This window comes from Artibeus jamaicensis, unplaced genomic scaffold, assembly GCF_021234435.1.
Source record: "Artibeus jamaicensis isolate MK-2021 breed Jamaican fruit bat unplaced genomic scaffold, CSHL_Jam_final contig_519, whole genome shotgun sequence".
NCBI classification, from domain to species: Eukaryota; Metazoa; Chordata; class Mammalia; order Chiroptera; family Phyllostomidae; genus Artibeus; species Artibeus jamaicensis.
In genome coordinates, this window is record NW_026521871.1 from 37,285,628 (window position 1) to 37,862,343 (window position 576,716).

At 41.6% G+C, this 576,716-nt stretch overlaps 2 protein-coding genes and 1 non-coding gene across 4 annotated transcripts; all 3 read left to right on the top strand.

The window, feature by feature from the left end:
• The first annotated feature begins 41,923 nt into the window (after window positions 1-41,923).
• Window positions 41,924-45,392, top strand: LOC119048389 (Y-box-binding protein 1-like). Its single transcript, XM_053669077.1, is given in 3 exon segments — window positions 41,924-41,985; window positions 44,296-44,961; window positions 44,963-45,392. Coding segments are annotated over 3 exon segments (1,158 nt in total).
• Window positions 45,393-183,586: 138,194 nt separating this feature from the next.
• Window positions 183,587-440,363, top strand: UBE2E2 (ubiquitin conjugating enzyme E2 E2). Of its 2 annotated transcripts, none has more exons than XM_037143987.2 (6): window positions 183,587-183,799; window positions 190,000-190,183; window positions 199,636-199,686; window positions 371,627-371,759; window positions 402,625-402,772; window positions 439,511-440,363. In XM_037143987.2, exons 2-6 carry the CDS (start codon window positions 190,008-190,010, stop codon window positions 439,606-439,608), a joined length of 606 nt encoding a protein of 201 aa, XP_036999882.1. In that variant the 5' UTR covers window positions 183,587-183,799; window positions 190,000-190,007; the 3' UTR covers window positions 439,609-440,363. The 2 variants fall into 2 exon arrangements, with proteins under 2 accessions (XP_036999882.1, XP_053525318.1); XM_053669343.1 differs by lacking the exon at window positions 183,587-183,799 and adding an exon at window positions 183,897-184,015.
• Window positions 431,898-432,002, top strand: LOC119048443 (small nucleolar RNA U13). The gene has a single exon (XR_005082345.2). It is a non-coding gene; the product is annotated as a small nucleolar RNA U13 (small nucleolar RNA).
• Window positions 440,364-576,716: the final 136,353 nt, after the last annotated feature.

A 576,716-nucleotide genomic window follows, 5' to 3' on the forward strand; every position in this document is an offset into this window, starting at 1 on the left:
TTTTTTTTAAGGATACAAGTTGGAAGATGAATGGGTGAACTCAAGCAAGAAATAAGTGTCATGATTCAATCAGAATTTATTGGCACTTTAATTATGACTGCTTTATGAGAAATACACTTAGTCCTACCAAGCCCAGTAAATGTTAATATTGCTCATTTGTGATCTGTGCTAAAAATTAATATATATTAGGGTCATTACAGGCTTTGTTAATTGTTCAGAACAGCTTTGTCCAATACAAATATAATGCAAATCAGAAGTGGAAGCCACATAAATAATTTTAAATTGTCTAACAGCCACAGTTAAAAGGTGAAAAGGAAATAAGTGGATTAATTGTAATAAAATACTTTAACTAATTATATCCAAGATATTATCATTTCAGCATGTAACCAATATAAAAATTATTAAGAAGCTATTTTATACTCTTTTTCATCCTAAGCCTTTGAAATCCAATATGCATTTTATAGCACATCTCAATTTGCACTAGTCGTGGTTCGGAGCTCATTAGCTCCATGTGACTGGTGGCTACTGTATTGGACAGTGCAGTTTAAAATTTCTTAGAGTTTGTTTTGTCTCTTGAACGTGGGGCTTATATGAAAATTAGAGTGACAGGGAAATGTGCTATGTATTGCAAAATAAATAATTAGCAGTATTTTAACTCAGAACCCTTCCCTCAGGCACACAGTAATGAAAAATTCATGCATCTGTATTATATGGTTTTAAGGATGTACGTTACAGAACAAAACAAGCTCAAGGTATCTCTTTATGTGGATGTTTGCTCTGTGATTCTCACATGTCTACCTCTTATACAAGAGTCTGAGCTTCTTGAAGAATTCTTATGAAATCTACCCAACATATATAACAAGAAATAAAAAGTAAACATTTAAAATCAGCTGTATGATATATTTCTATTTGTGAGAAAATAGGTAGGTACGTAGGTGTGTGTGTCTGTGTATGTTTAAATATATCTATTTAAACATATATATTTAAATATATATATATATGCTTTTATACCTCTAGGAAAAAAGAAAGTTACTTAAGCCATCACAAATATATTCAAAGCTGGAGAATAGGATTACTGTAGGATAGTGGTTTTCAAAATTTTTAATGTTTTGCTTATTTTTAGAGAGGGGAAGGGAGGGAGAAAGAGAGGGAGAGAAACATTAATGTCTGGTTGCTTCTCATGTGGCCCCTACTGGGGACCTGGCCCAAAACCCAGGCACGTTCCCTGACTGGGAATCAAATCAGCAACCCTTTGGTTCACGGTCCGGGCTCAATCCACTGAGCCACACAAGCCAGGGCTCATTTTTTTTTTTTGTCTTAGGAATCCTTTATATTTTCTAAAAATTATTGAGGACCCCAAGGAATCTTGTTTATGTGGGTTACATCTATAGATGTTTACTATGTCAGAAGTAAAAACTGAGAACATTAAAAAGAATTATCTATTATTTTATTTTAAATGACAACAATAACCCATTACATGTTAACATAACATGTTTATAGAGACAAATAACCACATTTTTCCAAAATAAAAAAATAGTAAAAAGAAAAAATCATGCATCAAATCAGAAGTTACGTAAATATTTTGAAGAGTTTCCACGGCCAAGCATTCCACAGCTTCTAAACCCACAGCCCACACTTGCAGCCCACATCTCAATTGTTATTAATAAGCTCCCACTGCAGCAGCTAATTCCTCAATCTTTTAGAGCACTTTGTCATAAAAGTTAAACCCGGGAAATCAAATATGACTGGGTCTTTGCCGGGTGAGATTGAGTTTTGAGAAATCCTAAAATGTGCCCAGTTGATGAGTTAGTCACAAAAGCACCCATACTTTGAAAGAGAACAAATTGAAGAGCCATCTTTTAGAAACAGAAAAGCGCTTCTGTGTATTTTCCAGGGGTCGAGTCCATCATGTTACTGACTAAATAAACTCAAAGATGTATTTTTAAGAGCGCTACTCCACACAGGATTCTCACCTAAATTGAACAGTTCCAATAAATGCAAGTTGAAAACGAGCACTTTGTCCAAAAATTCACAAATGATTCCTTTACCCGAGTCATGAGATGTCTCTTCAGCAGCATATAATTTTGGTGACACCAGCGAGACGTTCTTGTGAAGAGGTGACTTCATATAAGTATTCAAAATGTCATATAAAGAATAGAGTCTATAGCAAGAGTCACGTCTATTCAGCCCATCATTTACTTGAAAACAGTATTATCGATGCTGTGAGCATCCCTAGAGAAACTAAAAGAAAGCATCCTGAGTACTTTTAAAGATATATGCACAGTTAGCCAGAAAGCATTAACATGACTTTTCCACTTAAACTAACTTGGAAACAAGGTACGCCATACCTCATTTGTTGCTGAATCTTTAATATAGAAAAGTAAACAAACATTTTCTCCAATAATTTACAAGCAAAAGTCACACCAGACAGCCTCTCCAAATTCCTTGGAAGAGATCAGATCTGATGGCCCTAAACTCTGTAATTTCTCTTAACACCATTTAACCTCTCTGTGCTTCAATTTTCCCTCCTATGAGAATAATACCTTTCTCATACGTTTCTCGTGAAGATGCAATAACCCGTGTAAAGTGCTTTAAAGACAGGCTGACACATAGAAAGCATTCAATAAATGTTAGTTCTGACTTTTATAATTAAAGAGGAACAAGCTTTATCTTGAACAATCCGTAATGAGCCAGTGGGGTAGGACAGGAGCGTGATTTCAGAATGACTGCAGCTGAGACTATCGTTAATAGTTCACACACGCCCATATCATAGTTTTCCCATATACTTGCAGTTGGCTAGGCCTGTGTCCATTCTGACCTTCGTGTGAGTTAATAAAGCTGTTGTAATAATCATAACCTGCATGTCTTTTTCCATACAAACAACTGTAAGCCATTTTTTGCATCCTTGTATTTATAATTGTTATGTTTCCTGGAAACCAATTCCTAACTCTTTCATTATTATAAAATGTCCCTAATGTTGGGGGGCATTATAATCTTTATTTGGCCCACTTAATATGACTATTCACACTTAGTATGAATCACAAAAGTGAATATTAACATGTTTGGTTATGGGGTGCTGCCCCACACTGCACCAGGGACATTACAATATATAATACTTGTGCCAAATTTCTTTTCTGAAATCCCCAAATTTCTAAATTCAAAAAAGCAGCTTGTTCCAAGGGTTTTAGATGAGAGATACTGGGCTAGTCCATTGCTTGAGACTGAAATACATACCAGGCACTGGGCTAAAATTTTCATTGGCATCTTGACATTTAGTCTCCTGCGTTGGCTAGAAAAATTAAGCCACACTTCAGTCACTGGGGCCTAAAAGAGCAAGTCAGCTCCAGGGGCCCTGTGGGGTAAGGTAAGACCAGCCCACAGCCCAGGATCCCAGCATGTTTATTCTATCACAAGCATGTTGCGGCACTGCATGGCTCATGAACATGTGGAATCCCAGGTACAAGAAGTTACTGCTGAGCCTCCCAATTTGGAAACGCCAATTCCAGGAGATGAGCTCCGACAGGGCTGGGAGCTGCTGTTACCCAAGACCTGACAATCTTCTCCCCATGAGGGTTTCAGCCTCGAAATGGCTTGAAGCAAGGTGTTTGTTTGTTTGCTTGTATGTTTGTTTGCTTGTTCATTAAGTAATCCATTTTGCTTTCTCCTGGATGCAGTCAGCTCTACAGAAGGACCAGCAGTGGTCAACACAGAATTATTGGTTCTGATCAAGAGTTTTTGGGTTACTTTCTGTGAAACGCTAGAGGACTACAAAGGTGCTTTCATGTTCCATAAAACCTAGATGCAAAGGTTATTTTTATATGTGTGCGTGTATCCATCTATTTTAAAAATATAATCAATTTGCACACTTAAATGTCATATCAAATTGAAACACTCTAAAGACTGCATTAGTTCTTCAACCACAAAAATTTGATTTAGTATAAATCCTGGAACAAAAATCAATCATTTCTTTGTGTCTAATTGGACTTCCTGTGAGTGTATCAGTGATTACAGAGTTTGCAGCTCTGCAGGGATCTATTCTTTTCATTCAAGCCTATACATGTCTACAGTATAGAAAATTATTAAATTGGCTGCATGGTTACTAAATATGTGTGTGTCAGGCTTGCCTTGATGTGTACAACCAGAAGAAAATAAAGAAGAAAATTGGGTGCCATAATTGTCATGCATAACCCTCAATTTCATATATTCTTTAGAACAGTGCTATGATTTTTTAATGAACTTTATTATATCATTCAATTTAGAATATAGAATTATGCTAATAAAATATTGCTGTGATTGATCTATTTTTATCCAGCACATAACATCTACTTTGTTTTGACAGAGTCTAGTGTTTATAGTCGTCTACCTCCAATACAGCCTTGGTGGGGTTGCATATTAGTTATATATTGCTTCATAACAGCTACCACAAACTTAGCTACTTAAAACAGTCTCTATAGGTCAGAAGCCTGGGCTCTCTGCTCAGGTCTTCCAGGCTGAATCAAGGTATCAGCTGGGACTGAGATGTATTTTGAGGGACATTGTTCTCTTCCAAGCCCATTTAGGCCATTGATAGAATTTGGTTCCTTGTGACTTTGGTTTTAGGTTTGTACTGTTGCCTAATAACTTACACTTTACTGGCTTAAAATAACATCCATTTATTAACTCAAAGTTCTATAGCAGGTCAGAAGCCTGGGCATAGTGTGCCGGGGTCTTTGCTCAGGGTTTCGAGGGGTGAAATCTGGGTGTTGGCCACACCACATGCCTTTCTGGAGGTTCAGTGGGAGCATCTGCGGTCAGGCTCATTCAGGCTGTTGGAAGAACTCACTTCCTGGGGTTGCTGGCGTCTGTCAGGGGCTGCTCTCCACTCCGACAACCCCCTCAGATGCTTGCCATATGACGCTTCAATCTTCAGAGCTAGCAGCTCAGGATCTCCCTGTGCTGAATCTCTCTCCAGTCTACTATGGCAGAGTCTCATATAAAATAACATGGTCACAGGAGGAATTATTCTACCACCATTTGCCCTACAATACAATTTAATCAAGGAAATGCATTTCCTCTTATAGTCACAGGTTCTGGCTGCACTCAAAGGCAGAAGATTATACAAGACAGACAAGTACTCCAGAAGATGGGGATCTTGTTTTGGAATTTTACTACCACAGGTGGCAAGGGGAGTCCTCTCCTCAGCTTCAGAGAAAAATCTTGCTTTACATTGCCAGATACAATGGTCCCTCGCCAAGGATGTGTTTAAAGCCAGCATGTGATCCAGGTGTAGGCAATAAGACACAGAGTGAAGTCCGCTGAGGAACTTTTTCAGAAATGTTCCTCCCTCATAAGGTTCAATCACCCCAATTCCAACTCTGTAGGTTTTTCAGTCCAGCTGGAATAGCTGGAACCATGGCCATCACCTCACTCCCAGCCCGAGGATCAAAGCATCACACAGAGGAGGCTGGTGCCGAGACAGCATGCCAACATGGGGCTGGAGCCCGTGCCCATTTCTGACTTCTTGTTTTAATTCCCCTCATTATCCAAGCCAACTTGAATCAGGGTTCCCTTACTTGTAGCCCAGGATGTTCATGGCTAAAGGACTCCAGGGTAAGATTTAACTTGAAAAAACTAAAAAGAGCTCAGCTATGTTAAAGAAAAGTTTAAAAATCATCAATCTACTAGAGTTAGGCAGACCTGGAATTCCAGCTGAACTTCTACCATTAATGAACGGATCGATTTTATCTGTAAGATCAGGAAAAGTAATTCCTATCTTCATGAATTATTGTGAAGACCCAGTGAAGTTGCACATACACAGCAAAATAAGGGGAAACATAAGACTTCTTTCAAACAGCTGATCATGACTGGCATTGGCGGGTAGGGGCGGGGCAGGATGGAACAGGACTAGACATGGATAACCAGGAGAGAAAGGAGGGAAGGCAGAGTCAGGAGAATGAGATGGGAAGAGAGCTGTCTGAGGGATGGTGCCCTGGGCTTCTCCTTCTCTCCCTCCAGACTGGTGTCTGAGCTCTAGGGGAGGAAAAGCTTCAGGGGAGGAAGAGCTCTGAGCATGTTTAAAGGTGGAGATTACACACATACACACTGTAGCATAATGTGCAGTCAGGTAGGTAGAGCTCACTGGAGCCACTTTGGCATCTTCATGGATATTTTTCCCCTCTGGAAAGAGAAAATGAAGAGGCTGACATTGTTAAGAAATGCTCCTGGAGACACATCTTAGGGACTGGAATTGGAAGCAGGCATTAAAGAAGAAACTGGATGTCTCAGTAAAGCCATAATGTAGGGGGACGGGGAGAGTGGGGAAAACATCCAGAGAAACTTGTAGCATTTCATGTTATTTTCTTAGCCCATATTATGTGCTGTGCCAGGCGTCAGGGTGCCCTTCTGGAGCTTACCTTCGTATTTGCTAAATAAATGGGATACTTCCTTTTTGATTGATTAGGTGAAGAGGAGATCACAAGTATGATTACATATTGCTTTGAGGAGGCCAAGTGTATTAGTCAGTTCTTTCTGTGTAACAAACAGTCCCAAAGTCTCAGAGGCTTACAATAAAGATAACATTCTTTTCTCACTGCTAGGTCTACTCCACCAATAAGCTGAAACACATCAGCTTTGAACTTCAGGTAAAGTTCATATCTTCTCCACATATCCTTTATCTTTCCTGGACCCATAGCCAACCAGGGCCAAGTCTTCTCGTGATAAATTTTTTCAGAGAGGTGAGCAAAAACACACAACACACAATGTTTCTTAAGATCTCAGCTCAAAACTGGCACATTATCACTTCCATTCACAATTCATTGACCAAAGCAAGTAATGTGGCCAAGCCCAACACCAATGGGGCAGGAAAGAATACTCTGCCCACTCTAACGAGAGATACTCTGAAGTCACACATCAAAAGGCATAGACATAATTAACCAGGTTGGAGAAGAATGGCAAGAACAGTTCTATCTACACAAGAAGCTTTGGTGGGTGTATAAAAGGCACATCACAGAGGCAAAAAAAGAAAAAAGAAGAGAAGAAAAAAATAATGTTAAGAACAAAAAATGTATTCTCTTCCCATTTTGCCTCGAATCTACACCAGCCATCACCTGCTTCTGATACAAATAAATGTACATTGTCCACCTTTGTCTGAAACTTCTCCTTGCCCATTACTAGCCAAATTACCTTGGGCAAGTCATCTAGACTCAGTATTCAATTTCCTCATCCATAAAAGGAGGAACATAAAGACCTACCTTATATATATGATTGCTGTGTATAGGTGAGATGATGTCCAGTTCCTGGTTTAAAGAAGCTGCTAAATAAGCTATTTAAAAGAATTTGTTGTTACACACTATCCAAAACCCCTCCTTTGATTAGAAATTCATCAATACATTATACACCTGCTATGTTCTAGGCATAATGCTGAGAACACAAATATACCTGTCATTGAAAACCTCACAAATCATTTACACAAAATGGTAAGCAAATCATTATTACATAAGATAGTAAATAGTACATTTGAGATCTAAATTAGGCATTACAAGCACACAAATAGAGAGAGAGTTACAATACCCATGAAAGATAACAAATGTGTACAAAAGAGGTGACATTTGAGCTAGGACCTGAAGTTTGAATAGAACCTGAAGTATCCTAGACAGGGTATGAATGAAGTTTGAATGGGACCTGAAGTACCCTAGACAGGGAGGGGAGAAAAAGACATTCTAGAAAAATGAATGCTATATGTATAGCTCCTTGATGCCGGAATCAGCAGGTGATGTTATTTTGGTAACACCTACAAGAAAGCATGTCAGCTCCTCATGTTGACACCAAACTTGCCCTTAACTGCAATTTGATGGTGAGGTAGGAGCCATACAACCCTCTCCTAAAGGGCACGATTGAAGCAAGCTGAATGGGGCTCCTAGATTCTTTTGAATCACTTGAAGCTTCTGTTGTCTTATATACAAAGACTATCATTTTTGAGAGTAGATATTATCAAAGGAGAAGCTTGCAGAGTTTTGAACCAAAATAAATGCTTTCCCCCCAGAAAGAACATCACATGGAGCCACCGTCTCGGAGAACACAGTGGTCTCCTGTTGGAAAGCTGAAAGCTGGCTTGTTAGCTTTACCACAAGTAAATAGTTCTTCTCTGTTAGTTTTTCACTCTTATCCCAGAACACACCAAACAAGCTAAATCAGAGTGGACAGTTTTCCTTCTTTCTTAAACAGCTGTTGGTGTTCCCACTGGCTTTCTAAACACAACTCTTGATAATGCCTCCACTGGGGATTTCAAACCAGAAACTCTATGTGGGTTGTTTTTTAGAAGCAAGTACCAAAAGCAATCACGGATTCGTGTATGCTCAGCTAAGGAAAACTTCTGATGTTGTTTCTTGAGTTTCAAATTTGGCATTCATTAAACATACGAGATCTGGAAGGTGCTGCCAGAATAATGCTCACTCAATCTTTTTTTGCAGCAGGGGTAACATTTTAATAATACCACCTCACATTTGCCCAATGTCCTGCATATGGCAAAGCACTTTTGCATTCATTGTCCATTTTCATTTTCAAAGTAATCCTGGGTAGAAAAGAATAACATCTTTACATATGAACAAATTGAATTTCGGAAATCAGCATGTAATTCAAGATAAAACAGCTAGGAAGCGACCATCAGAATGTAAATGCATGTCTCAGAAGTTTCCTCTGTAAACTGACAATAGTTCTAATCCTCTGGATCACCCTTCAACTTGACCAGCCAAGGAATCACGTGGTATATGGATTAACACCATGGAGTTTCAAGACGCTAATCTCTGCTGGGTTAGCTGTATGTCCTACAGAAATTTATTGTGTTTTCTGAGTTTGTGTCCTCATCTATTGTATTAGCTTGACAGAACTGCCATAACAAAGTAGCACAGACTGGGTGGCTTAAACACCAGAAATATTTTTCCTCACAATTCTAGAGGCTACACGTTCAAGATCAAGAGGCTGGCAGGGGTGGCTTCTTCTGAAGACCCCTCTCCCTGGCTCTTAGCTGACTGTCCTTTGGGGATCTTCACATGGTCTGTTCCCTGCCTATGTCTGTGTCCCAGTCGCTTCTCCTTCTCAGAAACCCGTCATGGATGAGGAAAAAGCTAACTGATCTACGTGGAAATGAAATTTTATTATTACTAAATGAACATTCACCAATGCCATATCTAGTAGTCTCTCTGGTTCCATGACAGGAAAAATAATTTTTCTTCAGTTGAAAAAATAGGATGAGATAGCATTTCACAATATCTTTGTTATGTTTGAGACATAATATAAGTAGGTGGCTATATTCTTTTTTTTTAATTTTATTTATTTTTCAAGTACAGTTTTCTATTTCTCCCATCCCAGCCTACCCCACCCCATGCTCCCCATCTCCCTCCCATTTCCACCCCCCTTAGTTCTTGTCCTTGTGTCCTTCATACTTGTTCCTCCAAATCCCTCCCCTTTTTTCCCCTTAAATTCCCTCCCCTCTCCCCTCTGGTCACTGTCCCCCTGTTCTCTATTTCAGTGTCTTTGTTTTTATTCTGCTTGCTTGTTTATTTTATTGTTTAGCTTCCTGTTAAAAGTGAGATCATATGGTATTTGTCTTTCAACACCTGGCTATATTCTTATTTTACTTTCAACCTCATCTAAGAAAATGGGAATAACTTATTCTCAATGCTTTAAAAAATGTTGATTAATTATTGAAAACCTAGCAAGTACTGGCCGGGTGGCTCAGTTAGTTAGAGTGTCATCCTGATACAATAAGATTGCAGGTTCAATCCTTGGTCGGTACACATATAAAAATAATTTTTTAAGAAAGAATAAATAAATACATTTTTTTTAAGAAAGAAAGGGCCAGGCAGGCACTACCTACTCCAGGCACACAGGCTACATCAGTAAACAATGCAAAGATCCCTGCTCTTGTAGATCTGATATTCTGGAGGAGAGACATAGTCAATAAGCATAATAAACAAAGAAATGATTGATTATCTGAGAAGATAAAATGCCATGAAAATAGTTCCTGAGAGTCAGGGAGATTGGGCTGTAGTGGGACAAGGCCAGAGGGGAGAGGGAGGAAGTGGGGGAGTGGGTACAGAGAGGAACGGGAGCCCCCGTGGAGGCTTAACACAGGGTGGTCGAGGCAAACCTCCTTGAGAAGCAGGGCCTGTCTGGTTACAAAGACCAGATGCCGGCTCATTCTCTTAACCTTATTTGCAAGCTGTTTACAAATTATATTTGTGAGACATAAACACTGAGATAACTTTACATTTTTATTAAGTGAGAAAGATCAGGTGGAAGAGATGAACCCATCAATATCAACCCAACTAAACAAAAGTTCAAGGCTTCGAACTGGAGCCCCTGAGTTGCAAAATCGCTTTCCTGTTCCCAAGGTCAATGCCTTCTCACTACACTCCAGTGCCAGGAACAGAACAGATGCACAGGAGCTAATGAACCTCCCAGCTGTGGGAGATTCTGCCTCCCACCCCCTACTGCAAAAAACAAAGGAAAGAGATCTGAGGACAAGTCAGGTGAGTTACAGGTAAATGTGCCTTCTGCCAACTGCATTATACTTGTCATTTAAATGGAATGATGTGAAAAGTGGAAAACAGTTGATTTAGTCATTTTACATACCTTTGATCCCTTTCAAGAGCTATTATATACTAGAAAAACACTATTAAACAATTTATCTTGACACATATTACTCTATGTCATAAATTCTAATTTCTAATAACCAATGACTTCAATGTCAAAATAACTAATGACTTTGTGAAAAATAGGTAGATCCTAAATTGCAGTGTGTCCTGAAATCCCAGAGTTATATTCCCTCCACGATTTTGTGTGTTTTTTTCATCCTTTTAGTTCTGGGCTCAATCATTTGCTCCTTGAATATTTTGAAGAATACCACCATTTATTCTCCTAACATAAAAGAAGTATCCAATTTAGATACAATTGGGTTTCCCTCTGAGCTGGATCTGCTTATGACCGTGCTATGAAAATTCAAGTGAGCAAGTTAAAACTTGTTGGATTTGCTGCTTAACAAATAAAGGAGACGAATCAATATTTTCCACATACAGCCTGGGGGAGAGCTGCAGAAGGAGGGTTGGTATTCTCCATCCTCATAAAAGTCTGCACAACAGAGAGGGGGCAGGCATTTAAAAATTAACTTTCTCCAAACATCCTTTGATGGCTTATTTTGAAAACATGTCTCATAACACATTATCCTGCAGTTTGGCTATCTTTTTAATACTCTCCCTCTCTAAATTCATTTCAGGGGGAGCTGTCCATTGGCAGTGGAGGCCTGTGATTATCTCACTGTGTGTAATTCATTTAGCAGCATAATGTGATTTTGCAAGTGCTGCCGCAGCACAAGGAAAAACTGCCAACATTAGCATTCCAGGGTCATGCAACCTCTACCTAGCTATTTAGGAGAGTCCCCTCCAATGGGCTTTCTCACACGTGATGCTTCTGCACTGGGCCTGGGGACGCTATCCAAATACTACCTGAGTGTCTCAGCAGTGGCTGCTAATTCATCTTCTTTAGGAACAGGAGATCAGTGCAAGCTGTGCAGTGATCTAACCCTCTACTGCTTGGCTACCCTGTACAAGGTCACTGAACAGCAGCACCAGAGATACTTAGGAGCTCATTAGAAATGCAGAATCTTCAGCTCCTCCTCAGACCTACTGAATCAGAACCTGCATTTTAACCAGATTCCCAGATGATCTGTGTGCACCACGAAGATTGAGGCATCCGTCTCTGTTGGATGGGAGACAAGGATGCCAGAATTCTTCTCCAATGTTTTCTAGGTTGTCACTGCCCTTGCTGGTTTTTTTTATCAACTCTGGATTTATGCCTAGGTCATGGCATTTATCATTTTTCTCCCAGACCATAATTTCTCATATACCTGTCTATCATATGTTATACCTGTATGTTTAATGTTTAAGCCCCGGGTTTTGCCCTTGTCTTTGACTTTGCACCTTTCTGTGGCTTGTAAGGGATTAAGACAATATTGAATGAGTACAGACAATTGTTTTTCCACATTCTTCCTAGATGCTCAGGCACACTGTTGTAGAAAACTATTGTTTAGGCTTCCTAACATCTCCTCCCACTTCCTTGTATCCCAGCCCTCCATTCTCCTTTGAAAAACCACTCTCCCCACCTGAGATGATGGGTTTCAAATGTCCACATGAGATCTTTCATTGCCCCAGCCTCTGTGATTGTTCTAGAAGCACGTGTGTTCTGAGCCAGGGCGGGATGGAGGGAAGCGGGCACACTGTTCCCTCTGTGGTTGCCCAGCTGGTGTAGCGGAAGCCTGGAGCTGCCAGTGACTGTCTCTGCCCATTCATAGGGAATGCGCATAGGTCAGCCGTGGACATCTAGTGCACAGTGTAATGAATGTAGACAATAATATTGTACTATAATGATAGATGCTTCAATGGCAATTGTATCACAATATATAAATGTATCAGACTAATATACTGTATATCTTATATCTTTCTCAGGCAGCTCTTCCATGAGTACCTTGCCAGAAAACAAGCATTTATTTTCTCGGTAAATAAACGTAGTACTTTGAAAAAATTTCCTGTGAAGAAGGAGAAAATGAGCAAGGGTGAATAACTACTGGCCCAATTCTGAAAGAATTATAGACTATTTATAAAAGCCAAATAAAAAGTGAAATACATTATACATAGTGAAATAATCAACTTGGCAGAAACTGAAGCTTAATGAGTTTTAGGATGTGGTTTTAGAAGAGCCAGAAGTTTCCTATGAACACTCTTGTGAGACTCCATCTTACAGGGACCTGCTGGCCTGCACTCCGAGTGGGGCTCCTGGAGGAAGGAAGGCACGGAGGCTTCTCCAAGGCTTCAGTGCAGGGGGACAGCAGCTCCCAGCAAGCCAAATATCCTTCTGCACCAAACACCGAGGGCGCTGAGAGCCAGTCTTACCTGCACCTCCAAGACCATGACACTGGTGACGCAGATTTTAGGTTTCAACTAATTGGGCCAGAGACCCTGGTCCGCAGAACCAGCTCCGATCCTCACAAGTCAAACAACACAGATGGAAGTGGGAGACGTTGGCGCATTTTGCTTAAATTTAATTACGTTTGTCCAACAATGCTGGTAGGAAGCTATCCTGGTAGCTCTTTAACATGTCACTGAGTGGCATTTGCTGCCTCTTCTGGGGGGAGAAGGAATAGCATGTGTATTGTCAGTGAATCCGCTAGCAGCCCTTGCAACTACAAGCAAAGGTCGTTCAGGTGGGAGACTAGTTCTTAAAAACTGTTTCCACAGCCATTATTTCAGACCCAATCATGTTCTGTAAGTTCCAGTTATAGAAACGCATCTGTGCAACAAACACTTATTGCACACACACTCCATGCCAGGAATGGTGCTGGCCCTGCGGACAGACGCCACAGTGGTAAGGCAGACACAGTGTCTGCTCTAACGTTCATAGAAACGCGGAAGCCAGGTACTACATGGGAAACACAATCAAGGACCAAAAGAGTTAACATCTTGTGAAGAATGCTAGGAAGGAATAAACACAGACTGAGGATGGAGGGCAGGTTCAGGTACATTCAGTAGGTGTCAGGAAACAAGTCTCTAGAAGTTGCCAAATTCCAAAGGATGAGAAGGAGGCAGGTGAGCAAAGTTCTGGAAGAACAGAGGAAACCAGAAGTGCTAAGCCTCCGTGGCAGAGAAGGAGCACCTGTCAGAAGGCCACCGTGGCTACAGCAGCAAGCCTGTGGGGAAAGGCCTGAGATAGAGTCGGAAAGGGTCATGGGAACGTCATCACGCAGGGCCTCCTGGGCCACGGTCAAGGCTGCACAGCTTATTCTCCAAGCAAAAAGAAGCCTTAAGCCAAAGGAGTGGCATGATCGCATCTGCATTTCTTTAAAGACCCATCTGGTTGCCTAGTGAATAGATTATGTCTCTGTTATCTCATGTATTTAAATATTCTGATACATACCCGCATATCAACATAAACGTCCCAGAGTGATGTTAATTTGGGCAAAAGGCCCACAAATTACCTTGCCTCCTTCTGAGAATAAATATTGCCTAATGCTCTGCCAGAAGCTGCACGTACCACACTCAGGGGTTTGTGTTAATTTTTAATTTGATGCTCGAGCTCCTCCTTGTGGCTGCATACTTGTGAGGTTGTGGGCAATGCCAAGCTTGCATGGTGAATTCTGACTGGCAATCCTTAAACAAACAAAAAAAAGTGTGTTAATATAAAGCATGATGCCCAAACAAAATGTGGGCTTGAAATTTAAGTACTGCATTTGAAAAAATAAGTTTATTATTGGCTATTACAAATAGTGCTTATAGGTGTGTATGACATGGTGCATTGTAGGCTACAGTCACATCCTCACTGAAATCTGTTGTTTTTGATAACATTCCTGCCAACATCTGGTACAAATTAGAGTAAAATGTAGGTATTCTCCTTCTCTTGAAAGTAATTTCATCAAATAATAGAATAGCTTTAACAAATTTGCAGCAACAAAAGGAATAAATCTTACCGTTGTTCCACCCTCGGTGTAAAAAATGAAGTAGGACATACTTAAGATGTGAATAAAAATAATCTTTCTCTTCATTCATCACCATATACGCTTGGAGACTGACAACCTGGATTAGGGAGAACCCCAACTAGTTGGGCACTGGGGACTTTCTAACTCTTGTATCGCTTACTTAGTAAGAATTACAGCTTTGGAATATGGCTCTCACAAGAAACATTGTTCAAAAAAATCTCATTTTCAACACATTCTGATGTGTAGAAAGCCCTTGTGCCATAAGATATTCCATGCGTACATGAGCCATGGGGAGGAGGTGACTCCGCTACATCCTGGAGAGCTGAAATGTTTTACCTGAGGATGAAGAGAATCCTGTGCTGCCTTCATTCTCTACATCTTTTTTCCCCACTGTACTTGTTATTCCCATTGCATTTCCAGCGAATTTCCAACTAGAAGCACTTGGGCTGGTGTATAACGGAGAATGCTGGGACCTCTGTGGGCCATTCAGCTGGAAGGTAACCATAGTAATGGCACCGTCTCTTGGACAGGTAGAAATATTATGATGGATCATGCTTAAAACCTAAACATGTCCTCAAAGCATGAATGACGGTCAGGGACTACTCAAGATGCAAAAATACATTAAATTTCCACTACTGTCGCACTCCTTACACGTGGCTGACACAGCCCATTGGACTACCGTGCATGGGTGACTCCTGTAGAAAATTGCACTCAACACAAAGACCCACTATGAAATAGCAATAAAGCAAAGTGCTACATGATTCTGTTCCTGGTCACAACTCATAAGGGTGGGAGTAACCTAAAAAAAAAGAGTGTAAGTGCCCGCAGTTGCTTGCAAACAAGTAACCACAATATTAGGAATGTGAGTTAGTATTTCATGATACAGTATTGCTTCATGATGCATGAAATATAGAACATGTCAGTTATTGCCATCCCATTGCTTTGCTTTTACTGTCAAAAGAGAAACAGTTCATTAAAAAGTGGGAATTGACTTAGCATAGAGTTATATTAAATAATAAATTCATAAAGTAAAAATATTTTTAAAACAATACAAAAATACTCAAGAATGAAAATGAATGTGTTGTATCTAAATGCACGATAATTTATACTTATTGGAAATAGGAACTTCAGTCACAAGTAACTGTGGATGAGTTCATTAAACAATACATTTAGTTGCCCTGAATAATGACGTACAAAAAGATGTAAAAATTCAAAAGGAAGGTGAAACTCTAGCGCCACGTGTGGCCTGTTGCAAACATGATCTCCCACACGGTTTAGATCATTCAGGACCCTGTTGGTGTAAATGACAGGTACTGGTGCAACTACTTTTTTCATAAGTAAGAAATGCAAGGATGCAATGATGAAGAGGGCCACAAAGCATCAAAAGTTGTGTTCTCTCTCTCCCTCCCTCCCTCTCTGGTTTCTGCTCTGCCACCCTCCAAATTGTCTTCTCACTTTTTCCATGCCTGCTCCATGCAGCAGGTCTAGGCTAGAAGGAAATGACTACGAACATTCATGGTCTTGGGGACCCCAGGGGACAGAGAGTATTTTCTCTCACGGTGCCCTATATTAAGTCTACAGAAAAGACTCCACAGTGTCCATTTGGGGTATATGCCCATCGCCTCACCAATCCCCAAACCTGGCGGTGGGGTATGATAACTGGCCAGTTCTGGATCCTCTGTAGCCTGGCCAGGGCGAGGGAAGAGCAGGAAGCAGGGAACAGGATGTCAGAGCCCTTCATACACAGAATACTCCAAGAAAGTTGCTGTTGCCAGAAGAAGAAGAATGGCTGTGCAGTGAAGAAGAGGATAGGGAACAAGAACAACAACGACAACAAAAATAAAACAAGAAAGAAAAGATGGCTACTGCACGGTCATCCGGTGAATTGACGACCAGCTTAAGAAAACTGGTTGTCGGATGCAAGCCCACAGGAAAGACACAGCGGGTGGAGGGAAAAAAGCAAAGTGTATGAGGAGGCAGCCTTCCCCTCAAATACACACGGAGCTTTCTAACAATCTGAGGACACCAAAGATGCTGTGAGCAACACCTCATCAAGAAGCAAGCCACCTACTCCCAGAGGTATTCAATCCTCGGCTGGAAAATAATGTGGCAGAGATGTTGCAATAGGAATGTATGTTTCAGATGGGTGGCAGGTGAACAACAATAACCTTGAACATTTATGATTCTGCAAATTATGATCTTTTGAGTGGGATTAAAGTTACCCTCAGGGACATTTGTGGCTATTAGACATTTTAGTTCCCAGGCCGACCTACAGGTGGAAGTCACCAACCAGTGGTCCATGAGCCGTGCCTGGCCCGCCTAGCACTTGTTAAATATGTAAGCTCACTGCCAACACTTCAAATTTTTGGAAAATTTATATAAAACTTTTCTTTTACAGCCTCTCTTGAAAAAGCTAGACCTGTATTAGCTGAAGCCAAGAGTGACCACACCTTTAGGAGCACAATGCTCACATTCTTGAGATGTCCAGCTCACCTCACTTATTTATGCTGCCTCTCTTTCTCTGACGTATATTTCATTTTACAGTCCTTGTATTAACCAAAGGCAAGAATACTCTTCACTCTTGTGACCACAGCATTACCCTCTTTCTCCATCAGATTGCTGTAAACTCCATCTACTGCAATCCCATACTTTTAACAATTACTGCAAAACAACAGCAATAAGGGGTATAGCATATCATTTATTGGATGCTCATTTTTTGCTTGCTGAGTAATATACTAAAGCTGTTATATACTGTATTAACCCCTACACACAAGGCTTCCCCTGCAATAAAAAATAATTCCCGATCTCAATGACTTACCATAGAAAACTGCATTATTTGCACGCATTTCACATCTAACAGGGATCAGCAGGGCTAATCCATACAGTTGCTCAGGTATGTAGACTGATGAAGGCTTGTAATATCTTTTTTGATCTAAAAATTTCATAGACTTCTTCCTATTTGATTCCAAAAAATTTCATGGACTTACATCTTCATCCATAGTTCTTTGCAAATCATGTTCTCAGAAAATACTCTATTTTTCATCCTTTTCCCCTAGAACTCTAAGCTCACTAGAATATGATCTGCTTCTCCACCTATTGCAGATGAAAGTATTGGCAAGCATTTTGCCATGGCATAGCATGGGATGCCACTCCTCTGGCCTCTGAGACCACTATTCTTACTGCCTTTTGCCCGACCATTAAACCAGATATTAAATATTTTATGTTTTTATTACAATAGCACCCTACTTCCTACAATACCCACATTATTTGCAATAGCCTAAGCTTATGCTACAATGACAAGTCATCCACATTCTCAGTGGCTCAACATTATATAGAAGTTTATTTCTCATTATTGCTACCTATCTAATCATAGTAACTGGAGCTCTGTTCCACAGGGTCACTCAGGAACCCAGGATGACTGAAGCTCTACCACCCTCTAGCTATGCTGTCTATGATATGCTACCTTCCCAGCTGTCACAGCAGGGAAAGGAGAAGAGGAGCAAATCAGTCCACCCCAACTTTTTAATGACTCATTCCAGAAGTGACACACAGTACTTTCCCATCCATTGACTAGTGCAATGCATGACCCACCAAACTTCAATGATTGTTGAGAAATGTGCAAGAACAGATGGAAAGATTGGTGAGTCTCAGGCTCTGCCTTATCATCCCATTTACATTCCCTGAGATGGGCACTGGAAGATGCAGGAATAAGATTTCAAAATTATGATACGACACAGAGGAATTTCAACCAGAACGTATGATCTACACCTTTTAGGTTCTTCTAAATTTATTCATTAAATTTATTGATTTACCCCACAGAAGTCCAACTTTACCAGCATGGTGTGATTTTAGACAACTTATGACTTTAGTCTCACAGAATTTATTATGTGGGGATTGTTTCTGAATCCTGAACCTCAGTTTATTTATCCAAGGCTGAAGAAAGGAGATTGGAATTCCTAATGCCCCATCTAGCTCAGCTACTGGTGGTTCAATTTTAAGGCCAATGTGAATATGATTTAAAACTCAGATACCAGCCTTCCAACTGTGCTGCTCCTTCACTCACAGAATCGTGGTAACTCGGGTGACACCATGAGAAAGATTCGTGTAATCAGCGCTAGAAATCTTTGACATGGTTTATTTCTCCTTCTTTTCTGGGGTTAGACTTTGGATATTACTTCCAAGTGGGATCACCAAGATAGGAAATGTTAAATTTCTCTGATTTCAACCCATTTCAAAATCGAGCGTAAGAAGAGAAAGTAAAGGATATTTTTCTCCCAAGGCCTCACCTGAAAAGTGCTGAGGTTTGGTGGAGAGGGTGCAGATGGCCTCATGTGTTTGGGTTACAGGTGTATATCACAACAGAAATATCTAGTCTCCTCCCTGTCACCCATTCATGTCATCCCTGATCAGTGAACATCAGCCCTTTTTAACTTAAATGAAAGTGGGCAGTTTATCAGTAGATGGAGAATAATGATGACTATCTATTGTCTGGATTCATATGGAAAATTGATGGACTGTACCCACCAGAGGCTTGTGGACACAAGAGTGCTGAAGAATGCCAGGGGGAAGCAGTGTGGAGAAGATGGAGGACAGGTCTGATGGGCCTCTGTACCTGGAGAGGCTTCTCGGCCTTCATATTAATAAAAAGGAAATGAATTACTACAGACTTGGCCTAGTAAGAAGCCTGAGCTGTAGGAGGAAAGGGGCAGTTGTGAGTCTGAGTGAGCTCGGAAGCATAAACAGCACTACTCGGTAGCCCTCAGACACAGCAGAGCACAATATCCAAAAGAAGAGCAAGGCATTCCACTCCAGTGATCTACGGCTGCATAACAAATCAACCCAGACTGACAGGTGTGAGGCAATAATCACTTATTCATATCTCATGAGTTCGAGGGTAAGGAGTTCAGACAGGGCAGCAGCGGGAAAGGCTCACCTCTGCTCCACAACGTCTGGGGCCTCCACTGAGATGAATGGAAGGGGTGGGGTTAATTCAGACAGGTGGGCACTGGAATTATCTGGAGGCTTCTTCACTCACAGATCTGGCTTGAATGACACAAAGTGACGCAAAGTCTGGACATACCCAGGGCTGTTAGCTAAAGCCCCTCCATGTGGCTTCTCCACAAGGCCTGGTCTTCTCACAGCCTAGAAACCGGGTTCTAAGACAGAGCATCCCAAGAGGAAACACTGGGACAAAATGCTCCAAGAAAGCCTGATAAAAGTACATGGCCTTTTATGACCAACTTCAGAAGCCACATAGCACCCTTCCTTCCATACTCTGGTGCTCAAAGCAATAATTGACCAGCCCAGATTCTAGGGGGAAAGGACACACTGGACTTCTCGATAAAAAGAACATCAAAAAATTTGGAGCTACCTTTTAAAACCATCATACATTCTTCCCCACTTTGGCTTTGCCATCACATGGGCTGCTGGACCTCACAGGTGGCAAACCTGTAATTGTTGACATGGTGGTACCCAGCATGAGCCTGGCTGGTTTGCAATCATCTATGTGATGCTCACTGGGGACACCTGAAGCCAGAGGAACCAGACAATTCTTAATAATACAGTCCCACTTATATGCACAGGCTGCAGAAATGTGGACAAAGGGTAGAAGGAACATGGCTTATACGCAAGAATGGACAGATAAAACAGGGCAACCAAAGAGGAAATCCACAGGGACTCAAAAAGGCAGAAACTAAACCACCACTTACTGAAATGCTACCCAATTCTGAATGGCTGCAGATTGCAAACTAGATGTGCTATTTTGTTCTGTTGAAATAAGGAAACAAGCTGTGCTTTTCAAGGCAACTCTTCAAGACAACCTTGAGTCTTAAATAAAGAATTGCATAATGCTCTTCGAAATGCCAGCCCTGAATGCTCATGGAAATGTAAGCTTCACGTGTAGAAGTGAGGAAAGAACTTCGCCATAGGAATTGGCTTTTCAACCGCACACATGCTCTCTCGCATCTTTAAAAATAAAACAAATCACACAAAATTTATGTGCTAGCACTTGATCATTGTGAAAACTCAGAGGGAATTGGAGCCAAAAGGGAGGAAAGTAACCTCTCTCCACACAGAATAAATATCTGGCCCATTATTTATGGAGAATGCAAATCATCCAAGCAGCAGTCTATTGGCATTAGCTGTTATTTATCTAATTAAATGGCTGCACAGGCCTCAGAATGCCATGTCTCCTGCCAGCTGACCCTATTCCCACGACCTTCCCTCCACAGAGTTCAGGAGAACACAACACTTGAGAAAGACATTGCATTTTAACCTAGCAGGAAATACAGATTTATACAGGGAAGGGTTTAGGTGGTGAGGGCTTGTTGGTTAGTTTGTGTCATCAAAGCCCCTACGACTACTATGCATGAAAAACATGCACCACCCTCTTCTTCAAAAAAAATTCAGAGGGCAGTTGGCTTCATTGCTTTTTCATTATCACACAGCTAAATTTTGCATGCAATATGTACCACTGTTTATGCTTTTTTAAAAATTCCGGAGCTGAGCATTTCCTTTGTTTGCTTTTGCTACTAAAATCTTGACTCTTGATCAGTGTTGAATCTCCTGAGTTTTCTTTGGACACCAGAGTTAGGACTTCATGACCAAATCTTAAAAGGTAACTAGGTGATGTCTTAATGAGAGATTTCATGATGGCTCATCTCACCAACCCACAGAGCCAAAGGATGATGGTTGCATGCTGGGTCCACCTTAAATGAACCTGCACAGCCTCTGATCTCTCTCTCCCTTCTCTTCCCCCAAGACCTCCTGTTCAGTCTTTTTTTATGGTTATACCCATGAAATTTTAAAGCATTTTCATTGAGCTTTAGTAACTATAAAAGGGGGTACATTTTTACATATGTAATTCCAACATTCTTACACCCCCTTCTACTTAATATCTTCCTCTGAAAGGTAACCACTGGTCTGACTTTCATCACCATGATCAGCTGTGCCTGTTCATGAACTTCTTATACACGGAGTCACGCAGTCTATGATTTGTGTACTGATGTTGCTTCTTACATCCACCATGATGATTGCAAAATGCATCTGTGTTGTTGAGTGTACAATAGCAGTATCTCTCTTTTTATATTTCACTGTGTGAACATACAACAGTTGATTTTGAGACAGTCTACTGCTACAAATCCATTCTACTGTTGATAACGCCCTCAGTCTTTCCCCCTATTTGCTACCCTAGCCAGAGGTCAGCTCTATCACAAAAGGAGGTAGTCAGATCCTTCTAGAAGTTGTGAGCTATTCCAGGTTCCTTGAGGTGAGTAGATGAAAGGCTTATATTCAAGCCTTTGAGGTCCTATCCTGGAGGAGATTGTAGATCCTTTAGCATGTTCCAAGCAAAACAACCAAAATATAATAACAATAGCATTTCCTTGCTAGTGTTGGCCCCTTTCAAAGTTTAACTCATACGTTCACCTAATGGATTTTTTAGCACCTACTGTACGCCAGGTATTTTTAGGCCCTCGGAATAAAGCACAAAGTAAGACAGATATGAATGCTGCTCTCCTGAAGTTAACCTTCAAAGAAAATATCAGATAGTGATCAATGCTATGGGAAAAATTAAAATAGGACAGTGCAATAAAATAGCCAGGAAAAAAGCTTCTCTGGGAAGACCACAGAATGACAAGAGATGGTCAGCTGAAAAAGAATTGGGGGAGGCCATCAGGAGAAAGCATATGCTGGCTGGCAGGGCGACTGAATCAATGCTCTTGAGAATGAACATGGCCTTCTTAAAAAAAAATAGAAGGAGGGCTCATGAGGCTAGTGTGTGGTAGACAACAGAAAACGAGAGTAAGGAGGTAAGCAGGGGCTGGATCATGCATGACTTTGTGGGAAAGAGTTTAAATTTTATTCTAAATATGATGAGAAGCCATTGGAGGGCTTCGAGCAAGAGAGTGGCATTGTTCTGAAAACCTAATGGAAAATGGCTTTAAAAGGGGTTAGGAGAAGCAGAATACCAGTGAAGAGGCCACCCCCCTCAATGATAGATGATGGTATCTTGGACTATATGGCAGCAAAGGAGGCAAAGAAGTGAAAGAGTTCGATATGTTTGGAAAAAGAGCCCACAGAATATGCTTCGGAGAAGGTGTACCATTGCGCAAAACAAAACAAGTTCCTGTCTTTACTGGGTCTTGCTCAAGACTCACTCTGTGTGTTTGGATGTGGAAGAGAGAATGAGGAACTTTGGAGAGAAAGATGGTCCTGCCTCGCCATACTCACTTCCCTTGGCCCATGGCATGCAGAACCTCCTTTGATTCTTCAACAATCCTAGGAGGGAAGGAAGCAGACATAATAAGTTCACTTTTACAAATAAAAATTCAGGATTTGAAGATCATGATGCACTAACCCAAGGATTCTCAATTACTAACTACCTTATCCAAGACGTGTATCCAAGACTTGCCATCCTTTTGGCATCTAGCCTTCCATATTGTTTTCCCGAGATATGTGTTCTAGTGATCATAATAAATCTTAACTTTTACTGGATACTTCCTCTTTGCCAGGCACTGGGGCAATTCACAGCATACATCATCTTTTTTCATCCCACAGTGTAAGCATCATTATCGCCCTCCCTATTTTGCAGATCTGTAAATGTAAGGCTCAGAGAACTTAAGCAAACTTTCAAAACCATCACAGCTGCTAAGTGCCAAAACTAGAATTTCAGCCACAGCAATCTCACTCCAAAGCTCACCTCCCCAGTCGTAACACTAAGCTATTACAGACAGCATAAGTAGAATCTGTTCAAAAGCCCATTTGACATCTCTGGTGTTAAATATCTTAAAATAATTTCAATACTTTCTCTGGGACCTTTAATAACACCATACTGATAAATTAATATACAAATATTCTGGACATTTTCCTCATCACCCATGATATTCACTGAGGAATTTATTTCTCAACCTCTCTCTTTAGCCTCTGAAAAATGTTCACAATGTGAAATTTGATGATTTGACCTTTTGCCATTTGTGCCTAGCAACATCTATCTATAGCCACCAGTGTAATTAAAGATGTGTCAAAACATCAGGGCTGTGAGCAGGGTTGACTTTATTGTTTGCTCAGAGAATATAAAGTATCTATTACAGAGCCGACACTTTATGATTATAAACATTTCCTGAAGACAAATATGTTAACAATAGACATCACTAACTCAACAGTTAAAAAAACATCTATTTGTGAGATTTCCTCCACGGTGTCTTCTATCATTAAATCCAAACATTACCATACCTTTTTAAAAAAATACAACTCAAAATAGACAGAGGGAGGTTAAGAATATTATAGGAAATGGAGAAACCAAAGAACATATATGCATGACCCATGGACATGAACTAAGGAGGGGGGATTGCAAGGAGGGTGCAGGGCAGAGGGGAATAAAGCGGAGGAACAGAACAACTATAATAGCATACTCAATAAAATATAATTTATAAAAATCTAATTCAGAGTCCTTTCTGATTAAAATTTTCTTTTGGTTTCATAATCTGGCATTTGCTATTTAGACGTATTCTATCAGATTATATACTATTTACAGTTAGAAGAGACATCCTAGATTATGTCATCGAATGGCCTAGTGGTACAGATGGAGAAGCTCAGCTTCACAAAGTTGTCTTTGCATCCGGCATCCCCCAGGGAGGTGATGACAAAGCCAGGACCATGTCCGGGGCCTGGTCTCGGGCTTCCAGCACCATGATGCTATCTTCCCATCCCTCTCTACGTGCCAGCTATACTAGTGTGTTAACAATCTGTCTCTCTGTGACAAAATTCAGAAACTCAGCCTATAGTTATCTATGTAACCCTCTATAAAGCCATAATCTATATAAACAAACTTTCACACCCTTTAGAGTTTAGCAAACTCTTCCAGATCCAGTTCAAAGGGCGCTGCATTGACACCCTCAGAATGAGTCGTTCTGTCATCACAGGTCCAGAGTGTTGGGCTCATTTCTCAGCTATAATAGTAAACATGTTGTATTCTAACTTCTCTGTTCAAATTTTGCCTCTTCTACAGGACCGTGAGATCATCAAGGCAAAGATGGTCCCTTACTCTGCCTCAGGAACCCCAGCTCCTTGCATAAAATGTGCACTCAGAAAAAAGTTTTATGAATGTATGTGTTTTGGAATCAATCAGTGATTAGAGATCACTTTGCTCCTCAGCTCAAAGAAATAGGACAATCGACAAGGAAACCTTCGTTTAAGTAAGTCATAAATAAAGCAATGTGGACAGTTGAGATTATTCTGAGAGGGAGAAGGGAGGGGATTTCATCAGTCTGGGCTCACTTAAAAAGTCAGAAGGCAGTAATTAAACAGAAGTTTAATATAAAGAATTACTAAACCCTAATAAGAGAATAACTACAAAGATGTAAATAGAACTCTAAAGAATAACTTGAAAAAATAGGAGAATGTCTAATGGAGAATACACTTGAAACAAGGACCCCCTCCCCAAGGCTGCGGTTTAGACCTCATGGAAGAAGGTGAGGGGAAAAAATGTCATTGTCTTCCCCGGCCCACAGCTGGGCCAGACTTGCTGGGCAAGCAAGCATCAGCAACTCTGCTGGGCCCAGGAGAGCTACAGCTGACAATTGGGCCCACAGGTGCAAGGTCTGGAGCCTGTGGTGGCCACACCAGGAGAGCCACGGGAAGCCACCCGCACAGGCAGGAGTTACGCAAGGCTGACGGAACGGTGCCCAGAGAGTCAGGTGCCACTGTGGGCACAAGGTGTGGAACATGCAATGCGCACGTCGGAAGGGCCAGAGCAAGGAAGTCACTGGTCCCAGGCTCACGCTGCAAAGTGGTTTTAAGGGATTGCCACTCGGTGCACTGCTAGGGCATGGTACCACCTGACACCCCCTCATACTCACACCCCTGACTTAGGGCAGCAAGAGCAGGAGAAAGCAAGCACAGCAACCAGAACAACAGAGAGCCCTTCCTCCTCTGATGAGCCTCCAGCTCACTCCACCGACACACTCACCACCATCCCTCTGAGCAACAAAAATGCCAACAAGTCCCCTCTGTTACCACACAAGCATCCAGCACGCAACAAATAAAATATCTTTGGACCTAAGTTCCAGCATCTCTGAGCTTCCAGCTCGCTCATGTGCAAAATGAGGACAGCAATATCTATCTCACATGTGGTGTGACTGTAAAGCAAGAGACCGTGTGTAGGTAGAACAGCGGCAACAAATGGGATGACTATAGAACAGCACGTGTTACATAATGATTCAATAAACATTTGCTACGATCACTTTCATTACTTGGAAAAGCAGAACTGGAATCAGGGCGGCCCAGGTACGTCCCAGCCCTGCTCTTGCTGACCTTGGAACATAGAGCCATCGCTGCCCCAAGGCCTGACTTTCTGCTGCTGCAAAGTGGCCTTTACGTGTTTTTTTAAGATAGTGTTTATTTTCCGTCGACCTTATTTCCATTTTCTGTTTGACACTCTATGAAAAAACAGCTTCAGAACACTCAGTGGTTGTTATTACCTATTCAGTGGCCTGAGCCATGGGAGGTGGGGGGAGAGGAGGGGCCAGGGCAGCTGGGACCAGTCCCCCAGGTGGCAGAGCATAGAAGTCGTCAGCAGGGCAATGCTGGACAGGCACGAGGACACCTGCAGGCCCCTCAGACCCGACCGTGACCTCAGGGTTGAGTTGCAGTAAATTCAGGAATCTCTGAAACTTGGAAATGCCTTCTTGAGCTCAACCTTTACATCGGCGTCCTGTTCTTCCTTTCCAATCTCCTCAGGGTCTCTGTGGCAGTGGAGAGCAGGTACAATCTCCCATGGGAGTTAGGGGATATTGCCACACATGAGCAGAACCTCCCCAGCCAGCAGCCTCCACCTGAAACCCATTGTTCTTGCACCAATGGTTAATATCCACGTAGCACAGAGGACAGTCAGACTTGCACAGAGTAACGGGAGGCAGGGCTGCTGGTCGCCCTGGAACCAGTAGCCACAGGAAGTGGTGGCTCCCAGGAGGCTGTCTGGATCCTGTAAGCAAGGTCTCAGGAGTGCAACAGCCAGCAATAGGACTTGCTGGCCAGTCTGCAGTGGCAACAATGACACAAGCTGCCTGCAGAAGTGCCTTCAAGGCTCCCTTCAGATTTATGAGGTAGATGACAACACTTTCCCTTCTACAGCTGCACTGACCTCTATGGAGGTCAACATGGGTGCCACCTAGGTGTGTTCTTGCTGCATGGAGTTAAAGGACATCCTCTTCCTTCACTGCAGAATGACAAGATGCTCGGGACATCGTAAAAGTTTCCCTTTAAGTTCCATAAGATGAGAATGCAGAAGAACAACATGCGGGCCCCTCTCTGGGTGGTACAGAAAGGTTCTTCCCAGGGGCCTGATATTTCTGCCTTTTGCTCTGCACCAGGAAAACCCATTTTGGAGTATACAGTGAGCCCGACTCTCCAAAACACAGCCAGAAGACAAGAGTAAGGTGAATTGGCTACCCCAGGAAATGTTGAAGACTTTTACAAGACAAAAGTGGCAATCTAATATGACAGTCTCTACATTCAAAGCCTTCACATTTAGAAACTCGTCCTTGGACAGGTATTCTAGATACTTCTGCTGGGATTTTTTTTTTCAGAGTCAGTTTGATCAGAAGCAAGGGCAAAAACTCCAAACCAACCTATTTACGCTTAGATTAAAATTGTCAACCACCACCACCACTACACACACACACACATTTGCACATAAACTGTCCTGCATTTATTTGAGGGATGACAATTGCCCACATTGAATTTCAAGTCCATCTGGTTAGAACATTACATTAGGTTACAACCTGTCATGCATAACTTAGTTGAAGTTCTTATCAAATGCCTTCCGAGTGGTCCAGAATCCAAGAGGCTGAGGACAGCCCTGGTGGCCGGAAAGAAAGACAGGAACATTGTAAGGGAGGCTGGAAGGACCTAATATTACACCATTGCCAACCTGATAGTTTTTCTTGGAGCCGCCTCAGTAGGAGAATCTGCTAAATGGGCAGGCTTCCCCCTGGCCTACAGGTGTCCAAATTTTCATCAGTTTTCTTTCCTGGGTTAGGAAAAATTTCCCCAAATTGCCTAATTATCAGAACCCTCTAGGGTGATTGTTAAAAACACTCATTCTTAGCGTCTTATTTCAAGCACACTGGATCAGACACTCTAAAGGAGGGTCCTGAAAGTTGTCATGTCCTCAGGTGACTCTAAAAATCAGTGAAGTTTGGGAAATGGGGGGGTTACCAAAATATCTGATCCAGATATTGACCAGGTGGACTATACATAAACAAACTGCCGGACCAAACAACTACTGAATCCGAATACACAGCCCCACCCCCTGAGAATGCCAGGTGATGGCTATGCATGGTGTTTTATCTCAAACTGTCAAAACAAAATGCCATAGACTGTGACATTAAACAACAGAAAATTATTTCTCACTGTTCTGAGAGCCGGGAAGTGCAAGATCAAGGTGCCAGTGAGGTAGGTTTCATTTTGAAGCGTCTTCTCTTAGACGGAAGGCAGCTGCCCTCTCAGTGTGTGTTCACGTGGCCTCTTGCTTGTTATCAAGCCAGGGAGGAGAGGAAGAGGAGGGGAGAGAGGAAGGAGGAGAAAGGGGAGCGGAGGTGGGCAGGAGAGAAGAGGGCTCTCAGGTGACTCTACTTAGAAGAGCACTAATTCCCCCTTGAGAGCCCACCTGTATGACCTACTCTAACCCAAATTGCCCCCCCCCCCCCGCCAAAATAGCATCACATTGCTGGGTTAGGGCTTCAGCACGTGATTTGGGGTGGGGGAACAATTTATTTAGTCCAGAAGGCACAGATATTTTAAAAACACTGAGTCATATAAATGTTTGTACGAAGCTTCCTTCAAAATTCTTACGTTATTTGGGAAATAATAGGACATTTCTACCATAATCAGGCATTAATTCATTAGGAAGGCCTGGTTTAACAGGGGGATAATAAAGCCCCAAACATATAAGGCACAGAGAAAGTAGATTTTAAAGACACGTGTGAAAAGAAGGGGGGATTCTATCTAGAGAGACTGTGGGGAGCGGTGCTTCCCATACTTTAAAGTGCATGTGAGCCCCCTGGAGACCTGGTTATAATGCAGATTGTGATTCAGCAGGTCCAGCGTGGGGCCTGAAGTCTGCCTTTCTGGTGAGCGGCTGGTCCACAGACCCCACACTGAGCAGCGGGAGCAAGCAGGCAGGCCAGACACCCGGGGACCACTGTGCCCCTCGGGTGTGACTCGGAAGACAGCTTTTCAACTTAAAATTTTTGTTTGGAGTCAACGAAGTCTTGGTGGAAGCCTGATTTGCAAATTGTGATCTAGAAGAAAGGAGCTTCAGAAATGCCAATCTCTGAATTCCATTGCTCCCAACGTTTTAAAGTATCATCAAAAACACAGTAATTGAGTAAACATAACAGGTCAGAAATTACTTTAAAAGATCATCCGATTACACCAGGGGTCCCCCAAATCACTTTCAAGGGATTCTTATTAACTTAGTAATTTTTTTCACAGTAATGTAGCCCAAAAGAAATAACCAACTGCTCTATTTACTAAGTTTAAAACATGGTAAGGTTGGGGTTTTTTTTTGTCATAACAACTTAGTCACCCTTTAAAAAACAATACACATAAACATAAAGAAAACATGTTTTTACTTTATCCTTAAATAAGCACAAGCACTTACAAATTAGGATGTGTGCACTGATTTTCACAGCACTGCACAATTTTCCAAACTCAGGAATCAGATTGGGCACCTCCGCTCCCATCCCCCACCCCACAACGCTTTGCGTGTGGTCATTGCTGTTTATCACAGCAACTGTCAAAAAACCACCTTCACATATACCTGACACCGGGGAGAGGAACTAGCGCAAGTGTATTACAGAGAAACTCTGACTGTCGTGAGCTAGTCATTTATGTGATATACAATGACTGCTGAATATACTTCCCTCAAGAACTGAACATTTTCTGAGGCACCCTAAGGTGACGTGGCTTGGTTTGGGAACTGCAGGGTCATACCTTTTACAAGTCCTAGTCATGACCAAAGGCCAAGAGAGAATTCCAAAAGGAGACAGAAACTTTCTCAAGGAATATCTACAAACTATACGACAAAATTGCCCTGAGCTATTACAGAGAAATCAATTCTTCTCTGACTTGTTGACACAAAAGCATATCCTTCCTCAGTTAATGTTAGGATTTTTAAAGCAAAATGTTATGATATTTTGAAGGAAAATAATCTTCCTAATATTTTCCCAATAACAACACATTACTTTCCTGTCATAAAAAGAAAGACTTAGCATATAATTATTACTGTTCTTTTATTTTGTTACTTTCACCTTCTATTTCCTTGGCAGTCGATTTCAAATTAAACATAAGGAACAATTTTGAACATTTAAGCTTCTCTCTCTCTCTCACACACACACACACACACACACACACACACACACACACACACACTGGAAACTTGACTGATTCAAAGTTTTACTCTATGTACCTACAATTTCCCAGTAGTCCTATTTCTCAATCAGAATTTGAATAATCTTTACAACTTGTATTCCCCCAAACTCAGATTTAATGACTCAGTAGGTTCAAAAAGAGAGTAACAGCTGCAGCTGATCCCGCTGTGCTATTCAGTAACGACAATGTTACACCACATTAGCAATTGTGATATTAATAAAAAGGAGCCCATAGGATTAACTAAAGACAGCTGACTTTAGTCAAATGTAGGTCAGGCTTTGTTTGCTCAGAGGCTGGTAATAAATTCCCAGGTAAGTGCTCTCGAGTGTCACACATATATGTCAGGAGCATAATTTCAGCCCCACTAAATGATTCACATTTGTAAGTTTCTATAAGCCATTTTTGAATTATTGTTAAGCATTTAATTCCACTGCCAGGCCTATGGGCTCCTTAAAATTATTAACTTATGTGACATTACAGCATGTTTTTCCTTTAGGCACCACTTAAGAACACCTTGGAGAATTTTGTGCTCACCTTCCAGATACTGCCTTCTTACCCTAAGAGGCTCAGGGGTCACCCCTAATTTATAGCATAATTATGGGGGAAATGGTGTTGATGGCTAAGCTAGCCATCTGTAATCGCGAAGTCCACATTTTCATAGGAAATGTCATTGTGAGCCTAGCGTGTATATTGCCTTCTTAATCAAGTCTTGTGGTACGCTCTCTACAGACCAGAAGTCCAGAACCACACGATCCTAGAATATGTTTACAAATCATAAACACTTTGGAAACAGTGCAGCAGTTTCTTAAAATGTTAGTCACACGCCTACCCTATGATCCAGCCATTACACCCCTAGGTGTTTTTCTGAGAAATGGAATCACACGGACACAAAAAGACCTGCATGAAAATGTCTGTAGCAGCCCTACTGATAATGGCCCAGAACTAGAAATAACTCAAAACAACAGGATAAAGGCTAAACTAACAGTGGTGTACTTCTATACCACAATACTACACAGCAAAAGAAAGGGTGGAACTACAGATCTATGCAGTCATCATGAACCAATCACTGAAACACTATGTTTAGTGAAAGAACATTATGTACAAAGCAGTACATGCTACGTGAGTCCATTTATGTGAAGTCCTAAGAGAGCAAGAGATGTTCTCACACTTTGCTATTGGATTAGATGAAGTTTATGGGTTAGGTGCAAGGAAATACAGAAAATGGAGTGACAATACTTGCACCCACCTAAATTTCTCTATTCAGTCTGTTAACATTTTTACTGATTATTTTCCTAAATCACACAGCCATCAACTTCATGTAGACCACACATTGGGATGGTGGACAGGAGATGAAGATCTAAATTGTCTTGACAGGCAAGAGCAATTGTTTACATCCAACTAGGTGAATCTGTAAAGGGCAGGTGTTATATAGCTGAATTGTGTCTAAAACCCAGCTTTCCAAGTACAATACAGAAGTGTCATATCACACCAGTAGGACATCAGAAAAAAAGCAGCCTTGGGGTCATAATCATTAGGTTTAGTGTTAATTAACAATGAAATATAACTCAAAGAAGTTAGCGTGACCTTGGGTTGCATCAAGAAAGATATAAGCTTTAATACAAAGGAGGTGAAAATACTGTGCTATTTCCCATAATGGCTAACATTAAAATATTGCATTAAGTTCTTGGTGAGATGCTTAGGGGTGCAAATGATTAAAACTGGATCAGAGGAGGACAAAAAATTTTGTTTCTGACCTATCATTCCCTTAAGAACAGGGCCCATGGCTTAGTCACTTCAGCATCGCCAGCAACTATCACAACTTCTGACATGACTGTAATTATTATTTATAAAGTAAATGTTTATATAGTAATGCAACTCAGACCGATGCCAAAGGAGAAAGGCTTTTTAGTTTATGGAAGAGAAGAGTGATGGGATAGAAGGAGGGGTGAGACAGAGGATAAGGCAAGATGTGCCTGCAGTAACTGGGGTAGATGGCTGCAAAATCTTCGTCCATTTCCTTCATCAACAAGTGTGGTTTTATATTCCAACCCCTCAGTCTGGGTTAAACCTCTGACCACTCCGACCAAGAGAATATAGGAAAGGTGATACGATGCCAGTTCCAGATCCAGTTTTGGTTTAGAGGGGAAGGGAAGGAGAGAGGGAGAGAAATATCAATGTGTGGTTGCCTCTCATGCGTCCCCCGCTGGGAACTGGCCTGCAACCTAGGATGTGCCCTGACTGGGAATAGAACTGCGATCCTTTTGTTTGCAGGCTCGTGCTCAATCCACTGAGCTATGCCAGCCAGGGCGTGATCCAGTTTTTAAGGAGACTGACAGCTCTCATTTCCTCCCTCCTAGATCCCAGCACCCTGTTATAAGGAATTTTAAGCAGCTAAAAAGACAAGCCTATATGTAGGAGAATTGAGGCACCCAGCCAACGGCTCAGCTGGACTTCCTACCAGCCCATATAAGTGAACCACTTGAAAGTGTGTTCTTCCTCATCAAGCTACCCAGCTAATGCCTCATGGAGCAAAGATGAGCTTTCCCCCACTGAGTTTTGCCAAATGGCAAGCTCATTAGGAAAAATATGATTGTTACTGTGTTGAGCCTGAGTGTTGGGGTGGTTTGTTGTACAGCACTAGAAAACCAAAACAGTAGGCACCTCCAAATATATGAAGAGCTATCACGTACATGACCTCATAAACTAGAATTAAAACCAATTTGCAGAACTTGGAAAGACTCACTGAGAGGTAGGCTGGAACCTCAAAGACAGGACTAGGCAGAGACATCTAGAAGAAGAGAGTGCCAGAACTGTGGGACTCATCTGGCATTAAGACTAGCCTTGAGGAAACAAGCCAAGAATCTAGATTAGAATGCTCAAAGGTGCATGGATGGCTAGCTTAGCCTCAATTTTGGATGGCATCATTTCCACGGGTTCCATCTGCACTGGCAGATGTGGGCATTATAGTGCCAGGGGGAGGACCATTCAGGTTGAGTCCTATCCATCTGATGGCAGGGGATAGAAGAACAGGAAAAGGCTGGAAGGTTGTCAAGACACCATTTACAATGAGATTCAGGGTTGGAAGTCAGTCCCAGAAGAATCCAAACCACCCAAAACCAGAAAGAAGTAAAGACACAGGCCTGAGCACCAGAGTGGGAAGTGAAATGGTATAGTTTGGAACTGGGGGCACACACCAACCCCTAGAGACATCAGCCATGGCCTTGATCCCATCTTCTGATGGGAATGCAAATTCTAATGTGCCTTCAGGCTAGATGAAGATTAGCTCAGAAATCTGCCTATTAAGGAATTGGCTCAGGAATTGGGGTGGGCAAATAGGCAGCAGGCAGCTCTCTTCAGTACTTTTAGCCATTTGGGGATCAGATAAGAGCCTTCCGAGGGGAGTTAGAAGAGAACAGGTTTCAGTTTAACACAAGGAAGAAATTTCACTGCCAGAGAGGTATATTCCCATGATTGCAGAAACCCAAATTAATACCTGCCACAAGAGCAATAGAGAAGATGCATTTGTCTAATATGAACTACATCAAATAACTTTTAAATTCTTTTTCAACCAATATTTCCTGATATTGGAAACACCATGTGAGGGCAAACTGCTTGCACAGAATACACAGGTGCTCAAGAAGTGGTAGCTAGATAGACAGATGGACACAGGAATGGATGGATGGTTGAATGAATGGATGGTTGGGTGGATGGATGAATGGATGGTTGGGTGGATGGATGGATGGATGGAGGGATGGATGGATGGATGGATGGATGGATGGATGGATGGATGGATGGATGGATGGATGGATGGAAAATGCAGTCTGACATTTTCAAGTATTCAGCACCACATGTCCATGGACACATAAGCTGAATGAAATAAACTGGACTCCAGGGGAAAAAATTAAAATGTATTTGTTCCTCCAAGAGTTGGCTGAACACTTATCTTTGAATACCCAAATATACGCTGCATTTTTTTGTGTGTGCTAGTATAGGCAATTTCCTAAGAAAATTAGAATTTCGTATGAAAATCTTTTCATTTGTCCTGAGTGGCTGAGTCTGAGCAGACATCACTGTGACCCTGTCTACGTGGAAATGGCGACTTTGGGGCAGCTCTGCCCTGACAGTCAGGAACCCGAGCCCCGGTTCGGAGGAAGGGCTGGAGACACGGGCAGCTCGACCCTCGGTGTCCACAACTTCCTGTCTCCACCAGCCGACTTCTCATCTCGAGTGTGGCTTCATGCCTATTTTTTAAGCATTGCTCCTGTCACACACTTCCCAATATGGGACATTTCTGCAGATCCCTGACACAGAGTACACACTGTCCCCTCCATAACATGGTTCTTCCTGGCAAAGGTTTTATCCAAATAAATTTTCTAACACCTTCAGGCACAAGGGACATCTTTGTTCTTTAAAGTACAGGATGAAGTTCTGAGTTCTAAGAGTAGTGTGTGTATATATGTGTGTGTGTGTGTGTGTGTGTGTGTGTGTGTGTGTTATCCTAACCCAGAGTGAGAAAACAACTTTACATGACAAGCTAGTACACAGAATACATATAAAACAATATTTACCTTACTATGTGCCATGCACTCTAACATTTTCTATTCTATTGCATTTTTAAGCCACAGGTCTCACTAATTTGACTTTATGACACACGAATGCATGAGGACTGGGGGTCTGAAAAGCACTGCTTATTGAATAATTATCAATTAGTATTTACAGAGAGTGTGGTACTGAACCAACTGCCCCCAAACTGTGTTATCAACATTAAAAGCAAAGCCCAGATCCCCCTAAAACCTATAAATAATGTAACCATTTTCTAAGAATGAAATTAATAAGAGTTAATACATAATGGATGAGATTAGCTAAGTGTAGAGATTAATTCAAGAAAATGTAGGTCTGTGGGCATTTGAAAGTACTTAAGTCCAACCAAGGTGTCCATGATGCAGAATGGGAAAGGAGTCTTACTGCTTTAGAATGCTAAAAGGAAAACCCGCCACCCAGCAGTTTCATTCTGCCTCGTCTGAGGAAATCCTGTTGATAGCAGGAATTGACTGCACTGCGGTCTTGTAAGTGGGAAGTTAAAATACAAAGACTATTTAATATGTCTCCATCTAAGGCCCCTGAATACAAATGCCCAGTCTACTCGGCAGCTCAGGGCAGTGAGGGAAGGGGAGCGTCAGGCTCCTGACTCAGTGGCCTGCAACCCCGCTCTCTTCACTCGAATCCACTGCACAACTTGTGTTTTAAACATTAGTTTCTCATACATGTTTTCCTAAGGTAGTAAGAACATCCTGCCCAGCTTATATGAATTTCTCCTCTGCTTGCCAATTACGTTTTTCACTGTAAGTGAATTGATCAGGATCTTGATTAATATAAATCGGCCTTGTGGGTTTGGTTCTGTGATTCTTTCTGTGCTGAATGAAACATCAAGGTTGTTCAAGGCAACAAACCAGACCTGGAGGAGGGCAGCCCTGCCAGGACAAAGGCACTCAGGAGACAGCCTGCCTGGGCGGCCAGCCAGCCCGTCTCAAAGAAATCCCTCTCTCAGCCCCATCACTCTCCCTGTAATAGGTTATTCAGAGGTTGATAAATGACAACCCAAATAAAAATGTATTGGTTTTGTAGAGGAAAGCATTGACTTAGCATTCCCTTAGCCAGCTGGAGTGAGGGAATATCGCCGAGACACTGTCAAACATGCTTTCCCACACCAGGGCTGTATAGGGTCCAAACTTCCAGACTAGAGTTAACATTTTTAAGAGAAGACAAAAACAATTTGTGTCCTGGGGTCTGATGGCCATATCATGCCTTAATATCTCAAATCAACTGCTGGTTCTGGCTTTTCATTGCTCCTCAGCATCATTTCACACACATTTTGTGAGCGCCCGTGTTCAGGGGCGACAAAGGAGATAAGGAAGGCTCCGCCCTCCAGCTCAAAGACCGGAACAGGCAGATACATTCTTAGGAGCCAGTGTGCAACGGTGTCACATGTGACATGCAGCCATGGCATGAAGTAGAATTGACTCAATTTGAGAGCAGAAGATATAAGGCCATTTCGCAGGGGAATTGACTGAGGGGGGTCCTGGGGAGAAACTGGAGATCAAGAAGCAGATTGATGGAGAACTCTAGGGAGAGAGCACACACCGGGGTTGGCACTGGATTGATCATGACGGCTCCTGTGAGTTGGAAGGGGACACTTTTATTGTTTGCAGACTTGCTTTACTTTTACAAAAGAATAGTCTCTGCAGACATCTAATTCCCACTTCTAGATAAATGAAGGCCCAGAGCACTGAGGACCCAGCCAGGAGGGTTGGTGGATGCCAGATGCCCAGGTCCAGCATCAGGTGTTCGTGATGAGCCACGCAGATGTCAGGAAGGGCTATGTGTAGAACTGTCTAGCCCAGGCCACACACCAGGGGGGAAGGGTCCAGGTGTGCAGGCAACAAGAGAGAGGTGGGGGAGCTGGTTCAAAGCTGACTGTGAGAAAAGACCCAGACAGAGTCCTGTACCAATGCTCAACCAATGAACAGTGGCAGGACTTCCTCCCCCAGTTTTACTAAGAGATAATCTCCACATGCGTCACTGTGTACATTTAAGGCATATGGAATAATGGTTTGACATACAGCTCTTGTGAAATGATTAGCACAATAAGTTTTGTTAGCAAGCATCATCTGATATTGATGCAATAAAAAGTGAAAGCAAAAAAGAAAAAAATCCTTCCAATAAGAGCTTTTAGGATTTACTCTCTGAACACCTTCCCTGCACATTGTACAGCAGTGCTCACTGTAGTCGCCCAGCGGACTTTGGACTACCTTTCGGCAGCAACGTCTTCATGGGATGCAGTGGTTAAAGACGTATTTGGGGGCAGGGGGGAGGAATTGCACTGAAATGATTCTCTACCCTCAGAATTCAAAAGGATTAGTGTTTCTGCCAAGTGCAGTTGCTTCCCATTACTTTATAAACTCTCCTGTGATATCAGCCATAAACGTAGTCAAGCATATTTATTTCTAAAATCAGGGTTTGAGAGGACCTGAGGGCAAGGGCAAAAAGCACAGTGATACCAGAAGATGAAAAAATTGCCAGTCTTTGTTTAGACTAGTGTTTGTTGGTTTATGTATGCTTTATTTCAAAAACAATTGAAGGTGTCTTGTTCAAGTGAGAAAATACAAAACTGTTTATGCACCATCTTCCTGAACTACAGAAGAAAGATGCAGTTTTGATGCATTTCAAAGACATTGAAATAAAAATATCTATATTTAAAAATAAATACACATATTAAAAATAAAAAGGCAACCAGCTCACTTAATGCTTCCATGGACACTACATATAACTTTATGAAGTATTACTTTTCCACTTGTACATTTGTAATGAAAATCCTATAGCTCATGATGTCAAACCTGGAGGATTTCATTTAGGTACTTAAAAAACAGAAAAATTAATGCAAACCGTGGACCTGTCCAGAAGTTCCCTGATTACCACTTTACACAAGAGTTACTTCAGGAAATACAGATTACTTCATTGTTTTTCAGGAGTGGTACATTAAAATGTTAATGCTAATAAGTATCATAAGTTGTTTTTCAATTCAGCTGTGTTATTCTTTCTATGCTATATGTCTTGCTATTCCATGCATATGCCATCAAACATCCAATTAGCCGTTAGTGGGACGATTCTACAACCTGCTTTCGGCTTCTGAGATTGAACAGACCATGCCACTCTCTCCAATTCCACTCACGGAAGTGGCTTCAAAGCAGTCAAAGAGCCTTAGAAATTCAAAATAATGATGAAAAGAAATAGATGAGCATTTGGAAACACAGAATTAATAAGGCGGTGAATTGTACTGTGCCGATTCTCACCTATGAGGCTGTTTGAAAACCTGCAAACATTATATTTCATTCGAGGCTTTATCAGCATTTTAACGTAAGACCATTTCCTCCCTATTTATAATCTACTAAAAGAGTTTAGAGAAAAATTGATATATCAATTTTTTGTTTGAGGGCTGGTTCTATTATAATATTACAATAATTATTTTGACCTATATAACTTAAGAAGGAAAAGCTTACAAATACTTAATGAAATACTTTTAAAAGCTGGGATCACTGTAACCAGATGAGTGAGATCATGGGCAATAAATACTTAATGACCACCAGGTTGAGGAACCAAGCCCCCTTCTTTAAGAAATAAACAACTTTAAATAAAAGGTGTTCTCTAGCCCCAAAATTCTAGCAAATGTAGTTGCCTTAAAGAAACATTAATAGCCTTAAGGTTTCAAATCAATGGGGCTTGGATCTATTGCAGGAAAACCTTCAAGATTACAAGAAACTGCTTGGGAGTTCATAGCTGACCCACTGGCAACCGCCGCCCTGGTATTCACACACGCAGCAGTCAGTACCTGTGATCGATGTAGGTAAGAACACAAAAACCCAGCTTCACTGTCTCAGACCCTGAGGTGTAATCTGTGCTCGGAGCTTCTCTGGGGATCGCTCTGAGGCTGGACCCTGGCCTGAACAACACTGTTTGGGTGCCAGTCCTTACCTGCTCTACTACCCCATACACTCTCTGTTTGCCCGGGGAGCTCTTCCTTAATAAACCCTTTGCAAAAATTCCTCCTTTCAAGGTTACCTTCTGGAGAACTGATTAAAAATCTGAAGGTAAGGTGGGATTTAAGTGCCTGGAGACCAGCGCCTCAGATTTAAAAGTCCTTGGAAGCAAAGAACATCCTGCACAGCAAAGAACTGCCTTTTCCAAAACATCTATAGCACCCTGACTGAGAAACTCTGGGAAAGAGCGTGAGAAAAGAGTACTCAGTTCAGATCAAAACCAGAGTAAGTTCAAAGTTTAGATCTGGGTGTGGAGGAGGAGTCAACTAATGACATTAAGGAGTAACAAGAAAGAAAGAAAATCAGGAGAGTGGATGCCCTGACTGGTGTGGCTCAGCTGGTTGGGTGTCATCTTACAGAGCAAAAGGTCAACAGTTTGATTCCTGGTCCGGGCACGTGCCTGAGTTGTGGGTTCCTTCTCAGTCATGGGAAGAGGCAACAGATTGATGTTTCTCCCTCTCCCACCAAAGTTCAGTTTCTCTCCCTTTCTTTCTCCCTCCCTCCTGCTCTCTAAAAATAATAAATTAATTAGCAAAACAGGAGAGTGGAAAACCAAGAGAGGTATTTCACAAAGGATGTCCTCAGTGTGTTGGGTGCCACTGAGGTCACATGAGACAATAACAGAATAGGCCATTGAGTTTCTCCTTGGAGTCACTGGTGTCTTTGACAAATGCAGTTTCTAAGGGGCAGTAAGAGTAAAGTCAGGTCAAATGAAGAATGAATGGGCGTAAAGGCACAGGAGAAATCTAGTTTGCCGGGCATTGAATAGGTGCAGAATAGTTGTGGAGTTACTGATGAGGAATTTGGTACAAGGGAAAATTTTATTTTTAAAAAACATGTTTATATAATGGCAGGAATAATATCATAGAGAAGGAGCAAGAGATGGTACCTGAGAAAGGAAAAAAACAGAAAGAACATAGTTTGAGCAGGCAAGAAGAGATAAGATCTGAAAATCCCCAAATTGATTCACCCTTCCTGAAGGGTCCCCTGCTTAGAACCAGAATGAATGCCTGTTCTCCCAAGTAGCCCACCTCCTCTTGGGGGTGGGAAATGCATCAATTTTTGTAATGACTCGCCCTCCTCAAACAACAGATCAAAAGACTAAAACACACACACAAAAACCAGTAACCTTTCCCCTCTCATATCAAGTGTTCACGCTCTGTGCAGTCTTGAATAATGGTCAGAACAGGATGGGGGAGCAGATTCACCTGAATTTTGAAAGGCTTTTGAACTCCTCCTCTCTTGTCTCCGATGCCCTTCTGTGACCTTGGTGGAAGTACACTGCTCAAAGCTTTCAAGAGAGAACTTGCCACAAGGAGAGTAGTTAGCTGACCACATTCAGCTGCTGCATCTTTGAGATCAGTTCCAGCCTTCACACCAAAGCTACACTCTTCCCAGTTTCCTCCCAGCCAATGACAGAGCTACATGGGGCTGCTTTAGCTAGGGGTTCCCAGCCAACACAAGACTCCACTAACTGGCGATCTTTGCTCTGAAGCTCCCCGTCCCCCCTGTTCTAGACTTTCTCAGAGCTGCATTGCAACCTGAGTTTCTTCCTGCAGATGCTCCTTCCTTCCTGCTCTCGTTAACAAGTGTCAGACCTGCAGCAGCACCAGACACGTCTCTCCAACTGCTTCTTTGACCTCCCACTTTATTGTTCACAGATATTTACTACACTAAATATCTTGCACTTCTAATTCTGCCTTCGTGTCTGCTTCCATCAGGATCCAAAATGCACAAATTCCTTTTCCTTTGGCTATCCAACACATGCCCCAAGGTTGAGGTCCTGTTAACTCACCAGTTAGAAGATTTTACACACACTGCATTTTCAACCAAAGATTTGGCATCTGCAAAAATATTAAATCAAATTTATATACTTTCAGGAAGTAGATGATTAATAAATTGTTGTCATTGATAGCTATGCCAGTTTTATAAATCATTGTTCTAATCTCCAAAAATCTGGCACCCGCTCTTAGCTGTCTGTTCTCTACGGAATAAGCGAAGTCCAATAGATTGTTGTTCTTGTTGTTTGCTCTTTTCCAACAATGAAATCACACAGTGCATAGTTGCCAAATGAATGATGTCATGGTACAAATAGAGCAAAGAATGCCACCCGGGCATTCTGTATCAGTGGGGTTCTTGGTTATAAGATAAAGCTGACTTAAGCAGTAGGGAATTTATTGACATAGTATAGGGTGAGGGGAAGAAGACTGACAATCAACAGGAGGCCAGGTTGTCATGCTCAGTAACGAACTGAAAGAGCCAAGAGAGCACTGAGGGCCAAGAAGCTGAGAGCAGGACTCAGCAATCATTTCACAGTAGAAAAATCCAGGACAGGAATAGGCTACCGTTTTGGCCATGGCTGCAACAAGTTACCTGCAACCATCTCTGACATCCCTGTGTCCAGGGGGTGGGGCTCAAGTCCCACAGCTGCCACGTGACTGCCCGTGACTACATCAGGAAAAGAGAGAGAAGAGATCCAGGAAGTTCACCTTAACGATGTTGGGAGGGGCACTGCTACCACCAAGGCTGTAAACAAAGGGAAGAAGAAATTCCTTCCGAGGAAATTAAGGAGGTATTACGAAGGTGCTGAGTGCTGGGAAGATTAAAAATTTAAAAAGGCAAATACCACCACACAGTTCTAGACCTCAAACAGCCCTTTTCCATTATTTAAAAGGCATAGGAAGTTGGTTCCTAGAAAATGTTAGAGTGTTAGTTCTCAGCTTTGACAGATGGAAGCATCACCTGGGAGCTTTTATGAATCCTAGCACTCAGGTCCAAACCCAACCCAATTAAATAAGAATTGGGGGTGGGGTAACCCAGGCCTCTATACTGTGTAAAGCTCCCCAGATGATTCTAACAGGCAGGCATGGTTGGGAGCAACCAAATTAGTAGAAAGTCCAATACATAAATCAGACGAGACAGAAAAGCTCGAGTTGGGTGGGGAGACTGGCATCGCTCCCATCCCCGTTGGTCCCTGAGGCACCTCGAAGGAGTCCCTTTATACCAGCTCTTTAGACGGTTGTAATTACACATTTGTCAACTCCTCTATTTTCCCACACCCCAAATCCAGTCTGTCAGTTTGGCTCAACCTTCAAAAGATAATCAGAATCCACCCACCTCTCACCACCTCCCCGGCAGCCCCTCTGGTCCAAGCCACATCATTGCCTGCCTGGATTGCTGCGATAGCTTCCTGATGGGTCACCCTGCTTTTACCCTTTACCCCTGCAATCTGCTGTCCGCACAGCAGCAGGAATAATTCTTCTATAAGGCAAAACAGAGCCGGGCCCTCCTCTGCTCAAAACCCTCAAGCGGTTCCCACTTTACTCAGAGTAAAAGCCAAAACCTCAGAGGTCAGCAAACTTTTTTAGTAAATATTTCGGGCTGTGTAGGCCATATGGCGTCTGTCACAAGTATTCAGCTCGGCTGTGGTAGCCCCAGAGCAGCCTTAGACGATATGTAAATGAACAAGCACGGCTGTGCGCCAAGAAGACATGTACAGAAACAGGCAGAGGGGCTGGAATTGGCCCACAGGCCAATGTTTGCCAACCCCTGTTGCAGTTCCAGCCTGTATCCTCCGGGCTCTCACCTCTCCTGTTGCAATGGGCTTCTTTGCTGCTTCTGGAATGCTCCAGACATTCTCCTGGAGCACTGGAGGCTGTGTTCCATGTTTCCCCGGCCCTTGGAGGCTTTCCTTTGGCTAGTCCCTCACCTCCTTCAAATCTTCATTTAAATCCTGCCTTTGTAATGAGGCCCATCGTGACTGCCCTACCGAAGAGAGCACCTGCCTCTACCCCTCCTCCCATGGTGCCCTACATCCCTCTGACTTTTTCATTCTTTAATTTTCTCCTCTAGTTTTCTTTCCAAGACACCTTTATTAAGCTGTTTCCTGTCCGTCTGGAATGTAAACTGCACAAGGGCGGTGTATCCATTGAGGATCAATCGCAGCAGCATCAGGACTGTGAAAGAGAAAATGGGGACTGATCCCAGGATGGGCCACCATGCAGTTGTCGGAGCTGGTGGGGCAGCTATGCGGGCAGTTGCCTCTGCATCTGGTGTGGTGTGTGAAGTTGCCAGGAGTCAACCATTCTGGCCATTGGAGAGGAAACCTGGCTGTGCCGTGCACAAGAGCAGGGACAAAGTGGAGCTCACAAAGACAGCCGCAGATGACTCCGACTTCAGTGCTGTGGGGAATGTGCTGGAGAAGCTGGCCCTTTGACATGGAGCTGTACCCTGCTGGGCCCAGGCCCCAGAGGAGCAAGGCAAGGAGATCCAGTGGGATCTGAAGGTCACTGGCTGCACATTCAGAAGGTGATCCAGCCAACACGTGAGCTGAAGCAGAGCTTGGTGCCCATGCTGACCTTCAGAGACTAATGGTGCAGCTTCACTTCTATTTTCCAGATCTTTTGCACTTCTAGAGAAGGAAATCCTGGGAAATGTAGTTCCAGCTTAGATAAGTAGGCACATTAGAAAGCCACCACAGGCAAGAATAATAGCATGTGTTTTACTGATGAATCTGAATCCCAAGAACATAAGAAGTGCCTGGCACACTGCAGGTGCTAAAAAAAAAACAACAGTAAATGAATGAATGATACTTTGGCGGGTATCTGAGTCATACCAGCCCCCCTACTCATGTGTAAGTTTCTTGAGAGCAGAGAGTCTGTGTTTTGTGCCTCCCATTACACTACCAGCACCTAGTGCACACATGCAGTCTCCGTGCAGGCTCTCATTCCATCCAGGAAGCACTGCGCAGCAGCCAGAAGTAAAGAAAAACTCCAACCCTAACAGAATCTGCAGGAAAGTCAAAGGGTATCCAACACAGACCCACAGCAACACTTCCTAAAACCCTTTCTCCAAACTCTCAGTGTCTCCAGACCCAGGAAGACACCCCAAGGCTTTCTCACCTCTCCTTAGCTCCTCTTCCTCAGACAAATTACTCCCTTGTGCACTCTTCCCCATAGCCACCCCACCCTTACACTGAATATTCTCTCCCTGCTGTTTGTAATGTAAATCCCCATCCCCTATACCCCCACCCACCACCAAGCACCCTAATGTATATTGGAACCACTACAAGTGAGCTGGCAGATTCAAACTTCCAGAGTATTGTGTGTGTGTGTGTGTGTGTGTGTGTACACATAGATGTGTGTGTCTGTATATATGTATATAATTTTAATTTATTATATAAATCACAATATATATTAAATGTCTTCTTTTCTCCCTCCTACTGAGTGAATGAACAAATACACAAACAAAACAAACAAACGAATGAACTTGAAAGCCACTGGTCTAACCCACTGCTTTTCTTCTTAGCAGCCCTGCAGTTGCAAGAAGTCCTTACTGACAATAGGACTGGAAACACATGAATGAATCCAATGATATTTCGAAGACACATCATCAATCTATACTGTATCTCTGTATATACATACCATCCCTCTATACATAGCATATGTACATATTTGTTGGTGAGGATGTTCCACAAACTCTTGGATCATAGTAATATTAAAAATGTAAAAATCAGGTTATTGCAAAAATTACACAGATGCTAGCAGATATAAACTTGGCATTTAAAATAGTTTTAGAGGGTGATTCTGTCTCATGCATTTGTCGTTATTTTATCTATTAAGCGATATAATATAAAGTCAAAAATTATTCACAGAAATATACAAAATATATACTATATAATATATAAAATACACATGGGATTTATAATATGTAACATGTACACTACACATAATACATATCCCATATTAATACATATTATATATAAAGAAATGAGAGTTCGATTGGCAGCAGGAGCAGAAAGTGGAACCCAGAGACCCATGAGCAGCCCCTCGGCCACCGGCGGCCTAGTTACAATCACACCCTGGGAGGAGCCATAGCTGCCCCAGTCGGCCCCAGTTGGCCCCAGTCACCATCGATCGCTGCAACCTTGAGCAGCAAGGCCAAGACCCAGCAGCCACCTGCCACCTCCCCCATGACCCCCACCTTCAGCACTGCCAACACCAGGCTGGGCACCACTGTCAGTGGAGCAGGGAGCAGCAGTCTGGGAACAAGAAAGGTCATCTCAATGAAGGTTTTGGGAACAGTAAAATGGTTCGATGTAAGAAACAGATGTGGTTTCATCAACAGGAATGATACCAAGGAAGATGTACTTGTACACCAGACTGCCATAAAGAATGACCCCAGGAAGCACCTTCACAGTGTAGGAGATGGAGAGGCTGTGGAGTCTGATGTTGTCAAAGGAGAAAAGGGTGTGAAGGCAGCAAACGTTACAGGCCCTGGTGCAGTCCCAGTGCAAGGCGGTAAATATGCAGCAGACAGTCACCATTATCCACGCTATCCACGTTGCGGGGCTCCTCCACAAAATTACCAGCAGAATTACCAGAATCGTGAGAGTGGGGAAAAGAGTAAGGGATCGGACAGTGCTCCTGAAGGCCCAACCGTGCCGACCCCACCTCAGGCCACGGTTCCCATCGTTCTACATGCGGAGACCCAATGGGCATCAACCACAATATTCCAGCCCTCCTGTGCAGGGAGAAGTGATGGAGGGTGCTGACAACCAGGGTGCATGAGAACAAGGTAGACCAGTGAGACAGAATATGCATCGGGGCTACAGACCAGGATTTTGCAGGGGCCCTCCTTGCCAAAGACAACCTAGAAAGGACTGCGATGAAGAAGATAAGGACAATCAAGGAGACGAGACCCAAGGTCAGCAGCCACCTCAACATCACTACCACCGCCACATCAATTACCTATGCAGATGCCCAGAAAACCCTAAACCACAAGATGGTAAAGAGACAAAAGCAGCTGATCCACCAGCTGAGAATTCGTTCACTCCGGAGGCTGAGCAGGGCGGGGCTGAGTAAAGGCCAGCTTACCATCTCCACCTTCATCCGGGCTAGTCACCCAACAAGAAGAAAGGAATAGGAAATTCCAGCAGTAAGAAATAAACAAAAGATTGGAGCTGAAGACCTTCAGTGCTCAATTTTTCCCCATTGACCAGATGACTAGAACTATCTGCCTTATCTATGCAGCATGGGTTTTTATTATTTTTATCTAAAAACGTCTCTTTTTGGTAATGACAAATGTGGGGTTTTTTTTAAAAAAATAAGCCTGTTTTTTTTCTCAATATACCTTTAACGGTTTTTAAATTGTTTCATATCTGGTCAAGTTGAGATTTTTAAGAACCTCATCTTTAATTTGTAATAAAAGTTTACAAATCCACACCCCTGATTACAGCTTGATTTTTTTCAAAAAAAGTGAACAAACTGCAAGCATCTGTTAATAAAGGTCTTAAATAATAATTTTAAAAAGAAATGATCATATAAAATTTTTATTTGGCTTGGAAACACTATATGTATGTTTGCAGCTAATTCATAGTTATACTGATGTTATACTAGTATTGAATGAGTTTCCATGTCTTAGCACGTGTTTATATTCAGGAAAAATGGTCTTAAATTCACCCCTGATAACTCACAGAGTGCATAATCCACACTTAGCCTTCTTCAAAGAGAGGATTAAATGTTCTCTGGGCACAACACACAATGGAGGACAAAGAACAGAGCTGTATGTCTTTCACACATTTAGGGCAGAACAAACAGATTCCCAGGAAATCCCCAACCCACTGACATGATTATTATGAGCCAAGGTCAAATTCAGGAGGGAGATAAATCATTCACCCTTAATACTACCTGAAACTTACTTCCCTGGAACACAGATAAAGACTTTCTCTAGACTTCACCCCCAAATTAGGGAACGACTTCATATTATCCAAAAGATGATGCAATATGTGTGACTAATAATAAGGCCAAAGCTAAATAGTCTACAATTACTGGGGCTTGTGATAAATTGATTCTGGAAACAGTGAAATCCAGAGTAAGCCTCTCTATCTGGAACATCCTGGGTCAGTTTTGATATTAATCCCTAGTTCAGAAGAGATCTCATTCATTTAAGAGCTCCGGGAAAAATTATGCCCATTGCTACTTTAACTCAGCACCTCGTTGAGAGTGCAAACCTCACTGCGCTCAGCACTCTCTGCTGTGCTGTGCAGTCCCTGCATTCTCAAAGCAGAGAGTTTCTACATGGGGAAACAGCAGTGGGTGAGCTTCGGATACCGACACCTGTGAAAGCCAACTTTGTAGCTCATTGTTAAGTACTCCTCTTAAAAGAATTATGGTTATAAATCAGCTTTTATTCAATTCTTCACAAATAAAAAAACTCACTGAATTCAATAAATCATGGAAATCCAAGAAAATAAAATGAAAAATTAAGCCCAAGTGAATCACACTAACACAGAGGTGAGGGGAAAATGTGGGTATTACTGAGTGAGGGTTCATGGCTGACAGTTAAGAACCAGGACGGACACATTATCCCTTCAGGCCCATTGACATGGGGATACTTTTCATTACATGGCAAAAGGCCCTCAGAGTGCCCATCACATCCTAAATGCATGACCTCAACTATTTGCTCATAAAATCTGACCCAACCCCCTTGAGCTTATAATAACAATAATTACATAGAAATGATGAACTTGACTTTCACTTTGAAATAACAAAAAAATTGTGTCATAGGCATAAAGGGAACTGAAAGTTCTACCATGTACCCAACTTTCCCCAGCAGAAGAAGGAAGTGACTCAGCTTCCTCTAAGTGTTGGCCATCCCCATTTCTCCAGCTTATTTTTACGCACGTGGTAAGGGTCCTATACTCATTAAGGAAATACTTATAAAGTATGATGACTACGTGTCCAGTACGTTGAACAAACATGTATAACCCACATTGCCAAATTTACTATTAGGTGTGTTTCTTTCAAATTGTGTTCCATACATTTTCCTTTGGTTAGGAATCATATTTACAACAAACTTTTAAATTTAATTTATGTGTTCTTATGCTTAGTGCAAACCCTTCTGTACAATGATTTCTTCCCATCACTGAGTTCTATGTCCTTAGGTCAACTCGAGTTCACTTTTTTTTTTTAATCCTCAACTGAGGATATATTTCTTGATTTTACAGAGAAAGGAAGGAAGAGAGAGAGAGGGAGAGAGGAGAAAGAAACACCAATGTGAGAGAGAAACAATGACCAGTTGCCTCCAGCACACGCCCCAACCAGGAACCAAACCTGCAACCAGGAATCACACCTACCACCTGCTGCTGTGCGGACAATGCTCTAACCAACTGGGCCACTCCGCCAGGGCTCAAGTTCACTTTTGAGTCTTTTTTTTTTCAGGGAACTTTCTTTTGCAGCTACTTAGCTTACCTTTTCAGAAATAGAGTACATATATTCTATATTTCTTTTTTTGCTGGAATAAAATTCTTGTACAATTTATATACCAAACCTTTGCCCCATCTATCCCTATGATCTATGCTCTTCTGAACTTTAATATTTTAGAGAAGATACCAAAGGGAAATATGGTTTGCCCCCTTTGTAAGCTACTTGATTTTTTCCCCTGGATGCTTTGGAGGTATTTGAAATATTAAAATATTACCAGGATGTGTCAGGTAGTTTTTTAATTAATACAGATACTGCATTAGCCAGTCCTATATACGTAATCAGGCTTCCCATTGCTCAGGTGAGTTTTCTTCTATTATATTTTTGCCTACACTCTCATCCTCTGGCTCTGGTCTCCTTTTTAGAAACCTCAATTGTCTCTGTGGAATCACTATCCTCTGCTCCAACACTCCCCATTTGTCGTTATTTTGAACTTTTTCTTTTCTCTCTATGACCTTAAGGGTATGTTCTCTATTTCCTCTCCATTAGCTCCTTTCATTTTTCTCATCCTACTTACTCATCCTAGAGAAAAGGTAAAGCATTCTCTGGCTTAGTGTTTCCTCCACAAACAAAGGCTGGCTTCACCTATTCCTCCCGATTTCCTTGGAGTTTTTTTTTTTTTTGTCAGATTACAATGCAGGAGGCTGGTTGATGTCTATTACCTATTCAGCCTAAAGTAAATGCTATGCGTTGGGGGCTGAGGGCATCCCCAGCAGGGAAGTGTCTGCACAGCTTCTCCCCAGCATTGGTGAAGCTGCAAAGCTTCCAGCCTTCTGCTTCTGGCCTGTTTGCCAGGCCTGATGCCAGCTAACAGCTGTGCCCCTGCCCACCCCCGTCTCGGTCCTGCTCCCCGCCAAATCAGGACACAAGCCTTACCACTGTGCTGGATGCATTCCCTGAGGCTGCTGTGTGAAACCAGCTGCCTCCCAGTGCTGCTAATTCCAGCTCCCTGGGCTGCCGGAGTGGAATTGAAACCCAATAGTGGCTTCTCTGTGACCCCATGACCCACCCTGTGCACCTCCAGCCTGTGCTGGACAGAAGTATTAAATTCTCCCAAGGTCTGTCCTTGACTGCAGCTGAGTGCAGCTCCCCTGTCATTGCTGTCCTTCTGCTCAGGAAGGTGACAACACCCACAAACCCTGGAGGTTCCCTCTGCCACTAACTGATGTAGCTACAACACAAAATCTGCCACGTGTATTTTAAATCCTGTATCCAGTCTGTCACCACACCGCATGTCGTCACCTAGAAATCATAGCCTCTGAGCATCATTTCTTGCAATGGCCTTGGTTCTCCTCTTGGAGCACTTGTGTGCTGTCCCCTAAGAACACGAAACAATGCTGGAAAGTTATCTCCGCTCTCTCTTTGCCAAAACAACCTTCCCACTTTCTTCCTAGTCCTCAATCCTACTGAGGTGTCCCAGGTCAGAAATCCATTGCCCAGGCTGCTCTGACTCACAGATTCATTTTATTTTGCATGCACAAACACAGGCAACACATTGTAATAAAAATCCTCATGTTAGAGTTTGCAGAGTGCTTCCACATAGACTAGTTCACCTAGTCATCACAGATCTGTGTAAGAGAGATGGGGTTATTTCCTCTGTTTCACAGATCACAGGAATGTGCTCAGCACCCTTCACAGCTCTGACCACCAGCATCCTTTGCCCTGAACACCCTTGAATAAGTTCCCATGACTTAAGTCTCCCCAGACTCTGGCAATGTTTCCAGTCTGCCTCCCATACCTGCATGTTCAGTCTTGGGGGTTCTCTGTAGCTAATCCCTCACTTCCGATCACTAGACTGGGAGTGGGCATTTCAGATGTCCCCTTGCTTCTCACCCTGCCTTCCCGTGACCTGCTATGGCTTCAGCCACACTGTGTTCCATTCCCTCATCCGTGCACCATCCCCTCTAACTCCCACACCAAGACTGGAAACTCACCGTGGGCCGAGCCCTGGACTCCCTGGCTGCCTAAGTGAGGAAGACAACTACAGACATGGAAATGAGCCCCAGAGGAGACTCAATGTACAGTGAACCCATGATCTCCTAGGCCAGGCAGCCTAACTTGGAAATGCAACTGAGTCATTAATTTTATACTAAGAGTGTGATCTTGGATGAGTGTATTAGCCATCTATAGTCCCTATTTCTCAACTATAAAAGGGATATAATAACACATCTCCCTTCCAAAGTCTTTCAGCAAATACTAAATGAGATGGGTGTAGGTTAAATGCTGAGCTAAGTGTTTGGGGCCTGCTAAGCAGTCACAAATATTAACTGTCCTTATTGCTGTTGTTATTAATAGGGTCAAAGAATGAGTAAGTGGCAGAGCTAGGGATTAATCCTTCTCTATCTCTTCATTTCATTTTTAATAGCATAATTATAGAAAATTAGTATATGATGGTAGATAGAAATGGTCACTCAATAGCTTTTGACTAAATATGGAGAGGTCTGATTACTTTAAGAGCTTACTAGAGGTCACAAAAATATTACCTGCCCCAGATAAATATTACTTAGCAATTTCTATTATTTTATTAGGCTACTCTGACAGAGAGCACTAAAGGAAATATCACTACTGACAGGTGAGCGGAAGCAATTTCTTGGTCTTTGTTGCTCTGAGTGAATACACATTATTAAATCCAATAGCTTTCTCCCTGGACTCATGAGCGTACACTGCATAAAAGCATTTGGGGTGGAAATGTTCCCTCCTGCAGGTAAGCTTTGCAATTGCTGCACATAATTATCTATGCAATTAACATACACAGTCTTGCAGTAGCTTCCACGGAAGCTGAATGTGGCTTAAAGAGGCAGTAGGTTTCTGATGGCCCTCTACCTAACAGCTACTTTGGGGTCTTTGCTGGAGCAGCTCTATCTGTCAGAGAGCCTGGTGCAGAGTCTGGCTTTCAGAGCAGCCCACCCTACAAGTGTCAAAGTCCATCGGGTGACTCATTACGTGTGTTCCATTAGAACCACATTAGCTCTCCCAGCTTCTCTTAGTAGCATGTCTGTAGTGGGTTTTTAATTTTATTTGATGCGAAAATTGGCCAAAGCCTTTACTATAGACCACAATCTGTGGATTTTGACAGATGATTTTTTGATAGTTTTTGGCAGACACTGCTACAGGAGGGGCAACGTGTTCTTGCTCTGATAATGCACTTATCTAACATTTTACAAGCTTTTAAGACATGCTTCCAGATTTTCTGGCAAGGAGATAAATTCTGGGGCTGCTAGAGCTCTAAATGGATCCAGATAATCTCTCAAAAAAAAAAAAAAAAAGCCTAGTTATTGGCTCCTCGGGATGTACCGGCCTTGGTTTGCACTCCATTGTCCCAGGGTTCAAGTGGGCATGATTTCATTCTGCTCATGCTGACAATGACCCCGAAAAGACTTCAAATCCATGGCAAATCAAACATTAGGCAAGCAAACCTAGTCTGGATGAGAGAATAACTCCTCTGGGCCAGGGACTGTGATAAATGTTTCACATCCATGAGCTCACTGGAGCCTCATAACAACCGTCTCGTGGGGGTGTTATTGTCAAGCCCATGCAAAGATGCAAAAACAAAGAATCAAATGGGTTAAATAACTTACTCAAGACCAAACTGCAAGCAAGATGAGGAGGAGGACTTCGCCAGATTGCCTGATTCTAGAACTCCAGCTGTCAGCTAGCCAGGGCCTGGCAATAGGTGCCCCCCTTTTTTCTGATTCTGGAATATGCCAAAACAAATCCCCCATTAGAGACTCTGCCAACCCACTGCCTCCACTGTGACCATTCTTCCCACAAACAGCTTCTTGTTGTCATTCACAGCTTGGTGGAAATGTTCCCGACTTGGAGAGGGCTTCTCTGCCACACAGGGCGCTCATCATCGTTGTCCCAAGCAAGGGACAGGAAAGCCCAGGCAGTTACCCATCACCCCCATACACCACTGGCTGAAAAAAGCATGCCCCGGCCTGCTGTGTGCACCAACAAACAGGAGCCTTGGCCCGCACTGAAGGCTGAGTGCTGAAGATCAGGCCTTCAAGATGGACTGGCTTGGGGGTTCACCGATATCAAGAAGCGGATCATTGCCTTCCCTACACTTGGCTTTCCAGGACATCAGATTTCCTGCAAGGGGTATTTCCTTCATGGTCCTAGGCCAGCTGCCACAAACAACTGCACCTGCTTGTAATCTTGTTCACATCTAGTAGGAGAGACCACCTCTTCCTATTAAAAGAGAAAACTTCTCAGATATTTCCAGAAAACTCCCCTACACATCACATGAGCTCAGAGTGGATCTTATTGCATTCCTAAACCAACCCTATCCACAGGAAAATCCTATGTCCTGATTGGCTCAAGCCCAGATCCTTAGACCATCAAAGTGATGATGTTACCATCACTAGGTGATGCTAATCAGAGCCAAGCATTGCAGCTGGGACATTCAGCCTTCCCTGAGACATGTGGACACTGCAAAATGGTTTGTTTAGAATGGAACAAGGTGGAAATGGATGCCATCTCCTAGTTCTCTGGCAATCTTTTTTGCATGAGTAAACAATCACACCTTCTCAGTACTCCCCACCCCACCTCAGTCAATATCACATATCCTGGTTATAATTATGCTTTCTTACTTATCATGTGTGTGTGTGTGTGTGCGTGTGCATTTGTTTGATTGTTTATTCACTTAGTCTGATTTTCTCCACTAGGAAATTAGCTCCAAGAGAATAAGGATCTTTCCTGTTTCACCTACTACTATAACCTTCGCCCACAAAGTAATTCCTGGATTACAGTTGATGCTAAATAAATGTATGCTGATTAAATCCTAATTTTTAAAAAAGTGAATCAATGAATAATGTCTCTTACTACACAAAGCCAGGAGATAAAAGACATATATATTGAAGTTACTGATGGGTGTTCCCTTAATCCCTGGCAGTGTTGGGTGAGAGTGGGAGACTGTGAGAGGACTAAGAAGAAAGGTCCCCTGGCTCCCAGGCTTGCATTGGGCAAGGTGCAACTAGTCAATCTTATTGGATATTTGGTGGGGAGTCATTAGAACTAGGATGGGGCAAGTCAGGGCTGGTTCCTTCTTCTTTGGGAGAAGAGGTCACTGCTTAAGAGCCTGAACAGCTGAGCCAAGGGAACAGTCCTGGGAAAGTGGAAACTCATAGCCAGAGTGGCATGCAAAACATCACACACCCAGAGCCCAGCCATGTGTGGCCTCAGGTCACTTTGCCTCCTAAACCTGACAGAGTTCATCTAGGCCTAGAGAGATGCAAAAAAATGGTCCAGTCCATTTTGCACAGACAAATTGACCACTGTGGACACACTGAAAACCTAACAGATCAATTACACCCAACACACTCACCATGTCAAGCCTACTGGCCACCCTGGACAGAATGATCACATTCAAAATACAGACCAGCAGGAAAGTGAACTGGCAGGTGCACCGACCACAGTGGGTGAGTTGCCGCTTTGCACAGCAGCAGCCTCCACAGCTCTCTATAGGAAAACATCAGAGGTAAAAAGCTCCCAGAAGTGGGGACTTGGGGAACTGTCATGAAACGTAGTGTGCACACCATTCTTACAAAAATGGTATGTGATTTTGAGGTGTCAGATCTGCCACAATCACACTGACCACTCTGAAATTCTGACTGCTCCACACACGTGTCAAGCTCACTGTTACAGCTCTGGATACGATGCTTCACCTGTGAATTCCCCCAAACAATGAGCCATTGCTGGCGCCTTGCACTCTACTCCTGCCCCAGCATCGTCTAGGAAATGATGCTTGAGATAGAGATGTTGAAGGATTGATGTTTCTAGAGGGCTGGGGAGCAAAGAACCCTCCACCTTAAAAAGTTAGTACCTGTGCAGTAGAAGGAAAGCTGCATAGAATACTGGCTAGTACAATGTTTGCACTCAAGGTGAATGGCTGACAGGGAGCTTCTTCTGGACTTTCCAACGAGCATGTTGAGTCTGCTTCTGTTGGCACAGCGTGGATGGGCCACCCATGGCATTCTTAAAACTAATCCATTTTCCTTGAAGTTTGCTGAAATATCTCCAAGATTATGGCAATAGGTGGAATTACATTACAACCCTGGTTTTGTATGCGAGTTTCCCCTCTGCTTCACGGGGATTATGCAAGGCCATGGGAATGGGCCATGGGAGAATCCATTTGCCTTCTCCAGCTGGGCTCTAGGATGCAAGCACAAGCATTCTAAAAGCACATTCAATATTGAGGTCACTCAAAGTACGTCTCCCTACCAATCTTCAAAGAAATGGCTCCTTGCCCTTTTCTTTTTATATACCCCATGTTGGATTTTCTTTTTCCCGAGCCTTTCTTTTGTTGTTATTGTTAATTGAGATATAAAATAAGCAAGGGAACCCAGCTTAACAGTGGGGCTCAATGAATTTTAACATATTTATAACTACCCTGTAGATCAAAATGCAGAATATTTCTGTCACTGAAGAAGCTTTCTTTGTGTCTGCTCCCTGTTATTATCCCCTCCCCTGCAGTTGACCATTACTTTAACTTTTAACACCATAGATGAATTGTGGTCCAAATAAACTTAAAAAAAATATTTTTAGGGACAAGATGCCTCCGACTTCTTGTTCCTCCTGATTTCCTGTCACAGAAAGGGAAAAGAGAGGGTTGAATGGTGACAAAAGAGAGGTGGGACAGAGAGGTGGCTCCAGGCTCTGACTACTCTAATGATTTATGTCATGGTTCTCAAGCCAGTTCATTTTTACCCTTCATGAAATTTGGCAATGCCTGAAGACATTTTTGCTGGTCACACTAAGGATGTGGGTAGACTGCTACTTACATCTAATGGGTAGAAACCAGGATGCTGCTAAATATTCCACAATACCCAGCACCAATCCCCACAACAAAGAATGATGGGTCCCAAATATCGGTAGTGCCAAGGCGGAGAAATCCTGAGTTCAACGACTGCTGCTTTTCATCTGGGGCCGACTTACTGTCTCTTTCTATCATCTCTGAGACCACACAGCTCTGATGCAAAATGTGGGCAGGCAGTATGGGGTCCAAGAATAAGATTCTCAATTTATCTCCATCGATGATAGTACAAATTTCATGCAAAATTTGACTCGCTCTCTTACCTTTGGTTTCCTCCTTTGTTGCTGCTTGGGACCTCTGTGTGTGTCTTCTCAAGGTTCCACAATGGAAGGTGGGAGGAGAGTCAGACACCAGACATAACCAAGCTGCTACCATTATTACTCATGCTCTCTATGCATGACTTTTATATTTAAAATGAATATCAAATTGCTATTTTAAATAAAATGTTTTCATGACTATGAAACAAGGAGCAATTTTAACTGATGGGAATTCCAGAAGTGTAGATAAAATTGAACAAATTGTTTTCTTAACTGTCAACCCTAGCTCTTTTCCAAGGAGAGGCTATTAGCAAGGTCCTCTTTCACCAGTGTTATTGATCAGTTCCTAAGGAAATTCGCTAGCTCTGCAATGTAGGTCAGACTCACAATTTATAAGTGACCACTGATGCTTTTTCCCTGTAAAATAACAAATGATGCAGTCAAGAGCAATGCATTCTAATTTCCCCTCCTGGATTTTAAGAGCATCTCTTGGGCCTTGTTTTCATTAAGATATGAATTGTACAAGTGTGTGAGAAACACAATTACATAGGAGAGGCTCACAGAGCCAATGAAGTTTTGTTTTATGTCCATTTAATCAGACAATAAAAATTTTACAGGAAAATATCTATATTCTCTCCCCACCGCCACCATCAATAATAAATTCTTTCTAAAATACATCTCTTTTACCAGGCATTATTAAGAAATTAGGCATTTCACTTCAGCAAACTTTCCAGGTAAGTGAAACCTAACCTTTTAAACAAGAAAACTGCCCTTTATTTTTTAAAGCATAGAATTTTCTCCCATCCCCAGCAATAAAAATTCTACTCATGCTTTGAAGCCCTTACTCTTCCTTCATGAGAAGTTTTCCTTATCCACCTAATGAAAACGAATTTCTTCTACTTAGAATTTCTGCTCTATTTTAATCTTGTTTCCACATGTTGCATCTATATTGAGTGTCACCCCAAGAATATGTAAACAAAATAAATGAGTTTGCTCTCTCAGATAGATAAGCTATCAAATGATGGATAGAAACGGAGGCAGAGAAAGATGGATTTAAAGAGGATTAAATGAGTTCGTGTATTTAAAGCATGTGGGGCTGTGCCTGGCACATCCTAAGTCCTAACTAAACATTACTAACTGTAATTATTGATTGCATTGTTAGAATTAAATAACATGGGTTGCTCCTAGAGTAGCACTTGATCGTAGTGGAATACAATGTACCTGTCAGATGAAGGACTGTCCATCCTCGAAAGCCCAGGAAGGAGAATGCTAGAGGTGAATGTGGACTGAACCCACCCCAGCTGTGCCAGAAGAGACCAGGTCCTTGCCTCAGAGCCATCTGTCTGACCAGGGGCAGGTCTGTCCTGTGTCGTAGAGGAGGTGACTCCTGGCACTCACTCTACTCTCTCTCACATCGTGCACGGTGATCAAGATCATAAACTGGTTTTCCCAACTGACAGGCTTCCCAGAGACTACATGCCAAATGGACTGCCAGGTGGCTACGTTTTCTAAAACACAAGGCTAGCTGGACTTCAAGTGACAATTCAGCTTTCTCGGTGGGGTAGCCATGGACAGAAGGTAACAGCTAGAGGGCATGTCTGGACTCTTTGATACTTCCAGTCTTCTTGTATAGGAATAAACTGGTTTTCAACTTCAGGCTCTACGACTTTGGTGATTGTGAATCTGTTTCTAAAACACGAATCCACTCAGAGGGTTCACAGATTGGGTTTCCAAGCCTGCACTTTTGGCTGGGAAACATTCACTATGGCGTCCTGGGGGTAGGGGAACACTTTTCTCCGCTGCCAAAGCACCATATATTAGTATTTCTACAAGTTCAGCTACCTTTAAGGCATTATTTTTTATTGCCTTATATTATTGAGTACTTCTATGTTTAATCAATTCCACATAAATGCCCTGAGAGCAGTAAGCATTCATTTTTATCACTTCCCATGGTATCTAAAATGTGAAGTGTTGATGACAGGGTAGAAATGAATTTTTTATATGTTCTTAGTGGGCATGCCAACTGGAAAAATATTTGTAGAGAAGAATTAGACAGTTTTAATAAAAATTTTATATGTGCATACCCTGTGGCCAATTCTACCTCTCAAAACCTACTTTAGAGAAAAACTTGTAAGTGTGCACAGAGAGATGTGTGTTAGCTGTGGCTTCATAATCATAAAAAATTGTAACAGCCTCCATGTCTATTAACAGGAAGAATAAATAATCCATAGCATAAACATTCTATTGAATACTAATCAGCAATTTATAAGAATGAGGGGATTCTAATGTTATCGTATGGAAAGAACTCTAAGCCCTATTGTTTGGGGGTCTTGACGGAATGAAAAGTAAACCACGCACAAATGTGGATTATATATACCACATTTAATCACCCATTTCACTGACTGACCTAGTTTGTCTCCAGTGCCACCTATTAAAATAAGTCAGAGCAACAGACACTCTCAAATACTGGTGGTGGAAGTATTAACTGAGATTTATCCACTTGGAGAAATGCTTTGCCCTTACTATTCCAAGTTGAACACGGCACTCTTCATTGCTCCACGCATATACCCAAAATAAATATATATACCTGCTTTCCAAAATAGAGGTACAAGAGCTTGCCTGGCAGCATCATTGCTATTGAATTTTTATGTGACTAAACATGGCAATTGCTACATTTCTCATAGGAGTTTGAGATAAGTGGGATAAGTGTAATGGATATATTTATATTTAGAAACACTGCTTCAGAGGATGTGAAGCAAAGTAATTTACATCCTATGTGACTTAGGTAAATAAAATCATGACTGGAAATGAGCCTAAACATGCTATTTTAGCATGTTGGAAAAAATGCCACATGCGGGCTTGTCATCTATCAATCTTGCTCTCAGTTTGCCGGGTTGAAAGAGCCGCACACCCACTTGTCCAGAGCCCGCGTGGCACATGGACCTATGATGGGATTTCACTGCAAGCTTGAGTATGGCAGGGAGTTTTCCATTTAATAAGTAGCTTCACTAATGACTTAATTGTCATCTTAAATTACTGTTAACTGAACCTGAAATCCACTTCATTAACTTTAAAAATATAAGACCGTGGCTAAATTGAATTTAAAATGTCAGCAGCTAAAATAACAAAGAAGAAAGATATTCACTGTGTGATTTTCAAACCTCCTGTTCCACTGAAGATTAGTTTAAAGATGGAAATAGCTCCATATGTTACATATTCTAAAACAATAATTTTCAGAACATCTTCATTTCAGAGACATTTTTAATCAAATCACAAATTAAGCACCAAGAAAAAAAATCTGTGAGCATGGAGAAATTATTTCTCAATATTTGAAACACTATAAAAGGCAAAGACATCCCTTATTAAATAAGTTAATATTTCAAGTATGTAACAAAAGCTAGTTTTACACATTTATGTTTAATAGCACAATAATCAAAATGATTAGGGAATGATAATTTATCAAAATCAAGCCATGAGGTAGGCCATTCTGGTTTTATTTCAAGACTTTGAAAGTTAATGTTAAACATAAAGTTACCAAAAGACCCAGTAATTCCTCTCCTCCCAAAAGAAATCTCAACAAATAGAAATGAAATGTCCATATAAAGATTTGTACGAGAATGTCTAAAGCACATTTATTTGTTTATAATAGCCTAGAGTGGCTATTATGTCCATTCACTGGTGATTAATAAGCAAAATGCAATATATATTCATGTCATGAAATACAACTCAGCAACAAAAAGCAATAAGATATGAATATACTCAAGTGTGAACGAACCTCAAAACATTACATTAAGTAAAAGAAACCAGACATGAAAGATCACATTCTGCACAATTCCATTTTTATGAAATGTCCAGAAAAGACAAGTTTATAGAGACAGAAAGTAGATATATGGTCGTCTCAGGATGAACTTGAGAATGGGAAGGGACTGCAAATGAGCAGGAAGTTTCTTATTGGGGTGACAAAAATATTCTAAAATGAGAATGTGGTGATGGTTGCATGACCCTGTAAATATAAGAAAAAACATTGAATTACTCACTTAAACTGGGTCAAGTTTATGGTGTGTACATTACGCCTCAATAAAGCTGTTTTTAAAAATATGGTTGAATTTTGGAAATGAGCTGGGATAGTATGGAATGGTTACATCTTGACATCAGTGCATGTGAGCCTTTACATTCGCATTTTCAGAAATTAAACCTCATTGTGCAAAAAATAATAAAACACAATAAAATGTAAAGATAGTTCATTAGCTCTATAACAAAGAATCCAACAGATTGAAGGAGGCATTTATAAACTAATTCAATTTTTTTTTAATATGTCCAGGGGAAACACAATTGTTCATAAGGGTTTTTTAAAATTCACCTTCTTTTTCACCATGACAATCTCTTCTCCATTTAAAATCCAGAGTAATCTTCTCAAAACCCTAAATTAGTTCATATCCCTGCACTGTTAAAGCCTCTAGCATTAAGGACAATTTACCTCAACTGGTGGGCCTTCTATATTCTCTTCACCTACCTCCGAACTCAGTTCATATATTTCTTATTCCTAAATAACCACTAGCCACAAACTTGCTGCCCATCCAAAAATCTCAAGTTCGTTCCAACCTCAGGGCCTTTGCACTAGCTACACCTTGAAAAGCAGCAAAGCATAATTGTTATGTGTGCAGGTTTTGCCCCACACTGACTGGTTTTCTGCCTTTGTGTAGATACTGGCTCTGTGACTTTGGGTGACTTACTTAATTTCCCTGGGCCTCATTTTGTCATCTGTATAGTGACACTAATAACTGAACCTATACCATAAGATTGCTAGAGGATTAAACAAAATAATGTTTGAAAAGTGCTTAGAAGAGCTTTGATATAAAATCTTTTTTTAAAGGATCTATTGGAAACAGTTTTACCCTAGATCTTTTCAGAGGAGACCTGAGTTCAAATTTCTCATCTTCCCCTCCCCGTTAAGTAGTTCTAGCCCCAGTTATCGAATACTTGCCTTGTGCCAGGCACCATTTTGGGTACTGGGCATACACCATAAAGAAAACAGAGATCCGTGCCCTGGGGAGTTTACTTTCTAGTAGGGTGAGACAGATGGCAAACAGCCATCACAAACGCAGCATGGCAGAGCAATACATGCTGTGGAAGAAAGAAAACAGACAGCAGGGTAGGAGATGGGCAGTGCAGGACTTCTCCTGGGGAGGAGTGGTTTGCATCATTCTGTTGTGGTCAGGGACACTAACAGGTGACATATAAGCAAAGAATTGAAGGAGACGAAGGCATTAGCCAGAGGACATGTGCAGGAAGCACACTCCATGCAGTTAGAACAGCCAGAGCAGAGGCCCCAAGGCCACAGAGCACCTGTCTGAGGACATCCAAGGGGCCATGGTTACAGCGGAGGGGTGAGGACAAAGTGGTGGAGCTGTGGTGAGAGAGGGATGAAGGTCAGGGGCGATTATGTGAGGACTCCAAGGCCATATGAGGGCTCTGCCTTCTTGACTCACTGACATGGGCTGTGGCGGACAGGTTCTAACAGCCCCCCCTTCCATCCCTGACTCCTGACCCACCAAAACTGAGATACAGCTGTGTGTGGTTTGAAGCCGCTAATTTGTAGTCTTTTGTTCCCCATGAGACAAGAAAGAGAGCCATGGAAGGGCTTTGAGCAGAGGAGCTGATGATCTGACTTGTGTTTCAGAATTGCTCTGGTTGTTGTGTGGAGAACAGACCAAAAGAGAGCAAGTATAGGATCAAAGATCCCAATTAAGAAACCGTTGCCATAACCTAGGCAAGAGATGCTGGTGGGTTGGACGAGGGTATGAGGTCATGAGAAGCAGTTGTATTTTCTCTCATTGAACTTCTACCTAAAATTTTCATAACATTTTACTTCTCTGCTATAACCTCTTCCCCTCCCCAACCTACTTATAAATGAATGAAAGTCCTATAAGGACAGGTACCTTGTCTATCTTCTGCATCATTTTAAACACTGCCTCGCAACACAGAGTAGAACGCATGAACAGAAAACTGAGTAAGTGAATGAATGAATTAGAAAATTAATGAATGCATATGAGCTCAAGTCCACTTTCTCTCCTTTGGGCACTTCACATATATTTTTAATATATGATACATGAAACATTTCAGGTTAGTAGGAAGAACATTATTTTTAATAGCTGTTGCTGGGATAACTAACCACGTAGAATAAAAATTAAACTAGACACACGAATACTAAAATACATGACAGATGGTTTAAAGAGTTTGATACAAAAAAAGAAACCCTAAACAACCATAATAAAATATAACTTAATTACTTCAATGTAGAAAAGGACTCTTCAATGGCAGGAATTACTAAAAAAAAAAAAAAATAAGGGAGGTTTAATAATGCAAAAACTCTTAACTTTGGCACAGCAATATCATTATGAACAAAAGTAAAAAGCCCAAAAAGTAAAAAGAAAAAAGTGACAAAAGTGTCACTACATATGACCCTTATGTACCGCACCTGCTACTTAAGACACACGAATAGCCTTAAGCGTATATAAAGGGAAAAAATCCTGCATAGAAAAATTTGGCTAAGGAATAAGAATAAAGAATTCATAAGAAAGATATATAAATGTTCAATAAACTTACGAAACATTCAGCCTTACTAGGAATCACATACATATAAATTAAAACATAATAAAATAACAATTTTCACCTGTCAAATAGGTATTGATTTATTTCAGTGCTAAACTCCCCCTTGGCCAAGTCACTGGTGTATGGGCATATTCATTTATTTTCGCTCACATGAGTATAAACTGATGCCTTTCAAAAGGTGATTCAGTAGTATGCAGCAAATACCTTTAACATGTCCACAGCCATAGACCACCGAATTCTATTTACTTTAAAGAAATCATCCAAAATGCACACGGATGTGTATGTCTATGCAGTGGATACTAGATAAACATTAAAAATGCCATCAATGTAGGTGAAATAGCAATTGTAATAAAAAAATTTTCCCAATGTAGCATATTGTCAAATAAAAAAAAGTTAAAAAGATTTAGTATGTACCTGTAAAACAAATTACTGAACTGTATACACACACACACAGTGCAAATGTCAGACCCTGGACTCTGACAATGTGCTGTACCTACGTAGGATGTAACCACTGGCTGTGACTGTGTTCATGTACACAGGGCGGCTCTGTACTGTTCTTGTAACTTCCTGTAAATCTGTAATTATCCCAATACAAATAGGTTTTTTTCTGAAGATTTACATTTTAGAATATAGGAAAATGCAACAACTGCTAACAGTGGTTTCCACCGGTTCATAAGATTTGAGTGATTTTCATTTTCCTCATATTTTTAAACTTGTCTTCTATGAGCAAAGATTATTTTTTATCATAAAATGTTATTATATTTGTTTTAAATGATTTTAAAACCTAAAAATGCTTCAAGAATGAAAATTTTAATGTATAATGTATGTATATATAGTATGCATGTTTATGTATATATAGTATGTATGTACTTATAGCATTCATGAGGAACGATGACAAGTGGATGGATGGAGTGGGTAGATAAATGATTGATAGATAGATAGATAGATAGATAGATGAATAAATGCTGATGGGGCCATTCACAAAACTTCCCAGATATTAGAATGAGCTATTGCAAAAATGCTTCTGATAATGTAAAGAGCATGGATGGATGAGGATGGACAGAGCTTTCATGCTAATCCGTGGTCAATGACCATGTTTTTAAACAGCTTCAGTTCATAATCAATTCTTTGCATTTGTATTATTTTGTAAGACCAATTACAAGTACAGATGTCAACGACAGCAAATACCAACGACAAATCTCATAAAACAGCCTTACTTCTTCCTCTCCCCTGTCTCCATCACTGCCAGGTTCTTCACCTGTTTCTCTTCCCTGGCCTCAAGTACTATGGTGAAAACAGTTTGAAGTGGAAGAAACCTCAATTTGCACCTGGTTTCTTCTATTTAGCACACGTGGTCTTGGGCAAATCTTTTATCCTCCCTGAGTTTCAGTAAACCCGTCTGTAAGATGGAAATACTGACACCTACTCACAGAGAGGGTGGGGGGATTAACTGAGAAAAGACACACAAAGTAAATGAAACTAGTAGGGTCTCAATACACGTGTGTTCCCTCCTTTTCCTTTTTCCTACTGGCCATTTCTTGACTTCTAACTTCCAGCTCTTTGAAATCCTTTTTTTCTGAGAAAACATGAAACTTTAAAAGAATAGTTTCATAGACTAGGGCAAGCTCTCATGTTAGGGGTTAAGCATCACTAAGGGCTCTTTCCTTTTTGGAGAGCAGGATGGGGAAGAGCACAGAGACTAATATTTTTGTCACTGTGAAGAGCCCAGTGTGTATGCAGGTCAGCCTCTCCCAGGGAGAACAGTTGTTGGAGATCCCATTTCACTGAGCCAACCAAGAGTACATTTCTCTGGAAGAACTCCGACTCTGAAGAGAGCTAAGAGAAATTCTATTCTCGAAGCACTATTTCTCCTCCGTGTCATTTTTAATGCTGCCGAATGCCATTATGCAATGATTTTAGTAGAAGACAGCTTTTCAGAATGGCATATTTTCTCACCTACCCCCAAGAATTCATCTTATATTTTAAATGGCCTAGTTTCAAGCTGTTCTATCAGTCAAGCTAACACATGGTCTCAGACTTAGCAATTTAGGGGAGGGGTGAAGGGGGGATGAAAGGGCTCGATTTGCCACTATGATATAGAACAGCCTTAAATTTTAAGATTTACTGGGTTCTAACTTATGGTAACATAATGAGTTGATTATGGTTACTTATGAGTGAATTAGTAAACATTTCAACATTTTCTGCATTAATTTCACAGCCTGGATTCACCTCCTCTGCTCCTCCGTGTTGCCACAAACTCTCAGCATTTTACATTGAGGTGGCCAAGCCCAGGTATCTAGCTAATTTTCACAAGCCTCCGCAGGGAGCCATCCCACTGTGGTCATTCCCACCTCTCAAATAAATAACAAAAACGCATGTGCTCCATAAACAGCAATAAGTGAAAAATGAAAACCTGCCTGTCTTCCATCTAACTAACAGTGCAGCAAGCTGAGGGATCTTTAGTCTGCTGGCCTCATAAATAATAACCCCTCTGATTTGAAGCTACAGGAGTCCTTCCCATTTATTATCAGTGTCTGAGTTGTTCATCTTCTACCCTTTTAGACCCAGCTTGCATCTCTTTTCTTTCAGCTCTAATCTAAGTGAATGAAATAGATTCTACAGAGTCAAGCAGGTAAGCCTAATTTTTTAAATGTGCACTAATTTAAATAGAAATGTGTGTTATTGTCAGTGGCATTTATTGTTCCTGTCCAGAGTCTGGTGAGCAGTCAGTTTCTAGTGCGATCTAACCTTCTGGACAATGTGACACAGTCTCATAATTTAAGGTAATGGCAATAAAAATATCAGAGGAACTTGAGATAGTGTGAGACTAATGAAATGTATACTTGAAAGAAAAATGTGAATAAAATATTGTTGGAGAAAACAAGCAATTTACAAAACAGCATATACAGTATGGTCCCGTTTTGCAAAAAAAAAAAAATATATATATATGCATGCATTTATTTACATGTCAACAAGGACCAGAAGGACATGTACCAAAATGTTAATAGGGTGATCTTCATGAGAAGGACCTGCTTGTGATACTTATTTAATTCGGCGCGGCAGCAACAAGCTATCAAGCCAATTAAAAGGAGGGAGTATATAGGGCAGGGAGAATATTCCCCCTTCAGTGTTTTCACCTTTTCAGGCTTATCCAGCCAACTTTAGCATCTCCAAGCTTACTAAATTTTCTGCAATGAATACATATTCCTTTTGCAAGTGATGAAACAAGTGATGCATTATTTTAAGAAAGGCACACTCAAGGATGAAATTTCAGAATAATTAGGGGTGAGTTACTCATTGAAAACTATGTGGGCAATTAATGAAATGTTATTCCAAAAATGCACCTTTGTAGCAGCTCCTGATTCTCAATGATACCACGGATATTCATCATCTATTGTTACCCAAATCCTCAAAAACTAAATATGTACAAATAGGTCATGTTGTTAATTGTGACTCACAAAGATGAATCATGGCAGAGAATCTATATTATTAATGATTTTTGATGATCACTACATTGGCTTGGTATTTGAGCATCTATATCTTCCTCATATCTTTAAAACAATGCATGATAATTGCCAGCACATATAATTTTAAAAACTTTATAAAGGATATTAACAAAATATGAATTAATTTACAGAGTTTGTAATACCAGAAAAGATCCCCTTTTTTAAAAAACATTTTATTTATTTATTTATAGAGAGAGGGGAAGGGAAGGAGAAAGAGTGGGAAAGAGTGGCAATGTGTGGTTGCCTGTCATGTGTCCCCTGCTGGGAACTGGCCTGCAATTCAGGCATGTGCCCTGACTGAGAATTGAACCAGCGACCCTTTGCTTCACAGGCCCGTGCTCAATCCACTGAGCTACACCAACCAGGGCAATATTCCCTTTTTTAATATAGAAAACAAAACAGGAGTTTTTGAAGAAACTTTCAAAGCTTACTAGTTAAATTCAAACTTTTTGCATTCATTTTAAAAGACTTCACTACCCTGGCTGGTGTGGCTCAGTGGAATGAGCCCCAACCTGCAAACCAAAAGGTCACAGGTTTGATTCCTGGTCAGAGCACACGCCTGGGTTGTGGGCCAGGTCCTTAGGTGGGGGCTTGCAAGAGGCAACCAGTCAATGTATCTCTCATACATCAATGTTTCCAGATAAATAAAATCTTTAAAAGACTTTGCCATAACAGTAAAAGCAGAGAAGCCATCAGTTAGTCCTGTTGATGGGGAGAGGGGTGGTGGGGATGAGTGAAAAAGGTGGAGAAAAATAAGAGGTACAAATTCCCAGTTGTAAAATAAGCAAGCCACAGAGATTTAGCAAACAGCACAGGGAACATAGTTAATAGTGTTATAATAACTTGGCACTGTAACAGATGGTTACTAGACTTAGTGTGGTGATCATTTTGTAAGGGACAAAATGTCAAATCACTATGTTGCACACCTGAAACAAATATACTGTTGCATGCCAACTACACTTTAATTTTAGAATATTTTAAATTTAAAAAGACTGGGCTATTGCACAGGTATGATAATTTACTCAACTCACATGAATGTCTCTCCTGCTAGAATTCTACAGTATTTCCATAGAGTGTCTGTCCTTGTCATTAATCTGTGTGTGGTTTTGCTTGAAAGGTTTGAGGCAAAACTTTTAAGTGCTATCCAAGTTTACTTATTCCACTTTAAAGTGTTTAGAAGAAAGTATCCATAATAGTATAATCCATTAAATATTAATTATTATAAATCCTATACCTGTTGGCTGTACCATTTCTGAGGGTTTTGTCCAGACTCACTCCTTCTACCTCACTGCTTCTCAGGTATTTGATCACAAGATCTCTTTCTACTTTAAAAATTAACAAGTGCTCATATGGGTGATATTTTACAATATTTACCATATTTCAAATTTAAAAAGAATATATTAAAATATTTATTATTGATAAATAATAATGACAAAATCATGTTACCATAAATAGCTTATCTTTGGAAAATAAATCTATTTTTTGGATTTCTGGCCAAGATAGAGGTATAGGTAAACACGCTTCACCTTCTTGCACTATACAGAAAAAATTACAACTAGATCTCAAAACAAGTAATACCCAGAACCCTCAGAAAGTTGAGCTGTATGGAAGCCCAACAACCAAGGATTTAAAGAAGCCACATTCTTCCAGACCAGTAGAAGGGGTGGAGACATAGAGACAGGTGGAGAACCACAGAGACTGAATCTGGCACCAAGAGACAGCAGAGCAGGTGGTCCCACATTCAAGTATCGTGGATAAAAATCAGGAGGGATACTTCAGGAGCAAGGCACCCCAACCTCAGACCAGACCCCAAAGCTCAGAAGAGTTCCAGCACCAGGAAGATAAATTCCCATCACTTCTGGGCTTAAAAACCAGTGGGGGGGAGGGTGGAGCAACAGAATAAACTGCCAGATTTTCAGAAGACTCCACTTAAAGGGCCCACACAGACTTAGAACTTACAGAGACGCACCCACTCTGGGGTTCAGCCTCAGGGCAAAAGTGGAAAGGCACCAGTTACATAAAGAGGTAAGTGAGGTGAGTGCCAGGCAAACCTCCAGAACCTAAGCAGTGGCATTGTACCCTCTCTGAGCCATCCTCCCACACAAAGCCACAAAGTGGCGAAGCCAGATGCCCTGCCCTGGTGATTACCTAAGGCTCTGTGCCACAAAATTTAAAGCTGCTTCATCCTCAATAGGCCACACTACAAAGACTGGGAGTCAAAGCAGCTCTACCTAATATGCAGAAACAAACACAGGAAGGCTGCCAAATTGAGGAGACAAAGAAATATGGCCCCAAATGAAAGAACAGAACAAAACCCCAGAAAAAGAGCTAAACAAAAGAGAGGTAACCAGCCTATCAGATGCAGAGTTCAAAACACTGATAAACACTGATGTTCAAAGAACTCACTGAGTATGGCAATAGCATAAAAAAGACCCAGGAAGAAATGAAATTTACATTAAGTGAAATAAAGAAAAATCTACAGGGAACCAATAGTGAAGGGATGAAGCCAAAATTCAAATCAACAATTTGGAACATAAGAAAAAATAAGCATTCAACAAGAACAGCAAGAAGAAAAAAGAATTCAAAAAACAAGGTTAGTATAGGAAGCCTCTGGGACATCTCCAAATGTATCAACATCCAAATCATACAGATGCCGGAAAAAGAGGAAGAGCAAGAAATTTAAAATGTATTTGAAAAAATAATAAAAGAAAAATTCCCTAATATGCTGAAGAAAATACACATACAAGTCCAAGAACCACACAAGAGTCCCAAACAAGTTAGAACAAAGAGGCCCATACCAAGACACATCATAATTAAAATGCCAAAGGTTAAAGACAAAGAGAGAATCTTAAAAGCAGCAAGAGAAAAGCAGAGAGTTACCTATAAAAAAGTTCCCAAAAGACTGTTAGCTGATTTCTCAAAAGAAACTTTGCAGGCTAGGACGACCGGCAAAAAGTATTCAAAGTGATGAAAAGCAAGGACCTGCAACCTAGATGACTCTATCCAGCAAACCTATCACTTAGAATGGAAGGGCAGATAAAGTTCTTCCCAGACAAGGTAAAGCTAAAGGAGTTCATCATCACCAAGCCACTATTACATGAAATATTAGAAGGACTTAAATTTAAGAAAAAGAAGGAAATCTAAACTATGAACATTAAAAGGGCAACAAATTCACAACTATTAACAAGTGACTCTAAAAAAACAAACTAGGCAAACAAGCAGAACAAGAACAGAATCATAGATATGGAGATATTTGGAGGTTATCAGCTAGGGGGCAAAAAGGGGTGAATGAGGGGAAAGGTGCAGGAATTAAGAAGCATAATTGGTAGGTATAAAATAGACAGAGGGATGTTAAGAATAATATAGAAAATGGAGAAGCCAAAGAACTTACATGCACAACCCATGGACATGAACTAAGAGGGACAGTGTTCCTGGAGGGAAGGGGGCTACTGGGTGGAGGGGACAAAGGGGGAAAAATTGGGACAACTGTAAAAGCATAATCAATAAAATATAGTAAAAAAAAGAAAATAACTATATTTTAAAAACAAAACAAATTAATGAGAGAACATTATTCTATATATTTTTAAATCTCATTAATATTTGGCTTAACAGATGTCAATTGTATTATTCTATCTGCTTCTCCATTTACTCTACTGCAATAGTACAAATCATTTAATCTCTACAAAAATTCCGCTGCATATCCATGAGAAAATGAGAGTGAAAAGGCAAATAACACCTTAGTATAACTATGAAAACAGGTTCGATTTTATGGACCCTCTGAGAGGAACTCAGTGAGCTCCCCCCATGGGATCCCCAGCTGGAGAGACATAATGGTGTCATTTCCTGGTTGTGCAGGAGCTAAGTCAGATATCTAACACATGGAACTAAATGTTTTCTAGGTCAAGAAATATCTCCCTGGTGGTAGCTGTTCTCCCTTTAAGCCACAGCAATGGGTCAAGATCTCCTTGGGCCTTTCATTGAGGTACAGAAAGAACTGCTCCAACCTCACCAATTTTCAGCTAGGACAAAATTTAGGACTACAAGTATAGTGGACACTCTTTCTGGACAACTCCCAACCCTGTCTCTTTGTCTCAGAAAAAATGCAAGTTATGTTTATCCCTAAATAACCAAAGGGTCTTAAATATTCCTAAGGAAAAAAAAATAACATGTTTACCCCTATTACAGACTCTCCCAAAGACAGCTTCTAAGGCTACTTTAACTTCCTCATTAGTCTTCAAAGGAGAATGTGGACTAAAATTCAACTAATATTGGTCAGACATCTATCATGTGCTTACATTCGCTAACCACTTTATATGCATTTTCCTATTTAATGCAAGGAACTTTAATACCTGGCTTTATAAAACATTACTATTTGATGAAAGCACTTTAGTGGCCATTCTTTAATGCAATAATCATTTATGGTCAAACCATCCTCTCTGCGAGAAAACTGAAAACCATGAATATAGAAAGGTAAAGTATGGAAGAAGCACTTACAACTATCTTCCACTCACACACCAAAACACAGAATACCTGATTCTCTCCAAGAAAATATATGGGTGGATGCCAATGGTACGTAGCCCCTCCAGACCAGAGCACACACACACCCCACTTCAAGACAGGGATTATACAAATGGAGTTAAATTTTAATAAAAGTCCGTTAAGTTTTCACCCAAATTATGAATGCCAATAGAACTTGTTATGCTTATTAATTTAATTGACTAGTCTATAAACTGATAAATATGAGGGTGAAGAGAGTTGTTTATATGAAATCTTTTTTTAAATTAATTAACTTATTTATTTGGCTCTTTTTATTTGTTTCTTACAACTTTTTCAATTACAGTAAACATACAATTAGTTTCAAGTCTACTCTCCAGTGATTAGACATTATATAACTTACTAAGTGATCATCCTAATAAATCTTGTACCCATCTGGCAGCACATATAATTATTAGAATAGTGTTTTTAAGGATTTTATTTACTGACTTATTTAGAGAAAGGGGAAAGGAATGAGAAAGAGAGGCAGAGAAACATCAATGAGCCATCAACCGATTGCCTCTTCTGGAAAATTTTTGAAAGGTAAGTACCTTAAAAATTCTAGAGTTCAGGTCTTTTGCCTACTTTTAATTGAATTGTTTATGGGGGAATTTTGGTGTTGAATTAAAAATTCTTCATGAATTTTGGATATTACTCCCTTATCAGATGTGAAAAAAAACTTTTGAGTTTGATGAAGCCCCATTTACTTAGTTTTTATTTTGTTTCCCTTGCCAGAAATATATCATATAAAATATTGCTATGAGCACTTCTCCAAAGAGGACATACAAGATGGCCAATAGACATATAAAAAGATGCTCAATGTCACTAATTATCAGAGAGTTGCAAATTAAAACTACAATGAGACAGTACCTCTCACCTGTCAGAATGGCTATCATCAGTAAATCAACAAACAACAAGTGCTGGTGAGGATGTGGAAAAAGGGGTACCCTTTTGCACTGTTGGTGGGAATGCAGATTGGTGTAGCCACTGTGGAAAGCAGTATGGAGATGCCTCAAAAAATTAAATATGGATCTGCCTTTTGACCCAGTCATCCTAGTTCTAGCAATATATCCAAAGAAATCCAAAATACTAATTTAAGACAACATAAGCACCCCTATGTTTATTGCAGCATTATTTACAATCACCAAGATATGAAAGCAGCCCAAGTGTCCATTGGTAGTAAGTGGATAAAACAACCACGGGACATTTACACAATGGGATACTACTCAATCATGAAAAAGAAAAATCTTTTGTGAAAGCACAGATAGACCTAGAGAATATTATGCTAAGTGAAATAAACCAATCAGAGAAAGACAAATACCATATCATTTCACTCATATCTGGAATCTAATGAACACACTGAACTAACAAGCAAAATAGGGACAGACTCATACATGGAGAATAGATGACAGCTAGCAAGGTAAGGGGGAAGTTTGGGGGTGGAGGGGTTGAACAGAAAGGAAAAAGGACTCATGGACATGGACAACAGTGTGGTGATTACAGGGGGAAGGGGCATAAAGGGACTAAATGGTAATGGGGAAAATACATAAATAAACAAATAAACAGAAAAAACCAACAAATAACAAGCACAATACAGACAGCTGTGTAGATGGAGAGCAGGATGACAGCTATGGAAAAAGTTAGGGGGTGGAGGGATTGAGCACAAAGGAAAGAGGACTCATGGACATGGACAACAGGATGGTGACTGCAGAGGGGAGGAGTGTATAAGGGGATAAATGGTCACGGAAAAAAATTAAAAATACTAGAGTTGGATCAAGTCAGGATATAAAATTTTTCATGGCTGAAAACTATTCTTTCCTGGAGAAAGAAACGTACCCAGATCCAGGAAGCTCAGAGTTTCAAACAAGTTGAACTCAAAGAAACATGCTAGACATATTATCATTAAAATATGAAAAGTTAAAGATAATTAACTGATATCACTCCAATAAATTTAATTTAAAAAATAAGTTCATGTTAAAAGCTGTAAAAGAAAAACAATTTATTATGTACAACCCCCCACAAAACTACCAGCAGATTTCTCAGCAGAAATTTTCTAGGCCAGCAGAGCATGGCATGATATATTCAAAGTGTTGGGAGAATAAACTTCCAACCAAATATACATGGAACCTAAAAATATCAGAATAAATGAGCAAACAAAACCAAATTCATAGATACAGACAACAGATTTGTATTTGCCAGAGAGGAGGAGGGGGGCTGAAACAGGTGAAGGAGGCCAAAGGCACAAACTCCCGGTTGTGAAGTAAGTCGTGGGAGGGTCACGCATGGCATGGCACCTGCAGTTAATACTACACTGTACTGCAGATTTGAAAGTCGCTAATAAATCTTCAAAGTTGTCATCACAAGAAAAGAATTTTTGGTAGCTGTTTATGATGACAGATGGCAGTGGACTGACTTTTGTGATCACTTTGCAATGTATAAAAATGTTGAATCATTATGCTGTATGTCAATTATATTTCAATTTAAAAAATTAAGCCATTGACAACTTCTCTTTTCGCTATTCTCAGAAATGTTCATAATGAATGTCTCCACTATATTTAAACTTGCGAAATATCTTCATCTACTTACAACAGTTAAATTATTCCTAAATCAACATTAAACTGACATTAAAAGAGTGAACTATTTAAAAATTAAATGACAGCCATAATCAGAGTAAAAATGATGCCTATAATATAATAGTGTTTTCTCTCCTACTCAAGGAAAAACCAGGATTAGTTTCCTTTTCATATTTTACATTTTTTCAAAGGACATTTAATGTGGTTAATTAAAGAATCATGGAGAGGGAGAAATACATGAGTGCACATGAAATAGTTGTAAAAAATGTCTTGCCCTTCTTCCAGATAGAGTTAATAGTGATAACCTACAACTTTATTTGTACATATTTTATTATATAATAGTCTGACTATAGCTAACGTCAATATTGTACAGTGAGTCTTGGCACTGGGAGCTACCACTCAGTTCTACAAATTGCTATTTGTAATAACTGAGCTATACTAGGCACAACAAGGCAACAAGAATAAATAACACATTCTACCTGCCATCAGGTGCTTATTAGACAGAATGATTGTTAAAGTGTGTGCACCAAAAATGATTAAGTAGCCATGGATGGTGTAGCTCAGTAGATTAAGCATAGGCTGTGGACCAAAGGGTCTAAGGTTCAATTCCCAGTCAGGGCACATGCCTGGGTGTGGGCTGGGTCCCCAGTGGAGGACATGTGAGAGGCAATCACACATTGATATCTCTCTCCCTTTCTCCTTCCCTTCCTCTCCCTCTAGAAATCAATAAATAAAATCTTTTTGAAAATGATTAAGTATACAAGAGAGGAGCAAAAAAATTATAATGAAAAAATAAAGTGTTTATTTCAGATGAGAAAATTCAATAAAATCATAATGAAAGAGTTAGCATTTGAGCCTCTCCTGAGAGTTTGGGTAGAGTTTTAAAGGTTAAAGAGAACTGGATAATGTGAACAGAATATGAAAGGAAGGAAAAGGGAGGCTGACCAAAGCCTCAGGTTACAGAAGGGATGGACGGGACACCATACACTGTCTTTGACATGGTGAGCTCGTACAATAGGCCTAAGGAGCTTTCAAGGTTTTCATTTCTCCTTGAAACCTTTAAGCAAGAGGGACATGTCTTCACAAAGGTCACTGTACAAAAGGCCACAATAAATGACTTAGATGACATAGGCAAGAGGACTCCCATAGCTGGAGAAGCTGAAAGTCTAAAGAACCTTAACTAAGGCCATGACAGAACCTATAATGAGATGAGCCATTTAACCTTCCTATATCTCAGTTGACCAGCTTGTTAAGCTCACTAATGCACGTTCTGTCTTGCAGCTATAGCCTCAATTGAAACATTAGCAATAAAAAGAAAAGCCCTTTAAGTAGACAACTCATCAAAGAATATATACACACAGCAAATAAGCATATAAAAATGTTTCACATTCTTTGTTATCAGGGAAATGTAAATTAAAACAATGAGATACCACTACACACCTATTAGAACGGCTAGAATATAGAACATTGACAACACCAAATGCTGAGAAGGATGTGGAACCACAGGACTCTCATTTATCACTGGTGGGAGTGCAAGATAGTATGGCTACTTCAGATGGCAGTTTGACAGTTTCTAACAAAACTCTTACTATATGATTTTCCGAACACTTGGTATTTGCTTCTTGGTATTTATTCAAAGGAGATGAACACTTATGGCTACACAAAAGCCTTCACACAAATATGTAGAGCAGCTTTATTCATAATTGTCAAAGCTTAGAAGCAACCAAGATGTTCTTCAGTAGGTGAATGGATAAATAAACTGTGGTACATTTAGACAATGAAATATTATTCAGTACAAAAAGGGAATGAGCTATCAAGCTGTGATGAAACATACAAGAAACTTAATGCATGTTCCTAAGTGGAAAAAGTCAGTTTATGTCTCCAACTATATGACATCCTGGAAAAAGCAAAACTATGTAGACAGTAAAAACATCAGTGACTTCCAGAGGTTGGGATAAGGAGATGTGAATAAGCAGGACACTGAGAATTTGGGGCAAGTGAAACTATTCTGTATGATAATATAATGGATATATGTCATTAAGCATTTGTCCAAACCCATAAAATGTAGAATACCAAGAGTGAACCTTCTTGTAAACTTTGGATGATGATGATGTGTCAAAGCAGGTTTACTGTTAACAGAGGTACCACTCTGGTGGGGGATGTTGATAATGGATGACCTAAGCATGAGTGGGGGTGGAGGAAATATTGGAAATCTCTGTGCTTTCTGCTCAGTTTTTCTGTTGATCTGACACTGCTCTAAAATATAAAGTCTATTTTTTAAAAAAGCTCATAACTAAATTGAGGAATTCAAAACAATGCATACAAAATTTAGGTGCACTGTAGAAAATTTAACAAATGCCTAGAAATTTATTTTGGGGTATCTATAAGAATTTTGTAACATTAATTTTATACACTGCCAAGCTCATTTTAAAAGTGAGGTAGAGGTATCTTTTGTTACATACCTTGTACTTAAATTCTCTAGAGTTCATATTAGTATTCATCTTATTGCAGTATAAGTTGTTCACTTTAATGAGAGCTTTGAAAAATTTAGGGCTATTCGATCTCCACACAAATTTTTTAGCATTGGTGCTATTCTCTTGAAATGTATGTATGAGGAGCTTTTATTTCTCTAGATAATTAATTTTTAAATATGAACCTTTCCCCATAAGGTTATTGTGGAATGACTCTACTGTTTAGTAAGATTTAAAATATAAATATTAAGGTACTGCATGGTCTTAGAAGTGGAAGTCCATTATATATTTATGAATGAACAGTTATACTGTATAACACATAATTATAGATTAACATGAAATTGCTAGTTCAGTTACCATGAATACAAATATTAGGGAAAAATGAAATACTTGCAAAGTAGCTTATAATAAATTTAAGTTTAAATCTGCTAATGATTTTTCAAAACTCAGATGGAAAAATGCTCTCTCTCCCTCATCATATCTTTTTACAACATGAATAAAAATTCTATAATAGCAATTAATTTATTTTTAATATAAGAATTGTATAAGATGTGTAAAGAAACTATATTGATACATTAAAAGACTACAGGAAATACAGGAGGAAGTTTGTCCAGAAGGTATCCAACCATGTAATATGAAAAATAGAAATATTTATTAAAGAAGATACAAGAAACATTATACATAGCAACATGACCTCTTAGTCCCCTTCAAAGTAGGCACCTTGGGACCTCACACAGTGAGGTCTTACCCTTTAAAGGGGTCTGAAATCTCTTCCCTTTTAAAGGTGATTTTAGTTTTAGGAAAAGCCAGAAGTTGCTAGGTACCAGATCTGGGCTGTACACAGGCTGAGTCACCTGGGCGATTTGACGCTTCACCAAAAACTCTGCACAAGACGTAATGTATAAGCAGGCGTGTTGTCACGATGAAGCTGCCAATAACCAGTTTCCCATAGCTGCAGCCTTTTGAATCAGCCAAATAGTTTCCATGGAGGAATGTTCTAGCTTAATGCAAAATCTGATGTAGATTCCTTGCTCTGCTCACTCATTTTGAATGCAACAGCCACACAGTACACATGCTCACTCAATGGCATCTATCACCCCCACTGACTAATGCAATGAACTCGTCATTGTTCATGTACATTCCAGTCCACTCTCCTTAACTGCCAGGTTACTTGAAGGTTGCACAAATCATCCTCATTGTACTAACAATGCTTGGACTTTTCTGGATAGAACTCATATACCAACCATATTTCTGGATTGGAAGACTAAAAATTAGAAACAGTGTCAATTTTCTATAAAATAATATGTGAATACAGTACAATGCCAAATCTTAACACACTTTTAGGACAAAGAGATGAAAAAAATTCCTAATTTACTTAGAAGAATAACATGATAATTGAATATCCAGAAATTTTCTGAAAAACAAAGGTAATGAGGTAAAACTTACTCTACCATATTTTAAAGTTACAAAAATAAAAAAGCTTGAGAAGAGAGCCAGAGGAGACATATAAATAAATGAAACATGACAAATAAGTGGTCGGTGATGATAAAGAAAAAGCTTGAAATCAGTGGGGAAATGGTAAATATTCAGTAAGTGGTCTCAGGAAAACTGGAGAAAAATCTGGCATTAAAGAAGAAATGAGCCCTGGCTGGTGTGGCTCAGTGGACTGAGTGCCGGCCTGCAAACCAAACGGTCACCAGCTTGATTCCCAGTCAGGGCACATGCCTGGGCTTCAGGCCAGGTCCCCAGGAAAGGGCACACAACAGGCAACCACACATTGATGTTTCTCACCCTCTCTTTCTCCCTCCCTTCCCCTCTCTCTAAAAACAAATTTAACAAAAAATAATATATAATAAAAGAGAAGAAATGAAAATCTTATCTCTAATTTATTCCTTCAATCAGAATAAACTCTAGATGAATTTAAGGTGCAAAGATTAAAATGGCCCTGCAAAATCCCCCTCTCCCTCCCTCCCCTCTAAAGATAAATAAATAAAATCTTAAAAAAAAATGTGATGGTAAACAGCAAACAAGGAAATTCAGATGGATATTTGCATGATCAAAGTTGGAAAGAATATTCCAAACATGACATAACAAGGAAAAGGTCAATAAATCTGATTGCATAAAGCTATTTAATGCTGAATGACAAAAATACTGAAGACAAGGTGGAATGACAAATTGAGAGGAGGGGCAGATTATCATACATGAGGCAAAATATTACCCAAAGATATTTTAGAAATATCTTTAGAAAGATATTTAGATATCTTTTCTAAGATATTTAGAAAAATATTACCCATTATTTTTCACATTTATTAGTAAGGGTCCTGGCAGAAAACAAGGCACACTGGAGCAAGGTGATTGGGGAGAGTTTAATGTGAGGGGGCTTTAAAAAATGAACAGCGCTAAGGCAAACCAACCAGAGGTGGTGAAGTGCCCAGGGCCAGCAAGAGCCCAGGGGTAAGCTACTTCCCACCCTAGGTCAGAAAACAAGTGAGGAGCAAGCAGTTCATGGAACACAGAAGGAGTAGAGACTTTGAGACAGGAGCCATGGCCTTTGGTAAAAGGACGCAGCTAACCCCCCACTGACCTGTCAGAGAGGGAGTGGAAGAATAAATGCACTGACCTCACTCTCTCTCTATCTGCCCATCTCCTGCCAGACAGACAGAGAGTGAGGTCATCTTCCTCATGGCTCCATTGGCTGCCCCATGAGGAAACCAGAGGGCAAGGAGCCTGCTAAGCACAAAGAGCAGGGTGGAGAAGGGTGGAGAGTGAATGTAAAGGCGGAAATAGAATACTGTCATTGGCAAATAGTAAAAGAATGATTAATACTGGTGCTGTAGAGGGTGTGGAGAACTGGAGATTCAAATACACATTCGTGATTGTATAAATATCTCCACCCTTCCAGAGATCAAGTTGACCATATAAAATGTGCATATCTTATAACTTAAAAATTCTATTCCAAAGGATCTACCCCTCAGAAATAGTCAAAGTACCTTTGTATATAGATATATAGATAAATATATATGCACACATATTTGAATATTCTTTGCAGTACTGTTTACTATAACAAAGATTTTATAGAAAGCTCAATATCCATTGGTAGGGAATTGGTTAAATATATTATTGAATTCATGAAATGAAATAGCATGCTAACATTAAATTTGATGACTTAGGCTTGTATTTCTTTTTTAAATTTTTAAATGTTGGCCCTATTGAGGTATAATTGACAAATGACTGGTTTACATTTCTTACTAAGGAATGATGCTCATGAACCATTAAGTGGCAAAATTCACACAGAGAATAATGAACGTGTATGTACAGAAAACAAATGCAACGGGATCTAGACCAATAAGAAGGTGGTAAGATTATGGGTCATTTTGGTTATAATTTTTATTTCCAATGTTGTATGTTTTCCAATTCTTCAAACAATAAACAATTAAATGAATTATTTAATAGTTAGATTTTGTTTTTTTTTAACAGACAAAAAGAGAAACGAGTATAAAACTAACCATATCACGAGACATCTTTTGGCTCTTTTCACTTTGGTTTCTTACTAGTTTCAAAAGAAAAATGTGTGCCCTTTATTACCTGAAAAATTAGATAGAGCTCTACATCATGGTAAACGGAGGCCTCTGTAATAAAAAGTCTAGGGAATGGAGAGCTATAAATATTTATGAGAGAATTGTATGTGGTGAGAGAAGGAGACATTTTTAATGATAGGAAAAGGTACATTGTAGAGTCGCTTCAGCCACGAAAGTGACAGGATTGCCAGTCACCCAACCCATCTTTTTTCCTGCTTCTGATATACAGTATAAACTTCATAACATGAAACCCAATATAAATTGAGTCCTGATTTTACATTAATACTAAAATAAGACTAACAAAGTGTCAAGCAGCATACGGCACATAGTATTACATTTTACAGATACACTGAAGGCTTTTCCTTAAATCTCTCTTTTCAGTTAGATTAACTAGTTTTGCTTAGTTATTAGGGGAAGGCAATTCATTTCCAGAAATAATAAAAAATTAGTCCATAAAATATAACAATGTCTCTTTCTGGGGGGCTGCATTTTTTTAAAGATGCAATTTCTGACTTCAAGTTAAAAATACCAAATTAATCAAATGCATTTCTCTCTTATTCCTCCCAAGGAAGAAGGTGTAGTATAAGGTGCACCTAAAGGCAGATGTGGAAACAGGACACATCTGGCCTGACCTCTTGACAGAACCCCAGGGGGGCTTAGAATTAGAAATCAGTCCAGAAATGGAAAGCTGAAACCAAGAAGACGAACTGGGAGTCAGTGTGGTAGCCATCCTCTAAGATGACTTCCAGTGATCCTTACCTCCCTTAATTCACTTGGATAGTCACCTCCCACACTAAATAAAGGATGGCCTTAGGTGACCAATAGAATAAAAAGAAGTGACAAGATGTGACTTCTAAGGTTAGGTCTTAAAAGGCTTTGCTGCCGCCTCCACTCTATTGTCTTGCTGTGAAGCTAGTCAGGCAACCCTCTGGTGAGACCATGTGGACAAGACAGCACCAGCAGCGTATTCTCGGCATGCAAGTGAGTCGCCTTGGAAATGCGTCTTCCAGCTCCTGCTGAGCCTTCTGTAGCCCCACTTCATGAGCAATCCTAAATCCGCATCACAGGTCAGAGCCACTCCCACTGTCACAGAAACTTCTAGAGGTAACAAATGATGACTGTGGCTTTAAGCCACCAAGGTTTGAGGAAAGGGGTTATGCAGCCATAACTGCCAGAACAGTCAACAAATGGATGAGTCGGGTACCACAACTTCACACAGAATGTTTCACACCAGGATCTGCTGTCCCTGGCAGGAAATCGGAAACTTCTCCTTTAGACAAGATAGAGGACCACATTCTCACATTTGGGAGTAGCCTAGAGTACCAGGGCAGGCTGGCTCCTTGTTAATCACTCTACCCTTCAAGACAGCAATCAACCAGTGCCCCCCCCACCCCTTACAGCAGAAGTCCCAATCAACTTTTAGCGCCTCGTTTTAAAACATAAAGAGACATTCAGGAATTATGGGGTGTTTGTAAAAAGTCTTCCGCACGGAAAAAAAAAAGGTTAGTGTAAGCAAAGAGAAGTTCATTTTAAAAATAAAAAAAGAAGAAGAAACTGCTGGAAATAAAAAGAGAATTTCAAAATCTCTTAATTGATGGTAGAGAAAACTCACAAAACAGTGAATCTATTTTTAAAAAAACAGAATGGTGTAAAACAAGTAAAGTTTTAAAATTTAAATATGACTACAAAAATTAAAAATTCAATAGAAGGGTTGAAAAATAAAATCGAGGAAATTCCCCAGAGTAGGCATAAAGATAAAAGATATGAGAAAAAATAATTAGACATAGAGGGTTAGTCCAGAAGGTCAAATATCTAGGATCTGGTTTTCCACAAGGCAGTGCTGACAGCAACCGGGATGAAGGATGAGGTCCGCCATCTACCAGCTGAGGTGCAGGCCTGACCTCAAGGCAAAGGAAACCCAAGTCGGCTCGATAGGACAGTGACCAAGAGGGACCAGGAGATTAGAAGGGGCTCACCAGCCCCACTTCCCAACAGAGAACTGGCAGAGAATCCAGACAATATGGGTGAAACATGACCAGTCTGGCAGGCTGACTAGGCCAAGCGATACCAGCCTGGCACTGGGCACTAGACAAATACTATGGCATCTGCCTTGCTTCCTAAAAAGAAGGGCAGGCTGTCACTTCCATCACAAGGTCAACTTACTGTTTTCACTGAATTGTAACAAATGTCTCCATTCTAAACTCTGACAGCGGCGCGGTGGGGGTTGGGGGGCGGGCAGTGCAGAGGCTGCACCTTGCTCATTTTCACCCCCACTGCTAGGCCCCTGGTCAGCACTGGATAAAGGATAGAATCGTGCATGGGTCTAAATGAAAGGTGGTTTTTAGAAACCAATGAATCAAAAGCAAAGGCTTAAGAGATGAATAGCTGAGCTCCGAATTAGTTTAAAGGCACTGTTGGCCCTAGTACCCTGGTTTCGGACCCCACCGTGTGTGTACTCTCTCTGGCCACTGCCTCCCGCCTGTCACCTCCGGACCAAACCCTCGGAAGCCTGCACTGCCCGGAAAGATGCCTGCCTCCTGGCTTGGGCATAAATGGCTAGTGAGCCATTCCGATCCAGCTAATCCAGATGGCTAAGCCTGCCCAAATTCCCTTATCTCCTTCCCTCAGGCATGGGGAAAATTACACCAAACTCCAACTTATTTTATTTGTATTAAATTTATTAAGGTGGCATTGGCTACTAAAATTATATAGATTTCAGGTCTACAGTACATCGCCTGTATATTGTGTTGTTTGTTCACCACCCCAAGTCAAGCCTCCTTCTTTTACCCTTTTCTACCTTCTCCCCACCCTCTTCTGACAATCCCCACGCTGTTGTGTGACCATACCGTTGTCTGAGTCTTTCTTTCTTCCTTTTTTTTAAACTCCAACACTCTTGATTTTTCTTTCCTGGCTGCTTCTCCTCTCAGGCATCCCTCATCTTCTCTCCCACTTTTGGGAACCTAGTCCCAACTCACTGCCCAGTAACTGTGCAGAGAAACTCGCTCAGTCATAGACAAACAAGGAAACATTCTCAGAGAGGACGAGTAACGTGTCCCTGGCCACGGAACTAATAGGTATTGAAGAACAGATTAAAATGACACTATCTCAGACTGGACAGTTTGCACACTTCATCTGATCTTCAAAATTTTTTAATCTTCCAGGAGCAGACCTCTGATCTCCCCAGCAGCCCCGCCCTCCTTATCCAAGCAATTCCAAAGAGCCCAGGCCTCCACCCCTGACCTCCGCACACCCACTCGAGAGGGAGGAAACATTCAGCCAAAACCTCCCTGCCCTTTCCATCCTGGACTGCACTTTTGTTTCGCAAAGGTCACCTCCAAGCACGTCTCAGTAACACGTGAGCCTTTGCACGTAACCTGAAAATGTGGCCTCTAGTTTTAGTGGAAAAGCAAAATACCACGAATCTGGAACAAAGTCAAGGGGCAAGCCTGCCTGGAGTGGGAGAAGCAATGCAATGATGGTGCTCTGTTTCCAAGGAAAGGAAGCCTTGCCCTGGCCGTGAACTGGCCTTGCCCTGGCCGTGTACTGACGGAAGCAGGACACCCCATCTATACTCGGAACAAGCCCCTGGTTTAATGAATAGATAAGAATTCTTTGAATTAGCAAACCAGGTAATAAATCCAAGTCACTGTAAGTAAGTGCAATTACTAAAGTTTTTTAGTAATTAAAAAAGAATAAACATCCCTTCCTACACTCTTACTTACACTATTCCTTACTTAACAATGTCCTTTTTTCTTGTCTTGATAGAGCAAAGAGAAAGCTTAGTTGAAGTCCTTCCTGAAGCATCACAGATTTTTAATTGGTAATATGAGGATTAATGAAATTTTAATGTAATACCAGAAGTATCTGTGTGGATTTTAAAAATAAAGTTAATATCTTAATCCCTACCACCCTGGGGCATTAATAACCATATATTTGCTTTAAAAAATGCCCAAAATTATTACTCCTCATTTAATTAGTGCCATTTTTATTAACTATGTGATTGTTTGGAAAATTTAAACCTACTCTGATAATCTTTTCTAAAGAACCTGGTGTCTCAGTATATAACGTCTTATGGTTCATCATTTGATTTGTTCAGTTCTCCCTTCTATAAGTGCTCATTGACCATAATCCCAGTCATACCGAGAAAATCATAAATTATAGCCCACATGGGGGCACCTCTGAGATCAAAGGGAGCACTATTAACAAATACACAGGGCAAAAACTAGCTCCATCTTAGGCAAACCAAGAAATACGATCAGTGTAATACCGTGAACCCCATCATGAGAATGTATTCTGAATAAATTGTTTCAAGTATAAAGCCAAGTACACAGAGATTCGCATTGCTATAGAATTCATGAAAAATGAGAACATGGAAAAATTAAGGTATGGGAATGTTGGCTTAATTATGCATATACTTCATCAAGTATTGATGTTATGTAATCTATTAAAACTAATCATCATGAAGATGGTATAAGAGCACAAAACCATATGAAAACATACTTATGGTATAATTTTGAGTGAAAAAAAGACACAACTTCAAATCAGTACTGGCCCCAGGGCTAGGTAAAATTATACACAGGTATACGTAGACATGACCAGCTGTACAATTCGTGGGGCCTCTCTGAGTGTGGGACTCTGTGTCATTACAAAGGTCACATGCCCCTGAAGCTTCAGAGCAGACTAGCTGCAAAGAGTATAAAGGAAAACAAGTTAGTTATTTATAAGGGTCATGAGATTTGTCTGTATTGTTTTTGTTATTACCTTTATAATATTTTTTCATTAATCCAGTAATTTTGTTAAATTGCTAACAGATTTAGGCTAACGTGTGGGAGAAGAAAACTTTGTTTTGACCACGTGAGCATCTTCTGGCGCCCTGGACACAGACACACCCTAGGGCTCTAGCTCTCAGCCCTGACGGAGCCCCAGCATCCCCCCCACATAGTCCAAACATCCCCTTCTTACTCTTGGCCATTGTGATTCAGCGGGGCCAAAACCTAGCTCTGTAGCATTCGAAACTGCCTTTTCCAATAGAAAGAGTTCAAGTGTTGGTTTCGGTCTTTGGGATCTTATTCTCTTTCAGAAATAACAAATTGTGCATAATTTAATCATGGCTACAAGTCACATGGGGGAGGGATGTTAGTGTGTACATGGTTTTGACTTTAATGTTCTGTTTTATAGTTTGCTTTGCCCATCTTATCACTAAACCTAGAGATTCTCACCCTTGGGTAAGTTTTCAAAATAATAAATATGCAAGCTATCTAATTCTATGGTAAAATAACGTGATGTTTGTAAAAAAGACCAAGAAACAATGTTAGATACGGAGAATGAGGAATATACTTTAGAGAATTATTGAGATATTTTCCTCTACGTCTTTAAGGAAAGGTCTGGCATGGCTTTATATGGAGTTTATTGTGACAAACCACAAAACTCACGAATAGGAATAGTATTCTAGACAACAAGTAATCAGCCAAAGATACATGGAAGAAATCTTCATCCAAGCAAATGCGACACCCACCATGCAATTTTCGGTATAGACATCATCTCCTAGCTGTCTGTCTCAGGTACTGGTAGAGTCAGAACTAGGGTGAGGCAAGGGAGGTACCCAGGATGCAAAATTTAAGGGCCACTCACACTCATGTGCCAACCACACACTAGCATAACCCTGAGAGAAGATACCTCCTTAAATTTTGTGCCCTAGGCACCTGCTTGCCACACCTTGGACACAAGGGTAGCAACATACAGCATGCAGGTTGTGTATCTATTTCTTGAATGCAGAACCAAATAACAATTTTCTCCTTAACAGATTCTTACAGAAAATTCTCAATTGTCAATGAGTAATTCTTTGAATTAGATGTTATGGTCAAATAAACTGTCTTTGCAATATCTGTTAACAATATGTCAAATTATGCCTAATTAAATCCTCTCATGACATAAATAAAATCTCCATACCATGTTTTCTGTCCCATTAGACCTAAAATGACCTTTAAACAAAATGTTCCTATTGCTTCCCCATCCTAGAGATGATATGAACCAGAGCACCTATGCAGACAAGTGAGCTCTACCCTAGTGTGCCAGTTTTAATCAATCTGAAGGGTGAAAAGGAGTGGGGAAAGGCATTCTTACCGAGGAAAAGAAATGGATGACAGTGCCTCTCGGCATTAGGCACTGATGTTTTCAACCTTCAGCCCAGTCCTGTCGAGTTAGGTACTTGTCTCTTCTATGTAACAGTAACAGCAGCAGCAGCAGCAGCAGCAGCAGCCAGGAGCTTATGGGAAATGCCCTATCTCAGGCCTCACCCCAGGCCTGCTAATTTTAACAAGATTCCCAGGTGATTCATAGATGCATTAACGTTTGAGAGGCGTGCTCTATTCCAGCCCATCCCTTCCCCAACAGAGTGCAAAGTAGTGTTTCTATCATAAACACAGGGGCCACACAACAGAGTGCACCCAGGCCTACCTATCTGCTCGCCCTTACTTACAACGGGTTTCTGCCCAGTCACTAATTAGCAGACTGAGATGAGCACTCTGTCTTGATCCTGTGAGATGCCCACTCTATACCCGGGAGCACTTGAGAACTTCAGAGGAGGGCAATTTGGGGTTGTCACAAAGATCAGGTGTACTATTGCTACTTAGTGGGCAGGAGTCAAGGTTAGTAAATGTCCTGAGATCCTTCAGCACTTCTGCATATAGAGTGGCCCCGCCTTCCATGAAAATTTCAAGCTTCTCACTGGGTATTCCTGTAGATGGAACATTTGCCCATAACTATCTGATCCCAGAACTGAACTTCGTTTCACACATGAGCACATAGTATTGTTTCAGGAATGCAACTCCTGGGCAAATCCAGGGAAAAGTGGACTGCGTTTTGATCAATCTTTACCAAGAGTTATTCATCTTCCTGCATAATCATGTTAATAAAGCAACACCTGGCAATTCAACTGCTAATTCAACACACCTGTGTCAGGCTACATTCATCATTTTCTCTTGCTCAGTGCAGTCCTCTAATTTCTTCATTATGTCTTCTAGGGTCAAGCTACTCAAATTGTATCCCTTGTTCTTGTCAGAAATACAGAAGCTCAGAAATACAGAAGTTCCACCACCTCTGGAACCGGAATCTCTCTACTTTGTAACCAGATCCCTGGAGGTTAGCCTGCACAGTCGACTTAGGGAAGCACTGTTCCCATGCCGTTCTGCACAAGCATTCGCTGTTAAATAAATATTATTAGTTATGTTTAAATTTCTTTTCTATTTTGTAGTTGGGGTATATTGATTTTTTTAAAGTAGATTATTTTATCAATGAATGTTAAGTGAGTCTAACAAAAATATCATCTGAAATAGAGGAAATCAAATGTGTCAAGGTTGAAAGCCACTTCGTTGGGGCCTGACCATCTGTCCGGTCATTGATTACTAACTCTGTTTAGACCCCAGCCACTAGCTGAAGACTCAGAGCCACCAAAGTCACCAAACACCTGTGGCCACTACCCACTAACCAGATGGATCCCATTAGGTCAGAGGTGTCAAAATCATTTTCACCAAGAGCCATATCAGCCTTGGGGTTGCCATCAAAGAGCCAAAATAATTTTAGGACTATATAAGTGTAACTACTCCTTAACTGTTAAGGAGTTGAAATTATACAAAAGCATGTAAGGTTGCCTTTGAAGGCAACCGAGAGGCTGACGTGGCCCCCAGTGAAAATGAGTTTGACACCCCTGCCTTAGGTAACCAGATTACTCCAGTCACGGCCCAATCCCAGGGCTCTGTGGAATAGAAACTTATCTTTTTTTTTAACTGGTCATTCTCTTTCTCTTGATCAGGCCCATGGCCAAGTGAGCCCCACCCTGCTATGAAATTTTCTCCCATGTCAATGTAAATGTTTAAGATCCTAATATGCTCAGGCAGTTATCCCAGCAGAGTTATAAAAAAGATACAGCTATGATCTATCTAGTGGCCCTCAAACTGGAGGATTCCATCGGAAACTTTCTGACCTTTCAGAATGTGGCAAATATCCACATCCAACTGAGTTCAAAAATAACATTTGTAAAGCAAAAGTGAAAGATTTGACACGGGTGAGAGGTGTTAGTGCTAATACTTGAATTATACAGTATCTTTCCTCATTATGGCATAAACACTCACGGAATTATTTATTTCAATTATAAAAGCTAAATGATGTCATCTTAGTTTGAGTTATGCCACTGTGAAGGGACTTAGATCCTGATTCATCCAACTCTCAGCCTGACAAATTATCTAGAAACCACTAGTAATTTCCAAATACAGTAATATTTGACATGTGCATATAAAGCATGCTAGAATTATCACTTGGGCAAGGCTTTCTAAGGCTTGCATATTAAAATATTTGTAATACAGCATTATTGTACTTTTAATGCAGTTTCCAGCTATCAAAACAGAAGTACCCAATTTACCTGATATAGTTCCTGGTTGTGAGCTTGGTGTAAATCATTTACACTGATCACATTATGCAAATTGTTCTTCATTATGTACTTTCCTTATATGTACCCTATGACCCAGCAATCCCTCTTCTGGGTCTATCCAAAATATTTGAAAATATTTATTTGTAAAGATGTATTTACCCCTGTGTTCATTGCAGCCTTATTCAAAGTAGCTAAGACATGGAAACAACCTACATGTCCTTCAGTGGATGATTGGATTAAGAAGATGTGGCACATACATGCAGTGGAATACTACTCAGCCATAAGAAAAGATAAAATATTGCTATTTGCAATAACAGGGTAGATTTCGAGAACATCATGCTAAATGAAATAAGTCAGACAGAAAACTTCAAGAACCATATGATTTCACTCATATGTGGGACATAAAACAGAAAACAACAGATGAACAAACAAGGCAATAAACAAATAAAACTCAGACACACAGATAAAAGTATGGTGATTGCCAGATGGAAAAGGGGGTTAGGGGAGGTAGATGAGGGTAAAGGGATTCAAATATGTGGTGATGGAAGGAGACTTGACTTTGGGTGGCGAACACACGATGCAATAGACAGATGATTTATTATACAATTGTATTCTTGAAGCACATATAATTTTATAAACAAATATCACCCCAATAAATTTTTTAAGATTTAAATTATAAAATCATAAAATAAAACTCTTTTATTTCTGGTCCAGGACCAGGACTGTATTTACTTTTCATGTCTCTGAATTTTTTTAAAATCTGGAATAGTTCCTTGATCTTCCTTTGTCTTTTACGACCTTGATATTTTTGAAGAGTGTAAGCCAGTTATTTGGTAGAATGCCCCTGAATTTAGGTATTGTCTAAGGTTTCCTCCTGATTAGACTATGCTCTATTTTTATTTAAGGAATACAAGTGTAATGACATGGAAGACCTCAGGATATTGTGCTAATGGCAAAAGAGAGCATATTTGTCATGGTCACAGCAGAAAACAGATGGCCCACTCAAAGAATTGAACAGAAATTATTTAGTGGAAGGACTCTTTACCGAGCTGCAGACAGGGTTAAAGAAAGCGAAGGGTTAGGACCCAACATGGGATGGTAATGCACCCTGTCATCAGCAAGAGTGGGAAGCTTTACCAGCCTTAATCAGAAGGAGCAAGAGGAGGGAACAGTTTATAGCTGGAACTAAGGAAGAGGGACCACCAGGTAGGTCCTTAAACCATAAAAGATCATGGTTTCAGAGAAATGGTCAGGGTGATAAATATTCCAACTTCCTTCTGTTCCACTGTCCAATCTCCTACCAGTGTCTTCTATTAGCCACAACTAACCAGAATCAATGGAACAGGAGAGCCAAGGTGACTAGTCCATAGCAATCAGCTTTCCCGGACCCTATTCAGAGAAGGGTGGGGAATAGCTCTTGGGCAGAGGGACAAACAGAAAACAACCAGTACGAAGAGCAAGTTCTAGTGTTTAAGGATGCGAAACAAGATGTCAAGTTGAATTTTTCACATGGTGCAAAATTTTAGCTAAGGGTCAAGGCTGATGCTAGAAAGTACTAAGCATGTTGGTAGTAAATACACAAAGCAGTCAACAACTGGGGCCATCTTGCTTCCCACAGGCCTTACAGAGAGAAACAAAAATGTGGAACCAGTTCTACCACCACCCACCACCACATGATCTGCCCCTAGTCTCTATAAAAAGAGAACGGAGAGAGGAGAAGGTCAGAGCCTTAGAATAGCAATTCAGGGGAAGAGTCTATCTTCTTGCTCCCCAGGCAAGAAAGAGAAAGAGAAGATTGCTTTCCCTTCCCAAGATAAGGTAGACAATCTCTAATGATGCTCTAAGGGAGATGATTGTACTTGTAACGATTGAGGTAACTGCAAAAAGAAGAGATTGGCATTTTACTTCCTCTCTGGATGGCTGGTTGGCCAGCAGAGCTGATGATCTGCTGCATGGTACTTACTTTCTCTAAGAGAAATAAATGGGAGGGAGACGGCAAGTAGGGAGGGGAAAGAAAGTCGGAACCGCCCCTATCTTCTCAAGTTCTTGATTTTTAACCAACATGGAAGATGGGATCCCATATATGTTTGCCAGCCTTGACATTGTTTTGGCAAGTTGTGGAGCCTGGAAGAACTCTTCTTAGAACCACTCTAGGCAGCTACTGCAGAGCGCAAATGTGTGCCCTATCGAGGAATGAGAATGGATGCCATCCTTGGCTAAATATGACAAAGGGCTACAATACCTACTGGGCCTGAATGGAAGCAAGCAGTTTGACCACACTCTCTGATCTCTCAAAGGCTGGAATAGCAGATACAGGCAACCAAAAAAAAAAGAAAAGAAAAACAGCTGAAGGCAAGCTCCCTACCCCTATTCCCATGCAGACCCAGCAGCTGGAGCCACACACGGGTCTGAGCTTTCCTGGGGCTGGAGAGGATACCCACTCGGAATTGTACTTAAGCTGAAAATTTGTAAACAAATATAACATAAATATTGAAATGAAACCATTCTAATAACCGAAGGTAAGAGGAAGACATAGAAAGGAGCTGAGATTTCAAAATCTCACTGATTAAGCCATGAAAAGAGAAGTTGAAAATATCACAGTTGGAGAATTCATTTTTTAAAAATATTTATATTCCAATGAGTTTTGTTCCTCAGTAATTACCTTCACATCTAAAAAGTTCAGTATACACATACCTGCAAATAAAAAGAATTGGAAGGCCATTTGTCAAATTGCTAATAGTAACTACATATGTTAAAAAAAAAAGATTATATGTAAAATGGCAAAGATTGAAGTTAAAATTTTCTGTCATATTCTATCTTCTTTGGTGTTTGAAACCCATAATAAGCATGTACTTGTGTACTACTTACAAAATTAGTGTAAGGAAAAAATACAAGGCATTGTGAGCTGCTCAACTGTCAGTCACCTATTGTGAGGGTCAGAGGGGGTGATACCAGCAAAGCATTTCTCTTAAGTCCTGGGACAACAGATGTTCACTCAGCTCCCTCTTTGGCCCTCCCACCACACCCGGGTCATCAGCATCTTACACTCTATTATGTCAATTAGCATCTTGATGTGATAGCCCAAGTATCATTTCATATTTAAAAAGGAAAAACATTATGATAAATACTGCAAATATAATTATTACCTTAATTCTCATTCTTTTTTTAAGAACCAGTGTAAAACATTTTCTCCATGAATGAGCTTAGTTTTTTTTTTTTTTTCAATGTTTTCAATAGCTTTACACTTATTTAGTTCTTTTGGGTCCTTTTTGCTGTCTTCAAAAATATATTTTCTGCTTACCATGGACACAGTTATGACAAAGTTTTCCCTAATCTGCTCAGTTCTGACATGCCTGAAGTTCACCTCTCCTGCAAATCCACTCTCATGTGCTTCTCGGAAAAGCACATGGGCGATCCTGAAGGTGCAAAAGGCACCGGAGAAGCTCAGCAACCCTCCTGGTCTCCCCGTCTCCCATTACCCCCTCAGCTTTCACCCGCTCCCTTCCCCAACTCACATCCAGATTACACGTCCCACACTCTCCCTGTTGGGCTGGCGATGCCACTGAGTCAGCTTCCAGCCTTCCACCCTTTGTCACGCTGCAGACGCGCTCAAAGGGCTGGCCGTGCATCAGGGCTACGGTGGAGTGGGAGAACAACGACGAATAAAATACAGCCCTTCCTGGCCACAGGCTACATACAGCCAGACTTGTCAGCACTTACAAGTCCCAGGTCAACCAAGTCCTATATTCCAAGCTTAGCATGAATATCATCCCTGGAATGTTTTTGTATAATTTCAAAAATGATTACCACCATGCTATTTGCTGTTAAGATGATACTTAAGGTTGTTTGCCCCTGCTCCAAAAATAATCTAAGCTATGGTTCATTTTCTTTCCCACTTTCTGCCTGTGATAACCTACCTCTCTGGGTCATAAAATGTTAACAGAGTAACATAATCTTAATTTTATGAGCAGTGAAAGCTGTTAACAGTAATTTTAAAAAGATGTTTATTTAACATAAAACCAGACTGGATGTAACTGTGGTAGTGAGCTTTGATCCAGTGGGAGGCTAACATAAACCTTACAATCCTGTCACAGTTGCTGCTAATTGTTGAATGAACTCAAATCTCCTTGGTGAGTGACCCTCTCTGGCACTGATAAGATTCTTCTGGGACACGAACGAGACAAGAGGTTTACCCCTTTATTACTAAACTGCCAGTCACTCTAACCTCCCTGAAAAGCTGCTAAACAGTCCAGGGATTTCAGTCATAAATACCTGATTCTCTACTACTATCCCGGCATTCTGTTTACTTGCACTTTTGAACAAAGTTAGTACTCGGGTAGCAATTCAGATAAAAGCATGTATTTAATTAGGTTTTCATTAATTCTTCTCTTATCAAAGTTAAGCTTGTGATAGGATTGCTTCTCTACATTTAGTTTCTTTTACTTGAGAAAAAGAGACACAAAACTTCAAAGAAAACAGAGTCTAGTGGTTAGAAGTGAAGGAAAATGAGTAAATCCATGGCATGTGAAATTCACCAAAGAATCTAGCTATTGGGATCCACTCAAATATGGTGTTTATTGAGAAAATGCTGTAGGTCATTTTCACAATCATCTTGGAGTATATTAGTTCTCCTTTAATATTTCAAAATCCCTGGATACTATGTTTCCTAGGCTTCAACAATAAATTGATGACCAAAAATAAAGTAACATACTCTGTTATCATGGTGACTCACAATTAAAACCCAAAAGGTTTTTTTAGATAGGGTGTTGTTACGGCAAATAATTACATTTGTTGTTTTAAAATCACTGTTCCATTTGGATCTTTAAAATCTGTTCCCTCTATTCCCTACTCAGCTTGAAGCTAACTCCTTGCCCCCTGTTCCTCCCCCACAAGTCACATTTCTTTTAAGTATGAACTGACTCAATTCTTACCCCTCAAGCTATTTCTCACCAAACTATTTTTTAACACTATTTTAATCCAGCCAGAACCCAATTCCAAAAGAAGGAATGTGACTCCAAGCCAAAACCCTGTCTTTTTATAGCACAGAGTGGAATCTACAGCTCTTTGACTCGTACTGTGTATGGTGCATAGCCAATGTCAGATTAGGAAAAGTCAGATTATGTGCATGAGAGCTTCACAAGACAACTGGATGATGAAACACCCTGGCCAAGAAAACCACAAGGAAATTCCAGAGAAAGGAGCGGAGCCAAATCCTGCAACAAATTTAATTTAGCCTTCCAAAGCACAATGTGTAATTGATAATAGCAGCAAACAAGAAAAAAGCACAAAAGTTGAATCGTAGGCACTACACTCATGGCATTCAATTATAGCATAGAAAATACATATAATAAAATGTACCAGAAGATTAACGCCTGTAAACTGTTAGCCATTTAAACATCTGTTCAACTTATCCTAGTATGCCTAGTAAGGCATTGAATAGCTCGAATTACAAACTTAACATCTGCAAAATTAGGTATTAACAAATATTAATGGTTATGTTAATATTTACACAAATTATGCAAGCTATTGCTGCTTTTGAGCCCTATAAAAACACTCACTCCCTCAGTTTAGAAGTATCACTTATTGGTAATGTCGCTGATTAACAACCTTTAAGAAATTCTAAGAAACAAAAGAAGTTCCAAAGAACAAAAGAAAATGGCCAGATATGGCTCTAAACTTTTTAATGGGCTAAGAGGTGGATTCCACAAATTGTAGACCAGTGCTATCCAATGGGAATAGTACAGGCACACTTTAAAATGAACCAAGTAAAATTAATTTTCTTATAATTAAATCATACTTCCTATATCAACATCCTTATAAATCAAATTTTTTATAAAAAATCAAATATCCAAAATATTATTATTTCTTCATGTAATAAATATAAAATATTATTAATGAGGTATTTAAGGTTTTTTGTACTATGCCTTCAAAATCTAATATGTATTTTACACTTTATACAACATTTTAATTAGGACCAGCCCGCATTTCAAGTGCCCTGTAGCCACATGTGTCTCTTGGCTAATATTGGGCTGTTCAGCTAGTAACCTCTAAGCTACTGACACTGGCACAATTCTAAAACTGATTGTATCTTGGCAATGCCTAAGGCAAAAGCTTATGCACTATTGGCCCTGTCCAGGTAGCTCATTTGGTTAGAGCATCATATGTATCCATATAGCAAGGTTGCAGGTTCAATCCCTGATCAGGGCACATAGAAGAATCAACCAATGAATGAATGAATAAATGGAACAACAAATTGATTGATCAATCTCTCTCTCTCTCAAATCAATAAGATGCATTACTATTTTATTAAGGGTGCAATCTCAAGAAGTAGAAATGAGATGAAGGGGGAGTAAGACAGGGAAGGAGGCCACCAAGTCGGCCACTATTTGCAAACAAGGACAATTATTTGGTCCGTCTTGTACAACCATCTTCTGAGACACATGAGCTATTGCCTCCCAGAAAGAAGAAAGAAGGAGAATTTATCAGCTAGTTTCCATCTCACCTGGACCAAAATTCACTTCACAGAATGTTAACTCTGCACACTTGCAGCCTGCATGTAGCATGATGCCAGTTCAGCTCCCACAGCATCTCCTACCTCAAAGGCCATGGAGAAAGCTCAGAACAGCACACAAATATGCACAGCAGGGTCAGGGAGAAGCAGGGCACTGTTGGGTTGTGCCCATGCAAAGCTAGTTGCCATAGCAGCTGGGGAAAACAAATGGCCAAGAACCTCAGGGACAAGAATGTAGAGAGAATGTGAGATGGTAGATAAGACATGTCTGATGCAACTAAGAAAGGAATGTAGAAATGAGTAAGAGTTGCCACTGAGGCAGCCAGACCCAGTCCTATCAAACGAAATTCAGACTGTGCTGTTGATGGATACAGATGCGTACATTATGTTGACGCCCTTGGATCTCTACATTGTCCTTCTCATCTTCATTCTGAGGTAGCTTAATTCCTTCCTGCAAAGCAAGTGTTGCCCTGGGCATCCCTCAAAATTAAATTCTATATAAAAGGAACCTAACAGCCCCCAGGCCTATAACACACCATCCAAAGAGCCTTCCCTTGACTCTCCTCTGATCAAAGGACCCAGTTGTGGTGACTGGGTTTCTGCACTATTACTTAGTTCTTATCTCTTTTTCTCTATTCCTCCTCCCCCATGGTGCTGGAGGCCAGTGTCTGCCAGAGTCCATCAGCCTGAAGCTGGGCATGTGCAATGTGCCTCCTTCCCTCCACTGTTTTGTAGTGATTCTAAATCTTTGCTTCCCTGAACATTGATCTATCTACCTAGAAGCCAGGTGAATTGCCTTATTGGGTCTTCCTAGTAGAAATGACCTCTTATGTATCTCTGTCACCCTCATCTCCACAAAAAGAACACTGCTTTACAACATAAAGAGTGGCAGGGCTTGGGGAAAGTTACAAAAAATGCATACATCCTAGGGACAGTCAACTTCAAATTTCAAATATATTCTACTGGCCCAATAGAACTCAACCTGGTCTCAGCCTCCCACCAACGGTGCAGGACTTCTTTCCAACTTTGGCAGCTTGACTCCAGGATACAATGGATGTAGTACTCTCTTTAACCCCTGAGAATAGCCTTGTTGGTGAATTCATGTGGAATTGTACCCCCAGGACATGGCAAATGCCTTCAACTCCTTTTACATTTATCCATCTCCACCTTCACCTTGCTAATTCACTCTTCTTCACAGAGCTTTTCATACTGTGCCCTACCTCCTCCCTTGCCTGTGTAAACAGGTAAACCCTTGCTTACCTGTTTGTCTCTAGGACTTGTGCCCTGCTGTACCCTTGGTGCCTAGCACAGTGCTTGGCAAACAATAGAATTCAAAATATGAACTGAATGAACAAATGACTCCACCATAGGGATTCGTGGCTGGTTGAACCCCATTCCTATAGAAAACTAGACACAGACAAAGATCACTAATGCTGCGACAGAAGTCCCCATCACATTCAGTATCTTTTATGAAGGACTCTGCTGAAGATGCATCCTGGCATCCTGCTCTGACAAGCATCACATGCATGGCTGGGATGGAGACTCAGTGCACTGGGAAATGACCAAAGGAAAGGGCGTGAAGGATTGTGGCAGCGGTGACTGTGGGCTGAGGCTTTGATTTTGTAAACCAAGTGTGAATACTTCTGTGAGTGCTGCTACGGAGAATCCGTGGAAGACTGTGGGGGAGGAGGTGTGGTTCAAGGTAGGAATGTGCATCTGTTTACTGGATTCCCGTACTGGTGGTTTTACAAGCCTAAGGCTGGAGCAATTCCAGTGGTTTCACTTTTGTTTTGCCAGAGAGCTTCTAAGTGCTATTTTAAAAGCGGCATTGCTGACAGATTTCTATAAATTAATCCGTGGGTATCTTTCTCACCCAAGTTCTCAATTTATAACACCCTTGGTTAGCATACAGCCTCCTCTCTTTCCTCATTGTAGGCATGTAAATACAACTGGTCTGTTCTCTCCTTTAAATAAACTCACTGATATTTGCTTTATTCTTGAATTTGATACCAGGGTTGCTAAATGGCTGTTGAAGTTGAGGCAAGAAGAATCAATATAAATTGGGTCAAGGAGCCCACATATTTTAGGTGATGGCTAAACTTCCAGTACAGTCTCTAAAATCTACCCAGCATAACCCTCCAGGATACTGGTCCTCCCTAATTTATTGCCTCACTCTGGGAATCAAACCTGTTAGTAACTAATAAAACTCCCATTAATGCTAGCTCTAGGAGGTTATAAAATTTCTTCTCTGTGTGTGTAACCTTATTTAATTCACACAGCAACCTATTAAAATGGGCACTTGCACATCCGGTAGGCCCCTGTTGTCCCTTTTCCAGAGAGGGGAGAGGGGCTGGAAATTGAGTTTATAATTGGTCACTCTCACATAATGAAGCCTCCTTTAAAATCCCCAAAACACTGGGTTCAGAGTGCTTTTGGGCTGGTAGGCACATCCACCTCTCAGGAGGGTGGTGCACCCCAACTCCACAGGGACAGAAGCTTCTGTACTTGGCATCCTTCTGGTGGTGCACCCCAACTCCACAGGGACAGAAGCTTCTGCACTTGGCACCCTACTGGGCCTCGCCCTGTGTATCTCTTCATCCGGCTACTCATCTGTATCCTTTATCCTATCTTTTATCATATAATAAACTGGTAAACATAAGTATGGGATCTCTGAGTTCTATGAGCTTTTCTAGAGAATGATTGAATCCAAAGAGGTGATTGTGGGAACCTATGATTTATAGTGAAATCGAACAGAAGTTCTAGGTCACCTGAGGACCTACTATTTGCTATTGGCATTTGAAGTCAAGGCAGTCTTGTAGGATGACCCCTTAATCTGCAGGGTCTCCATTAGCTCTGGTTAGTGCCAGAAGTGAATTAAATTGTAGCATATCCAGCTGATGTCACAGAGAATTGCTTGGTGTCAGGGGAGGAAATAACTCATATATACCTGGTGTCAGAAGTATTATACATGTTGAATAAAGGAAGACACATAGAGAGCCTTTTCTATATACCTTCAGTGAGCCTCTCCTTCTAATATTCACACCTTTGTATTCACACCTTCTAATACTCACACCTCCCTTTGAATGTGGGCTAGATGTATTGGCTCACTCCTAACGCATAAAATATAGCAGAGGTAATGTGATGTCACTTCCAAGATCAGGTTATAAAAGGAGCTTGACTTCCATTATGGATACTTTCTCACTCACTCACTGACCTGCTCTGCCCTGGACCTGGCCATGTGTTGAGGACTGAATTGTGTCCCTCCCCAAATTTGTATACTAAAGCCCTAATCCCCCCCATAATGGCATTTGGAGATTAGGCCCCTAGAGAGGTAATGAAGGCTAAGTGAAGTCATAAGGGACGGTGTCCTTTTAAGAAGAGGAAGAGACACCAGAAATCTCTCTCTTGATCTCTCCCTCTCTCCATGCATGCACGGGGAACAGGCCATGTGAGGGCACAGAGAAGGTGGCTATCTGCAAGCCAGGAAGGGTGCTCTCACCAGAAACCAAATCTGCCAGCACCTTGATTATGGATTTCTAGCCTCCAGAACTGTAAGAAAATAAATATCTTGGGTTTAAGCTGCACAGGCTGGCATTTTGTTAGGGCAGCCTCAGCAGCTGTTACTCAATGTCATGAGGTAGTCCTTATGGAGAAGCCCAGATGGCAGGAAGCAAGGTTTTTCCACAACCCCATGAGTGGGTTTGGAAGCAGGTCCCCCTCCGTCAAGCCTCCAAATGAGACCACAGTCCTAGCTGACATATTGTCACCATGAGGCAGAGGCACACAGCTAAGCTGCATCCAGATTCCTGATCCACAGAAACTGCAAGAAAACAAATGTTTGTTGTCATATGCTATGAAGCTGTGGTGGGAATTTGCTATGCAACAATGGATAGCTAACACATGGAACCAACATGCAGTGTCAAGAGACTAGGTGGATAAAGTGGCTAACCAGATAGTCAGCCCCAAATGCATTGCCATAAAAAATAAAAGGAGTCAATGCAGAGAGTAGGGAATTCTAGTGTAAAGCTAAGTGGAATAGAGATAAGGGTGTAAAAGCAAGCAACAGCCAACTGGCCAGACAAATGGGAGGCCACCTTCATAAATACCACAACTAAAGGTTTCAGCTGAATGACTTCCTTCCAATATCAATAACCAATAGGTAAGATAATTTCTTGTTTTGATGACCCCAGAAACTGACTCTCAGATAAGGATTCAAGAAAAAGTAGTTACTTTGGAGGCGATCTCAAAAAACACTACTCATGGAGAGGGGAAGTAAAGGAGGAAAGAGAAGAAAGCCTGTGACTTACTCTGCTTGGGCTACTTTAACAAAAAAAAAAAATGATGAACTGGGTGGCTTATAAACAGCAAACATTTATTTCTGGTAGCTCTGGAGGCCTCGATCAAGGCACCAGCAGACTGGGCTATTGAGGTCACTTTCTATTTCACAGCTGGTGCTGTGTAGCTGTAGCTCATACAACAGAAGGGACGAGGGATGTCAGTGGGGTCTCTCTCTCTTTAAATTGTTGTTCGAGTACAGTTGCCTCCATTGTCCCACCCCAAGTTTCTCCTCCCCAACCCACCCCCACCTCCTACCCTCCATCGTTCCCCCCTTTGGCTTTGTCCAGGGGTCCTTCATGTGGGGTCTCTTTAATAAAGGCACTAATCTCCTTAAGGAGGCCTCCACCCTCCTGACCTAGGCACCTTCCAAAGGCCCCACCTTCTAATACCAGCACAGTGACCATTGAGTTTCAACATATGAATGAGGGGTTGGGAGGAACACAAACAGTTGAAATATAGAATGTGTTACCATGCAAATTACTTCTGTTGTGGACTGAGCTTTAATGCCTCAGGGGGACCCAGAAAGACAAAACAGAATGTGAATCTCAGAGTTGTCCTATCGGTGGCAAGGGAACTGGTGTGCTTATCCACACCAATCAGCCATTGGCTGAGCAAGGGGCAGGGCATAAATTTCTGGCCCCAGTTGCCTATAAAAAGATACATATGCTAATAATGAGCAGTTAGCTGGTGTGCCCAGACATAGGAAGCACCAAGGGGATGGGAATGAGACACTGAGAGCATCTGCTACATATAGGCCCCCAGAAGTAGCCTATAATTACAGTCTATCAAAATGGAATCATTGAAAATTAGTGTGAAAATCTGTTGAAATAAAGAAGACTGCCATGCTTTTCAAGAGATTCGAAAAATAGTGTTTGAATTCCAATGAACTCCGTCTCGCTCTTGTTTTAAAACTCAATTTGCGTCAGAGACTTTGACAAGTTACTTAGGTTCTCTGAGCCTTCCTTTTCTTACCTGTGAAATGGACACAATAGTTCCTTCTACAGTTAGCCCTGTGAGATGAAGTACGTAAAACAGCATGGAGATAACCATCAGGTCTTATTTTGTAAAGTTTAAACTTGCAATGAAGCCCTGGCTGGTGTAGCTCAGTAGATTGAGCACTGGCCTGCAAACCAAAAGATCGCGGTTCAATTCCAAGTCAGGGCACATGCCTGGGTTGCAGGCCAGTTCCCAGCAGGGGCCAGTTCCCAGCAGTAGTCACATGAGAAGCAACCATACATTGATATTTCTTTCCCTCTCTCCTTCCCTTCCCTTCTAAAGATAAATAAATAAAATCTAAAATAAATAAATAAACTTGCAATGATAAAGTTTGAACTTGCAATGAAAACGTAGTGATGGCACCTTACACAAAGGATCACTCAAATGACATTAGTAACACCACTTGAAAGACAGTGTAGTATGGACCACAGGCTGAGTGTTTGTATCCCCCTGAAATTTGTATGTTAAATCCTGACACCCAGTGTGATGATGGGGTTTGGATGTGGGGGCTTTGGGAGCCGAATAGGTCATGAGTGTGGAGCTCTTGTGAAAGAGACTCCAGAGAGTAGCTTCGTCCCTTCCACCATGTGAGGACACAGCAAGGAGATAGCTGTCTCTGAACAAGGAGGTGAGTCTTCAACAGACACTGAACCTGCCAGCATCTTGATCTTGAACTTTCTAGCATTCAGAACAAAGAGAAATAAGTTTCTGTTATTTACAAGCCACCTGATCTATGGCATGCTGTTATAGCAACCCAAATGGACTAACATTGTACCCTTAGGATAAAAAGCTATACAATGCCTACTAGTATTTTTTAATATATTATTTACTTATTTTTGGTGAGAGAGGAAGTAAGGGAGAGAGAGAAAAAGAGAAACATCTATTTGTTGCCCCTCATACACCCCTAACCAGGCACCTGGCCTGCAACTCAGGCATATGCCCTGACCTGGAATTGAACATGTGACCTTCTGGTTTGCAGAGAGATGCGCAGCCCACTGAGCCACATCAGTCAGGGTGCCCACCAGTATTGAAATACTTATATAGACAAATATTTTTCAACACTTTCTTCCACATTGTGATGTTAAAATAACATTAGAAACCTAATGTTTCCAAGCATATCTAACCACACTCTGTTATTTCTTCAAAACTGCTTTTTCTGTGAAGCTTTTTTATTAAAATTGTTTGATAAAAGACAAATGTAGGATCAAAATGGTTAAAATTTACTTAAATAAGTTGTCAGCAATAGGTAAAAATGAACTTTGGACTTTAAAAGGCAAAATAACAGAGAAAATAGAAAATAACAGAAAAAAATAGCTCTCTAAAATTGTGATTTTGAATTGTAAAACTGTACGAGCACACCCAAAATTTATCAGTATATGAACTAGTGTTTGGAAGATTGGAAACACGCATTTTGAAAGACTTTGCTTCTGGAAAACCCTGAGCTAAAGACAAAACTTAAATTCATGAAAGATTTCCAAACCAGTTAAAGCAGGCCTAATTGGCCAAACATAAATAAACTAGCTCCAAATATGTGAGAAATGAACGAAAGCACTGTACATTCTTGTAAGTATCCCAGGGTTTATACAAAATAGTTTAGAGTCCCTGAAATATCTCTGATAAATACATACAAATATTGAAGGTCAGTTTAAAGTTTGCAACACTCTCACCACAACGCACAAAGTCACCAATGTATGACAAACTTCTGTGATTGGAAATATCCATTTTTAACCAATGTGTTGTTTCAGTCAGCTGCCGTGGAGCCTGTAGCACAGTCTGACACATGGTGGATGTTTGAGAAATGTTAGTTTCCCTCTACCTATTAGTGTGCCTGCGGTGCTGTTAGAGGGAGAAAAGGCAAACATTTCTGAGACCTATCTTTAAGCCCAAATGATCTCCACATGGGCCCTGTTTTTGAAAGCCCAATTATGGAGAATCAAACAGGAGGGTTGCTATGAGAGCTTTGGGGTTGTTTATGGGAGAAAAGAGTAAAGAAAAGACAAAGGCAAATATTAGACACTATGAGAGAGCCAACCAACTCCTCACACTGAACAGTGGCCCAGTAGTCTAGGTTCACCCCCGCGAAATAATAAGGCCCAGGAAGTCTAGAAGCAGTTCCTGGAACCACAGACAAACAGAAGGGTGCAAGAGCTAAGTCAATGTGAATGCTAAGGATCTCTTGGGGCACCCTTTTCCTAAACCAGGCACAAAACCAGAGATAAATCCTTACAAAACCAGAGATAAAGCCTCTGATCTCTAGCACTGTCCAACCCTGCAGTAGAAAAGGGCGACTCAATAGTCCAACACAATTCAATGACAATATGTCTTTAGGAAGGTTCAATTCCTTTTACATGGATTTTATATTCATCAGACTTGAATTATTAATTTTCCCCCAAGATCTTATCACTAAGAATGAGATACGTGGACCCGTGAACACAAACCTTCTGGCGTTGATGGCCTAGGTACCCAAAACTGTACACCACAGCAGGCACCACAGTTTACTGCCCTCTCATTGAGTCTGACCACCGCTGAATTAGAAGTCACTGGGCAGCCATACTTACAGGTGAAAGACACCAGTCACCATAATTTGAGGGTACTCCTCCATGGCTCACCCCCAGGCCCAGCCTGAAACAACTCCGCCAGCCTCGCATTCCTATACATGTATTCTATGCTTGGATGTCAATGGTTACCACTAAACTCTCTGAATCCATTAATCAAGTTCTTTCCACATGGTTAAAGGCAATTCTGTTTGAGGAGTTGCTAAGCAGCTTTGTCTCCTTCCTGCTAGAGACTCGTGATAAGTTGTTAAATGTCATGGGCTCTTGGCTTCCCAGTTGCTGGGGTGGTGGGCCACCCATTGTTAGGTAGTAGAGCAATGCTCTGCCCCGGACCACAGCCGTGCCACCTTTACTTGAGCAAAACTGTTGCCAAAGTTTTTTGAGAAATGAGAGAAATAAAATGCTGTTCATTTGGCTCAGTGTGTCTGTTGGCCAGAGTGACTTCATTTGGAAAGCTTTGGTCCAGATTTAGAGAAAGTCACGGCCTTCATGAAAAATAAACAATGACCTTCTTCTGGGGCTTCATGCCATTCGATTAGAATTTATAGAAGAGGCGGGAGGGTGTTGCCATTCTTCCAGGGGACAGACTTAGTACTGGGATGACTCAGACTGTGTTTACCCAATGGCATCCACAATTCTAGCAAAGTCAGCAGTTTGTTAACAGCAGAACCCAGCCTGCTGAGTGGCTGGTTCTATTTGTTTTGGGTGGCAATGAGGAAACATTTCTAGTCCAAATGTATTATGTGCGACCAAAATAGTCATAGGATCCTGGTCCTGACTCCCTCAGCATGAATGATTAATCAAGAATATAAAAATATAGCCCAAGCCTCCAGAACCAGACCTTGTTTTAAAACAGGGTGTTAAACCAACACATCGACATTGTTCAGCACACAGGACCGTTAGCAGTCAGTCCGACTGCCACTTCTCCCACACTCCATGGCTTGGGAACTGGACAGATGTTTTTATACCCCGACCCACCCTGTAATCCAAGACACCGAACACGTCAAAAATCCCTCTGAGCTTCAGTATTTTTATCTGAAAATTGAGATAATAGGATTAATCTAACAGGTAGTTATTGACTGCCTAATATATAGCAATCATTCTTTCAGGGGCCAGGGATACAGACGTGTAAAAAAAAAGAAGCCAGAAATTTCAGCCATTATGAAGTTTAGATTTTTCTACTCCTCAAGGCTTTTCAGAAAAGTAGAAGAGAAAACAAAACATATGGACCATAATGGTGTTAACACATAGTAAGTACTTAATGTCAGGTCCTTCAGCAACCCCCTCACTCAGTTTTGTATCACAATGATAAACATATGGAAACAGTAGAAGAAAATGTAGTGCATCATTTCTGAGCTGTGTTTAGAAATAAAAGACACCAACCTCACCTAAGCCAATATTTTTTCAAACTTCCGCTTCTGACATATTAGCCCTGGTGCTATTCCTAAAGGTATAGACTGCTGGACTCTCACACCCTTCTGTGTTATACCAAGAGGCAATGGTCAAAATACTTAACATCAAAAATACCACGTACTACCCAATCCACTGGCTATAAACTACTAGTATAGACTATAAACTACTAGTATAGGCATAACAATATGTCCTAGCTGAATTTCAGCCTTTCCCTGTTCACCCAAGGGTGGGGAATATCTTCTAAATATTCCCTATATCTCAACCACTAATTTCACCAATGAAAGCCCATTTCTAACTTATAACTTACTCATTAAAAAACCCTGTAGTAGTGATCAGAAATTAACACGGGTAAAATACTCACTCAGAGTAGCCCTGTCTGGAGTATGGCCTGTCGATTAAATGCTGGGCTGGCTAAGCCCTTCTGGGCGTGTAATCCTGAAACTATCTCTGATATGTGCATTAAAACAAACAGTAAATGCAGATAAACAACACACAGATATATACGAAACTTTTTTCTAAAGAATTATAGGCCAAGTACCCAGTTATTACTACTTTAGTAAAATCAACCTATTAGCTTATTAACCTGTCAAACTATTTTGGAAGCAAGACATTTCTCTTGGATCTATCACTGAAAGGAAAATTTTAAACTATCCTTGTGCCCTGGCCGGTGTGGCTCAATTGGTTGAAGCGTCATCTCATAAGCACAAGGGCGCATACCTAGGTTGCAGGTTCGATCCCAGATCCCCAGTCCAGGTCCAGGAGCGTACCGCAGGCGGGCACACTGCAGTCAGGGTACGTACAGCAGCCGATCAGTCAATGCTTCTCTCTCACATCAATGTTTCTCTCTTTCTCCCTTCCTTTCTCTCTCTAAAAGCAACGAAAAAAATGTCTTCTGGGTGGATTTAATTAATTAATTAATTAATTGAAAGTAAAAAAAATAAAACTATCCTTGAGTTGGGGTGCATCAGTTTCCCTCCCTGAAATGCTATTTTGTAGGCTTTGGAAAATTCCCAAAGGGTCATGATGTTTTAAAGGAACCAAATTTGGCAGGAGATCCTGTCACCCCCTTTAGGAAGCTTTGAGGGATCTCGTTAAACAAGCCTGACGAGACCGTCTGAAAAGGGTGGGAGATAAGAACGTGGAAAAATCGATGGTGAGAGCAGATAGAGGTGGAGAAGAGAATAAAGGCATGGCTCTTGGTGAGGGGTGAGTTGCGAATGTGTGCGAGAAAAGAAGACACTAATACAACACAATTCAGGAAGCAGAGAGACAGGATGTGTGAGATTGGAAAGGAAGACATTTGGCCTAGAGAGAAGGCAGATTTCCACCCCCTTTCTCTGACACCAGGACATTCTCAAATGCCCAGGCGGCAGTTCTGCCTTTCACTAGGCTGCGCCTAATGAAATACAGGTTAAAAAATAAAAAAATCAAAGACACCATCATGTGAAGGAAATGAGGAAGTTAAGCACCAAGGAGTCAAAAATAGCCTAACAGAATTCATTTAAAAGCTAAAAAGAGAAAATGACAACTATAAAAAAGAGAGATGTAAATGAAATTAGTTCTGATCCAAAAATAATTTTAAGAATGTTTCTAAGAGCAGATGCACTGAATCATGACCATAACAAAACCAACCAGAGAGCCCAGGACTCAGTCAGTGGTCACGATAATAGTACAAAATACCATTTTCTTTTCTTGTGAGACAAAGCTAAGCCACATTTCCCAACGTCTTTAACAGTACTGTGGGCCATGTGACTGAGTTCTGACCAGGGAGCGGTGGGTGACAGGGATTACTCTCACTCCAGAGCTGGCCCACACACCACTCGTGCACACCTCCACGCTTTTCTGGGTTCCTGAAACACCGCATGGAGCAAAAGCAGTGTGCAGACACTGTGGTTACCCACAAATGGGGGATTTTGAGAAATTTTTCACTTCTTTCCAACTTCTTATACTTCTCAAAATTTATACAGTAACCAAACATCATAAAAGACTTGTTTGGATAGTGTAAATAAATAAATCAGCAATCTATGAAATTATATATATATATATATATATATAGTCTTTTTAACCACCCCACTTTCTTTCATAACTCCGGAGGGCACAAATTTGGGTGTGCATGCTCAGTAATATATGCCCAGCACCCAGAACACTGTCAGCATTTAAAAAATGTGGTTTGAAAGAGTGAATAGTTTCTGGTATCCTCAGCATTTTGCCTATTTGTCTTCTTATCATGTGAAACCCCAACTAAATAAAATACTTGACATAAAAACAACATCTTCTTCATGGTGCTAAGTACCTTGTGACTATGACTTCCTTCCTATACATCTAGATCTAGATTTCTACAAACACAACTCAAGATTGCATTTGAGATTTTTTAGTTTTGTTTTTAGAAGGAACATCACACTATTGGCTTATATTGATCTTATAATCAACTAAAACTTTCCAGTCTTTTTCACATAATTTGCTGTCAAGCCTGATTTCCCTCATTCTGCACTTGTACAATTGATTTTTGTTTTACTTCCCAAATGCTGGACTTTATTTGATCCTTGTTGAGTTTTATCTCATTTGTTTTGGTCTATTATTAGAGTTCACTGAGATGCTCTTCAATCGCTGATTCTGCAATCTTGTATATTACCTCTCATTTCACACATCTTCTGATACATTTATTAACTTCTAAGTCTCCGAAACTGAAGATAAAACTATTAAATGGATAAGAAGTAAGAGGAGAATTTTGCTGAACACCAAGTATTTTGCTAAATACTTACTGAGTATCTACTATGTACTGTAAACAAGGGTTCTAGGCCCTGGTAATATATCAATGATCAAAATAGACAAAGATTCCTACCCTTGGGGAACTCATATAATAGTAGGGAAGATTTAATGTATATGTATACATTAAATATAACATGTAAATAAATTATATGTAACGATAGACAATAATAAATGTTATGAAAAATGAAAAGTAGAATGGGATAAAGGGTATCAGGATTGAGTGAAATTTTAAGACATAAGAACAAGATTAGAGAGGGTGATGTGGATCTGGTTCTAAAATCATAAAGAAATCTTGGGAATCACATCAGGATCTAAACCCAGCAGATGAGTGTTAGTGGGTAATACAGTTTGATGGTCATAAATTTGAAGGGGAAGAGAAAGGGGAGGAGGAGGAGGAGGGAAATGGTCTGAAGCAGCAGTAAGCCGTAAAAAGAATACCTACCCAACCCCCCAAACCCAGAAGCAAGCAGAGAGTAGAAGAAAAACAGCCATTACTTAAGAAGGCAACGGTAGAAGGAGCATCCTTGCAGAACAGCCAGGTTTCCATTAAAACACAATGGTGAAAATACATCAAATAAAGAAGTAAAAGATATGACATGTTACTGATGGCAGACTATGAAATCCAGAGGGCACTGGGAAGGGTTTCAAGGAGGAAGAAACATGGGGAATGCAAACATATTAGGAGATGATCAGGTTCTTTATGGCATTAGAGTGGGGGTGTTACCCTATATCCCTAAAACTTCTTCAAGTGACTTGCAAAAGTCACAATAAGATTGATCCTCATGGAGGCAAGGGAGTGGTGGCAACTCTGGAAGTGTTCTGTGGTAGGAGGGTGGGGCTCAAGAGCTCCTTTTTCCCTCCCCATGATGAAGGGTAGAAGGTTTGGGGAGGCAAGGTCTTAGCTCCAGCGAGCAAGCCTCTTCTTGATTCCGAATGTTGGAAATAGAAGGTTTAGAGAAGGTGAGGTCTTAGTCTCACTGTACAACTTCATTCTGGACCAATAAGAATATGGATGCTCCTCTAAGAACAACCAGTCACAAAGAGCCAATGAAGCTTTAACCTACAGCCAATCAAATAATTGCTCTTCTTTGCTTTGTACCTTCTCTCTGTATTTTTCCAGCTGCTGTCTCCTACCAACCTGCAGTTTGATGACTAATCAAATCCATTTTGTGTCAAATGAACCCTTAAAAATTTTAACACCTGAGTGTATCTTTTAACAGAAGGGAGATAGAGATACATAAGTAGAGCACAGAGGATTTACAAAACAGTGAAAATACTCATGATACTGTAATATGGATATGTGCCATTATATATTTGTTAAAACCCATGTACAATGTGGGTTTTATGTACACCATGGGAATTAACCTGAAATGTATATGTGTTCATGTAATTTCATGGATTGAAACAAATGTACCACACTCGTTGATAATGGGGGAAGTAGTGGGGGGGCGGTGGGTACTTGGGAATTTTTGCACTTGCTACTCAATTTTCTTTGAACCTATAATTGCTCTTAAAATGGACACTTTAAAAGGAAAAAATTAGAATTAGTGGTGATGGTTGCACATGTTGTGACCGTACTAAATCTACTGAATTGTGTACTTTAAAATGTTAATTTTATAGTGTGTGAATTCTGTCCCAATTAAAAAGGGGGTGTATATACTAAAAACAGAATAAAAAGAGAACAGAATAGACATAGGGTGTTCCATTTTGACCCCTCTTGTGGGTCAAAGGTGAGTGTTTCCTCAACGGGCCATACATAAGATTTATGCTTCTACAACTTGTAATAGGGGCAGGTACTTGACATGTGAGGAAATGTAGACTCAGAATCCAAGGACACCCCCATGTGGTAACAGCTATGTCTCACTCAAGATCAGAGGAAGCAGCAGCTGCTGAGAGAGAGAGAGAGAGAGAGAGAGAGAGAACTCGCTTCCTTGGTTTCTGATGATTTACTGGCCTTTTATTGCCCTTGGATTGTATCAACACATTCCTTTCTAAGCACAAAAAAACCATCTGGTCAAAAAGAGATTCTCAAATTTTCTGTGGAAAGACCTTAAGGTTACAGGTCTTTAGTTTTTGAAATCTGTATTTTCTCCTTTTGGAAATGGTATGATTGACTATCATCTCCTGTCTCTCTCAGAGGCTTCAGAGATTATCCATAAAGACTAAATAATCCCATATGAAAAGTCTGTCAGTACCCTGCAGTCATTTACCTGAACCTATGGCAATTTTCTTTCAAAGACTTAGATGCGACTTCCGCCAAGATGGAGACGTAGGTGGAGGAACCACCTTGCCTCTGTGCACAGCCAAATCTAAGAACAACTTTTTAACAGCAGTCCCAACCAAGCCACACAGAAAATCAACAATACGGAGTCCAAAGGACAACTAGATACTCAGCTGGACCGGTATGAGGAGCGAAGCCAGCAGCGGAACAGGTTAGCAAGAAAAAATTCCCGGGCGGTGCGCGGTGAGCGCGCGAGCAGCCGAAAGCGCTGATCAAGAGCGAGCTGGCTGCCGGAGCGCACAGGGAAGAGGCGCGGCTGGCTGTCTGCGGTCGGTCGCACACCTGCGTGCGGAGAAACCAGTGAGAAGGGAAGCCTGCTCGGGGCAGCAGGCTTGCACAATTCCGACCGGATAAACAAGCCTGAGGCGTGTGGTGTGACTGAGACGGGCTGGGCTAGCGGAGAGGACCGCCATTGCTCCCTCTCTGACCACGCCCGCACACACAGCATCACAAACCAGCGACCTGGGTCTCCCCGTCCTGGTAAACAACTAAGGCTTAGCTCCACTTACTTAACGGCACGAATAGACCAAAAATGGCTCTAGGACAACTCAGAGCCCCAGAACCGATAGATCTAAGCGATGAAGAAATAGCCAGTCTTTCAGATGCACAGTTCAAAACACTGGTTATCAGGATCCTTACAGAACTGGTTGATTTTAGTCACAAATTAGAGAAACATATGGAAGCTAAACTAATTGAAATGAAGGGAAATACACAGGAAACCAATAGTAATGGAAAGAAAATTGGGACTCAAACCAAGGGAGTGGACCAGAAGGAAGAAAAAAATGATCAAACAGAAAAGAATGAAGAAATAAGAATTCAGAAAAATGAAGAGAAGCTTAGGAACCTCCAGGACATCTTTAAACGTTCCAACATCCGAATTATAGGGGTACCAGAAGGGGGAAAGGCACAGCCACCAGTGGAAAACTTATTTGAACAAATAATAAAGGAGAATTTCCCCAATCTGGCAAAGGAAATAGACTTCCAGGAAATCCAGGAAGCTCAGAGAGTCCCAAAAAAGTTGGACCCAAGAAGGGACACACCAAGGCACATCATCATTACATTAGCCAAGATTAAAATGAAGGAGAGAATCCCAGAAGCAGCAAGAGCTAAGGGGACAGTCACCTACAAAGGAATTCCCATCAGACTGTCAGTGGATTTCTCAAAAGAGACCTTCCAGGCAAGAAGGGGCTGGAAAGAGGTATTCCAAGTCATGAAAACCAAAGATCTACAACCAAGATTGCTCTACCCAGCAAAGTTTTCATTTAGAATGGAAGGACAGATAAAGTGCTTCTCAGATAAGACCAAATTCAAGGAGTTCATCATCACCAAGCCCTTATTATATGAAATGTTAAAGGGACTTACCTAAGAAAAAGAAGATAAAAAAGATGAACAGTGAAAGGACAGCAAACTCACAGTTATTAAGAACCACACCTAAAACAAAAGCAAACTAAGAGGACGGCTAGATCAGGAGCAGAACCATAGAAATGAAGCTCACATGGAGGGTTAGCAACAGGGGAGTGGGAGGAGGGGAAGGGGGGAGAAGGTACAGAAAATAAGTAGCATAGACAGTAGATAGAAAATAGATAGGGGGAGGGTAAGAATAGCAGGGGAAATACAGAATCTAAAGAATTTGAGACACGTGTTCATGAACTAAAGGGGGAAATGGTGGGGGAGGGGTATGCAGGGTGGAGGGGAATGGAGGGGGGAATAGAGCAAATGTAATGGCATAATCAATAAAAAAGTTTAAAAAAATAAAAATAAAAATAAAAGACTTAGATGCCCTCTTATTACTCATCACCTATGCCGGGCAATAATTCTCCCTTAATCACATTTGACAATTCATTATCCTACTTACTAGGGAAGCCAGAAGTATTCATGGAATTGAGCAGCCCTGATCTCTCTGTGTTTTCTGTTAATATTGCACCATATGCCCCAGCAGCTGTCCCCTCCCTCCTTCGTTTGGTGGTCACAGAAGTGGTCTTTGCATGTGTGTGTGTGTGTGTGCGCATGTGTGTGTGTGTAAATTGTATAGCCTAACTGTCATCATCATGAAGTGAGCTTAGCCATGAGGTACCCTGTGAACTCAGGTGCAGCGGAAAAGAGAAGAAACTAGTTCTGAGAGGAGACCTAGCCCAGCAGCAGGGCTGACCCATGAATGGAAGTAACTAGTGATCCAATATTGAATATTCACAGGGTATGTCAAAGTCAGTTAATTGGAGTTGATGTAAGCATTCAAAAATCTCTAAGTGTTGGGGTTGTGTTCAGGAGCTGAAGACTCAAATTCGGGTGGAGTGCAAAGCCACTTTACCCCTGATGATGGGGGTAGCTGACTAAGGGGAGGCAAGGTCTTAATCCCAGGGAGTGAAACCTCTCAGATACTGGTGACATAAGGCTAAGAAGAGATGTGGTCCTAGTCCCAGGACACAGATTTGCACTTGACCCTTGAGAGAAGGCTGATGAGAGGATGATTCAGGATGATCCTTTCAAGCAGGCTCTCGGTATGTGTGTGGGATTCAGGAGACGTATCTGGTTCCCCAAGAGATGACAGTCCCCTAAGGCAAGTGTAAGGAAGTGGTCCAAAAGAAAGTAGAAATGCTACAATGAAAAGCCAAGACGGGGGCCCTTTCATGGGGACTGGAAATACATGGTAGAACTGACGATCCAGGCAGCACCCAAAACAGGAGCACATTCGCTGATAAGCCATCCACTGCACAGTCCACACTAGAAACCAGCCACCAGTGGGATGAGAACTCCAAACCCACTTCCTGCCATAAGCTGGGAAACTCAAGAATGAGCTTCCTACGTTCGCATCAAGTGCCTTCCCCATCTCTTGTCTAACAGCATGCTTTGTTGATAAAGTATGAATTTCACTTTTTAAAAATCTACTGCTTTCCTTGACCTGGACTCTCTTTGAAGTCTTCCACTTATGAAATCATCATAACTGATCCTCCAAAACAGGGGTGTCAAACTCATTTTCACCGCGGGCTACGTTGGCCTCGCAGTTGCCTTCAAAGGGCCGAATGTAATTTCAACTCCTTAGCAGTTAAGGAGTCGTTACATTTATAGAGTCCTAAACTTATTTTGGCCCTTTGAAGGCAACCTCGAGGCTGATGTGGCCCCCAGTGAAAATGAGTTTGACACCCCTGCTCTAAAAGATTGAAATCTATGTTCTGGGGGGTCAGGGGCGGAGGGCCCTGGTACCCTGCGGTCACGCTCTGTCTCTTCACTTTCCTGTGCTCTAAGACGTAACAATCACATCCTCCTGCAGTTCTGACACATCCATACTCCCAGCCAGTCATTCCCTCTGTCATTTCCTTCATCGGTTTCTTTATCCCATGGAAAAATAACGTCGGCCAAATCAAGAATTTGTAAAAAATTCCAGGCTGCAGGAAAAATATTCCAGGAGCTATCTGAATCATTAACAGCTCATTTTATTTCAATTTCTTATTTCTTGATCACTTTTGAAATCTCTCCCAAGGGGCCTTAACTCCTCTATTTTGTCTGGGAATCTACCCCCTACTCCCAAATGCCATTACTCCCAACCTCACCAGATAGGCTGGCGGCAAAGGGGAAAATGATGTCACAGACAGGAAAGAGTACCACTAGCATAATGTTCACAGCGTAGCATAGAGTAACACAGAGGGTGACTATCCTGGTTTGAGTGAGACCTGAAGGGACTTTTGGGATGTGGGACTCCCAGAGGGAAAACTGGGAAAGTCCCAGGCAAACCGGGAGGAACCGATCTCTCTGAAATAGTAAACAAACATTGCACCAACCACAAACATCACCAAACGTTTCTTTTAAGCTCCTATTTCCTGCATTTCAAGCAGAATTGTATTTCTCTGTGATTTTTTCTTAAAACGGATACTGCTCAAAGCATGCAGGCTCTGACTAAATGAGGAGAAAGGCGCATCTTTGAACACTTTTCAAAAACTTGTGTGTTATCTTCCTTCCTCTCCTCCCTCTTAATTTCTGCAAGATTTTCCTAAGTAGGACTGGCCCACCCTAACATTTTCCACTAAATCTATCAACTTCTCTCTGTTTCCACAAGCACCACCCTAGTTCTCGTTCTCATCATTCTCAACAAACACAAGCCTGGATGACTACTTTAATCTTCTACTTGGAGTTTCTCAAGCTATCTGTTATGAAGGGACATTTGTTTTTCTTTTTTTGTTTTGTTTTTGCTCTGTGTTTAATTCTCAATCCATTATGAACCAATATTTTTGTAAGCTACAGTAAAAACAAATTACTCGAAAAATGAATTTGCATTCTGATCTTGAGACGAGGTCCAATGTGCTATGAGTTTCTCATTGCTTCCTCTCAGTTTCTGTCCTTGCTTTGTCGTAGACTGGTAACAAATAGTCACAGTTAGCAGGGATCCCACTTTGAGAAACACTGTTCTAATGGATGTCATCATTTCCACACCTTCCTCTCTTCTTTCCACCAAAAATCTAGCGTGGCCCTTCACCATGTAAATTAGATTGTGTCCATACTCAGTCCATAAAGTAACTGAAGGTGAAGGAATAGTAAGAACACTGACCCTGGAGCCAGACCACCTGGATTTAAATCTCTGCTCACCACTCATGAGAGTTACACAATGCTGGGCAAGCCACCTATTTCTATGTACCCCAGTTTGTCCATCTAGATATTCTGCACCTAATGACCCAGGTATATATGCTGAGAACAGACGGAGCGAAGAACATACAAAACAGAAAGGCAACGGTCTCCACGCCCCAAGACCAGTCATTCCCAAACACATAAGGAAGAATTGGAGTTATTACCATTTTTCTTCCTTATAGACCATATAAAACAGAAGAAAAATAACCCTGGAGATCTTAGATCAAATCTACAATTCATTCTCACACATGCCAGTGACATTCTAAAAATGCCCACTAATTTACAATCAGATTCCTATTTCCTATAATATTCGAACATTTATATGTGTCTCCTAGAATATTTTTTATAAATATGAACTCTGGATAATACCAGCGGCATACTTTGGTGTCCCTTTTCCTGCAAGGATTTAGGGAAATGGTTGTATTAATGGTTTCCTAGGCCCCTGCGGACTTATTTCTTCTGGGCGCTTGAGAACTTGGCCCCAGACTATTTCAGTGCATTGTTAATTAGCCAGCTAACATTTCTTATTAATGTTACTGTATGGTCACGTGCTACTGCAATAGATTTTGCTTACTCTGAAAGCTTAGGCTATTACTTCACATTTTATTCCCACAAGTCAAATGCATAATCATTTGAGGAAACATTTCGAAGTGTGAATGAAGATAAAAGCTAATGATCAAATGGGTCAATAAGGAGCTTGTTATTATTTTTCAACCAGAAAATATTTTATTTTATCCCATGCATTTTACCATGAGACAATAATGGCATTTTCTCAAGAACTTGCCTTTTTCGTGGGGCCAAGGTGGACAGAGAGCTGGACTATTTGAAGTTAATACGTCTCACTTTTATAAATCATTGACCTATATGAATGCTGCAATGGTTTTTTAATCTAGATTTCAAAGGTTTTCTCAGTTTGGCTTTCAGCCATGACTAAGGCTCATTGGATTTATGCTTGCTTTGTAAAACAGACAAAAATCCCTACTCGAAGGTCGCTGCCAGGCTAGTGACTTTACAACTATGTTGCAACCTGTTCACCCCACAGCTAAAGACAAACAGAACTCAATTCACCGTCTCTCTGAAAGAGCTTGTCAATTCCATCCATACAATTCTACAAAAACTAAAGAAGCTAAAGAACAGGGTGGAAGCTGGTTTCAAAAACCTGCTGTTGAAAGTACATTGAATCTGGGAGCAACTGGTGACGTTACATGAAAGATCACCAAAAACAAAAAAACCCACAAAACCCTGGCTGGTGTAGCTCAGTGGATCGAATGCAAACCAAAGGGTCACGGATTCTATCCCTAGTCAGGGCCCGAGCCTGGGTGGCGGGCCAGGTGTCCTCCCAGTAGACTTTGCAAGAGAGGCAATCACACATTGATGTTTCTCTCCTGCTCTTCCTCCCTTTCTCCCTCTCCTCCTGTCTCCCTAAAAATAAATAAATAAAGTCTTTAAAAAATGCTTTGGGGATAGAAACATCCCAGCTCTTTTAGTCTGGCAAACAAGCCAATTGATTCTGCAGATCAGCTTCTACAGAGAGTGAGTTGCCTTAAGTTTCGATGACCTTCTTCATTGTAGCAGAACAGCTTTGGAGGAATGACTCATAACCTGTCTGCATCTAACTCTTCCATAAAACATTGAAAAACATATATCATCCATCTTGCCTCCTCTAAGCATTATTTAGAGATGAATAAGAAAATTATGAGAAAGTTATATAGCTAGTAATGGAATTTACATATTTTTAAGGACAAATTCTGTCAAGAAAAAAAAATGGCTGGGATGAAAGTCTCCTCTTCGCCGATAAAACACATAAGGCTGAAATGGCTGATTTAAGATACATGTGGCAAGGTTTTAGAGCACGGAGTGTAAAATTATCAATCAAACTGAAAGCTGCAATATCTGTGCAGACCAACTCTAACAAAAATGGGAGTTCCTCCCTAGAAAAATAGTCCTTATAGCCGGCAAAGGGACTGTGTTGATTGACAATTTTAAAATGAATGCTTTGTTGAGTGGTAAAAAGGAAAAGTGTCAATGAATCATTCCAGAAAAAGGAACAGTGGGCTGGGTTTTGAGCTCCCTGAACTGTAGCCTCAGGTCCACCCCTGACTGATGGGTGGGTAGACCACGAGTGGATCGAGAACAGGTTGCACTCACTGGAGTTCTGCATTGGCTAAGGGCCTTTACCCCATCGCCGTGAGGGACTGTATTCTCATTCAAAATACATGCTGCCCTTTCCCCAGGAAAGATAATACTTTTCATTCCTTCCATATTGGTCGTAGCCTGTAACTTCCAAGCTGAAGCCTTAAGAGCCAGTATTCACTTCGACGAGAAGTCTTTACCTCTGCAATCAACCACCAATGTTCCAAATTGGGGCTGCTCTGTGGCCTGGTCCGAGATCATTAATGAGAGCCACACCTGACCCACCGTGGACTTATAGTATAAGCAAGAAATAAACCTGGGTTGTAACTCATGGAAATTTGGGGGTAATTTGTAAATAAAGCACTACAGCCTAAGCTGACTGATAAATCAGACTGGCACAATTTAAGCTTTAACTGAAGCCCATGGAAAAAAAGAAAACTAGTATTCTTTCTCTCTTCCTAGACTGATTGTGATTTTACATTTGGGACCTTCGGTTCCCTATCTGTATATTGAAAGAACTGGAATAACTAATCTTTAAAGTTCAGCTCTAACATTCTGTGTCCCTCTGACCACACAGAAATAGGTGCGACTACCCTCAGGCCACCATACTGTGAGGAGCCTCAAGGCACAAGAAGAAGCCACATGACTGTCATGCCAGTAGACAGAGCCAGCAAAGCCCAGTTTTTAGTTCATCCCAGGTCATGAGTCACACATGTGATGGAAGAAGCCTCCAGATAACCTAGCGCTCAGCTATTAATGTCACCACCAGTCGTCTGAGTCTCCTTCCTAGCAGAAGCCCCAGACCTCATGGAGTAGACACACACAAGCAATCCTCACTCCGTGCTGTGTAAATCCCTGATCCATAAAATCCATAAGCATAAAATAGCTGTCACTTTATGCCACTGAATTTTGGGGCGGTTTGTTATGTGGTAATAGGTAACTGAAACATACAGTATCTGAGCCACTGCGTCAACCCAGACAAGTGTCGCCCAAAGAAGTCTGGGCAACCACATATTTTCCTGCTCTGTTTATTTTTATTAAGGTGCAGCAAACCACGGGGGTAAATACCTCCCCAGTAAGAGCACTCTGGAAGACAGGAGTATTAAAACATCAGGCAGAGATACAATCACATTATTATCAAGCAATTGCAACATAAAAAGAGCAGGCACTGATAGAATCTCAGAGTCTATTACTTTACTGTGCGATTGCAACATAACGAAAACGCCAGACAGAGATATAATCACAAAGACAAGTGAAATCAATACTGACTCTAAAACACATTACAGACCGTTTTCAAATAAATATGTAAAATCTGCTTTAAATTGATTCTGGCTCAGCATGGAAGCAAACCTCTGTAACAATTGTTTCATACAAAACCCAGAGAAAGGCAGGGGGAACCGCCTGGAACCGCAGCTCGTGGCCAGGAGAGGTTCTTCCACTTGAACTCACTTTGTGAGACTTCCTCATCTTTACGCTCAACAACAGTGTTCACCTATGGATCTTAAAAGCTCTGCTCTGGGAGAGAAAAACACAACATGTTCAAACTATAACAGCTAGCGAGTTAAAAATAAAGCCAAGCGCTCTGTAATGTCAGTTCAGATTCCTAAGAAATGTGTACAGAGGGAGTAATGAAAAGCAGTAGGTTTCTTTTTGTTGTTGTGTTTGGGTTTGGTTTTGGAGCCGGGTTTCAGATCAGTTTATATGCATTTAACATGGCCTTAGTGTAGGGGGATTATTCTAGGCACCATGGAAATCAGAGATAATAAAGGTACAATCCTTCCCCTCGAAGAGTTTACAGATTAGTGAGGGAGAGATAGGTGTGTCTAAAAGTAGCTATTTTACAAAGTAGAGTCACAAGGGTATGCTCACGATGCAGTCTTCCCTATAAATTAGCTGAGCAACTGCTCCGTTAGCTGCCTCCTGGGCGGCACCACACCAAAGAATAGACAAGAGTCACATAAAGTAATTATGCTATTCACTCAGCTTTTACTGAATGCAAGTCCACTCAAAGCAGAACATCAACACACATTAATATCCTACTCACTCTCTAACAATCTGAGAAATATAACATATACACACAGCAATCAATGAAGGATAAAAAGCTGAGTCCCAGAGTCTCAGTCTGTAGGGCTGGGAGACAGCACAGTGGGCAAGGGAGCTGTCAGCGTCTTGCAAGGAAGGATCTCCAGAGCCAAGGTGGGCAGCAGGGCAGATGAAGTCCTCAGTCCAGCAGGGCAGAGCCTTCACCAGTCCAATGCCAAGGGAGATCAGTGTGTCACAGAGCAGCACTCTGGTGTGTGGAGCTCGGCTGCCTCAGCAGTGGTCTGGAGCCTGCCTCAGTTATACCTTCAAAGTGGTGGACTCCACCCTACTGCATCTTTTCGATAAATGTCTTAGCACCCCAGTGCCAAGTGGGGAACTTGCCCAGGAGACTATCTATGGGTGGTCCCACTCTGCAGACTTGGCTGTTCCGATCACCCGTGCCGATATCTTGGGTGTGTCCCCTTGCCAGATGCGTCTAGTATGACTTAGGTGGTTTCCCTCTTGAACCAATTGTCATGGATGACTGGCAGCCACTTTGGTTAACAAGAGTGACTCCACTTTGTTTTACATACTTCATGCTATCTTGACTGGACTAACACCATTGTTTAGTCCTGCTCTCCACAAGTAGAAGGTTCTAAGAACACTAAGCAAAAACTATATATATCGAAAAGCTTTCATTTATTTTGAACATTAAATATTCAAATCAAACCCTTATTTTTTTAATATTATTCATTGCAGGAACAACTATAAAGCACACCTAGACAAAAACAAGGGTGCAGTGGAAACAGGGAAGGGAGGGAGGGATGGCTGGGGTGGTGGGGAGGGGTGCAGGGAAAAGGCAGAAAACTGTATTGGAACAACAATAAAATTCAAAAGTATTTTGTAAGAAATAAAATAAGGAAAATAAATAAATATCATTTATTGATTTAGAGAGAGAGAAAGAAACATCGATTCGCTGCTCCACTTATTTATGCATTCATTGGTTGATTCTTGTGTGTGCCTTGACCAGAGGTCAAACCAGCGACCTCAGCATATCCAGACAATGCTCTGACCGACTCAGTTACCAGCCAGGGGGCCACCCCCTGATGTTCTAAATTCATGACTATAACATCACTGCCACTTCCCTCCTTCCCTTCCAAATGACAGTCTCTTTAGACAAAAGAACATTCGATTACATGTTTTTAAAAAATCTCCATATTCTCCCAGGGATGCTGCTACATAGCCGTGCTCTAATACATGCTAATATTTATCAAACATTAGTCAATATTTACAGAATATAGTCTATTTGACATGAAACCGGCCACTCCAAAATAACTAACCAAGAGAATTTGGGTTTGGGTGTCCTGCCCCAGGCTCTGCTTGCCTGCTTCTGTGGTACCTACGTTCCTTGCTCTCATCTTCCCACTTTCAAAAGCTGCTGATACAGTTTCAGTGAAACCTGAAGTGTTATCTCAAGAATTTTGTATTTGGAGCTTTATCCTGAATTGAGCAATAACAGATCTGATCCTCTGGACACAAAGACAGCCCTTCCACATGGATGTGAAGTCCTGCTGCAGAAAGACGACCACATATTTGACCTACAGGTGACGAGAGTCCTGGCTTTATTCTCCTTCCAGCTAAAAAGCAGCCCCATGGTACTGGGGCCCAGGGTCTACCGACTTTACAAGGGCCTTTGAAATATTTGAGAGGTGATGAAAGATTTATTGATTCCCAAATATGAAAAGAAACCTGCAAAACTGAAGTGAAAAACTGGTTAATTAAATGCCTCGAAGACATAAAGTTACGTTGCCTGCATGACCGCCCCTCAACTTGACACAGTTTTAGAGAAACTGCATGTAATGGAGCTGTCGATACCTTTTCATATCCTTTGAAAGGGTGGAGACTGTCAGGACGCAGTGCAAACGGTCACTGGCCTCCCCCTGATTTTTCCTAACAAGGCTGATTTTGTTCGCATACCCACCCCTCCCCCAGGCAGCCCTGCGCCTCCGGGGGAACTGACCCCAGTTCCAGAAATAAAGCTCATTGGTCTGATGGTGATATCATTCCCTTTGGCAGTCCTTGGTTCAGAAATTGGCATACAACTCAATCCTGACCAGTAAGACATAAAAAGCGTGCTCCTGGGGAGTGGGGTGCTCTGGAGAAAGTTTCTTTCCGCCTCCAAGGGAGGCAGTCCCTTGTGTCTGAAGTTTTTCTGTTTGAACATGATACCTGGAACTACTCCAGGCATTTCGCTGAAACTTGAGGAAAAACCAACAGGAAGATGGAGAGAAAGTACCCGGGGCCTTGAGGGCACAGTTGAGCTGTTCGATGAATCTATCCTGAAGCCACCTTTCCTCTGAACTGCTCTATGGGGTAAAAACGTCCTCTGTTTAATCCAGGCCCAGTCACTGTATCCCCACTGGCGTATAGGCACCCTGTCCTGCACACCAAAGGGGACACACCCCACTTCCAGCTTCTTTGTAATGCTTCACTTTCGTCACATTCAGAGCACAGCTACGTGCCTGGCTGTAAGTCACCCAGGACCATGATCATATTACACTGTTTTAAGTCAATTAGTGGTACCTATTTGATTAGGAGATATTCTTCCTCCTATGATGCAACCCATTCACTCATGACAAGAGCTAAATTCAGCCTGTGGCCGGAGTCAGTAAATTGCTTCCCATTGGATATAATCTGAGGACCACTGGGAAGTCCCAAGGACAAAACAACTGCTACCCGATGTCTACCATTAAAGCCCAGAGTGTATGACACACGAACAGAGATATGGACTGCTCCTCCCTAATCAGCAATAGGTGGTTTCGTAAGCCATGAAGTTTGTGATAATTTGTTATACAGCATTAGAAAAGATCTAGACTGTAATATAAGTCATGCAGAAAATTTAAAACACATAAAGCTTATAGTATATGGTAGAGGTCACTGGTTTTTATACATCCCATAAGCTAAAAATGGTTTTTACATTTTTTAAAGTTTGGAGATATATATATATATCTGCAAATCATATATATATATGACAGAGACTGTATGTGGCCCAGAAAACCTAAAAGGTTTATTACCTGGCCCTTACAGAAAAAGTCTGCTTACCCCTGCTGTATAGCATCAGGCTGCTGATCCACAGTTCTCTCCTTCCCTAGTAACTGCTTCCATCTGTCCCCCCTTCAGGCCTGGGGGTATTAGCTCCGTGGTACTCACTGTGATCTCCCCACATTCTGCGCACACCTGTGTGAATGGCCTTCTATTGAACACTACACTAATTATGCATCTTGAAACACCTATTTCCTACTAGGACCCTGTCAGACGCACCCAGTAAATTATAGTGGTTACCTTTGGAGGGAGAGGAGGAAAAGGAATGAGGGAAGGGAAATAAAAACCTTCAGTTTGATCTTAAATGATATCTCCCTTTCATGCACAGAAGGACTTGAAGCAAACACAACAAACTTAACAATGGCTGCCTTTGGGTGGCAGAAACACAGCCACATATGCTTTTCCCCAGAACTTCTATACCTTTGCGTACACTAAAATTGAATGGCTCCACCAGCCACACTAATTGCTTACTGCTTATCAAGATGTCGAAATCACCTAGCTGAATTGAAACCACAGAGTCTTCTTGATTGGCCCAGGCCTTGCCTGACTGACAGGTGGACCTCCTCATGACTTACACCACCAAATCCCCACTGCCCATCTGCTCATCGTCACCCACAGCATGAAGCCGCAAAGGCACTGCAGCCAGGGACTGAGTCAGCACCATGACGGTCAGCATTTCTCCCAAATGTACCGTTCTGGAGGCCCTCCACCCCCCCTAGACCTCTACAGTGGCTCTCTGTGCTGTTTTGGGAATGAAGTAATAAACTTTCACTGCCAGTACTTATAAAATATTCTGGCTTTATAGGACAGCATCTCCCACTGCTTCGGGCACAAGTCCAGTTTAAGCAAAGAATCTGAAAGGAGAGCAAAAAGACAATTTTAGATCCATTGCACTAAGGACAATGGGAAAGAAAAAATAGATTCATGGTTTACCAAAAAAAAGCATATCTTCAGAGCAAATACAAAAAAACTAGGACTACTAGTTATAAACCTGAAATTCTTTGATTAATCACAAGAGAAAATTTTACCCATATTAGATGACACTCTCCCCACATGAACACCCATCAGAAGATTTGCCATTATTCCACCCAGGACTACTAGGAAAGACCTGATCATCCCTGCTCACTCATATCTGACGGCTTCATATCTGTGCCCCTCATCCAAATTCTGCTTTTTAGGGAAGTGCCTTTTGTGAGTTGCGGATGCTTGGTGATTTTACCTGTACTTCATTTTTTACCAGCTGTGACAAGCTTTTTAATCTTTAAGACGAGAGAAACCAAACCCGTGCAAGAACAACCTGCCAGGAATACTTACAGCCTCACAGTTAACTCTCTCTCTGGAGTGTGATTTAATCAGCAAGGTGCTGCTGCCAATGTGTAATGGAACATTGTAAAAGCTACAGGTTAACACCTCTTGGGGTGCCAAAGGAGGCACCGCAAAAGGCATGGCGGTGAAATGAAAAATGATTATTATTTAGCATTTATTAATCCTAGGTGGTATGGTAACCTCTAAAGAATGTAGCATAGACAGAAGCATATTACCTCTAAAGCTGCATGCTTTCCTTAACAAAAATAGAGAGCCTTTTGCAACACTAGCTCTATGTAGAAATGTAAAGTAGACAGGCCTTGATTCCATGAACAAAAGCAGAAAAATACCAAAGTAAGAGCCAAAAGGACTTTTGATGCTTATGTCCTCCATCTATAACTGTTTTCACATATAACACGATCTTGTACAGCTACATCATACCAGCGAACTAGCCTGTGGGTGTGCTGCCTGGTTTTGTAAATTAAGTTCTGTTGAAACACAGCCACATCCATTGTTTATATATTGTCCATGGCTGCTTTTACATGACAACAACGGAGACAAGTACTTGTGACAGAGACCATATGGTGAGCAGAGCCAGAATTATTTACTCTCCAGCCCTTTACTGAAAAGGTTTGCTTACACACTCCTGGTCCCTGTTGAAAACATGACCCAGATTTATGCTAGTCTTAATAGATTTACTAATTAATAAAGGTATTCATATTTATCCATGCAAGATAAAATTAAGCTTAACTTATTTATTCATTAAATGTGTATGAAATGCTTACTCTTTTGCATTGGAGAGGAATGTCCACACCTTGGTGAAGGCCAACGCATTATCCCTCCAGAGCAAAGGCACTCTGTCCTGATGGCACCATAAAAGATGCTGCCGGGAAAAACTAGTTTCCCTTATTAAATGTTTGGAAAAGAACAAAGATCAGATAAATAGTTGAATGAAGCTGAAGTTGAATGGATAGTTGAATATAAGTAAAATTACACAGGACTTCACTCTACAGTAAGATAATGGTTCATACTGTAAATTCGAGAACTGCTCTGAATAAGATTTGAAAACTATTTAGAGCATGAAGGTATTTCTTGGTTTTATTTCAATGCCCATGAGCTCTTGGAAAAAAGCACTTGTAATCTACTTCCTGATTCTGTGGGGAGAGTACACTTGAGCCACACAGCCAGCAGTGTGATAAAATCAAATGGCATCTGTTTATTCAGAGACCACAAATGGCTGTCTTGATATGAAAGTAAATAGTGGTTAAAAAGTTCTAGCCTAAAGAATTGCCCTTAAGACTTCTTGGAAGAACCACTTTTAAGACTCCAACAAATAAGGACATTGGGAAACTACTCTTTCATCTAAATAGACCAATCAAGATGTTTAAATCTCCCAGATGCATGGAAAGAACACAAGCAGCAATTTTCCAGCACAGAGCCGGTGCTTCAAATGGATGTTATATTTTGTTTCACAAGAACTAAACTCTGTGACTTAATCGTACCTGCTTAACATCCAAGATCTGTTTTAGGTTTTCTGCAGCTAACATGTGCTCTCCTGTGGCAACTGCATAATAACATCATACAGTTTGAAGAGGGGAAAAAATTCAAAAACTTTCAATCCCAATTACTTCGTGAAACCATTTTAAAGTGTCTTTTCACTTTACGACAATTTTAAAGAATCTATTTGAACAATATTTCACCACCTGTAACTGAACGAAAACACATTTTTCACAAAGAAATATGTAGGAAGTATCCAGGCGTATTCAGAGAACTGGCCATGGATAGTCACTAAGCAAAATCAAAACTAGCACCAAAGAGACAGGGTAGGATTTGAGTTCTAGCCTTGGGTGGGTATAACTAACCAGAAGAATGACCTTGACAAGTTACTTTCTTCTCTGGGTTTTGTTCCCCTCATGCATAAATGCAGGTGACTTTCAAACCAACCTCCCAGAGTCTTTGCAGCCCTTAATAAAATGATGACTAAAGTTTGGCATCTATGGTAGTTCTCAAAATAATTGCTTCCAACCTTCTTCCAACCTTATTCCTGTGCATGACAGAATGCCAGAGGGAAAAAAATCACAGTAAATCAAACATGAACTTAATTCTTCCTTTCTAATTTGGAAAGAATAATCAAGATATTCTGGAGCTGCAGAGAATGACATTTCCCTTGCTTCACTTCCAGGACTTTATGTAAGAGTTAGACTGAAGTTCACTCTTAGTTTCCCTGACTGTATAACTTAAAAGAGTAGAAAAAAGGAATGATTTTTTGAAAGTTCTGGAGCACTTAGAGTCTCGCTGATCAACACATTGGTGCATTATCAAAAAACACTGCCTAAAGCCTGATGCTCAGGCAGCTCTATAACCTGTCCTTGAACAAGGCTATGTATGGAGTTTCTAAAACTTTCAGGCATGGCTGATGGGTGAAAAATGCTTTGTTCCTGCTTTGGAAAGCTGTTTGGCAATTTCTTTAGAAGATAAACAAACACATACCCATCCTATGGTTCAGAATCACAATGTTTCACAAAAACATACTGTGATGATAAATTACAGTATAAAAAATGTGCGTCATAAGGATTCTGAAAAATCTTTGGAAGTAATATTATCAAATGATATAGCATCACAGACTTAAATAGACATGTTCTTTGTTTTTAGATTTTACTTATTTACCTTTAGAGGGGAAGGGAAGGAGAGAGGGACAGAAATATCAATGTATGGTTGCCTCTCATGCATCCCCTGCTGGGAACTGGCCCACAACCCAAGCATGTGCCCTGGCTGGGAATCAAACCGTGATCCTCTGGTTTACAGGCCCACATTCAATCCACTGAGCTACACCAGCCAGGGCTAAAGAGGCAGGTTCTTTAAAAGAGAACACAGCAGGCAGACAGTTTTTTGGAACAATAATTAGGAAACATTAAGAATGTGAGAAAATCGACTTATAAAGTTTTTAATAATTTTTTCAAATGACCAGGTTGGGAAACTTAGTGAGGATGTTTTAAAACAGTCAACACTTTCTCATATCAGCAAGGACTATCCAAGCAAAAATAAAACAATTAAGCACATCTATCTTTTCGTTAACATGATGAAGGGACTTCAGGAGGTAAAGAGTCCCAGAGAGCTGGTGATGGTATAAGAAGTAATTAAGAGCAACCAAGCACAACTGCATACTGGCTATTTTCTAGGATTTTCTAAAACTACCTCAGAGTCTTAAAGAAAACAGAGAAGACAGTAATATCCTCAAACAGAAATCATTCCCTAATTTTGAGTCATCTTATGCAAAATAATAACTCCGAACAGAGGGAAGCCTCAGGAAGAGTAAGAATAGAAGGTTGACAGTCTGTCAGATGGGCTGACAGCAGCGGTGCAATGCGGAAAACCCAGCCATCAGAACATTGCAAACCCAGGGTACCAGTTCTACATACAACGAACTGCAATCTGTACCCACCCCACAAAGCACATCATGGCCTGGCCCTCTGTTCACTCCTTGGCTTCACCCTTGTGCTGCTCCACTCCTCGCCCACTACGCTGCTCCTAGAGTGTTCCTAGGACTCGCCCCACTGGGCCCAGCCTCCGGCAGTGGCACCAGCCTAGCCTCTGCCTACGGTGCCCTTTCACTCACCTGCACGGATTCTGCCTCTCAGTTCTCAACTGCTGGTTCTGCTCCACAGAGCAGCCCTCTCTGATCGCTCAACCTAAAAAAAGCCCTCTATCTACCTAAGGAGAAGCCTAAACATATCTACTTTCTTACATTGTTTTGTTTGTGCTTGTGTTTGTGTTTGTGTTGTGTGGGCGATTTAGGGAGAATATGCTTTATGTGGGAGCTTTGGGTTTGGTTTGGTTTTGTTCCTGCTTATTTTCTCTCTATACCAGTTGGGGTTTACGTTCCATGCCTGATACTGTTATAGAAAAAAAATTAATCTGACATTTGTTAAAACAATAAGGAGGACTTCTAACTCAAAAATAGGAGCATTACAACAGGAAGGAGAGAAGACGTTTAAGTCTGAATAGAGCAAAGACAGCTAAGGATTTGCAGCCAGTGAGTTTGTTGGCAGTGGGGGACAATAGAGGGAGAGTAGGGGGTGCTGGCTCAGCTGACGAAATGGGATTGTTGCTGAAAGCAGCCCAGGGTGAGCAGGTACCAAGGGTATGGGGGTGGGGGCAGCGGGGAAGGGACTGACTTAGCAGGATTCTTTGCCGAGAATGGACTGGGCGAACCCAAGACAGAATGAGCACCAAGGTTGAGGCCTAGTGGAGAAGAGGGCTCAGAGGAACCTAACTAAAGGGTGGTCAAGAAGAGAGTTTTTGTCAGTGTACAAGAGGCTCTCAGAAATTAACTCACTGACCAAAGGAATGGGTGAATGAATGAATTCTCTCCCACCAAATTAACGTAGCAGACTTGTTTAAATTTTTTAATTGTTTCGCTTTTCCATTTCACTTTACTACCATATATACTAGTAATAACAGAGATTAAACAAGGAAATAAAGCCAAAAAAAACTCCATACTCCCTTACAAAGTTAAATGAGCAAAGCTTCATAATTAGTGGTAGCTCATGTTCATTTATTTGCTCTTCATTAATTTATTGGGAGCTCGCTACGATGTACTGATTACTCTTCTGGGGATGGACAGACAAATCTAAAGGAAACATCTCTGCCTTCAAGCTCATCATTACTGTCTACTGAGTGATAAATGCATGAAGAGAATGGGGGGGGACAAAGCGGTGACTGAGTGGTAAAGGGGCAGAGAGAGAGCTTGGTGGCAATGTGACAAGCACAGAAACAAGCACAAGTGTTTCTGTGAGGAAACACTCAGGAGGAGGCAGTGTGATGAGAATCTCCCAAATGACATGCCCTCCAATAGGACTTCTGCCAGAAACACGGCCCACCTTCTGCAAAATGACAAAACTCAGGACATGCTAAGGTGTGATTTGATTGTTTGTGGAAGGCAGCGAAAAGGCCAGGTGGAGTCACAGGTTTGTGCAAAGGACAACAGCGGCACTTCTGAGGTATGTTAATGCATTGGAAATACATGACTGCAAGTAAGAAAAACATTTACTTCCACTATTTCAGGGATGATGTCAAAGAAAAATAAATAACATAGATGTCCATGAGGATATCGCTCTTATTTCTGAAGAAGCCAGAGAGCTGAGGAACAAAATCTGCCCCGTACAAACGCATTGCTGTTACAAAGAGGCTGATACGAGCAGCACAATCTCAGCAGCTCTTCACAAGAGGACCTGCCAGGACAGGAGAGACTAGAAGCTGAAACCCTGACTTGCAAGGCAGTTCTTCTGAGCATGCTCCCAGCCTCACTTGCACTCTCAGTGGTGTGGAGGACTAACTACAAAACAAAAAATAATGTCTGATAATACCTGTGCATTTTTAAAAAATTAACCAGTATCTACAGTGATCACATTTCCCAATAAACAAAAAAAAAAGAAAAGATTTCCCAATTTTTTAATTTTATCTCAGTAGTATAATAACCCAATCTAAGTAGTTGATTCCAAAGAGTCAAAATAAAAAGGCTGATAAAGACTGGATCGATATGGAAAAGGCGATATATGGTGGCAGTGATTTCCAACACGTGTTCATTAAAAATTGTGCTAATTGACAACTTCTTCCATGTGGAAGTAACTAATAAGAAGCTGGTGACAGCAGAATCAGACGCCAGAACCTGACATGGAAATTACAGATGTAATAGATACCTCTGGGTACAGACAAGACTTTCAAATCTAAATTGAATCTTTATTTAGAAATCAATTTATGTGGGTAGACTCTTTGCCCAAGGGTATTTGTTTGTTATTTTATGAATATTTCAAGCTAGCGATTTCTTTCTTCAGGTTACAAATGCCTCTAACTAAATAAAATATGAGGATAAATTTGTGTAATAAATATGTCTCTGATACTATTTATTTGTCTATGGAAATAGGCAGACTTGGTCTAAAACAGTTATTTAACTATCACATTTTTTATTTTATGAAGTAAAATTGTCTATAAAGGAGGTACTTCCCCCTGTGCCCGCTCCAAGAAACTAAAACAGTGAGACCTGAATCTATCCCAGAAACTATGAGGTCAATCTGACCCCACTCCCAAGTAAGGGGAAACTACTCAGATCTGTTTAATCTCTATTACACCTAATAAAAATATTACATTATTTGTTTTCAGGAAAAGGATAGAAAATTCCTTCTAGAGCTTTACCAACTGTTCCTTTTTAAACTACATTTCCATATCCTGGAAAAAATGGGACCATGATTCAGTCAGAATCAGCTCCTGACATAGGTTGTCAGAGAAGGTGATGCTCCCTGAGTCAAACTGAATCAGGGCAAGGGAGCCACTTCAGCTTGGGATGAGCACCGAAGCTGATGGCCAGCAGTCCACACTACAGATTTCACAGGAAGAGAGTGAATGCGGCGTTGACACAGATACCGAAGGAATCTACAGCAGCACATTCACTTAACCAGTGACTCGGGAAGTCCAGGGGCGGCAATACCAGGAACCTATGAGGTCCACACATTTGGGGGAAAGATTCCAGTCAAAAGCAGGGAGCATGAAGAAGAGAGTCTACATCTCTGCAAAAATAGATTTGTGACAGGCTGGGATCTCGGGAAAGATTCAATCCTAGTGAGTTTTTGTCAGGAACCAAGGAAGAAGCACATTCATATTGGCTAGACAAGGTTGAAGTAGAGAAAGTTGGATAAGCTACATAGTTACTGAAATGTACGCAGCCACCGGTGAGGACAGGATCCTAACTCTAGTTTCTGCCTTGATGAAAATAACTCCCAATTGTATAGGATTATTCAATCCTGTCCCTTGGATTCCTGGAGACAGTACAACAGGGAATTTAACTGCCCAAGGGAAAAATAATATAGAAATCACAAATACAAGAGCCACATCAAGTAATAAGGTGATGATAAAAAGAGAAATATTTTTTACCCTGGCCAGGCAGCTCAGCTAGTTGGAGCTTCATCCTCTATACCAAAAGGCTGTGGGTTTGATCCTCGGTCAGGGTACTTAGGAGAGGATGTTTCTCTTTCTCATCTCTCTCTCTCTCTCTCTCTCTCAAATCAATAAGCATATCCTCAGGTGAGGACTCAAAAAAAGATAATTTTTTTGCTTTAATAACCATACATTTGAAGTAACTTAGTGTTTTATTGCCTGTCCCCCAGATGTCAAGGTTTAAAAACAGCCTTCAAGCCCCAGTTTCTCTTGATCATTGGGTTTCATATTTAATGTTCTCTTTTCCAGAGAAACTCCTGCTGTGCTTGAGAAGTCTTAATTACATTTTCAAGTTTTCTGCTATCATGGCAGAATATTACAGAAAGTAATTATGAAGCTAATAAAAAAGTGAAAACTCTTTTTTTTATTTTCCCAAAAGCATAGAAGCAATGCAAAGTTGTAAACACGGACAGAAATGTTTGTTCCATGTGTGTCTCAGCAAATTCAAATGCCAGCCACTCTTTATGAAGAAAATGTAGACAGTAAAAATAAAGCACAATGAAGTAAAGAAATAAGGCTAAAGACTGAATTTCAATCCAAAATCATCGTGAGATTAATTCAAAGCTAAAAATTGATAAACCTAACTAGTTCCCAAATTGCTTGTTTTTTTATAGTTAAAACTATTAAAAATGTTTATGATAAAAATTTTGGAAAACATACAAAAATAACAAAAATAAATTTAAAAAGGAAGAGAAGCATCCAAAACTTAATGTTCAAAATTAGACAAAATGAACATCTGAGTATCCATTCATCCAGTGTTTTTTTTCTAGGTATATATATGCATTTTTAAACTGGAGGAATAATAATAGTATACTTAGTGTTTCTATAAACTGCTATTTTTACTTAAATACAGATTGTGAACATTTCTTTTACAGCATTATTTTTACTTATTATATTGTATTATAAGAATACACTATAATTTATTTCACCAAACCCCTATTGCTAAATGTATGGTTTGTTTCCATTTTTTCCTTATTATACACAATGCTTTAATAAATTTCCTCTTTTATATATACCTCTGTGCACAACACGACTATTTCCTTAAGTTACATTTTTAAAAGTAACATTGCTAGGCTAAGGGATATAGAAATTCAAACCTTTTGTTATGCATTGCCAACTTGCTTTCCAGATGCTTTCACCAATTTACACTTGCCCTCCCCCGTGACATAAATGATAGTTTATTTCCTAGTATCTCTGATATCTCAGGCTTTATTACTGTCAAACTGATAAAGATAAAATGTAATCCATTTGTATTTCTAAACACAAGTCCTGCTATTTCTTGATTTTTATTGGCCACATGAATTTCTTGTTTTGCAAATTGCCTGTTCATTTTTCTACTGGACTATTGTTTTACTTATTATAAACATATCCTAACTAGATTATTAAACCACTTAAAATAATACATTATAGTGCTCACTCTGGCAGCACATATACTAAAAGAATATATTATAGATGTTTTCGTCCAGTTTGTCATTCAAGTTATAAGTATCTTTTTGGTGTCTTTTGACATACAGATGTTTCCATTTGTAGATAGTTAAAACATATCAATATTTTCTTTTGTAATTTTTTACTTCATTTCTATACTTAGAAAGTCTTTTCCCACCCTTAGGATCATATAATACTTGCCTTCATTCTCTTCTTTAAGTTATTTAATGAGTTCATTTTTAAAAATAGAGTCCATAATCTATCTGAAGTTTGTTAGTATTATAAAATCTTAACTTTGTTCCTTTTCATACACCTGAACACTTGATCAAATATCTTCTATTTCTGTGGTTTTTAAAACAGTAAAAAGCTTTCTCCAAATCAAAATCTTACATGAGCAGCTAATAAAAGTGGAGCTGTGTTGGTTGAACCAGAGGCAGAAAGAAGGGAATGGAGGAGGGGAGGTTTCTGCATCAAGGCTGATATAAGACCTCACAGAGAACCACTCGCAAGCAAGCCATTTATTCCCCCCCCCACCCGCTACCCCCACAGATTTGAAGTGTCACGATCGTGTTGTATTATGTACTGGACTCGGATCTGTCTCAACCTTCCTATTCTATTCTAGTTTTCTGTTCCTCTGTGCTTCACCAGCACCCTGTTGCTTTAAGTATTATAACTCTAAAAGATGCTTTCAGATCTACCCTTAACTACTCACACACATGTTATTTCTCAAATTTTTCTTGGATACTTGTATCCATGTATTTTTCCATATGATCCTTTTAAATGAATTCATTGGTCCTATTCTCCCCCAAAGCTACAAATAATATTTGAAGATGCTTACACCAAATTTGTTAATTAATTTGGAGAAAATAGACATTCTAATATTGAGTCCTTTCATCAAAACCCACAATATACTTTTCTATGTGTCAACTTAATTTTTTTCTTTGATAAAGTTTACATGAGTTTTATATATTTCTTATGTTTTTAATTAAAATTATGTTCCTAAATTAAATTAAAATTAAATATTTTATATTTGTTTTATTTTTGTGATCAGAATCATTACAACACATTTTCTGTCTGGTTGTGATCAATTTACAAGAAAACTTTAGATTTTTTAAATGAATCTCTTAATGATATTAAAAAATTCTGGTTGATTTCTTGGAGTCAGTAATCACACCACCATCGAAGGATAATCTGGCCTCTTGTTTCTTTTGCAGATCTAATGGCACTGGCTAAACATTCCAGAAGAATGCTAAACAGGAGAGATGCTGGTAAAGATGCTTCTTTTTGACTCTGACTTTGATGGGACGCCTCAGGCAATAGACATTAAATTATGCTGTAAACTGTTAGTTTGAAACAGGCACCCAAGATGCTGATAAGGAAGAAGCTTTTTATTCCAAGATTAGTAAAAGTCTTTAAAAGAAATATATCTTGATTTTTATTAACTCCTTTCAGCATCTGCTGTTCTCCTTTCAAATATTAGTGTGATTGATTCCACTAATATACTTTCTTATACCATCATCTCTGAATTTCTAGAAGTTACTGGTCCATTATATATTGTTATTGTAATATAAGGCTGTATTTGATTTGCTAGTATTTTATTTAAGAATTCTATATCTGTGCTCGTAGAAGAAGCTAGTGGTGTTTGAGTTTTAATATTTTGTTAGGTTTTGGAATTAATGTGACATTAACTCCATAAAAATGACTTAAACAGTTAAATCTAATGTTATGACTTTAATAAAGCATATGTTTTCAGGGTAAATTTCAAACACAGTTCATAGTCAGTAAATAATGAAATATTTCATTTACATCAATAAAATGAAATTTCCCCAGCAAGGTTAAGTGATCTTACAGATGGCAGTAATGACTTTGAATACAGCCAATCTAGAGAACTACAGATGAATTCTAACATAAAAATGAGTATTGAATTCCAATATTCAATGCTTATGTTGATACAGTTTACAGGGCTAGAATACTTAAAAGAGCCGTAGTGGTATCACACTTTAAAACAAACAGGCAAATAGAGCTCACTGAAAATAAGCAAGTACATGTCACTGAAAAGCAAAGTAACATAATGGAAATAAGCAAATTAAATTCCACTCAGCAAATAGTTATTTTACCAGATACTATCTAAAATGCTATAGGCTATTCTCAAAATTCCACTGAAGATACTTGTTGAAAGCAAGATTCCTAAGCCTTGTCCCCAGATTTACTGAACCCAACTTACAAGAGAAGTATCAAAGCTTTTTATATCTTTTTAAATAAGATTCAGATTATTCTTATCATCAGGAAAGCTTAGGAACATTTACTGTATAAAATTCAGAAGTCAGTGGGACATTTCCAGTGACCCCATCAATTGCTGTGAGTCCTGGTCCCTGGGACATGTGCTGGACATCTCAGGTCTAGAGACTTCGAAGTCTCGGCCTCCCTGTGGGCCTGTGGGGACATTCCTAAGCCACAGGCAGGTCATTAGCAGCTTCTAGTTTTCTCTCTAGAAAGAATTAGGGATATGATCTGGTTATAAGTAAGAGCAAATGAGTTTTCCTTACAACTTTGTGATGCAGCAAACTCACTCTTCGTACTTGATAGTGTGTTTAAGTGGAGTGGAATTGGGAGGCTGATGGAAATTAGGCTAAAGCCATTGACTTTAGGAAATTAGCCTAATTTATGGAAATTAGGCTAAAGCCGCCCCTGGTACCCTCACAACTAGAGGAGTTAGGCTTATCTCCAAAATAATATTTAGACCAAAACAGCCAGTGGTTTTTTTGGGGGGGGACCTCATAAAAAGAAAAAAAAAGTAAGCCTTCCACATGGAACAATTCTGAATGGATGCAGGGAGATGCAAATGAAAGCGATAGCTGGAAAGGTTCATGGGAAATTTCATGGTTTAGGATGGGAGAATTGAACATGTGCACAGGTAAAGGAGTGAGACCAGGTAGAAAAGAGAGAGAGAGAGGAAGCTGGAAGCTGTGAAGACGACAGAAGAAATACAGGGTCGAGCAGAGGAACCAGGAATCCAGTCTGGAGGCAGCCTCAGTCAGGGGCAGGCTCAGTAGATAGTAAAGGAGACGAAGGTTGAAATGTGAGCGCAGTCACACTGCCCTGGCCCTTCCAGCAGCGGAGGCTTTGCTGGCTGTCTGTCTTCTGCCCATCACCTGAGCCAGTCCTGACTAAGGAAGAACACAGCAGTCCCCCCATATCCACAGGGGATAACTTCCAAGACCTTCAGCAGATGCCTAAAACCACAGGTAGTACTGAACCCTACATAAATGTGTTTTTTCTGTATACACATACCTATGATAAAGTTTAATTTATAAATTAAGAACAGCAAGAGTTAACAACTAATAATAAAACAATTACAATAATATACTGTGATAAAAATTATGTGGATGTATTTTCTGTCTCACACACTCACCTAAAATACTTTATTGTATTATACTCACCTTCTCACTTAAGGGAAGCACTTTGCAGCTTGTCTTTGGCATATCCTCATAACTCCTCTTATGCTTTGGGGACATTATTAAGTAAAATAAGGGTTCCTTGGACAGAAGCACCAGGAAACCATGGAGTCGATGGGGCTCTTAAGGCTGCCCGTAAATTGCATTGCATTCCTCCCGTCCATTCTCTATCCCACTCTCCCAAGCAGCTGTTTCATACTCTATCACCACTCTTCACATCTCCAACATGTCCTCCCTTAGCCTCACTCTTAGTCAATGACTTTGCTTCCTATTTAAGAGAGAAATAAAAGGAGTCAGAAGAGAACTCGGAGAACCTCACCACCACATCTGCTTGCCTTCTTGCATCTGCACCTAGATGTTCTGCTTTCTTCCCTGTTGCTGTAGAGGGACTCCTGGTGCTCAGAGCAAAGGGTAATCCCGGCATATGCACAGTAGACCCTATCTCTCCTCACCTATTCAAATTCGTCACTCCAACCATCTCCTCTCTATCCGACATCAACAGATTTTCCCCACCAGCATTTCAGCACAGTCACATTTTTTAAAAATCTTCTCTTAATGCTACTTATCTTCCTAGGCTCTGCTCTATTTCTTTCCTTCTCTATATTGAAACTCCTTGAAGGAGTTCCTCATACACACAGTGTCCAATTCTTCTCCTGCCATTCTTTATGAAACCTGCTCCATCCAAGCTTTTTCCCTGATCACTAGCAAAACTCCTCTTGCCAAGGTCCACAAGGACCTACCTATCTGGAGTCCCTGTCATAATTCTGCCCAGCTGATCGCCCTTTCCTCATTAAAACGCTTTCTTCATTTGGTTCAAGGACATTTGCCCTCTGATTACTTCTCCACGCTGGTTACTTCTTGTTGGTCTTCTCTACTAGTGCCACTCAAGCCACAATCCATGGCCTGGTCTACAGATTTATCCCTGGCTCTACCTCAATGCCTAGCCAAGGCAGGTCTCAGTTTCTCATGCTCACTGTATCCCTTGACTATTTGAGCAAGGTGGCTTCCTTCAGTAAATTCCAGATCCAACTAGTTCCTGCAAACTCAGTTCTGCTTGAGAAGTTAGTCTTCCTCTGTTTTTCTGCCAACTTAGACTGCTGAGGTTCACCCTTTGTATGACAAGAGAAGACATGAAATAACATGGAAGTCTAACTTGAGGATGTTAGCTAAATGTGAAAAGGCCATATAGACAAATTGGCATGTTTGTGACTTCCTCCACACTTACAGGTGAACGACAGTCACCCTCAGACTGTATACCTACCTCTCTACATCAGTGCTTCAGGGATGACCCTTTGCCAGAAGCTTTCTCCTCTTCCTCACCCCTGGTCACAATTCCTAGAAGAGTTTTCTGCCCTCTGCTGACTCCTCATTGGATGTCATGATTGTTCCTCCCCCCTCTAACATCATCTTTGCCCCAGACCTTGGGTTTGGTTTCCCTACTCTCACCCCATGAAAATGAGCTTGGTCCTGTCTGTCTCCCAACTCCCATCCTGAACCATAGAGACAGAATGTATGTGGCATATATTCTTAAAGGAAAACAGATTTTAAGAGATTTTAAAGAGAGGAAGTAGAAAAGAAGATGATCAAAGAGACGTCAGCTCAAGGTGGAGGATATTCTAGAGCATTTTTAAGCTAGGATAGGTAAAGCTTGTTTAAAGATAGAGGGTAGAGGAGAGGGAAAAAGAGAAGGAAAGTGCTAAAAGGGGACATAAATATGACACTCAACCCCCCTGAGAGGTTAGATTTAAGGAAAAATAAAGTAACTAACATTAATTATTTTCTTTAAGCCACACACAGTTTGAAGTGCTTTGACTAAATTAATTCTGATATGAACCCTATGAAGTAGTTTCTGTCCAAATCCTATTAACATAGGAGAAAACTGAGGTGCAGAGATATAGTAACTTTGCCCAAAGTCAGACCAGCCACAAGCTACAAAGCCAGAGTTTGAATCCAAGTACATAGTCTGATTCTAGCACTATGCTCGCAATGATGCCATGATGCTGTCTATGAAAGGACAGAGATAAATTGATGGGACAGCAACGTGAAGACTAGGGAAGCCATCTGGGAACTCACTCTGGGTAGTCTCAATTTTTTCCTTAAAGGAAGAGGTAAGAAAGCCTAAAGAAGCGCTGTCTAATGTTAAAGGAACTTACTCAGGAAAAAAGAAGACTAAAACTATGAATATTAAAATGGCAATAAATCCATGACTATCAACAACCGACTCTAAAAAAACAAAGCAAATAAGCAGAACAGAAACAGGATCATAGACATGGAAATCATTTGGAGGGTTATCAGCTGGGAGAGGTAGGGGGCACAAAGGGGGAAACGGTTCAGAGATTAAGAAGTACAAATTGGTAGGTACAGAATAGACAGGGGGGTGTTGAGAACAGTACAGGAAATGGAGTAGCCAAAGAATTTATATGCATGACCCATGGACATGAACTAAGAGAGGGATTGCCAGAAGGTCATGGGGTACTGGGTGGAGACAGATAAAGGGGAAAAAATTGGGACAACTGTAATAGAACCACCCTTTCTCCTCTTATTCCCCTCTTTCTAAAAATAAATAAATAAAATACTTTAAAAATTAAATTAAAATTTTTTAAAAGAATTAAAGATATAGATGGAGATCAGATATTTAAGAAGAGGGAGAATCTGTAATACCCGTGGTTTGAGATCTCTTGGAAGGAGTTGATATATAACAAAATTTTAAGACTAATAAGCAGAAGCCAGTCTACATAGAAATGAAACAACATTAATCTACATGAGTGTAGATGTGTATATATGTTTATGTGTATACACACACTCACATATTGGGTGCAAACAGATTCAGCACTCATGATTGATAGGCCAGCAACAGGCATAATTTCATATCAGTAAGAACTTAACATCTCCCCTACAAAATGTCTTAGGCTGCCTAGAAGAGAATATAGTCTTTGTTTGGAGAATTAATTCCAGGTTTCTCCCCTCTGTCCATCTCTTTTCTAACGTCTAGTCATACTGTTTCCAGTTCTCCCTGATGTGCAGTCTCCCCTTCAGTGTGATGCCCACGATCTCTTTCTCCTCATTCTCTTGAGTGTCTCTCCTCCTTCTGGACACCAGTGGCAAGCACAGCCACCCTGGGCTCTCTGGCCCTGCCTTTGCCCCTCCCACACCTACCTCCCCCTCAGCCAGTTTTGTCAATGATGCAAAAGGTACCTGTGGAATGACACCAGAAACCATCCTGCTAAATACCTGCCACTCAACATGGCATCCTCTTTTTAATTTAACGCCTTCTCTTTATTTAAAGTTTGTCATCTTTTTAGTAATGAAGGGTCACTAAGGATTAAGGATGCAGAGAATTGTTTAAATGCCATTTGGATTAAAACTCACAGGGCAGTTTGCCTGGAGGCCAGATTGGAAGACAGAAGTTGGAAAAGGAAAACAAAATGACTGATATACAAATGTATATCTATGTGTATATTTTTAAAACTATGTAGTAATATAATAGTTATGAAATTGGATCTTCTTCCCTGGGGTAAGTAGGTAACGCAGGATGAGAGGCTTTGGCAGGCAGAATAGCCCCCCTCTCCAAGTTGGAAGATAGCATCCTTTGATCAAAAACGTTAAGATCCTTTCATTTTCCCCACTACTGTCAGTGTTTCAATTTCAAAGGCCACTTGCTGTGTCTGATCTGTTATCAGTCGGGCAGACTCAACACACAGAGAGAAAGCCACTTTAGGATAAGCTGCTGTCTCCTTTACCACAAATAAAGACTTAAAGATCCTATCCTGCTAAAAGGGTGCAGCTCCAGACAAAAAGGTGGGACTGAAGGCAGAGAAAAGCCAACTTCAGGAGGGGAAGCTGCACACTCTAAGAGAGAAGTGGAGATGTCAAAGGTAGCTGGAATACAGAGCCCTACCTAAACGTGGCTAGATAGATCCCTTTGTTTCTGAGCTAGTTTCAGGCTGAAGAGCAGAACTGCCAAAAGAAAAATACCAGGATGTTGTTTGGCAGGCATAAATAATGACATTGCTACTGGAACATTAATATATTTGAGTACTTAATATACACCAGGCACTGCGCTGTCTTTTTAAAATACAGCGAACCTCACAATCATCTCTGATGAGAAGAGAGAGGCTCAGAGAAGTCAGACTCTTGCCCACATGTATGCTCTTAAGGGGGCACATTCAAATCCCTGTTTTTTCTACCCTAAAGCCTGAGTTTTATTTTGTTTTTGTTTTTGTTTTGTTTTGTTTTTTGACTTCTGGTTTTGGGTGGGTTTTTTTTTAATTCTTTTTCTCCGGCAACACATGGCCTCATATAAACATATAAACAGAGAGAGTCTTGGGTGTGTTGGTCTGTGGACTGGGGACTGGTTTTGCCAGAAGGACGAGCCTGACCACAGAAACACTGTTTTCATTTTGTCCCTTCTGTGTGCATCATGATTGGGCATCCCTCGGAAAACGCTTGGCCACACAAACACAAGACACACGAAAACATCTCTGCCTCATCCCCACAACCTAAATCACATTTGCCAAAAGTTAAATTTGCTAAATTGGTGGTTCACCAGCATCCGACTGATTCCCTCACACACTTCACTTCAGTGGGACCACAGTTCTCCAGCATTCTCTCTGTCACTTATTCAGAGTGTTCACTCAACAGCATTAGTCCACAAAAGACAGGTGGACAAAGGACAAAAAGGCAAATGACAGCGGAAATGGAATGACAACTGGACATAAGCCAAACACGTACGATGTCTCCAGTCCAGTAATAAATGTCATTTCCCAATGAGTTTGATTTCAGATGCATTTGTTTCTGTTTCCTTGTGTGAATTTTCGTGACTAAATTTAGTGCAGTGGCTTTTGGAAAAGTTATAAAAGTAATAAATACAAATCGCAGAAATACAACTAGATCCTCTGTGTTATATTTGGTATGGATTCCTTCTTACCTTTCTTCATGTGCTATAAACACAATGACACAGAAGTTTTTCTAAAGTAGTTTAGTTATTGTTATGAAAATAGAAGTTCAACGAGTTACATTTTGTCACTTAAAAACATCTTAGCACATCCCTCCAAATCAGAACATCTGGACTGTACTTATTCTTTTAAGCATTACGTACATTTTGACAGAGCCATCATGAAAAAATGATGGAACTATTCTTCTAGAAATGAACATGAAGAATTCTTCCAAGTTGTTAGTTGTTCTTCTGGTTTTACTGTAATAAATGTCAATACGACAAACTTCCCTGCACACATATCCTTCATGTGCTTCTTTCACTATAAGATGCAGCCCGAAAAGCAAAGCAATTAGTTCCATGGCTCTGCACACTTTTTTTTTTAATTAGCATTATTATTGAGACACAGATCTTAAACGTACAGTTTAATTAGCTTTTGACAGTGAGTATACCCGTGGAACTGACACCCCTATCAAGACACAGAGAGGTGTTGTCATCCCAGACATTTCCCTGTGTCCCCTTCCTAGTAAAACCCACTCCACACACCCCAGCCCCTGTCCACCATTGACGGGATTTTGCCTGTTCCTTTTTTATTTTTTAATATTAAGAGAATATTTTTTTATTTAGTTATTTTTCGAGTACAGTTTTCTGTCTTTTTTACTCCCATCCCAGCCCACCCCTCCCCGTGCTCCCCACCTCCCTCCCATTTCCACCCCCCTTAGTTACTGTCCCTGTGTCCTTTATGCTTGTTCCTCTAAATCCCTCCCATTTTTTCCCCTTAAATTCCCTCCCCTCTCCCCTCTGGTCGCTGTCCGCTTGTTCTCTATTTCAGTGTCTTTGTTTTGCCTGTTTCATAATCTTCTACAAACAAATCGGAATGTTTGCCCCTTTTTTCTCGTGGCTTCTTTTGTTCCACGTAGTAGCTGTTCCATTTTATTATATGGATGTACCACCATATTCATTCCTTTTTAACTGTATAAATATTTCATTAAATATTTCACTAAATATTCAGCTACTCTCCCACTGATGAACATTTTCATTGTTTCTGGTACTTTTTAGTTACAGTAAATGATGTCACAACACATTCCTTGCACCCATGTTTGTATGTACTTGTACTTGTTTCATCACAGTATGTAGCCCCCAAACAGGATTCTTTATTCTTGAAATGTTTTATTTTATTAGGTACTGCCAGACTGGCTTCTCAATAGCCAACAGCAATTCACACTCCTACCAGAACCTCCCCCCCACCCCTATCATTCTGAAGAGCCCCTTGGCTGTCAGGTGGACTGACTGCTAAATGTTAAAACTCTTATTCATGAGAGCAGCACCTATGAAAATATTAACAACAAAACACCTCCGGAGCACAACTTTTGTGTTGGGCACTTCGCTGGGCACTGGTGAGAAAACATTACATAAAGCCTGATCCTCATCCTTGAGTGGTTTATAAATCAAAAAAGAAAGGTATGATTAGTGTAATACGATCAGTGCAAGACGGAAGGTTTTCATGTCGCGTCACAGGAGAAAGAGGTTCCTGGGGGAATCGGTTTGGGAGGTCTGGCAAAACGTGTCTGGGCAAGGGCTCGCATGCGCTAGTTTTAAAGAGGTAAGAGGCAGTCGGCTGAAACACAGGAGAAGAATATTTCAGGTAGATAGAAGATACTGGAGAAAGCCTAGAGACATAAAAAACTTCACATTCAAGGGGAATACAGGGACGTGGTAGTTACAGGCAACGAGTGATCACAGAGAAGAGCAAAAACTGTGCTGTAAACATTGGCAAAATTTGAATAAAGTCTGTAAGTTAAGTAATACTAGTCTACTGACTAAATTTCTTGAGTTTAAATAACTGTCCTACAGTTGTAAAAGTGAATCCCTTTGTACTTAGGAACTACACACTTGGATAAAAGGAGCATAAGGTCTCTGATTCACTATCAAGTAGTTTAGGAAACAAATACTACTGTGTAGATTGGTAGGTAAGCTAGGTAGCTAGATAGAGAGAGAGTGAATGATACAGCAAATGTAAAATGTTAACAAATGGTGACTCTAGGTAAAGAATATATGAGGTTGTTTTGTACTAGTCTTGCCATTTTTCTCTAAGTTTGAAATTATTTCAAAATAAATAATTTTTGTACTATTACTCAGAATACAATAATGCCTCTAGTGACCTTCAGTTTATTTGATGGGAGCTAATGATATAACATGGAAAATGGTAAGCTCAGAGGGCAAAGGGAAATTTTGCAAGGGTCTTGTACTGAGCTGAGAAATTTTAATTTCCTCCTGAAAGCCTTACAGGGTAAAAGAGCAATGACATTTAATTTGCATTTTAAACAGAGAACTTTAGCAGCTTCGTGGAGATGGGCTTGCGGGGGTGGGGGGGGGACAAATGAGGGGTAGGAAGACCAATCTGGAGGCAGCTATGATAGGGGTGGCGGAGAGAATGGGAAGGTGGGGAAGAAGGCACAGCAACCAAATCGAAGATGCTGCATGACCCAGGAACTGAAGGATGTGGGAAGATTCTGGCTTGGGCAACGGGGTAGATGGTGGTGCAAATCACCAAGATAGAAAACAGACGTAGAGAAGGGAGTCTGGGGAGAACAATGGTGGGGTCCAGGTGACCATGCTGCCTTTGAATACACTTGGAAGATTCAAGGGTGAAATCTCAAGAACTTAGAGAAATCTGGACATGAGATATGCAGATTTCAACTCTGAAGTCATCTGTATGTAGGTGGTTCAGACTATAATAAAGGACTGGTTATTAAAAATTTCTGCCTATTTCACTACTATCAAATTAACATATTCCGAGAGCAATCCATTGCTAAAGGGAGACTGGAAGCACCCTACCATATAGGAAATGCCTTCTTTTAAGTGCCTGTAGTAACAGACCCACTCAGAAAAATGTATTAAAAAACTGCCCTAGATTTAATGACTATGTGTCACTATACAGAGATATTTCCATTCAATACAGCAGCAGTGTGCTGTTATGCAAAATACGGTCATGGCTCATTGCACCATCTGAGCCAGAGAGCTTCGGAGTTCTGAAGAAGGGAGAGATCTGACTCATCACCACCTTCCCCCCTAGCTCAGTCAGGGGCTTCACGGACACAAAACTCATCCAGCCGAGGCCTCCAGCACCACTGGCCACCTGTCCTCGCCCCAAGCACAACTGTTTCCTGAAGCCACTTAATTGTCTAATGACAATTAGGAGGGAAAATAGGAACCTTGGAACTTGCTAGAAATGCAAATTCTTGTGCCCCACACCAGACCAACTGAATCAAAAATTGGAAGTGGACCCAGAAATCTGTGTTTTAAAGAGCCCTCCAGGTGATTCTGACGCACACCAAAGGGTGAGAATCGCTGTAATAGACTTAAGAAAGGAAAATGAGCCTATTATTATAATATCAGCCCAAGGAAGGGCCCCATCCCAAACTTTGGAAATTATGAGCTTCTCAAGGATACAAGCCCTATCTTTTTTAAGTTTATTAATTTTACAGAAGGCAGGGATGGGAGGAACGAAAAGAGAATGAGACAGAGAGAAACATGGATTTGTTGTTCTACCATTCATGCATTCACTAGTTGATGTTTTTATGTGTCCTGACCAGGGATTGAACCAGCAACCTTGCCACCTTGGCTATTAGGAATAACACTCTAACCAACTGAGCTACCCAGACAGGCCAAGTCCTATCTTTTAATTTTTTATGTTCCTGCAAAGCCAAAGTGTAATGCATTAATTCAGTAAATACTTGGTACTAAATGAGTCTGGCAAGGAAGGAAGGAAGGAAGGAAGGAAGGAAGGAAGGAAGGAAGGAAGGAAGGAAGGAAGGAAGGAAGGAAGGAAGGGAGGGAGGAAGGAAGGGAGGGAGGGAGGGAGGGAGGGAGGGAGGGAGGGAGGGAAGGAAGGAAGGAAAAGGAAAGGAAGGAAAGGAAGGAAAGGCAGAAGGAAGAAAGGAAGAAAGGGGGAGGAAAGGAGGAGAGGGAGGGAGGGGGTGGGGAAAGAGGGAGGCAGGGGCGAGTTGGGTTTCCCTGTATGAAATCTGTGGTTTCAAAGCTACCCAGACTTTTAAAAGTCCATATTTCTCTCTCATTATTCTAACAGCAGCCAAGAAACAGTGTGCACGTGGGAGTGAACAAAAATGAGCCAAGAATCTGTGGGTGGTAAAGGAAGGAGATAGCAGGGAAACAACAAAAAAGTCTTTCTCTTCTGTTCTCATGTACTTTTCTGTGTTCATTTTCTCAGTTCCTTGTTTTTATCCCCCCTCTCATGATCTTCTGTTTCTGAACACATAAATAATTTCGCTTTAGATGAGCATTCTTATACTCCCAGAGCACATATGCGCACCAACACCCAAAGAGAATCCTCTTAGGTTTTTCTTCCCCTGCTTTTCCCATTGGCCTAGTTGCCCAGGGCCTCAGAGGGCCTCCCCCTACTCAGCTGTCCTTCTCTGTAAGTCTCCCAAGTGGTGCTTTCAATTGCTTACTATCTACAGGTTCAAGGTTCTGTTAAAACAATGCAGCCTGGCTCCAGGTACTAATGCATCACAGGCTAGATAAAAGCCAACAATCTGCTCTCTAATTTGGGATTCACTCTCTTTCCTTCAGAATGAGTGTTTCAAGGAGAAACCAGGAAATCAAAGAGAAAATAACAGCTAACATTCGTTGAGCATTATGTACAAGTCTATATGTTATGTCTTAATGACATTATCTTCTACTTCCTTTACAAAAACTCTTTGAAGTTACTGTGCCTATTTACTGCATAAAGTTATGGGCCTATTTCATAGATGAGAAAATTAAGGATTAATGAGATTGAGTAATTTACCTAAAATCCAATTGTGGTAAGGAAAAAGTTGCTAATCCCAGAGTGTGCACTCTTTACTACAGAACAGGAGATCTCAGAATCATAGAATATTAAGATTGAAGTGACCTTAAAAATTACCTAGGCCAGTAGATTTTCAACCTCTGGTGCACATTTTCATCACGAATAGTTTTCTAAGATCCTGAAGACCCCTAGACTGATTTAATAATCATTTTGGGCGAGGATGACCCAAATATCTATAGTTTTTGAAGGTTCATGGTGATTCCAGTGTACAGAAAAAGTTGGGATCCACTTATTCAAGTTTGGTTCTTACATTTTGGTAGTAAGACAGCTAGTAGCAACAGAAACAAAATCATAGGAAGAAAGGAAGTGGCTGCTATCCTCTGACCCACAGTGAACAAAGGAAGACTTCTCCCACCACGGGGCAAGTGGAGAGTGCATTGCTATGCTGTTTCAAAGAATTGCTTTTTAAGCCATCGAAGTCTCAGATGGATGGAAAGAGGTATAATTGGTTTTCCTTTGGATTCTGAGGCTGGGTGAGATGTCCTAAGAAGAGGAGAATTAGTGGTCACACACTCCAGAATCAATTCTGACACTTATATTAACCTAATCTCTGGGAACTTAACCTCTTCAGTTTCTTTATCTGCAAATTAGTTTAAGGAGAGTACATACCTTATTGACTCCACAGGTACTTCTTCTTTCAAAATGATGTCTTGAGACCCAACACTAGTATCTTTTCAATTTCACATTTTCAGTGCTTATCTTTACTTAGATATCAATGTTGAGATTCTGAGGCAAAAGAATACAGAATTCAATATTTAATGCCCTATAAAAACTTAGTGTTCTTTAGCTCCAATGAAGATACAGAAGCTGACATCAGAACATTTTTATTTCAATATTTGCTTCCTAAAGGCTAATGTAAACAGAATCTAACCCACTGCTTACTCAATATTCAGACAGCTTGCATTTGCAGGCTGGCTATACACACCTCTTCTCAGTGATCTGGAGTTGTTGGACCAGATGGATCCCAGGGGTTGGCTTGCAAAGCATGACCTCAGGCCTTATTTTTTTGTGGCTTTTTTTGTCGTCTGTTTGTTTGTTTGTTTGTTTTAACGGAAATGAATTTGGTGTAGATCTGAGCTATTGCTACTTCAAAAGCTTCCTATTACTACCCCATAGCAAGAAAGTATAATTTACTTATTCACGAACTATCTGCTATTTATACTTGAATCAAATAAGCTAATTGTTGGCTTGGTTACTTAACAGGTTAAGTCTAAATAGCCATTAGTGGCCATTAGTAAGTGAAATTTTTACATTTTTTAAAATTCGAGTCTGCATTTCACCTGTGGTGGTTTTATATAAATACACTTCGAATTAAGGCATGACTTTAAAAAGTTAATATTTAATTTCTGGTAATTGCTCTTACAAACAAAGGGAAAATTCATCATTTATAAATTTTCAGTGGTAGATATCAGATCACGTCCTTGCAGTTAGAATTTATTTGGCTCTACCGGCTCTACGGTGGTTTCAACCTGAAAGGGAGACAAGTGTGAGGGCTGAAAGAATGGAAGAAAAAAAGACAGTGCAAGGAGGAAGAAAAAGAATAAAAGAGAAACAAGAGAGGAAGGAGAAAGAAAGTGCCCACAGGGAAGAAAACAGAACAGACATTAAGAAAAGGGAAGAAAGGGCAAATCCGAGTGAGGCAGAGAAGGAAGAGGAGAACAGGAAAGGTTCTCTCCCACCTGGAGGGTTATTGAAAAGACCCTGAGCAGGAACCACCTTATTTACATGTTGGTCAATTCTTAATCAGAGAGGGCAATTGCCTGTTACCCATTTCTCCTGTTTATTTAACATAAATTTATTTGGTGTAAGCCGAAACCTAGCTTGCATGAAAGTCTTTCTTAATCATTGAAGAAAATGTAAGCATTTGTTTTAGAGACGGATGTGAACTGTAAGAGGTGACCGGGCTGAGCAGAGACTAAGCACCTTGTCTGGAATTGGTAAGAATCACCAACTATTAATAAAGCAGTTTTCTCCCGGTTGTCACTGTGTGCTACTCTTTGAAGCATTTCCTGAGGACTATTTTAAACAAGCTTAGATAGAACTTGTCAGAGTATCGTGTAACTGCTATTAAACTGTTCTGAGCTGGAATCAGCCATGTATCCTTTGTGTGAAAAAGAAAAACAATCCGTCATTGGAGTGTAGGGGCGTTGACAAGACTGTGTCTAATAGCCATATCCTGGGAATACAGATTTATGAAGGTGTTCAAACACCAGCTTGGTAAACACGTACGACATTCTCGGGTTGTTTAAAATATGAACCGCTGACCTTAACAATCACTTCAACTTACTTCTCAGATAAACCTGTAGTTTTCTGACCATCAAGCAGCCTATAATGTTCCACATTAAAGAACATTTTCCCCTTCTGTATTTTAATTTATTATTAAGTATAGACATTATTCAAAATAACTGTCTCAATTTGTCTTAATGTTTATATAATTTCCTCCCAGGATTTTAATTTATGATTGGACACAGACATTAGTCAAAATAACTGTCCTTACTTGTCTGAATGTTTATAAAATTTTCCAAATTATGTCAACTATTCTCTAATATTCTTTATACAATGACATCAATGGGGTTATTAAAAGCAATAACAGAGCAAAAAGTCAAACAAAGAGATTATTTTCCTTCTCATCTAAAAATTACTTTTCTCTTTCAAATCTTACTATTAATGCATATATTTTTTTAAGTGCAAATGTGTCCTTATTTTGAACATACTGAAGGGTTGAGGGGCAGGGCTGCCAAAGAGTGACACATGAATATTCTTAGGACACTTAAGATCTTATGTGAGAATGAGTGATGACTATTTTTGGGTTTAACAAAGCCCATAGAATAAATGGAATTCTCGCTTTTAAAATCATGATGACATTTATTTCAAGATTCCCAGGATGAGCACACACTGACTTCTAGTAAAACACCCCACTACATTTTACCCTTAACCAGAGGCAATATAATTCCAAAAATGGCTTTCATAGAATAGTCAATCATAAATGTTACCACTGTCTTTGCACCATTTATTTGTGTAGCATTTGTAATTATATCTCCCAGTCTCCTTTCCTTGACCTCCAAATAATGTTATCTGCCTTTTAAACAGGAGTCATCTGAAGCGAAATGATACGAGGCTAAGTTCATCACTAACTAATTTAAGGTTCATTGTAATTCATGAGCTTCTAATTTCTGTACTTAAGACACCAAAATACTATTTCCTCCCATCTCTGCTGGTGACATTTTTCTCGAATGAGAGCTAAATACCTAGACTCGCTTAAAAATTGAAACCATACTCAAATGCATTAAAACATAGAAGCAGAGATAAGGAACTATAGAATTTTTGAGCTGATGAAGTTTTTAAAGATAATAGACCATACACTTTTAAAGAAACTGAAGTCCAAGAATGTGAAAAGGCCTTCCAAATCTTGAGCTAGTTTGGGGGCATGAAGCTGATGGGAGAATGAGCAGGAAGGAAGCTCTGTACGTTTGACAGGTACGTAAGAAAGAGTAAGAGAATTAACAAAGTGTTGGCAGCATAGGTAACTGAACAAGGTTCCACCATATTCCTATGGGGGCAAAATGGATGGCTACTGGAAAAATAACTCTCATTTTCCCAAGTAATGAGGAAAACAGATCTTCATTTCCCTACCCCAACAGTCAATTATATAGAAACAAACCAACAATAACACGGAGTGGCAGACAACCTGCTTATGAAGTACCATTGATCTGATGGAGAAGTCCCCTCTGACGTGGTTGTGAGTTGTGACACTCTTCTGGAGGGTTGCTCCTTCGCCACAAGCAAGAGCCAACAGGCTTTTCACTACCATTTTGAATAAATGTGTGTGGGTCTGTCTGTACATAGATACACTCTATACGCAGCATCTACACTAGACTACTATAGTTCTAATTTTTTACCCACAGAAAATAGCAGCCTTTAATCAAATGCATGGAGAAAACGTTTTAAATAATGAAGTGGATTTCTTGGTGGTGTTGTAAATGAGTCAGGAAGCAGCATGGAAGGAAGGATGTGTTGGGGGCAGCACCACCTCTATGACTAAGGTTAACCAGGAAAAATCTTCTTGCCCTCAAAGTGAAAGTCCCCTGCTATTTTAGGGAACATTCTCTTACTTAAACCAATCTCTCCTGTGAGTAATTAGGGTTATGTCATATTACCCTGGGACATCTACTTTCCAAAGAAAAAGCTTTTAATGCGTCCATAGGAAAGGAAAAAATATACTCTGACAGCTAAGAAGGAGAACCATCTGTTTCTAAATGCCCTGTCTGTTCTGTTCTCATCAGACCACGAGCCCAGATGACTACGGCAGGAAACACTGATCTCAACTTTGTGGAGAAGAAAAGACTTAAACATGAGTTTTCTGGTCGCGGGGCTTTACCTGGCTGCTCTTCCACAGCCACCGGCCTCACAGAACCTCTACTTCACCTTTGCTTGCTATGTCTCAGAGGCAGAGAAATGGGCAACATGGTGTTTGAAAAGTGTAAGTTGGGGTGGAGGGAGACATGTATGAATAGTTGCTGTTTCAGTGCTCGCTCATTTAAAATGCAAATGATAGCACCAAAAATTACCAAAGTCTACACTCCAGATGTTCTGATTATTCACTACAGCTCTTTTTTTTTTTTTTGGCTATACTTATTCTCTCTCATGTGTCTCTGAATTAATTCTACCACACAACCCTCCTTATGAAAACTCCTACTTGTTTCTTAAATAATCTTGTTTTACATCTTTAAAGAGTTGGAATCAAAAAAATAACTCTCATTTTCCCAAGTAATGAGGAAAACAGATCTTCATTTCCCTACCCCAACAGTCAATTATATAGAAACAAACCAACAATAACACGGAGTGGCAGACAACCTGCTTATGAAGTACCATTGATCTCTCTCTGGGAACAAAAGCGGCCCGGGTTTCCTCTGGAGCGTGTGAGGAGCGGTCCGTGGTAGGACCCTGGAAAGAGGAACAAAAGTTCTTTCACTGGTGCCCAACTCCCTGCCACTAGATTGCTTAATTTCAGTCTGCTTTTTGAACTTGAAAAAACACCCACCCGCAAGAAAGCCCTCTTTGCATGAAAGCCCCATGGCTGGCCATCAACCAGAGGATATGGTTCCAAACAGAGGAGAAGAGAGCAAGTTTTTTCTTTCCCTTTAGCCTCACAGTCTCCTGCTGGTGCCCTCGAGTGAGTTCTTTAGTTTCCTCAGTCCTCTGTATCCTTGTCTGTTAAGTAGGAGCTCACTTTAGTCCTACCTTATGGAGTCTCAGGGAGAAGTCCATGAGACGATAGATATAACGTAGCACATAAAGGGAGTGGTCAGCAGATACAGTTTCTCTACTATGGAAGTAGCGAACCTAGAAAGAGAGAGAGAAGTCAGTTTTTTGTCCTATAGTTAATCTTAGATTTTCTGAAAGGGGTAAGGGCAGCGGGGAGTGAGTTGCTGTAACACTGTTGCGTTTAAGTATCTTCTAGAAACTTATTTAATGCAGAAAGAATTAGAAGTGTAACTTTGGACTCAACTTAGAGGTCAGGGCGAAAGGATCAATAGCATGAACATGTAGTAAAGCCATTTAACTCGGTTAATATAACCTCTTCTGACAACAGCCAGCTCTGCTGGACCATGAGCATGTGCTCAGGGGGCAGGTGAAAGCTTACGAATGCACAGACCACGGTTCTCAGATTCCAGGGGACTTCAGAATCACCTGGAGGGCTTGTTCCAGCAGGGATGGCCGAAGTCCGGGTCCTACCCTGGAATTTCTGATGTAAGCCTGCATGGCAGGGCTTGCGGTTCTGCACTTGTGACAAGCTCCCAAGTGATTCTGCTGCTGTGAGTTCAAGGACCTCACTTTCAGCAGCACTGATCCAAGCACTAGGAACAGAGCTGCAAACATTGGCAAGCATCCAGACTAGATTAAAAGTGGGGGAAGAAAATTAGTTGCAGAGTACCTACTACGTGCCAAGAGTTTCACAGGCATTATCTAATTTCATGCGTTCAACAACCCTGGGAAGTATCATCCAGTTTTTCAGATCAGCAAATTGCAACTCAGAGAGATAAGGAACTCGCCCAGAGCTACACAGCCAGTGAGGTAGTAAAACTGGTATTCTAATCTAGATCTTTCCCAACGCAAAGCCCTTATTTTTCCCAATGTTTCATGCTCTTACCTTTTCTCTGCAGTTAAAGTCAGGAAGGTAATCAGAGGATTGCCTGATAAGAAGGACCTACAGTCTACAATGGGGTTTCAAGCATCATTCTAGATAGTAACAACTCCCAGATTTACCTTTCCAGGCCAGACCTGTGTCCTGAAACGCGGCGCCTAGCTGCCTATATGGCTAACTTCCGCCTCAGCTTCTCCTCGTGGAACTGCTAACATTCCCAGCAAAGGTGCTCCCCACTCCGTTTTCCTTCTCAGCTGATGGCAACTCTATTCTTGCAAATGCTTCAGACAAATGCCTTCCTCTGCTCCTTCTCACACGCCCCACATCGGGTCTGTCAGCAGATCCTAACGGCTCCGTCTTCAAGATTAACTCAGACGCTTCTCACCACGTCCACTGCCACCGCCCCAGTCCCAGCCACCAGTGTCTCTGGCATTGAATACATTCTCTGTGCTCCCATCCTTGCTCCTCTGGAGCTTATTTTCAACTCTGCAGCCAGAATAATCCTCTTAAATCTCAGTCAGATCATATGTCTGCTCGAAACTCTCCAATAATTAATTCCTCATTTTACTCAAAGCGAAAACCCAAGTCCCACGTGATACAGACCCCACTGCCTCTCCCATACTGCCCACCTCCTCGCTCCCCTCCCGCTGCTCTCCTCTCACCTCTCCTCACCCCAGCTTCAAGGACCTCCCCGACTTTCCATAACGGCTGCCCTGCCAGGCACACCGTGGGACTGGGACTTTGCCCCGGCCCCTCCCTTTCTTTCGACCTCTTCCCCCAGATCGAATGGCCAACGCTCTCCATCCTTCCGGCCTTCACTTGAATTACACTTTCTCCATATGGTCTATTTAATTTAAACATAGGTTCACTCTTGCAAATGCTATTATTCCCAGGAATCCTGAGCCCCTTACTCTATTTTTTCTATTTTATTTTTTTCTCATAACATTAAAAAAAAAACCACTGTATCATTTACTGGTTTGTTCTATTTGTTATTTATTGTCCATTCTCCTCCCTGCCCAAGAATGTAAGCTCTAAGAGAATAAGAACCTTTTAATTTTGCTCACTGATGTATCTGAAGCACCTAAAACAATGTTTATTACATAGCAGGTGCTCAATAAATATTGGTGGAATGCTTGAGGACAGAACTGAGTTCCATGGAGAAAAGAAAGTGGAAGAGAGCAAAGTTAGGATATGACGACAGCACCGTTCCCGAGTTCAGCTCTTGGTGATCACGAGCACCTGGTGAGTGAGGCCTGGAGAAGGGAATGGACTGGACGGAAGGACGGACAGAGAGAACACAGGATCTGAAGTAGAAGAGCTTTTCTGATTAGCGTCCTCAAAAAGAAATAAGAAGATAAGGGAAGATAAAAACTCATTTTCCTTTCTGAAAGTGTTAAAAGTTTCACAGTAACTGTGAAAATATGCATCATTTCTCAAGTCAGTGTTCCTTGACCTCACAGATCGACCTATAAAACCAGGTTCTGTCCTAAGAATCCCTGTCACGTTCCATAGTTTGGGACTCTGTGTTTCAGTTTGAACCAGAAGAGTAGCAGAAGAAGAGGCTCTATCCACCTAGAACTCCAGGGTCAAGGGTGTCAGAATTCTTTAGGTAGGCAGTAATCGAAAGGCCAACTAACCCTGCCTTAAACAAGGAGGGAAAAGCTAACTGGCCTTTGTAACATAAAAGCCCAGCTGTGGTTTCAGGTCTGGCCTGACCTAGGCAGAAAGGACAATGTTATCAGGAATCCTATCTTCTCCATCAGCAGGTTCTGCCTCCCTGTGGCTTAGCATTAATTCCAGGCGTGTTTCCTACGGCACGGCCGCAGGTATTTCTTGTTCACAGGGTCTCATATCAGCCACCCCATCAGAAAGAGCCTCTTTGGCCCTCATTCCAAAGTAAGTTCAAGGCTTGTCTTTCCTTGGCCTGACTTGTGTCCTCTCCCCTAAGAAAATGACCGTGGCCAGGCAATGCAGTCTTCTTCTTGTCTAGTCTTGGGTCTTACACGTGTTCACTCCTGGAGCCCAAAGATAGATCAGACCCCACACAGACTGACTGCAGAGAAGAACGACTCCTTCAAAGAAAACTTGGGGGTCTTTTATGGGAAAAGGGGAGCAGAGTGCTGAGTGGGCTGCAAACGTGAATTGGTGTTTCTTCCCAACTTTGTAGGAGACAATGTCACTGCTTCTATAACAATGGCCTCAGGAATACAGCAGTGAAAGCCAAACCCATTTGTTTTCATTTAGAAAGTTCATATTTTTGCAAGAGTGAGTCATTTTCAGTGACTCCCATGCTTGAGCACAGGTTTGTTTGGTTTTTTTTTAAAGCATCTTACACACTGCTGAGTCCTGTGTCACCTTCCCCCTTAGCAGATGTCTGGTGTTACTCAGGTTTGGTATTGGACACTAGGTAAATGCAGGCAGAGGCAAAGTGTGCCACCAGGGCCACTATGCTCCTGCCTTTCTCCACCTCCCCAGGCCTCCAGTTTGGGGGCCCCAGCAAATGGCCTCATTTTGAACACTCCATCTCCCGGTCTCCCACCTGTTCTGGTCCCACGTTCCCATGGGTCCCTGTCACCCTGTCCAGTCCTACCCTCCAGAGACCTCATTCCTTCCTATTGGCAGCTGTAGTCTCGAAGTCGGCGAAAATGCTTTGGAAGGATTGAGATCTTCAGACCTGACCTCAGAAATCTAGAAACATCTCAGAAAGGCCCACTATGACTCCTCACAAGTCTGACCCTGAAATCCAACATGAAAAACCCCAAGAACAAGCACAGTCCTCCCAGCCCCCAGAATTGGGCAAACAATCAGACCCCCCTGGGGCACGGAATGTTAGTGTGACAAGTAAAAGCAGTGACCTACTTTGACCCTGTATTTTCTTAAGTAGGAAAAATAAAAAGACTTGCAGACAAGTGGTGGAAATAGAGATGGCATCCCTCATTGCTGCTGAGAAAGCTACTCGGTAGTGATTCAGAACAGCCGGGGGGAAATTGAGGAGAAAGAAGGGGAGGAAACATCGCTCCTGACCTTTGTTAGCCTGCAGCCTTACTTTTCTTTCATTTTTTCAGCAACTATTTATTTAGTGCCTATCAGGTGCCAGATACAAGGCAGGTCTGAACTTAAAAAGACCTTGTCCTTTCTCCCAGATGCTCCATCTGGGGGGGGGGGGGGGAGGCATGTGCGTACTTACAGCATATGCAGTAAGTACAGGAACAGAGCCAGTGGTGACAGAGGTGACTAACCAGGAATCGAGGAGGGGCTCCTCACCCAGCTCAGGGGCAGTAGGAGTGCAGGTGGGGGTGAGGTCCCATAAAATCTCCTGGGAGAGAGTCAAGTGAGCGGAGTCCTGATGAATAACTTACTTGGAAGGAGGGCAGCACAGTGTGCCAAAAACCATGTCCAACAGGAGAAGGACAGCAATAATCAAGGCAGCCAGGACTTCAGCTTGGCATGTACAAGTAGCGATTGCAGAGCCCCAGCAGGAACCGGATCATGTAGAAATGTTAGGCCAAGTTAGGAAACTTGGAATTTATCCTGTAGACGATGCTCATGAAGAACTTGGGACACATTTTACTCACTGTAGTATTGTAATCCAGTTTTTATTTTGGACTGATCATTCTGGCAACTGTGTGGAGGGTTGGTTTTTCAGAAGACAAAATAAGTCAGAAGAAAACAGATGAAAGACTGAATTTTAAAAGATGAAAATGGTGGCAAAAAAAGAAAAAGAAGAAGCATATTTGAGAGATATTTAGGAAGTAAAGTCAGAAGGTGGAATTAATTGGATGTATAGGATGAAGGAAAGAATGAGTACAGAGGGTAGGACCTGCTTACCAGCTGGTGGCTTCAAAAAGCAGGAGGCGAGGTACAGCCATTTGCCGTAGAAGGTAAGGAGAGAGTAGCTACAGGAGCAATCCTGCACTTTTGGGGCTGGGGGCCAAGGGTGCAGGTACTTTCCATGGGCTCATGGACGCAACAAAAGGCAAGCATCTTTAAGCCACCTTGATGGAACCTGCCTTAAAAAGCTGCTCGTGGAGAGAAGGAACCTGAGGAGCCAGAGACCACAGGATAGACTGCCAAGGCAAGAGGGGAGGGCTGGACTCCAGAGATGATGTTAGAACAGGTGACCCTGGTCACACTCAACAGGAGTGAATTCTAAAGAACACAGACATGTCCCGTGAAAGAGCCAGGGAGTGTTAACCGAGACAGAACAAGAGCAGCACCAATGACAAAAGACTCTTGCTTCTCTCCATCTAACGGAGAAGGGCTGAGAAAAAGGGAGAGACTCTTCTGACCCTCTAGGTCCCCTGAATGTAAGATTGCTATTCTGGTACTAGTGTGAGCTCATTTCTAACACTGAAAAATGAGTTATAATTATGTAAATGAGATTTTTTTTAACATAGCTGAAAGTGAATAAATGGTAACTAATCAGATGTTGTTCAACGATGAGAGGGGAGGGGTATATTATTGCTATCATCTGACTGATGGTGTCCCCCCTAAATTCATATGTTGAAATCCTGCTGCCCTGGATGATGGGACTAGGGGGTCTGGCCTTTGGGAGGTGATTAAGTCATGAAGGCAAAACCTTCATGAGTAAGATAAATGCTCTTATAAAAGAGACCCCGTAGGGCTGCCTAGCCCCTACCACATGTGAGGGCACACTGAGAAGACACCAGCTCTTAAACAGGACGAGGGACTTTGCCAGAGAACACACGACCTTGCTAGCAACCATGATCTTGGTCTTTCCAGCCTCCAGAACTTTAAGAAATAAATTTCTGCTGTTTATAAACCACCAAGTATGGTATTTTGTCATAGCAGCCTGAACAGACTAAGACAGTCATGGTTAAGAACAACGTTTAGAGAAAAGTAAAGCCAATTCCTATTATTTTCTTCTATTTGACTTTGTTCCACCAAGTGGAACAAAGTTCATTCCATTCGTAAAAACAACTACACTAATATCTCAATGCCCCATATTCACATACGGTAGGGAACTTCGTTCGTGAAAATTGGTGTATATCTATCTCACGTAGACATCTTGATAGTGACAGTTTACTTCGACTGACCTTGACAGATCTGGTTAGATCATCATTTTACATCTTAAGTGGCTGATGAATAGTCTGTTTAGGAGGAGGTGAGGTGGACAGCCCTGTGGCTTTCTTTGTTTCCTTGTGCTTGCTTTTAGTTGAGTCTTTGGTTACTTTGTAGGAAACTGCCTAATCCTCTTGTTCATTTTATAAGGGTTAAGTTTAAGTAGACACAATAATTCATAAATGCAATTAACATGGCACAAGTACCTACAACACATTCATCACACTGCTCTGGAGGCAAATGTGTAAGTGGAGGTGACAGGTCAACCCTTCCCCCAACACAGGCACACAGCGGCACTCTTGCCATTAGACATTTCACAGACTGTGTGTAACACGTAACTGTCTAGTGTACACTAAAGGCACCAGTGTCAATATGTGTGTTCATCACAGTAAAACTTCATTTTAGAAGGGAAAATAAAAGGAAGCTCTAACATTTTCTGCCTGCCTCTCAACAGGTCGTCATCCCTCACACTGCCCTGGGAGAGTGCCCGTACCTGGGAACCACTGCTGCGGTCCATCCTCTGCCCTGCAGACCCATCCCTGCCTCAGTCAGGCCGGGCTCAGGTGGTCTGCCCGCACTTGGGCTACTTTCTCTTCTCTGCACTCTGACCCTTCAAGGTCCCATTCTCTCTCTTTAGGCCTTCAGAACCCCCTGGATGTTCTCAAGAAGCCTGCTCTGCATGGTGGTTTCCCCCCATTTTAACCCCAAAATACAAAATTCCGATTGCTTTTCCTGGGCAGTGGGAGAGAGCCGAAGTCCAGACCAGATAGTGGGCACCCACAGAAGCAGCAGTCCTTAAAGGGACTGGTCTTGGGGAAGGCTCAGGAGATGGTGCCCAGTCAAGGCTCCCATTCTGGGGCAAGGATGACTTATTTACTAATTTTTATTAAGCAAGTAACAAGGCTTCCAGCCAGCAAGCAAACTATGAGAGGTTGTGTAGCAGTAGAAAGGGCTTCCTCTTGTACTTGGCTTAAATGGCATTCCCTTAAAAGTTTCTGAATCCTTTCCTGCCTACTGAGTCTTCTTGATGCCCTGAGTTTCCATCTTCCCTGTTGACACTCCTCTTTGATCCTAGCACTTTGCTAATTCCCAGAGGTTATCTCCCACAATTCCACACATCCTTTGAAAACCCCCCATCTTTCTGACCTTCTCTAAGCCACCTTTATGCTGGGACCCTTGGTAATATGGTATGTGCTCCAGCTTGCTTGTAAAGTTTCCTAACTCTCAACCCTCTCTTCTTTGGTCCTTGAGACTATTTTTGTAGTTCTCCTAGGGAAATATATCTTTCATTCTGGTATCCTTTATTCCAGCTATACGCCTGCCTATCTATTTTCATGGATATACAGTATTTTTAATTGTGTTATACAGACTTAAGATTTATTGTCTGTTTCATACCTTTTTGAATACAGACTTAAAAGAGGAATTGTGGAATAATAAAAAATAACCAGTAGAAGAACAAAAAGTTAAAAATAATAAATAGCATCTTTAGAGATAGCATAAGTTATTGAGTTAGTTTTACAAATTAAAAAGAGCAGAGATAAAGTGTAATTTTGGCAAACTTCATCACATTATCACATGCATAATGTTGTATGAATTCTAATTTATTTTTTCCTCAACCCAATTTAGGTAACAAGTGCTATTTCCATTTTGGTGCTAGCAGTGAAATGGATATAAAATGGCACTGTTTGGGAATATATATATATATATATATATATATATATATATATTCTATTTAACTGTGTATTTACTATATATACATAGAGAGAGAATAAATATAGAAACTGTATATATATGTCTCTAATTAACTATACAGAGAATATATACATTCTCTATTTGGCTGTAGAAAAATGTACCATTCTTCCCAGTCACTCTTACAGTCCTATTCCATGCTTCCTAATAGGACAAAAGCCACTTTCTGAGGCCCTCTTTCCCAGAGCTGGCTAGATCCCCCAGCATTGCTGATCCTAATTGTTATATGAGCCTTTATCCTCAGGGCTAGAAAATTACTGGAAGCACCCTGAAGGCGCAGAGGTTCTGGGAACCCATGAGACAGCACATACCAGACCACAATGACCAGACAACCGGTCGCTGCACCCAAAGATAACATCAAGGAAACAAGTCGCAGCCCAACTGAAACATCCTGCTCTGTGACAGACCCATCACCCCACAGAAACTCACAGCCCTGACCCCTCAGTGCAGGTGCTGGTGCACATCTCCATACCCAGGCCTTTCCCTCCCTTGGGAAGGTAAAATGAAACCTTTACTCTCCACACTTTCTTCTCTGTGTGCATTCTTTCACAGCCTAGGGTTAGGGTCACCAACCACCCTAACACTTCCCAACATCCCTCCCCACCACACACATACTAAAATAATTGTCACCAATGGTATCCAAGTAAGAAGTTCCATGCAATATTCAGTCTGCTCTGGCTGATAGAGCTTCCTAGTCGGACATGTACCATAGTTTTCCTATTGATGTCGGTAAAAATTTTCTCTTGGTGCAGCTGATGAGCTGCTACTAAATAGTCATCCTTTATGTAACAGCTAAACCATGGATTATTTTTAAATTTGAAAGATTGTTTCTTTTAATATGAACTAAAAAATTGAACATGCAAACAAGTTGCCAGTTTTACCCATGCATCACAAGTGTTGTTAGTTTCTACAATTTCTTTCCAGAATAGTAATGTAAGCAATATTCTTTAGTGTAGTCCATTCTTCCACACTTATACATTTGTCTTAAAACCACCTGAAGTATAAGAGGCTAAAAATATCATTTTGAGATTATTTTAACCAAAGGAAATGCATGAGGAATAGAAATTCTTTCACAGACAGGAAATGCTCCGTCACCTGGCCTCCCAGAACCCCGTTCTCCTTCACACGATTGTTCCTTTGTCGAATAAAATGACTTCAAACCTTTGCTGAGCTCTCAGCCTTTTACGACGATTGAATAGGAGCCCTGCAGTGTGTGTGCAGTTGTGCCCCATGGGATCAGGGGAAACCAGTCTCCAGCGGAGCCCACATCCTTGCTCAGCTTCTTTCCTGACCCTGTCCTGCTTCTGTGCTCCCATTCTTCTGCAAACACTCCCCCAAATAAAGTATTCAAACAACAATCCCCATCCCAGGCTCTGCTTCTAACCAGCCTCACTTATGATGTATCATAACCAAGAAATTTCTCGTAACCAAGAAATTTCTCAAATATAACAATTACTGGATCACCGGTGTGAAACCTCGGAAGCTAATGCTCTTCTTCTGGTTTTTTTTTCACCTTCAGTTTATAACCCTGTCAACTTTTTTTATTGAGGTTTAATTGTCATGTAACAGTATATTAGTTTCACATACACAGCATAATGATTTAATATTTGTATGTGCAACATTAAAACCACAATAAGTCTAGTTAACATCTGTCACCATACATTAGTTAAAAGATTTCTGTCTCGTGATGAAAGCTTTTAAGATTACCCACTTAACAACTTTCAAATGTGCAATACAGTATTACTAACTATAGTCAATGTGTTGTACGTTATATTCCCATGATTTTCTCAGTATTTTGTATATCATATATTTATTTAATAGCTATATAGTATTTAATATTTTTAATATTACTTAATATCTAAGAATCAGGAGATCTCAGTGCAGCAATGACCTTCTGGAGAAACCTCTTACTTTTTTTTTTTTAAGTAGCAAAAGCTTTTATTCATGGGTTTAGAAGCAGGCAAGATAGAAAAAGAATACACCTTTTGAAAATACTGTTCTTTGGGTAGCAATTAGATTGTATACAAGAGCTAGAATTTGGCTGCTGAGAGAGGATCAAAAATATATCTTGGAAAAAATTTTTGACAACAATAGTGGTTTTCTCAGCTGTTCTTCAGTCTGTCTGTAGCTTCTAGCTGTATGCAAGCTGTACAGAACTTTTAAAAGTAGTTACGGTGTCTGGCCAAGCCAGAGAAAACAGGATGATAATTAATCACTTGAAACCTTGACTGAATTCTCAATGTTGTTTTAATGGCTCGGCGGCCCTCCTCTAAGCAATCAAGTCCTTTTACAGAAGGAAAGAAATATGTGTAGCCAGCTCTCAATTTGCAGCTTTAATGGAAGAATTATTCATTCCACAACTATTTAGTGAGTTCTTGCTACATGCCTAGCACTGTGTCAGGTACCATGTGGAACCCAGAGGAGTAAGCAGGACGGCAGGACAGCGGAAGTGTGCACAAAACCCAGAAACTGCGTTTGCCTTTGGGACGTCAGCCCCAGCCCATGTCTACCTGGAAGGACGACTACCTTCTCTGCATTCCTCCCTCCTCCCTTCTCAGTTCTGTTTTCTATCACACGTTATACTTTTATTTGTTTTACCCCCTCTCTGCCAAATTATGTAGAAATATCGCTTCTTAAAACAGGTGTGTGGCAGCCTGAACTTCTACTTTCCTTTCATTCTATACTTCTTCTCCCTGACACGCCATCCAGCTCTCTCTTCCTTTTATGTTTCCTAGGGACAAGAGAATAAATAGAAAGCAAGCTGTGTGGTCTAAGAAGACATCATGGATTCCATAGCAGGGGATGGAAACGGTGCTACAGTCTAAATTCAGTGGCAATCGCTTGTGTGCAGGAAGGCCAAATGCTTCTTTTCACATTCCTGAACTTGACAGCCTTCAAAGATGGATCTAGTTCATTGGCAGAATGAATGAGTCTAGGTAATGATGCCCTACATTTACCTAGTGTTATAGAGTATACAGAAATCTTTCACTTAATGTTACTCTATTTAATCTTCAGAACCATCTTGAGAATGTAGCCTGCACATCAGAGGAATCTGAGCTAAGAAAGGGCGAGTGGCTTTTCAGAAGTCAACTTGTAATAAGAGAAAAGCCAGGGTTGAACCAGGTCTTTCAGCTCCAAGCCTTTCAACTCCTCCAACATACCTACCTTAAGCTTACTAGAGCCCTAGATTCCTTAAAGTGTTTTTCCCCACCCACTTCTCAACTTCCTCCACCACTTAAGTCAGCCTTTCTGAAAAGCTGGTCTCTGAAATGTTACATCTGCCACCCTCTGTACCACCCAGTTCTGAAAAAGACTAGACATAATATGTGAACCATCACTGCTGGGACATACTTACATTAACTACCTTCCTCTTTATCTCCACTCAGCAGGCAATGATGCTTCAAGATACAATATTTCACTGAAATGGTTTATAGGGCCCTGGCAGGGTAGCTCAGGTGATTGGAGTATTGTCCTGATACACCAAGGTTGTGAGTCCCATCCTCGATCAGGGCACATGCAAGTGTCAACCATCAACAAGTGGGACAACAAATCTGTCTCTCTCAAAATCAACATTTTTTTTAGAGTTTAAAAAATGATCTATAGGAACTACCAACATAGAGATAGAGAAAACTGATGCAAAGCACATCTTGCTGGGTTTCATACACTCCTTGCTTTGTTCTTTAAACACTTCGGTACACTGTAAGGGGGGGAACCTCACAAGATAAAAACATGTTTGAGTCTCTGAGTGGGTACATTATTTTGACATCTGTTCCATGACTTAACTGTTTCTCATAAGGATAATGGAGAGAAAGATTCATGGTCTCAAATTGGACGGGTCATTGAAATCACCTGGGCATCATTTGTGGGGACAATATTTTTTAATCACTGATTTTAAACTGGTGTGCTGCAAGAATTTTTAAAACATGCAGTACCTGACTATTTAGTCAGGGGCACTGACCTCTTTTGCCTTAGATTGTCAAATAAAAGAATGACAACAGCCAACACAACAAGAACAGTACTGTGTGAATGAATCAAAATTATACCTATTTTTTGTCAGATTGGTAAAATATATATTTGGGGGGTGCAGCACAATTTTAGTAATTAGTTTAGATGTGCCATGAGATGAAAAAGGTTGAAAATCACTGTCTCAAAATATTCATTCATACATAGTTTTTTACATCCTATCAATAGTCTTATGTATTCACCGTCTCCATCTATTGCTATTGATAACCATTGTCTACATCCTTTGACTCATTAGGAATTGCAGAATGATGGTATTCTGCTTCTGATATTCCTTCTAACATTATTCAAACTGCTGAAATTTTTTAAAAGTGAAAACACATAAGAAATGGTATAACAATAACCAAACACAAAAAAATCACTACTTGATTTTTTTTAATTAGCAACTTCTTCTAAGCCACAGGCATGCGACAAACGTTGGCTGGAAAAGTCTCAAAGGCCACAGAGTCACTGGGGCAGCCACTAACTCTTCCACCGTAATGTGAAAGCAACGCTACACAGTATGTACCTGAATAGGTGTGGTTTATGGTGTTCTAATAACATTTTATTTAAAAAACAAGCAGCAGACTGAACATAACCTGAGGGCCCCTAGTTTGCCACCCATGAGATAAGTCAAAGCCATTGTATTTTCTAAGTCAATTTTTTTTTAATTTTAACTGTTCCTAATGGGCAATTTCCATCACACACAAATTTGAAAAACATAGTATGATGACTTCTCAGTACCCATTACCTAGCTTGAATAGTTATCAGTTTAGAACTAATCTTATTCCATCAAACTCTTTACCCACCTCTTTCCTCTGAATTGTTTTACAAGCAAATCCTTTCATTTATTCAAAACTATTTGTATTTATTTCATCCATGAATATTTCTGTATCTCTAAAAACATATCCACAGTATAATCATCACACCTAACAAATTTTATTTATTTATTTATTTATTTATTTATTTATTTATCTATTTTAAACAAGGGAAAGAAGGGAGAAAGAAAGGGAGAGAAGCATCAGTGTAAGAGAGAAGCATCGATAGGCTGCCTCTCGCTCATGTCCGACTAAGGACCTGCACCCGCAACCCAGGCATGTACCCTGACTGGGAATCAAATCAGCAAACTTTTGCCTTGTGGGATGACGCTCAACCAACTGCGCCACACCATTCAGGGATAATATATTTTTTTTAAATGTGTGTGAGCCAATCAGAAGCCTAACAAGATTCATTTTCAATTTACTCTTTTTCTCTTCAATGTTTTTATTGTTATTCTGTTAGAGTTGTCCCAGTTTTCCCCTCTGTGCACTCCTCCACCCAGCCCATTCGTTTTCAATTTACTAATTTGCCTCCTGTCTCTTTTATTCCATGAATTCTCCCCTCCTCCTTCCCCTATTCAATGTATTTGATAAAGAAACTGGATTACTTCACCTACAGACATTGTCAAAGTCTGCATTTTGATTATTGAAACCTAGCAGTGTCATTCAGCATGTTCCTCTGTCCTCAATATGTGCAGTGGATCAGAAGTGAGATATAGAGACTCGGTGAGATTCCAGGTCAAGTTGTTGGTGAGAATATCTGTCATGTGGTGCCATGTGTGTCCATCAAGGGCCCATTTTGTGTTGTTCCTATCCATTGGTGATCATTGCCTAGGTCCACTGATTCATTATGTGTCACAAAATGGACAGTCTAACATCATTTTTTACTGCGATACTTCTTTAAAAAGAAATTGTCCCTAAATAGCCATTCGATTTTCTTGATAGTGTTGGTAAATGAAAACTGGGATGAATGCATCATTTCCTCCTTTATTTGGAAGATTTTAAAATAATGAATTGTTTCTCTAACATCCTGCAAAGGTACCAATGCATTTCTTTTTTAATGAGCACCTCCTTAGAGTACCAATGCTCAGACCCTACCAGAGACCTATCGAATCAGAGTCTCCAGGGTAGGATCTGACCTCTGCATGATTAAAAATCTTCCTAAATGATTCTGAAACATGATCTATAGCTCTGCCACTGAGAATGTCTAGTCCATCCCAGCACTACCATTCTGCAAGTTTATAATGTACAATTAATTATAGATTGCTTATATCACTACTACTGTTTCTTCTCTCTCTAATATGCATGGTGAAAGGATGGTAACCAAATGTTCAGGGGGCATCCAGACATTCTCAACAGCTTGGCAGCCACTTCCTTCAGAGAAGGAAGTCACAGATTGTCTTATTTTCCACACAAAGGGTAGAGGTTGGCATCTTCAGAGTTATATAAAGTTCATGATGTCCCTGATGTTTTTCAGTTCTCCAATTCCACAGTTCCAGAGAGCACAGGCACCTGGATTAATGTGTTAAATTCACCTGCAAAGCCAGCTCTTATTGTCATGAAGTATCAATGAAGGCAATACAAAAGGGAGAGATTTGTGGCCAAGCCAACAAGCTATAACACACTCCGCTTATCTGCCTATTGAAACACAAGAAAGACATTTATTGGCATCTAGGGACAAATTCATTCAAATCCTGCCTTTCACTATGTGACTCATGGCAAGTTACCTAATCTCCTGCGCCGTGGATCCATTACCTTTAAAATGGAATAAGATTTAACCATCTCATTGAGTCAATCTGAGAATTAAATAAATTTAACACATAAAATGCTTAAAACAGCATCTTGCTCTTGGATTGCTAACCACTATTATTTTTCAGAGCCAGGAGTGTCACCTGTGTAGTGAATTAAAATCAATAACAGAGTGAATAGATTAAAAATTGACCACGAATTGTGAACTCAACTAATGCCTTAAAGACTCCAAGATCAAGAACAGGGTAGAATATAATTCTCCTTTTCACATTACAAGGGTGCTCATATGAATCCTGTCACCTGAAAGGAAAAGGGTCATAAAATCTTAGTATAAATTGGTTCAAACCACCATTGCTCTCCTAATTCCATAGTTTATGGATTTTCAGGCCTTCCCCCTAGCCCAACAATAGTTTTTGCTGTGATGTCCTCAAACTCCAGCCTCTTCCTTTGAAAGACATTCAATATACCATGTCATATATTGACCTAGGTAAGAAATGCAGCCCTTTCTTCAACCTACACTTCTTCCTACAGAGCGCTCATGAAATTAATGGGCTTTGCTGACAATTTGGGAGAACAATGAAAGAAAAGTTTACATTAGTGAAAACCGTCTGCTATGGTCAATAGGTACAGCCATCCTTAAACTAGCTTTTGACTCAGTGCTTCCAACAGAAATGAACTGTGATGTTCCACACTAATACTGTCATTGCTAGACACACGTGGCTTTTAAGCACTTGAAATGCGGCCAGTGTGACTGAAGAATTGAGTTTCAGATTTATTCCAATTGTACTTAAATTTAAATAGCCATGTGTGACTACTGGTTATTATATTTATAACACAGCTCTATTCTCTTGGCTGTAGCCTCTTGGATGTTTGGCTCCAGAGAATCATAGACTCTCTCCATCTTTCTCAGTTTTTTCAGACCTTCCCTTAATACATGCCAAGCAGTTTGTTCTTCTGCCATGATGCCTTAGCACCTGCTGACAGTAGTGTCTTTGGACCTATACTTACCATGTGACTCTTGGCAAGTTACTTAAACTGTTTGTGCTTCAGACTTGTTGCCTGTAAAATGGGTACAATACTAGTCACTACTGGGTTAACTATATGGAGTTATACTGAGACTTAAAGAAGCTAATACATATAAAATGGAACACATATCCCAAATGGGCCTAGCACAGGACATCCCCCAAAAAGACATTTTCATACCTAAATGGGATTTTGATAATAATTGTTAAGAAATAAAATTTTCACCCTGTTACATAATTGTAGGCTGCACTGACCAATGCAGAGGCGACTAGCTACATTTAGCTATTTAGATTTAAATTTTAATCAGTTAAAATTAATATTTTGTTCTTCAGTTGCACCAGTCCTATTTCAAGTGCTCAGTAGGCATATATGTCTAGTCACTGTCATATTGGACATGACAGATACAGGCAAGTTCTATTGGACAGTGGTGGAACATCATTATCTTCCTGTATATAAACTCAAGAGAAAAGAATTGCCACAGCCGGTCAGAAAACCAATTAAACTGGGGAAGGCCAATCAATACCAGTCCCCTTTTATCAACCTCACTCTCCTTCTTGCCAGCCAGCCTGAATTCAACACATTTTATTTTTCCTTTTACTGCTTCTTCTCCCATCTTGACAGTACTAATAAAAGCATTTAATAAATATCCATAAAATACCATAGAGCTAACCTTCGATGTTATTAAGAATACTTTCTTCAGAATTTATTTTCTCCTAAAGCTTCCCAGCAGAGGAGAGCGTCTTTCTTTTTATTCCTACTACGCCATACCTGGCAGAACACCAGGCACACTCCTATTCATTTTCTCAAGTGATAGCCCAGGCACGACAGATAACTTAATGAACATTTTTCATTTAGTCCTATTTGCTTACTGGTTGACAGAGTCTGACGCGAGATGGTGAAGGGAAGAGAAAATTCCTTGTGCATGTGTGTGCATGTGTGTGTGTTTAAGCACAGTGTTCTGATCCGTATATATCTTTTGTCATTAATTGTAGTCTACAGGAACTTGTCTGGGCAGTTAATGAAAGTTCTCCTATTAAACTGCTATTCTGTTGGGCCACTGCTCCCAAGGGAAATGTTATCATTAGTACATGATGGAAACTTTCTTCCAACTTACAGAAGCTTATCCTAAGAGCACACGGCATTTCTGTGGATGAGGTTCTGAGTATTAACCACCGGAACAATCCTGTTTTAATCTTGGTGAGAGCACAAATAAAGGCAAGTGTCCTTGGTAGAAAAACAAGATAAATATGGTTCATCATCCTAAAGAGTATCTAGTGAGTACTTATTTTTATTAAAAGAAAATAAAAACAAGTAAATAAAGTATTTTAATGTACTGTTAAAATAATTAACAGAAATAAAAACAACTCACTACTGATCTTCGAAAATAAAATTTAGACATATTTTGGCTCTTTGATGTTCAAATAAAAAGGAAATCCAGATTTAAATCCAGCTGGTCTGAGTCAGACTGCCAGTTCGTAGACACTACGTGACCTTGGGCAAGCCACTCCTCAGAGACGGTCTGCAGACATCTCCATCCTGGAGTTCAGGCCTCCCTCCTTTCCTTCGAAGGGTAGAAGGATATCTTAGGTCAGTTTCCTAGGGAAGCAGACTTTGAGATAGAGATTTAAAACAGGAATTTTATGGGTAAATGCCCTTGAGAGCGCCCATGGGGCATAGAAAAGCAGGACTGGGTAGAAGAAGAAATTGGTTTACAATAAATTGCAACAGGGTCCTCAGCTAATACTACAGGAACTCTGGAACCGGGGTAGCTCTTCAAAGGTATCCCACACAGAGACAAGGGGGCCTGGCCTTTGAACGCTCACATTGGACAGCCGTGCCAGGAAGGCTCTCCTTGGGCTAACAGCAATTCACAGAGAAGGATGTGAGCTGCTAGGACTCCCTGCAGCTTGAGAAGTGAATGACTGGATCCTGAAGGAGAGATTAGGCAGATCTATAAAGAGGATTTCCTGCTCCACAGGTAGTCTCCATTTCATTCAGGTGTGTGGTGGCTGACCTCCACCATCCAGGTAAAACAATCACAAGGATCCACAGTGAACTACCTGGCTTAGGAAGGGGTTCCCTAGAAAAAGGCCCTGAGAGGAAGATGCCTATTAAAGCAATTTATCAGAAAATGTTCCCAAAACAAACCAACAGAGGAACAGACCAGGAAAGAAGGAGACCAGCAAGGGAGTCAAGCCCAGTACTACAGCCGGCCGACCGCTTTGGCTCAAGTCTACAGGGGAGATTGCAGCAGTATAGGTACTTCCTCAAAGTTGTCTCCATCAGGGGACAAGGGAGCTGGCACATTTATACCCTCACACCCTTCAAGCATTGGATAAGTACTGCCCCCAGGAGAACTTAAATTCCCAGGTACTCTCAATTCCCAAGTGTAAGCAAATTGAATTTCAGCCACCTGGGGCAACACTTCAACAAAGACAGAGAGGCTGTTTTTCTAGGGATGAAAGCCCATAGGTAGTCCATGTGTATTAAAGGGGTTGGAGAGGCTATGGGTGGAGAACTCACAAGCCACAGTGTGGGCTCATCAGTCTTCAATACATTCACAGTGTTATTACTCAGTCAGGAGTGGAGCCCCTCTCTTCCAGTTTTTTCTCATGGTCTACACCTCTAGGTAGGAAGAAGACATAATCAAATTTGCTAATCGCTTCTTTTTTATCATGATAGCACATTTTACTGTAAGTAAATGCTAACAAAAGGACACACATATTTATACTTCTCCCAAAGATACGCAATAATTTTTAGATCAGGGCAATCCCAATGTACATTAACAAAATACAGCATCATTTTCATGATGAGAACTAATCTTGAATTCATCCATCAGTTCTTCAGAATACATCTTCTTCTTGTCAAGTAGATCTTTGAAACAGAACATTTTTGAAATCCATGCTTGATGTCATTGAAGAATTTATCCTAAATCAGATATGCCTATTTGCATATTAGGAAACTTGCCTTTTTATCATCCTGTAAGGATATAGTAGTGACCTTTTCAATGCAATAACTTTCTAAATTGCTTTTTAAAGTGATTTTAAATAACTTTTTACAATGATATTCAATACAAGTGTTTATGAGGCCATTCTCCCTCCCACTAATAATAATTACAGCTGTGCTAAATTTCTTTGCCTCCTTTAAACATTGTTTTAACCTATTTCATTAGGTGACTTCATCAGCATCTAAGAATCATGTTAAGGAGGGTCATTTCAGGCTAACACCTTATTCCCAAATAGTACTTTGTTTTTCAAAATTCAAATGTCCAGAGAGAGCCCAATATTAAAAGAAACACTGGGAGGACTTGTGTATTAGGTAACACCCTCTTTTATGGGGGCAAGGGCACGACTCTTGCTTTATGATGATAAAATGAAAGGGAGTCAACATTAACCACGAAGGAGTGTTGGTGCCCATGTGCAGGGGGGAAAAGGCACTGTTAGGCACACAAGCTCTATTAGGTCTGCTTTAAACAGGCTTTTTTTTCCCCTCCATTTTTTCCTTTGGGTCTCCTGTAACTTTATTGATCTTTTCTACAAGGATGATACTAAACGCATTTCTATACAAAGGCTAGGAAAGGGGCTTATTCTCTGTCACCGTATGGCCAGTTTCTAAGAAATGACTTAGTTATGATGGTAACTTTGGTGTCATACTAAAAATTAAACATTCTGTTGATTATTTTACTTAATAATCAACAACATAATTCTTATGATAATTTATTTGATAAAGTGAGTATCTATTTTACTTGATAATCAATAACATCATTCTTATAATTCACTTGATAAAGTGTACAGCCTATGCATAAGCCTGCAATGTTCTAAGTGTCTAAATGACAATGTACATTTTTAAATGCTGACTTATTAAAAAAAATCATAGAGCATTTAAATTAAAAGTTTGTAAAACATTTTGTAAGGACTGTTTTGTGAGGCCACCAGGTTAGAAACCACTAAAGAACTAGCTTTTTTTGTTTATGTTGTCAAATAGATAAAGTATGTAAAGCATAAATAGAGGGTCCAGCAGAATTAAGGCCTGTGGAGTGTGGTTGGCAGGGTACAATATGGGGGTAATAATTTATAGTTTTAATTTGAACATTTTGCCTAAAATGTCATATAGTGTGCTTGAGAGTGACATTGTTATATGACAGAATGACATGCTCATTTCTTGTTATAAAAACAGGGTGTTATTTGTGCCACACCCTGTATATTTATATTTGGTCAGGTGAAACTGCTTAGTAGAATGCAGAGGTTTTAAAAAAAATAGTATAATTTAAATTGAAATTTTGTAATCTGTAATTTATAAATTGTCATTTGTGGAGAATTAAATTTTTTGCTCAATTTGCTTAACATTTTGTTGTTGTAATATTTTCTTTATTTCTAAATATCTTACAATTAAATTACTGTCAAACACCAAAAAAGCCTCTAATCCTTAAAAAACTGCAGTGCGCTCAGGCAATCTGGCCCTTTTATAACTCAAATTTCTTATCTGCAGCGCGGAGAGACACAATGTCTTATCGCCTGTGCTTTATCTGATTTTGATTGGGAATTGGCGCTATGTTTCTTATTCTATCGAAGACATACTGAAACCAGACAAAGGATCTCAAGGTAAAGAACAGGAAACAGGTATTGATTTCCTTTATCCACCCAAGTCTCGTCGTATCTTTTTATATTGTACTATGATGGATTAGGTGGACAGGCCAACAAATGTTTCACATTTGCTACCGATTTGATGGGCTTTGGGAAAAAAAAGGATTTGAGGCATATGCTAGTAAAGAGAAGAATCCTTAAAACCAGGTCTGGGGCAGTGTGATAAGTAGTGAGGCATGTGGTCCCAACATTGGAAGGCCCCAGACCTCCTCCCTAGTATCTTACTTAGCCCTTTTACTACACACACACATTGCCACTACCCCCCATTTCTGAAATAAATACTGATGCTTTTCTCTTTTTTTTGAGGCATTCTTTTTTTTAATTTTTAAATTATATTTTATTGATTATGGTATTATACTTGTGCTGATTTTTCCTCCTTTGCCCCCCTCCACTCAGCACCCCCTACTTCCTCAGGCAATCCCCCTACCATAGTTCATGTCCATGGGTTATTCATGTAAGTTCTTTGGCTATTTCATTTCCTATACTGTACTTTACATTCCCGTGGCTATTTGGTAACTACCTATTTGTACTTGTTAATCCCCTCACCTCTTCACCTTTTCTCCCCCTCCCCTCTCCCATCTTGCAACCATCTGGTAACCAATTTCTCTTCTCTTGCTGCTTTTAAGAGTCTCTCTTTATCTTTAAGCTTTGGCTTTTTAATTATGATGTGTCTTGGAGTGAGCTTCTTTGCATCCATTGTAATTGGGACTATCTGTACTTCTTATACTTGAATGTCTATTTCCTTTACCAAATTAAGAAAGTTTTCTTTCACTATATTTTCAGATAGGTTTCCAACTACTTGGTCTTTCTATTCTTTTCTGGTACCCCTATGATGCAAATGTTGGACCTCTTGAAGTTTTCCCAGAGGCTGTTTACACTATCCTCGTTTTTTTTATTCTTTTTTCTTCTTCTTGTTCTGTGTGATTATTTTTTGCTTCCTTATGTTTCAAATAATTGATTTTATTCTCAGCTGCAACCACTCTACTGTTTCCTGTAAATTGTTTTTTATTTCAAATAGTGTACCCTTTGTTTCTGACTGGGTTGTTTTTATACTGCTGAGGTCCTCACTAAGTTTCTTGATCATCCTTATAAACAGTGTTTTGAACTCTGCATTTGATAAATTGCTTATCTCCATTTGACTTAACTCTTTTTCTGGAGTTTTGAAACTGTTCCTTCATTTGGGTCATGTTTCTTTGTCTCCTCATTTTGGTAGCCTCTCAGTGCTTGTTTCTATGTATTAGGTAGAGCTGCTTTGACTCCAAATCTTGGTAGTGTGGTATAATGTAGTAGGTGTCCTATAGGGTCCAGTGGCACAGCCTCCCCTATCACCCAAGCTGGGTACAGCCTCCTCGTATACTTGAGCCTTGGTTGCTGTTGGTAGATCAATGGGTGGGACTTACCCAGGCCAGTCAGCTGTAAGGACTGGCTATGAACACCAATCACCAACCTCCTCTCTCCATGGAGGATCAGCTGTGCATGGGCAGGGTGGTGGTGCTCCAACATGGTCTGTAGCTGTCCACTGGGTGCTCTGGCCCAGAGTTTCCTGGGTGGTGCAGGTCAAGGTCAGCCCCCAGTTGTGTTTTGCCCAGATCACCCTGCCTAAACTATAAAGCAATATGGGGATGGCTGCTACTTGAGCTGCACTTGGAGATTCCCAGATGAAGCCAAGCTATGACTCTAATCCAGCTGCCACTAAGGACAACTGAAGCCAGCTATTGCTTGTTTGATAGGATTTAGGAGCCAAGACCAGCCATTCTGATGGAAAAGCAGCTTGGGTGGGCCCATAAACTGAGTGGGGCAGAGTCTGAGGCTCTATAAGGCAGGTCAAACAGTGTTAGCCAGATTAAATCAAGCCTTTAGATATGGTACCAGTTTACCAGCTCTGTGGGGGGAGGACTTAGCAAATGGACTATGGCCTCTGCTTGCCTGGATGCCAGACACTGCAGTTTCCCTCTCTATGCCACTGGTGCCTTTCAAGCTGCTCCCCCAGTGTTGGAGCTCAGAGGGAGTGAGACTGAGTAGGTGAGTCTGTGTGTGGGTACTTTAAGAGGAGCTGCTTGGGGCACCAGCAGCCTCTTCCACTGACTCATTCCCCACTGGTCTTTGCAGACAGAAGTTGTGAGGATTTATTTTCCTGGCACTGGAATCCTGGAATGAGGGCCCTGGTGTGGGTCTGGGACTCCTTGCTCCCAAGATATTCCTTCCAGATTTTCATCCATATGTGTTATAGGACCAGCCTGTTCCACATCTATGCCCCTCCTACCAGTCCACATGGATGTGTTTTTTTTAATTCTATAGTTTTCAGATTTCCACTCAGCTCAATATCTGACCTTCCTGAGTGATAATTGTTCTATATTTTAGTTGTGATTTTGATGTGGTTGTGCGAAGAGGCAAGCCATGTCTGCCTATGCTGCCATCTTGGCCAGAAGTCCCTCCTGGTGCTTTTTGGAATCTAATATTTCTTATGGTCACTTTGTCTTTCCTTTCTCTGGAATGAATAAGATCATCAAAATTATGTGTTCTTACTCTCACCTACAGTCTTCTAGGTCAGTATTTCTCCAAGTTGATAAAGAGAATATATACAAAACACATAGGATAAAAACACAGTCCCTAAACCTACTGAAGCAGAGTCTTAGGGAGGGGGACTAGGCATCTGCATTTTGCTACATTTAAGTTAGAAAAACATATTACAGTAATATAAGATTTAAATGCTAAATTAAATAAGCTAAAGTATAGCCCCCCAGAGCTATTTGACACCTGTAAAAAAAAAAGAAAAATGCAACGTTAAGTTGAGGTGCTATACCAGCTTCCCTGGCCTCCAAAGCAGCCCAGCCACTTCTCCCTACTCCTTTAAGGGATTTCTCTATCATTTTTTCTCAGCAGTAATTAATTTACAAAATAATTGAGCAGTTGTTGTTTGAATGTTTCTGAACCCTGTCCTATCCTACTCTACCTTTCAATATTTTCTCCTGACATTCTCTTTCTCACTCCCTTTTGGAGAGTGAAATTGAAAATCTGAAGACAAAATAATTGTAGTAGAAATGGAACAATAGAATGAATGGCTGTTAACCAGATACCACCAGGGCCAATAACAGCAGGCAGTCTGTCTTACCTCCCTCCATTCCCACCTGCCTCCGACCCACTTGCTCCTCTCACTCTCGTTACCAAGTCACATGAAGAATGTCCCCCAGATAGCAGGTCACCTAAACTTCCCTCTGGAACAATGCATCTCAAAACCATACCTTTTGCTTTTCTCTTCTTCCCATAAAGTCTTTTCTGTTTTGCCTTCTAGGTGAACAAAACAGACACTGAATTGATCACCAAGAACATTTTCTATCTTGGTATTCTCATCATGTATATAGTTTTTCAATCAACTCTTTGGAAGTATAATATCCACACAGTATGACTCATCCACCTCAAGTGCAAATGATTTTGACAATATAGGCCTGTGCAACTATCTTCACTATCAAGGTATATAACATTATTCATCACCCTAAAAAGTTTTCTGCTGCCCTTTTGCACTTCATCTTACTCCACACCTGACTTCCAGCCTCAGGGAACTACTAATCTGCATTTGGTCACTGTAGATGAATTTTCGCTGCTATAGGGTTTCACATAAATGGAATAATTTTTGTGTCTGCCTTTTTTTCTCCCAATGTAATGTTTTTGAGCTTCATTTATATTGTTGCATGTATGGATAAGGGAAAGTTTGTTTATTCAGTCTTCTGTGGACAGACATTTAGGCTGTTTACACTTTGGTGAACAAAGTTGGTATTACCATTGTGTACAACTCTTTCTTGGACATATATTTTCGTTCTTCTTATGTAAATACATTGGATCAGAATCACTGTGTCATATGATAAGTTTATATTTAACTTTATAAGAAACTGCCAACTAGTTGTCTAAAGTGGTTGAATCATTTTACACTCCCACCAGCAATGTATGGGTTCTCGTTGTTCCACATCCTCATGAACACTTAGCATTGTCAACCTTCTCAATTTTAGCCATTTGAATAGGTGTCTAGCGGTACCTATAATTTATGTTTGCAGTTCTCTGATAACTAATAATGATGAGCATCTTTTCATGTGCTTTTTATTTCTACTCATATAGTTTCTTTTCTCATGTACCTGTTTAAATCTTTTGCCCATTTCAAGTAGGTTATTTGTCTTAGTACGCACACAGTACTTTTGATACTAACCTCAAAGGATCAACTCTGATGTTAGGCATCAGACATAGTGGTAAAGGGCGATGTGTATGGGAGATGGATCTTTACTCCATATAAGCCTCAAAGTACTGCAACCTCGTATTGATATTGCTTTGCTTTGGTGTAACACAGTGATTAAACACACAGACTGGAGTCACTCAGCCCGGGTTCCCATACTGGCTCCACCATTTACTAAGGGCATGGCACTGGGCAAGGTTCCCAATCAATCTGTGCCTCAGTCTCCTCTGCTGTAAAATGGGGCAATGCTTACTCCATTATAGGGTTGCTATAATACTTAAATGAGATCGTTTAAAACATTCTGAACAGTCCAGACAAAGTATGCACTCTCAATGTTTGCTGTTATGAGCATGAAGCATCTGAGTTCTTTTCATTGAAATGCTCACCCCACTACATTCTTTCCAGGATCCTTATTAATACTGTACCACCTCTTTCCTTTGGATGAATAATGTTATATACCTTGATAGTGAAGATAGTTGCACAGGCCTATATTGTCAAAATCATTTGCACTTGAGATGGATGAGTCATACTGTGTGGATATTATACTTCCAAAGAGTTGATTGAAAATCAATGTACAGTCCTCACTTCTATGTCTACAACTATTTTCTAGATAAGCAATATTGGGAGACTTATTTTCTTTTTGCTTTCAGGTGATTTGCAGAAACAATGATAGAGGTAGTGTAAAGGTAGGTTTTTACCTGATTGGGTGTAAATTTTGTATCAATTCAGTTTATAACCATTTGTTCCTTGGAAATCTAATTTTCTTTTCTTTTTTTTTATTGTTCTATTGCAGTTGTCCCAATTTTCTCCCATTGCTCTCCCCAGCCCCGCCCACAACCCTGCTCCCACAGTCAGTCCCAACCCTGTTGTTCATGCCCATGGATCATTTACATTTGTTCTTTAACTAGTCCCTTCCCCTTCTTTTCTCTCTTATCCTCCTCCTCCCTCCCTTCTGGTTCCTGTCAGTCCTTTCCTTGTTTCCATGCCTCTGGTTCTGTTTTGCTCATTTGTTTGTTTTGTTCATTAGGTTCCACTTATAGGTAAGATCGTATGGTATTTGTCTTTCACTGCCTGGCTTATTGTACTTAGCATAATACTCTCCAGTTCCACCCATGCTATTGCGAAGGGTAGGAATTTCTTATTTCTTTCTGTTGTGTAGTATTCCATTGGGTAACTGTACCACAGGTTTTTTTTTTGATCCATTCATTTACTAATGGGCACTTAGGCTGTTTCCAGCACTTGGCTAATATAAGTAACACTACTATGAACATAGGGGTGCATAGGTTCTTTTGAGTTGGTGTTTTATGATAATCACTGGGTCAAAAGGCAGTTTCATTTATAGTTTTCTGAGGAAACTCTATACTGTTTCCCACAGTGGCTGCACCAGTCTGCATTCCCACTAACAGTGCACTAGGGTTCCCTTTTCTCCACATCCTCGCCAGCACTTGCTGTTTGTTGATTTATTAATGATAGCCATTCTGACCGGTGTGAGAAGATATCCCATGGTGATTTTAATTTACATCTCTCTGATGGCTTGGAAGTCTAATTTTAAAAAATATATATCAACAAAGTCCTGAGAAAACTTAAAGCTCAGGAGAGGAGAGAGAACACAGACTTATCCCAGCACGAGGCTGGGAGTAACAGGTTATTTTATTTCAGCTCAGAAAACTAGTTGCCTCCAAGAAAAACAGAGAAAGTGAAACTTTAAAAACTTGGGCTCTGAACTTCAGGAAGCCCTGAAAATTCCTGAAAGCATATAGTAAATGAAAAAAGGAAGGAAGGAAGGAAGGAAGGAAGGAAGGAAGGAAGGAAGGAAGGAAGGAAGGAAGGAAGGTTTAGATTAATAGAAAAAAAGAAAAACTATGTCAGTAGATCATCTCAGTAGACAGAAAAAAATCTAACATGCATTCATAATGAAAACTCTCAAACTAGGAATAGAACTTCCTCAATCTGATAAAGGGTGTCTATAAAGAACTCACAGTTAGCTTCACACTTAATGCTGAAGGACTGAGTGCTTTTCTTCTAAGATCAGCAATAGGGCAAGGATGTCTGCTTTCACTGATTTTATTCAACCTTGCATGGAAGTTTGCATAGCTAGTGCGATAAAAAAAAATTTAAATTAAGGATGTACGATTGGGAAAAAAAGAAGTATCACTTTCTTTATTTGCAGAGGACATGGTCTTATATGAAAATCCAAAGGAATTCACAAAAATTTCACCAGAAATAATAAGATTTTAGCAGGATTACAAGATCAATATACAAAAATTGTATCTCTACATCCTAGCAATGAATAATCAGAAATTGAAATTAAGAAAACAATTTCTTCACAATAACAGCAAAGAGAATAAAATACTTGGGAATAAATTTAGCAGAGGAAATATAAGATTTGTGCACTAGAAACTGTAACACGTCATTAAGAAAAATTAAAGACCTAAATAAATCAAAAAACATTTTATGTTCATGGATTAGAAGATTAAATATTGTCAGGATGGTTATTTTCCTCATATTGAGCTATAAATTCAGTGTAATCTCTATCAACATCCTTCCAGAGAAGCTGGAAGGCTGAGTATCCCTATTAGCTTTCCCCCTAACGGTTGTGGGGCCCAGGATCAAGGGTACAAATAGAAGGCCCGGCCACAGCCTGCTCTCTTCTCTTCCCCACCCCAACCCCCTTTTCTCTATTTTATACCATGAGGGACCTCACTGTGGTGTGTGTGTGTGTGTCTGTGTGTCCCCACGCCTAGGTACAACTTCCAACCCTCCCTCCCTGAGCCCCATCAGGAGTAACTTCCCCTTGGTCATTGCTTCAGACTAGGGGTGTGCACCCTTTTGAAACATATTTATCTTTCAGGAGGACAGACCCAGGACAGTGGACAAACCACTTGCTAGAAAAATGCTCTCTCAGAACCATTTGGGTAGGGAATTCACAGTTCTTTTTGCCAGAGGCATGGTTTAAAAGCAGAGTCATGAGCTCCAGATAGTCACATTCCCTGGGCCCCACTGACTACTCAGAAGGCAGCCAAAGGCATCCCCTACTAAATGCAGATTTAGTAGGTTGGAGGTAAGGCCTGATGATCTGATGACTCACAAGGTTCCAGATGAGGCCCGGCTGCTGGTCTGTGAGCCACCTTTGAATAGCAAAGCTGTAAAGCAGTGGCCCGGATCCAGGGCCCCAATGAAGGCTCCAAGGGCAGAACTCCCCTAGAAGAGGGAAGTGGCATCTATGAGAGTGAAAGGTTACTTTAGGACTGCCAGGTCTTCATCACCCAGAACTGAGCACATTCCTGATGGCTGGTCATGAGCCAACACTATTTGCAGTACTGGCTTGGAGGAACTCATAGTCTAACGGGCAGATTAGACATAAATAACTACAAGGCATTGTATAAAGGGGAACAGAGATGAATGTATGACGCACCTAGGTATCACTGCAGAGGTGAGTGATGTCTGAGCAGAGCACTGAGGGATGAAAGGGACTTCATAGAGAACAAAGACAGAAGGGGGGGTTCAGGCAAAGGAAATTATTTATCTGTGGCTGACTGTATTTTCCAAAGATGCCTGTAGCAATATCTATAGTCTCATAAAACCTTCTAGAAACTTTCCACTCCCGTATCAAGCGGTGAAGCCTAATTCCCTTCTCCTTGAATCTGGGTGGGCTTCTGATGGCTTCCATGAATACAGTGAGAAGTGATAAAATGTGACTTACGATGCTAGATTAGAAAAAGACTACATAGTTTTTGTCTGGTTTTCTTGGGATGTCACTTTTGGAACCCACCCACCACACTCTGAGGAAGCCAGGGGGGCCATGGAGAGTCCTGGGCATGAGGAACTGAGGTCCCCACTCAGGACTCCCACTGAGTCCCTTGCCAACAGCCAACACCATCCTGCCAGCCACGTGAATGAGCTATCATGAAAGCTGGCCTTGGAGCCTCAAACCGACCTGCTCCAGGTGACTTGGCGTGAAGCAGAGATAAGCCAATCCTACTCAGCCTTGACCAAATTTCAGATTCATGAGCAAAATAAGGGATTACTGTTGTTTAAAACTACCAACTTTTGGAGTGGTTTTAGGCAGCGATAGATTTCAGGAATAATATCTAACAACGAAGAGGTAGGAAACAAGCTGGTATTTTAAAGTATGACACAAATAAGCTCTTAGAAAGTAAAACATAAAAATATAGGAAATATTGGGAATAGTGATTTTGTGACGTGGAGGACAAAAAGTTTAGTAAACCAATCATCACTAGTGTAAGTGCTATAAAGTTGTACTTTGTTGTCAGCCAGATTAGGCTTAGTGTTTGCGGCTCTGCCAAAAAATGTTCTAGATGTCAATGTCAATGTATTTATATTAAAAAACTTTTCTTGCAGGAGAAAAGTAAATTCTTATTGGGAAGAAAATACTAATCATTGGCTACTGTGTGTGCTCCATACATGAAGCTCTGGTTGACAATTTCCAAAAGGAATCAATTTATAGTTTTTACTACCCAAATAGAAGCAAGATATAATTTCGAAGCCAAATAAAATAACCCATCTAAATTCTTCTTCTATAGGAGATGAACCTCCATATTCTTGAAAAAGAAGTAGGTAGCTCTGACCTGCCACCAACCCCTTTGTTTTTTCCCCTAAACACACTTCTAAGAGAACTCACCAAGAGATTCTGAAATAGTTAAAATTTATGACTAGTCTTTAATGCTGACAACCTTATTTTCTGCAGGGCTGAGGGATGGTGGATGCATGCTCATTTGAGGGGTAATATTGAGAAGGTCTGAACTGATTTGCCAAAATTGTCTCTTGGGTTATGGGTCTCCCGAAATTTTTTTGTAAATTTTTTTGACCCTAATTTAATGTTTAGTTGAAAAGCACTATCCCATGCGGCATGGGCACTCAAATTACATTTAGAAGTTTGGAATCAAGGATTCCTGGGATGGAGGCAGCAGGTGACTAATAATTGCCTTCTGCTCTCCGCTAAATGAATTCCACCTGGAATATTGCGCTCAGCAACTGACACCAAATTTTAAGGGAAACAGACAAACTAGAGATTATGTGGGGGAGGTGGGGAAACACAAACCTGTGTCCCATGAGGGGCAACGAATAAAAAGGGATGTTTACTTTAGGGAGGGGACAACTCATGGGGTATGTTAGCCTTTTCTAAGAAATGAAAGAGCGTTCTCGCTGCAAAGCTTTTTAGCATTATTCCATATTCCAAAAGCACAGTGAGAAAGGAATTGGAGGCAATTTAGGGATGAAGAAATCAAAACTGTCCAAAGATAGAATCAACTCTCAGGAGCAGTAGATGTTCTAGCCAATTATTTTGCACAAATTCTAAATTGGAAAGTGGTTGGATTGGGCACCCTGCAAAGTCCTTTCCATGGTTTTCATGAGCTGTGAACACGCTTGAGTCCCCAGACTATCAGGTTTGTGAGTCTCCAAGTGTGTTCCCACCTGTGCTCAGAATCCAGACCATTCTTTCTACTTCTGGCTCCTGCAAGAGATGGCATTTCCTGAAGCCTCCAAAGCTTATGAAATCCAGGAGGCGACTGTCTACCGCTAGCCCCAAAGCGCTCTACGCCAGCCAGCACCTTCCTCGGCGAGAGCTGCACCACCACCAAGCCCTTGTGAGACTGGTCCCACTGCCACCGTCCTGTCAGCTCACTCATCACAGCTGTCCTTGACTTCCTTCCCTTTTTTTTCAGGTGGGGATGAGTTACATTGTGTGTTGTTAAGGCAGGACCCCATAATGTCAGACAGATTTTATGGGCAAATAGCTGTTAATTCTTAGTCACAGACTTTCTTCTCATTGGTCTTAACTAAAAGTCTACAGGAGTTGAGTTGAAACAATCATAAACCGACAAATTTTTCTCCTTGAAAGCGCCTTTCTCCAAAGTGGTGTGCTCATTGTCCTTATCTTCCAAGCCTCCCAATCTCTCGTTTCTCCTTAGGGTCAATTCTTCTCAGGACACTCATTCAAATATCTTGTCCCTGGGCCAATAGCTCATTTGGTTCAAGGTCATCTGGATATACCAAAGCTGAAGGCTCGATCCCCAGTCAGGGCGCATGTAAGAATCAACCCATGAATGCATAAATAAATGAAATAACAAATCGATATTTTTCTTTCTCTCTCTCCCTCCCTCCCTCCCTCTTAAATCAATCAATAAATAAAATTTTAAAACTTTTAAAATATGTGATCCTGAAAAAAAATCCCTGCTCCTCCCTAAGAGCTGGCTCTACCACATCTCACAACACCCAACATTCTGAATCCCAGGCTGAGACAAGTCAGGTTCAGCTGCGGCCCTTCTTCTTCCCTCTCGTCCACCTCCCCCCACCCTGTGTGATTCGATGACTGGGGGGGGGGTCAGGAATGAGGAAATACAGACAGCAGTTGGAAAAAAAGGTTGATGGAAGGGGGAAGGGAAAAGACTAAGTGATACGTATGGTTTAATGACAAATTTTAAGTGGATTTAAAAATATTCTGTATGCTATTTATACTACTACATAGTATGACTGAAATTCTCATGTAATTTAGCAGTAACAATGTGATCGATTGGTCATAGTCCATAAGATTTCACTTGATGAAAATCTAGACTTCGCATACATATCAGGGGGAAAAAATCCAGCAGTTTGTGAATAATAGTTGCAAAACAATTTTTATTACTCGCTTCATGCTAATGATTAGTTTTGAGAGTCCAATTAAGAATAAATTGTATATGCAGTACATAAAGATATTTACACATCCACCATATGTATCTATTGATACTCTGCAACTGGTGAGTAAAAAAGCAGTTTGTGTTGAGTGCCTTTGGCAAAGTTATGCTGAGGGTAGATGGAGGGGAGGTTGACTCCAATTGCCTGTCTCAGGGGTGAATAAGACTCTTTGCTCCACAGGAAATACCGTAACAGTAGCATCCTTGATGTGTAGAGGACTCAAGGAGGGAACTTCATCATTAGAGAACTAAGAGCATGAGTATAAATTATCTATTGCTGCATAACAAATTACCCTTCAAACTTTGTGGCTGGAAATAACAAACATTTATTATCTCAAGGTTCAGCGGTGGCTCAGCTGGGTGTTTCTGGCTCAGGGTCTTGCATGAGTTTGCACCGAAGAAGCTAAGTGGGGTTGTAGCATCAGAAAGCTTGGCTAAGGCCGAATGACCTGCTTCCAAGCTCATTCTTTTGGTTGTTAGTTGGAGGTCTTTCCTTATGGCTGCTTACATTATCTTTAAAAAAAATTTTTTTAAGTGCCCTGGCTGCTGTGGCTCAGTTGGTGGAGCTTTGTGTCCTGTAACCAAAGGTCGAGAGTTCCATTACCTGTCAGGGCAGATACCTGCGTTGCAGGTTTTATTCCCAGTCCCTTGTCTGGGCGCATGTGGGAGGCAACCAATTGATGCTTCTCTCTCTATGGATATTTCTCTCCCACTCTCTCTAAAAGCAATGAAAAAAAATGTCCTCAGGTGAGAATTAAAAAAAAAATATTTGATTATTTTAAAGACAGAGAGAAAGGGAGAGTTGAGAGTGAGTGAGAGAAAGATAGAAAGAGAGAGAGAGTAAAGCATTGAATTGTTGTTCCACTTATCGATGCATTCATTGGTTGAATCTCGTATGTGCCCTGATTTTGGTGGGAGGTGGGGGATGACGCTCCAACCAACTAAGCAACCTGCCCAGGGCTGGCTGCTCCCATTCTAAAGACTAGCTTCCTCCAGAGTAAGTGATGAGAGAGAGAGAGAGAGAGAGAGAACACAACCAAGATAGAAGCCCTAATGTCTTTTATGAACTAATTGCAGAAGTGTTGTGCTATCACTTTTCAGCATTAAACAATATTGGTATGTATGGGAGGGGACTACACAAGAAAGAGTATGAATCTCGGGGGGCAAGGCTCACTGGGACCATCCTAAAGACTGACTACCATTGACTACCATACCTTGGTAGAGGCTACAGGTGAGGGGAGCAGTCAGAGTCTGTGTCTGCATCTTAATTTATGCAGATGGTGCCTTCTTATAATTTGCAGTGTACAACATATGCAGTCGTACATGGCAGGCCAGGTAGCAGTCTCTGACCAAGTGTTAGAAATCAGGGTATTTGTCCTCAGCACTTTTTTCACTCCCTGTTTAGAATTAATTTATTCATTTATGCAACAAACATTTGTTAAGCACCTGGTGCATGCCTGTGTGTTGGTAGGTAATGGGGAGTCTAGGGTCTGGGCTCTAATGTAGCTTCAATTTTCCCATATGGTTGTTGTCCTTCTTAAGTTTCCAAGACATTCAGAGTAACCACAGGGTGCCCACAGCCCTTTTCAAGGCAGGCAGTAAGCAAACGAGTATTGTCTTTCATTCCCCTCTCTCGGGGCCCTAATCTTCAGTAAACTTAATCTAATGTGATATTTCCTTCAGGGGGTACAATCCAAATATTTAACAGTCCCTGATCTTTGGGTGTCTAACCAGAATAAAAGCTGCCTGAACAAGCAGTATGATGTGTTTTGCTGAAATCCAGCCCAGTTATCCCTAGAGAAGTCTTTTCTATTGCCCTTCCAGTCATACGTAAAAAACCGATTGTGATTCTACCTGCTCATGAAGTTGATGGTAACAAAGTTATAAGAAGGGCCCCCCTGCACCCACACACAAAAAAATTCCCACTTGCCAGTTTTAAGGAGGAAAGTGTGGGCTGTAAAGGAAAGCTCAGAAATAAGTGTAGGAAAGGAGAGTAAGTTCATGGTGATGGACTGATGGACCACAGCGGGAACTAGGAGGAAGGTGAGCTGTTTGTTTTGGAGATTAAGTTTGAATCTCAGGGAAGAGGAACTGAGAAAATCAAGGAAAATCTGTGTTTGTAACATTGGTCTCATGCTAATGTGTCCTGAAGTTCACAGACTCCCAGGCCAAACTGCTGTGTTCAAATCCCAGCTCTGCAATTGACTAGCTGTGTGCCTGTGAGCTAGTGACTTAATCTCTAATTCAGGGTTCTCGTCAGTACCGCAGGGTTGATTGAATGAAACCAACCTTATGGGCTGATTGTGAGCTAGTATATGTAAAGTGCTAGACCTTAGTCTGGTGTGTGAATTAAAAACACAGTAAATGCTAACTAGTAATATTGAAGAAATGAGAACAATGTCTATCATGCCATCAACTGAAAGAGGTCAATTTCATTCACTCAACCACTATTAATTAAATATATATATATAGCAATGTACCCCAGCTGAAAAAATCCTTGTTCTTAAGGTACTTATACATGGAGGAGGGAAAGAGGAAGAAGTGGGGGGTGTGGGTGGGGATGAACAATTAAAATAAACAAGTAAGAAATAGAGTATGTCAGATTTATTGTGATGATCATGAAGAAAAATAAACCAGAGGAGGGGGAGATAGGAAGTGTTGGGGGAGGGGTGGGAGGGAAGAATGTTCCAGAGATAGAAAATTGTAAATCAGAAGTCCTGAGGCTGAGAAATGTTTGGTGCATTCCCTAAGAGCAAGGAGGCTAGTGTGGCTGAAAGGAGATGAGTCTGGGGTGAGTTACAACTGCAAGTTCAGAGGAGTCCTGGTTGGGGGAGATGGGCAGATCGTGTAAAGCCACGTAGCCATTGCCAGAACTTCGGCTGTGTTTCTAGATTGGGAAGCCACTGGAGGTTCTGCAAAGAGACCTGTGTTTTACAAGATCACTCAGACTGTTCTGTGTGGGGATGGAGTGTGTCTGGTGGGGAGTGCCGAGGGGGAGATATAGAATCGAGTAGGAAACCACTGAGAAATGATGGTGGCTTTGACCAGGTTATTAGCTGTGGAGAGAGAGGGAGGAGGAAGTGGATAGTCTCAGGGTATATTTTTGAAGGCAGAGTCAACAGAAACTGCTGAGGAATTGTACGTCATGTGTAAAATAAAGAGAAGGGGCAAGGATAGGGAACCTGCGAGAGGACAGGGATTTTCCTCTTTTATTCAATGCCATATCTCAACCATCTAGACAGTGTCTGGTACTCAATAAATATTCCTTGAATCAGTGAAAAGGGTAACTCTGATTTGCATTGTACACTTCTTAAACTCGGTAAATGGTATACAGCGGTTAACACATCTACAGAAAAATGAAGTACTGTAGCAACCCAGTTTCAGCATTTAAGCAGTGAAACTCCTTCCAATCCGTTCACAACATTGGAAGCTGGCATTGCTGCATCCTTGGCCCCCAGCGGCCAATGACCAGGATTAAAAAACAACTTTGATACTTTCTGTAACAGAAGAGTACTTCCTTATAAAATATTCATTGCAAACGAACAAAAACCAACGGATATACACATTAGAGTATATATAAGAGCAGTTTATGTGGAGAAAAGCATAGGGACCCAGGAAATGGGGATTCTATCATTTATCCTTACCAAACAGTTGTAAAACATACTGAAACACAATTAATAAAATGAAAACATTAATACACAAAGCTTTCATGAGGTAAAGGAAATTATGCACACATTTTAGGCAGTATACAAAATTCCCTATTTTGATCATATTTGAAATATTAAAATGCAAACCTGGTGTAATATGTCATATTTTCCTACTAATACATTGTACCATGTAAGAGGTATATACTAATTTCTAATCCTCCAATATATATTTCAGAGTTTAAAGTTCATGGGTCCTGTCCACACCCTTGAGTGATACATAGAAGTGATGAAGAAGAACGCACCTGCTTTTGATGAGAGTGTTGATTGATGAAGGCTAGAAGCCAATAACAGTGTTCAGCAATTTTCAAGAATATTGTAAATAATAAATTCTTGAAGGAGGCATTTGATAAAAAGGACTTTTAGTTCTAGACATACATGTAGATCTTCACTTGCTCCTGTCCCCTGGGGTGAGGGGACACCGGAGAAAAAAATGGGCTGTCACTGTGGGGTGTCACTGCACTGATTTCTTTGGGCTCCTTGTGTTGTGGTGGACTCGGAGGCTATCTTCAGCCCTGTGTGGGAAGTACACTGTTCCCACATATAGTGACAGCACCTTCTTTATGGGAAAGACTTAGTAGCAACAATAGCAGCCAGTTGGTCGGTAAGGGGCTGGAGTGGGGGAAATTTTTGTGGGAGCCGAGTTTGCAATGCAGGCATAGTTTTTCATTATTTTTCTAATGGTTATTCGCAAATGAAGATAGTAGGGTCACCTAAGTTTCCTATGGTCACCTGCAGAACTGCTACTGTTCCCATACCCTTCAAATGGGCATGAAGGCAGCTTTCCTTTCGCTCCGATGGTGCTGCTTTCCCACCCCTCCTACCATACCCTAAGGCTCAGTGGACCCCAGCTCTGGCTACTGTTGGACAGTCTGGGCCAGGCCGAGACAAAAGGCAGAAAGACCTTCGTGTTGCAGTGGACGGTGCAGAGTGTGGCTTAGCCTGGGTGAACTTTCCAGGCCAACGCGAAGTTTTCCCGTCTTGGGTGCATGTGGGCACCACGCACGAGTTTTGTTTCATGTGTCAACATGGTCAGTCCCAGCAGCCACTTTGCGAAAGCTCCAAGGCAAGCGTGACGCCAAGGGCTGCAGTGGATGGGGGTAAAACACCGGCCCCTGCTAGGTCTGAGGGCAACTCCCACCCCCAGCCAGCATGTCCCTTTAATGCGCGTGCCCGTCAAGGTCCCCGCGTCCCCTCCCTCAAGGCGCCCCGTCACCCTCTGTTTCCCTCACTTCTCCCGGTCTCTGCCGTTCCTGTAATGTGGGACACCCCTCACCCACCCCGCCCCTCGCCCACGCCAGCCACTGCCTGCTCTCGGGACTCAGCTGTCACTTTACTTTTCCACGCCGCCTCCCCCACCCCCTCCCCGCCTGGCCCTCTGGGCTGCCCGCCCGTGCGCGCGCCCGCCCCCGCCCCCGCCCCCTTTCGGCGGCGCGCCGGGAGGAGGAGGGGCGGGGCGGAGGCGCGCCGCGGCACAGCCGACGTGGGGCTCGCGCTCTCGCGGTCTCTCCCGGGCTGGCGCGGGGCACGCGCACTCACGGGCGCGCGCGCGGACGGCCGGGCGGCGGCAGTGGCTCACACGGAGGCGGTGGCTTCACTTTCCAGGACTCAGGGGCGTCCACAACAGCAGCCGTGGGCAGCAGCCTTGGGAGCCGGAGCTGGAACGGCTGGGGGCAGCGGCAGCGGCGCCGAGGGTGAGTCCGGGCCAGCACGCGAGCGCGGCAGGGACAGGCGTGGCCGGGCGGTCCGATGCGTGGTGCGTGGTCCGGCTTTCGGTGACTAGACGGTCTGCGGGGACACCCAGTACTTGGGGCCTCCCCTGTCCTCCTCTTTCTACCCGCGCCTCCGCAGCCCTCTCTCCCAGCGCTTGGGTGGGAGCCCCATGACCTGCAGGGACACCCCACCTTCAGGTATTCTCCCCAGCTGCGTTGGTGCCCCCCACCCTGCCCTCGGGCGTCCTCTCTGGCAGGCGACCCCCCCACCTCCCCTCCACGTCGCAGGTCTCTGCTTACACCGCTGGTGCCCTAGTTCCTTCCCTCCGGGCTCCCCCGCGTGCCCCATTCCCGGTACCCCCTCCCTCGAGCCTCCTGCCCCGGTTTCTCGCCCTTTCCACCCCTCCCCCCCTCCTTTCCATCCACCCCCTCTGCCGCTTCTCTCCCTGCCCGTCTTCCACCCCCTTCTCCTCTTAGTTCCCCATCCCTCGCTACCCTCCCAGCCCCTTCCCTCTCCCAGCCGCATCCTGGAACTAAGTCTTTGCAAAAGTACAGGATAAATGTCACGGCGGAAAAGTGCCCAGCTTGATCTTTTGCTATTTTCCCTAATTGCATAATTGCTACACATGGTGTCTCTCCTGGCGAGTGCCGGGTCTGCCTCCCCCGCCACCTCCGCTGCACCCCTGTGGCCCGCCCGGAGAAGACCTTGTGGGGTGTGTTTGTGTGTGCACTGGGGTGGAGTGTGTGTTGTATTGGTCTTTTGTGAAGCCTAGCGCTTGTCACACTTTGGAGCCGAAGCCCATTTTTTTCTCCGGTCTCTTCTCTGCAGCCCCCACTGGCCTGGATGGAAACTGGATTCCCTCTGCGCCCCCCACCCTCAACTTCTCCCCCTCTCTTCCCTCATAATGTTTTGATCCCTTTGCCCTTTACCATTTCTAATGAAGATAAAGCGTAGCTTCGCGTGGCTTTTTTCCCCTTACAACCAACCAGAAATGTCCAATCCATCTTCTCTTAAGGAAATTAAGGCCGCTTTAGAAAGACATCATCCTGTGTTGGGTGGCTGCTAGACCTATTTACATGTTTTCAGGATTCATCGTTTTGTATTGTGTATATATACTTGAGAGTCTGCTCAAATATTTTTTATCTGAAAGTCCCAAAGGAAGGGCTACGGTTTACCTTCAGATAATCCAGCGCTTTAGAAACATTTGAGGCTCTCAGTTGTTTTTTTTAATCCCTGATTCTTTAAAAAAGTGTGTTTTTGAATATGTGTGAATTCACTCTGGACCTCGTAATCTCAATATTTGTGTTCATTCAGACAGTTTGGATGCTCCCTGGTGTATGGGCAGATGCCCAGGATGGAGAGTTTTCATGTAATGTCATACCCCAGTCTGTCTTACGCAGCACGTGGCACCTTTCTCAAAAATCAGGTGCCCCTCAGTTATTTCCTGTGTGAATGTTTTTACACGTAAGTTAAAAGCTGGATATTGCTAGATGTTGGGCATATACTATAAATTATTTACAAAAGTTTAGAAATGTGAGTAGGAAAACAAATAGAGGGATATCAAATCACAGAATTAAGCGTTTTCCCCGTGAAGCTCCAACGAACACTTGTTTCTGCAGTTTTATACCTTGAGATACAGTTGGGAAGCTTATCTGGACAGTAATCCGGATTCGTGGAGTGAATGTAGTTGCTTTTATGTTATCCCTAATATTTATGATCAAATTATTTCATTTTTATGGAATATGTAAGTTTCATTCACTATATGTTGCTGATTTCCAGGACTGTAATTCCAACATCAAGTACATATCTAATTCAAGCTTAAGTAATTTGTTTGTCAAAGAATGAACAGTATCGAAACTCTTAATTTAACATATGTTTGAAGAAGGTCTACCTTACTGTTTTATGTTTAGAAACCAATGTTTACATTGAGGCCAAAGTAAAAGTTTAAGTTGAACTATCTTCATATCTTTGAAACTATCACTGATGAGTAGCTCTGTTCATAATGCTGGGATTTAAATTTATCTTCCCTCTAGATTAGATGATTGGATCAAATTATTTAGAAATTAATCTTAAAGATCATTCTTAAATGATGCTTTAGGAGGTAACATTTAAAGAGTTAACTCAGGAATTTTCATTTGTACTTTAGAAAAACACCAGCTTAATAGTTATAACTATTTTTTCTTCATAAAAATTAGTTGCCAGTGAGTGGTACAATAATTTTTCCCCCATACTCCAAAAGTAAGACAGATTTCTGCTGGTTTTGTCTCCCAGCAGAAATTGGCCTTACTTTTGATATTTGAAGAAGATATGAAAACTTTGAGAAAGTTTCTGCAGTGGTTATTAGTGACCTCAGATGAATTTACTGGGTTGGCCAAAAAGTTCATTTAGTTTTCTGTAGGACGGCTCTAGAGTGCTTAGTTGTATTTAACTTCATTCGAAACAATTTTGTTAGAATGTATTAGGATAGTTGTCATATCAGCATACATTTAAAAAACTTATCAAAATTGGTGAATTTTTATATGGCATTTTAATATGGAAGGTAGAAGAAGATACGCAACATTTTTGGTGGATAATGCTTTGTTATTTCAAAAAAGGTAAAAATGCAACTGAAACACACACACACAAGATTTGTGTATTGTATAGAGATTGAGCACGTCAAAAGTGGTTTGCAGAGTTTCTCGATACTGTTGACATTTTGACCAAATAATTCTTTGCTGTGGGGCTGTCTTATGCATTGGAAGATGTTTAGCAGCACCCCTGGCCTCTATCCACTAGAAGCCAATAACAAGAGATAGCTGACATACTCAAAATACCCAAATCAATAAAGTTATTGCTGGAAATGAAAATGAAAACTGCATCTTTTACTTCACAGAAAAAACTTAACAGACTTTTTGGCCAAACCAGTACCATCCCTGTGTTAAAATTTGGTTGAATAAAATATCTTAAGTCAAAAGTGGAAGTAATTTTTTTCTTTATTGTGAAACCGTAGACGTTGTACAGCTATTTGGGTATTTTAACTAGTATTTTTAATAGTTGTCTGGTGAGAGTAATTTTAGTCCCCAGCTATTTTGGAACATTTTATGAAATTTGGGTTTCTGTTTATAGCTCAGATTAATCATATCACCAAATAGACTTATAAGTAATTGTCTACTCATGGCATTATTAGATAGTATGTAAATTCACATAAATAAAAATATTAAGGAGAAGGTGTAGCTTGATAAATCATGAAATATACAACTAAAACTATAGACATGGTTTATTAAACCGAAGCTCCAACTTTAGTAAAAAATTATTTCATTTAGGTTTCAGTGTATTTGTCATGTAATGGATTGCTTCTGGTTTAAGGTACATAATATGATGTCTCACTCATGTCGCATCTCTCAAAATATTACCTGCAGCATTTGGTTACATCCTAGCGCTTTTCCCCGAGAATTGTCCTCTTTCTCACTCCCATGCACGTCTGCTCTCTCTAAATACTCTTATGTGCACACAAGATTTTTAACTTCTGATCCATTTTAACTGAAAGAAGTACACTGGAAAAAAAATGCTGAGTCCAAGGATGAGCATTAAAATGAAAAAAACAAGAAATATGTTAGGGCTGTTAAAACTAGAGACGAAACATACTGATACAAGATTTCCGCATTCTATTAAGTTAGTTTAGTGCTCATCAAAGATGTCATAGCTGTGGAGTCTGCCGCTTTCCATTTACGGACTAGGTAGAAAGGCAGTCGGATATCCCTGACACTTTCAGAACTGCTTGGGCAGATCTATTTTTGTTTGGCTTGGGGGATGGGAGCCGTTGGAGTTGAAGGGGTGTTGGTGGTGTATTTGCCTCATATCTCATTGAAAGCATTCAGTATTTTCTTTTGATTCTCTTACCTCTCTGTGCCTCCTGAACGTTCCATTCTCTTGCAGTGCTTTTTGATTTATCTTACCGTAAAAGTTTCAATTCATTAAATGTCTGTAATATGAAATCCCTTTGATAGAGCAAGCTACAAGTTGAATCTTTGGTGCTGATGAATTTTTGTCAGTCAACTAGCTATACTTTTGGACTAAGAAAAAGCAGTGCTTTGAGTAACCTTTATCATTCTTGATCATGTCAAATATAGTTTATTTCACGTCATAATTTTTGTTTTTTAAGATTTTGCTTATTTTTAGAGAGGGGAAGGGAGGGCAAGGAACTCGCGCACCCCCTACTGGGGACCTGGCCAGCAACCTAGGCCTGTGTCCTAGACTGGGCATTAAACCTGAGGGTTCGCAGGTCTGTGTCTGTCCGATCTACTGAGCCACACCAGCCAGGGCTCAAGTCCTAATTTGATTAAGAGAAATATGGTGCCGTTTTCGAAAGGAATTTGTTCCGTTTATCTGCTGTTTTTAAAGGTTTATTTTATGGTGTTAATGTCACTTCTTACAGGTAGGTAGTTCCGTTTTTTTTTTAAAGAGAGGTGTCTGAGAATGTAGCTACACTGCTCAGAGTAGTTTTTAAGTGAAAGTAGCAGTGAGCACAAGGCCCTTTAGAATCCAGACATGAAGTTTGTCAGTTTGGTTTTAGATGTGTTGGTATGCTCTAAGCTAGTTGGATTTTTTTTTTAAGATTTTATTTATTTACTTTTAGAGAGAGAGGGGAAGGAAGGGAGAAAGAGGGGAACATTAGTGCGTGGTTGCGTCTCGCGCACCCTCTACTGGGGACCTGGCCTGCAACCCAGCCATGTGCCCTAGACTGGGAATCAAACCTGAAGCCCTTTGGTTCACTGGCTGGCACTCAGTCCACTGAGCCACACCAGCCAGGGCAAGCTGGTTGGATGTTACGGGACGTATTCATAGTAATGAAATTCAGAAATTGATTATGATAGAATGACAGATGAGAGGGGATATTCCTTTTCACTTACTGCGTTTTTATATGTCTGCCATCCAGTTTATAACAGCTACCTACGTATCAAGGTGTTGAGGAAATTGAGTTGGTAATCACCTGTTTGGGGAGCATGAACTAGGAGCGAAGAGAATTTGAAAGCCTTGAGAGAGATCTCATTCAGACTGTGGGGAACAAAATCTCCCGTGCCTCAGCAGTCTCCATCTCCTGTGAAACGTGGTGGCTTGATACTTCGGGGGAGCAGTGCCGACACTGTCGTACAGTTCAGTTTTTGTTTAGAACCACGCCGGCCTCTGTTCTGCTATCACAAAGGTTACTGAAAACAATCGATTAGTGGAGAGGATTTTTGACCTTAGCCCAGTCCTGAGCATGTGTTGATTGTATGTGGATGAGAAAGTATCCCTCATTTTTCTCTTCCTGTGTCTCTGTTTTTCACTAAATGTCCTGTTATTATTTAGCAAGTCGGCTTACCTACTAGACCAAACTTCTGCTTGTAGGACCAAGGGGACTGCGACAGAGTCTAGTGGGGAGTAGGTTCTCCTCTTTTTGTGTGTGTGACAGCTTTACTGACTGTAGTCCGCACACTGTAAAAGTCACCCTTTTAAAATGTATAACTCAGTGGTGTGTGGAATATGCCCATTTGTGCAACATCATAATTATCTAATTTCCAAACTTTGTATTATCTAATTTCTAATTATCATAATTATCTAATTTCCAAACTTTGTATTTTGTTGAAACTTTGTGCCTATTAGCAGTTCTTTTCCTTACTTCCTTACTCTCAGCCCCTGGTAATCACTTAGCCCAATCACTTCCTGACTTTTTTCTGTTTCTGGATTTGCCTATTCTGATTATTCCTATAAATGGGATCGTGCAATTTATGGTTCTTTGAGACTAGCTTCCTTAGCTTAGCATAATGTTTCAAAGTTCATCCATGTTGTATCATATAGCTACTATACTTTATTCCTTTATCTGGATGAATAGTATTTATATGTGTGGCTAGACCATGTTTGGTTTACTCATTCATCAGTCAGTACACATTGGAGTTGTTTCCTCTTTTTTGGCTCTATGAATAATGTTACTGGGAACATTTTGTATATGTATTTTATATGTTTTCATTTCTCTTCGTAGTACATTTGAATGAATGAAGGAAAAGTTTTGTTAATTCCCAAAGCTGCTTTGTAAATAAATGACCAACTTACTTTATATTAGCTTTACTTGCTCTAACTTGAGGCTCATTTCCTGTCCATGTTTGAGGTACCTCGTTACAGTCCTCCCACAACTGAATAAATGCTTTTTGCTTCTTCAAACCAGGATCTAAGATGTCCACTGAGGCACAGAGAGTTGATGACAGCCCAAGCACTAGTGGAGGAAGTTCTGATGGAGACCAACGGGAAAGTGTCCAGCAAGAACCAGAAAGAGAACAAGTTCAGCCCAAGAAAAAGGAGGGGAAAATATCCAGCAAAACGGCTGCTAAATTGTCAACTAGTGCTAAAAGGTACCTTAGTTATAATAATCTTTTTATTTTCGGTATCAGTTTATTGTCTTAAGTTCTATCTTTCTGTTGCATTTAATCATTTTTTGGAGGGGATGTGGACTATGAAGTTCATGGGTTTTTCTTCAAGATTATTTCTTTTAGCCCTGGCTGCTGTAGCGCAGTGGATTGAGCATGGGCCTGCAAACCAAAGGGTCACAGGTTCGATTCCCAGTCAGGGCACATACCTGGGTTGCAGGCCAAGTCCCCACACCCCCGGTAGTGGGCGCACGAGAGGCAACCACACACTGATGTTTCTCTCCCTCTTTTTCTCCCTCCCTTTCCCTCTCTAAAAATAAATAAATAAAATCTTTTTTTAAATAAAGGTTCTTTTACATAGTTGTAATTATAGGCAATGTGAACTTTTTGGTATTTAAAGTCAGTTAAATAGCATGGCAAGCTAATAAAATATATATCCATAGTGTGCTTGTGTGTGTTTATATGGGTGAGCATAAACAGGAAAACATATGTAAAAGTGTGATGGTTTGATTTATAGTTACTTGACCATAAATATTTTATTCTGTTCTGTAATACAGAATAGAGTGTAGGAATCTATTGAGATAGTTACTCAACGTTAGTATATTTTCTCTTTCTCCCTGTTAGTAAAGTAAGAAATGCTGGAGTTCACCAAAAAAAATGCGTCTTGGTTTTATTATGTTAGGCAGTGGGTCAGTCTTGGCACCAGTTTTCATTTTCTCTAGAAAACGGATCTGTCTGGAGGGTAGATATTTGAATGGTTCTCTGTTGCTCCATCAGTTGCTTACGATCATTGGTGTGTTGTTGGACTCAGCAGAGAGACTGTGCTTTAATGTTGCTGCCTGATCAAGTATCTCTTGAACAGTAGTTTAAAGGAAAATTAAATTTAGTAGAGACGTGATCCTGTGATTTAATATTCTTGTTTTATTTTAATACCTTTTTATATCAAATAGAAAGTATAAATAAAAGCATTCTGTAAGTTTTAGGCATTGTGGATTGTCTGAAAGCTAATGACAGCTTTCAAGTTTATTGGAGAGTTGCAGGGGTGTCTAAACCTCGGCCCATGGGCCACATGCAGCCCAGGATGGCCGTGAATGTGGCCCAACACAAAATCATACATTTACTTAAAACGTTATGAGATTTTTTTGTGATTATGTGTCACAGTGTATTTAATGTATGACACAAGACAACTCTTCTCCTTCCACTGTATTTAATGTCTGGCCCAGAGACACTAAAAGGTTGGACACCCCTGGTAGGGAGAACTTCTTTCCCAAAGGTCAAAAACCGTTATGGTCTAGTGGAGCCTGTTTTCGTCCGGCCTAGTCAATCCTCAGGATAGGGAAGAGCCTTCTCAAGCCCCCTGGGGGGAGGTGACTCATTAGGGAGAGATGCTGGAATGCTCAGGAGTGGTCAGCAGAGCATTCTCAGGGACTAAGGTAGTCAGTTCCCCCTTTCCAGAAGAGTGTTGCTGATTCCTGACCTCTGCAGAAGGAACTGTGTGAAAATCATTCTTGAACTTTAAACTTTTAAACCTCTCGCTAGTGCTGGGGAGAGGGTTCAGTTTGTTTTTGTTATCACGGCGCAGGTTCAGAGAGCCTCAGTTGGCTCACCCTGCCCCTCAGCTACGTGGCCACAACACAAAATGATCTGCTGGTGGGAAATGGGGAGTTAGAGTTAGGATGGATTAGAAAGACGGTAATGGAGATAATACCACATTTAGGTGAAAGAAAGGAGTTCGGGTGTGGACGGGTAAGATATTCAAGTACAGATTGGGGCCCAGTGTGAAAGAGGAAACTCTAATTCAGTCCTCGTCCTCTGATAGTGAGGGATTTTGCAGGGCCTGTCCAGTTTGCCAGAATGGGGAGCCGATGGGCTGTCCCGGTGCGTGGCACGTAGGATCTGCAGAGTGCTTCCGCCAGGTCTGCGCTCTGCTCACCTGTGCCTGCCAGCAGCAAAGGCTCCTGTCTGTGTTCGTGAGGCCCTGCCTTTCCCCATGCTGGCAGCACTGCCACTCAGTTTCTCAGAGTCATTCTTGGGTTGTGTATCAGAGATCTGCTTATGAAAGAGAGTGAACTGTATAATGTGTGCAAGTGAGGATTACACAGACTTTTTCAAGTATTTACCCGGGCCATCTTTTACTTCATTTCATTACAGTGTGTACAAAATGTAGGTTATATATTCAAACTTTGTCCCCTCCTTTTAGGTAGGCGATAAACCCTAATTTTCAGGTGGTGTGTGTGTACTTAATTGTCAATAATAGAAATTGATATTGCACTGGTGAAAGATGTATTTTTTTGAGTTGCTTCTTTGCTGAAGGAGTCCCTCCACTGGCAGATTCTTTCTTGTGAATCGGATTTTCTGTTTGTCATGCATGACCTCCCTCTTGGTGGTCTCTGGGAGGTTTATCAGTGACAGTGACATAGTCATTTACCATTTGTTTTAAATATAAAAATGCTGCTTCACTGTTAATTTTTTAAGTAAAAAATAAAAAGCTTAATTTTTCCCTTGTCCCTCCCCCCAATTTAGTTCATAGGGAAGTTATTACTGTGTTTTCTCCATCTCTGCTTAAGTTCTCAGAACTGAGAAAGAAATTGGGACTCATGAGGGTAGGGCCCTACATTTTTGTCATTCCCATTGTGTTTACAGTGCGAAGCATATAGTAGGGTCACAAGATTTATTTGCTGGCTGCCTTAGACTTTTGAGTTTATTGTAGGGATTGGAACTTCCATGGGTAGTAGGATCTGGGTACTAATATGTTCAGAAGATTAAAAGTGAGAGGTCATTTCAAAATAAAAATCTAATTTATACTTTATTACTGGTAATTGATTTTTATTCAATCGAGAAGTCTTTTCCAATTAGTGTCGTGTTATGGGAGGTAGTTAAGCAGAGGCAGTGCAAGAAGCTGGACTCCAGAGTAGGGTTGCGGTTCACGTGTAGGTTCTGGCAGTTAGTACCCTGGTGGTGGCAGGTATGTAATTGGACATTTCTGTGTCTCGGTGTCTTCTTCTGTGAAATGGACATAATAATAGTACCATCTTCAGAGGACTTTTGTGAGGGCTGACTGGGATAAAGCATTTATGTAGCACATAGTAAGATGTCACACACAGTGACTGATACTGTCATACATGTAGATTTCGTGCCCGTTAAAGTCTTCAATAACATTTTTCAAGTTCATTTAATAAACTTTAGGAAAATAAAGTGTATATTAACCTCTGAGAACATAATGCTGTTGTTAAACTGGAAACACTCAGGTGCTATAATTATATACACTCTCTAATAGCTATAAAGTACTTTGCACAGAAGTGCTCAATTGCATGAAATGTACTGTAATTGTAAAATTAATAATTTCGTGTAGAGCCCTGGCTGGTGTAGCTCAGTGAATTGAGTGCCAGCCTGAGAATCAAAGGGCCGGTTTGATTCCCAGTCAGGGCACATGCCTGGGTTGCAGGCCAGGTCCCCAGTAGGGGGCATTTGAGGGGCAACCTATCATGTATCTCTCGCACATTGATGTTTCTTTCTCTCCCTTTTTTTCTCCCTCCCCCTCTCCCTAAGAATAAATAAATAAAATCACTTTTTAAAAAGTGATTTGGTGTAGAAACATACCTATATCACTCTTGTTGTATTTGCAAGTGTGTGGTTGGACTGTTTCTGCAGTGACAGATTTCGATGATATTAAATTGACTAATCAGTTCCATCAGACACCTGCTTGGGGCTCTTCACTGAATTGTTCTGCTTCTTTCACATGCTGACACATCTGTAAATGTGAATTTCAAATCATATTTATTTCAAATTAACTTTTTTCAGAGTAGGCATTGTGAGTTTATTGGACCCAATATAATACTGTTCTAGGAATGATATTTAGTTGTAGATTCTATTTAAGTTTTAGTTAGGTCGAAAGGTGGATTCTAGTGTATTCCAGTGTGAACTTTTATTATATGGGATGATCTAAGCTTGTTTTCCACATGAGAGTGAAGAACTATTCTTTCAGGCAATCTTCTTTAATTATTGTATTTTCTTGATTCTAAATGTACCTTTAAAAACTCATTAATGTTTCTGAAATCAGGGTGCATCTTACAGTTTATGTGTACAATCATTTAATTGAGAGCATCGTAAAAAATCAGTGGTCTCCTAGAATCACAGATTCCTAGTACAGTTGACCCATGAACAGCATGGGTTTGAACTGCCTGAGTCTACTAATATGTGGATTTTTTAAAAAATAAATACTGTACTGTTTTTGTTCCACAGTTGGGAGCTGCAGATGCGGAAGGCATGCGTTGATTGATCTGTGTGCCCTTTGTATAGGGACTTGAGCGTGCATGGACCTTGGTACATGAGAAGTGGCCCTGGAACCAATCCCCTGCACATACTGAGTGAGGGTAATTAAGTTTGGGGGGAGTCAGAAGTTAGACGTGGGTATTTGACAGTGAGGTGGTTGGTGCCCCTAGCCGCAGTGCTGTCCAGAGGTCAGCTGTGTACATAGTAGTTCCCTCTTATATGTGGTTTCTCTTTCTGCAGTTGCAGTTACCTGCATTCAACCACAGTCCAAAAATAGTACGTGGGTAATTTCAGAAATAATTCAAAAATTTAAATTGCACACTGTTCTGAGTACTGAGTAATGAAATCTCGCTCCTATTTGGGACATTAATCCTCCTTTCGTTCAGTATACCCTACCTGCCCATTGGTCACTTTAGCCACCTAGGTTATCAGGTCCACTCTCCACGGTATCGCAGTGCTTGTCTCAGGTCATCCTCATTTTACTAATAATAGCCCCAAAGGGCGAGAGTAGGGATGCTGGCAATTTGGATATGCTGAGGAAAAGCTATAAAGTGTTCCTCTAAATGAAAAGGTGAAAGGTTCCAGCTTAAAAACATCATTTGCTGAGGTTAAGATCATGGTAAGAACTAATCTTTTACCTGTGAAACTCTCCAATCTATAAATTAAACTTTATCATAGATATATATGTACAGGTAAAAACTTAGTACACACAAAGTTTGGAACTGCGGTTTCAGGCATCCACAGGGGGCTCTTGTACCACATCCCGTGTGTGGATGATTGGCAGGGAGAGGTCTACTGGGTCACCGTTCAGAATTAAACTCTGGGCTTATTATTTGCTGCAAAGACTCTGTGCTTTCTAGGTTAATTCAGAGGACGCCATGAGATGTAAAAAAATTTAGGAAGTAATTGCGTGATGTTTTTTTCCTGAGAATAAGTTCATTTTGGATGTTTTGACCATTTGATTCAATTGGTTAGAGAGTAGAGATTCTTAAGAGACTGCGGAATGCATTCCTTAGGACAGTGTAGAAAGTCATCTAGGTGGGGTGAAGGGGTTTTGTCTTGTTTTTAAAGTGACTGCCAAGGAAACTCCTTTGTAAACCCTCATGTTCATATACTCATGTTCTACTTGGCCCTGAGCGAGTTACTGAATTTTCTTTTTGTTTTAAGATTTTATTAATGTCTAGAGAGAGGGGATGGGAGAGAAAAGAGAGGGAGAGAAACATCGATGTGTTACCTTTCCTACACTGCCCAACTGGGGACTGAACCCACAACCCAGGCATGTGTCCTAACTGGGAATTGAACCTGTGACCCATCACTTTGCAGAACAAATGCCCAACCAACTGAGCCACGCTGGTCAGGACAGTTGACTTTTTTTAACCTGAAATGTGTGTGTGTGTTTCAAACATGTCACTACATATATCCTGCTTCATTCTTCTGAACTATTAATCTAATATTGACGCTGAAATGGGAGCTTTATAGTCATCTCTGTTTTGTATAATATTGCTACCATATTCTTCAGTTACATCTCAATGAATCATGATTGTTATCTGCCCCTCCTCCCCACCCTGTCTTTTTAGCAAATGACAGTCACAGGCAGTATTGCCATTTCTGGAACAGTTAAGGTATCACGTGAGGCCTTAGACACTGAAATTTAGTCAGTGTTTTGCTTCTGACTTATTCCAGAAACTTATGTGCAGTTGCCGAATTCTGTATATAATAACCATAGAAATGGCACTGCCAGGCAGAAATGGGAAATTTAGGCAATTGCCTAGTTGATTTATGTCTAGAGAAATAATTTTGTCTTAAAAGTTCTGGTGAGAGAGAAGTCTTTCTGTTTCTTTGCTTTAGCAAGATAATTGCCTTTCATCTTAGCAGTTTACGATGAACTAGCCTTAGTTTCTTTATCTTTTAAATGGGGACTGATAAACCAGTATAATACGTAGAGAGTCCCATGAGATTAATTTACTTTTGATAGTCCCTGCAAGTGTGAATTATTGGTACTTTTTCATTTTTCCTCACCCAAGGGACAGTGCCTGAAATAGCTGCCTTCCTTACCCCACATGCCAAGACCGAGAAACTTAATATACGCTCTGATCACAACTTTGGAGGCAGAAGTGAACTGCTGTCATTGAAAACAGCAGGACATCTCGCAATGGTTTAAATAGCAATTCTTAGTATAATCTTTTTTTGTCAAGAGAAATACAACCATTTTTAGGTATAATATATTGACTCATTGCTCAGAGTTGTCAAGTTTATCAGTAAATTGCTTTTTGTATTGGATAATTAGATTTGGAATTATAGAAGCTGAAGGGGTTCAAGTTCCATAATAAAAATCTATGGCAGAAAATTATGACATGTCAATTTTTAAACCAAAAGGGACAATGGAAGCATAAAGCAAGATGAGTTATTTGAAAAATCCCGAAGAAGTTCTTTTATGTTAAAAATAGTTTTCTTTGACATTTTAAGCATGCTCTTTTGAATGCCTGTTCTTTTGTTCCTCTTAGTTTAAAAACAATTTGTAAAAGTTATTCATGTTTTTAGTAACAAATTAAATGTTACAGAGACATTTTTAATGGAAAGCAACTGTTTTGTCCAAACAACCCTCCCTAACCCAATTTTATACCTTGAAGCAAACTCTTTTGCTGTCTCTGGGTTTAGTTCTTCAGTTAGTTTTGTGCGGAACTCTAAATAATATACTTGCATCTGCCTGTTGAATTGTTAACATGAATATCTTTTGCCTCCTTGCTATGAAATTTGAGGATGTGGCTTATTTACATGCTCTTCCTTTCTCTTTCCTCCTCTTAGGTAGAGTCACGATTTCTCATACTCCTTTAGACTTCAGCAGTATTTCTTGTTCCCCTTCTTTGAAAAATAGGGATATTAGCACCTTTATTCTTCCTTCCATGTGCTCACACCCATCCTCCATCCACTCTTAGCTGGTTTCTTTTAGCTACACTTAATTTTACATCTTCAAGGTTAGTAACATTTACAGTGTGTAGTGCAACTGCAAACCATATTCTGTGCTTTATCTGTTAGAGAGACCAATACATTGTCTGGACATTTACAGTAACTAAATACTCATGCTGCCAGACCAAACAGGACATTCGGATTAGATTTCGTACAAGTCCAATGTCATGATCTCGAGGCTACCCAATGAATCATAGCATTTAGGGAAAATATATCAAATCTCTCTTTTTTTCCCCCTTAACATCTGTTACTTAAAATTATTGTACATTTTAGATAGCTTCATGTTTGATCTGCGGTTTTTCTTACAGAGGTGTTTTGTGAATCTGGGATTTCTGGTTGTCATTCTCTCCCCCAGCCTTTGAATAGTACGCCTTTATTATCTAGGCACTCTGCCGCCCCCATCTTGGCCATCTCAGCCTGTTTAAATTGCACCACCCACTTTGTCTTCCGGAAATACATGGCAATTTCTCATTCATTGGTGATCTCCCCCTCACCTTACTGATTATTCTTTTCTGCACCAGTTGGGGTCCTCAGGGAGTGGGAGGTGAATGTGTGTGTGCTCGGTGTATTATCTCTAACCTGGGCTTACCCATTTAAAGGGCCTGTTTTATACCTTTGGGTGACATCAATAAGGGGTGTTCTCCTATATCGGATCTTTGAGACTCTCTTCATTTAATTGTGGGTGATACGTGCCTTATATGCATGTAAGCACATCATAGAATCCATATTAGAAGGAAGTCATATGTTTTTAAAAAAAAGGGGTGATAGAATTTGTTCTAGTTAACTTTTTCATTTTATAGGACAGAAAACTGAGACCAAGAGAGAGAACAGGTAGAGCAGCAGTCTTTTTACCCCCAAACTCCCAATGGCATGGCAGAATTACTATGAAAGCGTTTTTGGCTTTGAGTTTATTGGTCCTGCTTTACTCTGTAATGCTTTTCCAACCTTGCATCACATGACTGAGAGAAGTGAAAATTACTAGCATGCAGTGCCTTAGGAGGTTGGTGCTGGTCCTTTTGGAGGAATCCCATCTATTTTGGTAGCTCCATTTGTTGCCTTGGAAGACATGTAGAAGGGCAGCGGAAGGAGGAGGGTGTGGGGAGATAAATGGGAGGGATGGACGGAGACACCCCTGGGGGGTAAACGCCCGATGCATGTCTTGTGGAATTGTGCACCCGAATCCTGTATAGTTTAGTCAACCAGTGTCACCTCAATGAATTCAGCAAAAAGGGGGAAAAAGAAAAAGGTGTGAAGTGAAATTGAGAGTAAATGTTTTCGTTCCCAGTTCTGAGTCTTAGAGTGCTTCAGTCAGCCATCATCTGAATATCATCACAGTGATTACCAACAGCAGGCGTCCGCAGTGGTGGGTCTCTCTTAAAAACCAAGGCAGAGGAGAAGATACGCTTTGAGAATTGTTTTTCGTATTTGGTTTAATAAAGCCTACATTTAATTAATAATGCATGAGTGATGGTTAAGAGCTTGCTAAGTATAGTCTTAAAAAAAAACGTGTAGCACTTTAAGCTTTTGTGTATGTATATAGTGGGTTAGGTACATTTAAAAATCACACTTGAAAATAATGCAGGGCAAAAGCAGCCTTTAAAAAAAGTTCTTTTTTTCTTTGCATGAAATTCATGCAATGACATTAAAATGATTATTTACATATTAATAGGATAGTTCTAGCAGAAGGAATAGTGTCAAACTTGAAAGCCTCAACCTGTTCTACCTCTGGGCTGCAGAGAGGAATACCATATGTGTTTCCATAGCAGTTTTAGGTGTTGGGATGAGATCCCGATAATCATTTCTTCAGGATTCAGCTTAATCTGATCATCTTTCCATCCTAAATCGAAATGTCCAGATTAGAAGTTGGAATGATCCATAAATAATGTGGCAAGAGTTTCCAATTTAAACTAAAAATTTTGGTTAGTGTTACCAGTTCACTGGTTGAGTGAGTTAAAAGTCACAGTGCTGCTTCCCCAGGCTGCGCACACTGACAGTGGCTAATCTTGTTACCTTTTACAGGTGCATTGTCAGAACTGTGGTGGAGATCCCTACTTGGTCATTACTGTATGCGATAATTTTTATAGTACTAGTATTTCAAATTAAAAACATACATCAGAAATATTAGTGTAAAAGTGTAACATTTCATGACATGTTAAAAGAGTGAAGATGTTTTAACATAACTTCCTTTGTCTTTAAAGAATCCAGAAAGAACTCGCAGAAATTACGTTGGATCCTCCTCCCAACTGCAGGTAAGTACTTGTGGCTTTCTGTTCTCATCTTTTGCAGATGTTCTAATTGAACTGCTGGTCTGATGTGCAACTATTATAGTCTGATTATTAGTAAAAATACTGTTGTGGTTTGGATTTAAATGATTGTGGAAGACAGTGGTGGTAGTTATTTCTGTGCATAAATGGAGTATTTAGAAAGTGTGTGTGTACTAGTAGATTGGAGTTGCCAAAATGAGAGTAATTCAATTATGATAAGATAATGAAGTTCTGCGGTAACAAATACAGTTATCTTTTAGTAGAAGAGGTCTTGGGGCCTTAAATGATTTCTTTAATGATAGAATAATAGTGTGATTAAAATATTTGCTGTTTGATAATTACTCAGTTGTTATCTTGTTGGAAATTGATTTTTTTAAATGCCATAACATTAAACTGTTCTTCCTGGTTTACAGTATTTCTTCTAATCATTGGTTGTGACTAAGTGAGAATGGGTGATTTGAGGCATTCATATTAAATTTAAAACACTCTCTCCTTTATGACCACATTTCATCAATTTTCTGGTTAGAGTTTACCTATAGGAAGTACAAGTATTTGTCTGGAAATGATTAATGATTACAGGTACTTAGAGGAAGAGGAGAAAAATAACCTTCAGTTTATACTCTTATCTTCTGTCTCGTGCAGTAATTGGAAGATGGCTGTTTAGCTAGTTTAAGACATTTCTTTCTGTTTTGATCTGAGGTCAGCATTGGAGCCAGGCCAATATGGAGTTTTTATAGTTTAAATTGGTGGCCATGTGGATTGCAGGTGAGAGGATAGATTACAGGAAACTGATTGTAGTATTGAATGCAGGTAGAATTTATTGTTTTGTCTGACTTCTGATTTTACTGATCGTATTTGTATGTGAAGGTAAAGATAGCGACTATAGATATTAATAAAAGTGAAAATTTTGTAGATGACTTTATTGATAATTGACAACTGTGCTGTCTAGGAAAACTTCTAATAACATTGTGTTGGTGAATCTAATACATTTTTTTACATGAGAGGCATATACAGATATAAATGCAATAATGTTCAAAGAATGTTTCACTCAATAGAACACGTTTTTTATAGGTAAAACAGTTTAACAGGGAGGCTTTTTGTCACTTAAGACTGTCACATCAAAGCTGTTTCAGATGACAGATCATTGTTTAGGCTTCGGTGGTCTATTCCTGTAAATGGATTGATTTGGAGAAGAACTCCAGTTTGAATTAAACTTAAAATTCCCTGTTACTTAGCACAATGTTTGCTTTGTTTGAATCTCTCATTAAACACACTATGTTTTAGCATATATTATGTTTGTAACCTTTTACAAACAATAGATGACTGGTAAGTGTGTGAACTTAATTTACATACTTGTTTAAATTTTGACAACAGATTATTGACAAAATAAACTAATTACTTTGTTTTAATGAGTTTAAGGCTTATTTTTGGTAAATGCAACACATAAAATATCATGTGATGGTTAGATAGCAACTTTGCTATTGGGTATATTATTTTATAATGCATGACTCTGATTTAGCCTTGATTTACTACAGATGATCATTTAACCTTGACTAAACCAACATATTGTGAACATGCCTGAAAATTTAAGTCTGGAGAGATTACATAATGGTTATTATTTAAATAAAATAATTAATCCATGACTCTGTTTAAAGTGAAAGAGAAAAGCTTATAGTGTGATCTAAAATTCAGAGATTTACTTTTTCACTGAGTTTTAGTTAATGATATCATTATGGGTTATACCAGCTCTCTGTAAGTAAAGAATTTTAAATGTGATGCCACACATAATAAACTCTTCAGACAGTTTCAGGAAAGATACCTATTTTGTTGTGTTTTCCCCTCTCCCGGTTTTACTGAGATATCATTGACATCGTAGAAAAGTATGAGGTGTACCATGAAGGTATTGCCGGTGTGGTCCCAGACCACCATGATGAAGGGAGTGTTGCAATAAGACAAGTCACAGTTGTTTTGCTGGTGGAGAGTCCTGCCTTCAATCTGTAAAAGCCGAAGCATCTGTGAAGCCCAGAAAAGTGAAGCACTAAAATGAGATGTGCCTGTACCTGCTTTGACTAATTTGTTTGTTTATGGGATTTTGCAAGGAAATCCATCTAATGGGATGAAGATTGGAAAGCCAGTACATTTGCTTTCAAAGTGAGGTTGAGGTCTGTGGTTGATCCAGAGTAGTTGATGGCACTGGCTCAGGCAGCGATAGAGATCGTGTCCACCACCTTCATAGGTGGGGTTCTGCCTCTTGGCAGGCAAACTTCCTCTGTGCTGTTGCTGATTGGAAGGTGGCGATTAGTTCTGCATTCTCTGTGTGCTTATGCTTCTTAATATAGATGTGTTCGGTGTGTTTGTTAAGTGGATTACTGTGGTTTTGGGATTGTTTGGTGTCAAATATTTGATTGTGGTTTATACTAAATCTGCCTATCTGTTTCATTGAGAATGTGGTTGCTATCTTCAGAAAAAGAAAGTAGAGTATAATTTTAGTTCAGCTTATTTTTGGCACAAAGTTTAACAATGTTTCCATACTTGATTTTTTAAAATTCTGTGCTGATTGCACCTTTGTCCTAATGTCTAACGAATTAATTTCTAGCAGTCTAGTAAATTAAAGCTGTCTGCCTAATTGAAGGTATCAAAATCCCATTCCTGTAGGTAGTACTCCCTTTGTGTATTCTCCCAGTAACGCTTGCCTCTCACAACCCTTCCTTCGGGTTGGCTTGGGTGGTTGTGAGCTAACACAGGTAAAGATTGTGTGTGAGGGAACATCTGTGGGTGTACCTGTTCAGGCAGTTGTAGTGGAGAAGGGTTTTCATCGGTTGTCTCGGTGGGAGTGGGTGGGTGTTGCATTCTACTTAGAGTGTGGTTTGTTTTTATTTTCTGGAACCTTAACAGACTAGTACAGCCCAGTTGTGTGTGTATGTCAGGTTCTGAATTTTGGTCTATCTCTTATATGATGTCCAGTTGAGCACTTCTTAGAATCATATTGAAGGAACTAACTTGCATATGTTTAAGTATTCTGCAAATCTGTATTTGAACTTGTGAGCATCAGATCTCCCTGAATTACATCACTCAGTGTAAATAGATAAGTTTTTAGAAGGCATTTTTAGAGGAAGTTACTCTTATGTAGTATTGATTAATTTTTTCAGGTTTTGAATGAACCTAAATATTATTTTAAAAGAGTATTCACAAAATACTTTGATAATAGGTTGAGTTATTTCTTATAGGAAACACATGCCTTTATATAGTTTTTTTAAAACCTGTGTTAACTTACGATTTTTTTTTAAATTATAAGAGTTAATGTTTAAAAACCAGACTTTATGATACATCTAAGGAAACAGTTTCTGTTCCTGAAATCATAGGGTCTGTAGAACCATATGCATAGAAAATTATGTATAATTTGGGTGAAATTTGGTTGTATACTTGAGTATTTCCTATAAATAGTGGAATATATTTGCTTGGCCTCTGCTCTTGTCATGGATAACATAATTGACCCATAAGATTTGCAAGCATACTCTTTTGAGGTCTCCGCAGACTCATAGATGTTTTCATACCACCAGCTGAGTTGGAGATGCTGGGCTGTTGGCTAGCATTGCTCACTGTTTCAGCACTTGCATAGCATCTTAGCTGGATTGAGTGGGTAAAATTCATGCTGTACCTCTACAGAGCTCTTAACAGGGAGAACTGCTGCCCCTTGTAAATGACTATATTGTGACTTTCAGGATTCATTCCAGATTGCTGAAAGCACAGATCTTAAATCTTTAAATGCGCTAGTTAGTGTGTTCATTTATGTGTCCTTGGTGCTAGTACAAAACTGACAGTCTGCTAGGAAAATTACCAAATGAAAATTTAAAAACTTTTGCCACCCAAGGATAACTTGTTCCTCTGTATTACAGAGAAGCTAAATTCAAATTCTGATATGATCTGATACTGTCCGTGAGCATGGAAATGGAACAGAGATTCTTACTACTTTTTCAAAGTAAAGTACTGGTAAAATGATTCCTTTGGGTTTTGATTTTTTATTTAGTAATTGAGCAAGTAAAATGAGGAAATACTAAAAAAGAGAATGTAGTTCAGTTATACTAGCATTTTTTCACTTTTTATTGCTCTATTTCAGTGGTCTGCATACATTGAACACAGGCTCTGCTTTAAAAAAATTGTAACTGTTTTATTGAGATGTGAAGTGTAAAATTCTGTGGCTTTTAGTGTATTTACAGCATTGTGAGCCATCATAATCAATTTTACAACATAATTACCACCCCCAGAAGGTAGACCATACCTTTTTTAGCAGTTACTGCTTCCTCATTTCCTCCCAACTCACCCACCACCCAGCTGTAGGCAGCCATTGTCTACTTTCTGTCTCTGTGGATTTGACTGTGCTGAACATATTGTATAAATGGAATCTCACGGTACCTAGTCTTTTGTGACTGGCTTCTGTTATGAAGCACAGTGTTTTTAAGGCTCATTCATGTTGTAGCATGCATCAGTGTTTCATTTCTTTTATCTCCATAGTCTGCTGCATGGATATACAACATTTCATTTATCCATTCATCAGTGGAGGGACAGTTAGGTTGTTTTCACTTTTTTGCTCTTGTAAGTAATGCTATAAACAATTGTGTGTAGTTTTTATGTGGGCATTTGTTTTTATTTCTGTAGTAGTGGAGTTGCTGGGTTTTATAATACCTTTGTTTAACCTTTTGAGGAACCTCCAAATTGTATCCCACAGCAGCCCCACCATTTTACCTTCTGACCATCAAGGTGTGAGACTTCTACTTCGTCCACGGCCTTGGCGATTGTCCTTGTGTCTGTTTCCAATGATGGTCCTCCCAGTAGGTACAAAGCCATATGTCAGTACGGTTTTGATGTGCATTAAAGTAAAATCCACCAAGATGGTTAATGATGACTGCCATCTTTTCATAGGCTTAGTGACCATTTTTATATCTTTGGAGAAATATCTGTTCACATCATTTGTCCATTTTAAATTGTGTTGTCTGTTCATTATAAAGTTGTAATTGTTCTTTATTTCGATATAAGTCCTGTATCAGATATATAATTTGCAAATATTTTTTCTTATTCTTTGGATAGTTTTTTCAAGCAATTGTGTAAGTATGGAAGTGTACATTTTGATAAGTCCGATTTGTCTATTTTTTTTTTTTGCTTGTATGTTTGGTGTCGTTTCTAAGTAACCATTGCCTAATCCCAGGCTGAAGATTTACACCTATATTTTCCTTGTGAGAGTTTTTTGTTTTAGCTTTTACGTGTTGGTCTCTGATCCATTTTGTATGTGGCATGAGATAGAGGTTCAGCTGCATTCATTTCTCTGTGGATACCAACATCCCAGCACCATTTGCTGAAAAGTCCATTTTCCCCACTGAATTTTCTTGACATCCTTGTTGAAAAATGAATGGATCACAAATGTGAAGGTTTATTTTTGAACTCTCAGTTTTTACTTCATCGCTCTGTATGTCAGTCATTACGCCAGTGCCACATAGTCCTCATTACGGCAGCTTCGTGGTGAGTTCTAAATCAGCAACTGGAAATCCTCTAACCGATTCGCTTTTCATTGTCTTAACAAAGTAGCTCAGGTATTCCCAGCATGGAAGAGGCCCTGACGGGACATACACCCAACCATTGTCTCACCTCACTGTTGGTAAGAGCCATTTGATAGAGGGAACTGTGTTCTACAGGTTGCAGTAATGGAAACAGTCAGTAGGGAAAATACGTATGTGGATTAACGCTTTTCCAAATTGCATCACAGGTAGGCACTGAGATAGAAATTGAGGGTGGTGTCTACATAGGTGGGATCTCTAGAAGGAGCCACCAGTGCAGAAATCAAATTCCTGTTACTAATTGTTTTTCTTTTTTTGGTCATTGTAGCAATACTTATATGGCATTTTGTATGTTTTCAAGGATTTTCATATATGATGTCCGTTAGTCTTTCCTCTTGAGTTTTTTTTGTGCAACACTGGCAACTACAAACATGTAGGTTTCCAGTGTACAGTTCTACACTGTGTATTGCATTATGTGCCCACCATCCCAAGTCAAGTTCCCCTTCATCACCACCGTTGTTTAGTCTTTTTAACCCTGGGACACCTGTGGTTAAGCAACTTGCTCAGGGTTGCACAACCAGAAGTGATTGATTTTGGATTTAAACTCGGGTTTTCTGATCTTTCATCCTTTATTTTTCCACATATGTGAGTAGATAGAGAAATAAACTCAAAATTACACTGGTGTCTTAACTATTTGTGATTCAGTTAAGAAAAAATTAGGAAAAAATTAACACGCAAGGCAACCCAAATATTATCTGTACTTTGTCTCGTGTTTCTGAATTCCGTGAGGCGGTATTTAGCTGGAACCTTTGAAAAGTAATTTTCTGAGTGTAGTGATCTCTGCCACACTTTTTCCGTGTGCGCTTGTGTGTGTGTATTTGTTAGTGTTACTTTTACCGGCACTTGTCCAGGTGAAGGATTTCTTTACATTTCACAGTTCTTAACTTGGTGTTTGTAGATGTCTGCCGTTTTTCATGCCAAATTGACCCTATTACTTTATCTAGTTCTAGGTCATGTTCCTCTGCAGTTCACTTTAGTATTTATTAAGGGCTTCATATTAGATTTGTACTAGTTCAGTCCAGATGAAGACATCCAGGTGTAGCTCCTGATCCTTAAAGATCTGGTTATAGCTGAGATGTAAAACATACAGACCCTTAGAGAACCAAGACTAGGAGAATGATGGCACTGTGTGCTGGTAGAAACTACCAGTATCTGTGGACTCTGCAGATCTTAAGTGCTCCATTTTACGTTAGTAGTCCAGAAGCTGATAGCCTTATTTACTTTTTGACTTCAGTGATTAACTGCATTTTGTGTAGAAACCTTAACTCTGGTGGTGTTTTATTTTCTTACTTTTTCCTCTTTTATATCCATATCTTCACTTTGTACTTTGACATTACATAAAAATTGTAAGCTACCTCGGAGTCTTTTTGGAACAAGGTAGGTTATTAGTAAGTTAACAGTATGAATAACTGAAAGGTAAAGTAAATGTGCTAGAAGAATGTTAGAATACCTTTTATGAGGAGTCATTAACATGATAAAAATTTCCATATTCATTGAGAGTCTGTGTTATACAGGATACTGAATTCGTATCCATCTCTTTTTTTAGTATAGATAATTGAGAAATATTTTTACTTAGTAAAAATACTGACTCCATTGCTGCAGTTTGAGTGGCTTTGCGTGGACCTTATAAAGACAACATCTGGTGTATGCACTGTGTAGTTGGAACAGCTAAAAATTGTTTGGGCTGTCGCCTGCAGGTCAGGTAGCAGGAGAGTTCTGGAGCATGGCTACCCTGTGACAGGAAACGAGAAGGCATGCTCTGACCTTACGTTCTGCTGGCATTTAGAGTTTCAGGCTTATGTTCTTGTTTTCCTACCTCCTTTCATGATATTTGCGGTGTCCTCCTGTGTTACTGCCAAGAGTGCGCAGTGTGGGCAAAAGCAGGTTTACAGGGGCGAGTGTGCAAAACAGATTATTCTGGTCTTATTTGTTCATTTCGTTATTTATTACAACTATAAGCCTACTTTTCCCACCCTGTATCTATCGTTTTCCCTTTGCCTTTATCTCGGGGCTGACTTTTCTCCTGGGGCAGGACCAGCGCAGAGCCCTGGGGGCGGTGCTCCGGGTGGGGGACTCGCGTCACTGCTTGCTGTCGCCCACCTTCCTTCAAAGACGTGCAATTTCAGTTTCTCACTTTCTTGTTTCAAAATGTTATCTTTTTCACATCTGCCTTAACTGTAAGTTTTAGTGTTTATTTCATAATAAAAGAAAATGTTTAGTGTGATAAAATGAGTTTAGTTCCCATTACTTGTGGTCTTCGATAGGTATTTTTCTGTTATTTGTTGCTTTAAGAGCAGTACAAGAATGTGTTTGGAAAAAAACATACATTAAATGATCATATTGGGATTATGTTTTATAATAGCAACAGAACATTTTATGACTTGTTTTAGTTTGCCCAGTTTTATAGCTGGTTATTATTTCAGATTTATTGCCTAAGTACTTTAGATAGTGTCGTATTACTCTCTAACATGTACTATTTTAATTCCCATAGCTGTTTTATCTTTTAAGATGTCCCCAAAACTATATTTTTAGCACACTCAAAGCATTTTTGTAGTGATTATTACATTTACTGACTTCAGTATCTTTTATCAAGTAGGCATTATTGCAAATAACAAGCAAAACTATTTTGTTATATTTTACTTTGAAAGCAATGCAAATTTTGATTTTTTTAAATTTATGTTGTGAGAGTTGCTTTTTGACTCCGTGTTTTGTAGATGCTCTAGAACTATAGAATATCTGCATACTTTAGAGACTTACTGGACTCCTTTAAAGATATATCTCGCTCCAACTGGCATGGCACGGTTGGTGTACTGTCATCTTGCAAAGGGAAGCGTCACCGGTTCTGGTGACCCAAGAACACAAGCCTGGGTTGTGGGCAGGTCCCCATGTGGGGTGTGTGCAAGAAGCAACAGATCCATGTTGCTCTCCCTTACTCCCTCCCTTTCCCCTCTCTCTAAAAATTTAAAAAAAAAAAGAAATATCTAAATCCATATTTATGTAGAAACAGCTTGCTATCCTCAAATGTATAATAGAATCAGGCAAAGTCATAAGCTAAAATTGATTTTCTGTTCCATTATATAGCAGGTAGACTCCTTGTCCCCGCTCTCACTTATATGAAAGATGAAGCCTAGTAATAATTTTAAAACGGCCAAAAGGAGAGCCAGAGCCCTCATAGCAGAGCCAAGGTTTCTGCCGCGGCGCCTGCCGTGCCTCCATCTAGAATCCAGTGCCCTTCCCATGGTGCTGCGTGTGCCACTGTTGTGAGTTCTCCTCCTGCTTCACGTTCTCGCCATTCTATGTACTGGACCCAGGGGGCGAGAGGTCTTTCTTTAATCTCTATATCAAATCTCAGTACTCAGCTGATGTCCCATGCACCTGTAAATAAATACAGTTACTTATACTAGGGAGCTAGCAGTTATTTAAAGCTTGCAGTGTTTGAGGCAGTGTACTGAATGCTTCAGGGGCATTGTTTCATTTTATCTTCATGACTATTATTGAGGTAGACACTAGTATTTGACAGTTAGTATTTTATGGGTAGGAAGACAGTCTTAGAGAGATTAAGTATCTTGTCCAAGGTCACACAGCAAGTAGGCAGCAAAACTGGGATTTCACCTTTGGTGTTTCAGACTTTAGACCCCAGGTGTTTAGAGACTGTGCTATGCTTTCTTCCATTTGCAAAATATAGGCAAATCAGTCTAGAACAGGGCCACCCCAGTACCATGGTTCTGTAGTTCTGGTGTGGACGACAGGGTTCTGTATCTAAGTTGTCCAGCTCGGCCACAAGCCATACGTGGTTATTTTGTGCTCAAAAGGAGGCTGATCCAACTGAGTTAATGGATCTCAGATTTTATCCTTTTAATTTAGGTAGCTATATGTGATTAGTAACTACCATATCTTACAGCACAGTACATATATAGAAAAACAGTAACTTCTCAAGCTTAAATTTATGCTTAATTTCAGTGTTGCATAAGAGTAAATGGCCAGGTCACTTTAGCCTTTTAAAATAGTGCTTGAGGTTATGCAATTATACTATATAAGTACAAATCTCAGTTGTTTGCAAAGTAGAATCGTAACACTGTTGAGTAGCGGACAAATATTTGTCTCCCTCCTCCCTTCCCACCAACCACCAGTATAGTCTAAGAGACTGGGCTCTTAAATTCTATTATTTTTTTGAAGCATAAGAGATCCTTTTAAAGTACTAATATTATAAAAGTATTGGTGAAATACTTATTTTTAACTTTTTTAACCAATCGAAAGTAATTTTCAGTGTGTTGCTTATTTCATGGGTACAATGGACATATTTTATACACTTAGGAAATTTAGGTACAGTTAATACAAGAAAATTGGGAATTGTTATTGGTGATTATGAAGTAAATTGGAAAGGAATTGGAGTTATTTTGTCTGGAAAAATGAGGAGGCCGTGATAGCTGTGTTTAACTGTTTTTAGAGCCGTAAAATGGAGGAGAGATTAATTTTATTCAGTGTGATTTCAGGGAGGAGGACAAACACTGCTGTGTTAAATTAGAAGGAAATCATTCCCTTCTTGATATAAAGGCCTCGTCTTCAGTCAGAGCTGTCCAGAGAAATAATGGGCAGCTTCAGGAGGTAAGATGTGCCCCTTGTTCGGAGGCATTAAAAATGAACCTGCTTGCTTATTGCAGAGGATGTTAGACACCAGATGCAAGGTAGTTACTAGAATGGTGTTTTCACACAGCTGAACCCTAGACAAGGGATGTATATTTTTATCAGCTTTTGTCCTCTTTACCCGTGGATCATGATTCATCTTCCTCTCTTCTTCGCCTTTTTGGAGCCTGCGGTACGTAATTTATGTAGTTTATTGGCCTGGCAATTTAAAGCGGCCTGTTTGTTATCAGTTCCATATCTGAATTAATAAGTGAGGCTTCTACTTCCTCCTGTACTCATAACTTTTAAATTTATAAGAAAAGGATGATACATGACTAACACGAGAAAGTAAGAGCCTGCTGTGGGATTTAGGCACATAAATTACTGACCATCAATTTGATAGGCCCTAGATTATTAACTATTCTTTTATTAAGTATCCTTTATAAACTCTACTTATCTGACTTAGTCAAGAAATAGAAATATGACTGTTAATCAAATGCCAGCATAATTAGATTAATCATCTGATGCAGGTTTGTTTAAGGTTTTATTTATTTATTTATTTATTTATTTTTAAAGACAAGGGAAGGGAGGGAGAGAAATATGGATCGGCTGCCTCTCACACACCCCCAACTGGGCCCGGCCCACAACTCAGGCATGTGCCTTGGCCTGACTGAGAGATGAACCAGCCACCTTTTGGTTTGCAGGCCGGTACCCAGTCCACTCATCCACACTAGCCAGGGCTAGTGCCGGTTTTCTGAATGTTCATTCGGACAGTAGGCATACCTTCAGATCTGTAAAACTGTGACAAACTGGAATCCTTGTGATTTTCTTCTCTGGCCTTTTGTTCTGGAAAAAAATATTGTTTGCATCCTTATGTTTATTTGGAATGTGTTTCTTCTGACATAAATGACCCTTGAGACAAGAAATCACAGGATTAAAAGAAAATTCAACAGGGGAGTGGGAGGAGGACAAGGGGGGAGAAAGTACAGAGAATAAGTAGAATAGACAGGGGGAGGGCAAGAGTAGTGTGGGAAGTGTAGAAGCTGTGCAGGGGGGAGGGGACTGAAGGGGGGAAATGGGACAACTGTAATGGCATGATTGATAAAATATATTTAAAAAAAGAAATTCAAAGTCTTAAAGAAGTTACCATTGCTCTTTACACATACATGTGGACTGCTTATTTTGTCTATGATTTTGCTGATTAAGAGACATTTAATTTAAAACTTTTCTCCAATATTACTAAAACATAGCCGTCATGTCTGTAAGGGTAGGCCAAAATTCTGTGGCCTAGTGCATCAGAGCCCAGTGATCTGAGACCTGCATGCAAATGATGAGCGGGAAGGTGACATTGAGCCACAAGCAGGAGGAAGGTCTTTGCCTGAAGCTAGGCCAGAGCTTCTGAAGAGTGGCCAGACTGCTTACTGCTGTGAGCGATGGACGTTTTGGTTTTCGGCCCAAGTCAGCAGGCAAATGGAGCCCAACCTGTGCAGTCTCTGGGTTCCAAGGAGCCTGGTAGTGCGTTAGGGTGTCTGCAGGAGGGGGCCCGGCCCTAGCCCAAGTCTGCCAGGGCAGGGCGAGATGGGTGGAAATCTAAGGGAGCAGCACTGTTAAGTTTTGGGAATCAGGCAGCCCCATGAGGAAGTTGGATAGGACAGTGTTGGAGAAGAGCAGTCTTTGTCAATTCTAACAGTCACATTTTCCAGTGTAAGATAAAAGGTTTGCCTTCTTAGCCAAGCACTGTGTAGCACTTCAATAAATTCCTTGCAACAGCTTGGTTTATAAATGACATTTAAGTGTTATGAACTTATTTTGTGAACAACTGGAATATGAGCTGGGGGGAAGGGAACAGATAGGTTTTCAAAGAGGCAGAGGAATTAAATTTACCATCCTGTTGCATTGGTGTCAAATTCTTTAGAAGTTTTTATAGTTTATATAATAAAAGTTTGTGTCAGATGACTTCTTAATACATTAAGACAAATCCTTGTTATGTCACTGTGCTCTAAATTTGAGTGGGTATGTAGCACTTCTGGCACCATCCAAATGTCTTGGACTGTGTCCAAGTGGCATTAGTTACTGCAGTACCAAAAGAACCTCATCATAAGTTAGCTGTGCCTAAAAGGTTGAAATAGACCCCAGAGACAACATTGGAAGTAGCTCCCAATCTTTATGTAAAAGACTTACTCATTTTTAATTATCTGCATTAGTGGGAAATTAATAATCCAAAATGTAGTAGAAGGTGAAAATACATAGTATTTAAAAACAATGGAATAGGAAGCATAGATTTTTTTAATATTTTATAGCAAAGTGCTCTGAGTCCTAAATTCAGGGTAGCCTCCCCAAATATGTAGATGTAGGTATTATAGGACATTTAATAATCATAACAATTGTATGGTAGCTATCTAAAATTGATTGTCTTCTTCAAATTATATATGGGCCAGATGTGTCCAGTTTTAAGCAGGAAAAAGCTGATAAATAGTTTTTCTGATTTTTTAGCTTGCTTGAGGTATTGGTTGGGTTGGTTGCTGATAGAATTTTTTTGAAGGAAAATGCAGTTTTGCATGGTTTCTGATATTTTCATTCTCCATACTTGAAATATTCTTTCATTCCGTTGTATGTTTCATTCCCAGAGTTAAGGGTTTAGATTGGGGCATGACCACATTGAGTGTAGTTTTGTAATCAGCCACTTGGGGACTCGTCACTGTGGATTTGGGAGATGGTCATGTCTGGTTCAGCAGATTTTCAGTCTTTCATGTAAAGGTAGTCAGAGGTGGACATTCAGTTGGACACATACATGTAAATGCACCTAGTGACCTTCAGCTCCTCCACGGTCAGGTCCATCAAATGGGGATTCTGCTGAGGAGTTTTGACTCATCTACAAGGTAGAGACTGTATTTGAGAAAGCACACTTTTCTAGCTAAGAGAGTAAGGAGGCTTAAGCTGATATTTGTTTACTAACAACATTTACAAGTTAGACTTTACTAACTTTACAAGTTAGACATAGTCAAGGACTGTTGGGATTGATGCCCCGTAGTCCGCTGGAGGCTTGAGAAGCAGGGAGTCTGCTGACATACTGACCCATAATGGCTTAGGCTAAGAGTCTCTAAGTGCTTATTAGAATTAGGGGAGGGCACAACAGATGCACATTTCGCCACATTGTTGAGAGGTAAGAATTTGTTTCCATGCTTGACAAAGCAGTTGGATAGAGATTAATAGGGAAGCCAGTGAATAGGCTCAAAACGATTTTGGGGCTGGGGAAACAGTAAAATAAAATTACATTTTCTTCAATAAGAATGTGTAAGGTGCTGGTGTGTTCAGAAAATAGCTATAATAAATGAAGTGAATAATAAAATAATCTGAGTAAAGTGTGTTTTGAAATTACCGTATCTTTCGGACCATAAGACAAGGCCCCCCCAAAAAAAAATTTGGGAGGAATAATGGTTGTTAATGCTGCTGTTGAGTTCTGTTTACATTTACATTGGTGAAATATTATGTTATTTATGTTATTAAGTATTTTACTACATTTTTTGCTTCAAATTTTTTCCCTGTTTTCCTTCTCTAAAACCCGGGTGCATCTTATGGTCTGAAAAATACGGTAATATTTACTAAGCATTAAACAGATGTTTTCTAAGGGCCTATTTTGTGATCACTACTGTGCTGGACACTGGAGATGCAGTTATAAACAAGACAGAAGGGGTCTGCACCTTTGTGGAGCTTATGTTTCAGCTGTGAAGACAGACTGGGACTTGTATTTTAAAAAAACCCAAACTGCCTTATGGGGACAGGAAAGTAAACTGACATAATAACTGCTAGAAAGAAAACAAACCAGGGGAGAGTTTAAAAGTAGGGACCTACTTTTCCTTTGGGTCTGAAAGGCTTTCCTAAGGAGGCGACATCTAAACTGAGAACTAAATGAAGAAAACGTGCCAGCTCTCTAAGATGTGGGGGACTTGGTGTCACGGGCTGCGTGTACTGTGACTCTGAAGCAGATATGTGCTGGGAGAAGTCTGGTGTGACCAGATGGAGGGGCGTGGGAGTGGGCAGGGACACGTAAGGGCACAGGGTGAGGTTGCAAAGTGAGACTAGATCCAAATCAGGCAGAGTTTGGCTTTTATGAAGATTGCTCTGGCTGCTCGCCTGGAGGAGTAGGGCAGGGGGTTGTGCTATAAGATTATAGGCTCATAGTCACCCAGGTGAGAGGGGATAGTATTCTGGATTGGGGTGCTAGCAGTGGAGATGGAAAAGAGGGAAATCAGAGGTACATTTTTTCAAGGAGAACTGATAGGACTGCTGATGGCTGCTGATGGGTGGATGGCAGAATTAGGGGGAGCGTTAGAGAAAAGGGAGACCTCAGTCGGGTTGGAGTCTGTTGGGGAAAAGTGCTGCCTGTTATGAGACGGGAAGGATTTGTGGGGAGAAGTGGTTTGATCAGCAGGATCAAGAGTTTTGTTTAAAATGTCTGTGAGACGTCCAGCTGGAGATGCCGGAGATGTCAGGCAGTTGAACATGAGCGGAGAGCTAGAAATACCAATTTGAAGTAGTCATCATACAGATTTTTTAATACCCAGGATTTGATGAGTTCACGTGTGGGGAGGAAATAGGAGAAGAAGAGACCCCCAAACCAAGTGCTTGGAAACCAAGGCATTTAGAGGTGGGGAGAGGAGTCAGTAAAGGAGACAGAGGAGTTTGCCATCCAGGGAGTAGTAGGAGGAAGACCAGGAGTGGGGTTTTTATGAAGCTGGGAGAGCAGAGTACTTAGTCCTTAGTGAACAGCTCTAAAATTGATCATGAATGAAATTTTCCAGTGAATAAAAAAGTGGAATAAGATCGGAATTACTGTCTTCATCAGGAAAGGAAAAGTGCATAAAGAACATCAAGTTGCATCAAGATTTCAAGAAGGTTTTTTTTTTTTGTAATTTTCCAAAATTGTCCATGTTACCTATTTAACTAGACTCCATAATTGGGCTCAAGAGGGAAGGCTTTCCCCCTGGGAAGCAGGGTTCTGCCCATCTGAATGTTGTGCAGTTGGGCTCAAGGGCCAACTTAATCACGAATATTTTTGAGAATTCACAACTGGTCTGTGACCATAGACTGAACACAGCTGGTTGTGCTTGTGTTTGTTTATTGCCTCTCTGTTAATCTAGTGTATTTCTTGCTGGAGAAGTTGCTGCTGGTAGCATGTCAGTTTATAAACATCCAGCTCTCATCTCTTGGAACACACAATTAAATGTGGTCAACATACACTCTCCTTCATTTTTGCCACTGAGAAAAGGCTGTCAAGAATGTTATACCTGAAGAACAGCAAAGGCTACTCTTTATTAAAAAGTTTTATTGTACTTTCTCCATTACCACTTAACCTTCTTATAGGCCACTCCCCCTGTAATCACCACACTGCTGGCCACGTCCATGAGTCCTTTTTCATTTTTGCTCAGTCCCTCCAATCCCTAAGTGCCATAGCTGTCCTCCTGCTCTCTGTGAGTCTGTCTCTATTTTCCTTGTTAGTTCAGTTTGTTCATCAGATTCCACATATAACTGAAATCATATGGTGTTTGTCTTTCTCTGACTGCCTAATTTCACTTATCATAAAGTTCTCCAGGTCTGTCCATGATGTCACAAAGGGTAAAATTTTCTTTCTTTCTTTTTTTACAGCTGAGTAGTATTCCATTGTGTAAATGTCCCCTAATTGTTTTATCCACTCAGCTCATGATGGATATGTCCCATAGTTGTTTTATCCACTTAGCTCTGACTTAATCCAGAGTTGGCACATGCACGCTCTCAAGCACTTCCCCTGTACTCAGACTGCTTGTCTCTGTCATCAGTCTCCATGGCCTCTATGTTGTGCCGAGGCCACGGAGAAGTCTCAGAGTTGGAAAGCCTTTCCCTGCAGGTGTGCATTAAACATAGGCTTTTCTCCACTTCTTGCATTTGGACGTAAGGCCCGCTCACATATCCCCTCTGTTCTGTAATTCTGTCTGCTCTCCGTGCACCCACAGTACCGTTACTTTGAGTTAGACAGGCAGTTTTACACAGTAGTTTCTCTGTGCTAAAGTTTCCTCATCTGTAAAATTACGTGGGTTTGTGTGAAGAGTAATGTGTTAATATGTGCAAAGCATCAAGAGTAGTGCCTGGCACATAAGGGTTGTATCCACTTATGTCCTTCATTTGCTTTGAAGATGGTGAAGGCATATGACATATGATTCATTACCTTCTCAGTACAGCAATAGCATATGATAGGAACTCAAATACTTATGCAGAGAACTTCTGAATGCTTTATTTTTCTCTAAGAAGCTAAGCATACAAATAAGTATCTTGTGTGTGACCCTGGTTTGCTTGGTTGTCAGTACCTCTTGATAAGGGTTTTCCATTTTCATCTGTATATAGGAATCTCATCAGCTGCTCCTGTCGGTAAAAGGAAGATGATTAGAAAATTTACTAGGAGGTAGCATTGACTATTTTGTCACTAGATTTGTCATTAGTTTTTCACGTTTACAGAGCTCATTAATTGGGGTTGTGTTTATTGTCAGCTAAAATATCTTTTTTCCTTACATTGTAATTTCTAGTTTTTTATATGAATTAGATTTACCATGAGGTACTTTGCTATGTTCTCACAGATATGTCAGTTGTCTTAGGTCTTACGTTTTGTAGCAGAGCCTGTCACCATCAGTAGGAAAATAATAGTTTTTGAAAGGTGTAAGCTCCTGCTTAAGCTAAAAAATATTCTGTACACAAGTATAAGCAGAAGGTTAATGCATTTGTTATTTCTTTATAACATTGAGCTTAAGCTCTCGTACAAGTTCTGGAAAGGGGAAAAGAGGAAGAGTAAAAAAATTAAGTGTTTTTCTGTTTAGTTTGTTTTTTCTGATGGTGCATCTCAGTAACCATGAATATATTCAGTGGTCATGGGTGGTTTTGCACTTTAATCCATTCATCTAGATGTTATTACTGCTGTGGAAGATGGCATGAATGTAAACATGGCCTCTTTAGGAACTTACCATCTTAATTCTTGAAATAAGGCCGATCCACTTGAAATAAGTAGAGGGAAATATCAGGTGGTTTACAGAGGAAGTGTGTTACAGGTGGTCCGATAATTCATCTGGCAGCCTTGTCCATGAATTCACCAAAATCCCACTCACACCTTCACCTCATTGGTCAAAACTCACGTATTCACCAAAAAACCTACTAAATACTTTCTTCTCATTGCAAAAGCCAATACATAGGATTAATCAAGTGGTTGGAAAAAATCAGACATTTTTCAGTAAGACGGAAAAATTATCCGGTTGTGTGTTTTTAGAAGGTGAAATGTTCAGCGTGAGTGAATTCATTGAACAACTGAAATGTATCCCTTCAAGTCCCCAGATTTTTATACTTTATCATTTAAGATAAAATGTGTTTGTAAAGTGAGTTTTGCATTTCCCTCCCCTCTGAAATAGAGTATACTGAGCTTAGCATTTTTTTACTCGTTTAGGACCTCAACTTTAGTTATGATACTGTGCTTGCATGGTGATTGATCATGGAACTGCTGAGTTACTGAGGTATGTAGGGCTTCTACCCGGTGCCCTGTAAAGGACTTCAGGGTGCAGTCTTTATAAATCGAGATATAGTTCAAACACCATAAAATTCACCCTTTTAAAATGTATACTTTAGTTGGTTTAGTGTATTCAAAAGTTGTGCAAACTGTCACCACTGTTACTTCCAGAACATTTCATAACTCCGAAAACAAACCCTACACCTATTAGCAGTCATTTCTCCTTCCTCCCCTACCACCGGCCCTTGGCAAGCACTGATTGACTTTGTGTCTATAGATTTGCCTATAGTGGGCATTCCACGTCAGTGGGATTACACAGGCATGGCCTTCTGCGCCTGGGTTCTTTCACTGAGCTTAAGGAGAACATTCAGTCTTACAATTTTAATTTTAAAGATAAGAGTCAAATATGTTGAGTGGGGGCGACAAGATTTAAGGGATTCTATGCAAGCAGGAAGGTGAAGTAAGAGGGAGGAGGCTGAGCTAAGGAGAAATTCAGATTTAGCAAACACTGATACCTGAGAGCCTGGCACTCTGCTAAGTTATCGGGTGATGAAGCAGAAGAGCTTCTAAAAGGTATGCTGCTGTTTCATCCGTTGGTTGATGATAATTGGATTTTGAGTGGAAAGAAAATTTATTTCTTCTTAATGGATAGAATTGCAAAATGAGCTCTTTGAAAAGGAGTTGGAAAGAGTATTATTACTTATAATCAACATTTGACGTACACTGATCGCACATTTAATACTCTTTTAAAGTATAAGTCCCATTTCTTCTCCATTTCCCTGTGGCTTTCGCTCCATGGTGCGAGCCTTGTCTTTGGTGGTAGTTCTCATTTATCGCAGTGCACGCAGTTAAATTTTGGAAATGTTCACTTAGGAGAGTAGGCATCTCAATGATTTCCCTCCGTTCCTTACTGCTTAATATTTCAGGTTAGACTAATTGGGTAAACATTCACGTTTTATTAACTAATAATTCCTGTTTTTTATTTATTCCACTGACAGTCTCGCATTCCTCTCATTTCAGTTGTTTATCAAAGTTTTAATTCTTCAGATCAGCAGTTCTTAGAGGGCATAATTAATTTGTGTTTTGTTTTAAAGCTATGCTAATGCACTAGCCAATTAAAATATTTTAAAGGTATTGGGTAAGCAGCTCACTGGGGTAATACTTGATGTACGGCAGGCTGTACCTGCAGAGCAGTGTGCTTGTTACAGTAACTGTCTCCTGTTCCAGTTTTACCGTGTTATCCTTAATAAACGGTAATGATCCACTTATTTCACTTAGGGAGAAAACCTGTCATTAAGTAGTTTTGTTTCTTCAGTGCACAACAGCACTATGGTGATGCCATCATCCATCTCTGAGGCTTACCGTGTCTGCAGTAAAAGCCACAGATGAAATCTGACAGCATATTTTGGCATTTTCACCTCCAAGCATTGTACACTTACTATAGGGGTGAATTAAGTCGTTCGTATTATGGAGCTGTGATTATTTAAGCCTTTAAGGCTAAGTATTTTCTGTTTGTCCTTATTCATTTTTTTAAAGAATTTTCATCTATTGATTTTTAGAGAGATACCAATTTCTTGCTCCACCCATCTGTGCGGTTCACTGGTTGATTCTTGTATGTGTCCCTACTGGGGATTGAACCCGAAACCTTGGTGCATCAGGAGCGACAGTCTAACTACTGAGCTACCTGGCCAAGGCCCATTTTCACTTTTGACTGACTGTGGGATGAAATTATAATTCTATTAGGATATCTTAGGACACAGTGAGGTTTTTTTGGAGTTTTGTGACCTGTCATAATGGAGCATTACATAGATGTACTAAATAAAAATTAATAATAGTGAAAATTTGTGTTGATTAGCTACTGAAATAGATATCAACAGTTAAGGTTTAATTTTATTATTTGAATTTTATTTTTGTTCAGCTGTCTGTAAAATAAACCCATCATTTGAAATCTAACTTTTTTGTCTGGTGTCCCACTCAACACTCTATTTGAATATTTAATAGATACCTCAAAGGTAACAAGTCCAAAACTGAACTCTTGTTTCCCTTCCCAAATCTACTTCACGCAGTCCTTTTCATCTCATTTAATAGCAAATCCATCCTTCCAGTTAGGCAAAAAATCTTGGAGTCATCCTTGATTCCTATCTTTTTCTCTCATTCTATATCCGTCTGTCAGCAAATCCTTTTGGTCCTACTTTCAAAATAGAGCTGGAGTCAGACACTTTCTCACTTCCTCCGTTGCAAGTATTCTGGTCTAGGCTGTCTTCATTTCTTGCTTGAATTAAATAGTGCTACCTGCCCAACAGGTGTCCCTGCTTCTATCCTCCCTTCCCTCTGACAGGGTGATCCTTTTCCAGTGAAAGTCCGATCGTATTACTCTTTGGATTCCTATTACAATGACCTATGAAATGGTTAGTGATCAAGTCCTTCTTCACCTCCTTGACCTCACCTCATATTGTCTTGATTACAGGCATACCTCTTTTTATTGTGCTTTGCTTTATTGCACGTCACAGGTGTTGTGTGTGTGTGTGTTTGTTAAACAAATTGAAGACAAGACCCTCCACCAACAAAAAGTAAGACTAACTTTATTGCAATACTCCTTTTATTACGGTGGTCTGGAGTTGAACCCACTACCTCCAAGCTATGCCTACACTCTGCTCCTCCTGCATTGGCCTCTGTCCTGTTCTTCAAACATGCCAGACATGCTTCCATCTTGGCGCCTCTACACTGGCAATTTCCTCTGCTTGGATTGCTCTGCTTTTGAATGGCAGCATGACTTATGCCTGACTTTTGCTTTCCCTCAAACGTCACCTCAGTGAGCCTGCCCTCACCACCCTACCTCACTCAGAAAGGCCAGTCTTTTTAATGCTTTCCACAGGACTAAACACTTACTGTTTACTTCTATGGTTTACTTAAGATTATGTGTGTTATCTATTCTCTTCCATTAGAGTGTGAGAATGCTAAAGGCAGTGATAATTTAAGTGCTCAGTAAATTGCACATTTTCGGCAATAGGACATGACCAGCACCCTAGAAGCTTCCCTCATTTTACCTTTCATTAATCTCTCTCCTGGCGTCTGACGGTTTTTAAAGTTGTTTTTAATGTGATTGGACATCATTCTCATACAAATAAAAGTACATTGCGGAGCAGTAGTCTGTGCATGGAGCCTCTTCTGCAGGTGAGGTCGGAGCCGCGGTGCCTTTTATTTACCTCGTCTCTGCCAGCACGGTCGTGGCCTCCCCACAAAGCCAGGGGGTACAGCAGACCAGGAAGACCATTTGTTGAGTTTATGGAAACAGGTTTTAAATTGTTTCTGCAATTTTCTTTGCTTTATACAAATACAAATGTCACAGTGATGGCAGCCTTTACTATTTTACTAGCATCTTTATGATTTAGATGATAATCATTTTATTCTGTAGAGCACTTGGCAGGTGACTGTCAAGGTTAATTATCATATTGAAAAGTGAAGTAGTACATTCTAACTCCAAGTCTTTCTGTTGAGAAAAATTGAATTAATACTGTTAAGTTGGTAATAGGTTAATACATTGGTTAATAAAAGCAATTAAAACTCCCAAATTTCACATAACTTGCCATAACTGCTTTGCTTAAAAATAGTTAAGACTGAATAGAAATATAAAAATCAAGTAACTGTGGAGGTTTAGACAAAGGGAGTTGCAAAGAAAACCTTCAAAGAATACTATCGTAGTTTGCTTTTTTGGTGAAAACATTCATTTGCTAGTAATATGGACAATTTCAATAATATCCTATGTTGAAAGCTTATTATATATCAGGTATCATGCTGATTTTTAATTTTGTATTTGATGTTCTCTATTTTCTCTAAAGAGCATCCTATACTCATTTAGAAATAATCTACCATTAGTTCAGGCGTACTCATTTTGGCAATTTACAGACTTTTTTTCTAGCATTGGTTAGACCAGTTGAACTTGTGAATACCTTCATAGTATTTTAAAAATTTTAAATCAGTGGTCTACAAGTAATATTTCTTTTTCTTAGCATTAGGGCTTTAATAATGAATCGTTTTTCTAAACCAAATAGTACTCTTCTAAATACTTAAATATAATAAGATGGAGCAGACTTTTTTCCACCTAATGCTAATTTAGAAAATATTTTAACCTTTTATATGAAAATCATGAGGCTTCAGAATTTTTCTCTAGCTTGCATATGAATTCATTTTTTCTTGATATTTTATGGTACCTGCCACTGCATGTCAGGAGCACAGCCTTGATGATTTTTCCCTTGTCCAACCATGGAAGGGTTTTTTTGTTTGGTTGGGGTTTTTTTGTTTTAAATTTGTAAAGCTTTTAAACTCATTATTATATTCATTTAGGGTGATTTTATAGACAGAAAAAACACACACCCTGAGTTATATATGGGGGAAAAAAGTAAATTGTTAAATGGGGAACACTTTAAACATGGTTAGGTTTATGTTTCTTTTTTTGTAATACATACTTAGAATATGCCTTGTGCAGAAATTCTAACCAAGAAAGACTAAATGATCTTTAGGAATTACATTCTCACATGTTGACAGATTCACATTTGCATACATTATTTGTATGTAAAGATAGATTAGTGTCTAGCTTTGTGGGAATTTTATTTTCTACTACACATTTATTTTCTTTAAACAAGTTACGTGTCCCTTTGTGCAGTTGACTTTTTAGTATTAGTGTTCATTAGCCTCCTTAATGAAGATTTTTACAGTCATAGTGGAAGAGGGCCAACTTTTTATTGTTAGTGCAGCAGCATAATTAACTATACAAGATTTGTTTATTATAGCTGAATACCAGAACAATGCTTCAAAGAGGAAAACACACACAGAAGATTAGTAAATAACAGCAGTATGTGAGGCTGTGTAATTGTAATATTGTATTCATTGGGTGATTCTTGAATTTGTAAACACATGCTTAACATTTTCTAGATAGTAAGAGCTAAAAAGTCTAATTTTAATGGCATTTCAATTGCAGTGTTATAAGAAGATGGAAATGTTGCTTGTAGAAATATTATGTATACTCTGCTTCTGAAAGATTTTGAGCTTTCTGTGTACAAATGGATAGGTTTTTAAAAATTTTTTATTAAAGTTTTTTTGAGTCAAAACTAATAATTGCAAGATCTCAAGTCTTCTTCAAATGGATAATGTTAGAAAGGTAACAAAAATTCACTCTCAGGTACATTTTTGGGTTTTTTATTATTTTTCTGCTTTAGAACTAAAAAAAAAAGTAATACATCCCCAAAATTAATTTAAGAGAATTAAACATTTGCAAAAGGCCCTGACCAGTGTGCCTCAGTCGGTCGGGTGGTATTCTGAAAGGTTGCTGGTTGGATTCCTGGTCAGGGCACAGGCCTGTTTTGCACGTTCGGGTCCTGGTCTGGGTACATAGGAAGGGAACTGATGGATGTTTCTCTCTCAGGTCGGTGTTTCTCTTCCTCAATTTCTCTCTCCCTCCCCCTCTATCTAAAATTAAATAAATAAAATCTTTTTAAAGTTTTGCGATAGGATCAATAGTGTGCAGAGAATTTAGGGCTTTATTAATCCCCCATTTTGGGAAAGTCCTCATCTCAGATACTCCTTGGTTTCTTTTAATGTAAATACATTAACAAATGACAGTACCCTTTGGGCCTATTTATTAGGGTCTTTAGTACGTGTGCTTAGCCAATATTTTAGGCACTGTGGGGATACAGAAAAAAATAAGCTGGTGAAAGACATAGAGATTATAGTTCATTAACATAGAAATGGAGGGTCTTAAATGGAAAAAAAAAAAAAAACCCCACGCAGGATTTGTCATCTGGTAAAGAGGGTGTATCACTGAAAAATAGGCTACATGTTGTTTGAAAAATATAAAAAGGAAATAGAATGTTCATATGTGATAGACGTGCTGAATATTGCCGTTCATGCTCTCATGTATTGAATCTTCCCAACATCCGTGTCAGATAGGCACAGTCACCCTCATGGCGCAGTTGGGGAGACGGAATCTTACAGAGCTTAGCACTGTCGTCGAAGGTCACGCAATGCTAGGACTCAGATTCTAACTTTAAATCCCATTTTCCTTTTACCAAATCATATTTGAGTGACTAGGAAATTTCAGAGGATATCATTTCTTCAAAATTCACTGAATTGGCACAGGTTATTGGATATTTTTAATTGAAGTAATCAGAGCAACCAAGCAATTACATTTAGTAATATATTACATTAGAATAGCATTCTATAGTTTTAAAGGTCAGTTTCATGTCTGTTATCCGAGCACCTTAAATCTTTTATTAGATCTACCAAATAATTGCTCTCGTTCCCTCTTAACCTTTCTAAAATGAGGAAAACCCGTGCCTCTTTAAGTTGGGGAGCTGTCTTTTCATATTTACATACGTGCGTCTTGCATCTCCGTCCCCAGGTGTTACACTCAGTGTTGGACAGTTGTGCAGAAACGGATGGTGGAGTGGTAAATAGAAGGACAGGTTTCAGAACAAGGAGCATGAAGCTTCAGGTGATTATCTACACACAGGTTGTTGAGAGTAAGCATTGAAATATATTTTGAGCATAAACTGCCTGATTATAATCAATTAAAATTAAAATATTTTATCAACTTTTTAAAACCGTAGTGATGTATGTGTCTTCCCCAAGAATTGAGTGAGAGTGCATGCCAAAGCACTTGGGTCAGAGCCTGGGACTCGGCAGACATTCAGTCCTAGTTCAGTGAGTAAATAACAATAGTGGAAGCTTTCCGGACTTCATTTATTTATTTGTTTAAAAACCAGTCCCCAAAAATACAGAAAGTAAGGTAATTTATTAATGGTTGAAATATTATAAAACTACAGTGGTTTTATAGTATTGCTCTGGTACGGTAGTATCTTGTTCATTATTATGTGATGTTTAAATCAGAAAATAACTTGGTTATATTATGTCTATGAGTGTGTAATTTGTTAAGCAGAGATATTGGAGCTAAAGAATTATTCTTCCACAGAATATTGAAAAAAGGGCATTTCTTTTTCAGCAGGCTGAATTTAGAGGCTTCCAAAGTCACTTCCCACTACACCTCTCCCCCAGAAATCAGTTTATCTGATAATCCTGACATTTACTCTTTCTTCTTCCCCTTTTACTAAAGAGAAACATTGACTTGTAGAAACTCACTTGCAAATTTATTTATTTGTGGTTTTCCATCTTGTACCCAAAGAGCAACTGTAAAGACTTGAAGTCTTAGTGTTGTATTTAAGGGAAGGATGTAAAAAATTTGATTAGCTTTAGAAGTGCCCGTGGCATGTGGCAAGTAAGTGTACGTTTTTGTCTGCAGTTTCCAGTTCTAATAAAACTTGTCCTCATTTCTCTCTATTGCAGAAGCGTAGATCACGTTGCCCATTTTTCATAGTTGAATACATTTTCCTTCCATCAAAAAAGCAGCAATTGGCCTGATGCCCTCCAGCTCCGCACATTTCCGTAGATGGTTCTGTCAGGTGCCTGCCTTAATGGCAGACATGTGATTCCTTTTTTGCGTGCGGGCCTACTCAGCAGGCAGCATGATCCGAAATATGAAATACCCCAAGTCCTCACTGGTGTTCTTCCCTGTTTTATAGTTAGGAAAGGAATTTTTCTGGAATATCCTGAAGACTGCCACTTAATTCCCCACTATTATCCCTAATTGAAGGGGGCATAAGGGGATCAGGTAAAATTTGAAATTGTTCCACAGAATCTGAGTTCTCCCAGCTAAGTGGAATATTGAAAGTTTATAACATTCAGCATTAAAACATCTCCTGGCCAATTTGCATATGGAAACCTCAAAAAAGAATGTGTCCCATTATAAAATTAATATAAAACGTGTAAACATTGAAGTTGTATGGTGTCAAACTGACTTTTAAAATTGTTAGTGCAAATATTATCTTGCGTGTATTGCATCTTATTTAATTTCCATAAATTCAGCTATGTATATGCTTAAATCTCCCTTACAAAAAAGGAAGGAGCATGCTTGGTAGAAATTTAGTTTTAAAAGTTCAGAGGAGAATCATTCACTAATTCCTGTCTTCCTGATGAGTAATTTTGTGTCCCTCAGTGAGGGAAGGAAGATGCTCTTTCAGGTCTTGATTGTGTTTCACAGAGTGAACACCTCCCTTTCCTGAGTGTGGTTTCAGTCGTCTCTACGAACAGGTGAGCTGTTGGCTTGGCCAAAAAGTCCATTCAGTTTTTGCCATACAATAAAACACGTTTCTTATTTTCAGCAATAACTTTATTGATTTGGATATTTCGAGTATGTCAGCTATCTCCCGTTATTGGCTTCCAGTGGGTAGAGGCCAGGGGTGCTGCTAAACATCTTCCAATGCATAAGACAGCCCCACAGCAAAGAATCATTTGGCCAAAATGTGAATGGCACCAAGAAACTTCACAAACCTCTTTTGACATGTTTGCACAGTTACTGCACCTTCTCTGCACACTGCACAAATCTTTTTTGTGTGTTTCAGTTGCATCTTTACCTTTCTTGAAATAATAAAGCATAATACACCAAAAATATTGCATATTATTTTCTTCTACATTATTAAAATGATGGCACAAAATTCACCAATTTTGATGTTTTTTTAAATGCACACTGATATGACAGCTGCCCCGATACAATTTAACAAAACTCTTTCAAATGAAGTTACAGAAACTAAGTGCTGCTAGAGGCATCATATGGAAAACTAAACTTTTGGGCCAACTCAGTGCTTCATCTAGGATTCCACTGGATGGGCGGTCGTCTGAACAGTGCTGGAGGCAAGCCGGCTGCTGGCCTCACTGAGGGATAATGCTTGAGGCTGATTTAAGAGACATTCAAGGGTAATGTGGACTGTGCGTGGTTTTTACCTTTTACAATGACTTTAGAGCCTAATTCTCCAGTAAGATGTGACTTTGCTGTAATTTTTCATGAATTAAAGATTAAACTAGATCAATAAAGCGGAAGCCAAATGGAAGCATTTGAGAACAAATGGCTTTGTAAAATACTGGCCATTCAGTAAGATATGCACAGAGAAATAACTCTTTAATCAATTTTCTTTAAAGGCCACTAAGTGTATTTTCCATCTTCCTAAAATACGGGCTACAGAGAACAAGTGGGAAGCAAAGGATTGATTCAAGATAGATACAGTTAAATTAGCTTAGATTACAGACTCTATAGACCTTGATACTAAATGTCTACATTGAGTAAAAATCTGGTTATTTTAACTAAATCTGATAGTTAAAATAAAAAGATGCGGTACATTCTCGAATTTCATAGTAGCTGCTGTTGCATGTGTCTCACCCTGTCTGAGTTCATTCAGCCTTTGCAACTTCAGGTTGTGTCAGTTGATGCTGTCCCGGGAGCTGTGCAATGACGAGAAACTCATTCGTTTCCCAACAGCTCTGTTGAGAATAATTACTGTTGTTAATCACGGCCTCACAGATAAGAAACTGCGGTTCACAGCAGTGCTCCCTTACCCGTGGTTTGGGTTTCCGTGGCTTCAGTTAGCTGCAGTCAACCATTGTCTGAAAATATTAAGTGGAAAATTCCAGAAATAAACCATTCACAAGTTTTAAATGCAAGCTATTCTAATCAGCGTGTTGAACTTTTGTGCTGTCCAGTAAGCTAATCACACCACTGTCCATCATCTCCACCCTACAGTCCGCCTGCCTGGTGACCACTCAGGAGCAAGCTCAGTTACCAGGTTGACTGTCACAGTGCTTGTGTTCCGATAACCCTTATTTTACTTAACAATGGCCCCAAAGCCACTCACATAACTTTTACTACAGTATATTGTTAAAAATTGCCATAACCATGCTTTATAGGTATCTAAATAAACTTTTAACAGAAAAAAAAATTTCCATTTTATTGTTAGTCATTGATGCTAATTTCTTACAGTGCCTGATTTATGTTTAAACTTTATTGCAGGTTATGTACATATAGGATGAAACATAATAGATATAGGGGTTGGTTCTGGAGGTCTTAGATTATATCCCCTGCAGGTAAGGGAGACTATTGTAGGCAGTTAAAAGGTCACACAGCTATTAAGCAGATGAGCCAGAATTCAGATCCAGCCTGGCTCCATTTCATTACTCTTAACCTGTCTTCTGTGCAGATTCCTGATAGATTCTTGATTCTTTGTTACACTATGGGTCATATATGAAAGTTCTAAATGTTCTCTTCAGTTTAGGGGAAGTGACTCTTTTGAGGGTTCTGAGACTAGGTCTGTCTGTACTCAGCATAAATTTGATCATTTTTGTACCAGAGGCTGTTAATGAGCATGAAATTGGTGAGTGAGGACATAACCTTCTATTGAACTAGATCAGTAAGCTAAGTTTGTCCTGTATTTTAGGATCAGTCTCTCGTGTTTTATCAATCTTTGTAAGATGCGGTTGCATGAGAAATACAGCTGCATATCCTGTGACTGTGTATGTTGTCTCTTATGATGTTCAGTGTTCTCTTTATACATGACAAATACTTCAAGGATTTAATTTCAGAGAGAAATTTCCTTATGATCTGGTACACTTCTATCAGCCATTGAGAATTACTGTGTTTTCTACTTGCTTAGGCTAGCAGTTTTCAACCTTTTTTATCTCATTGCACACATAAACTAATTACTAAAACTCTGTGGAACACCAAAAATTATATTTTTCCCTATCTAACAAAAAAACAGGTATCATTTTGAATCATTCACACCAGATGGCTATTGTATTGGCTGTTGTCTTTTTTGACAATCTACGGGAAAATCAGTCAGTTGCCCCTGACTAAATAGTCAGGTATTGCCTATGTTAAACATTCTCGCAGCACACCAGTTGAAAATCATTGGCTTAGGCTGCAAGGAAGCTTGGGGTTATATTTCATTTTAATTACAGTACCTTTATTAGTCTAGGCTTTTGATATAGATAATTTCTTCTTTTGTTATCTGTGGCAGGAGTTCTTAATCCATTCTCCATGTATCAGCTTCAGGGAGTCTATGAACCCCTCTGAATGACAGGTAAAAATGTGTATACATGGGAACCTAGGGGAGTGTCCTTGTTTTTTATCAAATTTTTAGTCATCTCCATCATCCCTCTTCCCAGTAAAGAAGCCATTGTTCTCTGGGTTCGCTGTTCATTTTATTTTTTTACAGTCTAATTGTAAAAGATCTCTTATTATAAACTGCTGATATCCTTTTTGGCAGTAGTTGGGCTATCTATCATTCCTTTATACTTAAATCATTATCCTAGTTCTCAGTTTCGTCAGAAAGTTAAAAATCAGCCTCTATAATTTTAAAAGCACACAGTCTTGGAAAAAATAAATAATAGTTGATGCCTTCATGCAAACCATGTATATAGCTTCTTTCTTACAAATTTATTACCTTAAATAGGCAATGCTAAATTGTTTGTAAAGTGATTATTAACTTATACTTTCATGGTCATATTCAGATCATGAAACCCATATATGAAAACAGTATTCCTACATCTTTATTCTCTTTTTTTTGGGTGGGGGTAGGTAAACAAAAAGGATTATGTAGTCCTAATCATCTTTCTGGGCTACTTATGTGTTAGAAGATATAGCTTTTCCAAAATATGTGGACAGGGTTACTAAGAATTAGTTGCCTTACCCATGCATTTGTAGGTAAAAGCTATAACCGTTAGAGGAAAATAAAGCCCATGCGGCCATCCTCACTACTCAGATTAATTTCCACAACTGTCATTTTAACAATCTTTATAGGTTTTCAAGTGCAAATTATACCAACAGGTAGTCTGCATGAAAGTGCTATAATCCAGGGGCACATGTGTGAAGTTTTTTATTGTAATAGGCTTCTTGACCTAATCGACTGTTTCTTTGCAACAAGATAAAATTACAGTTATTCAAGTTACAAAAGAGGAATAAAGATGCCTGCTTTTATTAAGTGGCATCTTAGTTGTTTAAATGTGTAAATTATAATATATACATATTTTCCTGTTGAAGGGTTGATGACTGGCCAAAAAAAACCTACCAGGTTGTCACTATAATAAAAGTGGTTGTGTCTGTGAATTATTATATAACACTATAAGTTCCGATGTGGTTGTAATAACTCAGTCATTCTTCACGCTGTAGTTACAGAACCTTGTAACAGAGATCAGATGACTGTGTTCCTCAGGAAAATGAGTAACACATTATTATCCAGCTTGCTACTCTGCGGGCTATGTATGTGGAAGAAGAATTTGTATGACTTAACCACAGTTATTAAAATTTGGTTTGCCAACAAAAACAGATTTCCTTACACAATATGATTTATAGTCTCACAAGAGAAAGAAGCAGAACCGATCTGCAGCATTGTCTTGTCCTTCACGATGGAGTGTTTTTCACTTTTTACAAATGTGTATTGGTTGAACAGTCTGCAAAGAGGCTATTAAGATTACAGTAATGGGTAGTAGTTTTCTGCATTTTATTTCTTAATAAATAACATTTAAGAAGCATTGTCAAATGCTTAGCATGTGAAAGCTACTGAAATGGGTTCTGTAGGAGCATGCAGAGATAGTCCTTACCCATGGGTGAGGTGGTTAAATATAAGAGAAAAATAAAAGTAGGAGAAAACAGATTTGGGGGATAAGTTCTGGAAGTGACAGAAGGAACTAGAAAGAAAAAACAACAACTAATTTGACTAGATAAAATTGCAAGTTACAGTGCTTAAAAAAAAAAAAGTGTGTGTTGTTGGAGAGAGAGAAAAAATACTCCAAAAGGGGCAAATAGGAAACCAGAAAAAAAGTAGCCGCCATCAAGGAGACAGGAGGAGCAGGACAGACCAGGAGACAACTGTGGTGGACTGCCGTGGCAAGGTAACGGCATCACACGGGAGCAAGGTTCACGGAGGCAATACAGTTAGCAAACAGGCAGATGGGGAATGTTTAACCTTGCTAGGATCTAGGAAGTGTGGTTTTAAACAAGAAGAAATTATACACACTGCTGCCGAAACCATTGTTTTTAGAGAACTGTGAAAGATACATCTAATTGAAAGCACGTTAGCGCTGTGCTTCAGTTGTAGTAGAGATGTTGTTTATAACCTTTAAGCCAGTAATTTAACACAAGGCGCTCTCGTTTATGGAAAATAAAAACAAAGGCTATTACATGTAATTGTGAAAATATGAAAGTAAACAATGTTACTAAAAGAGGAAGAACTAAATTATAGTTAATCCTTTCATTGGGTAGTTATATATCCCATAAATGGACAGACGATACAGTAACATGAAAGGATGCGTATAAAAAGGAGTAGGTTGTGTCATATGTAATGCTGTACATTTATAAAATATAAATATAAAAAACTTTAAAAGAAAAACAAGAAATTTAATCAGTAATGTGCATTAGAGTAATAAGGTTATAGATTATCTTTTGGCCTGTCTGAAATAGTGTTATACTGATTTTAAAACTTAAATCTAGATTTATATTTTAAAGAAGATCCAGTTCTTGTTCTCAAGGAGTTGCCTGTTTAGTTGGATAGAACTACAGTGAAAAGAAATACACCGTTGACATGAGAGAGACATAAATAAGTGGTCTGGAAAGACTTTTGAAGTTATGTTTTCTACATACTAGGTTCCTGTAACGTCAAATGAACCTTAAAAGTTAAAGTCTCTTAATAAAATAAAGTAGATTTTTAAAGGTAATGAAGAATGTGTATGACCTAAAGATATCAATGATACTGTTCCTTTCATTCACATTCTGATGGTAGAATCATTAGTTTATGTTCCATACTATTATGCTGCAGAGTTGTCAGCTAGTTATTTATTTAAATAAATTTATGGAGAGCTAATAAAATATTCCAGGCATGTATCTGGTGGCGGGGGAAGGTGCGGAGATCAATGAACTTGAGAAACTTGAGAGAGCTTGGCTTTAGTTGAAGAGACTAATCTTGGGATGTGATTAGACTTTGAAACTATTCGTACTTTACTAAATACATGAGCTAATGTTTAGATCAAGGATGGCTTGAAATGTGAGGAAGGGAAGTAATTTTGACTGAAGGGTTCTGGGAAGGCTTTGCAGAGGTTGTAGCAGGTTTCTGAGCCTTGAATCATGATAAAAGGTAATGAAATAAGCAGTATTTTTTTCAGTTGGGCTTTGAAGGCAGCAGCGGATTATGAAGCAAATAAAAGGAAGATGAAACAAGATTCCAGACATACAGATTAGCATGAGCAAAGTCATGGAGAGTTAATCGGGTTGTAGGGAGTCCCTGTGTTTCTGGAGACGTAAGTGAGGAGGTGTTTGGTGGGAGTGTAGTAGGGTCAGCGGCGGTGGATGAGAAGCCAGAAGCGGGTCCGCGCTCATTTGTGTGAGTGACTGGAAAGCCTCCGTCCTCCCGGGACATGTCGTGCTGTGTGGGGGCCAACGTTTAGCCAGATTTCAGCAGATTGGCTTAAATTTGCATGAAGGTTAATGTAGCTTTATTAAAATTCCTGTTTGCAAAATTCTGACTCAAGAAATTGTGTTGTTTTAAAGGACATCATACGATGTTACGGGCTTACATGGGGCTTGGGGACAGCATTCGGTCATGGCTGGGGAGGAGGTGGGGGGAGTGACCAAGGAGGAGTCGCTGTAGGAGTCCTTAAATGAGCTGAATTTTGAAGGATAAGTAAAAATCAGAATTTGAAATCCTCACCCACGGGTATGTTTACTGATTTTAGAGAGAGAGAAGGAGAGCAGGGAGAGGGAGAGAAACATCGATGGGTTTCCTCCTGTACGGCCCCTGATGGAGGATTGAACACACAACCTAGGTATGTGCCCTGGCTGGGAATTGAACCTGCTACCTTTTCGTGTGTAGGACACTCCAACCCACTGAGCCACCTGGCCAGGGTGAGGATAAGTAGAAATTAAAGGAGAGGATGGGAGTGAGGAGAAGAGCAGTCGGGGAGGAGCAAACATCCTTGTTTTAGAAAGACCATTCCAAAGGTAGTTACACAGTCTTCAGGGGATTTAGGAACTGTGCTAGTTTCTTTAAGGCAGATTTTCTTATGCCTCGTAAGTCATATGTTTACTGAACACGTGTTGAAAAGAAATTTGGTAATGAAAAGGATAAGCTCTCTCTCTTCTGCCATTTTACAAAGTACGAACTTCTGAACATTTTGCTCATTATCACGTGCAGTGTGTTTGTCTTGATTTTCAGCAGATTTAGCTTCTTTAAACTATTTTACTGTTGGATAAATTCCCCAGTAGCTGGAGATGAAATACTCTAGCAGAGCAGCTTCTGAGAGTATTTATTAGTAAATTTGCTTTCCGAACCAGCCTTTGAAGTTAATTCAGGAAACAGCACTCTGTTACAAAAACCAGTGATGCTGTCCATCATAAGGCTCTGAGGCAGCCGTGGAACATGTTCTGTTTATTCTGATTTTTCTGTTCTTACAAAGGTCTGATACAAAGTTCTTTTTAGTATACACATGCTTTCAGTGTGAATGGGAAAGACTTTATTGAAATTAATAAGATTGTGTTTATGATCTTATATTTCTAATTAAAATGATTTCTAAGAGAAATATTGATGCTGACTTGTCATATTTAATGTTTGGGAATTTAGGTTACTGTTGATATTCCGTAACAATATTCTGATTGTGTGAGTGGCTTTGTTAGTAATATAAAATAAAGGAACTTGTGTTTTAATCTTTGTCAATAAAACAAGTTAGCATTTCAAACTGTATTCCTAAAGGGTATGTTATTTAATCAAGGGCATTTTAATTCTGAGTTATAAATTTTACAAAGTGAGGAAAATTGATTTGTTGAGGTTATAAGTTTCTTAAAAATAGTAAAGTCCTTTTGAAGTTATTAGGATATGTAAATTCTTCATCATAATACTAAATTAGGTCAGTAGCTTGGCTGCATTTTTTGCTCTAAGTTCTTTCTACATTTTAAGGCAGTGCATTAGATATTGCTTTGATATCTATTTGTTTACCTAGAAGCTTTATCTGCTTAGTTCTAAGGCCCACACATGTATATAATACGTACACATTCACACACACGCACACACAAAATCACTTTCTCTTTATTACTGTCCATTTCAGTTTTATTCCCCCAGTAGTTATTAGGGTGGCATCTCATCTAGCTTGAGTAATAGCAATTTATTTCAGCTCTTCCTAACCTGCCTGTGTATTTGATAGGCTATCAGGCACTTCAGAAGGAGTAGAAATCCATTTGGGTTGTGAACCAAGAAGGAGGTGGCGCCAACTTAGTTATTTCTCCATTGTCCCACCTCAGGTATTAGGAGTATGGGGTTTTTATGGACCATGTATTTCTTCCCTCTAAATCAAGGGTGTCAAACTCATTTTGACTGGGGGCTACGTCAGCCTCTCGGTTGCCTTCAAAGGGCTGAATGTAATTTAGGACTGTATACATGTAATACACCTTAACAGTTAAGTGAGAGCTCAGTGCAGCCGCCAGGTAGAAACAAGGTGTGGGGCCAGATTCAGCCTGTGGGCCTTGCATTTGTCACCTGTGGTCTAGATCATTGCTTTTCAACTGGTGTGCAATGACAGTTTTTAAAACATGCAATACCTGACTATTTAGTCAGGGGAACTAATCTTTTTCCCCTTAGATTGTCAAATAAAAAAGTGACAATAGTCAATACAACAATAGCCATCCAGTGTGAGTGAATCAAAATTATACCTATCGGCAGAAAATACAGTAATTTGTTTGTGCCATGAGATGAAAAGGTCAAAAATCACTGCTCCAGTTGGTGGATATGGCTTATGGGAGAAGCTGCGTTAACAACTCCAGACGCAGGGCCCTCCGTGTGGGTCGGGTCTTCATCTTTGAGGGGAGGCCACGCCAGAACCAGCATGGTCTCAGATTGAGATGTAAATGGGGCGACTGTAATGATCCCCACAGCACACGGCTCAGGCTAAGGTCATTCTTGGTGATCATCTCCCACCCAACTGTTGTCCGTCAAGCAGGACCAGCCCTTCACTGGCCCGCACCCCCAAGTCTGTTAAACCATGAGCTTATTTAGCATGTCGTCCTGCATGTTGTCTGAGGGCCAGTCTCAGAGTGAAGGTCTGCAACAGAGTAGCTCTCCTGCGTTAGCTTCACTGGGTTATTTTGCTTAAGGGAAGACATGTTTAATATATTAAGACTTTTTTCTGGCTTTTAAACTTTTTCATGGTACATTGGAAGCAAAAAATAAAATACCCAATATTTAATCCTATACATGTTGGCATCAGTTTTATCTTTTTTTGTTAATTTGGAAAAATACCAGTATTTTGTGAAGAAATGTACTGTATACTGGGTAGCACTTGATTTACCTTTCTTCATCCCCCAGGATTATAAAATTAATAATCAGAAAAAAATCTCCTCTTCTTGTGTAATTCTTCATGTTTTGTGTTTTGGCTTTTCTCCACTTGGATCTGCCTCTTTGATCCGTTCAGCTACTGCCATTTTGAGAAAAATATCTTTCTAAGAGAATGAGTGTTAGAAATGGATTTTAAAAGAAAAGGTTAATGAGAAGTAATGAGAGCACATGTATAACCATGCGATTGCTTTGTAAGGTATGAATTAATTATTCTGATAATAAGCCTCGCATAGGGGTGAGATTGGAATGCCAGCAGGATGGGATGGCAACTGCGTGTGCAAGATTAGAACATGTAACTGAACATCCTGAAGATAAGACCAAGAATTGACATTTGATTAGGAAGGTGGGAGGCAGAACAGATGCCCAAAAAGGGCAGTCAGGGTGGGGAGTAGTAGGTGTGTTTAGTGGGACAAAAATGGGAGGTGTCACCAACTGGTTAGAGTAGAATATGAGAGATGGCCACAGCATTGGAAATGATTTTGATGTTAAGTGGGGTTAGCAGTTACACTTAGAAGTAGAATAACAACTTAAACCAGTTTCTATCAACTGATTTATAGCCTGTTGAAAAATGTCACCTTCTTGTACTGCTTTTGAGTGGGCTGCTTTTAGGTAGTTTGCCTTTGTGGATCAGTTTTTGCCTTTCTGTATCAGTTTATTTATAAAAATAACAGTAAAATGAGCTACCAAAAGTCAGATCATTATGTCTATAGCAACATGTTTCTTTTGGTAGTGATCTTCTAAACATCACTACCTCAGGAAAGAAGGCATTTGTCATAATGTTTTGATTTATATGAAATAAAAGACTGTGAAACACAGAAAATCCTTGACAGTTTATTTCTTTAAGGTGACCTTATTTATACAAGTGAAATAGGGTTTTTCCTTTTTTATCTGTAACTTTTTAAAAAATGCACCTTATTTTTTAGAGCATTTTCTGTTCCAGGAACAATTGAGCAGAAGGTACAGGTTTCCCTTACACCCCTCCCCCAGTTGCACAGTCTCCTCAATTATTAACACAGTTCAGCAGAGTGGTGCATTTGTTACAATTGATGAACTCATGTTAACACATCAGTATTATTCAGAGTCCATAGTTTACATTAGTGTTATTCCTGGTATTGTACATTCTTTGGGTTTGGACAAACCTATGACATTTATCCACCACTATAATATGTAAGGAGTCGCTTTAGTGCCTAAAAATCCTTTATGCTTTGCGTATTCATCTCTTCCTCCCTAATCCCTGATTGATTTTTTTGCTGTCTTCATAGTTTGGCCTTCAGACTGTTGTATAGTGGGAATCATACAGTATGTGTAGCCTTTCCAGACTGGCTTCTTTCACTAAGTATATACACATTTAAAGTTGTTCCATTCTTTTCATGGCTCCATAGCTCATTTCTTTTTAGCCCTGGGAATATTCCATTGTCTGGATGTCCTACAGTTTAGCCATTCTCCTGCTGCAGGGCATTTTGGTTTCTTCCATGTTTTGGAGTAAAGCTGTTAAAAACGTCTGGATGCAGTTTTTTATGATGCCATTGTAGGATTATTATTTGGCCTAATTTCGATATTGTGTCTCAGGTGATAGGAAGGCCCAGAGAGAGGAAGGGGGATGCGGAATGGCAAGTCGTTGGAGTATCGAACACACGCAGTATTTATTGAGTAGCGTCACAGTCTGACAGGAGCATGATTCATGCTGCCCAACACAATTACAAGAATAGCATTAAAGATAACTGACCATGGATCACCATAACGCATATAATAATAAGGAAAACGTTGGAAACATTGTGAGAATGACCAAAAAGTGACAGAGACATGACGTGAGTGAATGCTGTTGGAAAACTAGTGCTGACAGAGTTGCTTGATGCAGGGTGGCCACGCACCTTCCATCTGTAAAAGATGCAGTGTCCGGGACAAAGCACAAGTGAGGTTTGCCTGTATCCGAATCAGGACACGGTGCCCAGCAGACCCTGACTCATCAGGAATCTGAATCTGGGCTGCTTTCTCTTGCTACTGCTGCTTGTCTTCATCCCATCAGAGCTCCACAGACCACATCAGAGAGGAAGCCATTTGAGGGACCTGTTGAAAGAAGTTGAGGGCTGTGTAGATTGGTCAGACACAGTGTGCGGGAGAGAAGTAGAGGGAAACGAATTTTTATTTCATTTTGTTCTATGATTTCTGTTTCTTTTTGCCTTGTGATGCCAGTGAAAGTAAGGCAGCTACCTGATATGTGCAGCAGTTGGTCACCAAAGAGGTGCCACGATTCTCAATGACTATCTTTTTTTTTTTTTTATTTAGTTACTTTTCAAGTACATTTTTTTTATCTATTTCTCCCATCCCACCCCACCCCCCTCAATGACTATCTTTTTAAAAAATATTTTATTTATCCTTTTTTTTTAGAGAGAGGGGAAGGGAAGGAGAAAGAGTGAGAGAGAAACATCAATGTGTGGTTGCCTCTCATGTGTCCCCCCCTAGGGACCTGGGCTGCAACCCAGGCATGTGCCCCGACTGGGAATCAAATCAGCAACCCTTTGCTTCAGAGGCCCGTGCTCATTCCACTGAGCCACACCAGCCAGGGCTCAATGATTATCTTTTTAGTTGACTCCTTCAATAAGTTACCTACCTCATACCTAATTTTTACTTTATTTTTATTTTATTCTATAATTTCTGCCTAAGGAAGAGATAAAAAGGTATTTCTTTCTTTTATTCTTTAAACCAAAACAACATAAAACAGAGCCAATTTAAGCAGTGGCAGCGTTCTGGAAAAGCAAAGGTTTTGACAGTAGACTTTGTGACCGTATCAGGTGTGCTTTCTTAATGGTGTCTGCCATTATCACACTGGTTAAGTCAGCCTGGGTCCTAATCGTATCTAACTGTGGTTGATGGCTGTACACTAGAAGAATAGTAGTAATATGGTAGGGAGATAAAATTAGCTTTATAATAAGATGTTATTAAATACCAAACTAAAAAACAAATAGAAAGTGTTTATTATTAGTTCACAGCAATATGTGAAAGTGTTGTTGTGTTCACACAGTAACCTTCTCAAATCCATGCTGAATCCTATCTTCAGAGACTGGCTATAGCCAGAAGCTAAATGTGCTGATAATAAGATTTTCATCTGATAATTAATCGTGTGGGTTTCAGGCAGTTATAATTTGCTGCAAGCTTCAAAGATCAACATTTGTATCTGTACATTGTATTTACTGTGTAAACCTCCTTAGATTAGCCACCCCATCTGAGAACGAGAACCAGAACCTCTGCTTGCTTTTCCTAAGATCAACATAAACAATTCTCTAAGAAATTAGTCGTTGTAAAGGTCATTGTTTTCCTCCTTGCTTTTTAAAAATGCGTGTTAGTATGCCCTGAGTGGACTCTGGTCCCTGATGAGTGTCCGAGCTGACCTGTCCTCAACAGCCTGGCTCAGCTGCTGTGGTTTCTTGTGGGGCATCAGTCAGTCCATCCCATGGTTGGTCTTCCTCTTCCTGCCGCCCTTCATTTTCCCCAGCACTGCTGTTTTCCCAAAGAACCCCGCCTTCTCTTGTGTGCCTGAAGTAGGACAGCTTCAGGTTTGCTGTTTTTGCCTCCAGCTGTGTCTCAGGCTTATTTCGCTCTAGGGCCCATTTGTTCATGTATCTGGCAGTTTGCAGTATCCATGGGACCCTCACCCAACATGTATTTCAGATGAATCAACTTTTTCCCATCACGTTTTTTCACCGTCCAACTTTCCCGTCCACACATAGTAATGGGTAATAGGAGGATATCGAAGATCTTAGCCTTGATCTCTAAATTAAGGGGTTTTGCTTACTTCCGATTAACTTTAGCCTGGGCCTTAGAGGTTAACTAGATCAATATACTGGCTATTTAGTGAATGAGTGCTGTGCTCGGGCCATTGAGGGGGCTCTGTGGTTTTGACCAAAATGGCACAGATCTTGGCCACAATCAAAGAACTGTTTTGATGTGCTGAGAACCCCTATTTAGGATAGCAGGCATTAATTAGGCTTCGAGGACTAATTTTTGACTATGGAAAAACAGGCATGACAAAAGCAGTCTGAATTTCTAAATTGTGTTGTATAAAGTATATGCACAGAATTTTCTGTTCCACTGGGCGTGACACCCAGCTTTTAGCAAGTGATCTAAAGCTATTGAACTAATAAAGCTTTAAGTGAATATTCAAATAGTACCCAGTCAGATGTTATAATTTGGAATTAGCAAAATAGCTGATAAATGAGTGGAAAGGTATGCAAATTATATGAAGTAATTTTCACCTCCTGGAAAAGAATAATTGCATTTCAGAGAGCAGTTTTCCAAATAAACATGGATGGAAGCATTCTTAGACGCCTTGTATATTAACACATAATCGTGTTATATGCATGTGCAAAAAATAATACATACTAGATTTCTCATGTTGCTTAATATCTCTCACTTAATGAGTACAGTGTCATGACTAGTTTGAATCCAGAAAATTAAATACATTTAATTTAGGAAAAAGAAACAATTTTTTGTCTTTTAAAATAACAGTAGCTCTGCCCCTATTAGTGTTGCTGATTGGGTTGGGTGTCATCCCACAAAGTCAAAGATCACGGGTTCTATTCCCAGTCAGGGCACGTGCCTGGGCTGTGGGCCATGTCCCCAACTGTAGGCATACAAGAGTTAACCAACTGATGTTTCTTTCCCTTTCTTTCTCCCTCCCTTCCCTCTCCCTAAAAATAAATAGATAAAATCTTTAAAAATACAGTAGCCCCTTTATTGAAGATAATAAAAAATTTGAAGGTTTGGTAAGTCCCTTCAAATATGAAATTAGATAACTACTCATACTTAACCATATATAATCTTGCAGATGAGAATGAGTAAAAACATCCCATATCCAAGAGGAGTTATTTTGAGGAGTTTCAGTGCCAGTGAAGAAAAGATGGTTATAATTAACATGTCCGTGTAGCTGTCACTATAGCTTTATTTTAGCGTATTAAATGTCTAGGACATGTTGTAGGTACACAGAAGCATTTGCTGAAATGAATTAGATGTATGCTTCCTAGATGCAGCTTTCAAAAGATATTGAGCAATTGTTTAACTGCACTAAATTATAAACAGTAATCAAATGATCAGTATTAACTTATGAAATCTGAAACTAATTTAGAATAAAAAGAATTGATTTGCGGTAGAATTCAGCAATAAATTTTGCATAATTACACTGTGAAAACCTAAATTACCAAACCCTAGCAGTGTAGAACCAGACATTGCAGTATTACTCATGATTTATGACCTCTTGGGGGTTTATTTTCACAGACATTATCGTGTTCGTTTTGTGATGTTGAGGGGCATTATGTGGTGATAAATCATTCAGTATACCAAATTATCACTTTGCAATATTATTAGAATTTAATGTAAATTAGAATTTACCTATGCTTTACTGATCATACAGTTGAGTCATTGTGTAAGTTTTTACTGTCATTTTTGGTAATTGTACCATTCTTTCGTTTTCTGGTAATAAATTGACAGATTCCATTCAGTAGTTGAGGTGTTGGTTCAGGAAATTCTTACCCTTCTTTCTTCTACACCTCTATTACCATTCACTCACTGATGCTTATAATCAGTTAATAGTAGACAGTGCCTTTTATTCACTTATTAGAAGGCTATAAATGCAAATGAGCCTGGGAGAGAAAACGTGTTTGACTTATCACCACGTTAAGAATCAAATCACTGACACCAAGTTCATTCCTTAGGAGGCTTTGATAGAGAACACAAGGGCGTAGGACGGGGCTTCAACAGTGGCTTCCAAGAGTGAAGAACCCATCATACCCTATTTTAAAGTTTTGTCAAGGTCAATCCCTGTGATTAATTGATCCCCTTACAGCAGTTTTGGGAAGTGTGTTTATTAGCCTTCCAATTTGCACCCAGTATAATTTGTTAATGGTGAGAATTTTTTGGTAGTTCTGATGTTTGGGAAATTTAAATGCTATACCTATGCTATAACCCCCTTCTCCCTGCAGTGAAGAGCTGATATGGATCAGGCAAATGCTGGTTTCCCTTTTCACTGGGAAGTTTCCACGGATTATGAATGGGACTAGATACAGTCATACCATCTCTTTGATCCTTAACATTTTGCAGTTTTTCCCCATCTGTCCCTGGCAGTTGACAAGGGTTGAGGCTGATGTTTATTTGGAAAGCCTGTTGACCTAACAGCAGCCCTGATGACCCAGTTGTCCGGTGGTGCCTTCTTTTAGTGACACTTGCTGTAATTGTCCTACTACACTGCTCGGTGTATAACCTACTGCTTTGGTTCAGTAAACATGTGTTGAGTAAAGAAACGAATACTGGAGACCCAGCTTCTCTGTACCTGCTGTGTACCCTCCTTTTCTGTTTTTACTCATCCTCCTTCTATCTTCTCAACGTTATTTTCTCTCATTTCACATTCCGCATTCCCATAGAAGGTCAGGTCGGTCCATCAGTCACCTTCCAGTCCAAGATGAGCAGAGGGCAGAGTTTCCATTCCAGCTATCACTGAGACCCCCAGTTTCTCCTGTGTTTAACCTTTCACAGGCAGCCTTTGGGTAGAGTGTGGTGTCCTCTTATAACTGACTGTGGTTTGGGTAAATAGCTTGCCTGGCCCAGATATTGAGGAATCAGTTATCATGAGTGAGCAGGGATTACTGTGATTGACTGTTAGTAGAGTTTAAATGCAAAAATGTATTTCATCTTCCAAACATACTCTGTACACTTTAACTCTGAAACATTAGTTTTATGTTTGATATATTATATAGAATGCCTATACAAGGGGGGACCCAAAAATAACCCTAAATTTCTTTATAAAAATCGTGTATTTATTCTGACATGTTTAACTCAGTCACCTTCAAAGTTCTCTGCATTTGATGCAATGCACCTACAGACACATTTTTTCCACTGCTCAAAACAGTTTTTGAACTCGTCAATTTTGATGCCTTTTACTGCTTCTGCCATTTTTTGTTCTGCTTCTTCCACGTTAGCAAAACATTTTCCTTGGAGGACTTTTTCCACTGGGATTGGGGGGAGTCTCTTGGGGCAAGATCAGGTGACTAGGGAGGGTGGGACACTGGGGTTATGCCATTTTTGTGTGTCAAAACTGCTGCACATTTAGTGCAGGTAGGTGTGCTCAAAAGTCACCCATCATGAGATGGGCAAACATGTTGAAAAAGTCTTCAAAAAAGAAATCACTGAGGCCAAACACAGACTCTCACAACAGTGCCTGCTGGAGCACTGATGCACCTGGGTTCCTAGAACACGCCTTATGCAGGAAGCCTGCACTAGAGGAGCCCACCCTCCAAAAGATAATTTGGGGATTTTTTAGGTCCCTCTTGTATACTTACATGATGGAGGTTAAAATTTAAACTTTAATGAAAAAGTTGTCTTTTTGTCTAAAGGAGGCGTTTTTGAAGAATTTTGTATTTGTTTTACCTATATCTACTTATGCCCACTTACATATTAGGTATACCTATCTATCCATATTTAGGTGTATCTTCTTATCAGCATATGTCTATGTAATATAAGTATATCTCCTTATACCCATCATATCATCATGATGCCAAAAAATATAGTTGTGGTCTAACATTAATAAAGCTGAACACCTTATAAAGAAATAAAATCCGTTTTTCTTAAACTTCCTGTAATTCATGTGTCTGAGACATACTGTTTGTTTACTTAGTGGGATGCCCCCGTCTCCTGTGCTTCTGACCAGTGTATGTCCATCAGTGTCACACTCTGTTGTTAGTCTCCCCCAGTCCTGGCTGTGGTAGTATTCTAAAGCTGCTTCCACAAATTACCACAGACTGGTGGCTTAAAACAACTGGCAGTCATTGTCTTACAGTTCTGAAGGATAGAAGTCCAAAATCAAGGTGTCAGCAGGGCCAGGTTACCTCTGAACCTGAGGAGGAGGACCCTTCCCTGCCTCTTGTTGCTTCTGGTGTTTGCCAGCAATTCCTGACATTCCGCGGCTAGCAGATGCCCCGTTCCGGCCTCGGCCCTGGCCTCCACCTGCACCTGCACCTGGCCCTCGTGTGTCTGTGTCTTCACATGCTGTTGTTTTGTGCGTGGAATAACTGTGCAGTGTTAAATGTTTGATTACTTACTACACGGTGTTTTGTTGGGTTTTGCTGCATAAATACTCTGGAATCTTCATTTGGGGCTGGGCCAGTTTATTCTTGCTTCATCACTTACAGTTATTTGGGACTTGGATGAAACAAGTCTCATTGTAATGTTGCACGCATTAGCTGAATCTGTGACTTTATTAGTAAAAAGTATTGCTCGGGACATTTAATTTCTTACACAAGTGAAACTTGGTTGCTTGATGTCTGTCACATTTGTCTTGTTTAGCATTAAAAATCTTAGCTAAACTTTTGACTATTCCATAAGTAAATTTAAGACAGGCCAAACTTCCTTGTAAGTTATAAAGAGAGGTTAAAATTGGATATGTCCAGAAAACTGTGGTTAGGGGCTGACAGGCAGATTCGTGGGTTTTCTGTGTCCTTCTCTTGCTCTGGCTGCTGCTTTCTGACGGTTCCACTCCATTAGCTGCAGTACTGGAAAGCGAACTGATGTTCACACTCTTCAGTTTTGCTGCTTGTTAGCAGATTTCTTAAATGTAGGTGTTAAGAAGAATGAAAATAGGTTTTTGTGCCTCATCCCTATTATTTCTGCCTCCCATTATCACATACAATCATGACCTACCTACCATCGACTAAAATTGCAGGAGAGTAAAAACATAGTTAAGGAATGTTTCCTCAAGATTTTTTCATACCTTGTTTTTGGAAAAGAATTAAGAAGAAAAAAGAGCTAAGTGGATTATGATTATTTTCTTTATCTATGCTATTTTGTTTGGTTAAATTGTGTGTTATATGATGAATAGTTGCATACTCGGCTGTGAATTACAGGAAGTGGCACATATGGTAAAGAGGTTGGTTTTACGTCTGTTCAGCAAACCAAGGTGGAACTGAAATAAAACTATAAATATTTAAACAACACCAATTGCTTCTGCCACCAACTAGGACTGGTCCCTAATGAAAACTAGGTCTGCCGATGGAACGTTAATGGGAAGCAGGTCAGGGTAGGTCCTTATTTAGTAGCAAACTTGAGCAGTTTTAAGTCTTCTAGGCACGCATTTATTTTGTTCACAAAGAGTACAAATATGAGAGTATTTTTTACTCATTAAGGATTGAAGAAGCCACAATAGAGCTATCCTTTAGTTTCTTTTCTTTGGAACAAGGATTTACATTTAATAATAAAATGTTTTACGTGTAGTAATAATATGAACTGAAACAATAATATGAAATGAAACATGAAATGAAACATATGGAAAAGCAAATTAAAATACTCAATCTGTGTATAATTCCCACAGTTTTTATACAAGTCTGATAACTGGGCTGGAAGTGAGACATAAATGCTCCAGATTATCTGGCCGCCAGGAGTAGCCAGAAGCTACTTTCAGAAGCTTTTTCTTGAATACGTGTTCGTAGTCCCTCTTATCCTCAGGGAATATGTTCCAAGACCCCCCAGTGCATGTCTGAAATCGAGAATAGTACCAAAAACCTGTACAGGGTTGGGCAAAAGTAGGTTAATAATAAGAAATAATGCAATAATTAATAAATAAATAATAGTATGAGAATAAATTCTTGTTTTGCATACTCACAACTGTAAACCTACTTTTGCCCACCCCTGTGTGTACTGTTTTTTTTTTCCTGTACATACATACCTAGGGAGAGAGTTTAATTTATAAATGAGGCACAGTAAAAGAGTAACAACAGTCACCAGCAGTAGAACAGTGACATCAATGTGCTGTAAGACAACTTACGTGGATGTGACCGTTCATTTCGGGGAATTCTTTGCTACAGCCTTCGTATAGACTCAGCCCTGTCTGGTGCGAGGTGTTGCTGTGAGTTGGAACACCTTTTCTGTTCATGTCTTTTCCCCACAAATGTCATGCCTTTTCTATCCTAACTAAGACCTTGTCACACCCCATAGCCATGACTTTTGTAGTTTGAGGTACGACAGCAAAACTAGTGGGAGTTTTCTGTCCTTCTTCACAGTTTCGTGAATAGATTTGTTCTTAACATAGATCTTAGTCAGCTCAGGAGATGATTTTTTTCTTTCATTATTAACTTGAGAACTTTCACCTTTCCACCAAAAGGATGCACTTCCCATCTTCTCTCTGGCACATTGGAATTGCCAGTATTACTGCTCTTGTGCTTCGGGGCCATGGCATGTTAGGTGAAGTGAGGGTTCCCTGAACACAAGCCCTGCAGTACCGTGACAGCTGATCTGATAACCCAGGTGACCACTAAGTGACCAAATGAGGATTGTGTCTCTAGCGTGGATATGCCGAACAAAGGATGATTGATGAACAGCCCTGGGCGGGACAGTGAGAAATTTCATCACACTACTCAGGAGGGTGTGCTTTAATAAGTTTGAATTTAAAACTGGTTATTTAGTGAATTGTTTCGTCTGGAATTTTTTATTTAATGTTTTTGAACCACGCTTGACTGTGGGTAACTGAAACCGCAGAGAGAAAAGCTGCAGATAAGGAGTTTCTACTGTGGTGGCAACTGTGATACTAAGATGTTACTGTTAGAATTTTAACACATGGAGTTCCTTTGGCATTTTATAGAGAACACAGAAATATATTTCATGCGGAAGGCTAATTAATTTTCATTCTTCTTCATTTTGGGGTTTTTAAGTTCAGAACAGTAGAGTTATACATTTAGTGGTTGTCCAAAGGAATCAGAATATTACCCTTCTTTATGATTACCTGAGCAGCTGCAAAAGTCCTCCTGACTTTATTTGTTCATTTACTTCTCAGCTGGGAAGACTTAAGTGCTTCGTTACACAAGATAATGTGCCACTATGAGAGACATTTAAGGGATTTCAGTTCCTCAATTTTTCTAATTACTTAACCTTACTAGAAATATTGATAAGCGAGAAAAAGGTTATAATCAATGTTACATATCTTCTTTTAAAAGTCTGAGGTTTGCCCTGGCTGGTGTGGCTCAGTGGATTGAGTGCCGGCCTGAGAAACAGATGGTCTGCGGTTCGATTCCCAGTCAGGGCACATGCCTGAGCTGTGGTCCAGGTCCCCAGTAGGGGGCGTGTGAGAGACAACGACTCATTGATGTTTCTGTCCCTCTTTTTCTCCCTCCCTGCCCCTCTCTCTAAAAAATTTTTTTAAAGTCTTCAAAATATTTTTTAAAAGTCTGAGGTTGTATATAGTTTTTGTTTCAGAAATTTTCTGGAAATCATATAATGGCACATAAAGTTTAACTGCATTGCAGAATCTAGTCACAAAGTCCTTTCTCCTTCAGCCCCAATGAAGGGTTGGCCTCTTCATTTCACTAATGAGAAACTCTTTAAGTAGCCTTATAACTAGGAGAGATGTTTGTGTAAGATAAGATTGCAGATAAGATTGCTTACTGTTTTTATAGCAAGTCTGTGTGTGGCTGTGGTTAAGGTTGGAGATTGTAAGTTAGCAGTTATTCTGGAATTGCTCTTTCTGTTCTTTCAGATAGTACAGGTATAAATGACTTCATTCTCTCTTTTTTGTATGTTGGAAAGGCAAACACAAATTTCTGATAAAATGCTCATTGTTTCTTCTTGGTCATACAAACCAGAAAAACAATCAATACAAAAAACTTCACAAGCAACATTTTATAGAATTGTTGCGTAGGCATCAGGCAGGGAGATGAGTTGGAAAGGGGAGCAGGTAGACTCAGTCGTGGGGAAGTCATGAAAAACCAGTGATGATCTAAAATTAGAGGATGTATTCTGAAGAAAGAAGCCAAAACCCTAGCTTTGCTTCATCTCATCAACCCTGGGAAGGGTGAACAAAATTTTACAGATTAGCGAAACCTTAAGTAGGTCTGAAAAAAGCATCGTATGGTTAAGGTAAAACTTTTTGCACATTGAGAGTTGGTGTGGTCTCAGAGCTTGTGAAGATGAGGTTTTTCAGGTTCTGATCTTGCAAAATGTCATTCCATATTTCTTGTAATCTTAGTTGTAGAATGATAGGAATAGATCGACTACTTATTTAACAGTGATTACTGTATGTAATAGTTGATTCACATTTATTACCGTAAACATAAAATAGTGCTCATAGTATAGATAGGTGATCAAAAACTTTTGTTTTTGTGTGATCTAGTTGCAGTATTTCAGAATAATTTGGTCCAATAAAGAAGAAAAAAATAAAAGTAATCTTGACAGTCAAACTTCCTAATTCGCAAAAACGGAGATCAGATTAGGTAATCTCTAAAAGTACCTGTTACCTTTGGATCTTGGAGTGTGTGGAAGCAGAGGCCTGCCAGTCACCTGAAATCCTGGGGTCTCACTAGTCTTTTAGCACCAGCGCCTCTTAAGCCGAGTGGCACATTTACATGTGTGCTTTTGTCCTCTTCCCCCAGGGTTTTATTTGCTGTAGTAGATGATAATTTCTTTTGGGAATATAGCAAAATAATAATTTTATGAACATTTTGGTGTTTAATGATATGAAAATTAAGAGAATTTATAGATATGAATTTTTATGTTTGATAATAGAAAATTTTAGCTATTGCTAAAAGTGAAATTTTCAGTACTATATTGGAAAACCAGACCAAACAGACAAATATGTTATGGCGCATCTAACAGAGCATGGCTTCACTCTCCGAGTGGACATCAAGAAATATCCATTGGTGCACAGGGAATGCACTATACCAGGTGCTTTGGGGGAGGTGAAATTGCATATTTTCTTTTTGTAGTTGGCCTTGAATTTGCTAAAACACAGTTAAAAGCAAATAAACTGCTTGTATTTTGCCAACATACAAGACAGAGTAGTAAGAAGAAAATTGATATGTAGGCAGCAAAGGGCAGATTCTCTACCAATGGCTCCAAATGAATTGATGCAAGGCATTTAAATATCAGGCTTTGAGGAGAAATTGTTCAGTTTCGCCAGTGTTGTTGTTTCTCTTGGTATACAAGTTAATTAGGCAACAACAAGTAATTGGAGCCAGTGGCTCAGACAGCTTGCCGCCATTGGCACGAGTGCCGGAGGGTGGCACAGTTGGCTTCGTTGCCGGCCAGGAAGATTTCCATCACGGCTTAGCTGTAATCATGCCTGCGGATCCCTCCTGGCTCTCTCTTTGAGAGCCTCGCAGTAAATGGGCCACTGGTAACAAGGAGTTCCGCTGTTCCAGGAGGTCCCGAGTTCTTTCACCATCTGTGGTACTGATGCAGTTTGGACTCACCCTTCTTAATGTATTTTTAGTAATCTCAAAGCCCTACCGCTGGAGAAAAATGAAGAGCTCCCCTACTGGGCAAGAGTAAAAGTTATTACAAAGCATCCTACTTCTGAATTAAGTGTTAGCTTACAAACAGAGTAGCTGATATTAATCTTAACTGTGCATAAAAACAACCCAGGAATCTTTTAAAAATATAGATTCCTGTGGTACTACCTCATAAATTCTAATGTAATAGTTATGGGAAGAAACAATTGTAGAAGCCAGCCTTTGTCCAGCTCGCCCAGAATGGAGAATGCTACTAAAATACTCGGAAGTCAGAAACGATGTTAAAACAGAAGTATGTATAAACAAATTTGGTCTCTCAATATGTACTTCAGAGAGGAAAGTAGTACCCCCTGTTCACAGCTCTAGATATAATCCATTCAATTACATGAGCTCATTAGTCTCCATTAGCACACTTCTAGGTTTTTAGCAGTAGGGCTTTGAAAGATCTCTTCCTTCATCTTATTGTGTAGAAGTAAACTTTGAGAATAAGGAATCCTCAAAAGTAAACCTGCATTGTTGGCCAGAATAATACATATGTCTTTTTTGGTTAGGTGATAGCTATCTTTAAAACTTTGACACATAGTAAGTACGAGAGAGGTTATTTAGATAGAGTCTTATCTATTGAATAATGTACAAATTGGAATAATTGGGTTTTGTGGCATCTCCTAATCAGGCCATTTGAATTTGGATAAAGTAGATGCCTTCACTGGAGGTGTAAGGAAAGCATCCAGATAACTCCTCCATTGTCTAGCAGTTTTATGTGTCAGGATTGGACCTAGATAAGTTCTGGGGTAGGTGATTTATCATTCTAAAATGCTCTAAACTATTCAGCAGTATTCGTATACATAGTTGATTGTAGGATCAGACCAAATGAGTATCCAAGGCTCTGGAAACATTTAAGTTACATAGTTTTCTCCAAAGAGCTTATTTATTCTTCCTCAGGATTTGCTGTCACTAAAAAAGGTTAGAACAACATTGTTATACCACTTAATTATTTGTAATTATCCTTTTACAATTCTGTAACACCCAGGCAGTTTATTCATATAATTGATATGTTAGTTGGCCCCCATGTAATGCAGTTAGTACTTACTTATGACTTTCACAGTAGAATGTGTTAATTTAAGTAAATGTTTAGCAAATATGTTTAGACAGTAATTCTTTTTAGAATTTTCAAATCCAGTTTATCCTCCAATACTTGGGTATCATATACAACAATAACATCACAATGGTTTCATTTTGTTTAAAAAAAAAATCAGTGCAATTTTAAACTCCTTCCAAAACATGTTTCGGTGATGTCTGTTTAAAGAAAAAGTATTGTCCCTTTAGCTATTTCTTTTCAAATAATAATGATGGGACTTGCTAACATTTATTGATTATTCTGTGTCAGTCATGGTGCTAAACTTTTATTGAATCCTTAACACTGATTTGATTATGAAAGAAGTTAACATTCTTTTAAATATGTACCTTTCCATGTCATGATATTGGCTTTTTAAATTAAACTCTTTAGTTTCAGATAACTGTAGATTCAGATGCACCCATGAGGGGAAAAAGTACTGAAATTCCTCGAACCTCTCACTCATTTTCCTCAGTGGCAACATCTTGCATAATGACTGTGCAGTTATCACAGCTGTGACATTGAAAAAGTTAGCAACCTTGTTTAGAATTTATAAGCTCAACATGCACTCATTTGTGTGTGTATTTAGCTCTGTGATGTTTTATCACATCTGTAAATTCAGTAAATATCACTCCAGTTAAGACACAGAACTATGCCACTATCACAAGAATCCCTTAGGATACCTTCTTATAAGACATAGCCATTGTTTGTCATTTCAAGAATGTTATGTAGGTAAAATTATACAGCATGTTACCTTTTGAGGTTGGCTTTTTTTTTTTTTTTAACTCAGTACAATTCCCTTGATATTCTTCTTTGGCACATGGATTATTTATAAGTCTTGCTTGCTTTCCAAATATTGAAGATTTTTATGTTGTCTGTCTGTTGTTGATTTCTAGTTTGATTCCTTTATGGTGGAAAATATACTTTGTATCATTTCAATTCTTCAAATTTTTAGAATTTATTTGATAGCCAGAATATGGCGACTGTTCCATGGGCTCTTGAAAAGAACCCGCCGTTGTTGGGTGGAGTGTTCTGTGTCCGTCAGGTGTATCCTGATGGCAGACTGTTCAGTTCTTCTTCTCTGCCCTTCCCGATTCTCTGTCTGGTGATTTCATCAATTGTTGACAGTGCGGTATTGAAGTTGACGACTGTCCTTGCGAATTTGTCTGTTTCTTCTCAGTTCTGTCAGCTTTTACTTGACTTTAAAATTTTCTTTTCTTTGGTATATACAGATTCAGGATTCTGTCTTCCTAAGGGAGTCAGCCTTTTATCACTGTGTACTGCCCCTGTTTGTCTCTAGTAGCTTTTTTGCTTTGAAGTCTACTTCATCTGATACTAACACAGCTATTCTTGCTTTTAAAAGATAATGTTTGCGTGGCATATCTTTCTCCATCCTTTCACTGTCAGCCCACATAGGTATTACATTGGATTTTAAAAGTAAGTTGAAGCCAAGCTTAGCTTTTAAATGATCTGATGTTCTTTTGAATTCTTTCAATTAAGGTCAGGGTGCCTTTGTGGGGAAATGGTACCAATCACCTTTAAAAGCTAGAAAGTGGAATATTGGTACACAGCTGAGTTGGAGAGCTTATTCATTGAGTCAGTCTTTGGGTCATCAAAGTAACATTCGTGGGTACTTCATAGTGCCGGGAATTGCTTAGGTGCTAGAAACAGTAATGAACAAAACAGAAGGAAAACAAAACAAAAACACATTCTAGTGGGAGAAGGCGAAAGTGAACAAATACACCATATTATACGTCAGAAGGTAATAAATGCTTTAGAGCAAAATCAAGCTGGGAAGGGGACAAAGATGAGCAGGATGGGGGTGGTGGGGAGGTTTTGACTCCCGAGAGGGTGATCAGAAAGACCTGATCACTTGACATTCAGGCAAAGAAAGACCTGAACAAGCTCTGCTATAATTCAGTTTTCCCAGCAGAAAAGCATCTCGGGAGAAAATGGCCTGCGCGCCACGTGAGAGGAACCAGCCAGAGACCAGTGTTACTGGAGCGGACCCATGAGGAGAGTGTGAGGGGCTGAGGTCAGAGAGGAAGCAGGGGCCCGCATTGTGCTGAACCCTGAGGGCCACTGCAAGGACCTCAGCTTATGTGAGACTGGACGTCACTGGGGAGTTTTCAGCAGAGCGGTGGGTGACATGAGTTAGCTTTCATTTCAAAAAGAGCATTTGGTAATTTGTATATATTTGTCTGGTCTATTTCATAAAAGACAGTAAAAAGATAGGAATTAAGCATTTGATTTTTAAAAAGATTTTATTTATTTATCTTTAGAGGGTAAGGGAAGGAGATAGGGAGAGAAATAGCAACGTATGTCTGCCTCTCAGGTGTCCCCTGCTGGGAACTGACGCGCATCCCAGGCATGTGCCCTGACTGGGAATTGAACCACGATTCTCTGGTTCACAGGCCCACGCTCAATCCACTGAGCTACACCAGCCAGGGCAAGCATTTGATTTTTAAACTTTTTTAAGAGGAAGGTGGACTAAATAATTTGAAAGGGTTTTTTCTCTTCTAATATCCTCTCATTTCTTTACCTTTGATGGCTGTAAAGTATTTTTTTTTAATTTAGAAGTATGGGGAGTGTTGTGGAATAATCCTAGATGCGACCCTACTAGTAGTAGTAGCTTTGGTGGGAGGTGGGGGAGAGTCTAATTTCTATTGAGCTGTTTGACAGATCATTTTAAAGGTCTAGAGGAATTCATTAGAGGCACAGATGGTACCATATCAAGAATAACAAAGACTGGAACCTCTGTCACAGCTGTAATTTATCTTGGTTTATTTTTAATGGACTGTCAGGCACTTCATACCCACTACAACAGCTGAGCGCTTAAAACAATATACCTAGCAGCAAAAGCAAACACAAATAATTAGGAATGGTAAAGACGAGAAAAATACTAGGCAAGATAACAAGAACTAGCTTTACACAATTGTCAAATGGACAGGGCCTTGTCATATTTCTTTTGATAGGTCATTTCACTTACATTTAGTGAAGATGAGGAAAAGACAAACATGAGAAAAATCCTCTTTTTATATAAAGATGCTAATCACACTACTTAAAGGATATGGGAAATGCACAGATTTTTTTTACAGACACTTTAAAAAAGCAAATTCTACAGAGGTTGAAAGTAGATTGATCTGAAGTATAATTAAAATACAACTCACCTTTTGCAACTACTAAGAATACATTACACACAAAGAACAAAACAGTACCTCGTGCTTTATGTAAAGATGATCTCACAGCCTGTACCAGAGTGATCTAGAACCACAGTCTACAGTACTTAAACCTTCATGAATACTACATTTAAATACTCCTCAGAATTAGAAAGTTCTCTAGGGCCTTGACTGGTGTGGGACCGCGGGTTGGGCGTCCTCCTGCAAACGGAAAGGTCTCTGGTTTAATCCCTGGTCAGGGCACACGCCTGGGTTGGGGGCCAGGTCCCTGGTCAGGGGCGGGGGTGGGGGGAGGGGGCATGCAAGAGGCAACTGAGTGATGTTTCTCTCACACATTGATGTTTCTCCCCCTCTCTTTCTGCCTTCCTTCCCCTCTCTCTGAAAATAAATAAACATTTTTTAAAAAGTTCTCATAGGAATATCTGAATATACATGACTTGCACATGGCTTCATTGTGAACCACACTGATTCTTCCCCTACATTGAACAGTCTTTGTAGGTATTAACCTCAAATAGGTAAGTTTTTCATAACCATCCATTGATGCTTTTCAGTTAGCAAAGACTCTACCAATGCTTTCTAATTCAACAATTTTGGTAAAATGTAACTTATCAGAAGGTCAGGCAGCAGGACCTTTAGTAAGAGTAATTATATTTTCTGATCCAAGTATCAAAATAATGGGATTTTACAGTAGTTTTAGAATTTTTGCAAGTTGAATGACCAGAATTACCATGATCACTTCTGTCTACCCCACAGCCTAGCATTTCCTGAGGTAGGACTTATGAAGTACTCTGGCTGTTTTCTGGGTGCAAGTATTTTCCCCTAAAAATAAGCTCCCTGTGGGCCATGTTCTCTTTCCCGTGCCTTCTCTCATCACAGCTTTCAAAAATATATACACTTAAAAGTCAGCTGCTCACTCTCTCGATTTTGCTATTAATGTTAATTAGAATTCTTCTCACTTTTATTTATTTTTTTTAAATTCCCTAATGATCTTCCTCCTTCTCATTCTTAATTTTAGCACTTTATCAGTAATTTCCAAAAAAAGGCTTAGTTCACCAGCCACAAAGTTGAGGCTGACCTTGAAGAAAGAACAGAGTATCTTTAAGTGCTCATAATGCACAGCAATAAATTTCCCAATACAGATCAATCAAGGTTTTTCAGTATAACTGTAACAATTTTATGTGACTTTTTAAGTAATGAGCTTTCCTATGAGCCCCAATCCCTCCATTATTTTGAAGGTCATGATGACCAAAATGACACTCCCCTGAATGCCACAAGAGTTCTCAAGATCCTTTAAGAAATCATCCTTTCACAGCCAGGGATGGTCTGGAAGAGACGTCATTTAATCCATTTTGCAGATGTGGTATCTAAAGTACAGAAAGGTTAAATGGCCCATAATGGGTTCTCCGTACACACTGTTGTTCACCACAGTGAAAGTGTTAGGTAAGTAGATAAAAAGATTCAAGACTAAAGGTGGACCATCCCCACTCCTGGTTTAAAGTGCCTTCATTTAAGGAAGGCTGAAGTCAAACTGCAAGGTGTATACCTACACCACAAAAAAAGATGTGCTTGCTCTCTTTGCTTCCTTTTGGACCAAAAGATAATCTTTCAAAGTTGTTCGGTTCACCACTCAAGCCATCTCCTCCTCCACAAAGTTTGTTTTGTGACTTTGATTTATTATTGATTATATACATGCTTTTTTTTTCATGAAAATGCATTCCTCATGAAACCTAAAATGATTTGGAAAAATTGATTTTAGTCATCTATTTATTAAAGAATAATAGACCACTTCATGTCTGGGAGGATAGAAGTTTATTTTGCTTTGTTTTTCCTCAAGTAACCATTTGAGTAACAATTTTGAATTATGATTCTTAACCCAAATTCTGAAAGCAAATGAAATGATTGTGGCGGCATCCCTTAATGAAGGGCTCTTATCTATTGGAAATTTACTAATGAGAAAGACTTAGTAACCGAATGGATCAATTTGGCAATAACGTTGATGCTGACCTGAAGGAGGCCATCATTTAAGGGTAGAGTCACCTCTCAAATATGCAGGGCAAGCAACTGTCAGTGCTTCGGTTGTCTTTTTATCCTCTCTGCTGACAGCTTGTGCTGTATAACCATTCATTCTGCCCCAGTGAAATACAGATAAGATGTAATAAAACTCAAATTGGGTAAGTTTGCTTCAGGTTAGGAGCACTTACAAAAAGTTTAATAGATTTCACTAAATAAAATAAAAGGCAAGGCCATTTTTTGTTCAATTATTTATAATGCTATTTGAAATGTAATGGATAAGTATTGCCTAAGTAGTAACCAAAATCAAGCCACAGTTCTAAGACCATTAAAACTATGATTTGTGGCATCTTATTTTCTAGTTTGTAAATTGAAGTAACATATTGATAGAGCATATTGCTTTCTTTTTAGCACTTTTAGACCTTTATTCCAGTTTCATAAGCAATTCTTAAGACAGAATTTTAAGTTCCTGTCCCTGTCCATACAGGTTCCAGGCAGAAACCAGTATCACTGACAGTCGAACAGACTACAATGTTGGGAAGATTTTTTTTTAACTTTGAAAGGTCCAATGTATACATTTTGATATATAATAACAATATATGCTGATAGAGCAGAGTATGGGTCAAATCATAGCATAAACCAGTTAAATTCATTTTGATTTGAAGTTAAAGCTACCACCTGAACTCAGACTAGTAAATGTATCCCAGGAATCACAAGTATGAGAGAATGGACTGATGAATGGAAAAGATATATTAGACATTAAAAAATGATGCAGTTTTTTTAAAGTGTTAGTATTTGTCCTGAAGTTGGTCGAAACAGAACCCTACCCTGCATATAAAACTGAGGTTTGGCTCTGCCAAAGGTCATATCTGATTTCTTAAGCAGTTTCATCAGTGTCACCTGCAAGGTACACTTAACATTCAATGACAAGAAAGTATTACAGTGCAGACCCTGAGTCCAGCCAATTTATCATCCTTGAAGCCGTGTGGTATGCTGTATAGCACTAGTGAAAATAGATGGCAGAAGGCTGACCAAGCAGCTGCTGCAGGGTAAAGATCTAAAATGGGGAGACCACGAACCAGGCCAGCAGAAGAAACGCTTTAAGGGCGGGCACACTGAAGACAGCATCAGTGGATGGTATGGGAAAGCACAGCTCGGGCAGCCAGGAAACAGCCACTTCTGCGAATGCAGTAATGGGAAAGGAAGTGATTCCTTTACAGCAAAGCCGGTGAAAATAACGCCATTCTAAAACATGTGCTTGAAACAGGGGCAGAATATACAAATAATTATTGCAACTCAAATCAAAGGACAAATGTAATACAAACATCGTGAGGATGAATTAGGTCCTTTCTTTAAAGCAGTTTTCACGTCATTAAAAATATCTCCAATTATTAAGATGTCAGTAGCCTTAGCCACTTATCTAAGACAGAAATTTAAATTACGTTAGTTTGGTTTAAAAATAAAAATGTCCAAAGAGTGAATTTTCCAGTGTGGAAATGTTCTTTCTCTGCTCTAGTATGAAAGACATCATTTTGAACATGTTAGGTATGTAGATAAATTGTGGAGTTAATGTATTAATAGTTTCTCTATGACATGAAAATGAAATTTTCTTTATTTCATTAGAAATAATGCATTTTTATTTGGGGGACTGTTTCCCAGTTCATTTGCCTATGAGTAAATCATATTGGGGCAAGAATATAGAACAATTCCAAAGTCCTATAACAGAAGAGCATGTGGTCAAACTTTAGGAAACAAGGAAAAACTGGGCCAAACTGGGATCCAAAGGAAGAAGTTTTAGATAAAGCCAATCTCCTAGTTTAAAGCACATTATGTCTCCAGATTCCTTCACAGTAAGTTACAAACTGAGAATGCAGTTTCCCAGAGAAACCATACACAGCGGTTACTTAACACTGGCCCCCAGCTGCCCGTTAACACAGTGCACTGAAATGTTACACGGGGGCATTGAAAAAGGAAGCCGACCACTGCAAATGCATACCAGTGATGAAACAGCATGGAGAAAATCACTGAAATAAAGTGATGAAACAGTCAGATACTGATCTTTTCAGGGTGAAATCATCGAAAAAAACTTGGTTCTAAAACAGCAGCTTACAAATAGGGACAAAGGGCACAAATAATGGCTGCAGCTGAAATTGAAGGGTAATCTGATACAAACAGCAGGAAAAAGCTTAGAAGAACTAATTGGAGCAGAAGAGGTGTTGGTTGAAAACTCTCTGAGTCTGTTTTGAAATCTATATGGCACGTGGCTGGTATTTAGAAGTTGTGATTAGTGTCCTTTCAAATTGCTTTTCTTCTCACTGATAAGGGAAACTTAGAAGCCCTTACTTTTTCCTCTCCTTATCTCTTAAAATCCAGTCAACTTTTTTCTCATTCTGTATATTTGTTGGTGATTTCATCTACTTCCCTGTATTCAATTATCTGTTCGCTGGGCTTCCAAATCTACATTCCTAATCTAGGTTTTTCTTCTTAAGTTTGCTAATGTGTATGTCCAACTGCCTACCGAGCATTTCCACTTGGATATTCCAACAATACCTTAAACTCAGTGTGTTCAAAGCTGCATGTATTACTGTATCTCCCTCAAAAGAAAGAGGGAGAGGGGAAGGAAGGAAGAAGGAAATAAATGTGTGCACTGTTCACTCATGTCATAAGTCAGAAACTCTGAACCTTTAACCCCTCCCCTTTAAACCTATATTTTAACCAGTCCCCACCCATATTAAAGTCCATTCTTTAAATTCTGCCCATACTTCCTAAAACTCCAGCCCACATAATTTACGTGGGGACATGTGTAATAGTTCAACAATAAAAATGAAGTTGTAAAAACTCTCTTCAACTGCTCTTCTTCGTTTTCAAATAAAATATCTCTTTTTGAATTATACCTGCATGATTTATACCTTTTTACCCATTTGCTGCTTGCTTCCTGGCACGATGAAGGGCTGACCTTCTACCGATCCAGCGAAAACCATCCCACTTCTTTCATCTCTCATCCTTTTGCACATGCTTTTAAATGTGAAAAGAAACTACAGGAAAATATATACGATAAACTTTATAACAGTTACTTGTTTAAGGGGTAACAGTTCCTTATATTCATAAGCCTAAATGCTATTCAAACTATGGATTTTAATTATCTACATAAATGAAGCCCACAAGCAATGCTACATTCAAAAAAATTAAGATGCTCAATTTGGTAAGTAGTAAATGTAAAATAATGTATTATGTGTAGTGAATACTAGTTATGCAATAAGAATTTGAAGTCATTTTAAAATGAGTTTCAACTTGTGTCCCAAATATACCACTGACATGCTCACAGCAAAATTAGTGGTTAAGCTTTTAAAGTATTAGTACTTATGAAGAATAGTGTAATTTAGATTATCTTGTTTTATCCAGGCTGTGGCTCAGTGGGTTGAGTGCGGGCCAAAGGGTTACTGGTTCGATTCTCAGGGCACATGCCTGGATTGCGGGCCAGGTCCCCAGTAGGGGGCACACAAGGGGCAACCATAGATTGATGTCTCTCCCCCTCTCTCTCTCCTTCCCTTTCCCTGTCTCTAAAAATAAAATAAATAAAATCTTTATTAAAAATTATCTTGTTTTGCTTACATTTTGTAAACTGACAGAATCGCTAATCCTGGTAAATTATTGTACCAATAATAAGTAAAATTAGCAATCTCTCAACTTTCAGCAGATGTTTTTTAAAATGTTAGAGTAACTTATCTTCAGGATGGGAAAGCAGTAGGAAGAAGGATCTGTAGACCATGGAGACCAGCCTCCTTACCTTATGAGACCCCTTGTGTTCAGCAGCTGCCCTGCCCCCCACCCCACTCTTTCAGTTTGCATCTTCCTTCACCTTCCTGATCATAATGGACTAAAACTGGGAAACTGGCATCTAAAAAAATGTAAACATAACCAACAGCATACCAATGAAAACTCCTTTTTTTCCATCTAAAAGTAAATTATATAGATGAAAAAAGACTGTGGAATCATGTTCCTAATGAGAATAAATTGACTGTGAACTTAATTCTCATTGATTGAAAAAAGTATTAGCAGGTGCTTCTCAGTGATACTTATAAGAAATTATATGGTTTCTTTTAATAAGTAATTTGTCCCTTCGTGGCCCATGCTAGTGTAATTCAGGAGGGCCAGAGGCACTCTATCAGAATTTCAGCCAGCCAGGCAGGGTCCTCTGGAGAAATCCAGGGCTCTGAATGAATGACCAGCACACACAGAGCACCTTAGAGATGTTTTCCTAGACTAGTCTGATTCTATACTTGGAAAATACCCATAGCCTCTCTTTTCCTGAGATAATTTGCACGAACTAATGACACAATCATTTGACATGTTGTTCATTGACAAGGAGGTTTATAAATTTATTGGAATATTGGATATCCTTCTACTAAAGGATATATTTTTATACATTTCTTTTTACATTTAGCTAGAAAGAAATCATTTCATATCTGACCATCTGATTTGAATCCAATGATCTATACCTTACCTTATGCTGAACTTTAAAATATGCTGAAAATACAATCTTCAAATTGTTTTTAATGTGGGGAAACAAAAGAGATCAATAGGCAGATTTATAGGGATGTTATCTAAAAGTCTTCATTAGAAAGGAAGAATTAAAATGCTCTTTTTTGCCTGGAGAACAGGAAACATGAAAGCCGTACTCACTGTCACCACCAGGACATCAGTGACAACCCTGGGGGTTCTCAGAATGAGTCACAGGACAAGATCGTTAAAAGTGAAAATACACTTGCATTCAAGCAGTGCCCAATTTCTCAACTAGTTATATTTCAAAACTCGATCCACCTATCTTAGTGCTTAGACCCTGGAATTGACCTACCCAGTTAATTTGTATTCAATTCTTAAAATTCCATGATTGTGGAAAGAATGTGAAGGGATTAGAACCTATCCCATTAGAACATATGTGAATGACCCATGGACATAGACAGCAGTGTGGGATTGACCATGGGAGTGGGGGTGGGCTGGTTGGAGGAGGGCAAAGGGGGGAGATTGGGACAACTGCAATAGTGTAAACAATAAAATATTTACATTAAATCCCATGATTGGTCATAAAAAATTTAACGTAAGCCACCATGTGCCTGGAATACAGAATATTAGCTAATCCAGTTCCGAATCACGGGAAAGCACACTCAGAGGTGTAGTGATAGAAAGATGTCTACGGCACTTCCACGGACCGAGAGCCTCCCAGACGCAAGTCCCTGAGCGTAGGTGCAGGGGTGCTCCGTACCAGAGCTGAGCAGGAAACGAGAAATATGGAGACGGTGCTGCAGAGGGTAAAGGTCGGGGAGGCCAACTATCAGGAAGACTTCACCTGGTCCTAGTGCCTGTGCCTTAAACACGCAGTGAAAGCGTAAGGCAGGGAGCCCTGTTAAGAAGTCCTCCCTCTTTATACCATTACCGTCACGGGTCCTGTTACTACAAACCCAGTTCTGTGTTTTCCTCCAAGATTCAAGGGGAAACGTGGTAGGTGTGGCTCTGTGGCTTCAGGTGGTACCTAGCAAACAGGGGGGAGAGGTAAGATCAGTGTTGAATACAAGGGAACTCGCTCCTGTGGCCCTTCCAAGCCGCCGTTTGCCTGTGCAGCCTAGAGGGGGGCAGCAGAGACCCTCTTCACAGAAACGTCAACAAAAAGATCTTGTGGTGGGTTTTTTTTTTATTCCCAGTAGAGAATTTTAGCAATGATAGGGACTTTTTTCCCCATGATTTCTCAAATTCTCTTAGTATTTCTTCCTGTATACTGAAGGTAAATAACTTCAGTTCTATTGTGGTTTCAGTCACTTAATGATAAAATGTCAATACCTGGGATAAAGACTGCCACGGTGACTCCTGCCCGCCTTTCCAAGCCCATCTGTGATGACCATTCCCCTCAGCCAGTAAGCTCCTGATGCACCAGCTTGTTTCAAGTTTGTTGAATGCACTAAACCCCTTTCTGCCCCCAGATCTTTGCATATTTTACTTTGCTTGGCCCTTACCGGCCTCACCCTTTCAGATTTTTGTCTTAAACGTCACCTCCTCAGAGAGGTGTATTTGGTTGACTAATGTCTGCCTCTCCCATGAGCGGGCTGGTTCAGGAAGGCAGGAACCATGTCTGTTTCATTGACAGCTCAGAGCTTTGGACCATGTCCGAGACATAATGAACAAAACTCAATAAATTTACAATCTTGAAGGAACGTGAGGGAATCAGGTCTCTGTGGAACATTTCTTCAGGTGCGAGGAGCTACTTTGTAATTATGTACTTTAACATTTCCGGTGGTTTGCTGATCCTTTTGAACGGGATCCCCTCTCCCAAAGACAGATGCGTGGAAAGATAGCAGCGCAGATTTTAAAGAAAGCACTTCAGTGTATATGGACCATAACATAGCTTGCACAAATACTACTAAATCATCACTACTAAACATATAATATTGAGAGTAAGAGATTTGTTGAACAAGATTGGTATTAATGTTATTGTCTCAAGTAAAATATAAGTCTATCAAATAATATTTTAAATTAAGATGTCAACCATTATCCACCCCTGTTCAGTTCAGTCTTTACAATTTTAATCAGTCGAATGTAACGTTTGTACTTTTTGCCCTATCCCCAAGCTAATTTCCTTACTGATTTTTTAAATCAACACACTTTTTAAAAACTTAAGTAAATGCATTTCACAGGGAAACTTAATCAATTCAAAAACAAAAGCCAGTTCACTTGCAATTAATAGATCATGCGATTTATTACACATTAGTAAAAAAAAAACTGAGAGCTGTCTACAAACATTTCGCCACCAACGGCTCACATGCAGAGCTCTGACGAACACAAGCCTGACTCGTTAGTCCTTGCAGTGGGTGGTGTTTGGTTACGTAGCGTGCCTGCTGTGAGGGCTCAGAAGGACAAAGCAGCACCTCATGTACAGCTTAGGCATCACGTACGTGTTCTCCAGTGTAATCAGTAGCATATTAGACACTCAGGCAGGCATACGTAACTTTGGAATAAAATAATTTACAATGAAAGTCCCGTGTACACTAATGAGAGTGAGATGTGTGTAATTTTGAAGTAAGCTGGTATTTTTTCTTACTCCTCATTTGTGGTTAGCTTTGAGTATATATTCTGCTGATTGGCTGTATTTCCTTTTTAGGTAGGTATACGAACATCATGTATCTGAGCTTCCTTTGTATTCTTATTTTAAGAAACTTGTGGTTTCCTGTTTGCTTTTAATAACTCTCATCTGTAATCTTGTATCTCACATTATAGCAGATTAAGAAAATGTGGGAGGAATGATTAACTGCAGGACACCAGAAATAGGTGTCGAGAGTGGTGATGACAGTGTGTGTCCCCCCTTGGCACATGTGTGGTTATGCCCATAGTTGTTTCCAGGGAGAAAAATCAGATTAGCGAGAGGTCTTCGTCTTACACAGGTGTACAAATAAGATGTGTGGAAGTTGTTGAAAACTGGAAATTCCACATATCAACATTAAGGTTAAAAAAACACAAATATTTATCAAGCTGTAATTTTATATCAGGTCCTGTGCTAAACGCTTTATCTGTTATTTCATTTAATTGTCTCAACAACCCTAAGGTAGATACGGAACTGAGACTTGGAACATTGAAACTAATTTGCTGAAGGTCACCCAGTCAGTAAGTGGAAACTGTGAAGTTCACATGTAATTGTTGGATTCCAGAGCCTGAGCTCTACCCACTTCCAGTGCCGTGTTCAAAAAACCATGTTTTACCAAGACCCCCCAGTGTTCTGCACGATGGCTGTGCTCTGGTAGGTAGAGGGACCACTGACTTACCTGGCAGGTGAAGGGGACCGTGGTCCTGGCTCTGCCACTTGCTTTCAGATCAAGGCTTTAGCACATTCTTCAAACTCTGGTCTCCTAAAGGTAGAAATAGTGTTGACTTCATTCTGAAAGTAAGCATACAACAATTAGGACCATCCACGGTGTTACTAATGATTACTTCAAGTTACTGTCACCGGGAGCAGGGCCACAGAGTCGCACACTGTAGGTCCAGGGTGAAACATGGACACAGCCACTCCTGCTCCACTGTGCTTGCCAGATGAAGTATTTATCATTCTGGGTGTATGGGAACTGAGGCTTAGCTGATTGAGCAGAGTGCAAGTAACATCAGGGTTAGGGGTATGATCTCCTGGGCACCCAGTTGCTAGCCATGGTCAGAGACAGAACATGGGCTCAGTGTCAGCCAGTTGCACAGAGTGTTTGGGGGAATACAGTAATTTGAGAAAAGCATGACTAACATTAAATCTAAGAGAGATGCCTAGATTTGATAATAAGTTAATAAGAAACCACATAAAATGTCTAAAGTAAGCTGGCTGCAGGAAAGCTCCTTAAGAACAGCACAGTCTGTCTTACAATTTAAAAGCCAACATCTCAGTACATATTGTCAGGTAGTAGCCTACTTAAACTCTGCTCAGTGGGAGAAATCTATACATATGGGTATGTGCCAGAGGGCCTACATGATACATATATTTAATTTATATAAGTTTACTTATGTAAATACTCTAAAATACTACAATAGAAACACTCTAAAATTGTGTTTGGATTAATATATTATTATTATCAAGCTCTACAAAACTGTATATGTTTATATTGCTGGGTGCTGTTTCACAAAACCCATATATATTCTAATGTATAGGCTGTTTATGAAATTTTTAAGGGTGCTTGGTCTCATAATTTTTGCCTTTTGCATTTAACTTTAGAATCATTGTACAAGTTGGTTGTGACTCTAGAGGACGGAAATAAAGGGACTGATGTTTGTAATAACAACTACAGTAAGAATGAACTTTTCGTGGGTCTGGGCATGTAGTTTTAAAAGTTCCATAGAGAGTCTAGAATGTATCCAAGAGCAAAGCCATCCTAATTATAGAAAGCTACTCCTGGTTCTTTATATAGAAACATACAGAAAAGGGGGAAAGATAATTTATTAACCAAGAATGGCTGAAGAGAACTATACCTTAAAATACATATACTAAAATTTCATCCAAAGTATAATTCGTTTTCTGACTAGAGCAACCTATCTAGCACAGAGGGGCCTTCTCTATACATTTGTCCACTACATGCCACTAATGTATGTATTGCTATCTGACTTGTATTTTATGTATTGTTGTCCAAGCCCTCTCACAAGATTATGAACTCACTGAGGCCGGGAGCTAAGTGCTTTCACCTCTGGATGCTTTGTGGCACGTGCACTGAGAGTAGCAGAAACTCAGAAACATGGGATGAAATTTTCTGGTTCTTGGATCAGGTTAGCACTCCATGACAAATTAAAAAAGGGATTTTACTAGTTTATAAATCAATATATTGCGATTTTGGTTAGCACAAATTAATCTCCCAGAGTTTGATTCCTAGGGGAACTAAAAAAATTACATTTCAATAGAATAGCACCTATATGAGGAGGGTACAGGGGGCAGTTTTTTTCTAATAAATTTCTGTAAATGAACTGCACGTTTCTCCCAGACATATCAGTGGGATTTTATAATAAGCCGATTCTGTAATTGCATCACATTCTGCAGTTTTTAAAAAATATATATATCTTATGTCCAGGTAGGAATGGGTGCAGATTTCCTCTCTTCCCCCTTCCTCCTCCTACTCCTTCTTCCTCATTCTTCCTCCTTTTTTTCTCATTCTTCTTCTCTCTCCTTCTTCTCTCCTCACCCAAGGACATTTTTTCGTGCGTTTAGAGACAGAGAAAGGGAGAAGGAGGAAGGAAAGAATGGGGTGGGGGGAGAGAGATGTGAGAAAGAAGCATCTCACATCTGGTTCCTTCCTGAAGGAAAGCAACTGGGGATCAAACCTACAACCTGGGTATGTGCTCTGACCAGAAATTGAACCCACATTCTTTCATTTTACGGGACAACACTTAAACCACCAAGCCATATTGGCCAGGGCTAGATTTCTTTTTATTTTTGCCTTAAAAAAAAATCTTAGAATAACACAGCCCTGTAACTCTGGAATGGTTTTTAAGGTAAACAAATACATATATTAAAGCATATATAATCTAGAGATTTTTTTAAACAATCATCCAGGAAGCCACCATCTTTATTTTTATTTTCTTATTGCTTTTTTTCATTGTTCAATTGTATTTTTTTCATTACCATTCATCCCCTCTATTACCTTTTTCATCTCCACCCACCCCCTGGGGTCACCACACTGTCACCCCTGTCCACAAGTTCTTTCTCTCTTTTTCTCAATCCCTCCACACCACCCTACTCCTGGGGCTGTCAGCCTGCTGCGGATTTTAAAAACTGAATGCTGACTGGACAATATTGTAATTTTCTTCACCATTCTCTGAAGGCAAGAGGCAGCAAGTTTTATCTTGAAACTCCCAGCAGTTTGGTGATCAACTGTGGGTACAGTTAGCAGGCTGCTGTTTTGAGTAGGAAGATAATGGTTTTTAGGTAATTCTCTTCTTTTCTCTTGTTGCTTTTGAGATTCTGCCTTTACCTTTAACATTTGGCATTTTGATTATGATGTGTCTTGGTGTGGCCCTCTTTGGGTCCAACTTGTTTGGGACTCTCTGCTTCCTGGACTTGTCTATTTCCTTTGCCAAATTAGGGAAGTTTTCTTTAATTATTTTTCAAATAAGTTTTCAATTTCTTGTTCTTCTCCTCCTTCTGACATCCCTATGATTTGGATGTTGGCACATTTGGAGGTGTCTCAGAGCCTTCTTATACTATTCTTGTGGGGTTTTTTTAATTCATTTTTCTTCTTGCTGTTCTGGTTGATTTTTATTTCTTCCTTATGTTCCAAATTGTTGATTTGAATCCTGGCTGCCTTACCTTTGCTGTTGCTTCCCTGTAGATTTTTCTTTATTTCACTTAGTGTAACCTTTATTTCTTCCTTTATGTTGTTGCTGTACTTAATGAGTTTTTTGAGCATCCTAATCATCAGTGTTTTGAACTCTGCATCTGATAAGTTGACTATCTCTGTTTCACTTATTTTATTTTCCTGGAGTTTTTGATCTGTTCTTTCATTTGGGACATATTTCTTTATCTCCTTAATTTGGCAGCCTCCCTGTGTTTGTTTCTGTGTATTAGGGTAGAACTACTTTGGTTCCCTGTCTTGGCACCCCTATTATGTTGTACAGGGTGGAGCCTTAGGTATTCATCAGGGCAGGGCACTTGGTTCTGCTGTTTTGTGGCATTGTATGCAGGGTGGGGGGATTAGAGAAGGAACTGTGCCACTTGCTGGCTCTCTTGTCCCATTTCCATTCACTTTCCCCACTTCCCATTTGTGACTAGTGCCCTTCTAGCTGCTGCCCTGGTGCTGAATTGCAGAGTATGTGTGGGTTTGTGTAGGTTCTAGGGCCTTGCAGTTCCTTTAAACAGACTCTCCTGAAAGACCAGCAGTTTCTCTTGCTACCCCAACCCCTGCTGATTTTTACAGCCAGAAGTTAGGAAGCTTTATTTTCCCAGCGCTGGAACCCTGGGCTGTGTGATCTGGCCATCCAGAGGCTGGGATGGCTTGCTCCCCAGGTGTCATTCCTGGTTTTTATCCCCCACATGTGGGGGATAAAAAACCGTCCCATTCTGCCAGCCCCTGCTGCCACCACCTTGCCACTGCCACCTCACCATTGCCACACTGAGTCCTCTCCACCCCAGCTCCCCATATCTGCCCCTCCTACCCAGCTGAATGAATATTTCTTCTTTAAATATTGTCAGAATTCTACACAGTTCAATTTTCTAGAAGTTCAACAAAACTCAATTTTTGTTTGAGTTTAGTTGTGAACCTTCTTATTGTTATATATAAAGGGGGTGAAGTGTGTCTACCTATGCCTCCATGGAAGATAATGGTTTGTAATTAGCTCATCACTGAAGTTTCTTCCCTGAAAGGAAAGAAGGGAACTTGGAGCCAATATTAACAGGTGATAATTAAATTATGGGTTCTGCATGCTTAATGTCCTAGACTTAGACAAGGTGAGGCAACTGGAGACCATTAACTTTAATAATTGGAGTCCGTATTTCTCTTAAGTAGGATTTTATAGCACATTAGTAATGGTTGACTAGTATTAAATTGGAAAATAAACTGTTTCCTTACTAAATCATGTTTTACTAATTTAACTTCATACCTATACATTTAAATGTGCAGGATAATCTATATGGATATAAATATCATATGAAATAAAATATATGAATATAAATAAAAAGATAAATGTAAAATATCAAAATCCTAAATCAACCCCTATTTAAAAACATTGTTTTTCACATTTTATATGGGTGAAAAACAAGTGTTCAAACTGAAGACCTTGATAGTTGATTTTAATATTGGTGTAATTATAAGGAACTTTGGAACAAATAACATTTAAATATTTAATTTTGTAATTATTTTTTCCTAAAGGTTTTATTTATTTATTTTTAGAGAGAGGGGAAGGGAAGGAGAGAGAGAAACATCCATGTGTGGTTGCCTCTCTTGTGCTCCCTACTGGGGACCTGGCCCTCAACCCAGGCATGTGCCCTGACTAGGAATTGAACTGGTGAACCTTTGGTTCACAGCCCAGGCTGAATCCACAGAGCTACACCAGCCAGGGCTAGTTTTATAATTAAAGTGTAAAAATCCCTAATTGAAATGTCCAAGTGTTCTGTTACAAACATTTCATGCCACCATGTTTGACTTCGTGTTTTAAATACTAGGTGGTTATTTTGCATTGGTGGTGAGTGATACTGTGGGCAATATGTAGAAGTTACATCATAGTCACGATAGCCCTCTCCCAGAGAATTTTTGTTTTGTATTGAAGAACATTTACCAAACATTTGCCATTATAGTAAACATGGTTGCTACTACATTAATTTTGAAATACTCATTATTTTAAATGTTTTATGTTTACATTTTGAGCTTTTGTTAAACAGTCTCTACCTCCTGCCCCACCCCCCGTAGTTTTGTTATGACTGGAGTGACCACATAATTTAGCATCCAGACATTTGGGGAGTGAAACAGGATGCTGTTACTAAAATAAACATTCTAGGAAAGCAGCTGTAAACCAGGATGTATATCACCCTAGTATAATAGTAGACTACTGTAATGCGATAGTACAATACCTGGGTTATTATCCTCCCTAATCACCAAAGCAATGCATCTCTGGAGAAATGCTTTCAAAGTCCCTACTTGGATAGCAAGAGTGCATTTCCCCTCCCTGCCACCTCCAGTGGATCTGGGTCTCCCTCAACTCCACGTCCCTGGGGGTGTTTTTGCTGTTGTTTTTACTTGGAAGCCTTCGCCCAGCAGGGTACCCAGCACAGGATGAAACTAGTGGAATCTCGGCCTCCAGGTTAGAAGAGTGTACTGGAGGTGCATAGACCGGAGTGGTCAGAGTGAAGCCACTTGGGAGCTGAGGAACCGGGAAGCTGGGCTCTTTTTCCTGTTTAAACTCCACAAGAGCATGTCTCACCACTGCTGTTCTTACAGGTTTGCCAGAATTTGAGTCAGCCGTTGTTCCTTTACATCTCCACCCATCTAGTGCTCTGCTCAGTTACCTGATTCTTTCAGGTTGCCAGGATTCCATGGGTTTCTGGGGAAGGGGAGGGGGTAGATCTGGGGTTTAGGCATCCCCCTTCGGTTCACCTCTTCTTCCCTATCCTGCTGTTTTGAAATAGAAGCGCTCAGCATTTACAAGATAATAGGACCAAGAAGGGGCTGGGGCTTAGGAGAGTAGCACTAGATTTGATCCCAGGCCATAGTAGATTTTGTCATTTTAATCTGGAGGAGAGCAAGGAAGCGCTTCTGGCGAGATGCCTCTGTCCGTGACTAGCTGAAGGTACAACAGGCGCAGAGATAACATACAGTGTATGGTTAGTCTGTACCCATATAACTCCTACATGTTTCGAACAGGTCTGTAATCTCAGAAAAATAACAGCATGAGTAGGCTCCCTCAGTTTTTCTCTTGTCCCAGTGATTTTCACAGCAATGCTTCTGTGCTCCCAGAAAAAAAGAAAGGTCCTTGAAGCTTCACATTATCTTTAAATGTGCTTTTATTGTGTGCTTATCTGCACTACAGTCTTTCAAAGTACAGACCCCATGGTGCATGCGTGATCTTTAAAATGGGGAATCCATGTAAGGAAGTTAAATGAGGAAAAAAATTCAAAACAGAGTACAGATAGCAAGGTTAAATTGAGTGCTGTTAACCCCCTGCCGACACCAACTAATAGTGCAGAAGCAACAGCAGGAATCTGAAACAGAGGCTAGTGTTGGGGAATTTCAGCTCGTGACAGTTACAAATGAAATATATTGGCTAGTTTTTCTTCCCAGGGTATTACTTTAAAGAACATTTTAAAATTAACATAAAAGATAATACTAAGTGTATATCAACTAGAAATAATAAAAATCAGAACAGTATGTTAGTCTGAAGCATCCATTAGAAATCAAGTGAGTTTTCCTTGTATTTAAAAATTATGTTTTACATACAGCAAAATGTGTAAATATTAAGTTTTATTGATACATTACACAGATCAATGTGTAATACTTTTAATACAGGGATAAACCCATGTAATCAGCAATCTGATCAAAATACTGAACATTATCACCACTCCAGAAAGTTCCTTCATGTTCCTCAAAGTCATGTTTGTTATTCTTCAGGAGTTTGGGTTCTCTAGATATGTTACAGAACAAGGGACCAAAGGGGTCACAATATACAATTACCAAAAGGACCCCCTACCAGGTTCATTATGTCCACCACCAGATAGGATAGACATCTCTCAATGCCAGAGATTTGTGAAAAGGAAAGGAAATCTTTATTTAATGCTATATAGACTTAAAGTAGTGACCTCACATCTTCATTAAAATATCAGTCTTTTTTGGATACCCACAGATGCCCACAGTACTTCCTTTTCCCCTTGCCCTAATTCAGCGTACCATATCTCAGGAAAAGAAGTAGACATTCGTGATTCAGGCCGCTGGAGCCGTCAGCTGTGTTGCCGTCCAGGCAGGATCTCTAATTAATCCAAAGCCATGCGGCACCTTCTCATGGCCTACTGGCATGAGTTCTTTCACCCTTCTTCCAGGCAAAGTCTCCTGCTTCCCAGGCCTTTCGGCCCAAGGGAGCACCCCAAAGCCGTGTGGCCCTCTTCTACCAAAGCTGCGGGGGTCTGCACTCCAGTGAAACCGTGTGTCTCCTTCTGGCAAAGCCGCAAGGGGGTCTTCACTCTGCCAAAGCCTCATGGCTCTCTCTCCACTGCCACAGCCTTGTGGTCCTCTCCAGCAGAGCTGCAAGGAGGTCCCCACTCTGGCAAAACCGAGTGAGTGGTGGTTCTCTGCTAAAGCCACATGGTGATTCTCTCTACCCCCAGCTGAGTCTGGGTTTAAATCTCCCCATGCCAGTCCTCCTCTGCAGCCCCATTTCCAACTCCTCCCACTATTGGCTACACTTACCAGCACTCCCGGATCCTTCCAGCTTTACTGGGCTGCCATCATGAGTCTGGGCCGGTGTGGCCCCATGGCATGGAGCCAGTCCTGTCCAAGGTCTCACACAGGCACTATAACCTGGGGGACCTGCCCCCAGTTACATCTTGGGTGGAAGTCACTTCCATCCCCCTGGCTCAAAACATGGCCACAGCTATTTAACATATCTATGAAAACCGGTTAAAGGTTATAGATATGTTAAATGACCATGCCAGAGGTGAGCTGCAAAGCTGTGGCTGTACAAAACAGCTCACAATGGCCCTACTTCATTTGTCCCTTACCCCAACTCACACCTGTGGTGGGGAAGGGGTGAGGACATCTTATAGGTCTTTATAATATTTCCTAGACACCTTGAGTTCTGGATCCTATTCCAAATCCCTGTTTGGGGCCCCCCTCTTGGCTGCACCCTGTTACAGATATTCTCAGTTCACCTCCAGTTCTGTGTAAACTACCATATCTGCTTCAATATTCCAGTCCGGTTGATTGCCTGCCATTGCCTTTTCTTTCCAGTACACTTCCAAGAACAGTTCTCTTCTGCTTTTGTCCTTATCCCTCATGTCCTATTAAATGGTAAGCAGCTCTTACATTATGGATAAGTAAATAAATAACAGTGACATAGTTGCCTTGACAGAAAATGTGCTAATTTGAGAATATATATAATTTAAAAATATATCAGCAACTAATCAGTGACATTGATGAAAAATGTAAAATATTCCTAATGCTGTTCATAGGGTATAGGTATTTAGCAACTCAAAAGTCCATGAAAAATATGGTCACAACTGGTTATAGATGCCATTACTTACAAAAATGCTGGTCATTTGTACTCTAATCACTAGTCCCATCTTTTAAAAAAAACTTAAAAAATTTTATAAGCAACAGCCTCGTTTATTTTTCTTCCTGCGTTCACTTCCACTCCTTCTTTAAGAGAAAGCTATCCTCGAGAACAGTTTTCATTTGCTATTCACTTTCCTCTTGGTATCTTCCACCAAGGTATTCTTTGATTGTCTTTATCTCCTTTTCTTCCCATTTCCAGAACGCAAACATACTTTTGCTTTATAGTCAAATGAATCCAGTAGTTGTTTTTGTTTTCTCACCACTGGTGGAGCTTTTGATTTCCTCCAGCTACAGCCCAGGTCACTAAGTATCAAAAAGCATGTTCACAGTTCCCTGTTTTCTCACCATTTCATAGAACACACCTAGCTATTCTTCTTTTTACTTCATTCCTATGGAAATATAGTAAAATTCATTTAGAGAGCTTTTAGTGATCATGAACTTGATCCCGCCTTATTTTTTAGAATACTTTATTTGGAAAGGCCATATCTATAAAATACCAGAACATTCCCTCCCTAGATTTTCATTACTATAATGGGGTTTATTTTATTTTAAAGTTAGTGTTTCTTTAATTATCAAAATTACCATTATTATCTATAGCTAATCTATTTCAACATTTTGTTTTGGCTCTCAGCTAGTAGGTAGCAGGGCTAGGTGTCTACTGAACTCTTGGTGAACAGTGCCTCACTAGAGTGCCACCAGGAAAGTTTAGGAAGTAAATCAAAACAGGGACACATTTAAGACAAAGACAGAAAAGGAAATCTGGTAGAAATAATATGGAACTGAGAAAAGATAAAGTTTTACAAAGAATGTAGACAGGTTAAAAGGAAAAAAGGAAGTAGGGTCATTAAGACCACACAAAACAAAATTTTAATATCTTGCTTTTGGTAACAACAACAAAAAGAGACCGGGAAACAAAACATGAAACAGAGCAGAAATGTGTTCTGGTGACTGGGCTGACCTAACTTCAGAGAAACTTTCACAGCCCTACCACAGTGGTTAACAGTAGGAAAGAGCTTGTATTTCCCACTTCCCACACAAGGATGTTAGTGTCTAAAGAGGCAACAGATGCAGAATAACTGAGAGATTTGAGAGGGTTTTATTTTTCATGAAACTTTATTTTAACAGGTGTAAAAATTCTCTGACAGATTTTTGGTCAAGTTGTTTCTATTAAAAAGTACTAATTTAACAAACTAATAACTTGAAACTACACACGCACAGTGGTCCACAAAACATTCTCTTCTTTCTGAAGCTTTTATGATGTACTATTGTCATTAACCAGTTCTTTACAGTTAAACTTAAACGGCCAATTGAGATGATTCTGCAACTGCTCTTCCACTGATGAAGACTGGGTGGCAGGTATTTAGGCTGATGTTCATCTAGCCGTCTGAGCCTTCTGGGCAGATCTGTGGCTTTGCCAGCTTCCGCTGCCTTCTTGTCCACTGCTCTGATGGCACTCACAGCATCTGTCTGTCACATGTCACAAACAGACTAGGATACTTAGAGAAGCTCTCAACACACATGAGCTTGCCAGAAACCATATCTCACATGGCACCATCACCAGATTGCAAGACTTCGGAGCCATCTTCCATGTTCTTGCCAGATCAGTGATCAGTGTTCTTCAGCTCAGGGAATCTATAAGCAATGTGAGCTGCTTGCCAGCCCAGCACAGGTGCACAGCCAAGCACTGATTTGGCCTGGATAGCTCAGGATAATCACCCACGCTATGAAACCAGCTGCTTCCGTCTGTGGGTCATTTTTGCTGTTGTCAACTAGATGCCTATGAAAACAATTTCAATAGAAAACGTTCTTGACATTGAAGCCAATGTGGCTCCCAGGAAAAGCTTCACTCAACGCTTCATGGTGCATTTCAACAGACTTCATTTCAGTTTACCATTGGCTGGACCGGAGGAGACTGCCGTGCCAGGATTGAGAACATTAGTCTGTACAGGGCCAGTGTCAATATCACCAGTTTTGGAGACATCCTGGAGGGGCAAACACAGGGGCTTGTCAGTTGGATGAGCTGGTGGTAGAAAGCAGTCCAGAGCTTTAAGCAGCGTGGTTTCACTGGCACTGCCTTCGTAACGGCTGACTTTTCACTCCTCAAGCTAAGGCATGTTAGTACTCGGCCTCCAGGACATTGTCTCCATTCCAGAAATTCGCACAAATGCAACTGTGTCAGGGTCATAGCCAACTTTCTTAATGTGGATGCTGACGTCATTAACTATTTCCATGTACCTCTTCTAGCTGTAGGGTGGCTGGTGTTTTGTTAACACTAACCATTAGTTATTTCATGCCCAGTGTGTCAGCCAGAAGGGTGTGCTCATGGGTCTGCCCAGTCTCGGAGATCCCTGCTTCAGATTCAGCAGCACCAGCCGCAGCAATCCTGGACGGCAGTCAGCCCAAGATGACCCCATAGTGGTGTTTTTGATAGTTTCTGTAATAATAACAACCTCATAATACTTGCAAGTCCTGAATTTACACAGAGATATCAGTTAATCCAAGATGCAAACATACATGGAGTAGCCCTATAGTATTTGAGCAGCCTCCTCAAATTTGCCTATGGGTCTTTGGCCAATCCCCCCTCATTCACAGACCAGATGGCCAGTTGTGGTAGACTTGCCCAGATCTGTGTGTCCAGTTAAGATGTGTTGATATGAGTTTTTGCCTTTCCCATTTTGGCTTAGATTTAGTGGCGGTTTTCGTGACACTGTGTTCTGGCAGTAAACCTGTTGCAAAGAAGTGAGAGGATTAAAGTGAAAGATTATGTAAAATTAACCCAAAATTTATCTAACATTCCTGGTACAGAAGCTTGGTGTAGGGATTAGGAACCTCTGTAATTATGAATATACCTGCAATTACACTTAAAGCAGAATTATAAAACATCACTCAGTCATCATGCTTTGAGGTGTAAAAAGATTATTGAAAGGAGTCAACATGAAATGTTTCCCTTCTGTACTTTACTGCTCAAGGAAGCAGCTCAAGGGACCCTGATGCTTGCCTCTAATGTGAGGCAGAACTATGTGCAAAGCAGGAAACCAGATACGATGACAGGATAGCTGCCTTTAATTTCCATATTCCTAGGAGCCTGTCCAAGACGTCTGCCTACTGCCGTAGCAGGTTTGGTGGTTTGGAGACATGCTGAGTGAGAAATAACAGTAGAGCAAGTCACCGCACAAAATGTGCCAAAAGTACGATGATGTGTATGTGAAACAATAACTTGCAAGAAACTGGCAGCTTTAAAGAATGTTATTTCATGACTTTTCTTAGGAGAGAATGTAAGAAATCAAAAGATCTAAGCCTGTAAGACATCTCAGTGACACCTTATGGATACACATTAGAAATCTATCATTAAATTGTCCATGCTAGAGGACAACAGTAAAAAAAAAAAAAAAAAAGTCGATGAAGCGTAACTTCTGAAGTTTTACTCACCATGAGAGACATTTTTTTCCCAGGAAGCCTATCATTCTTGGGACCACAGAGCGCTGTGTGCCTGACTAATGGGCTAATTTTAGACTCCTTCCTCATACACTGTTTGATGTTGAAGAGTGTTCTTTTTTTCTTTTTAACAATACAAACAGCATCTTTGACCAAGGGCCATGATCAAAGCTGCTCTGTGAATGAAAAAATAAAACTTTAAAACAACTGCAGATTCAACTGAAGATCAAGACTAGTATCTGAAATTCCAGATACTGCAGTTATAAAAGACTGTGAAATGTCTGTATTTCCTCCATTTAGTTCATGTATGTATCAAAGTTGGATCCTGGTATCCGAGAGCAGTGGGTTATAGAACAACATGCTTTGTAAAATAGCTACAATCTTATTGGCAATCACAGTTTTCCACTAAATAGACATTTGAAAATGGTGTATGCAATTCTCTTTGAAAATAATAAGCTATTAGACTCGGATGTACTTCATGATGTCTGTTTTTTTAATTACTATATTTTATGAGGTTTGTTTTTTAAAAACCTCATTTTATTGATTCCACATCTTCCATTCCATTTTGACTTTTGAATCTGCTGAAGCAGGGATATGTACATATTTTATGGAATATTTCTCAACAGCAAATAAGAGCAAGACACATAATTTTTGCAAGATTTTTAATAGTCAGTGTATAGACATCTAGAAATGTATTTCTACAACTGTAGGCTAAGCAAAAAAATTCACAAAAATCCATATTTAATTTATAAGAAGACTTTTTAAATTTTATTTTTCACTTACAGTTTACATTCAGTGTTGGTTTTTATTCGTTTCAGATGTACAGCATAATGGTTAGATGATCACACACTTTATAAAGTGTTCCCCCAGATTACATCCAGTACCCACCTGGCACCATACATAATAGTTATTACAGTATTATCGACTGCATTTTCTAGGCTGTACTGTACATCCCCATTGCTGTTTTGTAACTACCAATTTGTGCTTCTTAATCCCTTCACCTTTTTAATCCAGTCCCCCAAGCCCCCGCCCCCTCTAGCAGCCATACACCTGTTCTCTGTATCTGTGCATCCGCGTCTGTTTCCGTTTTGTTTATTCATTTATTTTTTTCTTTAGATTCCACATACAGTGAAATCATATGGTAATTGTCTTTCTCTGACTGACTTATTGTTGGCATAATACCCTCTAGATCCATCCATCCATGCTGTCACAGGTGGTAACATTTTATTTTTTATGGCCAATTAATTTTCCACTCTGTGTGTGTGTGCATTTATTTATTTATATTTATATTGCAGGTTTTTTATCCACTTGTCTATTGATGGGCCCTTGGGTTGCGTTTATATCTTGGCTATTGTAAATAATGTGGCAGTGAACATAAGGGCGCATGTATTAGTATTAGTGTTGTGAGTTTCTTCAGATACATACCCAGAAGTGGAATCATTGGGTCATAAGGCAGTTCCATTTTTTAAAAACTTTTGAGGACTTTTCATCCTCTTTTTCACAGTGGCTGCACCAATCTGCATTCTCATCAGCAGTGCGCAGGCACTGCCTTTCTCCACGTCCTCACCAATACTTGTTGACAGCTATTCTAACAGGTGGAGGTGATACCTCCTTGTGGTTTTGATTTGCATTTCCCTGATGATTAGTGACATTGAACATCTTTTTATATGTCTGTTGGCCATCTCTGTGTCCTCTTTGAAGAAGTATCTATTCAGGTCCTTTGCCCATTTTTTAACTGGATTTTTTGTGTGTGTTTTGAGTTATATGAGTTCTTTATAAATTTTGGATATTAACTCCTTATAGGATGTATCATTGGCAAATATCTTCCATTCAATAGGTTATCTTCTCTTTTTCATGATGGTTTTCTTTGCTGTGCAAAAACTTTTTACTTTGATATAGTCCCACTTGTTTATTTTTTCTTTTGTTTCCCTAGTCTAAGGATATATATCATTAAAAATATTGCTACAAGAAATGTCAGAGATTTTAGTGCCTATGTTTTCTTCTAGGAATTTTTAATAAGCATTTTATTTCTTCAGTTTTAGAGAGGGGACGGGAGGGAGAAATAGGGAATAAAATATCAATGTGTGGTTGCCTCTCACTTGCCTTCTACTGGGGACCTGGCCTGCAACCCAGGCATGTGCCCTAGACTGAGAATCGAACCAGCAACCCTTTGGTTTGCAGGCCTGTGCTCAGTCCACTGAGCCACACCAGCCAGGGCTCTTCTAAGAGTTTTATGGTTTCGAGTCTTACATTTAAATCTTAAGTCCATTTTAAGTTTATTCTTGTAAATGGTTTAAGGTAGTCTGGTTTTACTTTTTTATGTGTATCTGTTCAAGTTTGCCAACACCATTTATTGAATAGACTATCTTTACCCCATTGTATGTTCTTGCCTCCTTTGTGAAATATTGATCATAATGGCATGGTTTTATTGGTGGGCTCTCTCTTTTGTTCCGTTGATCTATATGTGCAAGAGAAAACTCAGTGAATGTGTCTCTTCATCAGAGAAAGACAGTTTAGTGTAAAGAGCACGAACTTGAGAATTAGAAAGGCTTGTCTTTAACTCCTAAGACACTTACACCTGTATCATTTTCTTCAGGTTTTTCATCCATGAAGTCAGGACGATTAACACTAACCTTGTTATGTTGTTGGAAGGATTACTATATGAACTGCCTCTTGTAACAACTTGTGCGGAGTAGAATCTTTGCAAATGGCAGCCATCACTGTCATCTTTATCATCTTATAACCTACCACCTGGTTTCTACATTAGGATTGTAAATTTTATAAAGTGAGCCCCATATATAATGATAGGAATATTTACAAGAGATTAAATGAAGCAGATGCTACACCAAGTGCCAACAGCACCAGCACTCTACCTCTGCCCCTAACCCTGTGATCTTGAAAGAGTGTAAGGAACACGAGCCAAAACACAGAAGTTGTACTTTATCTATTTTGTGAGAAGCAGTACAGAAGAAAACTCTGAAAGGAATGTAAGGCTCGTGATGCTGATGTGTTAAAAAGAGGCTGAATGTAGACTGAGGCCAGATCACCGCTTCTTCCTGATCAACCCACCTGTCCTGGACACTCCTGCCTCAACCCGAACCTCAGAAATAGCATGTGTGCTGAAAAGAACATACATGAGCATTCAACTTTTGCATCGAAGTGCCCTCGGCCAGTTTTTGAATAGATCCGAGACTCCGTGTTCACAGGATTGCAATAGGACCAAAGGAAAAGAGGGTGTCATAAGTAGGTTACCTCGCAAGCACACACTCAGTCCTTGTTCATTTGTGACACATTAATTTGAAGCATGTGATGTGCATTTTTGCTTTTCTTAGAAACAAATATTTAAGTATTTAAAGACCTATTTTCAGTTCCCTTGTGATATTCTGACAGCTACTTTTTATATAAAAGAGATATAAGCAAAATAGAAAGCATGATTGCCTTTAACCATATCATTTGATAAATTACTTGGTAATTTATAGTTGCAGAACAAGTATATCAACTTGATTCTGACAGAAGCAAATTCTTTTTTAAAAAAACCCTAAGATAAGACTCTCCACTATTATTAGATCAAGTTTTTGCAAAGGCACTTACTTGATATATGCCAGTAGCTTCTTCAAAACCCTGCCAGAACAAGGAAAGGCTATCTGGAGTAGACAAATATTTTTTAAAGTGGTCCTGCCATCAGTTTTCTTCCTCTTTTAAAAATAGATTTACATCTATCTTTGAAGATGGAGCTATCTCAGATGAGGAATTTCTATCTCTAAATATAGATGGTGATACATGTTTAGGAGTCATTATGAATAATACAGTGTCACTAGAATCAAATCCCCCAAAGATACTTATGTTACTCTGGTTGTTTTTAGTTGTCTCTCTATTCAGGATATTTGTTTTCTGAAAAGCGTACTTGCTGATTGAGCGCTCTCATGTACAGTTAATGTCTTTCATGGAAGGGCTGTGCTCCCAGACTCCTCAGATCCTCTCGGTGATGTAATTCCACATGCGCAGTTAAGAGACTGTCGAAAATTTCTAAATATTCCTGTTGTGCTGGGTGCTATCGAGAACTGGTATAGAAGATATGACTACTTTCTGTAGATTCATGTGAAATCTCATTTATGTGTATGTGTACACACACTTCTCCAGGGACTGGAACTCCCTGGGTTTAGTAAATGGTAACTGGCCCTTTAGAAGAAGGACTTAGTAAGTAATCAGACAACAGGCAAGAAAAAAACAGGGTAACAGATGTCATTATAGTTGCTTGCATTTCGGAAGTCAGTAATCAGCACATAAATTTTTCATTGCCCAAGCAAGGTGTGCTGATGAACCGGTATTTATCCACCTGGTTCTCTGTTTCTACTGGCCTATCAAAGGATTAAACTTCCCTCCTCCTTGCAGTTGAACAAGACCAATAGACAATTTCTGGCCAATAGGGTAGTTTAGCCAATGCATTTAATTGCCAATTTGAGACCCTCCACTTGCTTCTTCCCTGCTGTGGCAATCATAATACCTAAGTAAGATCAAAGCAGCCCGGATTACTGAACTACCAACATGGAAGTGAGTGGACCAGGAAAATCACCCAGGTACACAGTGTGTTTATGTAGTGAGAAATAAACTTGTGTTGTGTCGATGTTCTTTGTTACATAGCATACCTTAGCCTATCCTGAGTGATCATAGAGATTTAATGTTTGGTTTTCCCCAAAAGGCTAGTTCACAAAGGCATTTGAAGTTCATATATGGTTTTTTGGAAAAAAAAAATCTTGGGGAGAAAATTCTAGAGTAAAGTGTACTGATGAGGAGTAGAGAAAACCTTTTCAAACAAAGGCGAGGTGAAGCCATATAAGAAAAGGTGAAATAATCAACAAAGGTAAACTCTAAAGAAGTTTTCAGGGGACGTAAGAAAGTGAGGGATTGTTAGTGCCAATGCGCTGGCATCAGGATGTCACATCCTGACCTCACATCCCTCCTTCACTGTGGACAGTGCCGGCTGCAGGGTCGTCTCTGCAGCTCCGGCATTTGTTTTCAAACAAGCGTGAGATATTTGCCTCCTTCCCAACCGAGGTTTATTTGTTACCAGTGACTCTTTCTTGCTTTGTGGGTGCCTGTCTGGGTTAAACTCTTGATGATCTGATTACACCAGCGGCCGATACACCATACACCGTCCTGTTTCCTGGCCCTCTTCCTAGCTTCTAACTCACCGCTTTCTCTGGGTCCCGAGGACAGTCCAGAGACCACCTCTGCTGCTCAGAACTGACAGCTTTGTGTGTAAAATCAAAGCTGTAAGAGGCGGCAGAATATCTGACAATAAGATTCAGAAAATCCTACATGATCTACATGAAAGCTAACTTCTTCCTAACGTGATTGCAGGAGGATTGTACACACTGCACACATGCATGGCTTTATATACGGTCAGTAAACGGTCATGAATGATAGCATGGTAGTCCGTATTTTTTTAGGGTAATGCTGTAGAAAAAGGAGGGCCAGGCTCGTAGCTTCATTCATGCAGTACAGGTTTTATAAATCCGGAGATTATGACAGTATTATAACTTAGCATTTTTCTAGACATAAAAGTTTTAATTGGCCTGTCCCAATCGAGGGTTTGCAAAAATATGTCTATTTTCTAAACTGATCTCTTTCTAGTTACAGGTTGCTATTTCAAATCATAGTGTAAAATATTCAACCTTACCTTTTAAAAAGATATCTCAGTATCCTCTCATTTAAAAGACTTTCTTTTGACCATTACTCAGTATAGAAAAATTTCTGCTTTTCTATCGAGCTCTCCCTGCTCTTTTAAATCAGGTTGGCATTTGAGATCAGGGGGAGCAGTGCTCCTCTTGCCGTCCTTCAGTGGGGTGCTCAAGGGCCTTTTGGGCCCAGGACTTCTCCTCACCACCGCCACTTGGTCAGTAGGAAATCTTTGCCAGGAGTTGTACAGGTGTGAATTCTCTCTGTTCACAAGAAATTCGCACTCAGCTGCCTTTTCCTCATTGTTGAAACTGAGTTAGTTTCAGTCCTGCAGTCGCCTCAGTACCCCCCAGCTCTCCAGGGGCACCTTAAACGTCTTGGTTGCTTTCCCTGCACTGCCCTGAACTGTGTGGAACCCTGTAAAAACTGCCTTCTGGCCTGTTAGCTCGGGAAACCGACCCCCTCATTCCTCTTCCCAACACTACTGTGCCACGATGGACACAGCGCCTTGTGCCAAACAGAAGTTTCTGCAAGTCATGCTCATTTTGCAGGCTGTTTCCCCAGAGATGGCAAGCACTAGCCTGAAAGTTTAGGGATTAACTTTTAGCTTCTCTGAGGCTTCTATCTTATTTCACCTCTAGTGTGAAGGCCAGGGAGACTGAGGGGAACTTGATCTCTCCTCAGGACCCCGGCCGCCACTCAGAATCACCTCTCCTACAACCTCAAAGAAATGGGATTTTCTCTGCGAGGTATCTGGAATTATTATTATTCTCACTATGAGGTAGTTAATATTCCTAAATTAATTTTTTTCTTATGTAAAAACCCAGCTTTGGAAGTCCCCAGAAAACCTTTTAACCACTTGAAAGTCTGCTTACAAGCTTTGACTTAAAAAAAATCTACGTTCAAACTTGAAGTTAAGCTTCCCTGTAATAGGTGGTATCCCTAGCAGGAAGTTTCAGCCTCACTCCTAACTTAAGAATGCCTGCCGGCAGGAGGGGTGTGAGAGGAGTGGTGGAGTAAAGAGAGAAGAGTGGCTTTAAAAAGAAAGGGATGACGTTTAAGAAGCTACCGTATTGCCCTAAGCACTAATGGCACCACTCCAAGGGAGAGGAGTCTGTGATTTCAGTCTGTTAGTGCCCACAGTGCCCAACAGTGGGCTCCTGTGTAACTTAGTTTTCTTTTTTAGAGGGTAGGTTGGATTAAAGGTTTCAGGAATGAACCCAGTTTTCTAAAATATAATAAGGAATAATAGTGTTTTCTTCATAATTGTTCATGAGTCTATGAAAAATAAAAAGCATGCTGAAACCTGAAAAGGGTCCATATTTTCTTAGCATTATGAATAAAATTTTATTGATGCTAAAGAGAAACACCACTAAATACAGTTTTAGGGATAGTGTACAAGAGAACATGTTATTAATTAATATGGAATGTATTATAGTCGTTAGTGAGATAGTGGATGCCTTTATAAGGATGTATACTTGTATAGCTAAATCTTCACTAGTAATCAGTCAGAATAACATATTTCTCAACTCATGGACAGCTTGCAGATCTTTGACAGCTAAATACATTTCTCTGAAAGTTATGGCTTGATAGTTGGGAAAATGTAATTTTCAACCTATATGGGATGATAATATCTGAAAGGGAAATCTGCAACAAGTAGGTTATTTATAAGTGAAAAGTACTAATCTTCTACTATTCTAGGATATTAACTCAAGGCAGTTAACAATTATAGGACAGATTTTCACTTAACTGAGTGTTTTAATTTAAAAAAAGAATATTTTTCTATGTCTGACAAAAGACTTAACTTGTGTTGAAACTCAACAGGCTGCCATTTTTTCTCAGTATTAATTATTAGCTTTAAAGGAACCACATTGTTAGAAATTGCCTTTTAAGCAAAGTGAAGCCCAGAATTAGGCTTAAAAATTACAAGGGCATGGTCCAGTAGAACAACATATGATCACACAGAACTCCTTTCTGTTACAGTGCTGTGATCAATTAGATCAGCTGCCTCTGAAACCCGAATAGTTGCTTCTAGGTGCTGTCGGTGAGATATTTTTCTTCCTTCATGGTATTCTAATGTCAGTTGATCACTTTCCTACCCAAATAATGCCGCGGCCCTGCCAACCTTAAATACAGAATTGAATAGAATGAAAGAAATTATTTTAGTAATCAAAATGGTAATATCTGTATCTTGTTGATACATTCATCAAATGTACAGCAGCAGTTGCTCAATAATGGAATGTGAAAGATGTTTTATAAAGGTAATTTAGTGCTTAACATGACAATAAATAAAACAATTTATCAATTTAATGGTTTCTGATTTTTGGTGTCTGTAATCATAATTTTTAAAATTTCAGTGACTTTGTCTTCCTATGCCCATTTTTGCCCATGACTGTTAATTTTGTGAGTAGTCAGTGTTACTGAGATGGAATTCATGTTCATCTTCAGTTGACATAATAACAATCTGTTGGTTTTGTGATAATTATTACAATTTAATTCTAAAGAATGTTTTACCATGTTATGTTTTAAGCCACTTGTAGTAAGTGATAGGTAACCAACTGATAAAGGCAAAAACGTGTTTAATTTATATGCTAAGAGTTACTGAACTCCATAAAATATTGTCTTTATTAACCTGTCCTAAACTTTAATAGCCACTAGGAGTTGACTCCAGGCTACCCAGAGGATGAACGACTCACAGTCACCAAGAGTGCACTGACCTGACCCTTCCCAGTGTGTAGCTCTAATATTCAATTTTCTATTTGCTACAACCGTAGTATACTAGGTTTACAAAGGTCAGTTGCATTTGTAGGCAGGTGGTCTTCAAATTCAGATTAATCACAGTTGGTTCATCTCCACTCAGAGGCAGAACCAGACCTGTGCAAACGAGTGCAGCTGTGCTGACAAACACCTGTTTAAGGGCAGAACCTTCCTACTTCTCTTCCAGGATCTCAAGAGGATGTTTCCACCACTCAAGATTACAGACTTAGGGCAGGGCTGCGGGTGAATTCACAACAGTAGTATCTTACATATGCAATGTTTTTTAACTTTGCTCTTTTTCAAAATTTTTCTCACTTAATTCGTTCACTTTTTCATTCTTCAAACATTTATTGATCATTTAAGTGCCAGATATACAAAATTTAATATTACAATACTCACCCCCAAAGGAACTCAGTCCAGAGGAAAAGATGTCAACAAACTATTCAGAACAACCGGATAAGTTTACAAAACTGTGGAATAAAGACAAAAGAAAATTACATTTTTTCTTTAAAGACATCTTTGAGAAGTATTTTTTTAATATTCTTAAATCACTATTTAATAATTTGCTTAGGATCCTGCTGTGAAGACTGTCTCCAATAAAGGGTTACACACACCCTGTACTTTGCATTTCGTTACACTTTATCTCACTTAACTCACCCCGTGCCACCTCATTAATATCCGCACTTTAATTCTCAATTCTTCACTGATTTCTTGCAGCGGAATCCTTTGCCCTAAGGAGACGTCCACTTTGCCTCTGTGAGGTTGCTCTGCTGCCCTTTGTAATCAGTGTCCTGTAGTGAGGGCCTTTGTGACAGTGTAAATATCCTGTTTATAATCATACTGTACCTGCCACCAACTGGTGATTTTTACCAGAAACAGTTATTACTGTGCTGTTTCTCAAAGGGTGGTTTCCTATGTTCATCCTTCCTTCTGATGTATAATTGGAGTTCTGTGTGGCAAGGAAGAGCCTTCCCTTCTTCTGTATTTATTTACTTGGTTGCATCTGGGTATTTATTTTTATTCTGTGGATTATAATACATTACTGTCATTGCTCAAATTGTTCCCAGTTTGGTCACCAAGAGCTCTTTAAGTTGCCTCCTTTGTTTTTTGACACGTTCTCATCATTTTTAAAAAACATTTCCTTACTTTTCTGGCACAAGACCTTCCATGCTCATCCTGTACTCAAGTCAGCTCTTTCTCCAAGGAGCGCCTGGTTTCTTTTACTGGTGCCACGGACTTAAGATGCCAAGATTTAAGCAGGAGGTCATTTAAGGCAAGACATCATTGCTTCTAGGCCCTTTCATGAACAGGGCTAGGAAATACATAATGTATACACATACATACAGTCATACAGTCTTTATTTCTATATATCTTTAAAGCCATTTGTTCATAATGGTAACGCAATTCCAATCCAAAACCATAAGGTTAATCATAGCTTCCTTCTGTAAATAAAAAATTATTTGTAGCTCCTTTCTCTGACATAAGAAAATTGATTCTCAATATCTATAATATATGTACTTGCTCAATTTTAAATACACATAAAGTAATTGCAGAATTGCTAAATCACACTTGGCATTGCTGAGTATTTGGTGAGCCTAGTTAGACTGAGTATTTTGATTTTAAAATCAAAGCGACATGCTCATGTATACATTCAACTGTTCGGTATATACCAGAAACATTATCTTGGTAATAATGGCACCACTAGGAAGAAATCTGCCGTCATCTGTTCTCACAGTTACCCAGTTTGGATCGTGGTGTCTCCCAGCTGCGCTCAGGTGCGTGCTTCTCCTCTCTGCAGTGGGCCGCCTCTCAGCTGAACCACTGGCCTGGTCTCCCTGGAGGTCTCCCGCAGCCAGTTTTGCTGTTCTTGGATCCAGAGATTCAGTTAGTGATCCTTTAAATAGGAAAATCTGATTATTTAACTCTTGTTCTCTTTGTTGGCTCTCTCTGTATTTCAGATAAAGTCTAAAATCCTCAACATATCCTGAAACATGCTGCATGATGTTTTACCAATCTGGCTTCAAGGCACGCAACGTTCCCTCCCTCATGCTCTGTGCTTCATCTGTTTTAACCAACTTTGAGTTGCTCTTTTGTGCTCCAGGTCTTGCACATGCAGGTCCCACTACCGTATCTGTGCTCCTTCTCCTGGCATCGTCCTTAGGTCTGCTAACTTCTAAATGTCATTCAAGCCTCAACTTAAATATCATTTCCTCAGTAAAGTTCCCCCCTGAGCTCCCAGTCTGGGTTACAGTCCCATGTCAAATCATCCCAATGCACTTAGCTCTTCTCAAGGACAGTTTATACTAAATACATTTGTAATTACGTCTTCAAAGGTGACCTTCTCAGCTAGGTTATAAACTTCTTAAAGGAAGGGATTTTGTCTGTATTGCACAGTATTTTATTCCCAGTGCCCGAAATAGTATATGGCGCAAAAACAGAGCTCCATTAATAATGAAGGCCTAAATCCTAAATAAATGAATAAATGAACCAGAAAGTATTGTAAAAAATGTTAGGTAGCTGCTGAAACCATATTGTAATTAATAACTAGCAGTAATACATAGAAACTAATCTTTATACAATATTTATGCATGTAGAGACTTCTGTATCCTTTCTGCTGCCTTCTATTACCTTACGATATTGGAAATATCACTATAAGGTAGTAAGAAGCCCTGTTCATACCCTGCAAATGTAAATGGGTTAAAATTGGATTATAAAATAAATCTAGAGCCATAAAAAAGATTTTTTAAAGCCTAAAATTCAAACACATAAAAAATCCTCATCAACTCTTTCTCCTTCAAAGATCTTTTATTAGATTTTGCTAACCATCCCTTATTTTAAATCTAGCTGCTACAATTCAGGATATTCAACATCTAGGTTAGCCTGCTGTGTACTTGCTACAGTTTTACATTCAAGATAGTTTCTGTTGACTTAACACTAATGCAAAGACCAATCTGTTTAAATGAGATGGTGATTGAAAAATTCGAAATGTTTCGTCACTGCCATTGATTTTGTATTTCCAGTTCAGTGGATCTGACAGAAGTTTTACTGTGATTGAAGAAAACCATTACCAAGCATAAATGGACCTTTAAGTTGTATTTTACCATCAAAATAATTTAATTTGTCCAAAGGAATTTGGGAAGGTACTTATTGGAGATACTTATAAAATCAGAATGTTATTTCTCAAGAAGTGGCATACAAGAGAGACTCTGTGGTTCAGTACGACTGCTTTTTTTCTCCCCCCTTTTTTCTTCTTTCTTCTTCTTGAGAATACAATTATTGTTCTCCTGTACCTTGGGATGCCTAAGCCAACATGTTAGCAAACTAGTGATGTAAACATCGTAATGTAAAAGATAAACATGATTAGTTCTTACAGAATTTTTTTTTTACTTCCTCTCTCACTTTTACTAAGTGAAAATGAGACAGCCTCACTCAAGAGTACAGCAGGCATCCTAAGAGGATGAACCAGTCTTGCTTCAACCACTGATGCCTGGGAACAGTGAAGGCAGTTGTGATATCCTAGGGCCTCAAGGAAGCTTACCTACCTACTATGTCCCAATATTTTGGAACAAAAAACAGCAAAGTCAAACTGTACAGTTTATCCTGTTCATAACAATTATGTGACTTTTGAATAAAACAATTCATTTATTAAATTTAATAGCACGGCCCTGGCTGGTGTAGCTCATTAGATTGAGCTCGGGCCTGCAAACCAGTCAGGGCACATGCCTGGGTTGCAGGCCAGTTCCCAGCAGGGGATGCACAAGAGGCAACCGTACATTGATATTTCTCTCCCTCTCTCCTTCCCTTCCCCTCTAAAGATAAATAAATAAAATCTTTTCAAAAATGTTAATATCACTAAATGTTAACTACACTGAATATAATTTAAAGTATATTAATATATATCTTGGTTGGTTAGAAATAACAAACTTCACCTTCACTTTGATTTCACTCGAATGGAAAACAAAGTAAAAATAATGACCTTCAAGTGACAGTTTTACTATTCTTGACATTAATAATATATTTGCTATAATTAAACATTAGTGTAAAATATAAGTTCAAATCAGGCCTAAGGAAGTCCACATATTTTTTTAAATCTTGAAATATTACTTTAAATGTATAATATATATACATATAAAATCACTAAAACAAGTAAAATTGAAACTAGGTACACCAGATTATTCAAAATGGGTCTCTTTCTGGAGGTTTTTGTTCTTCTAATCTTCTCTAATAAAAATTTACTTCCACAATGGATACTTTAAATTTTTTTTTCAGTTTTGGTAAAATATACATAACATTTGCCATTTTCATTATTTTAAAGTGTATGGCTCAGCAGCATTAAGGACATTCCCGTTGTTATGCAGTGATTACCACCATACATCTCCACAATCAGATAAGTTTTTAATGGACATTATGCTCTTTTTGTGCATCTGAGAAAGTTTTGTTCAAAACTAATTAGGTTTTGTGGTAGTGACAGAATACCTAGGACAAAACTGGCTTGGCTTTTATGAATAAAATACAATACCAAGTTACAAAGCATTTAAAATGCCTAAAATGATCCATAAACAAAATTTAGCTTTAGTGTTTTATGAAGAAGCTTTTTTAAAAAATATATATGTGACTGCAACTATATCTGCATATTCATTTAAATTTTTTAAAAATCTCAAATTTTTATTTTATTTAAGAGAATTTAACTTCCAAGCCAATATTTTGCTTCTTTTTAAAAATTGAATCTTTATTGTATTATTTGCATTACCATTTAGTCCCCTTACACCCTCTCCCCCAGCGGTCACCACACTGTTATCCGTGTCCGTGCGTCTTTTCTCCTTTGTGCTCAGTCCCTCCATTGCCTCACCTCCCCCCTCAGCCATCATCCTTCTCCCCATCTATGAGTCTGTCCCTGTTCTCTGTGGTAGCTCAGTTTGTTAAATTCAACATACGAGTGAAATCATGTGGTATTTGTCTTTCTCTAACTGGCTTATTTCATTTAAACATAATGTTTTCCAGGTCGATCCACACTGTCGCAGAGGGTTTCTTCTTTTTTATGGCTGAGTAGTATTCCATTGTGTAAATGCCCCATAGTTCTAACTACTCATCTACTGATGGACACTTGGGCTGCTTCCATATCTTGGTGATTGTAAGTAACACTGCAGTGGACATAGGGGCGCTTATGTCTTCAAATTAGTGTTTTGGGTTCCTTTGGATATATACCCAGAAGTGGGATCACCGGATCAAAAGGCAGATCCAGTTTTAGTTGTTTGAGGTGCCTCCATGGTACAGCTTTCCACAGTGGCTGCACCAGTCTGCATTCCCACCAACAGCGCAGAAGGGTCCCCTTTTCTCCACATCCTCCCCAGCACTTGTTGTTTATTGATTTATTGATAGTAGCCATTCTCACAGGTGTGAGGTGATACCTCATTTTGGTTTTAATTTGTATTTTTCTGATGATTAGTGATGTTGAGCATCTTTTCATATATATTGCATGTCCACTGTGGAGAAGTATCTGTTCAGGTCTTTTGCCCATTTTTAAATAGAGTTGTTTGTCTTGTTGTTCTTGAGTTTTGTAAGTTCTTTATAAATTTTGGGTATTAACCCCTTATCAGATATATACACAAATAAGTTCTCCCATTCTGCGGGTTGTCTTTTTATTTTGTTGATGATTTCCTTTGCTGTGCAAAAACTCTTCCATTTGAGGTATTTTGTTTATTTTTTCTTTTGTTTCCCTTGCCTGGGGAGATATAGCCAATAAAGTATTATTACAAGCAAGATCTGAGATTTTGCTGCCTATGTTTTACTCTACGATTTTTATGGTTTTGGATCCAACATTTAAGTCTTTGATCCATTTTGAATTTATTTTTGTGTGTGGTGTAAGAAGGCGGTCTATTTTCATTTTTCTGCACATAGCTCTCCAGTTTTCCAAACACCATTTATTGAATAAACTATCTTTAGCCCATTGTATGCAAGCCAGTGTTTTGGAGAAAATTATAGCAAATTCTTCTGGTTTAAAACAAAAATACTTTGTATATCAATGATTTTTTAAACATAAAAATTTTCTACTTTTCCCCCCCTTAAAGTATTTAATTAATTTAAACCACAAAACTGTAAACTCTCTGGGTGTTTCCCTTTTTGATTTATGGTTAATTTTATTGATTACAAGTCATGGACAGATGGATTAAAGGATTTTAAATAAACACTACTTTTCACAAAGCATTGTATGAAACACATATATACAGTGTTTTCTTTTTACTTTAAGCCTTATTTGTAAACTTTATTTATATCAAACTTTAAAAAATATATTTAGGTACATTTCATCTGCCTATTTACCAATGAGCTGGCCTCCAAGTCGGAATGTACAAACTTTTTAAATACAGTCCATCAGGGTTTTATAGCATTATTGCTATTTAAAATTGGTTTAAAAGGCAGCATTTTCTTAGTCTGTGAAAGGTTAATAGATATTCCATAAAAGATCCCATGGTGAAGTGAATTTTTAAAATATTCATTATACCATATCCCTGTCAGTGGATATTAGCCTATATGTTTCCAAAAAGGTCCAGTAGTAAAGACATCTGTGTCCTTTTAACTTCTGTATATCTCAGCTTTTCGCAGATGGAACCATATTTGTGTATGATACCTAGTTTGAAAACCACTAGTTTCAAAGAGTCTCCCAGGGCTGTTACCCACTTCAGGTCAAGGCTGAAACAATGATCTGTTCAGCATTTAAGAACTTGAACACAAAGGTAATGGTAGGACCTGCAGGTGGGGGTAGGGGAGAAACGAGAATGAATCCGCGGCATCACACTTACCCTAATTTTCTTTCACCAACCTCTGCTTCATAATAAATGCTTTTGTCACCTGAGTAATGAAGTGCATAGCTGTATTTCCAGAGCTAACAGCATGTACACCTGTCATCACTTTTCAAAGGTGCCAAAGGAAACTTTATAAAGTGTTAGTTTTCTTCTGAAATTATCAAAGTAATTCCAAGCTTTAGTAAAATACGCTCGGTTGGCACCTAGAGTGGGCCCCTGGGTATCTAGATACTACTATTTTCTGCGAGTAAAAACATCCCCTGTTGGAGTTCCCAGACAGAGACACCTGTATCTCAACAGCAGCAGCAGCAGCAACGAAGACCCGCCCACAGCACCGTCTGCCTGGGAGCTCCGAGCTGAGGTCGGTGTCCAGTGCAGACGTCGCCCTGACCCAGTTTTCTGTCACAGCGATCGTTCCTCCTCTCCTTAACCAGGTCCTCTTCACTTTTCTTTCTTTATATGGCATTATTGCGTATAGTGTTTAGACTGTGATGGTTTTCACATGGTTTTTAACCAGTTTTTCAATGGTTTATCTTAGTTTTAATAACTGTCATGTATGTATTTCCTTTTCAGAAGTAACAAGATATAAATAATAAATGCCAGAAAGGACATTTGGACAAAAATAATTATGTATTTCCTTTAGAATGATGGTTTCTGGGAGGAATTATTAATAAAGGGGAAATGAATAGTTAAATTAAATTCCTAAAAAACTGAAACTGGGTTTCAGATGAATGGAATGTGACCTTACATGCACTTACTCCAAACCACCTGGAGTGGTTTACTCCATCCTCTGAAACCTAAGAAAAATTACCAGACATTTTTCAAGGAAATTAACATTGTACAAGTCTGTGCTTTGTTACCATTCTTTGCCATCTTGATTCATAATCATTTGTGGAGTAAACACTGAAAAACTGTTAGTAAAAGAAACTACTTACACTGTTTAAACAGTATTTGCCTGCTTCTGCAATTATATTACAATTATTTTTTATTGCTGACAGTGAAATACGTAGCATAGTTCACAGGTGGAATTCTCACTGTTGGTCTGTTTTAAAATATTGGTGCTTCGGAGGTAATACATCTGTTGAATAAGATTGTTCTCACACAGTTCTTGTCGTAGAAAGCGCTGTTAATTTCAGTACCTTATAGGAGAAAAGATACCTCACATGCAAACCTTACTGGCAGTATTATGGTGTCTGTTTATAAATGCGTTTTTTACTTATAGAAAAATGTCAGAGGAATTTCAGAGTTTTTAATAATACCTTAAAATACAGGTAGTATTTATTCTTTTTATTGAAAAGTCACATTAATACTCTACTAATGAAGTATTTCAGATTACTTTATATATCAGAAAACACAGTACCTTGAAATTATCGGCTCCTATTTTGTTTATTTAAATAACAAGGTAGTATTTTTTTTAAAGAGAATGAAAATACACTAAGAAGGCAAAGATCAGAGGTGGTAGATGACTTTCATCACTGGTTTTGATGTCTGTATGTGTTATTTCCCAGTATTAAATTGACTCATCATAAAACTTACAAAACTTGTAACAGAATGTGTGGCATTCCCTTGTAGAGTAATTTTATTTGTTTCTTTATTAGTAACACCAGACAAAGCTATTTTTTATCCCCCCAAAACCAATCTTTCTTTCAGAAAAGTCTTATTTGTTTATGCAGACATCCTTTGTAGTCAGCTTACTTTCAAAGTTCTTTGTATTTTTAAACTATGATACAGGTTAAGCAAAAAGCAGATTTTCTTTCTTTAGAGCACCTAAATATTTCTTATCTGAATTGAGAAAATACACAAATTTTTAGTTCACAAAACTTAAATTTTGGTATGGAATCTCTAACCACTTGTAATTACATTAGATGCCTAATTTATGCCTTTCAGTTGCAAGACCTCTCAAAACATTAAGAGTTTTTTTCTTTTGCAACTTGAAAACAAAATTCAAAGTTCTAGGCATGTTGCTTTGAATATGAACCGAAAAATGACTGAATGAGCAATTGAAAGATAAACTCTTAGAGGCTTTTCTACCCAAAAAATATCTCTGCTATTCCCCACGTTTAACTAATTAGAGATTCATTTGACTTATCACATATCTATTAAAATTCACTTATTCCTAGGCAGATAGAGAAGAATGGGTCTGAATACAACAGAATTTAAAATCTTAGAACACACCCAAGAGTATATGGAAATTGGGTATATGAAAAAGGTGGGAAATACTTAGTGAGTTATATTTTAAGGACATAAAACTACGAAGATCCCTGGCCAGTGTGGCTCATGGCTCAGCTGGTTGGAGCATTGTCCAGTAACCGAAAAGATGTGGGTTCGATTCCCAGTCAGGACTCATACCTAGGTTGCTGGTCCAGTCCCTGGTCCCTGGTCCCAGAGCATACAGTCCCTGGTCTGGACTTGTACAGGAGGCACCAAGCTTCTCTCTTGCATCAGTGTTTTCTCTCCCTCCCCCCCCCCTCTAGAAAGCAATGAATAAATGTCCTCCAATGAGAATTTTTTTAAATCTGCAAAGAAATCTTGAGCCCTACCTGGTGTGGCTCAGCAGATTGAGTGCTGGCCTGTGAGTCAGAGGGTTGTGGGTTCGATTCCCAGTCTGGGACATATGCGTGGGTTGCAGGCCAGGTCCCTGGCGCAGGGTTTGCGGGAGGCAACCGTGCATTGACATTTCTCTTCCTCTCTTTTTCCCTCCCTTCCCCTCTGGAAAATAAATAAATAAAATCTTTAAAAATAAAAAAAGAAACCTTGAACTTTCTTCAGTAATTTTATTGGTAGTAATATTAGTATTATGACTTGGAATGTTTCAAATGTTTACATATAGAAACAATAAGCATGTTATTAGAATCCTAGATTAATTCAGTGTAAGAGAAAGTTACAAATGTAAAATGAAAGAAATTTAAGGAAAAAAAGTTCCGTGATGTCAAACTTGAATTGGTAGTATCAACATGGACTCATAACATTTCAAATATATATCTCCCATTCTGTCCGTAGCAAGGGTCAGAAGCATGACACCCGACTAGCAGTGAGTATACCTAGTACCCAGGTCTTGTTCTCTAACCACCAGTCCCACCAGAAGAAACCAAGATTCCCTGGAGCAACAGCTCATTCCAGATGGGGGGAGGGAAAATACAAAACCAGCCTGGGATGAACTTGGGCCTAAAAGCAAGGAAGCCCTCAGAGACCAACCTAAGAGTGTGTTAAAAGGATACAGGAGTCCCACCGGGGAAATCTGGTATAATTTAGGATTAAAATGTACAATGACAGTGGAATTAAAGGGAACAACTAAATGTAATCATTTAACATTGGACAAATAAAAAGTAATCCATGAATTCTTTGTAATACCGAGCTACAGCTGACCCAAAATATATTTGCCAATAGCAACTTCCAAAATTACTATTATACCAAGTCCTTATTTTGAAAAATGGTGTAAAAAATTAAGTTTTAACCCTGTCTTTTCAGGTTTATAAGGGAAATACATAAGAATATCAGCTAATAAATGTGGATGATGAGATACAGTAGAAAAATCACTATTTTTCACATTTCATAACCTGTATATGGTATAGATCTGGTGTTTTTTTTTTATCTCACAGGTAATTTCTCTCTTTAGATCCCATATCAGTGGGTAACGTTTTCAGGTGCTCCCTTAAGGGACAGAGCAGCTTTTGGAGATTGTCGGTTTTAAGCAGGGGTTTCTGTTTCAGCCCCTGCACATCTGGGGTCTGGAGGACACAGTGTCTGGGTGTGTGTCAGGGCTGCGACAGTGGCGGCAGCACCGTGGGTTTGCCGTGTCTGGGCGTTTTCTCTTGAGATCCTTTTCGCCTCTTACTAAGAATTTCTGTTCTTCCATTTATTCTGCTGTGTTGGCAGAAGTCCCGAAAAGACCGTACTTGGCGCACCCTCACCAGGGTGCCTGCCGGCATCGGTCAGTTCCCCGGTGCAGTGGAACAGGCAGGCGTTAACAGCAGAGAGGAGTGGGGCTTGTGAGGGACCGAAGGGCACACGCTGCATCTCAGCCAGGTGCTGCCGAAAGGAAATCCTGGTGTCGTTTTTCCAGTTATTTTGGGGTTATTTTAAGAGAAGTTAGATATGCACATCTTTGTGAGAAGTCTTCTGATTTTTAACTTTTAGCCTCATACAATTGAAAAAAATCCTTCACACCGATTAGACAGAATGTAAGTCTGTGGGCCAGATATGCCAGAATTTTAGTTTTTATAAACCAAGGTTTTTATTCAGATTCCCAGTTCCTGGCACAGGACACAATAAGGCCTTGAAAAATGTTTAAAGAATTCATTGTGTTTTATCGTATCTTTACTTTTTTACAAACTTTTAAAAAATATCAATTCTGACATTAGCTGCCCTTCTTGGCTTTTTAACATATGTAAATATCATTTTTATGGGGGGTTTTAAAAAGTGTTAGACCCTGGCTGGTGTAGCTCAGTGGATTGAGCGCGGGCCTGCGAATCAGACAATCGCGGTTCGATTCCCAGTCAGGGCACATGCCTGGGTTGCAGGCTGGTTCCCTGCAGGCCAGTTCCCAGCAGGGGATGCATGAAAGGCAACCCTACATTGATGTTTCTCTCCTTCTCTCCCTCCCTTCCCCTCTAAAGATAAATAAATAAAACCTTTAAAAAAATAAATAAATAAATAAAATAAAAAGTGTTAAAGGGAACTGGACAAGGTTCAAGGCATGCCGTACCTTACTAGTCTCAAGTTGCTCTCAAATTATTGATTGGTACTATCTGGGTTGGATCCTTCAGTTAACTAAGAATCTGCATGTTTCTCTAGCTCGAATATCATATGACAACTTAGCAAATGCCATGCAAATCTTGGTATAGCGTGTCCTTAGAATTCCTTCAGGACTTCTTTAAGTTACTGGAGAGGATTCCAGTAATTCCTACTTCTCTAAGGGTAAACAAAACCTATTTTTTTGAAAACTGAAGCATTTTGCTTAATTTTCTTTCCACTGTCACCCTTTTTTTTCTCTAAAGTTCTTTAAACAATACATTAGTCCCCATATACATTGTTTGGGTCTTGTGGGAATCATTTTGATTAGAATGCTTCCTCAACTACCACGCCAATGTCTGCTAGCTGAGAACTAGTCTGTTACAGCTTCAAGAAATAGTTCTCCAGCCAGAGGTAGTTTGGTGAGGGGCGGCTTGCTTTTGCATTGAGAGGCTTTGAGGACTCAGCAAAGCTGTATCAACATCACGAACTACCATGAGATGAGAGAAAGTTGAATAACAGGACATCAAGTACAAAGTTCACCTCCTTTAATTGTGATAGAAACGGCACTGGGTATGTGGAAGTGTTTCACTAGTTTAAATGATAGGCATTTAGGCATCCTACCTATCTGTTCCTTTAAGTAGAGTTGGGGTAGGCTGGGCAGCGGCAGGGCAAGGGATGGATGGGTGGTTGCCGTTTAATGGATATAGTTTCTTTTGGGATGGTAAGTTTTCGAAATAGATAGTGATGGCTGTACAACATTGTTGTACTTGAACATACTTAATGATGCTGAATTGCTTACTTAAAAATGATAAAATGTGTTACGTATATTTTACCACAATAAAAAATGTAATTAATTACTCTCAATACAAAAACCAAACCAGGGAAAAAAAAGTAAATAGAATCCTAAGGAGACCGTTGGCAAAGTGCCAAAACCTAGTTTACCCAGTGAGAGCCAAGGTACTGTGTGCTGGAGCAATATCGCAGGGCTCTGTAGTCTTAAAGCAGCAGACACCCCCTCTGTGCAGGGCGAGGGCTAAGCAAGCAGGAGCTGCCCAGGGCACACCCGGGAGGCAGGCTGAGCTCTCCATACTCGGTGTGTGAGAATGCCAGCTTACTGAAGTGCAGCCAGGGAACTCAGAATTCTCCAGTTAATGAAGTGTTTGCCCTGTCATGCATTTGGGTTTTTAGTTGAGTCATTAAAATATATCTTTTTAAATACTTCAATTTATTTCGTATCAATGCTAAGCACAGAATTTTCTTTCTTTAAAATTTGTGAAGCCACCCAAATTGCGCCCTCTTACCTTTCCCGTTTTCGTTTTAGTGTTACCAGCTATCATCAACTCCTGGTCCTCCCAGCGTGAGGCCCTGTGTAGGAGCTCTGGTGGGAGCAGTCTCCAGTGCTCTTCGTGTTCATTATCATAGAAATGGTTTTTATGAAAATGGTGCAGTATTATTTATTTCGTACAGATGGTACTTTCTAAGAATATGGGGGTTTTGTTCACATGGATATATTTTGCTTTAGCTGACATAATAGTTTTGGTTTTTGCAGTGTGTGGTTTAACATACTCCCAGGAAGATTATTTGTTTTAAAAACCGGTCTTTTAAAAAATGCTTTCTAGTTTACCTTTTAGATGTTTTTCTCGGTGTGTGGAATTCAGATTCTCTGTTACTGTGGTTTTCCATTTGTTATATATTGACAAAAAGCATCATTACGGCTTTGCTTTTGGCATTCGTACGTATTTATATCTAAATCACAGTAGCCATCATCCCATACAAGATTATATTTATAGCTATAGTTGTGGTGCAGCTAATACTTATTGGATACTTATTTATTGATTATTTATGGAATGCTACTTGATTTACATACACTGGGAGCACTTCAATTCTTACACTAACCAATGTGGTGGATACATTATCCCCTTTTTGCAGAGGGGAAATCCAAAGTGTTGCCTGGTTGGTTACTTACCCAAGGTCATATAGCCAGTAGTCAGCTTTGTCACACTTCATAGGCAGGATTCTTAACTACCTACCTGGAAGCTAGTGAATAGGTAATTCCCAGAAGTCATCCTGAGTTGCCAGTTATATTAACTGTTATTTAAGCTATATATTTTAAAATCCTAGTTCCATCATAATGAGTTTGACATAAATTCAGAATGTATTTGTAAACCATAATTCAAGAATGCGGACACTATATTGCCTTTGTATTGACACATTAAACATCAAAATTTTTATTGAACATCTATTGTGTGGCAGGTACAGGGATGATGCACATTTTAGAAATATGATTACTGTTCCAAGAGGCTTAACATCTAAATAGATGTTCCTTTTTAAAAAAATAATTCATGCCTCTCTTGGATGAACAAACAAAATGCCATGCTCTCCTTAATTTAAAATCTCAAAATAAATTCTTACCATCTGACTCTGTTTGGTTACTGAGCTTGTATAGTGAGGGCAAAATTTTGTATGCCAACATTTTGGATAGTGAATGCTAATGGTAGCTTGAATAGCGAAGGAACACAACCCCATCTCACAGTGTTTGTCTATTCATTTCCTGAGTGTGGATAGTGTGGTTTCAGTTAGGGAGAGGTTGCATTGTGAGGGATTTGTGTATCACATCTTAAAATAATGAAACAATAATGAATGGAATGAAATGGTGATTTAAGACAACATTGTTACCCCTCCCTCATTGTTCTATTGTATTGTATCCTTTAAGTATAAACATACTCTACAAGGATACCTGCTGCTCCATAAAATAATTGTTAGATGATGGTAATATCTTCACGTTCTGTTTGTGCTGGCTTACATTTATGTACAAGTGAAGTGGTTTGGTGTGCAGATACAAGTATTGGGTCTGAAAAGAATTAGAGAACTTGATCCACACAGCAACAGTACAGCTATTTCAAGGTAGAGTCTGTCGTGGATTACGCTAAAGCCAGCAGCAGCCTTTTTTTGAAATAAGACTTAATGACATAGCCTATTAAATAATAGGTAATATTCTGTTAAAAATATACTCCATTCACCCAACAAACCACGTACCTCCTATGTGCCAGACTCTGTGTGAGCCTTTACCCACATGGTGCCTGGCCACCTGGAAATGAAAATCTAGTTATGCTCCCTGCTATTCAAGAGGCAGCGTTTATGGTTGGAACCAGGGGGCTTAGATTTGCATCCTGGCTCTTCCACTTACTAGCTGCTTGAACTTGGGTGAACTATTTAACCTCTTTATGCCTCGGTTCCCTTACATAGTTAATAAAAGAAAGAAGGAGAAGGAAGAAAAAGAATTCTAACAGCATCTACCTTTTGAGGTTTTTTGAAGATTGAATAAAAGAATGTATGCAGGACTTAGAACAGTACCTAGTATAATAAATGTTACCAATTTTTATTTTAAGGTGGAAAGAGATGATTAGGAAAAAATGCACATTAAGGGGATCTTGGCTCGGTTGGGGGGAGGGGGTGTGGTCAAGAATGACTTCCCTGGGGATGTGATGAGGCCTGAGAAGTGAAAGATGAGCAGAGTTGACTGACTGAGTCAGGGGAGGCGTGGAGTAAGAGAATTCCCGCCTGAGAAGGGCAAGTGTGAAGGCCAGGAGGGAGCGTGGTCAGAGCAGCTGCATAGGCCAGAAGAGCTGAATGAGAGTGAGGCAGAGAGTTGGTAGGGGCCGAATCTGGTAGGGCCTTGAAAAGCCTTGAAGGGTGGTTTTAAGCAAGGAAGAGATACGATTCAATTTTCTTCTTACAGAGAGCACTGTGCTTGCATTCTGCACAGTGTTTTGGAATTAGCTATGGGCGCTCAGTCAGAAGGCTGTTGAAAATAAAAGGTGGTGGTAGTTTTGGTTGGAAAGACTAGTACAAACATCAAGGTCCTTGCTGTACAGGGGCCTGCAGTTTGGCCTGAGGTAGTAATTCCCTGGGGCCCTTTAGTCACTTCTGGAGAAATAGTTTCTTTGAAAATAATTCAACGTTGTTTATTTGTGCAGTGATACTATCTTGGTATTGAATGTACTGTGTAAAACTAGTCTATATTTTCACTTAAATGTGGGAATGGTCTCCTGAGGCCCTCAAGCACATTCACCATGAGTGTGTCTTTATGGTCTGTTTGGACAAGATTCGGTCCTATCACAGAAAGATACTGACCTCTGGACGCTGTTGCTTTTGGTTCACTGAGAGGGAACCAATAGGGAGTAAGCTTGTTGTGCATCGACAAGCTACACACCTTCCTGTCGAGAATAACTAACTGGAAAACCGGGCTGACCAAAATCTGCTCTAAGACTTTGGAAAACTAGTAAGCAAGCGTTTGAGGGACAAGGACCCCAGAGATCCGAAGAACAGAGGAGCTCAGCCCTTGGCGCTACTCTTCACCCTGGCACGTTTGCCCAACTCTCGGCCATGGTTAAGGAGCACAGCGGAGCTTCTCCTACTCTTCTGGGGGTGGAGGCTAAAAATTGAAATCCAGAGATGGCTAAGAGGGAGTGGTTAATGAAACTAAACTTAATTTCTTGAACAAGTCTTAATATTTTTGCACAGTTACCACTCTGCATATTTTGGGTACTTGAGCTAAGCATTCAGGGCAATAACCACAGCCTGGAGTTCATTATGTTGCAGTGAGTGTCAAAATCAGATGAAAATTGCACATCTTTCAAACATTTTCAGTTTCACTTTTCTGGCATCTAGTAAAATGAGTCCTGAGCCATTAATGGCTAAAGCCTTTTAAATCCAACCTAATTGTTCATAAAATCAGAATGATTATGTGTGATGAGTGCCATAGTAGGATAGTAATGACTTTAAAAATAAAGAGAACAAACAAAAGCACTTTCTTCCAGCTAAGAGGAAGAATCAACCATGTCAATAACAAAAAAGTGGGCCATTGCTCCATCTACCGTTACTGTCTCACTGTGCACCTACTTCTTCCTGCCTTCTCTTCCTGCCGTCCCACTTTCTCTGTAGTCATGAGCCAGGAACTGGATGTGGGTACTAGTGACTGCAGTCAAGAAACAGAACTCCCTGCCTTTATAGTCTCTTGATAATGCTCCTTTGACATTGATTTCTAAGAAAATGGTATTGATCTCTCTCCATCTCTTTTCTCTCTCTCTCTCTCACACACACAAATTTATTTATAAACTCAATAGTAATGAAATTCTGCATGTTGGAATAGCATATAATGAGGAATAGCTATATTGGTATTATTCAAATATTGGCTTTTTATATGACTGCAGTGAGATGTGATGCCAGTATTTTGATTTATTCCTCCTGCCCTTCCCTCCCCTCTTAGCTCTGCAACTTGACATCTGTTCATCAAAAATAAATGCCCATATCAGTGAAGTGTTTCTGTAACAGGTAGTAATTACCTTAGACTTATTTCCCATAACCCACAGATGCTTATCATCATTCTTTCTCAGGTAACCGAATTGTCCCAGCATTCGTGGAGACTGAGCTAGGAGTCCATTTTTCTTATTATTTGATGAATAGAGCACTAGGGAAACTTTAAAACACAGCATTTGGGATTGAACAATAATGGGTTAAGACTTTCTATGGGGTTTCAGTTTTCACTGTTGAATGAGTTTGTTTATAGCAGCCCCAAATACTTCCTTTTGCGTAAATTTTGTTGAAATCAGCAGTTTTTGCTATTTAAAAAGCATTTTTATACTTAACGGTAGGGATATGTGTTCTGAGAAATGCCTCATTAGGTGATTTTGTCTTGTGAGCGTCATAGGGCACACTTAGACAAACCTAGATGGCATAGTCAGCCTACTGTGTACCTGGGGTCTGTGCTAGGGGTGTCAGACTCGTTTTCACCGGGGCCACATCAGCCTCACGGTTGCCTTCAAAGGGCTGAAATAACTTTAGGACTGTATAAATGTACCTACTCCTGAACTGTTAAGGAGTTGAAATTACATTCAGCCCTTCGAAAGCAGCTGGGAGATTGATGTGGCCCCCGCCGAAAATGAGTTTGACGCCCCCGCTGTATGCTACAGTCTGATGCCCCTGGGCTGCAGACCTGTACAGCTTACTGTACTGAGTACTGTAGGCAGTCGTAACACAATTGCAAGTATTTGTGTATCTAAACATAGAAAGGTACAATCAAAATCAGGTGTAAAAGATTTAAAAAATGGTACACTTGTATAGGGCACTTAACCTTAAATGGAGCTTGTAGGGCTGGACGTTGCTCTAGGCGGGTGGGTGAGCAAGGGAGCAAGTGAGTGAGTCAGTGAATGAGAATGAAGGCCTAGGACATTACTGTACACTTACTGTAGAATTCATAAACACTGTACACTTAGGCCACACTAAATTTATTTTTAAAGTATTTTTCTTCAATAATAAACAGCCTACTGTAATGTTTTTACTTTATGAAATTTTTAATTTTTAACTTTTTTTCTCATTTGTAATAGCACTTAGCTTAAAATACAAACGCATTATACAGCTTTGCAAAAATAGTTATTCTTCATATCATTATTCCGCAAGCTTTTCTCTGTTAAATGTGTTTGTTGTTGTTAAAAACTAAGACACGCGCACACATCAGCCTAGGTGGACACAGGGTCAGGGTCATCAACAGCACTATCTCCCACCTCCACATCTTGTCCTCCTGGAAGGTCTTCAGGGTCAACAACACGCCGGGTGCTGCCACCTATGATCACACCTTCTTTGGGAGCACCTGCCAGAGGCTCTGCTTGAGGCGGTGCCACTCTTTCCAGAAATATGTCCACGGTGGTTTGCTTGTAAACAGATAGTGCTCTGTGAACATTATTTTCTACTAATGAAAACCCTTTGCTGTGTAGGGGGATCCCTGGTTTCACATCTTTTAAGGAGCTTGTTGAGGTCTACAAAAACTTCTGCCAAGCCCTTTACTCTGAATTTTCTTGGAGACTCTTCTAATGGGACCACCACAATGTACGCAATTCATCATTTAGCCAAAACCTCATTATGCGGCACATGGCTGTGATTGCCAATTTTAGCATTCACGTGTTTGCCAAGTCTAACGTGCCTGTTTGCTCAATACTCCCGTCTATGGTAACAGGTAGAAAAAAATTGCCTGTAAATTTCCATCACTGTTCTGCACTGTTTAATTATATCATGCAGTCATAGATATGTTGAAAACAGAAAAATCTGAGATACGAATAATTTGCCACAATTTATCTCTTGCTCTATTTATTTAGTTCAGCCACTTTTTTAGCATTATGCAGTCTAGCTTGTACACTGTGACTCAGCTGTTTAGGTGCCTTTCTGATACTGAAATAAGTGTGGAACAAAGCTGGTGCTTAATTGACAGTTGATGCTGCTATAACCAGTGTAGTTTTGAGAAATATTTTACAGCAACAATTTCCCAAATAATATCCCTGGTTATTTTTAATGTTTTATAGATGGGGAGTCACATGGAAAAATATAACGTGGCAGACAGATTTGGGTTTGAACTCCAAATCTCTACCTTTGCTTTGTAAACATGGACCAGGCATCTTAACCCCTGGGGCCTTTGTGTCCTTTTTTAAAAGTGCAAATAATATATCTGCCTCATTGACTTGTGAGAATGAAGTGAAGTGATATAAAGCACATAACACAGTGTCTAGTGCCTTTCTTTGTTTCTGAAGTCGCAGAGCTTATTAGTGGCAGAGTAGGAATCAAAAGTCGGGTCTTTTGACACCGAGGAGTGATTGTCACCACAGTGCGTTGTCTTTTTATCAGTTAGCAGGGAGTCTGGGTGCTGGCAAGTGCTTATGCAGAATTACTTTTTTACCATAAAATTCTGTTAAGGACTTTCTTCAAAAAATCTAAAAGGTTAAGAATTAGTTGAAAAGAAAGTGGAGTTGAGAGATGCCCAGGCTGTTGATAATGGGACCATCTACTGAAGTGGAAGGAAAGCAGGTCTGAGTGAGACTTAGGTAAGTTTATGTATCAGATCTTTAACATTTTATTTAGTTTTAACTCTTATTTAGGGACTTTTATAGTCTTCAAAGTACTCATTTTAGGGCATTCATAAATGTGTGTAATTCGCCGTTTGGAGACACCCTGTCACTTCCTATGAGCCTAGGTCAGTGCTCTGATGTCAGTCACTGAAAGAACTGACTTCATGGAGTTTTCCTTAACTGGGGCCAAATTAAAACCCCAGCCTCTTTTAATGACGCATTTCTTCATGAAAATCATCTTAGAAGCCAAGTGTTTCTTTTAAAAAAAAAGAACAAAGACAACGAGTATAAAACTAGACCACTGAGGTACTGGTGTTGTATTGACTGCCGGGAAAACCTAGCAAAAATGAAAGAGCGTCAGGTCTTTCCAAGGTCGTCCATCCAGTTCACAAAGATCTGCGAACGTGTATTTCACCTTTCTTCTTCTGTCTTTTCTTTTCTGTCTTCCTTTCTTGATTCCCTTTTTAGGTTTTTTTTTCTATCTTTCTTCTTTGTGGAAATGAGGCAGCCCATTAGAAGGGGCAGGACAGGTTCACTACTACTTGTGTGACCTCGGACTGCCTCATTTAACTCTCTAAATAAGCCTCCATGTCCCTATTTGTAAAAGGGTGACAATAACAGCTAATTTATCAGGTATTGGGAAAAAACAGATTTAAAGCACTCACGTAGTCATTAGAAGTTTTTAATATTATTATTATTACGTACCCAGTTAAAATTACAGAGTAAAAAGGCATAATAAAGCTCAGATAAATAAACTGGATGATTTATGGGTTGCTAGGTTTAAAGTTTTGAGTCAAAGAGGAGTTTGATATTAGCAGTTAAAATTAGTTTTCTAAAAATTTGTCTTAGGGTTGTCCCTGCTAACCCTGTCTTCTGTGACTGTGGTAATTGAGTTGACTGTAAGAAAGATGGAATGAGGAAACAATTCTTCTGCCAACTTAAAGAAAATTTGTGTGCCCAGAGGCATGCATGTCCAGCCTTGTTGGGGAAAGTGCTTTAAAATTCAGCCAGCGGTACTTGGACTTCTGTGATGATGAATTGCCTGCGAAGCTACGCTACAGAGTATTCAATTTAATTCACTTATCTCTCTGCCATACCTTCCTTATAAAGTCAGTGCCCTCTCGGGGGAAAAGGTCAGAAGGAAAACCCATTACAAATCTTAAAGCAATCATACTTAGTGATATTTTAAATGTGTGGGCTATTTTCTTCCTAAGTTCTCCAACTGTTTTGAAGACATTTTTTTTTCCTTCAGCTTCACATGCTAAAAATATTCCCCAAAGGTTGTCATCAAGGTGGTAAATTTTCCTTTCCATGGAGAACCCTGACTTTCTGAGTGGCCTAAAGAAGAGACCCACTATGCAAGGGGTGGTCAAGCTTCATACCCTCCCTCCCTCCCTCCCAAACGTCTTATCCGAAACTAAACTGTCACATCTTTTCTGTTTTGCTTGTGGAAGGAAGTTACGGACCCAGGCGAGATGGGAGACAACCTGGCATAATGGAAACAGCCCCAACTGTAGCAGCTACGTGTGTGTCCTCTGGTTCTGTGACCGTAGCTGGGATCTGGTGTCCACCGGACAGCTCGCAGATCCTCTGTAACAGATCAGCTGCCGGGTTCTTTGTGAAAAAATTTAACCTTTCATTGTGAGAGTGTCTAAACGTGCACAGAAGCCGGAAGCAGCTCTTCATGTGTGTAACAGCTTCACTGCCATTGACATTTGCTGTGTTACTTCATCTCTTTTGCACTCCTCCTTCCACCTTTTATGGTTTTGGGGTTTTTGATTTGACATGTTTTGAAGAAAATCCCAGTCTTCATGCCATTTCACTGCTAAGCTTCATTATACATCTCATACAAAATTCAAAAAAATTCAAGTCTTTTACCTATGCCTCACCTTCACCCCTCTTGGAAATAATTACCAATAATATAAAAACATTTTAAAATTCTGCTTTCCAGAGATTTCTGATTCTATAATAATCCCACCTCCACAGCTCTTAATTTGAAGTTTATAGAACGTGTGGTGGGTATGGGAATGTTCAAGATTAATGCAAATATGTGCATGTATGTGTATTTGCTTTGTTTGGTGGGGAGGACGAGTGATATTTATTAGCGTTCTCAAAGGGCTCCCGGCCCAAACAGTCTGCGCCTGGGTGCAGAGTACGGAGGACTCGCACGATCCCCGCACCTATAGAAATTGAAGGTATTATACGTAGGCGATACTCTAAGTTTGATAAAGAATTATAAAAATACGCTATCATGATCGTGTTCTTGTAGCATAAAATAAGCTAATTATGCTTACAATTCTGTATTAAGTGAAACAAAGCTATTTAGAAACAGACTCTAAATAAATATTTTACACACTTTTGGGAAAGGATCATCTAAAGCTAATGATTTACATTTGTGGCTTGAAGATCAAGTTATCAAGTTCCTTTATCAAAAGGAATAGTTATCTCGCAGTGTCTGTAAGGAAATAAAGTTTTTCTCTTTTTATGTGAGAAAGGAAACAGATTTTTAAAGTAATATTCTCATTTTAATCCACATTTTAATGTTATAATGAAAGTGTCTGTTTCACATTATAAACCACAAAGTAAAGTCTGACTTGACAAATTGGGAGCTACTTAGGAACCAAATTTATTACATTTCCCACTGAGATTAGGTTTCTTTCTGGGTAGAATAAAGCTTTTCTTAACTTTTTCAATATAGGCTATTTTCTTCCATTCTCTCTTCTGTGTGTCAAATCTTAGTTCAATACAGCATCTGACCTCTGTAGTTTGAAAAACAAAATTTGTACAAAATTATATTAGAATATAGTAAAATCATTCATTGAAAAGAAGCTAAGATAGTAATTATTTCAGGGCCTGAAGAACTGTTTGCTATCGATTTCTTTCTATAACTTAAAACATTTTTCAGAGGAGTTGTATTTAATGAAATGCTGATTTGTGTACTATATGAAAATAATATTGACAACAAATACAGTAGAAGACCTTCCTGTTGAAAATTATCCAAGCCAACTTGATTATTCACGGTGGGTTTTTTTTTTCCAGATTTTTTTGGTATCTGTCACAGCCTTGCCTCATTCGAGCTTAATCTCAGACCCACCTACAAACTTACATTAGCAAGCAGACGCAAAATAATCATAGAACTCTGTTTCACAGGCCAGTAAGTTCCTTGCTTTGTTCCTTTAAACATACTTGGGCCAAGCACTGAGCAGAGACGATAGGATCAGCTAACTTTCTCCTCTGATTAGGCATCAGAATCTTCTAGCGTGGGGAAGGGTGTTTAGCAGAGGAACAAGACTTGAAGACTTTCATGACCTTGGACGCAACTCAGTGTTAGGCTGCTGGACTTGCCAGAGAATCTCACTCCACTCACGTAAGTGTGAAGGAGCTTCTGTGATATTTCTGGCTAATCACATATTTTAAACACTATTTCCCCAATAAAATTTATGCTAGAATATCAACTAGCAATAGATGGTATTGCTAACATCTTTTATGCCCATAGATGAACCCTCTGTTGGGGATGTAGGTGAATATATTGGACACAGGTAAAGACTTTGGATCAAGCTGCCTTTGGAATGAAAATCCTGAGCTAACCAACCACAAGCTAACCGACCACACTCTTGAGTGGCAAAACCCAGTTAGTTCCTTCAAATGCTAATTTGGACATAGAGATATTTCATTCGGTATATACTGATATTTTTTTAGGTTTCAAGTTTTATCAGTTAGTGGTGTGTGAAATCCTATCAACAGGACCAACATCTTTTGCTGACCATAGTTCAGGATGGGATGAGATAGGAGTGCATCACAGGTAATAAGTTCGTTTATGAGCCTTTTCTTTCAATATGTACATATCATTGGGTGATAATGTAAAATGTGAGTCACAGACAAAAAATGTTTGGAATCAGCAGTTAGTATTTTAAAGAAAATTACAGGTGAGATACAGCCATAAATTTACTTATTCCTAAATTTATAATGAAATAGAATTTCCTGGTATCTTGAGGGTCATTTTAGTTAGTACAGGCATACCTTGGAGATACTGCAGGTTTGGTTCCTGGTGACCACAATAAAGCAAGAATCACAATACAGTGAGCTGTAATCTTTTTGCTGGTGGAGGGCCTTGCCTTCATCTTGTAAAAAACACAGCACCTATGAAGTGCAAAGAGCATGAAGCATAATAAAACAAGGTGTGTGCGCCTGTAAGTAAAACTCTGTGCCTTTTCTGTATTTCTGAAGTTACATTATTCTTACACAGATTTGCCCGTTAAGATAGTAAATGAAAAAGAAAAAAAGTGTTATTTGTTGTAAGCAGATCTTAAGCTAGACATTCTGTCAACGCCTGTTTTGTGGAGGTGTTAAAAATAACTGTTGGCTAGATCTTTCACGTTAGCGTGTAGACAGACTCCCTGAATCTTCGGAACAACAGTAAAGGAAGAAGATGTGATGTGATGATTACAGCACTAATGACTCTAAGTGCCAGATTTAGCAGTATTTAAGTCACGCTGTTACTTTGCAAATGATACTTTAATATGGTTAAAATTCCCTTGGCAGTAAGGATGTTAGATTAAAGGCCTGAGCACCTGTTCTAGTCTTCCGGATTTTCACTTTCACAAATGTTCCTTTTCAAATAAGCCTGTCATAACCCTCGAGCTGTGCTGTCTCTGGCTATGCAGATGCTTGCAATGTAGAAACACCTTCAGAATGTGCTTTCTGTTTTTTACCTGCACAGAGATGGGTTGTCAGCATGGGACACGCTCTCTCACCAGATCTCCCTCAGGTCCGAAGTGGTAATGCCTAGGATGAAAGCCACATAAGACTTGAAATAACACAGGGAAGTGCCTCATCAGAATCACCTGGGAAGCTGTGGGTATTGCCTGAGAATTTGTGTTTTGATTTATAGTGGGTTTGCAGGGATTGATCCCACTCACCTGCTGTGCAACCTTGAGAAAGAATCCTAAACTAACTAAGTGCTCCATGGTAGCAGAGACATGCCCCTTTCCCTTAACATTGTGGCCTTTGTGCCTGGTAGAGTGTCTGACAGCATTAGGTACTGAATACATGAAAATTTTGTTCAATGAACAAGTGAATCATTGGCTTTATTGGCATTTGCTTCTCTCAAGGCACCTGCTCTGCTGATCTGAGTTGCATGGTACCACAGGCAGGGGGGGAGCTCTCGGTCCCTACCTTCTTGCTTAGGGGTACAGATTCCTGAGGATTGCTCTCTGCAACTAAGAGATTTCAGAGCGATAGTCAGACTTTCATGGATGCTGACAAAAGGCATGCCTGCTGGTAAGCAGCTATGTCTCAACATGCAAATGTAAGAAAAAATGAACAAAATACTCTTTAGGCATTTAAAAGGTGGCAGATACTTAGGAGGGAATCCGTGATGGAATACTAGAACAGTGGCCCTCATATACTATAGAACTTATGATTTTTCTACCTGAGTTCCTATTATGTATTTTGGTTTCAGTTGTCTGCAAAGTGTAACCTTTTTTGAGGTTATGAACTATGTTCACATTTTTATCATTCATTCCCATGATATTTTATTTACTCATTATTGAGATATGACTGTAACAAGAGTGCCAGTGACATTTTTCCTCTGATTGAGAATCAGTGTCCTAATATAAGAGTTGGATATAAAAAAGGTACAAGAGGACAATGAAAACCACAGCTAACCTCACCACAGGTAGACGGTACCATGCTAATATCGTAAAGGTTTTCACTCTCTCTGAGTGTGTAATTTTAGTAAAAGTTACATAAAATTAAATTTGCATTTTGCTTTTTCACCGAACATTTGCATGATCATTAAAATATTCAAATATATAATTTTGAATGACTGTATTCTACTTTATGAATGTATGAGGCTTAGGAAACTCCTAGACAACTTTAGAAATTCCAACATGCAAATTATAAGGGTGTCAGAGGAGAAGAGGAAGAGCAAGAAATTGAAAACTTATTTGAACAAATAATGGAGGAGAACTTCCCCAATCTGACAAGGGAAATAAACTTTCAGGAAGTCCAGGAAGCTCAGAGAGCCCCCAAAAAGTTGGACCCAAGGAAGCACACACCAAAGCACATCATAATTACATCACCCAAGATTAAAGATAAGGAATCTTAAAAACAGCAAGAGAAAAGGAGACAGTCACCTACAAAGGAGTTCCCAAATGATTATCAGCTGATTTCTCAAAAGGAACCTTGCAGGCAAGAAGAGGCAGGTAAGAAGTATTCCAGGTCATGAAAGGCAAGGACCTACATCCAATATTACTCTATCCAGCAAAGCTATCACTTACAATGGAAGGGCAGATAAAGTGCTTCCCAGATAAGGTCAAGTTAAAGGAGTTCGTCATCACAAAGCCCTTATATTATGTGAAATGTTAAAGGGACTTATCTAAGAAAAAGAAGATCAAAGATACAAACAGTACAATGAAAATGAATTCACAATTATTAACAACTGGACCTAAAAAACAAAAACAAACTAAGCAAACAACTAGTACAGGAACAGATTCACAGAAATAGAGATCACATGGAGGCTTATCAGTGGGGAGGGTGAGGGAGGGGAATAGGGGAAAAGGTACAGAGAATAAGAAGCATAAATGGTAGATACAAAATAGGGGGAGGGTAAGAATAGTATGGGAAATGGAGAAGCCAAAGCACATACATGTGCGATCCATGGACATGAACTAAGGTGGGGAATGATGGTGGGAGGGATGGGGGAACAGGGTGGAGGGGAATAAAGGAGAGAAACAAATGGGACAACCATAATAGCATAATCAATAAAATATATTTAAAACAAACTAAAATAAAATGTTATGTGATGTTAAATGAATGAATGAACAGTTTTAACATTATATATAATGTTTTTATGTATTATTGTTACCTCTCTATATATATTCCAAATCAAAGGTGTTAAGTAGAAGTTTGTGCTTAATGCTGATCAGATCACACCAGGATAGTAGGTTCTTTCAGAGAAAATTTCTAGATACTTCATACGAACACTGACAAAAGACACTGAAGAGGAAAGGGGGATAGACTGGCTATTCTAGATAGCAAGGGCAGGTAGATTCTCTCTGAGGAAGGTCACGTGCACTGTGGTTTACTAGAGCAGAGAATGCCATCTCCTCTGCCACTAGTGAGCTGCACTGAGAAAGGTCACGTGCACGGTGGTTTATTGGAGCAGAGTGTGCCATTTCCCCTGCCACGGCTCAGCTGCAGTTCACCCTCCGGTCCTCTGTGGCCAGATCAGCTGTTTTTTGAGAGAAGCCAATATTTCAGGTATCTTTTATGAAGTTTTAAAGCTATCGAGTGGATAAGCATGTCTGATGACTAGATATTCTTTAATTATCAGTCTGTGTGACCCCTCTAATGCTGTCTACTAGGACTTCTGTTCTTTGTAGGAACAAAGAAAAATAGTCATTCAAGAAATTAGGGTTGTTTAGTCTAGAGAAGGGACAGGGAGCTCCTTCCAATACCTGTGGATTATCAAACAAGAGATTAGACTTCTGTCTAATCAAACAAGAGACCAGACTGCATGTCTGTTACCAGAAGGCAGAATAGGGACTAGCGAGTGAGAGCTGCAAAAAGGCAAGTTTTTATTCAGTGTGAAGAAGCACTAACAATTAGAGCAGACTAGAAATTGTCTAAGCTGCTTGGTTGGAAAATCTCCTCTTTCTAGAAGGTGGTGTCAAGCAAGTAGTGAATGATGAGTTATCAGGAAAGTCCAATGAAGATTTTGGACAAGAGGACATTTCAGGTTCCTTCCCATCCTGAGATTATTGAATCACCAAGTTCTAGGTCCCTCTTTAACTGATGTACAAATGCTCACCTTTATGTTCACAGATAAGAACACGCTCCCATACTAGGCAAGGCAGTGCATTATTCTTAAAGGCATGGTTTTCATTGTGTCTGCTTACAATATGTGGTCTGCAATTTCATTTAGAAGGTCCCTTCTATGTCAGAGAGTCACAACATTCAGTCAAAACTTTAGAGTCTCGGAAGCTGTGACTGTTTTATTCTCCTAACGACATAGAGAGCATTTTCACAGCTAGTATTTTAACTAAAGCTGCTTATTTCAGATCTAATACTACAGATATCTTGGAGGTATAATACAATAACAATGAAAGGTGAAGTGAACCAAAGATTTTTTTTTTAAATTCTTAACTGGAATTGTCTCACATTTTCATCACTTAATAGTACGGATATGAAAATACAGCCGTGCTATTTCACTTTTTTTCTTAATATGCATAACCTTTTCTCAAGACTTAATATGGGAATGTATCTCTGTTTCTGTCATAACTTTTTTAATGGTTAACAATTGTTTGTCTCTTATCAGGATGACAGTTAATATATTGTCAGCCTGGATAAGATTTCTTGGTCTTCTTTTTACTTACAACTGCTTTTAATTACTTTAGAACAGACTAAAGCTCTAAACTATATAATGCTTACATGACCATCATACTTACTCATTTCTAAATCAGTTATTGTAATAGGGACCAGGTCCTGAAAACACATATCTTAAACTGGAATATGGACAATTATACTTTTGCAAAATGTATGAAATCTTAATAGGATACTCATGATTATTTTCAGTGAGACTGTGGCCATAAATCCTATATCCCTTCTTGAATCTTAAGATCATTAGTACATAGGACCTCTTGCTGCCTGTCTGTAAGAAGAGTGAAGACCATGCCTTGTGGGGGTGACTTTGCCCGCAAAGTCCCCCCGTCTGCCACAGATGAAAGTGAAACTACCAAGACATGATTTGCCTGGGGAAGAGAGGTGGTCAGTCTCTCAGAGGAGAAAGGCCAAGAGCCCCTTCCACAACGGCTTTTATTGGGTTGCAATACACAGGAATAGAGGCAGCAAGGATCAAACAGTGGATAACATTTCAAAGAAATCTGAGGGCTTAGTCTGAGTCAGTGTCTGTCAGGTAAGGGGGTTGCAAAAACGTTGGGAGGCATACTCATTTCCTGCTCGGACCCATATCATGTGAATGAAAGCACACTTAGCAAAGCAGGCTTCACAGGACTTTAGGGATTCTTTCTTATGCCTGATCACCCCGCATCCCGCTGTAGCCAGCAAAGGGCTACACCGCCTTCCCCATCATAGGTTTTTAGGCTTAAGTGAATTAGAGCCAGGAAGAACTTCCCCCAGACGGAAATGGGGGCTCGGGCTATGTCAAAATAGCTGCGGGGCGAGGGCCCGTCACTCCCATTATTGCAGCCCCCTGAGTCCTTCCATGATGGCCTTGCAAGTGATCATGTCTGGCTTCGGTTGCCCCCTCCTCTGAGGGGTCTTACCCATCTCTGACTGACCACCAACCAACCAACCACCCAAGCATTGGGGGCTGGGGAAAAGCAGAAGCAGCACTTGCTGCCAGAGACAAGCTTTGTCTCCTTAGTGGCTCACATTCTGGAGATCGCTCACTCAGCCTTAGCCATGGGGGGCAGTTACAACTCCTGAAACCAGGCAAAGCAGTTCCCAACAATGCCTTACCAGTGGACTGCTGAAGACAGTCCCTACCCACTTCTTCAAATCACGATGCTCAAGGAGACTCATTTTGCCTGGGTTAGTTACCGAGTCTCCTTGATCTCCTGAGTAGGAGGGGCTACTACTGAGAATTTTAGAGAGTGCCAAGAGTAAGTGGATATTTAAGAGTTTCCCTTCAAAGCTTTTCTTCCTTGACTAGTTTTGAAAGATAAGTACTGTTTGATAATTTTAGTTAATTTAGTAGTTATTTACTCTGTCAAGCGCTACAGAAAATATTGAATTAAATAAGCTTCTTTTCCTATATTCAGCCAAATAAGGCTAAGACATAGGCAAAGACCACATAATTTGTACTACAGTTGTTATGAAAATATAGCAAAGGGTTGCGGTTATCGTGTTAAGGCACAGATGATTTGCTAACTGAATTCGTTTATCTACAATCAGGAACTGAATAAGCAGTCAACTGAGATTGGACATTGAGTAGCCTTCCTTGGTGTAGAGGACATAGTAATTGATTTGAATACCTTTGATTTTCCTGTATTTGCTTTAATTAATACTGAATTTGATGGCTTTTTCTTCTAGTTTATAAGGGTAAAACAAAGAAAATTTAATCCTCTTGTTTGAATTAATGACCATTTTTTATAATAATGTACAAATTGTACTATTAATGAAAGTTCCCCAGCTGCAGCCAAAATATTTCATTTGAGAATGAAAAAGCAAATTGAGTTAATATATTGTGTAAGAGATTCATAGTCAAGTACATAAAATGGTGTCAGACTGCTCTCAGCTGGAACTAAAATATTCTGATAGCTATGAGATGTTAAAATAATGGAGAAGTTTAGAGAAGTATGACTGTAAACTTCAAATAAACAAAGCAATTTGATTTATAATTGGTAGGGTTTATTTAACTCTGTGATTTGGTGCATGTACTAAGCCAAGTAATTTTTAAATCAGTATCAACTTTCAATGCCTGTTTACTTACAAGCCTTCTAATAATAGCATCAGTTCTTTCAATAGTATGAATGGATAGTTAAAGTCAAAATAAACACTTGTTTCATTCTTTTCACTCTACCATGTTTTTACCATTTGACTGTGGAAAATTTCAGTCCTATGCAAACTAGGGGGTTAGGTTAGTACGATGAAGCCCGTTTTCCCATCACATTTCCCAGTACAGGGCTGGTCATGTTTCAGCTACACCCCTTCCAGCACCTTCTCCCCGCAGATCGTAGAGGAAATCCTAGGCATCACATCATGTTCTTGTCAGTGTTTCAGTGTGAGGGCTTTTTTAAAAACTTTAAACCCAATTATAAAACTGTTAAAGCAACTATTTTTTAGTTGCAGATTGGAAGTGGGGAACACCGGGGTCTAAACAAGTTCTGATGACTGGAAGTAGGTCTGGGTACTGGAACAAGCCATTTAACTTTCCTTCTCTCCGTGCTTTCTTGTTTTTCGAAAGAGGAGATTCAGCCTAGATGGTCTCTAAAATTGCACCTGTCTCCAAAATGAGGAAACGTCCAGTTTTTGGTCCAGCATATAAGGAACTTACAGTTCTAGCAAGTGAAAAGCTAAAGAAACTGAAAAATCAACAATTCTACTTAGATACGTCAAAGAAGTGAAGGTCACAGGACAAACTACTGCCCCTAAAATTAGAGAGACCAACAGGCGAATGAATACTAAGAATCCCAACTTGCCAGAGCAAAACTTCTGTAGCAGCCATGACTGGTATAGGAAAGTCTAAACTGATGCATTCCTGGAGGTTCCAAGTGAGAATTTATTAATTTAAAAAAAAATTTTTTTAATTTTATTTATATTTAGAGGGGAAGAGAAGGAGAGAAATACCATGTATGGTTGCTTCTGGTGCATCCCTTGCTGGGAACTGGCCCCTGCTGGGAACTGGCCTGCAACCCAGGCATGTGCCCTGACGGGGAATTGAACCGTGATCGTCTGGTTCACCCCGGAGCATGTGTAGTTTTACCTGTAAATCTCACGAACCCCTGCTCTGGCAGGGGCGAGGGTAAAGGAACCATTTTTAAATATTCCAAACCATTCTGTTCTTCATAACAAGGGCTGTCCTTAAGAGACACTGTTTTACCAGAACACGTCATTCACCCAATAAGTAGCTCAGGTCAGAATGCTAGCATCGAATTTTACCTCTCATTCATCCCCAGTGCTGTCTCCCATTGAGACCTATCTTTTGTGCCTACATAACAAAACACCAGTGTGTCTGTGTGTCCTTTCATAGCATCTTGTTCTGCTTGCTTGCATTCTCCCCCACCCTTCCCTAGTCCAGTCTCTGCCAGGTAGTCTAAGTGATCTTCATATAAGTGGGATTGTATCTCTTCATTGATTTCTATAATGCTTGAAATTAAATTTAACTGTAAGTACCTAACCATGCCCTCAAAGATCCTACATGATTAGGCTTCTCAAGCCTTCATCCTCCCACTCTTCTTACTCGATTTGAAGGACCTCTTTCAGGTCCTCAAAATGAGTTCTTTCTCATCTTAGGGATCTTGCACATTCTAATACCTTTCTTCTCTACCTCCTACCCTTTGCATGGTTCCTTCTCATTCTATAGGTCTCAGCTTAAATATCACTGTAAAGTGAGCCTTTTCTTTATTACTACGTAGCTAGATAGCTCCCTCTCCAGACCCTATTTTTAATTCTTACCATGGCTTGCAAGTGCTGTTCTCGCTTGGTCTGCTTTTGTGATTTCTGTCTGCTACCATGCTAGAACATAAGCTCCATGAGGGCAAGGACTGTGTCAGTCTACCTCGTCGTCATATCCCCAGGTCTCTGGTAGAGCATCTGGTTCATACTCCACACTCCAAACATAACTGATGGGTGGAAGGCAGGAGGGAGGAAGAATAGACATAAGGCAGGCAATGATGATTGGAAAGAGCTAAGTTCAGAGGAATAGAGACCATGGAAGGAATAGGGAAGGGGAAATATTCTAAACAGGAAAGCATATAAACAAATGTAGAAAAGTGAGTATAGTGGTCATAACAGTTGACCCTGGCAACTATTCCACCCCAGTAATTAATTTCAGGCTGTTCATATTAATTATTTCCCTTGTGTGGATTGACCTGAGCAAGGAGACGTGAGGGGAAGTTGGCTGAGTGGGGTTGAGAGATGTTTCCTTCACTTCCATGAAAGAGAGCACAGGAAGTGATTCTGTCCCTCTTTTCCTCATCTGGGGTTAGTCCCGTATAGATATGGGGACTGGAGCTCCTGGAACTGTCTTGGTGTCAGTTGGAAAATGAAAACCATCACAAAGAATGATGGGAACAAGAGAGTGAATCCCAAGCCATTGTGTCCTTTACTCACAAGTTTGCTCTCTAGGATTTATTATAAATAACATAACGAATGTTCTCTGTCCTCACCTCAGTTTCAGTTAGAGGTTCTGATGACTTCAGTGAAACATTGAGAATCTATGTAGATGAAGGAGCACATTTGTATTGGATGGTGGTAGGATTTCATTCTGGAAAGGTTAGAGTCAGGGCCCTTGAATGACAGAATGAAGCAGTCTCTGTAGTGCCTGAGAACATACAATCTGTGTGCAGACTTTCCAAGCCCTAATATTTCTACCACTTTCTTTCTGCTGTGTGATCCAGGGCAAGTTACGTAACCTTTCTCTGCCTTGTTCCCCATGTATAAAGTGTTGATGGTAATAACACCTACCTCATATGGTTGTCATGAGAATTGAATAAATTCATCCATATAAAGCTCTTACAACATTCTTGGCCCCCCATTGAGCATTCAATGTATCGATTTTTCTTCATAGTGGTGGTGATGTTTATTTATTTTATAGTTAGTAGTTCCCAGGCTCTGTGCACGTAAGAACCACATAGCAAGTTTGCGAGAGCTAGATCCCATTGCCAGGGCATTTTACTGAGTATGGATTTGGCCAGTACATCTTAACTGTGTGGATGATTCTGCACAGGCAGCTCACAGACTTCACTCGGAGAAACTGCAGAAGATAGTGAAGAGTCAGTGGGAGCTGTGCAGCATTGGAGTGAGATGGGACAAGGGGGTGTTAGGCAAATTCATCTGTTTGGGAACTTTGTGGAGAATCAGAGGTTGTAGAAGAGAAAGGTGGTTTGGAAGCGGTTGCCCGAGATAAGACGAATGAAATTTTGACAGGTGTTGGTATCAAAAACCACTTTGACATTTTGAGCCTATGTGACTCAAAGAACAGTGGTACCACTGAAAGGCCGAGAAAAGTCAGGAAGGTGAGTCAGTGTGCTGAAGATCTGTTTTGTTTGATATGACAGAGGCCCACTCAGGGCCAGCCCCAGTGGGCTGTTAGAAGACGCTGGCCTCAAGTTTCCTCTGTAAGGCAGGGCCAGAGAAGCAGCCGGCTGCCTCGGAGAACGGTCGCCATCAGCCAGCCCTCCAGCTTCTCAGCTGAACTGAGACACATCAAACACCCTCCACTTACAATTTCTTTGATAGTGCCCTTGGGGTTGCATTGTTTGAAAGTCTGTATCACTGTGTATGCTTTTTTATTTTTCTATGTTTCCTGAAGTTGAAATAACTTTCCCATACTTTGCAAGTCTCTTGCTTTCCTTGTATTTTTTATTGAATTGGTTAACTAAAGACTTTCAGTTGCTACAGTGGATACTCTCCACTCATTATGTATAATTCTCACAACAGCCTCACTAGGTAAGCACATTTTCTGTGACAAAATTAAATAAGGCTCAGAGAGGTTAGATAGCTCATATAGAGTCATGGCTGAACTAGAATTCAAACTGAGATCTATCCTGGAAGCCCTTGCTCTTACTGAGCTTCCACTCGTGTATTCAATCATGTAACTAACACAGACTGTCTGACTACAATTAATGTAGAAAAATCTGTGAAATTTATCTTGGAAATCTGTGAAGGGACTCTTAAGATGCTATCAGTCTGCTTTCTTCATGTCGTGTATAGCAGGTAGGTGTTATTGATCAGCAGAGATCCCGAGGTACCTATTCTATCACTTAATAAAAAAGTTATTATTTGAATATTTAAACTTTCACATTCATATATCAAATTCTCACATGAGATATTAAATCTATTTTGTTTAATAAATTCGGTACTTTTTTCACTCAGTTATTGCTACTATTTCTGCCCTTGTCTCTGCCCTCACAAATTAGTTATGTTAAGAATCAGCCTTTTCTTTGTGTAAGATTAGAGAAGGAAATCTGGTTATTAAAACTAAAAAAAAAATTACCTTTATGTCCTAAAAAGAATCTAATTTCTCTGGAGATGGAAAGAATAATCCCTGAATATAGAGTTTATGAATCATCTGGAAAATTTCTAGCTGAGTTCCAAGTAGTCAGAAGATGTTTTACTGTATTAGTCAACATATTTTTGTATTATAAGAATTAAATGTATTGTCTAAACAGTGTGGGAAGGATGTGTAGTAGAGCTTTCTGAGTTAATTGAAGAGTTTTACATGCTAATAGAGTATTAATATATTGCCAGGAAATTCTGAATCATTGAAAAAGCAATTTGAGAACACCATCTGCTTTTTTTTTTACATTAATGGAATTGGGTTTTCTTTAACATTTTTTGAAAGAAGATAATCAATAAATACATGAATTTTTTTTCTTACTCCCATCAGCAAAACAGTATGAACAAAGATAATGACAGTCCTCTGTCTGGCTGTCTAGAAATTCTAGTGTCCTCATTGCCACTCTGTTGATAAACAGAGACAACAAAGTATACACATATGTATTAGTGAAGCCCTGCAAATATTGTCGGAACACTGATATTTGCATATAACTCTTGAAAACAAATTTTCTTAATAGGGAGTCATACCTCTTAATCTGCTCAAGCAAATTCAACTTGGGCAAGATGATAACATTTAACACGAGTTTCACAGCAGTGCTGTCTCTTTTCTTTCCTCAACCCTTTCTCACAGCCCAAGTCCAGTCTTTCCTTTACTCTGTGTTGCTGTTAAGTATCCCAGGGTAGGGAATGTCTGTAATGTAAGGGAGAAATAGGTCAGGGAAAGACAGAAGACAGAAGAAAGAAATGCTGGCAATGTTTTCTGGGTTTTTTTTTTTCTTTTTTAGCTATGGAATCTTTATTTAAACAAAATTTGAACCAAAGTTCCAGAAAAATGTAAAGTAGGAATGTAAATGTTTGGAGTAGGAATGTAAAGCTGAATCCTTCTCACTCATGTACCCCTGTCCTTCTCTGAGTTACGGGAAGGGGATAAGGGGGTGTCTTTTAAATAACTTACAGGGTCACCCTTTGAAAATCACTGCTCTGCCCTGAAGATTCGTGCTTTGCTGTAGTATATTAAGTGGAATCCAATGTGGAGGAAGATGGGTTTTTTTCCCGTGTAAGAAGAGATTAGCAAATTTTGTTTGTGAGCCCAATATATATGCAAGGTATTAAAAATAGCATGACTTCATAGACTAAAAAATTTGAATAACCAGACTATTAGTTTACCTGTTATATTATTTTCCTATTGAGATGGTGCCTGTTGTTACTCTTGAGAAATGGCATAAGTACAATAAATATACTTAGACACATTCTAATCATTAAAAAGTCTCTGATTTCTCTTGAGCTGCGATGTATATCAGCTGTTACTTTTCTTGTCCTTTTCTTAGGTAATGTATTTAAAAGAGCTATCTTACCAGTGGCATCAAGGAGTTTACAGATTTATCACTTCTGATATATCTTTGGATCTCCTTTTTAATACAAAATAGAGCTTTGTGGTGAGAATAAAGTAGTATTAAACAGTGGTCTCTGAAAACCACTTTATTTGCATTAATCACTGTATATTCAGAAAACCTTTCTATTCTCAGGAGTATCCATTTGAATTACTAAGCCGCACAAGTTGGAGGTTAAAGGCCTTAGTTTGGTTGTTTTCCAGTCATAAATAATGATATTACAGAAATGCAATTGTGTGATACTTAGTGAAAATAAAACCTCAATATGTAGGGATTAAAATTCAAGAGATTTTCAGTAAGACTGTGGCCAAACTGAGCTACATACTTCAGAGCAAGCTGATAAATGGTAATAGAGATTACGACATACTAATGCTCTTGCAAAGAGTTTAGAACTTAACTGGAAAGCATATACGTAAACCCAATTTATGATGATCACACAGTAATGTACAACTTTCATTCTGGAAGATCTGGATAAATTTTCTGTAATCAGCTTTTTAGCAATTTCTGTAAAATATTTCCTATGTTTTCTCAAATACAGTAATTATATCACGAGCAGTTTCAAATTCTGAAATAGTATGTGTAGAGGGGAAAAAACCCTTTGCTTTTCTTAAGTCTGAATACCCTAGTTTAGGATAAATAGCTCTTAATTAATGAATGAATTAATATTTTAAGACTGTGAGCTGAAAGGTAAAATAAATTGCTAATAACTGTTTATTTGATTGAACAATTTTCATGATTTAAGAGGTAAGCAGGGGAAAAAGGGAAAGCCAGAGTTGTAACAAATAGCACCAGCATTCAAAAGCAAATTTCTAGAAACAATTATTATGTTAGACTTTAAACTGTATTTTTTTAAACAGCCGATGAAATGATTTTAGTTTGTTTTTAATATTTAGAAGGTTTTTATTATATGACTGCATATATCAACATATCAGTTATAGCATTTTTAATAAATTACTACTATAAATCTCTCCATAACTCCAATATATGTTTTCTTTACTTTTCCCAACAAGCATAGTACTTGAGAATAATGCTTACTATTATTCTGTTCTAATTTGGTAGTAGTTTTCTCAATTTCAAATATTTTACATTCAATTAAAACCGATTTAAACACTTTTGAAAGTCCTCCCCCTTCCAAACTCTATAGATACATATTTACATATAGATTCATATCCAAATAACAGTAACACGCAGTCATCTGTTCTGCTATTTTTTTCTTGCCGTTCATAATGAAATTAATAAGCCTTCTGTTCAGTCTTGTAGGAATAGACATTGATAGCATGATTGCTTGATTACGCTACAACAGAAAATATTGAACTCTGCATTTTCAGCTCTCATTGGCTTTAATAGGTACTCTATTTAGTTGTGCAATAAGATGTTAGTGGAAGAAAAAAAAACAAATGTGACTTTTTGGTAGAAAACTTGTACCCTGTATGCCAGGCACTATTTTAGTCACTCATCATACTGTAGTGTGCCAAGCAAAATCTTGTTCCCATTAGTATATATCTTTCCCCTCAACTAAATTGCTGTACTATTGGTTTATTTCCCTGTAAAGAACTAGACTAGCTCTATGGCAGTAAACAAAAACATCAAGAATTTATACCTTAAAAAAGAAAAGCACTGTGTCAGTCCACTGATTGGATCGTATTGTGAAGCTGGAGTCCTGTGTAGTGTGTGGTGTTAGGTAAATGGTAACAGGGTGTTTGAAGTTTTATAATGCAGATGAGAGTTCTGAACTAATGTCAACAGTAAGTGTAGATGATTTTTTGTCAAGCATTGCATAACACTGTACATTGGTTATTTTAAAAATTTTTTCCTAATAAACTGGTACAAACTTAGCTAGATCTTAGATCTTATTGGCTATAGTTACCCAGAGCACTAGCTGTCTGAACGTTGAAAATACCCTGAGTTACGTTTTTATGTACTCCCAAACTATTCAGCTGAAGGGGAGGTAAACTTAACCAAATGAGAGTAAATGAAAAATGTGGCTCATCAGTGGTCTCCTTTCATAAATTTGTATCCCTGAAGAAAAGGTAATTAGGGAAGCACATCATGTCTTGCTTTTTTCCCCCAGATGTAAAATATGCAAATACATAGAGACAAGGAATGATAAATTTTTTAGGATGCCTTGTAAAGATAAAAGACAGATTTTTCCCCATTTACATTTAAGATAATGGTCATGTTAAATGTAACTATTTATAATATAATGAAAACTGTTTTCTCGGAGCACACAAACATGAAGATGTCCAGTAGTCTGTAGCTAATAAGCACTGTTGGAGGCTGATAGCCAGCGCAGAATATTGCTGCTCTTTGAGTAAAAAGTTAATGCTTTGAGTCCAGCTAATCTAATACACTTAACAATAGTGGGTGAATAGTGGGTGTTCTGCTTATTTTTATTACAAGCTTTCTCACTGCAGTTTTCTTATATTGTAACAGTAATCCACTTTAAGCTCATGCTTAAATATTTATTGAATGTGGTAGCCAAGGAGCCATGTATGAAAGGTACATTAAAAATATCACAATATGGCATTCAGTTGCTTACTGGGGGACATAACCTGGATTATGGTTTATATCACTGAAATGAGACAGTTCTGCAACAGTTCTACCAAACTAGCTAAAATCTAAGGTCAAAAGATTCTTACTACAAAAATGAGACTCTGAAGTGATTACCCCGTGTTTGTCCAAAAGGGTCTCCACTATGTATCTCATCCTCCCTTATTTTTATAGTTCTAAAATTTTATTTTGATATGAGTATGCATAAGATACATATTTTCTGATTTCTGTCTTCTCCAAATACATAAATCCTCAAACATATAAAATTATGTCCTTACATAAAAATTGAAAGGCACACAGATGTAGAACTGAACTCATGAAACATGGATGCATTGGGTTGTGCGTTCAAACGAGTTGAGGTGTGACAAGAAAAACCTAAAGGAAAGGAAATTCTGCCAGAGTACAGCTTTATTAATGTCATTTTGCCCTTGTCTCTTATTGAGAGGAACCAGCTTTTTCAATTTGTTTAAAAAATAGAGCATTTGCACATAAAATGCTAGCTCATTAAGAGGCCTTTTATCACTATAAATTATTACTCCATTATTTGCATATCAAGACTTAAATACAGTCAAAGTACAGTTGAGCCTAGTAATCATCACCTTAGAAGCAGTCTTGGTTTTATGTGGACTTTCATTATTTGCTTAAAATGCTTGTGAGTTCTTGTAGTTCTTTCTGTGGTAGCTGGAATTGAAATGTTATTATTTCTAATAAGCCAGATTGCTTTTAAACCAAATCCGGGCACTCTGTCATTTATATCTCCACCTATCCTTTCAAGCTCAGTTATTATTCATCTTAATTTTAAGGGCCTAAATCAGTAGAGGAGGTGGCAGGGTGGGGTTGGTGTCAGAACCAGCCACGAGGCCAGCACTGCACCGACAGACACAGTGTTCGACAGTGTTCGCCACAATACCTGCGCGATGCAGCGCTCACAGTAACCTGCAAGGTAAACACTTTAATACTGTTTTACAGATGAAAAAGCTTGGAGATGAAAGTTAAATGACTTGGCCTGAGGACTGCGTCGCACATCCACAATCCACCAAGTGGTGGCTTTGATGCCGCCTCCCTGGCTTTGATGAGGAGAGGACTCCTGCCGTGGGGTGGTGGGGACAGCTGAGCACACAGCACCGTCAGATGAAACGGACAGCTGTTTATTAGTCACGTGTACCCGGCTCCAGGGAGGAGGACTGCAGGCTACGCAGGGTCACATAGGAGTTGCACTTGGGAGTAGAGGGACCAGTCAGAGCCTGTGGAAGGCAGGCTTTGTAGTATTGAGAGAGGAGGCTCTCCCCTGGTTCCCACAGAAGGATGTGATTGGCTTGTTTGAGTTAATTCTGCAGGAACTGCACCTGAGCCCTTTGATAGGTGCGTCAGGGGCCCTCGTCCACAGGACCCGGGTGGGGAGGGCAACTTAGGGTTAGGCTTTTCAAGGCTTTCCTGATTCGGCCTGACGTCAAGACATCACATAATAGTGAACCTTAATTTTGGGTCTCATACCACAGTGGCCGACCTGGGATTCTAACTGTGGACTTACCGACTCCAGTGCCCGTGCTCCTTCTGCTGTTCCGTGGTGCTGCTTCCGCTTGCCAGCATCGTGTGTTAACATTTCCCGAGGGACTGAGTCCTTTCTCTGTGCATTCTCGGTCTGTTTTCTTAGGAATTTATACACTCTAGTATATACTGTATTCTCATTTAAAAAAAAAAAAAACTAAAGCACTCTCATTTGGGAAAGAATTTGGGAACTTGTTTCATTATAAAGGAAATCTGAGTATAAATCCTAATTGTATCTTGACTTGGAGTTTTCTACCTCAAGAATTCTACCCTCTCTTCCCAAAATAAGATCTTGTTTCTCCATATTCCGTGTTGTTGCTCAAACTTTTTTGCTTTCCCTCCATAGCCATGCAGCCAACGTGCCGCAAGTCTAGAACACCCCCAGCCCCCCTTTCTCCAACTACATCTCCTCCATTAGACCTTTTCGGCCACTGCTGCACCCAGTGACGCCCTCCCTCTTCTCTAGCTCAGGGAATTCTTCACAGGGCACTTGACATAATATTGTGGGCTGGGTGCTGCAAGAGAGATTTAAAACATAGTGTGTGGCTTCTGCCACTGAGACTCTTCCCATGGAGAAGGAGAGCTGAGGACTGCAGAGCGTAAAGGTAAATCAGTCACATGGAGCTCCTGTCCGTGCAGGTCATCTTCTGCTGTCCTTCTTGTCCCCCTCTCACTCGGAACCTGAGTGGAGAAAAGCAAGAAGGATGTTCAGCCAAGCTTCAGAAAGAGGGACAGATGGAGGTAGAATTGGGAAGGTTCAGGAATTCTGATTGTCCAGCAAAAACAAATTTCTTGTTCCAGAGCAAGAGAATCAAGTTTGAAATGAGGGGCTTCAACTCACAAAGGATTGAGGGTCCCAGAACTAGAACTTTGTTTCGGGCCTTATTCTGCAGACATTTAGGAGCCTGTGGAAGGTTTGAATGAAAGCATGGCAGGAGCAGTAATAGAATTAGATAATATATTTCTGTCTTTTCTTAGCTATTACAAATTCCTTGAATCTAAGTTTTGAAAGGTTTGAATTAAAAGGGACAAGTATTCTCAACATATGTGTCAGACACTTTTAGTAGTTGTACAATATTGAGCTTTTATTAGTTCGTACTAAATAAATTTTACAGCAAGTGAGGCCGTTGTTGACAGGCAGCCATTCAGCTCTTAGTCATGTGCTCTTTTCTTGAGTAATATTTAAAGTATGAAAATTTTTCTTTTCATTATATTTTGTGCATCATGAACTTGATATAGTCTTGAGATATTTATGAAATGAAATACTGCTACATGTGACCCATCCCACATGTAAATGGAAAACAGAAACTTAACATAATTCATAAATTAAAATATTTGGTTTCAACTGTACTCAGATTAAAACCATAAAAGAATCAGAATGACTCTAGGTTTATGATTTTCAGATATTAATAAATACAGCTGATATGTTGCTGTAACCACCATAGCTCCAAATTTTCTAACAACCATGTCAGTATTCTTGTAAGGCTTGTAGCTTATTGGCAAGCATGTTCGAATACTCACCATACCATATAATGGTCAACTATTGTCTGCACTTTAAGGAAGACATGAATATTGTTATAGTTGTCCCCAAATAATTGAGTGTCAGATTATTTCTATCAACAAGGAAATCTGAGTACAAGATTTGAAATAGAAACTCAGTATTTCATATTACTGAAATAATTACTCAAATTAATTTGATCAAAAGAAATATTTTGTTTCTTGACATTGAGTTTGTGATGTTTTGCTTTTTACTTTGGAAAAAAAAAAAACCCAACCTGGTACTTCTGTCCCCTCATGTATGGCAGCAGGTAGCCACGTGACTGAATTCCTCACTAACTGGCTATCGGATATTGTTACCTGAAAGATGCCAGGAATCCAAGGACTAAGTGGATACAGAGTGTATGTCATACCACCTGTGCCAGGAGATGTCGCCAAACTCAGAGGAGCCCCTCCCCTCCAGGTCTAAACCCTGGAATTGTACCAGGGATTCTCCTGGATAAATGCCTGGATTAAGGTGGATCTGGGAAATGGAATTAGAATTTCGAGTGAGCCTTAGTGCTGGATAGTCATCCAAAGCTTCTAAGGCCCCGAGATTACGAGAGGGAATCTCCAGGGATGTGAAATAAATTACACTTATTTTCACAATAAATGTTCTCTAGCGTCTCCGTAGCAGGTGCTGCTCCCCCTCCCCTGAAGCAGTTTGGAACCCCCATCCTGTGACAGCAGCTTTTGGAATGGAAAGATATGCTTATCATTTATGTTTTAGTAATTCACACTTTCTGCCAAAATGCGTTGTGCCCACCTCTCCCCCCCCAGTCCAGACCTGTAACTTGAAGCATCACAGAGCCCTGTCCATGATTAGACCAGTTTGTGTTTAACCAGTACGGTCTGCGCCTCTGTTGCCTCGAAATCTCCCTGATCACAACAGTTTATCCAAGGGAGCCATCAATGGAGCCAGAAAAGCTGTATTTACTAATTCTAGACATTCCTATTTTAAAAAACTGAATACCTAATAAGGTGTTAAAATAATGACATGCATTACCTCCATGCTCACAGTTCTACCTCAAAGTCTAGACACACCAAGGTCTGTGAGTGTGAACAGAAATATTTTAGATCAAGAGAAAACTGTGTTTCTCTTCCTTTCTATGGAAAGGAAGTGGTTACAGATCATCCCAGCCAAACAATCTCTCAGAGCTTTGAACTAGTCATTAGGGGAGATGCTAAGATAAAGGACACAAGTTCAGCCTCAATGTTTCAGTCAAGTTAAGTTGATGTGTGTACTACTTATAAATTTTGCTTTCAGGGGAATCGTTCTCAGATTTTAAATAACTGTACAAAGTTATTACATGGCTTTTCCTACCATCTCGTCCTCCCCAGTTTCTTTCCTGCTCTTCCTAGAACTGGCTCCTGTTGACTCCAGCACTGAAGCTGGATATTTAAACCCTGAGAGACTTGCTTATTGTTAAGCAGGTCAGTAGCCTACTGAAACAAGCACAGGAAATTTGAAACACCTAGAGGCTGTTTTGAAAACCCCTTGCCGCTGACATTTTAGTTAGAATTCTAAACAGAGAGTGGGTCTGTTTGGATACTGAACTCTAGTGTAAAAATGCTGGGGTTTTTAGGACAACGTTCAAGCCCCTGAAGTCATTTGAAATCGTGTTGGGTATTGTAAAGCATCAAGTGAAAACTAAATCCACGCTGGTGTTGGCAGGCAGCCGTTGTGCCTATCAGTGACTTACAGTTGTTGGAATACCATCCACTTGAGCACGAATCAGAAAGTTGGGGAAAGAAAGCTTGATGTGTGGCGGATACGCCACCGGCTCTGAACAGGAAGACAGATGGGCGTGTTATTGCAAAGAAGCGCAGACTTCGTTAGAGGAGCCCACTGCGTGGGCTGCGATGTTCAAGTGGCCAGAGCCCGCCCCCGTCCTTCCAACGAAGGACATCGTTGGTTCTTCTTTTTCTGTTATAGGGAACTCGGTATATAGCTTTATACTATTAATTTTGGAAAGCAGTCGTTAATTGTACAACACAGGGCAATATTATGAGCTAAATATTTTAAATATGTCATATTTAAAAATAAACCTCTCCACGTGGGTCCTTTGAAACACTTATGTTTATCATTGCTGTGACTCTTATGTTCAAGTGCATTTCATATTTATTTATGAATTTTAAGAATGTTACTACAGAGCATTGCTTTGTGGTTAAAGTTGAAGTTCCTTGGTGTTTGTGTTGTTAAAAATTTAGTTCCCTGATTTCTATATTGTTAACTACAGTGTTAGAGTTAAATATGGCCTGTTACAGTACATGCTGTGACAATAAAACCTGTCTGGGAGTTAAAAAACAGTATGTGTATCTTAATAAATACCTGGAGTATTGTTAAAATATTAATAACAATAGAACTAGGAATATTGACTGAAGCAGGAAATTAGAGTAACACCCAGGCAGAACTGATTTTTTTCAATGAACTAACAAAAAGAAGTTTTAATGAACTAAAGAATACTAAAACACTTCTAAATTTATAGGAATTAAATTCATAACTGATATGGAATTAATTTTAAAAACTTGTGTTACGTAATTTCTTACAACACAGGATGACATTTTATACCTTTTAGCCTTGTGATACATTCTGAGCACTAAGGAAGATTTGTTTCTCATCCTGAGTGTTCATAAAGACATATAAAGCATTTTTATGAACTCTTATGCCTCCTGTGTGTAAGGAAGAAAATCTTGCTGTGAAATACAGTTTTAAGGAAACTAATGTTCCTTTCTCAGGATACTGAGCTTTCTGTGTGTTTTCTGTAACATCTAGTAAAAGCTTCTTTCACAAGCCTTTTTTTCTTTTCTTTTTGACATTTAAGGTTTTCCTAATCCAAAAACAATCTTTAAAAGGTAGAATTTTATAAACTAAGAACTAGACTGACAGATTACCCGCTCTCCAGTCTGTGTCTGCCACCACTTTGCCTGCCTCAGAGGCCCCGGGAGCTCTGGTCACTGGTCCCTGGTCCCTCCACTCCTGCGCTGTTTGCTGGGGGCTTCCCCTCCGAGATGTATGATTTGAAAATACACCCTTCACCATGCTTATCTGCATATTATTCAATTTTTTTATAATGAATCATATCAAATATTCATAGTCAGAATCTAACCAAATATAGTAATTCAGGTACAAGTCCTCACATATACAACAAGTCCTCATCATCATAACAATGTAAAAACCAATTTGCCATAGGCTAACTGGTATAAACAAGAGTTAAGATTCTGTGGGATTTCATTGGTGTTAAAACGATGTGGAACGAAATGGCATTATTCAAGGACCTGCTGATCTTATATGTGTGCCTTACAATAACAACAGTATTCTCCAGTTTTCTACTGGCCTCTCTGGCCAGGCTGCGGTCTTCTTTCCTAGCCATTATCCTCCCCATGGCCATTAATGGACCAGTGGTGGGTCCTCTCCTCACTGCACCTCTCTGAGTGAGCTCATCACTGTCTGTGGTTTCACTGCCGGCTCTGAGCACCAGAGGAATGACCTCTTGGCTATCATTAAAACATACTATGGGGTCTCTCAGCTCAGGTTCCCCAAGAAGAAGACCCTGAAGCAGAGGACTATGTGTGTTACTTTATTGGGAAATATAGTCCCAGGAAGAAGAGAGGGGGACAAGGAGAATGAGCCAAAACAAGGATCAGCTATTAAGTTGTCTGCTCCTGCCAATCTTATAGAATGATATACCCTGAGAAATTATGTGAACCGTGTCTTAAGACTGCATTGTGAGAGGGAAGGGGGAAGAATGTTTCTACTCATTCCTGTCTCCCGTTGGTCAAAGATTTTCCCTACAACATATTTCCTCCTCCAACACCCCAAGAAGTTACTGGGGTGGTATGCAAGTGGGGGTCCAAATCTGTGTCGACACAGATGCTGTGGAGTGAGAAGCAAGAGCTGGTCCTCAGGCGTGAGGCACGGTGCTGCCAGATCATACCTGTGTAAAGTTAGCCCTGGTGAAAAAGTTGAAATAAAACACAAGTGAGGCGGAGAGAATGTAAACTGGTACATGAGAGATGTCCAGTGTAATAGACCCCTTTACCCCACAGATCCTGTTCATGCCCTTCTGTGCTTTTCTGTCCCTGCCACTCCTTTCATAAGATGCTGGAGCGTAGTAGTAGCATTACCTACTTTGTGCACCGGCCTGTCCCCAGCTTAGTGCCTGCATCACGTATTAGGAGATGAATAACTACTTGGGGAGTGTATTTTTACATGGATGAAAGAAAGTGGAAGAGGAGAAGCGTTTTGCCCTGACATCAAGAGCCCTGTTGCTCGATCTCATCAATTCTAAAAAGCCTTTTTTAATATATTAATATTTCTAATATCAATTGGTTTTGGTCATGTAGCTCTTGAGAGTTGGTTGCTATTGCCTGTGCACGCACCAAGAAATTTGCAGAAAGAGTGCCAGTAGCTTGGAAGAAAATTTCAGCGTCAGTAATAGAGCAACATTTCAACAATGCTCTTGATGACACAAAGGGCTATATTTTATAGAAAAACAGTCGTTTTTGAGCTAAAAAGGGGTGAAGAGTTGGATTCAAAATGTGAAGAGACTTGGGTAATAATAAATTTTTTCCTTACATAATCTTTTATTTGTGGTCAAGAGTGATTTTACTATATCACCGTTACACTTATCATGAGAGCTGATTCAATAAGTATAAAATTTTTGTGATAAAGAATCACTTATAGTTTAACTTGGCAAGTTTTTTTTCTTAGTGATTTATAAAAATAGCACATCATCATTTTATAATCAGTAAAATACAGTATTACACAGTTGTCTTCATGGCCTCCATTAACATGCATGGCATTTTGAGTGAATTAGAAAGAGTCATTTCTTTCTTTGGGCCAAAACAGCCTGGATGTAAGGTGTGGTGAGGAAAGTGCAGGCTGGGTTTCAGCCCCTCTCCACAAGATGCCACCAGCATGTGGGGTGGCTTCAGCTATTCTTATGATAATGTACCTTTAATAACGATTAACTTTACTTAAAAAATTTTAACAGCACTATATGTAGTTTTAGACATTGTTGTTCCATTTGTGGATGGTATGATGTAAAGAAAAGTTATAGGTAAACTTTGTGTAGCAAAATGAATATCAAATCAATATTCAGAAGAATAAGTTTCTATTTTAAAAAAATCATTCTCTTTTAAGCAGTTTTTTTTTTTTATATGGACAGGTCCAGTGAGAAGAAGTTTTTATCTTGCGTATCAGGGTGTTTCCGGGTAGACAGTTAGTCTAGCAGAATTTAATTTTGATTGAGTCCCTACGGGTCAGTGACCTCATAATCTTTTCAGAATGAAGCTCTGGCCAGGAAACATTCCGATCCCACTGCTGGGAACTTTGGTCAGCTCCTGAAAGGACCGCCTCCCTGCCTTTGGTGGTTAATGCATCTCTGTCTTTATGTCTTTGGCACTGTTTTTGTTTGACCACATACCCTGAAACTACTTTTCACACTAATTGTGTTAAAATTTTAATTTTTGCAACCTTACTTTGTCCAGCAGGAGCTAAACCTAATTTACCCACTGTAATTAAGATTATGAATGCAATTAGGAATAGTCTACTAAATTAATACATTTTATGCATGACCTACTAAAAGGATTCTGATAAGAAACTAATCAGGAACTGTATTAATTCCTATTGTAGAAAACATTCAAACTTACAGTAACATTAAGTACTTGGACTTCTAGATACCTTCTAATTAACTGAAATGCATTTGTATTATGAGGTGCATGGCTTATAATTTATATTTTGGTTTGTAATTTGTATTCAAACATATCTAATTTTGTATGAAATATCTTCCTGTTTATGATTCTTTCCTCCATGCCCATTCTCATTGTAGTATAGACAAAGGTGCAGTTTGTAGTAACCTGAGCTCTAAATTGCTGTCTGGGAGCATAGGTAATTATAAGAGATTAGAGGGGAAAGCTGCAACTCAAGAGATTAGGAGAGGAAGTCAGGCAGAACCAGGATCTCTGGTACCTGGTGGGAAAAGTAATGTCGTTCAGAGCACCCCTCCTTCTGTTTGCTTCTTCCTGCAGTTTCTCAGAGTTCACCACAGAATTAAATTTTCTGATCTTTCCTTAGCAGTGTGATGGGTTACTCATCATCCTTACTGCCTAAATGTATGCCATTATAAAAATACACAAGCAAGAAAGAGTTTAAACTGGAGGGGCTACAGTGACCGTCAAGAGTTCCAAAATGTTAGAAATGTTCCATTGCAATTGAGTATGTTGCGGCTAAAACAACGCACAAGTAGAAAACATTTTGTGAATGAAGGGGTTCATTGGGGACTTTTATTGTTAGCCACATTTTTAGATATCAACAAACTGCTTACGTGGATTTCTTAAACTTTGAAAAAACCCACAAATTATTGTTTCTTTTGATCACTTCATCAGCATGTATTAGTACCAAATCACAAAATGGCCAGGAGTTGTAAGTGGATGGAGTTCAGACATTTGCTTCTCGTTCTCGACTCTTCATTTTAAAAGTTCGAATGGGATGAGGACGAGGAGCTGTCGAACTTCGTGAGGTTTTTGAACATCCGATTATATTTGCTCTTCAACCACTTTCCATTACTGAGCATTAAAAGACAGTTACCTTTTTTTTTCCTTGATTGGAACAACCATTACCTGGCTCAGTCCAGTTTTTTCAATATGTGACTAGATCTGCGATTCTAACAGTTCCAACAATGCTGCATCTTATTTTTCCTAGGAGACTGAGGAGCAAGTAGAATCAGTCACACATCATGGTTAATCATTACTAAAAGTTTATGTCCTATAGTCCTGTTTTGAATTAGCTAAATAATCCAGTAAGCAGCGATTTTAATATCTCAAACAGGGAAAGATACAGAGCTGGCTAACAATGAAATTTCCCATTTTTCACTGGCAGGAACCCCAGCCCCTAATGGGGAAGTTCCAACCAGTGCGAAGGCCCCACACGGGGACCCCTCCCCTAGGGAGGGAAGGTGTCCCTGAAGAGGAGTCCTCCTGGCCACTGGGCCCACTGTCACCCTGCCACGTGAGTACAGCCATGGCTCTGAGGACCTCAGCATTTTTTTTTTTGGTGGCCATTTGTCTGAAGTGATGATTAGACCCCTCTCCCTTTTTTACCCCCTTAAACATTTCAGAAAAGGAGAGACAGTCCTCCTTTTATCGCTTTGCTTCTTTCTTGCAAGTTGAATAAAAAGAACGTGGATAAGAGGCTAGGACTCTCGGTTAAGACTCAGTTACTAAGTGTGTCTAGTGAAGTAACCAGCTCCTCTCTGGGGCAGCACTGTTCAGCAGGACTCTCCGCAGTGATGGAAGGTTCTCTGTCTGTGCTGGCCGGCACAGAATTACTAACCACATGTGCCACTGCGTGCTTGAAATGTAGTGCGACTAAGGAATTTACTTTTTAATTTTATTTAATTTTCATTAATTTAAACTTAACTCTCCATATGACTAGAACCTACTAATTGGACAGTGAATGCCTCCATTTAATGCTCCGCCCCTGAGATATCCAACCTCTATGAACATTTCTACACATGTTCCTCTTTACCTCTGTTTCTTTAGTAACTCAGAAGAAAAGTTTTTTGTATTATATTATAAATGTGATTCTCTAAGGAAATACTAAAGTTAAAAATCCTCACTTCAAAATTTATTCACCCATATTGCCCTTATGTAGTTTTAATTACTTTATGATATTAAGAAAATTTATTCAACCTTAAAATTATGAAGTAATATCTATTTAAATGTCCCAGCTTTATTTTCTCTTTATGTGCTTTAATTTGCAACTATAATATATATTTAGAAGTAATTATACACATTAAAATAACTTTTCCATTTTATTATTCCTTTTTAATGAGACTATAAAATATTCTACACTATACAGTGTGTGCAGTGCTATTACCAAACATTAAGTTTAGCATTTACTCCTTTTTAAATTTAATCTTTATTGTATTTTTCCCATTGCTATTTAGTCCCCTCGTACCCCCTCCCCCCCGCAGTCACCACTCTGTTGTCCGTGTCCATGAGTCCTTTCCCCTTTTTGCCCAGTGCCTCCATCCTCTGTGCCCCCACTGGCTGTCATCCTGCTCTCTACGAGTCACACCCATGCTCCTTGTTAGTTCAGTTTGTTCATTAGATTCTACATAGGAGTGAAATCATATGGTGCTTGTCTTTCTGTGACTGCCTTATTTCACTTAGCATAATGTCCTCCAGGTCCACCCATAGTATGACAATGGATAAAACTTTCTTCTTTTTTATGGCTGAGTAGTATCCCATTGTGTAAATGTCCCATAGTTCTTTTATCCACTCATCTACTGATGGGCACTTGGGGTGCTTCCCTATCTTGGTGATTGTAAATAATGCTGCAGTGAACATAGGGGTGCTTATGTTCTTTCAAATTAGTGTTTTTGTTTTCTTTGGATATATTCCCAGAAGGGGGATAGAAGTGGGGTCACGGGGTCAAAAGGCAGATCTATTTTTAATTATTTGAGGTATCTCCATACTGCTTTCCACAGTGGCTGCGCCAGTCTGCATTCCCACCAACAGTGCAGAAGGGTTCCCCTTTCTCCACATCCTCACCAGCACTTGTTCGTTGATTTATTGATGATGGCCATTCTGATAGCTGTGAGATAATATCTCATTGTGGTTTTAATTTGCATTCCTCTGATGATTGAGCATCTTTTCACATGTCTGTTGACCATTGTATGTCCTCTTCGGATAAGTGTCTATTCAGGTTCTTTGCTCATTTTTTAATTAAATTGTTTGGTGTTTTGGTGTTGTGTTTTGTATTTACTCCTTATAATATAGTGCTTGTAAGTTTCTGAGTTTGGTTCTGGTAGGTGGGTTACTGAAATTACAGATTAGTTACATTTATAGTTTTACCTGCTGAGAGTAAATGTCCTTTCACTACCGGCCTGTCATTAGAAATTGCTTACCTCATAAGGTGTTACTAAGGACAGTAGTTGGTGTGGGGTATAAGGGAATTGTTTGCTATCTTTTCAACTTTTTGTAATTTCTAAAACTATTCTAAAGTTTGTTCTTTTAATTGCTTGCCTCAAATTCTGTCATGCTATCCATTTATGGTTTTTAATTGAGCCCCGGGTACATCCAAAATAAAAATTATTAGATCAGCAATGGATAGTACTTACCTATGTCTCACTGCATGGCATCTTCAAAATACATCTGAGAGAGACTGTTATCATAACTGTACAGATGAGGAGGCTGGGTGGTGGAATAAAGAGTAATTTGACCAGGGTTACTAGCTAGTCAGTGGCAGAACCAGGATTTGAATCTAGAGAGTTAGCACTTTGAACGGCTCTGCTGTGTCACCTCTTCAGGAGTCTCGGCCGGACGGTATGAGATCTGTCCTGCCTGCTGTCTGTACAGCGAACAAACTTTCCACTATAAGAAGTTGGAAATATCACACTACCCTGGTGATAAATTACTTTGACAACTCGAAAAATATGGAATTATGATATAGTTCTGTTATAGTAATTCAGACTTTATTCTTATAAAAGGATTAATTATATGAATGAGGAATATGTTTGTATTCTCTTGATAAGAATTGTATACACTAGTGGGCTTTTCCAAAATTAATGGCTTCATTAACACAGTAACAAAGAATGAATAAGGGTAGGGTACGTTGATGTGATTGGTTATTTCATAAAGACATTTCTATGAGACTTCAGTTTTTAAGGAACTTAAATAGGTGGCGTATTATTGTATTGAATTATTATGGTGTTGTTTTACCACATGCCTATTACAGTGTTTTGTTTTACTATGTGTCTGTTACTGTTATTGTTCCTGGATATTAAGTTACAGAATTTGATTGTTGAAATTTAAATATGGGGAAAGTTGATAGTGAATTCAACATTTCTTTGAGATGTTTTCCTGGGGATCAAAATGTATTTTTTCCCTGAAAATAGGGAAGAAAAAATATGGAGTTTGTTGCATAGTTCAAAAAAATTGTTGCAGTGGGAATATGGTCTATTGCTTCATCTGTTTTTTAATGAATAATATATGCCCATTGGTATATTAAAACATTCAACAACATAATGTATCTAGCTGCCGCATGGATTTAACATCGTGCATTTACATGAAGCTAGAGACATAATGCTAAGTGCTCTGAGGGAACCGGAATTAAGAATAGGTGCCCCTTCTGACAGAATCATTCCTTCTCGGTTGTGAACCAACAGCAGAAGAGGAAGTGGTGTGTACTCGCAAACCAGCTGACAGTCCTCCAGGGACTCTTTTTTTTTTTTTTCCCTCCATGGACTCTTGAACGTTACTTGAATCTGGAGGATGGTGCTTTCTTGCTAAGAATGTGTATTTTTAAATCTTCATTACAATTCTTGTGAAACTATAGGACGTTCAGGGCAAAGGTCATGTTTGCAAAATAAGGGAATTTTATATTTTAGCACACTCTGACCAGTTAAAATTTAGGCTGAGATTCTATTTAGTTATAACCCGATCTAGTTACAGTCGTTCTGCGGCCAGGTGCTCCATGTTACCAGAGGTGGTCGATTCAGTTTGCTGCTTCATAACTGTGTTGGACAGAAGAGGAATGAGGCTTTAGCTCTGATGGGAAAATGGCATTTAATTCTCCATCATTTTTATAAGGCCAGTATACGGCGAGAGACCTGGTGAGGGCGGTTGGAAGGAAGAAAACTTGAAGGACCGTAATTGATTACAAAGCGCACGTGGTCCTGCAGACATCCCCAGGATGGGAAGGTTCTTTTTCTGCCACTGGCTTCTCTTCTTCACAGCGCGTAGCACAGTCCTTTGCTCAGATAGCGACTCTGTGTCCTAGATATTCTAGAACAAGCCAACTTCCTGATGTTCCTTCCGATTTTTCCATGAGTTCACTCATATTGACTAGACCATCTATCCCATTTTTTAAAATAGCATATTTAGAAAAATGATTGCTGTGCAAAATAATAGGTATTTTGGAACATTTTGCATTGGCAAATATATATGACACAAATATCTAAGTTTGAATCTGCCTTTCTAGAACTGTGAAGTGCAACCCTTTGCTAGAGCATTCTGGTTTAATGTAAGCACATTTTAAATGTGTCAGTTAAATAATGAATTGGGGGGGGTTAAAATGAGCAGACTGTTTTTTCATTCATCCATTTCTTTCAAAAATAGAATACTCACAAGCTCTCAGTTTGTTCCTGTTTTTCATGATGAGCAAAAGAGAAAATACTTTATATCTTTAGCCTGGTTTTTTTTTTTAAGAGCGATGGTATGAATGTGTTTTTTAAAAGTTGAACAGAATGTCCCAAGTATTCACAAAAGAAAAACTAAGACCGAAGTTTGGTATAGTTTCTCTTTCTACATATTCACTCTCATTTAAAAATGGTACAAGTAAAGAAAAAAAGAGAAAAAAGTGGTACAAATATTAGAAGACCTGAACTGAGTAATGTACATTAAACTACAGTTCGGGAATTTTTTAAAAATCTCTTTTTGTGCTTTTCTGAGTCTGGAAAGGGAATCACCGAAGATCCTAATAAAGTATAAATCGAGATATTACATATAAACCACTTTATAAAGCAAATAGTAAATAAACTTTTCATTATAGATATTCCTAATCCTCTACGACCCACAGAGCTTTCTTCTAGGGCAAAATGTTAGAGGTTTCGTTTCAGGATTTATTTGCACATTGGCCCAGGAAACATCTCTTACATGTTAAGACGTTAATACCTTCAGCAGGGATGGGTCCCCTCTTGAGCTTATTACAGAATTTCTGGTTATTTCTTGAAGATACACATCTGGGAGCAAATAGGTGGGATGTCTGCTATAAAATAACCTCAAAGTACAGTTTTCTGTCTCTTTAGATTCACAGTAGAGAAGCAGCTTCTAACATATTTGCAACTTGTGTAAAATTATAATGCTAAATCCTAGTACTTGTTAGAATTATAGGTTCCTAGAACTTAACGGGGAGGAGAGAGAGACATGTTTTACTTTCCTAAGTTTTGTGTTCTGCTTGGATTTTTTATAAGCAAATGAATTTTCTAGATGCTCACCAGGAACTCTTAAATTTGAATGATTTAAATACTTTCTAAACTGATTTTTATAATTTTCACAATACTTAAATAGAATAACTTATATGTTTATTATGTTATTAATTTATGGCAGAATTTCTATTCGAAATTTCTATTGATTTTAGAACAAAAAGCTTCGAAAAAGAATAGTTTATTTTAAATGGCGCTACCCACAAAGGGAGTCCCTACTGTAACAGCCGAGGCTGAGTTAAATCTGTAGGGGCATCAGCCTATGTCGGAGTGCTTCCCATCTGCCCTCTGACATCTGATTGAGGTCTCGTGCTCTACTCTGGGTCTTCTTTAGCCTCATACAGAACTTCAAGACAAATGGTGGAGTAAAATGCCGGAAGACCTAAGACAACAGAGCTGTAGGCTGGAGAAGTTAGCACGCAGCTGTAATGAAAATGAACAACTTCATCTGCACACAGTGCAGCACGAATTGTCACCTCATGAACTAGAAAACAGGCTGCGCCTCAGCCTGCGCCTCAGCCTGCGCAGATGATAATCTGGCAGCTCTCTTTCATGTATGGGTGATGTGTGGGTGTGTGTGCATGAAAAGTAATGCGGCGTAAATACACCTAGGATAACAGCTCTTTCAAAGCTATATTTGAACTCTGTGAAAGTCTTCAGACACCAAACTTTTTAAACCGCGTACAAATGCAAACACTAAAATAAAACACGACCTGCCTTTAGTTTGTTGTGCAGTGTACTTACTAATTTAATTGCAGTTTAACTCAGACTCTGAACATTGCACAGAAAATATTAGAAAGTTTTTTTTGTCTATTTGGCGTACATTTTACAGAATGCCTTGTTCTTTTATGGCTGTGTCGGAGTCTCAGAAGTCACTGAGGCCAGGTGTGGAGACTTGATCCTGCATAAGTAGAACTCACCAGGGTGGTCCTGTCCTTCTGCCACAGCAAGGCCTGTCCTTGCCAGGTAGAGCTTAGCACAGGTTTTGCTCTCACCTCTTTCTGGGAGAAGACCAGAAAGTTAGATTTCTAGACACTTCTCATCATGCACAGTAATGGAGTGGAATTGTCGACCAACCTATAATTAAGCTTTTCAACTACCCAACTTAACTATCGGTACCTGACTGTCTACACCTAACTAGTTGCCAAAAGAAAATGCCCTTTGTGTCTACCAGCCAAGGAAAGTAAATTTCGGTAGGGGAGACATTCCTCTCTCTCTAAAAATAAATAAAATCCTTAAACTAAACACATATCTGTGCTTACTAATTACTGACTTCTATTATGTTTCCAAACCTGCCATATCCTTTTTCTGTTTTTAAAATAAGCAAATCTATCATGAGAAAGGGCCAACCAACCTTGGCTCTGAGAGTGTTGTTCTTGAAATTTATTTTACATTTATTTTATAGCTAATAGAGCAAAATAATTTTTTTCTTTCATCATATTCTGGTCATTGGCATCAACAAGGCAGAGGTAACTAAGAAAAATGAGAAATACTAAGAGCAAACTTGTGAATGGCACACACGGTTGAATTACACCTGAAATTATTTCGAGGGGCAGGAAAGACTGCTTAATTGATCAATTTTAGTCTTCCAAGTTCTAACCATGAGTGAGTAAGTTAGTGGTAAAAGAATCATAACACTTTCACAAATGCAGACACGTTTGAAACAACATTTGAACACACCAAAATATGAGGAGGAGAAAGGAGCTATTGCTATTTTTATGGTAGGAGAGCTATATAAACACCCCCAGGAGCTCTGCAATAACCATTGTGTTGCTCTGAGGTTTGCTACACAAACTCAGCATGTGAGCAAGTTATCCGTGCCTCGGGCCATTTTAAGTTGTATGGGAAGGTTTGGGAGAAGGTCCACCAGCTGGTGTAGAGAGCTCTTTTGCCGGTTTTAATTGCATATTCCTCAGAACTTCTGTGGTCTGTAAAAAACACAGACCAGAATGAAGTCCCCTTTTGTCAGCACACTTTCTAAATAGTGAATTTAATTAAGTATTTGTGTTCATTTTAAGGGTTGACAAGGAAAAAGAAAACCCAATATTTAATTTGTGATAAACAGTTTTATTCGGAATAACTCAAAGTTTTCATTTCCCTTTAATGTCAAATCCTGTGAGTGTGGGTGGAGGTCAAGTGCTGATCTGCACTTTCCAAACGGAGACTCCCTGGCCAGGAGGCTGAATGACTAAGCTGGCTGTCACAGTGCATGATGGTGCTAGGCAGCAGCAACTCTGCAGATGACACTTTTTTAGTCATTTTTATGATTTGGACCAGATGTGACTGGTTGGCACTGTAAGCCATGGAGCTACCTCTTAGAAGTCCTTTGATGCACAGTCGGAGTTAGTGTAAAGGCCAGCTACACAGCATAAAGCTGAATTCAGAAGACCTGCGTGCAGGTCTCTGCTAACTTGCAACTAACTCGCAGCTGCAGCCATGCGCTGTATAGTGATGCTTTGGTCAACAATGGACGGCATATGCCATGTGCTGGTCCCGTAAGATGCTAATGGAGCTGGAAACTTCCTGTCACAGAGTTATGTTACAGCTGTCATAGTGTTGTCATAGTGCAACACATGACTCGTATGTTTGTAATGATGCTGGTGTAAACAAACCTGCTGTGCTAGTTGTAGAAAAATATGGCACATACAATTACAGTAGTGGGCTCTACCATTTCGGTCTGTGTTAAGTGTACTCTGTTTGCACAATGACTAAATTGCGTAATGACTAATTTCTCAGATTGTATTCCTGTCGTTCGGCAGCACATTTCTGTACCTCAGTGACCTTGCAGAAATCCTTCCTTTTTGGCCTACCATACAGAATGCTATTGCAGAGGTGGCTTAGCTTAATGCTCAGGCTCAAATCCTGGCTCTATTGTATGTTTCCTGCTTCCTCAGCCCTCTCAAAAATCTGCACGAGCCCCCTTTTATCCCCGGGGAATACGTTCCAAGACCACCATGGGTGCCTGAAACCTAGGATAGTGCCAAGTCCTTTGATACCACTGTTTTTTCCTACGTATGCATACCTAGGATAAAGTTTAATTGACAGATCAGGCAGAGTAGGAGATTAAGAACTACTAACAGAATAATTATAATAATGTCTGGTAATAAAAGCTTCGTGAATGTGGTCTCTCTCAAAATATCTTAATTCTACTGTACCAAGCCTCCTCGTGATGATGTGAGATAATGAAATGCCCGCATGGTGAGAATGACATAGGCATTGCGATGTAGCACCATCGACCCTCTGACAGTATGTCAAAGGGGAGACCATCTGCCTCGGGCAATCCCGGATCAGCGAGTGGTTAATGATGTCAGCGGCTCGATGTCAGGAGCAGACGATGTCAGTGGTTGGGGAAATTTAGTAGTTTCGGACGGCAGTTAGCCCTAGGTAAGTAACTGAAACAAACCGTGGATAAGCATGACCACTGGCTGTGGTTTTTGGTGTATGATAAGCCCACTATAGCAGAGAACAGCAGCAACAGGCAATCCGATGTGCTTGACAGCTGTAAACTGTATCGCTGTGTGAGCAGGAGATGAAATATGTAAAAAAATAAAACCAACCCTGCAATACAAGGTGGATAAGCACACTCTGAAGTTCTTTAGTGTTACAGAGATTGTTGACTCCTGGGTTGTTGTGGGCGTGTTCTTTAAAGGGGTGGTTTCTGAGCTTGACTTTAAAGGGTATTTAAGATTTGGACATGCCAAGGCTGGAGGAATTGAAAGTGGTGAAGGGCATTCTAAGGAGCAGCAAAAGCATGAACAAAATTCATTGTTTTATTTCCGAGTTACTATATTGATTTCAAGGAACTATTAAATTTCACCATTTGGCCTTATACCTATGTCTCTATGAGTATAGCCTATTGTTTTAGGTACTGGAAAATGTTAACAATATCATGTAACTCATACAATACTCATAATTTCCATAGGAAGTCAGTAAGATAGGTTTTGTTATTCCCATGTTATAGGTAAGGAAACCAAGGCTCTCTCAGCGGTAATTGGTAGGAGGGAATAACTAGTTTATAAGTACTAAATTTCATGCATTTCACAGCAATACATTGTCCATTGCCTCTTTGAGTCTTACAATTGGAACGACAGTAGAAACACTGAAGCCCATCAGCCATACATTGGCCCAAGGTTGCTTTCTTAAAGTGCCGTATTCAGAAGGGCTGGAAACAGATTAGATACTCCATGTAAACCCAGCACTCCTACTCCAAATGCAACCCCAAACCCAGAAGTCACCAGTGAGGGAGTGCCAGAGGCAGCCGCAAAGCACGTGTTCTTAGTAACGGTGCGTGTGATCTTCCTTTCATTTTGCTGCAGTTAGCAGAAGTTGGCTATGTAGCTTTGATGACAGAATCCTGTTCTTGACTCTTGACTCAGAGATATTTGGAAAATAAGACATAAGATTTTTTTATATATTTCTATTAGGAAATTGTAAGTTTATAATAGTCAAAAAATTGACTAGTTATAGACCATAGCACTCTGAGTAATTTTCTACTTACCATTAGTCTGATTTCCTTTTTAAAGGATTTTCAGTGTAGATAAAAATACCATTAATTTGCTTTATTATTTATTTTAGTTGATGCAATAAGCCACAAAATCTTGCTTTTTCAGTCAGATCTCCGAGACAGATACTTCAGACATTGCATGACCACAGCCCACTTCCTGTGATGGTTCGGCTGCGTGTTTGCACACTGTTAATGCGAGGCTCACGCATTTCTGCTCAAAGTGTCGGGATCACATCGCATACTCCGCAAACCCACACCACTCCAATAAAACTGTTACTTCAGGAGTAATATGACTGTACGAAGTGACATTTATATTAAATGTGATTTTCTTCGTCTACTGTATAAGGTTTTCTGAGATTATAACAAACGGTAATTCCATCCAGTTCTGGTTGTATTGTGAACTTCCAAGTGAACCGAAAGGATTTGTCATAAACATACCACTATGGGATTTACTTGGAATGCATTGTAGCATATGTTTCATTTTTAATAATACGAGATTAGCATCATTCAGTATGAAATTTTGTATCATTATACAGCATAATTCAGAAACGACTCCCTGACGCTGTCACTCTGTTGTACTGGTTTTTTAACTGGATGTCTTCATTGTCTAACACTTTCTCTGCTTTTTTTGCTGCTTATTCTTAATATTGTTAAGAATTGTATGTAAATATAAGCTTTTGTTTCCAATGGGTAGCCAGTATCAAGAACATCTGTTACCATTTAGGAAATGAAATAGTACCTTCAAGCTGCCAGTCTTAAGTAAAACACACGCTTAAAATGCTAATTCTCATTATGTGGTAAATTTACTTTAAAAGACCAGTACATTTACTCCTTGATATCTATTGATAGTTACCTGTCTACACAGGTGTATGATAATGTGTGATTAAAAAAATACAGCTTCTCACAAATTGCGTTTGCTATGCATGGCCAGCCAGAGTCCACTCCAGGTTTCTCCAGCCAGCTCAGGAAACATTCTGGTCTATCCAGACTCCTATTTGCCAGGAGCACACCGGTCTAGGGAGGTAGCGGGTAGTGAGTGTGATTAGGGACAGGACAAGAGGTAAGTGATACCTGGATGCTTCCAGGTTAAGAAAAGGACCAGACCGGTTCTTGGCCAAATGCCAACAAGGGAAAGTTGCTTTTGCTGCCTTCCCACCTCATCTTTTGCATCCCTCATTATCTCATCTCTTACACTCCTGTTTCTCTCTCCACCTCTGATAGGTGAGTTCTTTTACAGCACAGGGTGACTGTTACAATCAGGGACTCTGGAGCAATTTGGCAGTGTGACCTTGAGCAAGATGCTTCACTTCTCTGTGCCTGATGTTTTTGTAAAATTGGAATGGTGTTTAATCCCAGTTGGGATGTACAGTGCATGTAAAGTTTCTAGCATAGGATAGACACATAAAAATGTTAGTAGTAGTGATATTGTAATAAAATATTCTTATTGCAAGTTAGATGGCTAGGACTGTGGGGAAAATGACACACACACCCAGAAGGGAATCAGTAAAATTTTGCATTTACCGAATGTTCCAGTACTAAAAGATCTGCCTTTTCATAAAGTGCTTCTCCTCAAAATTACTTGTCTTTTACCCCCTTAAAACTTTCATTCTTTCAGTAAACAGCCTCATAAGGATGCTAAGAGATAAAAGACAATAAACAACTAGACCAAAGCACACCATGGCAGGAAGAACTAATGGCCCTACGAATGTTTTCTATCAAATCATAATAATTGGCGGAATTCTGCATAACAGAACTAGAAAGGAAAATTGGAGCCTGTAATCTGGATGCTCAGATCAGTTTACCTTCTCACGTCAGAGGAGATATTGCCATACCGTGAGCCGTGAGATATGCTAGACTCAGTTTATGCCGTGTGTTGATTCCTAGTGACTAGGGATAGTCATGACATCACCCCGGGTCTCGGGAACATTTAGGCCCTGGTGACTTGAGATGGGCAGACCTCCTGGGCCTCTAGATGCCAGATGTCTGCAGAGAGAGCCCCAGAGTAGCTTCTTGATTTTGGTAACTTGTTTTTCCCACCCCTGCTCCCCATATTGTTTTTCTAAAACTTTAGGCTGGCTTCTTAAAAATAGTAAAACTGCTTGTTATTTCTCCTTAATTAACACCCAGCATAATGTAGCAACCATGGGCTGTATCATTGTTTCCGATTTAACCCATTTTAGGCTTATTCTACCGTAGTTATATAAACTTCTTCATGTGTAGTGACTGTCACTTACTATAACACAACACAGTTCTCTCCTCTTGACATAAGAGAGTCAGAGGAATTAATGTTAGAAATTTTCATGGAGCCAGTTTTAATTAATATGTTAAAGATCATACTGTTCTTGACCAATGAAAATGTACAGAACACATGACCTGTGACGTCAGGCTTCACTTGCACACAGTGCGTTGGGCATCCCCACTGTGCTGCCTTCACCCCCACACACACCCAAACCCCCAGCTCACGTTTAATGGGAAGTTGGCAGCTCTGGTGAGGAGCCTCACCTGGTAACACCTCGAATGAGCAGTCCTCGGTGATGGTGAGGAGGACAGTCTGTGAAGGGCATGCCAGCACCTCACAAATTGTAGAGTCGACAATTATAGACTCTACAAAATTGTCAACTCTACAATTTTGTCAGTATTTCATGCCATGTATGGTGGATGAGCTGTTTCATCTTTAAGTACTTCCAATTTATTTCAAGAAGACAAAATAAAGCCCATATCTTACCTGTAGTGAAAACACCTGAATTACACTATTGTGTAACTGTACTGAATAATTCTGCTACAGAGTGGTTAACTAGTCCAGAAAGGGACACCAGTTTAGCATCCGAGTAACATCAACCTCTGAAATAAAATTTTACGTTTATTTATGGCCTTCCAAACACGATACTATTCTAGAACCTAATGATGGAGATATATAGATAGAGGCAGAAGTACAGCTATGTTCGAAGAATTCATTTAGAAATGCTGAAAAATACCCCCTAAATACTAAAATCCAGAGCAAAACAAATTAATGATAACCTTAAATCAAAATTTAATTGTTATAATTCCATTTCTTTATCTTAAAACGTGGAACAAAAAAATATGAGAGGCAAAGCTGATTTCTTGAGAAAGTACTTCTCTCATTACTCTAATTGTGGAAAAATTAAATAACCTTTTTGAACTTCAGTTTCCTCATCCACAAAATGTGAGTAATACTTGTACTGCTTACATCTTCAGGGTTGCGGTGAGAATCAAATGAGATAATAAGTGAGAAAATGCTCTGTTAATTACCAGGTATTTTTCAAACGTAAGTGAAGTCTGAAATACAAATTGTACAATTAGCAATATAGAGCAGTATAGACTGTAAGACTGTAGCTGCACATCAGTGTCTTAGGCGATCACTTCCTTCCTCTGCAGAGCAAGTATAGAAAGCAGGTAACCTGAACTCTCATTAAAAGAGAGCGAGTTTCATCTTAACTTCTTTCAAGGGATGCTGTGCTTCATTCAACTGACAGCTAACATTTGTTGACTTCATGCTATTATTTCTGCATATCATTTTTTGCTATTCAACTATAGTAAACAGTTTTATAGTATTCAAGTACTTTCTACATGCCATATAATTTAATCCTGACAACAATGCCATGATGTAAATAATGGCATCTGCACTGAAGAAACTGAAACAGAACTGCTTAAAAACGGTTCAGTTACACAGCTAATGGGTGGCAGAGCTAAGTTACAGTCCAGGTAGCTCTCCTAGCCCCTGCAATAGGCGGTTCGAATAGGTACAGTATAGTCGATCACCTACGGAAACCTCCCACAAGTCCTACATTTCCAGAAAACGTGTTGTCACAAAATAACTTTAGAACTGATGAAACTGTAGCTTTCACACGAAAGGACCTATTAGCTTTTACTAATTAATGGTACCCGACAAGGTCATTACCCGACTTCACGATGAAAGCGGATGGTTCTGGCTTCTTGGAGACCACTGGTAAGTGGTCATGCAAGAGCCAGACTGGAAACCCTTTGGCCAGAAACCAAGGTGCCAGCAGCAAGAACGTACCAGTTCCTACCTGTACTTTTGCTGCTCCGCAGGCTAGGCCAGTAGAACTCTTAACACCGTTTTTCGTTTTCAAATCCCACTCACCCTTAGCTTCCCAGCTCAAACACAGCTGCCTTCTTTCCTTAACTAATGACAAGTATCATCACATAGTTAAAGAATTACTTCAGCCATTTAAATCAAACACCTACAAAAACCCTCCTGAACAGTAGCTATCAAAAGAAAAGTGTGTTCACTTAACTATAACCAATGCTCGTGTAGTATGCCTCACTTTTTATAGAATGTCCGCTTTGACTAAGTTTCTTGTCTCAGAGTGGGAATGTGCATTTATGAATACAGGCACACATTCTTTAAAATTAGGTAAGTTCCCATAACAATTTACACAGTTTAAGAGGAATGAATAGGAGAACACCTATAAAGGTATTCCCAAAGAATGGTGCTTTAGCACCAGAAGTATGCAGGATGATTACTGGTAGTATAGAAAAACCAATTTATAATTACATATATTAATCTTCATTTATATTGGTGAAAAATGCTTAACTTGTACATCCAGGCCATGATTTTTTTGTTTTTTTAATATATAATATTTTAAATATATATATTAATATTTTACTTATTTACTTTTAGACAGAGGGGAAGGGAGGGAAAGAGGGAGAGGAACATCAATGTGTGGTCACCTCTTGAGTGCCCCACACAGGGGACCTGGCCCTCAACCCAGGCAAGTGTCCTGACTGGGAATCAAACCTGCAACCTTTTGTTTTGCAGGCCTGCACTCAATCCACGGAGCCACACCAGCCAGGGCTAAATATATAATCTTTATTATACTTTTTCCATTGCCATTTAGTAAAGCCATGGTTTTTAACTGAGGCTGGAATAGATGGTTTTTAAAGGGCTAAAGTATAGGTATAACATTGCTTTTAAAAATGTTAAAATATTAAATGAAGGGTACTACTTACAGTAGCTGAATAAGCACGTATACATATAAACACTGTGGGGAAACATCGGCCTCTAATATATACAATTACCTCACAGCTCATTTTCTGTAATTTAGTGCCCTGTGTAGCAAAGCCTTGATAGTCCCTGGCTTTGTGACGGTCTGTAATAAAATCTTAGGAGGTTGTTCTTTGAAAATAACTCTGGAGGTTATTCTATAGAGAAGTCTGAGAAAAAATTTCAAAGCAGTTTTTCCTTGAGAAAATGTATTCAGTAAGTAAAGTTAGCCATAAGGAATATGTAAGTGCTCTTTTAAATACGAAATGTGTGCTCCATTGGGATTTCAAAGTAAATATTGGTCATATAAATACTTTATTACATGTGTTTATATGTTTTTAATTGGGCTACAAGAGAAACCTCAGGCTTAAAGGTTTTCTTTTTATTTTGTTTGGCTTTTAAACTGTTATATGTGTTTGTGAGGAGGGGCAGTTATGTTTGAAAATTAAAGTTGAAGGCCTAAGATTTGTGCTTTGTTAAAGGTTTTTTTTTTTTTTTTTTTTTTTTTGTCGTTTTATCTATTGGCTTTAATTGAGAAACTGCTGCCAGAAATGGTGTGGTTTTGGGAATTCAGTGACTACAGCTTAGAATCCTGAGCCTGCACTTGCCTTGTGAGTCGAGCAAGCTGCCCGACTGAGCCTGTTACACCCGCTGAAAATAGTCTCGGTGATCCTTACTCCACGCAGTTGCGGTCACAGTGAAGGTGGAATGCCGAGAAGGGTTTAGTGCGGTGTCGGGACGGAGTAGACAGGTGCTGTGGCTCTCAGTGCTGTTCTCAGCGGTCGGCAGTGACTCCAGAGTATGGTCTTGGCCTCTGGCGTTGAAAGCCTCACTATCGGTCCAGGCAGCCTTCTTTCCTCGAACTCCCCCTTCAGTCTCCCTGCTCTTGGAAGCATTCTGGATTTTGCTACTCGCCAACTATTTTCAAGCCATGTGTTCTGCCTTTCCCAGTCCTTCCTGTCAGTCACGAATGCCATTCGTCCCTTTCATGTCAGTCTTTGCTACTGTTTTCTCTTGAATTTCGGTTGAGAGTACTTGCTTTTTCCTTTACTTTCACTTTCTCCAACCAATAAGTACTCAGAGCCAAGTACACCGATTATAAGTACTCAAGGACAAGGGAGACTGTGTCCTCTACTTTCCCATGGTACCCACAATAGTCTGGCGTAAAACAAACAAACAGAAAAAGCTGTTGAATCAGACCCATTGACAAACTGGGAAAGTGGTGATTGTAAAGTGAAATCAGAGCACGACACTCTCTGATACAGTGAGTTGGGGATGATTATGCTACACCAAGCACCAGCCACAGTATTTCACTCGTAGCCACTAGGAAGTAGTCGTCAGAGTCTACTTCACTGCGGGAGGCACCTAACCACCTGGTAATGGAAATGTAATGCCAAGGAGAAGAAGAAACACAAAAGCTCTGATGTCAGAAGACCCGGATTCAGACTTTGTTACTGTAGTTGAATGGGTCTGGGCAAATCAGTTAACGTAAGGTGTGAAGTTGGGGGACGGGAGGGAATGCAGCATCAAACCAAATAATTAACAAAAAGTTAAAACAGACTTGGACTCTCACGATTTCAGTCTTGTCCCTGGAACTATCTGCATGTGTGCTGTTGATCAAGTCACGCATCTCTTGACTTCCTCATCTCTAAATTCATCATGGTGAAACCCGTCTCACGGGGCTGTTGGAACACGTGTATTGATGCCTGGAATGCTGTGGGCACATGCTAAATGTAGTGTTTGTTTTCAAATAAACCTTTATCCACCCGCAGTGCTTCCCCGGTAAACTGAGGGACTTGCATTAGACACTCACCAAAATCACCGAACTCCCACATTCTGTGTTAGTTACCTCAGAGAAAAGATAATAAGTGACGGGTGGGTGTTTTTATCTTCAAGTTCATTGGGGATTCCTAATCTGCCTGAAGTTACAGTTTAGGAAAAGAAAAAAAATGGATACATCAACATTGCATAAGGTACTAGTAAAACATATATTTTTATTCACGTATGGCTTTTCCTTTATTGTCGTACCAGTGGGCATCGGTGGCATCTTCCCCTTCGATGCTGACATTCCATTCTGCCCAGGAAGAGCAACTCCGCACCCTTAGGATGATCGAGTGCCTCAGTAATAACTTCAAAGCAGAGTTGAACCTGTCAAGTTGACAGGCAATTCACTGGCAGAAGAAGAGCTATATTTTATAATACATATGTCAAGTTTGACTTCTCCTTAATATTATACATGATTAAACAATTTCCAAGAGAATGTAACATTGATTCACTTCATTTTTCAGTGAAGGATTCTGCCTATTGAAAAGAAAAATGTAATTTGTTGCCAGTGTGTGTTTGTTTTTTTCGTTGAAGTCCTTTCATTGCTGAACTAAACACAAAATCAGTTTTCTTTTCTTTATTTCCCTAACTTTTCTGTACCTAAATCTTGAATATTGTCTCTTCTGGCAAGTTTCCGAATAAAGGTTTACAGCGCCTTATTTGCCTGACATACAGCCACGTAGCAAAGGTTACGCCACTGCCTAGTACTAATCCGAACCTTTAGGTTATAAAGAAGCTGGTTTGAAAACTTCAGAGCGTTTACAATCACAAGTGGTTTCCTGGGAAAGCCATGTTTGCCAGTGATCCAATATGGAGATCCTAGCTAACAGATTAGCATTCACCAATATATCTTAAAATTGGGCCTTGTACATCTTTAAAAGAGTTACTGCTGCTGTGCCCCACCCTCTCCTTTTGTGGTTTGCCAGCATCCCAGCAAGGTCTGCCCTCCTTGCTTCCTGCGGAACTCACCATCTAGGGAAACGAAAGTCCCTCTGCTTGCACAGAGGTTGCAGGCACCGATCTGCCTGATGCAGGGGCGGACGGGCAGGTGCATGAGGTCTGACTTCATGGGTATGGGGAAGGCTGAGGAATAGGTCCCTGCAGGAATAGGGACCATGTCATCCTCCACAAACGCTGCTATTGAGGGGTTTCTTTTTTCTTTAAAGATTTTATTTATTTATCTTTAGAGGGGAAGGGAAGGAGAGAGGGAGAGAAATATCGATGTATGGTTGCCTCTCATGCATCCGCTGCTGTGAACCGGCCTGCAACCCAGGCATGTGCCCTGACTGGGAATCAAACCATGATACTGTGGTTCGCAGGCCCACGCTCAATCCACTGAGCTACACCAGCCAGGGCTAGGGGTTTCTTTTTGTTTTTTCTGAAGTTATTCTTTAAATATCTCACTTATAACATCTCTAAGGGAAATTGAAATTCTACACAGATAAGATAAAGTAGAAAATCTAATTTGGCTGGTCATTTCTGAGATTACTTAAACGTGTGTAACTTTAAATTTTCAACTTTGTTCTAGGTAAATAGTTGGATCTACATTTGATATTGTCATTGATATTTTGGCAGCAGATAGCAAATGGGAGAAAAACAAAACTAGTTAAAAATTGTTAATAGGCCCTGACCAGTGTGGCTTAGTGGATTGAGCACTGGCCTGTGAACCAAAGGGTTGCTGGTTCGATTCCCAGTCAGGGCACATGCCTGGGTTGCAGGCCAGATTCCCAGTAGGGGGCGCCTGAGAGGCAACCACACATTGATGTTTCTCACCCTCTCTCCCTCACTTCTCCCTTCTAAAAATAAATAAATAAAATCTTTAAAAATTTTTTAAACTGTTCATAGAAATGTAAAGGAATATAATACAGTAATAATACCACTTAACAACTGGGATGCATTCCAAGACATATGTCCCCAGGCAATTTCATCGTTGCGTGAACATCACGGAGCGCCCTGGCACACACCTAGGCGGTGTACCTACCACACACCCAGGCGAGATGAGGCAGCCTGTCTGATACAGCCTGTTGCTCCCAGGCTACGAGCCTGTTCGGCAGATGATCGGACAAAACACCATGAGATTAAACCAAGCACAAGAGCAAACAGTGCAGTCGAGACACAGGGCAAACACGGCATACTGTTTTACAGCAGCCTTTTTAGTACTCGAAAGAGTATACTTTAAAACAATGATTAAAAGTACAGGACAGTGTATACATAAACCAGCAGCAGTCATTCATGATCATTACTAGTATTATGTACTGTGCATAATTGTGCTGCAGTCTCATGTGACTGGCAGCCACAGAGACACATGTTGCACTGTGACATCATGACAACAACAGTGTCACCAGGCAGTGGGAGGTTTTGGGCTCCCTTGTAATGCATGGGACCTCCACTGCACCTGCGGTTCTGTGTTGACTGGAACGTTGTTGGGTGATGCATGGCTGTAACTGCACTTCTTCTTAACCCTTTGAAAAATGTGAGATTGTTTTTGTAAAAACATGTTTTTTACCTGAACTCCAGGAATCATTCTTCGCTCAAATTATCTCTCTGAATACTAAATCTGTTTTATGAAAAACAGTTCACTTCACTTTGCTTTAAAATACTGATTTTTTAAAAAAACCCGGACACTGGTGATCAGACCATTTTAACTACATAATCACTTCTTCAAACAAAATGTTTAACGGAAGTACAATAGCTACAGTGGACGCCCTCTGTTGAAAGTGGGGTGAAGAGCCTTGGCCAGGTAGGTCAGTTTGTTAGAACATCATCCCAATATGCCAAGGTTGTGAGTTCAATTCCTGGTCAGGGCACATACAAGAATCAACCAATGAGTGCATAAATAAATCAAACAACAAACTGATGTTTTCTGTCTCTCAAAGCAAATAAATTCAAATGCGGTGAAGAAAGGAAAACACATACATGTGCACACAGAGACATGCTTACCGTACCGTGTGTACATAGATCTTCCATTGTTCCAAGAACTACTACTTGAACATCACTGATACTTTATTACCTTTTATGTTAGAATAACCAAGAGCCCCCATTTATAGTGTCCTGAAATAGACCTTGAGCAATAATTAGTTTAAATTTAAAACTACAAACTTCAGGCCTTGGCTGGTGTGGTTTAGTGGATTAAATGCAGGCCTGAAAACCAAAAGGTCACTGGTTCGATTCCCAGTCAAGGCACATACCTGGGCTGCAGGCCAGGTCCCCAGGAGGAGGCACTTAAGAAGCAACCATGCATTGATGTTTCTCTCCCTCCCTCCCCCTCTCTCAATAAATACAAACTTAAGGAAGAAGATTCCTGAAAGCTGGTGGCAGCCATGGCACACCATTCTTTACTCTGTAAACTAGGATATCAAAATAAAAAATCTACAGATAACAGCTCTGTCAAAACCAGGTGTCCCCACAAACCCTAGGCAGACTACCAACAGCTACATGATTCATGCAGACTCAGTAACTGTGGGCTGAGCAAGGGAAGGACAGAGAGTAGCAGATATGCCCCTGAGAAGAGGGAATTCCTCAAATTGCCGGAAAGTCCTCACCGAAAAGCAGAACGAGCCAATCACAGAGCAGTCACAGAGAGCGCGTGGGTGTTTTTGGAAGATCTAACTCATGGCTGAATACGAGAGGACTGGGACGTGACTTAGTTGATGATGCTCGTGCAGTCTGGACTGTATAAACTCCTGCAGCCAACTCGACCAAGACAGGACAATACGGAAGAAGAAGGAAAGTGTCCAGATAAAAAGCAAGCCCGCCCAACAAAGCAGGCCATTGTTCAAAAATCACTTTATGAAAACAGAAGAGAGAATTCTGCAATCATGAAGTTGGAAAAAGTATCCTGACCCATCCCTTTCAAAGTACAGGGAAATATGTTTCACTAAACATTTTAAAAGGAAATAAAATTGTTTTTATAAGGAAAAAAGGAGTAAAAATAATGTCCTTACAATGAAAACGTGCCCCCTGAAAAGTCTACAAAATATATGAAAACTATAAACTGTTATTTCAGAACAAGATACAAAAATTGCTTTTAAATAAATGACAGGGGATAGGAAAGAATACATAAATCACAATTAGAAGAGCCTCAAAAATTAGATGATTGTAGAGAAATTTATGGAGTAGTATATTTAAAGTACTCAAGAAAGGAAAACATGAGCTATAGATTTTCAATCCAGACATTTACCTTCAATTATAACTACCACCGATGAAGAGTTAGGAACAGTTCAAGAATCGAAATATTGTTTTCATGTGCTCTTGCTAAGGAATCTGCTAGAGAATGACCTTCAGCTCCACCACTCGCCCCAGCCCCCCCACCCCCCAAAAAACACAAGTAAACTGCAGAGACCTCACAGTAAGGGCTGATGAAATTTGTTTTTCTAGCACTTAGGTGTCATGGTCCATGTGACTGAGTTCTGGTCCCTGGCGTGGGGTGACAGAAATGCAGGTTACTTCCTGGTGCTGTTCTCTATACTCTCTTCATTTACTGGCCAGCCAGGTTCAAAGGGTCCAGGAAAGTATTCTTTCACACCAGTAGAAATCACATTACTGTTATTCCAGATATTGCAAAACAATGTGTATGCCTCACTGCTTCAAAATTACAATAATTATTGGACTTACCAGATTAGGTTAAAATTTGTCATTTAATATAATAAGAAACTAACACAAATTTTTAATACTTTGATAACTATATTTCAATATTAATGATGAGCAAGAAATAAAACCTCACTGTGTTTAAATGAAAATGATGAAAGGAAAAAGTATGGAGGGAAGTTCTTACTTGGTTTTATTCAAATGCTTTTGTAGAAAGAACATTACTTTCTCTAAATGTTTTAGTAGCTTTCTATTATTCAGAATCAATTTTCAATAATATTATTCCCAGGGGTCAAAAGAAATGCCAACCTGTCTTCCCATTTTATTATGGCTGAGCAGACTGGGCCGGAGTGAGCATTTCTGTCACATGCCTGAGCCACACAGCGATTCCAGTTCTCACTTTAAAATGCAAGTTTGGTTCAGAGTGCTCTTTACAAGGGGACTGTGCTGTATCAGACATAGTTCATTCCTGCACGTTTTTGTACATTTTTGACAATCTTCTGTCACAAAAACATCTCATGAGATTTTAGCATAATTATAATAATAGACTTTACTGCTGAAGGGGACTTCCCAGGGGATCTCATCCACTGTCCTCATCTTCAGGAGAGTGAACCGAAGACCAAAAACATTTCACATTTACCCATGGCCTGATTTACCCATGATCACACACACAATCAGGGAGGCAGTTTAGGCTTGAGCTGTGCTGTGTCCAGTGTGTGAGATTGACGTATTATACACCCGCACTCTTCCATCTTCCTCCTCTCTTCCTCCTCTCCTTTCTAGTTTCCACCTAGAAGGTGTGACCGTGCGTTCCTCTCCTCAAACCGCCCTCCAGCCTGAGTGCAGTATCCCACCCCCTCCTGCCTCCTCCTCAAGCCACATTCCTCTCCGACCCTTCACATCCAGACCTCCAGGAAGACTCAGTCTTTCCCTTAATCCCTCCACTTTGCATTCCTTAACGCACAAGCAGTACCACCATTTCACTTAAGCTGCTTTTCTCAAAGTCACTCACATCGATTTTGGCTGAAACTGATGTGCTGTTCTCAATGTTCTTTTTCTTCACCACACTACAGTATATTACACTGTTGACCTCTTCTCCGTGAAGTGCTCTTCTCTTACCTTCTGTTCCAGCATCCCCTCCTTAATTTCCTGTCCTCAGCTGCTCTTTCTCAGTCTCCTCTCGTGCCCATCCCTCTAAATGTCAGGGACTGTCTCCCACGAGAACCCTCTCCTGATCTCTCCTTTTGCACTGCTGGTTTTCTGTAGCCCCGACCCACTCCTAGAGCTCCAACGACCCACTGTGTGTTTTGTCTCACAGTCTACTCCACGGCACAGCTCTGTCACCTGCATTTCATACCCAGCTGGGCATCTGCGTTTGCACATACTACAGGCTCTTCAAATTCCACAAGCTCCTTCTGTGTTTCGGCTCTGAAATTCATTGACTTCTTCCCAAGGCACCATCATTACCGTCGTCATCTTACACCTTGATCACTGGCCTCCTGTCCCCAGTCTCAGACCTTCCTCACAGCTGTCAGAGTGATCCTTCTAAAATAAAAGTGTGTTCATGTTCAGTTCTCTCTCTTAAACTTGTCAGTCCCATCGCCCTCGTAAGCCTACCATCACGCTGCATAAAAGGTGCTTTCATGATCTGGCCCTGCTTCCTTTTCAGCTTCACTCTTTACACCATTGCACAGTGCTTGGTTCTCTCAAATTTTCCTCTTCTCTGTGGTCTCCTGGGCTGGGCCTGTGCTCTTCCCCTGCTGTCCTTCTGTCCCCACCCCATCTTCGACTTTCCCCTACTCTTGGATAGTGCCTCTGAATCTTTCAGCTCCCCTCCCTCACGACTGGGTTGAGGAGCCTCTCCCTTCTGCTTTCATCAGCACTCAGCACTGTTACGGACGGCACTCAGCACCGTGCACTGCGCTGGCCCCTTGTCTCACTCCCCTCGGTAGGTGGTCAGCTTGAGAGGAGCAGCTTATCTTAACATCATGTTGCTGGGATCTAGCATCTTCATTTTCTTTTAAGGGATGAGCTAAGGTACCCGTTGGGTTTGAATACAACAAACATTGTATTTTCTTCACTGCCCCGTGAAACTAAACGTGGGACACAACAAGTCTCTTGGAATCCATACCATCTCCCTACTTTGTTGGTGTGATTTGAGCCCTTTAAAAAAAAACTAAATAATTACATAACCTCTCTTGGACCTATGAGGTGAATAGAATAGTCATTTTCTAGTGTACTGAGTTGTAATAAGAAAACATACATTTCTGAAGGTTTTAATGTTTGAAGAGAATCTTACCTTTCATAATTCTGCGAAAATTTCTAGGGATATTTTTTGAGTTCTAACTTTTTTCCTGCAGAGCCTGGAAATGATTTTCTTTTCCTTCTTTCTTAAAGCTGTGTATGTATTTCTTTCTTTGCCTCGTACATGTGGTTACAATGACTTTGAATTAATTAAAATAAGTGAGAAACAAAAAAAAATCAAAGGACCTTTATTATACAAATACATGTGTACTTAAGTGTTGCCTAAAAACAGGTGGTTAAACCTCAAAAGACCCACAAGTTTTTCTGGTGGGCGAATTGTGAATGCAAAACATTACTTCTATTTGTTTCTAGATATAATGCCTAAAATTCCAATTAACATTATAATTTATTAATGCCACTGATACAGATAGTTTTTAAATCTACTTTAGTTACTTATATGTAGAGGAACAGAGAGTTTTAATGTTCATGAGTGCTGACGACCATTTATTTGTGAGAAGAGTAGTAATACGCTGGAACTCTCCCGAATGCTGCCCCATGTGTGCGTTCTTTGGCTGTTCTCTTTCCCCTTCTTGGTGACCAACCATTTTGTAGGTTGGGCTGGGTACTCTGCTTAGTGTCGTTTCCTCTCTTTGGCCCCTTTCTAATCCAGAGCAGCCCCTGGTCTTTCCTTCCCATAAGATTTCTTCTTAGGAATAACCAGCCCTGCGGTATCTTTGTTTCCTTGCCTTTGTGTTAGCATCAGGGGTGGGCACGTTTTTAGCTTACTCATCACTGCTTTGCTCAGAGAACGGATGCTTGTCAAGCCCTCTTAAAACTGCTACTATAGCATCAAAAAGACCACACCATTATAACAGGATCTGATCAACATGTTTCTCGGTGCTTCTAGTCTCACCCTTCGTACTCTCTGGAAGTCAGCACACCTCAGAGCTTTTGTCTCTGAAATTGTTTTTGTAATTGAAGTCCTTAGGAACTTCAGTTACAAAAATTGAAACATCTACTGGGGGGTGGGCTGGGATGGGAGTAAAAGACAGAAAACTGTACTTAAACAACAATTAAATTTAAAAAATTGAAACATCTTTAGGAAGAATATCTCATTCCCTTTTTAGTTCTCCTCTGGTGTATTTCTTTTGGTGTTTATGTATTTATAACTTTTTAAGTATGCAGAATCGTTAAATTGAATAAATTGCATTCTTAATTCTAATCAATAAATCAGTATGAGTTTGAGCTTTTCCAAGAGTTGATTTTTTAAGGCTTTATTTATTCACTTTTAGAGAGAGGGGAAGAAAGGGAGAGAAACATCAGTGTGAGGGAGAAACATTGATTGGTTGCCTCTCACACACCCCCAAATGGGGTCCTGGCTCACAACCCAGGCATATGCCCTGACCAGGAATTGAACCAGCGACCTTTCAGTGTGTGGCACGATGCCCAACCACTGAGCCACACTAGTGAGGGCAAAAGTTCATTTTTTAAGCATGATTAACCATAAAAGGGAAACAGGTCTCAATTTTTGTGTGCTGGGTTTCTCTGTGACACATGCAGACTTTTTCTCTTTGAAATCCATGAGCCAAGTTTACAAACATATTAGCAGGTCTTTAAATTTTTCCTGGCATTGAAACTGTTCCAGTGAGAGGAAGAACACATTTGTGTTTGTTTTTCTAAGAGAAATATACTAATATGTGATATCATAACTACTGAAACATGTAATCCTCTCCTCTACTGCTAACTTACCTCAATGACCATACAAGGTCACTGAGTTGGCAAGCCAAGCCTTAAGGGTGAACCTGTGAATAATCATAATCACAGGAGTTAAAAAGTATTGATCTGTCGTCTGCCATCTGAATGAGTCTAAATTTAAAATTAGAGGAGTCAGCCTGTGGCTTTTGGGCTTTGGAAATGGACTACCACCAGCCCCAGCAAAAGCTGGGGATACCCAAGGATCACCATTCACCATGTACGTTACATGTTACTGTGTTTGGTAACGTGTTACCTGCCTCTTCCTTCCCTTTCCATGTTGTTCTCCTCGTTGCCTAAATGGCCCAGCAAACAGATTTTCTTTTGTAAAGCCTATTTGTGTTCCTTTATTCAACATGCTTTTATCAGTATTTGGCCCTTCTGTCGGCTAACCAGTGGGATTACCACCAGCCTCTGAGATTTTTGTTGTCAACATTGTTTTCGAAATAAAAAATAGTGTAGGTGTCTCGACACCTCAAATATTTTTTAATGCTGATAGTGCTTCTGTGAGCTTAGACATGGAATATAATTATTATGCTGGATACTGTAAGATTTTTGAAATTGGCAATGGAATACCACTAAAAGGTATTAATCCACAATTTAAATGTGATCAATTTAAGTGGTTTGATTTTCTGTTCCACTGTGTTCAGTGTTCAGCGCACTGTTACTTACTCCGTGTATTATAAAAGCTGTCGTATGAGTTGCTGCTACCTACATGGTTACAGGGATAATCAAACTGGAATGTTCTGGCAAACTGACGAGTCCCAGAAATTAGTGTTTTTAATCTTCATATTGCTTTAACTCTGGAAATTGAATTGTATTCCTTGTTTCATTTACTAAAAGCATTTCCTATAACATTATCCTGCTGAACTAAAAGAGATGTAGTCATCAAAATTACAACTTTAAAAATTACATTGTGAATATTTAGCATACTCTGGCCATAAACAATATAATTGTAGTTGCAGTTAATAAATTGTTAGCCTAAAGTAGAAAAAAATGTTACATACATTAGGACAGCTTCTTTTAATATTTTACAGATCCTCAGCCACTTGTGAACATATAACTAAGTAATACTATAGTTCACAGAGAAAGCAATGTATAGTGTGTGAATATATTTTAGGAGCTTTTGTATGATTATTTTTGGAATGGGAAAATGGAACTTATAAAAGTAGATAAATTTCACAAAGTAATAGCTAAGTGTTTTACATATGTGGTTTAGGTTTTGTCTTGATTTTTTAAATAATTTGGTATCATGTCCTTCACCAACCCTGTTTTATTGTTCCCCATTGCTTCTTACCGTCGAACAAACTGCGTATTTACTTGTTTATTTGGTTACTGCTGTCCTCCCCTTACTGGATATAAATCACATGCAATGAAGGGCTCTGAATCTATTCATTGCTAAGAAGGAGCTTGAACTGTATTTGTTGAATATATTAAGTAAATGAACAACCAAATTAATTTTGATTTTACGTTTATTTTTCTTTTTTATTTAACACATTTTTAGCATTTGTGTTACTATAAAGTAAAATGCCTTTTTAAGAAGAAATCATAGTACATTAAAGCAGTTAAATTTAAATCAGATCTGATGGGGATGTTTTAGTAACTCTGTGATTTTGAAATTGAGATTGTAAATAACATTTTGTAGAGTCCATATTCTGATCTGCCTCAGTCTTTTTGGAAAAAAAATAAAAGGGCAAATGCTTTACAGTATACTTCATTCTTTTAAATTCATGAAGATACCACTCTGAGGAGTCATCCAGTATACAGTGCATTGTGGTGTCATGCTTGTCCAGTTAGTGCAGTTGGACATGTCACGACATTGTCACCGTTGTACACAAAGCAGGAGAGAGTGACCGATGCACTTAAGACAAAAGCCTTTGGACCCTTTGGTGGAGGCATTTTGAGGAAGTCAGGCTTGTCTGCAGAACAGCACGCTAAATGTTCTCTTATTTAACTAGCAGTTGCTGCTTTGTATGCATTAACTCTGAGAAATGTGAAGCTGGTGTTCTCTGCTTTGGGCTCCATCCAATTAGTAAAATAAGAACCCTGCAACTGGCTAATTTTAAATTATTTTTTCTGCCTCCACCCTACAGTCCTATCTGACTTCTTCAGGTGATTGTTACTCCTTTATATATATTATACAATACATTATACCCACTGATAAAAAGTGGTTTTATTGACTGTCAGCAGCTGTAGTGGGGCCATGGTGGTGACAGTGATGCATTCTCTGCCTCCCACTTACTTAAGTTACAGAATGGATGTCTGGAAAGTTTGGACATAGCCTACAGAACTGACAAGGGACCAATGACCAAACTTTAACTATTTCTAGGATTGTTATATCATTTCTCTTTAAGTATGCAATTGCCATATTGGCTTCTAACAAAATCTTGAATGACACAGCTCTCTGTAGTATTTAGATAAAGGGGAGAGATGGCTTTGGGAAAGTGTTTTGAGTTCCTAAACATATCATAATCTGATACAATGGAAAGTGACCATTGGTTTCCAGCTAACATTTTGTTTACTGTGTATCTGTTTCCACTGAGCTTTGTAAAATTATAAGTAACTTGTATACCATGGAGCAGTGAGGGTCTGGGGAACAAAGGACCAACGAAACTGGATTTAGACCCTTTGAGGTATATGTATCTGACCAGATCCATTTGAAATACTCCCAGCTTCACCTCTTTCCGTACCTCTCCTCTACAAAATACAAGTTGTTTTAAATTTTGATATTTTACTAATAGTGTTGATGAGCCCTGTCATGTTACAGTGTCATTAATAGAACTACGATGTAGCTAATGTAAAGCATTTGACATTATTTGGGGGAAAACCTCTGTGTAGAGACATGAGTAATTATATACTTTCATTTACAATTTAAACATTTCGCCCTGGCTGGTGTAGCTCAGGGTATTGAGTGCTGACCTGCAAACCAGAGGGTCACCAGTTCAATTCCCAGTCAGGGTACATGCCTGGGTTGTGGGTCAGGTCCCCAGTGGGGGGGTGTGCAAGAGACAACCACACATTGATGTTTCTCTCCCTCTCTTTCTGTCTCCCTTCCCCTCTGTCTAATAATAAATAAAATCTTTATTAAAATTTCAAAAATAGTAAAATGTAAACATTTTGTGCAAACGAAACATATGTACATACAGGAATTTTTTTAAAGGGAACTCAAGAAAAACACTGTCTTTATTCTCAACATCAATTTTTAAATTAACGTTTTATTTTGGAGTAACTTTATATTTGCAAGAAAGGTGCAAAGATAGTACAGTGTTTCCATGTATAACTTAACCCAGTTTCTCAACTTAAATTTTTATTTTTAAAAAAGAATGGGGTTTGTGGAGGCATAACTACTAAATAATACGACATCCAGAATGGAATCCTAGGGCAAAAACTAAGGAAATCTCAGTAAGATACAGACTTTAGTTGTTGATGATGATGAGGTATTAATATTGGCTGATTGTGACAAGTGTACCATACTAATAGAAGGTGTTAATAATAGGGAAAACTGGCTGTAGGACGGATGTATGAGGAAGAACTCTGTACCATCTTAGCACTGTTTCTGTAAGTCTAAAACTTCTGAAATAAGTTTATTTTTAAAAATATCACCACCAACCACCCCCATCCCAAAAGTTAATCATATATTCATGCAATATCTACCCTGCCCTCGGCACTTTCTCTGGTCAGCATTACAAGAATCCCGTTCTTTGTGAATTCGCACATCAGATCAAAACCGTTGAGCATCTGTTGTGTTCCAGACCCCAGTGCGGCTGCCTAGGGTGGGAAGATGAGTAAGACCCAATGCCTGCTCCCAAGGCAGTGGGCTCAGCTCCAGCCGGAGACAGCATAACCCGGAGTGAGTGCTGTGGCAGGGATAGAAGTCGTGGCCCGTGGGAACCCAGGGGTAGGAATCCTTCATTTTTCTCAGGTTAAAGTGAAACCCAGTGTTACAAACCAAGTGTTAGAAAATGGCAAGTACTGAACATCAAAGTAAATTTTTTTAGAAATCTGACAGTTAGAGGGTGATAGCATTGTTCAAGGTGTAGTGTTGTTCAAAAGAAATAAAGTAATGAGAGTAACCGTGTCCGATAGTGACTAATTCCAAGTGGAATTGAAAGATTTCTAGTCCCAGCAGGAAACAAGTTCAGTGCAAGCCAGCAGTTAGTTTTATTTTATTAAAAACTGATGTAAGACAAGAAAATATTAAGAGCATGACCTGCAAGAACAATAAAAGTAGTATTTCTGTTGTCATAGATAAGAAGCTGGTCTTTACTAAAATAGCAAATTCAGTTCTTGTTCTCATCCTTTTACCCAGTATGTGCAAAATACTAAGCATCATCTCTAAGTTAGACATACAAGAAAAGCATAAAAATGGAATAGAAAAGGCCTTTAAAAACCATAGAATTGCATAGTACAGAAAAATGATTTCCACCTCCCTAACATTCCAGTAACTGAAAGGTTATCAGAAGGGCACTGAAAATACGGGGTTTTTTTTAATTGAAGGAAAAGGCCTTACATTTAGAAAATAAATAAATAAAGCATAGTATTTAAAAACTTCCTAGTTAGAATGAAATTCAACATAAATAATTTAAAGTCAGTAATGGGAGGAACCGCCCTCTTTGATTGAGAGGGGATGTCCTGCCCTTTGTTTTAGGTCTAGAAATAGAGAAAATTGTTTCCAACTATTCAGATGAACAGGGTACTCTCTGATTTGAATACGGTATTAGGTACTAACTACATTTAGCAAGCAGGTAAAATATCAATGACTGTTTTGTGATCTTACCGCATACAAATGTCAGTTGCATTTGGTTGGTTTGGGGTCCCAAAAGGAAAATTTAATTCATCAGGAGCAAAGAAGCACCCAGCTGTGCTGTTCTAGCAGTTGACAGATTCGGAGAAGACAGAGTCTTCCTGCGATGATATATGCTGTTCTCAGCCTTTTGTTTTAGCTCTAACGTGTCTGTGCCTTCAAATACTCCTCCAGCCGGTCCACCTGCACCAAGTGAATAATAGCGTTTTGTGAGTAGCAGCAATTTTTCCTTTATGTAGACGACGAGTGCCCATCTTTACAAGTATTTTTTTCTTTAGAATCAGACTACTCTTACTTTTTTTTCATTTGAACTAATTACTAAGTGCTTTCAGAGCTTTACTTTTCACGTATTACATGTATTGTAGTCACACTACGTCCTTCGCATTTGTTTCGGTTTATAAAGAATACAATTAGCCTTTTTAATACTTAGTTCAGTCACAATTAAAGCTTCCCGAATGGTTGGGGATTGGTCTTTCCAAGGCTGAGAAGGTGTTTTTAATTATTCATTCCTCGGTTTGTTTCTTACAGCAGCCTCAGCTGTGCTTTATTATTCAAAGGTTAATGCAAACGGAGAAGTGGGTAAATTAAATCTGCTTGGCAGCCAGCAACCCCGCCTATTAGCAGACACTGTGAGATGAGGACGGCGCTGCAGGTCCTTCCCACTGTTGCAGCACTGCCAAAAGCAAAACCCACCAAATCCCTCCGAGGTAGCCTGCACCGACGGGAATTACTCAGGGATACTCCGAACTGGCTGCTCCTGAATAGCAGATCTTCGGTGAAATCTGCATTTGTTTTACTCACAAAGGGAGGAGACAGGGGCTGAAATCTGAAAGGTAGTAAGAGTCTCTGCAGAAAATTGATGTCGATACCATGACTAATGAACTTTGTATAATATTAAATCATCCTTTTCACAGACCTCTCCTAGCATTTTGCTTATGAATCCCATGGCGCGTATACATCCTGCCTTCTCTGCTGCTGCAGAGAGGGGAAGCCCCTTTGGGGATCAGGACTGGGGGGGTTTTTGTTTGTTTGTTTTTCTTTTTCGTCTTGTTGAGATCATAGTACAGTGCCCTACACATCACAGGCTCTGAGGAAAAGGCGGGGAACTGCTGAAAGTGACACCTAGCACGCTGTAGCCAGTACTTTGGTCTTGTGGAGCTCTTGATCTCCCGAATTAATCATAGATAAGTTTTGAATTAAGTCCACTGACCACCAACTCTTACTGACAATCAGTGTCTTTTAGTGCTGAGTTATTATTACTTACAGAGTGTCACTCTTACAGAGGAAGGGCGAAAAAAAAACTTAGAAAAACAGTGTCTCTATATTTAATTGTTTTTGTCAAAGCAGTACTGTGTGTGTGTGTACAGTGGAGGTGTGAGGACACACGTTAGAGCTACTGTTAAAGAGCATGTGGGGATTTGGGCCTGGTGTTGTCTCCGATGTTACTACAGGCTGGAAAATGTGAAACTGAGGCTGTTCTATGCTGAACCGCAAACGAAGAAAGGTGGACTTACTAGTTATTTGTCGGTTTTTTCCCTAAGCTCAGTATTTAATGGGGATAGAAAGAGACATTAGCATGCAAGGTGTCATACAGCAAATAGAGAAAAGGGGAATCGAGCCCCTAAAGAGAAACCCTTCCTATGTTCCTGTCTGGAGTCCGGAGCTGAAGGGCAAGGTGAGCTTTAGCTCACCTGATAATAATAAATGGGCCAGGCAGTTTTAAGCTCTTTATATTATTAACTCATTTAATGGCCACATCAACTCTTTGAGGTAACCACTCTTCCAAAGATGAAGGAACCCAGACAGCAGGGAGTTAAACTTGATTTGAGTCACATAGTAAAAGACAGAGTCAAGATTCGAACCCTAGCTCTCTGGGTCTGTAGTTCACTTTCTCTGCCGCTATGTTATACTAACAGACTAGTGTTTTATTAAAGACAGTTCCTTATTATTCTTCGGTAAACCTTTACTTAGTATTTATGTGTGTGGTTTGCTTTTGCCATTAGTCTTCTGGTTCACTTGTTTCCTCATCCTTCTCCTTGTTGACCTTGGCCTCCAGGCAGTCCCGTGGAAAGAACAGTGATGATGGGTCTTGGAGCCAGAGGGCAGTGCCTGGGAAACAGAGAAAACGCATGCAGGTTGTAGGGTATCACAGCCAACCTGTTGCCTCATAAGTTAGGCAACTGTATGAAGGAATTCTTGTTCACCATATTCAGATCCAACAACAGAGGATGTTCTCAGCCAGCGAAATGTGTATTGAGTATATTGAAGGTATTTAACCTACTTGGGAAGCAACCGCTTTTTAACTCTACATACAAATAAACAAATCTTAAGTACCCTGTCTAAGAATAGCTGAATGTCCCTAAGAGCTGCCCCATCTCAACTTTGAAATGGAATGTGTACTTTGAGATACTTTACTTTGACAGAAAGTGATAAAGCTGCATTTAGAATGCTACCAGAGCATTTACAGTCTGTCCTCAATGAGCAGTAATATTTTCAAAAACCAAAAAATTTCAAGAAGGATTCTGCACCCCAAACACTGTATATGGACAGAAGTGGCTTGCACGCTTGTCAAAACCGTGTTTAACCTGCAGATAACATCAGTAGACACGTTAAAGCTCTGCCTAATACGTGTGTGCGGGAATTTCTAAATAACGAAGACACATTCCCTGCCCCCTTTCTAGCTCACATGCCAAAATGGTCCTTACAGCACGGCCAAGAGAGGCTGATTCTGGAAGCTCTGAGCGCCTTGAGACCTTTCATTTCTCGCACAGAACAGGGGACAAGCACAAGAGTTGGGTGGGAGGTGGACAACGGACGCATGGCTGCGGGAAGTGGTAGGGTTGCTAGAGAAACAGAGAAAGTCAAAGATCACTGTCTCTGGTTTGAAAAGCTATAAAAAGGAATTTGATAGCCAAAATGAAAATAGCTGTTTGCCATCTCTGAAACTAGTCTTTGAAACATGCCCAGCATTAAAAGGTAAAAGAAAATCCAGACGTTGGTTTTGGTCTTTGGTTTCCTATCTTAAACCGGGTAGTTTATCATAAAGGTGACCTTGGGTTTTTCCTGTCGAGGCCTCTAAATCGGCAGCAGTTGTGGTGACATAGTAAGAGTTTTCCCTTAGGATCAGAGGCTCCGGTTTCTCCTGCAGGTGAGGTCTTGGACAAAGCATTTCACTAGGTGGACCCTTAATTTTATCACTTTTGGAATGAACGCTTTGGATAGAAGTGATTCTCAGTGTGAGGAGCTTTTTCATTTTTTCAAATTATTCCTCTTTTCCCTGTCCCATTCTGCTCAAGTGAGTCATTTTTCCTGCAAGGAGAGGATATGTTGAAAAGGAGGAAAAATAACTCAACTATGTCTAGAGTCCTTTCAGCCAACTAAAGAATTAAAAATTCTGTAATTCGGTATTTTAAGTAATTCTGATTGATTTTATGCCTGATGTCTAACTCAGTGGAATTCAGTTTTAATCCTTGTTTCTATGATATGAAAAACTTGAACTAGATGATTCCCAAACTTTTTATAATTATAACCTTATTTCTAACAACCCACATATATAAAATAATTTGTTTCTTTTTTACTGCGGTGACTTATCTTCGTGCTTACAAGTGTGTCTTATAAAAATGTGGCTTAGAGGGATAGGGAGAGTATACGTTTTTTTCACGCAGTCTTCCTTTCTGCCTCCCAGTGCTCACTACTTCATACAGTTGTGTGCCTTAAAATTTTGTTGTGAAGTTAGGCATTCACTGCAGTATATCACATGGGGAAAATTAAATACACACAGAGACATCCTTACATAAAATATAGAAAGGAATAAGGAAGTCCGAGGTATGAATCGAGAGTCTTCCGTCCTCGGTAACTTAGGGGGCTAGTTTAATCCTTAAGCATACTATCTTGCTAGCTACTACCTTCCCTAGAAAAAGGAAGCACCAAGGTTATTAAGCCATAATTATTTTTTGTTCCAAGTCCTCTTTTCCTTTCCTTTCTCTCTCTCTCTCTCTCCCCCCCTCTCTCTGCTAAGTTGTTAACACTGTTAACAAAAGATACAAAGTAGATGAGAGTACTGACTTTCAGGTTTGGTAAAAGCTAACTGTGGTCCACTGAAATCATTTTTTACCTTTACATCTCAAATCTAAGAACAAGGGATTGAGGATAAAGGTCCTCCCAGTTATTAAGCACTCACTGACAAAAAGTATAAAGTAGTTTTTTTTTCTTGGACTATTTCAAGAATAAAGACCAGATACTTCCGGCCCAGAAAGAAACTGTCTGAAGGAGGAAATATTAACAGTCCAGTTCTGCTTGAAGCTTAGTGTATGGAATAGATTTTATTCTATCAGCACTGTTATATCTTAACTTCCTAAGATGTGATAGTGGATTCTGGTGGTATTAGTCTTTAAAAAATTACTGAGTAGAAATACAGGGAACCTCAGGAATTTATGAAATGCCATTCTCCATTTGTCCTTTCAAGAGCTATAATCCTGGCCCTTTTCTCAGCACCTTCTTGGTCATAGATGCCTTTCCACTATCAGAACTGGTATTTTCTTCCTGTGATCCAGATAGTGCCGTCACTTAAATGTCTTCTTTCTTCTATATGGAAGGACCCACAAACAACTGCTCTCATAATGCGTATGTTTGCGTGGAATGTTGTCGCCTTTAAAGAGGGGCCCAGGCCTTTGCAAATAAGGAAGATGTTCTCCTTGAACTTCCCCACCCCCACCTGGTTTGTTTTTTCCTCTTTTATTCACTTTTGTGCCATTTCCCCTCTTCAGTTGCTTCTTCTCCGGTCCTTACCTATAACTAACTGATCTGGGCCTTGCCTTCACATTTTTTTTAAGGGATGGAAACTACCCTTTTCTTCCAGTCTGACACTAGAGAAATACATACATCACTGTGTTGTAATCCAGAAGCTCAGTATGCCTGCAGCTGTTTACGTCCAAAGGGACTTTGGACCAGGCGCAGCGTATCTTGCGTGCGTGCGAACGACATGCCTCCCTGCTGGAAGGGACGAATTCAGCTGCATGAAGCCCAGCGCACAAGCAGGGGTTGCTAGAGCTCCTGAGAAAGCCCTTGAAATCTCCTCCTCAGCCACCCTGTCCCTGCCGATTTCAGGTCAGCGCGGCACACCTGAGATTCTCTTCAAAGGCAAGTTCCTTGTCCTGTGAAGCCAGGATCCCAGCACTGCCCCTGCCTCCTTCCCTGTACCTGTCACAGGCAGCGTGAAACGAGAAGGTAGCAGACACAGCCAAACACTCTCGGCCTCAGAGTCACATCTGGGGCACAGCACAGTAAAAGTATTCAGATGTAGTTAAAGCATCTTATGATCTTAAATAAAGGCAGTGAATGCTTAGTCCTTTTAAGCAATTTTATTATAATTATACAGATTTTTTTATGTATACATAAAGGCTCATCCCCTGCAGGCAGCAGCATGGAGAGCTGGACACACTTTATAACATTGATTCTCCAACAGAATTTCTCCAGACAGTAGCTCGGGCATTTAACCAATCTGTAATTGCTAACTGGCATTTGCATTTTAATAGATTTATCTAATTGCATTTTATTTTGAATTATAACTATTAGCTGTGTTTGTTTTTCTTTAAAAAATAAAATCTGAAAGTTAAAAAAGTAGGGGTATTGATGATTAAGAATAGTGCAGATGGGAAAACACTGCCACATGACGTCATACCTGTGAATCCTGATATTAAATACACATGCTAGTCAGTGAAAAATTGGATTTCCTGGGAGTAGGAGCTATGAATTCTTACAGGCCCGAAAGTTCTGCCGCATCAAGGTTAGGTTGCAGGGTGACAATGGTGATGAGGGTGATGATGGTGATTTATTTACGGTCTTGGTAGCCTGTTTTCTGGTCCTACGGTCCTGAAACCCTTCTTATAAAATCACCAGGTAATTACCTTTTTGAGCGTTGGTGAACTTATATATCATCCGCAAGGCCTAACAACAAACACAAAAGCAGCAGATATTTGAAGGCTTAAGAATCGGGCCCATTACAGAACCATTATCCAGCTCTGTGAGTACAGTGCTGCGGAAACTTGACAGTTGCAACCTGAGGTCGGCGCTGTAATTGCCCCACTTTGCCAATGAGGAAACTAAGGCAGAGAGTGATCACGTGTGTACCGAGGGTCATACAGATTGCCAGTGGCAGGGCTGGGACTCGGACAGACAGGTCTGCCTCCAGCTCGCGTCCGGTTCCTCGGCGCCCTCCGAACCACGGCGGTCCTCGGGCACTGACTTTCACCTGACCGACAGAAAAGTATAAAACAGTTCGCAGCATCTGCGTCTCACTTCTTTGGTCCAATCAAAGTATATACAAGCTCACTCTTCTGTTTTGTATAGATCCAAATACTTCTGATATATTAAAAACCATGTTGGTCAGTATGGGCTACTGGAGCGTCCAGGTCTGTACTGTCCAATGTATGTGACCACTGGCCTCAGGAAGCTACTCAGATTTAAAGTCCATTAAAATCAGATTAAATAGAAAATCCACTTCCTGGTGCTCACCAGCCTCGTGTCAAGTACCCAGTGGCATGTGTGCCTGTTGATCACCACACTGGGTGAGGATAAGGGCCAGGACAGCTCTGTTATCGCAGAAAACTATGCTGGACAGTGCCATCCAGTAGAAATGCACTGTGAGCCGCGTGTGTAGTTTTAAATTTTCTAACAGCCACATTTTAAAAAGCAAAAAGGAACAGATAAAGTGATTTTTAATTTATTTTAACCCAGTACATCCTGGATATTATCATTTTTCAACATATGATTAACAAGAAGTGATGATGCATTTTACTTCCTCTTGCATTGTCATCAAAACTTGGTATATATGCGACACAGCACATCTCCATTTGAACTAGCCACATTCCACGTGTTTGACACCTGCACGGCCACCGTATTGCACACAGCACTTCCGGACGTCCACCCCAGCTTTCCCAGGTGGGCCGCACCAACATAGGCGTGGAACGCAGGGCTGTGTCGTGCACAACCACTGCCGTACGCTTTGGGATTCCAAGTGCTGCGGGCATGCCACTTAGAAAAGGCGATGATACCAGAAAGTGTGTTCTTACAAAAGCACATTTGGGAGAGTTTCCGTAGTGCAGTGGTTATCACGTTCGCCTCACAAAAGTACATTTGAGGACTTATAAACCAGCTTCGAGTGATAGTGTCAGCTCTGTTACTTAACTCACTGTTAACTGCGTAGACAAGCTGACTGACTTCAAAGAACCAATGAAATTTGGAATTCTGACCGAGCGCCAGAATGTCAGATCCACAGACATTACTCCCTCCTGGGAGGTGTCTCCTCTGCCTTCTTCTGAGTCTCTTCCTCGGGGGCACAATTTGGGGACTCCTCAGTTAGCCTAAATTATATAACTGTGTGTGTGTGTGTGTGTGTGTAGTGACCCAGAGAAATTATATCTTTGTGTTCGGGAAATGTGTCTGCGCCTACTGTTTCATAGCTCTGTATTCTCCTCTGTGTACATTTCAAACTAAATTTCTTCATCTACCTTGAAGTAATGTAACTGCAAACCTATAATTTGCTCTGCTTTTAAGCCCTTCCTTCTGATAAACTTACCTATTCATGTTGGGTCTAATTATAGCTCAGGGTGCAACCATGTTTGTGTTCATCTGAATGAGTGAGCTCGTCTGGCAACAGAGAGCTGCTGTTGCCAAAGCGTAATTGTCATCTGGCCCGAATACCTTCTGTGTGCACCTCCTTGGCAGCTTCCGGAGAGGCAGGTACGGGGGAAGGCGGGGCAGGAATGCCGTCGTTTGGTCCCTTGCACCACTGCTTCTCAACATATTTCAGCCCTCTGCAATAAACTTGGCTGTGGTTTTACCTTTTTCTTCATCTATTTTAAATAAGAGAAATCAAACGCAGAGATAAAATCGAACTGTCCTTCGTTCCCCACCTCCAGACCTGTTTGTTCCATCACCCCACTCCACTCTCTCTCCTGTTCCTAACACAGCCACTGTCATGCATTTGTCTTCCCAGTTTTTGTTCTAAAGTGTTTTGGCATAGATGTGTATCCATATACAGTGTAAAGTAATTATATTTCTAGCTTATCCAGTAGGATCACGCTCTATAAACATGCTGCTGCTTGCTGTTCTCACATAGCCTTTTAGTGGACGTTTTTAGCATACTTTTTCCTAGTACGAAAATTTGATACTCTACATGAATCTAACATGGAAGTTATGGAAACTAACTTCCATATAACTAGTCACATAAAAGGAAACTCCTGAATGCCATGTGTACTGAGGAGCAGGACGTTACTGGAACCATTGAAGCTCCAGAGTATTACTCCTCTACCCTCTGATTCCATCCAGGAAACTACTCTCTTGAACTTTGTTCTCTCTTTCTCTCTTTTTTTTTTTTTTTTGCCTTAACACATATGTATATGTGTCTCTCAACAGTATATTTTCATGTTTGCTTTTTTTAAACTTTGTAGAAATAGTATCATATCATATATATTCCTTTTAGATGTGCTTTTTAGTTCAATATATTTTTAAGATCCATTCGTTTAGTTTATGTATTTTCACTGCTTGTGTAATATTCCTTTGGGTAAATGTATCCATTTTTCTATCAGGGGACATTTGTGTTATTCCCAGTGTTGATATTTATAAATAGTGCTGCTGTGAACATTCTCGTACATGTCTTCTGGTACACATATATAAAAATTTCTCTGGGCTGTGTACCTAGGAATGTAACTACTGTGTTGTAATATAGGAGCATGTGTATGTGTGTACATATCTGTATGTATATAAAAAAACTTAAGTAGGTAAATCCACATTCTTATCCAAAGTGATTGAACATGCTCATCAGCAATGTATAGGAGCCCTTGTTTTTCCACATCTTCAGCAACACTTGGTTTTGTCAGGCTTTAATTTTTGCCCACATATTTATTTAAATAATATCAAAATGTAATTTTGTTTCATTTTTCTGATTTTAATGAGAGTAACATGTTTATATGATTATTGGTAATTCGTGTTTCCTCTTTTTGAAAATGCCTATTTATATCTTTTTGAATGGATTATTAGTCTTTTTCTTATTGATTAACAGGAATTTGTATATACTGAACACTAGAATTCGGTCAATTTTATATGCTCCAAATATCTTGTCTAGCTGTGTGGCTTACCTTGTTAGCAGTCCCTTTAGTTCAACTCTAGAACTTTTGACTTTTGCATTTAAGTACTTAATACATCTGTGACTGAGCTTTGTCTGTTTTTTTAGGTAGAAAACCAGTTTCTCTATTTTCTAAAAACAAAACCTGTTTCCCTAGTCCCATCACTTCTGACAGACATCAGATTTCTATATGCACGTGGAAAGGTTTAAGTTTTTTTGAGCTTCCAAACACATTTTAGAATCAACTTGTCAAGTTTCATTTTTTTTTAAAAAACTGCTGGATTTCTATTAGATTTTCTTCCCTGGATCAATTTAGAAGAAACTGACATTCGTAGTATACTGGGTCTCCCTACCCAAAGAGTTGGTATCTCTCTTCATTTAATTCTGTTGCATGTATTTCAATAAGTTTGATAATCTTCTTCATAATAATATTCTACTTTTATGAAATTTATCTGTGAGTTCTTTATACTTTTAATACTACTGTAAAAGGCATTTTAAATATATTTTCTAAGTTGGTGTATTAAAATACACTTGATTTTTACATATTGATCTTATATTCAACCACTTTCCTATACAAGTATTCTTTCATTAAATTTAATAAATTGTTTAGAGACATGGAAAGTTTTTACTGTATTCATAAACACTACAAATGTTAACAGTTTTATTTCTTCCATCTTAATCCACATGCCTTTCTTTCCCTTGTGACTGCCATGCCTTGGTGAACATGGTATCTAGTACAGTAATAATTCGAAATGGATACAGTGGACATCCTTTTCTTGTTCCTCAATTTTAAAGGAACGTGGTTTTAATATTTTACCATTGAATATATTAGTTGCTGTGAGGTTTTTGTAGATGCCCTTTACCAGGTTAGGTTAAAGAGGTTTCTTTCTATTACAGTTTTGCTAACAGTTTTTATCGTGAATGGCTATTATTAAAGCCTGTTGGGTACTTTTTCTGCATCTATTGAATTATCACTTTTTTTCTCCTTAATTTTTTAATGAGGTAGCTTCATGAACGCTTTTCTGTCATTAAACTATCTTTGCATTCCCAGAAGAATCCCGACTTGGTTTTAGGTGCATGCTTTTTTTATACACGGCTCAGCAGTGCCAGGGTTTGGGGAGTTTTTTTATAGATATAAACTAATTTCAAAATGAGAGAAGCCAAATCTCTATTGACAGTAAAATCTTTCCCACTGAACAGAGTCGTCCACTCTGCTGCAGGGTACGAGGATAACCTCTGGCTTTAGATGTAGGTATTAGCTTGAGAGAGCAGAAAGAACACTGGAAGCTCGATTATTTTTGCCCCTCTGTTCACCTGAGAGAAGTAACACAATTCTGTTGGCTCGCGTGGGCCTTTTCTTCCTGTGAGTTTCTCTGAGACCCGGAGACATAGGTTTGCTTTTAGCAGCCATGTAGCTTCGCCTGCTTTGCTCTTAGTCCATCAGCATCCAACAAACACGTACGTACCGGGCACGAAGGACAAGGCAAAATCTATTAAGTCTGTTTCTCAAGGAAACTTGTGTTCTAGGGAGGGACAGAAAAAGTAGAGTTACAAAACACAGCTATGCAGTGAACTGAAATGTCCTGTCTTCTACGGACCACACCAGTGGGGATGGGGCAGAAGGGGGCGGGGCACAGGGGAATGGGTAGGGAATCTCTCCGGGTGGAGACAAGAAATGAAGAATCAATGAGATATGATACTTGAGCTGAATTTTATGGATGATGAACATTTTCTGATCTCCGTGAACCTCATTTGTGTTCTCAGTTGTTAACAAAATGAATAGTAGACTCTTTTTTTCTCTCTAGCTGCTCTTTTGGCTTTGAAAATTTGTCTCTTTGGCCCTGTGACCATATTAGCCTTTTCAGAATGTCACAAGTAATTTCATGCTTTATTAAATATTTGTGTTTCCACCTGTGGTCTGTGGCCATTGAATCTTTTGTTCATAGATTTAGGGTTGTAAATGACAGAGTTTTCTTTGTTCTCTTTTATTAATACCAACATATTTCATATATAGAATAGTGATGATATTATAATGAACCTATTAACTTTGTTATCTTTTTATGAAAATGCGCAATTTATTTTTTTTAATTTTAATCTATTTAAATAGATTTTTTTAATTACAAGCTTTATATAATCTCTAAGCACATTTCCTTTGTATGTCTTATTTCAGTGCCGGACCCAAAGGAGACAACATTTATGAATGGAGGTCAACTATATTGGGACCCCCGGGGTCTGTCTATGAAGGAGGGGTGTTCTTCCTGGACATTACCTTTTCACCAGACTATCCATTCAAACCCCCTAAGGTCAGTGTGAAGTATTCATTCATTTTTAGCAATATATGTTGTTATATATGTGTATACATATACATATTCTTAAATATACCTGTGTAGGAATAAATGTCTATTCTGTTAGCATAGACAACATCCCAGGGCTGATTGTGTGTAAAAAGAAGCAGAATGCACAAAACTACAGGTTATTCCTCCCCCCCGGGCCTTTATTCCTATCTCCTCACTTTTTCTCCTCCTTTCTCAGGATCCCCTTTCTGGGGTATGTGTTTAAGTGTAACATTAGACAGCACGTTAGAGCTGAACGTACGAGAGTGACATTGGGCTGCTGCCAGCCCTAGAGCTTAGAGCCAGAGCCAGAGCCAAGCCCCGGAGCCAGACTGAGGGTGGAGGGAGCCCCACCAAGTCGAGGCTCACGGCACCAGCCGTGGCGCTCAGAGTTTGGGGCTGCACTGTTCAGCCGCTCTCCCGAAGGGTACGCTTGCACTGGAATGGAAGGTGTGACCCACAAGACTTTAAAAATCATGCCAAAAAAGTCAGTGAAGAGGTGTTTTAATAGTCCATTAGTGCAAATGATTGATTAATTACAACTCATAATAAATGACTAGAGAAAGTGCAAGAGCACAATGTAATGAGAACACGGGTGAATGTGCACTTATTTAAATCGAGATTATGTACTTTAAGAATGCTTTACATTCCTTTCTATTGCCTATAAGTCAGTCATTCGACGAGTGTAAATTTGCTCTCCACTTTGGAAAGGAAAAGACCCTGAGGACACTGACTCCATGGATTGAGTACCAAGAAAGAGTTCTCATTCAGCGTGACTTACTTCTCAGTGCAGAAGGAAATAAAACTTACTGGAGTTGTGGGTTGGAGTGAAGAATTTTAAAAGGCAAGAATAGCCCAGGCATGGTCATTCACTCAGCTGGTTTGCGCATTGCCTTATATACCAAAAAGTTGTGTGTTCGATTCCCAGTCAGGGCACATACCTTAAGCCGTGTCACCTGTGAGAGACAACTGACTTGTTCTCTCTCACATGGATGTTTCTCAATCAATCTGTCTCTCTCTCCACCCCCTCCTCCTGTCTCTCTAAAATTAATAAACATATCCTCAGGGGAGGACTAAAAAAAGAAAAAGAAAAGCAAAAATAGGACCTTCACCATGACCTTCTGTAATTCTCTTCCCTTTCTCCTGCCTTCTCCTCTCTTCCTCTTTTCTTCTGTTCCATTGATGCTTGTATATTGTTTTGGTTTCAAAACAAAAAAAGCCTGGCTGGTATGGCTAAGAGGCTTGAATGGTGACCTGTGAACTAAAGAGTCGCAGGTTCAATTCCCAGTCAGGGCACATGCCTGGGTTGCAGGCCAGGTCCCCAGTAGGGGGCACAGGAGAGGCAACTACACACTGATGTTTCTCTGCCTTTCTCCCTCCCTTCTCCTCTCTCTAAAAATAAATAAATAAAATCTTTGTTTAAAAAGTAATAACTACTAATTTGTTTAAAAAGTAATAACTTTTGGTAAAGGAGAAATCAAGGTGTAGAGAAACTAAATAACTTGCTCATCATTATGCAGCAAGCAAATAGTGCTACCAAGACTTGAACCCAGGAAGTCTGGTTCCAAAGCCCATGTTTCTTACTACTTTATACAATATGTTTTATCCAAGCTGGCAGAGTTGGTGGCACTGGTGACCACCCAGAGCTGCATTTCGTAGGTTTTCAGTGACAAAGCCATACTATATCTAATACTGATATTTTCTTCTTCTACTGAACGAGAACACTCTGTCTTCCCATTCTACTTGGACTGCCCTCTAACTCACCTGGAGTACCTGTTGCAGCGCCAGTGCAGGGAGGACCCCTTTCTGACAGCCTCCTCGGTGACGGAAGTCCGGGGCAGGGAAGGGGGTGCAAACTCAGACCAGGCGGTCGTGCTGCCTGTAGGTCTGCCGTGGTTCTGTGAATGTCTCAGAAAATGTGTGGGTTCGCCCAGGTTCTACATGACAGAAATGTGTAGATTAAACAAAGATAGAAGGGAAAGCTAGTAAGTTAGATAAAATAATTCCATTTCTGAAAAGGCCTCGCTGGACTAGAAGGATTAGACAGAACTAACAAGAGGAATTTAACCTGGCTGAATGTGTAGTATTTCATTGAGAATCAGAAAGAAATCGTGATGCAAGATAGGAAAGAGAGACCTGCTTTATTTTCATATAAGTAAAATTTGTGGGCTCTTGGCTGAGTAAAATACTATGGGAATTTGAGGTTCTTGAAGGTTTAAGGGAAATTTGTAGGAGTACAATCTGCAGGACTTTGAACCAATCACAGTATCTCAGGTGCCTCACTCACTTCTAAGCTCCTTAATTTAAGGACAAACCAATAATCTGGGAAGGGAAAGAGAGTTACCAGCAGTCTTGAGTTTCTTCTCTGGGTCAAGCACCATAGTGGGCATAAGCTGTGCAAGTTATTTCTCCTCCCGAAGACCCACGTAAGGCCAGGATGTTCCCTTTCACAGATGATGAAGTTTAGAGAGGCTTTCCAGTAATGTACAACCAAGGATCTGCCGAACCTCTGACTCCAGGGACCGTGTACTTTCCACTGAGTTATACACAGCCACCCTGTAGGAGGTTTACCAGTATTGTAAAAAATAGCACGTAGGAGGAACGTCGTATCTGTGCTCAGATGTTTCAGGAACTCTGTGGCGTGGGTTGGGGTTAGACTCTACCCTGGATGGCTGGATGGGACAAAAATAGAAGTGGGAGGGTATCAGTTACAGGAAAGTAGATTTCAGTTCTACAAGAGGAATGTCTGACCCATAGCTGGACAGTGTGCTTTTGAATAGCTACTTGGTTTCCCTTTACTGGGAATGTGAAAAAAAATGAATTAATACCTATCAAGGATATTACCAGAAAAAATGAAATCCCTCCACTGAGTGAATTTAATTAGGCAATTTCTCAGGACAAAGAAAAAACAAACTGGTAATTCCCATCACAATTTAAATACACATTTACTAGAAACTTATAACCAGTTTTTCAAAGCATATTATCACCACCTGATTTATCAGCTTTAGAAATTGAGTTTTGTAGACAGATACATCACTCTCAGGGAGGATAGTTTGTAAGTGTCTTCACAGCTGTTAACTGAAACAAAGACTTTTTATTAAGAGTTTTCAAGAACCCAGCTCATGCATTTTCTAGTCTTCTGTTAATCTAAATAATCCATTTTGGGGGGTTAAGTTTTGGGTTTTTTTCCTCTGTTGCCCTCATCCTATGCTCTTTTCCAACAACCTTAACCACACACTTGATTCAGTCAACATTTCCATCACTCTGAAGGTTGAACCCAAGGTAGCAGTGGGTGTCAGGGAGAATTGCTGGTAAGAGCAGAGGCTCACAAATAAATCTGATTGGCTACCCAGTGGTTATCAAATATCCATACCATAAAATTAGTCTGTAGTATGACTGGATTCATGAGATGAACTTTACCCAAACGCTCATACTTGGAAGCCTTAGTGAGGACTTTTATGTACTGTAGTGCTCAAATATATTGCTTAAAGGTCAGGGGAGTGATTTGGATGACTCTTCTTGCCGTAGAACCTTTTTGGGAGTGGTGCTTCATCAGTTTGAACGTCCCACACCTCAGCACCTAATTTTTCAAAATCAGAGATAAACTGTTTCAATTTTCCTAAATTCCAATAAGGCAAGCAAAACAATGCTCATTATACTTAGTATACTGGATTTAAATAGGTCGACTATTTGTTGTTCTTCCAAAGGCTGTATCTCAGTACAGTTGTTATACCTTAGTTGTTGTTATAAATGTGATCAGTATGTTTATGCATCTTTTACTAAATCTACGCCATTTTTGTTTGTATAACAATATTAATTGCATCTGAAGTATCTGATACCAAGTTTTGAGTTGAATTGTTAACTTCTAGTAATATTATTTCTCTGGGAAAATAATTCTTTAATGAAACTTTAGAAATAACCATGTATTATGGCCCATAAGAAGAGCGTAATGAATTGCTGGTATGTCCCAAATCCCAGCTGGATTTCTTGATGAGTGTAAACATACGTTTTAATGTTATAATTCAGATGTCTATTTTTTTATTTCTTTTTCTTTTTATTGAATTTTGGTTGGGGGGGGTGACACCGGTTAACAAAATTACCCAGGTGTCAGGTGCACAGTTGCACAGCACGTCATCTGCACACCGTGTTGCGTGTTCACCACCCCAGGTCCAGTCTCCGTCCTTCACCATTTCCTGTACTCTCCTCCCCCTCCCCCCGCTCACCCCAGCAGTCACCACACTGTTGTGCCTATCCATGAGTTTTTTCCTCTTTCTTTTTCTGTTCCTCCATCATCCCCACTCAGCCCCCGCCCTGCAGCTGTCAGCCAGCTCTCTCTCTATGAGTCTGTCTCAGATAGCTATCTGTTTTTAAAGGAGAAATTGCTTTATATTGTATTGGGAATTACATTTTCTTATTTATTTTATAGATAATTACTCCTGTGCTCAGAACCTACACTTTTTTATTTTAAAAGTCTCATGCATATTTTAATATTTAGCTTTACAAATGTCTACATATTGGTAATAGAATAAAAAGTAATTGCAGATAAGTAAAAGGAAAAATTTTTAATTACCTATCATCTTAATCCAGAAAGTAATTATTCATACCATTTTTTCTTTGGACATCTTTATTCTCTGCATACATATGTACACGTACAACTATGTCTTTGTGCACATGCACAATTTGTATACACATAAATATTGAGACATATTCCTCATGATTTCAGAATAGATTTTTTTACCTAACATTATATATTCACCCAACACTATATATATCTCCAAAAATCACTTAACTACATTACCACTATAGAGGCTCTGAAGTGTTCAATTATATACACATATCAAATATAATTTATTTTCTGCGAATGGACTTTAAGTCCTTGTCAGAATTTCTGTTACAATCGTGATGCGATGTACATCTTTATGATTACATATTTGTATGTACTTGCAGTATCATTTCCTGAGGCAGTTTTGTTGACCTGGGACTCCTGGGTAGATGGGTTTACACACTTGTAGAATTTTGATAAAGGCGGCAGATTGCCGTCCAGAAAACATTGTCTCAGCTTACGTCACTGCCACCGGAACCTGAGAGCCAAGAGTACCCCCCCCCCCCGGACTCCTCGTCCTTTTTATCCTCTGCCGGTCTCGCAGATGGAAAGTGATGCCTTGTGCTTGCTTTAATTTTCATTTATTTTACTACTGGCGAGATGTAGAATCATTTTCACATTTTCTTTTATTCGGTTATTTCTCTGTTTTTGTGAATAATGTGCAAGTGTTTTTTAAGTCTCACACCAAATAAAATGAACAGGTGTACTTGAAAAATTCAGATGCAAAATCATAAATTGTTTTTATCCTGTGATCATTTTTTCAACTAAAAGCGCTTTGAAAGGACTGCGACACAATGTCTCATGTTTTGCCACACTTCTAATGATGCAACATCCTAACTACAGGGTCATGTTCGATTACAGGTTGGATCTTTGTTTTATTGTTGTCTTTTTAAGGCTTTATTTTGTTATTTTTAGAGAGAGGTGAAGGGAGAGGGAAAGAGGGAGAGAAACATCTCCCTCTTATGTGAGAGAGACATCTATCGGTTGCCTCTCTCACTCCCCCATTTGGAGACCTGGCCTGCAACCCAGGCATGTGCCATGACGGGGAATCGAACTGGTGACCTTTCCATTCTCAGGCCGGCGCTCAGTCCACTGAGCCACACCAGCCAGGGCTGGATCTTTGTGTTTACAGTAGAAATACGTAGAGGTAGCCAATTCATAGTTTGGCTTTTTCTGTCACCCTGTGGGTCTGGATACTGTATTTAAAAAAATAAGTGGGCATTGTAAGCAGATTTAAAAGTAGGTAGGTAGGAGGATCAAGCAGGTTTGTTACTCATTTTAGCAGCTCAGACAACCTCTGCACGAGTCAGCCCTGCTGTCTCGATGCCCAGATCAGTTACTGGAAGAATCGTTTTCTCTGGTGATGGGAGAGGGTCTGCCAGTAGATGGTTTCCCAAATGGAACAATGGTAAAACTCGTGCCTAAGATGTTTAAAAACTAACAGTAAAAATTAAACTACATGCATATTAATATCTAAAGCCTTTTAGTATAGTTTGTTATTTCGTAACAAATTTTATTAGATACATTTTCAGATACATCTTAACTTTCAGAGAATATTATTTTTAATGGGGGTTTCAATATGCTTTTATAAAATTGAACTATGAACTGCTTACTAATGAGATGTCAACTAGTAGGAAAGGCTTTGCACGCTTTCAGACAATAAAAATAGATCATTTAGGTCCATCAGATTTTCAAAATCTTCATTTAGTTTTCCTCATTAGACTTTAAGCTTAAATCGACAAGTCAAGGCTAATAGTGACTAAAATAGCTAGTTGCAGTGAGAAACAATGATATACAGCATTTAAAAGCCAGGGATAGGCTTATATCTGAAGCTCAACAAGGGATTCCACAATGTTACTCTCACTGGGTTGTTATCATTTGCTTGTGTTTATTGCTCCTGCTACTGCTCAGAGTAAAGAAGTTGACAGTGTCTCCCAGGGTCATCGGAAGGAGCAGTGGTTTACATTTGTGAACCCGCCTGCCTACTCATTTGTTCTGGCCTTGAGGAGAGAACACACTTATCACGGAGTAACATGAATTAACTTGTTTTTAACCTGAGTTATATATTCACACAGAACCTTGGCCATGAATCAAGTGCTTTCACACACACCTGTTTGACATCACTGGTTGAACATCCAACAGTCACCTCAAACTTAACTGTTCCAGAATAACCTGTGGATTACACAACCTTACCCCACTCCTGCCAAAGCAGCTCCTCCAGCTTCCTCATCTCAATGAATGAAAACTCAGGTTTTCCACTTGGTAAAGCTGAAAGCCTTGCAGTCACCCTTGACTCTTCTCACACTGCCTAGCTAGACCCTGTCTTCCTGGCTGAAAATAAACACTCAAAACAAATCCAGGCTCCAACCATTTCTCATCACTTCTCCGTAGTAACACTCTGGCCTGAGCCACCATGTTCAGAACGGCTCCCCGCCCCCAGTTTACACAGGAAGTCTGTCTGGTCTCCCTGCTCCCCCCTTACTCCTCCCACAGTATACACCCCTACACCGAACACTCCTTTCGTAACATAAGTCACTGGTGTCACTTCTTTGCTTAAGACCCTTCAGAATTCTCCTTGTTCGCAATATACTTTCACAATCTCCAGTTCACTCTCTCACACCCTGTGAGCATGCTCCTTCCACGGAGCCTGCGCATCTCCCCTCCTGTCTGCCTGCACTGTCTGCCCCCACTAACTGCCGTGGCTCACTCCATCTCTCCTCTCACGTGTCTGCTCAGATGTCACCTTTTCAGAGAAGCTCTTGGGCGACAACTCCAACCACTGAGCTTCCCCACCACTGCCAGCCACACTTGATTTGTCTCCATGGCACCTTGCCCTCCTGCATTATACATTTCTTTATTTATGAATTTATCGTGTTTTCCTTTCTCCAGTTAGCACACGCACTCCAAGGTCGCCAGGACTTCATCTGTTATGCTCTTTCTCCTGTATTCCCAGCACCTAGAGCAATGCCTAGTGATTCAATAGGCATTCAGTGAAAATGTGTTGGGTTCATTTAATCCGTACGACTTTGCCATAAGGCGTGACCCATTGCCTCCCGCCCCACCCCATACATCAGAAAGCTGAGGCCCAGCAGAGTTTAAGTGGCACACAGGTCACATCGGGAATAGGCAGCAGAACTGGAACTCAAACCCAGTTCTAAACTGAATCTTTCATTCCCCAATCCCAGAGAAAATTTAAATTGCTTAGTTCAATCTCTGCAAGAAGGACTTGTTCTTAGATTTTACCCTCTGGCGTAAGTTCATTATAACAGGTCACTCTCTAGACCAGGCGTGTTGGGAGGGAGATGGGAGAGGTGATACAAGGGGGGAAGAACATGAAGAAGAGATTCTGAGCGCTTGTCTTTCACGTTTGCCCGGGGCCCTCTTTCCAAGGGAACCCTGGGCTGTCCCCCAGTCTGTTCCCAGTTCACAGACACCACAATGTTTAGTACTTCAGAGTTGAACTGTGAGTACAAATTTCTGGATTTTGCCAGCCCTGAGCTAAAGGAGAAGTAATTTCACATTTTGCAGGTCATTTTCACACTTAACTAGTGTCAAAAACAGCCTGTCTTCCCAGTGAGTTGAACTGGGCTGTTGCTTACATCTCACGAGAGAGTCTGCTGTTTTCCTTTTTAGTGCACTCTCCTCTTCGATAAACCTTTTTAAAGTGTGCCGTGCTACACTTCAATGTTGTGTGAAGTTTTTAAATGAAGGTGATGAATAAAAGTGGATCAAAACAGTGGTCACTGTCTTCCCGCTCTTAAAACAGCACAGGGTATGCCCATCTGTGTGTCCAGCTGCCACCAATTAGGAAGTGTTAAGAAGTAGGACTGCATTTTGTTTGTCTTTAAGTAATGGGATACCAACTTTATTTGTTCTAAACTAAATTGACTATGGCTATAAGCTAATAGAAAATTAGGCTGAAAGGAAGTTCCATTCAGTGATATTTTGGGAAGATCCCACTCTCCCTTGCTTTGTGTAGTCTAATTCAGTTCCAAATTTGGAAGGAAGGCCTTTCGTTTATCCTTGTCTCCTCTGAAATGCGTTTTGCCCAAGCCAGCATAATCTGTTCAGGTTGAATCAACTCAGCCACCTGCACCTTTGCCCAAGCTGATGGAGTAGGTGTGTGATCGGCGCCTCTGGTGTCCACTCACACTCCCTTATCAGTCTTGCCGTAGAGGTGGGGGTTTCAGACGAGTTATCTTGCCATGTCCCTCTGGTGTTCTGGAGCTCCTTCCTCCCTGGAATGTGACCTCATTCCAAATGGGGGTTGGTGTTTGTTGATATCACTGTCGGCATAACCGGGAGGAGTGGACAGGCCTAAATTCCTTCACAAAGGATGTTTTTTTACAGCGAGGTGGAATGAGCAAAGAGAACAGGAGCGAAGCAGTCAGACGTTTGGCAAATGAGGAGCTTTGTTGCTGTCAGACTCGGGGACAGATGGCAGCTCACTCATCAGACAGAGGTGGTCTTCCCAAAGAAAGGTCCACAGATCCAGACAAGTGACACTCCCCTCACAAAGGTTTTCTGAAGAGAAAAGGGCGGGGTACCTTCAGAACGAAGTCTTCAGGAGCCCCAACATCGAAGGGTAGGGACCCACTAATCCCAGAAAATGGAACACTGGGAACTCTGAAACACCCAGGGTCTCACAGAAAGTTCAAGGGCAATGAGGTGATGTTGAGGGAATAGTCTTGTAAAGAAAAAAGTGTTCTGCACATCTGAGCTGGAAGAAGCTTCAGATTTGGCAGTCTGCTAATAACTTCGTAGGAAAGAGCCCCTGATGGAAGCAGAGCAAGACAGAACATGTTCTGTTAGACCCTATGTTCATTAAGCGTCTTTCTTAATAAGACAGAGATTTTTTACGTTGATTTTAGAGAGAAAGTGGGTGGGGGGAGAGAAAAACATCCATCTGAGGTTCTACTCATTTATGCATCTATTGGTTGATTATTTTTTTAAGATTTTATTTATTTATCTTTAGAGGGGAAGGGAAGGAGAGAGGGAGAGAAATATCAATGTATGGTTGCCTCTCGTGTGTCCCCTGCTGGGAACTGGCCTGCAACCCAGGCATGTGCCCTGACTGGGAATCAGTTGCATTGGTTGATTCTTGTATGTGCCCTGACCAGGGATTGAACCTGCAACTTTGGCTTATGGGATGATACTCCAGTCAGCTGAGCTACCCAAACAGGGTAAGGGTTTGTAAACTTTAAACAAATTTTATCATCCACTTGAGAATTGCGATGAGGAGATGGTATTCTACACATAAGAAAAAAATTGTGTTCTCTCCTTTATTTAGATGTGTTACTTGTTTGAATAGCTATGTGTAATGTTATTTTGTTCAAGATTGGATACAGTCAGGGAGGTCTGAGTTAATTTTTAAGACGACCATACCCATCAAATATTAACCCCTGTACAGCAATGATCAATTTTCCTTGAGATTTTTTTTTCCTTAGAGTTGGAGCTGAAGCTCTTGATAAGGTAGCTTAAACAAATCTCCTGTTAGACAAATCTCTAACAGGAGATTTGTTTAAGCAGATCCAAGGAAAATTAGAGAAAGGATTGTTCTCAGTTCCCAGCTGGCCAAGATCAGAGTCATGACTGGGGGGAAAATATAATAAACCAGTCTTGCCCTGCAGAAAATAAAGAGAAACACAAAGTCAGACAGAAGTTAAAGGTTGGAAATAGACACTGAGGATCAGATAGCTACGCTGATTCATACAGGTGTGGGCAGCTATTTTAAGAAATCAGGTAAATTTTTGTATGGTGTCAATATTTTAGCAGAAACCTACCAAAAATTCTTGTACGTTGGTTGCTTTTTTAAATGCATTCTAAGACTAACCTATAAAGCAGAGATTTGTTGAGCCCTTACTACTTTCAAGTCTTCTATATATAAAGACAAACGAGACACAGTACCAGGGAGCATGGAGACAAGGAGAATAATAGTTAGGAGGTGATACAGTAAGTCCGGACTGAAAACAGGAGGGTTGAGTTTTGGGGATGAAGATAGGGTAACAACATACAAGGGAAAAACCAAAAATAAACAATTTATTTATAAAATTTGTGTATTCTTACATGTTTAAACTTAAGTCATCTTCAAAGTTTGATGCAATACACTTATCAAGATGATTTTTCCACTGCTCAGAACAGTTTTTGAACTCATTGATTTAGGTGCCTTTCAGTACTTCTGTCGTGTTTTTGTTTCACTTCTTCCACATCGGTAAAAACATTTCCCTTTGAAGACTTTTTTTATCAGGAAAACACAAAACAGATTGTTCAGGGCAACATCTGGTGAATAGGGAGGGTGGGGCTCAGGGGTTGTGTGTTTTTTTTGTCAAAAACTTCTGAACACTCAATGTGTTGTGGGCAGGTGCACTCGCAAATCACACATTGTGAAATGGGCAAGCACGTTGAGTCTTCAACAAAATGTTCACTGAAGCCGAACACAGCCTCTCACAACAACGCCAGCTACTACACTGATACAGATGAGTGCCTAGAACACTCACCTAGTAGGGGGAGCCTGGACTATAATGGGCCTACCCTCTAGAAGATAATTCTGATATCTGGGGGTCCTTCCTTATATGAATTCTTTTTTTCATTTGTTTATTCAGTAAACATGTCTGTGCCGTATACCAGTCCAGATACTGAACATACAGAGGTATCTCTTCTTGTATAGAGTTCACATTCCAAATATGATAAGAGCAGGATTTTTCAACGTCAGCATGATTGACACTTTGGACAAGCTAGGTTTTCGTCATGGAGGGCTATTTTTTCCATTGTAGGATGCGTCCCTGGCTTTACCCACTGGACGCCAATAGCGGTCTCCCCCCAACCCCCCCCCCCGCCACAATTTATGACAAAAATGTGTCCAGATACTGCTAAATGTCCCCTGGAGCGCTGTTTTAGAAGTATCGTACATATCCAGTGATGTCCGATTTGAGACATCTGGGAGAACTCCATGGTTTCTCATTTGAATGACCAAGTGGAAACGTTTCCTGCAAAGAACCCAGAGGGTATCTGGGTGGAAAGTGTTCTTTAGGCAGCTTGACGGACCTGGAGTTCGAGTGAGTGACGTGAGCTGGAGACGCAGGTTTGGGGTCAAAATTCTAGAATGAATGGCCTCACCTAGAAATATGGGCAGTATTCAACCCAAACTGGGGCTTTGGAGCTGTAAATTTCCAGAGTGGGTTTCCCAAAGACTGGTGTTTGACAAGATGAACAAAACTCACGTTTTCTCTTTTTCACTATGTTCTCAGTGTTTTGGAGTTGGGAAGCTATTTTCCACATAGAGTATAGAATAATGCCTCACAAAATACCATATTCTCATTAAAAGACTCATTAGTTAATAAATCATAAAAGCATGAACAATTAAAGCCGTCAGATAAATTAATCTTCCCACAAGGGCCTAAATAAGGACTGAAATAAATCAAAACAATTGCCTGTGGTCGAAGGGCACTTCTGTAGGGGGTGGACCAGACGACCTTTAAGCTCCCTTGGGCCTTCGTTTCCGTGTCTGACTCGACTGACATTATGGTGGTTACGGTGTGTGCTCCACATTATACTGTACTTTTAATGCCTAATATTTTATACTAGCATTATACTGTACTTTACACTCATTATCTTACTTGACTCTCACTTTGAGAGGCAGATTTCATTATCACAAGAAGCTAACATTAGATTAAGTAATGTGATTGGGATCACATGGCAGTAAAGGCCAGGGTCAGGATTAGAACCCGTAGCCTGCTGCTCTCGGGTCCAGCCACCCCCGCTCTTCACACATGAAGGAGCTGACCTCTGGGGTGGTCTTGGGAAAAGCACAGTAATTCAGCTTGTTGCCAACAGCCGTCCTTTATTAGGTCGTCTTGCATTCTTTTCTGTAGTTACTGCAAAACTTCCTTTTCACTCTTTTTGTGGAGAATTAGATTAAATAAGGTTTTTTGTTTTGGCATTTGCCAAATCATAAACCTGTCTATTGCATATGTGTTTTCCCTTTACTTGTCCACTAATTTACTTCAATTTTTATCCCTGTAGATTATATAAAACAATAGTTTATATGAGGAAATTACATAAAGCGTAATATATATGTTTATTTCAAGTTACTTCCAGTCACTTTCTTCTTTTCTTTTTTCTTATCTTGTTCCCCTCCTCACTTTAAAACATCACCTATTCACCCTGGCTGGGTAGGTCAGTTGGTTAGAGTGTTGCCCTGTTATACCAAGGTTGCAGGTTCAATCCCAAGTCACGACACATAAGAATCAACCAATGAATGCATAAATAGGTGGAGCAACAGATCAGTGCTTCTCCCTCTCTCCCCCTCCTTCTTTCTAAAAATCAATAAAAAATTTTTAAAATCATCTATATTTTGGTGGTTTGCTTTTAAAACCAGATTATTTTATTTTAAAAAACAGTTTCTCACCCTGACCAGGTAGCTCATTTGGTTAGCGCATTGCTCCCATACACCAAGGTTGCAAGTTCGATCCCTGGTCAGGGCATATACAAGAAGCAACCAATGAATGCATAAGGAAATGGAACAACAAACCAATTTTCTCTCTCTCTCTTCCTCCCTCCCTTCCTTCCTCCTCTCTCTTCCCTTTCCCTCCCCCATCTTCTCTTTAAAATCAATTAAAAAATTTTAAATTAAAAATTTTTAATAGGTGATATATATACATATACACAATCATGCAGTAAAATGTTCTAACAGCACAAAAGCTATACAGTAAACTTGAGTCTTCCTGCCTGTTGCCTGATAATCTCATTCCCCTCCCAAAGGCTTATTTTTTTGCATTTGCTTTCTTTATTTATCATCTTCAAGGTTATCCCATATTCATATATGTAAATCAGCTCTGTTATACGGGACAGGGGCAAAGTAGGGTTACAGTTTTTCATAGGGAAAATAACTAAATAATAAGTTAATAGTAATACAGAAATAAACTCTGTTTCAGATACTCACAACTGTAAGCCTGCTTTTGCCCCCTGCTGTATTTCTTTGAGTGAGTGTACCACAATCTATTCACCAGTTTCCCTGCAGTGGATACCTAGGTTATTTCCAGTATTTCGCCATCACAAATTATACTTCACTTAGTAGCTTTGTACATAATGTCTTTGCAGACTTGTGTAAATATGTTTGTAGGACAAATTCCTGGAGTTGGAATTGTTACAGTGAAGAACATGTGAAGTGCTCCATGTCAGTAGGTGCTGGCAGACTGCCAGCGCACGGAAGCCGAGCCCGGTCATACTCCAGCTCAGCTGCACCCGCCTCTTCCCTGCACCCTCCCCAGGGCTGTGCGGCACCGCCCAACATCTGACCTTTACCAACCTGATAGATAGGAGAGAATGTTTAATTATAATTCCATGTCTCTTATGAGTAAGAATGCCTGTTCATGTGTCTGAAGGTTGGCCCTTCTCTTATTGAAAAGAAAGCTTTATAGTAACCTACACACTAGACAGCTTCCAACCACGTAACTTTTGATGAGACTAAACTCTGGAACTTGGACTTTTGCTCTGTAAAAGAGAAAGTCAAATAATCTCTAAGTGTCCTTTAATCTCTGTCAGTGATTGTCACTGCCTGCTTAAAACGCTTTGGTGGCCTTCCACTGCGTTGGAATAAAATGGAAACTTCTTACCCGGCCTGCAGTGCTGTCGTGACCTCCCCACCCGCCTCGCCACACGGCAGCCCCCTCGCCTCCTTCCTGCTCCCTCTTGTGGGACACCTCTGATCCAGGCCTTCCTGTGAGCGGCGCCTTGTCATTCACTCTGCAGGCCTCATCTGCAGGGTGGTCTAACCAGAGGTGCGTTTCCTGTGAGCAGTTCCAGGCTGGCCGTTTTCTGTTACCTCCGCCTGATAACTTCTTTCACGAAACATTTCACAGTCTGACATTTGTACTTATTTGTTGGTTGGTTTTTATTTTCTGCCTACTCATATTAGACTAAGCTGAGGACAAAGACTTCTTTTTTTGTCTTGTAGTACCTGGCAAATAGTATTTTTGAAAAAGCAAATACTCCTTTTGCTTTGTCGTGTCTTTAACACTTAAGAAATCTGTTTGTGCTCTATTGGTTTGTAGTATTGAAATACGCAGTGTGAGTGTGTGCGCATGCATGCACCTCCACATTCCTTCCCACAGAGTTAGGTGTACCCAGAGGGCCTTCTCGAAGAACCTTCATGTCCATGAAGATGTTTGTCCTAAGGGCACCCAAGCAGACCCAGTAGGAAGTAATGCATCTCGTTTTAAAATAGTGGAAAGTAACATGATTTACCTCAAAATGCTTAAAATAAAGTGATACAGATATCGGCCTCAAACTTATTGGCAAGAAATTAATCCATGTTAAATGAAAATCTTGACTTTTTATTTCTATCTTGTTTGAAATATTCTTGGTTTTATAAGTATCTGGGTTGTATTTTATGCAGCCCATCTGTTGACACAAACTATAAGCAAATAATTTGTATATTTAAAGATAGGCTGCACATAATACTCATATTATATGGGCCAGATTTTGCAAAGGAAAAAATACTATAAGCCAATAATTAAGTACCTTTAACTGTAGCTGTCTCCTTTCATCAATATCGTATGAGTGTACCCCTTTCCGTGTCATTTTTACAGCTTTAGAAGGCACCTGAAAGCCAAATCACTCCGTGTGGTTGTTTCAAAGCCAGGATTCGGCAAAGAAAACACGTGAACTTTGTCCTTGCTGCTGCCTTGCACATTGCACAGCTGTCACTTCTGCTTTATTGAAACAGAAAATTCCTGGGGTGGAAATTCAAGTGTGGGAGAAAGGATAAATATATGACGGTATATTCATACCGTGGAATATTATGTAACAGTGTTATTAAAAACACAACAATGAGCACTACATACGAACTTCACAGACATGATATGGAAAGAAAGAAGATACTAAAGAATATGTACTGTGTGATTTCATTTATATTAGTTCAAAAACATGAAAATCTACTGTATAGAGAGAGGTAGGAGTCAGAATAGGGGTTACATTTGGGATGGGAAGAAACAAGTGAGATTTTGGGGTTGCTAACAATATTCTACATTTTGTTCTAGGTTGTGGTCACTCCAGTAAAAATGTTCACTTTGTAAAAATGTATCAAGCTGTGCACTGATGGCTTGTGTACTTTATATGTGTTATATTTTTTCAGTGGTTTCCATTTTTAAAAAACCCTATATTCTTACATGTAGCCCAAGTCTCCTCCATCTTGTAAAAATATGGCTTTGAACCTAAATGTATTTTTTTCCTGGTGAATTTTTATTGTGTGTTTTATAGTTGGCATTTAGATCTTTTGCTTCTTCCCTTCTGACTGGTATGTTATCCATAGCTTTGATAAGTGTGTTCTTATGTCTTTATTCTAGTTACTAGGGAAATGTTGGAAAGGTGAGACTAATTACAGATCATTCCACTGGCAAGCTTCTCTCTGGCCCCAGTCTATTTGGTCAGTCAGCAGACCCATAAACTTTGCTTACTGAGCCCATCCCGCGTGTACCAGACTGGGTTATCATCTAGGCTGGAGTTCTCTTTCTTGTCCACTAGGATACGCTCACAGTGCAGTTTGCAACTGCCCGGTTTGCTTTTGGACCCCACTATTTGCAATCACATAGATAATACCTCCCTAGGGCATGAAAGTCAAATCTATGGCTGCCAGGCTGCTGTGTGTGTTTTGGCACTATGTCAGTTCCATTCATTGACAGTAGTGAAGGCAAGAAGACATCTAAGACTTTTGCTTGTGTGTATACCTACCGAAATAGGAAGCTGTTAAAGGGTGTAACCAAAGAGTTACATAATCAACTCAGATGTAACCAAGTTGACACAATACCAACATTCAAGGTGAATCTTCTTATGGCCCTCAGTCTATCACTTGACCTAGCGCATTTTTTAAAATATGTATTAGAAGAACTCACACTGAAACCAAGGTGGAGTTCAGATGTTCAGTGTCTGCTTTATTCCCCTAACCTGAAATTTTAATAACCATATTGAAGAGGGAAAAGGCTCAGCCCACAGCACCGTGTTCAGCATGTCTGTGTTCATTGTGTCTGTCCTCGGTCCCTGTTGATCACCACCTCACAGTCCAAACACCAGCAAACTACCTGCTTAATAGTCCTTTCTGGAAGTTTGTTAAAAGGGATACTCTTGTTAACAAAAGAAATAAACTTTAGTGTAATTGAATACAGTTGAAAAACTGTGCCTTCTTCCTGCCATCTGTTAACATTTCACTCTTATCTACTTTAAGGAGTGGTTCTCTTTTTTAACTTGTCACATTCTTGCTTAGAGGAGACTTACTTTCTTTATATTTCTTGTTTTTAATTGGGTTTTTGTTGTTGCTGGCTGGTTCTAAACCCATGAGGTTATTTCAGTGGCAGGCTTTTAAGACAATTAAAAGGTAAAGGTAGGAACTGGTACCTCCCCTGTAATGAAAGAGATCCACCCTTACCCTCGTGGAAGCTGTGACCAGTGCGAAACAGACCCGTCAGTGACTGGTCAGGATAACAGTGCAGTGGTAACATCCGAGAAAGCGCACCTGAAGGATGGGAGCAGCTCCGCTCCCCTTGGAGAAAAGAAGCAGTATTTCTTACCCAAAAATCATGCACAGAGGACTGCAAGCATGGGACCTTTTCAGGGCAAAGTGGTCCATGGAAGCAGGAACTTGCCTGATTGGGCCAGTGTGCCACCTCGGGAAATTTAGAGTTCACCCTGTAAGCAATTAGCATGTGGATGTAAAGGTCACCCTTGAGGCAAATGGCGCATTGTGTGGGAAGGAGAAACCAAAGAAAAATAGTGTCCTGAAGGGAGGCAGTTGGAATAATCTCGTGCAGCCGCTTGCACGTGCCTGAACTAGAGTAGTGCAAGGAGAAGGAAGGGGGGGATAGAGAAATTGATCAGGGTGGTGTGTGCTCATAACCTCTCTCTCCCGTCAACACCCCCTGTTTCTTGCAGGATGCATTAAAATTCCTTTGTATTTTTTCTGATGACCTAAACTTTTGGGCACAGTCATTACTATGCAGCTGAGAATGTACGAAGCCAGTAACCGCAGGTCAGGATGGTGACACAGTGAGCATATTTCTCATAGACACATTTGACATTGTTCATCTCCTTGGTGCACAGTTTAAAAAAGGGGGAAAGAGATAACCACCAAACATTCCTTACGCCAGTCCTTTAGAATGGGGTTTGTACCTGCCTCTTTTGTAATGCCTGCTGGGATTCTTCCCAGCCCAGGTATCATCTATGCCGATCTGAACTCCAGAGCCCTGAGCTGCTCTCACGTATCATTTCACAGTCGTTATCTATGTGATTCTCTTATCTCTCTGCTAGATGGCAGGGCATCTCAGGTTCAGGACTCCACAAGAGCATCTTGGCTTCTTTCTTCCACCCACCACCCCCAAGCTCCTTAATTCCATGCAGTGCTCCGAAGTTAGAAGAGAGTCCACGGATATTGTTGAATAAATGAAAATTTATCTCTAATGTTCCTTTGTTCTATCTAAATTGAAGGCTTTTATCTTTATAATTGACAGGAAACATTCCTCAGAGCCAGAAATCATTTTATACTTTTATGTCTTCCCTAGTTCTTAATACCTGCCTATTTAGACTGTAGGCATCAATAAATACCTTCTTGGTTTGTTTATAGGCTAATTGATTCTTTTGAAATTCTTAGCACTAAGGACAAAGAGGAGAGGAACAAAATTTATGATATATTCACTGCAGCAGCATCTCAGAAAAGGATTATCACCTTCTGTTTCATATTTTCTTATATAAATGCTATCAATTAAGTTGAGCTATGTTTGAGCAAGTGTTGGGGGCCTATGAAGGGATTGGTCACTATCCAGACCAGGTAACTCTAAACCAGGACCAAAGACCACTGTCTGGTCATATCAAGCATACTCCTGAGGTTAAACATCCTAAAATATCTAAATAAAATGGAACTTTAAATACAAACCAAATAGAAAATCAGTAAATATATTTAGAGAAGACTTCTTCCTCTTCCACTTCTACTTTGACCCCTAGTTGGGGTTGAGGAGGAACCTAGCATCTGATAGTCCAAGGCAGGCTTCTTACAGAGAATCACTATTTATTCACTCAGTAAATACATATCCTCACCCTGTTCGATGCATGGCAGCGTTTGGTGCCAGGGATATTGCAAAAAAATCTCCTCTACGCCCTACATTCTGGTAGCCTTCAATCTAGGTGGGGAAAAAAGAACTATACATGCACATAAAGGTTAAGTTTAAATGTAATAAAGGTCAGAAAAGGAATTGGGTACTATGATTGGAAGTGGCAGGGGAATGCTTCATAAAAGTGGGGTAGCTTTTCCATAGATAAAACAAAATACTGAGTTCTCAGGATGCAGGGTGGCAGAAATTTGAAGTGGGGAAAAAGCAGGCTTATTCTCTCAACCCTGTCCCAAGCAAGCTAATCTATTGCATAGATGGAATTTGAATTTAAAGAGACATCACATCTAAAGCAGTATCATCATTTGAAACTTTGAAAATAGAAAAATAATCTGTTAACAGTTGGCGAGTCTGTTCACCATAGATTTGAATTTTTTAATAAAAAGAAGAAATATAAAGCACAATAAGGTAGGAGGTATTTTCTCATTAAGTGCACGCACACAGGTACAGCCCCACATTTTGGACCACTGTTATCAGACCAGCTGAGAGTAGCAGAAGGAGACTTCCTAGCAGATGTGGTTTAGCTGGTCCACGACAGAGGAAAGAAGAGAGTAGAGGTGCAGAATGACAATATTTTGAAGTATGGAAAGTACAAGCTTTCCCTCCTCACCAGAAATGGACATCATCTCTTCCAGGGAATTCGTTTAGTACACACATATTGCCAATATGATAAACTCACTGTAAAAAAATTTTTTTAATGCAAGAAAGACATTTAATACATTCTTATTTATTAAAAATAAAAATATACACTAAAATGAAGTAGCCAGATTAATTTTATAAAAAGTATACTTCTCTATATTATTCTTGTCCAAAAAAAAAGACACTGAAGCTGAATGCGTGCTGTGAAAGCTGAAGTGCTGGCAGGTAGAGTCAAGTGTATTATCGTAAATGCCGGTTGCAGCTACCCTGCCACACGTCCAGGTTGAAGGTTTAAGAGCAACTTTATTTAATTTCTGTAGGAGATTGTGTGGAAATGTAAAAATGTCAAAACTTTGCTAATTGTACTTTTTTGGTGTGTCTAGTTTATCATATCTTAATTACATCTCCATAAAGCTATTTTTAAAATACAAAAAATAAGAGATTATGTGAAGTAACAAATACAGACAAAAATAATAGAAGGAATATGTATATTTCTAAATCAGGCACTAGTATTAAGTTTACTGATAAAAATATGCAAAACCATCTTCTTAATGTAGCACATGAAACCTCAGTTACTTTAGTGATTCTGCATTGTCACCGTAAACCAAACCTGTAAGGCACAGTGGTAAAGGAGAGAGATGTTTTCACCTGTCTCACTTACTGTTAGAGATGAAAAAAGCTTAATTCTGTAGCAGCAGTATCTTGTACCAATAGTATCTATAATCAGAGTGTCGTTTTGTTCCTGCTCTAAGCTTGATATAAAGTGAGAAAAATGTGTTATATTAGTCAACAGTGTTTGAGAAAGTACCATTCCTACACTCTAATATCAAACTCAAGATTTGGCTTAAAATTTTTGATAATGAAAATGTAATAATTAGAAATTTTCATGAAATGAGATGTATTCTTTTATCCTCTATTCCTGACCTCTTTCATAAGTTGGTTTTTATGGTCAGTGAAGAATACAATTACTCCTCACCAGGCCAGAAATATTCCATCGTGGAACTATGAAGTAATGATGCAGATTTTAAGCACATACCTGATAAATGAGTCTTAGTAATTTAGAGTTTTACCACATCTAAGGTGCTACCATCCATCCGTTAGAGTTGTGGCACCTCTGGAGACACACAGTACGTCTTTGCAAACCTGAGTGCCTGTCAGTGTGATGGTGAACATGACCGCCTTCCTGTGATGCTGTGTTAGACTTCACCACAGATGGGAGTTTCATTTCTTTGTTCTTTAATCTGTATATACCACTAAGTTAATATGACCGGAAAGGAGAAAAATTGTGAAAAACAGACCCATACAAGCTTTTGAAGAAAAGTACATTCTTCTAATATTGTCAGAAGTACATGACGCTTAAACTGAAATTTAGAACTAATGTTTAAGACTGTTACAATCACCACTGACGAAAATGTTAATCACAAAACTTTGAAAGGTGCCCTAACAAAAGTTTGATTAACTAACAATACATTTCCTTTATAAATTTTATACCTGTCCGTTGATTACCCTCCCCTTTAATAAAGGGCAGTATGACCCTTATTGTTGGAATATCAGAAGTTGTCTATCAGTTGTCCTTTTAGTCACAGTATGTGTGGTCTCTTTTCAAGGGTAAATATTCTATACTTTTCACTTGTTTATTGAACAAATACATGTTAACAACCTACTACCCCCTGCAGAGGATAAATATCAGTATCATAAAATCCCTGCTCTTGAGGATCTTACATAAATTTGTTCCCTTTATAGATAACAACCATTGTTGGCCTGTTACAAAAATTCTTTTTTTTTTAATTTTTATTTAGGTCTACATACAGCTATGCATTTTGTAAAATGAAATACAAAAATAGTTGGCACTATTTAAAGCCAACATGTGGTACAGTTGTTTGCTTTTAAACGATAACATTCCTTGTTATGCCACAGCAGCCAATTCTCTCTACACTGCAAAGTTGATGCTGCAAATTACAGGGAGAGAAAAAAGCAGCCCGGAGTTAACGTACAACTTCAGAAGGCGTTTTAGGGATTGGGATTCAGACAGCAGGAGTAGAACATTATAAAATGGGAGTATATTTTTTTCTACACAAAGCTGAATCATTGCTATTTGACTCCTTTTTTTAGAAACATATAATATTTCCACACAGCCTTAGGGAAAATTAGCCCGTTGGGTTTTTGTTTTTGTTTTTGCTTTAGGAAGCAGTCTTACAGAGAACACTGGAGGGGAAAGATTAATGCCGACACAACAGGCTTCAGAAGCCCTGACACGTGTATAAAGCAAGATGACCTGGAAGGTGGAAATAGAGACTAGGGAAACGATGTCAGATATCACAGGATGTAAACAGATTAAATGGAGAACATACAAAGAATAGGAGAGGGACAGAGTAGGAAAGAGATTTCCTGGTATAAAAATACTAGACATGAAAATTTTAAAAGAAAACAAACACATGTAGTTATGATCAGACAGAAATAAGATTTAAGGGGTCCTTCATAATACTAAATATTCCTTCAGTAGACAACTAATTCTTGAATACTTACCAGAAGGACAAAAAGAGGTATGTGGGGAGTTCTGCACTTCCTGTTATGAGGTAAAAGCCTGTGTACCTCTTTTTCTTAGGGAGTGGGAAAAAGGAAACTCACATCCTTTCTTATAAGTTCCTAAACCCAAATGATAATTAAAGGGCCATTCTGTTGACTGTTTAGAGAGTTCCTTCTCCCCTCTCTCATCTTTTCAGCAGGTGGGTTCCAAGGGGGTGAAGGTCATGATCAGAAATGGTCATTGCTGTCAATGTCAGCCATTGCTGGTGGTCCTTTGCCTGCAGTACCTGGGCCCTCTTTCCCTACATGCCTGTTTGGGACTGCGGCCGTGTTGCTTGTCTTCATTTCCCCCTTCTTTTTTCTGTGTGGTCAGTGTGGTCAGCTGTTCAGACAGTGTGCAAAAAAAGCTTCCACAGTGTTGATCATATAAAAGCTAGGTCATGAATTTAAGAAAAAGTTAGGTAGTGTCCTCTATGAAGGGTTCATTTCATGAGGGGCCAGTTTAAGATGGAACACTATGTACCATCCCTATCGCAAATTTCTAGTACACTGTTTTCATCATAGCATGCTGATCAAAAACTACAAAATTAAGAAGAGACTGCTTTTCATTTTATCATTCAGTGCCCATTTTTTTATTCTTCCAATCAAACTTCAATCTTACTTTGCTTTTCAAATAAGCTACCCAGCTAGCTATTAGTTTTAGCATACAATAGTATGAGTATCAGGTGAGTTCATTATTACAGCCACTCCGCACAGTGTTTAGAGACTATTCACTGGGATGTTCTAAATGCCGAGATTGAAGTTACTCAAAGGTTAAGTAACTCTTAAGTAGCAATGTTTGAGTCAAGTTAAAACATTGTTTGTGGGTTGTTGTTTTTTCCCTGACTTGGTTTTCTTGCTTTCAGTAATCTCATAGAGACAACAGGTCACTTGGCATAATAAGAGTAGTAATAATAGTAGTGAGTATCAGTGAACATTTTTTCTGTTTGCTAACTACTTGACATGAATTCTTACTTTACCAGAACTTGGTCTGAAAATCTGTTGAGTCCTTCTATCATTAGCTTTTCTCTCTGAAGTCAAACTGTTGTGATCTAGAGTTCACATAAATTTTATTATTCTCTTCCTGGGTTTCTTTTTTTTTTTTTATCACTTTCAAAAAAACTCTTGTGATGCAGAGGTTTTTTTGTATATCTGTTTTCATTTATTTCCTATCTCCTTCTTCCTTTGTAACTTCTTTGTTTACTACAGGAATTGCCTCAACTAAGGCATTTGAATTCCTTTAAACCTGTGTCTCAGTTACTTTAACCATAAAATGAATATAATAACAGCACCTGCTTCACAGGGTGATTGTGAAGAGTGAATTAGGTAATAAATGCAAATCACATAGAACAGTGCCTGGCACATAAACATTGCATAGTTGTTACCCATTTCAAATTTACTTTATTTCTCTTTTCTGGTTACAAGTTTCAGGGGTATGCATGCCTGATTTTTTTATTTCATGATGTGAAATATAAAGAACCACTACCATCACCATCCCTAGTATACATGCAAAGTTCAGAAACTTCTATGGTATTTACAAACACTCTGCCACTTTCCAAGAGTGTCCTCGTTGTATTTTATATAGCACTCACTGAGAGAGTGGGCATTCAGCCAACTCTGTAATTGCTGTTAATTTACTGTATCATTAACAGAATTAGATATTGTTTCACTTTATGTTAAAATATAGTTTACTTCTGCGCTGTTGTGGGCCATGTGACAAAGCAAACTGTCATTTCTAGCTAGTCACAATGAACACTTTGGATTGTGTTGTATGTACATTGAATTATTAATATCTTAAAATTTAACAGCCATGTCATATGCTCACAAACCTAAAATTTATTACTTCTTTCCCAGGCATTAAAAGAAGCCTGTATATTAGTTCCATTTTACATTTAGGAAATCTGTTAAGTATGCTGCAGCTTGTAGAATTGCCTTGAGTAGTGTGAGAACTATAAAAACTACAAACAAAATGGTTAGGGCATTCTCCTTTACCTTTATGTCACTGTTTTAATTTAAGAGCAAATGTCATGTGGTCAGTTAGTTATTATACACTTTACATAAAAATCCTCTAAGTGCCTCAGCTGTTGTGTTTTGTAATTAACCATCGTTATGTATGAGACATTTCCGCAGTCATAAATCAGAAATGAGTCATCTTGCCTTCAGAATGTAGGTCCATTGGACATTAGTTAAACTATGTCTTTTCTATACAGCACTAATAAATAAGTGTTGTTGGATCAGCATAGCCCCACCTAATGGTTTTAAGGTCAGAGTTCAAGAGCAGCTGTTCTAATCTGATCCTGGGAGGTGATGTCCATGGTGGGGACGTTAAACTCCGAGAGCTCTGGGTTCTGATTCTGATGGACTCCCAGGTGTAGGTGGAGCACCTGTTGTGTGTGTGCTCAGTGGATTAAGACAGTGGCAATGTTTGAGTGATATTCTTTGTTCATGTTCAAGTTTAGATACCAGACCATCTTCATTTGCCCCCCAGTTGTTTGGGATTCAGCAGTTTTGAATCTGTGTATGATTGTGTTATTGTGTATGATTATAATTATTTTTAACCATCAAAACCTATTTATAAAAAAAACTCATACAGCTAGCCAGGTTTTTTTTTTAATTTCTAAGTTATTTTAAAGTAAAGATGGGTATTCTTTTTTAAAATTACTTTTAGAAAGGCCATTAAATCTAAGCCTTCAAATGGTAAAGCTGTGCTCTTAGGAATGTCCTATTTCTAGAGCTCTCTTAAATTTCAGTATTTTCCTCTGTTACTTTTTAACTGGTTGAGGAAGGAAACCTGCATACACTTACCCAGCAAACACTATTGAGATGGTACCAGACAACTGTGTCTGAACCAGACAGTATCTTGTTCAAAATAAAGAAACTGAGATATAAAGGGTTTTTATGGAGATTTTAATGTAATCCTACTCTTCCTGATGGGTTGTTTTTATTGCCTTACATATTGGCATATGCGATCCAATCTGGTCTCAGATTGGTGCAAGAAATGCTACAGAAAAATAAGTCATGTGCACTGAGGGTGAGCTCACGTTCAGTGATGACCGTCCGCACCCTGACACGGACCCACCTGAAGGGATGGATAAGCAGCTGGAGCGCCACTGCTAGAAGTCGGGGCAGTGGAACAAGGTAATGGAGGAAAGGTGATCAATCACTGGCAGAGACAAAGGAAAAAGAAACCACAATGAAAAAGTAGCTAATAAAACAAACATTTGGAAAGAAAGCAAATTGAACCATATTCGACATACACGTGTTTTTGAAAGAATTAACCATTCTGGATAGGTAAGTTTTCCGTTTCACTGTATCCACATCATCTTTTAGAATTTTCTTAGTGAATGAAAACCCTTCTGAAGCATGCGGTCTTCCCCGCCTTTGAAAACAGGATTCTCAGTAGACTGTCCCCTGTCCTTAAGGAAGAGCGGCTATCTCTGTAAACATCGGGATAAGCTGTGCCTCAAAACAGTGATCAACGCGAGTGCAAGGGTAGATTGTGCCAGACACAGAACTCAGTGAGTGTTAACCCTGCAGTGGAACCAGAATTTCCTTTACAGTCATTTTTTCATGATGTGTTTATTTGTCGCAAAGGTGAAGGGAAGGATGTTCCACAACCCAGACCCAGAATAAGACATAATGTGATGGGCTTTCTTGAAAACTGAGTCAGAATCAAAGAATCAAATTCGTCTTCTGTAGGCTGAGGGTGGGAGGAGGGTGCTTTCTTGGCCTCTGAAAATCTCCAAACAGTGGCAAATCTGCTAATGCTTTCCATTACTGCATCACTGATGTCCAAGGACCACGGACAGTGTCTCACCAGTTGTCATGGATTCTTCTTCCTCATTTCCTCCGTGTGTTGACAGCGTCTGGAAGAGAAGGCTGGCTGTGTCAAGGGCTTTTATTAGCAAGTTTTTGCCTTGATTGGGAAACACGTTTGCTCACGTGACCAGGCCACACACTTTTAAGTTCTCTTTAACATTTAATCAGGAAATAGCAATCATAAAAAACTTTATGTTGGATTCCTGACACAGGTTGAATGCATACAAATATTTTTATTACTGGTTTAACCTGTATGAACTCACTTCTGACATATCTTCATCTATAGGACAATTTACTAAAGTCACATTATAGCATAGAAAGATACTAAAAACATCTTCAGCTTCCTCAGGATGCTTTCTACAATTTCCCAGCTTCCAGTCCACTATAAGTTATGCTTCTAAACTGTTTTTTCCCTAAAGAACAATATGTTACAACTCCTTAGAGAGATACTTACCTGGTTGAACAGTAAGCTGTGATGTGTGAGCATTTGTGCAGTGAACAGTGGCCTCTTTCTGTGTGCCAAGCACTGCAATGGACATCATTTGAAAAAAAATATTTTCAAATGACTTGGTGAGGAGGTCCTGTGGCAAGCATGGTGATAGAAGTGGGGATATGGTGAGGGAAGCCCAAAGCGGTCATGGCTTACGCTGCCTTAGGTCAGTTTATGACACTTAATAAAACTCCATGAGTTCATTAATCTTTTCCAGCTTCAGAAGGTATTTGTGGGGGTCTACGTACAGCATTAGAACGTGTAGGAACAGTCAGCCTGCTTAATTCAGTCTGCTTTCTTCATGACCACTTGTCAGCAAAGAGGTTGACACATCACCCAAGTAGATACTTCTCATCAGCATGCTAGAACATTTTCTGTCCAAAAAGAAATTCACAAGATTCTTTGCAAACGCATGCTTAATTTGTTATCTAACTATACTTTTAATGAAATGTCTTTACTTTAAAACATCAGGAAGTCAACAGTAAAAAAAAAATCTAATTAGAAAATGGGCAAAAGATAGAAACATTCTTGTTGAAGAGGGTATCCATAGAGCAAATAAGCACATGAAAGAAGCATTCACCATCATTAGCAGTAAGGGAAATGCAAATTAAAACAGGCAGAGATCACTGCACCCCGTAGAAAGACTAAATAAAGCATAGTAATAGCACTAAGCGTCCAGAAAAACGGGGAGAAACTGGATTGCCCTGCTGCTGGGAATGGAAAGTGGGAGAGCCACTCCAGAAAAAACGGATTGCTGTTTCTTTCTTATGAAGCTAAATAGGATTTTACCTTGCAGCTCAACAGTCGCACTACCGAGCATTTATCACAGAAGTAAAAACTCACATTCACACAAAAACTAATGTTCATAGCAGCTGTATTTGTAATGAATAGTAACTGGAAACATTCCAGTTGTCCTTTGGTGTGTATGTCAGTGATGAAACTACCTGGTGTGTCTGTACGTGGCACTTTCATCAGCAGTAAGAAGGGCCAAGGCCTGTTGATACATACAGCGGCTCAGATGGATCTCAAGGGCGTCGTGCAGAGTGGAAAGAGCCAATTTCAAAAAGTAGCATCCTGTTTGATAACATAGCATTCTTAACATGACAAAATTATAGAGATGAGGAACAGAGTAGCTATTGTCAAGAATTAAGAAGGTGTGGTGGGGGCGGCGAGGTGACTGGCTGTGAAAGGGTAGCACGAAGGATACTTGTAATATACCCGTTCTGTGTCTTGACTGTGGTAGTGACCGCAAGTCTACCTTCCGTAAGTGCATGTGAAACCAGATGGATGGAGGGGGCAGCAGACTCTGTCCATGTCAGTTTCCTCTGGTAAAATACCAGGATTGTGGAAACTGGGGGAACAGTGTACATGTCGGTCCGTATTGTTTCTTGCAACTTCGTGCGCATCTATAATTGTCTCAAATTTAAAAATTAAAAAGAAAACAGGCATTGAGGCTGAGTAAGAGAGAGTCGATTTTGGGATCAACAACAGTGTGTTCAAATTCTGGCTCCACCACTTACCTGCTGTGGGACCATGAGCCATTGGGATTTTTTCTTTTCCAGTTTTATTGAGATGGAACATTGTATTAGTGTTAGGTGTACAACATAATGATTTGATATATAAATACGTTGTGAAATGAATTCCACAACAAGTTTACTTAACATCCATCACCTCACAGTTATAATATTTTTTATTTTTAAAGGGGGTACAGTAATACTACTTCTTTCCTTGAGCTATCTTGAGGATCAACTGGCTCAGAGTATACTGTTTAATATCTGATAGGTTTTTAAATATTGTTACTTATAATTTATATTGGATCATAAAAATATTTTGTCTTTTTATTTAGCCCTTAAAGGGATAGGTACTCATGACTTCTCTGCAGAATTTTAACATTGCTAAGTCCTCTCTATTTTATTAACTTCTGCTCATATATTTATTTCTTTTTACTTTCACAGGATTTACTTTGTTCCAGTTATTTTCAGCCTTTTTCACCTCATAGCACACAAACTAATTCTTAAAATTTTGTGGCACTCCAAAAAATATATTTTTTGCTGATCTAAAAAAAAAGATACAATTTTGATTCCTTCATACCAGATGGCTATTATTGTGTTGGATGTTACTATTTTAAAATATCTTTCTTATTTATTTTTAGAAAGAGAGGAAGGGAAGGAGAAAGAGAAGGAGTGAAACATCAGTTGTGTGGTTGCCTCTCATGTGCCCCATCCCCTACTGGGGACCCGGCCCACAATCCAGGCATGTGCCCTGACTGGGAATCGAATGGGGAACCCTTTGGTTCATAAGCCTGCACTCAATCCACTGAGCTACACCAGCCAGGGGATGTTACTTTTTTTATTTGACAACCTAAGAGGAAAGAGGTCAGTGCCCCTGACCAAGTAGTCAGGTATTGTAGGTTTTAAAATTCTTGTGGCGCACCAGTTGGAAATTGCTCTTCTTTCTTTTTTTCTTCCTTGGTTGGACACTTAGCTCATTAAATGTCTTCCTTACTGATATATGGTTTTGCAACTGTAGTATTTTCTTTTACAGCTGTTTTAATCGAAACACAAATCTTGGTGATGGCAACCCAACATGTTCATTGTTGTTCAGTTAGAAATACAGCTGTTTATTTTTATGTAATGCAAGTTATTTGAAAATGTGTTTTTCAGCTTCCAAATATGTGATGAGTGATCTTTATGGCTTAATAATTATTTGAAATATGTTCAGTTTCCTTTGTGGCTTCACATGTGATCAATTTTTGTGTTTCTTATGCTTAGAAAAGAATACATGTTCTTTAATTGTAAAGTGTGGACTTTTTGCTTTCATTTAGTACCCTGATTTTGTTAATTCAATTGTTCATATTTTCTAGATCCATACTACATTTTGATCTGATTGATCTATTAATTAGTGCAGTGCAAATGCCCCTCTTTGATTGTTGATGTGTCATTTTTTCCTTATAATTCTGCCAATTTTTACTTTTTATATTTTTTACTATATTGTTAGCCGTAACTGATTTCAGAATTGTTGTATTTCCCCAATACATTGCTCATTTCATCATAATGCAGTGATCATCTTTACTGACTTTTGCCTTAAATGCTTTTTGCCTTAAACATATATTTTATCTGATAGTAATGCAGTCACTTAAGCTATTTTTTATTTAGTCTTTGCATAGCGTATGTGCCCAGGACTTAGAATTCTTAGGGGACGTGATTTCTTTCCCAGGCCAGACCACAGGGTATTTCTGACAGATGTATTTACTATTTCTCCGTAAGGTATTATCCTTTCAAATCCATCTATTTACTGAAAGCTGCTCACGCGTCCAAATTTATGTAAGGGCTCTCAATTTTAGCCCCTTGCCACATCCAGATCTAAGGTTTCATCTTCACTCTCCACTAGGACATCAAAACCCAAGCCTCTGTGTTTAAGGCTGACTTCTATCCTTGATTCCCTCCCCCTCTTCCGCTCGCCTCACCCTTGGCAGCAGCTCTGTCAGCTCAGGTGCCTACTGTAATTTCTGGTTTTCATTCCAACCTCTGGGGGTTGCCCTTGCAAATTCACCTATGCACTTTAAAGAATGTCAGTTATATTTTCTTCAGCAGTTCTAGGTGTTTGGAATGTGTGTGTGTAGGGAGGGATGTGGAAGTTACCTAATCTGGCATGAAAGGCAACTCTTAAACAGGAGTACTAATCCAGCCCGAGAACGGTACCATGTTGCTCAGCAGTTGTAGAATAGTGGATCTGTGTTTTCTGAGACTTAGTAGCAGATGAAGTAAAGCCTGATGTTCGAATGGATGCTGGATGCCCTGGTGAGATAGCAACACCTACAAAGATATGCTATGCGTGTATTTCTTAGTGCAGAGCCATTGTCAACTTAGGGTACCAGAAATCTGTTCTTCAGAACACCAAGATTCTTTTACATTTCAGCTTCTCAGCTTGAGAACATGTATACACATGATATTAATGAGTAACATTAAAAATTTGTTGCTTACATAAGGCTTTTGTAAAATAGTTTTGTTAGAGTTGTAAAACTGATTTGGACTTAACTTTTCAACTGAAGTTCTTTAAAGATGTTATATACATGTTTTAAACTTATACCTCAGCAAAGTACAGTGGTGACCTAGGTATCCAATGGTGACTTTTCCTTTTTAGAGTATTCCTGTGCTTTTTTGAATTTTATAAATGTACAAAACCTTAAAACAACAGGAATCTAATGCAAGTTGCCTTTGAAATTTTTATTTTGGAAAAGTCTTTTTTCTTTGAAATTTTTTTAGAAGTCAGAGTTAGTTTCCCTCCTGTGAACATTCCTGCAGTTGCACCAAGAGTAAGTTCAGTCCCCAGAATATTAGTTAAGTGGTGATCGGTCTCTTCATCAAAAGCTGAATGTCGTGAATTTGTCATTGGAGTTCAGTTCTCTGTGCCCAGAATGACAAATTCTGAAATAGTGATTTTGATTATTGATTCTTTTCATGTGCCTGAGGAAAAAATAAATATATGGTTGAACCAATGACCCTTAGATTATTTTGTCTAATAAAAGGTATGTCTGTTTATAACAATTTTACATTTTTCTTCTAGGTTACCTTCCGAACAAGAATCTATCACTGTAATATTAACAGCCAAGGCGTGATCTGTCTGGACATCCTGAAGGACAACTGGAGTCCGGCCCTGACCATTTCTAAAGTCCTCCTCTCCATCTGCTCCCTTCTCACAGACTGCAACCCCGGTGAGAGACTTCTGACCCAGTCTGCAATTGGGTCTACTTTACTGCTGCCATCAGCACTGCTACTCTTACTATTATTTGGAATTTCAGTTTCCATAATATGCAAGTGCTTTCTTCTCTTTTTAAATTGGGTCTTGTCATTAGTCCTTTTAGACCTGTTCTTTGCCGAGAAGGAAGAAGCATAGTGTGATAAAAATTAATGAAAGATTATTTTAGATTAAGAAGTTCATTTAAAGAATGCATTACATTCCATTGCCAAATAGTAATAATAATTTTAATTAAGTAGTTTAATCTTTAATTTGATGCCTACCAGAAGATGTTAATTTGATAAATACGGGCTATTTAAATTTGATAACAGTCAGGCAACACCACACAGATGTGACCTTTTCTGGCATCTTAATAACCGTGCATCTTTGTAAGCTATTAGAATCGCCGAGAAAGGGCGGGGAGGGGGTGGTCCTGAACTAAGAAATACCCAAAAAGTAAACTAGGAGAGACAACTACTGACTACAGCTTCCCAGAAAAACTGAAGAGACTGCATGGCCAGTCTTCCACGAGTGCTGGTGCCCTTGGTGCTGAAAGTGCTGACTTGCTTTGTGCTCCTGGACTTGCGGTTCTATGTCTTTGACCAGCTTTTTTTAACTACTCGACCACACGCCTGCCAGTTTTTTACGTATTTGGATTTATTTTGGAAGATACAAAAACCCAAAGGTGGCTGTGGAGTTCTTATTGATGTTCTCAGTGAGAAATTCTTTGAGTATTTAATTGGTGGTCTTATATTTCAGAAGATTCTATCTTCCATGTTCAGGAATAAAGGCTGTTCACTAGATAAGTGAATTTGTAGACACGAGAAATGACAATTGGGATGGGAAACTCTCTGAGGCTCTTGGCTCATTTACAAAACATGGGCAAATATAATTTTTTCAAGTTTTATGTGTGTTATTTTTAATGAAAAAATATAAAAACAATTAAATTGTCATGTATTTAGAATATTTATAACAAGTCAATGCTTTTAACACCAAAAAGAAAAGAAAATATAATTGTGCTAGGTCATTATAGATTTTTTCTGATGGGCCATTTTTTATTGCATCTTTTCCATTACCACTTAACCTCCTTACCTGCCTCTCCCACCCGCAGTCACTATACTGTTGTCCACGTCCATGAGTCCTTTTTTCATGTTAATTCAGTTGTTCATTAGATTCTACATATGAATGAAATCATATGGTATTTCTCTTTCTCTGATTGGCTTATTTCACTTAGCATAAAGTTCTCCAAGTCCTACCGTGATGTCAGAAAGGGTAAAATTTTTTTTCTTTTTTATAACTGAGTAGTATTCTATTGTATAAATGTACATAGTTGTTAGAGTCACTCATTTACTGATGGGCACTTGGGCTGCTTCCATATCTTGGCGATTGTAAGCAACACTGCAGTGGACATAGGGGTGCTTATGTCCTTCTGAATTAGTGTTTCGGGTTTCTATGGATAAATTCCGAGAAGTGGAATCACTGGGTCATAAGGTAGTTTCATTTTTAATTTTTGAGGTTTTTCCATATTGCTTCCCACAGGGGCTGCACCAGTCTGCATTCCTACTACCACAGCAGAAGTGTTCCCCTATATAAAAATTTCAATTAATTTGTATATCACTCAAGTTAGTGAAGTTTAATAATGTTGCATTAATTTAAAACTGAGACTGTATAAAGAACACATGGACAAAACCAAAGGGGTATAGGATTAAGGGTGAGAAGTGGGGGTGGCTGGGGTCGGAGGAGTAGTGGGGGCAAAATAGAGACGACCGTAAAAAAGAAAAGAAAAAAAGTAAAACTGAGTGACACTTTGTTCCTATAACCTCATTGTTCCTATTCCAATCCCATCTGTCTCTGAGACTGCGTACAACTCCGTCTGGAGGTAATGTCATAACAAGGCATTCACTCGGTCATGTGAGGCCTGGACCCACTGGCCCTCCTGGAAACGGCGCGACACGGGACTGCGTCTGCTTCCCTCCTCCCAGAACAGCCCCTCTGGGGCTGGCTGAAATTTTGGGCAAGAGTTGTTTTATGTTTTTATTTTTAGAGAAAAATTTAACGGATAAGTAACTTATTTAAGAAACCTTTGATGTGAAGTCATTATGCCGTACACCTTAAACTTACGTCAGTTTTGTATGGGAGAAAGGAGAAACTTTCGAGGCGCTTTTGAATGAATAAGAAGGCCTCACTTCTTATACATGGAATGAAGTGTGGCTTTCAGAGAGAAAGCTCAGCACTGAGAGGCAGTCCTTACCCCAGGGGTGACCAGCTGGCTTGGTCTTCCAGACAGCTGACAGGGGCCTGTCACCCGGAATGTCTTGTACGTGAGAGTGTGTTCTCGTGCAGGTATCCCTGCTTAAAGGCATAGATTCATCCCACCAAAGCCTTCTCTCAGCAATCGGAAAAGTTTCTGTTCAGTGCATTAGACTTTCCTTTTGCTGTGTCTTGGACAGTTACATATGCTAAAGGAACACTAAAGATAATAGCATTCCTTACGTTTCATCAACTAGTGATAGCCCATCTGATGTAAGAATAGCACATCATGTGAAAAATACATGCTAACAAACCAGATGTTCATACTTTTAAACACATAAAGAGACATTTCCTAATTGGCACATCATTTATATGTATGTTCATACTTTTAGAGTCTTAAAATATTTATCTTAAAGAAGTCAAATGTTTGTCCTTTGATTTAATGGCTTTATTTCATATTGTTTTCTGACACATTTCTGATCTCTGTAGATTATTCACCCAGATTTAAATTAAACTTCAGTCTAACCTATCTTCACATCATCACAGATCTAAGTTTGATAGAATATGAATAAATAAGATTTTCCTTTACTGAATCTTTAAAGCTATTTTAACATCAAAAATGCTATCAGCTCAAAGTACCCTTCTCATAAGAATATAAATTTATCAGCTTTAAAAGTGCTTTCTCTTATTCTTACATACACTGATTTTTAAAAATCTTTTTCATAGTTTTCTCATAATTTACATTTGTCTCTTTCAAGAAATTTGACCCATTCAAAACCAAAAATTATATGTTTCATCGTGGGTCTGCACATTTCTATTGCATGATATTTACAGTCAGCAGATGTAGACTTCAAACCAGCTCATGTTTATTAGTCATGTGACCTTGTACTGATGCCTTCACTTTCCTCAGCCTTAGTTTCATATATAAAATGAAGATTATCATCAGCCCCACCCAAACCACAGAATTTCTTTGAGTTTAAAATAAGATCGTAATAGATTCTTATTGATGTTATTTCCCAGAGTATTTAGGAGTGTGAATGGGCATATAGTAGATATTTTGTGAGTACCTACTCAGTTTAATTTAATGGAGAGAAGATAGTAGTGAGTAATTTGTTCACACCACTGCCTTGGCACAGACATGCTTGGGTTTAGTAGCCTGAAAAAAGCCTAATCCTGGATTGATAGCACCTGTTGTATTACTTCTTGGGAAGGATTCTGAGGAGGGAAATGTCTAGCATTTACCACCCATTCATTTGATGGGTGCACCAGTCTGTTCCCAATGCAGGTCAAGGTAGGTCTTACGCTGGCCTGAATAGGGCTATTCACACTTCCCTGGGACATTTATTCAGCCTGACATAGCTGTCTTACTGGTCAAACATTACCTAGCTGCCAGAGTTGATCTGTGACACACTGTTGGGGAGCAGAGTAACAGAGTGGCGGCAGAGAGGCATAGAAGATGATAAGCTCAAAAGGTTAGTTAGCACCAGTCTCCCAGATTCTCTCTAAATTTAGTCCTGCTTGGCAAACATGATCTAATCCATGAATGGCCGAAGTTTGGGATACTAATCAAATTTCCATTTCCCATGGAATGCTCTTATTTGTAACTACTTTCTCTTCGCAAGTATGTATAAAATTTAAGCTCTGTTCTATTTGACATTATATTGTGAAGGGGTTTTTTCCCTGCTGTTTTGTGGGTGTTTTTAAACTCTTGGATATTTTATAATTTTATGAAATCTATTTATTTTAAATATGCCTGTTTTATGGTCTTCATACCTATAAATAATGGATATCTTCCCTCACACAAAGTGAACTATCCTGAGAACACTGACAACTATGAGAAAAAACAAAGCCAGCACTTTCCCTGGACCAGATGCTTTAACACAGAGTAATGTCAAGAAGCACTTCTCACCTTCTCCCTTCTTTTTTTGAAAAGTGTGTAAATCTGCAGCTCATCTGGCATTATTTTACTAATCTTCGTTCTGCTTTCCTACTCTACTGCTATGGCCTTCTAAAGTGTCATGAACTTGTTTCATTCTAAATATAATTCTGATCCTGTATCACTAAAAAATCATCCCCAAAACATATGATTCATATGAGGTAATTGGAAATTTGAAAACCAAACATTTGATAGAAGATTTAGTGCCAGAAATTTTAAAACATAATAAAATGGAATTATGTTTATGATTTTTTTTACATGTCCTTCACTTATAGAGACACATACTGACCTATTTGCAAATAAAATTCTTGACATCTGGCATTTGCTTCAAAGTAATCCAGGGAGCTCGGAAGTGGGTAGGGATATGGAAGATAGCAGGTTGATCATTATAATTGCTAAATCTTAGTAACGAATATATGGGGGTTCATTATACTATTCTGTGTACTTTTGAATATGTTTAAAATTTTTTATAATAAAGGTTTTTTTATTGCCAAAGATTAGATATACCAGCAGTATAATCTTCAAAAGATATGTGATTTGTCTCTTTTAGCCTTGTGAAGGAATTCTTGGCCTCTGACCTTCACCTGGTATATTTCGTTCCCCTATCATCTGCCTTCAGAATATCACTACCTTGTAATGGAGCCTCGGGCAGCAGGGTTCTGCCTTCACAAATGGCCACAAAGCCTGTCCCCCACTCGTCACGCAGGCAGAACTGTATGGGCCACGTCAAGTGAACATGCTCTCCACCTGCCTACCAAACACCAGCACTCAGGGTGGACCAGCTTCCCTCTTTCCTGTCACCTTCCAGATAAGAATCCAGTGTCGTTTACTCCCAGTCGTGATTTATGCATATCTGTATTAGAAAAACAGATAGAGCTAAGAATGGCAGCTCATTAACCCTCAGCCTTACATAGTGATTAAACCCAGGGTGGGCACAGCTGCAGCTTCATTGGTAGGAGATTTATTCTTCTCAAAGGCACTGAGCAACTAGGAAGAGGAATCTGCTCCCTGTGACTCTCTAATAGTGCTTTTGAAAAGGTCAGAGAACGGTTCCTTCCTCCTTCTCCAGCTGCACAGCCCTTTATTTCAGCTCTCTGTGGCCACATTTTTAAACAACTAGTACAATGCCTACCTGTAAGTTGTCCTTAACTTTGGTTGTTAGTAATTGGTTGGCTTTACACGGATTATGTTTAGATAGTAAATTATGTTGCTAAATATTAAAATTTTATAACAGATAGTGGTTACTAGGGGCTGGGGAACATAAAATACGATTAATTATTTCAACACAGGTATATTTATATAGACTATTTACACTGTTTGTGAGCTGTTAGACTGACTGATGAAAGGGGCGGAAATGGAACTTGAGAGGCCTCTGCTCATTCCTGCTGCAGCAGGGATCTTGCCTGTGCAGACCCCGTTCCTCGAGAGCCAGTAAAGAGCAATTTTCCTTAACTAAAAAGCTGGGCAAGTGATAAGCTTGCCTGTTTTCAAAACAGGCTGTCTTAACAGGAATGCAGAAAAAGATTTCCGTGGTGAAACTGCATTGGGACAGATTGACATCAGGTTGCTTCTGATGTCGCAAGTAAAAAGGGTTTCTCTTTGAGTCAAAGGAGGTTTAAAGTTGCAGTTATTTTAACTAAGAAGCCTTTGATTTATTTTTGGAAATTGCATATGGGGAATTCAAAACTCCCCAAAATACTGGAAAAACAATATTCATAGTCTTCATGGTAGAGGGAGGGTAGCTTAAGTGAAGGGGGGGTGGTTCTGAATACACTTCTTTGATAATGTATCTATATTGGATTTTTCTTTTTTTCAAAATGGAATTATCTTTATTATTTTTCTCAAAAATAATACATGATTATTAGATTTTTCCTAAATCAATTATACTTTAAAGAGAAGTATTTAATTTTCATTTGAGGCTCTTTTCACTGCAAACTCAAAACTGGTGGCACTAGGCAAAAGAGTGTTTGTCAGTTACATTTGTCTCATTATGACCTTAATGTAAATTTAGACACGCCAACCTCAACTTTTAGCCCTGGTTTTGAGTGACTTCTACTTAGCATTTGCCTATGCATATTTTATTGCCCCTTAATGAATACAAATCTAGACACAGATAGCTGTTGCAGCCAGTTTTCTGTTGTGAATCTATTGCCATCCCTGAGACATTAACCTCTAATTTATTGGTCTGGCAGTTGATCTCTTTAGAAGACTGCTGTATACATTTACTTAGGACACAAATTTTCTTCAATATACTTTTTAGAAAAATGTCATTGTAGTGTTTTTTATTTTAGAAATCACCAGTGATTTATTTTTGGTTAAGAGGAACACCAAAAAGGAAAAGGCCTATCTAGATCAGTACTTAACAATTTCTATACTCTCCCAAAAATGAAGCCTTCCTCCACTACAGTCCATTAATGAATGTCTTTCCTAGTGTTAGAATTTATTAAACTGTATTCGAGCTGTTTTTCTTGATCTAAACATAAATGAGAAATGAAAAAATGAAGCACACCCTCAATTTAAATAAACATCATTCTTTACTCAGAGGGGAATGTCTTTTACTTAGAACTATTTACCCAAGGAATGATTAAAAGACTATCTTTTCCTTTTACTTGAGGAATTTCTGAAGAGTCATGAACATTTAGTCTTGATTTTAATTAACTTTTTCTTTATTACTTCTTAAACGAAGATAATTAAAACATAAAGATTACAGCGGTAAAAAAGGACTCTAATTAATTCTCATTCTAGAATAAAAAGTCCTTTTTTTAATGACAGGGAAAGAAGTATGTAAGAATTGTGGGCATTTCCCAGCCTTTTCATTATTTTTTATTACTCGAAAAAGCTTCATTTTTTTTAGCTTGCTGATCCTGTGCTTGTGCCTCCAGCACTCTCCCAGTGGTTGTCTGCCCCTCAGTAAGGAGAGCACGCTTGCTGCCATCATGGACATGTTTAGCACGCATGGATCCACCACAGTTCTACTGACATGTTTTTCCTTTTAGACAATCTCATTAGAACATCAGGTCTCCCCGCACATGCAGATTGGGTGCTTTCCTGACCTTTTGGCATGAAGGTCAACAACCCTACAGCCAGGGGCTGGGGGCAGCCGAGTTTTGTTAGGGGCTGGACTGTAGGACGGCCTCCCACGCTCTCCGATGCTGGACCGCTGTGAGTGCCTGACAGCACCATTCCTGGAAGAGGAAGAATTGTGTGTGTGAAGTCAAAGGTCTTTCCTGTCTCCCTAGATAACGTCTCCTGGTGATTTTTTTTTACACTTAAGGACCATTAACAAGTTTGTCACTCTTTAAAAGTAGTCCTCTTTCCTTCTACAATTTCTTGTTTTATTTTTGCCGTCAGGTAGCACAGTAGTAACTTAACGCTCAGTCACAATAACTGTCTTAACCCTTGTAGTTAGTATGCATGCTAATTATACATGCTTCTTTCCTATACCTTCTACTCATGCTTTTTATTATGGCTTATTCTGTTTCTGTGTTAATTATTTTATACAGTATATGTATGTTACTGCAGGTCATCTGACTCTTGTTTGGCAAAGAGGCGTGTATAATAAATAAGAGATTAATATTTTTGCTTGAGGCAGGTTCGAGGAGCACATTTCATAACTACCCAGTGTGTCTACTGATTCTGTCGGGAGAGACATAACCGTGTCAGGCTTTGCTCAGCAGACTTATTGCAACAACAAGACCTCTGTTTCCTGTGCCTCTTGTCTAGCTATTCTGTAGTGTCTTGGTCTCCACACAAACAGAAAGGTCTGAGGCCTTATTCCCGGGTGGGGATCTGCCACAGGTCCCATTTTCTGCCATTTAAAGTATGCAGAAACGATGAGATTGTTAGTCTGCTGACTATGGTCTGTAATTCTCTTAGATCTTCCCCATGCGCCACTTTTAAAACTCTTAAGTGTTATTTCCTTGTTGGTGAATTTATTTTGCAACCTGAGTTTCTGTTCCTATGCAGTCCACATCTGTAAGGTGGTTGCTTGTGAATACCTTAGGCTTGTTTTTGGTAAATGGAATCATTCTAATGATATTTATTGTCAGAAACACCTGTATCTGGTCTATAAATGACATCGCAGGATTTTACTTTATGTAGGTTTAAAAAGTGAATATATTTTAAAAAGCTGATAATAGCATAAATCACCCCTCCAGGATGTTGCCTGCTTGCCCTGTGCTTAACAGCACCCCGCCCCCCACAGCAGAGACCCTGGTGCCCTGATCTCTTTTCTATCTCAGTGCAGTTCTCCCTGTGGCTGTCACATCCCCTTCTCAGGTGACCTTTCTGGGAGTACCACTGACAGCACCCACACGGCACTGGGAAGGCCCCTCTGTGATCACACTGACTTCCAAAGAGGTTTATGCCCAGCAGATTTCTTAATGAAGCTATTCTGTACTTTGTTCGTTGTCTGATGTCCTCAGGGACAGGTGTGAAAACCAAAGAGAGGAGTGATATTCTTAAGGTGGAGCATGAGCCACTCTCCTGCCTGCAAATAGAAAGGGCAGACATAGTATGAACCACTGCATCTTTGCTCACAGCCTCACATTTGCTTGTTCATTACTGCCTTCTAAAAACGGCCTCTTTCAGGAGTCCTACTAGAAAAAGCAATTTAAAAGATTTAACCACATCAGAGGTCATCCAAAAAGTAGCATAACCCACATCATCTTTCCAAAGACATAGGTACTAGAACTTCATATAAAGCTGTGTTGTTCAGCCTTTTGTGATCCTGCAGTGCCTTCCTAGTCATCTTTTGACCTGTCCCGCTTAGCCCGGGGACTCTGCTGTACTTTATTTCCTGTAGTTTCTAATAATTTAAAAACTATTGACATATCATGTGTCTTTTCAGAGGTCATATGCACAACTCCATCTTCCCAGCGCCCCTGCCCCAGGCTCTGATTGGACTCCTCCCTCAGGGCTGAAGCGTAGCCCTACCCTTTGTAAGGATCGCTGAGCTGGAGCCTATGGCAAAGCGAAGTGCACGGGCCGGACTTCTTTCTTTAGGACAGGGCTTTGCGGTGTGTGTGTCCTTGGCTGTTCCTTCTCCTTCTTCCCTCTTCCTGTCCGCTGGTCTCTTCTATTTCGTCTGTATTTCAGCCTCTTGGTTTTCCTGCTGCTGGTTCTTTTTTCTCTTTTTTCTTAAATCCTTTTTGGTCACCTGCTGCTCTCCCTCTTAACTTCTTTTAACATTTCTTTCACCCAGAAAAATGTTTTTTAAGAGAGGAAATCCAAGCTTTTTTATTTTTATTTTAAAAATGTTTTATCATCTCTATAACCATATGAATTAGCTGTTGACCTAGTACAACCCTGGAATATTCCGTTTCACTTCATGTGCTAGGTGGTAACTGTTGTTCTTGTGGTGCTGGACAGGGATGGCCCCAGCAGCTCTCAGAAGGGCTGTGATGTCAGCTCTGAAAAGGTAGCCGCAGCTGTGAGTGATGTTGGAGCTGTTGCCATTCGTAATGCCACGGCCTCTTTCTCCAGCTAAACAGTTCCTTTTTTTTAAGTCTAGTTTGGAAAATATATTAAATATAAAGTGCTGTACCCTGTAAGTAATGGTACTGAAGCGGTTTCATGAGCATAGCATGACCATCTCATTTTCATGTTCTGAACTTCCTTGTCCCGCATGTGGGTGGCAGTGTTTTGAATGAAAACAGGTGAGTTAGGTCCTAGTGGAACGTGACTGTACTGTTTAGCTCTAAGCTGCTGTCCTGGTCTCCTCTGCACTTCTGCCTGCCTTCTCTGAGTTGTAGTGCCGTACAGTTGCGTGAGTCTTTTTAGCAACCCCTGTGGCTCTCCTTGCTACACTAGCCCATGTCAGATAGATAGAGCAGGGAGCGCAGTGAAGATTTTACCTTGCTATGTCGAAAAATATTGAGTCAAAGGAGCCAAAGTACATACACTGAGTTTTGAAGATGTCAGAAAAACTAGAATGTTACCAAGCTTTCTCCTTTGGTAGATAAATCAGTGTTCTCATTTGTGAGCTTCTGACCCTGTCTTGCAGCATTATCATCAAGATAAAGTGTGTAGGGACCTCCGTAAGTACCATGAAGGCTCTGAGTGTCATTACACGGGATGCGTTGAACTGAAGGCCCATATTATCTCTTCAAGGTCTGATGAGTTGGCATTTGAGATGTCTAAAAAACCAAATTAATTTATGGAATAAAATCTTTCAAGGGCTTCTTCGAGGTTTTGTGAGTTTAGAACTTCACACGTGACAGAATTTACTTTCTAAAATGATAACTAATAGGAAGGATGAATTAAAAGTCAAACTTAATGATTTCAGTTTGCTTCAAGCTTCTCTTTATAATCTAGATCATTTAAATATTTAGCATTATCCTCTATCTGTAAAATAAAGTGTAAGTCCTCTTTATTCCCAGCGCCCATAATGCACAAACTGAATGACTTGCTGTGGCTACCTTTGGCCAAAGAACTCCCCAGGAAACTTTGTCTTTATTTTAAGCCCAAGCCTTTTTTGATGTATGCACCCATCCCCAGTGTTCCTTTGCTCTTACCTTGTATGAGATACAAATCTCGAGCCTAAAAACAACTTAAAGTATGTCAGGATGTTTTATTGGATGACAAATTCATGAAGATCAGAGAACCTAGTTAAGGTAGAAGTGAACCCTATTTGTAGCAAGCTTCAAGCAAATTTAATTACTAAACTAGATATACTTTGTTATCTAGATTGTTTTTAATGTTTTTAAAATACATTAGAAGGGACTTCTGCTTCTGGCCCTGAAGAAGTATAGTAGGAGCCATGTTTACACTCCTGCCTTTAACAACAGGAAAAGCAGACCCTAGAGCACAGGCAGCCTAGGGCTGTGATCCCTGAGAAGGGAGGGACAAGTGAAGCTAACGCTACGATTGCCTGGTTTACTGCCAGGAGGCAGCCTCCAGGCTGCAGTGCGGGGAGGAAGAAACCAAAGACAGACCCCAGCCGTCTCACTCAGTTGAGGAGACAGAGATAGGAGTTTGGGAAGACCAAGGTGGCTTGTGTTTGTGGGGTGGAGATCTGGAGAAGGAGGACTGCACAGAAAGTTCCAGAGATCTGAAAAGGGATCTCCTTGAGTCCTTGCCTAAGTTTGGATCTGTCCTTGTAAGAAGCAGCCAGGGAAGGATCCTCCACAGAGCAGCAGGCTGAATTCCCGGAGCTCACACCAGGCTCCATATGAGTGGGAAGGTCACACAATAAACAGGAAATCATGCAGTCCCCAAAATATATTGCCATAATAGTCAGGGAAAATTAGCTCTGCACCCAAAGGTACTTTGCACCTGTCCTAACAAAGTTTAAAGGCAAGCCTGTGAAAGGATAGAACTTTTACATGCTGGAATAAAGTACAACAAATTCCAACACCCAACAATGAAAAATTCACAGTGTTGTACATCCAGTAAAATATTACTGGGTATTTTAAGAGCAGGAAACTACCATCCATAACCAGCAGCCAAGTTAATCCACAGAACCTGACCCAGAAAGGACAGAGATGTTGGAATTAGTAGAGAAAAATACTGAAACAGCTATTGTAAATAATATATGCTTAAGAAGGTAAAGAAGAACACAAACATGAGGAGAAAAACAAAATAGTAAAAATATGCAAATGAAACTTCTAGAGCTAGAAATAATACAATATCAGGCATAAAAAGCACATTGGGCCTTGGCCAATGTGGCTAAGTTGTTGGAGCGTCGGCCCATTCACCAAAAGGTTGGGAGTTCAATTCCCCATCAGGGCACATGCCTAGGTTGCAGGTTTGATCCCTGGTCAGCATATGTATGGGAGGCAACTGCTCAATGTTTCTCTCTCACATCTCTCTCTCTGTCTCTCAAATCGATTAACATATTAAAACATGTCTTGAAACAAGTAAATTGGATGGGAGTAACAGCAGATTAGGTGCAGTGGAAGAAAGGGCCAATGAGGTTGAACGTAGTAATTTAAACTGTTCATAATAAAGCAGAAGAAATAAAAGCCTAACAAAAAATAAAATAAAATGAACAGAGCTTCAGTGAACTTGGTGTTAACATCAGACTATCTAACATATTTGTCATTGGAGTCCCAGGAAAGGGAGTCAGGAAAGAAAAACTATTTGAAGAAATAATGGGGAGAACTTGCACTTCCACCAGCAGAGATGGCATTTGCCCTTCCACCTGAAGCAACCAAAGGCAGACGGAATATACTAAACGATGGTTTTCGGGACTCAGGCGGTGAAGGGCAGTTATCCCTCACACACGAGAAACAAATGACGTGATCCCTAGATCACTGCCTGGGAGACTTTCAGGCCACGGTGCCAGGAGGGAAACCCAGGTGGGGCCGAGCAGACTCACTAAGTGCTGAGCAAACAGAACTGAGTCCAGGAAACTGAGGTAGCTGGGGTTCACAAGACAAAGTATGGGAAGGAGAGAACTGCACAGGGAAGGGGAACCCCAGAGACCTGCAGAGGGTACCCCTTCTGTATTCAGCAGAGTAGTGATCAGCATATACATGTGAGGAAACTACTAGGGTCTGGGGAAATAGCTGGTTTTTGTTGGGGGGGGTTAATCTCTTTTTTGCCACGTTGGTAAGGGATGGATTCCCACCCTATGATTATGGCCACTGGCCAAACACACAACACCCAGCACTGGACAGATGAAATTGGTAGCAGTTTATGAGTCACATACTAGCCTGGGGAGAGACATCCCACACTGTGTACAGGGTTGTGTGAGGATTTAACTTGGGAACAGATGGAACAGGCAGGGGCTGCAGGAGGCAGGCTTCTGTAGTCTCAAGACTACTCTCTGGTTCCTGCGGGAGAATGCCATTGGTTTGTTTAAATAATTTCACAGGCTGGCAAAAAACTAAAGTCCACTACACGGTGGTAAGCAGGAACTCTTCCCTGTGTCGGTAATAAGGAGAATTATTTCATTAGGGGCCCTTAGCTATAGGAACAGAACTGGGAGAGGAATGTGTGGTTTGGCCATTTGAGGCCTTCCCAATTTTCCCAGAAGGTCAAGGTAACACAAAATACTGGATTTTCATTTTCGGTCTTGTACCTCAGAAACATCCAGCACCCAGCAAGGTGAACCCCACACTGTGTGGCACCAGGTCAGAGGTCAGCAGCATGCAAAGAACCAAGGAAACGTGATGCATGATAAGGAGCATGACTGCTCACTCAGAACTGACCGAGAACTAGTACAGATGTTAGGAGACTACATAATGGTTAATATTTTCCCAAATTTGATAAGAACTTTAAACACATACCCAAGAAGTTTGGTGAACCTCAAATAAAAAAAACACTGAAGAAAATCACACCTAGGCACATCATATCAAATTGCTGAAGAGTGGTAAAAAGAATTCTTAAAAGCATCCATGGAGGCAGTGGGGGGAATGGTCATGTCAATACAGAGAAACAAACACCAGGAAGACGGCAGACATCTAGTCAGGAGTTATGCAAACGAGAGGACAGTGGAACTGCATCGTAACAGTACTGAAAGAAAACTCAACCTAGAATTTGATATCCAGTGAAAAAGCTGCCAGGGAGGTGGGTAGGGATGAAATATGTTGAAGGAATTAACCAAAGAACATTTATGCACAGCCCGTGGACCCAGGAGACAATATAGGGATTGGCTTGGGGTGGAGAGAGGGTGGAGCTGGGGAAAGGGAGGAAAAGCAGGAACAACTGTTAACAGCATAAACAATAAAAACAAAACTTAAAACAATATTTTCAATAAAGCATACCAAAACTCACAAACATTCTAAAGTAAAGTTTAGTGTTGGAGAAAAGCTTTGATAAAATAAAAACACAAAAGGCACAAAGGAAAAATATTCACAGATTTGACTACATAAAAATTTTTCTACGTTGAAAACACCATAATTGTTAACAGATAGCAATCTTACAAGATATAGAATGGACAGCAAGTTAGCATCCCTAATGTAAAAGAGCTAGAAATGAACAAGAAAACAAAAAAAACAACTCAGTTAAAAAGGGACGGATGCTATAAGCAAGCAATTCATTGGAACAGCTAAATATGACCAGGAAACACAGGAAAACACGTTAAAACTGTAATAAATACCAAGTGAGATTTCTTTTTAATCATTGGATGGACAAAAATAAAAAAATTAATGTTCTGTATAGGGAAGATGTAGGGGAAGGCATGCTTATTTGTGGGAATACAGATTGGTACATTTTTCAAGGACACTTCAGAGGTACTGTCGAAATGTAAAATGCACTTAAACTTCTGACCAACAGTCTCACTTCTAGGAATCCATCCTGTGCAAATAAGTCACAGCGCTGATGGATGTACGTACAAGGAGTAAATACTCCACAGCATTATCTATAATAACAAAAGATGGGAAAAGTTCTTAATGTGCACCACTAGGGAATAGGTAAATAGAATATTAAATACATGCAGCTGTGAGAAAAAGAAAAAGGGAAATCCACAATGTTGTATAATTTGATCTGTTAAAAACAAAACTGGCCATAAACACCTTCACATGTGTGTTTGACTATAAATGCATAGAAAAAGTATGGAAATACACATACCAAAGTGCCAAAAAGCAGTTACCCTCTGGGGAGTTAGAATTTGAAGGTATAAAGTAGGAAAGAAGGATTTTCATGATTTACTTTTAGATTTTATTGTTTTAATTTTTGAGAGTTAGTACGTAATTTAAAATTTTACATAACTGAAGTTTTAAAAAGTAAATGTCAGTAAATCACAATGAGAAAGCCTAAAGTTAAATTTTACTCGGCACAGGAGCAAGTTTTTAAGTTAGTTGCTTATAATTGATATTCTTACATTTATTCAGCTCTTTATGAAATGCAAATGCTTAAGAATCGACTCGCACATCTTCTGTTTAATTAAAATGAGAACATCCCACGTTAAACTGGGCAGAAATTCAGTCGGCCGCAGGGGAAATGGGCAGAAAGCTGCACTAGCCCAACTTGCAGTTGGTGGTCGTTACCAGGGCTGCACTGTGTAAGCTTTCTCTGTACCCCTCCTAGTATTAAAGCATCTGTTTCCACTTACACTGGTCCTTCCTAAAACTATGAAGTTTCTCTCTTTTGTTCGAGGAATTACTTCTTTTTATGAGTAATCAGTAGTGTGCGTTTATTGCTTGCTTTGGACCGTGTTAAATTTACAGAGAATTAGACACTCATGAGTAAATAAAAATAACAACACTTTTCAGAGTTGAGAATTGAATTTCACTTCTTGCAAAGGGCTTTAGTGAGGAAGTGTTGCCTCGGCAACCTCGTGCTGTGAGCGAGATGGCCCCTGGCCGTGTGCTGCTGAGAACAGGGAGGCGTGGGAACGGGCGTCATCTCCCATCGGAGCATCAGGGGGGAAATGAAACCAGGTCGTCCTCGCTGATAACTAGAGTGCTTTCGGGGAGTTTAAATTTTTACTTTAAAAGTGTATAGTGTATATTTATTTTAATATATGTGTCATCCCAGTGACACACACTGCCATTGTAGTAATAAACCAGAAGATGGGATGAAAACAGAATTTTTTTTAACACTCAGAAGGAAATTCTTCCATGGCTGTGACTTTTCCTTCGTAAACGTTCTCTAGTCTAATACAGAGGCCATAGGAGTTCATGCGGTTCAAGTCGTCAGACTAGCGGTGGCGTTAATATCTCCGTGCTGTCAGCCCGCCCCCTGAAAAACCTACTTACAGTGTGGATTTCCTGTTTGTGGCTCCCAGGAGGTGAACATCAGGGCTGACTTCATGTTGTAATTACGCATCCACATGCCCACAGGTCGGTCCTCACCAACGAACATTCGATTTCATTGTCCATGAGAATAAATGTTTTTCTGACGTGAAGACACTTAGACCAAGATCTTGGTGAATCTCAGTGAGTACCAGGGTGTGGAAGGTGCATGTGGTGTATGGCACCTGAACCAGAGCAGATCCTTAGGCATCGCCCAGGAGGCCGGTCACTCTCAGGGTCACCACTGGACTCCGGGGGAAAGTGTCCTGCAGGTTGTTCGTGGGAAAGCCAGAAGCATCACCTTTCGGGAAATCGCCGTCCAACAGCAATTTGAATGTATTTAATGCCACTGAATTATATACACTCAGAAATGGTAAAATGGTAAATTTTATATTATGTCCATTTTACCATAATGAATAAAATTTTTATTTTTTAAAAGATTTTTAGAGAGAGGGGAAGGGAAGGAGAAAGAGGGAGAGAGAAATGTCAATGTATGGTTGCCTCTCATGCACCCCCTACTGTGGACTAGGCCCGTAACCCAGGCATGAGCCCTGACTGGGAATCGAACCGGAGACCCTTTGCTTCGCAGGCCCAAGCTCAACAATGAATAAACTTTTTAAAGAGTCACCATCCACTTTTTAAAATCTTTTCCTTAGATTACCAGAGGGAAAGGGGAGTGGGGGGAGGTCGAAGAGGGAAAGGGGGGTAAATTGTGAAGGAGACTTTGACTTGGGGCAATGTACACACATCATAAGGATGATGCATTATAAAATCGTACACCTGAAACCTACATGATTTTATTAACAGTGCCACCCCAATAATTTCAATAAAAATAAAGACAGCTCCCTAGAGACACCAAACAGCTTGACCTGAAGGTTAACCTGTAGAGCGACAGTTTGATCCAAAAAGGGAAAGACAGGAAAAGAATGTTGAGAAGCAAGCCCTCTCTGCCACTGCCCCTGAAATGCAAGGTCTGGAGGCATCAACACCCAGGCAGCAGTGAGGGTAAGTAGTGGCTGTGGGCTTTCTTGTATCTCCTGGTTTGGTGATGGTAGTGATCATGAATATGCTAATAACAACAGCAGCAACAGCTGCCCGATTTTGAACGTACCGAATAGCAGACACTATTCAGTTAGTTTTCTCACTTAATCCTCTGAACCACCCTATGGGGCGGCACTGATGATGTTACTTTTTGCAGATGAGGAAAACAGGTTCAGAGAATTTACGGTAATTTGTGCAGATAAGGGTCAGAACTGGGATTGCGATTAAAGGAGCTTGACTCCAGAGCTTGAGCTCCTGACATCTGGGTCACACTTCCCCTACCATGGCCTCTGTGTGACACAGCTGAGGTGTAGCTTCGCTGCACCAACACCACACTGAGGCCTTAAGCTTGGTTACTTGGTGGTTCAGCAGACATTGACCAAGCTCTGGTTCAGACCCAAGGCCAGGGCAGGAAGGAGGGAGAAGTTGACATAATTTCAGGTCAAAGTCTCTGCTCCCGAGATTAAAGTATAAGATTTTGACTGCACGTATGCCATCACTTAAAACCAGAGCCTGTGCTCACCCGGAGGAGGGCCGCCGTGATGGAAGCCCTCTGCCGCAGGACGCCTGCTGTGTGGGATGTGCTGCGGTTGGAAACCGCTCCCCACCCACACCGTCCCGTCCTGTGGGTGGGACACGGGTGCTCCCTTTGGGGGAGCCCAGAGTGCTTTTCTTAGCATTTCTCCAGTGTCTGTCTGGTTGGCCGGTAGGAGACTCACAGCAGTTACCGTATTTTGCCCCATATAGTGCAGTCCCATGTATAGTGTGCACGCCAATGTTTGGGCCCAAACTTTCAGGAGAAAAAAATCTTTCATCTTAACTTTTTAGTCAATTTTTTATTTATTCATACTCAGAAACAAAACCAATTATCATAATGTTCCAGGGTATTATTTTGCATATGGATATCATTACTGCTTTCTAGAGTTTCACTTTTAACATAGAAGCATAAATAAAAAATTAAAAACACTGCTGTAGATATGGAATTAGTACTACTCATGTATAATGTGCATCCTTCTTTTTCTCTCAAACACTTGGGCAAAAGTGGGCATTACACACAGCAAAATATGCTAATTCATGGGGTGGGGTCAGGATATAGCGGGAACTCGGGTCTTTCTCAGTCATCAGACTGCCTCACCAGGGTGGGTTTGTAGCCAAACGCACTAGACCCAAGAGGTGAAATTTCCACCACGTGCTCCACCACCCTTCAATCTGCCTCAGACAAAAGTGCTTTGTCTCCTAGGGCTGCCCGCCCCCTGTCCGAGGGCCCTGCCGATGGGTACAAAGAGCATAAAGCGAAAGCAGAGCTCACTGGGCAAGATCTGTGAGGGTTTAGGACAAACCACCCTCACACATGACATTGTTATTAAGTGGTTCATTCATCACAGAAGTCCATCGTAGCTCACTCACATGCACATTATAAAATGTGCCCATCACACTCAGGATCTGCAGGCACAGAATTTTAATCATGCGCTTGGGATTGGCCAAGTTGGGGTGGAGTGGGGTGGGGTTGGGGAAGCTACCTTGGTAGTTATGAAGAACCTCAGAACCTGTATACAGTAAGACAGGAGCGATGTATAGGTGCTCCCTGCATCCATGCAACATAGCATCCATTTTTTTCCAGTATAGTCTGTCATCTGCTAGCATTGACATCTGGTCATTTCAAGTTCCAATAACTTTTCCAAGGTCCCTCTCACTACAGCCCATCTTCCTCTTAGCAGTATAACAGCGCTCATCATGTCTCTAGCTGTGGGCAGTGTCCGGGGGTTAGCAGTCTTTTCAAGTTGCTCTTCATCCACACCAATCCAATTTTGACAGTATTCCATGTACATACTCCCCTCCACAAACTGTTCTCACAGACTTCTGAATGCAAGACATTTTCCTGTGCACTATTAAAGTAGTCACTTTAAATTGGCCTATTAATAAAGAGCCATCGCAGTTATTATTCATTACTATAAGTTTAGAGGATCCTCAGGCACTCAGCTCAACATACTTATTCTTAGTGCCGAATGTTGGAGGGAACGGTGTTAGGTAGTCCAGCCGGGGTTTTACAGTCTCCACCCCTACTGTTGTTGCTGCCTCAACGGGAAATGTTCTCCTAGCCATTTACAGTCTAATGGAAGATAGGTCATATGTAAGGGGAGTGCAGAAAGAGTGCGCTGTCTCATTGGAGCTCGGAGAGGGCGTAGTTAGGAAGGGCAGGCAGCTGGAGAGGGTTACTCTGAAGGGGTACAGGACAAAGAACTGTGGGGATGAGAATGTGAGAAGGATGAATGACGTGAGGGTCTGCGCGCTGGGCAAGGGCGATGGGGTGTGAACCGTGGCTTGCTGTGAATGGCCCCAAGGCATAGGAAGAGCAGCCCCTAAGGGTGTGCTATGCATTGAACTGGGTCCCCCACCCAGAATTCTCTGTGTGGGAGCCCCGAGTGCCAATGTGACTTTATTTGGAGACCTATAAGGAGGTAATTAAGGTTAAATGAGGTCATACGGCTAGATCCCTAATCCAATAGAATTAGTGTCTATATAAGAAGAAACCAGAGATGCCCTAGCCAATTGGAGCGTCATCCTGTACCCCAGAGAAAAAAGGTTTGCAGGAACAATTCCCAGTCAGGGCACACACCTGAGTTACAGGTTCAGTCCTCCATGCGGGTGTTCACAGGAGGCAGCCTGTCAATGGTTCTCTCACAGCAATGTTTCTCTCTTTCCCTCTCTTTCTCTTTCCATCCCTCTCTCTCTGAAATCAGTAAACACATCCTCAGGTGATAACTTTTTTTAAAAAAGAGAGAGCAAAGAGTGCTCCCTCACTCCCTGCCACCTGAGGACATGGAGAAGGTGGCTGTCCACAAGCCAGGGAGAGAGCCCACACCTTGATCTTGGTCTTCGCAGCCTCCGGAACTCTGAAAAATAAATTTCTTTTGTTTAAGCCGCCTAGTGTGTGGTAGTATGTTATGACACCCAAGCAGATTGATACAAAATGTATATGAAGTTTCCATCGGAATGTTGGTAAAAAGATTCTGCATCATGTACCAATTCTGAGGGACTGTGGGTGTTAACTAGACCTGTTCAGGCCCATTCTAAACAGATTTCCTCAATAAATTTATTTATAACACAACACAATCCACTGGCTTCAAAAGATGGTTTGGTGTTTGTTTTATCCCAAATTTTTGACAGGGCAAGAATTGATCTTCCTCCTCCTCTTGCTTACTGCCAACAAAACGTCCAGCCAGCATTATAAAAGGCTCATGGTAAACATGTCTTTAACCGAATTAAGAGTCCCTGTTATTGAGGCACTAGGTGAAGAAGGCCTACCAAAGGAGAGTAACCAAAGAGAGGGTTTTGAGTTTGAGCATGTCCACAGCTCCAAGAGTTGAGGAGTCAGGAGGTACCGAAGATCTGTGTGTGTGTGTGTGTGTGTGTGTGTGTGTGTGTGTGTGTGTGTTCGTGCGTGCACACGTGCCCCCACTCTGCAGCTCGGTGTCCGCACAGTCCACAGCCCCAGTGCCCTTCACTATGAACGGAATCCAGGTTGCTGTTTATTTCACAATGACTTTTTATGAATTGCACTGTTGAACTTTTAAGAATGTTGCCCTGGCTGGCGTAGCTCGGTGGATTGAGCACGGGCCTGTGAACCAAAGGGTTGCTGGTTCGATTCCCAGTCAGGGCACATGCCTGGGTTGTAGACCAGGTCCCCAGTAGGGGACACGTGAGAGGCAACCACACATTGATGTTTCTCTCCCTCTCTTTCTCCTTCCCTTCCCTTCCCCTCTCTCTAAAAATAAATAAACTCTAAAAAACCCTCATCTCTTAGCATTCAAGCATTTAAAAAAGAGAAGAATGTAAGGTTTTGTGGCATCTCTGTTGGCTGACCACCTCCCTCCCATCAATTCCCACCTGAATTCAAGCAGTCTGAAACGCTCTTCAACTACCATCCAAGGCTGTGGCTGGGAATCATGCAAAAAAACGTTGACCTCTGGTTGACTAAAACCCTAGAGGCCCGTGTTCCTCCTTTCCCTGCTGTTTGCAGCCAGTCTTTTAACCTCTAAAATATGTACATGTTGCCATAAAAGTCAGCCATTCTACAGCAAAACGAATTTGTCAAAATGTGTTCGTAGTATTTTCCATATAAAAATTTCAAATGTAAAGAAAAAAGTTCTTTATTTTCTCAATTTTAATAAACATCTTCTTGTTGATTCATAATCACCTTGGTCATAACCACCCTAGGGCCTCACAGACGAAAGTTGAAGACGGTTTCAGGAGTGTTTTCCGGTGTCTCAGTCATAAAGTTTTAGCCTGTGTTCTGTAAGGTGAATCAGTAAGTCGAGACATTTCCATTGTTCATACAGCCCAAAAGGCTCCGAATTGCCTATTTGTGGAATGATAGAAACCTTTGATTTACTTTAATAAAAAATTCTACTAGATCAAGAATCAATGATGTTATAAACTTTATAACTTTTTTAGGGGACTAGTGGGAGAACCACAAAGACACAGGACTCATGGGCTTGGAGTAAACCAATCTCTCAACACAGATGAGTGTCTGAGTGTTTTCAGCTCTTTACCAAAGTGCTTTAATATGCTGGCAGCCAAAACCGTGGGACCTTTGCTGTTGTCGGTGACTTTGAACCTCCCATTTATGTGAATGAACTGACACACTCGCATGTGGATTGCACACTAGCCATTTAAAGTGGAGCACTCATTTCTGAAGGAGAGGGTTTGGTTTTCTAAATGCCTCTTATTCTGTTCCTAGTTTTCTCCGATCATTGACAGTCGTTCTTTAGACGTTTTTAGACATAAAGCAGCTTCCTCCAAACTTGTGCCCAAAAGTAAGCATGAAAAAAAGCAGGTTAGAATTGTGGATATCATTTTAGTATTAAAAACCAGCTGATCCTAGGTTTAAGATGAAGCCAGTATTATGGGCATTACTCAGGTTTATATGACATTAAAGATTCACCCTTATAAAAAAGGTCACACAAACTTACGGTTTAGAATTGTATCCTTTATGCCAGCGGTCACATGGCTTAAGCATATTTATCTCAAGAATCCAGCATTTCTTGTATACAATCAAATTTTATATTTTAAATTTACTCATAAAAGTCCTACACAATTTGATTTTAAAACAAATGTTAACATGCTGTATTTCCAAAATAGCGCATACAGAATTGGCATATTACGTGAAATTATTCCTTTCTTTACCTATCAGTCATGTACTTTATGTGATTGATGAGATTCAGCTTCCTCATCATTCACTTGCATTTCCAAAGATAAAGAGCATAGCAGACCTCATCCATAAGTTTCTCAAAGGCAGGTCCTCAGTTCTTTATTAACGGGTTACTCTGTCACTGTATTTCTCTACCCTCTCGTCCACAAACGAGGCTTAAGTAGCCTTCCGCGGAGTTCATAGGGATCTGACAAATTCCATTAGAAAGTCAATTTAGCTTTTTGTTTCTCTTGACATCAACACACTGGGTCAGCCTGTGTCTGAGAGGAGCATGTCAGAATGGTTGTCTGACTGCATTTCTCATTGTCATTCTCTGGGGTGATATCCCTTGAAGGTCATATTATAGATCGTTTTATCAAAGGAATGTCAACAATAGTAGCTGGGCAAGGGTTGGTTCCACCTAATCAGATATGTCCTCCAAAGCCACTAGCAGCTTGATGCCCTAACAAAAAACCTGGTTGCCAAAGTACTTCACCATGACTTTGGGCTGGTCTCCAACTTCCCATGTCCAATCTGCGCATTTGTTCTCAGACCTCAGAAGTACATTGCTTAATGTCTTTTATTCAGTAAGCACAGGGTGAAAGCCCAGATAAATGCAAGTGTGCAAACAGTGTGTCACTGTACTATTGCTCCTCTGTACTATGGTGCACCTAAGCAGATACGTACCATGCACATAGCTGTAAGTATGCACTTACTGTTTTTGGTTTGAAGCTCGAGTCTCAGACTTACTTAAAAGCAAGTCTGGGAAGTGAGTCCAGATGATATTTGGACCATCCCGAAATCAGTCTTTAAGAAAAGGAGGTTCAGAGTAACAGCTCATCAGCAGATTGTCTCTAAACTGGACTCACCTGTGGTTAATTTATAGCATTCCATCTTTAACTTGTAGTATATTGTAGGTCAGGGGTATCAAACTCATTTTCACCAGGGGCCACATCAGCCTCACGGTTGCCTTCAAAGGGCCGAATGTAATTTTAGGACTGTGTAAACGTAACTGCTCCTTAACAGTTAAGTGAGAGTTCAGCACTGCTGCCAGGTAGAAAAAGGTGCCAGGCTGGATAAAAGGAGGTGGAGGGCAGATTCGGCCCACGGGCCTTGTGTTTGCCACCTGTGTTGTAGGTGGATGGGAGGGATGCTGTGGACCAAGTTTCTGAATACAACATGGTCAGTTTCCTCGCATCTGTCTGCTGGATAGTGCCCACCGGTCTGGGCATGCTTCTTTTCATGCTGCAGCACTTGTGTTCGCTGAAATCTGCTCCTCTAATGTTATTTATTGACCAGTTCAAGTGCTAAAACTAAATCTTTATAGACAGCCTTTATTCCCGTGATAGGTTATTAAGTACCATTTCCTAATGAGATCAGTCAAATAAATCATCAGAAAACTGAAGTCTCAACAGAGCATAATGTAAGGATTTGCTGTAAGTATGGGCTAAACGCATTGAACTCGACGGACCTTAGTTTTGACAGATTAAAAATAACCAGCTAAGAAAATTAAGCACTGAAGTTTTATTTTTATGTTGTCCTTAGAGAAACAATTGATTCCTTTTTATTTTGGTTTATAACTTGATTAGAAATTGAAAGTTGGCTTGTCAGTACATCCGTGCACCATTTAAGGAATCCAAGTGCATCTGATTAGGAAGCGTTTAAGGTCACGCCCAGGGGCAGATAGTCCCAAAGAGCACTTGGTATGGAATGCATTAAAAATTTGTTTCTACTGCCTTGTAATCGGCCTTAACTATGACCTGTCACCTCCACAGTAGATTACCTGGCCGGGGGCATGGGGCTCTCAGTGTCAAATACCATGTGTGACGAGACTAGAGACTCAACCGTAGTACAAATGAGAATCAGATTTAAATTACTAAGCTAATTTCCATTTCCGATTTTAAGCAAAATTTAATTACTTGCTTCCAGAAATAAGAGACAGTCATGTTTAATACCAGCAGGCCCCTTCTGCCTGCCGTAAGAAATTGATACACCCTTCCTTTTTTTATTTCTTTCTCTTTTTTTGGTGCGATGTTGAATTAAAGATACAATATCTACTTGTCACTGTAATAAGAATTCTTAAAGTCTGGATGAAATACTTAACATGAGTTGACACCACTGTGGCTTGGCGGCACGTACATTAGGAATAACCTCAATGAAGTTCAACGCCGATGCATAATTGTCTTATTATCTTTATAGGTATAGTTCTCTAGTATTATTTTGATTTATTACTGATTTTATATGATTATCCTAGACTGAGTAGTTTAAATGTGTGCAGACCTCTAGGTACCTGTTGGGCCTAATTTGCAAGTGAACATACAGTCATTGCTTATGCAAATAGTGAACATGTTCTCATTCAGAGGCTAAGAGGCAACTTTGATCTCAAGATGCCCCTGCTTCTCTACCTGTTTGTTAATAGAGTTGGAAATCCATCCTGGTGTGCTGAGCAGGTCGTATTTTCTGTAATGGTTTTCTCTTGAACCTTTTAACTTTGTGTTTTATCTGGAAGAATTAAAATTTTTTTTATATAATTTAGTACATTTCAAATTGATAACTATAAGCAAGAATCCTCACTGAAAGTATTCTATAAGTAAAATGTTGGCAAATGGATAAAATTAAAAGAGATAATCATTCTATTATTGTCATTTGCCCCAAATAGTCATTGAGGTGTATATTTCCTATAGGGCTGAAGTTTTTGAGTGGTGTTTCCCAGACCTAAGTCAGACAGGACGGCATCATCAGTGCCAGAAATTTGCTTTTATGATCCCTGACAAAATGGAGCAAAACTTGACAGGCCCGGATGGTTGATTTAACCTTACCCCCCAAAATGTATTTTTTTAAAGTCATGATTTCTAAGAACAGTTGCTGTGTGTGTGTGTGTGTGTGTGTGAGTGTGTGTGAAGAATGCTTCTTTGAACAAGGAAAACATTATAGATACAAAGGGAACCTAATTTGCAAGTGAAAATAAATTGTTCATGCAGATATGAGTACATTCTCATTTAGGGGCAATCTATTCATTGCCTCTTTTATTTGCCCCCCCCCAAAAAAACACCTCTAGACATATAATCACTATTCAAATCTAGTCAGCATATTTACACTAGAAACAAATTTAACCAATTGCAGAAAAATAGGTGGAGCTGTTTTAAGCATTCATTAAATCTCTCAGGGCAAGAGGGTAAATTAAACTTTATAAGGCTACTATAAAAATAACTTTTAGAATTTCAGTATGGTTGTGTAATTTAGTGTTACCAGATTCAATTTTAACACCAAAATTTAGCTTCCAAAAAATCCTCCCAACGAAGCACTCTGTCCGGGAACTGCAACTCTGCCCGCCACACAAGCATCGAACAGTTAGGGCGCCAGCACGTCCCACTCCGTGCCGAATCAAGAGCGGCCTTGCAGTGTCCAAAGAGAATCCCACGGTCTGACCAGTCTTGAGTAACTACCGCGGCAGGTCCACGCCCTGCAGGTGAGCTTCTGTCCTCGGGATGGAAAGTGTTGTCCCTCCTACCCCGTAATAGTGTGCGTCATCATGGCCAAGAAGCCAGCTTTCTACAATTTATTTTCTCACTTTTGATGATGCATCTTGGAGAAGGAAATAAGGTAGTGTGATGTGAATCTTAAAATGTTGTTTGAAAAGCTAAAACACCAGTGAGGGTCAGACTTCCATGAAGAATGACTAGCACAACTAGCTACATGGGAAATAGCCGTGGAAGCCAGGCCGGTGAGTGGGGGACGGAAAAGCTGCAGTGTGTTCAGACACCACTGGGCCCGTGGGGCAGCGTGGACTGTGGCTTTCAGCTCTGCGATTTGAAGAACCCAAAATTTCTCCTACTCACAAAACAGAACTAAATTATACACATAGTCTTGTGTTCCAGTGATAGTTCAATTTCTCTGTGCTAAGTATGGCCTTTGTAGTTCCCTATGAAAAGGGTACAAATCTCTGGAAAAGATGGCACACTAGTTGACAGTCATATTGTGGTCAGGTATATGACCATTTCCTGTAGAGAGAAAGATCTGTGTCAAGTACCCTGGGGAATTAGCCAAATGGGGAGGGAGTCAACCCGATACAAGCTGCATTTCCCCTACCTTTGTAAACAAAGTCGCCGTGTAATCAGAGAGAAGCCCAACTTTGAATTACGACATCGGTGATGAGTGAGAAAGTTGAAGAGTGTTGATATTTGTCCTTAGCCCAAAGCAGTCCTGGAGTGTGTGTGTGTGTGTGTGTGTGTGTGTGTGTGTGAGAGAGAGAGAGAGAGAGAGAGAGAGAGAGAGAGAGGAACTTGAAGCTGAGCTGAGAAGTGTCAAGGTAAGAAAGGTCAACAGGTCACAGCGGCAAGTGCAGCAGGGCCTGTTAGGAGTAATCAAAGGCCTACTCAGGGAAGCAGCAGGAAACAGAGGGCTGGGGTTTCCACCCAAGGGAGGTTACAGGGGCCATCTGGCCAGGGAGAAGTTGTCTTAACTCTGCAAAGGTTTAAAATCCAGTTTAAAACACTGATGGGGAAAACCCCACAACGAGCAGTGTGATCTTTTTCCCTCTCTCACATGTGGGAGGGGGCGATTCTGCCCGAATAGCTCAGCATCATTTTAAAGGGGTTAATAATGTATTCGCAGATTACTTTGGCAAGTGCTTCTGCCACCTCTTTTCTTTCTTCCTTTCTGTGTTTCAAGAGGCCTCCTCATGAGATCAGTGGCTTCCAGTTTCTTCCTTGGAGATTGACCTCCCTGGGGAAGACTAGAATGACAGTGCGGGCTGACCAAATTGTTGTCGGGAGTCATTTGTTGCTCATGAGGCTATTAACATGGACACCAGTTCATACTGATGTATTATTTTAATGCCAGCACTTTACACTGAGTGAGTGTGAAGTCTTTCACCAAGACTTTCTGGTTTCGAACAGTGGTTTCACACTGTAACAGTGTTGCAGTGTTTGCTCTCTCACAACAACACGTGTGCCTCCTTTGAAAGTTTCGTTTCCTTCACTAAGAACCAGAGAGGAGGGCAGAACTTTAGAACAGCCCCTGCTGGAGGTAGAAGTATGACTGAGGTATTGGAAAAATATTTTAATGGGTAAAAAGCACCTGAAATATCAGATTATTGGAAAAAATGCATTTTTATGCATAGTTGGCTTTTGCCGCTGAGGCTCTGGGTGGGGGAAGGTGGGGGAGTGCGGGGGGAGGGGGGATAGAAGGTTTTGAAAGTGGGCCTTGCATGACCAGATTTGTGTCTTTAAAGAGTAAAAAGCTTCGTTCACCTGAGAATAGAGAGAATGAAGACAGGGTGACATTCAGGAAGGTATTTTTATGGTCCAGGTGAGAGAAGACAGAGACCATGCAGAAGAAGAAGAGGGGAAGGGCCAAGAATCCTCAGGACGTGGTTTCCTAGCCACTGTGACAGCATCACTAGTGACTGTGAACTTGACTGCTCCTGGCCTCCCACAAATTTCCAGGCCAGACTTGGTGAACGAGAAGGAAGGATGCATTTCAAGACCAGCGAGTGTTGTTTAGTCAGGTCGTGGTGTCCGGTGGGTCACCCCATGCTCTGCCGGCAGGAAAAGGGAACACAGGGTTCACAGGGTACCATCTAGGATATATTAGAATTTATTTGGACATGATTCTTTACCTGCATCGGAAGGATACAGGGAGAGTCTGAATCTAGAAATCGACCTGCCCGCTCGGCTGAAGCAGAAGTAGGGGAGAAGCAGGATGTGTGGAGAAAGTTTGGTCTGGTGGTAGAACGTGGTGCTCAAGGACTTAACACAACAGTAGGTTCAAGTTCAGGCAGGATGTCTGAACTAAAACAAGAAACTCCTGAATATATACTAAATATAATAATCTTTACAAATTATGAGGATCGAAACCTTCAAAGACTAAAAGAAACAGCAGGCAGGGAAGCTTGAAGAGAAAGCAAGAAGTCACTTTTAGGAAATAGATCATATTATCTTCTTTAGACTTAAAGCAGGTATAGACTTAAAGCTAAATAGTAAACCACATAAATAATGACTCTGGGGATGTTCAGCTGCTTACCATCTCAAGTCAGGGGCTGGGGAGCCGCTGATCCTGTAGGTGTAAATGTCATGGAGACCCAAGCGTCAGAAGGAGAAAGGACGTCCAGCCAGGAACCTGATACCACCTACAAACTAAATTCCATCCTGACCAGGGGGTCTGATTACTCATTGATTCATTATTAAACACTTAGTGAAGGTCACCTCCGGTGCCACTGGTGCTCTCTGGTTTTGTGATACAAGCCTGAAAAGGAGACGCTGCCTGCCCTCAAGGAGAGGTGAGAGTCGGCAAGCAGAGAGCCCAGTGCCCTCCTTAGTAACGGTTGGCTCAGCAGAGGCCTCAGCAACACCCTCTTGGAAGAGAGGTGAGGAGCAGGGCCTCAGCCCACATCAGAGGCCGCCCCTTCGGTGGGAAGTCATTCCTCAGCACGGACAGCCTTCGCAGGACTCCCCAGGCTGCCTCGGCCACAGGTTTTCTGCACTCGGGCACGGGCAGAATGATGTAGGAAACTGAAACCGCTGAGATACGGTCCGACTCCAGCTCCAGGCGGGTGGGTCATTTCTGTGTCTGGACTCGAGTGCAGATTCCCAGATGCGGTAGAGACTGCAGCCGCGTGCGGTGTCTGAGGCATGACTGCTGCGTTCACACCTCCTCGCACCCACCTCCTGCCCCGCTCCGAGCCCCTAACTAGGGGTGTGAGCAGTCAAGACGGTCTGAGAGGGGAAATGGTATATTAGTGTAGTTCGTAGTGGATGGACAACATTTGAGAACTCTGGGGTAGAAATAATTTTTTTTTAATTTTGAAGAAAAGGTACGTATTACAAACTAGTGTCATTAGATTATTGTTGTCATTTTCCACTTCAGTCAGGTCTGCAAGTAGCAGGAAGAGGATCGGGATAATTTTTGGTCACTCGTAGCCAGACACCATGAGGAAAATACTCCAATAAGAATTATATTCCATGGTTAGTACGAACAAATGTGTGCAGAAAATACAAAGGTGATCCTTTTGTAGTTCATGAGTGTGACGATTGGGTGTTCGTGCTCCTGTGTGACAGGTGCCCCCCCACAAACCTTGTTACAACATCGGCACGTTACCCATCTGACAAATGAAAAAAACGAAAATACAAAGGTAGGCAAAAGTAGGTTTCCAGTTGTGAGCACACAAAACAGTTTGTTCTTGTATGATTATTTATAATTTCCATATGAACAACTGTAAACCTACTTTTGCCAGCCTGTGTATGTCGGGGGTGGGGACGTAAACTAGACACCTGGTCGGTATAGGCCAACGGGCTGTCAGCTACTCTCCCTTACATCACTTACTAACTCATGTCAGCGAGGGCGTGGAGAAGCAGAGCCCCCCCACGCGAGAGCGGGGATACAAACAGGTGTGGCCTCTTTGGACAGCACTGTGGTCGTCCCTCTGATGGGGAAGCGGGAAGTTACCATGTGATCGAGCAGCTCCTCTCCTGGGGGTGTACCTGAGAGAGATGAAAACACGTCCATGCAAAACTCACACGCAGATGTTCATAGCAGCATTATGCACGATCGCCGAAAAGTGAAAACAACCCACGTGTCCATCAGCGGGTGAGTGCACTAACACATACTCATGTGCTAGAATATTACTTGGCAATAAGAAGGGATGAAGGACTGATGCGTGCTGCAACCCCAGTGGACCTTGGAAACATTATGCTCAGTGCAGGCAACCAGTCCCAGAACACCACGTGTTGTGTGATTCCATTTATGTGAGATGTTGAGTTGGCAAATGCATAGAATGCAAACAGAAAGTGCATTCCTGGGTGTCTAGAGCTAGAGGGTTTGGGGTGATGAGCTGGTAGGTACGAGGTTTCTTTGGGGGCTGATGGAAATACTCTAAAATGGTTAGAGGGCTGGGCGCATAGCCCTGTGAATGCACCAAAAACCGCTGCGTGCACATGTTAAACAGGTAGATTGTGCGGAATATGAATATAGCTTAATAAAGCTGCTGCTTTTTAAAAATCTAGCTTTAACACCTTACCAGCTCTTGCTGTCTTCGACGTGCTGCAGCCACAGCTGTTTGCAGTGGTGTTTGGGGGAAGGTAACGTGTGACTCTCTGGTACCTTAGGTCCTCTAACGTTAGGCTTCTGAGGTCATTGGGAACTACTGCTTAACTAAGCCCGGCTGCACTCACAGTCCAACAGCACCATCTGTGCTGTTCGTTAGACAAGTCCATTCTGACAGATCGCTTTGTATTTCAAAACAACGTTGATTTAATGACATAGCACTGCTGTGTAGGCTCATGGAATGAGTTTAAAAAACATCAGGTCATCATATACTTAGGTTATAGCCAATAGATTGTTTATTGAGCAATCTTGACTCAGGAGGCATTAACATGGAATGGTTTTCATTTTCTCCAGTCTCACTGCCTCAGGCCAGGTTTTGTTGAATCTTGTTTTTCTAACCCTTAACAATATTTAGCAGATCTCATAGCACTCAGGTCACTTTCCATTATTAGCAGATCAACACAGTCCGTTTTTAAACCCCCGTCTGATACCTGATTTAAATTTAATTTCTGCCTCCCATCAGAGTAGATGGGACACGGTCTGGTTCTGGGACCTCCTTTCCCTCCCTTTTCACTTCACCTTGGCCTAACTTCCAAGCAGTAGAGACTAGATAACAGGACAGAAAAGTGTCCCTCTACCTGATGTCCCTTTCATCCTTTCCACCTCTTTGGCAAGCAGTGTCTTGCCATCTCTGCCTTCTGGGTGACAGGTGACAAAATGCCACTTCACCTTTGGGTAGTTTGGAGAGCTCACCTTCCAGTTTCCTGATGTGGGAGACCCAGCCTTGGCTGCACCTCCATGGCACCCCCCCTGGTGGGGCCCCCAGATGTGGGGCAGGGGCATGTGCACACACATGTCCGTAAATTCACTGTGCACTGCACTGCTGCGCACTGCACAGGTAAGCTGTGCAGTGCTCCTCAGTGCAGATCCCACAGGCCAGTTAAATCTCCCAGACGACTTTCAGTGACTGTTGCCAGAATCTTACGTGCTTCCACCTTATGGCTGCAGCTGACAAATGAGTGTGGTTTTAACATGAATGTTGGGTGATATTTTCATTTAAATTAAATGAGAAAGAAGTGAAAGACAAAGGATACTGGAACCTGACTTATTAGTCAATGTCATGAGCAACTTCTTTGCTGAATAAAATAATAGTTTAAATACTGGAAGACTATATCCTTCAATTTTTATGCCATTCAGAGTGTAAGGACTCTAAATATGATACATTTTTATAAGTTTAATCTGTTTTATTAACATTTTTCCATCACTTTCTTAATGCAGGCAACGAAACAATGAATTAAATCCCAGTTTGTAGCATTTGCCGATTTCAAGCTACATACAGCGCCTTACTGGATGCGTAATTGGGACAAGAGGCACAGTAGCACACTGGTCTTTTCCTACAATACAGATAAAGTAGACATTTTAAAAACTATGAGGATAAATAACAGCAGTAAAATAATTAAGAAATGAATCTTGTTTATTACCTTTATAAATTATTCTGTTGGAACTTTATATAATTAAATTTTACTAACAGCTGTGTTTAAATTCCTAACACATTAAAAATTGGCTGGCCAGCTGGCTCAAAAAATACCACTGCCCCTCTCTCACCACGTTCTCCTGCGAGCCTCATAGCTGCTGGGGCGCCCTCCCTGGGACGCCACCTTCTGTTGGGACACAGAGGAGGTAGTGGTGCAGGTGCTTCTTTGGTGGTCTCTCTGCTCGGTGCCGGGGGTAAACCAGCAGGTCGGCTGCTGTGCGGCTCATGTCTGGTTTAAATCTCCAGCCAGGGAAGACACCGGAGTCTCCTGGCAGGCACCCTCCGTGTTCACGAGTGAGTCTGTCGGTTCCTCCTTGCACAGCTGGGAGAGGGAAAGTCGTCTCTCCCTGTCTGTGTGTTGGTGGGAGGCGGGCAGGCAGGGAGGCTCCACCCCCCCACCCCCACCCCCTGCACTCCCAGGGCGGTAACTCAGTGTTCCCACAGAGCTCTCTCCTCTTCCCTAGTTTATGGCAGACTCCTGGGACTGTCAGCTTTCCTTCTCTTAATAAGTCTTAAGAAAGGTATTACAGTCTTTTTTAGCATTCGAGGTACTCAGTACCTCTTTTAGCATCACCAGTTATTAATTCTGGGTTAGCAGCATATTTTATGAGATTTGTATATAGTTTTATTTAGGACTCTCCAATTTAAATCTAGTTTCATAATGCCCATTATTTGCTTTAAATTATGGACATGATTTTCTCCCTAAATTATTTAATATATATTATATTTTACATATATATATGCACTGCGTGTGTGTGTGTGTGTGTGTGTGTGTTCAGGGTACTTATTCATCTTTCTGGTTTGGGTTGGGCCTATAATTAGTAGTCAGGTTTCCCCACATTCCAGAAGGCAAAAACCTGTGCTTTGTCCTACCCAGATGAATTCAGGTTTCCTACACCTTGATAATATTCTTCAAAAAGACATGAGATTTCTGTAACCTTGGAGTGAAATACCTTTAATTGCTCCAAGTCTCAACCTCATCAATATTAAGGTTCTACCAAATATCAAAACATACTATAAGACTACAGTGAGGCCCTGGCTGGGTAACTAAGTTGGTTAGAGCATTGTCCCAATATGCCAAGTTCGCAGGTTCAATTCCCAGTCAGAGCACATACAAGAATCAACCAATGAATGGGTAACTAAGTGGAACAACTAATTGATCTCTCTCTCTCTCTCCCTCTCTCTCCCCCCCCACCCCACCCCTTCCCTCTGTTGCCCCTCTCCTCTTTCTTCTCTCACTTCCTCTCCCCCATCCTCTCTCGCCCTTCCTCTCTCGGTCCAGACTCGGATAGGAGCCCTGTGTGTGATAAAGCCGGTACCGCACGTAACAGTTATGACATGTAAACACAGGAGAATATTTCTGAAATACCGGGGTGAATGGACAGTGCCTTTATAATTAAGCATGACATCAAACCGGGAAATATTCAGGAAAAATTGACTTGTTCGGTTAAAAATTTTAAATGTATGCATGGCAAGGACACCTTAAACCAGGTTAAAGGACAAGTGATAGACTGTGACGAAGTACTTCCTCCACACAAAGAGGGTGAATAGTACTGACGTTGAAGGGGCACCGAATTTATTTTGGCTGAAAACTGAAAACCAGGGTTCAAATCAATGAACAGCCTAAGGCGAGGGTGAATGTTCCCCTAGTAAAATGATCTTCTGAGATACAAGAGTAAATGCGAAATCTATTCTGAGAACTTAAAGAGTATAAGTTTACTATTAAAAATGTCATGTCTTTCAAGTCGGTCATTACGATGCAGCAGGATGACTCCCCAGCACTGCCAGATGCCAGACGGCTCCTTTGCAGCTTTGCGATACTGAAATAGGTGTTTTCATGCGAGGAAAAGCATGAGTTTTGTGGAGGAGTTTTCCAGCTATGCCAGTGTGGGTTGCTGATAATGGAGATGTTGCTATCAGATCAATAAGCTTTCCTTCTTCTCTGCTGGTATCAAAGGTAAAGACTAACTTCCTCGACCGTGGACTCAGAGAGTGGGCTGGTGGTGTTGGTACAGTGCCATGGAAGCTCTCCGCCAGCCAAAGCTGTGTGCGTGCTTTTTTATCAGTGCTAGTGTCTGCAGTGGACAGACCAGCCGTGCAGGCCTGGGCACCTCTGGAACCGCAGCCGCAGCCTGAGCCTTGGTTTGTTGAGCCTTGGCCATGGACTTGGGCCAGCAGAGCCTGAGACCCTTGGCAATGTGGGCATAAGCGCGTTTCCTAAGCTTGGGGTGAGCAAGGCAGGCTAGTTGAGCTTGTGCCTGCCGCCCTTTAGGATCTTGCGCTCGGCCTCCTTGGGCTTTACCGGGTCCTTGATAGGCTTGGCGTGTGCCTCGTGGCTTGGCAGAAATTGCAGGAGACTTAAAATCAGTTTCCAGTGATGCACTTCGTAGTTTTTGTTTGGTGAAGAGGAAGAAGCCTGATTGGTGATAATCTCAAAGATTGATTAAGACTTGGAAAGTAGTAATAATCCAGAAACCCAAAATAATGGGAAATTTTTCCTTCTTTTTTAAGAAAGAAATTGTGACAGAAATAAGGTTGAACTAATCTATGTTTAAAGACCATTATTTCATATAATATGTATGTAGCCATGAAATCTGAAAGCTTGTAACAAGATTATGCCTTACTTGGGGGCAAAATTATAAGTACACTACACAGAAAAGCATCTTACTCCATTAAATTCACTGTGAGAGTCACTGGCTACATATATATGGCGTAGTTTCAACTGTTCCTTGCAGTCTTAACTTTCTTCCATTCAGTAAAAAATTTTAGCATTAAGATCTATTTGATTCATAACACATGATTTTAAAATTCCTTCATTTTGTATTTTTATTTCTTCATTTATTCTTTAACAGATTTAAGAGTTGCATAAATTTGCAAAGATTCACACACAGTGTTCAGCAGGGTTTATAAAGCACAAAGAAAAATGGAAAGAACCCAAATGGCTCTAAACAGGAAATAGTTACTAATTCAGATGAATTATGAACTAGGTCTGTAATTATTGCTGTAAAAAGTTGTTCACCATATTTTTTTAAAAATCAAAAGATTACAAAAAGCCAACTATAAGCCAGTCTTCTTTGAATTGTGTATTGAGAGAAGTTTACAGAGATGTCAGTGTTAATAGTACTTTTCTGTAAGTGAAGTTACAGGTGCACTTCACTTACCACTTTCTTTCTCGTGCATTGTCACAGGTGGTTTTTAAAACTGTTAATGATTATTGTTTTTATAGTTAGCATGCATAACTTTACAGATGGAAAATATTTCTCTTCTTAAAATCAAACTTGGAAAGATAAAAGGGGTCAAAGAAATTCACTGTTTATTTAAGCATACAAGAAATTTTTGCCTAAGGCACGTTAATTTTATTAGCACTCTGCCTGTTTTTGAGATATTTCCCCCTTCTGGCCCTACCGAAATAGTAGTGACAGTCACAGCTTGCTGTTCCCTGCCCTTCATCTGTCTCCTCCTGCCTCCTCTGAGCTGAGACACAGAGCAGTCCTGTTCCTGGTTCCCCTCCCCGCCCCTCCCTGGGTGTGTGAGGGTCTGGGCCGAGGGAGCACAGTGTCACTGACGGTTCTTCAGGCAGTAAGCCCACTCTGCACCTCAGTCCACAGCTTAGGGAGTGCAGATGGGTGTTTAGGACGTCTCCTTAGTGTAGAGTCTACCTAACACTTGTCTTTAGTGATGTGGACTTAAACTACTGAGCCCAAATGTCACCCCAAGGCTTTGCATTCTAGACTGGCAGTCATTGGAACAGGATGATTATTTTCAAGGGTAAAGAAATGTGACTCAGCTGGGGGGGTAGGCTGGGATGGAAGTAAAAGACAGAAAATCGTACATGAAGTAAAAAAAAAAAAAAAAAGAAAGAAAGAAAGAAAGAAATGTGACTCAGACCTCTCTTTGGCCTTTTTGAGAGTCTAAGTTCATTATTTAGTCTGACCTGAAGGACCACTATTCTAAAAGTATCTTGGGACAGTTTCCAGGTATTTAGTGTCCACGTTTTATATTATTGATTTTCATCTTCTTTAACTCTGGCTGGGATGCTTTAAGTGATAGAGTTTCAGTCTCAGCATTTGGGCAAGGGAAGGAAAAATTACAAAGAGTAGGCAGACAGGCAAAAGTTGTAAACAAACCCAGTACTGAGTAATCTCTTCATTGTCTGTAACAGAAGTGGTGTAAGAAGCTGGGCCCTTCCTAGAATAATTATATAAGCTCAGCACAAGCCGAAGAAAACTGAAGTGAGGTTTGTTAAAACTTAAGCAAGGTTTAACCAGGAGGCCTTTCAAAGGCTCAGTTACCATCAACCGCAGGTCGATGAAAGGTCGTGTTTCCATGTACCTTCAATATTGAGAAGGTGGGACCATGACTGTCTCACTAGGATCTCAGAATCTTCCCAAGTTGCCATGGCCTTAGACCACAGGCACATTTCCATCCTTGCCTTTCTCTTTCCTATTCAGTATTAACTTTTGCTAATTTTTTTGCTTTTCCCCTTTGTTTCCTTCAAATCCACTTGGTCTAACACACCCAAATTCTCAACACCAACTATAACAGGAACTAAAAATTAGGGGAAGAGTAAGATTAGACAATGTAGGGAAAGGGGTGGATTCTGGGAAGATCTCATCAAGGGCCCTGGAGTTCCCCTTCCACAGCCCACCTATGCGTTCTCAGTGAGCTACCCACTGGAAATCAAGGGCAGGTGGGTGGGCAGTGTGTGGTAGGGACAGGGAGAGAATTAGACCTGACCAGAAACGTGACATGAGGTATCGGCAAAAACACAGATCGATGGTTCTTAGAGCGGCTGGTGTGAAATGTGCTCTGGCAGTGACAGGTCATTTGCAGGTCATTGCTAAGGTGACAGCAATGTCATTGCTAAAGTGACATTGTTCCGGGTTAGAACGGCAGCTCCTCAGCTCCCCCTTGCCTACTGCCACCGCCACGTCTTACCCCCAGCCCACCCAGCCTTCCACACACTCCTCCTCCTCCCTGACTTGGAAAATGGAAGAGGTGCTGGTGTTTACTGACCCCTGACTCTGCTTCCTTTCCAGCTGACCCTCTGGTAGGCAGCATCGCCACACAGTACATGACCAACAGAGCGGAGCACGACCGCATGGCCAGACAGTGGACCAAGCGGTACGCCACATAGGGGCCTGCGCCCGCGCCTGCCGCCCGCCGGACCTGTGCAAGCACATTCACCAAGTGCATCGATAGACCGACCCAGCCCTCCGGACCTCGGTTCTTATTTTCTTATTTTTATTACGTTGTGAACTGTTTTGTGATGGTATGTCATCCTTCTTTCTCCCTTCTTCCTCTTTCCTCCTCTTTCTTTTCCTTTGCTCTCCCTCCCTCACGTCCCCCCGCCCCATCCATTGCCTTTTTAATTTCTATTAACTTGAAAGATCTGGGTTCTTCTTTCCCACCTCATTGTGGATGGGAGCTTTGTTTTCAGTGCAGACAATGTTGGATCTGTAATAGTAAGAGCTTTCTTACAAAGCGTTGTGTTCCTGTGTGGTTTTTTTGTTGCTGTTTTATTTGGATTTCTTTTCTTTTATGTGATCTTTGGGGAAACACAAATTCAGAATTATATCTCGTTTCTACTTAAATGTAGTGCTTAGGGTTAATTTTTTGTACTGAAGTCTTTATTGGTGGGTGCATGCTACTGGGAACAAGTTTTTGTACAAAAGCTTCAATCAGAATCACTGTGCATTACTGAGACTCTGTTTATCACTAGCCTTCTGTCCCTCACACAGAAGACGGTTGGATTGAACAAAATAATAAGTATTTTGATTTACTTAAAGTGCTTGTAAATTTCTTAGGGACCTGCCACTTTTGACTGTGGATCAGTTGATGTACACTTGTACTATTAAAGCACTCAATAAATCACTGTGGCTGATAAATGCACTCGTGGTAACCTGGCGTTCGCTCTGTATCCGGGTGACCAGCATGGCCCTACGTGCAGCAGGACTCAGCTAACTCAATTACACATTCAAGTGCATTGCACACCCAGACCCCTAATATTTCTTTGTAACTGCGTCACTTAGCATGTGGAATTTCTCCAGCTGTCTGTCAATAGCCTGATGATTTTATGGTTATTTCAGGTCACTGTCATTTTACATAATGGCTGGGCATTCCTTTCTCAGGGACATCCTTTCTGTTACAACCCTCTTCACACAACAGTTAAGATATGTGACTCCAAAAATAGCCTCCTAGTGAAAGAGAAGCCTGAGCTGATCGTGGTGTTCAACCACTTTTGAACTTAACATCCCTCTTCCTTTTTCTCCTGAGATTGTTATAGTGGTGGTCTTTCAGTTTCGGTTTTGTTGTTTCTCCATCGTTCTAGCACGAGAAGTAAACTCACCTGTACCAGTCATGGTCAGCACACTCAGTGATCAGGGTGTACGGGTCTGGCTTTGACCTTCCGGCTATTTTAGGTAGACAGCAGTAGGAGGAGAGGAAACCTGTGTGGTGTGGGCGCGTGGCGTGAAAAACACACTGCTGTGCTGATCGGTGACTCCGTGTCCCTGGTGCTGCACAGCCTGGTGGAAAGGCCCGCTTCCACTGCCTACAGCAACAAGCACCCCCCCCCACCTCCGCCCCGACAGCTCGGTCTCACTGCTGACTGGTAAGATGTACCAATCAAGTCATTCACTTTAATATTTCTGGTTCCCATTTTAAGTATCTGATTCAAAAGATGCCATTTTTGTTGTTTTTTTAGTGGGTAAAAAAGTTTTTATTTTGAAAATCTTACTTTTAAACCAGAGTACCTAGGAATAATTTTCTTTTCTTTTTAACAGCAGTATCACCATTAATTTTCTCTGAAACATCTTCCAGCACACCAGCACACCTTCTGGTCTCTATTGAAACTATTCAACTCTGCCCTTGTAACAAAAGGAACCACAGACAGTGGATCTGAATTGGCATAGCCGTGTTCCAATAAAACTCTACTTACCAAAACACTCAGTGGTCAGCCTCGGCCTGTGAGGTGCAGTGTGCTTCTCCCTGACATGGGCCCCCATAAACTAGGGGGGACAGTCAGTAACTGCTAAGGGGAACGTCTCTTTCTTTGAAATAAAATAAATTTAATTACTATAAAAAAAACCCAATTTTTAGAAATTACCCAAAATGTTTTATTGCCTTTCTCACCACAAAGATTTTTAATAGTTCTTTAATACTTTAGATTTAACAATTCAGGCCTAAAAGCATAGAACCATTATAATGTGCAATTTTATTGAACTGGTGGGTTTTTTCACTTTCGACTGAGTAAACCAGACTCATGATATTAATACTGATTTTTGTGGACAGTGTTTGAACTCAGTTTTTCTGTCTTTTTATAAAACATCAGCTCCATTGGACACACACTTTAAATGATATATCCAACATATTATACCTGCCTCTCTTACTGGTTATGCTCATATCATATAAAAATGTATGTTACTTAGGAGCCCAAAGATTTTAACAAACGTAATAGGAAATCTGTCTCAAATCTGTGTTTGCTTTCTCATGATCCATTTTTAGGTTTTATGCCAATTTGATATGAAGGCTCTATAAAAACTGCTCTCCCCGTGTTTATGAACTATATAGATGCTTTATGACAAACAAATGTGCCCTCCTGTCAAAACGTAAAAGCTAGTGAACTCCAGAGAAACCAACTTACTCTTAGTTGAGCTTCTTAAGTCTCAACATAGTAATTTCATTTGAAATTTATAATCATGGCAGGCAGTACAATTCCAGTAAGTTTTCAAAAATGTTCGTAAAATAAGGCTTGGGAGAGTTTAGCACTCAGGAAAGCTAAATAGTTTTGCTAATAATTTTGAGAATAACAATTCTAAAATTCCAAGAACAATTTTATAACTACATATTACTTACCTTTTCAAACCAATTGTTGCTAATTATTGTATTTTGTGGCTTTGTTAAATAAAATGTTGGCAGATTATTAACTGAAGCAGAACCTCTGATCATTGAGAAAGTAGTTTGAAATGATATTTATTGATTTTAAATAATTCAGAAAGTTATAGCCTTAATTTGTCATAAAACAGCAAATAAATAGAACATTCTTTATCTGTTTTTCTACAGGAATCCATTGAAGATAACAATTGCAAAAATAGTCTCACTTTTCTTCTTTTTCCAATATTAGAGAGGAAACTTGGAGGTTCATACTGGATTAATGGTTTGGGAATTAGGAAGAAAGGAAATATTTATTCAAAATGTACTATATGCCAGGCCATAGTTACCTAATGAAACCTTAGCCTAGATTCTTCTCCGTGGTCTGTAGTGCAAGGACAGTGCAAAGGGGCAGAGAGAGGTCACTCGCCTGGCAGAGCCTGCTCCGCTGAGGTTGCCTGGAAGTAAGAGGGTCACATTCTTCACTGCCTGTTCAGTCTCCAGCTTGAAGCTCCTGACAGACACATCAGGGACTGTGGCCACCACCCTGAACTTTGACGGGTGTAGTCTCTGTCCTTGAGACCAACACGTGATGTCATGTTCACCACGAAACAACTTCCGGGTTCTACGATTTAAAAATCAAAGTAGTTTCTGAGCTCTCATTCAAAACCTACAATGAGAAATTCCAGAAGTTATTATTAATCCCCAAGAGACCCCATTCACTTTAAGCATTAATGAGGAAATTATCTTTAAATTCAAGCATGACTGTCCATTTTTATTTAAATGTAAAACATCTGTGCAAACTAAAGAATCCCAAAATTCTCATGTGTTCTTGGTGGCGTGTAATAAAATACCAGGATGTACTTGTCAGTTCGGATTTGGGATATTGGAGGAATGGTAATGTTTAGTAATCGTTGGGGATTTTTAAAATAGTTGAATAAGAAAGAAAAACAGGTTCATGTAAAAAAGTGTTTCTATGGTAAAAGCAAAAGTCATATAAAATGAGTATATATTTAAAAATAGTTTTACATAATCAACTTTCTTGGGCATTGCAAAATAATACAAAGATTATATGTATTAAACTCGCAAAATGTTTGTAAGCAATTACCTTGATTTGTTTTATGGCTTAAGAGGCCATGGAGCGAGCCGTTGGGTCTGCGCAGCCGAGGGAAACCGGAAGGTGCACTGGTTAAGGACGACAGAAATTTTGTCAGAGTGGTATTATTTATAGCAAGAGATTCAGAGTGTCACTTTGGTTTAGGGGAGATGAATAGGGAACTGTAATTCCTTCTGAGGCAGAATCTATAAATTATCTCCAGTAGCCATTCTCCCTTTCTTTCTTCTTTAAATATAAAGCTATTGGAGTTTCAGCCAGGCACGTGGCCACTTAGCTAGAAACTAAATTCCCCCAGTCTCTCTGTGGTAGAAAAAAATGACCCCCATCCTCAATCCTTCAAATATCCACATCCTTCGCAGCTTCTTCCATGAAAAGTGGGAGCCCTTTCCTCCCCACCCCTTGATTCAGGGCTGGCCTCGTGACTCGCTTCGGCCAGCAGACTACAGGAGGAGTGATCTTGTGCTGGTTTCAAGCCGGTCCTTCTGAGGCCTCGTGCACTTCCCAGCTCGGAACCCTTCATGCCTTGAGAGTAAACCCCAGGCCAGCCTGCTGGGAGACGAGCGACCTCATGGGAAGAACTGAGACGACCCTAGACAGACCATCACCCGATGTCCCCTGGATAGCCCAGCCAGGATCCGCAGAGCCATCTGCCCGATGCAGGCATCAGCCCAACCAAGACCAGATACACTGTCCACCTGACCCTTACATTGGTGAACGATAGTAAGTGGTATCAATCTAAGCCCCTAAGTTTTGAAGTGCTTTGTTACACAGCAATAACTAATACCATTCCTTACAGCTGGGCGTTGCCATGAAACTAAATTCTAACCAAAAGAAGTGAAAAGAAGTGATGGGAGCAAACTCCAGACCTTACCCTGTAAAAGGAAGCCACTACCTCCCACTCCCTCATCACACTTCCCGTGGTCTGGGTTGTAGACACCACACTACCGAGCCAGCCGTGACCATGTCGGCAAGGGCAGCGCCCCGGAGAAGACCGAAGTGCCTTGGGTACATCCAAGCAGAAATGTGTAGCCACCGGATATACTAGACTTACATGCAGGAAAGCTCATGTCCAGGACTAGAGCTGTGAACTTGGGAATCGTTAGAATATGGAAAAGAATGCGACTGTGGGAGGGGGAGTGAGTATAAAATGAGCAGAGAGGGGCCAGAACTAAGCCTTGGGGGTGCACCACATGGCCCACCCCCTGTCCCGCCCCAGATGCCCAGAGGTGACATTTTAACACATTTATTTAAAAATTGGTAGATGGAGTATTCTGAGGAATTATGGGAAGACAGTGGAGCTGGAATTGGTGAGGAACCACAAGCAGAAGTATGGACAAAGCAGAACTCACACAAGGGGAAAACTCTACAGGGAGAAAGACATTCTGAAGTTAAACCTGCTTCCTGCTGCTGAAATTCAGAAGCTGAAGCTGCTACCACGGCCTAGGGGACTCTGTCGCTACAAGATAATAGGGACCTAGGTCCCTGATAGAGCCCTGAGGCACCTGCATACTTTCATGTGGACAGAAGTCTGTTTTTAAGCTTCCTAAAGCCACTGCCAAGTCGGGGTTTCCGACCCTTGTGGCTGATCAGCCCAGCACAGGTGTGGGTGTGCGCAAATAAGCTCACGGTGGAGGCCCCCTGCAGGGAGGGCAAGAGCAACACGGGGGAGCTGCTCGGACAAGATTTTGCTTTTACCTCTAACATTTTTGCTTTTTTTACAGAGACATGAAGCCAGTAACAATGACAAAGTGATTGGCTTTGCGTGGTTACAACTACAGGATGTTTGTTATAACATCATCTGTACTTTTCTATACGTATTTTTCCAATATAAAAAAATTAATGTAAAAACATTGTAAGCGAGCCTGATAAGAGGGGATACAAACGTAAATTTTATTTATTAATTGATTTGGGGGGAAAGAAAGAAACATTGATGTGTTGCTCTACTAACTTATGCATGCATTGGTTGATTTCTGTATGTGCCCTGACCAGAGTTCGAACCCACAACCTTGGCGTATCATGATGATGCTCTAACCAACTGAGCTATCCCCAGGCAGGGCCCAAGATGGGATGAGTGTTTAGTTTCTGTGTGATATATTTTGGCAAGCTTAAACTTTGTATATTGACTGTGTATGGCTAGTAAAGGTAACACCAGGTGCCCTGGGAAGGAAAAAAGAATCACCAATGTGCAGGCTCCGTGTCAGGTTTCTGTATATATGGGGGTACACCTCGTGAAACAGACATAATCAACCCCACCCCCCAGAACCTTGCCTTGCCTTCCATTCACTGGTGAGGAAATAGACTCAGAAAGGTTGTCCAGCTCAGCAGTGACTGGGTCAGGATTCAGAGCCCTGGGATTCCAAACCCTTCCCCCTACACTGTCCTGTCGCTCCTCACGAGAAGACGCAGCTGCTGGTGATCACACGTGCAGACAGGCACTCCAGCCAGCACGCACGTTCTACACTTCTGGCCACGTTTTGTTGAACTAACAGAGGCAGTACACTCATGGGTGGCCAAGTGGCTTGCTCAAGGTGGGGTTGGTTCTCAAGCATATGGTAGCGTTTTTTATCCGCAGATTATTTTTTAAATCGCAGCCTTCCAATTAGGGATAAAATTCTTTCAGAAGCACAAATGTCAAAGGTGCAAGACTCTAGAAGGCTGTGAAAATTGCCAGTGCGCAACCAAAGGTTTCTGTGGCAGAACGTTTAGGGCTTCTTCCTTCCCTTTGCTCACTCATTTTCATTTCGTGTTCAGTGAATAGAAAGGGTGATATACTGAGACCAGGTTCTGTATGATCATCATTATCACCACAATTACTCCCCCTTCTAAGTAGTTACTATGTAAACATTCAGCACAGGGCATGGAAAACACTGTAAATAACTGTGTGTATGTATAAAACCTTATTTAATACTTTCTGTAAGCCCCTAAGATGCATATGATCTCATCTTATAGACGGGAACACTGAGACCCAGAGAATTTAACAGACCCCTCATGTAACTGCTAAGTGGCAGAGCTGGCCGGGTCTTAGAACCAGATCAAAGCCCATGCACAAAGCACCCAAGGAAGCTTGTATGGGTAATTGTGAATTTACCAATTGATGAAATAGGAAGTTCCTGGGCTTGTACAACTAAAGCCCTTGAACCTTGTGTTAAATGGACCGCAGGTAAAGCAAAATAGTGCATGTGGCTACACTGGGTTTAATAGTCCCTCAAAAGGGAAACAAGGAGAACAAAGCAGGAGGAAATCAGAGTGACCCTTGCAGTCTGGGGTGTCGGGAAGAAAGCAGCCAAATCAGCCCCAGGGAGCGGGCTCCACCTCCGCCCTTCAGGAGCCAGCCTTGCAAACCAGAAGCCTGAACCCTCCCCGCCTGGGGGCTGCTTCTTCCCTTCCCCGACAGAGATTTCTGCTTTTCCCTCCCCACGCCCCCCCAGTCCACACGGGAAGATTTCTAGTCATTTTATAGCTGAATTCAGCGGGAAAATAATGTTTATTCACTTCACAGCCAATTTGGGCAGAACATCTCTATTCCATAAAATAACGCTTTGCTACGTTTATGATTCAAAATCACAGGCACATTCCTCGCCTACGGTTGTGTTTCAGGCTGGATAAAATTAAAATATCACTTTCCTTTTTCTTTCCTGTGGATTCACTTGAATTGCCCTCATTAGGCAGAACTCGTACTCTTGGGAGAAATGCCAGGCTTCAGAATAAAGGTCTTGTAAAGCTAACCTCATAAAGTTGCAGTAGCCCAAAAAGAAGACAAGAGGTGAACATGAGCATTAAGTGGCTCTATCTCTCCCCGCCCCCTTCCTTCCCTTTCCTCCCCCATCTGTCTCTCCCACCCCACCACACACACACACACACACAATCTGGCTTCCTTTCTGCCACTTTACAGAATCCACCACTCAAATATCACTCATCACCGAAGCCAACAGCATCTGGAAGCTCATCCTCAGGCTTCTCATGCTGTAACCCCCGGTCCTGAACTTGCCTCTGGTAGTCCGGTTTAAACCTGTAAGGTCCCAAACGCAGCCCTTCACAGCCCCTGAAGGGTCCTCATCCCCGATTTTCTGTCCCGGCCTCTCACCTCCTCTCTGGTTGGATGATCTTACGTTTTCTGACAGTGTCTAAATCGCTCACCTGGCTTCTCTCACAAATGTCAGCTCTAAAATTTACAGCTTCCCACCAGAAATGGTTACCTGGAAATTCCACGGACATAGCACACTCTGTACTTAAGTTGAACACACACATGCACTCCGTGTGCACTGGTTGCATTCCTGGGCCACGTGCAGGTGTTGGAGAACCGCATCGATGAAGACAAAGTTCATCCCACAAGGAACCAGATCAGCCCAATACCCTTATGTTCCCCCAAACGAAATCATCGTAGGACTGACCTGCCACAGGTCCCCACTTGGGAAGGGAACAGCGGAGCTGGGACCTGGGCCAGTGCACAGCTCCCTCCCCCGATGTCTGCCTGTCTGTAAACTAGAGATAAAAGCATCCGCCTTATGGGTTATCTATTAAAGTAACTGTCAAATAGTGGTGCTGAATAAATGTTATTCTCCACCTTCTTTCCCCTCCCAAATGATTGTGCCAAAATGTATTCACCTCGTATGTGCCAGCCAAAATCTCCATGAGCCAATGGTAGTAGCTGAGGCTTCACTCCTTGTTCCTAAGTTTTAACGAGAAGTATAAAAGGTTGGAATCTAATTTTAAAGGGAGAGAAAAGAAAAAGAATGAGTTAAATAGAGGGCAGGGAAGAAACACTGGATTGGTGGAGATTGAGGGGTTTTTTCCAATATTATTAATTCTACAGAAAGACACACAAGAAATAGTAACAGTGGTTGTCTGTAGGAAGGGGGTTGGGGGTGTAACAAGTTAAAAATAAGAAGACAACCCTGGCCGTAGTAGCTCAATGGGTTGAGCACGGGCTGTGAACCAAAGGGTCACCAGTTTGGTTCCCAGTCAGGGCACAGGCCTGGGTTGTGGGCCAGGTCCCCAGTGGGGGCCAAGTGAGAGGCAACCACACACTGATGTTTCTCTCCCTCCCCTTCCCACTAAAAATTAATAAAACCTTTGAAAAAATTAAAAGACAACTTTTATTGCATACCATAGCATTGCATGAATTTTAACCACTGGGAACTACTATAGTTTCATAAAATGAAAAAGCTACCAACAAATCAACGACACAGAATTCTCTCCAGCAGTTTAAGGACACTTAAAAGAACTCTCTCCTTCCTAAAGCACACCTCTCTCTATTGATGATAATGAACCAAAATTTTGCTCATGGGGATACATGGTGGCCCAGAGTGTGAAAACACTGGTATGTCCTCATCACCCACAGGATGGAAGCCAGTTGCAGTGTAACCCTCTAGCCCTGGGCACTGGGGACACCCAAATACCAGGAGTTGACTGAACTAAAGTCCGAGGATCCACTTCCAGCCTTGGCCCTGGCACTGACTTGCCTTAACTGCTCTGCATCTCATTCTTCTCTTCTATAAAATGTGATTTGGAAGGTTGCTGTGATGTGTGCACTGGCTTGCAGTGCCCGCGGCGTCATGGATGAGACATGAGACAAATTCACACGGACTACCAAGTCCTGTGGAGGAAAAGGGCCAGCACAGCTGCTCCCTCAAGCAGGGAGCGCCTCAGAGCAGCCTGGCCACTCTCTCGAGGGGAGAGCACGCTGACCCTTCTCTAGACAGGCTTTTATTGGGTTTAATTTGTGCAGGAATACAGGAACAGCTTATTAATCATTGTCAGGCAGTAAGGATCAAACAGTAGATAGCATACAAAGAATTATTAGGGCTTCTTCTGAGTCAGGGTCTGTTAGTTAAAGGGCTACAAAACTTTGGTAAACAAACTCGTTTCCTGCTCCGGCCGTTATCATTTCACTAAGAGCATTCTTAGCAAAGCAGGCATCACAGGATTTTACCTATCCTTTCTCAGGCCTGATCACTGGGGAGCCCGCCCTTTCCAGCACAAGATTGCACCACCCTCTGTCATTGTTTCAGGCTTAAGTCAGGCAGAGGAGGCAGATAGCCAAGGAATTTTTCAGAGACTTCTCACAGACAGACTGAGGACTCAGGCTTCATCAAAGCCAGGGGGCGAAGGTCCATCACCCCCTCTCTACAGCCCCCCAAGTCCTTCCCCGGGGCCTCCATGTGATCCTGCCTGTCTTAGGTCCTTCCCCTCTTGGGGAGTCTTACCTGTCATTGGCTAACTGATCAAGCATTGGGGGCCGGTTATGAAAAAGGAGCAGAAGCGACACTCCTGCCAGGGAGATAAGCTTTGTCTCCTTAGTGGCTTACGGTCCAAAGGTCACTTACTCAGCTTTAGTTATAGGGGGTTTACAGCTCCTGAAACCAGGCAGGACTGTTCCCAACATTGCTCTGGTCCTCCAATCTCTGATACTGTGTCAGCACAAGGTACTGAGACCTCCCAGCCCCCATAGACCACAGCCCATCTCTGCTCCCACCCTGTTAAAGTGCCCACAGAGGGTGCCTTTCAGTGTTATTTCTAGAAAGGCCTCCCAGCCCCCATCCAGATTAGGTATACAAGATCTGCATAGAAAAAGTCGAGCCACTGTTAATATGATGAGAAAGGTTTGTGCAACATTGATGTAACCTGGCAGCTGAGGAGAGTGGACCGGAATGCGCAGGGGTGAACAGCATCAACTTCACTGTACCAGTCAGTGGGGGCAGTAAACACCACTGAGTGAGCACGTGTACTGTGTGGCTGTCGCATTCAAAATGACTGAGCAAGTAGAGCAACAAATCTGCATCACATTTGGCGTTAAGCTTGAATATTCCTCCGTGGAAACCATTCAGGTGATGCCACAGCTGTAGGTAACTGATGACTGGCAGCTTCATCATGACAATGTACCCATGTCTCACGCAGTTTTTTTTGCAAAACATCAAATCACCCAGGTGACTCAGCCCCCCTACAGCACAGACTTGGTGGTCTGTGACTTCTGGCTTTTCCCAAAATTAAAATCACCTTTGAAAGGGAAGAGATCTCAGACCATCTATGAGACCCAGGAAAATATGATGGGGCAGCTGATGGCGACTGGGAGAACTGTGTGAGGTCCCAAGGTGCCTAATTTGAAGGAGACTGAGGCATCACTGTCCTAGGTACAGAGTTTTTTCTATCTTGTATCTTCTTGAGAACAGACCTTATACATGTTCTCCAAAGGATGCTTTCAGCCAGAGGCGGTAGGAAAATGATTGGGGGTAGAACACGGACAAACACTTGTTACATTATGGCGTTTATGTTTATGCATCTGGTGTGGTATATTTACTGCTGACTTCACTGTGCCATGTGACACGGGGTTCTGCTCACGGTGCAGTGTTACGGCCTTTGGTAAAAATGTATGAGTGACAGCTGATAGCAAACAAACACAGTGTCAGTGGCACATTCATGAGCACAGCCACAAAGGCAGTTAAAATTGTTATGAGTTGAATTGTGTTCCCCTCACCATTTATGCAGCAGTCCTAACCCCTGTACCCCGAGATGGGATCCCGTTGGAACAGGGCATCCGCAGATGTAATTTACTAAAATGAGATCACCCTGGAGTAGGGTGGGCTTCTGCTCCAGTGTGACTGAAATCCTTACAGGAAAAAAGAATTTGCACACAGAAATGTGCACACACAGGGAGAATGGCCTGGGAAGACCCTGGAATGACACTGTCACCAGGCAAGGAACCCCCCACAGCCAGGAGACAGGTCTGGAACGGTCCCTCCCTGGTGCCTTGAGAGGGGCACGGCCCTGCCGACCCCTTGCTCTCAAACTTCTAACCTCCATAACTGTGACACGATAGTTTTTGTTGTCTGAGCTGCCCGGTTTGTGGTGCCATGTTGTGGCAGATCTAGGGAGCTCACACATGAGTGCAGAGCGCTGTACTGCCTGGGGACGTGGGACAAAGAGAGACGCCCTGGTAGAAATGGCTGAAGGAAATGGGGAGGTAGCCAGGGCTTGGGGACACCTTTGGAGTTTGGGCGGTTCCATCAGCCTTTGGCACCCATGGCCCCAGGCAGGTGTTTCCGGAACTGGAGGGAGCAGCGGACTCAGAGGGTCCTACGGGAGGGTGTCTCTCCTCTGGGCGTTTTGCCCTCAGGACCGTGAACCTCGGGCGGGCTCACAGTTGACCTAAAGACGCTCTCTCGGGTCTCCTCCCCAGTGGCTGGGAGTTCTTTTTAGTCTTTTTTCCTTGGCTCCTTCCTAATTTTGCCAGGACCTCACATCAAGACTCATTAACCATTTAAAAAATTTTTAATAAGCTATGACCATCAATGGAGGCGAAGTTCACGTCCATGCTCTTTTTCACTGTGGTGATTTTTAGACGCCGTCAGACACGGACAGTGGCCTCGCTCCCTCGTGCCCAGATGATGGCGAGGAGGCGCAGAGTTGGAGAGCCTGGGGGCCTTGGTGTGAGCCTGTGCCTTTGTACAGTCTCCGGTTCCCCCTCTGTCAGCTGTGGTTCAGGTACCTTTAGTGCTTCAGAATGTCGCTGTGAGGATCTGTGGAGATTGTCCTCATGGAAGGGCTTTGAAATATCAAACACCAGGAAGAGAGCGTCACTGCCCATGTGATGAGGGCTTCCTAGATGGATGACGTAAGGGGACCCTTTCCTTCCTGGAACACTCACTGCATGAAGATAACACCTGTCCAAAACAAAGATGTAGATATTTGAACAAAGTAAAGCTGCGTTAAGTCCACTAGCGCATTCAGACACGGGAGGAGTCACTGCAGGCTAGAGGGCCAGTGAGGGCTGCCTGGGCCTTGAGACCTGGAAGGAATGGAAAAAGTCTATTTCACATCAAGAGACCACTGCGAGCGAAGATGGAAGGCTGGGTAAGGCCAGGCATGAGCTGGAACCACAGGATCCCAGGTGGGCGTGAGCGGGGCAGAAAGCACATTGGGCAGAAGCCTCGGGGTGGACAGGAGAGTTCTATTCACAACAGATTTGGAAGCCGTTGCACGGTAGGCAACCTAACCTTCAGGCAGCAGGACCCTCTGGGAAACCACGCAAGATGTTCAGGCAGGAAACAGCGGGGTCTGAACTCTGCAACGCAGAGAGATGCCGGGGACTGGGGTGGCCTCTGTTCCAGCCGACAGAGCTGAGGATGATGAGACAGGCTAGCAGTGAAGTCACCGGAAAATGTAGAACGGTGACAACCTGAAGTGGATGAGTGCCCTTAAAACGACTCGGGGAAGAAGAGGAACATAATACTTGTTCGTCAGTTACTAAGAGCTTCGTGGGCATTAGCCATTCAATGTTCGCAAACCCTGCGAGCTGAGGACTGGCAGCATCACTGGTTTACAGGTGAGAAAACTAAGGGTAAGAAAAGTGAGTGGATTCTCCCAGTGCCCTACAACTGGGGCTCGTGGACCAGGGATCAAACCAGGGCCTTCCAACCCCAGAGCCTATAAAGCTTAAACACACATTGAATAGCAATTTAATGTAAGAGGCTTTTAAATTCTTTTTTTTTTTCATTTATTTCAAGCTTTTTAAACATAAGAAAATGCACAGATCTGGGTTGAGTTTGAGGAATCTGGCCATTGTCTGTATCTGTGTAACCACCCCCAAAGCGAGACAGAAAACATTTCATTCATCCCAGAAAATGCCTTTATACTTCTTTCCTGTCACTTTCCCTCCCCCACCCCCAGGGAACACATTCTGATTTCTGTCTCCGTGATTGGTTTGCCTGTTCTAAACTCCATACAAATGGAATATGTATTCTGTTGCGTCTGGCTTCTTTCACTCAGCATATTTGGGGGATTCATCCATGTTATTGCATGTATCAATAATTCAAAGCACCATTTAACTCTGCTCCCCTGAGAAGCAGGCACGTACTAGGTTGGTAACACTTTGTAACAGGATCAATGGGCTGTTCTGTCTTGGCCTTCTGAGAACCTAGCTTTCACTCTCATGCACACGAAGCAACCACTTGCCTGAGAGGGAATTAGCATCCACTACAGAAGAAAAGCCCAGAGAAGATGACCAAGGTAATAAGAGACGTTTTTCGTGTAAAGACTATTGAATTAACTTTTCAACATAGTGGGTCATAAACCGCATTTTGGATGATGGCTTCTTTTTTTTTTTTCAGTACAATAACCTTTTATGCAAAAGAACTGTAAATAAATATGTGAAAAGGAGTGATATTTTGACATCCAGGCAGGCAGAAAGTCTTTCAACAATTTAGACAACATGACAGTGTCTTGTCAAAGAATATCATATGGAACAGATTTGAACTGCGCCCAATATTTGCCTGAACAGGGGCCCCATGACTGGCCCAGGAGTGGGAGGGAAAGGGGGAGGGGGACAAACTGAGATGTGCGAAATGGCCATTTCCCTTCCCCAGCTATAGCTTAGAAATGGGATAGTGACGTCTGGTCTTTAGCCACATAGCACAGACCCGGGCAAGGCCAGAGTTGGGGGCTGGGGTAGGGGCTCCCCAGCAGGTAGCTTCCAGAGTTGCCCTCAGATACCATAGCCAGAGCCCCTGGAGCCTCGCGTGACCTGAGGAGATGGCTGCCCCAGTTCATGGGAGCTGAGGCACTGCCCCAGACAGGGCCACCGCTGGGTCCTGAAGATTCAGGATCCTCCGTCACAGAGGCCACGGACCTCAGAGGACATTTCTTCAAGGGCCCAGGAGGGTCAGACCTCACCCTGTGGATGCTGCCTCCAGGGCAAGCCCCGGATGCCCCTCAGAGAGCATTGAGGATGAGCCGGCCAGGCCTTTTGTCTGCCCCTAAGCCATGTGGACACCCTGCGCCATCCACACACCAGAGGCTCTGGGAGCTGAACTGGACAAGCGAGCCAGTTTTCAACAGAGAAAGTGGGGGAAGTCGAGGGAAGATGCTACAAATTGAAAGCAGCTTAGAAAACAAATCCACCATTTGCAACATGTGGGCCTTACTTGGGTTCTCATTTTAAACAATCTGAAGAACAAGATTTCTTAGACAGTAAGGGAAATATAATGATCTTAAAGAGTTAATTGTCTCTCTGGCGTGATGACATTGCAGTGGGACTGCAATATCCTGAAACACGTGGATGAAATGTAGCCAGTGCCTGCGGTTTGCTCCTTTCCCATCTGTTGGAGGGGAGCTGCCAGGGGAGAAGTAGCACCACCCTGAGTTCATGCTGTTGAACCTGGGCGATTAGAACACACGAGTTTGGTACACTGTTTTGTCTGCTTTTGAATATATTTGAGGTTTCCCATAATAAAATGTTAAAGAAAGACAGGAAAGAGGGAGGATGGGAGGGAATGGAATTCTAGAAGCGGAAGTGATTTCAGTGTGCCTGGCAGAAATGAGTGGGGTTGGCCCTGAGGGAGACACTGCCTCCTGCCTTGAAAGCCCATTAGGATTCTGACCTCCTCGGGCGGAGAGGGAGGGAGGATAGAGAAGGGAGGGAAGGCAGGAAGGGCTTTTAGGAGAAGGGGAGAGCTCGGCTGAGGCCTGGAGACACTCTGGAGGGCAGCGCACCCTGGCAGGGCCAGAGGTGGAGGGGGTGGGGGCCCAGGCTCCCCCAGCTGTGCGGTCACAGCTGTGCGGTCACAGCTGGGGCTGCCAGGAGTCCTGGAGGGCCGGGAGAGGTCGGGAGCCGCAGGAGCCGCAGCGCAGGGTTGGGTGTGCGGCCGGTGCGGCCACGCAGCACCCTAGTCCGGATGGTCCTCGTTATTGCCTGTGCCTGCTGGTGTAAAACAGGTGTAGTCCAGGAAATAAAACAGAAAGATTTACGAGGCCTGGAGGAAAATTGGGTATAACTACAAAGGATTTGTGGCATGGAGAGATTTGGAAGCAAGGGGTGGGGGAGAGATGAAGAAAGGGGTCTAATTTTGCTCCTTGACTAAGAAATGATGACGGCGCCCAGAAGTCAGGGTGGGTTTTTGAAATCTCCCAAGTGGAAATCTTATATCTTATGTCTGGAGTCTGTTTAAAACTCTTGATGGGGGAGGGGCAGTTGTCCTGTTTTGGTTTCTACTATTCATATATTTAGGATTTATTCACTATCTATTCTGAAACAACATTTCAGGACTCTTCTAATATCAGTGTGCAGATTTTCTTGGGAAATGTTTAGGTTCTGCAACTTCCATAAATGCCGCAGCCCTGGGAAAACTTACTGCTCATGTTGGTTAGGGTTACAGTGAGGACACATTCACAAACACCTGCATTATTCAGGCTCTAAGGAATGTTTAAAATATTAAGATGATAGAGAAAAAGAAATGAAAGGAGAAATGTTATTCCCACCTACACGTCATAGGGGCCTGAGGCTGTCCCACCCAAGAACTTGAGACTGAACAGGAAAAAGCACTACGAGCAGGTTTGGGAACCAGCTCCCATATGGAGCCATCGGAAGTGTCCACCAAGGCCCTGGCTGGTGTAGCTCAGTGAACTGAGCGTGGACCTGCAAACCAAAGGGTTGCCAGTTTGATCCCTAGTCAGGGCACATGCCTGGGTTGCAGGCCAGGTCCCCAGTTGGGGACACGTGAGAGGCAACTACACATTGATGTTTCTCTCCCTCTCTTTCTCTTTCCCTTCTCCTCTCTCTAAATGAAATATTTTTTTAAAAAGTGCCTACTAGGCACAAAGGAAGGAGTCCTAGCAAGAAAAGTTCATGTTCAGAGAATAATTTTAAGTGGAAATGGCAGAGTTTGCATTCCTCATATCAATAGACGAATTGCATGATTTTCTTTCTAATACTTGAGCAAGAGTGACATTTCCCCTGAACCTCTGACTTAAAGAGGTGGACTCGTGGCTTTGCCGTCTCTCTGCACAAGACCTCACTAATAATGACATCCCTTCAGTGACCTCAAGGCCTGCAGAGCCTGGGGAGTAACAGCCTTCATTAGCTCAGTCCTCTGGGGATTTGAAATTGCAACCTTTTTTTTTTTTTTAAGGGCTCAAACCATACAGAAGTGAGAGTCCGCAGTGGGTTTTGGAATCAGACAAAGCTTCCTCGCTGGCACGAATTTAGGGAGGTTATTTAACCTCTATGAGTTTATGAGGATTCAATGGGAAAATATAGGTTGAATGCTTAGCCAGACCGTGGGGCATATGTTAAGTGCTGAGCAAATGAGATCTACTGTTGTTATTATTATTCATTGTTATTATTACTAGCATTATTATTTTATGGGCATAACAAATGAGCTGGCATTGCTAGTACAAACTCCAGCCAGAATTTGACAAGGCCAAAATAAAACCAGACCCAGCATCTCGCAAAGAAGCCGGAGTTCACAGGCCTTAAGAAATCACCCTCCAGCTGAGCCTGGCCAGCCGCCTCGCTGCTCCTCCCGGCTCCAAAGAGAAAAGGCTTTTGGATGAAGCTCTTCTGAAGCCAGCAGTGCTCTCTTGTGCCTAAGCCTGGGGACAGCCCCCGAAGGTGGTGTTTTTTTAACTGTTGATGGACAGTCTGCGGTATATGTATCAGCCAACTTAGGGGCTTTTCCTCTGGGGGCTGCCCAAGGAAGCCCTGGTAAGTCCCGTGAAGGAATTCCGGAGTGAGCTGGTGGTCTTGTGTTTGTGAAAGGGTTTGTTTCAAGGCCGGGCAAGAGAGTGTAAGACTTCCTGCGGAGGCCAAGGGGAAGGGGAGGTGGTGCCAGTGTCGGTGGGTCTGTTACATGCTGCCGTTTTGTTTTGTAACGTATTAAAAAACGTTGGAATCTGCTGATTGCACTTCGCAGGAGGAAAAGCAGAACAAACAAGGTGGGGGTGGGGAGGGCGGGGAGAAGGTACAACTGCATTGGTCAAGAAAAATGGACCCCTCCTCACATCCCAGGAGGGGTGCAAAGCCTCTGTGGACAGTAATGCTTTACAGCTGGTGCGAAGTGACTGAGGAGTCTGAGGACTGCGGGGCGGGGGGTCTGCGCGGAGCAGGTGGAAGGACCCTGGCCAAGGGCCACCCCTCACCTGGTCAGGGGAGCCTGCTGTGTCCCTGGACCACATCATCTCTGGGGCTTATTTCTGACAACCCAGCCCCAGAAGAACCTCTCTGTGGAGCCCTCCCCAAGCTGGTTATTGCTCAGAAAAATCTCCAGGGCCCTAAACCCAGACCTGGCTAGATCCCAGAGCCAGAGGAAACATCAAGGAAGCCCTGGTCTTTCTGTTCTAAAGTGTCTTAAGAAAGTCATGTTTCCAATAATCAGGTTCTATGTGAGAGAGAAAGAGAGAGAGAGAGAGAAGCCTGGCCACAGCTCGTGAAAACAAGCTCATACTTAGCTTGTTTAAAATTTTGTAAATAAACTTCTCAAGCAGAGATTTTGAATTAAAAGAAAAACAGCTGCTTGCCGCAGAGCGTGGTGCGGTAGGTGAGGGAGCAACATCCAACGTGTGCACCTGGTGGGACTGTTGGTGTTGACTTTCGCTGCTCCCACAGCCCTTCTCCCTCCGCAGACTTGACAGCTCATCGCCTCCTCCCCGGGAAGCGAGTTCACTTCATTCCAGGCTCTCACAAATGAAGAGAAACAGGGCTATAACTCTTTTATGGAGTGAGTGAAAAATGTTTTGCGTAGGTAATTCGAGCACAAACTAGAATTCACCAGGGGATTTTAAATCATTTCCATAAACTTTTATTGAATGAAGATCATAGTGTTTTGAATTTTTATGTCACATTTCTCTAGAGGGAGCAAAGCACCTTCGGCTATATTTTCTTAATTTCCAAAAATCCCTCTGAAGTGAGATCTAGCAGGCACTATCATTCCTATAAAATAAGATCTACATGTCAAATGTTCTGGCTTTTCTCTTCAGTCCATCCGGATGTGTTTGAGCCCACTAGAAATTCTTTCAGTCACAAAAGAATCCCCTGATAACTGTTAAAAAGTCTTTAATTTTATTATGTGATACGCTTTGTAACTTCTATACAGCTTTATGAATTCCAGCTTTGAAGCCGCAACTTCTGAAATCCTCCTTTCTCCATTTAACTATCAGTTTCAAAAATAATCATTTGGAATGTTTAAAAGATTAGAAGAATTGTTTAAACTCTCCTTCAAGATAGACACGTGACCTGCTGACAGTCCCTCTTGTTGGCAGGTGCTCAAAAAGCTAAAAGAAACCTCTCGCCGTTTCATTATAAAACAGAATTTATTACACACCTTTCGAGCCACTCCAGTGTGCAATTTAGAAAGGTCCTCCTTCACGTCTTCCCATCACAGTCGTTACAGACTATGAGCTGTGTCGGTTTGTGTGCAAATGCGTTTCTAAACGGGGTTTTTACTAAACTGAGATATAATTCACACACCATGAAATTCTCCTTCTTAAAGTACAAGTCAGTGGTTTTTAGTATGAAGTCGTGCAACTGCGACCACCCATTCCAGACCATGTCATCACCCCCCAAAGAACCCATACCCATTAGCAGTTACTCCCCAGCCACCTTCCAGCAGACGCTGGCAGCCACTCCTCTTCTCTGTCTCTATGGATTTGCCTATGATGGACATTTCATATAAGCAAATCATACAACACGTGACCTTTTATGTCTGGCTTCTTTCACTGAGCGTGCCCACGCTACAGCATGGATGCTTTATCCCCCTTTACGCTGAGTGATGGTTCATGGTACAGACACACACATTTTCTTTATCCACTCATCCGCTGACAGACACCTGGGCTGTTTCCACTCAGGGGCTATTATGAACAATGCTATGAAATTGGCACGCAAGTTTTTGTTTTCAGTTCCCTTGGGGACAGACCTGGGAACGGAGTTGCTGGATCACCCAGTGACTGTGTGGAATTGTTTGGAGGAACTTTCAGACTGTTTTCCAGAGCGGGTGTACCCTTTGGCATTTCCATCAACAACGTCTAAAGGTGCAGTTTCTCCACGTCCTTACCAACACTAGTTATTTTGATTCTAGTCATTATTTTTACTGTAAAGGGGTATCTCATTGTGTAACGAGGACGTCCGCTTAGACCATCAATAAAGGTTTGCAAATAGGATGTAACTGTTTCTCCCAGCAGATGGAACATCTCCTACTTAATTATTGCACAGCCTGTGACTTGCCGGTCTGTCTAAACCTTTCACTTAAGCAGAGCAAGATGTGTCTTCTGTGTGTGACAACATAGATAATGGCTCAATGATGCCTACTTGAAGCCACAAGTAATCATTCCCGTCCACCACAGCCCCCACTCGGTGACCACTGTGGCTGTCACGGGGTACCCCAGCACCCCTACCTAGCTGCTGAGGGCCAGCACCAGCACTGCCTAGGCCTCCGACGCCACTCAGCATCAAGCCAAACCTGCCCGAGAGCCCCTGTATCTGCTGGGGGGCTTGAGGAGACAGAGGCAGAACTCAAATCCCCTGTAGCTGTTTCACCCACATCTAGGGTAAGATGGTGCTTTCTTAGCTCAGGGCTTCTTCGTATTCTGGTTCCCCTTGTAGCGCCCCAACATCCACTGAAGCTCCAAGACCGCAGCTCGCTCCTGAAGACGCACTGGTCTTCCTTAGCCCACGGTACTGCCATCTTCATTCATGTCCAACTGGTTTAAAGTTGAATAACCCCAAAGTCAGCAACTCAAGCGAACAAAGATGCAACTATCTTTGTCCCCTGCTAAAATTAACTGAGGTCCTGAGCCATCGTTTCTGCTGAAGGTGGAAAATTTAATCCTGCCAATTCAGAACAACTGGCCGCTTCATTTAAAAATCATGTCCTTTCTGGTAACCATGCCTCAGGTGATCGAAGTCCTGGAAGGCCGTGCAAAACTTTGCCTCAGCTTCCGCTCGATGTCCTTGCAGTGGGCAGGCCCATGCCCCCTGTTCTCCTCGTCCCCACTACAGGCTGGCCCATGGAGAGTGGGAGTTCTGCACCCCACTTTCCCAGGACCACACCCACGGCCCCAGGCCCCAGGTCCCACCCAAACCCAGTCCCAGACACTGCCAAGCCCCAGGATTCGACTCTCCAAGAGGGTTAGGGTCCCAGGTTACACCCTGAGGAACAGGCTGTTAAATCCCCTGACCGATCTGAAGTATCCACTCTCGCCACCCAACCTCTGCCTGCCACTTGGACTTTGAGGCAGAATCACAAGCTACTGGATATTTCTCAGGGACCCCCGCCTCCAAGCTCTGGTCCTGCCGACTGCACATCGCCCTCTTTTTCCCTCTACTTAGCTCCTGTCTTTCTAGGCGGGAAGCTTGCGTCTTCATCCTCACTCCTCTGATACTCTAGGCCAGTGGTTCTCCAGGTGAGCCCTCCGGGCCAGCAGCAGCAGCACCGCCTGAGGGCCCTGCAGGCAATGCCTGGATCTGCTGAGGCGGAGACCCCGGATGTGGGCTGCAGGGCCCGGGAATCAGCCCCAGGTGCTCCCACCAGGGTATCAGCACCCCTCTGGTTCCAGGATCCTGCACCCACCGCATCCAGCTCCCGATACTTTAAACCAAGTCTGGGATTCCGAGGCTCTTTCTTTTCTTAAACACTAGGCTTTCAAAACTCACCTCTGCTTTAACTATTCAAAGCTTCACCTGAGGGCTAGCTCAAAAGCCACGCTTTATTTTTTGACAGGCCTGACCGAATGACAACTGATGACAGTCAACTACACAGATGTCAGGTGTATGTTTGATAAGTTTGACTTATATATACATCCAGGAAACCATCACCACCATCAAGATAACAAACATACCACAATTAAGATAATAAACACACCCCATCACCACAAAATGGTTTGTGTTCTGTCAGGGTTTTGCTTCTGGTTTTGATGGGTTTCTCCTTCCAGTGTTCATGGTGAAGGTCAGCAGGGGGCCCAGGGAGAGGGAGCCATAGCTGGGAGAGAAAACCCACTGGTGGCCACTCAAAACATCATCGCAGGATGAAGCCACCCTGCACCCGCCGTTTGGAAGGGAAGCTTCAACTCTGAGAACCCTGCTGGGAGTTCGGGCCCCACAGTGAACGAGGCAAACACCCTCCCTGATCCCTGAGCTGGGGTTGCCCCTTCATTAGGACTAAGCTGCACCCGAGCAGTGGGCTAAGAAGGGAGCCAGCCTAGTCGGGGATCTGGAGACTGGGGAGAAAGCCAAGCATTTAAACCGAGCCCCGGAGGGTGGGTTTGAATGGACAGGGTAACTTCCAGGCAGAAGACACAGCGCCCCCGCCCGCGCATGCGCGCCAAGGACTCGCCCCCTGGGCCCATCCTCCACCGGCAGCACTGCCTCTCACGTTGCGATGACTCAGGGGCAGCTTGGCGTCTTCTCTCGTGCCATTATTTAAGTCGTACCGTGTTGACTGAAGTTTCTAATATTTGTCTCTGCTCTTTTTGGTTCAGGCTGCGGGCTCTTGAGCACACACTCCGTACGTACCATGTTGTGTAACACACGTCACAGTTATTTGTTTCACTAAGCTAAATGCACTCAGCTCTGAATCCCAGCCCCACTTACTGCCTATTATCGAAATTCAACCTCCGTTTCAGAGGAACTCTCTCGCCTAGCCCTGCCCCAGGGGTCCATAAAGGTGCTGAGAATCTTCCACAGTCTAGAACACTCATCAAAGGCCTTACTGACATGAACTGAGCGTTTGTACCCTCCCCCTTCCCATGCTAAAACCGGAGCCCCCACTGTGAAGGTTTTAGGACAGGGCACCGCTGGGGGGACAATCTGGAGGATCGAGGATCGAGCTCTGCCCAGGAGGGCAGAGCCTTGGTGAATGGGATTAGTGCCCCTATAAAAGAGACCCCAGAGAGCCCTCTCGGGGTCTTCCCACCGCAGGGGTCTTCCCACCGCAGGAGCAGAGGCGAGAAATCTGCTGTCTGTAACCAGGAAGAGGGAGCCTGTTGGTGCCCAGCTCCGACTTCCAGCCTCCAGAGCTGTGAGAAAAAAGCACGTGTTGTTCGAGCTGCCCAGGCTGTGGTGCCTCGAGATAGCTGCCCCAGTGAACTGAGGGGCTGACGATGGCTTACACACTCGTCAGAGTCTAGATGGCCTTTGAGTATAGCAGGTATCTGTCACTCCTGGCCTCAGACATGGGGGCCTTAGCTGAGACTGGGAGTCCCAGTGCCTTGGACCCAGACTTCCTGGCTGTACCCCAGAGCCTCTTACCTGGGGACCCTACACGGGAACATGTGGATTCCTCTAAAACGTGATCCATTTCCCAGTCTCTCCAGCTCTGTCCCAGACTGGCCGCTTCCACAGTCCTTCCATCCCCTCTCCAGCTAAGCAGATTCCTTGTAGAACTGGCTCCTTCTTCTGGGCTGAGAGGGGGTGAGTGAGATGCTATTCCTGGGCCGCATTTCCTGAGGAGCTCGCTGAGTCATCCTCCCTCTGCTAAAGCCTTCCTCTCTGTCCCTGCATGTGCCTCAAGAGACTGGGGTGGAGGTGGCTTCCTTAGAACAGCCACTCTCTCAGGCCAGGAGGGCAGCTCTGCAGGTGCCTGGTATCCGGGCAGAGCCACTGCCTCCTGCTGAGAAGCTCCTGGATGCGCTGGGCATCCCTAAGGCCCACAGTGCAACCAGCACCTCCCACACCAGCCTCTGCAGGTGGGAGCCCCGCTCTGGGGCTCTTTCTACCTTCAGAGCCCTCCACGGCTGTGAACCAGAAAAGCGCTCATTATTCATTTGAATCAGAGAATTTGTGTGGACTGGAAGCCTGGCCCTGACTTTTTTTAACTCAGGGCCTGTTGTCATATTCCTATGAGCAGAAACACTCAGGTATCTATTTTCAGAGTTAAAACTACTGTTCTGTCCTAGAAGGGTTCTCCTCGTCCAGGCAGATGAGCTGTAACGGCCAGTGTTAGTGGGCGCTTCCTGCCCATCCGCTGTGTGGGGTTCCCGCTCACCCCCAGTCTCCGCCTCTGGGTCCTACATGCACCCAGCTCAACTGTCCACTTCTTCCTTGGGTAGACTCGGCGCCTCTACGTTTTTTTTGTACTAGTTCACAGATATGCTCTTTCATCTTTCTAACTCATCGCCATCACTACCTCTCACACCCACCACCCTCCACTCACTCCCTAGAGGTTATTTGCAAGCACCCCTTACCCATCCCCAGTTTATATTTGCAGTAACTGACCACACTCACTACAGGCAGCTCTGACTCACAGGGCCCTTTAATGGGACCTTTCAGATAATCCAGTTTCTGCATCTCATCTTACCAAGAGAAAAAGCCCAGGAAGATGGAACAGCAGAGGCCACCTGCCAGGCCCCTGCCCGCAGGCGTGGCTGAGCATGGCGATTAGACAGAAGTGTACTGAGCGCCACCTTTGGTGGGCCCCCAGAAGCTGTGAGACCGGGACCAGGAACAAGGGATTTACTGCACAAGGGCTCCCAGGAGATGCCTGGACGAAATGGGGGTTGGAGGCAGCACGGCAAGAGAGAAGCCATGCAGGGAGACCACCTCAGCTGGGCAGGGCACCAGCAGGATTGCTCCGGTCACCACCTGGGCCAGCCCTGTTCCGGACGCTTCAGGCATTGGCCAGGTAAGCCACACAGCGACCTGTGACACTGGGACTGGTGACATCATTGCCATGTTACAAAAGAGGAACCAGGCACCAAGAATTTACCGTAAGTCACTTGCTTAAAATGCTGAGCGTCAGGAGGGCTTCCAAGCAGACACTGCATTCTGGACTCAGTCCCTGGCAACGCAGCCAGTCTGAGAACAGCGTGCAGAGCACGGCCCCTGGTAACAAGCAAACTCACAGGCCTGTTGTTCCTGTGTATGGGCAGGAGGAGATAAGCACCAAGTGCTCTCTGATGCAAAAGAGGACGTACATGTCTGTGCGTGTGTGAAAGTTCGTTTCAGTGAAGCTCTAGAAAAATTCTGTACAGTGGGGGAGATATCAGAACCGTGGCTACCTGGGAAGTGGAGTAGGCACTTCTTTCTGGGTAATTTTTGTGTTCTGTGTCTTGCATTTGTCAAAACAGCAATATCCACTTAAGATTTGTGCATTTCGTTGGATATAATTACATCAAAAGACAAAAAAAAAAATGTAGCCCTGGCAGAGCGGCTCAGCTTGTTGAAACTTCACCCAGCACACCAAAAACTTGCAGGTTCAATTCCCCATCAGGGCACTTACCTTGGCTGCGAGTTTGATCCCTGGTTCAGGGGTGTCCTGGGGACACCTGACCAATGGTTCTCTCTCAAGGGTGTTCTCTCTCTCTCCCTCTTTCTTCTCTCTCTCTCTCCTTCTTCTCTCTCTAAAATCAATAAAACATATCCTTAGATGTAAAAAAGACAAAAAGCATAAACACCCATTAAACTCTAACTACTGATTTTCAGCCTGAAGTATTGTGGGGAAGTACTGAAATTTCTTATGTCCACAATTTATTCGGAAATCCACACCAAATAAATAAATAACGTGGACTGATGAATGGAGGCATGGGTAGATGGAAGGACAGATTCGTGATAGCACAAGCGTGATAGGTGCTCATTGTAGAGTCTAAGTTGGCTATACAGGTGCGCACTGCAAATTATGATTTCTGTTTATTTTAATTTTTTCATAGTAACATGTTGAGGGGAAAAATGTAGTTATGTCTGCAGAAGCCAAGGGGGAGATATGGGTAGAAGAAAGGGCACCTTATTTTCTTCTGTATGCTTCTTAATTGCTTTGTTAATTTTTACAAGCATACACGATTTTTGTAAAAATTTGTTTTAGTTTAAGAACTCCATAAGATATGATTCCCTCCCTTGGGAAATTCATAATGTGATGGGAAATTCAACACACACACACACACACACACACACCCCTTTCACTGTACTATTGCCGATAAAAACGGCATTAACCATGCATGTGAAGTAGTGACCCACAATGGAAGGCCAAAAGTCCTTTGTCCCTGCTTTGTCACCAGCTGGCACTGTGTCCTGGGCCTCCATGGAAATAGGGTGCCCTGGGGCCCCTCCAACACTGTCCCAAGATGTTCCTAGGAGATGTTTGTGGGAATGGTAGCAGGCATGTTTGAAGAGATCCAAGGAGGAAAACCACAGAATACTGGAGATTTATAAAAATAAATATAATAATTTGGAAGCCAAAACCCAGGGAGGACTATGCTTTGGAATTGCGGTGGAAGGGACTCTCCGTGCTGCACCAGGAGAGGAAACCCCACGGCACCCCGTGCACCACGCAGGTGCCTGCCCCTGTGTGGCTCTCTGAACCGGTCGACAGTGAGGACCCACCACCTGTCCTGTAAATAACGTTTTCTTGGAACACAGCTGTGCTCACTGGCTTTCTTGCCACCTCTGCTTTCAGGGGACAGTGGCAAAACTGAGTAATTACGACGGAAACCCCCAGTCCGTAAAGCCTAAAGTATGTTACACTCCAGCCTTTATAGGAAAAGGTGACCGGCTCCTGCTCTAAACATTCACTTCTCTTGTGGTATAATCAGCCCTGAGCTTACATTTTCAGTGTACTTTGCCAAACATGCCTGTGGTTGATCGGGCTCACCCCAGCCCAACAGGAGCATGAAGGGAAGGTAGGGTGGGCTGGAGGGGCAGCCGAGCCACCCCAGGCTGGCCTCCTGGGTCTCTCAGACTCCTGTACACAGCCCCTTAAATCTCCAGGCAGAGCCCTGAAGTCACCCCCAGGCGGTTGCGTGAGCAGACCGTCACTGCGCACATATCTGACCCAGGCCCTGCTGTTTACTTGGATGTGGTCAAACCATGACACCTCACCAGATGACTGTTGTTTGCTCAGTACTGACCCCACAAGGGCCCGTGGTCCCTCACTTAAAAATGAAGTAAAACATCAGGTTGGAAGGAGGATGCTGCTGATTGCCCCTTCCTTCACCAGAGCTTCTTTCCCACCCGTTCTCTCCTTCTGTGCCTCTCCATTTCAAAGCTTTCATGCCAGCCAGGGCTTTGGAAGCCGTGGACATTGGCCACCCAGCTGCCCACTCCTCCAGGGATCTGTGGCCAGGCGTGCAGAAGTTACTATAAGGCAGGAGAGCAGGATGAAGGGAGTGACAGCAAGGGACTCTGCCTTTGGTGCACCAGAGGGACCCAACAACACTGGCCATTGCTGACTACCCTCTATGGTGACACTGGCCCAAGACCACACACGGTATGTCCTCAGAGAGCAGACATCTGTCCTGTGTGCCGCAAGGGGAAATGCAGACCACCACGGCAGCGGCTCCTCAGGCCGGGCATTGCTGTTGTCTCCATTTTCACTGTTCTATTTCCTTTAAGGCTTTTTCAGAATTGACAGCTCCGTCCCGGAGGTCGACGGGAAGCCCTCGGGTGGCATTCACTTGAAGGTGCAAGTTGTGATGGCAGCGGTGCCTCGGCACAGCCCCCCACCAGAGTGCTCCCGCCGCGCTGTCAGCCGCTTCTGTCAAAGGTAATAAACAGAGGGGGCGATCGACTGGAGGAAATACAAATTCTGCTAAACCAACGGTGCTCTTTTGTGGCTACTTTCTGTTCTTTCTCTTTACACTAGTGGCGTGGAGCATCGATTTCTTATCAGAGTTTGCAAAGGCAGCATTGTGAAGTAAACTAAATTTAGCTTCAGTCCAACAAAGATGTATTGAATGCGAGGCAGTAGCACCATGGGACACAGAGATAACCAAGTCGGACCTCCTGCCCTCAGGGCGGTACAGCCAAATATGGGGTGTGGGAGAAACACTGGAGTGTTTTGGTAAGAACTCTAAGGGGGAGTGTATGGTGCTGAGGGGGTTGCAGAAGGGAGGAATCACACACAAGTGAAGGTGTGGGAGAGAGAACAGGAAAAACCTGGGGAGACGGGCTTTAAAGGCAGGCTGGTTAGTTAGCTGGTGTCACGGTGATGCTACACAGCCCCAAACTCAGCCTCGGGCAGCAGGTTGGCCTGAGGTTGGCTGATCCAGGCTGGCTGGGCTGGGCAGCCCTGCTTCCAGCTGAGGCTCTGCTGGGCTTGGCTGCCTCTGCCTGGGTGGGGTTCAGTCTGTTCTACATTCGTTCAACCTGGGGCGGGTCTCCTCATGGTGCTGCAGAGGCACGAGGGGATCCACAACTGTGCAAGCACATCTCTGCCAGCATCTGTCTCCCAAAGCAAGTCACACGGCCATGGCTTCGATCAGGGATGGGGAGATAGACCCTGCCTCCAGTGGGGAAATTGCAAAGTCACGTGGCAGAGCACAGAGGGCTGAGGAGATGGGTCCAGTAGTTCAATCTGCCGTGAAAGGGCCTTCAGGCAAGGCAGCAATGAGCCCATCGCAGAGTTTATGGAAAGCATTAGCCATGTTCCAGAAAGAACTAGCAGCCCTGTCCCTGTCTGAAGACAGCCCCACAGGAGTCCTGCAAAGAAAAACACGCTCCGCATGCAAAACAAGGGGTTCTGTGACTTGTAAAAAAGTGTGCTAGAGTCTCCCTTTGGGGTTTTCCCATGTGCATCGGTGTAGCAAAGCCTCTGACAAGTCCCTTGGGAAATAAACCAGTTTCTCTTTATTTAACCCAATGTTTCCTAAGTTCTCCTGGCTTCGAGTCCTGTTCTCTCAAGTAACACTCACGGAAATTGCACGGACCTCCTTTTGAGAAATGCTGCCTCGGACCGTGAGACATACATACGAAGACAGGACTAGAAAACGAGTTTGGCTCATATCACGTGGTTCTTGTGTAATGAGCTGAAGATCTTTATTTTTTAAAGATTTTATTTATTTCTTTTCATAGAGAGGAAGGGAGGGAGAGATGGAGAGAAACATCAATGTGTGGTTGCCTCTCACATGCCTCCTCCTGGGGACCCAGCCGCAACCCAGGCATGTGCCCTGACTGGGAGTTGAACTGGCGACCCCTGGTTCACAGGCCAGCACTCAATCCACTGAGCCACACCAGCCAGAGCTAAAGAGAATGTTCTTAATGTACAAGGCAAGGGGAGGCCACAAGAGTTTTAAGTGACCTAATTGGAAGTGCTTTCTGCTTACTCTGACCCTTGTCTCACAACATTCTTTTATAAACACACATTTTTAAATATTAATAAAATATTAATACTTTTAGTTCTCAGGCTTTTAGTTCTAAAAGCAGTAAGTAAGTCATGGCCTAAAATCATGTTTTTGAACTTCAGTCATCTGTGTATTATGCTCTTGATTCTGTGTATCACCTGTACTATTATTAATTTTTTTAACCGACTGACTTTTAACTTAAGTATGTTTTACAAGGGAACTTGGATTCAAAACCACTACATGTCCCTAAATTTTGTGATATTCTTCCCTTCAAAACATGGAGATTTATTGTCCTCCCCTTGAGTGATTCGCTGCTGAACTATGGAAAGAAGCAAAAGTGACAGCGTTGAGACTTTGGAAACTGGGTCACAAAAGGCACTGTGACTTCCTCTCACTCTCTTGAGTCACTTGCTCTGGGGAAGCCAGCTGGCATAGCCTGATCAGCCCTCTGATGGACCCATGTGGTAAGGAACTGAGGACCCCAGCCAACAGCCACATGAGAGAACCATCTTAGGATGAAAGCCTCCAGCCCCCGTGGCTCAGTGGATTGAGCACCGGCCTGAAAACTAAAAAGTCATCAGTTCGATTCCCTGTCAGGGCATATCCCTGGGTTGCAGGCCAGGTCCCCAGTAGGGGGCGTGCCAGAAGTAACTTGTTGATGTATGTCTCACACATTCATGTTTCTCTCCCTCCCTTTCTTCCTCCCTTCCCATCTCTCTAGAAATAAATAAATAAAATCATTTTTAAATAAATAAATAAAAACCTCCAGCCCCAGTCAAGCCTTCAAATGACTGTTTTCCTCACTCTCATCTCACCTGCAACCTAATACGACTCTCCAGCAGATCACCCAGCTGAGTCACTCCTAGATTTCTGACCCTTAGAAACTAAGAGCGGTAACAGGTGTTAACTTGCATTGTAGAGGCATTGTGGTAGGGTAAATTCTACCAACACAACTAACTTGAAAAAGGTAGATCTTTTTAATTTCCTATTATCTTAGTATTTTTGAAGACTTATTCCAGAAAACATCATATACAGTTCAGTTACCTTGTTGAGGGGTTTCTGGGTTCTTTTTAAAAAATATATTTTATTGATTATGCTATTACAGTTGCCCCATCCCCCTCTTTATTCCCCTCCCCCCTGCATACCCCCTCACACCCACATTCCCGCCTTTAGTTCATGTCCATGTGTCATAACTTCTTTAGCTTCTACATTTTCCACACTCTTCTTGCCCTCCCCCTGTCTGTTTTCTACCTACCATCTATGCTACTTATTCTCTGTACTGTTTCCCCCTCTCTCCTCCTTCCACTCCCCTGTTGCTAACCCTCCATGTGATCTTCATTTCTGTGGTTCTGTTCCTGTCCTAGTTGTTTGCTTAGTTTGCTTTTGTTTTAGGTATGGTTGTTAATATCTGTGAGTTTGCTATCTTTTTACTGTTCATATTTTCTATCTTCTTTTTCTTAGATAAGTCCCTTTAACATTTCATATAATAAGGGCTTGGTGATGATGATCTGCTTTAACTTGACCTTATCTGAGAAGTGCTTTATCTGCCCTTCCATTCTAAATGAAAGCTTTGCTGGATAGAGTGATCTTGAATGTAGGTCTTTGGATTTCATGACTTGGAATACTTCTTTCCAGCCCCTTCTTGCCTGTAAGGTCTCTTTTGAGAAATGCGCTGACAGTCTCATGGGAACTCCTTTATAGGTGACTGTCCCCTTATCTCTTGCTGCTTCTAGGATTCTCTCCTTCATTTTAATCTTGGCTAGTGTAATTATGATGTGCCTTGGTGTGTTCCTCCTTGGGTCCAACTTCTTTGGGACTCTTTGTTTGGGACTCTCTGAGCTTCCTGGATTTCCTGGAAGTCTATTTCCTTTGCCAGAATGGGGAAGTTCTCTTTTATTATTTGTTCAAATAAGTTTTCCACTTGCTCTTTCTCTTCCCCTTCTGGTACCCCTATAATTTGGATGTTGGGACATTTAAAGATGTCCTGGAAGTTCCTAAGCCTCTCCTCATTTTTTTTGGATTCTTGTTTCTTCATGCTTTTCTGTTTGGTTGTTTCTTTCTACCTTCTGGTCTACTCCATTTATTTGAATCCCAGTTTTCTTCCCATCACTATTGGTTCCCTTTGCATTTTCCTTCATTTTATTTAGGGTAGCTTTTATTTTTTTCATCTAATTTGCGACCAAAATCAACCAGTTCTGTGAGCATCCTGATCACCAGTGTTTTGAACTGTGCATCTGATAGGTTGGCTATCTCTTGGTCGCTTAGAAGTATTGGCTCTGGGGCTTTGATCTGTTCTTCCATTTGAGCCTTTTTTTGTTTTGGTCTGGTCACACCTGTACGTAGTGAGGGGTAAAGCCTTAGATGTTCACCAGGGTGGGGCAACCCATGTGGCTGGGTTGTGACGATGTATGCGGGGGCAGGGTCAGAGAGGGAACAATGGAGTTTGTTCCACTCTCTCTGGGATTTCAGTCCCTTCTGCCGCTTCCCACAAGCAAATCGGGCCCTTCTGGTGCTGGTTCCCAGGTGGGTGGGCTTGTGTGTGCTCTAGGACCTTGTGGGTCTCTCCAACGAACTCTCCTGTGAGGCTGGGAGCCTCTCCTGACACCTCAACCCCACAAGTGTTTTCAGTCGGTGCTTTTAGGCTTTATTTCCCCACACTGGGGCTCTGGGTTGTGCAGTCTGGCTCACTGCCAGTTTTCGCCTGGTTTATCTGCGCGCAAATGTGTGACCGTGGTCAGCCAGCTGCCTTGCGTGCCTCACTGGGTCTGCCTGTAGCCACCCCACTCCTGGGCCTGCCAGCCACCGTTTTTTCCTGCCACGACCCCTCTGGACCGGTTGGTCTGGATGAATGGTTGTCGGACTTCCATACAGTTCAATTTTCTGTCAGTTCTGGTTGTTTTTTTGTCTCTAAATTTTTTTTATCCTTAATTTTGGTTGTACGAGGAGGCATAGTGTGTCTACCTACATCTCCATCTTGGCCGGAAGTCCTCTGGGCCCTTTATACTTAATGATAAATACTCTCATGAAGCTTTAAAAGCTGTAAAGTTAAATGCAGCTTTTCAGGACCTATTGGAATACACAGTTGCTTTTACATTTCTTTGGCCCTCTGAGCTATATGAAAAGCTTTATTAGGGTCATTAGCATTAGGGCACTCTTTTGGGGTTTGGTGTTCATAAAAACATCGCATTGTTTTCAACAGCATACTAAGTAGTCCCCCAAATTACACAATCTAGCAGAGTGCTTGCACACTGCTGGCCCTTACTAATGAATAAATGCATGCAAGTGGTGTTGGGGTACAACTAACAATCGTCTTTTGGAGAAAGTTTCTTTTTCCTGTAAAATGCTCTCAGAACTCTCACATGCATTGACTTTTTTCTTGAGTGCCTCATGGTATAGCTAAGATGTCCAAGGAAAGCTACTCCAGTTGACTTCACTGGGTGTCAGGATATATGTGGAGACTTCAAAAAAACCTTTTACACTCCCGATAGAGCATTTGGATGTAATGGCCCTTCTTCCTTCACCCCTTCTTTTAGTCTTGGATGTACCTGAGATGGCAGGAGCTCCGGATACCTTTTTGCAACCATGAGAGAAAGCCCAGAGAAATCTCAGAGTTACCACTTGTGTAAGTCTAGGTCCTTCAAGAAGCAGACGCCTAAATGTGATGAAATGTGCAAGCATTTTGTTAGAGGAAGGAAAATAAGGAGGGAGCTGAAGGGAGCTGATGACTGGGGAAGCCATCAGACTATGATCAAGTCTGACCCCAAATGAAGAAGAGAGGAGGAAAAAGTTCTGCAGTCCTAAGAAAGTTCAGCAAATCCACCAGGGATTTGCTGAATCCTGACCAAAGCTGGCTGTCAGAGGAGCCCTGCGTCTCCCGGGAGCTGGTCAGTGTTGGTAGCTCTGTTGTGCTGTCATTGGTTGGGAGCTTCTCTTGGAAGGTACGGCTTTGGCACAAACATTGTGATGGATTTTATAGAACAAGAACTGAAGTCCTTGGTCAATTATGCCCCCTTTTGCTGGAGGTCTATGCCACATATTCCCATGGCCACAATACCAACATTAGCACTGTTGAACCATTGCCAACAATTACCTTCCTCTGGAATACTTGCTGTCAGAGGAAAATAAGCTATTTGTCTAGGTACTTTTTTTTCTAACTTGCTGCTGAATGTATTCTTAAGGGATGCACCCTTCCTCCCGGTTAAAGTCCAGCCTCCTGCCTTCAGGGCTCACTTCTTCCCTCCTTTTTTTTTCTCTTTCTCTAGTCTCCTCTCTCCCCTTTCCTCCCTTCCTTTTTCTCATGCAAAGCAGCTAGGCCCATCACTCACACTTGAACTAGGGCCAGCACTCAGGTTTCAAGGTCCAACCTTCAACCTAGAGTTGAAATGTATCATCAAGTTTTTTTCCCCAAACAAAAAAACATTCTGTCGCTATTCCAAAGCCAGGTAGTAAGGTAACAATTCCAGGTCATTGGGTGTGCCCATGTACACACACACCTCCCAGCTGTTCTCTAGGAGAGGTTTAAATAATTTTTTTCCTAACTACTCTAGAACTGAAAACATAAAATCTTTTTATGTATAACTTAATTTTATTATAAATGATTTAAAATATAGGAAAGTATCAAGGGTAATGCATCAAGTATAGGAAAGTACCATGAAAAAACCTCACATGGATTTAACAAATGTTAACACTTTCAGCCTTTAACACTTGCTGTGAGTCTTATTTTAAGAAACAAATTATTACCTATGATTTTAGAATACTACCACTTATATATTGCTATGTGCCAGGCCCTGTTCTAAATACTTCATATGTGTTTTCCCCTTTAAACTTCCTTTTGAACAATCTGTGACATATCGCTTCTCAACCTTTTGGCTAAGGTCAGGTGCACAAAAACCTGTGACGTAGATATTAACACGGCCCCTACTTGCAGACGAGGAGCAGAGATGTTAGGTAGCTTGTAAATCAATGTAAGAGCAAAACGCGAACCCAGGAAGCCTAACAGGGATGCAGTTTTGGGATCACATTCGATTCATTCTTATGGTTAGAATATAATGACTACCCAACAGATATTTGTTGGAAGAATTACTGAATAAATCTCTGCCATCGCTTCCTCAGTAGACTCTTGCTTACTGAGGGAGATTGGATGAGGTCAGGGGGCCGGGAAGGGGCGGGGGGTGGGGGGGTGGGGGGGGTGGTGTTGGTGCTGCATCAGCCCTGCGTGCACCGGGCAGGAACTCCTGGCTGCCTGGTTCACTTTCTAGGATGAAACAGGCGTCACTCATACCTCGAGGGGAAAATAGGCAACATCATTTGACAGTTCAAAAGACTTGCTCTCCATGTCCTGATAGAAAATATCTACTCCTAGAACTGAGCACGAAAATGCAATAAAGTGGAAAAGCCTCTCAAAGAAGAGGTGATGGCATCTTTGCTCTGAAAGAGAATAGTGGGTCATTTTAGTGGACACGCACACACGCACACACACACGGTGATCTTCTGAGAGGGCTGGTAAATTGAGCAAACTCTGAATGTTTTCTTCAACCGTAACCTGAGAAAGTGCTAAGAGTGCTGAGTTGAAGATCACCTTCCGCCAAGGTTTTTTGGCTCCTGTGTGCCTACCGTTTCGGCCTTATCTGGAACTTCCAAGGGTGAGAAGGGAGATGGGGTGTGTAGAGCATTTTTTCCTTCCTTATGAAAGAAAATCAGCCTTTTCCCCCACCCCCACCCCGTCCTGTGACCACTGAGTTTCCATTGTCACTACATACATAAAGAGCGTGGTGATTTTGGCCATATTTTTTCTAAGGAATGAGTTCCATTCTCTAATTTAATCATCCCCAGATTATCTTCCTACACTGATTTAATAAAGGAAATTAAAATGTGTTTTCTTTTTGTTACTACCCTCAACCACCATCTGCTTTAAAATGTGGATACAATCAGCCACTGGAAAGTATGAGAAATGGATCACGTTTACAAAGAAGTTTCGTTCTTTTTAAAAAGCATGTGAATAAAATTTTGAAATCCCCATGAGGAAAAAAAATCTGCCAGGATTTTTAGTTGAAAGAGATTTTATTTCACAGCAAGAGCTGGTAATGTAAAATGATCCCTCCAAATATAAACCCACGGCCTCCTGGTAATTGTGTTATTTTTAAGACAAATAAGGTATTTTCTTCTAATTTATTGTTTTCCAGAAATCCTTTCTTGCAGTCTGCGTGGTAGCATTCAAAGGGACTAAATTCAGGCCACCTGTTCGCATTGGTGTTCAGACTCATGTATCTGGGAAATCACCCTTCCCCGATGAGGGTTACTGTGGAACGGTGACTACTGTTTTCACATTAGTATGACTGTTTTTTGAATAGAGGATGTTAAGATTGTTTAACTACTCACAAGATTGATAATTAGCTCTTTATTCATCCAGAAAAATATACATTGATTTTTAAATAGCTTTTTGAGATATAATTAACATACCATGCAATTCACTCATTTAATGTGTACAATGAAGTATTTTTAGCATATTTACAGGGCTGTGCGTCCTTTATCACAATCTAATTTTAGAACACGTTTGTTCCTCAAACAACAAAGTAAAACAAACCCAAACACCAGCACCCTTTAGCAGTTATTCCCCTCGCGTATCCCCATACCCTGGCCTTGGGCACGCATTAATCTACTTTCTGTTGATGTTCTTTTCTCAACCTTTCCTATAAAGGGACCTCAGGCAACTGTAGACTTTTGTGACTGGTTTCTTTCACTTAGCATAAGTCTTCAAGGTTCGTCCAAGTTGTAGCACATACCAGTACTTCATTTCTTTCTATTTGCAAATAATATTCCATTGCTTAGATATCTCCCTTTACCGATCCACTCATCCATCGACAGACGTCTGTGTGGTTTCCACTTTCTAGTTATCATAAATAATGCTGCTGTGGGTATTCATGTGCAAGTTTTTGTGCAAACACAAGTTTTCAGTTCTCTTGACTAGGTACCTAGGAGTTGAATTCCTGAGTCATGTGGTTACTCTGTATTTAACATTCTGAGAAACCGCCAAACTGTTTTCCACAGTGGCTGCACCATTTTACGCTTCAGCCAGCAACATATGAGGGTTCCAGTCCATCCATATACTCGCTAACATTCGGTACTGTCTGAGTTGTTTGACTACCATCATCCTACTGGATGCGGAGTGTTATCTTACTGTGGTTTCAGTTTGTGCTTCCCTAATGGTTAATGACATTGGTTGGCTATTTATGGCGTTTGGTCCATTCATGTATCTTCCTTGGAAAAATTTTACTCAGATGCTTTGTTCCAGTACTTTTTAATTGAGTTATTTGTGTTTTTAATTATTGAGTTGCAGGAAGTCTTTATATATTCTGAAAACAAGTCCCTAACCAGATGCATGATTTGCACATGTTTCCTCCCATCCAGGAGGTGGTCTTTTCGCTCTCATGCCAATGCCATTCTGAGCACAAAAGTATTTTAGTTGACAGGAGTCCAGTTTATCTATTTTCGTCTTTTGTTGCTTGTACTTCTGTGTCATATTTAAGAAGCTATTATCTAACCCAAGGTCACAAAACTTACCTCTAGGTTTTCTTCTAAAAGTTTGATAGTTTTAGCTCTCATCCTTAACCCTCTGACCTATATTCTGAGTTAACTTTTGTGGATGGTATGCCATAAGCGGTCAAAATTTGTTCTTTAACATTTATCTCAGCACTTTTTATTGAAAAGACTCTTCTTTCCCCATTAAATTACACCAGCACCATTGCTGAAAATCAACTGTCAATAAATGTAAGCATTTATGTATGGATTCTCACTTCTGTTCCACTGATCTAAGTGACTATCCTTATGTTAGTACCACACTGTATGGGTTACACTAGCTTCGTGGTACATTTTTAAATCTAGAAATGTGAGTCCTCCAACCTGACCTTCTTTTCCAAGATTTTGTCTATTCTGGGTCGCTTTCATCTATGTATGAATTTTAGGATCAGTTTATCAACTTCTGCATAAAAATAACTAGGATTTTGATATAGATTGCATTGCATCTGTAAATCAATTTGGGGAATATCGCCATCTTAATAATATTGAATCTCCCAATTGATGATTTATATCATTCTTGCAAATTAATTTTTCTCTTCTTTCATTTATTTCAATAATATTTCATAGTTTTCAGTGTGAAAGTTGTGCATTTCTTTTGTTAAATTTGTACCTACGTACTTTGTTGTAAACAGAATTGTTCTCTTAATTTAAGTTTTGGAATGTTCATTTTTAGTGTGTAGAAATAACATTGACTTTTGTATAATTGCCTTGTATCTACCACCTCACTGAGTTTATTACTTGTAATAGTTTTTTAAGTGACTTCTTTAAGATTTCTATATACAAGATCATGTCCTTGCAAATACAGAGAGTTTTAATTCTTCCGTTCTCATATGGATGTTTTCTTCTATTAGTAGTGTGAATGACAGTGACAGATATAAACTAACCTTGTACCTCTGGTGCAAGGTATCTCTAACCTTGTATCTCACTTACTTGTGGCATATAATCCTCTTTATATTTTTCTGTGTCTATACTCATAAGGGATATTGGTCTGGGATATTTTCCTGCATTGTCTTTGTCTGGTTTTGGTATAAGGGGAATGCTGGCCTCAGGGAATGCGTTGGAAAGAGTTCCCACCTTTTCTACCTTTTGGACAGAGTTTGTGAAGAACTGGTGTTATCTCTTCTTTGAATTTTTAGTAGAATGTATTAATGAAGCCAGCCAGACTTGGGTTTTCCTTTATGTGAAGTTTTAAAATTACAAGTTGATCTCTTTGCTTGATAGGTGTTTGTGTAGAGTTTCTACCCCTTTAATCAGTTTCAGTAGTTTGTGTTGTCTCAGTGACTTGTCCATTTCATCTATGTTATCTAATTTTTGCCATACAATATTTATGGTATTCTCTTATATTTCTTTTTTTTTCTGTTTTTTAAAGATTTTATTCATTTATTTTTAGAGAGAAGGGAAGGGAGAGAGAAAGAGAAGGAGAGAGACATCAATTGGTTGCCTCTTGTGCGCCCCCAAATGGGGACCTGGACTACAACCCAGGCATGTGCCCTGACTTGGGATTCGACCCAGCAACCTTTCAGTTCTCAGGCCAGCACTCAATCGACTGAGCCACATCAGCCAGGGCTCATGTTTCTTTATAAGATCAGTTACATTTTCTCTTTTATTCCTTTTTCTAGTAATTTGAGTCTTCTCTCTTTCTTTCTTGCTCATCTAGCTGAAATTGTCTATTTTGTTAATCTTTTCAAATAACCAGCTTTTGGTTTCACTGATATTTCTCTATTGTTTTTCTAGTCTATGTTTTATAAGCCCTCACTCTAGTCTTTATCATTTTCTTTCTTCTGTGAGCTTCGAGTTTAGTTTACTCTTCTTTTTCCAGTGTCTTAAGGTAGAGGTTTAGGTTATTGGTTTGAGATTTTGCTTTTCTCTTAATGCAGACATTTGCAGCTATAAAGTCCCCCTAAGCAGTGGTGCCTGGGCTGCATCCGTAAGTTCAGACCTGCTGTGTCTTCACTTTAATCTGACTGATTTGCTCCCTTATTTCTCTGCCAGCTCAAATTTGCTGGGGAGCCCCTCTGAACTTTTCATTTGTACTTTTACTCCATGATTTCTATTTGGCTCTTTTAAATAGTTCCTGTCCCTTTGTTGTTCTTTTCTTTTGATGACATAACGTCTTCATACCTTCCTTTCGTACACTTTTAAGTATGGTTTCCTTGAGTTCTTTGAGCATATATATAATAGATGTTTTAAAGTCTTTGCTAAATGGTAATGGGAAAAATACAATACAAAAAAAATTAAATCAAGTTTTTGGGTCCACTGTCAGGACCCCTTCAAAGACATTCTGCTCCTTCCCTTTTTCTGGTGTAGGGGTCGTATTCCTGTTTTTTTGCATGTCTTGTGATTTTGGTGTGTGTGGAAAACCACACTTTTTAGATAACATTTTGTAGCAACTCCGGATACTGACACTACGCACCGGGGGTCAGGGCTGTTAATTGTTATTGTCGTGGCTCTCTGCGCTCCTTCGTTGTTTGCTCAGTGACTGGACTGAAACAATCCCGCTGAGTCTAGTCCCCTGACATGTGCAGCCCCTGAGGTGCCTGCTCAGATTTCTCTCCCCTCGTTATTCTCTTTGGTGCTGGTCACCCCGGAACCCCCTCTGGTGGTATAGGCGCTTACCAGTCCAAGGTTGCGCGGAAGCGCCCTTAACCAGGTAGGTTTGACCCTTCATGGTGATATGTTTGTGAGGCTTGGGGGCTGCGGTCACAATTCAGGGCTTTACTTTTTTGTCCCACATTCTAATATCTTAAGAGTCCCCTGCCTGTTCCTGTCCGATCTCTCCTGTGGGAGGGGCGGGGCAGGTGTGCAGCTTAGGCACACAGCCTCCAGACTGCCAGGGATGACCGGGTGTTAGTTTTAGGCCCGGCTCCCTCGGAGTTGCCGCTGGGTCAGTGATTCGGTTTCCAGGGTTGGTGCTGAAGCCCTCGACTCTGAAGCTTCCCTGCCTAGCTGGGTCTGAGACTTAGGGGACGCTTCCAAGTGGGCTCCACGTACTGCCCCGATTGCCAGCGTCACTCAGACTCCCCCCGCCCCACCCCCGCACCGGGAGTTGGTCTCAGAAGGGCTCTGCGTGCGGGTCTCTTCCTGCTTCCCTCTAGGTAACTCCTGGCGCCCCACTGTTTTTCTTGAATCAGAGTTACCAGACTCTGATTTCCACCAGGACCTCCACTGTCACTGACAACCCGTTGAGGGATGGAGTTGCTATCCTGTTCCAAAGAGCGCCCTCCGCAGAGGTGCTGAGCTGTTCGTCCATGTGGCCTGCCCCTCCCCGGGCAGAACGGCGGCGGCGCTACCGCACGACCCGGGGTCAGGCACCCACTTCTCCCGGAGTGGTAAACACCCCTCCCTGCCGGTGTGTACTGCACACGGGAGCCGCGGCAGCCCCTGGGTTCTCGGCTTAGCACTGGTAGCGTGGAGCTTCCCCCTCTCAGCCAGCACATCGGGGTCAGGTTGGGGTGGCAGGGACCCCATCTGGGGTAACTCCCTACAAGCAAGCGAGGCAGGTTGGGGAAAGGGAGGCGGGTCCTCTTGGCTGTACTTTCCGGAAGGGAACCTCCGCAGTGTTGGGGGGGGGGGGGATGAGTCCGCCCCCTGCAACAGTGAAACCATAGCCTGGACTGGGGGTCGGGGCAAGAAGGAGCCCTCACATCCTTGGCCGCATCTGCCCGGAGCAGCAGGTCCCTGAACCAGAGCTAGGGGTGCAGTGGGTAAGAAATCAGGACGGGGCTCAAATGCCACAGATTCTCGACGTTCTTTCTAAGGTTCAACAGCTTATCTTGAATAGCTTCTTTCCCCATTTGCTGTTTGTACTTCCAACAACTTCCAGAGACTCTAAATTATTGGGTTTTTAAATAATTTTCGCACTTAAAGTGCTGTTTTGCCTGTGAGAGTGTCTGCTGAGCTCCTTACAGCCCTATTCTAGAAGTCCTGCCCTGTTCTGACTTTTTCTTTTTACCTCTATGCTTAACTGGATAGGTGAGCCCTTAACCACTCCATCAGGGAGGAGCGAGAGCTGAGAAAGTCATTAGGACTGAGTGGGCAGGAAATAATGACTTGTGGCTGATACCTGAAAACACCAATTGTTTAATGCACACTCTAGGCGACCCTTAAACTTTCAGATGATGTCATATGTTTCCTCCCCCCACAGAAGTAATCAAAACAGCGTGCTGGAAGCTCACTTTCATTTTATACCACGAACACACGACATGCGGTGTTTTCAGGTTGGAAGAGGCCATCAAACAAATGAGGACTGACGTCCCAAGAGAACAGAATTGCTATTCTAGTTTTCCAATTTTTGTATCAAATAGGAAATGGTAGTCAAACAACAAGTGATAGCTTTCAAATGGCATTTTCAAATTGAGTGCAGTTTCTGGGTAGCACAAATTATCTACAACTCAGCAGGGTCATAGCAAGCTTCATAGTCTCCGAAGAATGCATTTTCTTCCCCCAGATGCAGGCCCAACAGACAAAGAGCTGAATTAAGACATTCCCTCACATCAGCAACAATATTGAAGTTTGAGTCTGAGGAAAAATACAACTTGAACTCTAAAGGCACCCAAATGTAACATTTTAAAATAGATAATTCTGTATATAAACAGTTATGTCAGATCTGGTTTTAAAAGCTAATATTAGTTTCACATTAGAAAAAAAGCCTATTTCTTTGGAGAAAACAAAACCACAATATTTGATAATCTATGACATACTCATTCCACTGGGGTAGTAGTACTTGAGTCTGATGAGTTGTGAATTAATTATTTAAAATGTCAATATAACTCTAATGGTGTGCTTCAGTCAATTTCCCCTACCTGGGCTTCCATTTTTTTTTTTACCTATGTAAGGTTGTGTTCTGTAGATATTATAATAGTTTATCAAGGATAATTTTAATAATGTTGTCTAATTTCTATGGCCATAGGTGATGGGGCAGCTGTTCCTAATGCCTAGCATTTATTCCATAAAACATTTAAAAGTAATAGTATTGTAGAAAAATCACAAAATGCTAAAAATTGTAACCTCTGGAGAAACTGAAATACAGGAAAATTAAGTGACCTTTCCCAGACACAGAGTCAATAACTAGTAGAAATAAACTAAAACCCAAGTCTCTCAACAGCTGGTGGATGCCCATTACCCATGTTAAGTAAAGAACATAATTACATCCTGAAATGATAGGGAAAAGGCAAGATAGGCAAAAGGACACTTAAGAATAATAATGTTATGCCCTGGCTGGTGTGTTTCAGTGGATTGAGTGCTGGCCTGTGAACCAAAGGGTTGCTGGCTCAATTCCCGATCATGGCACATGCCTGGGTTGTGGGCCAGGTCCCCATTAGGGGGCACTTGAGAGGCAACCACACACTGAAGTTTCTCTCCCTCTCTCCCTCCCTTCCCCTCTCTCTAAAAATAAAATACATAATATCTTTTTTAAAAAGAATAATAATGTCATATTTGGACTTTCCAGTTTATAGGGTTTTCACATTCCTTTTCTAAATTTTATTTGAACACAGTCCTTTGAAGTAGAAAGTAGAAGTAATTAGGAGGAGGTGGAGGAGGATGGTTGTAGTTGTAGTAGCAAGAGTATCAATAGTCCCATTTTGAAGACGAGGAAACTGAGGCTTCATTTACTAGTTTGACCATCAACGCATAGCCAGGCGGTAGGAGAACCAGGACAGGGATCCCGGTCTCTCCATCCAAATTCACATTTGAAACACAGGGCGCGTCGATGGAACTTTACACACACTGATTACCAAGGTGTTGCAGGAGCTGCAAAGATGCTTATCACGCCCACTGCATTCTGTCAGTGAAAACACGTGACGAGAGTCAACCCAGATTCTAGAGGTGGGCAAGTAGGCTACACCCCTTGATGGAGGACGTGACGTGCTCCTCAGGACTGCAAGGGATTGCTGGTGTCCTCGGAGGAGACCGCCACAGAGGGTGTTATGACACAGGTGCCTTATGACTTCTATTTGGAAATTGCAGGCCTGCGAGGAGGTGAGAGAGGCTGCGTGGGGCTGGTGGAGGGCTGAGACTGTTCTGAAGTGCTCCAGGGTTAGTGAGGAAGAGGTCGGGTTTTAGACCCTCTGAAAGCCTTCTTCCCCGGAAATTCAGCAGGTGAGGCAGGCTCCTATTCCCAATCCCTCACTTTTGGGGAGAAATGGAACACTGGGGCGGGGCCAATGGAGGTAGAGGGTGCCATAGATTGAATGGTGCCCTGCCGCACAGTTCGTACGTAAGTTGAAGCCCTAACCCCCCATAGCTCAGAAGGTCACTGGGTTTGGAAATAGAGTGTTTAAAGAGGTGATGAAATTAAAATCAAGCCTTTAGGGTTGGCCCTAATCCCATCTGACTGGTGTCCTTATAAGAGGAGATGAGGACACACAGACATCAGGGGGACCGTACACAAAGGGACGGCCATGTGAAGGGGCAGCAAGAGGAATCTGCAGGCCGAGGAGAAACCAAGTCTGCGGACACCTTGATCTTGGAATTCCAGCCTCCAGAACTGCAAGAAAATATTGGCCAAAAAGTTCATTTAGTTTTTTCCATATGATGGCTCTAATAATGCTCAGTTGTCTTTGACTTCATTAGAAACAATTTTGTTAGATTGTATTGTGACAGCTGTCATATCAGCACATATTGAAAAGAAACATCGAAATTGCTGGATTTTTGTGTAGCCATTTTAATATTGAATATGAAAGAAAACACATGACATCGTTTGACATATTATGCTTTATTATCTCAAGAAAGGTAAAAACATAATCAAAATGCCAAAAAAAAAAAGATTTGTGCAACATCTGGAGAAGGTGCTGTGACTGATCAAACGTGTCAAAAGCGGTTTGTTGGAAAAATCACTTTTTTAAACTTTCAAAAGTGGGAGTTCCGTGCTGGCGATTTCTCGCTGCATGACGTTCCACGGTCAGGTAGACCACTCGAAGTTGACAGTGATCAAATCGAGACATTAATTGAGAACAATTGAGGTTATTCCATGCAGTGAGATAGTATATCCAAATCAGTGAAGTTATTGGTGAAAACGAAAGTGTGCCTTCTATTTTACAGAAAAAACCCACACCGACTTTTTGGCCAACCCAAGACATTTCTGCCGTTCAAACCGCCAGGTGTGCGGTGCTCTCTCTGCACTGGCAGCCCGAGCAAATTACCATCAAGGGGGGAAACCTGAGACCGGCAGGCCCCGGGAAACCGAGACCCCGCAGAAGGACCGTGAAGGCCTCAAACACCGAGGAGGGGCCCTCGGACGCTCGCCGAGTCCGAGCTGCCCGAGTGGGGTTCGGATGTGGTGACATGCCCCCAGGGTTCCGGGGACAGGACAGCAGAATTACTGAAGAAGCTCCAGAAGTCACACACTGGACACTCCGCCCCACGTATGTCTTGTTGAGCCTACTATCTTTTTATGGAAATTGTAATTAGTTGACACCATTTTAAAATCACATTTTACACCTTTAAAAAAAATAGGATTTTCAGCTTCGCTTGAAAAACTGGAAGACCTAGCTGCCCCAGCCGCGCAGGCGTCCATGGTGGGGACTTGGTCTATTCATTTGAACCTTGTAGTGGAAGTGCAGTTTCTGAAGTGGCGTTTTGTGAATAACAGGTGGGAAAAGGAACAGGTGTGTCCTATCAAATTACAGCCTCTGAAATTTGGGGACTGAACGTCTGTGGTAATTTATGTCTTGTCATTACTGTGAAGAGTGTGATTCACCTGCTCAACTCTGCTCATTGTGATTTATGGTGGAGGAAGTTATATAACTGACCGTATCCAGAAAAGGTGGAGGCCTCCAGAAACCTGGGTAGGGCTTTTAAAGGGTTTTTGTGATCTTAAGCTGAGTTTTTACAGGCGTTTCTATTTCCAGAAGACATGGGAAATAGCCTTAAGTGTGCGTGTGTGTTCAAATTGCTTCTCACTTCACACTCTCAGATACACATTGGCAGCTTATAAATTCCTGCTTGGCTGTAATGAAAAATCTCATTATAATGTGCACATCAAACAAGAGGGGCCGGTACTGGAGCTGGGGGGAGCTTCTATTGAATTTCTCATCTTTGGAGAAGCCCAGTTGTTCGTATTCTTTCCACATAATACCTGAGACAAAATTAGCAACAGAATTCCTGCTGAGATCTGGGTTGCTTTTCTTTCTTCCAAGGCACTTTGCATATTTTAAAGAGGATTCTCCCTGTTCCTGGGTTAAATTAGGCATTCAGAGAGGCTGCTGGTCTCTCTCTTTCCTGGGCCCGAGGTACTTCATCTCCACTTGGGGCAGCCAGCTCCAGAAAAGGAATAGGATGGCTGACTTCTCACACCTGAACCTCGTTAGCGCACAAAAGGTAGAGCCTCCTGGCTGGGATTCTCGGGAGAACATCCCAGTGTCTTTGGCCCCTCTCACCCCCAGATCCTCTCTTAACGACCTCTCCTTGTGCCCCCACTTCCCCCTTGCGCCCCCACTTCCCCTTGCACCCACACCACCTCCCTAAACACATCCAACCCCATGCTAATGCTCTTCAGCTTTTCACAAAGGAGCACTCCCCCACCCTTCTGGAAAAATACCCTTGATCCATTCGCCCCTGAATGCCTGCAGACACTTTCTCAAGACTGGCTTTTCTCCTCTGGCCAGTCTAGTCCACGGTCCATCAGACCTTCCACTGATCCTTCAGTAACTGTTGTCCCTGTGCCACCTTGTGGAAGTCCTGCCTTACTCCCTGTGCTCCGCAGTCAGGAATCTGTCGGGGCGGAGACAGACTCAAGGTGTGCCTCTCAAACAAAAACTGTCACCAGCATTTGCACAGGGCAACCTGTACTAACGGTGTAACACAGGCTAGCTGTCTGAACCCTCCTCTGCACACTGGGGCAGTATTTTTATTACATCCATGTTAGAGATGAAGAAATGAGGCACAGACTTGTGCAAGGTCACTCAGGGGGGAGACACAAAGCTGGGTGTTGAACCCAGGTAGCCTAACCATACATGTATTTAAATGAACAGCTTGTACATTTAGTTGTACAACCCACACTGTCTTCCAGAAAGGAAGTGAAATACATAAAGACAATTTAAAATCAACAGGGGTGGTAAATCAGGACAACAAGGAAATGCAAGCAGGAAAGAACCAGTATCACAGCCGGAGGCACTGAGTCTTCACCGCCCAGGAAGGCAGGACTTGTCTGTCAGCAGAGTCCTTTGGAAGCTTGTCCTGTCTGCACCACTGAGCTGGTGGTTGCTTCGGGGCAGAGTGTGACTTGGGTCTCTCCCACATTTTATATCTAACAAATACTGCTGACATGAATACAGTTATAGAGGAAGGTGCATCCTCCCCCTTTCTCTTTCTCCCGCCCTCCTCCCGAGTTTGAGAGAAGGGTCTCCTGTGCACCTCTGGCTGGGTCCACCCTGGGAAAAGGAGCTGTTTGGCTGACCGAGGAGGTGGCAGACACCTCTGCCCACCCTCCCCCAACCCCCCCTGGCCAGTTGCTTTGCAGGGTGGGGGTCAAGACTTCAAGGCTCACTGCTCCAGGTGCATTGTCTTGTCTTCCCTGGGCAGTTTCTGTTAGTGTTGACTGATGACAAGGCTCTCCTCCTTGTGGGGCAGGTCCTAGTACTGGAGGGCAACTTGGCAGGGAGGGCAGGTTGGGGCAGGTTGGGGTGGAGCCTCAGGCCCTCCAGCTGTTCTGTGTGAACTTAAATGAGTAATATCCTTTCAGTAGAAGGTCCTGGGACAGCAGTTTTGATCTCAGGTCCAGCTACTCTTTTTTTAAAGATTTTATTTACTTATTTTTAGAGAAAGGGGAAGAGAGGGAGAGAGAAACATCAGTGTGTGGCTGACTCCTGCATGCCCCCTACTGGGGACCTAGCCTGCAACCCAGACCTGTGCCTGGCTGGGAATCGAATCCGTGACCCTTTGGTTCCCAAGCCCACACTCAATCCACTGAGCCACACTAGCCAGGGTGGGTCCAGCTATTGTTGCAATAACAAAGTGAATGTTTTGAACCCAGACTGACTTCCAGATCTGTTTCTCACATGCTTCAGAATCTGGAAGGAAAGGGTGTGATTTTTTTTTGACACTTTAAAATGCCATTAATTCTTTACTTTCTCACAAAGAGTTCCATTCTTAAAATAGGGGTTTTCCCAGCGCCAGTAAGGAAAGCTTGTAACTGAAAAACACTATGGTGGCTGCAGGCGTTTGGGTGTCCTGGGAGGCAGAGGCCAGGTCAGGAGTGACGTGTGGAGGATTAGGGAGCAGTGCCCTGGAGGACGAAGCGGGGGCTGGAGAGGGCAGGAAGCAACCTAGGAAGAACAGGGGGCAGGAAGGAAGATGAGTAGAAAGTCTCAGATGGCAGTGCAGGTGAAAAAGGTTTGGTGGGCCCAGCTCTGCCCAGGAGTGAACCTGCACTGGCTCTCTGGCCTTACTCAGTCACTGGCCAGGAGCAGCCTGTGGGGGGCGTGGCCCCAAGGAAGGTGATGGTGGATCCCAGAGGAGGCGGGAGCTCCCGATGAGCTCCCTGCAGCAGGAGATCTGAGTGGAGTGACCTCCTGGCTATCACTATGGCTTAGCCAATCAGGGTCTGAATGAGGTGGGCAGCTGTTGGCCTCAGGGGTGGTGTCCCTGCTGCACCCTGGGGACGTCATTGAGGCTGAGGAACACCTGCAGCCTCTGTGGCCATCACACCTGCAGTCAGCAGGAGTGACAGCATCTCTACCAAGAAATCAGAAACCGAACTTGCCGATATCGCTCAATTGGTTGGGGCATCCCCCTGTACATTGGAAGGCTGGGGGTTTGATTCCTGGTCAGCACACGAATGTAGGTGGTGGGTTCACTTGCTGGTCAGGGTGCGTATGGGAGGCAGCCAGTCGATGTTTCTCTCTCCCATCGATGTTTCCCTTTCCTTTCCTTTCTTTCTAAAATCAGTAAACATATTTAAAAAGAAGAAGAAAGCAAAAACCTTCTGAAAACCTCACAGTAGCCTCCTTATGACTCACTGTTCAGACCTGGGGCATGCAGCCACCCCTGCAAGTGGCTTAGAGAGAAAGGAGTTGGGTCAGCCACTGCTGTCCTGTGCCTACCACAGACGCCTAACGCCGAGCCCCTGGGGAAGCCCCCAAGGCTGGCACTTCGGTTCCATGCAGACTGTGTGTCAGGTAATCCATCCTGGACCTCACTCTGCCTCCCACAGCAGCTTCCCGGCACACTGGGCCGTCAAGTCTTGACATCTCCACTAAGATGATGAGAACACTCCCCAGTATCTCAGCCTGGTGAGACATACAAATGGCACAGTTCATTTTCTGCCTCCCAGAAAAGTAATTTTCTTTGGAGGACTGAGCCTATAATTGGAAGAGAAATGGCTTCTGTTGTTTGCCCACCATCCCAGGTGATTTCCTGTGTGTCCTCTTTTCTACTCCTTCCAGTGATGTTGTGTGTGAGGTACAAGTTACCGGCACTGGGGCTTCCTCCCTCTGGCTAGTCCACTCCCCTCTGTCTAGGCAGCCACAGGGTTTGAGAAGTGGATGCCAGATCCGCTGGGCAGTCCTGATTAATCTCAGCCAATCAGATTAATTTCACTCCCTGGACAGTGATGGGTTCTGAGATGGGCTTACGACCAATTTGGCTCCGTAAGACTCAGGGGAAGGCGAGTGGGGCTTCTGGATCTCCCACCCTGCCCTCAACCTCGAGCTACAGAGAAAGCCACAGGCAAACCCAATTCTTACCCTCAGCTAGATGGAAAGAAGGAAACCAGAATCGGTTCTGGCTAGAAACCCCAATCTCTCCTGGCTGTCATCCTGTGACCCTGAGGGAAACTCCGCTAGAGTAAAACCAAGTCTACAGACAGCAGCGTAGAGTCAGAAAGAGACTGTGTCCTTGAGCACATCCCAAGGGTGGACCAGACCTGTGGTTGGAAAATCTCATGATCTCTAAGACCCAGAGGTCGATGCACCTATGAATTTCCTTATTGTTGAAGCCAGCATGGCTGGACTTTCTGTTGCACTGAAAGCATCCTACCTGTTCTGGTTATCGTACCCACTTTAGAGATGCAGAAATCAATATCCAGATAGATGGCCAGAGGGATTGAGTCACTTGCCCGCTGTTCTACAGCTAGTGTAGCAGAACTGGGCTTGGAACCAAGGTCTGACTCTTGGCTCCGCACCCTGCAATTAATCTTCGCTTTTCACTGGCAGAGCTGATTCATGTATTTCAAAGGTTATGAGAACAGCTCAGACACGCCGTACTCACTCAACAACTTGCCTTTGACTTTTCAGGCTCCCTCAATGAGTTCAGAGCTAGGCCATTTCCTGTGTGACAGGGATCTCTAGGACATCAAAAGACTTTTGCGGATCATGGCAGTGCCAAACCAGGCAGGTTTATTACCAGTTTTCAGAGTGACATCAGTCCTTTCCTTTTGATTTTTTAAAATAGACAGTAATGATGATAGAGTATGAAACAAATGCATACTGGGTAGTGGCCTCCCATTTTTCTGTATCACAGTTGACAAGTGTCCTGTACGTGTGGGAAGGGTGTGGGTGAGGCAGGGGCCCCAAATCCTCAGTGGATCGTCATACTGTTGGATAAAAGGATTGTGAATACCGCAGTTTAATCCACGAAAGTCTGAGGCCTTTTGCGGAGGATCTTAAAATCTTAGAACTGGAGGGAACTGGAAGGGCAGCTGGTCTAGTCTCGCACCTGCAGCGAGCAGCCCTCCACAACGCCTGTGGAAACGGGCTCTCCCTTGAACATCCCTGGGCAGGGAAGGTGCTCTTCTCCATTCTCCTTGCCGGGAAGTTCCTGACTTGGCACTGACTTCACACTGACTTGTGGTTATAAACAAAGTCACTGTTCTTCGGGTCATGATGGATAGCAGTTTGTTAAAAGACAAAAGATGACAAATTATCTTGGTCTCTGTGTTCTACTCCCAAAAGGTAATAAACACATAACCCCAACAGGGTGGCCAAACCCGCTTATTCCTTTTCGCGCTGACTTTGGGTAAAAAATAGAGTGCGCGTCCTATCTATGAATTTAATGTGGCCCAAGAGAAGGACAGGGGATAACCTTGAGGTTTTGTGTAGCTAAAAGGTGAACTTCAAGGCCCTGGTTGGGTAGCTCAGTTGGTTAGAGCACAGTCCCAGGACACCAGGGTTGCAGGTTCGACCCCAGGTCACATACAAGAATCAACCAATGAGTGCATAACTAAGTGGAACAGTAACTTGATGTTTCTCCTTTCCCCTCTCTAAAATCAATCAATACCTTAAAAATATTAAAAGATGACCTTCGAGTGGGGAGGGATGGCTTTGATTTAAATTTATGTTTGTTTCAAAAGCACACATTTGTTTAGTTTTGGGTTAAACACTAAATTAATCATGAGACACAGCGGTCTCCTACCACACCCTCCCTGTCCTTACAGACTGCTCTCCAGAGCAAACACTTTCAAATCTACTGGCTCCTTCTTATGTTTATAGTTATAGTTCTAATAATGTGTTGATGTTGTGATTTCCTGATTTTTCTTCAGTTTTAGGTATTTAGTGCTCTTCTATTGCAGAAATGAGGTTTGAGCACGATCAGACCTTCCTGCCCCGCCCCCAGTTACACACACCGCCCTCCCTCTTCCCTCTTCCCAGTGGTGTTATGTCAGAACCTTGGGTTGAGTCAACATTTAGTATTTACATTTTTATGATGATGTAAAGCTTGTTCACAGTGGAGCCCTAAAAGAAATCCTAAAGGAAGAAGGAGGCACAACCTGACCTCAGTCAGAGAGAGAATCTGAGTGCACCTGGGAGGTGCCAAGGCATTTCTGGAGCGTTCTAGACCACAGGGCTCAGACTGTGGGGACAGCACCGCTGCGGGCCACTGGTCCTCTGTCTGCACAGGCTGAGGCAAGCCCAGCTCCCGAAGTAGCAGGTGAGGTTTTCCTTCCTAAGGAGGATGGAAGTGAGGAGATTTTGTACAGAGGCCAGATCCCGAGATGAAAACGAGGGTGAACCCAAGGTAGTAGAACAGAGCCGTAAATTAGCTTCCATTCACACGGGAACTTTTCGGAAGAGTTTGAGTTTGCCTTTCTTTTCCCTTGGACTCTAGGAGCGTTCACATTCAGCATCCTGTTTAAACGCTTCTCTCCCTGAAGGCAGTTCTCACCAGCTATTGATAGGCCTTCAGTGATTCACACACCACCTTGTGTTTGTTACGAATCGGTATTGCAGGGTGAGCAGGGGTCTAGGCAAGAGGAGAGGCCCCACGTCACTTCTGTCCAGAGTGTTTTCTGAGAGGGGCCGTCCAGTCACCTCGCCACAGCGGGGCGCTTTGCCTGCTTCTCCTCCCCTGGTGCAGCTGGGTCCCAGGAACGTTTGTCCTCACTCAGAAAAATAGTTGCGCTGATTTTGTTTTTAAAATAACAGTGTTGCTACTCTTCCAAAGAAGTGCGCTGGTGGGTGGCTCAGTTTGTTGGAGTGTCACCCCGGTAGGACAGAAGGTCGTGGGCTTGAGTCCTGCCTGGTCAGGCTGCAGGTTCGATCCTTGGTTGGGACATGTATGGGAAGGAGACAGCCAATGGATGATTCTCATGTTTCTCCCTTTCTCTTCCTGTTCCTCTCCCTCCCTCTGCCCCTTACCCCCTCTCTCTCTAAAACAATCAATAAACATATCCTGCCAGAGGATTTAAAAAAATAAAATAAAATTCAAAGAAGCTTCTCAAATTTCTACCAAATACAGTACAACCTCTCTTTCAGTTCCCACTTGCTAAATTTCCCCACACGTGTTTGTATAATGAGCTATAGTCTGTGCATCTATCATTTACTTTCTGCCCTAAGAAATCCTCCAGATTGTTACTGAGTTTTTAGTGCTCAGTCCCTTGATGGTTCTCCATAAAGCTATAGGGATTTGATTATGTTCTATTCTAAGGGTTTTCCTATAGAGAGGGACAGGACCCAGGAAACCGCACTGCCTTTTTAAAAATTTCTTCTATTAATGAAAATGTTCAAATTACCTTAAGAAACAAACAAAAAAGCCCCAGCACCTGAGTGTCCCTTCACAGTTTCAAATGTTCAACCTGAGTCTCTAAATCAGCTAAGCCCTCCACCTCTCACGTGGGAAGAGAAACTCTCCCAGCTACTTTTCTGACCACCTTCATTTGGACAGTTCCCTTGTAACTGCTTTCGTTTGAGGGCCTGCAAACTTGTGAAAATTCAGTTATGCAAAGGAGGTCGGTTACAAGTGCTGTCTTCAAAGGAGGGAAAGCCAGAAATGGATGTGAAAGAGCCATTTGCTCCACTGGGGCTGAATCTCGAGCAAGCCGGCTTTCCTCTCGTCCTCATTAGCGATCATTGTGCCTCCCTGTAGTCACGGCCTCTCTCAGGTGCAGAACTTGTCCTTTGCGATTCATCAGGCTTGCCCAAAACTCAGCTGGCAGCAGAGGTGACCAAAGACTTAATTTTGGGTGCAGTTTCAGGCCATGTGATCATCATTTTGCAGAAGAGCTCTTACTAACATCGAGAATTTTGATCTCTAAAGCAACGGTGTGATGGCAAGAATAGTAGCTACCGTCTGCTGACTCGCGGAGTGAGTCTGCTGAGTACTCACTCCGTGTCAGGTCCTGTATTGCCAGCCTTACTTCTGTTAACTCATCTCCTTCACACAGCTCACCCTCTGAAGTAAGAATTATCCCTTCTTACACTCTCAGATAAGAAAACTGAGGTCACGTGGCTATAAGTGCTGAGCTGGGGTTTGAACCCCAGGACACGGTCCCAGGGTTTATGTCCTTAACCACTGCACTGTTCTGTCTTGAAGAGAGAATAGGATAACATCCACCCGCAGCGAGTGATCGTCCTGCCCGTTTGACAGCTGGGGAAACAGGGCTCCACAGCCCATCTCATAGACGCTCACACCAGGCGGCAGAAAGAGGAGCTAAGACTTGTCTGCTTTCACTCCTGCCTGTTACACCCCCCACCCCACTCTGTGGCCCTGCTTTCCCCAGACACCCTGGGATGAACAGTCTGCCTGTGTGTCTGCCTGGCCCAGACTAGGGTGTACTCACCTCAGGCGCAAAAAATTAAGGGGTCTCCAAAACAGTGAAGTAGATAACAGCTATGAGATATTTTTAAAGATCAAAATTAACACAAAAATCCATAGTGCTCAAGATACTGAAAACTTAAATAAAGACAGGCTTTGTCCTATCCCCAATTCCTTTTCAAGCCCTTTCCCCAATTCTGGCCATTCTTATTGATTCTGATTCCTTCATGCTTTGCACTGAAAAAATAATAGAAAATCTTAAGATATAACTCATTCATTCGAAGGGGGTATACATTTAACACCCAGGTGTGAAGGAATTAGAGTCAATAAGAATTGTAAGAATTGGGGGAGGGGCTTGAAAAGGACTTGAAATGGGACTGAGGCTGTCTTTCCTTAAATTTTTGCTATCTTGTTCATCGTGGATTTTTATATTAATTTGTATTTTTAAAACCATTAATTTTGCCAGGTATTGAGTTTTGGGGCAACCTTTTCACTTTTGTTGACATTTAATGCAGTTCCTGGAGACCAGTGAAGAATGAACCATTTTCAAAACAAGAGGAAAGACCCTGGTGTGAAGTTTTGAATGTAGTGGCAGGAAGGCTGAGCAGGAGGACTGGGGCAGGTGCCTAAGGCTGCAGCACTTGCCCGGGCAGGCTCCCCGAGGGCTGGACACACCTGGCATGACAGGTGCGTGAGATATGTCCGTGTCTCAGAGAAGTTCAGAAAGTTGCCCAGGGCCAAACAGCTAGCAAGTGGTGAGCTGGGATTTGAATATGATTTTTCTCTTTACAGCAAAGCCCTGGGCAAAGGCCTCTTTCTGCATTTAGTCAGGGGAAAAGGAGAGAGATCGTGGAGGTAGTAAATGCAGTACTCACTATCTGTCCCGAGATGGCATCTGATGGCTTTTAAATATAGAAAAAGACCCAAAGAGACACGTAAGTGCTTCAGCGGTAAATAATGCATAAAATCATTTTGAAGCAATATCTTAGTTTTTCAACTTTATTGTGGTATCACTGAAGGCTATAAACCGTACATACTCGCTTCTACAATTCCGTCAGTTTTGGCATATTGGACACACCTGAGAAATCATTCCCACATCAAGACAACATTCTTATCACCCCCCAGAGTTTCCCTGAGCCCCCCACCCACCCCTGTCTCCAGGCGGCCATTGATCTGCTTCCTGTCACTGTGGATTTGTTCACATTTTCTAGTGTTTCATATAAAATGGATTCCTAGAGGAGGATTCCCACTTAGTTTGGCTTCTTCTCACTCAGCACGTTGTTCTGAGATCTGTCCATGCTGTTGTGTGTACCAACAGTTCACTCGCTTCGTTTTGCTGCAGAAAACGACTCCATCATATGGATATATGGCAATTTATGTATCCCTTCACCTGCTGATGTTTGTTTTCAGCATCTTAATTTTTTATGTTCATAAATAGTAGATTTTTACATACTCGATCCTACTTAAAAATTATGTGTTCTTCCTGAACTCCCAGTTACCCTGATATGGCAGAGGCAATGATGCGCTCAGCTGACTCTGCTTCGTATTGTTCTTCCCTGGAACACAGAAAAGACACTTCTCCGTTCCTTTGCACTTAGATGGGACCCTATAACTAGTTGTGGCCAATGCAGTACAAGCAAAGATGAGCCTTATTTCCCAGTACAGGCAGCAAGAAGCCTCTGTGCAGTTCACCAGGTGCTCTTGCTGTTTGGCAGGGAGAGTGGAGGCCTCGGTGAGCTAGTAGAACTGGATAAAAACAGGTGGGGCCGCTGAGTCACCAGGTGGAAGAAGCTGCCTTGTCAAGATACTTGACCTACAGTAGACTTCATGTGCGTGAGAAATAACATCTTGTGTGATTTGGGCTTGTTTGTTACTGCAGCATAAGCTTAGCCTTTCCTGACTAACACACTTTAACTAAAGTTTAGCCTCAGCCTTTAAAGTGTCATCCACTCTTTATAGATACAACAGGGAGGAGGCCTTGGCTGAGTTTCTACCAAGGCAGTATGGAGTCCAAATAAGTGAAATTTCTACCATTTGGAATCATCTAAGAAATCAACGAATATTGTACTGGTATTAGACCAACTCTTCCTTCAGTGCCTGAGAAAGAAATGGAAGTAGTCAGAAAAGGAGCATGGGAGGAGGCAGCAAAAGTGGGAAAAGGGTAAGAACATTTACTACTCCTTGTCAGGTACCAGCAACTATCTTACATTAACTTATTTAACTGTTACAACTCTAAGGAGATATTTGCAGTCTCATTTTTACAAAGACAAAACCAGAAACAAAGAGGTTCCCAAGGACACACAGCTGGTAAGTAGCAGTTTAGGAATTAAAATCTAGGTCAGCCTAAGTCCCAGCTGCCTAACTGCTTGTCCCATCAGGCTGGGGAATGCAGAAAGATGTGAGAAACACACCATCTACCCAGCTGCCCCCGCCTTGCTACATGCTCAAGCCAGTTACTAACGGGTAAAGGGTAGGTGCTCAGGCAGAGATAGCAGGTGCATGGCCTCAGTGATGGACTGCTGGCCTTGGCACATGGTTAAAGCCCACCCAGCTGAGGCCAAGTGGACACAGCCAGGTGAAGGGCAGGTGGCAGATAGAACAGGGCCTGGTGGCAGAGTTCTGGGTCTGAGACCTACCTGTGTTCCCGGAGTTCTGTGACATAAGGCAAAACTTGTTAACCTTTACAAGGCTTGATTTCCTAGGTATAAATCAGGGATGGTCTACAAAAGCAGATGGAAAACCCTGATGTGCCATACAAATGAGGGCTTGTCCCACTTGACACACCCCCAGGTGACATTTAAGGCACAACCTTGCAGGCCCTGTGGCATGGGTAAGATAGGCATGAGATGGCTCCAGTCACCCCTCAAAAAGCCATTTGGGCCCGATGCTGCTACTGAAGGAGACCCAACTCTCTGATCCCTATTTAAGGACCACCTTGTGCAGACCTCAAGTCTCTGTCCGCTATTAGTGTGTGACATTGACAGGATCAGACTCTTTGAGACTGGGAGCCACTTCCCTCTAACTCTTGCTCTTTGAAGAGCTTTTACCTGCTGATCAGACTTCTCAAAGAAGACAGGAGTGGTCTCTGGGCCAGGTATTGAAGGCCCTCATATCCCAGGAGGATTTGCCCACTTCTGCAGAAGACCTATCCTTAGGGGTGGGAGGGAACCTTCTTTTTGTCAGCCATAAAAGGTCCCCAACTCTTCCACTCTGGGAGGGTCCCCAGCCCATGGCAGAGGAGCTGAGCTAAATATATTACAATTAGCAATGATATATTTTGTATGTATAGGCATTAAGCCACAGCTACATTATATAATTTTACATGTATGAGATTGCAACCTTAGTAGGTTAAAAACAGTTCAACCTACTATATTTTATCTCGTGACAGATTCCAGGAAGGAGAGTGGTCTCTCCATAACTGTTAATATTTCTTTCCCTGTTCTTCCCTGATTTTTAAAAGCATCACATATGAGCAAAAAGATAGATGCAATAAAAATACGCACTTTAAATAAAGTTTCATTCTTTTAAACGATAAATAAAATGAGACTCTTTTGCATATCAGATAGCTTGAACTCTGCTAAGAGCTGGGAGTAGGAAAAGGATTACAACCACAGAAATTATCCTTTCTCAGGGAGAAAAGATATAAAAAGAAAACCGTTAGGTCATTTATAGTAAATAATCTGAAAAATTTGTAAAAAACTAAAATTACGCATCACCTTCCCCCACAAAAAACAAACTCCATTCTGAACTACCTGTAGAGTAGAACTAAAGATATTTAATTATGTGATAAAGGTCCTGCCTGTTCTTTGGATTGTACTACTGGGCATTATACCCGATAGAAACAATCCTCTGTCAGTTATAAATGCACCGAAGCATAAAATACTTCACTGAGGCTGGGATTATTCAAGGGTGGTTTCTGAAGATGCCTGCATCTTAACAGGTTCATTTTCACTGCCTTTAACTCCATTCTCCCTGGCACATCTAAGTTATGTGAGTAGTTATCACACACACATACTTAATAACAAATTAATGTATCTATCATATACTTAGGTCCTTAGCTATCAGTGCTTTGCTATATGTAATTAGATCCCTGGGTCCTTTAAAAGAAAGGCGCTTTGTATAAACAGAAATAAAGCAACAAAAGAGTATCGGTTGGCCTGCCGGTGTGTTTTACATGTACACACGCAGCCCTGGTACCCGGAGGGCCTAGAGGGACACTGGCATTGATAATGGGCGATGACCGAGTTCACCCAGCCCCGCTGCAGGTCAGCATGATAGGATGTTAAGTTTAAATTGATGACATTTTAAGAAATGCGGAAGTAAAATAAATAACAGGATAATTTTATATGGGCTGTTATGAAAGCCCTGGTCACAAACTCCAAGGGGTGAGGACAAGTGAGTTTGAGCCGAGCCTCAGTCACTACATGGGGACGAAAGGAGAAAGAGAGACGCAGTGACACCTTGAGCTAACAACAGATAACAAGAGGCCAAGCTCACAGTCATCTGCTACAAATCAGCATTAATTAAACACGTGAAGGTGTGGCTGATCACACACACGCTTGGAATAGAAGCAGAGTAGTGGCCCTGGGCCCCTGGGTCCCTGGCGATGGGCTGTCTCTCCTGCTGGCCACCTCATACTGCTTCTGATCTTCTTACCCCTCTCCCTTCTCTCGCCTTCCCTTTCTTTGGAACAATTTTTTAATAATATAAAATCCCATATCTACTCCAAATGAAGTCCACCAGGTAACCCTCAAACTTCATCGTTCATTTTCAAAGTTTCATAGCACTAAGTCATACTTTCTATCTGAAAAAAATTTTAAACAGCAAAAAACACTAGCATACCCGCCACCTAAGATGAACAAACAAATGTTAGTATTTTGTCATTAAAAAAACAAAAGCAACAGAAGAAACGCTACAGATAAAAACGAAAGCCTCCTTACCCCTCCCTCCCCACGCATGCGTGATCAGAAACTTTGCATTCTTCCAGTTCTTGTTTGATGCTTTGACTGCAAGGATCTGTCTCGGGAACAGTGAACGGTGTTGCTGTGTCATCTCACACGAACATACATTCTTCCGTTCGGTTGCTGCTTTCACTCAGCACTGAGCTCCAGCCACGTGAGCTAAAACTTCCTTCATTCCTGGAACTGCCCTGAAGTGTTTCACCATGTGCACATTCATTCCTCGGGGTATTTATTCCCAGCCTGTTCTCAATTTGTCAACATTGCCCACCGTGCTACGACTTCAGAGGAGTCCACGTGGGTTCAGCTTTTCTAGGTATTGCCAAATTACTCTGCAAAGCGGCTGCACAGATTTACACTCCCAACTAGCAGTACATGAGCACATCTACTTGTTCCACATCCTCTCCCTTGGTTTTGTCACACTTTCTGATTTCTGCTGATCGGGGAGCTCTTGGGAGGTTAACTTTCATTTCCTTGACGATGAGAAAGGCTGGGCGCATGCGCAACAGAGCGGGGCAGGAGCAGGGATGTTGGCTGTTTGTCCCTGTCCTTTGACATTTTTCCATCGGGTTGCTTGTCTTTTCCTATTAATGTATAGGTCTTTGCATATTCTGAATATAACCCTTCATCTGTTTTATTTGTTGCAAATACTTTCTCCTGCCATCAGTGCTGTGCCGCCCTTACGGTGTCGCTGTAGTGCAGATGTTTTTCATTTCGATGGACTCGGATGCATTTACTTTGTGGGTTCTGCCTTTTTGTGTCATGTCTAAGAAATCCTTGCCTGTCCCAAAGGTCATAAACATATTTGAAAGTTTTGGTTTTTTGCACAGAGGTGTTCAATTCCATCAGGATACATGAGGTGAAGATCTAATTATATTTTACTTTATTTTTCCATTTATGTTTTTTGTTCCATTGGGATAGCCAGCTGTCCCTCTCTCCCTGATTTGTAGGGCCATTGCTACCACACTCCAGCCCCGCAATATATCTCGGATGGTTTCTGGCCTCTTCATTCAGAACTAATTTTTGGATCCTCTTCCTACGTTTTCAACCCAGTTAATTTAGGTTAAGTCCAGGAACTGGTTTATTTGACTTAATTGAAATGTACATGGAAAGTCACAAGGAAATTTTTTTTTTTTTGGCTTAAGGAAAGAGCACTCACTGCACATTTTTTGGATAGAGTTTGATAAATGTTAAATAAAACAAGTAATTACATGAGGAGGGGTTGGTGGGGAGGAGACTTCAAGTTGCCGAGTACCTAATATGCCAAGTAGTTCCGGGCTTCGCTTATTAACTCAGTTCATCTTCCCAACAGCACTTTGAAAGAAGTTTTATTTCAGACTCCTTTTACACATGAGCAAAGAGAAGACTCAGGGCAGTTCTGTAACTTGCTCCAAGTCAGAGTGCATGGGCAGCAGATTTGGGACTGACCCTTTAGCCTGTCTCCAAAGACCTTGACCTCTCTCCTCAGCCACAAACATTAAAGAATGGGCAGCGGGACGAGGCCATCTCAGCCCAGAGAAGTCACTTAACCGCAACGCACACAGCAGTTGCAGCTCAGGGCTCGAACTAGATCATACCTTTTGCCGAGCATCTGTTACTGTGTACCAGGTGACTTAGAGACATGATCTCATTACCTTTGCTGACCTTTAGCAAGTATTTCTCCAGCAAAATGGGTTTATTTGGGAACTACAAAGAAATGCAATTGAGAGCCCAGAACCTGGAACACACATGCGGTTTAATGGTGAACCAAGTCTCAAAAACAAAAGCAGAGGAATGCTCTTTAATTGCCTTGTGAGGGGCTGTTGTAAACAGAGAGTCTATTGGAGGAAACTGAAAGTTTGGAGAATAGTGGCTTCTCGTTGGCTAAGTATGGTGAGCTCCCATTGGCTGAGCTGTTCTGCCGGAATCTTCTTTTTCTCCTGCTGAGTGGTAATACAGGATTGCCTCCAGCTGGAAGTGCAAGGTTCCCGTTTTCCTCCTGGGGTCGGTAGTGCGCGACGCGCTACACGCGTTCCTGAGTGTTCTCTCTCCTGGCTCCATTTTCAGTGAGGTTTCTGTTTAAACTTTCACACCGTGCACCAATCCTGCAAAGTAGGAATTGTTCTATTAATAGAATTGCGGGTGAGAAGTCTGAGCTGCAGAGAGGGTGAGCAGTTTTCTGAAGTCACTCTGCCACTAAAATGTAGGACCAGGGCGGCGAGAGGCCTATATGCCTTAACGTATGTGACAGTCCATTAAAAAGTGGGCTCCTTCTCTTTCCCCCACCCCTAGCGGGGACACAGCCATCTGTGCGGGACTTGGTGGAGTGGGTCCCCAAGCCCCCAGAGCCCCTAGGCCGGTCTGTAGCCACAGCCTGCATGCAGATTGGAACATGGGACTCCTGATAGGACTTGCCCTTAAGCCTGCCATCCCCCAAACACTGGTCCTGTTTCTCTAAAACATCCCATTTAGGTGAGTACCTCTCAAACTCTTCTGGTTCCAGACAATTCGGTTGAAACAAAAGACCCCAAATGCCCACCTATTTCAACCACTGACCGGAACAGCAACTAGGTAACAGCAAGGAGTTGTTTAGGTGTTTTGTTCAGCTGTGGCTGTGGTTAATATGTATTTGAACCACAATGCACACTAAGTCATAAAACCTATTCATTAAGAAAAAAAAAAAAAAACATAAGTCCAAGTAGTGATGCCAGATAAAGTTGTAGCCAGACCTCTTAGGAGAGAACGAAGCAGAGTTCTCTGCACACGTGAGGAGGGCGCTAATTTTCAGCTTATAAATTATTGCTAAGTGGGTCTACCGATATAGAAAAATACAAGTTCGTGAAAGGGTGGCATCTTGGGATTAGTTCACAGCCACCAGAGACCTCACTTTGAGAACAACTGCCTTAAACAAAAGTTGGACTATGTTAGGTTCTCTAAATTGCCTATAGAATTCCATGTTTGGGAATATTCAGGAGCATTTGTTACCAACCACATACCTGAGGACAGTCACTGAGAATTGTCCTTCTAGATGCGGACGGTTCTCAGAACTGTGTCCACAGGACAGCAGCTTGTCTAGGCCCACAAACAGCAGACATAAGCCCAAAATGACAGCAGCCCCCTCACAAATCTAGAGAGAGATGACCCAAATGTAGACCCCAGAAAGGGCTCTGAGGACCAGATTCAAATTATCCTGGAAGGAACAATAAAACAGTTGTTATAACTGTGCTGGAAATATGATAAGCTACCATACAAGGAGTGGAGACAAATGACCTTATTGAAGTTCTAGGGGAAAGAATGGATTCCACGTGTCCTAAATCCCCATACCGTTCTCTAAAGACCATGTTTAATAGCTGGATGAAGCAAAAAACAAAATAATGCCCTTCAGGGAGAAATAGAGAAGCTGAAACCAGTAACTGCCTACTCTACATTTATGACCGAGTTAAGACTTTCGTTCCCACGTTTGCTTTTTTACCTGGCCTCATGGCAGCCTCCTTAGCTAATTCGTGTAGCAATCCATCAGTGAAAAAGGGGGTACAATGACCAACATGGCTTTACCCTTCTGGGCATAGAAGCAAGGACTTCATTTGCTTTTGGAGAGGGGGCTTGCTTCTACTTTTTCTGTAGTCCCCACTGTGGCCAAGAGGAGGGCATGCTGCCCCTGGGTCTGGGGATTTAGATATTCTGGAACACCAGTTCAGTCCTCGGGGACCCCCTGCTGTGTGTACTGAGTGCCACCGGCCCATCTTTCTCAGGAACAAATGCCCCCTTTTCTGGTTCTCTGCTTGCTGCTGCTGGCTTTCCTCTGGTTGTCTTCTCCAGCTCGGTCTGTGTCCCAGCTGTGTTCAAACAATGCCTCCACTTGATGGGACTTGGCGCTTGCTTCTTTTAGTCACTGGTGTGTTATGAATCAAGATTGTGAAGATCGCTCCCTTGGAAATTAACATGGTCTCATTCCCCAGGCATGGCCTTGCAGCCCTGTGCTCATCTCATCTGTCATAAAGCAACCCAGAGTTCCAAGCTGGCTTTTAGAAAAAGGACCAGGAATCAGTTCTCCACAAGGAGTGCTAAAATTTGCCATTGCTCTTAGCCAGAAGAGATGAGAACATATTTCTCCTTTTACCTTGATACTTCCCCTGAACCCTTGACTTACCGAAGGTGAAAAAGGAGAAACCAATTCATCTTGATTAATGTGGGCAATACGCAGTTTTACTGTTTTTGGCCAAAAAAAAAACCAAAAACCTCCCATTAAATAGTAAACAAGCCTAATAAGAAAATGATTTATCTGGCCAGGTTCTCCTGCCACAATTTTGTTGGCAAGCATCACCTGACATGGAATAATAGAATTCCAACATTGGGAGAGATTTGGAAGGTCTTACAGTCCAACCATCCAACAGACTCTCAGATGTCCTCTACGCACCAGCGGCTCAGAAACCTGGCTGCAAAGTGGAAGAGCTGAAGGCACTGGTTCAGAGTAAAAAGGGTTTGGCCCCCCCGCCCCCCGCCCCCCGGAAGGTTCTGATTCAGTTGGCCTGGGGTGGACCTGTTTATTGATAGTAACACCCAGGTGATCCTGATGAGGCCCCCGCACCCCCACAGAAGAGTGTTCCCGAGCCACCACAAGGTGTTGAGGCGTTTCAGGACTCGGCCGAGTGTCCAAGGCCTGCGCTCGGTCTTCTCCAGCGCCTGGCCCTGCGCCTTCCACGGCTGGCCGCTCTGACTTGCAAAAGTTCTTCCTTGGTCTCAGTGAAAATAGTACCCTTAGAGCTTCTTCCTGCGGACTCTACTTCTAACCCTTAGACTGGAGCTAGCCAGAACCCGTCTGACCACACCTGGGTCTCCAGGTGTGTGAGACCGGCTCAGAGGTCTGTCCTGAGCTCTTGAACACCCTGTGACGGCTCCTGTGCTCTGTGGGCCTGACCTCCTCCCCCGTGCGTCTCCTCTCCTGAGACTGGACCTGCCTTTGACCTTGAGAGTTCAGTAAACCTAAATCCTGATACGAGCTCCTCTTCTCACTAGCTGGGGGGTTGGGGCCTTTGCAGCCCTTCACTCAGTCATCAGTAAAGTGGAAGTGATGGCACCCATGACACCAACGACACAGAGCTGGCCGCACAGAGGGTCTCCAGGGCAGCCACTCCCACCTCCTGGTTTGCCCCTGTCTGTGCGGTGTTGAAAGGGGTTCCCCGGGAGGGGTGGAGGCAGGAAGCAACCAGAAGAAACCGGGGGTGAAGACAGCAGGTGTGAACCTCGAGCTTAAGGCGCCCGGAAAGCCTAGCAGGTTTTGACTTAAAGTGCAGTTTTCTGGAAACTTGTAGTGACTTAATCTGTGCAGCTAAATAGCTAAAGATAGAACTACACCCAGGCAGTTATGCACTGGGGCTTTGCAAACAAAGGACATTTGGATGTGAAAATAGATTGACTAAGTAGAGCCAGATGGGTTTCGAAAATCCTGAAGTCTGACTTCAGCTAATGCTGTGTGGTAGGGTGGAGGAGAAACTGACAAATTCAAAGGCAGCAAAAATACTGACCACCTACTTTTCTTGGAAAGAATAATATAAGTGCTTGTCTCTTATCTCCCCTGTGACACTGTCACTACACACCAGATCCAAAATCCTAGTGTGTTAGAGCAATTTGGCAGGCCCCTGAATTAAAGCCAAATGTCTTGTGTTCCCCTAAATCCTCTGGATATCAATGTGCCTGCCTTGAAGTGTCTTGGGTTTAGAACATGTCATCTTGTCCCTGATCCTGTCTGCCACCGGCCCTCCACGCTGGCTGCCCTCTCTCCCACAAACCAATCCTGAGCACACAGTCCACACCAGGGTTCCTTTTCCGGCCCCTCCTGAATTACAGGAAGGGTTGGCTCTCTATAAAGCTGCTCTGGCCAACCTCGACCCACTGAGCTTGCCTCCCACTCTGCCCCCACCGTTGTTAGTGCTTGACTCTAGGCAACACGAACTCTTTATCTTTGACTTTACAGCGTCCTTGGGTGGCAGCCATTTGAACCCCATCCCAATTCAGGGGAATTCCCCACTCTATATTTCTGGGGTTAGTAGAGCCTGTCCCCCATCATAGCCAAAAAAGGGCAGATTTTAGCTACGTTTGTTACATCCCTGCCCCAACAATGAGTTTGTTGACATGTGGCTTGGTTTGCTAAAAAAGGGTGCTCCCACTCAAGGCTTTTTTTGTTTTAAGATTTATTTTATTTTCACGAGAGAGAGAAGGGAAGAAGGAGAGAGAGAGAAACACTGATTAGCTGCTTCCTACACGCACCCCAACCAGGGATTGAGCCTGCAACCTGGGCACGCGCCCCGACCAGGAGTCAGACTGCCAACCTCTTAGTTACCAGACAATGCTCCAGTCGCTGGACAATAACGCTCCAGCCGACTGAACCATACTGGCCAGGGCCCACTCTGGGCTTTGATTCTCAAGGTGGAAGACAAACAGGGAAGCAAATAGCCTTTCAAAACAGTTCCTTTTCTGTGTAAGTCCTTCAGAGCTGGTTTTTACTCCTTTCAAGGTCAAGATGTTCAAGGCTGTGCTGGTAAGGCAGACAGGGACACAGTCCCAAGTCTGTGGCTGGGCCTGCCTCCCCACCCCCACTGCTCCACTCCTCCCCCTAGAGCCCCACCAGAGTCACCAAGCAGCCTGGCTTTCCTGAGACCGAGGGCATGTCTGGACATGGGACTTCCAGAACTAAAACCAGACTGTTGGTCAACCCAGTCTGCCCTCTGCGGACTCAGAAGGCTTCTGGTGTCCCACTTAGGTGCCAGTAACTGAGAATTCATTAATATGTCCTGGGGAAGCAAAGGATCCCAGGAATGCCCTCCCCAGGGGGAGCCTTCTGAACCAAAGACACCCTGGGGGAAATGCTCGGTGATTTTACAGAACGAGTCAGTCAAAATATTTTGATGTGAGCAAAGGTGGATTTACCAGGAAGCTACTGAAGCTGGAGCTTCTGAGATCCTCCTTTATCCTGGGAGGGGCCCAATGAATATTTGCAGGACCACCTTTTTTTGATTGTTCTTTGTTTGTTTTTAAGATCGGAACTAATGCCCTGGCTGGTGTGGCTCGGTGGATTGAGTGCCAGCCTGCAAACCAAAGGCTTGCTAGTTTGATTCCCAGTCAGGGCACATGCCTGAGTTGCAGGCCAGGTCCCCAGTGTGGGGGCTGGGGGGGCGGGGGGTGCACCCAAAAAGGCAACCACACATTGATATTTCTCTCCTTCTCTTTCTTCCCCTCTGTCTAAAAATAAATAAACTCTTTTTTAAAGGATATAATATAAAAAAGAAGTTGATTATCGAGAAAATTTATTTTTAAAAAACTTTTTTAAAAGATTGGAACAAATGTATTTAACTATGCTGACACAATTGGAATTTGGGCTTCTCTGTTACAGGGACCAAAGCCCGGGCTTTTTTTCCATTGTAGTTCACATTCAGTATTATTCTGTATCAGTTTCAGATGCACAGCACAGTGAGGACACAGTTATGTGGCCCCCCCACCCCGATGTTTCAAGTACCCACCTGACACCACACAGAGTTGTTACAATATTATTGACTATATTGCCTGTGCTGTACCTGACATCTCTGTGATTATTCTGTTACTGCCAATTGGTACTTCTTAATCCCTTCACCTTTTTTTTTTTTAACAAAAATATGTGTTTGTTTTGTTTGTGTTAACTGTGATAGGTTAAGGAGCCTATCTCTTCCCTGTCTGATGTCCCCTCCTGTCAAGTGGCGGGTGTTGGAATGTCCAGGGGCACTTTAGAAGTTTAATTGGGACACATTTAATTGGGCTTAATTTGGGATGCATTTATGTAGTCACAGCCACTCCTCCTCTCGGTAGCTGTTGCTGCTGAGCTGCGTGGAACCTGCACCCAGGCGGCCTCAGGGATGTGTGATTTGATGTGTGGGCAAAGTGCCTCACGCACACACACAAAAAGGGCTGCGTGAGGAAGTGCCGGGCTGCCCGGAACGCCGGAGCCCCCGGGGCTGGAGGGGGCGGCTTGAAAACGGAAGAGGATGGGGACTGCTTTGAAAAGATAAGTGCAGATCTCACGAAAGAGAGCTTTTGGGGGCAGATACATTTTTGTCTCTGATACTTCATTTTGCACTTGAATTGGTCAAACTTGAAAGTACCTTTGCATTAGGAGAAACAGCACATTTGGGGCTTGACCATATGATGATGGCCACTAGTCGCAAGTGAGATAAAAATTGAAGGAGGAGGGTGCGTCCCGAGGCCCCGGTTTATGGTGCTGAAAGTCACCGTGGGAGAAGCGGGCGCCCTCCCCGAGATGAGATCACGCTCCCAGCGGCAGGCCCAGGGCGCCCCTGGCGCTGCTGGTAAAAAACAGCACTTACCACATTTTTGCTTTTTTGCTGCCTGGAAACTCCTCAAGGGCAAGGTCTTCCTGATGATGTTTGTGTCGGCAGCACCTGGCAGCGTGCCTGGACCCAACGTAGGCTCGCAAGAAAGGCTGGCTCCATTTAATTAAAATATCATGCAGGATCTATGACCACTGCGACACCCGGTGCCCTGCTGCTTAATGAAGGTCAATAACCATCAGGTGCTCTGATAATAGAAGGCTCACGTAGAAAATCAGCCGAGGGGCTTCTGGCTCCACAGACCCCCGTCCCCTCCACTCCCGGGAATGCGGCTGGACAGCTCTGCGCAGCTGACGCTGCAGGCTGTGGTCAGAGGAAAGGCGAGGGAAGCAGGACTTGCTGCCCCCACCCCCGCCCCCGTAGAAGCCAATGGAAGAGTGCAAAGTATCGTGGGAGGGCAAGGGAAAGAGGGAACAAGAAACCAGTCACACTGAAGTGAAATCGTGTTCCATCGCGTTTGTAAAATTATACCTAAGGAGGTAAACACAAGCCAGTGTTCGAAGGTTTGCAAAGCGGTGATCCTTGTAAGGGAAGGTGACACCCACGTGCCAAGACCCCTCCCAGGCCCAGTTTCCAAAACGGCCCCGGATACAGCTGAGGACAGGTACTGCAATGATGACACTCTTCCAGGGGGACATTGAGCAGTGAGGGTCACACGACAGGGTCCAGAGCCAGACAGATGCCTTACTTGTCAACCTGGAAACAGAGACCAGAGTGAACTGGAACTGGCAGTACTTTGCCCCATTAGCATGTAACAAGGCCCCTGGAGGGAAGAGAGCAGCCCTGCTGGGGACAGCGGGAGACCTGCGGCAAGTGGGGACCCGTGACAGTGGGGGAGCCACCCCTTGGGATTCTTAACCTTTCATCGAAGTCAACTTTGTAACTTCCTGGGCTGCCCTGGAGATTCTCATTGTGTCTTCACTCTTTTCTTTTCACTCTTATTTCTGAAATAATTTCAAATTTACAGAAAAGTTGCAAGGGTCGCACTTAGATTCCCCTGTTGTATTTTGCCACATTTGCACTTATCATTCTATGTGTATACATATGTTTTCTGAATTATTTGAGAGTGAATTGCAGACATCATGTTCCCTTTACCCCTAAATACTTCTGCAAGTACATTCTGAGAACATTTTACGTAATCATGTTGCACCAGTCAGAATTAGGAAATTTAATATGGTTACATAGTATTATCAAATATACACTTTATACTCAGATTTTGCCAGTTGTCTCAATCTACCATCCAATGGAACTTTCTAAAATAACAGAAAGGATGGCAAGCATTTAACATGTTCTTATTGTGACTGAGGAAGTCAATGTTTCATTTTACTTATTTTTCATATAAATAGCCACTCCCCACACCTGGCTAGTGGTTACCACAGTAGACAGTACATAACTCTCTATCCCATCCAGAACACCACGTTACACTTAATCACGCTGTTTCCTTGGGCTCTTCTTGGCTGTGACTGTTTCTCAGACTGCCTTTGCCTTTGATGACTTTTACAGTTTCGAGTTCTGCCACCCAGGGGTTCTGTAGCATGTCCCTCAATTAGGACATCCTGACGTTTTTCTCAGGACTGGCTCAGAGTCATGAAGTGTCTTGGGGATGATACCAGAGAAGCAAAGAGCTCTTTCTGTCACATCATATCAAGGGACAGCACTTCTCCTTGTTCCTGGCTTGAGGTGGTCCTTGTCAGGATTTTCCACGGGAGAGTTAGTTACCTTCCTCCCCTCTCCATGGTGTGCTTTTCGGAAGAAAGTCCCTGCGAGTGGCCCACACTTAAGGAGCAGAGAGTTAAGCTGCACACCAGATATGGAATTCTCCTTCACGAGAGATTTGTCTATTCTCCCCAATTTACTTGTGTATACCAGCATAGACTCATGGGTATTTATTTTTCATTTTAGGTCATTATCCAATACTTTATTTTGTTGCTCAGATTACTCCATCTTCCGCTAAAGACAACTCTTTCGGTTGGTGCCTGTGTCCCTTTGACACGTCTCTGTCACTGTGGGCTCGTGTTTGGTCTTTGTTTGAGCGCTTCCTTACTTTCTGGCATTCAAGATGCTGTAAGCTCCTCTTGCACATTTCCTGCGCCAGTCCCAAAACCGGCCATGTCCCCAAGGAGATCTGGTTCCTTTTGTTGGAGAATGGTATCAGAAGCCAGGATTTGAACACGAGGTGGGCTTTTTGCAACTGGGGTGTCTGCTTCCAGGCCCACTCCACGGGGAGAGCAAAGAAATGTGTGTAAACCTGTGTATATAACATATCTCTACATATGTAACTGTCCATGCATACATGAGTTCACACTGATATTTCCAACTCCAATGCATTACCACATGGAATATGCTAACTTCCCACTCCCATGGTAGCTCTCTCCAGCTACCACTTACTCAGTAGTTCGGTTGTAGTATACACGTGCATAGCAATGTCGGAACTGCCAGCCCAGACCCTTGCAGAAGCAACTGCGGTACCTTGAGGACAGTGCTTATGTGCAGTTTCTTTTGCCTTTAGCCTCCCAGACTCGACTCAATCAGCACTTTTTCCCCACCCCTTCTGTGAGGTTTTTCATATATTTGTAATATGGTTCGTTTTAGCATAGTCTGCACTTAGGAAGATTTCCCAACCTCCAAAAAACTTTTTTTGAGTTTGCAGAATACATTAAGTTTCATTTTTTGTGCTATAAAAAGTTCTGTGGGTTTTGACAAATGCATAGTATCATGTATTCTCCACTACCGTATCCTACGAAATGGTTTCACTACCCTAAAAAAAGTCCCCTGTGCCCCACCCACTCAACCCTCCTCCCCTCCCCGACAACACTGACCTTTCACAGGCTCTATGTTTGCCTTTCCCAGAATGTCTTATAATTGGAATCGGACACTATGTAACCTTTTCAGACTGGCTTCTTTCCCTTCGCGATGTATGTTTAAGATTCATCCATACCTTTTTGTGGCTTGACAGCTCATTTCTTCTTTTTTTTTCTCACTGAATAATATTCCATTGTATGGATGTACCACATTTTGTTCATCCATTTACATCTCAGTTGTTTCCAGTCCTTGGCATTTATAAATATGATGTCTAGAAATATTCACATGCAGTTTTGCATGTAGACATTAATTTTCAGATCCATTGAGTAAATATCTAGAAGCCTGACTGCTAGGTCATCTGGTGGGTCTCTGTTTCACTTTATAAGAAACTGCCACAGTCTTTCCCAAGTGTCTGCACTAGGTTCAAGTCCCACCAGTAAGGAATAAAAGTCTCCGGGGCTCCACATTCTCTCCAGCAATGTGTGTTGCGAGTTTTGGGGGGACTTTAGCCACTCCAATAGATGCATAGTGCTCACTCATTGTTTTCACTGGAGCAATTTTTTCAAATGTGGCCACTCTACGTGCCCAAAATGAGATGGCTCCTGATATTAAACCTCAAAGGAAATAGGACATCTTTTAAAAAAATCAGAAAATGAATTAAATAAAATGCACAGAAAAAATGGTATTACCAGATAACAGGAGTGATTTATTACATGTCTAAATTGAATTTAGCTTTACATTACAAGTACAATTTCTTTTATACTTGAAAAGAGAGCTCACAAGAGTACTTGGAGAGAATAAAACTTGTTCTGGCTCCAGATTTAAGTAGAAATTTTTCTTGTGCACTTTGAACTGATAGGCATTGAATATCATAAAAGACGGTACCCTAACCCGGCTTCACAACTGTAGCAATGTGCTTCACCTAGAAGTTTCTTACCTTTGCCTCTTGTAGAAGCTGCCCTTCACCAACCGCCTCTTCTTTCTAAGAGTTATGGTTTGCTGAAATGTGTGACTGGCATCCGTGTGTCTTTCTATGAAGAATTTTAGAACAGGCGTGGTAAAAATACTGTGCATTAAATTGAACGAGGATGGTATAGACACCATTCTAGCTGGCGATGGGTTTCTCCCAGTGGTTCCCAAGTCTGCGATGATTCTTGTCTACTGGCCAAAATGGGAAGAAAAACCTTATCCTCTGATTCTAGCTCTACCTGGGAATTTCTTACTTTTTTCATTTTGCTCTTCTTTGGAGAAGCGTCTGATTTTTAAGGCATGTGTGTGAAAACGTAGTGGTGAGTCTCTGTTAGGTAGAGATTGCTGGATTTGAAGACATCTCTGAAACTGAGATCTCCTCACACTGGTTTAGCTGGGTAGTAGCTAGGTGTGCATGAGCTATTGCTAAGCAATTGCTGTCCACCTAACAGCTGTGGAATGGTACCAGGTGTTTGGAACACATAAGCACAATGAGGCATAGCTCCTTTACCTGGAATTAAAAGGAGCCAAAAGGGTCTTGATAATATTTGAAGTTAATTTCCCACAGTGTGGCTTGCAGGGAGAGCAGAAAAGGAAAGGCGGTGGTCTGACAGCCTATTGGTCGATCTCTGCCACGAGGCGGGAGAGGCGGGCAAACTAGGACCACTGTGCCTCTGCTCCTTACAGAGCCGCTACCAGAGGGCATTGTCAGAAAAAAAGAAAACAGCAAAGAGTGTCAGAGTTATTTAGACCCAAAGACAATAATGCTCTTTCTAGGGTGTTCGTTTACGCCAATTTGCCGTGAAACTTTCCAAAGCTAATGAGATATTAAACGCGTTTTGTTGCGGGAGGAAAGTGCTTAGCCCTTGGTTTGGTTCAGAATGTAAATGGCACAGGAAAGTACGTGGCTTAAATGTGGGAAGTGACCTGCATGAAGAGCCTCGGGAAACATGACTGGACTCGCGAAGGCCGGGAAGACCTGTGCCCACTGGTGGGGAAATTCACAGCAGCTGTGAAGCGGAACTTCTCTTCTGGGTCAAGTTTATCAAATGACCTTGCCTGGTGCTTAGAGGGAGACTCTCGCTCCTCATTTCGGTGCTGAATGTTTTCTTTTCCATGCGAGACTGCCATGGCTCTCAAAGGCACGTTCTTATTATTCTGGGAAGCATTTAGAATGGAGGCTTTTCTGATGCCCCGCGACACATGATTTAAGCCAGTAACAATAATTAGCCTACATCAAACCTATAGAGAGCCAGTATAGCATTACATGTTGTATAACATGTATGGTCTGCCTGGTAAAGGACATCTGGTCTAACAGAACCAAGGCATCTTTGATGTGGGTGGTTTGTTTATAAACTGCACCAAATCACACTTTTTGTTCCCCTTTAGGGGAAGGTGGGGGAGACAGACCGAAGATCTGAGCTTAGTTCACCCGAGTGCTCTGTGACCTTGACAAGTAGTTTCACGCCAGTTCCCCAGTATCCTGAAGCTATATTTGGAAGATCATTATAGTACAGGGTTATATATTTTTGCGTGTGCAATTCCCACTTGTGTGTGACATTAGCCACCTCATCTAAAATTAGGGGGCGGTCAGGCGCTCCCCAAGTTTCTGTCATGTCTATTTTAAAATATAGGCAGATATTTAGATTGTTGTGAGACAGTTTAACCAGGCAAAGCCAAAAATAGACAATGCGTCCATGAGAAAATGAAAATGCCTTCCAATTAGTGAATATACCTGCACATCAGACAGAGTGATTGTAACTATAGTGATGGTAGCTGTCACAAATGATAAAATTCAAGTGGAAACATGTAGTGCTTCACATCCAGCAACATCCCGAAATGGCTAAACAAGTGAGAGAAAAACAGGAAAATACGTTAAACTCTTGCATTAGAATGCAGGAATAGATAGAGGCAAATTCTAATGCACCCCTTCCCTGCCCAGCCAATCACAAATATGTGAAGTAACACAGTATAAGAACGCAGGAAGCAGCCCTGGCTGGTGTAGCTCAGTGGATTGAGCGTGGGCCTGTGAACCAAAGGATCACGGTTCATTTCCCAGTCAGGGCACATGCCTGGGTTGCAGGCCACTTCCCAGCAGGGGACACACGAGAGGCAACCATACATTGATATTTCTCTCCTTCTCTCCTTTCCTTCCCCTCTGAAGATAAATAAAATCTTAAAAAGAAATAAAGAAAGCAGAAGAGAGCAGGAATTAGAAGAAACTAGAAAGTAAAAGCCTGCCCAAAAATAGTCCAAAAATAATCCACTGCCCAGGATTTCTCTCCTGGACAGGTTTGACCCAGGAGCCAGCAGGTGAGACCTGGTGATAGCGGAACAGGCAGTGGAATCGCATGGTTAGGTTAGGAGTAGAGCCGTGTAGGCCTGTGGTCACATTCTGGTTCCACAACTCAATGGCTGAGTGACCCACCACAAATGACCTCTGCAAGTCTCGGGTCCCATTCTGTGAAATGGGGCTAATACTGATAACCCACATCACGGAGCTGTTGAGAGGATTAAATGAGATAATGTATGTAAAGTATTTAGGTTAATCAATGTCAACAACAAACAAACCTGCTTTGTTTGCTTGAAAAAGCTTTGTTTCACTCCCCAGTATGAAAATGAAGTGAAAATACACTGAAAATCTGCCCCTTGGGTCGATGACCTGGAAGCCAGGCGGGAGGCGGAGTACCGGAGTGTGTACCAATCAGGAGCACACAGGCCAAACGTTCCTTCCAGGCTCTCAGAGGGAAGGAAACTTTGAGCCGGTTCTCAGCTGTGCAGGTTGTTTTAAGCCAAGGCCTGGGGTTCACCTTGAATAAGTCCCTGGGCTAGTGAGTCAGTCCCAGGCCTGGTGGGGCTGCCTCACATCACTGATAATGCTGACGATTCCCAAACAAGAGGACAGTTTGCTCAGGCCTTGTTCTAATATTCATCGCTGTGAGGTCCAGCCAAAACAGACCTCAATAACAGCGATGTGGTCAGATTTAACCTTTTAGACACTGCCGAGGCAAGCATCTTATGTGATGTTCTGAGTATCTTCACCTGTGGACAATTTATTTCATTGCTTTTTTAGAGAGAGGGAAAGGGAGAAAGGAAGGGAGAAACATCTGTGCGAGAGAGAAGCATCAATTGGTTGCCTCTGGTAGGCTTCTAGCCTGGGGATCTGTGCGGGGACCAAGTATCACATCCAGGCTGAGATCAAACCTGCAACCCAGGCATGTGCCCTGACCAGTAATCGAACCCACAACCTTTTCATTATGGGGTAATGCTCCAACCAACCGAGGCACATGGGCCAGGGCTATAAAATGGTTTTTTTAAGTGAATCTATGTAATTAATTGCTGCATGTCTACCCTGCTGAACTGGAAGCTTCTTATGGTATCTCCAGTGTTGCCACAGTGCCAGGTACCTAGTACGTGCTCATGAAAATCTTATAGACTCTAACTGATATAGAGAAGTGGAAGGGTTCCAGAAAGCTATGTGGACAGATGAGGAATCTGAGGCCCACAGAGGTTAAGAAACCTCACTAGGGTCAAACAACAGGATTTAGACCCGGGACTCCTGATGCCAGGTCAGATATTTTTCTCCCTGCACCTGTGCCTTTCCATTTCAAAGCAGAACCACAAGTGTCTCTTTCCGAGCTGGGCAACATATTCTGCCTAAAAAAGACAAGGAGCCTCTCTGACCTTCAGTCTCCAAATTTGCACAAGATTTATTTGCGAGGGAGCTTCTCCCAACTAGTTCATGTAGAAGGGCCAGTGGTTTGAAGGTGGGTACCAAAAGCAACAATCTCATGCCTCCGTATTCCTCACTCCCCACCCCACCCCACCCCACCCCATCTACCTCCCCTTTTTATGAGAAACTTGTATAAGAATAGAGAATATTGAAGGCAACTATGTATTAAATGCTTACTGCAGACCAAACACTGGTCTATGTAGGTGCTTTGGATACATCTCATTTAAGCCTCACCTACGTATGTTACCGTACTAGCCCCCGTCTAGACATGGGGAAACTGGAACAGGAAGAATTGAAATAACCGGACCAAACCTTACAGGCAGATAATGGCAGACCCAGGATTTCCACCCGCACAATCAGGATGCAGAACCCTCGTTCTTCATTGCTGTGCCTCAGCAGAGATGAGACTCAAATGGGCCTAAAGCGGTGCTGTCCAATATCGAGGCTTCTGTGCCTCAATACAGCCCATACTGAGGCACAGAAATGTGAGTCACATGTAACTTTAATGTTTCTGGTAGCCAGCCACATTTTAAAAAGGAAAGAAAAAGCCCTGGCTGGTGTGGCTCAATGGATTGAACGCTGACCTGCAAACAGGGAAGAGTCGCCAGTTCAATTCCCAGTCAGGGCACATGCTTGGGTTGGGGGCCAGGTCCCCCGTTAGAGATGTGAGAGCAGCAACCAATCAATGTCTCTCTCACGCATCAATGTTTCTCTCCCTCCCTTCCTCTCTCTCTCTAAAAATAAACAAATACATCCTTAAAAAATTTTTAAAGAAAATATTTTAATAATTATTTTATTGAACCCAATATAGGCAAAGAATTATCATTCCAACATGTATCAGATAAGTAATTATGAAATAGCTTACACGGTTTTTTCCATCTGAGTCTTTGAAATCTGGTAAGCATTTTATACATGTCCATCTGGACGAGCCTCGTTGAACTGCTCAATCATACTTGTGGCTGGCAGCCACCACCTTGGATAGCACAGGTGAGGTGTCTCTCACTGCCACCTTTGTCACCCAAGTAGCCAGGCTGCTCTTATAATATTCGCTGCCCACAATAAACTCCCCACTGTCCCCTTCGGGGGCAACCAAGCCACACCCCCTTCGGGTTTCCAGTCAGTTATGGGAGTGCCTGCGCCTTCCTCTCAACTCAGCCTCAGGGGACAGGGGTGAATCACCAGCCTCACCAACTGCAGACATCGCTTGCTCCATGGACCAAAATCCAGACTCCCCAGTCCCTGTCACTTAGATTAGGATCTCAGTTTGCCACTGGCTGGGCAGCCAGTTCTGTGGGTTCACCCTGAGCTTCTCACTCGCCCTCTGCCTGGAGCGAGTCCAGCTGAGTGAGTCACTGAGTCACGGCGTGACTTATGAGTAACCCAGAGGCCCTGGAACAATCGTCTTTCTGACTAGCTTCGCAATCAGCCGATCCTCTCTGGGATCCGATCGAGTTGGGGAAATTGCTTCTGCCCAACCAACCAAGGCTCCCTGCCAAGGTTTCTCATCTGGGCCCTCCTTTCCTCCGTGGCTCCCAGACAGGCCAGGCACTTGGCGGAGGGAACCTGGATTTTCTGGAATTGCTTCTACAGGGAGTTTGGCGTAAGCTAATCAGCCCCTTCACATGGCTTCCGTTCTTTCAAGGTTTATTTCATTGGCTTGTTGCTCCCCCTGCCCCATTCTTTTTTTTTTTTTTTTATGTACCTGTTAAAACATAACTCAGGAAGCTTGAGAGTAGTGTCAGTAGAACAAAAAATTGAAGATTCTGGTCAGGGCGTGTTGTCAGCTTCTCACTTGACTGAAACCCATTTCTCCACCTGAACCCTCACTCAGAAAACCCTGCAGGTCCGACGATCGGGCCCCTCTGCCCAAGACGCTGGCAGAGATGGTTACGCACTGGGGCATGATTTAAAATTCCTGCAAGAGAAAGACGTGCTCCAGTCCCACAGGGACTCTAATGTGGAAAACAGAATATTACAATGGAGTTAATTAGCATTGCATGGCTCACAAACCCCCCTCCAGGGCTCCTCCTCGGATTTAAATCTGGGCTGTGCTGGAGCTGGAACAGCTCCCACTGAGAGACCCCTTCCACCGACCGCTCTGCCTGCTGTTTTTCCTCCTTCTCCTTTGGCTCTGGGAGGAGGAACAGCTGAGCCTGGAGCCTGGATCAGGGGGCAGCGCACCAGCTGCATGCTAATAGTACCGCTAGACCCACCTCCCTCTCCCTTCCCCTCTGCCCTTTGCTTCTGAAGCCAGACCTTCTTAACCCTTTAGGCTCACACTCAGCCGGGGACCAAAGTGGCTTCAGGTATTTCCCTGCAGCCTTTAGGTTAGCCTGGACTTTTCGACCCAAGCTCTCACCTCCCAGCTTGGCCCAAGAAAGGGCATTTCGTGCCTGACCCTGCCGCTGCCTCTCTCTGGCCAGGAACTAGATGCCTTGGCCTCCCCTGCATACCTACAACCACCTTTCCTGCTAAGTCTTACCATCCCCACTTTTACAAACGAGGAAATAGACTCTGAAAAGAGTCAATCCTGTTTCTAAGGTGGAACTAGTCTAAGAGATGGTCCTGAGATTCCGTCCCAGGCCCTGGGCCCGCTCCAAAGCCCTACACCAGGTACACTGGTCCTCATCCCTCCCCAGGCCCACATGGAGGAGGCGCTGTTCCCGCTAATGGTGCTAGTGATACCATTATCACTAGTGATCTTGTGCTGATTGTATTCTGCAAAGACGGCTAACCGAATGTACACAGGGCTGTTTCATCTCACACACAAACCCAGGTTTTAATCTGAGGAGCTCCTTGTGGGGGTTTTATGAGCCATTCAGTGATATATATATATATATATATATATATATATATATATATATATATAATATATATATATTTATACACAGATAAGTATGACCGGACTTCTCCCACTGAGAAGCAGTTTCTGTTGTCCCCTCCCCTTGGCTGCACCCCACAGTAGAAATCCATGGAAGGAATGCGGGGTGGCTATTGAGTTCGGGTCACACACGGGACTCAGGCTGTCCCACAAGGCTGCAGTCTGTCATCTCAAGGCTTCAGAGAGGAGGATCCATGTCCACACACACCCACAGGACTCAGGACCTTGCCGTTGGCCATAGACATGAGCTCCTTGCTCTGAGGGCCTCTCCACCGGACTGTCCACAACACAGAAGTTTGTTCTCCTCACAACAAGGGCTCCCAGAAAAAGGGTGGGGGCAGGGACAGGCAAGGCGGAGGGGGGACAGTTGTTTTGTAACCTGATCTCAGAAGTGACATCCCATCAGCCTTGCCAGGGTTCCCTTTGTTAGAAGCCTGTCACCAGGTCCAGCGACCGGAAGGGGAGGAAACAAAGGGCCTGAACACCAGGAGCGAGTCCCCTGGGACCCTGCACCGCAGCCCGCTTTGTTGATCCACTCGCCCAAGCATTGCTGCGCCCATTGCACAGATGTGGCTACTAAGGCACATGTGGCTAAGTACCTTAGATGGGGTTAGACATGGTAGACGGCTACAGGAGCGAATTTCAAAGAAAATGCCCGGGCTGCTTTGCCTCCTCAGTAACCTCAGTTCCAGGAATGATTTGCCGCAGAGGACACAGATTTCCATTCAAGTATTTTAGACCCTTAACTTTTCCAAACGAGCTTCTCACCGAGTTGTAAGAATCTAGGTGTGTGTGGGCCTAGGGCCTCCTCATCCCCTGAGGGCTGCAGGGCCATGAAAGGACTGAGGAATGCCTGCGCTTTCACCCACTTCTCCACTGCCGCGGCTGTACCTGGGGAGGGAAAAAGTCCAGTTGCCCAGGCCACGCCCCAAAGCCATCGCATCAGAATTTCTAGGGGTGGAACCCAGGTACCCAGGTGGGGTTTGTCTGTTTGTTTTGAAAGCTCCCCAGTGATTCCAGTGTACAGCCAACACACCAGCCATCACCAAAGGAGCCTGGTAAAAAACAGGCTCAGCGGGTCTGGGTGAGCCTGAGAACCTGCATTCTTCACAGGCTCCCAGGGATGTCAATGCTGCTGGTCCACAGAGCACACTCTGAGGATCAGCGTCTCAGGGCAGTGCTTCTCACCCTCGGCTGAACATCGGAATCCCTGTGGAAACTTGATAGGTGCTGATGCCTGGACCCCGGCCTAGAAAGATTTATTCCGTTGGTGTAGGCGGAGACCTCGGCCTCAGGAGTATGCCCCAGTAAGTCCCGAGTGCCACTGCAGTTGTGCCCCTTGGCTCTGGACGCTCCCAAGGCCTCCTTTCACCCCTCTCTACCCACCCCCGTGCCTCTGCCGCCTACGCCAAGTCCTCCCCACCCCTCTTTCCTCACTGCTGTTTCCGGGGTCCCACCAGCCTCGCTAACATCTCTCTCCAGTCTCAGAAGATTCTGCCCTTAATGATTCATTTCTTCTGTTGAGCATCACTCTCTCCTTGGGGTCCTTTTAAAAATAAAACATTCCTGAGATTGGTAGTGCATGAAATGTCTGTAACAAATCTCTAACAACCTCTCCTGGCCTTCATCCTTTGGGATGGTCTCCCTCGCATCCAGTCTCTGAAAGGCAATAACCAAGAGGCTCCTTTTAAAATGGAAAATCAAATTACGCCCAAGCTTCCACCCTCCTTTCTTCCCACTGCTTCCTCGAGGACAGCGGGGCCCACCTCTGTCCTCTGCAGCCCTCCACCCCCATGACATTACCTGCCATATCTCAGCCATGGCCTTCCCACAGACCCAGACCCTGGCCAGTGCCCGTGGCCTACAGCCCTGCTCCTTCCTCTCCTGGAAGGCCAGGTCCTCCTGCCAGGCTTGGGCAGCTGGCCACCCCCCCCTCCCCCGCCACTACCACCATAGGGTTGGAATGAGAACAACACTCTCAGTGGCAGGTCTGTGTCCTCCGCTCACCTGTCTCATTGCACCCACAGCACTTGGTACTGTAACTACTCACAAACTGCTTGGGAAGGAAGGAAGGAAGGAAGGAGGGAGGGAAGGAAGGAAGGAAGGAAACTGGGTAGTAGGGGGATTACTAAAGGAAAAGGTAGAAAGAGCAGCGAGCTGCCCACCCTATAGATACCTTAGGGGGGAGGGTCGAAGCTTTATAGGGTGGTTCCATTCTGCCTTCAGGATGGCAATTCTCTTTTTGCAAAGCATCCTGCTGTAGACAGTGGCTCGGGTCTAGGCTCCAGGTGTTCTTGAAGGGTCACTAGAAAATGAAAGGGTGATTCAACAAACTTTCTTAACCAAACACATCCTTTCTGTCTGGTAACTCTCAGATGACCTCCGTTCTAATGAAAAATAATAAGTCAGCTTCATAAAGTAAAGATCGAAAACACTTTTCATTGGAAATGAAAATGCATGTACCCCACTGTGATGGTGGGACTACTGAACCCCAACCTTGGAAGGCAGCCTTCTGGCCAGTTCGGAGTTGAATCCCAAAGGAAGATGATCGAACACTATTTCCACTGTGACCTTCCTCCTTCCCCTCCTCCTGTCCACTCCCCCTTTTCTGTGCTGTATACTCTCCCTCCCTCTCCCTTCCGCTGGCTGCTTTTCAACATTTCCTGGTTTGACGTGAGTAAATTAGAGTCCTAGCCCTGCTTTTACACTTGACCACAAGTCCAGCCTGTAGAACCTCCACCTGGAACACACCCTCGTCCTTTCTAAGTCAGTTGCCCTTGACCTGTTTTTCGGCCCAAAATGCCCATGAAGGATGAGTGTCCCCAGGGCTGGGGACTCTTCCCAGTAAGCACAGTGCAAGGCAAGAGAATCCCTTCAAACACGTGAAACGCAAAGGCAATCATTTGACAATGACCTTGTTTTTACTGTCCCTAGTAATAAACTACTTGTTACTTTCCTCAAACATGAATGAAACACACATCTATATATGTTCAACCAGAAGCTTCTTAAAACTTCGACGTGCATACAAGATGTACGAAAACATACATTTGAAAATGTACTCTAATGCTGTGCTTCCTTGGGTGAAGAGGATGTTCGGGGACTTGCTGGAGACAGACATGCCTTTAAAAGCACAAAAGTGGTCAGCATTTTGGTACAAGTTGAGTGGAGGTCTCCTTCCTTAGTGCAGAGCACAGCGTACAACAGTATAGTGCAGTCCGCGACAGTGTCGTCCCTAAAACGACGCACAGCTGGAGAGCCGATGGGGAATCTGCCCAGCTGTCATGCACCTTTGTGATCCGTTGGCTTCCCATGTCACCTGTGAGCTCTTTGGATGGCAGTATAGTGCCTGGCACACAGTAGGAGCGCAATATATGCTCATTGCACTGAATTGCTTGTCTGATGGCTGAGCCAGTAGAGCCAATGTGAAAGGAAATCGCCCCCACTCTGAACACTCCCTTTGGATTTCAGCCAAGACCATATTTCAGTAAATACTATTAGGATTAAAGACACACTTACTCACAGGAAAAAATAAAAAGGAAAGTTACTCCTTTTTTTTTTTTTCCATCGGGTGGAAAAAAGATCTTTTGAAATCATCCTCTGCCATTTCTTATCCATCAGCATTACATTAACATGATATGTTGCTGTGAAATGCTCCCCTTAAACACATCAAATGGATTAATGCTGGCACTTTATCAGGTACAATTTCTGTTTCCATAAAACAGCTTTAGACACATAAAAACTACTTAAATGAGAAGGGGAAAATCCTTCCCTTCTCCCATCATCCACTTGACTCTGTGGAAAAGCTGACATTTCTAGCGGCCCCTGCTTTGATCCCTCCCGCAGGAGCTGTTGCTTTGTGAAGGGGCCAGCTCACCCCCAGAGAGATCCGCTGTCCCCTTCAGCGCTGTCACAGCCTGGGGAGCACAGCCGCTGACGAAGAGGCTTCAGCCAGCTCTGACCAGATGGAGGAGGAGCGGGAGGGAGCACAGGCAGGGTGCAGGAGTGGTACAGGATTAACTCCCTGCAAATTGCTTGGAAAATCTTTCTTGCCCCTATCTTAGGGGACAGTGGAGACATAAGGCAAAAGCAAACTTGGGGGCATTGTGCTGGACAGCCCAGAAATGCAGCCCAGCACCTCTGCCAAAGCCATTATTTCCTGGAGCCCTTCCTTTCCCCACCTCCCCATTCTTATTAATTCCTAGCCTTTGAGGAGCCAGAAATACACTAGGCTTGTGGTTCTCAAAGTACAGTCCCTGGACCAGCAGCATCTCCCGGGAGCCTGTTGGAAATGCCCATCCTGGGGTCAAAGACCTAGTGACTCAGCAATCAGGTTATTCATGAGCCCTTCAGGGGATTCAGGTGCACATTCAAGGTTGTACTCAGCAAGCCCTTAGAAGTCAGATTTCTCCTTCCTCTCTTTAGCTGTCAGTGGTGCAGGTCAGTTCTCCAAACTCCCTCCTAGTGGTCCCTACCAGCTGAGGATGAAGCTCATCGTGCCTTGTTACATCTCCAAAGGGTTTCAAGATGAGGGAAAGGACACATTGATTGACGCCTGCTATGAACAGACATTATCACAAACCAGTTGTGTGCCTTGTTTCTTTAATCTTCAAAACCTTTAATCCCTCAAGCTGATGTTACACCATTGCACGGGCGGAATCAAGTCCCCACAAGTTCACACGTGGGAGCCCAAATCCCTAGCACCTCAGAATGTGACTGTATTTACAGACAGGCCCTCTAAAGGGGTGATCAGTTAAAATGAGGACATCAGATTAGGTCCTAATTCAAAATGACGGGTGTCCTTATACGAAGAGGAGATCTGGACACACACAGACACCAGGGATTTGCTCACACGGAGGAAAGGACACGTAAGGAAAAGGCCGCCATCTGCAAGCCCAGGAGAGAGGCCTCGGAAGAAACCAATTTTGCTTACACCTTCATCTTGCACTTCCAGCCTCCAGGCTGTGAGAAACAGATTAGGTATTTAGGCCACCCAGTCTGTGGTATTCTGTTACGGCAGCCCTAGGCCACTGATACAAAAGGCAATAAAGTGCTTCTCTGGAGAATTTTGACTAATACAACCATTAAAAATGTGATTCAGGCCCTGGCTGGTGTAGCTCAGTGGATTGAGCGTGGGCCTGTGAACCAGACAATCGCAGTTCAATTCCCAGTCAGGGCACATACCCGGGTTGCAGGCCGGTTCCCTGCAGGCCAGTTCCCAGCAGGGGATGCATGAAAGGCAACCATACATTGATGTTTCTCTCCCTCTCTCCTTCTCTTCCCCTCTAAAGATAAATAAATAAAATCAAAGGTAAATAAATAAAATCTTTTAAAAAAAAATGTGATTCAGCCCTGGCCGGCTGGTTGGGTATGGTTAGATCATCCCATACGGTTGTGGGTTCGATCCTAGTCGGGGTACGTATAGAAAGCCACCGATCATGTTTCTCTGTGACATCAATGTTTCTCTTTCTCTTTCTCATTCCCTTCCTCTCTCTCTCTAAAATCAGTAAAGATATCCTTGGGTGGGATTAAAACAAGACCCAGACAATCAAGATAGTGGTAACCTAACCCTTACCCAATACTCCTGTCAGGGATTTACAAATATATCTCATTTAACAGTGGTAATAACGCCATCCTGTGGGTCCCCTCCAAAGCCCCATTTTAAAGATGAGGCACTAAGGCTTAGAGAGAAATTCAGAGGCAGGTTTTGAAACCCAGCATTCAGACCCCACGGTTTTTGTGTTAACCACAACCCCCCACAGCCTGCCTGAGGCAGGCCCTGTGCTGAGCATTTCAAGTTCATTGTTTAATGTTCACAGCAGCTCAGTGAGGCGCCAACAGCACCCTCAGGTGAGAAAACCGAGGCTGAGTGAAGATGAGGAGCATTGCCCAAGACCAGCCGCACGGCCAACAGGTCGCGTTTCACTGAACTCTTACAGAAGAGGCTTTCTTTTTCCCCAGTTAGGTTGGGACTCAGAAGAGATTCCCCAAAGCCTTCAAGACTCGAGAGAAGACATCTTTGATGGAAGAACTGAGCAACAAGCAGGAGAATGTGAGTATCCGGAATACTAGAAGAGTAACGGTTAGAATGTACTGTCCTTCTGTGCGCCCAGAGTTGTGCTGGGGCCTGGATTCTCTCACTTAATGTTACTTGGATACAAAACAAACCCGCTCCCGCGGTCTCTGGCACAGTATTCCCTAGCTGGAGGACCTTCAACAAGATCCAGGCCCCTGTGTGCCTCAGTTTCCTCCTGTGTAAAATGGGGTGGTGGTGTCATAATAACAGCTCCTGGGGTTGTCATAAGGAACAGCTGAGTTAACGCATGTAAAACGCTTCTCGTGTCTGGTGCACGGTAAAAGCTTTTGTCAGTATTTCCTGCTATTGTTACGAGACAAGCTGAAGAACGCCTCTGGTCTCTTGTCAGACAAGTTCCCGGGAGTCTTGATTTTAGCCTCGGGTTGTCGAGCGCTGTTCCAGTAACTAAGAATGAGCTCTATGCGAGCCTGTGTAAATTCATTTCTAAGTGCAGACGGGGAGGGAAGTGGAGAGAAATTGGCTTTACAACCAGCAGGGCGTCTCCATGATTCTCTCTTGCCAAACCCAGCCTTGACAATCAGTAACTAGCGTTCTGTCAGAATCAAACCGTAAAATATCCCAATTCTTCCCCGGTGCCTTCCTGCCAAGCCCCTGTCATATGCTCAGTCTCATTAATGATAGTTGTAACCATAATTAATCACGATAATGTATGTTACCCAGTCTATGTTAAAGCCATTAGCCAAAGGCAGCATCAGAATAAGGTGGACGTGTATTTTTTTAGTGTCGTGTACCTGTCAGTTGGTGACAGATGTCGTTATTGACAATGACCCAGGGGCAGCTTCTACTCCCAGGAAAGGGACAAGGACAGAAAGAGAAACTTCAGAGCTATACATGGACATGCACCAGGACCTGTGCCCAAGGTTATTCCTTATCACTGAAGTACGGGGAGCAACATAAATGTACAGCAAGACAGAACTGAATAAAGAAGTTCCAGCAGGGCCTGCTGTGGAACGAGATGCAGCCGTAGAACAGGACTGGGTGGACGGAATGACATTGCCAGGGACCGGAGATAAGTGAGAATAAAAAGCACGGCACACTTCGGGCGCGTGAACTGGATGGTATGCGAACTATTTCCTAGTAGAGTTGTTACATACTTTCTCGAAAAGCACAGTAGTGCACTGTGCACCACCGACTGTCTTCTTAAAAGGTCACATGTATGAATACAAGTGTGTCTCTCTTGCCCATCTGGATGAAGAAGCAAGAAAACGGTAACAGTCTGAGAGGCGTGGGGATTAGAAATAGGAGAGTTTCCCCAGTACTCCATGTGGAAGCTTGATTTTTAAAAATCACGTTCATGTATTTCCTACTCAATCAATGAAGACAGTATTTAGCAAAATGAAGGGGGAAAAGAAAAAGAAATATTCATTGAATTATACCACAAAAATAAAATCTTTAAAAAATAAATAAAATCTTAAAAAAAAAAAAAAAAAGCCCTGGCTCCTGTGGCTTAGTGGATTGAGTGCTGGCCTGGGAACCAAAGGGTCGCCAGTTTGAATCCCAGTCAGGGCACAGGCCTGGGTTGCGGGCCAGGTCCCCAGTTGGGGGGCATGTGAGAGGCAACCACACACTGATGTTTCTCTCCCTCTCTGTCTCCCTCCCTTCCCTTCTCTAAAAATAAATAAATAAAATCTTTTAGAAAAAGAAAGAAAGACACCGTGCGCCAGGCGCTAAGTCCTTGAATCTCCATTACACACCCAGACCAGGTAGTGGTATTACTCCCGTTACAGAGGAGCTAAGTAGCTTCCCCACGGTCTCAGCCCGAGGTCTGGCCAGTGAAACCCGCTGGACCTCACCGGCCCCTCCCCCACCTCCTTGGGTTTCTAAAATCTTGAAATTTGAGATTCCCCAGTGGGTCCCACAGGAGTTTCTTTCTCGAGATAAAAACAGGCTAAAGTATTTTAAGAGGTAAAAACCTCTCGAGTTTTTACCTTTTAAAACCCCTGGCTGAAAGGGGACCTCACGGGATCTAAGTCCCGTTTGCTCAGGAGACTTGGCGCTCCGGGTCCCCAGGGGGCTGTCCAGCAGCCTCCCTGACCTACAGGGCTAGTCAGGAGGGGTCTCCCTTGAGCACCTTGGAGCAAGGGGGGGCGGGGCGGGATGCTGCTGGGTTTTTCAGGGGCATCTTCTTGCCAGGCCCACAAAGGAAGGTTGCTTGGAATTCTTCAGCGGAGCTGCTCCCGAGTCCTTTCCCTGGGGCCGTAAACCGGTGTTTAATTACAAAGTAGGTGGAAAAACTTCAGGATCAGAGGTCAGGCTCTCCATTGTTTGTTTAACTTCTTCACAGGAGAACCACCAGATAACACGCAGATTGGCTGCTCCCTAAGCAATTCACATTTCTTCTGCTTGAGCTGAGTTCCCCTGCTGTTGAGAAAGAGGGGACTTTTTTCCCTTGAAAAACAGGCAATGCCAGCAGCCAAAGCGGGCAGCAGGGCTGAGAAAGGTTATCAGTGACAGTGTTTAGTAATTTCTGAAAGAAAAACATACCTTGGGCCTGGATTATGAGGGTCTACCCTAATTTCTAGAAGAACAGTGATATAGGACCTACTATGTGTCGGGCGCTTTATATACACTTTGTCATTTAATTTACACACAGTGAAAGGAAGCGTTCAACAGGAGACTGTGGCTCCCAGGTGGATTCTGGACAGAAGGGGCATGACCATCAGGATTCCTGACTCATCAGCTGTTGTCCCCAGTGTCCTGGCATCCCCTCCAGATCCCCAACCTCTCCTTTATTGCCCTGTGGTCCTGCTGAGGCACAACTGGGATGTTTAAACAAGAGTGACTAAGGTCACGGGGTGACAAAAGGAAAAAGAAACAGAATAATACAAACACAGGAAAAATGGCTTTAGGACACTTTTGGTGGAGCTTTTAAGTCATTCCCATCCACTGTCAAGACCCCAGAAAATGTTGAACCCTTCTTTTTTCCTCTTGGGTCCTATTTGTTCATTCATTTGTGCTTATATTTTTTCAGTGAGTATTTATTAAGCAGCTGTGATGTGCCAGGCACTGAAACCATAGCCTTGGACAAGTCAGATAAGTACCTGCCCTCCTAGAACTTTTGCCGGGGAGACAGACAGACAAATGTATAAATAGATGTGTATATATAAAATAATTTCTGATGGGATAGGTGGCATGCAGAAAATAAGGTGATGTGGTACGAAGGAACCTGTGAAAGGCTTTCTTGGCCCTTTAAAGCAATGTCCTCACTAAACTAATTGTACCCCTTTTATAGATGAAGAAATCGAGGCTCAGATAGGCTGACTTGGCCCAAGTCACAGTGGTGAGGCTGCATTCAAACAAGATTCTCTCGGGAGCCCTGGTTTTTCTCACTACATTTTCTGCTCAGATTGTCTTGTCTAGAGTACATTTGGACTCCCACACACACACACACCAGCTCTGTGGAACACAGCAGGCTGGGTTCGCCTGTGGTGTCTGGTTCACGCAGTATCTTCATCCACTTAATGTCTTAGTATGTAACCAAATACTACAGAGTGGTATTCAGAAATATTCCAGAGTGGTATTCAGAAATATTCCAAAGCATTCTGCCCCCAGACGCCTGAATTCATGTTCTTTGGGCCTGTGAAATACTTCCATTCGATTCCAATGGCCCCGAAAGTCTTAACTGTTCCAGCATCAATTCAAAAGACTGAAGTCTCATTTAAATATCATAGAAATTAGATATGGTGAGTCTTAAGATATACTTTATCCTGAGGTAAGTTCCTCTCCAGATGCGAACCTATGAAATCAAACAAGATATGTGCTTCCAAAATACAAAGGGGAGACAGGCACGGCGTGGAGACTCCCTCTCCAAAAGGGAGAAGTGGTAAAGGAGAAAGGTCCCCAGAAAGTCCAGAGCCAGTGGGCAAACAGCAGTGCGCCTGAGGACTCAAGAGTGATGCTCTCTGACTTGACGCTCTGCCTTCCAGGCCCCTGGGCAGAAGTCCTGGCTTCTGGACCCACGGGGGTAGAGGTCCTGCCTCCACACCTTCCTCTCCCAGGCAGGGGGTGGGCCCCAAGGCTCCAGGAGGCCCTTCCCCGATAGCTTGGCGGAGGGCCCCTCTCCAACCCTGTGCCTGGGCACCCCTTTGAAATCGGGGTGGACGCAGCCAAACCCCATAGCCCAAGCACTCTGTAGTGACAGCATCACAGGGGTACTGCCAAAGTTTGCCACTATCAATCTGAAATGTGAGTGGGGGCATTGAAACTTCTGAAGCAGCTGGAACAGTGAGAGAAGGACTGAAAAGTGTCACAGTCTTCATCGTTTGTGTCCTCGCTGAAACTCTGGTGTGCAGCCTTTTATTTATTTATTTATTAGTTTATTTATTTATTTAGAATCATACAAGTGACCCCTCTTTGGTAGTTTAAACAAGACAGACAGAATTTTTGTTGTTTGCAAGCAAGAGAGCATTGAATCCTATATAAAGCTATGATCTAGTAGTCAAGCCGGTAGGCAAAGAAACCAATATATAATTACAAAATGTGATAAAGCAGCCGTGACGGAAGAGAACAGGCACTTGGAGAGACAAACGATGGAGACCAATTTCAGATTAGGTGACCAGGGAAAAGGGTCTTCGGGGCAAGTGTGTTTAAGTTAAAATCTTAAAGACGAAGAGTCAGCCACTTGAAGAGCACAAAAATGAATGTTTCCGGCAGAGGGGAAGCATGGGAAAACGTCCCAGAGCAGAGAGAGCTCAGCACATTCCAGGGACTTGGAGGAAGTTAGCAGGGCTGGCAGAGTGAAGAAGGGTGGGGGGAGTGTCCTCTGAGTTACTCTCTTAGAGTAGTGAGTCTGCAGTGCTTTTGCTCTTGAAAATGGTCAAAATGCATCTTAGCATTTTGCTGTACCACTGTGAGTGTATGTGTGTGTGTGTGTTACACAATGATATGGACCCATCTGGAAATGGACAAGGTTATTATCTGTATCACATGATTTAATGCCTGCCTACAGGAACCTCTGCTAGACTAAGAACCTGATTTCTTCAGGATAAACTTGAACAGATCAGATCATAGAAGTGTGTCCTCGGCTTTGGCGGATGCTTTGCAGACCAGGCACACAGTGGTGTGTGTGCCTGTGTGTGTGTGTGGTGGGTGCTGGAGGGACATGGGGACTGAGTAGACTCCTGACACTGAAGAGAACTCTGTCATACCTGCAGTGTCCTTGCCCATTCCAGGTCAGTTCAATAACTGCGGATGTGTGTTACTTATCTGTTGCTGCTTAACAAGTTACCACACATTGAGCAGCTTAAAACAACATCCACTGATTAGCTCACAGGTCTGTAGGTCAGAAGTTGTGCATGGGGTGGCTGGGTTCTCATTCAGGGCACCACACGGTGAAATCAAGGTATTGGCAGAGGCTGTGGTTCTGGACCGGGCCTCATGGTCCTCTTCGGAGCTCGCTGGTTGTTGGCAGAATCCACTACCTTACAGCTGTCGCACTAAGGTCCCCTCTTCATCTACAGTTCCCAGCATAGATGTTTGCCCCCATCCACCCTCAAGAGCGCTCTTACTGAAGTTCTCTTCTATTACCAGTTGGAGAATACTCTGCATTTAAAAGGTTTGTGTGATTAGGTTAGGGCCATGGGGATAATCTCTCTGTCTTAAAATCTACTGATTAATCATCTTCATTACATCTGCAGAGTCCCTGTGTCTTGTAAACTAATTAAACTGCAGGAGAAACACCAGGTGATGGAGGTCACAGCTGCCTTAGAACACGCTGCCGGCCGTGGGATGTCCTTGCTGTCTACCAGCTCCCAGAGTGTTGCACGGTGTTGCACCAGAAGGTGCCAGCCCCCTTGAATAGGCAGCCAAAAAATGATTTTCTTTCCTCCTCATCTCTCCCCACAGGTATTAGCTGTTATATTAGTTTCCCATGGCTGTTGTAACAGATGACCACAAACTCAGTGGCTTCAAACAAGAAAAATTCATTTTCTCACACTTCTAGAGGCCAGCAGCCTGAAGCCAAGGTGCCAAAGGACCGCACTTCCCACAGGGGCTCCAGGCGCGTTCCGTGCCTTGCCTGGTGGTGGCCCGCACTCCCTGGCTTGCGGCTGCCTCTGCTCCTTCTCTACTTTGATCTCTGCTCCTGTCTTCACATCACTTCACATCTCTGAGTGGGTCTGTGTCAGAACTCCTTTTGCCTTTCTGTTATAAAGACACATATGATTGCATTTAGACCCTACTGCTATAATCCAGCATAAATTGCTTCTCTCAAGACCCTTAATTTAATCACATCTCTTGCCATATAACATAATATTCACTTCTTTTCTTATAAGGCAATATTCACAGGTTCTGAGGATTAGCGCGTGGACACATCTTTGGGCGATCAATTCTCAACTAATTAAACCAATTGTCACTGTTCCCCATTCCCCTGACCTGGGTACCAAGTATCCAATTGTCAGGTGACAGGTGGTTGTGACGTTTTTACCCATCGCTTACTCTGGGATGCTGAAGGTGATTTGCTTTTCTATTTGATGTAAGTTTTTCTCGTTTAGTATCAAATGTGATGTCTGCACTCACATTCTGCAGCCACCCAATTTTGTCAGCTTTTCTGAAAACAAGTCACTGCAGGTTCCCAGACTCTCCCGCTCTGGAAGCTCCATGAACCTCCATTACACTCCTGCAGACCACACTTGAACCTGGAGAGCAAACGTCTTCATGGACCACGCTAGGTCTTCACCAGGTTTCTATATGGTCCAGCCGAAGCTGGACACTTTGGCTTTTGAAATGCAAAACCAGATGTAGCTACAGGTCTGTCCCGCCTTTTTTTTTTTTAAGGTTTATTTTATGAAAGGGAGAGAGAGAAAACATCACTGCCTCCTTGCCCCATTGGGGGATGCAGCCTGCAAACTGGGTATGAGCAATGGCTAGGAATCAAACCAATAACCTTTTAGTTACAGGATGACAGGTCAACCATCAGAGCCACGCTGGCCATGACCTCTCCTGCCTTTAGAATCTCATTTGATACTTTTCTATCTATAATATCTCTTGTGATGTAATTTAAAAGCTATTTTATAAGAACCAAAAAGCCCTAAAATTCAAATAATGCATATAGATTACCTTTCAACTCATTTTACAATATGCAACTTGTAAGCCCTCTTAAAATGTGATGAGTCCTAGTTAAGTTTGGGATCTTATTATTCTTACCTACCACCTGGAAAGTTTCTGAATGAAGAATGGTGAGAATAATGAGAGAGATAAGTCCACATTGATTGATCACTATATTGTACAAACACGACCAACTCCCTTTGTAAAAGTGATCACTGCAAGAAATTCTGGGAAGGATGGACATTCCGCAAAATGTGGGCCGGTGATCTTTAGACACTGCACACCGTCAGCAGCCACTCCCTGTTGGCACACCTGGCACAGTGTCACTTTCAATACTCGAGACACATTGTTGTTACAGACTGTGAAATATTGTTGGAGAAACATGCAAAAAGAGTGCACATAATATATACGTATAGCTTAAGATTAACAATAAAATGAACATTAAGCATGTTTTCAAAGAAAGTAGCAGTATGTGTAGAAAGGTTCAGTACCACTGGGGTATGAAATATTTGACATGCTATTGTGGAAATGCCGACACACAAATTATCCCGGTTCACTTCTAACTGCTATAGCTCTCTGTTTCCCCATATAGTGCTGTGCAAATGTTTTATCGGGAGTGGGGAGGAAAGGAAAGCCATTGTTAACCACACCTGATGAAGTCATGGGGTTGCTGAGAGAACAGCCTTTGCAGCTGGATGGTTCTGTTGTTTTCTATATTCAACAAGGGGCACAAATAACATAGTGAGCACGGTTATAAAGAGGCAAAGTGGAAGTTAAAGAGGCAACATGCCATAATATTTTCACCTCCCTGGTTTCTTCCATTTGAAAAGCCCATTATAAAACTATTCCAGCGGCACAGCCCACTGCTAATCTGTGACTCGAACACAGTCCACGAGGCCCCGGGATCTGATGGGTCTGGAGTACGTGACCACACGGGAAGGCCACCCGCAGAGTTTGGCCCCACTGTAAGCCCGATCCTGGTGCCCCCTGGCTTCAAACCCCAGGCAGTGCGTGGAAGTGGGTGAGGGGCTGCCTCTGGAGCCAGACCACCTGGGCTTGGAGCCCGACTCTCTGCCACCGATGGCTGTGCTTCCTTGTGCCTCTGCTTATTCATCTGCAATGAGGGAGGGTGGTGATGTGAACCTACCTTTGTTGTGAGGATAAAATGAGTTAATGCATAGCAAGCCCCTAAAAGAGTACCTGGGCCACCGTAAATGCTAGTGTGCTGGAGTGACATCATCGTAGAATCCCAGCTCTTGAACTGTGGCCCCAGCCGGCCTCCCCGACTTCACCTCCCTTCTCACTCCATTCCTTCATTCATTCATCCTGGTGCCCAAAAGTCCTTCCTTCCTTCCTTCCTTCCTTCCTTCCTTCCTTCCTTCCTTCCTTCCTTCCTTCCTTTTTTATTTTATTTATTTATATTTTTTATCCTCACCCAAGGATTTTTTTTTAATTGCTTTTGGAGAGAGAGGGAGAGAGAAACATCCATATGAGAGAGAAACATGGACTGGTTGCCTCCATACGTGCCATGACTGGGAATCAAACCCCCAACCTTTCAGTCTATGGACTACACTCCAGCCAACTGAGCCCCGCCAGCCAGGGCTCTTTCCTTTCTTTTATCAAACTTCCCGCCTTTTCCCCTGCACCCTCAACCTGCAACACTCCTCCCTGCCTCCAGTCCTCCCGCACCGCATCGCCCCGTGTTATTTCCTGTGTTGCATTTATCGCCGTTTGAACTTACTGGACTCATGTGTGTCCTTGTTCACAGTCTGGTCCTCTAGTACAGTGGAGGACCAACTTGTCCCAGCATGTCCAGGAACTCGCCAGTTTTATTTTGGAAGTTCCACGTACTGTATGAGCTGTATGAGCACAGAGGCTTGGCCTTCTTCAACCTCCATCCCTGGTGCCCGCCCAGCGCCTTGCCGTAGCAGCCCCTCAGTACCCATTTGTGAAGTAAATGAATGAATAACTAAGCAACTGGTTGAAAAGGAGGTAGAGCAGGGGAGCGTCACTATGAAGCTACTACCGTCATCCCACTCGACGAAATAGAGGCCTAGGAATCCTGCTTTCATCATTCTCAACACATACCGACAGCGGCAAGGCAGGGCTGCCCGAGGCTTTGCCGCTGAAGACCCGCCCCTGTTTCCTGACACCCTCCCTGATGTTTATGTTCCTGTCTCCATAGTGACCGAGACGCCTCCGAGGCCAGCAGCTGCTTAGCATCCCAAGATCAACACACACGAGTGTCTGGAGACCCCGGGTGATCAAGGCCAGGTGGAAGTTTTGGAAGCTGACATGATTGCACATGTCATTTTCTCGTGGACTGACTGCCTGGAGCCAGAGTGTCACAGAATCAAACTTAGCTTGTCAGGCTTCTGAGCAATCTCTCGGCCTGCAAACTGCAGACACAGAAAGGACTTGCGGCGAATTATTCTAAACAAGAGCAAGAGAGGTTGGAAGGAGCTGTCATGAAGGGAAGAAAATAGCGGCAACCTGATATTTTAGGAATGTGGTGAGGTCGGGTGGGATTAGAAGACTAGATTTCACTTTCCCCATGATAATAAGGAAGCCCTAGTATTTGGCTTTCTGGTTAAGGAACGTACATACAGAGAGATAATAAAGAGGAAGCCTGACTCATCCTATACCTAAGGAAATTACGTTAGAATGATCCTACATTAGGGTGATCTGGTGAACACATTAATAGACTACAAGTGAGTGTCTCTCTTGGGTGACTGTGAAATTTGTACTTCATTTTCTCCGTTTACTAAGTGGCAATGCTTCTCTCTGCCCTGACTTCCTCATGAAGATGTTATGTTATTGTGTGGTAATCAGCCTGATCCTATGGGCCAAATGGAATAAACTGTTCCCTCTCAGGGGACGTGTTAAATGGGTTGGGTCACTCCAGTTGAGTGAATAAATCCATTTCACTTGACAGGTTGGTTTCCTGCTGCTCCAAAAGTTTTTGCAACAGGGAGAATTTCCTTTCTCTTTATCAACAGAGACAGCTGGAGTTCAGAACTGCTTGACATCTTCTAAAGAAGCAGTCTAAGGGACCATGATTATGGCTTAACTTTGGTACATGTAACGTTCACCCTTGAAGCTAGCAGGGTAAACTATTCTAGACTCTAGCCCCCTAAATAGGAGGGGCCGGGGGCAGCGTTAGTTGGCATACTGGGGGATGGAGACCCCACCAGCCTCTCGGGTCCAACTGGGGACACAAACCAAAGTCAGGGTCCTCCTCTAAGGACACGCCTCTGAGGCTCCAACCCCTTGTCTAATGCTAAAACCTGACCTCTCTCCTCTACCCAGTAACCCTGTTGCGGGGTCCCTTTCTCTGCACCTGTGCTCATCCTAGTGCCTAGGTGTCCCTGACCTCCCCAAGGCCATTACTGAAGCCCGGTAGGACCCAGCACACATACTGCCACCTCCACAAGACCCCCAGGCCTTTCCTGCCAAGGAACATCCCTGCAAGGCTCTGCTCTGGGAGTCACTGTGACCCAGCAGGTCCTGTTTGCATCTCTTCTCACCTTACAGCAATTCGTGGGGCTCCTTTCCCTCTCAACAGCACACTTCCTGTAGCTGGGCCCTGTGTGTTAATAATTATTGTATGGCCCTGGAGCCTAGCACAGCGCGATACCATGGGGGTCCGAGAATTAATCAGTGCACTGAATCTGAGTGGGAGAGAGCCTGTGCAATCTACAAACATCATAGGAGCAGGACTCTGGGTCCTGAGAAAGCTGGGCACTGGTGCTGTCAGCAGTGAGGGGCAGGGTTATCGCTGGTTAGGTCAGCTTCAGTCTGCAGATGAGCAGTCTGTGGTTTACATCAGAACTGTTCTGCTCTGATGACTACATTACGCACATTTGTTTGTCATGGTGTCATTTATCTCGAGGTGCAGAATTTCAGCTGGCCAGTGTTTCTTTCAGGAGTTCTTCTTTGCACCAAGCCATGCGTGGGAGAGCCGGGTGCCTGCGTCCCAAGAGGGTCTCACAGGTTCTCTCTCAATGTCAGAGGAAAGAGAACCCGCCATGAAAGTAAACAAAGAGCCAGAGGGACTTGTTTGATTGTGAAAAGTCACACAGAGGAAAAGTCTGTCTCCATGGAAAAACTGACACCCTTCTCCAGCCAGCTGTGTGAGCGGAAAAGAGATGGGGGAAATTTGTAATAATTTGCAAGTTTGCCCAAAGGATGGAGTTGTGTCATTTTTCCTACAACAATCTGTGCTGCTGGCTGACAGCACGGAATTTCTTCTTGGATTGAGTTGGCGATTATTCACGATAATATTCAGTGAGACTGTGCAGAGCCAGAAACAGTGGCTGGGCCGAATCTGCTACAGAGAAAGATGAAATGTGGAAGGAAGGTGGACTGAGCTTCCTGGTCGTGGCTATTCTGCGCTCTCAACCTCTGCAGTATTTGATTTCTTCTCTTGGCTTTTCTCCAGCCCTCCGGCTTCACCAGTTGCTTGCTGGTTGGCTTGACCTCTTGACAAACTGCCCTTGGCTGGTCCCTTCCTGGGCTGGCCTGCAGGCCTGCTCTCCCGCCCCCACAGTGCCTTTCCTTTGCGCTTTCCTTTCCTCCGAGACAGATGGTGCAGTAACCCAGAAAATGCTGCCTGGATCCAGCGAAAGTGATGCAGGTTTCAGATGGTTGAGAGGGATGCTCTCAGTGGTACCACAGGCTACTGCAACCCGGAAAGCCAGGGCCTCCTGGATTTCAGAGTATTTGAAAAATAAAGTAAAAAGAGACTTTCCCCAACCATGGGCAAGCCTGCCCTACCTTAGTTGTGCAGGCAGCTTTTTCTCTGACTCAGTCCCTCTAAGACAGACCACTTCAGAGATTTAAATGCTTGGCCTGTAAGTACACTTATTGCCTGAAGGAGGGTAGAGGAAGTGACTTCTTATTTTCATCTCTGCCCACTTTTCCAAACAAGGTCTTTCTGCCTAGTGCAACTCTTGCGAATCTGCCAGAACAGGGTTGCCAGATAAAATACCGATGCCCAGTTGAATGGGTAATTTAAATAACCAATGAATTTTTAGTATAACTATTTCCCAAGTTTTGCATAGGACATATCTATACTGAAAAAAAATTATCTGATGCTTACCTGAAATTTAAATTTATCTGCATCTTCTATTTTTATTTGCTAAATCTAGCCAGCAGACACTTTTTTATTACTCCCAACCATTAGTCATTTATCTATTTATCTCCATGGCAGGTGTTTTTGTGGCGTGCTGGTAGCTCAGTTAGCTCTTGCCACAAAAATGCTACATAATCAAAACCTCAAAAGTCAGTGGCTTAAAATAATCTTGTATTCTTGTGAATCTGCTAGGAGTCAGCTGATCTAGGCTGACTCTTACCAGGGTGTCCTTGCTCCATGTGTCCTCTTCTGGAGACCTGGATGCTGGCCTAGGCGGGTCCTTGCCATGATGAAGGCAGTGGTGTAGAGAGTGAGACTCAGCACACAAGCATCCTGGGAGCCTTTGGCCACGCTAACATCCATGAGCCAAAGCAGCCACGGTCAAATGCAATGTCACACTACAAAGTGTGTGGTCGGAAGGAGGGGTGAAGAATTAGAACGATCTCTCACACTGAGGAAAGGCACAGTCAAAAGCCAGGTAAGCCTAGGGTCTGCATTTGCTACCTACCAGCTATGAGACCTTGGAAAAGTCTCTCTGAACTGCTGTTTCCTGATTGATAAGATGGGCCTCTGGCAAAGCTTAGAGTGATTTCATTGAGTAATCACTAAATGGTAGCAACCATTAGGGTCAAGGACAGATTTAATTTGGAGAGGCCATGGCATCCAGTGTCCAGCCCCAGACCCTAAACTTCTGACCTGCTCCAGCATTTCCATAAAGACTGCAGGTGACAGGCTCCACTGAGGACCCAAGGAACGTGGTCACACAATGGGTAAGGCACTGTGCCCGGTTCTGTGAAGGTTGTCTCTGCCTCTGAGCCCTGTGCCCCCTCCCTGTGATGTCGGGTCCTACAGACCGGCTCACACCAGGGTGCGGGCTGCGTCAGCTGCAAAGGCCCCACTGAAATTCTTCAGCTCGATCTGCTTCAGGAATCAGTGTTCTTCCCTCCTCTAGAACGGCATTGGCTGTAGGGACCAAAGCCGTCTTTTCTAAGCATCCCAGCTATAGGTTCAGCTCTAGACTTTTCTACTTAACCAGACGTGCCTGGGAATGTTACTTAACGTCTCTGTGAAATAAATGTGGTAACAGAACCTACCTTCTGGCAGGGGTGCTTTGAAGATTAAATGAGTTAATACATGGACAGTCCTGTTTAGAAAGGGGCCCATCACATTGTGTGGACTCCATCAGTGTTCTGGGGTGGGGAGATGTTGTATAGGTTTTGCAATTTTTGTTATCATCATTATTACATCCCGGTCTTGTTTCATAGTTGTGATATTCTAGCTTTGCTCTCTGAAGACTTAGTTTCCTTCTTTTTTTTTAAGTTTCTCTCCACTTCTTGTCCATTCTGTTTTCTCTGAATTCCTTTGTTTCTCTCTATTTCGGGACCTTTTTCATGTTAGAGCTTCCCTGGTGATCTTTGTCTCTTTGTTCATACTGAAGAGTTAAGACGCTAAAGAGAAGGGGGTGCCCTGGCTGGGTAGCTCAATTGGTTGGAGCCTTGTCCCGTGCACCAAAAGTTTGCAGGTTCAATCCCCAGGCAGGACACATACCTAAGGTTGTGGGTTTGATCCCCTGTTGGGGAATGTACAGGAAAGAACCAACCAATGTCTCTCTCTCTCCACTCCCATTCCTTTCTCCCTTCCTCTCTCTCTAAATCAATTAAAAAACATATCCTCAGGCAAGGTTTTAAAAAAAGAGAGAGAGAGATGAGGGAAGTTTAGTAAGCTGCCTTTAAGGTGGCGCCAGTTATTCTTCCCTGCTGGTATTCGCACCTCCTGTGCAGCTCCTTCCTGTACTGACTGGGGCAGCCCAGGTCATCAGTACAATACTAGGGAACTGATGGAATGGGACTTCCAAGGCTAGATCACAAAAGACCTTGAAGCTTCCAGGACCACGTGCTGTGGGTGAAGCCAGCTGCCTTGTTGTGAAAACCCTCAAGCAGCACTATGGACGAGTCCCTGTGTGAAGAACTGGGGCCTCTTGCCAGCAAACACCCACTTTCCGGGCATGGGAGTGACCCAGTTTGGAGTGGACCCAGCCTTCAGTGGGCGGGCAGCAGCTCCAACCAGCTGCTGGACTGCGCCCTTGCGACTGCAGCCCTGAGCCAGAACCAGCCAGCTACCCATTTCAGAAGGCTTGACCTATAAAGACTAGGAGGTAATAAATGTTTACTTTTATTTTAGGTCACTAAGTCACGAGTTGATTGACATTGCAGCATTAGACAACTGATACAGGAAGGTCAGCTGGCTGGCGGAGCTAGAAGAGGAAATCTGGGTGTCTAACTGTTCGTCAATTAAACTGCTGAATCGATCCTGGGTTTAGCCCCACCCTACACCCCAATGTTTAGAGGTTCTCGTTCCTCCGAAATCTGAGACTTTCTAGAGTTCTGCAGAGCAAATTCATAGGAAGTAGGTTTCAATATCTTTGTTCTGCAAAGTCAGTTATCTTTCTATCTGCTTTCACTTTTCTGAAGTTCTACTGAGATTGCTCACACGCTGCCGACTCCTCTCTTGTTCTCTTTATCTGTGTGGGTTCATGTCATTGGTTTTAATGCACCGTCCCTTAGCAGGATGTGAGGAGAGAGAAGAGCTCATGTGTGTGTTCAACCTGCCACACCGACTCGGGAGTCGGAGGTAGTCTTTCACCGTTAGGAAAACATCCCTGGCTGCTGGAGACTGCAGGAGTGGCCACTCCATTTTTAGAATCTTGATGGTGTGTGGGCAAACAGAGTTCAACCAGGGTTTGAAGGACCCAGCAGACTCCAGGTACCTTTGATACCCTGATGCTGCAGTGCAGGTGGTGGCTTGGGGAAGGGAGAGGAGAAGGAGGTCTATCCCAGTCTTTGAGAAGAAGCCAGGTAATGAGGCTGAAAGGAGAGGCCTGGGCAATTGCTAAGAACAAAGAGCATGTGATTAGAGATGGGTTAGAACTTGAAATGTAGGAAGACAATGGGGAATGAGAATGTGCGTGTGATGAAATTCACATCGATTCCACCTTTAAGTAACCTGTTGTTAAAGACCGACCCAAGACTTCAAACAGCAGCATCCTTTACTTCTACAGAGGAGGAGGAAGAAAAATCAACTATATAGAACACATTTTCAGGGTACCATATCGACGAGGAGTGATGAGAGGAAACACTGGTGCCTTGTGCTTGATTTTAACCGAAAAGTGTGAGTTTCACACTCTTTCTAGTTTCTCACCATGAAGTATGGTGTTGGCTGTAGGTTTTGTAGATATTCTTTATTGATTTGTGGAAGTTTTCCTCCCTCTATTCCTAGTTTGCAGAGAGTTTTTATCATCTATGAGTGTTGGATTTTGTCAAATGCTTTTTCTGCCTTTGTTGATATGATCATGAGGTTCTTCCTCCTTAGCCGTTGATGTGATGAATTACATTAGTTGATTTTCTAATGTTGAACCAGCCTTGCTTACCTGAGACAAATCCCACTGGATCATGGTGTATAACTCTTGTTCTACAGGGTTGGATATGGCCTTCTAAATTTTTTATCTTCACCCAAGAACATGCTTATTGATTTTAGAGAGAGAGGACAGGAAGGAGAGAGAGCTAGAAACATTGATGTGAGAGAGAAACACTGATCAGTTGCTTCTTGTGCGCACCCGGACTACCCCGACCTGGGACTGAACCCACTACCTAGGCCTCTGTACTGACCAGAAAGCAAGTCCACGACCTTTCAGTGTACTTGGGACAACGCCCAACCAGGTGACCACACCAGCCATGACTAATATGCTAACATTTTGTTGAAAATATTTATGTCCGTGTTCATGAAAGATACTTAGTTTATAGTTTTCTTACTATGTTTTTTTCTGTTTTTGCTTTCATGGTGATACTAGTCTCATAGAATGAGTTTGGAAGTATTAACATGGCTTCTACCTTCTGGAAGAGATAGTAGAAAATGGTATAATTTCTGCCTTAAATGTTGAGTAGAATTTACCAGTGAACTTATCTGGGCCTAATGCTTTCAATTTTGAAAGGTTATTAATTGTTGATTCAATTTTTTAACAAATATAGGCCCCCTTTAGATTGTTCATTTCTTCCTGTGTGAGTTTTGGTAGATTGTGTCTCTCAAAGAATTGATCCATTTCATCTGTGTCATCAAATTGGTGGGCATAGAGCTTTTCACACTCTTCTTTGATTTCCTTTTAATGTCCATGAGATCTGTAGGGATGTCCCTTCTTTCATTTCTGAGATTAGTAATTTGTGTTGTATCTCCCCTTTTTTTCTTATTAGTCTGACTAGAAGCTTATTGAGTTAAAAGATCTTTTCAAAGAACCAGCTTTTGGTTTTGTTGGTTTTCTCTCTTGAGTTCTTGGTTTTAAGTTAATTTATTTCTCCTCTAGCTTTTATTATTTCTTTTTATCTGCTTCCCTCTGATATCATTTGCTTTTTTTCTAGTTTCCTAAGGTAGAAGCTTAGATCATTAATTTTAGATCTCTCTTCTATTCTAATATTTGCATTCAGTGCTATAAATTTCCCTCCAAACATTGCTTCGCTGGATCCCACAAATTTTGATAAGCTGAGTTATCATTTTTATTTAGTTCAAAATATTTTTAAATTTCATTTGAGGTTTTTGACTCATGTGTTGTTTAATCTCCAAGTATTTGCGGATTTTCCAGCTATCTTGCTGTTATTGATTCTTAGTTTAATTCCACTGTGGTCTGAAATCATATATTGTATGATTTCCATTTGTTAAATTTGCTGAGGTGTGTTTTACAGCGCAGAGTGTGGTCTGTTTAGGAGTATGTCCCATCTGAGATTGAGAAGAATGTGCATTCTGCTGTTGATGATGAGTAATCTATAGATGTCAATCAAATACCATTAATTCATGGTACTGTTGAGTTCAGATGCCTTGAATTTTTACAATAAGAGTATATTCGTACATCGCATATATTTCTGTAAAATGACAATGCAACCAAACAAAAACAATGAATAATTTCTTTAAAGCTAAAATGGGCCAGGGCAGAGGTGAGGAACACCTTACAATCATTGCTGCAGGCTCCTCCACTCACTCCACCAGACTGGCCAGTCCAGACGAGGGTATGGCAGCCATGGCAACCTAAGGTCTTGGACTCACCTCGCTGAACACAGTCGGTGAAGAGGAAGTACCAGTGGGTGGGCCTGGGCTGGAAAGGGGACGGCATGTCTATGAACCCCTCCCAGTGTCAAGCACAAATTGCTGGTGATGGATGACTGAAATCCAGCCAGGCCTGTTCAACTATAATTACAATAAAAGGAATGAAGTTTATGTTCAGGCTCTAGGCTTGTTTATTGATTAAGCAATTGAAGGCTTACATCATATTTGCCTTGTGTTTTTAGCTGGGCACTAAATATGCCAGCTTATGGAACAAATGGGGGAAAAAAGACATCACAGATGTAATTACATTTTCAGTGTTCTCTTACGCAACTGCCACTGAACATATCACACTTCTTTGGGTTATTTAACTTGTTACACCACTCCTTTCCTAATGGAGATGGACTAGAAGAAATCTCAAATCCAAGAGGAAACCATATCGACCAAAACATGTCTAGTTAATGAATTTGGAGAGTTGAATATAAATAACCTAATGTTGCTGCAGGTGGTTCCACCCAGCATCCCGTCAGTACCCCCCACGTCCCTTTCTTCATAACTCATTCTTCAAATAGAAGGAGTCCACTTGGAAGGAAGGGCTTAGGGACGCCTTAGAGAGCAAGGTGCTGGAGAAGTCTGCGGCACTATTTTCCCATGGTTAATGTGTTCGTCTGCTTTTGTCAAGGTATCCAAAACTAGTGTCTGCATGTCAACCACAGAGAAACTGGATTTTATAAACTTGGTTTCAAAAATAAAGCAAATGCGAGAGAATAACTTTATACAAATAAGTGGGGCAAAGGGCAAGGGCATGGGCACATATGTTTGCATACACATCTAAAGAATCGTGATAAAACTTCTGTTGTCTTACTGACAGGTGGTGAGAAGCACAGTGAATTTCACAGTACTTCCTGATACTTAATTGTTTAAGTTAGGATAGTCTAGAATACTCTCAAGACTTTTTAACCCAGCTTTAGACTGACTCTGTGAGAGAAAGAGTGAGTGACTGTGTGTATACGTGTGTGTCTTTCTGGGAAACGTTAGTTTACTATGGAGACATTGCTATCATCAGTATACTTGTTTGTAATAAACTCATGGTTTGTAGGGAACAGAAAAGTTTCTTAAATTAGTCGCTACGCTCACATTACATACTAATTACAGTATTTGAAGAAATGATGACTTTTTGGTAGTAGTCTGCCACTTCTCAATGAATAAATTTGTCTAAGCATTTGTAAGTCTTAGAACTTTCAAAAGTAATGTTTTACCAATTCTGTAAAATATTTTATTGCTTTAAGAGAACAGTTCAAACTTATATGTAATTATTCTGGAGAAGACTAATGTGTTTGTTTGTTCTTTTTAAGTTTGATATGAGAAATAGTTATTTTGTAAACCTGCCTATAAGTTAGAGCATATACTTTCCTTTTGCAGATGCTTTCCAAAGCCTATGGAAAACCAACTAGCATAACGTGTCTTTCCACCCAGCGATGTATTTATAGCCTTTCCAAACACATGTTTGCCTGGATCTTAAAAGTAACTAGTTGGCTTTTATGTCTCCTCTCATAACTGTGGCCAAGGGCCAACATGTGGCTGCCAAAGGCTGCAGGATCAGTTCATACATTTCACAGAATCCCTGCATGTATGTAGATCTACACAGAAAAGTTACGCGACTCCAATTTTTTTTTTATCTTCGTGCCATAATGCTTCTTGTGAATGAAGCATTGTTTTTTTCTGGTATCCTCTTCTAAGTGCAAATGTGCCTGACAGGATGAATAATCAGATGGCTGTCCTATTGGTTTGCTTTCCTCACCAACTTCCAGGCTGAAGGGCAGATACGCTGCTTCACGGATTATTGTCAGTAAAAGGGGAAAAGGGTAACTGGGATTTATGTATCCATTAGGATGAGGATGAGGTGCATGAAATGGAAACACCAAAGGTAGGAATGGCTTAAATGTGATAGGAGCCTAGTTCTTCTTTCTATAAAGAAAGTCCAGCGACAGAGCTGAGCTCTAGACTCCATCGATATTTCTGGACTCTATACCTCAAGGTTGCCTCATGGCCTGAGGTAGGCTGCTGAACTTGCAAGCCAGAAAAGACCCAAAGAGGCTCCACACTGCTGGTTCAGCTCCCTTTAGACAGCCCCCCTTCCTGGAAGTCCCACAGATTTTAGCTCACTGGCAGGAAGCAAGTGACATCTAGCAGCAAGAGTGGCAGGGAAATCTGTATTTTCATTCTTGGTTAAAAGGTGTCCACCTGAAATTAGGGACGAGTTCAGAGGGGAGGGGGGTTGGAAGACTGGGTAAAAAAGGTGAAGGAATGCAGAAGTACAAACTGGTAGCTATAAAATAGTCACAGGGACGTGAAGTACAACATAGGGAATGTCGTCAATAATCTCGTAATAACTGTGTACGGTGCCAGGTGGGGGCTGCAAATATCAGGAGGAACCCTTTGTAGAGCACATGAGTGTCTAACCGCTGTGCTGCATACCTGAAACCAATACAGAATAATACTGACTATGATATAATTGACAAGTAAATATTTTGTGCATTTAAGGTGTACAATGTAAAAAAAATACATAGTGAACATAAACTAAAATTGAAAAAGAAAATTTAAAAATATTTGATTTTCTTGATGTAAGAGGGAATATAAAGAGGTTGGTTAGAAGACATACTCCCCTGTAAAGGCGGAGTCGGACTACCTGATCTCTAGGCCTTGTTTGACAGTCACGTTGTACGTACAGAGCAGATACTGTCTAGTTTATCCAGTGGAATAAAAAGTAGATCTCATAAATCTATAAGTGCAGCCTATAGAATAATGTAACTAATGTTTATTCAGGTTTGTTCAGTTTTCAGAAGAGTAAAAAAAACAGGGGCAAATAAAGAGGAAGTAAGGAGTAAGTAGAGGAGAAATATTGCAGGTGGCAGCTGTCCATCCCTGTATTAGGCAAGACCTGAAGGTCGTGACCAGCCTCGGAACAATGTCTGGGCTGAAGTGGTTCTAGGCTCTCAGGAGAATACGTGTTACCTCTAGATTTCCTTCTCCTTGTAGACTTCCTGGGTCGGGGAACAGTCCTAAGGGCTAGAGTAGCCAATCCCAGCAAGTGTATTTATTTGTCTGGAGTCCTCAGGCCTAAAATCAATACAAAACACAGTGATTCTTTGAGCGTGGTCTGTGTGGCCACACTGGTGCAGCCGTAACCCAGGCGGGGGGCCAGGTGGTGGGATGCCCTTCCCTGAGTGTCTTGTGGACAGCTGGGGAAGCAGCACAGAGCAGAGCTTCTGCAGCTGCTTTTCCCCCAGTCCATAGCAGACTGGTATACGCCCTGCTATGCCGATTACGGAAGTTCAGCAATACCCACCCTGGTCTACTTCCTATTCAAGGAGACGAGCCCTCTCCCCAGACGTGTGGCTGTCACAACCAGGTCAACTTGCTGTTCCCCATGTTTGTTCCCAGTTTCAAGGGTGGGGGAAGAGGTCATCCTGCTAATATACCCTAACCCATAATGATAAACTCCTTAAAATTTTCTAGTGCTTCACTGATATTTCAAATGATGTTTTGAAACTTGTGGGTATTGGCCCTGGCTGGTGTGGTTCAGTGGATTGAGCACTGGCCTGCAAACCTCAAGGCTGGTGATTTGATTCGCAGTCAGGGCACATGCCTGGATTGCAGAGCAGGACCCTGGCTGGGGGCATGTGAAAGGCAACCGTTACACATTGATGTTTCTCTTCTCCTTCTCCCTCCCTTCTTCTCTCTCTAAAAAGAAATAAAATCTTTTTAAAAAAGAAAGAAACACGTGGGTATTAGACAGAGTCAATTAGATGGAAGGCGCTGTGCATCAGGTAATGATAAGAAATATATCACTATTTTAAAATATTTAACTGAGTTATAATTTACTAAAATGTACAGCCTTCAAATGTGTATTCTGATGAGTTTTAATCAATGCCTACACTTGAATAACTACTTCCTTAATCAAGATACAGGATACTTCCATCACTGCAGAAAGTTCCCTCACATTACCTTCCTGGTGATCCTGAACCCTGCGTCCCTGCTCCACAGGCAGTCATTGTTCTTGGTTCTATAGCTCAGATATCTTTCTAGAACTTCTCTAGAACATCGTGTAAGTAGAATCATATAGCGTGTATGTACTGTTTTGGTTCTGGTTTCTTTTGTTCAGCCAAAATCTAGAGAATCATTCCTGTTGTTTTCTTTAATTTTTTTTTTTAGATTTTATTTATTTTTATTTTTTAGAGAGAGGGGAATGGAGGGAGAAAGAGAGGGAGAGAAACATCAATGTGTGTTTGCCTCTCAAGCGCCACCTATGGGGGACCTGGCCTGCAACCCGGGCATGTGCCCTGACTGGGAATCAAACCAGCAACTCTTCGGTTCTCAGGCCAGTACTCAATCCACTGACCCACACCAGCCAGGGCCATTCCTGTTGTTTTATTAGTAGTTAATTCCTTTTTTCAAAAAATATATTTATTTATTTTCTATGTAACTTTATTTTTTTATTGTTATTCAGGTACAGTTGTCTCCATTTTCCCCCCACCACTCCATCTTCCAAGTGGTTGATTCCTTTTCCATGCTGAATTCCATTGCATGAATACATCTCAATTTATTAATCTATTAATAGCAACTTCAATTTTTCAAGCATTCACTACTGCCAAACTCTGTGCTAAGTACATCCCAGACCAGGTCCCATAACAGCCAGAGAAGAGTAGGCGCGCTGGCCATCTGGGGGGGATTTTCATCTGTGGTCCTGTCTTTTGCTGTCCAGCATTGGCCCTGCTCTTACTAGCACCCGGGTCTGTCTGTCCTCCTGTGTGGTGGTGGTAGGAGGCGGGACACAGGAAATCAGAAGCTCCTTCTTAAGGAAGCTGCAGCCCCTGGGAGGAGCGTGAGTGGCCCTGGCCTGCCCTGGCCAGTCACGTGAGAGTTTGGGTGAGTGATATAAGGATCCAGCACCAGGGACCTGCAACATACGAAGAATACCCTCCCTGCTGTGTGGCCTCTGCCCATGGCTCCAGCTAGTCTTCGGGGCATTGTAGCTTCCCGCCCACGCCCCCCACCTCCAGGATATCATGATTTCCAATACCTTCCCTCCTTGTTTCATTTTGGCAGACTTGGTTTCTGTACTTGCAAACGAGACCATTACTGATACACTGGGTATTGTCCCCATTATACAGATGAGAAAACCAAGGCCCAGGTTTGGCGACTCCTCTGGGGTCACACAGGCTACTTACTATATGGCAGGATGAGGACCCAGTCTCTATCGATGCCAAAGGAGGGCCCACCTCAGCCCTGACCTTGGCAACACCAGCCTCGCTCTGGCTCCATCCTTGCACCCAGGGGACAGCATGGGCGTGCTGTCACAAGAAGAAATACGCCGATTCCTTCTCAGTCCTCTGCTCCTCTAGGCAAAGCCAGCCAGGTTGGTTGAATTGTTCCACCTGCCGCCTTCTCCAACCCACTGAAACCCTACCTTTAAGCCATTCACTCAACCATTTCTCTCGCCTTCAGATCACAAACAAAACCCACCTCAGAACTCGGTTCAATCTTCCAGGCCTTTCTGTAGCTTAGTTAAGCATTACCTTTAAACCCTATTCTGATCTTTGTTTCGTGTTTACAAAAGTGGATTCCTTTTATTCCTTTCCCCTGACAGGAATAATCCCTTTGGAATTTAAGCTTTTAAAGAGTAGTTCCTTGGGTTATTTGAAAGGCAGCCCTCCTGCTGCACAGCAGCATGGGGTGTCTGTGGCTGACCCAGGCTGCACCTGGACGCATGCCTCGCCGAAGTGGGAGGGAGCAGGCTCAGGCAGTCCCGGGGAATGCAGCTCTGGGTTTGGGCTCAGGACAGACCTCTCCCTTCCCCCAGCTCTCCCCCATTTTATACCAGTCAGCACCAAGGGCAACCTGGAAAAAGGAGAGGGGGAGAGGCTGGAGGACGCTGTCTGTGGAGTGGGGGTCAGCAGTGGTGGGGAGAAGAGAATCCAGAGATGTCACTTACAGCCAGGGAGAGCAAGGGTGATGCCACAGTCAGCCCGCCCTGGGGCAGGGTCTGTCCTTTTTAGAGAGTCCCTGGAGGTTAAAACATGAGGACATCCTGGAGAGGAGTGTCGGCCAGCAGCCCCTCCAGAGACCATCTCAGCTGCAGTCACATCACCCAGGGTAGTTCCCACACCCAGTGACAGAGGGTGGCAGGGTCTACGGGCCTGGCCGCACCAGCTCTCCTCAGGACAGTGCTAAAAGGCCTAGGCCACCTCTCGGGGCCCCCTCGCACTGCCCTTTGCTCCTGCCATGTTTTCGGTCCCAAGGGTGTTCCCTGATAAGCACCCTGCTTCAAAATTCTGTCTCAGAGTCCACTTTCCAAAGAGCCCAAACTGGGGTAGAGAGTGTAGACATAGACGTGAACACTTCGAACACGTAAAATACACAATGCACTATGGGTACACTTTTACAGGAGAATTATAAAATAAATTTGTAAATGTTAATTCACTGGCCAGGGCATCAGTGAGCTCCTTCAACCCTCAGTGCACATCTTTATATACAGAATATGGAGATAAAAAGCCCTATGAGGTAGCTAATATTACTATCCCATTTCACAGATGAGACAACCAAGGGTCAGAGAGGACAAGTGAATTGCCCAGAGTGGCACTAGTCACGGCCGAGCCAGGATGTGACCCGGGAGAGGCTGGTTCCAGAATCTGTGCTCTCAGGTACTGTGCTCACCGTCCCCTCGGTGCTTTGTCCACGTCCGGAATGTTTCTTCCAGCAGGGCCGGGGCGTGAGGTCAAGGACTACGTCTGAGCCTCAGCCATGGTCAGGGCCCGGAAAGTTTGAAAAGGAAAAAAGGAGTGTAAGCCTACGAGAGGGAAGGCTAGCATGAACTGGAACATAGATGGCAAATCTCATAGCAAAAATTTTTTAAAAGTCAAAAACATGGCTAGCAGAGAAGTGTACAATGAGCAAATGTGAAACATTTGTTTAGGTGATTATATTTGTTTTCTCGAGCTCCTGGAACCGATGCCCACAGACCCAATGCTTAAACCAATAGAAATTCATTCTCTCGTGCTTTGGGGCACCAAAAGCCCAAAATTTGGGGTCAGCAGAGCCACACTCCCTCCAAAGGCTCTCAGGGAGAACCCTTCCTTGCCCCCCAGCCTCTAGGGAACGTCAGCTTTTCCTGGCCTCCTTGGCTTGCAGACACATCTCTCTGCCACCGCTTTCATGTCGCCTCCTCCTCTGTGCCTCTGTCTCCTAGAAAACACTAATTGCTGGGCTTCATTCCCACGGGGCTCCTCTGGGATGAACTCTTCTCAAGAGTCTTAATTTAACTGCACTTCAAAGACCCTTTTCCCCCCCACGAGGAGACGTTCACAGTTCCAAAGACCAGGACCTGGCTTACCTTTTTGGAAGCCACGGTCTAACCCACTCCACTCACTAATCAGGGAACCAGCAGGACAGTGAGGTTAATTCAAAGGAAAACTCGAGAAGCAGAGGTTTATCTAGTCTGTTGGCGAAGGCAGGCTGAAATAACACTGCTCAGTTAGAGGCAAATGGAATGGGTAATGTCCCCCAGGGCAATAAAACGGTGACCTTCAGGGTTACCTTTCCCCAAAGACAGAAATCTATTTGCACAATATCTTGAAGGGAGCATGTGACTTCACAGGGTCACTCTAATAAACAGCCAATGGAAAACTAGACAAAAGACATGTCGGACTAGCCTTCTCCAATAGAACTTCCTACCGTGATGGAATATTCTATATCTGTGCTGTCCAATCCAGTAGCCACTAGCCACCTGTGGCTAATGAGCCTTTGAAATCTGATTACTATGGCTGAGAAACTGAATTTGTATTTTATTGTAGTTAAGTGCACAGAGCCATCAGTGGCTGGTGGCTACACTATAGTCCTAACCTAGAGAATTAAATAATTCCCGACAGGGCCTGATAGACAATGTTCTAAAGTGACATTGAAGTGATATTGTATTATTTCTAAATCTTCATAACTTTTCTTAAGACCCTAACCGCAGACCTCAGAAAGGACCATGTAAGGGGAGGGGTGGAAACTGTGAAGACTGTCCCTTGTATGTCCACGTCACCAGGAAAGCATTTCTGTTTGGTTCCAATTAGTTGTTGTCCTGTAGCCAGAACTATTCATTTTTCAGGAAAAGGCAGACATGTAGTTTTTATGCAAAATTGCTTAATGTTTAGAGATTCACCAATTGGTGGTCTCTGCTCTAGGGGAGATTGGCAGTGATTATCCTCATGGAATCTGTTTATTTCTAGTTACTCTTGTTAATATTCCACCCCATCCAGCACCTTAGACACCCCCACCCCCAGTAGTGCAATTCACTTCAGTTTGACATCTTTTGAGCACCTTCCGTATGTATGCCAGGGACTGGCTGGGAAGCAGGTCATCGTAAGGATGAATAAGACACTGTCCTTAACTCTTGGGGGTCTCCCAGCCTGAGTCCCTGACACAACACAGGGACAGAACACAAAATGCTTTGTCCAGTGTGGTGATGGAGGCAAGCACCAGGCATCCGGGAGGCAGGGCCCACCTGGCTCCAGCTGGGCAGCTGGGGAAGAGATGACAGCTGAGCTGGACCCTGGGCAAGGAGAGCTGGCCAGGTGACGTGAGATGGAAGGAGCACCCTGGGCAGAGGCACCAGCAAGGTGAGAGGGGAGAAGAGGCGGCTATGGGCACAGCAGGGAGGATGAGGGGAAACTGGAGCAGTCAGCATCACTAGAGCTTAAATCTGAGGCCACAAGTGCCAGGAAGTGAAGAAGAGCGCGAAGCCAGGGTCAGGTCATGCAGGGTATTCTAACACACAGTGCGAAGAAGGGTTATGGAGACAATGGGGTGAATGAGTGGATGAATAGCCTGCAGTATTTGGCACTAAAGACACTGGCAGAAACAGGCCACCTGGGTTTACAATCTACTGAAATGAGACAAATGGTAACCAAGCAAACAAATGCATGAATAAGATAAGATAAAATTCTAGACAGAATTCTTCAGCCTTGAAGAAAAGGGAAGCAGAATGTGGGGAGAAAGACTGGGAGCTGTGAGTGTGGGGGAATTAGGTGGCTGCTCCAGGGAAGTGGGATTTGGACCTAGGACCTGAATGTCAAGGAGGGGCCACCACATAATGACCTAGACTCAGAAGAACAGCATTCCAGGTTCTTAACGCAAAGAATCATTTGGTAACGCTTCTTATAGCCAAAATTTTTAAAATCTAGATAGAAAAACAAAGAGCATTTCAGAACAGAAGAGAGAAAAATCATATGTAACCTTATGATATTGACACCACTTTTATCTTTAGTCAGAATGCATTCCCCTCAATCCTGACCCACGGTCACATATATTTTACATTATTGATCATAATCAACTGTATATATAATTTTTAAAATATTTTATTCATTTATCTTTAGAGGGAAGGGAAGGAGAGAGGGAGAGAAATATCCATGCATGGTTGCCTCTCGTGTATCTCCTGCTGGGAACTGGCCTGCAACCCAGGCATGTGCCCCGACTGGGAATCAAACCGCAATCCTTTGGTCTGCAGGTCCGTGCTCAATCCACTGAGCTACACCAACCAGAGCTGTATATACAATTTAGTAGTCTGCTCTTTTCACTTAACACAATAGGCATTTTTGTGATAACCATAAAAATCTTTTCTTAAATTATAAAGTCTTTTTAAATTATATTTTATTGATTATGCAATTGCATTTGTCCCAATTTATCACCCTCTGCCCCCCTCCACCCAGCACCCCCAACTCCCTCAGGCAATCCCACACCATTGTTCATGTCAGTGGGTCATGCGTACAAGCTCTTTGCTCCATTTCCTATACTGTACTTTGCACCCCTGTGGCTATTCTATAACTACCTATTTGTACTTCCTAATCCCCTCACCTCTTCACCCATTCCCCCCCACACACTTTCCATCTGGCATCCACCAAAACACTCTCTGTATCCATAATTCTGTCTCTGTTCTTATTTGCTTAGTTTGTTATTAGGTTTAATTGTTGATAGATATGTATTTATTGCCATTTTATTGTTCACAGTTTTGATCTTCTTTTTCTTAAATAAGTCCCTTTAACGTTTCACTTGAAAATAGTTTGGTGATAATGAACTCCTTTATTTTTTCCTGTCTGGGAAGCTTTTTATCTGCTCTTCATTTTTAACTGACAGCTTTTCTGGGTACAGTAATCTTGACTGCAGGTCGCTGCTTTCCATGACTTTGAATACTTCTTGCCGGTCCCTTCTAGCCTGCAGAGTTTCTTTTGAGAAATCAGCTGATAGTCTTATGTGAGCTCTTCTGTAAGTAACTACTGTATTTTGCTGTGTATACTGCATGCTTTTTTGCCCAACTTTTTGAGGGAAAAATAAGGGTATGCATTATATGGGTAGTACTAATTCAGTATCTATATAAAGATTTTTAATTCTTTTATTTATGCTTATGCATTGAAAGTATAACTCTAGAAAGCAATAACAATATCCACATGCAAAATACATGAATTGGTTTTGTTTCTAAATATGAATAAATTAAAAATTGAATTAAAAAATTAAAACAAAAGAATTTTTTCCTGAAAGTTTGGGCAAAAAAGTGGGTGTACATTATACATGGCAAAATACAGTAACTTCCTTTCTCTTGTTGCTGTTAAGAGTTCTCTATGTCTTTAACCTTTGGCATTTTAATTTCGATGTGTCTTGGCATGGGCCTCTTTGCATCCATGTTGTTTAGGACTCTGTGCTTCCTGGACTTGCATGTCTATTTCCTTCACCAAATTAGGGGAATTTTCTTTTATTATTTTTTCAAATATATTTCCAATTTTTTGCTCTTTCTCTTCTTCTTCTGGCACCCCTATTATGTGAATGTTGGACTACCCGAAGTTGTCCTAGAGTCTGCTTTCCTATCCTCATTTTGGGGGGGTTCTTTTTTCTTTTTGTTCTGATTGGTTCTTTTTTGGTTCCTCGCATTCCAAATTATTGATTTGATTCTCAGCTTCATCCACTCTACTGTTGTTTTTCTATAAATTGTTCTTTATTTCAGTTAGCGTACCCTTCATTTCTAACTGGATCTTTTTTATGCCACTGAGGTCTCTACTTAGTTCCTTGAGCATCCTTATAACCTTTGAACTCTGCATCTGATAGATTGCTTATCTCCATTTTGTTTAGCTGTTTTTATGGAGTTTTGATCTGTTCTTTCATTTGGGCCATGTTTCTTTGTCTCCTCATTTGGTCAGCCTCCCTGTGTTTGCTTCTATGTGTTAGGTAGAGCCTCTTTGACTCTGTGTCTTGGTAGCATGGCCTAATGTAGTAGGTGTCCTATAGGGTCCAGTGACACAGCCTCCCCTATCACCCAAGCTGGGTCCTTGAGGTGCACCCTTTGTGTGGGCTGAGTACACCCTCCTCTTGTAGTTGAGCCTTGATTACTGTTGGCAGGTCAATGGGAGGGATTTACCCAGGGATTTGCCCAGGCTAGTCAGCTACAAGGACTGGCCATGACCACTGACTGCCACCCTTTGCCCACCATGAAGGATCTGCTATACCAGGGCAGGGTGTTAGTGCTCTGATGTGGTCTGTAGCTGCCCACTGTGTGCGAAGACTCTGGGATTTCCCAGGTGGTACAAGGGAAGGTCAGTCCCCACCTGTGTTTTTCCCAGGGCTATCCTGCCTGAGCTATAAAGCAATCTGAGCTGGCTACTACTTGTGCTGGGCCTGGAGATTCCCAGGCAAAGTCAAGCTGTGAATCTTGGCTGGTTGCTGCTAGTGCTAGGCATTGGGCTCACTTAGGCTGTTGCTTGTTTGATAGGATTTAGGAAGTTGTGAAGCATGATCCAAGACCATGTAAAAGCAGCTTGGAAAAGCAGCGTGGGTGGGTCTGTAAGCTGAGTGGGTAAGAGTCTCTAGGGATCTCCAGGGCAGGGCAAACAGTGTTAGCCAGGTTGATGGAGTCTCAGATACGGCACCAGCTTGCTGGCTCTGTGGCTCTGTGGGGCGAGGGTTCAGAAAAGGGACAATGGCCTCCCCTCCCCCTGATGCCAGACTCTTCAGCCTCTTCCACTATGCCACTGGTGCCTTTCCAGCTGCTGCCCAGGTGCTGGAGCTCAGAGGGAGTGAGTCTGAGTAGGTGAGTCCATCTTGACCACTAGCATTTCCAATTTCTGCATTATTGCTCATCCAATATTTATCCTTCTCCCTCTGGGTTGTTCAATAAATTTTCACATTTATGAGCATAAACATTTTTACATGTGCATATTTTTTTCTTCTTTTAGATAACTTCCTTAAGATAAATTTCCTAAAGTGAGAAGTTACTGTTTCAAAGGGAATACATACTTAGAGCTTTTGATACAAGTTGCCAAATTGTTTTTCAGAAAGGATAGGAAAGGGGATAGTGGTAGGGAGTACGTGGTGTCTGCCCATGTGTGCATGCATGTATAAGAACATGCACAGGCTGAAAGCGAGCCATCCTTCCCCAGGAGTAGCTGTGCATGGGGACAGCTTTGCTCTCTGTTGTGTTTTCTGTGCCAGACACACAGTAAGACTCAATAACGGAATGACTTGACTGACTTCCAGGCTGACTGACGTTTTGCAGCTCAAGATTTGCAGCTGAATGTGTTGTTATGCTCCGAAGGCTAGAAAATTGCCTCATCCAGCGTGAATACTTTTTGCATCACTCTGCTTTTGTAGCTTTGGCTTTTGATTTAAAAAGCAAACAAAAACAAAAATCAAAGGCTGAATAGATGTTTACAGAGATTGGGCCAAGAAGGCAAGCTGAGTACAGTTCAGGGTCCCCCCGAAAAATCTTGAGAAAAGACAGAAAAGATCATGTTAAATACAAATACTACCGTAGTTTGCCATGTATCATGCGCACCCATGTTTTCGTGTGCATTATACATGGGATTATTATGCCCATTATTATAACTATGGTATATAATCACTATACTCATGTATAATGCACATCCTTATTTTTCTCTCAAAAATGTGGGCAAAAGCATGCACATCATACACGGCAAAATACAGTATTTGTTCACAGGCTGAGGAGTCTGTTCTGTTGGTTCCAGAAATACAATTCCCATGAAATACTTGCAAATAGCTAGTGGTATAGGAAATCGAGGAAAAGAGGGCCTTGTACCTACTTTTAGGTCGGTAATGTTCCAGGTCAGTTCCCTTCTCTGCCTGTTGCTTGTTACTTTCAGCGAACCCAGGACTGGAAAGCTGGATTGTGAATAATGCGTCTTATGTTATATATCCATTTATACATGTGCATAAGCATCCCGTTCACCCCTCCCCTATTCCCCGGATCCAGGCTCTGACAAACGAATACAGTGTTCACCAAAAACTCGAGGGGCCTGGACTTAGAGATAAGCGCAGTCTCGCTTCTTATAAACAGCCTCTGACATAAAGATTTGTGGGAAGTTGATTTATTAGAGAATATTCTGAGGAGGTATGGTTAAGAAAGAGAGTAGGGAAGTGGGACCAGGAAGGGAGACTATCAACCAAGGGTATAAAAACAAACAGAGCCCTTCAGAGGGTAACTTTGGCTTAATGTGGGGAGCTTTGGAGACAGTACAGGTCACACCTCAAAGGTGTCCCTGTCAAATGGTGAGAGTCCTGTCTCTGAATTCCTGGCACCTACTGGTACCCAGGGACGTTAACTGCCAGACACTGCTGGGTCTTGGTGTGCAAAGGGCAGTCCAGGGGGCTGAGTCCTGGTCTTGGACGGAGCCGCAGGTGCTGGCTCCGGGGAGGTAAAGCCCTGGGAGCCCGTTAAGACGGACGTAGTGAAGGGATGTGAGGGCAGGTGGGTAGAGCTCTGCCAGCTCCTGCCTCGAGCTCACTCATGACAGTAGCAATCACCATGACAACACTTAACAAATGAAAGAACAAGTATCTGAGAAAGTAAAGTTGATTGAAAAAGAGAGAAGAGGACTGAAGAGGGAGTTTACCAGTGTAGTCATTAACACAGAAGCAGGTACTGCACCTGCTGAACCAAATGGAGGTCTGGAAAATTGTTTTTGATCACTGCAATTAACAAACAAGTAGATGGATAAAATAGCAGAGTGGGAACAGCTGGGGAGCAAATTAGTGAGCTAGAAGATTAAACTGAGGAAGTTCCGGAAAAGACATCGAAACTATGAAACATGTAAAATAATCTCATAAACTTTCATATCCACTCAGTAACATTTTATGAGTGAGTGGACAAAGAGGATAAATAGCAGAAAAGACTCTAAAAGATAATAGAAAAAGAATTTCCTAATGAAAAGAAAAAGGCAACACGTTAAGAAAAACAAGGATTCCCATTTATAAAACACATAATTTGTGCAACAAAAGTAACCTCGCTTAAGATCATCTTCGAAAAAAGTTTTAAACCAACAAACATTTCCAAATGTAGCATCTGTAACATCTTTTTTTCAAAAGATTTTATTTATTAATGTTTAGAGAGAGGGGAAGGGAGGGAGAAAGAGGAGGAGAGAGACATCAATATGTAAGAGAAACATCTATCATCGTCCGCCTTTCGCAAGCCCCCCAACAGGGTGGGTACCTGCGGGGCATGTGCCCTGACTGGGAATCTCACCCACTGGCCACCTTTCACTTTGCAGGATGACTCTCAGCCAACTGAGCCGTACCCATCAGGGCAGCCCCTGTAACACCTTAATGAACTTGAACTTTGCTGAAAATTGTTAAATGCTGAGACAGGTCCACCACAGTCATGACCCCAGTGGAAGCATGAAACTGGGGCCTGGGCAGGGTGTCTGTTAACTGGACCAACAGTCTTTGTCCATTGAAGGGGCATCCTGAATTGACACACTCCCCCTGGTCTGCATTCTCCCTTCTCAAACCACAGTTTCCCTAATTTCATACAACCTCACTTTACTGACAATGGATTTGTCAAGTCCCTGTGCCCTCTGGTCTTTCTATTACAGTACAAATTATTCCACCAAAACCTGCCAAAATGTTTCAAACCGTCAGCATTGACTGCGAAGTGGAACTGCATAACAAATGAACTCAAGTCACTGGGGAAAGTGTCGTTTGAAAAGAAAGGCCCCAGCTGCTTTTAAATCCTTTTTTTTTTCTTTTTTTGCTTCAGGCCCCCTTTATTTATAACTCTTAGAACTTTTAAACTAGTCTGCTTTTCTCGAGTGATTTGATCCTTTTGGAGTTAGCAGCCTCTTCCAGAGCAGGGGAGGGCCTTTGTTTCAGGAGTGTGCCCACTCATTAAGAGAACGCCCGTTTGTTTCCCTATCGGGAACTTCAGTGATATCTGTCTCCCTGGGGATTAGAGGATGTTAATTACTTTCTGTGAAAGAGGGAGCCCGCACCACTGCTGCCTGGCAGGTCAGCTAAAAATAGAGGCTATAGGTTATTTTTAAAAACCCTCATCCAGGGATCATGACCGTGAGTCACATCTATCTCCGGAGTTTGCCTGCTGAGGGAAAACCACAGGGCTCCGATTTTCATCGCCCCCTGCAACACGGCCACCTCTGCAGAGCCGTGACACCAACCCGCCCAGGAGGAAATGAAGAAGAATTTGTGCACGTGGAATTTTAAGAACCCATTGAATTTAAAAGATATCCCAGATGCAAAGGATGTGCATTATTTTCTCAGCACTCTCTCTTAACCAATGCTGGCCATGCTGCTGTTCCTTCTAGTATTGCTAGCTTCATTCTTCTCCTTTCCAGGAATGTTCGTAATCCGACAAAGAGATACTCGCTGCGGAGGAGCTCCATGGCACGGGAGGTATCTGTCTTCTCTGAGACATCAATTTCACTTGCTTACAGAACATTAAAAAGAAATTTTAAGTGATAAATGCATTAATCTACAGCTACTTATGGTTAGGCTGTTCTGGCTAAAACAGAATACATTATCTATAAGACATATTTCCCACTCCCAAGGCACTTTAAAATAATGAAAACATATAAAATAATATCCAAGTAATTAAAGGAACGGCAAATAAAAACTCAGCTTTGTACGGGATTGCCTATTGGGGTAATATATCTCTTTTTATAAGCCCTCTGTGATATTGCTATTAATTTTTAAGTAACAAAATATTGCTCTGGAACCCAAAATGGGATATTAACTAACACACACACCATTAATTGCTTTGCAAATGCAAAGTGCTAAATTCTAGTTTGCAGAAATAAACCTTGGAGGCTATCTAATAAAATGTATTCACAGGGCCCACTTCTTGAGTCATCCAGGCAGTGGAGGAGACGCCCCCTACTGAATCCATAAAAATAGCCTCATAAGACCTCGTGTCTCTTCTGTGAGCGATTTCTGTGCATGAGGAAGCCTGTTTTCATCCACGCTCTCTCCCACCCTGTGTGGTCATTCTTTCCGTTCAGCCCGGCCCCTTCCCTGAGAGTAAATACCTGAGAAGGTATGTACTCCTATCCCCTCTCCGCTGATGGGTTTTCTGAGCCATAAGCAGGACACTTCTTAAAATGATAGCACCTTCATAGAGATGATATTCTGTCCCCAAACCAGCCCATTCTCTCAGCAATCTCCTGCCCTCTCGATGTCTCTAGTCCCCTGTATCCCATGGAATTGGCCTGACAGCCTCATTTTTCTGTATTCAGCAGCATGTGATTGACCCCACACATCCTGAGTGACCTAGTCCCAGTGAACTCATTTTTCTAGTGACTGCACTCAGTGCCCCACCATAAATACCACACCGCCTAGGACTAGGGTGTGAGCAGAGCCTTGGGTGCATGATTTAAGGAAGCACTTGCTCTTAGATTCAGGTAAGTGCAGGGTCAGCATTTCACAACTCAGAAAGTGAGTGCCTCCTTAAATTATGTGCCCAGCACCTCACTCACCTACCCTAGCCCTGATTCATTCACAATCCAGCTTTTCCAGTCTGGAACCTGCTGAAAATAGCAAGCAACAGGCAGAGAGGGGAACTGAAGTGCAAGTGTACCTAAAAGAAAAGGCCCCCTTTCCTTTGATTTCCCACACCACCAGCTATTTGCAAGTATTTCAGGAAAATTGTATCCCTGGAACCCACTGAACAATCCGATCACCTCGGCTTGTGAAATAAATTGCATTCAACATGATGAACTGGTTCTTACCAGCTCTTCTATAAACTAGTTAAAGGGAAAAACACATGCTATGCGTATAAAATCATAAAATGTTCTAACATGTTAAAGGTTGTAATTTTTCCACAGCAACTTTCAATGCATACTAGTAGTTTAAAGGTTCTGAGAAAGCTTGTAGGAGTTTTTTTTTTAAAGGCAGCCTGTTTAAATTTGTTTCAACCAACCTTGGACCACAGAAAGTTTTTGAGGGGTGGGAGGCATCTGTTAATATCATGCAGAACAGGCATTGGGAGGACCTTGGTTTAGGAAACCACGATGGAATAGACAGGGCCTTAGATTCATGTCAGGAGACATGGATATGAAGCCTGGTCAACGGCAGTGGGCCCCTGAATGCCACTCACCCTCATCTGTAAATTGAGGGGATTGGGTCAGATGAAAGCTAAGGACCCTTCTAGCTGTAAGACACAAGAGCCCTCTAGCTATCTCTTCCTTACATCCCTGGTGACCACCCTCCCTTGGTGGGTCCAAGAGAAAAGGCTCTTTATGTAAACATGTGCCTGGCCCACACTGGTACTCAGGAAGCAAACTTTGAAGGGGTATTTCAGGTGAATTCAGGGAGACCGTCTGAGTCAGGAAATTTGCTCTCCTTAAATGAGTCAGAAACCCAATAAGTAAAAGCCAACAGTGGGGTAGCTGAGCAGTACCAACCCCTCAGCTGGCTCAGAGGCTAGGAAACCCAGTGTCAGGAAGACCTACCAGCCTCTGAACGCCCTCTAAGTGCCGGTAAGGCTCAGGCTTGGTTCTGCATCATAGTTCAGCGACTTCAGTTAATTCCAGCTGCAGGCAAACCCTGGATGTTAGCACTGATTAATTGTCAGCCTAATTTTTGTTCACATATATCAATACTTTTAAAGCCAACATAAAAAGGCAAACGCTTGCTCCTTGTGCCAAAGTAGTCAACTTTGAAATAAAAGACTCTCCCTGAAATACTAATTACCATCCTTGATCATTTTTCTCCCTCGTTTTTGGAGATCTTGTCTAGCAAATGATACTGACTGTCACTAATTGGCTTTCCCCTTTTAAAAATTAATCCAAAATGAGTATCGCTTGACCGTCTTTCCCAACCAAAATCTGAGACGTTTATCTGAGTTATAGCTATTCCTTCCGTTTAAAACTTTCTGTTTATTTTGTCTTGCTGTCGTTTATATTGAAGTAAACGGACAGAACTTCTGTGATGCTGTGTAACAAAATCCCTAACGAACACAAGTGAGTGCTTGCCAGCAGCTGCTGCTGACAGCGGCTTCAGGGAATGGAATTTAAGCACGTTTTAATTCATCCTCGCCCTCGGTAGTCAGTGGACAACTGCGGGTCCTTTCCTCCGGAGATCTCCTTGTCCCAACTGAAACTTCCTATCCTCGGTGTAATAAACCTGTCACCAAGGTCGTAAAAAACTGGTAGGGAGCACTTATTAAATGCAGATCCCTGATGCTCGCGGCCCCACCCCCACCACTTCCTTGTAGCCTCGCAGCGGGTTGGGGAGGTGGGCGGGGGATTCTGCACCCGCAAGCTCCGTTGTACCTTTCAACACGCGCCCGGGAGAGTCGCAGTTGGCTTGGCAACTCCCTAGAGCTGAGGGACCTCCCCGCACCCGCCCCCCCCTTCCCTAAGGCACTGGGGTAAAAGTTATGAGCCCCCTGGAGTGCAGGGTTCCCTTCACTAGGAGCCAGACCCTAATAGTTCTGGTTTATTTTGTTGTGGGATTCACTAAAGATAGTTACCAAGATAAAGACCCTGGCACCCTACCTTTGGAGAAAAGTGGAATCAGCCAAGTGGATTCCTGTGCTATCAGAGTGGGTTAATGTTTCTGAGATAACAATCTTTCCCCGCACCCCCACCCCCTCAGTCCCTGCTTTTCTGCATCCCACCCCTCACCACCAATCCAGGCTTGTTAGCTCATCACCCCCAGGGAAGGGACGTGCCTGGGCAGAGCAGAGACAAAGGTATCTTCCCTGCTGGAGCTCCAGGAGCAGACTACTGTTTGCCTAAGCAAAATAGAATTGATGTTTGAGGGAAGATTTATTCCAGGGCTGGAGAGGTTTGTGAAACCTGAGGACTGGGGGCACCTATGCTGTGCTCCCACTTGACACCCTCTTTGTTGGCAAGACCCCACAGAAGAACGAGCTCTGTTGCGTCCAGGCCGAACAGTCCAAGTGCCTCAGAAATGTCTACCCCAAGACAAGGCGCAGAACTAGCAGCTGGGGCCTCCACCCAGCCCAGGACCCAGTGGGACAGTCTAGTGTTCAGTGAGCCAAGTAATGAGTCAGGGCCCAGTGAACCCTTCCGTGCCTCGGCCCTACGTGAGCTGTACCAGGAGAGCAGAAAACTTGACTAGGATTGAGCTCCCACCAGTCTAGGAAGAATGAAAAATTAAAATAGTTATTAGTGAGCTGTTTTTAAAATTAAGTTGTTTTTGTGTTTTATCAGAGTTATGGGCTGAGATTTCTATCTACAACTCAACTCATGCTGGAGATGAGGAGGAAGTGGCCTAGCCCCTACAGCAAGGGCCCCGTGGTCCCGAGTTCCCTTCCCCGCTGCTCACCACCCCCTCCTCACCATTCTTCCCCAACTGGTAAGAGCCTTTGCCCTCTGAGAAGTCAATTGCTTCCTTCCCCAGAAGCTAGGAGCCTGCCTCTCAAGTGGTCAGTAGGAATGTAAACCAGGGCTTGTGATAAAGGCGGGGCAGTCTGAGGCCAAGCACTTCATTCCAAAGACCATCCCCAACGACCAGGAGGAACCGGAAGGGGAGAGCTGCGTCTCCGAGTCTGGGTCAAGCTATTTGGATGTGAGTGTAGTTGAGGGTAAAGACAGGCAAATAGCAAAGTCTTCTGCCTTTTTCTACTTAGCCAGATTCCTAGTTTTCTTTTTTTCAAGTTTTCTGTGGCACCAAATTGAGGGTGAGAAGAAAGGTTTAATTTGTCCCATCTTTGCATGCCTGGTCGCCCCATTACCTTCCAAAGGTAGTAAAAGTTATACACACACACCTGACAAAATATCAGAATTAAACAGGCCAAGCTCGCCTGTTTACAAAAATGGAAAATTGCATCTCAGAATTCAAACTGTAGTTTCACTAAAGTCCATTACAGGGATCCTCCGCACTCCTGAAGTTCACATTAACACTTTCCTTTCGTGAAAGACCTACATTTGTATCTGTGTTCCCTAACCTAGTGAAATCTGAAGAAGATTTTCGCTTTGATGGGGAAAGGTGAAGAGCGAAAACAGGGTTCATTGTTTGCAGTGATGGAGGCCGCGGGCACCTGAAGCAGGGAGAGGGGCCCCCCCGCCAGCCTCCCTCCCCAGGAACCACACTCAGCGCTTCTCAGCATCCAGCCGCCCTGGCTTTGACCTGTGCCTGTGAGTGGCTGTGCTTTTTCTCCATTTATTTTGTGCATCCCCTAGCGAGACGTGTGGTGAGCTATGAGAAATGCCTAAGAGAACTCATAAGGGTGTTGTGCTTAGCATAAAACTGGACGTAATTAAACATGTTGGTATCATTTCCTAGGTTATTTTCTGGGTCTGTGAACACGCAAAAAAATGTTTCCATTAATTTAAATGGTAATTGCTTCTGTGCGTTATGCCATTTCAACTTACAAAAGATTGCATGGGAATACTTCTTTTCCAGTTAGTGGGGTAACCCGGTACTCCACAGAAATATTTTGGTCAGCTGCTGTTTGCTTTGGAAAGAATGCTTTACAACCCAAAGGTCTTCAATTTAAGATTTTGCGCGGGTCATTATCTTCACCCCACACCTCCTGTGAGGCCCACCAATTGTTAACAAAACAAGACAGGAAGAAATATGGGGTAAAATTTGATAGCTTTGGTGCAGATCTGCCATGAGTTGTTACACTGGCCTATCTCCTGTAGTGGGAGTTAGCTGGAAGCTCCTGACATGGGTCCTTTTCTCTGTCACTGCCACTCCTCACAGCCTTCTCTTACCGTTTATCCAGGTCCCAATTCTCAGGTCACTTAAAATAGGGAACCTTCCTTCGTAAGATCCACTTCGTAAGATCCACCTCTCAATGGACACCCAGCTAACCAAAAATGTGTGTGTGGACACCTGAGATAATCCAAATAACAAATTCTAGCCATTCATTTTAGCCTTCTCCCTCACTGGAAGATTCGAGAGCTGCTGAAACACCCAAAAAATAAATAAATAAATTCCCAAGTTGAGTTTCCCTTCTCAGGACTAGCATCTGGTTGAGGTGCTAATGAGCAGCGAGGTGCTCCATGGGAAGGAAGAAATGAGGGATGTAGGAGTGAGGCAGGAGCACCACTCAGGTTCAGCCAAATCTGGTTTGGGTTTTCCTTCTTCAGGTTTTATTAGGTAATACAAATAAAAATTAGTTAGGTTCTTCTAGGAAACATTTCCCTCCCTTCCTTCCTTCCTTCCTCCCTCCCTCTCCCCCTCCCTCCCTCCCTCTCCAGCAGCCTTGGTGAGCATTTAGAGAGTGCCCGGCACACCATCAGTTTTACCTTGGGAGGCCAGGGGCCTGAGAGTCGATGTGGAACTACCAATGATCCCACCCAGTTGCCCTCAAGTAGTAGGGCTCTAAGCTCCAAGTAAATTCCAGAAGGAAAAGGCAGTTCAAAGGTAGCATAATTTGTCTTCGTTGGTAACTATTATTGAGATATATTTTTTTAAATTTATTTTAACATATATTTTTAAACAACCACAGTGCCTATATTGTTTTCATCTGGAAGCATGACCTTATTTCTTTCAATATAGTCACTGAAGAATGAGCAAGTGGGACTGTTTTTTTTCAGTGAGCTCAACGAGCAAGAGAGAGAACATTAAATGTAGATTTCTGCCAGTGACGAAAGTTGAGACGTTCTGAAGCCTGAGTAGGTTTGCAAGTGCAGTACTAGGTAACACATATGATATGAGAGGCATTTGACAGCTCCGCTCCAGAGTTAACGTGCAGGAGAATGGCAGATTTCTCTTGCTGTAGAAAAACACTTATGTTGCATTTGCAGGTATCTATTTTGATTTCCACCTTAGCATTTTATTATCAGCATCGGTAACTCTGAAATAGAATAAAAACATTGCTTCACAAGAACATGAAAAAAGAAAGTAATTCTGTCCAGTTTTATAAGCTCAAGTCGCATTAAAGTGATGGATTGGTACTCTTTCTGGGCTTCCTATAACCCTGATAACATTTAAACCATCAGCTATAAGATGATTGCTTTCTGGCCCTGGCTGGTGTGGCTCACTGGATTGAGTGCAGGCCTGTAAACAAAAGGGTCACAGGTTCAATTCCCCGTCAGGGCACATGGCTGGATTACAGGACAGGTGCCCAACAGGGAGAGAGTGTTTGAGAGGCGACCACACTTTGATGTTTCTCTCCCCCTCTTTCTCCCTCAATTTCCCTTCTCTAAATATAAAAATAAATAAAATGTTTAAAATAAAAAAGATAATTGTCTTCTGAAAGGAAAGGAAAATGTGGGGAGTGTTTGCCTGTCTTCTTCAATTGAGTACCAAATAATATTATTGGAATTAGGTTCTGGGAAATGCAACCCTACAAATACGGGGCCAGCTTCAGGAAGAACCAGGAAATGTGTTTCTTCAGCTCTTGTTTTCAGCTCATTCCATTTAGTTTGATACTTTTTCTCCCACCCCTTATTTATTATGAAGTACTAAACCTGATAAATACAGCAAATATTTGCAAGCTGGGTGAACATACCAAAATTAGTTAAGGAAGAAAGGAAAGAAAAGAAAGAAGGACATTGGACAGCAGAACAGAAAAGACTCAGCTGCAGCGTCAGCAAGCCTGCAGGAAAATCCTAGCTCCACCTTTCAGAAGCTGTGTGTTCTTGCAACAGGCCACTTAACCTCTCTGAGTCCTAGTTTCCTCTTGTGAAAAATGCAATAGGAACATTTACCCTCCTGGGTTTGCTGGGAGAACTAAGCGAGACGAGGTACTCACTATAGAAAACACATGGTTAGTGCTCAGTCACTGGTTTCCCCTGATTAGCTCATGCAAGTTAAGGTTTAATAGCTTGGTGTATTGTCACTTTTCATGGTTAATTTTCGCTTTCACGTTAAGACTTCCTGATGCATTAACTCAAAAGAGGAAGCCCTGTGGGAATTCCCCACGTTGTGGCAGATTACTTGGGAAAGAAGTGCTTGAGACATCGGGGCCTTTGGGGAGTTTGTCCAATTACGCCACCAAGATATTCTTTCTGGTGTTTAGATAAGGCCCATTCTGCATCTGGGGCTGTCACCAAAGAACACCTGGCTTCTCTGTTTCTGGGGGGGGGGGGATATCCTTTGTGGTGTCCTTAGGGCAGATGGTGGCCTGGGGCGTGGCGCTCAGAGAGAAACCTGGGGATGAGGTAACCTCTGACGTGATGTGATGAGTGGCATGCTGGTCTCGGAACATTCTCAAATGGGTTCGAGAGGGTTACGGGACGTCCACGCAGCCAGCACAGTGCCAGCTGACCCCTGCTGTCGCCGGGTGATTATTAACAGCAACTCTTCCCTTTTCACTCTTAAAATTATCCCAGCGTGGATGATACATTACAGAGTTACCTTAATCAGAGCAGAGTTTATGGGAACAAGGACAATCAGTCACAAAAAGGAAAAGGATGAAGCACTTTAATTCATAGACTCTCAGATGCTTAGATGGTATCAGTTTTGAGATACACCACCATATCATGTGCCATTAAGAAAGAAAAAACCCCACCGTGTTCATTGGCTAGGCCTGCCATCGCACAATACCACAGCCTGAGTGGTTTAAACCACGAAGATTTGTTGTCTTACGGTCCTGCGGCTAGACGTTCAAGACCCAGGTGCGACCCGCGTTGGTTTCTTCTGGAGCCCCTCTCCTTGGCTGGTAGGTGGTGGTGCATACTCCCTGTGTCTGTATAATGAGCTCTTCCCTCCCTGGGTGTCTGGGTCCTGATCACCTCTTCTGATAACGGCACTAATTGTACTGAATGAAGCTCACCCTGAAGACCTTCTTTAACTTAATTACCTTCTTAAAGACCCCGTCTCCGAGGACAGACACATTCTCGGGTGCTTGGGGTCAGGACTCCCACATCTGAATTTTGTGGAAAGGTAAGACCCACCGTTTAAACTCCAGCTTGCGGTGAGTGGGTGGATGTGTCCTGATTCAGAGATATTAAAACATGAACAACTGTACATATCAGAGCCGCACAGTCTATAATACAGTCGGTTTGGAAGGGGGACAACTAGTTCCACTCTGTGTGTTTTGGTGACAGTGAGCATAAAACTTCAGAAACCACTGCATTTCGAACTGTCACTTTCTCCCCTTCACCCTCCTGAGGGAGTTGGGAGAGGAAGGGTGCGCAAAGCCGCCCAGATTTTGATCTTGATTGCTTCCCCTCCCTGGTGGCTCACTTCCTGCCAATCCTTTTGTAACAGTGCCTGAGACTGCCCCTTCCTTTCTCCCCACCCACACCCACGTCAGCCCTGAGCTCATACCTGGACAGTTTCCACAGCTTCTGAACCGGTCTTCCCACTTCCATCCCCTTCTCTCCCTCCTAAGCCACCCCGACACAAGCATCGGTCAGCAGGAGGATTCTCAGAACTATAGCCTTGGCCATGCCACACCCCTGGTAGAAAGCCTGGGCTGACCCTTCATCCCTAACGAACAAGAACGAATGCATCTCCCCCTGACGCTGAGGTTCGCTCCCCTGTGTGCAGTCTGGCCCCAGCCCCCATCCGGCTGCCTCCGGGACCCTCCGGCACAGCTGGCGTCCCCACTTCTGGGTGCCTGTGTGCTCTGTGGCCTAGACTGGCTGGCTCGTGCTCTAGGTCTGCTGAATGCTACCATGTAATTATTACACGTAGTTATTTATGTCTGACTCTCCAGCTAATAGCCATGCAAATGATCAAGACTGTAATGTACTCTATTAACCACATCGGCTGAGCAAGGAGTTGTTTCTCCTTGGCTCGTCCAGAAAGAATGAAAAGTATTTCCCCCACCCCCTCCTGTCTCCCCCGGAGAGAAGGTGGCCTTTGTGTCCTGGAGTCTGACTTAACAGCCTTTTTGTGTGTTTTCTGTTGGGGGAGAAAGGGAAGCTGTCTGGTGGGATGGCCTCCCCCTTTGTTTTCTGAGACTCAGGCCACAATAACCTGGTAGCTGAGGATGTATTTTATCGGACCTGGAAGTATCTTATAGGAATTTTCAATCTTAGTTGCAATGTTTAAAAAGTGGGAGATTTCCCATGGAAAATCTAAATGTCTGGGTTCTCTTGGAAAAACTCAAAGATTTGCATCTCCGGGCCCCCATTTTCCAAGTCACACGGTCCCTTTTCAGTATGTCACATGCTTCCCAGTCTGCCACGGTTCCTGCCACTCACCGAGGTCTCACAGCACTTGCATCACTCATTTCTGGACCTGCCTGTTCTTGGAAGCATCTGCGTCTTCAACCCTTGCTTAGACTCACCAAGGGGATTCACCTGAAGCATTTGAGGGACAGGAGATGGTGGCCATGAGCTTCAAGAGTGAAAGACAGCAACCTGCACAGGTCTTTAGAACCTGGGCCTGTTCTAACATGCCTTCCTGAGGGAACAGGACCAGGGATGGAGATGACTGAGTGAACGGGTGCCTGTGAGGATGAGGCTCTAAGTGTTTTCACCTTGAGAGAGTCAGGGAAGATCCTCATGGCTGAGCTGGGCCCAGAGAAACCGAGGCCACCCTCCCCACTGCCGGCAGAGGCACCCGCCTTCAATGGACATGGGCAAGGAGGAGCAAGAGCATCAGGGACCACATGAACCAAAGACCCAGCACACCCTCGGTTTGCTGCCTGGCGTAAGCCCCACAGCTCTTGTACAACCCAAGTGGGGTGAGGCGGACGTCACTGCACTGCATTAGAGCATCTCCAGAAGGAACCATTTGCATGCTGGTCTGTGGTATAACCCTCCCTGAACAACTGTTCAGGGCGCAGCCTGAGCACCAGAGACATGGTGGTCCTGACTGGGGACAGTGAGTGTGTGCGAGTGTGCATGTGTGCACACATGTGCGTGTGTGTGAGGCCTCTCCAACTGACTGGTTTGGACTTTTCACCAACCTTGACAGTGGAGACCCAGAACTTCAATTTAATTTTTAAAAATAAATGCCATATATCTTACTCCCAAGTATGGGTTAGCCATCAAATTCTGTTACAAAAAATAAGTAGTTCCACAGAGCAGAAAGCATGTTGCATGCTTCCATACCACTGCATAGTCTCCTACAAGGTACATGTGTGTGGAACCTGGCTACAGGCCTCCACATGAAATTTCTCTCCCCAGAAAATGTAGTTTTCATTTTCCTGGGTGATCAATCCTAAGCAAAAGTGGCTTAGGCTACTCCAGCTCCCTAAAAGCCGCTTTTATGTTTTGCAATGAGTTTATTTAGCATAGGAGTTTCTGCTTCTACAGACCAGTCCGTGTGGGATCTTGCCAGGAGGGAGTTCAAACAGCCTTCTCTGCCATTAACACCCTTTCCACAGCCTTAAAATTTTGAGTACCTTTGATTAGAAATTCCACTTCTAAAAAGTCATCCTAAGAAAATCAGTAGGAAATGTCCACCAAGGCTTGTGTGCAGAGGTGTTTATCGTAATATATTAATTATAGTGGCAATAATAGGAAGCAACTTAAATGTCCAGCCACTGGGGAGCAATGACACCCTTACATAGCGTGGTACCACGGAGCCTTTGAAAAGAGTATGTGCAAGGTATTGAACAGAATGAGGAAATGATTACCACATAGACTTGTTAACTTTGTTTTAATCCTTGCCTGAGGACATTTTTTCATTGCTTGTGGTGAGAGAGGAAGGAGAGAGAAAAACAGTGATGCGAGAGAGAGAAATTTCAACTGGTTGCCTGCTGTACTCACCCAGACTCCATCCTCTTGGGACGGAGAAGTGAATCTGCAACCCAGGTATGGGCCCTGACCAAGAATCAGACCCGCAACCTTTTGGTAACTGGATGACACTCCAACCAACTGAGCCACACTGGCCAGGGTTGATGTTAACATTTTAAAAAGGGTATAACTATTGTGAAAAAAATTTACTCTCTTCCCCAGCCCCTGACTCTGGGTTCAGCTGTGAGGTTTATTTTGATCACTGGGATGTAAGCAGATGCGATGCTGGGGGAGGATTGAGAAGGATTTGTGTGATTTGGCTTGATAACCTGAGGCTTTGACAGAGCCGTGAGAATATACCTAGGCTGGCCCACTGGTTCTGGGGAAGGATGAGACCCATGCAGCCAAACCAAACCACCCCAGCGGAGCACAAGCTGGTTCAGACAACCCCCAGTGAACCCACAGAGCCAGGGGAATGAAGTACTGCAAATCCTCTTCGTGGGATTTGTCACAGAGCTGTTCCGTGGCAGTTATTGACTGATATAGGAAGCAGGTACACTCCACTTCTAGAAAGATCTTTCTTCCAATCACAAAGCATACACAAACTGGTACAATAGTCCTTTACTTTTCTCTGCAGGTGTCCATTTGATCCATAGTGAGTCCACCCAGGTCAGCACAGGGGACATCACTCCACCCCTCAATGGGAGGACTATCAAAGTTAGAAGACCATGTAGGATGGAGCTACTTTATGGCCTTCTTTGGAAAATATAAAACAGCATATAACATTCTCAAAACATTGCTTTATTAGCACTATATATGTGTTAGCTATTTTCTTTTTTTTTAAAGATTTTATTTATTTATTTTTAGAAAGAAGGGAAAGCAGAGAGATGGAAAGAAGCATTGATATGTGAGAGAAACAATCACTTCCCTCTCAAGCGGCCCCAACTGGGGACCCGGCCTGCAACCCAGAAATGTGCCCGGACTGGAGATTGAACCAGTGACCTTTTGGCTGGCAAGTTGCCGCTCAATCCACTAAGCCATAGTAGCCAGGTCTATGTGTTAGCTATTTTCATTCAACAAGTATTAATTGAGCACCTACTGTGCATCCATTACTGTACTAGGAATGAGAGATGAGCAGGGACCATCACAGATGTGTCCCCTCTGTTCACAGGGAAACCCAAAAAAAGCTGCAAGCGAAACCTGGTTTGAGAGCACCATAGTAACCGACCAGACGAACTATCAGGCTGGAGATACTTTCCTAGTGTGAGGCCAGCCTCAGAGGACCAGAAAATAATTCTGACTGTAGGAGTATTTTGCTGCGATTGCGTCTTTTGTGACGGAGGCTTTCTTGGCAGCTTCTCTGCGAGTTGAATGAGGAGGTCGGAGTTCTCAAAGGGCTTAGAGTCCAATTCCATTTCCATTTCATTTGAATAGTTACCACAGCTTTAATGCAAAGCAGGTGCTGGACTTGTTACAAAGGAACTAAAGGAAGCTGGCTGTGCTTCGTAGTAGTTTGAAACTCTAAGCGTGATCCAAATTGCATCAGCCTCACCTGGGAGTTTTACGGACATGCAGAACCTCAGGCCCCACTCCTGAACCTCTGAATCAGTGACATTGGTTACTTTTACTGGTTGTACACCATCACCACAGAACTCTTCATCTTACAAAACTGAACCTCTGTACCCACTAGACAGTAACTCCCATCCCCTGTCTCCTCAACCTCTGGGAACCAATATTCTGTTTCTGACTCTTCAAATTTGAATACTCTGGGCCCCTCATATACATTTGTGCTTGTGTGATTGGCTGATTTCACTAAGCACAATGTCCTCAAAATTCACCTATGATGTAATAGAACCTGAGTGTTAACCAGGTCTTCAGGTCACGTGTGTGCACGTTGCGGTCTGAATTGCACGGCTCTGATAGATGATTATAGGGAGCTAAGGTGAAAAAGAGAAACATGGATGTGTGAGAGAAACGTCCACTGGTTGCCTCTCACACGCCCCCTACTGGGGACCTGGCCCACAACCTAGGCATGCGCCCTGACTGAGAACCAAACCAGTGCCCATTGGTTCATGGACCGGCGCTCAGTCCACTGAGCCACAGCAGCTAGGGCAGTGGTTAGTTTATACACAAGAAAAATAACAGCAGAAGTTAGAGTGCCAGAAAGTAAGTAGGAAGCCCACGTGATCTGGTGGATTTTTTTCTCAGCAGGGCAGAAGAAATTTTGGGGTCCATGTCCATGTGACTAAACAGTCAGAAAGACCAGTTTCTGTCCTACCTCCCTAGTCCCACTTTCTGCCTCCTTCACAGGCTCCTTCCCCTCAGCCTTCTCCAAAGTCTCCACTCCTTGCCCCATGCTCTCCCTCCTTCATCTCATTTGTTCTCTTGGCTTCCAAGTAAATAACCCCCAAATTTGTGTTGCTCGCTGTGATCTTTCTTCCTGGTTCTAGAGCATCTTTCATTTCTTCCTGGTGTCTCAGTGAAAATGTTACACCAAGATCTCAAATCCACTCTGGGAAGGCAACTGCATTGCTTGATGGATACCTTGGAGTTAAGTAGGAGACCCAATGTCATGGCCAGACTGCTGCCATATTCAACATGCCCAACCGCACCCAGCATCTCCCTGCCCAAGCCATTCCCCCAGGCCCCCAGCTCATTGCTGATGCCACACCACCCTCTCTGTGAAGTCTGAAACCTTTGTCATTATCTCCTTCCCTCCTCAGCAGGCCTCACATGTGTCTTCTGCTTTGCAGGTGGTCACTGTCAGGACTCAAGCCCTCGTGATCTGCCTCCAGGCTCCCCAGCCCTTCCTCTACCTTCCTCCCTAGTGCCCACCCTACACTCAGCTGGCGGGCCTCTTCCTAAAACACAGACCAGTGTGTTCCACTCCCTGGCATGCCCTTAACTCCATCCCTGTGTCGGGGGTGAATTTGCCAGCTGCTCAGTGAAAATGACCTCCTTCTATGCTCTTTAAAAAAAAAAATCTCAAACTTACAGAAAACTTGCATGTTCCATACAAACAGCATTTTTGTCCCTGGGCCATTTGGGAGTAAATTATAGAGCTGAGGCCCTGAACATTTTAGTATGCGTTTCCTACAACCGAGGGGGACCTCCTCCTACGGACACGGCACGACCCTTTTAAAAGCTCACATTGATGCATTGCTGCCATCTGATCCTCCAACTCCGTTCAGGTTCTGCCAACGGGCCCCACACCCTTGTTTCATAAGCAGAAGGACTCAGAGCAGAATCGCAGGCACACCAGGTGTCATGTCTCTGTGGGCATCTTCAGTCCGGAGCAACTCCTCAGTCTACAACTGCATCGCAGGTTGGGCTGGACCTGATGTTTCTTCTTGGTCAGACTTAGGCAGGAATAGTGCATCTTTGTTGGGAATACTGCAGAAGCGAGGCCGGGTCCTTCTCATCGCATCCTGTTGTGTGGTGCACGGCCAGTTTGTCCCTGTCCCGGTGATCACTCGATGGATCCTTTGAGTAGAGTAGTGTCTGCTAGGTTCCTCTTCAGCCGTGACTCTGTTCCCTTTCATAACTTTTGTGGAAACCATTGAAACTATGTCAATATTTCATTCCTCATCAGGCTTTCAACTGAGTCACTTACTTACGTATATCAGAATGGACTGGTGGTTTCCTATTGTATTCAATGTGTTCAATTTAATCTGTTGCTGTCACTTCTTGCCTTCTCTCCTCCGATGACATCTGCCTACGTAAATAGGGTTTTATCCACTTTCTGGCCATGGAGCTCTGTGTTTATCAGAACCATGAGCTTCATTCCTCTGCGGGGGATGGTTGTTACCTGCATTTTCGTTATCCAAGTGCATACCGTTATGACTTGCTTATGAAGCAAAAGTTGTCAGAATATGAAACTATGTGCTAATGGACCATAACACAGTCAGTCTACACTCACACACGCTTTCTCCCTCTTTCACACCCGCAGCCATCTTCACCCATTACGTGGACACTTTTGTGGTTTGTAGCAACACCCAAAATTACCATTCAAATTCAATGCAAATTGGTTCATAAAGTGAAATTGCAAACCTTGCAGAGTCGCAGGGTCTCATGAAGTCCATGACAGTCCTTCAGCAGGCCTGCTCAGAGCCTTGGGTGAGGCCAGAGGGCAACTACCGAAGAGAAAAACAGGCAAAGGGGAATGAGATGCTGTCAGTGACGAGGATTCAGGAAAGGCCTTCAAAGATCAGTAAGGCCATCACACATTTTTGTGGCATTTTTAAAAATGACCCTCTTTAAGGATGCGATGTGAAAATCAAAAATGAAGGAATAACATACAATTTCAGAAAAAAGTTTTGATTTTTCTTCCTCAGAATTAGCACGTGACCCTGGCTGGTGTGGCTCAGCGGATTGAGTACCAGCCTGCCAACCAAAGGGTCACTGGTTTGATTCCCAGTCAGGCACATGTCTGGGTTTCAGGCCAAGTCCGCAGTAGGGGGCATGAGAAAGGCAACCACACACTGATGTTCTCTCCCTCTCTTCCTCCCTCCCTTCCTCTCCAAAAATAAATAGCCCTGGCTGGTGTGGCTCAGTGGTTGAGTGCCAGCCTCCGAATCAACGGGCCACCAGTTTGATTCCCAGTCAGGGCACATGCCTGGGTTGCCGGCCGAGTCCCTGGTTGGGGACGTGTGAGAAGCAACCACACACTGATGTTTCTCTCCCTCTCTTTCCCTCTCCCTTCCCCCCTCTAAAAAAGAAAGTTAATAAAATCTTAAAAAATAAATACATAAATAAATTCTTTTTTAAAAGAATTAGCAGATGACCCTGGTTGGGTGGCTTAGTTGGTTAGAGAGTCTTCCCACACACCAACAGGTTGCAGGTTCGGTTCCTGGTCAGGATGCATACCTAGGTTGTGGGTTTGGTCCCTGGTCAGGGCACATGCACGAGGCAACCAATCGATGTTTCTTTCTCATTCCCCTTCTCGCTCCCACAAATCAATAAACATATCCTCTGGTGGGGATTAAAAATAAAAAAGGATTAACACATGTGTTAAGGGGTGAAGTTATTTTCACAATTTTGGTGTCTTTTTCAAGGTAAAATGCCAATCAAACGTTTTCTTCGCTAGTCACTGTGAAGTTCCAGTCCCTTCGGTAAGTGGGTCCCCTTTAATGGCCTTGTCCTGGCGTCCTTATCAGTAGGTCATGGTGCACACTCAGCAGGAACCCTGAGCTGCTGTGGCAGGAGCGAGCCTCTGTCCTCCGAGATGCCCCTTGCGTGTGTTACCGCTTTCCCAGTATCTCCTCTGCTCCCCCATACTTCCCCTGCTCATGCTTATGAGTCACAGTGCTTTCTAAACTCACTTTCTTCATTGATCACAGGAAGAAACTCCCCAGCCCAACTGGCTTCACAAAGGCTTGTTCCTATAGTCGAAGGAGCTGCTGGACAATAGTAGTCTTTGCCAACATGTCCTGAATTTTATTCTGTGTCTGACCAGGTGCTATAAGAGTTTAACGTGGATTATTGCAGCGAACTCTCTCAAACTGGTAAAGGTGGAAGCCGTTCTTGTCTTTCACTTCAGAGAAGCAAACTGAGGCTCCAGGAAGTTACGTAAGTTACTGAAGTTTCCTCAGGTATTGCAGGAGTGAAGATTTGAGTCCAGCAATCCAAACTCCTAACTGCTAGACTGTTGTGATTGCAGGCATCATTATTAGAACGCTTCCCCACTCAGGCACTGGACTCAGAAGACATGGCATGATATCGGAGACATGCCTAGAACTCACTCCTTGTGTGTGTGATGTGTTGCCGGACCCCACAATACTTCACTACTGGCACCCCGTGGCACCCACAGGCATTGCCTAACCCCACTCAGACCGATGACCCTAAACTATAGGCCTTGGAAAACCAATTTGGTGGTGAGTGATAAAATAGAACCAGACCGACTCACCCCAAAGGACATTTCACTCGGTCCCCAAGCCCTCCCCTAGCAGCTCTGGCAGAGGCTAACCTCTGTCATTCTAGCTTTCCCAGGCCTCGGTGGGTGGGACCAGGCACCAGGGCCTAAAAGGAAGTTTGGTTTCTGTTAGATAACAGAGGAGTCAAGATATGTGTGGGGCTCAGGGCTGGCTACTAGCATTTACTGTTGGAAAATGCGAACAGGCTTGTTAAATGCCCACCTGTAGGACAAGTAAGAAGCCAGCCACACTGCAGTCTGTTCTCAGAACCCCAGGGCTACCTGGAGCAGCAAGAAAAGGAGGGTTTCCAGTTCAGAGTAAACCCCTCTTCCCCTGCAGATGCCCCTGTTTAGTGGTCCTCCCTTTGCCCCGGCTGGAGCACATGAACCCTTCAGACAGGAATCCCACTGCTCTGCTTTTCATTTTCAGTTTCACACTGCAGGGACACTGAATTCCACCACCACCGCCGCCCCCCCACTTCTGCAGGAGCCCAGGTTGGTAAGTGGGTGCTAATTTGCCTAACAGGCATGAAGTAGGGAGGAGGGGTGAGGTGGGGGTTGTGTGTCCGCAATACCCCAGGGGAGGGAAATTACCCTGGAGGTGTTGGATCTGACTACGATAGTAAACCACTGATTTCTCATGATCTGGGGGATTAGGCAGGGGCAGAGGGGGCAGAAGGAACAATCATATTTGTTGACACATGGATAGACAGACCCATGCATTAGACTTCTCTTCCCAAGCAAGACTTGGTTGGAGGGAAGGGAACTTGTCTTACACATGAGGAAGTTGAGACCCAAAGAGACAACAGAATTAGAGCAAGTGTGCCCAGATGGCAGGGGACAGAGCTGCCAATCAAACCAGGTCTGGAACTTCCACTCCAGCGCTCCCTCCACGGGTTAGCATCACACACCCACGTATGAACAAACATTAAGTTCTGAAAAGGCGAATAATGTATATGTCCATATGCAGAAATCATAGCTTAAGCATGTCAGGCAAGAAAACTTGGGGTGAGGGTTCTCTTTTAAGATGGTGTGGGGTGGGTGTGGAGGACATCTGCTGCCTCTGCCTGCCCACCAGTGCTACCACTCACAGCTGTTCAGGTGTCACCCTGCACGCCATTGTCTGCTGAGGACGCGAGTGGGTTAATATCCAGCTTTAGCTTTGCCCACTCAACCACGTGTCCTGGGTATGGGGCTGCTCCTGCCCAGAGGAAGGTGGGTGCCACCCCCCACACACACCAAATGGTGGGCGCACGAGGCTGCTGCACCCTGGAGGGAGTGCCTGTGTCTGTGAGACTCACGAGGTCCCACACGAGCTAGCTACAGCATCCTGCACCCGCTCCCCCATCTTCGGAAGCCGAAACACAATTTTGTTTTGGGGAACCAGCCCCGACCCATCTCAGTCCTATGGTTTCATGGAGCCGACCCCGACTCCCATCTCCAGCAACGGACCAGGGACTCAACTGGCAATCAGTTGAAGGATAGGCACCATCCCTGGCTGGTGTAGCTCAATGGATTGAGTGCCAGCCTGCAAAGCAAAAGGTTGCCGGTTTGACTCCCTGTCAGGGCACACGCCTGGGTTGTGGGCTGGGTCCCAGTTAGGGTTGTGCGGGGGGCAACCAACTGACGTTTCTCTCCTTCTCTTTCTCTCTCTGAAAATTAATTAATTAATTAAAATTTTTTTTAAAGGATGGACACCTGACTCATGAGCATTCACTCCAGAATTATCGCTGGGACTATTGGTTCTGAGGCAACCTTTGCCCCGGAGCTGCTCATCCTGGGAGCGGAGGAAGAAGAAGAAAAGAAGATGGCATTGTTTGAAACCTCGGGATCAGCCGTCCGGCCAGGTTCAGCCCTTAAATTAACCAGTTATCTGAACGAATTCTCTTTTTGGCTTAGGCTGGGCTGTGTTGACTTCTGTCCCTTGCAACCAAGGGAGCCCTGACCATCAAAGTGAGAAAGTGACAGCTCCCCGATCTAAAAGCTCCTCTACCCAGTTGCCCGAGAGATCTTTCCAAACGTGAATTGATTCTCCTCACGCACGCTCTTCCCCCAGGGCAGGAACAGAACTCCGAGTTGGGGCGGGACACACGCCTGCTATCTACGCTCGCTCTTCTCCGGGTCTTGGAAAACGCCGAAGCACTTATGCCTCAGGTCACTAACAGTACTGTCTAGCAAAGACCTGCATTTTAAATTGCATTTAAGCTTTCAGCAGAGCTGGGTAACCGAATGAGACAGCCATGGAAAATATATGATTTTCATTATTATGACATAGACAGCAGAGCTGTCTAATTGCTTTTGTCCACTGGTGTATGAAGATTGAGACCAGATGTGTGTGCGTGTGTATTTTTTTTTAAAGGAAAAGAAAGAAAAAAAGGCTCGTGTCGGCCGTCGGTTTGAACAAAGCAATCTGATTTCCTCTCTCTCTCTCTTTCACACATACATTTTCCCTCTCCTCCCTACCCCTGCCCCCAACTCCCTCTGTCCGGGGAAGATGACATGAAAGTGTTTCAACTGCTTGTAAGTTTTTATAACCTTGTTGATTTTGCTTTTCACAGAAGATAAAATTGTGAAATTGGCCTTGAAAACTTTATTTTCGCTTTCCTCCATTCAAAGGGACGATTGTGGAATGGAAGCACCGAGGTGCTGGTCAGACCGGGCGCGCTCCCTTCCCTCCGGACGGCTGCCGCTTGGCAGAGGGGCGGAGGGAGCCGGGAGTTCTAATACAGCTCTGGCCCTCCTTCCCTCAGCTGGCTTGGGGAATAAAAAAGTTTTCACATGGAAATCCACAGGAAGGGATGAGATGATGATCATCTTTAAATAGAACCACCCAGGGCCCAGCTTCTGTGTTTCATTTTCCACAAGAGCCCCTAAACCGGCTTCAACATTTTTTTTTTACCTCTCCAGTTATTTTTAGCACACCCAGCCAACAGAGCCCAGCAGGCCTGGAGGCCCTAGTGACTCCCTGAGTTGGAGGGTGGAGTTCACATCTCTTTGGGCCAAGGTGCGTTTGAAGCTTACAAAACAAAATGAACAGGAAAAAAGCTGCAGCCCCCCCAAACAGTGATGATTTAGAGGCCAGGCTGTGTCTCCATGAAGCCAGGACTGCCCACTGGAAAGACAACACATTTAAAGATTACCTTGTTATTTTCAAAATTCTTTTTCTTGCCTGAAAATCCAGAGCATGTCTGGCAGATTGGGAAAAGAAGGCTCCCGGAGCAGCCAGTCCCTGTGGGCCCCCCGGGACTTGTATATCAGGGTGCTGGGCGCGCCTGGAAAGTGGGAGGAGATGGAAGGCAGGCTCCTCCATCAAACCTCAAAGGGGCTCTTTCAGCCCCAGTTCCTGGGAGCCAGCGAAGCCACTTTCTCATCTGCTGGTGAAAGGGAGGTTGCTAGTTCCCTGCTCCCCTAATGCAGAAAACTCCTCCCCATCCCGGGGTCAGGCGCCTTGTAGTTGCATCTTTGAATAACTACAGAGGTCTCATAGCCCCGTGGGGGTCCTTTCCAGTCTCTGCAGAGCCCACCCACCCCCCTCCCCGACAGTCCACCCCTGAGTCAGGGGAGATAAATAATTTTAATTAAATTTTCTCACCTATTTTACAGGCAACAAGCCCTCAGGGTTAATGCCAGAAGAGAGAAAAGCGTGTGTAAGAATATGCGATTTTTGATGCTTTTGCTGGAGTGGGCAATGTTCCCCAGCACTGATTTCCACACACCCCTCTCTCCATTCACATGTGCATTGCCTCCAAATCAGACTTGCACAAAATTCAGGCCTCTCTTTTCTAGTGTGGTGCCCCTGACTTTGTGTTAATTCCAACTTGATCTCCAGAGAGAGTGATTAATATGTGATGTTAATGAGAACAGCCATTACAGAGAAATTTCAGGGGAGAAGGCTATGGACTCTTTCAGGTGCTGTTCTTAGGAGCCAGGTGACCTTGGGGGCAGTCATGTAGCTGCCATGAGCCTTGATTTCCTCTTCTCTGGGACGGGGCACAGCCAAGGGTTCCTTTGCAGCATTGTTATGCAGATCCAGTGAGAAATGAATGTGGTACGCAATAAATGGGATTGCTATTATGATTCGATCACTGCCAAACAGAGCCTCCCTTATAACGTGACTCCAGGACTGATACTACATGTCTCCCCAAGTGTGACTGCCAAATAAAAAGGAGTGCGGCTCTTGGATAAATGGAGCACAGTCTCAGGTATGATGTGGACCCAGGATTCCAGCACATTCTCCTCCAAGGGCCTATGCAAGGATCTCTGCTCAAACACACTCTGTCTGAGGGAGACTGTTGTCCCACCAGCCCCTCTAGAGAGGCCTGAAGAAGCAGGGCCACATGACTCTAATGTTCTGAATCATGTGGCCCTGCTGACCACATCCCCCGCCACCTACCTCCTCAAGACCCCAAGTGACTGGGGAAAGAAATTTGACAGGATCAAGCTGTCCCCAGGCTTGCCAGCAACCTTCCACTACTCGGGAATTGGAATTGGGAAACCTGGAAGGACCTAGCCCATAGCAGTGGGATCCAAACCTGGGGGTCCCGATGTTGGAAGAAAGGGGAAACCGTGTGCAGAGACAGCTCAGGGGAGAGCAGTGGGGCTGACCTGTTCTCCACTTCCATTTCCCGTCTGCATGTCTCCTGACCACAAACCGCCTCTCTCCTGGGGTGGGAGAAGTGAGACACACTCCATGCCGTGTGGGGTGGGCTGAACTGTGGCTCCAAAAAAAGACATGCCCCCATCAGAACCTGGGAACTGGTGCATGCAACCTTCCTTGGGGAAAGGGTGTCCGCAGATGTGACCATGGGAAGGATCTTGATTCAACATCCTCTTGGATTATCTGGGTGAACCCTAAATCCAATGACAACTGTCCTCATTAAGAGACAGAAAAGGAGAAGATGCAAAGGAACACGGGGAGAAAGGCACGTGAGAGTGGAGGCAGAGACTGGAATTACGGCCACGCACCAAGGAAGAGGCCCAGCAGGATTGCTCCCCTCGAGCCTGCGGAGAGAGCGCAGACCTGCCAACACTTTCTTTGAT

Bases quoted from the DNA above. Each gene is read 5' to 3' on its own strand.
- UBE2E2 (XM_053669343.1), top strand. From the start codon at position 183,988: ATGACCTGCAGGGACACCCCACCTTCAG. The intron at 184,016-189,999 runs GTATTCTCCCCA...TCTTCAAACCAG, and splicing joins CAGGGACACCCCACCTTCAG to GATCTAAGATGTCCACTGAG. The intron at 190,184-199,635 runs GTACCTTAGTTA...TTGTCTTTAAAG, and splicing joins TTGTCAACTAGTGCTAAAAG to AATCCAGAAAGAACTCGCAG.